Source organism: Cetorhinus maximus, chromosome 5 (genome assembly GCF_964194155.1).
Source record: "Cetorhinus maximus chromosome 5, sCetMax3.hap1.1, whole genome shotgun sequence".
Lineage (NCBI taxonomy): Eukaryota > Metazoa > Chordata > Chondrichthyes > Lamniformes > Cetorhinidae > Cetorhinus > Cetorhinus maximus.
Genome location: NC_135883.1, coordinates 67,689,930 through 68,266,645, shown reverse-complemented (window position 1 = coordinate 68,266,645; position 576,716 = coordinate 67,689,930). Strand labels below are relative to the sequence as shown.

The window sequence follows — 576,716 nt, the reverse complement described above, 5'->3', positions numbered from 1 at the left end:
GGGGGAGGAGGGAGGAGAGTCGGGGGGGAGGAGGGAGGAGAGTCGGGGGGGGGAGGAGGGAGGAGAGTCGGGGGGGAGGAGGGAGGAGAGTCGGGGGGGGAGGAGGGAGGAGAGTCGGGGGGGGAGGAGGGAGGAGAGTCGGGGGGGGGAGGAGGGAGGAGAGTCGGGGGGGAGGGAGGAGAGTCGGGTGGGGAGGGAGGAGAGTCGGGGGTGACAGAGGGGGGAGGAGAGTCGGGGGGGACAGAGGGGGGAGGAGAGTCGGGGGGGAGGGAGGAGAGTCGGGGGGGACAGAGGGGAGGAGAGTCGGCGGGGGGAGAGTCGGGGGGGGAGAGAGTCTTGGGGGGGAGAGAGTCGGGGGGGAGGGAGGAGAGTCGGGGGGTGGTGGGGAGAGGAGAGAGTCGAGTGGGGGAGGGAGGAAAGTTGGGGGGGAGAGGAGAGAGTCGGGGGGGGATGGGGGAGGAGAGTTGGGGGAGGAGAGGAGAGAGTCGAGGGGGGAGAGAGGGTGGAGAGAGTCGGGGGCGGGGGAGGAGAGAGTCGGTGGGGGGGAAGAGAGTCGGGGGGGGGTGAAGAGATTCGGGGTGGGGGAGGAGAGATTCGGGGGGGGGAAGAGATTCGGGGTGGGGGAGGAAAGATTCGGGGTGGGGGTGGGCGGATAGAGTCGGGGGGGAGGAGAGAGTCGGGGGTGGGGGAGAGGGAGGAGAGAGTCGGGGGTGGGGGAGAGGGAGGAGAGAGTCGGGGGGGGTAGAGAGGGAGGGGAGGAGAGGGAGAAGAGAGGGAAGAGTCGAGGAAGTGGGGAGAGTCGAGGGGAGAGGGAGGGGAGAGTCGGGGGGGGAGAGGGAGGAGAGAGAGGGGAGAGTTGGGGTGGGGAGAGGGAAGGAGGAGAGGGGTGGGGAGAGGGAGGAGAGAGTCGGGGAGAGGGAGGAGAGAGTCGGGTCGGGGGTGGAGAGGCAGGAGAGAGACGGGAGAGGTCTGGTGGAGAGAGAGAGGGGTGAGGTACGGGGGGGTGGGGGGTGTGGGAGGGAGGGAGGAATGAGTCCTGGGGGTGGGGGCGATAGGGAGAGGGGAGGAGCGAGTTCTTGGGTGGGCGGGGGTGGGGTGGTTGGGGGGAGGATTGAGGAGGGGTGCGGGGGTGAGGGGGTGGGGGGAGGGGGAGGGGTGGGTGCGTGGGGTGGGAGGGGAAAGGTGGGGGGTGCTGGAGGTGGAGGGGGGATGGGTGGGGGGAAGAGTTGGAGAGGGAGGAGCGAGTCCTGTATGGGGGAGAAGAGAGAGTCCTGTTGGGGAGAGGGGGTGGAGAGCGTCCTGTGGGTGTGGGGGTAGGGGTGGTGGTGGTGAGGTGGGGGGATGTTAGAAGAGTCCTGTTGGTGGTGGTGGAGAGAGTGTCCTATGAGTGGGGGGGTGGCGAGGGGAGAGAGAGAGCCCTGTGGAAGGCGGTGGTGGAGAGAAAGAGAGAGGCCTGTGGAAGTTGGGGGGCCGGTGTTGGAGGGGTGGGCAGAGAGGGAGAGAGAGTGTCCTGTGGAGGAGGGGCGGGGTGAGAGAGAGTGTCCTGGGGGTGGGAGGGGAAGGGAGAGAGAGTCCAATGGTGCGGGGGGGTGGGGGTGGAGAGACAGAGTCCTGTGGAATGGGGTGGAGTGGGGGGGCAGTGGAGAGAGAGAGAGAGAGAGCCCTGTGGAGGGTGGGGGGGTAGAGAGAGAGAGAGAGCCCTGTGGAAGGCAGGGGGCTGAGGGGGAGAGAGAGAGAGAGAAAGCCCTGTGGAAGGCGGTGGGGGAGAGAGAGAGAGAGCCCTGTGGAAGGCGGTGGGGGGGTGGTTGGGGAGTCCTGTGGAGGGGGTGGGCGGAAGAGAGTCCTGTGGAGGGGGTGGGGGGGTGGCGTTCTTTGGGGTGTCAAAGAATAAATACAGCAAATGCAGGTTACCTCAGGAAAGAGTACAATTTATTAAGCGCTGAACCGTACAATGGCCATTGGGAGCAGATCACAATGGATCTGCTCGAAGTTATAGTACAGAACAAGCAGTATTTATACAGTACAATTATGTGGCTCCAACATATTCACACAGTGATCCTATTAACTTGCCCTTTATTCTCTTATAATTAGGTTAGCTAATTGATTTTGTTTACCCATACAGTTTCTTGATTGTCCCTTATCTCTTCTAACAATGTACTATTCATTCCATGAGACAACATCTGATCCTTTTAAAAACAAAAAGCTAAAAGCTACTGCGGATGCTGGAAATCCAAAACAAAAACAGAATTACCTGGAAAAACTCAGCAGGTCTGGCAGCATTGGTGGAGAAGAAAAGAGCTGACGTTTCGAGTCCAACATGACCCTTCAACAGAACTAAAGTATAGTTAGGAGAGAGGTGAAATATAAGCTGGTTTAAGGTGGGGGGCGGGGGGAGAGAGAAGTTGAGGGTGGGGTGGTTGTGGGGACAAGCAAGCAGTGATAGGAGCAGATAATCAAAAGATGTCACAGACAAAAGGATCAAAGAGGTGTTGAAGGTGGTGATATTATCTAAGAAAAGTGCTAATTAAGAATGGATGGCAGGAAACTCAAGGTACAGCTCTAGTGGGGGTGGGGTGGAAAGACTAACAAGGTATTAGTTGTAGATTTAAAAATAATGGAAATAGGTGGGAAAAGAAGAATCTATATAAATTTTAAAAAAACGGGGAGGGGGAAGAAACGGGATGGGGATGGGGGGAGGGGGAGTTTAAGATCTAAAGTTCTCTCCCCTCCCCCCTTTTAAAAAAAATTTATATAGATTCTTCTTTTCCCATCTATTTCCATTATTTTAAAATCTACAACTAATACTCCATCCCCACCCCCTTTCCGTTTCTTCCCCCTCCCTTTTGTTTTTTCCAATAATTTATATAGAGTTTTCTTTTCCCACCTATTTCCATTATTTTTAAATCTATACCTTTTATGCCCTTTTAGTCTTATTTCACCCCACCCCCACTAGAGCTATCTGTACCTTGCCTGTCCTGCCATCCAATCTTAATTAGCACATTCGTTTAGATAATATCACCACCTTCAACACCTCTTTGTTCTTTTGTCTGTGACATCTTTTGATTATCTGCTCCTAAGATTGCTTGCTTGTCCCTACAACCACCAGCCCCCCCACCGCCCCCACTTATCTCCCCCACCCCCCCACCTTAAACCAGCTTATATTTCACCCCTCTCCTATTTTTACTTAGTTCTGTTGAAGGGTCATGAGGACTCGAAACGTCAACTTTGTTCTTCTCCGCCGATGCTGCCAGACCTGCTGAGTTTTTCCAGGTATTTCTGTTTTTATTAGGGTGTAAGGATTCGGCGTGTTAGGGTTCAGGGAGCGATTCAGCTATTAGGATTACGGGTTAGTGATTCGAGTTAGACCTTTGTTGATGTTGCCATTGTCACTACCTCATGCCCTTGCTTTCCGGGTCCATGAAGGGTTGCTCTGCACCTTCACCGTATCAGACGGCTTTAAGTCTGAGGTAAAGATTATATAACATTTATTGCTTACTGAAGTGACGTGGCTTCTAAGCTCTTCAAATATTTATTATTAATAGTTTTGCAGGTTTCTATGTGAGTTTTGGAGAAGGCTGAAGAGTTTTACGAAGATGTTGGGTTTGTGGTCAAAATTATTCTTAAATAAGAATGTAAGTATAACTAACAATGGCATGTCACGATCATGTAAAAGTCATTTCCTCAAAATGGTCTGTGAGCAAAGAATGTGTGTGTGTGTGTGTGTGTGTGTGTGTGTGTGTAGACCCCTTTTAATTTGAGTGGTCCAATTTGAAAATAACCCGGCAGACAAGCTTTAGCCTTAAACAAGCTAAAGGTTAGTTTATTACAAAAGTACTGCTGAAAGTTACTTAAGTAAAAGAGATAACGTTATTAACTAAAATGCAGATAAAGGAAAAAGAGATACTCAGATCAGTCTCTGTCAGATATCATTGCGGGCCTATCGCTTGAGTTCCCTTTTTCAGGTGGGGTCAGCAGGTTTTTTGGGAGAGAGAGAGAAGGTTTGCTATTCCTCACTAATTCTGTGTTTATGGCACTTGTGGCCCTTTGAAATCCCTTCCTGTCCCCTTAGAATAAAAGGGTTTTTCACACATTTTAGATTCAGTGGATGCCCCTGGAGGAGTCTTTGCATTTTTAATGAGTCTTCATAGCCAGCTCTAGAGGTATGAGTCTGACGAGGTTGAACAAACACAGAAAGATGCCATGTTGTCTGTCCATACATGCATTTTGAGAAAAGCTTTTAAACTCAAGTAAAGGTTTGAAAACAGAAATGTGCCTTTTAGACTGTTGTCCTTAAAATCTTAATATAATTACATGTTCCTGACAGACATTGTCAATACAGGTTTCTAACCTTAACCACTAACCCCTAACCCAAACAATCCAATGCTTAACCAACTCTAACATCATAATTGTTAACGATCTGCAGAATAGACCCGGAAGAGATGGTGGCCTGTCAGGAGGGAGTGATCATGGGAATCTTCAACATTGACTCCAGACCTAGTAAAGTCTCATGACATTAGGTTGAGCATGGGCAAGGAAGCTCCTGATGATTACTAACTACAGCCCTCCCACATCTGATGAATCAGTACTCCTCTTTTGAACACTATTTGTAAGAAACACAGGGTTGCTACAAGGGCACAGAATGTACTCTGGTTGGGTGGGGGGAGGCGGGGGGTGATAGGGTGCTCATGCCCCTCACCAGGAGTGACTCGGAAGCACTACTACTGGCTGTGCCATGAAGGATGTAGCTGCCAGACTTTGCTTGTGACAGGTAGTGAGAGAATTGACATGAGGGAAAAACCTTGTAACTTTGTCTCTCCAGTTTAACTGGTAGAAGTGAGCGTTACACAGTCCTTGTGAAGAATGGACCTTGTCTCCACTCTGAGGATGGCCTCCATTATGTTGTGTAGCACCATCACTGTGCTAAATGGAATAGATTAGGAACAAATGTAGCAGCTCAGAAGTTGGCATTCGAGAGGCGTATTTTGCTATAACTTCAATCCGACATATTCCTCACTCTACCATTATTATGAAGCCTGGTTCAATAAGGAGTGTAGAAGAGTGTGCCAGGAGCACAGACGTACTTGAAAGATGAGGTGCCAACTTGGTGAAGCTATAACACAGGACTGCATGCATACCTAAAACTTGAAGCAGCCTGTTACAAGTCAAGCTAATTGATTCCACAACCAAAGGATTAGTTTAAAGCTTTGCAGTCCTGCTAGATTAGTCATGAATGGTGGTAAACTATTAAACAGCCCTGCTAGGTTAGTCGTGAGTGGTGGTAAACTATTAAACAATTAACTTGAAGAAGAGGTGCCATGAGCATTCCCAGTCTCCATTATGGTGAAGCCCAGCACATCAGTGCAAAAGACGAGGCTGAAGTGCTTGCAACCCTTTTCAGCCAGAAGTGCTGAGTGGGTGATCCATCTTGGTCTACTCCTGAGGTCCCCAGTATCACAGATGCCAGTTTTCAGCCGATTTAGTTTACTCCATGTGATTGTTATGAAACGGCAGGTGGTGTTTGCCAGACTGACCCCAAGGAAAACTTGGCCGCGCTATCACAATGGTTTTGCAATTTTTTTTATTACGAGAAGGCTTATTATGCATTGATTCCAGAAGTGATGAGTCCACTAATGCCTTTAGAAATTTAAAAAATTAAATTAGGGCATTTATTAACAAAAGAAAACAATAAAACACATACACAAGATTACAATTACACAGTTACATTTTGCATATTAAATTCCTGCTTAACCAAACTCCCAACTACACTTCCCAAGGTCCTCGCCTCTCATCTAGAAGGATAAGGGCATAAGAATATTACATAAGGACAAAAGAAGGAGGGAGAGAAGAGTGGCTCCAAGACTAGTATTTTAAACTTTTAAATAAGGGTAATTATGTGGGAATAAAAGCAGAGATAGCTAAAGTGAACTGAGAAATGAGGTTTAAGGGATAGGTCAGTAGAGATGCAGTGGCAGAATTTAAAGGGATATTTCAGAGTATACAGAATAGATACATTCCAACAAGAGAGAAAAATTCCAAGGAAGCAATCACCATTAGTGGTTAACTTAAAAAAAATAAAGATAGCATCAAAACATAAAGCATATAATTACGTAAAGCCTGGTGGCAAGTCAGAAGATTGGACAGAATATAAAGAACAACAAGGAATGACAAGATTAATAAGGAGAGAAAAATTAGAGTACAATAGAAAGCTAGCTAGAAATATAAAGACGGATAGTAAGAGTTTCTATGGATATTTAAATAAGAAACGAGTTAACAGCGCTGGTCCTATAGAAAGTGAGTCTGGGAATTAATAATGGAAAATAAGAATATGGCAGATGAATTGAACAGGTATTTTACATCGGTCTTCACAACAGAGGATACAAGTAATGTTGCAGAAATAGCTGTAAATCAGGAACTGGAAGGGAGGGAGGAACTCCGGAAAATTATAATCACCAGGGCACTGCTATAAGCAAACTGTTGGAGTTGTGGTCTGACCAATACCCATGTCCTGATGGACTTCATCCTAGGGTCTTGAAAGAAGTGGCTAGTGAGATAGTTGATGTGTTCGTTTTAATTTTCCAAAAATTCCTGGATTTGGGGAAGGTGCCATTTAGTTTGGAAAATAGAAAATATAACACATTTATTCAAAAAGGGAGGGAGACAGAAAGCAGGATACTACACGCCAGTTAGCTTAACACCTGTCAGGGAAAATATTGGAAGCTATTATTAAAGATGTTATGGCAGGGCACTTAGATAAATTCAAGGCAATCAGACAGAGTCAACATGGTTTTGTGAAGGGGAAATCTTGTTTAACCAATTTATTGGAGTTCTTTGAAGGAATCACATGTGCTGTGGATTAAGGGGAACCAGTGGACATACCTTCTGGAAATCTAAGTACAGTATTTGAGGTGCCACATCAAAGTTTATTGCGGAAAATAAAAGCTCATGGTGTAGGGGGTAGCTTATTGGCATGGATAGAATATTGGCTAGCTAACAGGGTAGCCATAAATGGATCTTTTTCTGGTTGGCAGGATGTAACTAGTGTTGCCAAAGGGATCAGTGTTGGGCCCTGAACATTTTTACAATTTATTTAAATGACTTGGATGAAGGGATCGAAGGTATGGTTGCTAAATTTGCTGATGATACAAAGATAGGTAGGAAAGTAAGTTGTGAAGAGAGCATAAGGAGGCCACAAAGGGACATAGAAAGGTTAAGTGAGTGGGCAAAGATATGGCTATAATGTGGGCAAATGTGATATTTGACAGTAAGAATTTAAAAGAAGCATATTATCTAAATGGTGAGAAATTGTAGAGCTCTGAGATTCAGAGGGATCTAAAGTCCTAGTGCATGAATCACAAAAGATTAGTATGCAGGTACAGCAAGTAATTAGGAAAACTAATAGAACATTATCATTTATTGCAAGGGGAATTGAATACCAAAGTAGGGAGGTTATGCTTCAGTTGTACAGGACCCTGGTAAGACCACATCTGAAATGCTGTGTACAGTACTGGCTGCTTTATTTAAGGAAGGATCTAAATGCATTGGAAACAATTCAGAGAAGGTTTACTAAACTAATATCAGGAAAGGGCAAGTTATCTTATGAGGAAAGATTGGACAGGCTAGGCTTGTATCCGCTGGAGTTCAGAAGAGTAAGAGGTGACTTGATTGAAGCATATAAGATCCTGAGGGGTCTTGACAGGGTGGATGTGGAGAGGACGTGTCCTCTGGTGGGTTACTGTTTAAAAATAAGGGGTCGCCCATTTAAGACAGAGATGAAAAGTCATTTTTTCTCTAAGGGCATTGAGTCTTTGGAACTCCTTTCCTCAAAAGGCAGTGGAAGCAGAGTCTCTGAATGTTTTCAAGACAGAGGTAGATAGATTCTTGATAAACAAGAGGGTGAAGGGTTACTACGGGTAGGTGGGAGGTTACAGTCAGATCAGCAATGTTTTTACTGAATGGCGGAGCAGGCTCGAAGGCCGAGTGGCCTATTCCTGCTTCTAGTTTGTATGTCGTATGTATGTTCGTAAAGAAGTTGGAGTACAGTCCTTGAGCTTGCTTTGCCATTCAGCAAAATCTTGGATGATCTTTAACTGTAACTGCACTTCCCTGCCTGATTCATATTCCTTGATTCCCTTAAGAGTCTGAAACTCTATCAATCTCAGTCATAAAAATACTTCTACCTTCCATATTTTCTACACATCTGGACCGATTATCCTGAGATGATGCCCTCTAGTTCTAAATATCCAGCTAGGGAAACAACATCTCAGCATCTACCCCGTCAAGTCCTCTGTCTAACTTAAGTTTCAGTGAGATCACCTCTCATTTTTCTAAATTCCAGAGAGCATAGGCCCATTCTATTCAATTTCCCCTCATAGCACAACTCTCTCATCCTAGGAATCAATCTAGTGTGCTTTTTTTGCACCTCCATTAGATACGGAGACCAAAACTATGCAGTGTTTGAGGTGTAGTCTCAGCAAGACTTCCTTACTCCCATAGTCTAATCCCCTTGCAATAAAGACCAACGTACCAGTTGCTTTCCTAATTGCTTGCTGTATCTGCATGTTAACTTTCTGTGTTACGTGTAGAACATGCAAATGCCTCTGAACACCAACATTTCATAGTTTCTCACCATTTAAAAAATACTCTGCTTTTCTCTTCTTCCTGCCAAAGTGAATATCCTGAAATTTCCCATGTTGTACTCCATCTGTCACCTTGTCCAGTCATTTAGCCTGTCCATATCCCTTTGCAGAATCTTTGTGACCTCCTCACAGCTTACTTTCCCATCTAACTGCATATAGTATGCAAACTTGGATTGTGCTCTTAAGTCATTAATACTAATTGTATAAGCTGAAGCCCCAGCTATATTCCTTGAGGCATCTCACTAATAGCAGCCTGCCAATTTGAAAATGGCTCATTTATTCCTTCTCTTTGTTTTCTGGCCTTTAACCAATCCTGTATCCACGTTAATATATTGCTTCCAAATTCATGCACCCATGTCTTGTTTAACAGTCTTTTGAGTGGCAGTTTATCAAATGCCTTTTGAAAATCCAAATATACTTCATTCACTGGTTCCCCTTTAGCTACCTTGCTAGTTACATCCTCAAAAAATTAGAGTAGATTTGTCAAGTACATATTGATTCTGCCTAATTGGCTGTAACTTCTGAGCTCCCGAGCATTGGATAGTGGGGGGTACACCAAAGATGTGCTGGGGAATTCCTCTCAGAAATTCACAGTTATGTAAGGGTTTGCATGGAAATTGCCCAGAAGCGCAAACTTCCTCTGGGCAATTGACCTGCGCTGAGAACTATCCGAAAATGCGATTTAAATTGCAAACTTCATATGTTTCTGACAGGGTTACATTAGAAGTAGTTACTCAGAAAAACCTCCCAGACAACCTGCCTCTGATAACCTTTCCCCAGCTTAATTAAATCATTTACACACAGCTTTCTTCACAGAATAACACTATGTTCCCCGAAAATATTTTTAAAATAAATCCATTCTCACAGGAACGTATTCGAATAGCAGTGCCAGCCACAACCTAAATTTGCAGTTTAGCGCAGTTTGTAAGTTATGTCTATGAAGTGGAGGCACAGATCAGCCATGATCTAACTGAATGAAACAACAGCCTCAAGGGACTGAATGGACTGATTCTGTTATTATATATCTATGTTCCAATGTGTCTTGGTGAGATAATGATATATTCCAACTTGTCCTGGTGAGAGGTGACTCATCCCTTGCCTGTGCTGATGGGACAGAGAGTGATACCTAGTACCTGCTGATAGAATGGGAATGATTCTTGGACTCTCCTGGTGGGTTAGGATCATTTTGTTCCTTTCCCCCAGCTTGGACAGTTTGCTGGGCTCTCCCGTCAGTAACTCTAGCTGGAGCCAATCTTGCAACCTTCCTGGGTTCTGCCTGCTAACAGTTGGTAAAGGGACTTTGGATCCGGTAACGATCCCAGGCTCCGGGTCTGGTGCTCGCTCCTCACCTTCTCTGTTTGTGTTGCTGCCAACTAGTAGCATGTTTCCAGGGCTGAGGTAGAGGCCCAAGAACCAGTAAATTCTCTGCCATTTCCCACTGTCCATCACCGAGTGAACAGACAACAGATCCCTGTGTCTGGCAGGAGGAGCAGCTGGAGTCAGCTCACACTCTGAATCATCTCAAACCTGGAGTCTGTCAGTTCACAGCTTAATCTAAAAATTAGAGGCCAGTAATGCAACCCATCCTTATTACATGTTTTCTTATGGGAAAATTATTTTCCTTTGGCACGTTTTCATTTAGTACGCACCTCCTCTGTAAATTGCCTTAAAAGATATTGTTTATGCAAGTCAATATATAATGGATATTGTTGTTGAGGAGGAGCTGGACAATTCGCAGTGCAAAAGATTGTAGAGCAAAGAAAGTTATGGGGTCGTTTGATAGGAGTGTTCAAAATTGTTGAAGGGTTGTGATAAGGAAACACATTAAGCATGCTAAACGCCAGACAGCAGAATTTGTTTAACATCTCTGCTCTTTCCTTGGTCCCCATTATAATTTCTCCTGTGTCACCCTCTGAGGGACCCACATTTACATTCACTATTCTCTTCCTTTTTGCTTAACCGTAGAAGCTCTGTTTTCGTATTTTTTTTGCTAGATTACTCTCATTCTATTTTTTCTTTATCAAATTTTTAGCCATCCTTTGCTGGTTTCTAAAACTCTCCCTATCTTCAGACTTGCAACTCTTTTTGGCAATTACAGTCTTCTTTTCATCTAATACTATTCTTAACCTCTTTAGTTAGCCACATGATGGATTGCTTTTTTCATGGAGTTTTTAATTTCTGAATGTATATTCATTGAGAAGTATTCTTTAAATGCTTGTCATTGCTTATCTACCATCACGTTTTTCAATCTATAATTTCCCATAAATTTGACCTCCAAACTACTTTGTCCAGTTTGCATGAAGATTAAAGCACTGCGTGATTCTTGCATTACCTTTATTACAAACTCTTCTTATTCCTTAATTAATTCTCTGTCCGAAAGTGTAGCAACTATTAGGGGGTCTATGAGCAACTCCCATCAGTGTTTTCAGTTCCTTGTTAGCTTTCATCTTGCTGATACTGATTCTACTTCTTGATTTTCTGTGTCAGTATCCTTCCTCACTCCTGTCCTTATGTCATCCATTATTATCAGAGCTACTTCTCCCTCCCCCGCCCTCCTCCTGTAATCCCCAAATCTTTTTCCATTTTGTCTGTCTTTTTGAAATATCAAGTATCCTGGAATATTTAGTTCCCAACCTTGGTCACCCATGCAACTCTTTTCAGTATTGGTTATTACTTCAACCCAATTTATCTCTATTTGTGCCAAAAATTCATCTGTCATATTATGAATACTTTTTGCATTCAGATAAAGTGCTTTTAATTTTAAGTTTTTCCTTATTCACTGATGCACAATTATTGTTAAACTCTTTTTTTTGCCTTCTTCGCACTCTGTTTATCCTTACCCAAAGCACTACTCTGCTCTAGGGTCTTGACTTTTCTCTTTAAATTAATACATTTTCCCTCAATTGCACCCTTTCCCCTCCCCACTTTGAAGTTTAAAGCTCAACCTTCAGGTGCACGTGAACATCATCATCTCCAAGTCTCACACACACTGACCTGGGCATATATTACTGTTCCTTCATTGTCATTGGGTCAAAATTCTGTAACTCCTTACTGAACATCACTACGGAAGTCTCGTCATCACATGGACTTTAGTAGTTCAAAAATGTAGCTCACCACTGCTTTCTTAAGGGGATGGGTAATCACTGCTGGTCTTGCCAGTGATATCCACATCCTGTGACTGAATAAAAATGAAAATGAATAAATAACCTTAACATTCCTCTGCAACCCTAACACCTGCACCCTGACATCAACCGCAAATTTCTAATCTCTAACCTTGAACGCTAGACCAATCTTAACTGCCCTCCATAATATCTATCCCTAACTCAGCCCTGACCATAATACTGAACCCCAAATCCAGACCCTAAATTGCGTGTTGTCATCAGTGTGATTCAGGGACAACTGCATAGTCAATAGTTGCTCCACTTTTTCTTAATGTGACTTTTTGTCCTTTAAATCCCACTCCCAGCTTTATTTTTTAAGTCTGCGTACTGCAGAACATCTCAAGATTCTTATACAAATGTGATTATTACATATTACCTTTTCCTAACCATTCTCTTCATTATAATATTCTTAACATTTTCTTTCCAGCTCAGACCTTATCCAAAACCTTTCTGAGCTAATTTTTCACCAACAAATTTTCTAGAACTTTCTAACTTTTCTTAGTTTTTTTTTCAACACTTATCCACTGTTCAGCTTTTAATGCCTGCTTGTCATCCACAACCTTTCTTCCACTCTCCAGTGCCCAGCTATTTCACCTTCTTTCCTTCCTTAATATTTCACATCTACCATTTAAATGTTGCTTCACTACTGGAACCATCCTCGGTCCAACTTCACACAGGCATTAAAAACAACTAAAAGAGGGTGAATGAGGGAGTAGAGGATAGGGAGGAAATAATTGTTTGGTAGTACAGAACTTGAGTATTGCTGAAAAAAGAGGCATGTTGAAGCTTTTCGCCTTGCACTCATCAGGACACTTCGCAAGAATACCAAAATAAGGGGATAACAACAATTTATACTGTATGTGAAAAGAGTGCTGATTGGTTGGCAAGTGGACTCTGATTGGTGGAGGCATTGCCGTGGACAAAGCACCACTGATGGTGACTGACAGTTAACTGCCAAGCATCATTTGAAATTTAAACGAGGCAGCTTGAACCTGATTGGTGAGTACAAGACAACAAGATTCGACATGTCTCTTTCTTCAGTAATGGGGGGAAATGAAGGCGGGAGAATAGAAGAGTGGAAAGGAGATAGAATGCAAGAGAGAAAAAGATGGTAAGAAGGAGAGTGGGAGGGGAGAAAGGGGAAGAAAGGAGAGAGAAATGACGAGAATGTGTGAAGAAATGGGAGAGGAGAATGAAGAAGGGAGTGAGAGGTGGGGTAGAAAAGGGCAAGAGAGGTTCTAAAGGTGGTTTTCAATTTTTCTGCTATAATTTTATGTTATGTTTATGATGCCATCTAAAGTGCAATACCTTTTGGAATGTTGCCCCCAATCTAGATTTTTAAACATATCACAGATGCTACAAACAAATTGTATTCAATAGTTTTTAACATTATTATGGGAAAATATTCTTCATATTATCTGCATCACATTATTTTTGACATTATTTCTACACAATTTATAGATAGATGACAATGTCAGTGGCCCAGTTATTATTGATAAGTATGGACAAAGTGAACTTCATAAGGTAAGGTTTGCACTACCTTATTGTAGTTAAGCTGACTTGTTGATCTGACTTTAGTTTCTGCATGTTGTCAATAAATGGTCCCTATCTTAGGAATTTCAAATAGCAGGATAAGTATTTGCCATGTCTTTGGGATACCACTGTATTGTTTAAATTATAAATTTTGAGCACTTTTACAAACATAGAATCATGCTACATGAGCAGAAAGCACAGCAGGATATCTTATATATGGGTCTTTACGTTGCCTTGACATTTCTAGGGACACCCCCCAAAGAGACAGGCCTCTGCCTGTAAGTTCATGATTTAGGATGCAAGCGGCAGTGGAAATAATGTGAAAGTGGTTGTTCCTGTCATCTTACCTCCCTTTCCTCCATCTGTGATGGAAAGACACATTTTGAGATATCTGCAGAAGCTGACAGTAAGCTTTGTGAAAATGCCCCTCAGACTGTAGGTTCTGAGGGGCAAGGCTTCTAGATAAGGGAGTCCTGAGTAGGTGGGTGTGAAATTGGGCTCTGTAACACTGCTATGGCTGGCGTAAGGAATTCCTGAGGCAAGAAAATGGTGCCAGCTACACCTCTGGCCAGTTCTGCCATAGCCTCTACGGTGCCACATGATAGGGAGGGTACTGGCATGCTGCGTGTGCACTGGAAGTGAGAAGACCGGTGTAATCATAACGTCATGCAGCTTTTCTGACTGATTTGACATTCATTTCAAGAACTTTCTGTATGGTCCCAAACAACACCCATTTGATCATCCCCAATGGATCCAGCGTTTAACAGCAAGAGGATCTCCCCAACAGCAGTGTTTAAAGGACAGGTGGGGCATGTTTGACTTACATCTCCTTAGGCTAAGTTAATAGAATTACTGTGTTGTATTTTTGGACCTCTGTTGGAGAGTTGGCATTTAAAATCAGGGACAACACTGAATTTAATCACAATGTCTCTTGGTCTACAACATTACTATGAAATGGAAACAAGTGCAGAAAGAGAAAGCCCTGCAAAGAGGGAGGAGGGCTGTCCACAGACAATCCTACACACCAGTGTTTTTTTGGGACTCTTCCTAGCTCCACCTCATCCAGGAGCAGTTCTACATTTCACGAAGGAGGTGGTGATAGAGCTCTCTTGTAACTTGACCTGGAACTTCACACCAGTGCGAGGACAGGGCTGTAAGGTCACAGTGACATGGAACTTTTGTGTGTCTGGGCCCTTTCAGGCAGCAGTGGGAGACATCTCCAGCATATCCCGGTACACTTGCCATCGGAGCATCTGGCGGGTCACAGAGATCATGCACTCCAGAAGGGGAGAGTATATCGCCTTTTCCCTCAGATTTTTATTGAATTCAAATTTCATCACTCTTGCTCAACAACAGTATTTGAAATTGGGACCTCTCGCATGATCATTTAACCAAAATCTCGAAGTGAGAATCATGCCACTTGACCAATGAGCCTCATACAGGTGAGTCTTGTGGCCAGTAGGGGGATCTAACCCATGACCTTGGCGTTATTAGCACCACGTTGTAACCATCTGAGCTAACCGGTTGCATGAACAAGCAGGATGAGAGTGGCTTCAGCAAGATAGCAAGATTCCTGACTATGCAGGATATCATTGACTGCATGCATGCACGCTGCTTTGTGGGCCCTCCATGACAAGTGGGGAGAAGTACAGGAACTACAAGGCTACCATTGTATTAATGTGTGCTTGGTATGTGACCATACCAACAACATAATGCCAGTGAATGCCTATTTATCCTGACATGATACATTCAATCTGCAGTAGTCTGTCATACCCACTGTCTTTGTCTCTCCATGGAAGCCAAGACTACCCATTGTACATGTGACTGATGCCTTCTCCACCCCCACCTCCCCCTTTGACAGTGACAATAGGCTATCCGGCAGACTTGCCAATGCACTGCGCATCTCAGTGTGCATTAGTCAACAGTGTTCCCTCGTGTGCCACCCCGATGTCCTCATCTAAGTCCCATGCAGCAGAATTTGTCAGCAACCTCAATCTCATGGTAAGTGGCACATGATGTACCCTTTCACCCTGGCCTGGTGGCAGCTCACTCTTGCCCGGTGACTCAGCACATACAGATCCTGACTCTGTGATACCCTCTTAGTTATGTCAAGTGCCAGTATCAGAGCTGGTGACTGCGCACTTGAAATCAAATGACACTGCTTCCTCATCACTAGTGTAAGGTTGCATTTTCTCTTTATCCTGGGTGCACTGTGGCTGGCCAGGCAGTTCTTTGATATCTGTAAGCATTAGAACAAAAGGGAAAGGTAGGAGTGAGAAGAGAGGGTGTGGAGTATAAACAAGGTGTCCATGGTCACACCATCTGCAGCTTTCACTTCTTGCTAGATGTCAAGATGAGGGTGAGGAGGGAGTTGAGAAAGGGCATAAGGTAGTAACATATTGTCATCCTAGATGGTTTTGGTGGCACCGAATGCTACTTCTCTGTTGTCTCTGATTGCACTTAATGACTCTTCCCCACCCCACCCCCCCCATTCCCCACCGCACTGTTAGGGGTTGCACAAATTTTCAAGCATTAACATGGGGTCACAGTGGGAAGAAGTTTGGTAAGCACTATATTGGTTCTGCCTTTGAGTGAGTGATGGGGATGTGGTGCATTGAGCAGTGTGAAAGGCTGGTGGCTTGGTGAATATTTTAGCACCGATGGGGGAGGCATCTCGTGGCCTGCACACCCCTAGATCAATTGAAGCCTTTAAGTGGCCAATTGATAGCCATTTAAGGGCCTCCTCCCACTGCTGCTGGTATTTTGGGTTTGGTTTCTGGCTCTAGTTTCTCCTTTTTCCTTTCTTTTGGATGACAGCTATTCAGGATCCTGCCATTCATGCCCCCTTTAGACACATTGTTTATGTCTTTAAATGTCCCATTTGGCCTCGCTACAACATGAAACCTTTTGTCATGTATTCCCTCCTGCCCTCCACTCTCTCACAGACCTTTTTTGGTTATCTTCCCACTCTCTTCCCTTTCAAGTGGTCAAAACCTGTTACATTTCTAACTTTTCCCAGTTCTGATGAAAAGCTACAAACCTGCAACATTGGATAGAATTTTAGGGAGAGGCAGTGGACCCCACACCCACCCCCCCACCCTTCCCCCCCCTGCTCCCCCAGCTTAAAAGTTGGAGGCAAGCCCACACCTGTGTGGCTGGGAAGCCCCAAGCAAATTTAATGGCTACTGGTCCAGCAGCTATCTAGTCCCTGCAGTGCCACCAAGAGTGGCGAATGAGGATTGGGGAAGAGGTTGCCTTCTAAAACTGTTGAACTTAATGTTGAGTCCAGAAGTCTGTAAAGTACCCAATCGAAAGGTGAAGTGCTGTTCCTTGGGCTTGCATTGAGCTTCATTATAGCACGCTAAAGTTCAGAGTGGAAGCAAGATGCAGAATTAAAATAACCAGTGACTAGAAGCTCGGGGTCATGCTTGTCGATTGAATGGAGATGTACCTCAAAGTGGTGACAATAGTCTGCATTTGCTTCCCTAATTTGGAGACCACATTGTGAGCAGTGAATACATTATAAAAAATTAAAAGAAGTATAAGAAAATCACTATTTTGCCTGCAATGAATGTCTGGGGCCTTGCACAGTATATGGAGAGGAGGTAAAAGGGCAGGTGTTGCATTTCCTGTGCTTGCATGGAAAGATGCTGTAGGAAAGCAATTGGGAGTGGGTGTGACTGAGGAGTGGATCAGGATATTGCAGAGGAAATGATGAAAGGGGAGGGGAAGATATGTTTGGTGGTGGCATCATGCTGGAGGTGGTGGAAATGGGAGAGGATGATCCATTGAATATGGAAGCTAGTGAGGTAGAAAATGAGGATGAGGGGAGACCTATTGGTTTCTGGGAGAGTTGGAGAGATGAGAATGAGAACAGGAATGCGTGAAATAGAACAGACACAGTTAAGGGCCCTGTTAGCCATTTTGGGGAGGAAATTCTTGTTTGAGGAAAATGGAAGACATCAGAAGCACTATTGTGTAAGTTGCATCATCCAAATGGATGGGACAGAGACAACAAAACTGGGAACATGGAATGGAGTCCTTACAGGAAGCATAATCTGAGGAAGTGTAATCAAAGAACCTCACAGAACCATGATAGGGTCCCCTTTGTCCTCACCTTCCAGTTACTGCATTCAATGGATCATCCTCTGCAATTTCTGCTATTTCAGCAAAAACATCTTTCCCCCTCCTTTCAGCATTTCGATTGCTTCGTGGAACACATTCGTGTGGCCCCTAGCTTCTAGTCATCTGCCATTTTAATTCTCCACCTTGCTCCCATTCTGACCTTTCTGTCCTGGGCCTGTTGTAGTTCCAATGAAGCTCAACGCAAGTTTGAGGAACAGTGTCTCATCTTTCGATTGGACACTTTACAGACTTCTAGACTCAACATTGAGCTCAATGATCGTAGCCTTTGCAATTGGCACCACCCGCATCCCCTTTTGTTCTGTTTTTCTTTTGGTTTGCCTTTTTCGTCTAGTTTCTCTCATTTCCTTTGCTTTCAGATAGCAGCTTTTCAGGATCCTGCTATTCATATCTCCTGTAGACACATCTTTTCTTTGCTTGTCCTGTTACCATTCCCTGGCAGCATGAAAGCTTTTGTCATTTAATCTCTCCACTCTATAACAGACCCTCTCTTTTGTTCTTCCCACCCTCCCCTTTTCATTTGCTGAAGCCTTAACTTTTCCCAGTTCTATTGAAAGGTCACAGACCTGAACCATTAACTCTATTTCAGTCTCCACAGATACTGCCAGATCTGCTAAGTATTTCCAGTAATTTTTGTTTTTATAAGTTTTTTATAATATTGCTCACCTGGCAAGGGACTTTATCTGCCAAAACCCAAGTTGGAAATTGGCACAGAGATCACTGTTCTGCAAGATGTCATGCGGAATTTTGGATAGAATATCTTGTACGTCCTTGCTGGTTTTCCTATCTGAATTCCCAATATATGGCCATAGTGAGGAAAGCTCCATGCTGGGAGCACAAATTTGTTGGTGAATTATGAGTCTGACCAGAAAAATTGTCACAATCAAATAGCACCTGTACATGACTGGAATTGAATTATCTTGTAATATGTTCTCAGTAGTAACACCAATTAGATGCGACTATGTAAATTCAAAGAAAACAATACTTTGGAGAAGGCAACTATACATAGAAACATTTTTAGGTCTCATTATTATTCAGAATGGCATAAACAATGACAAAGAGCATTAGCAGTTCCCTAACAGTATTTCAACATTTATGCATAGTGCTCCAGAGAAGTTCATTTACATGCAGTATGTGTGCATCATTATAGAATACTGTATGCACGACAAAAGTTTAGAAGTATAGAATTTGGATCTGAGTATAATTTACTGATGTGAGAATTTTTTAATTAATTTTTTTCATGGGATGTTGGTGAGCATTTGTTGCCCATCCCAAATTGTCCTTGAACTGAGTGGCTTCTTAGGTCATTTCAGAGGGTAGTTAAGAGTCAACCACATTACTGTCGATCTGGAGTCACATGTAGGCTAGACCAGGCAAGGATGGTAGATTTCCTTCCCTCAAGGACATTAGTGAACCAGATGGGTTTTTACGATAATTGATGATAGTTTCATGGTCCACATTACTAGCTTCAATTCCAGATTTTATTAATTAAATTTAAATTCCACCAGCTGCCGTGGTGGAATTTGAACCCATGTCCCCAGAGCATTAACCTGGGTCTCTGGATTACTATAATAAAACATAAAATGCTGGAAAATCTCAGCAGGTCTGGCAGCATCTGTGGAGATACAAACAGAGTTAACATTTCGAGTCCTTATGACTCTTCTTCAGATCTTTTTAGCCCTGAAGAGTCATACGGACTTGAAACATTAACTCTGTTTCTCTCTTCACAGATGCTGCCAGGCCTGCTGAGTTTTTCCAGCATTTTATGTTTCTATTTCAGATTTCCAGCAACGGGTATTTTGCTTTCACCTCTGGATAATTAGTCCAGTGACATTATGACTATGCCACCATCTCCTCAGAATTAAGAATTCTGTGAGAATTAAGCAGAGTGAAATTGGTATAACAACAACAGTTTGTAAGGGATAAAAAAAAAGCTTTTTAAATGCAAAATTAACTTTAGTTTGATATGGTGTCATTGTATTTAAAAGTTCTTCAGTTAGACTTTGTTTTCAGGCTGCCTGGACAGGTACAAGTGAGTTGGCATCTTTGCTGGTCACACAGAGATTTGATATCAACCAGGGTGACTATCAAGGAAGGACTGCACTCCACATTGCAGCTGCTATGGATAATTTGGAGGGCGTTGAGTTGTTATTGAAGAAAAGAGGTAAACCAAAAGAAAAGTTAGCCGCCTTGGTGGTGTCATTCATGTTGCAAAAGGAAGGTTTTTTTCTTCTAGAACTTATAATTTTTGGTATGTTTTTGTGTTCAAAGCCGATGATGTGAATGCCATGGAAAGGAACATACTTTCTTTACTAGTACCCATTGTCAGCATCAGGCACTTCCAGGTACTGAATGGACCAGATGATGGTCTGTTTTAGTCCCAACATTTGTGCTTTTATCCCAGTTTCAGAAGAGCACCCCTTATTCATGGAATTTATCTGCACTAATCACCCTGCTTTCTCTCACCCCATGTTTTCACTCAGAGGCACACAGATCTTACTGTACTTTTATACTACTCAGTTTATACTTGGATAAAATAAAATGTTAATCCACCTGATTGAAAAGTGTAAGGAAACAATTAAGCATGTTCATGAAAAATGATCTACCAATTCACTTCAAGGGTGCGAATTTACAGCAACTACAACATGTAATCTTAGGAGCAGTTAGGTTATACACAGACAACTTTTAACAACATATTTGTATTACATGGTATAATTTTCCTGTTTCAGCATATTTTCCACTGATGGAAAATCTTGGAGCAGGTGAGTGCAGAAGACAAACTGAAGCATTTGCAACCAGTTTCCAGCCAAAAGTGCTGAGTGGGTGATCCATATCAGCCTCCTCCTGATGTCCCCACCATTACAGGAGCCTGTCTTCAGACAGTTCTATTCACTCCATGTGATATCAAGGAACAGCTGAGTGCACTGTTACAGCAAAGGCCATCAACCTCGACAACATCCTGGCTGTAATGATGAAAAGTCGTGCTCCAAAATTAGCCTTGCCTCTAGCCAAGCTGTTCCAGTACAGCTACAACACCAGCATCTACCCGGCAATGTGGAAAATTGCCCAGATGTGTTACCCTATACCCAAAAGCAGGACAAATCTAACCCAGCTGATTACTGCCCCATCAGTCTTCTCTCAATCGTCAGTAAAGTGATGGAAGGGATCGTCATCAGTGCAATCAAGTGGCATTTGCTTAGCAATAACATGCTCAGTTTAGGTTCTACCAGGGTCACTCAACTCCTGACTTCATTACAGCCTTGGTTCAAACATGGACGAATGAGTTGAACTCCAGAAGTGAGGTAAGAGTGACTGGCCTTGACATCAAGGTAGCATTAGACTGAGTGTGGCATCAAGGAGCCCTAGAAAAACTGGAGTCAATGGGAATTGGGGAGAAAACTCTCTGCTGGTTGAAGTTTTACCTATCACTAAGAAAGATGGTTGTGGATTTGGAGGTCAATCATCTCAGTTCCAGGAGATCAATGCAAGAGTTCCTTAGGGTAGTGTCCTAGGCCCAACCATCTTCCGCTGCTTCATCAATGACCTTCCTTCCATCATAAGGTCAGAAGTGGGGATGTTCGTTGATGATCACACAATGTTCAGCACCATTCATGACTCCTCAGATACTGAAGCAGTCCACGTTCAAATGCAGCAAGACCTGGACAATATCCAGGCTTGGACTGACAAGTGGCAAGTAAAATTCGCGCCACACAAGTGCCAGGCAATGACCATCTCCAATGAGAGTGAATCTAACCGTAGCCCCATGACATTCAATGGCATTACCATCGCTGAATCGTCCACTATCAACATCCTGGGGGGGGTTACTATTGAGTAGAAACTGAACTGGACTAACCACATAAATACTGTGGCTACAAGAGTAGGTCAGAGGCTAGGAATCCTGTGACGGGTAACTCACCTCCTGATTCCCCCGAGCCTGTTCACCATCTACAAGGCACAAGTCAGGAGCGTGATGGAATACTCTCCATTTGCCTGGATGAGTGCAGCTCCAACAATACTCGAGAAGCTTGACACCATTCAGGACAAAGCAGGCTGCTTGATTGGCACCCTATCCACAAACATTCACTCCCTCACTGACGCACAGTGTGTACCATCTACATGATGCAATGCAAGAAGTCACCAAGGCTCCTTAGAGAGTAGCTTCCAAACTCACGACCGTTACCATCTAGAAGGACAAGGGCAGCAGATACATGGGAACTCTACCACCTGGAAGTTCCACTCTAAGCCACACATCATCCTGATTTAGAAATATATTGCTGTTCCTTCACAGTTGCTATGTCAAAATCCTGGAACTCCATCCCTAACAGCACTGTGGATGTTTTTTTTTAATTCATTTACAGGCTAGGCCAGCATTTAATGCTCATTCCGAATTGCCCTTGAAAAGGCGGTGGTGAGATGCCTTCTTGAACTGTTGCAGTCCATGTGGTGTAGGTACATCCATCGCATGGACTGCAGCGGTTCAAGAAGGCAGCTCACCACCACCTTCTCAGGGGCAATTAGGGATGGGCAATAAATGCTGGCCTAGTCAATAACGCCCACATCCCATGAATGAATTTTAAAAAAACCTGCTCCTCTTGCTTCTTTCTGGTAAGGGAAAAGACAATGAAGCCCCTTCTCCTTCCAGTGCAGGGTGTTAGTGACCTCCCAGACGCAGTGATATATGGCAATCTGAGAAATGTTGACATTATCACTGTTCCACCTTGGAAATATTGCTCACGTAGAAATTAGACCCACAGTGAGGTTGACGGACACTGGCAGCACCATCCTTGTTTGCTCTGTATCTGTAGTCTGCAGACACTGCTTTGAACTGCAGGTAGAAGTGCTTTTTGAAGATCCTGGGTGGGTAAGGCCTCCTGCTGAGTAACATCCTCACCCCCCCTCTGGTAAAGTTTCACCTTTCTGCTGCCTGTGCTCCATCTCCATGTCATGCAGCAGCCCAAGAGGTACTGCAACCATAAGTGCCATGATTGGGAGCAAGCTTTCTGCTCAGAGGCTTTTCAAATCCACACCGCTCCCTTCTGACTGAACAAACTTGTCAATTCCTCCAGTAACACAACACATGGTAGTTCCACTAACCTAGTAGTAACAAAATAAAGTCAAAGGTATCTCATCTGAAAGTTGAATGGTGACCCCTTTAAATAACACAAGCTAGGGTGGAGGGGGGGGCGAGAGAGGTCCTTCAATGCATACAGCTGCACATGTTTAAGATTGGGCATGAACAGGGCCTACAAGGTCCAAAATGGCAAGCTGTGAGCTAAATCAGTGCTAGGCGCTGAGTGATCTGCGCATTCTGCATGTATGGGACATGTGCGCTAGCTCCCTTCAAAACATGGCATTCGGCATGTGCCACACTCGAAGTCATCAGGAGTGGACCCTCTGCAATCCTCCCAGCTCCTTTAGTGCCAAAACCCAGCAGTGGTATGGAACTGAATTTTGCAGCCATAGTTTATCTAAAAAAAATGACAGCCTCCAAGCAGAAATCAGAGATCAGTGGAGAGACAGCAGAAGCAAACTATAGGCAAAAAAACATCCTGATTTGGGAGATCCACACCACAAAAAGGATCAAAAGAAAAAATGCCAAAAGTGCCTGTGCAATTAAAAAAAAAGACAAATCAGGGAAGTGGAAAATACAGTTTCATAATTGTTGACAGAACAAAGGTAGGTGGTAGTACTCTTCTAACGTTACTCACAAAATGAACTGATGAAAATTGCAAATATTTAATATCTGATGGCATGTAACCCAGCCTTGATGACCTAATGTAACCTGTGTAGAGTATACTTTTTGATTCAAAGCACTAGCTTTTGTAAGTGCTTCCGGTATTGGAAATATTGGAAGCCAATATATGAAGCTGTTTCTCATTGGTCTTTATGGTATATTGCAGCTCAAAGCGATATAAAGACTTCAGGGGATCAGCAGACACCAATACATCATGCTGCAAAGCACAATGCAACTAAAACTCTGCTGTATCTGTGCCAACATGGTGCTGATATTCAATCTAGAGATCAAAGATTTAGGACACCACTTTTCCTAGCTGTTGAATATGGTAAGGTTTGACTATTTATTTGAATAACATAACTAGTTAACCCTAACTAATCTGCATCATTTATTTAGTGAATTTTTTCATGAAATTCAAAAGGATACAAGTGTTCGGTCATTTAATCAGATTTCAATGCTTTAAATGTGATGTTAAACCATAGCCAAGTTTGCTTGTTCCAGAAGTTCAGGTGGACATTATGTTAGGAAATAGAGAGAGTTTAAGTAAGTTATATTTGTATTTGTGTGTGTTAGGAATAAGGTATACCTTTATGTTTAAGTTCAATTTATATATTTTTTCTGTTTGTGGGTTAAAAGGTGAAACCTGGGATCTAGTTTCATTTTTGAGTGGAGGCGGGAGGTCTAAAGCTCAGTTTATATACCTGCATTTCTAATGAGATTTTTACGACCGTTGAAGGAGAGTAAAACAAACACGAGTAGAAAAAACTGTGCTATTGCCTTATAACAGGGGCCCAGAGTGGGAGATCCCAACCATAAACACAGACAGAAAAAACTAAAACTGAAAGCAGTTTGAGTTCAGTTGGAACCAGCTGCCAGAGAGACTGGACAGCAAAGGGACAGATAGCAAGTCCCAACTGAAGTGGAAGCCAGGATTCCAGAGAGGCTGGATACTGGGAGAGGGAACTGCAGAGAGAGTAGATTTCCAAAAGAACCGAAAGGTCCCAAGAAGGCCTTCTAGTCAAAGGAAGAGCAGGAGTCGAGAAAAGGTCCTTTTTTGTGGAAGTGATAGTACGGAGCAGAGAGGAAGGCTCCAAGCTTCAAATCTAAAGGGAGAAAGCTGCAGGAATCAGATTTAAGGCGATATAGGCGTGCGAGAAGCCAGAAGGTCCAAGGAGACAGCTCAAGGTCTGTAACCCTTTATTATGGGTGTGTGAAGCAGTGCTGTTGTATTGGCACAGCTGAGTCAGTGAGAGAGAGTGCATGGAAGAAAGCTTGAACGCATATAGTGATCCAGGGGAGAGGAACATCGGAAGAAGAGTTTGAAACCCTGGAGGTGGATACTTGTGGAAGGCAGCTGAGAGAAAGTGTTGGTTTGGGAGAAGATTCCAAAGCATGTTCTTGGAGAGTGGAGATTGGAAACCCTCATGTGAAAGATGGAATTCAGTGAAACCAATTAGCTCACAGTGTGACAAATGTCTGTGGGAGTTGAGGAGAGATCCATAGCATCTGTTTGGGGTAGCATCTGTCACTTGGCTTCAGAGTATGGCGTGTCTGTACACAGGTCATCTATCGGTTTACATGGACTGTGTACTTACTATGAACATTAGAGTATAAGATAACTTTTGTAACTTGTGTTATCCTTACAAACCTGTATATATCTATGAAGGTTGTGATTGAAGGAGTATTATAATATAGTTCACCTTATTTTGTTTAATAAATGTTTTATCCTTTTGTTATAAGTTTATCAGCTGACTCCTGTGACTGTGTTCAGTAGCCACTCTCCACATCTCTAAATAAAAAATAAAAGTTAGGATCTATGAAGTCAGGTTCCACCTTGGGATTTGGCTTGTCCAGTAGTACCATCAGCTGAGATCATTACAATTAAAAATTCCATAATACTATTTAAAGTGGGTTCTTGTGTGCAAAATAGTTGCCATGTTTGCCCATATAACAAGAGTTTCAACATAATTCATGATATGTGAAAAATTTTGAGGTTTCTGGGAAAATGGATAGTATTTTTATTTTGGGGAGAGAATAACGATGCTAAAATGTTTACTATAAAAACTGTTTTCTCCCCTTAAAATGTGCATTTTTATGCAACAGTTTCCTTGTTTAGTGGCACGTAACTTCCTTGAAAACCTCAGAAGAAAAATTAGTGTGGTCACTGGAGTTTCTGGATTCAGCCTAATTAAAACAATGATGATGAGTTACTCATTACGAGCTTATCATGTTGGGTACAAAAAGTTGCATGCTACTGAAGGAATTAAAGATATGTAGCAAGTTAAAACGGCAGCATATCGAAAACCTGGATTTGTTTACAGCATCTCTGAAAGCTTTCTGGAGAATATACCTGTTACATCTGCAGGAAACATGAGACGAACCAGAACAAAAGCCAAAGATTGTGGATTTTGACGATATGAAATAAAAACAGAAACAAAAATAAAAACAGTTTTTGTGCTCTTAATTCTATGTAATTCTAAGGGACTAGGGCCATTCCGAGGTGGTTTGTTTTGACAATCAGTTTGCATGTTTTGCCATGCTGATATCCATCTAGGAAGTCTGCTAGACTAGGGTTAAGGGTTTATATCTGATTATCAAGCAGCAGGGGGAAGCACTGTAGTTAGAAAGCAATGTACACAAGCTATATCCTCTATTTAACTACCAGTCCACTGTCTGAAAAGGTGGTGGGGCGGTGCGGGTTAAATCAGCATCAAGCATCCTGACCCAATTCCTGACCCTTTAAATTTCAACGTACAGAAGTCGAATCATTGATGAGGATCCTGCAAAAAGCAGGTGGGGATTAATTAACATTCCAAAGTCACAGCATAAATTGCTACCGTGAATTAAATTGAACTGGAAGTGAGGGGAGACCTGAACCCAATCTTAATAGTAGGTCCTCCATATCCCTGGCCTTGGAAGATTCTTCAGTGATTACTTGCTCCCTCACAATTTCTCTGGAGCCTTGTTTATACTGGGACCTATGAGTTTTGTTTAAAGCTATGATTACAATGAATGTGTGTAGACATTGATCCTTTCCAGGTTTAGAAGTAGCTTTGATGAGGTAGCATGACTAGAAATTGTGCGTTGATAGATGTGGCAGGTTGGTGATGGGAAAATCATTCACAGTTTTCATGCAGTGGCCATGTATGGTTGTGAAGAGAATGTCTTTAGTATCAGAATGGCACCAATGTATCTTGCAACTACATTCTCCTCAGGCTGCAGCTTCTACTCCTTGGCAAAAGAAGGTAGGAGTATCTCTGCCTGAATGCTTAGGACTTTGTGCCAGTGGGTAGGTTCCATGCAATTTCACTGCAGCCTCAAACTTCCTGACCTCCTCCTGTTCTTCTCTTCTTCCATGAAGCTGAAGTAGAGGCAAGCCCATTTTTCTTTTGGTTGGGTGGGGCGATGGGCACTGGAGGAAGCAAGTGACTTGGACACTATGGATAGCATTGAGCTTGAAGGAAGGAGTGACAGACTTTAGATAGTTGGACCTGCATGCTTTCATAATGGAGATATGGAGCAGAAAGGACAGTTCGGGATTAAGAACTAATGACCGACTAAGAATGTGGTATACAACTTTCAAAGGAATGTGGCTATGGAGGTAAGTGCCAATTTCTTGAATCCCAGGGGCTCCTTTGTAGGGCAGGATAAAGTTTAATGATTTCATCAAGGCAGCCAATGTACACTGGCTGCTCCTTGACCATTTCTTGTAGTCTCTTTATATAGGGAGCACTTCATTCATTACTTCAGCGATGCCAGTGTTGGAAGTGGGACCTGACAGTGAAGAGCAGAGGTCCTACAGAAATCATGTAGAAAGAGATTAAGATATCACCACTCCCTTAAGCATGCCTCTTTTAAGATATCACTGAGGGAGCCGAGCAATTTGTGGATTTCAGTGGGAGGATACCAACTAGTTAGTCATCCTTTCCTTTGGTGTAGCTTTATCCTGTGCACCTTGGACTTCTCTTTCTTCTGCCTCTGCTCTGCTCCTATTTCGCAGAATCCTATTAGACCCGTGAAGGCGGGTTTGGTGGCGGAACTGGGAAGGAAATAGGAAAGATCCACGCCAGATGGGTGGTCTGATGACATGCTCCTGCATTTGGGCGATCTTGCCAGAGGTGGGGTCATATTGACAAAGGCTACCCACCTGACAGCAGTGGGTAGTCAAAAATGAGCAATTAGGAGGCTCATTACTGCATGGGGTGAACTTGCTGGGATCTCACTGGCATTGGAGCGGCCTCCTGCTGAGCGTCAAGCCCAGCAGCTCACTGGAGGTCACCTCCATGTGGCAGGCCAGGTGGTCATTGGGGCCATTGCCTCCATGCCCCGAAGATGGGTCTGTGGGCAGAAACAGCCCACCTGTTTCACCCACAGCCCAGATTACTCCACTGGAGGGGTTTCCCCTCTGCTCTGAGGGGCCTACCAGCTTTGTCACAGAATCACACAGTGCAGAAGAGGCCCTTCGGCCCATCGAGTCTGCACCGACACGTGAAAAACACCTGACCTACCTACCCAATTCCATTTACCAGCACTTGGCCCATAGCCTTGAATGTTATGACATGCCAAGTGCTCATCCAGGTACTTTTTAAAGGATGTGAGGCAACCCGCCTCCACCACCCTCCCAGGCAGCGCATTCCAGACCATCACCACCCTTTGGGTAAAAAGGTTTTTCCTCATATCCCCCCTTAACCTCCTGCCCCTCACCTTGAGCTTGTGTTCCCTTGTGACTGACCCTTCAACTAAGGGGAACAGCTGCTCCCTATCCACCCTGTCCATGCCCCTCATAATCTTGTACACCTCGATCAGGTCGCCCCTCAGTCTTCTCTGCTCCAATGAAAACAACCCAAGTCTATCCAACCTCTCTTCATAACTTAAATGTTTCATCCCAGGCAACATCCTGGTGAATCTCCTCTGCAACCCCTCCAGTGCAATCACATCCATCCTATAATGTGGCGACCAGAACTGCACACAGTACTCCAGCTGTGGCCTCACCAAGGTTCTATACAACTTCAACATGAACTCCCTACTTTTGTAATCTATGCCTCGATTGATAAAGGCAAGTGTCCCATGTGCCTTTTTCACCACCCCACTAACATGCCCCTCCGCCTTCAGAGATCTATGGACACACACGCCAAGGTCTCTTTGTTCCTCAGAACTTCCTAGTGTCATGCCATTCATTGAATACTTCCTTGTCAGATTACTCCTTCATTGTCCCTCATTATTTTTAAATTTGATGCATTCTTCCGAGGATTCTTCCGTTTTTCTATTCTTTCATGGGATGTGAATATCGCTGGCAAGGCCCGCATTTAATCCTCATCCCTAATTGCCCTTGGCAAGGTGGTGGTGAACTGCTTTCTTGAACTACTGTAGTCTATCTGGTGTAGATACATCTACAGTGCTGTTGGGAAGGGAGTTCCTGGATTTTGACGCAGTTGCACTGAAGGGACAGTGATATATTTCGAAGTCAGGATGGTGTACGACTTGGAGGGAACTTGCAGGTGGTGGTGTTCCCATTTGTCTGCTGCCTTGTGCTTCTAGGTGGTAGAAGTCACGGGTTTGGAAGGTGCTGTGATGCATCTTGTAGATGGTACACATGCGTGATGGTGGAGGGAGTGAATATTTAAGTTGGTGGATGGGGTGCCAGTCAAGTGGCTGCTTTGTCCTGGATGCTTTTGAGCTTCTCGAGTTGGAGCTACACTCATCTGGGCAAGTGGGGAGTATTTCAGCATACTCCTGACTTGTACCTTGTGGACAGTCTTTGGGGAGTCAGGAGGTGAGTTCCTCACTGCAGAATTCTCAGTCTTTAACCTCTTGTAGCCATAATATGGCAGGTCCAGTTCAGTTATTGGTCAATAGTAACTGCCAGGATATTGATTGTGGGGGATTCAGCAATGTCATTAAATGTAAGGGGAGATGGTTAGATTTCTCTTTGTTGGAGATGGTCATTGTCTGGCACTTGTGTGGCCGGAATGTTACTTGCCATTTATCAGCACAAGCGTTAATGTTGTCCAGGTCTTGCTGGACATGGACATATAGTTCCTCAGGTTCCTCAGTATCTAAGAAGTCAGGAATGATATTGAATACTGTGCAATCATCAGCGAACAGCCCCACTTCTGATCTTATGATAGAAGGAAGATCATTGATGTAGCAGCTGAAGATGGTTGGGCCCAGGACACTACCTTGAGGAATTCCTGCAGTCATGTCCTTGGGCTGAGATGATTGGCTTCCAACAACCATAGCCATGTTCCTTTGTGGTAGGTATGACTCCAACCATTGGAGAGTTATCCCCCGATTCCCATTGACTCAAATTTTGCTTGGGCTCCTTGATGACACACTTGGTCAAACTCTGCCTTGATGGAAAGGGTACTTTCTCCTCACCTCCTGAGTTTCAGCTGTTTTGTCCATGTTTGGACCAAGGCTATAATGAGTGGAGCCGGAGCCGAGTGGTTGTGGCAGAACCCAAACTGTTCATCAGTGACCTCAGTTTATTGATGTGTAAATGCTGCTTAATAGCACAGCACCTTCTGTCACTTTGCTGATGATCTAGACTAGACTGATGGGGTGGTAATTGGCTGGATTGGATTTGTTCTACTCTTTGTGGACAGGACATAGCTGGGCAATTTTCCACATTGTCAGATAGATGCCAATGTTGTAGTGATACTGGAACAGTTTGACCAGGGGTGTGGCCACTTCCGGAACACAAGCTTTTGGTACTTTAGGCAGGATGCTGTCATTGCCCATAGCTTTTGCTGCATCCAGTGCCTTCAGCACTGCTGCTTCTTGATTTCACATGGAGTAAATCGAATTGACTGAAGACTGATGTCGGGGCCTCCAGAGAAGGCCAAGATGGATAATCCACTCAGCACTTTTGACAGAGGGTGGTTGCAAATGTTTCAGCCTTGTCTTTTGCTCTGTGCTGGGCTCATCCATCACTGAGGATGGGGTTGTTTGTGGAGCCGCCGCCTCCTCCCATTAGTTGCTTAATTGTCCTCCGCCATTCACGAGTGGATGTGACAGAACTGCAACTTTGATCTGATTCGTTGGTTGTGGAGTTGCTTAACTCTGTTTATTACATGCTGCTTCTGCTGCTAGGCATGCAAGTAGTCCTGTGTTGTATCTTCACCAGGTTGGCACCTCATTTTTAGGTTTGCCTGGTGATGCTCCTGGCATGCTCTCCTGTACTTTTCATTGAACAGAGTTGATCCCCTGGTTTGAGTGGAATGGTAGTGTGAGGGATGTGCTGGGCCATAAGGTTACAGATTGTGGTTGAAAACAATTCTGCTGCTGTTGATGGCCCACAAGCACCTCATGGATGCCCAGTTTTGAGCTGCTAGATCTGTTCAAAATCTATCATGTTTAGCAAGGTGGTAGTGCCACACTCCACACGATGGATGGTATCCTCAGTGTGAAGATGGGACTTCATTTCTACCAGGTCACTCCTGCCACTACTATTATGGACAGATAAATCTGCGACAAATAGATTGGTGAGGGTGACAAAAAGTTGGTTTATCCCTCTTATTGGCTCCCTCACCACCTGGCAAAGGCCCAGTCTGGGAACCATCTCCTTCAGGATTCAGTCAGCTTGGTCAGTAGTGGTGCTACTTGAGCCACTCCTGGCGATGGCCATTGAAGTCCCCAGGCAGAATACATTCTGTGCCCATGCCACCCTCAGTGCTTCTTCCTAGTGGTGTTCAAAATGGAGGGGTACTGATTCAGCTGAGAGAGGTGGGCTAGGTGACAATCAGCAAGAGGTTTCCTTGCCCAGGCTTAACCTGGTGCTGTGATACTTCATGGGGTTCGGAGTCAATGTTCAGGACTCCCAGGGCCACTTTCTCCCAATTACATACTACTGTGCTTTTGCCTCTCTGGGTTTGTCCTGTCGGTGAGGTGTTGGAGGTTTCTGGGACATTGGCTGTAAGGCATGCTTCGGTGAGTATAACTATGTCAGGCTGTTACTTGACTAGTCTGTGGGATAGCTCTCCGAGCTTTGGCAAAAGCCCCCAGATGTTAGTAACGAGGACTTTGCAGGGCAACTGGCACATTGTTGTTTCTGGTGCCTGGGTCGATAATGGGTAGTCTGTCGGGTTTTATTCCTTTAGCTGTCCCTGCTGCCTGAGCAGGAACCACTTCTCCCACTGGGGCTGCTGGCCTTCCAAAGCTGCAGGCCTCTGATTGGGCCTGGAGCCTCAGGACCCCCACCCATGCCATTTTAATTGGATGGGGTTCCCAAAGGTCAGGAAGATTGTGTAGACAGGTGGAACTCACAGACCACTTGGCTCGGTACCCACATGGTCCCTGATGGAAAAATATTTTCAAAGGCTGTAAGATTCTGCCCATTATATGCACATTCGTGCGAATGACCATATTGAAGCCCATGGGAAGGACTTTGTGACAAATGGATGAAAAGCAAAAGATTTCTCTCCTTGGTATTGCTGAAAAGCAGCTTGCAGAATCATTTTATTTTGTTACATATCTGAGAAAAGATTTCTCTGATTGTTGCAGTCAAAGCTGATGTATCAGGCTAAGTTTTGACATTGAGTTGACTTACTTAACCATTTCCTGGCTCGACAAGTCATAAAGGTAATATGCTCCTGTTTTTGAAGGATAAATGGTGTCATTTCTGGGTCAAAAGCTTTTGCTGTCATAGTCATGTTATTTACATGAAACACTTTTGGGGCAGGCATGTCTTCTGCCATCAGCTAATTCTATGTATTTTAGCAAGTATTTATTTGATTGTTTATGGGATGAGGGTGTTGCTGGCAAGACCAGCATTTATGGCCAATTCCTAATTCCCTTGAAATGGTGAACAGTCTTCTCGAGCACCCCCCCCCCCCCCCCCCCCCACCTCCAGTCTGTGTGGTGTAGGTATTCTGTGCTGGTAGATATGGAACAAGTGTGATTTTGGTGTATTTCGCTTACATCCCAAATTCTGATCTCCAAGTGAGATATATATCATTTTTGTACCAAGAAAAGTCTTGTGATTTTGGGCCCATTGTGTATATAACATAATTAAGTTAATTAAGATATTTGGGGAAAAGAATAAAAACATTATTTCCATCTTAAATAACTTGTGCAAAGTGATAAATAAGTTGTATTAAAAAATGTGAAATTAGTATTCATTATCTATAAGTTGTTTAATATTTTTACACTGTTAGTCATGTAATTTGTTGCTTTAGTAAATTTTCCATATTACAATGATGGGCAAGTTGCTGCAATGTTTAGGCTTCCATTGGACTTTGGTAAAGATTGATACCATTTTTTAACGTGTCAAACTACTCATAAGCAATGCTATGGTAGCTATATTATCAGTTAACTTAATTCCTCAATTTCTGCAGGGAAAGAAACTGATATTGTATAAAGAGGCAAGTTGGCCTTGTACTTGGTCTTCTATTTAATTTTGTATGTAGAATCTGGACTGGTAGGTATGGAGGGAAATGAAATACAAAAGTTCTGGGACTACTTTAAATTGGCTTATCAAACATTTTAAGATGGTAATCATTATTTCATGACTACAATTCCATTTTTATCAGGTCACAAGGAGGCAGCTAAAATACTTTTGGATTATGGTGCTGACATTAGATCATTGGACATTTCAGGTCAATCCATTCTTTCGCTCATGATGATCAACATGCCTACTCTGGTGAGTATGCAATGTACTACTGACTTTAACAACTTGTATTTATGTAGTGCTTTTCACAACTTTTGGACCTCAAAGTGTTTCACTGCCAATGGAGTATTTTTCAAGTGTAGTGACTGTTGAATGAACATAGGAACAGGAATAGGTTATTTACCCCCTTGAGTCTGTTTTGCTATTCAATGAGATCATGGCTGTTCTGCAGCCTATCTCTCTATACCCAATTTTGCCCAATATCCCTTAATATCTTTGGCTAACAATAACCTGTTGACCTCATTTTTAAAATTAACAATGGTCTAACATAATTATCATTTGCGGAAGCGGTTTTCAAACTTATACAATGCTTTGCAGCTGAGGTGTTTCCTAATTTCATTCTTGAAAGGTCTGGCTCTAATTTTTAAACCATGCCCCCGAGCCCTAGTCTTTCCAACTAGTGGAAATAGATTTTCACAACCTGCCCTATCTGTTCCCTTTAATTTATTTTTTACTTGTTCACAGGATGTGAATATCATTGGCAAGGCCAGCACTTGTTGCCAATTCCTAATTTCCCTTGGGAAGGTGAGGTTGAATCAACTTCTTGAACTGCTGCAGTCCATCTGATGTAGGTACACTCATGGTGTTGTTAGGGAGGAAGTTTCAGGATTTTGACCCAGTGACAGTGAAGGAATATATAGTGATATATTTCCAAGTCAGGATGACTTATGACTTGGAGGGGAATCTGCAGGCTGCGGTGTTGCAGTGCGCCTGCTGCCCTTATTCTTCTAAGTGGTAGAAGTTGTGAATTTGGAAGATGCTGTTGAAAGGGGCCTTCGTGAGTTGCTGCAGTGTATCCTGTATATGGTACACACTGCTGCTGGCACTCTGTGCCAGTGGTGGAAGGAATGAATGTTTAAGGCAGTGGTTAGGCTGTTCTTTCCAGAACGGTGTTGAGCTTCTTGAGTATTGCTGGAGCTGTACTCATCCAGGTTGACTTGGTCTTTGTAGATAGTGGACAGGTTTTGGGGATTCAGGAGGTGAGTTACTTGCCACAAAATTCCCAGCCACAGTAGTTATATGGCTGGTCCATTAAGTTTCTGGTCAATGATAACCCCCCAGGATGTTGTTTTGTAATTGTACACTTGCAATACCTGCTTACATTACCGCCTACCTTTCTGTCATCTTTGTGTAATGTAGGGAAATGTGGCAGCCAATTTGGCCATAGCAAGGTCCCACAAACAACAATGACATGAATGATCAAATTTTTTTCTTTGCATTGTTTGTTGGCACTTTTTCTGCTCTTCTTCAGGTAGGGTTGTGGGATGTCGACCTGACATCTGTCATACCCCGTCCTTTTCTGTTTCATCTTATTCTTTATCTCTTTTGTCATCCAGGGAGCTCTGGCTTTGGTTGACTTACCATTCCCACTTGTGGCAATGTACCTAAACAATTTCCTCTTAAAAGGCAGTCCGTTGTTCAATTACAGTTTTGCCTTCCAATCTTTGATTCCAGTTTACCCAGGTTCAGATCTGTTCTCAACCCCACTGAAACTGGTCCTCTTCCAGTTAAGTATTTTTACTCTAGATTGCTCCTTATCCTTTTCATAGCTAATTTAAACCTCATGATACTATGATCAATGCTCTCTAATTGTTCTCCTCCTGATAATTGATCCACTCAACCCACCTCATTCCTTGGAACCAAATCCAGCAATGCTTCTTTCTCGTTAGGCCGGAAACATACTGATCAAGGGAGTTTTCCTGAACATACTTCCAAAACTCTTCCTCCTCTCTGCTGTTTACATTATTATGATCCCAACATATATTAGGATAATTGAAGTCCTCCCATTATCGCTATAGTTCTTGCATCTCTATGCAATGTCCCTGCAAATTTGCCCGTCCATGTACATCCCATTAGTTGGTAGCCTGTAGAACGTAGCCAGTAGTGTAATTAAATAAATCTTTTTTAAAAATTGCATCAAAAACAGTGCCCATGAAACTACTGGATTATCATTAAAAAATCAATTAAGGATGGAAAACTGCTGTCCTTATCTACTGCGGTCCAATGTGACTCTAGACCACAGCACAGTTAACACTTAACTGTCCTCTGAAATAACCTAGCAAGCTCACCTATATCTCGAGAGCATTTAGGAATGTCAACGGCGCCCACATCCTGTGAATAAACAAAATAAAAGGTGCCTTATCACCTTGTTAGTTATGTAGTGTCCACTATCATATGTGACTGGAGGTGATAGGGCTACAGAACTTTGCTCTGATCCATTGATTTCCTGTATGAAATGGTAAAGGATAGCTGCCTTGGAAGGGATAAGAAGGCACATAATGCGGAATTTTCCGGCCCCTCCTGCTGGCGGGATTTTCTGATGCCACCGAAGTTAATGGACTTTTCAATGGCTTGCGACATTTTCCGGCCCCGCCCGTGCCGGGATGAGGCTGTAAAATTCCGTCCATAACCATACAAAATTTTCACCGTAAGGAACATAAAACTTGCCTTTTCAAAATATTTCTACAAACTCACATGGAATCAAATGTATGTTGTATCCTGTACATTTCACCACAGGCTGAGAAAGGCTTGGATCAACTTTACGTACACAAGCCTGACACCCGGCAATCACAGTATCACCTCAGATCCTTGGAGCCAATTTACAACAATAGTAAGTAGCAATTTGAGAAAGTTCATATCTGTGTTATTTTGCTGGCGAAGATGTGCAATGGTTAGAATGTATCTTGACAAGTAAAGTCAAAGAGGGATCTGGAATTTGAAAAATAATAATGTAGTTGTGTTTGGATCATGTAAGCCACTGCAGAAGCAGTTGCTCACATGAAATTCAGATTTTAGCCATGTTTTCCATAAACTAGATGCTTCAGCACAATGAAGGAGAGAAAATGAGGTGACCCATGTTAGCCTGCTCTCAAAAAAAACTTCATTGGACTGACTGATGTTGACTGGAACTTGTGAATGGTTCTGTTTCTCTTCATTAGGGCAAGCTGGATCTCATAGGGCAAAAAGATGAAACAAGTTGCACTGTTATGACCCACCTCCAGATGAGGTTCCCCAAAGTTGTTTATCCAGGCGAGACCCCTCAATTTGTCACCATCTGGCTGGGGCACCCCAAAATTGTTATGCCCCAGGTGCGGAGGGATGAACTGGCTCCTTGTCTTTATCGATCACCCCCCCCACCCCCATCCCCACTTTTGGGCGCAACAAGATTTAATCTATAAAAGGATCCCTTTCGCGGATACCTTTTTCCCAGACCCAATTGTTCTGGTTTTGAAGGAGCCAATTTGATCAGACTTTCTTAAGTTAAAGGTAAGAGTAAGTTTATTAACTACTAAAGGCAAGAAAGGATAAAACACATACATATATGTGGTAAAAGTAAGAATTTGGCTTGAAATATATTTATAATATATATATATATATGTAAATATATATATTTATATGTGTGTGTGTATATAAAGGTATATGGAGCAGTCCTTGACTTGTGGGGAGTGGGTGGTTGAGCGTTGTGGCCGTTGCGATTCGAGATTCCAGTAGAGTTGACTCCGGTAGACAATTAGTCAGTTTTGAGGTTCCAGTAGTGTTACCGGGCATTGTTAACAGGATTTCTTGATGAGATGATGCTCATCTCCCATTATGTCCCATTGTCTCTCCCGGAGGGAGCAATTAATTTCCGGATTTTTTTTGAAGTACCTTGTCTGACAACATGGTGGTGTTCCAATACCTCTTAGGGAGTCATCCTGCAGCATTCTGGCCAGTGTTTTGTATGCATTTTTTAAAAACTCAGGCCTTATTTTTAAAGCCCAGTATTTCCAGACGCAGTTAGGTGTTCTTTCTCCTTCATTATCATGACACTACTGTGGAACTAATTTTCTGAGTTCTCCTCACAGGTAAGGGAGCCTTACTTGCTGGCTGTGTTTATTGGGAAATCATGGTGAAAATTTTCAATCCACTAATTTTAATGAAAGGACAACTGTGGATATCGGCCACACAATCTTTTTGTTTGCGCAGCTGCTAGCTGAGGGTTGATAGTACAGGCTTGAAAAATCTCTAAAGCTCTTATTTGACTTTTGAAATTAAGTAATGTATTGGAGCAGATTGTGGGCTGTAAATGTGAGCAATTGAGGCATCATGGAGCAGAGATTTCGGTGGAGTTTAGTTAAGATGGATATCTACCCAAAATTCCCAATCTGCCTAAGACACGTCGCCAACAGTGAACATGATCAGATGCGGACTTCCTACCAGAAATTGGAAGGAACTTAACTTTAACATGGCAATGAAGTGAAACAACACTTCCCTCTAAGCTGTAAGGTTTCACAGAAATCTGAAAATTCCCACACAGGCTGCTCACAAGTTGGTCCCTTGAAGTTGTTGTAGCCACGCAAATGCATTTAAAGGGGCTGCAGCAGTGCAACTTGTAGACGGTACACATTGCTGCCACTGTTTGTCGGTGGTGGAGGGAGTGAATGTTTGTAGAAGGGGTGCCAATTAACGGGCTGCTTTGTCCTGGATGGTGTCAAGTTTCTTGAATGTTGTTGGAGCTGCACTCATCTAGGCAAGCGGAGAGTATTCCATCACACTCCTGACTTGTGTCTTGTACATGGTGGACAGGCTTTGGGGAGTCAGGAGGTAAGTTACTCACTGCAGGATTCCTAGCCTTTGATCTGCTCTTGTGGCTACGGTATTTATATGGCTAGTCCAGTTCAGTTTCTGGTCAGTGGTAACCCCAGGATGTTGATAGTGGGGGAATTCAGCAATGGAATGCCATTGAATGTCAAGGGGCGATGGTTAGATTCTCTCTCGTTGGAGATGGTCATTGCCTGACACTTGTGTGGCAGAATGTCACTTGCCACTTGTCAGCCCAAGCCTGGATATTGTCCAGGTCTTGCTTCATTTGGTCATGGACTGCTTCAGTATCTGAGGAGTTGCGAATGGTGCTGAAAATTGTGCAATCATCAGCGAACATTCCCACTCCTGACTTTATGATGGAAGGAAGGTGATTGATGAAGCAGCTGAAGATGGCTGGGCCCAAGACACTACAGGCTTGAAAAATCTCTAAAGCTCTTATTTGACTTTTGAAATTAAGTCTGAGGAACTCCTGCAGTGATGCCCTGGAACTGAGATGATTGACCTCCAACAACCACAATCATCTTCCTTTGTGCTAGGTATGACTCCAACCAGTGGAGAGTTTTCCCCCTGATTCCCATTGACTCCAGTTTTGCTAGGGCTCCTTGATGCCACACTCGGTCAAACACTGCCTTGACCTCAAGGGCAGTCTCTCTCACCTCGCCTCTGGAGTTCAGCTCTTTTGTCTATGTTTGGACAACCAGCACAGTCAAAGTCAGTTGACAGAATCAGGCGGCAACTAATTTCCAGTTGGATTTCCCAGCTGTTCTGGTTGCTCCCAGTGCATACTCATTCGAGGCTGATTTGATACAGTTGAAGTCTTCAATCAGTTTTTCCTTCTGGGCTCTCGTGTAAGCTCTTATTCAAGTTTCACACATGACATTTTGGTCTAGAAATTAGTTTGCACTAGCCTTAAGCCTCATAATTATCGAACTTACGAGCTGCAAACATCTCGTGAGCAGTCATACATGAAATTCGCATGACTGTGTTCAAAGCAAATTCGTCAAAGATGGTATATTAATTTTTTTCTCTTCTGAACAGCATTAAAAGCACATTACTCAAGGAGACCTGTAAGTAACATTCAACGACATAATACTGTGAATTATTTTTGTAATATTTTAACTGTCTATTACCCCAGTGCAAACAGATGCATTGCATCTATAAGTGTATTTAGCTGATCAATGAGACACTCATTTAACTCTGATGTGTATATCTTCAAAACCGTTTGGTCAGAAACATCAGATTTTGTATTATGTTTCTATTACAGAACAACTTCAAGTAATGTGCTGTAGTTTCTAATGGTATGGAAACTATTCATAGGGACATTGCAACAGGAGTAGGCCATTTAGCCCCTTAAGCCTGTTCCGCTGTTTAACAAATGATGGCTTATCTGCAACCTACCTTCATGTACCCACTTTTGTCCCACACCACTTAATACTGTTGGCTAACAATCTATCAATCTCAGTTTTAAAAGTAGCGATTGATTTAGCATCGGGGAAGAGAGTTTCAAACTACTACAGCCCTTTGTGTGTAGAAATGTTTTTAATTTCACTCCTGAAAGGTCTGGCACTAATTTATAGGCTACATTTGACCCAGCCCTAGATTCCTCAACTCTCTGAGATTTATATTGTGGGGTAGATTCCACAGCAGTAACCGCAACAAGCTACTGCATATATACACTTAGTTGGAATCGATAATCAATTATTTTATTTTCTGGTTCAATGATTGGGTAAAGTTTTTACAAGTGGAACAGACAGTTTCAAAACTACTGCTTTTTTTCATTTCACACCATCCTAGGAGTATTGCTTAGCTTGATATGTTCTGGGGAAAACATTACTCACTATTTTAAGAGCGGATTTATTGTTTTTAAATTAATAAACAGAAAACCATAGATGGTGCTTACCCAGATTCCCAGCCTCGCAATGGCTATGCTACAAAATGTACACAAGTGAATATTGAATATGAGCGGGCCAGAGATTTACTCCAGGAGCTGCTTTTTTCAAAAAAGGAAACTTATTTAAAAAAAATATTGAAACGTGACAGCTCTTGGACTCTAGCAATGAGCTACACTGTGTGAATTGAAAGCACCCCTTGTACTCTATACACCCAACTGTCTGTCCCTTTAGGCCATTGCAAAGGTATTTATGGGTATACTTTCCTTGGGTAAAGAAATAGTTATGCTGCATGGGTACAGTCCAGCTTAAGTACCTTTAAGTCCTGAGTGAGATAGAACTAGCTTACTGCAGGGATATAGCTCAGAAGTTAATAATGAAAGATAAATTGTGTGTTCTAAGCTGTACATACCTGGAGTTACAAAATGCAAAGGTAAATTCCAGTTTTGTAACAGCAGCTAGTATCAAGTTATTAAATTATAGAGGGAAGGTACCTTTCATCATGAATTCTCCTATTCAATATTTAGCCACTTTTTCTAATTTTGAAATAAATTTCTTTGTTTTTCACAGATGCAGTTCATTGTTTGTTGTAAACTGCATAACTTAACAATGCATCCTGTTATTCAAAAATTTGTGGATATCAAATGGAATTTTTATGGACAGTAGGTATTTGTTAGTTATTGTTTTGACAGTTTTTTTAATAGTGTTGGGGACTAATGCAATTTTTGCCTCTTGGTTTTAATGACATTTTTCTGTGTTCCTTTGTCAACATTATGCAAGTAGAAAATGTCGCATTTACTCATTATAGTATGCAGTTATAGCCTAGGATATAGAAAAAACGTTATGCCTTAATATCAATTCCACCCCTGGGCCCCACCACCATGACAACTAGTATGAAGGGGTCAGGCGCTTAAGCAGTTAAATATGAGGAACGCCTTCCCAGTGTGTTGTGCACTCACCTGCAGCCTTTTTATCACAGTGGATATCAAGGCATCTATGTGTCCCACCATGGAGAGTGGGACACTAAATTAACATCTTTAGATACAGCTTCCACAGGGGTTCGGATTTAAAATTGGCTGTTGCTGCTTGGATTTCCCAGGGCTTGGGAACAACATACCCACTATCTTTTTTTGTAGTGTGGGTGATTCGTTTAAGTGCAATGGCCCTTGAAATTTTTTGATGCACTTGAGCACACACAGTAACTTAAAGGGGCTAATTTGTGTGCAGCCTGCTCTCTTGCTGTCTCAGTCGTGGCCACTCTCTCTCTTCTAAACGCTGTCTTTCTTTCCCACTCCTCTCAATCACTGCTTCTCTTTCCCCTTTCCCCCCTCCCAGTTACTGCTTCTCTTTCCGCTCCCCCTTCTTGACTGCAGCTTCCCTTTCCACTCATCCCTGATTTTCTTTCCTCTCCACCTTGAACAGGCCTTCTCTTCCCCGATCACAGCCTGACCCCTCATTGATTGTGGCCTTTCCTTCACTTCCCCCTCCTTCAATGGCGGTCTCTCTCTCTACCCCCTCATGATCCAGCCTCACTTTCCCATCCTCCCTCCAGGTTGCTGCTGTTAATTGTATATTCATTCTGTTCAATTGTATGCAGGCGGTGGGCATTAACTAGGGATTCACTTGTGCCCCTCTAAATAATCACAGACAAAAGCTGTAATTTTGGGTTAGGAGGTCCATGCTTGTAATGTGTAACTTTGTAAATAAACGTTTATAAAATTGTGTAGAGATTGACTTCAGTCCTCTGCTTCATCAGCTGGCTTTCTGGAGTATAATGTGGTAGAAAATAATGTTTGCCTAAAGGTGAAGGTTGGAAATTAAGACACAAAGCTTTCAGACAGAAAATTAAAATCCTAGGGGCCATCGTGGAAAATGGCAGAAAGCAAGTGTAAATTGTTGGGATATGATTACTGCCTGTTGTTCTCAGAATCTGAATCATAGAACCAGTGGAGGAATGAGTCAGCGGGAGATCGAGAAAGCAAGCCTGAGGGAAAACAGTATAAAAGCGGTGGCGGGGAGTCAAGAAGAGTTAAGGAGAGCAATGCAAGAGCAAATAAACAATGAAAAATCATCAAGGCGTCACTTCACAGGATAGCAGGTAGGTGATTGGTTGCTTGGAGAACCCCAAGGGGAGCTGTAGCTGAAGGAGTTCGGGGACAGAGCAGCAGAGCGCAGTGAGTGTGAGCATAGGGAGCAAGATACAAAAAGAATTGTCAGCAGAGGAAGGTGCAGATTGGTGAGGTATTTTTGTACAATTTAGTTTATTTCTGTTATGTTTAGTTACACTGAGATTGAAAACAGCGCGAGTGAAGAGGCAGTTGGGAGTCTGCAAACAGCGCGAGAGGAGAGGCAGTCGGGAAATTGAAATCAGCGTGAGAGGAGAAGCATTCGGGAGATTGAAAACAGCGCATGAGGCGAGGCATTCGGGAGATTGAAAATGGTGTGAGTGGAGAGACTGTCGGGAGATTGAAAACAGCGCAAGTGGAGAAAACAAAATCTAAAAGTGACGTCACAGGAGTCTCATAAGTTGATTGGTAAGTATAGGCCTTTCTGGACTTGGCACAGAGGAGACAATTGGTGAGTGACAGGTGAGTTATTATACTATACCATACTGTAGTAAACACTTTATATAAAGTTTAAGGTATGTCAGTGCAGCTTGGCCATGTGGAACATGCATCCTGCGGGATGTGGGGAGTCGTACAGGCACAAAGTACCCTTGATGACAACATCTGCATGAAGTGTCACCAGCTGCAGAAACTTGAGCTCTGAGGTGCGGAACTTGAGCCGCAGCTGGAGTCACTGTGGTGCATCCACAAGGCTGAGGATTACGTGGATAACACGTTTGGAGAGGTGGTCACACGGCAGCTTAGAAATATACAGGCAGAGGGGGAATGGGTGACCACCAGAGTAAGAGAAACAGGTAGGTAGTGCAGGAATCCCCTGAGGCTATCTTGCTCTCTGACTCCTTTTCCATTTTGGATATTGCTGAACGAGAGAGTTCCTCAGAGGACTGTAGCAAGAGCCAAGTTTGTGGCACCATGGATGCACAGGAGGGGAGGAGGAAGAGTGGATGAGCTTTAGTATACGGGGGGCGCGGGGGGGTGGGGGATGCGGTTCCATAGTTAGGGGAGCAGACAAGCGCTTCTGTGGCTGTAGATGTGACTCCAGGATGGTATGTTGCCTCCCTGGTGCCAAGGTCAAGGATGCCACAGAGTGGCTGCAGGACATTCTTTTGCTGGAGGGTGAACTGCCAGAGGTCGTGGTCCACTTTGGGACCAATGACATAGGTAGAAAAAGGGATGAGGTCCTGAAAGCAGATTTTAGGAAGTTAGAAAGGGAAATGAAAAGCAGGACCTCAAGAGCGGTAATCTCAGGATTACTCCGAGTGCCACTTGCTAGTGATCATAAGAATAGGAAGATTGAGCAGTTCAACGCGTGGCTGGAGAAATGGAATAGGAGGGAGAGCTTTAGATTTCTGAGGCATTGGGACGGGTTCTGGGGCAGGTGGGACCTGGACAAGAAGGATGTGTTATACCTTTACAAGACTGGGACTAATGTCCTTACGGGTAGGTTTGCTAGTGCTGTTGGGGAGGGTTTAAACTAGATTGGAAGGGGGATGGGAGCCTGAAGGGAAATTCAGTTTGCATAGGATAAAAACTGGTAGTGAGAAGTAGAGAAATATTAACTGTTAAGGAGGATATATCAGAGAGTAATATCAAGGTAGATAGGATACTTGGAGAGTTTGATAGAATTAGAGTAGGCAATAGTAATTCATTAGATGGGTTAGAGAAAGGGGGAAATTAAAAAAGCCTAAATCAGGGTTAATAAGCATAAAAATGAATGGACAGTGTGTGGTTAATAAGTTTGGTGAACGACAGGCATGGGTTGACAAATGGAATTATGATATTATTGCTATAACAGGGACCCGGCTCAAAGAAGGGCAGGACTGGGCGCTAAATACTCCAGGGTGCAAAGTGTTTAGGAGAGACAGGAAAGGAAGAAAAGTTGGGGGTGGGGCAGTATTGATTAAAGATGGCATTACAGTACTGGACAGAGAGGATGTCCCAGAGAGATCAAGGACCGAATCTCTCTGGCTAGAGGTAAGTAGTGAAAAATGTGCAACAGCATTGATCAATGTAGTATATAGATTGCCAACCAGTGGAAGGGATGTAGAGAAAAATTTGCAAAGAAATTACAGACAGGTGCAAGAATTATAGAGCAATTATAATGGGGGACTTCAATTATCCAAATGTAGGCTGGGATAAGAATAATGCAAAGGGACAAGAGAGGCAAGAGTTCCTGGAATGCGTTCAGGATAATGTTCTGCAGCAATGTGTTTCAGGTCCAACGGGAGGCAGGCACTGTTGGACCTGATTCTGGGGAATGAGTTGGCCCAAATGGGTCACGTAACAGTGGGAGAGCATTTAGGGGACAGTGACCTTTGTATCATAAGGTTTAGGTTGGCCATGGAAAAGGATAAGGAACAATCCAGAGCAGGGATAATTAATTGGGGAAAGCCAACTTCATTGGGATGAGAATGCATCTGAGTCGAGTGAGTTGGAATCAAATGTTGGCAGAAAAGACAGTGTCTAAACAATGGCACCTTCAAAGAAACAGTATTGCAGGCAATGTCAAGGTATATTCCCTTGAAGGGGAAAGGTAGGACAAATAAATCCAGAGCACCCTGGATGACGAGATAGAGGTGAGAATGAAAAGGAAGAAGCGCATGTACGACAGATGTCATGTAGAAAATATAATGGAGAATCAGGCTGGATACAGAAGGTCTAGAAGGGAAGTGAAAAAAACTATTAAAGAAAGCAAGGACACAGCATGAAAAGAGACTAGCAGCTAACATAAAAGGGAATACAAGGTCTTCTATAAGCATATAAATAATAAAAAGGTTGTAAAGGAAAGAGTAGGACTGATTAGGGATAAAAAAAAAGAGGACTTGCATGTGGAGGCAGGAGAAATAGCAGAGTTATTAAACTAGTACTTTACAAAGGAAGAAGATGCTACCCAGATTGAGGTGAGGGAGAGGAGGTAACTGATACACTAGAAGAATTTACAATTGAGATGGAGGAGGTATTAGAAAGACTATCTTTACTTAAAATAGATAAGGTACCAGGACTGGATGAGATGCATCCAAGGATACTGAAGGGAGTGAGAATGGAAATTGCAGAGGCGCTAGTGATAATCTTCCGGTCTTCCCCAGACATGGGGTGGTGCCAAAGAACTGGAGAATTGTGAATGTTACACCCTTGTTCAAAAAGGGGTGCAAAGGTAAAGCTGGCAACCAGTCAGTTTAACTTCAGTGGTAGGGAAACTTCAGGGAACTATAGTTCGGGACAAAAATCAGTAGTCACTTAAACAAGTGCAGGATAATTAAGGAAAGCCACCATGGATTCATAAGGTAAAATCATGATTAGCTAACTTGCTGAAGTTTTTTGTGGAGGTAACAGAGAACATTGATAAGAGCAAAGCTGTTGATGTGGTTTATATGGATTTTCAAAATGTATTTGATATGGTGTCACACAACAGACTTGTGAGCAAAATTCTAGCTCATGTAGTAAAAGGGAAAGTAGGCAGTTGGATAAGAAATTGACAGGAAACAGAGAGTAGTGATAAATGGTTGTTTTTCAAATTGGAGGAAGGTTTGTATTGTAGTTCCCCAGGGGTCAGTGTTGGGGCCCTTGCACTTCCTGATATATATTAATGACCTAGATAGACTGTGGTGTTCAGGGCATGATTTCATTTCGGGGCAGATGATATGAAGATTGGAAACGCTGTCAACTGTGATGAGGATAGTTGTGAACTTCAGAAGGACATAGATATGTTGGTGGATTGGGAAAACAAGTGGCAGATGAAGTTCAGTGCAGAGAAGTGTGAGTTGATTCATTTTGGCAGGCAGAATATGGAGAGACAGTATAAAATAAAGGAAGAAACTCTAAAGGAGGTGCAGGCCTCTGTGTATACGTACCATAAGTCATTGAAGATGGCAGGGCATGTTGAGAGAGTAGTTAAAGCATATAGTATCTTAGACTTTATTAATAGGGGCATTGAGTACAAGAGTAAAGAGGTCATGTTGAATTTGTGTAAGACACTAGTTAGGCCTCACTTGGACTACTGCATCCAGTTATGGGCATCATTCTTGAGGAGGGATGTGAAGACATTGGAGAGAGTACAGAGGAGGTTCACAAGAATGATTCCAGGGGTGAAGAACTGTAGAAAAGAAGGCTGAGAGGAGACTTGATAGAGGGATTCAAGATTCTGAGGGGTATGAACAGGGTAAATAGTGAGAAACGGTTCCCAATAGAGGGCACAGATTCAAAATAATTGGCAAAAGGAGTAAAAGTGATCAGAGGAAAAAACTTTTCACCTAGAGGGTGATTGGAGCCTGGAACGAACTTCCTGAGAGGGTGGTGGAGGCAGTTTTGATTGAGGTATTCAAAAGAGAATTGGATTGCTATGTGAAAAGAAAGAATGTGCAGTGTTACAGGGATATGACAGGGGAGAGGACTAGGTAGAATGCTGTTTCAGAGAGCCAGTGTAGACTCAATGGGTCGAATGGTCTGCTTCTGCACTGTAAAGATTCTGTGATTAGTTAGTCTAATAAATAGCATAGCAGGGATCCTCAGTTCTTTGGGGTGCACTTCTTGTAAGTTCTGAGTACTGGTAAGAATGATGGTTCCTCTGACCGGTACATGCAGAGCCAAGTCTATAGCACCATGGCTGGCTCAAAGGGAGGCAGGAGTAAGATTGGGAAAGCAATAGTGATAGGAGATTTGATAGTTGGGACAGAGGTGTTTCTGCAGCTGCAGATTTGGATTGACAATGGTATATTTTCCTCTCAGTACCAGAGTTAAGGATGTTCCTTAGCAGCTACAGAGCATGCTGAGGGGTGAGTGTAAACAGCTAGTGATCCTGGTCCCACATCAGTATCAATGATAGAGATAGAAAGAGGGATCATGTCCTGCAGGCAGATTTTAGGGAGCTTGGAAAGAAACTAGCAAGCAAGATCTCAAAGGTGTAGTGATCTACAGATTATTCCTGGTGCTGTGTGCTAGCACATATGGAAATAAGAGAAAAGAGATGAATGCATGGCAGGAGAAATGGTGCAGGAGGGAGGGCTTTAGAATCTTGTGACATTGGGACTAGTCCTGGGAGAGATGGGATCTGCACAGACCAGAAGGGTTGCACCTGAAGAGAGCTGGGATCAATGCTCTCGCAGGGATAGTTTGATAATGCTATTAGAGAAGGTTTAAACTAATTTGGCATGGGAGGGATGGAAACCAGGAGATAACATTAGCAACAAAAAAACAAAGCGTACAAAGGATTGGGAGAGATAGCTAGCACTGAAGTAAGAAACGGTGAGGTATTGGTGGGGTCAGAGTAACAGGAAATGCAATAAAGAATAAATTGGGTTTACTATGCATGTTTGTGAATGAATGAAGTGTGGTAAACAAGATTGGTGAGCAGCAGGTGCTGCATGTGGCGGTCTGATGTTATGGTGGTAACGGAGACATGGCTTAAAAAAGGGCAAGACTGGGTACTACATATTCTTGAATGCATGGTGTTCAGGGAAGATAGGGAAGGAAAGAATGGAGGAGGGATGTCATTTTTGATTAAGGATCATGTTACTGTGCTGGAGAGAGAGGATGTCCTAGAGGGATCAAGGGCAGAATCTATTTGGTTAGAGCTGAGAAACAATAGAGGTAGTTTTACACTACTGGGCGTACTCCATAGGCTACCAATTAGTGAGAAAGATATAGAGGCACAGATTTATAATGTAATTACAGAGAGATCCAGAAACCATAGAGATAATAGTGTAAAGGGCAGAGAGGAAGAAGAGTTTTGAAAGTGTTTCTAAATAATTTTTTACATCAATATGTTGGCAGCCCAGCCAGGAAGGGTGCATTGCTGGATCCTGGGGAATGAGGTGAGTGAAGTGGATCAAGTGTCAGCAGGAGAACACTTAGGAGACAGTGATCATGGTATCATAAGGTTTAGATTAGCTATGGAAAAGAACAAGGAGAAATCCAGAGTAAAAGTAATTAATTGGGGAGGTCCAAATTCAGTGGGGGAGAGAATGGATCTGGCTCAAAGACTGGCAGGCAAAACTGTAACTCAAACAATGGGCTACCTTTAAAAAGGAGATAATTCGGGTATAGTTGAGGTTTCCCCATGTGGGGGAAAGTTAGGACAAACAAAGCCAGAGTTCTCTGAATGATAGAGAGTGAGATGAAGCAGAAAGAAGGTTGCGTGTGATAGACGTCAAGTTGATAATACAAGTGAGAACTGGACTGAATATAGATGGTTCAAAGGGGAAGTGACAAAAGAAATAAGACCAGCAAAGAGTATGAGAAGAGACTGGCAGCTAACACGAAAGAGAATCCAAAAGTCTTCTTTGGCACATTAACAGTAGAAGGGTGATGTAAGGAGGAGAGGGACTGATTAGGGACCTAAAAGGCGATTTATGCATGAAGACAGAGGGCATGGTTAGTTACTAATTGAGTATTTTGCAGTTGTGTTTACCAAGGATGATAGTGCTGCCCCAGCAATAGCGAAGAGGAGGTAGTTGTGACACTGGATGGGCCAAATAATGCCAAAGAAAAGGTTTTGGATAAGGCTGCTGTACTTAAATGTTGGTAAGTCACCAGAACTTGATGAGATGCATCCAAGGATACTGAGGGAAATAACGGTGGAAATTGCAGAGGCACTGGCCATAATTTTTTAATTCTCCTTAGATACATTGTAGTGCCAGAGGACTGGAGAGTTGCAAATGTTACATCTTTGTTCAGAAAAGGGTATAAGGATAAGCCCAGAATCAACAGGCTAGTCAGTTTAACCTCGGTGGTGGGGAATCTTTTAGGAAGCTTGGGATAAAATTAACAATCGATTGGACAATGCAGATTAATTATGGAAAGCCAGCATGGATTTGTTCAGGGCCAATGAAGTTTAAGTAACCTGTTTGTATTTTTTGATGAGGCGATAAAGAGGAGGAGGTCTTGGGCAATGTCCCTGCCTCTGAGCCAGAAGCTCTGGGTTTAAGTCACACTCCAGGACTTTATGGCCAAGCGTTCATAACATGGCCAAACAGGTATCAACTTATAAATCCTCCCAACATTCGCTAATGGCAGGTGGTAAGAGCAGGAGAAATTCCTTGTCAGTCATGTGATGGAAAGGAATTGGAGCATCTACCATCACTATCCATAGTCCCAGGCTTTAATATGCATGTAAAAAGTGTATGTTGCCGCAGTACTCAGATTGCTCGGGGGCACTGGTTGGCTCAGTTGGCTGGACAGCCAGTATGGATCAGATTGGTGCCAGTAGCATGGGGTTCGATCCCCGTTCCAGCTGGGGTGGATTTGGGATCTGCCTCCTTACCATAACCATGGTGGAGTCATGGCACTATGGGTGAGACCTGCCTTCGGGCAGAGAACTCAAGAAGAAGAATAGGGAGAGTTCATAAGGATAATGTGGTATACATGGACTTCCAAAAGGCATTTGATAAAGTGCCACCTAGCAAGCTTGTCAGCAAATTTAGAACTTATGGAATAAATGGGACAGTAACAGCACGGACACAAAGTTGTTTGAGTGATAGGAAACCGAGAGTAGTGAGGAACTATTGTTATTTTGGATTGGAGGAAGGTTATATAGTGGTGTTCCCAAGGGCTTGGTGTAAGGACCCTTGCTTTTCATGATGTATATGAATGACCTAGACTTGGATCTGCAGGGTGCAATTTCAAAATTTGCAGATGAGACAAAGCTTGCAAATATTGTGAACTGTGAGGAGGATAGCTTTAAACTTCAGAAGGACAAAGGCAGGCTGGTGGAATGGGTGGACAAGTGGCAGATGAAATTTAATGCAGAGAAGTGCAAAATGATTGATTTCGCTGCAGAAAATGAGGAGAGACAACATACAAGAAAGGGTACAATTCTAATGGTGGTGCAGGAGCAGAGGGATCTGGGGGTCATCGTCGCTTAGTTGCAGGCTCTGCCACGGGTTTCCATGTAACTGAATAGCCCGATTCTTGACTCTCAGATCTTTGGGCACATGGGGAAGGATGTCCCATGAGGTAGTGGGATCCGGTGCAGAGGGTTTGCTTCCTTTTCTGCCACCGCTCTGCCTTATCATTAAGGCATTTTGACTGAAAGCATGATGCAGCTTGAAGGATAACTTGTCACCATTTTGAATGATTGGTAGCAAGCTACCCCCAGTCATTAATGTCAACGCTGCTGCGCTTCGAGAGCTTCAGTGTGTCTTTATGGTGACTTCTTTGTCTTAGCCTGGAAGGATAGCCCTTTGAGAGTTGAGGAAACGGGACCTGGTGATGCTTTTTGGACATCCAAACAGTGTTCAGTCTATTGTAGTTGATTTAGCAGGAGTTTTGCCTGAACACTTGTGGAGCTGGCATCAAAAAGGACACTAGCGTTTGTTCGACAGTCTTCCCATTGAATCTAGAGGATGTGGGGGAGGCATTGCTGGTGGAATTTCTCTAGCACTCTTTTGTATCACTGATACACAGTTGAGGTCTCACTGCAGTGCAAGAATTTGGTGACGACAACTGTTGTATACACTAGAACTTTTGTTGACTTCAAGGATTTTGTTGTCAAACACTTGCTGCCATCATTTGTAGAAGGCTGAGTTGGTGAAGCTGATCCGGTGTTGGATCTCCTCATCAATGGTGGTCTTTTGAGAGAGATGGCTGCCAAGATATGGGAAGTGCTCAGAATATTCCAGAGTCTCTCCTTCAACATATATGGGAGGCGGAATATTTGGCTGACCAGGTCTGGGTTGATATGAGTTTTGTTTTGGCAATGTTCAGGAACAGGCCGAGTCTCTTGTATGAAGAATTGAAGAGATTGAGAATGGCTTGCAAATCTGATAGAGTGGGTAATGACACTGCAGTCATCCCAAACTGTAATCATGTACGTCTATGGTCAGTTTAGTTTTAGCATGGAGGCGACTGAGGTTAAAGAGTTTTCCATTCGAAGATATTTAAAACTGACACCAGAAGGCAGTTGATCTTTGATGAAGTGAATAGCCACTTTCAGGTAGACTGTAAATAGTAAAGGGGCTATTTCACATTCTCACATTGCTTGACCCTGGTCTAAATTTTGAAGGCGTCTGTTTCAGATCTCCCACTCAAGACAGTTGGGTTCATATCATCATGAAACAATTGCAGGATTGTGATGAAGTTTCTTAGATATCCAAATCTTTGGAGCACAATCCACAGAGCCTTGTGATTTATTGAGTCAAATGCTTTGGGCAGGCCGATGAATGCAATGAAGAGCTCCTGGTGGTGTTCTCGACATTTTTCTTGGATTTGTCTGGCAACAATGATCATGTCAGAGGTTCCTCTGGAAGGTCTAAAGCCACACTATGCCTCTGGGAGGATTTCCTCAGCCACAGGAGTTAGGCAATTTAAGAGAATGTGTGTCAGTATTTTCCCTGCTATGGAGAAGAGGGAAATACCTCGATGGCTTCCATATAATGATTTATCTCCCTTCTTGAAGATAGTTACAATTGTCACATTCCTGAAGTGGGAAGGAATCCTTATTCCTCCAAAATCATTAGGATGAGTTCATGGAGTCTTGATGCGAGTAAAAGCTCACCAGTTTTGAAGACCTCAGCTGGAATACCGAACACAGGCTTTGTTGTTTTTCATCTGTTTGATTGCTCGTTGCAGCTCTCCCATCGATAGCGGTTCACCTATGGATTCTACCACAGGGTACTGAGGGATAGCCTGCAGAGTATCCACTGTGGTTTCATGGTTGAGGAGTTGTTGGAAATGTTCTTTCCAGCATTGATGAATGACAGTGTCACCCTTAAGAAGAAAGACATCATCCTGTGAGCTAAGAGGATTTTGTCCATTTGACCTTGGTCCATGGATGGCCCCCTGGTGGCTTCAAAAAAGCCTTGCATGTCATGCCGTTCAGCATACTATTAGATCTCTTGGGATCTCTGTTCCCACCACTTGTTCTTTATCTTCCGGATTTGTCTTTGGGTATCAGCCTTGATCTGCTGGAATGCTGCCTTCTTGACTTGTGACCTTGGGTTGTTCTGCCAGTCAAATGAAGGCTGCTTGTTTTTGTTCCACACATTTCTGCATCGTTTTTGTCGAATCAGTCCTGGGGAAGACGATGCTTGAACCCAATGGTCTGGATACAGGAGCCTAGTACAAGCTGACTGGGTGTTTGAAGATTTTCCAGATTGATTTTTGAGTTGCACTTGGAATTCCTCTCTTTGGTCAGGCTATTTTATGGCTGAGACATTGAGCTTCTTCATCTTGGACTTTTGGTTCTTGCGAGATCTTGATGTTAGGTGGATGTTCATCACTGGTTGAATAAGTTAATGATCTGTCCACTAGGCATCAGTCCCCCATGGATTGAGTGATACAGACATTACTGTTGCCGGAGGTCACTGGTAACGGTTATTGGCTTAGTACAAAGAGGAGAAGAGTCAATTCTCTCTTAACTCTAAGTTCGCTTTATTCACGTTGTTAGATCATATACATATAGCTTATACGTCTGGTTAGGTATAGACATGCAGTTTGCACCAGGTTATACAGTCTTATACCCGAACTAGGATCTAAACGCACACCCACTAGGTTTCTCTGACACTCCCTGAGTGGTCACAGAATATAGAGCTAATACCTGAAAAGGAGAGCTGTCGCTGGCCAGGCATTCCGTTCTCTCTCTTTCGATGTCGTCTCTACGTTGCTGACGTAGGTTCTTCCGCTTCTGCGATGGTTGGTCTCTGGAGTTCTCTCTGGCTCCACGCCCGAAATTCTCCATTCTTATACTGAATCTTATCTCTTCAAGCTGTGCTGTCTCTCTCCCGTTGGTTTAGGCTTGCTTGCCTAGCCTGTGGTATCTTCTCATTGGCTCTGTCCCAAGGACTTAGGTAGCATTACCTCGTTACTCCTTTCCTAAATAAGGACTTGTGCCTTATCACATTCTCTTTGTTTTCCAAGAAACTCAGCTACTTCAAACCGGTTCCAGTCAGCTCAGGCCAGTGACTGGACTCAGGTTACTTCAGGTCTAAAGTTGCTTTTGCCTGTGTCAGCTGTTCGGCTGCAGCCCCTGGCCAACATCTCCCCCCTTTTGATCCAAAGATACTTATCTTAGGATCATTATTCTCCCTTTCTGTGTACCACTCCTGAGGTTGTCATTGTCCCCCAATGGGCATGTTACATCCGCGATATATGGTTATATAAACATATAAAAGAGAAGCGTATATAAAATATACTTCGCACAGTGTCCTTATACTGATAATCGTTTCTTCTGTTTCACTATAGCACTAACATTCAATCGGTGCAAAATTTCAATTTTCCACCTACCAAGCTGATATATGTTGAATATGACAAGTATTAATGCACATATGATTACAACTACGGCAGCATGTGATAAAATCCTGACCCATGGATGTATTTGAACATTAGATCCCCAATTCTAAAACTTATCCCAGAACCCGGGGTCCCGTAGCAGTTCCTCTGCTTTGTCAGCATGAGTTCTAATTATTTTAGTATGTTTAGTCCATTGATGAAATATCTCATTGGCTTCCTCCGCTATTTGCGTCCAATCTGCAGTCAGGTGCGGAATGGGTGGTAGTTCGGTAGGAACATATTTCCGCAGATCTTGGTCTATATCTGTATGTTGGACTGTGAGGTTTTCATTTATTACCATCCTCATTATTGGCTTAGGCAGAACTTGTCCATTGATAACCAGGTCTAAGGTCACATTGTTAATGGCCACATTGTGTCCTTCCAGAGGGCACTGTTTCCATCCTTTGTTAAGTTCATAGCCGCTGTGGCTATGTAATATGTTTGTCCCACAAGGGCGTATTGTAAAAAGGACTGGCTGTTAACAGGCAGAATGGACAGTGAACAATTTTCGTAAGTACTGAACCCACAATTAGTAAGTTTTTGTCTCATTATCTCTTCTGGACAGGCCCAGTGATTCCCTCCTTGGTGACACTTTGACAAATCTACACCTTTCAATATATCTCTGGTATGAGTCGCTACCCCAGTCAATATTCACATAGGTGTGGTCCCAATGGATCATAATTTTACCTTGACCGTCGCTCCCCGATGGTCGCTCAATAAATGGACCCACAAATTGACTAATAATTTTTCCCTCTGGGATTACCGACAATGTCACCTCTAGAACTTTGTTGCATGAAAACTGTACTCCTGCTCCCTCCTAGCCTGCTGTCAGCATTCTATCCATTCCTGAAATAAACATCCGATCACTACGGACTTCTGTACCTTTTTAAATTTCTTATCTGACATCTTTGTTTGCGCAATTCTCCAAAGGGCCTCCCCAGCGGGTTTTCCCTTTTCACCAATGTGACCTGCATACTGCGGCCACTTCCCTATTACGTATTTTAGGAGGAGTCCCTTCCGGTCAAAACAATCCAAGCCCCCAGGGCATGGAGATTCCCTTTGATTCGTCATCTTATGTTAGTAGCTATGAATTAACCCAAACTCCTGTTCTCTGTGTACTTTGCCAACTCGGTTCGGCTCGAGTCTTCCACTGACTCAATGGAGAGATTTATTCACGAGGCCCACCCAGGGACGCCAAATATGTTGCTGGAGGTCACCGGTAACGGTTATTGGCTTAGGACAAAGAGGAGAAGAGTCAATTCTCTCTTAACTCTAAATTCGCTTCATTCACGTTGCAGATCATATACATATAGCTTATACGTCTGGTTAGATATAGACATGCAGTTTGCACCAGGTTTTACATTCTTATACCCAAACTAGGATCTAAACGCACACCCACTAGGTTTCTCTGACACTCCCTGAGTGGTCACAGAATATAAAAGCTAATACCCGAAAAGGAGAGCTGACGCTGGCCAGGCATTCCATTCTCTCTCTTTCGATGTCGTCTCTATGTTGCTGACGTAGGTTCTTCCGTTTCTGCAATGGTTGGTCTACGGAGTTCTCGCTGGCTCCATGCCCGAAATTCTCCATTCTTATTCTGAATCTTATCTCTTCAAGCTGTGCTATTTCTCTCCTGTTGGTTTAGGCTTGCTTGCCTAGCCTGTGGCATCTTCTCACTGGCTCTGTCCCAAGGACTTAGGTAGCATTACCTCGTTACTCCTTTCCTAAATAAGGACTTGTGTCTTATCACATTCCCTTTGTTTTCCAAGAAACTCAGCTACTTCAAACCGGTTCCAGCCAGCTCAGGCCAGTGACTGGACTCAGGTTACTTCAGGTCAAAAGTTGCTTTTGCCTGTGTCAGCTGTTCGGCTGCAGCCCCTGGCCAACATTACTTAAACCTTTGACTCAAACAATGAAGTGATCCAGGAAGTGCCTGTGCTTTGATCTAGAATGCCTTCATGTGGTATTTGTCCTTCTGACAGAAGAGGGTGTTTGTTATAATGAGACTGTGCTGAGCACACTTTGCAAATGGTGGCTTCCTGCTAATTTTGGCTTTTCCCATCCCGTTTTTTCCATTGGCTCCCCTCCAGACATCAAAATCACAACCAATCCTGACAAAGTCCCCCAGAAGGATGTTCTTTTCTTCTTTTGGATGTCTATGAGGACTTCAAGGTCAGAGTAGAACTTTTCCTTAATATCTTCATCAGAGTCAGGGCCTAGGGCATATGTGTTGATGACGGTGGCATATTGATTATGGCTGAGTAGGTGGTGTCATGAGCCTTTCATTTATACAATTGGGGAGTTCTGACAGTGCATTCAAGATACTATCCGGGATTCCAAAACCAACTCTAAGGACACAAGGGTCACTGTCAGCCTTTCCTTTCCAGTAAAAGGTGTATCCCCCTATTTGTACCTTCAGCTGCCCCTCTCCAGGAAGGCAGTTCACACTGAGGGCAGCAATGTCGATTTGGAGTCTTGATTGTTCATGTGATATGATTGCAGCTCTTCTTTCTGGACGGTTACACTTGATATTACCCATGAGTGTTCTATGTTATGCTCCCCAGCTGAGCTTACCCTTGGACAAGCCTGATCCCGGAGTGGAACCCAGCTTGATAGATCCTAACTTTTAATTTATTTGTTTAGATACATGGAGAGCCGCTACTGAGCAGAGTCACAGGAGTCAGCTGATGAACTTTTAACAGAAGAATAAAACATTTATTAAACAAGATGTACTATATTATAATACTACTTCACCCACAAATATACCTTCACAGATATATACACATTCATAAGGATAACACAAGTTACAAAAGTTATTTTATACTTTAATGTTCACAGTGAGTGCACAGTCTATGTACGCACCACATTCTGAAACCAAGTGACAGATGGCACCTCAACCAGATGCTATGGATCTCTGCTCAACTCCCACCAGAGCTTGTCACACTGTGAGCCAACCGGTCTCACTGCATTCCGTCTTTCTCACGAGGGTTTCTGACCTCCATTGTCCAAGACCTCATCTTGGAATCTGCTCCCAAACCGGCACTTTCTCTCAGACACCTTCCACAAGGGTTCATCTATAGGGTTTTGAACTCTCCTTCTGATGTTCCTCTTCCCTGGGCCACCACATGCATTCAAGCTGTTTTCCACGCATTCTCTCTCACCAACTCAGCCGTTAACAGTACCACTGCTTCACATGCCCATAGCAAAGAGTTACAGACCTTCAGCCATCTCTTTGGACCTTCTGACCTCTGGCAAGCTGTTCTTGCTTTAAATCTGCTTTCTGCAGTTTTTGTCTCTTTAAATCTGAAGCTTGGAGCCTTCCTCTCTGCCCTTCACTCTTAACCTCATTAACAGGACCCTTTCCAGGTTCCTGTTCTTCCTTTGACTAGAAGGTCTGTTTGGGACTTTCCCCTGTTTCCACCTCACTCCTTTGGCCTTGGGACCTTTTGGCTCTTTTGGGAAATCTACAGTTCCTTCTCCCAATGTCCAGTCTCTCTGGGGTCTTGGCTTCAAACTGAACTTAAAACTGCTGTTTCTTTAGTTTTCCTGTGTGTGTCTGTGGGAGGGACATGCCCCTTTGGACCCCTGTTGCTAGGCAACATCCCAATTCTTCTATTCTTGTTTGTTTAACCTAGCTGCAACAATCGTTAAAAAAAAACCTCGTTAGAAATGCAGGCATCTTTTTAAAGTGAAACTAAAACTCTATTTGACTTTTGCATTTCTGTATCTGTGTTAAGAAATCAAATGTAAACTTTAAAGCTAAAAATCATCCCTAACACCTACAAATACACTATAACTTACTTAAACTATCTCTATTTCCTAACATCTAACATTCCAAGTTGCAAAATTCAAAGTTTTCTTTCTTTGACCATGAAGATGTTGATCCTGCAGCGTGTGGCTCCCCAGCCAGGAGAAAGTGGGACAGCTTATTTTTCGGGCAGCTTTTCTATTCTCTTTATTTGGGGTGATCAGAGGGAATCCTTAAGAGGATTACTTAGTTACAGATGCTGCTGCCTTTGTCCCAACACAGTTGTCCAGCGACCTTAATGCATTTGTCTTCTGTGTGTGATACTTGGCTAGGGACTTCCAGGTTCACAACCCCGTCCCCATCGTCACAGGACTTGGCAGATGGAACCTGGCAGAAGCCGGAACGTGACATTGTTAAACTTGGGGACCTTGGCATGCCATCATTATCCACACAATCTTGATGGTTGATGGTCAGATTTTGGAGACAAGTTGAACCACAATGGCTGGGACCATCTTGCTGCTGCCGCCGCCTTCTGCCTTCGCAGCTGGTGAGACACTCTTCTTTTGCCTGTTCTGACATTTTGTACTGCACTTTGGCTGGCATCTCCCCCTGACCTTGCTGCAATGAGTGGCCCTACCAGGAGTAAGGAGCTTCCAATGGCATCACTCAAGGGATTGTTGGAGCACACAAGCTTCCCACCACATCAAGGTGGTGATCCACGGAGGGACCTGGGGGAGTGGGTGTATATGTACACAAATCATTGAAGGTGGCAGGGCAGTTTTAGAAATGCAAGCATACAGGATTCTGGGTTTTATGAATAGGAATGTTGAGTATAAAAGTGAGGAAGTTTTAGTTCTGTGATGAATGTGTTAGTCATGGACTCCTTTTAACTGTTGTACTAGATCGTGCTTGCACTTCAACAGTGTGTGTGAACAGATTGTTTAAAATGTTATCTTGATTCACTAAGTAGTGAGGATCAACTCAAGGTTGAGGAATATAAAAGTACTACTTCCTTTTGGTTTGGCGATAGCAATATGTTATCGCTAAAAAGAGTAGCAATTCCATTTAAAACAGCTGGAGTAAACCATTTTGTAAGTACTGGTGTACTGTGGTCTCTCGTCATATATCTATGCTGTTGGATAAACCTACGAAAAGCCACACATGAAACTTAACATGGAGCATGACGACAATTATTTTAGGAAAGTCAGTGGATCTGCAGTTTACCTGTCAGGATGTTATTGTATCCCCTCAACAAAACCTGATGGGCCCTGATATTCCCGAAGAAGATCAAGTCCCACCACCAGGGCTGAAAGCGGGAACTGACCCCGCTCCAATGGATGGTGGGACCCTGGGGCGGCATTGTGCTGGTGGCAGTTAATTAGCAGTCCAATTGATGTATGCCTACCCTGGAGCTGACGGCCCAATCAGAGGGTCAGCAGCCTCGGCAGTATCACCACTAGTGGTTGCTACTGGTGAGCTATAACATTGAGAGGGTGCCTCACTGCCGAGCCACCTTTGAAGATGGATGAGTCTTTTTGAGGAAACCAGGGCCAGGCAGGCAGGCCCTGACGATTGAGGCGGGTGGGGGCAAGAGGATATTCCGGCAGTAACACTTTGGGCATAGGGACGGCCATTGTGACCATGAAGCCCCTCTGAGGGCCATGGAACGCCCACCTAGGTAGGTCCTCCCATCCCCACCCCCGCCTGTCCCCGGATGCCCACTGCAAATTTACCAGCGTTTATCTGGCGGTCTCTGCATTTGGTGGCAGTCCCTCCTGTTCTGTTAAAATGCCAGCGGGAGCAGGAGATAGCCTTAATTGGGCAATTTAATACCAGTTGTATGCCCAGCAGGCAGCTGTGCCTCTGATGTTTCTGCAGCTATCAATGTGCCATGGCAGTAGGAAGATGCAGGATTCTCTCCTGAAGCCTTTCCCATGCCATATTGCCAATCCTCCAGCCTCCCAGCCAGCCTCCAAAGAGCTGGGAAAATTCAGCCTATTGTTTCTCATCAGAGTATTAAAGCCAAGTACTATTGACATCAGGTGATAAGAATCAGAGGGAAAAAAGCAAATTGTCTTAAAGTTACATAGACAATTCTTTCACACTACTTGTAAATGGTTAAACATTCTGCTAAACCATGCAGGTGTAGCAGATGAAGTGTATACAAGACTAATAGAACAGATTAGTGAGTAGTGTGAAATCTGCAAAAAGTATCAGAGGGCATCTCCATGTCCTATTGTAAACCTTCTTTTGGCACTTGATTTAATAAGCAAGTTGCCATGTTTCCAAAGGTATGGAACAAGGACAGAAATAGTTTCATTCTACATTTTGTAGACCTAACACCTAAATTTAGCCTTTCTACAATAATTCTTAGCAAGGACAAAAGGGTTATATACAAAAAATCATGTGCTCTTATTTTACTTACCAAGCTCCTTTGTGGGACCTTATCAAAAGCCTGCTGAAAATCCAAATACACCACATCCACAGGTTCCCCCTTATTTATTCTGCTAGTTATGCCCTCCAAAAACTCTTAACCGGTTTGTCAAGTGTGACTTCCCATTCATTAATTCATCTGGACTCTGCCCAAGCCTGCCATTATTTTCTAACTGTCCAGTTATCACATCCTTTATGATGGATTCTATCATTTTCCCTACTACTGATGTCAGGCTAACAGTTCCTCATTTTCTCTCTCCCTCCTTTATTAAATAGTGGAGTTACATTTCCTACCTTCCAATATGCAGGAACCATTCCGGAATCTATAAAAGTCCCCCATGATTACTGTATTACCCTTGTTACATGCTCCTCTAATTTCCTGATTTATACTGTGCCCTACTCTCCAAAGTATTCAATATCTCTGCAGCCACCTCTTTCAACGCTCTAGGATGTAGATCATCAGATCCAGGGGATTTATCAACTTTCAGTCCCATTAATTTTCTCCACTAAAGTGCTACTTTTTTACTAATGCTAATTTCTTTCAGTTCCTCATTCTCACTAGGCCCTTTGTTCACCGGTATCCCTGGGAGGTTTTTTGTATCATCCTCTGTGAAGACAGACACAAAGTACTTGTTTAGTTTCTCTGCCATTTCCTTACTCCTTATTCTAAATTGTTCTGTCTCTGCCTGTAGTGGCCCACATTTATCTCTGATGATCTTTTCCTTTTTACATACTGATAAAAGCTTTTATAGTTTGTTTTAATGCTTCTCGATAGTTTATCTTCATATTTTATTTTCTCATTCTTCTCTTTCTTTATCAGTTTCTTGATCCTCCTTTGCTGAATTCTAAAATGCTCCCAATCCTCAGGCTTACTACTTGTTTGGCAACTTTATAGGCCTCTCCCTTTGATCTAATACAATCTTTAACTTTTATCTTTAAGGTGGGGCAGGGGGGGGAGGTGGGGGGAGAGAAGTTGGCCACCTTAAACCAGCTTATATTTCACCCCTCTCCTATTTTTACTTAGTTCTGTTGAAGGGTCATGAGGACTCGAAACGTCAACTCTTTTCTTCTCCGCCGATGCTGCCAGACCTGCTGAGTTTTTCCAGGTAATTCTGTTTTTGTTTTGGATTTCCAGCATCCGCAGTAGTTTTTTGTTTTTATTTCAGATTGAACGATATCACTTTCGAACTTAATGTAAAATTCTGCATATATGATCACTCTTCTCTAGAGACTCCTTTACAATGAGATTGTTAATTAGCCATTTCTCATTGCACAATACTAGATCTAAAATAGCCCCTTCTTTAGTTGGTTCCTCAAGATACTGTACTAGCAAACCATCTTGTATACATTTCGGAAATTTGTCCTCCACAGCATTAGTGTTAATTAGGTTACCTGGTCTATATGTAGATTGAAGTCCCCCATGGTTATTGTGTTACCCTTGTTACATGCACCTCTAATTTCCTGATTTATACTGTGCCCTACCTTACCATTATTGTTTGGCCTATAAACAACTCCGACCAATGTTTGCTGTCCCTTGCTGTTTCTTAGCTCCACCCAACTGATTCTACATCTTAATCTTCTGATCTAAGATCCTTTCTCACTAATGTGCTGATCTCATCCTTTGTTAACAGTAGTGCCCCACTTCCTTTTCCTTTTTGCCTATTCTTCCTAAATGTTGAATACCATTTATCTCTGATGATCTTTTCCTTTTTACATACCGATAGAAGCTTTTATAGTCTGTTTTAATGCTTCTCAATATTTTACCTTCATTATTTTATTTTGGGGAGGCAGTGGCATAGTGGTATTGTCACTAGACTAGCATTCCAGAGACACAAGGTAATGCTTTGGGGGACCTGGGTTCAAATCCCACCATGGCAGATGGTGAAATTTGAATTCAATAAAAACCTGGAATTAAATGTCTGATGATGATCACAAAACCATTGCTGATTGTCGTAAAAACCCATCTGGTTCACCAATGTCCTTTAGGGAAGGAAATCTGCCATCCTTATCTGGTCTGGCCTTCATGTGACCCACAGCAATGTGGTTGACTCTTAAATGCCCTCTGAACAAGGGCAATTAGGGATAGGCAATAAATGCTGGCCTAGCCAGCAACGCCCACACCACTTGAACGAATATAAAAAAAACCCATTGAGCATTCAGCATCCAGTCTTGGTCACCCTGCAGACATGTCTCCGTAATGGCAATTAAATCATACCTGTTTAATTCTATTTGTGCTGTCAATTCATCTACCTTTGTCTGAATGCACATAGCATTCACAACAAGTGCTTTTAATTCTGTCTCTTTATTATTTTTGCAACCCCTAACCTTATCTATTGCTGCACTCTTAAGTTTGTATGCTCTGTCCCTTCCTGCCACGTTCAGATTATTAATTCCCATCTGCTACCTTGCTCTCTTGCCTTGTCCTCTCTTTTTAATTTACGACATCTTCCTTTACACCCTCATCCCCACTATTTGTTTAAAGCCCTCTTAACTGTCCTAGTTATACAACTCGTCAGTCAGTGATCCCAGCACAATTCAAATGAAGGCCATCCCAACAATACAGCTCCCACTTTCCCGAGTACTGGTGCTAATGCCCATGAATTGAAACCCATTTCCCGCACACCAATCTTTGAACCACGTATTTAACTCCCTAGGCAAGACTTTACATCCCGTGGGCGGGAGCACGCCCGACCTGATAGGGTGTAAAATCACGCGCGATGACATTGGGCGAGTGTCCCAACATCATTGCGTGCACTCGTGATATTTTGGTCAGCGGGCATGGTGAGAGTCAGCAGCACACCTGCTGACAATTAAGAGGCCTATTAAGGCCCTTAATTAATTAATTAATTTCTATTTTTTGCTGCCCATTCAACCGTTCAGTTGGCAGGCAGGCGAACCTGCCAGGCAGCCTTTGCATTTTGCACTTAACCTCATTTTTAACATGTCCCTCCTCATGTGACTGAGTCATATGTGGGGGCATGTTTCTATCATTTCTGAAATCTTTATTTTGTATGTACAATTCTTCAGCTTCCTGAGGCAGCTCTGTGCCCTCAGGGAACTTTCAGCACGTGCTCCCCCACGCATGTGCAGACATCAGCGCTCGCCCTCCTCCTGCCCCCACTCTGGCAGCGCTGAGTTCGTCAGCCTGCTTCTCACGCTGGCTGGCCATTAATTGGACAGCTAGCATGAATTCACGGTTGGGGGCCAATCGCGGGCAGCGGACCGTTCTCCGGCCACTGCCGGGCCCACCCCCCAGACAAACAGAAAATCCTGCTCTCTAAACTTATTTACCCTAAGCCAATTTGCTCATGGCTCGGGTAACTACCCAGAGATTATTACCTTTAAGATTCTGGGCAGGATTTTCCCCCCGTCGAGGAGAGAAGTTGAAGTGCGGGCGCGCAAGAGGCGCGCCTCTGATCGGTGCCCCCGATTGGGGGCGCGCTGCCATTTTATGTGGGTGGGCCAATTAAGGCCCGTCCAGCATGACGTCCGCACGGAAGTGCTATGCGCTCCCTGTGCAGGCGGGGTGAGGGGGTGGATTCCCTAAACCCAAGAGTGCGCTCTTTCACGAAAGAGCGCACTCATCTCCCTGAGGCTAAGTGCTGCCTCAGGGAGATCGGCTCTACTGTCAAAAATATTAAAAATAAAAAAAAATCCCTGACATGTCCCCTCACGTGACACTGTCACATGAGTGGGGACATGTCCATAACTTTTTAAAAAGCATTAATTAAATTTTTAAAAACCTACATGAAACCTCATCCCGTCCGTGGATGAGGTTTCATGCTTTTTCTGAAGCCTGCCAGGGCTCCTGGCCTGCCCGCCAACCTTAAGGTTGGATGGGCAACTCCATTAATTACTTCAAAGACTCTTGTCAGTGGCCTCAAATGGCTATTGACAGTCGGCGGGTGCACAGCTGATTTTGCTGCGCCCCTGCCTACCTGAAAATTCAAATGGGGCATGGTGACGTCGGGAGTTCTGCCCAACATCACCGCGCGCCATTTTACGCATCGGCGAGCGGGCCCCGCACCCCGCTTGCTGACTGGAAAATCCTGCCCTCTGTTTTTAAAATTTAGTCCCTACCTGCTCATACTTCCTATGCACAACCTCTTTCTTATTCCTGTCTATGTTATTGGTAGCCACGTGGATCACGACAACTGGATCCTCCCCCTCCTACTGCAAATTCCTCTCCAGCCCAGAGAGATGACCCGAACCCTGGCACCAGGTAGGCAACACAGCCTTCTGGATTCACGCTCTCGGCTGCAGAAAACTATATCTATTCCCCGACTATGTTGTACCCTACTTCCACTATATTCCTATCTAGCTCCCTCCTTGCATGGCTTCATGTAAATAGGTGCCATGGTAATTTCATTCATCCCCCTTGCAGCCCCCGCTTTCATCCCTACAGGCTGCCAGAACCTTGAACCTGTTGGACAATTGCAAGGGCTGAGGCTCCTCCACTTCAACCTTCTCGATCCCAGTGCTTGCCTCATTCACAGTCACTCCCTCCTGCCCCTGACCATGGACCAAATTATATGACCCTATCCTAAGGGGCATGAACAAAGTGTCCAGGTAACTTTCCCCCTCTCTGATGTGTCAGTGTCTGCAGTGTGGCCTCTAACTCAATGATTCTGAGCTGAAGTTTTTCCAGCTACAGACACTTACCGCAGATGTGCTTGCCTTGGATCACACAGGTGCCCATGGGCTCCCACATTCTGCAGCCACCACACATCACCTGCCATGCCATTTTTATAGCATTTAATTATTTTACTAATTTTTCTCCAGTCCTGCCTGTGCTTTTTTCCTTTTTATTTCAATAAATGTTCTCCTTACCCTGATTGAAATTCCCTAGTTAAGATAAATAGGAAATACTCACCAGCCAATCTAATATTTACTACTATTATAAACCTTACGACTAATAAAAGCTTACAATTACTAAAATTACCTTAGTTTTAAAGGATAATTAAGAAAAATACTCACCAACCAGTCAACCACCTGTCTTTTTTTTTTGCAAAAATATACTTTATTCATGAAATATCTTCAACAACATTCCAAACCATTTCAAAATCACCATCACAAAAGTACAATCAGGTTCAACTTTTACAACGTGTATCACGAAATGCATCAATACAATAAATGAATATTACAATCATTTCCAGACATTCATTTTGAGCTGTACAGCCCGAGGGGTTTTAAACAGTTCCCAGTCCCTCGGTGCACTGTGGCAGAAAGGTCTTAGACAGCGACCTTTCCCCATTGTGCCTTTGCGGCGGCTGCCCCAAGCTTTAGTGCGTCCCTCAGCACGTAGTCCTGGACTTTGGATTGTGCCAGTCTGCAACACTCGGTCGGGGACAACTCTTTACACTGGAAGACCAACAAGTTTCAGGCAGACCAAAGAGCGTCTTTCACCGAGTTGATGATCCTCCAGCTGCAGCTGATGTTTGTCTCGGTGTGTGTCCCTGGGAACAGCCCGTAGAGCACAGAGTCCTGTGTCACAGAACTGCTCGGGATGAACCTCGACAGAAACCACTGCATCTCTCTCCAGACCTTCTTTGCAAAGGCACAATTTACAAAGAGGTGAACAATGGTCTCGTCCCCACCACAGCCACCTCAAGGGCAACGTGCCGATGGGGTGTAGGAAGGATCTGACGGGGAGGGCCTTTCTCACCACCAGCCAAGCTACGTCTTGGTGCTTGTTGGAAAGTTCTGGCGATGAGGCATTCTGCGAAATGACTTTGACAGTCTGCTCGGGGAACCATCCCACAGGATCCACCCTCTCCTTTTCCCGCAGGGCCTCTAAGACGTTACGTGCCGACCACTGCCTGATGGACTTGTGGTCAAAGGTGTTTCTCTGCATAAATTTTTCCACGAGGGACAGGTGGTACGGCACGGTCCAGCTACTTGGAGCGTTCCGCGGCAGCGTGGCCAGACCCATCCTTCGCAACACCGGGGACAGGTAGAACCTCAGCACGTAGTGACACTTGGTGTTTGTGTACTGAGGGTCTACGCACCGTCTGATGCAGCCACACACAAAGGTTGCCATCAGTATGAGGGCGATGTTGGGCACGTTTTTTCTCCCTTTATCTAGAGGCTTGTACATCGCGTCCCTGCGGACACGATCCATTTTTGACCTCCAGATAAAGCGGAAGATGGCTCGGGTGATCGCCACCATGCAGGAGTGTGAAATGGGCCAGACCTGCGCCACGTACAGCAACAGCGAGAGTGCCTCACACCTGATGACCAGGTTCTTACCCGCAATGGAGAGGGAGCGTCGCTCCCACATGCCTAGTTTCCTTTTCATCATAGACACTCGCTCCTTCCAGTTTCTAACGCGCGCCCTGGTCCCTCCGAAACATATCCCCAGCACCTTCAGGCCGTCAGCCCTGACAGTGAAGGGGACAAAGGATCGGTCACCCCAGTTCCCGAAGAACATGGCCTCGCTCTTCCCACGATTTACCTTGGCTCCCGAGGCCAGTTTGAACTGGTCGCAGATGTGGATCAGTCTGCGCACCGACAGCGGATCTGAGCAGAAGACGGCGACATCGTCCATGTAAAGGGAGGCTTTGATCTGAGTGCCTCCACTGCCTGGGATCGTCACTCCTTTTATGGCTGGATTCTTCCTGATGGACTCAGCAAAGGGTTCTATGCAACACACGAAAAGAACAGGGGAGAGAGGACAGCCATGCCTGACTCCAGATTTAATCGGAAAGCTATCTGACTCCCACCCATTGATTGAGACTACGCTATTGATGTTAGTGTAGAGCAGTTGGATCCAATTGCGAATTCCCTCCCCAAACCCCATTTTGGAGAGCACCTCCACCATGTAGGTGTGCGATATTCTGTCAAAGGCCTTCTCCTGATCCAGGCTGATGAGGCAGGTATCCACGCCCCTGTCCTGTACATAGGCAGTCGTATCCCTGAGCAGCGCGAGGCTGTCAGAGATCTTCCTGCCCGGCACAGTGATGGTCTGGTCGGGGTGGATCACCAATTCCAGAGCGGATTTGGCCCGATTGGCGATGACCTTGGACAGAATCTTACAGTCCACATTCAACAGTGAAATGGGTCGCCAATTTCTAATTTCCTCCCTTTCCCCCTTGTGCTTGTAGATGAGGGTGATAATGCCTTTCCTCATGGATTCTGACATACTGCCGGCCAGGAGCATACTCTCGTACACTTCTAGCAGGTCTGGGCCGATCCAGTTCCACAGAGCCGAATACAACTCCGCCGGCAAGCCGTTGCTTCCGGGAGTTTTACTCTTCTCGAAGGATTCAATGACCTTAGTCAGTTCGTCAGGAGTTAGCAATTTGTCCAAGCTCTCCCGTGTACTGTCGTCTAAGACCTCCGTGATAGAGGACTGGGAGGCCGTGCTGTCTGTGGGCTTCACGTCATACAATCCGGCATTAAAGGATTTGCTGATCCTCAAAATGTCGGACTGCGATGACTTTACTGAGCCATCTTCTTCCTTCAGGCTGCTGATCACAGAGCTCTCTGTGTGTACCTTTTGGAAGAAGAAACGTGAGCACGTCTCATCCTGCTCCACGGAGCGGACTCTGGAATGGAAGATGATCTTGGAGGCCTCTGAGGCAAACTTACCTGGCAGGGGAGAGACCATGATCATGGTTCTGCCAGGGCAAGGTCCTGAAGCAATGGCTATAACCAGTCGAACCCCATACCATGGGGTACCTAACACCGTCTTTTTTTTTGTAAAAATATACTTTATTCATAAAAAATCTTCAATCACATTCAAAACCATTTCAAAAACAACATTACAAGGGTACAATCCAGGTTAAACTTTTACAAAATGTATCACCAGGTGCATCAGTACAAACAATATTACAATCATTTACAGCCTTTCATTTTGATCTGTACAGCCCGAGGGGCTCTAAACAGTTCCCAGTCTCTCGGTGCGCTGTGGTAGAAAGGTCTTAGACAGCGACCCTTCCCCATTGCGCCTTTGCGGCAGCTGCCCCAAGCTTTAGTGCGTCCCTCAGCACGTAGTCCTGGACTTTGGATTGTGCCAGTCCGCAACAATCGGTCGGGGACAACTCTTTGTGCTGGAAGACCAACAAGTTTCGGGCAGACCAAAGCGCGTCTTTCACCGAGTTGATGATCCTCCAGCTGCAGTCGATGTTTGTCTCGGTGTGTGTCCCTGGGAACAGCCCGTAGAGCACAGAGTCCTGTGTCACAGAACTGCTCGGGATGAACCTCGACAGCAACCACTGCATCTCTCTCCAGACTTTCTTTGCAAAGGCACAATCCACAAGGAGGTGAACAACGGTCTCTTCCCCACCACAGCCACCTCGAGGGCAACGTGCAGAGGGGGTGAGACTCCTGGCGTGTAGGAAGGATCTGACGGGGAGGGCCTTTCTCACCACCAGCCAAGCTACGTCTTGGTGCTTGTTGGAAAGTTCTGGCGATGAGGCATTCTGCCAAATGACTTTGACAGTCTGCTCGGGGAACCATCCCACAGGGTCCACCCTCTCCTTTTCCCTCAGGGCCTCTAGGACGTTACGTGCTGACCACTGCCTGATGGACTTGTGGTCAAAGGTGTTTTTCTGCATAAATTTTTCCACCAGGGACAGGTGGTACGGCACGGTCCAACTACTTGGAGCGTTCCGCGGCAGCGTGGCCAGACCCATCCTTCGCAACACCGGGGACAGGTAGAACCTCAGCACGTAGTGACACTTGGTGTTTGCGTACTGAGGGTCTACGCACCGCTTGATGCAGCCACACACAAAGGTGGCCATCAGTATGAGGGCGATGTTGGGCACGTTTTTTCCCCCTTTATCTAGAGGCTTGTACATCGCGTCCCTGCAGACACGATCCATTTTCGACCTCCAGATAAAGCGGAAGATGGCTCGAGTGATCGCCATCGCGCAGGAGTGTGGAATGGGCCAGACCTGCGCCACGTACAGCAACAGCGAGAGTACCTCACACCTGATGACCAGGTTCTTACCCGCAATGGAGAGGGAGCGTCGCTCCCACATGCCCAGTTTCCTTTTCACCATAGCCACTCGCTCCTTCCAGTTTCTAACGCATGCCCCGGTCCCTCCGAACCATATCCCCAGCACCTTCAGGCCGTCAGCCCTGACAGTGAAGGGGACAAAGGATCGGTCAGCCCAGTTCCCAAAGAACATGGCCTCGCTCTTCCCACGATTTACCTTGGCTCCCGAGGCCAGTTCGAACTGGTCGCAGACGTGCATCAGTCTGCGCACCGACAGCGGATCCGAGCAGAAAACGGCGACGTCGTCCATGTACAGGGAGGCTTTTACCTGAGTGCCTCCACTGCCTGGGATCGTCACTCCTCTTATGCCCGGATCCTTCCTGATGGACTCGGCAAAGGGTTCTATGCAGCACACGAAAAGGACAGGCGAGAGAGGACAGCCCTGCCTGACTCCAGATTTGATCGGAAAGCTATCTGTTTCCCACCCATTGATTGAGACTGCGCTACTGATGTTAGTGTAGAGCAGTTGGATCCAATTTCGAATTCCCTCCCCAAAGCCCATTTTGGAGAGCACATCCCCCATGTAGGTGTGCGATATTCTGTCAAAGGCCTTCTCCTGATCCAAGCTGATGAGGCAGGTATCCACACCCCTGTCCTGTACATAGGCAATCGTATCCCTGAGCAGCGCCAGGCTGTCAGAGATCTTCCTGCCTGGCACAGAGCAGGTCTGGTCAGGGTGAATCACCAATTCCAGAGCGGATTTGACCCGGTTGGCGATGACCTTGGACAGAATCTTATAGTCCACATTCAACAGTGAAATGGGTCGCCAATTTCTAATTTCCTCCCTTTCCCCCTTGTGCTTGTAGATGAGGGTGATGATGCCTTTCCTCATGGATTCTGACATGCTGCCGGCCAGGAGCATACTCTCGTACACTTCTAGCAGGTCTGGGCCGATCAAGTCCCACAGAGCCGAATACAACTCCGCCGGCAGGCCGTCGCTTCCGGGGGTTTTACTCTTTTCGAAGGACTCGAGGGCCTTAGTCAGTTCGTCAGGGGTTAGCGGTTTGTCTAGGCTCTCCCGCGTACTGTGGTCTAAGACCTCCGTGATAGAGGACAGGAAGGACTGGGAGGCCGTGCTGTCCGTGGGCTTCACGTCATACAGTCCGGCATAAAAGGATTTGCTGATCCTCAGAATGTCGGACCGTGATGACTTTACTGAGCCGTCTTCTTCCTTCAGGCTGCTGATCACAGAGCGCTCTCTGTGTACCTTTTGGAAGAAGAAACGTGAGCACGTCTCATCCTGCTCCACGGAGCGGACTCTGGAACGGAAGATGATCTTGGAGGCCTCCGAGGCAAAGTGCGAGGCTTGCTGGCCCTTCACCTCTTGGAGCTCCTCCTTGACATCGACCCCCATCGACTGCAGCCGGAGCAGATTCTGCATCTTTTCCTGGAGTCGGGACATTTCCCTCTGTTCCTTTCTAGCTTTCTGGGTGCCTTTGCGGATGAAAAACCTCTTGATGCTTCCCTTGATCACTTCCCACCAGTGTGTCAGGGACTCAAAGAGGGGTTTCACGGTTCTCCAACCTTTGTAATCCCTCTTGAGCTCCTCAATGTTCTCTGGGGTCAGCAGTTGCACATTTAGCTTCCATGCCCCCCTGCCCACCCTCAGGTCTTCCTCCAAGTGGCAGTCCGCCAGTAGGAGGCAGTGGTCAGAGAAGAACACCGGCTTGACCTCGGTGGATCTGACTGTGAATGCACGGGACACAAACAGGAAGTCTATCCTGGAACGAATGGACCCGTCTGGCCACGACCAGGTGTATCTACGCTGCGCTCCGTCTGCAGGGTTGCTGAAGACGTCGTGCAGCTTGGCATCCTTAACTGTTTCCATCAGGGATCTGGACGTAGCGTCCAATCTGCTTCCGGCCCTGCCGGATCGTCCAGCCGCATCGATGATGCAGTTGAAGTCCCCGCCCAGAATGACCGGCCTGGAGGTCGCCAGCAGCAGTGGGAGCTGCTGAAAAACCTCCAGCCGCTCAGCCCCTTGTGCCGGGCCATACACGTTAATTAACCGGAGTGGAGCGTTCTTGTACATTACGTCTGCTACGAGGAGTCGCCCGCCCACCACCTCCTTGACCTCGGAGACGGTGAAGTTGCCTCCCCGCAGCAGAATACCCAGGCCGGAGGAACGAGAGTCGTTTCCGCCCGACCAGATCGATGGCCCGTGGGACCACCATCGTGACCATTGCCTGTAGGAGCTGAGGTGCGGTATCGCACACTCCTGCAGAAACAACAGGTCAGCTTTGACCTTGGCTAGGTAGTCCAAGGTCGCAACACATCGCGTAGTAGATTTAATGCTACGCACATTTATGGATACAATCTTTAAACCCATTTTAAAGCATTTATTCTCCTACCAAACCCACTGTCTCTGAGAGTCCCAGACCTTTAGTCTGCTCCTTCATACCCGTAGTGAGCTCAAATTCCTTCACTTTGGATGGGCTTAGGTAGATCTCCTTGGCCGTGTTCTGCTCCAGTGGCATCTGGAGGTTCACGTAGAGAGCGGGTTTTGAGATGACCTTTGCTGGAGAAGCTTCTCCAAAACTCACCCCCTCTGGGGTGTTGCTGTTCCCGGCTTCCTGGAGCTGGGGTGCGATGATTGCCTCACTGCTCCCAGATTCCAGGGGCTGTGGTGCACTGGCCTCCTCAGGTTGCAGGCAAAGTTGGGGTGCGCTGGTCTCCTTGTTGTCTCCAATTTTCTGGAGCTCGGGTGTCTCGTCCTCCAACGCCCTGGAGCTTTGCCGCCTCTTCTGTCGGTGCCGCTCTGGCACTTCATCATCCGAAGAGCTGCTGCCCTTGTCATCCGTGTCGGATGGGAGACGCCTCTTGCCGCTTCTCTGGGAAACGCCTTTGCTTCTTCTTCGCTCCCTCTTACTTTTCTTGTTCTTCACCGTCCGCCACTCCCCCTGCTGCTTTTCCACTGCTGCCTCCTCCTCCATTGATTCCTGAGGACTGGGAGGTTCAGGGGGTAGTGCTGTTGATTGGCTCTCTGTTGCCTCAATCTCTTTCTCCACCTTGTCTCTCTCTGTGTCCTCCTTTGTCCCGTTGAGCTCCCTGGGGGCCTTGGTGGTTGGAGTGACACGGAACCTTTCTTCTGCTTCCCCCTGGTCGGCTTTGGCTGCCTGTGCGTAAGTACGGCAGCGTTTGGGGCAGGTCCTGTAGAGGTGACTTGCCTCGCCACACAGGTTGCAGCACTTGGCCTGTTTGCAGTCTTTTGTCTGGTGCCCTTCCTGTTTGCAGATCTTGCAGAGGGAGGCGCTGCAGTTGGCCGCCACATGGCCAGCCTTGCCGCATGAGCGACAATGCTTGGGTTGCCCAGCGTAGACCAGGTAGCCACGGTTTCCCCCGATTGCGAAACTGGAAGGAGGGTGGAAAATGGCTCCCTTACCATCGGTCTTTAGCGTGACCTTAAACAGGCGTTTGCCTGTCCAGATCCCCAAGTCGTCTCGAATCTCGGTGCCGCTCCCCACCTTATCCCTGGTGAGGAAGGTGACCACGTCGGCGACAGGGACGAAGGGGTTGTACACATGCACCATCACCTCACGTTCCCGTTGCAACGGCAGAGAAAAGTGCGGCTCCGCCGTCAGGATCTTCATCTCCGGCAGGTCTCTCTTCTCCTCGAACACCCTCAGGAGCCGGACGCAGTCTGCCACCCGCTTGAACGTGATGTCAAAATAACCGCCTTTGCGGGAGTCGTGCAGGGTGAAGATCTCCGTAGCTTGGAAGCCGCACGCCTTCAACAGGATCCTCCTGGTGAAGAAGCCCCGATCCATAGGTGATCCTCCTTCGCTGTGGTTCACCGTGACTCGGACGGTGATAGGTAATCCACGGTATGGATTTGGATTGCGATTGGTTATCGCCCTTCCATCCCGACCTTGCCTTGGCAGGACCATGGTGTCGCCCCTGCAACACTACACTTGATCTTAGCCAAAAGGCCGAGAAGTGAAGGGGTACCTAACACCGTCTTCCTGTGATTCCATGCTTTGCTTTTTCTCAGAATGCGGTTGGTCTGCCTCTGGAATCACGGATTGGACTGGACTGGGTAGCTCTTTTAGGTGCTGCTGTCTGTCTGCGGGTTCTGCTCTCCCCCTCTTTTCATATTGGTTAAATGTTCAGGATGGTGGCCAAGAAGCGAGGTCCTTGGACTGGCAGAATGAGGTGAAAGAGTAAAAAGTCCCACTTGTGTTCAGTGCTATTACAAGTACTGATAGTGAGTCAGCAGAAAATATTTGCATACTGATCGTAGGACCTCTAATACTGCAAGAGGGCTATCTCACAGTGGAAGTCCCAATGGACATAAAAGTGCACATAGAGCCATAGCTTAACTAAATTAAGAATTAAATAAAGACCACGGACTCAGAACGGAGCTAGCAGCAGAAGTCCTTATGGCCATGAAGTCTTGGTGGCTGCCAATAAGCTTGAGGATTAACTATAAGAGAGAGAAAACAAAGGGAAATAGATAGTTGGAGAGAGTTTGGAGTTTATTCTGAGGTAATGAAGGATGTAAATACGTTGGAAGCAGTTCAGAGAAGGTTTACTAAACTAATACCTGGATTGGGTAGGCTGTCTTATGAAGAAAGGTTGAACTGGCTAGGCTTGTATCCGGTGGAGTTTAGAAAAGTAAAAGGTGACTTGATTGAAACTTATAAGATCCTGAGGGGTCTTGACAGAGTTGATGTGGAGGGAATGTTTCCTCTTGTTGGAGAATCTAGTACTAGGGGCCACTATTTAAAAATAAGGGGTCACCCATTTAGGGCAGAGGTGAGGAGAAATTTTTTCTGAGGGTTGTGAGTCTTTGAAACTCTCTTCCTCAAAAGGCGGTGGAAGCAGAGTCTTTGAATATTTTTAAGGCAGAGGTAGGTAGATTCTTGATAAGAAAGGGGGTGAAAGGTTATCGGAGTAGGCGGGAATGTGGAGTTGAGGTTACAGATCAGTCATGATCTCATTGAATGGTGGAGCAGGCTTGAAGGGCTAAGTGGCCTACTTCTGCTCCTAATTTGTATGTTCATATGTACCAGATTAGGGTTAACCAGCTTTGTGACTGTACTGGAAAAGTCCTTGCAAATGGGACTTATAAGGCTAAAGCAAGGGAAGTTGCTAGGGCTTTGAAGAATGACTGGGTGTTACAAATATACATTATACAAATAGTGTGAGTGAAAGGAGGCTATGGATTGACCTTGCTGGCTTGAAATAAATGCTGGAGAGAAAAGAATTCTCGAAAATTAAATGAGTGAATGCAAGTCATCAACTGTCTGATTTTTCTTTCACAAAAGCAAGTGCATGTGCAAGAAAATTGTTAGGGGTCCTAGAGGAGAGACATCTTGCAAGGTAATGCTTTGCACAGGATATGGAGATTTTTGATTTAATTTGCTTTGCAATTTTGGTTGTACATATAAACTCTAGTTTTTATTTAAGAGACAGAACAGAATCTGTTAATTGCATATTAACTGTATGCAGGTGATGGGAATTAATTGGGTATTCACTTGTGCAATTTAAGTAGATCGAGGGTAAAATTTTTAGCTTGGCGGGCAGGTGTAAAATGACGTGCGATGACATTGGGTGAGTGTCTCGATGTTATTGCGCACTCGTGCGATATTTCGGTTGGTGGGCGCGCGCCGGAGTCGGTAGCGTGCCCATCGACAATTAAAAGGCCTATTAAGGCCATTAAAAAGTTAATTATAAGAAATTTTTCGCTGCACATCCAACCTTACGGTTGGCGGGCAGGCAAAAAGGCCAAGCAGCCTTTACACATTTTTGGAAACCCCATCCATGGGCGGGATGAGGCTTCCAAAAGCAAATAAAAATAAAATAAAATAAAAACTTTAATTTTTCATTAATTACATGTCCCTGCTAATGTGACAGAGTCACATGAGGGGACATGTTTCTTTACATTTTAAAAAAATTATTCTTTTTCATATCTCTTCATCTCCCTGGGGCAGCTCTGTGCCTCAGGGAGATTATGAAGCGTGCACTCACGCGCATGTGTGAAGGTCGCGCTCGCCCTCCTCCCCCCACCCACGCAGGCAGCGCTAAGCGCTGCCGCTCGCATTTCACGCTGGGCGGGCCTTAATTGGCCCGCCAGCATGAAATTGCCTTCCGGCCCCGACCGCGGGTAGTGGTTGGCTTCCCCCCCACCCGACTTGGGTGAAATTCTGCCCACACTGTGAAACTGGTTGTGGAGTGAGGAGGTACATGCTTGTATTGTGTAGCTATGTAAATAAACGCTGCTAAAAGTGTGTAAAGATTGGCTTCAGTTCTATCCTTCTCTAGCTGCCTTTCTGGAGGCCAACAGCAGCCTCCCTTATCCCTCTACCCCCTCAATCACAGCCACTTTTTCCCCTGCCCCTCAATAGTGCCATTGTTCTCTCACACCCCCCACCACCTTGCCCCCACCCTACCAATTGTAAGCCTCCACAACTGAATCATTATAGATTGTTGGGAATTTGATGCCACACAGTGTTGTCATGAAGCACTAATATATTGAATGTAATTTTCTCAAGGGAGAAGCTGTTTTGTTTATGACTGTATTCTGAGCAGAATGACAGACTTGCTCAACTTCATTTTACTCAAAGTTTTGTGTGAAATTCAGGCACAATAGTTTAGTTGTGTAAATTTCTGTTCTACTTTGAAGGAAATGGTATCTTGTTGATTTTTAAATGCTCATTGAGCAGTACATCTACGGTGGTGGAGGTTGTGTATGGCTCGTGCTGATGCTTTCTCAAGAGTGCCACTCATCCTTTAAAGCCTGTGCTGCCTCCACATGCTGCTACTGCTATGCCTCTGACTTGGCCACTGGGGGAGAGATAAGACCTCAGTTAATGAAGCAGCTAGGCAATAGTGGTTTCCACCCTCACATGTTGGGTTTGCAATGTATGCTAATGGATACAACTGCACAATTGGAGAAACTTGTCCGATCCAATTGCATGATTAATACCTAGTGCTTTCACCCTCTCTCTACTGCACACCCATGTCTCTTTCTGCGATAGCCTGGCCCCCTGCCATTTTGTCAATCAGCAGGGCTTCCTCCTGCATTTGGCATCGGAATTGCCAGTATTGGGACTCCACCCCTGATTCCATGCCTCGTCTGGGAGATACGTGCTGTCTTTTGCAATGAAAACAAGAAGAGTGTTAGAAATATGAGGAATGAAGTGCGCGGATCATAAGGTGGTGTGATCTTTTATGGACTTAACACAGTTATCACTTCAGGGCTGAGTGGGAGTGCTATCTGCCTATATGATAAGTGACAAAGGGACCTTGTGTGACAGTCCTTTGTAAGAGTGTGAGAGTCCCTTGCGGAGTCTCACTTGGGTTTGGAGCCATACTTTGGATGAACAGGAATGAGTGACTCAATACCAAGCAATTTGTGAAAACAACAAACTTTATTAGACAACTAGTAAACAATTATTAATAATTAAAAGAAAAGGAAAGACATATAATTTTATTAAAAGGAAAAGAAGAGAAAAACACTTTCTTCCTTTATATATAAATATATGCATACAAACAACTTTACACACTTACTACGCATACAAATACATACGAGTACATACTGTATTACAAATGGTAAAATTGGTCTGTTCATGACAGCTCCCCAAAATGGTAAAATTCCCCTTGGTTCATTCATCACCAAGACTCTGAATAACCTTGCACGGGGGTGGATGCTCTGGTCAGTCACTCCACTGGCGATCCTCTACCTCCTGTAGTCTTGAGTGGTTGACTAATCCACTCTGGCTGTAGTCCCGAATGTTGGATGTTGTGCCCCTTTAAGGCCAATTTATGGCTCCATTCCAGCCTTTCCAGGCTTTTTCAAAACAAAAGTCTGGTAAATATGAATCCTTTTCAAATTCTCCTCACAGACACTGTAAGGTTTGCAGACTTCGCAATATTCCAGTTGTTTATGCATCTTTCAGTGGTGTTTCCCATCTGTCATCTATCAGGTTATATATATTGTCCATCAGTCAAACTCCATCTGATTCCACACCATAGTTGACCACCCTAAGTGCAAAGTTATCCATTGTCTTGGCTTGTAGTTCAAGGGTCATCGCATGCAGTAAGACACTGCTTCCAGCATGTTACACAATAACAACTTTTATCTTAGTAAGCCTAACCGGAAAAGGAAATCAATGCTTAAAGATGAAATACCAGTTGTGAGCATGGCCAACATGAAAAACAAAGTTGGGGAAAACAAATGCACAGTTAATAATATCACTACTGATTAATAATTTGACTTAAAACGTAATCACGTTTAGTTTTAAATCATGGTCTACAAAATAACTTTCAATACAGGTTCTTCTAAAATCAAGGGCAAAGCAGAGATATAATGCAAGAAATATAAAATTGCAAAAATTAGTGGCTGCCAGTCTCAGGCCTTTGTGTTGCTGCAAATAGTGCACCTTACAATTTTTCCGTGTGGAGGACTGCTAAGGAGATGAAAGAATCATGGTTGCCAGATAAATGTTACAGGACACACCTTGTCAGCCTTCAAGATGTCATTGAAGTGCTCCTTTCACTGTATTCAGCTCCTATTCATCACATCGTGGCTGCTGATTCCCTCAGCTACCTCCAGCCATGCTTGCTGGGTCATGCTGGGTGGCCTCCTCCTTCCACCCTCTGAAAACAGCATCCTCCTTGCCCTCAGCACCTCTAACATGACACTCAAGGAGATGTCGGTAAAACATGGTGCAGGCCTTCCTCGTCTCAGTTCTATGTACTGTGAAAGTTCAATCCAACTCAACAGTAATCTCACTGCAGCCACAGTGAAGGCTGCCAGCTGCCTTGCAAATTTTGCATGCTCATTCGCACTCCTCATCATCCCGCCCGCCATCCCTAATTTGGACAGGGAACTCAGAAACGGGATTCTATTTAGTGCCTTCCAGAAGATTAAACTGTGTCTGGATTTCCAATCCAGAAATGGCGGAAAGATTCTGCCCAATGTTGTTGTGCCTTTGTTATTGAAAGTAACTTCATGAATTTTATTTTTTAAAGAAAGAAGCAAGCATTTTCCAGTGTTGAAAATTTTCACTCCATACCAAACTAGCAAGGTGTATGGATATAAGAACAGGTAGAGTCAGAATTGTTAGTTTTTGTATCTTAACATTGTTTATTTGTATTTTTCAGTATGGAAGCGTTGACTCTTCTTATGGCAAATACTATATTCCTCGTATCCTGGACCTTTTTTTTATGCCTTTTATCCAGTGACAGAAACCAAAACAGCAATCTCAGTATGGCAAGTAGCACTAACAATTAGTATGATTACATTTTTCTTCTTTTTCTTGAGTTCTCTGTGCGAAGGAGGATCCAACCCACAGAGCCACGACCTCCACCACAGGTAGGGCAAGGAGGCAGGTCATGAGACTACCCCAGCCAGAACAGGGATCGAACCCTGTGCTGTTGGCACCAATCTGGCCCACACCAGCCATCCAACCAATTGAGCCATCCGGCCCTCCGAAGGATTCCGAGTTGCTGTGGCAATATGCACATGCCTGTTTTAGTCTGGGGTAATGAATAGTGATGGTAGAGGCTCCAATTTTCTTTCCATCACATAGCTAACCAGGAATCTCTTCTGCTCTTACCGCCTGCCATTGGTGTATGTTGGAAGGATTTACAGGTTGATATTCAATCTGTTTGGCCATGTTATGAAAGTGCCTTCCTTGGCCATTACATTTTTAGCATTTATAAAAAATTAAAAGCATTTTAACCAGTGCACAATACAACCCTGCATACAGGTTAGTACATTCACAATTAGATCACAAATGCAAGTCACAATTTTTTAAAAATCTATTTGGTTATTGGTAACACTTCCAGCAGCTCCATCAAGAGAGTATGGAAAAATATGGAAACGGGAAATTGCCAGTTAGCCTATTTTTCCCATGGTCAATGTACAATTCATTGCATCATCGTCTCCAACTGGCCCATACTAGGATAAAACTGGGAGCATTGGAAAAGGGATATGCCATTCAGTCCCTCAATCTTGTTCCACCATTCTATTAGATCATGGTTGATCTGTACATAACTCCATTTACCTGCCTTTACTCCATAAAATTCAGTTGACTCAGCATCCCCTTCCACCTCGGATGAAGAAATCCCAAATTTTCAACACCCCTTATATGAAAAAGTGCTTCGCAATTCACTCCTAAATGCTCGAGCTCTAATTTTAAGATTCTGTCCTCTTGTCCTGGATTCCCTGTCAGAGGAAATAGTTTTCCTATATTTCCCGTATGAAGTACATTTAACACTTTAAACATTTCTACTGAACTACTGTTGAAAAATCTGAACCATAGGGAATACAAAACAAGTTTATGCAACTTCCCTTGATAACTTAACCTGTTCAGCCTGACATTCCAGTGAATCTGCACTACAACCTGTCCAAGCCCAAAATATCCTTCCCGTGGTTTGCATAATTGCATGCACTAATCCAGATGGAGTCTGACCAAGGCTCTGTATAATTTCCTCACTTTTGCTTTCCAGCCTTCCGAGATAAAGACCCAACATTCCATTAGCCTTTTTGATTACATTTAGTGAATTGTGTGAATGAACACCTAAATCTGCGTGCTCTTCCATAGCTCCTAGTCTGTCACTGTTAACAAGATAGTCTGATTTATCTTTTTCAGATTCAAATTACATTTCCTGCCATTATACTCAATCGTTCACAGTTCTTCCAATTCATTTGATTTGTCTATATCCTTTTGTAATATCACTACTATCTACACAACCTGGATATACAATTCCGTTACTCCTTTATCTAAGATGGTCATTAATAAATATACAGAAAAGCTGAGGTACGGCACACATTACTGGGAAACACTGTTTAACCATATCCTGTTACATTGGAAATAATTTCCTCTATCCCTACTTTCTGTATTCTTTCCCAATGAATCACTAATCCAATTCTACCTTGTTACATTTTGCTAATAAGGTTTTTGATAAATTTTATCAAGTGATTCTGGAAGTCCATATAGGCAACGTCCATTGATAGGCCTCATCCACCATGCTGATGAAAAGTTTTAAGTGGATCAGTTAGACATTATCTACCCACCACAAATCCATGCTGATCAAATCTGAAATAAAAACAGAAAATGCTGGAAATGCTCAGCAGGTTGTGGCAGCATCTGTAATGAGAAAGTTAGTTAATGGGTCGAATTTTTGCTCCCATGTTCAGGAGAGCAGTCGGGAAAATTCCTGACTTCGTAAACCCTACTTGGGAGAAAGTGCCCCGGATATTCTGATTTTTCACTTTGAGGAGTGGGTGCTATCGGGTGTTGGGCCTGCCGCCCCCGCACGTAGTGTAGAGGTGGAGGCAGCCCCAGCATGGGTTGGGCACTCGTTGGGTTTAAAAGGCAGGTCGCTAAGGAGTTCAGCTGTGTGGCAGGAAGTGGATGGAGGTGGTGTTTTTGTTTGGAGAAGACGTCATTGAACAGTCAGGTAAGTGAAAATCGTACTTGTCCAGATGGTTGTTGACACTGGAACAGATGGCCTATCATGGGCTTTCTACGGGAAAACATAGTCATTGTTGCTGCTTATTTGATAATGAAGGAGGTCACTCAACTAATTTAAGGCTGGTTTTCTTAGATCAGTTCATATTTGTCCAAGTGCCCAGTCACTCGGGGTGGAATTTAATGCCCTCCCCCGGTGAGTTTGGGTGGTGGGGGACATTTAATTGGTGGGAGGATGGCAGGAGGGGACCCTGTCGCCTTCTCACTGCTGCCCCGCTTAAGTCCATGGTTGGAAGGCTCGTGAATGGCCTTCCTACCCCACTGTCAATAGAGGTCTTTAAGTGGGCAAGAAATGCCCATGTTAGGTCCTCATCCAGCTGCTAGTGGTATTCACCCAGTGGCGGGCGAGGGACTCGTCATGCTGGAAGCCGAGCAGCAAATCCTATGGCGTTGCCTGCAAACTTCCAGGGGGGGTCCCTCATTCAAAGGCACTCAGTGTCTGATCAAGAGACCTGGCAATAGGGGAGGGGGCAGTCCTTGTTGTCAACTTCCCCCCCCCCCTCCCTTGTGAACCCCAGCTGCAATCCCCCTCCCACAATCAGTCACCTGTGGCCTGGGTCCTTTTGTGTAATTCTGGGGTATCAAATCAAATTTCTTTCTATTTTAAAAGTTACTGTAGGGTATTTTCATCAAAAGGGAAGGAACACCGGGGGAGTAATTTTTGTTCAAAGTGTTCCCCCATTTTACAAAGGCAAATAACAACCTCAGGAGAATTCTGATTAACATCTTGGATCAATTTTCTTTTCCGCATGGAGTCCCTCGAGTTGGGTCTGCCTGCCTGTTAAGCCTCTCTTGTGTTGTTGTAGACAGGGTATGTCTTGTGGGAGAGGGATACACTAAACCATTGGAAATCATGGGCTTAAATTATACGAGGTTCTGGATTCCTTGTGCCACCTGGTTAAAATGTCGGTGGGGAAGCCCGCTGAGAGGAACACCGACTGCCCTGCAGCCATTTAGTGGCCAAGTGGACAGTGATATGCTGGAGACGGGATTTCTACCCATCAAGAATAGGAAGCCCGGCTTTTGAGAGCTGCTGTCCAATTGGAGGCCAGCAACTCTCCAGTACTTCAAGACAGAGGTATGCAGCTTGGATCAGGATTCAATGGATAAGTGTTTGCGATCTTGCAGGGTGCCAAACTGGCAGGCCTGGGTGAGGGGGTGGTGGGGCGCTGGGATTTAAGAGGGCAACCTGTGGGTGGGGGAATAAAACCTTGGGGCTCAGGGGACCCGTTAAGAAGGAACCACCCACCCCCTCCAAGGGAAACCTGCCGAATTGGCTGCTTGATGTGGGTCTCTCCTGTGCCGTTTATATCCTGCCGGTAATGGGATAAGGCCCTTAAGTGGGAACAATTGCCCAACAATTTAAGAGACTCAATTAGTTCACTGGAGATCAAACTGCCCAATGCCACCCCCACTGCTGGTATAATTGCGTTGGTGGCAGGGGCAGGCAGTCTCCCCACTGGATTCATCAAGTTCTTTGAATAAAAATTTCCCCTGTACTTCCTGTCACCTTTGAATTTGAGTTAAGAGATTGTAATTTTAATAAGTTTTGCAACACACCAATTATGTGAAGTTGAATTCTGATCAAACAGAAGTTACTTTTTTTCAACAGCTTTAAATGGTTTGAAGATTTTGCAATTAAAATCTTCAGAGTATTCAACCTGATGCAATATTCTTTTCTTTACACAGGAAATTTGGCCATTTTTATTTGGATTTTTCTGCATTTCTGAACTAATATATTTGATCGGCCTTGAGATTTATGAATATTTTGAGGTGAGGACCATTTCTCGACTGTGGCAACAGCAGCAGCAGGCATCTCTGCAAAATGACTTACAGTACTGCAGTCCAGTTTGGCCACAGGTACAGAGCCGCCTTCTTATACCACTTTAAGGCACTGCGCTCATTGTTTCTCATTTCTTCAGTCTCCAAATGGAAATTGCCCATATCCGACCGGGAAAAATCATCTTCATTTCTTAAAGGAACAGAAACCTCCTCTTATGGAGGCTAGACAATCCACATTATTATTTATGCTCCACCATCCCCACTCCCCAACCCAACTCCCCCACTGAGTAAATAGAATCTCACTCATCGCCTTAGGTTCTTCTTCAGCCATTTGCAAAATTTCCATCCCCACCTCATAGTTTTAGCCATTGTTAGTTGTTGTCCAATTATTCAGCATCCTTTGTTTTGTATTTTACAGAATTTTAAATGCTTAAATCTCAAGTTGCTTTTTCTTTCTTTTCTATTTTGCCCAAATTTTCCTGGGGTGAGGCAGTGGCATAGTGGTATTGTCGCTGGCCTTGTATTCCTTGACCCAGGGTAATGCTCTGAGGACCCGGGTTCAAATCCCACCACAGCAGATAGTGGAATTTGAATTCACTAAAAATCTGGAATTAAAAGTCTAATGACCATGAATGCCATTGCCAATTGTCATAAAAACCCATGTTGTTCACTAATGTCCTTTAGGGAAGGAAATCTGCAGTCCTTATGTGACTCCAGACCCACAGCAATGTGGCTGACTCTTAAAATGCCCTCTGAATAAAAAATGGCCTAGTTTGCAATAAATGCTGGCCTATTCTGTGATGCCCACATCCTATGAATGAAATAAAAAAAAATCTGTGTTGTGTAGCTGGTAGGGACTTTTAAAATTAATGACTTTTCTCCGTCAAAGATTTCCTTTTAAATTTTTAGGTTTTGTTTAGTTCTGTTGTTCAAAGGGTCCAACTGAGACCTACATCCTGTTTACTGAATTTCACTAAAAACAACAGAATCAAAGACACAAACTAGATTGTCTGTGACTACCGTGGTTTAATTGCCTTTCTTCATCCTCCTCAAACTCTCTACAGCCTTCAACATAATTGATCACACTGTTCTCTTCCAGTGCCTCTCCTCCACTGTCCAACTTCCTGGGAATGCCCTTATATGGTTTCACTCTAGTTTGTTTAATCACTCTTTGTAATTTAACCCTTGAAGTCCAGATATCATTCTGGTTATTTTACGTTGCGTTCCTTCCAAGGGCCAGTATATCCTTCTATAGGTATGGCGCTCAGAATTGCTCACAGTACTCTATATGTGGTCTAATCATGGATTAAATTAGCTGTATCATAACTTCTACCCCTTGTATTTCAGTCCTCTAGATATAAAGGCTAGCATTTTTTGATTATTTTGATTTATTTGATTATTTTCTGTACCTGTCCATGACATTTTAATGACCTATGTACATGGATTCTGAAGGTTCTTTGGACCTCCACTCTTTTTAGTTTTTCACTATTTAGAAAGCACTGTGATCTATCTTTGTGTCATAGTCAAATTTGGATATATGACTTACTGTCTCATCACTTAAGTTATTAATAAATATGGTGAATAGTTAAGATCCCAAAACAGATTTTTGGGGGTACCACTAGTTATTATATGCTGCCCATTAGAGTACCTGTTTAATATTCCTACTGTCCACCTCCTGCAACTCAGCCAATTTTCAAGTCAATAATTTGCCATCAATTCCATGAGCTTCAACTTTAGTTAACAGTGTCTCATGCAGGATTTCATCAAGTGCAATATGAAAGTACATATAAGAACACTGTAGATGTTTCTCTGTCCACTACATTTTTCACCCTTTCAAAAAATTCAGGTTCATCAGAAGTGACTGACACTTTTAATCCATAATAAATACAGGGTACTGGAAATGCTCATCACCTCTGAGAGAGAAACAGAGTTACCGTTTCAGGTTGTTGATGACCTTTCATCAGAATACCTCCCACTGATCTTCTGTCTTTTAACTCATTAACAGATTTGTCCAGTTTGCTCTGGACAGGCCCTCATGGCATTGACGTCAGCCTTACCTAAATCTAGAATCTTAGGCTAGAATTTTCTGGCCCCTCCTGTCGGCGGGATCTTACGGTCCTGCTGAAATCATCAGACATTTGAATGGCTCGCCGCAATCGCCACGGGGAACCCCAGGAAATCCCAGCCTTAGTATTTGTTTTGTGTTTCTCCCTCTCAAACGCTACATTGAGCTTAATCATATTATATTTGCAATTAGATAAATGTTCATTCACTAGTGACTAAATCTGGCTCATTCCTAAATCTATTATGTCCTGTTATTATGTTCTTCCATCTTGTTGATCCTAGGACAGTGTTGCAGAAAATGATCCTGACATTTGCAAACAATTACCAAAAAACATTCCTTGGAAATTGCTGGCTGATGAGCTGAAAGAACCTGTCAATTATTTGTGCATGATTTTGGTTGATTATGCTCCTATGAAGCACCTTGGAACATTTTGCCGTGTTAAAGGTGTAATATAAATGGAAGTTGTTTTGTAGTAGAGAAGCTCCCAATGAACATATCCATGATTCTGGGCATATTATCTAAAGTTGGAGCAATGCGCTGGCATATCATTCCTAATCTCATTTAAGGGAGCTGTCAATATAGTCATAACATATTAAAGTAAGTTGTTTGAGAAGTTTGAATTGGAATGTTGTGAATCCTATGCTCCATGGACAGATAGATATTTTCACCAGAATGTTTTTAACACTTGTGAATCCGCCAAGTATTCACTAGCATTAAAGCATAAAGAGCTGCATATACACTTACAAAATCCTGAAATTGTCTTTTATTCAGGTTTTCTAGAAAATGTGACAACAACAACTTATATATCACCTTTAATAAAACTTCCCAAGATTCTTCACAGGAAGATTGTAAAGCAAAATATAACACTGAGCTGTACAAGGAGATATTGCATCATATGACGCAAAGCTTGAAAGAGTGCCTTAAAGGAGGGTCTTTTTCAGGTTGGCAAGCTGTAACCGGTGGAGTGTCACAGGGATCAGTGCTGGGACCTCAACTGTTTACAATCTACATCAATGATTTGGATGAAGGGATCAAATGTATGGTAGCTAAATTTGTTGATGACACCAAGATAGGTAAGAAAGTAAGTTGTCAAAGGAAGCTAGATGTTGCATCTTGAGGGGTCTAGATGGCGGATGATTACTTTTGGATTTGCCTGTTACCCTAAGAACACTACTATTGACTGTTATTTGTAAAAAAAAATTCTTCTCTATTTGCAGATCCATATACATCTCAGTGCTCCGCACAAGGTTGTACCTCTGCTTCCCACCAGATCTGTCTCTTAGCCAAATGACATTGCATCATAGTTACATCAGTAGTTACAGCAGTATCAGGGACTCCTGATAACTCTACATCTCCCTCCAACTCTTTATCCCAACTATGTACATACTCCTACAGTAGAGGGTCTGCAAAATGATATAGACAGGTTAAATGAGTGGGCAAAGTTTTGGCAGATGGAGTATAATGTGGGAAAATGTGAACTTGTCCATTTTGGCAGGAAGAATAGAAAAGCAGTACATTATTTAAATTGAGAGAGATTGCAGAACTTGGTAGTACAGAGAGATCTGGGTGTCCTGGTACATGAATCACAAAAAGTTAGTATGCAAGTGATTAGGAAAGCAAATGTAAGGTTGGTATTTAGTTGCAAGGAAAATCGAACATAATAGTGGTGAGTGGATTCGTATAATAGTTGGGCGGTTTTGCTGCAGATTTATAGGGCATTCATTGGTGAGACCACATCTGGAATACTATGTACAGCTTTGGTCTCCTTATTTAAAGAAAAGTAGAATTTTGTTAGAAGCAGTTCAGAGAAGGTTCACTCGACTCATTCCTGGAATGATGGGCTAACCTTATGAAGAAAGGTTGAAAAGGCTGGGCCTATGCCCATTGGAGTTTAGAAGAATCAGATGCTGGCAGTTCTTGCCTTCATCAGTGCCACTGAGGAGACCATGGCTGCTGCCAGCAGGGCACCCCCTGAAGTCCCATGATCGTGGTGCACCCAAGCTACAGGTAAATAACATGAGGGAGAGGAATTTTAGTTGGGTGGGGCACAGGGGGGTCACGGGGAGAGTGGGCAGGGGTGTCAGAAGCAAGGGCAGGGGATGGCTCTCAGCAGTTCCACCCCCCCCCCCCCCCCCCCCCCCCCGGTCACCTTTCCTGATGCCCAGTCTCTTGATCTGGCACTGATTGCCTTTGATTGAGAGACCCCCACGAGGTGACAAGCAGCCTGCTCAGATTCACCAGTCATGCACACTGCATGTCAACAGGCTTGCTTGCAGCTCGGTTAATCCCAGTGGTGGCAGGATGAGGCCCTTTGGTAGTCATTAATTGGCCACTACACTGCCTAAGTAAATGCCCTTACCCTCACCAAGCTTGTCACCAGTGAGAGCAGAAGATTCTGCCCAAGTTTTTAGCAGTAGATAAAACAAGGTTAAGTCAGGTGATATTACCATGGTAGAAATAGGCAGTCTTAGTGATGATGTGGATAAGAGGTTGGAAACTCATCTTGGGGTCAAATGTGACATCAAGGTTGTGAACAGACTCACTTAAACCTCAGACTATTGCCAGGGAGTCTAACCCATCCTTCTTTTCTTTTCTCCCTCATGTACTTAACCTGGTTTGTATCTAAATGCATTGATGCTATTCTCTTCAGTAGCAAATTTAGTAGCAAATTCCACATTCTAAACAATCTCTGATCTTGAGAAGATTACAAAAGATAACAACAATAAATCTACACAGATTTGAAAACTAACGATTTCCAGTTTATGGTTCAGAATAACTGCACATGTTTTGCTTCCTGTAAACCACCTAATGAGTTTGTGAGTGATTCTCCATTTTATACAACAACTAACACAATTTTCGAGATGGGAGATTCACTTAGTTTAGAAACTTGCAACCCATAAATAATTAGAGTACATCATTTGGAAACAAATGAACCCAATTGTCACAGCTGTCTGCTCCATAACACAGTCTAGATCCAAAAGGAAGTACAAGGAGACACAATATAAACAAAATGGTACAATTTTAAAGGGGGTGCAGGAACAGAGAGATCTGGGACTGTCATACACTAGTCTTTGAAGATGGCATGGCAAGTTGAGAAAGCTGTTCAAAAGACATATGAGGTCCTTGGTTTTACGAATAGGGGCATTGACTACTAAAGCAAGGAAGTTATTCTAAACCTTTATAGAAGACTGGAACATTGTGTCTAATTCTGGTCACCACAGTTTAGGAAACATTTCAAAGCATTATAGTGGGTGCAGAGGAACTTTACTAGAATTATTCAAGGAGTGGAGAGGCTGGAGAAGCTAGGGGTGGAATTTTCCGTGCCTGCTGACAATGGGCACGTTTGGCGGCATGAATGAACAATATGACATGAAGGCCAAAAATCGCAGTTTGCAATTGTTCGCTCTGCCTGGCAGTGGCATGCTGCGTTTCCCACCGTTGGACATTGGGAACTTCATTGTAATACATCTTCATATCATTGCCGGAATCATCCCCCTACGCTGGATCACCTTAGCACGTTGGCCGGCACATATAAGGTGTGCAACTGGCAAGGTGCACTTCGAGGGGAACTCTGAGGTGAGTGCACAGTAACGTTGTGCAGCACTCATGAGGGTTGCCTGTTGGATCTCAAGGTTGAGGCGTCATGCATTCAGACGAGGGCACAGGCAGTTTGCGTTTTCCCACTGGCTGACAGTGCAGTGCCGGGGCAAGGGCTGCCCTGCAGTTGAGTCGAGTTGGTGCGAGGGGGGTTGTGGGCAAGGGCAGCACTGCAGCTGAGGCGAGTTGGTGGGGGGACAAGGGCAGTACTGTGACTGAGGCAAGTTGGTGGGGGCGAGGGCTGCACTGCGGTTGATGGTAGTGCACAAGCTTGTGCGAGGGGGGTGGAGGAAGGCAGCTACGCATTAGGGAAACTTTGTATAAAGTGACTATTCCTCTGCACCTGAGACAGTTCAGGTGCAGCCACGTTGACATGCTTGGAGTCAGGCCTCTAGCTTATCTGCCTGCTCAAGCAGCACAGAGGCACAAAAATGCCACCAAACGCTCTGGAATTTTTCACCCCTCGGGCACAGACTGCAAACTAATGAGCGTTTTAGTGGACTGCAAAACAGTTGGACACCTGCGCACATTGTACAATCTCCTTGTGAAAGCTGGCCATGGAGCAGTCACTGGTGGAGGCACTCAAAGCCCTTTGCAATGTCACCATTCAGGTTTGGACCAGTCTCCCCCTTGGTTCAAGCTAACAGTGCAGCCTTGCAGTGTGGGTGAGGAGAATGCCTGAGCTGAGAGCACAGCATGCAGTCCAGTGGGCAAAGCTGTCGCCAATCGGTCAGGTGGAGTGGGGCAGAGTTGAGTGGGGTCTCAGGCAGCCATGCATTAAACTCTGGCCATCCAAGTGGTGGCTAGCACTCTCTGGGATGTATTAAGGGGCCTTCAGACTTATCCAGGAGAGGTTCTTAGAACATCCATGCTAACCCCCGGGTCTCTCTCTTACATCCTGCAGGAAGAGTGCATCAGGCGCATGGAGCCTGGTGACCTAGCTGTATGCCTCACGACTTACAGAGAACGGAGATGGAGGAGAAGAGAGTGATGGATGTGCTTGGCTGGGCAGAGGGAGGAGCAGCCCCCTCAGGAAAAAGGGGTGGCTGGGGCTCCCACACATTTCGTTGAAGAGCCACAGTGACCTAGGATCTGTAGATGCAGCCTTTCATTTCTGCAGACGACCGAGAACCAGTGTCGCCGAAGACTGCGTATGTCCAGGGAACTGATCGGTCACATCTGCCACCTGCTGCAGGATTTGGCTGCGCAAGGACTCAGAGGACATCCACTGCCAGTGGCTGTGAAAGTGACCGCGGTGCTCAATATTTACGCCATATTGGCTCCTTTCAGGGTTCCACAGGTGACCTCTGTGGGATATCACAAGCCTCCACCCACAAATGCATCCATGAGGTCACAGACGCCATCTTCACAAAGGCATACAACTTTGTACATTTCACCTGTGATCAGGAATGCCAGGATGGATATAAGGGCGCTGGATTTTCCCAGAACTCAGGTTTTCCACAGGTGCAGGGTGAGATTGACTGCACTCATGTGGCACTCAGATCCCCGCGGCAACAAGTGGTCAACCACATCAACCGCAGTGGTTTCCACTTGCTGAATGTTCAGCTGTTGTGCGACCACTACAAATACATCCTGCAGATCTGCTCATGGTTCCCAGGGAGTGTCCACAACTCCTGCATTCTCAGTTGGTCTCAGATCCCTGAAGTTTTCGAGGGTCCACAGAGGCTGCAGGGATGGCTCCTTGGGGACAAGGGCTATCCGCAGAAGACGTGGCTGATGACACCCGTGCGGCGGCCTCAGACTGCAGCAGAGTGAAGGCATAACGAGGCTCATGCAATTCACAGCTTGGTGGAGCAAGCCATCGGGATGCTGAAAATGAGGTTCCGGTGCCTGGACCAGTCTGGTGGAGCCCTGCAATATAGTCCACAGAAGGTGTCATGCATTGCCATCACCTGCTGCAGCCTTTACAATCTGGCGGTACAACGGGGCAAGAAATTGGCTGAGGAAGGGATGGAGGAGCTGGACATCTCCTCTGATGAGGAGGACATCGATGGGGATGAGGCTGAGGTGGTCTTCAAAGGTGGGGGTGACAGTGAAGAGGCCATTGCATTGACCCCTCGAGGCAGACATTCTCAGGAGGCCTTCATAGCTGCTAGATTCGTGGAGGATGATGACTATATGCAGTGAAGTGACACCATAGATCCTCACATTGCATCTGTGAATGTTTGACTCCAGCCTGGCTGATAGCAGCATACACCCTTTGTGATAAGGCTCCTTTCATAGAAATGCATCGGAGGCCTTAATAGTCACTCAATTCCAGGAGGATAGTGACGACATGTAGTGAGGACACTCCATAGATCTTCACACAGCCTCTGTGAATGTCTGAATCCTATCTGGCTGAGGGCAGCTTGCTTGCTGTCTGTGATCAGGGTCATATCATGAAGATGCAGCTGTAAAACTTTAAATGCACCTGATCCTTTGTCCGCCTTCAGCACCTGACCCCTTCAGGAGCACATTGTCACTGGTCATAGATGCTGAAGAGATGGGGGCCAGCCCCACCTTAAATGTGCTAAGAGCACACAGAAAGAAACAATGCCCTCGTGCACCCATAGGGAGGAGGATCAGCAGTTGCACACTCTGGGGTTATCCACCAAGGTGACGCCAGGAGTGTCCAGCCCATCCGAATCCCCTCTTCCTGTGACCCCAGAGCTCCAGTAATGTGTCTAGTGAACATGAAACCGGACCATCACTTTGGTCTGAAGGCGGCACAAAGCACAGGGAAGAGGCCCTGGACTGAGACACCTGTCTCTATCTTGTGTAGGAACCAAGGTTTCTCATCTGAGTGACATGAACACTGCTCATCAGAACAAGGATCCATAGACAAGGAGACATTCTTGGGAGTTTAATTACAGTAGTGAACATTATGTACAAGTGATTAACACCTATGCCCAGGCTGTGCAACTACATCTGAACCTTTTTTGTTGACCCCTTTAATCACATCTTGGTTTGATGTTTGTAAGGTTCCTTTAAAGTTTTTTCCTTGATTTTACAGCTGACCTGACTTAGGGGCTGTGCTTTTTCTCCCTTGTTATTGTTAATTTAGTTAATTGTTTTGACTCGAAAAGAGTTACATCTTCTTAGCGAGATGTCAGCTGTGGCTCAGTTCATAGCACCCTCGCCTTTGAATCAGAGGGTTGTGGGTTCATGTCCCACTCCTGGAAACCAAGAACTGTGAATGTACTCAAAAGAGTTACATCTGAACCTTGAGGTGTCAGCTGTGGCTCAGTTCATAGCACCCTCGCCTTTGAATCAGAAGGTTGTGGGTTCATGTCCCACTCCCGGAAACCAAGAACTGTGAATGTACTCAAAAGAGTTACATGCGATCTGTTGATAACTCGAAAGAGTTACATCTGAACCTTTTGTTAATTTAGTTAATTGTTTTAACTTGAAAAGAGTTACATCTGAACCTTCCTAATGCTGCCGCTACATCTTGGTGCTACCGCGACATCCACAGTGGAGGCAGAGGCAGCTTGCTGACTGTTACCCCCTGTCCATGATGACCTTGACGGGTGTCCTCTGGAAGGCCTCAGCTTGCTTTTGGGGTCCTGCTGTGTGGCAGTGGCTCCCTCCTGAGCCTGCAGAGCTGGAGCTCTAGGGTCACAGGAAGAGGGGATTCGGATGGACCTGACACTCCTGGAGTCACCTTGGTGGATAACCCCAGGGTGTGCAACTGCTGATCCTCCTCCCTATGGGTGCATGAGGACCCCTGGCTGACTCCTTGAGGAGAAGGGGAAGTTGGAGTGAGATTGAGCTGCCCTGCACCCCTCTCACATTGACACTGATGGAGGCCAACTATGGCATCAGTGATGGAGTTCAACCCACGCAGCAGTGCAGGACGATGTCCTGGATCAAGGCTTCCATGGTGGCTGCCATCCTATCAATGTTGACCTTGCTGCATTGGCATGCTAGCGCAATCATCTCAGACTGAAGGCAGATGGACTCCTCCATTCTGTAGCAGACATCCCTTCCTGATGTTCCCGAGCTTGCCTTTGCAGCTTTAGTAACTGAGGTATGACCGAGTCCAGAGGATTCTCATCTGACTCGGACACAGCAGATGTCTGGCCTCCAGCAATACTCCGAGTGCCAGAAATCTAGGAAGTGCGTGCCTCTGCTTGCTGTGGATCAGACAGTGCAATGTGTTCACCAGATTATGACCCTAAGGCTACCACAGAACATGGTCCCACCAAGGTGTGTCTCTCTGCGCTGGTGGAGGGTGTGGGTGAGTGCTATGACAGGTCTTCAATGAGGGTGCTTTCAGATTCTTCTTCTGAGATGTCTTCAGGGCTTGTTTGGAGGCATTTGGGTTATGGACTCACTCAGTTGTCTCCCAGATATGCCTGCGAAAGCAAGGTGGATAATTAGTGCATGTCAGTGGCCTGTGAAACAGGACACATCACTCACAGTATGTTTGTCTGATGGATATTGCATTGCTGGATCCTCACTTGCTGGAGTACTGCCAACCTGATGGTGATCAGCACAGGAGCAGTCCAGGTCATCGCCAGCCAGCTGTATGACTTATTTTCATGAGGATCTTGATATCAGGCATTCCTCCATCAGTCTGCGACCTCTCCCTTTTGTTGTGCACTAGCTTTTCCTATATGAATACAGATGGAGAGAGTGTAGGCGGGACGCTTGCCAGGCCAGATGATAAGCATGCCTGGCATGTGTGGGTGGTGAGTGGTCCCATGGATGGGATGAGGACAATGAAGATGTGTATGAAGGGGTGGATGGTGATGTCCCTTGAACTGGCAGTGAGTGAGATCCCTGTGGATGTGTGATGGGCTCGTGAGTGTGAGATTTGAGAGTGATGAGAAGAGTGACTTAGCTTGGCGGAACGGAGGAGATCATTCATTCTCTTGCGGCACTGGGTGGCTGTCCTCTTTTGCAGGGCATTGGCACTGACCACCGCTACCGCCGCTTCCCAAGCTGGATTGCTAATGTTGCTGCCCCTCCTGCGGCCAGAGCGGGGGTAGAGGACATCACGCCATGGCTCCATAGCATCCAAAAGGCATTCGAGGGATGTGACACTAAACCGGCGGGGGGGATCTGCATTTTTCTTGCCTTTCAGGGCCATGTCTTTTGTGTAATAGACCTGGGTTGGAAACACTGAGGGATGTGTGCACGGCTGCACTTTAAATATGGCACCCGGCATGAGGAAGCAGTGAGATGATGGTGTGGCAGGCGAATGAGAGCCCGCTCGCCATCGAAACAGCCTGTTTCCCAGGAGTACATGATTAATGAGGCTGGATTAGGACCCTGTCCAGGCCTCAGGTGAGAAGTGGCGGGTGCTCCCTTCAACATCCTCCTTTCACATCAGGCACCTCTTCTCCACCCCTCCCCCCCACCCCTCCAACAAGGCCTTCCACATTGTGGCTGCTCCCTCCCTCGATCTCTCCTTCAAGACCCCCAACTCCAATTCCCACACCTCTCTGGTCTCCCCTCCCCTCCCCGCATTGACCACCTACACCTACCTGGTCCTGGGACTTAGGCTCTAGGGATTGCTTGTACTCCCAGTCCTGGCCTCTGCGCTACTAGCACTGCAGGAACTACTGAGCTGCCAGCCAGCCAGCTTTTCCACCATCTGTCTGAGGTGTGACTTCCTCCTGAGTGAGGGGTGGATATCCCGTCTCCATAGATTTTTTATGTAGTGATCCATATTGTAACATGTAAAAGGGTGAAGCAGAAAAGAAAAAAAAAAGACTTACATTTATATAGCACCTTTCACAACTATTGGACATCCCAAAGTGTTTTACAGCCAATGAGGTACAGTCACTGTAGTAATGTAGAAAATGTGTCAGCCAATTTGCACAGAGCAAGCTCCCACAAACAACAATATAATAATGACCAGATAATCTCTTTTTGTGACACTGTTTGATGGATAAATATTAGCCAGAACACAAGGCAGAACTGCCTTATTGGTCTTCAAAATAGTGCTATGGGATTTCTTTATGTTTACCTGGGAGGGTAGATGGGGTCTCAGTTTAATGACTGTCAAAAGACAAAAGACAGCACCTACAACAGTACTCCCTCACTACTATACTGGAGTGTCAGCTTTTGGACTTTACATTGAAGCTATGGAATGGGAATTGAACCTACAATCTTCTGACTCAGGTATGTGAGCCGTGACTGACACACGAAGTTCAATAGTAAGTTTCAGAAGAGAACTGGTTAAGTACTTCAAGGGGAACATTTGCAGAGCAATTGGGAAAGAGTAGCAAGTAGGATTAATTGCATAGCTCCTTCAAAGAGCTGGCAAAGGCATGATGAGTCAAATAGCTTCCTTCTGTGCCATTTCATTTTATGATTCTAAGCCAAAGTAAGGCATCTCTGAAAATAAAAGTGTCAAATTACACACCGCACATGTGGGTGCACTTCATGTACACGTATTGAGTTCATTGTGAGGATCTATTCTGTGACATTAATTGGCTCCACAATATTTAAAAGCCACTTATTTTAAGGCCCCTGGCTACTTAGATTCAGGAGAGCTAGGAGGAGGAAATCATCTTAAAGGATCTAAAGATAGCAAATTCATTCAGTGTTGATTTAATATGTTATATTGTAGATTCGAGTTTACAAGCAGGAACCATATAATCTGAGGGAGCAGTTGTGCAACTACCAGTCTTTGTCTTGGTGTTACATGACGTTCATATTTGATAGCTCCAGTTCAGTCCCCAGCTGATGGCAGTATTATCAGATAATTATATAGTAACATTTCTGCTCTCTGTTGCTGTGCTTAGGGGGCTGTTACAAGATGTCTTCTCTGCCTGCTCATGATGTGGTCCTCTCCACATTGCGGAAAGCAAACACAGACTGGGTAAACCCTTTGTGGAACACCTCTGTTCAGTGCGCAAGCATGACCTTGACCTTCCTGTCCTTGGCCTGCCACAGTGTTTCAATGAAGCTCATTGCAGGAACAGCACCTTATCATTCACATCGGCACTTTACAACCTTCTGGATTCAACATTGAGTTCACCGATTTTAGATTGTAATCTCTGCTCGTTTTATTTCATTTTTTTTTGTTGGTCTTTTTTCTTTCTAAATCCCTTTACTTTGCATTCAGAATGTTGCTATCCTGCCATTCACACCTCATCTACACACAGCTTTTTGTTTGTTTACTTGTCTCATTTTGTATCATGAAACTTTTTGTCATTCAATCTGCCCTGCCTTTCACCTTATCACAGGCCTTCACTTTTGCTTTTCTTCCCCTGCTCCCCCCTTTAACTTGTTCAAAACTTATTACATTTCTAACTTTACTCAGTCCTGATGAAAGGTTACAGACCTGAGATGTGAACTCTGCTTTTCTCTCCATGATGCTGCCTGAGTATTTGCAGCATTTCTTTTTATTTCAGATTTCCAGCAGCCACAGTATTTTTCTTCTATATTGGCCTGAAGTTTGCTGTTAGCAGTGAAGCAAGGGTGCTCACTGCTGACCTTGACATCTTGCTGAGAAATCTAGCAATCTCTCTGGTGAGAATTTTGCCTCTATAGCTCTGCAGTCATACAGAAACTGATTGAAGTGTTATATACTGGGATTTCCAGTGTGGAGTTGCTGTGATGTCATAAAGCTCTCCAAGTGGCCAGTCACATTAGAGGAATTTAACAGACAGAGAAACAGGAAAAAAAAAAGCAGTAAAATAAAATTGCAACAGAAAATTTTCACATTCTGCGAATTAATGATTGGGACATGCACATGGGTTGAAGGTAGAGGCAAAATATTCTGAAAAGCCTTAATTTTTAAAAAATTGTTGTTTAAAAAATCTACTAATTAACCATTTAACAAAGCCCCATGAATATAAAATTAATTTTTCAGTGACAATTGTTGTTCAACAAATTTGATTATCTATATTGCTGTTAAAAATCCAGTTTCACCTCGCTGAACGAGGTAGAACTTTTTATGGGGTTTCTAACAGTGACTTGAAGCAAGAGAATTGACATTCTCACTGATTTTAATCATTGTCGGCTCTGGGGTGGGGTCCACAGCTAAGCCTGTGCTGGAGCCCTGAGTGAAACCCTAACTTCAAGATTTCGCTGCTAATCTGCGGTTGCCTGACATCCTGAAGTTATGGCCAGTTTCAGAGGAGTAATGGCAGTGAACGTTGACAATTCACCACCAACACCCCACCCCACCACCTCCCCCCCGAACCCTATCCGTACCCGCAACAAAATCAGGCTTATTACTGGATTCCTTGATACCCAGAGCATCTTTACCTAGACCCTCAAGTCTATTGAAGCACCTGCAGTGCATGCAGCAGGTAATTGATTAAAGCCCTATTAATGGAGGCCAACTGATATTTTCCAGTCAGCTTTCAGGTCCCTGGAGTCGGTGGCAGCCAGTTTAGCTGACTGGAGGCAGCCTCCTGGTGGCAGATCAGGTCGGGTCAGCACTGCAAACAGGCCTAGAGGCCCTCCCTGCTTGCCTGAACACTGCAGGAGCCATTGGATGCCCAGTGTATTCCAACACCACCTCCCCCGCCACCATTGTGCCTAGCTGCAAAAAGCATTTTATTTTAAATTCCCTGTGTATATATGCTCAATTTAATGATCCTGCCATTTTTCCTCTTCACATCTATTATCATAATCCCCTATTCCCTTCTTCCTCATATGATTATCTAGTTTACCTTCAAATACATCCATACTATTCACTTCAAACACCCCTTGTGGTAACGAGTTCACATTCTCACCACTCTTTGGGTAAAAATGTTTCTTTTGAATTCTCTATTCAAGTTCTTGGTGACTATCCTATTTTGATAGCCTCTAGCTATGGTCTTTCCAACAAGAGGAAACATTCTTTCTGTATCTACTCTATCAAAACCTTTCATAATTTTAAAGACCTCTATTAGGTCACCCACCAGTCTTTTTCCAACAGAACAGGGATCTAGCCTGTCAAACCTTTCCTGATATATATACCCACCCATTTCTATTATCCTCCTTGTAAATCTTTTCTGCAGCTGCTTTAGTACCTTTATACCCTTTTTACAATATGGTGACCAAAGCTGCACACAGTATTCTGGTCTGACCAAGGTTTGATATAAGTTCAACATAGCTTCTCCACTTTTCAATTCTGTCCCTCCAGAAATAAAGCCTAGGGCTTGGTTTGCTTTTTTATGGTCTTGGTAACCTGTGGCATAATTAAGTGATTGGTGTATTTTTCTTCCCTTTGTTTTTCTACTCCACCGAGACCTGCACCTGCCAAGTGTTTTGACCCTCCCTACTCCCTTTTGTAGGAGCTCCATTCCATTATCCTCTTATTTACTGCTTCAGTCCAATTAATATCTGGATAGCTGAAATCCCCCATGATTATTATTTAAGATGATTATTATTGAGTCATAGAGGTCTACAGCACAGAAAAAGGCCCTTCGGCCCATTGAGTCTGCGCCAGCCAAACAAGTACCTAACTATTCTAATAAAAACAAAAAGCTAAAAGCTACTGCGGATGCTGGAAATCCAAAACAAAAACAGAATTACCTGGAAAAACTCAGCAGGTCTGGCAGCATCGGTGGAGAAGAAATCAGTTGACGTTTCGAGTCCTCATGACCCTTCGGCAGAACTGAGTATAGTTAGGAGAAAGGTGAAATATAAGCTGGTCTAAGCTGGTGGGGGGGGCGGGGGGAGAGAGAACTTGAGGGTGGGGTGATTGTGGGGATAAGCAAGCAGTGATAGGAGCAGATAATCAAAAGATGTCACAGACAAAAGGATCAAAGAGGTGTTGAAGGTGGTGATATTATCTAAGAAAAGTGCTAATTAAGAATGGAAAGCAGGATACTCAAGGTACAGCTCTAGTGGGGGTGGGGTGGAAAGACTAACAAAGTTTTAGTTTTAGATTTAAAAATAATGGAAATAGGTGGGAAAAGAAGAATCTATATAAATTATTGAAAAAAAAAGAGGGAGAAACGGGGTGGGGATGGGGAGTTTAAGATCTAAAGTTGTTGAATTCAATATTCAGCCCGGAAGGCTGTAAAGTGCCTAGTCGGAAGATGAGGTGCTGTTCCTCCAGTTTGCGTTGGGCTTCACTGGAACAATGCAGCAAGCCAAGGACAGACATGTGGGCAAGAGAACAGGGTGGAGTGTTAAAGGAAAGCGACAGGGAGGTTTGGGTCTTTCTTGCGGACAGACCGCAGGTGTTCTGCAAAGCGGTCGCCCAGTTTGTGTTTGGTCTCTCCAATGTAGAGGAGACCGCATTGGGAGCAACGAATGCAGTAGACTAAGTTAGGGGAAATGCAAGTGAAATGCTGCTTCACTTGAAAGGAGTGTTTGGGCCCTTGGACGGTGAGGAGAGAGGAAGTGAAGGGGCAGGTGTTGCATCTTCTGCGTGGGCATGGGGAGGTGCCATAGGTGGGGGTTGAGGAGTAGGGGGTGATGGAGGAGTGGACCAGGTTGTCCCGGAGGGAACAATCCCTACGGAATGCCGCCAGGGGGGGTGAAGGGAAGATGTGTTTGGTGGTGGCATCATGCTGGAGTTGGCGGAAATGGCGGAGGATGATCCTTTGAATGCGGAGGCTGGTGGGGTGATAAGTGAGGACAAGGGGGACCCTATCATGTTTCTGGGAAGGAGGAGAAGGCGTGAGGGCGGATGCCCGGGATATGGGCCGGACACGGTTGAGGGCCCTGTCAACGACCGTGGGTGGAAAACCTCGGTTAAGGAAGAAGGAGGACATGTCAGAGGAGCTGTTTTTGAAGGTAGCGTCATCAGAACAGTTGCGATGGAGGCAAAGGAACTGAGAGAATGGGATGGAGTCCTTACAGGAAGCGGGGTGTGAGGAGCTGTAGTCGAGGTAGCTGTGGGAGTCGGTAGGCTTGTAATGGATATTGGTGGACAGTCTATCATCAGAAATTGAGACAGAGAGGTCAAGGAAGGGAAGAGAAGTGTCAGAGATGGACCATGTGAAAATGATGGAGGGGTGGAGATTGGAAGCAAAATTAATAAATTTTTCCAGGTCCCGACGAGAGCATGAAGCAGCACCGAAGTAATCATCGATGTACCGGAGAAATAGTTGTGGGAGGGGGCCGGAGTAGGACTGGAACAAGGAACGTTCCACATACCCCATAAAGAGACAGGCATAGCTGGGGCCCATGCGGGTACCCATAGCCACACCTTTTATTTGGAGGAAGTGAGAGGAGTTAAAGGAGAAATTGTCCAGTGTGAGAACAAGTTCAGCCAGACGGAGGAGAGTAGTGGTGGATGGGGATTGTTGGGGCCTCTGTTCAAGGAAGAAGCTAAGGGCCCTCAGACCATCCTGGTGGGGGATGGAGGTGTAGAGGGATTGGACATCCATGGTGAAGAGGAAGCGGTTGGGGCCAGGGAACTGGAAATTGTTGATGTGACGTAAGGTGTCAGAGGAATCACGGATGTAGGTGGGAAGGGACTGGACAAGGGGAGAGAGAAGGGAGTCAAGATAACGAGAAATGAGTTCCGTGGGGCAGGAACAGGCTGACACGATCGGTCTGCCAGGACAGTTCTGTTTGTGGATTTTGGGTAGGAGGTAGAAGCGGGCCGTCCGAGGTTGGGCGACTATCAAGTTGGAAGCTGTGGGAGGAAGATCTCCAGAGGAGATGAGGTCAGTGACAGTCCTGGAAACAATGGCTTGATGTTCTGTGGTGGGGTCATGGTCCAGGGAGAGGTAGGAGGAAGTGTCTGCGAGTTGACGCTCAGTCTCCGCGAGGTAGAGGTCAGTGCGCCAGACAACAACAGTACCTAACTATTCTAATCCCATTTTCCAGCACTAGGTCCATAGCCTTGTCTGCCATGGCATTGCAAGTGCACATCCAAATATTTCTTAAATGTTATGAGGGTTTCTGCCTCTACCACCTTTTCAGGCAGTGAGTTCCAGATTCCCACCACCCTCTGGGTGAAAAAATTCTTCCTCACATCCCCTCTAAACCTCCTGCCCCTTACCTTAAATCTATGCCCCCTGGTTATTGATCCCTCCACCAAGGGGAAAGGTTCCTTCCTGTCTACCCTATCTATGCCCCTCAATTTTATACACCTCAATCATGATCCCCCTCAATCTCCTCTGCTCTAGGGAAAATAACCCCAGTCTATCCAATCTCTCCTCCTAACTAAAACTCTCCAACCCAGGCAATATCCTAGTAAATCTCCTCTGCACTCTCTCTAGTGCAATCACACCCTTCCTATGATGCGGATTCCAGAACTGCACGCAATACTCTAGCTGTGGCCTAATCAGCGTTTTATACCATTCCAGCATAACCTCCCTGCTCTTATATTCTATGCCTTGGCTAATAAAGGCAAGTATCCCATATGCCTTCTTAACCACCTTATCTACCTGTCCCGCTACCTTAAGGGACCGGCGGACATGCGCACCAAGGTCCCTCTGATCCTCGATACTTCCCAGGGTTCTACCATTCATTCTATATTCCTGTGCCTTGTTTGTCCTGCCCAAGTGCATCATCTCACACTTATCCGGATTAAATTCTATTTGCCACTGCTCAGCGGCTGACCAGCCCGCCTATATATTGCTGCAATCTAAGGCTATCCTCCTCACTATTTACCACCCCACCAATTTTCGTGTCATTCGCGAACTTACTGATCAACCCTCCTACATTCAAGTCTAAATCGTTTATATATACCACCAACAGCAAGGGAGCCAACACCGATCCCTGTAGAACCCCACTGGACACAGGCATCCAGTCATAAAAACACCCCTCGACCATCATCCTCTGCTCCCTGCCACTCAGCAAATTGCCTTGGATCTCATGGGCTCTTACCTTCGTTATCAGTCTCCCAATCAAAAGCCTTATCAAAAGCCTTGTTGAAGTCCAAGTAGACTACGTCAAATGCATTGCCCTCATCTACACACCTGGTCACCTCTTCGAAAAATGTAATCAAATTGGTCAGACATGACCTCCCCTTAACAAAACCATGCTGACTGTCCTTGATTAACCTCTGCCTCTCCAAGTGTAGATTAATTCTGTCCCTCAGAATTGCTTCCAGTAGTTTCCCCACCACTGAGGTTAGACTGACTGGCCTGTAATTCCCTGGTTTATCCCTTCCTCCCTTCTTGAATAATGGTACCACATTGGCTGTCCTCCAGTCCTCTGGCATCTCTGCTGTGGCCAGAGAGGTATTGAAAATTATTGCCAGCGCCCCTGCTGTCTCCTCCCTTGCCTCACTCAACAGCCTGGGATACATTTCATTCTGGGCCTGGAGATTTATCTACATTTCATTCTGGGCCTGGAGATTTATCTACTTTTAAGCCTGCTAGATCACTTAGAACCTCCTCCCTTTCTATGCTAATTTCTTTAATTATATCACAGTCTTTCTGCCTGATTTCCACATCATCCCTCTCACTTGTGAACACCGACACAAAGTATTCATTTAGAACCCTACCTACATCTTCCAGCTTCAAATACAAATTACCACTACGGTCCTTAATGGGCCCTACTCTTTCCCTAGTTATCCTCTTACTCTTAATGTATTTGTAAAATAACTTTGGATTTTCCTTTATTTTACCTGCCAATATTTTTTCATGCCCCCTTTTTGCTCTCCTAATTTCCTTTTTAAGTTCCCCCCTGCACGTTCTATACTCCGCTAGGGCTTCCACTGTTTTGAGCCCTCGGTATCTGACATAAGCCTCACTTTTTCTCTTTATCCAATCCTGTATATCCCTCAACATCCAGGGTTCCCTGGATTTGTTGGTCCCGCCCTTTGTCTTTACTGGAATATGTTGGCCCTGTATTCTCCCTATTTCCTTCTTGAATGAGTCCCACTGCTTTGATGCAGATTTACCTAAAAGTGTCTGCTCCCAGTCCACTCTGGCCAAATCATATCTGATCTTGTTAAAATTGGCCTTCCCCCAATATAGAACTCTGCTTTCTGGCCCATCCTTGTCTTATTCCATAACAACCATGAATCTAATGGAGTTATGATCACTATCTGCAAAATGCTACCCCACTGATACCTCTACCACTTGCCCGGCTTCATTCCCTAAAATTAAGTCCAGGACCACCCCCTCTCTTGTAGGACCTTCTATGTACTGACTTAAAAAGCTCTCCTAGATGCATATTAAGAATTCCACTCCCTCTAAACCTATCACACTATGACTAACCCAGTTAATGTTGGGGAAGCTGAAATCCCCCACTAGTGCTACCCTATTATTTTTACACTTCTCTAAAAGTTGCCTACATATCTGCTCTTCTATTTCTCTCTGACTGTTTGGGGCCTATAGTACACTCCCAGCAATGTGATTGCTCCTTTTTTGTTTTTCAGTTCTACCCATATGTCTTCATTTGAGGAGCCTTCTAAGATGTCATCCCTCCTTACTGCTGTAATTGATTCCTTGATCAATATTGCGATACCCCCTTCCCTGTCTTGCCTGAAGACTCTATATTCTGGAATATTGAGCTTCCAATCCTGCCCCTCTCTCAACCATGTCTCTGTGACAGCAATGACATCATACTTTCATGTGTTAATTTGTGCCCTCAACTCATCTGCCTTATTCATCAGACCCCTTGCATTAAAATAAATACAATCCAACCTTGCCAAACTCCCTTGTGCCTTAACTGGCCGATAATTTCTATGCCTTCCAGACTCATTTGTTGTCTCTTCTAATTTTGGCTGTGCATCTCCCCTTGCTGAACCTCCTTTCAGGATCCCATCCCCCTGCCAAGTTAGTTTAAACCCTCCCCAACATCACTAGCAAATGTCCCCCCAAGGATGTTGGTCCCATTCTGATTCAGGTGCAACCCTTCCGCCTTGTACAGGTCCCACTGCCCTCAGAAACGGTCCCAGTGTCCCAGAAATCTAAAGCCCTCCCTCCTGCACCATCTCTCCTGCCACACATTCATCTGGACTACCCTCCTATTTCTATACTCACTAGCGCTTGGCACCGGAAGTAATCCAGAGATTACTACCTTTGAAGTCCTGTTTTTTAACCTGTTTCCTAGCTCCCGAAATTCATCCCTCTTTCTACCTATGTCATTGGTATCAATATGTACCACGATCTCTGTCTGTTTGCCCTCCCTCTTTAGAATGCCCTGCAGCCGTTCAGTGACATCCTTGACCCTGGCACCAGGGAGGCAACATACCATCCTGGAGTCATGTCTATGGCCACAGAAATGCCTGTCTGTTCCCCTTACTATTGTTCTTCCCCTCTTGTTCCTCCCACTCCCCTGTGCAGCTGAGCCACTCACAGTGCCATGAGCATGGCTGCACTCCCTAGAGGAACCATCACTCTCACCGTTTTCCAACACAGAAAAACGGTTCTCAAGCGAGATGCACCCTGGGGATTTCCTGCCTACCACCTTTCTTCTGACTGATGGTCACCCATTCCCTCTCTGTCTGCACTTCCTTAAGCTGTGGGGTGACCACGCCTAAAAACGTGCTATCCACGAAACTCTCAGCCTCACGGATGCACCTCAGTGCCTCCAGCTGCCGCTTAAGCTCCGAAACTTGGAGCTCAAGTAGCTGCAGCTGGTGGCCCTTCTTGCACACGTGGTTGGTCAGAGCGCAAGGAGCATCTAGAACTTCCCACATGTTACAGACGGTACATAACACGGGACTGAGCTCCCCTGCCATGCCTCTAGTTGAAAAAAAAACCCTTACTTTAAGTTAAATACAGTAAAAAATGTTAAATTATTTAAATTTACTTTAAATAAAAACTAGAACCCTTACCTTTCCTTAGCTTAATCTATTTTAAACTGGAGTAACAGGAAAGGCAACAAATATCTCATCAAGCTGTTCACCACAGTGCCTGTGAGCTGCAGCACTGAAACCTTTGGAGCTTTTAGCAGTTCATCAGAAAAGGTGATTATTGTAACTGTCTGACAGTCTTGGATTGTAATAATGAGCTGATAAGCCTGTCAGTGAACAATATCACACAGATGGTAGCCAACATGTTTGGCCATTGTTCTAGCCAGCAGAACATCTCCTATCCTCGTCACATTTGTTAACGTTCCGCATCTGGTGCCATCCTCCAATCTAGCAGTGGCCTTAGTGTTCCTACATAGTTCTCACACCAGACCTATTTGTATGTTTCAAACTCAGCTGCAACTCCTCTGTGCTGCGATTCAGTATCAAGCAGAATCATTCCGTGCAGAGAGGTTAACGTGGCTGGTTAGTAAAACAAATAGACTACTGAATAACAGTGGGAATAATATATCCACTGCCTCTGCCAATCAGGGCTTAGTTATAATCTCATGTAGCCCGTAAATAGCAGCCAGTGATACATTGTTTGAATACTTGTTCCCACTGATGGGGCAGGTTTTTCTCTCAAGTGAGTATTTTATAGTACTCACAGCGCAGTCTGTGTCCTCAGCCATTGCTTTCCACACATCCCTGATGAACTCCCATCTCTGATGAATTCTCAAGGGATGGGGTACGTGAGGAAATGAGTCACAACTGCTGCAGAGCTGTCTGAGCTCAAAATTGTGATCCTTTGTAGACCTTGATGCTTCACCTGCTTGTAAGTAATTGACTTCAATTGAAACCACAGCACGTCAATTATCTCTGACACCTGATCCTGAATTTCTCCTTGTCTCTTGAAGATGATTTCTATGAGCAGAGAGGCTGCATAGGAACAGCTGATGTGTTGGTTGGACAAATTTTTGAAGACTCTGAGGAGCAGGTTGCACAGTTGATTGTGGGTCAGGCACTTGGAAATTACCTCTATGGTCTGATGGCATTTTGAAAGAGTACTGGAATGTCAGTGTTCACTAGCTGTTCTTGAAGTGTTTCCAAAACCTCTGCTCATGTTGCTGATCCAAATTGATACCTTCATATGATAATTGAATGGACAGACCATCTGTTGCTCAGGAAGCGAATAGTCTGCACAGCGGGGCATCAGTCATCCAATCAGAGACCCTACAATATTTCCAGATACTCCGTTGCTGACTTTGAGCTTCATCAATTAATCTTTCAGCAGCTCTAAGATTTTGTGCATAGCTCCCTGTCGCTAATGGTTTTCACTTGATGTGATCTCTTCTATTTGACAGATGGTTTTTGATAGTTTCTGCTGAGACTTTTTCTCAGTCTCAGCAATTGCCTTCTCCAGAGCAGTGGAAAATAAATTCACAGTGGAGTCCTTTTATTAGTCTTTCTACTTGAATTTTGAGCATAGGTCTCCTTCACCACGCTATTCTTAATTTTACTATATATTTCTAATATTCTAAAGTAATCTTTTCACTGAATAAATCCCGTCAATAATGATGTCTCTCTCAATTCTTTTTCTGGGACAGTGATCTTTGAAGATACTTATGGATTTGATTAGCACACTTGGCTTTACTTCTCTTGCTGTTCTGTCATGCGCAAGTGCTCAAGTTGCAACACTCTGCTGCGTTTTATCCAGCCCTGCAGCTTGTGTTGTCATGGTTCTCATTGTGAGAGCAGGTTACATGACCCACGGCCACATTGCAACTGAAGGATTATGTGCCCATATGAGGTGTGTCAGCTGTTTGTGGCCATTTAAGGTGCGTGGTGAGGTTAAGGCCTAGCCCTGAAATACAGACCATAGGGAGAAGGCAACATTTGCAATCCTTGGTAGTCATTTTGGGCTGAGCAGCTGTTTATTCCTAATAAAGCATCCACCACACCACAGTCACTCAAAGTACTTATGACAAAAGATGGTGAAATGGGACTGTGGGACAACCATTTTTAACAGGAATGCCTGTAAGTTATGATATTTGAGTGTCAGATCGTGGCAAAATCTAGAATCTATTATTAGGGATGTGGTCTTATTAGAGGTTGAAGATGGAGGCACAGTCAATTGTGTAGGATTTCACTATTTGGGGAAATCCTGAACAAGCTGGTGTGATATGTATCTAAGTAAGTCCAGAAATCTTAATCAAGGAGCAGGGCTTGTCAGATCCAATGAGTGGGAAGATCAATTGCAGTGTTAAACTACAAGATTGGGCAATCTCACTGTTACCACCAGTTTGGACTGGATCTGTACTGGAAGAAAGAAATAAATCCCCCAATCCTGCACTTCCTCAATTTCTCCAACATTTTCCAGTGCTCTGAAACACTGGAACTGGGTAACAGGAGAGGTATTACAACAAATACCTCACCAATCTATTCACGACAATATCTGTGAGCTGCAGCACTGAAACCAATGGAATTTTTAGCAGTTCACCAAAAAAGGTGATCATAGTTACTGCCTGACGGTCTTGGGCCATACAATCTGATAAGCCAGTTAGTGAACAATATCACTGACAAAGCCAGCATGTTCTGCCATTCTGCTGGCCAGCAGAATCAACTCCTTGTCAGTTGCCCTCACCATCTGGTGCTATCCATCATTTCTCACCATCTCTTTCATGATGTCTGTCTTGGCCGACCGAGCAGTGCTTTAGTGTTCTTACACCGTTCTGACGAAGAGACCTATTTGTATATATTTCAAACTCAGCTGCAAATCTTCTCTGCTGCAATTCAGTATCAGAGGCAGAATCATTCAGCAGAAAGAGCTTAATACAGCTGTTTCATGAAGCAAGTGGGCTATTGAATATCAGTGGGAATAATGTATTTACTGCCTCTGCCAACCTGGGCTTAGTGATGAACTCACCTAGCCTACAGATGACAGCCAGGGATTCTTAGAAAACTTGTTCCCATTGACAGGGCAGGTTTTTCTCCCAACTGAGTACACCAGCTGTTTTATAGTACAACACAGTCTGTGTCCTTGGCCACTTCTCTCAACACATCCCTGATGAACCTGTGCCAAGGGATGGGGTATGTGAGGAGAGGGGACACAACTTCTGAGCTGTGAGAGTGCAAAATTGTATCCTTTTTAGACCCTGACATTTCACCTGCTGGTAAGGAAGTGACTCCAGTTGAACCCTCAACATGCTAATTATCTCTCAGATCTGGTATGAAAGTTCTCTGCCTCATCTTTTGAAAATGATTTCTATGAGCAGAGCAGCTGCATTGGAAGAGCTGGTGTACTGGCCGGACAGATTTTTCAAGATCTTGAGGAGGATATTTTGCAGCTGATTGTGGGGTTAGCGCTTGGAAATTATCTCAGCAGTTAGATAGCATCTTTGAAAGAATACTGAAACAAAACATCAGGGTGTCACTAGCTGTTCTCAGAGTGTTTTCAGAACCTCTAACTGCTAGCGTTGCAGATCCAGCATGATGCTTTCAAATGAAAATTGAACAGACAGGATGGTGTACATAGTGTCCAGGGCCATGTGTCACACAGGAAGTGTATAGTCTGCACAGAGCAGCATCACTTGTCCTAGAGGAGTCCCCAGAATATTTCCAGGCATTCTCTTGCTGACATTGAGCTTGATCAAGTAAAATTTCAGAAGCTCTAAGGTCATTTGCATACCTTTCTGTCACTCATGGTCTTCACTTGAAATGATCCCCTCTTCTATTTGACAGATAGTTTTTGATAGTTTCTGTTGAGTCTTTTCCTCAGTCTCAGCAACTACCTTCCCCAAGGCAATGGAAAATAAATTCGTAGTGGGGTCCATTGTATCCGTTTTTCCACTTCAAGTTCTAGCATATGTCTCCTCCACCAAACTATCCTTAATTTTACTACATATTTCCAATACTCTAAAGAAATCTTTTCACAAGATTATTCCTACAAATAATAATGTTTGTGTGATTTCCTTCTCTGGAATAGTGGTCTTTGAAGATTTACTTTTATTCATTCAAGGGACGTGGGCTTCGCTGGCAAGGCCAGCATTTATTGCCCATCCCTAATTGCCCTTGAGAAGGTGGTGGTGAGCTGCCTCCTTGAACCGCTGCAGTACATGTGGCATAGGTAAACCCACAGTGCTGTTAGGGAGGGGGTTCCAGGATTTTGATCCAGCAACAGTGAAGGAATGGCGATATATTTCCAAGTTAGGATGGTGAGTGGCTTGGAAGGGAACTTCCAGGTGGTGGTGTTTCCATGTATCTGCTGCCCTTGTCTTTCTAGATGGTAGTGGTAATGGATTTGGAAGGTGCTGACTAGGGAGCCTTGATGAGTTTCTGCAGAGGCCAAAATTGTGATCCCTTGTAGAACCTGATATTTCACCACTTGCTGATAAGGAATTGAACCCTCAATGTCAATTACCTCTGAGACCTGATCCCGAAGTTCTCCTCCTTGACTTTTGAAGATGATCTCTACGAGCAGAGTGGCTACATAGGGACAGCTGGTGTGTTGGACAGACAGGTTTTGGAAGACCACGAGGAGCAGGTTGTATAGCTGTTCATGAGGTGTGTTGTATTATGGGTTTGTTTGATGCCTCAGTGATGAGATCTTGAGATTTGTATGTTTAAACATGAACCATTTTTTGTTAATCTCTAACTATGTGCAGATCCCAGTTAATGATATGCATGGTGCTGCTACCAGCTGTCACCAACTGCTTCTATAATGTTCTATCTGAGTCTAATACCATGTGACTCTATACATCATGCAGTGGGAGATGCTATTCTCCAGTCACGTGTTAACCCTTGCTCTCCCGAGCACCTTTACATCATACAGGTACATACAACATCACACCATAGGGTGAGCACTTGGAAATTCCCTCAGCAATCTGATGGCACCTTTGAAAGAGGACTGAAACATAGAGGTTCCCTAGCTGTTCTTGGAGTGTTTTCAGAACCTCTGATACTGTTGCTGATTCAAATTGATGCCATTCATATGATAATTGAATGGAGCGTACGGCGTGCACAGTGTCCAGGGCCATCTGTCACACAGGAAATGAATAGTCTGCACAATGTGATATCAGTCATACCAGCAGAGACCTCACAATATTTGCAGATACTCCCTTGCTGAGCTTGAGCTTCATCAAGTAAACTTCCAGAAGCTCTAAGGTTGTGTGCATAGCTCTCTGTCACTCGTGGTCTTCACTTGAAGTGATGCCCTCTTCTATTTGACAGATGGCTTTTGATAGTTTCTGCTGAGACTTTTCCTCAGTCTCAGCAATTGCCTTCTCCAGAGCAGCGGAAAATAAATTCATGTATTAGTCTTTCTACTTGAAGTTCAAGCATATGGCTCCTCCACCACACTATCCTTAATTTTACTATATATTTCTAATACTCTAAAGAAATGTTTTCACGAATTAATTCCTGTCGATAATCATGTTCCTCTGATTTCTTTTTTTGGAACAGTGGTCTTTGAAAATTTTGATGGGTTTGATCAACGCTTTACTTCTCTCATTGTTCTCTCATGCACAAGTGCACAGATGGTACCATTTAGGCAATCAAGTATACAAGGATAGCAGCACAAACTCATTGAGCCTTTAGCAGTTCACCAAAAAAGGTGATCATGGTAACTGTCTGACAGTCTTTGGCCGTAATGATCTGATAAGCCAGTTAGTGAACAATATAATGCAGATAGTAGCCAGCATGTTCTGCTATTGTCCTGCCCAGCAGAACCACCCCCTTGTCAAATTTGACAGACCTCACCATCTCGTGCCACACTTCATTTTGCACCATCTCTTTCATGATGTCTTTATACCCTGGCTGATCTAGCAGTGGCTTTAGTATCCTCATACAGTTCTCACACAGAACTACTTGGATGTTTCAAACTCAGCTGTGAATCCTCTCTGCTGTGGTTCACTATCAGAAGCTGGACCATTCAGAGAGATTAACATAGCTGGTTAGTGAAACAAGTACACCACTGAATATCAGTGGGAATAATATATTCACCGACTCTGCCAATCTGGGTTTAGTCAAGGATATATCAGTTGAATACTTGTTCCCACTTATGGGGCAGGTTTTTCTCCCAAGTGAGTGCACCAGCTATTTTATAGTACTCACAGCGCAGTCTGTGTCTTTAGCCACTGCTTTCTAAACATCTCTGATGAACCTGTCCAATGGGATGGGGTATGTGAATAGATGGGACACAACTGCTGAGCTATGTGAGGCCAAAATTGTGATATCCTGTAGGATCCGACGATTCATCTCTGGGTAAGAAATTGACTCCAGTTGAACCCTCAATTATCTCTGTGGCCTGGTTCTGAAATTCCCTGCCTCCTCTTTTAAAGATGATTTCTACGAGTAGAGCGGCTTCATAGGTAGATCTGGGGTGTTAGGTGGGCTGGATTTTGAAGGCCATGAGCAAGCAAGACGCACAGTTGGTCATGGAGCAAGCTCTTGGAAATTACTTCAGCAACCTGATGAAAATTTGGAAGTAGGACTGAAACTTCTAAAAGCTGTTTTCAGTGTTTTCCTCACTTCTAACTGCTCCTGTTAATGTTGCAGATTGGCGCTTTCATGTGATAATTGAATGGACAGGATGGTGTACACAGTGTCCAGGGCCATCTGTCACACAGGAAGCCAATAGTCTGCATGGTCCAGCATCAGTTGTCCCAACAGATTCCCCAATACATTTCCTGATGCTCCCTTACTGACATTATGCTTTGCCAAGTAAACTTTCAAATGCTCTAAGGTCATGTGCTTAGCTCTCGTTGTTCATGGTCTTCCCTTGAAGTGATCTACTCTTGTATATGATGGAGGTTTTTTGATGGTTTCTGTTGAGACTTTTCCTCAGTCTCAGTATTACCTTCTCCAGAGCAGTGGAAAATAAATTCACAGTGGGGTCCATTGTATTTGTCTTTCTACTTGAAGTTCGAGATTATGTTTCCTCTACATTATCCTTAAATTTACAATTATGATCTAATACCCTAAATACATTCTTTCACTTAATTTTTTTTATCAGTAATTATGTCTGTGTGATTTCTTTTTATGGAACAGTGATCTTTGAAAATTTTGATGGATTTGATCAACACATTTGGCTTTACTTCTCTCGTTGCTCTCTCATGCACAAGGGCACAGATTGCACCACTTAGCTGTGTTTTATCCAGCCGGACTGTTTCTGAGTTGTCAGGTTCTTGTTTTGAGGGCAGGTTACACAACTGCTTAGTTTTGATGTGGCCCTGGATTATACATCTATATAAGACCTGCCAGCTGTTTGTTGCCATTTAAGTTGGGTGGTGGTGGTGTTAAGGCCCTTAACTGAGATACAGAACATAGGGACAAGGCAATATTCACAAACCTTGTTAGTCATATTTGAGCTGAGCAGCTGTTTATTCCTAATAATGCACCCACCGCAACACACTCAAAGTACTTATGTCAAAAGATGTCATAATTGGAGTATGGGACTGACATTTCTAGCAGAAATGCCCCAAAATTAGGATGTTTAAGTGTCAGATCGTGCACCAATGCTAGAATGTATTTTTAGAGATGTGGTAATTCCTACAGGAATTAAAGAATCATAATATGGATTTTGTCAGTATTTCCGTAATCCTGCCAGTTTTGACTTCCCCACAGCCATTTAACATTCGGTGGGGTGTTAATTGGCTAAAGGGCAAGACTTCCACCCTCCGACCAATCGGATGGCTGGCAGCTCTTTAGTCACAGCATCAGCAGGATCAAGCGGTGGCCACTTCTGGGACTACAGTGAGACCATAGAATTCCACCCAGGATTAAACAGAGTCCACATGGATTCACGAAAGGGAAATGTTTGGCCAATCTTTTGAGGTTGTACTAACAGCAGTATATTTAAGGGGAAACAGCTGGATGTGGTGCTTTTGGATTTTCAAAAATCATTCGTAAAGGTGCCACAGAAGAGGTTATTACTGTTACGATTCCCATGGAGACTAATAACTTTTTAGGAAATGGGTTCCTCAAATGACCCCAAAGGAAAGAATCGATGCACAAGATTTCACTTTTTAAAGCTTTTACTGTAACAATCAAACCAAAAGCAACATAATTCAGCATGAACTAACAGTCAAATAATACTTCAATGAAAATGATAAATTTCACTTTAAACCAATACCACTAACTCTCCTGGCATATTAGTAACAGGCCCCAGTTTGGAAACTCAAAGAGAAATTGGAGCGATTAGGGGTTTAATAGCAAAAAGACCTCTGGTTCTAGTAAGGAAGGGGGCCAGGGTAAAAAGACCAGCACTCCTAAGGTTAGTATAGAGGAGGTCCAGAGCATAAGTTTGATTCTAGGGGACTGACATGTCATAAAAAAGGACATGTAAATGTTGAAAGTGGAAAACATGGCTGTAGCATTAGTACAGTTACACAGTGTCCTTCCAGAGAAATACTACCCTAGCAGGTAGAGCTTATGACAAATTGCTGGTTCTCTTGTTTTTACTAATGGAGTAAATGAAAGTACAGGCAATTATAGAAGTTTTCTGTTTAAGGGTGAAGTCCAGTGAGGCAGTCAAGTCAACTGTCGTCCTTAGAGATATAGGAGCAGCACAGTCGTGGATGACAGCAGGTGACATGAAGCTTTCTCCAAAGGGTTGCTGAATGAAGAAGTATTGGTATGAAGTATTGATGGACATTGTTTACCTTTTCCTTTGTATAATAAGGAAAATCAAAATAGTTCAAACATTAACAGGCAAATAATACTTCAATTAAAACAATAAATTCAGTTTAAACCGATGCCAGGAACATGTGTGGCATCAAGTTCCTCCAAGCTTTCTAACAGAGTTCTACCACTCCTCACCATGCTGGATTGAATCATCCAAGAGCCTTTGCCAACTGCTCCACTCTCTCTGAGGTTTCTGGTTACAATTATCACCAGCAAGGCACACTTTGACAAACCCTCTCTCCCTCCAGTCACCTCAGTCCTGACAGCACTGATTCCCAGAGACTCTTTTACCTGTATCCCTTTAAACAGTCTAGTCGGCTCTGGTAAAACTGCCTTCTCCACAGAGAGATTTGCTTCTTCTCCCTGTCCTCTTCTACTGAACAGAAAATGCTTTTTCCTGGGAAAGTTTCACTTCTGCTACCAAGAATTTCTGTGAGAAAGTTTTCTGCCCACAAGCAAGCTGTAAACCAACTGCCATTTACTCGTCTATATTCTCTTTCCCTTCTCACTCTCATGAGCACTTCTCAGAAGTCTAATGCCAACATTGTTAGGAATCACTTTTTAACTTCTCCCAGAAGCCAACTTAATCTCTGCATTTGGATTTAAAAGGACATTTCAAAACATAAGCCTCTTGCAAAGTTCAGCATTCATGACTTTACACAAAATTAGGGTTTATGGGATTGAGGGCAAAATAATAGCACGGATTGAGGACTAGTTAATGGAGAAGAGAATAGGAATAAACAGGTTATTTTTGGGTTGGTGTGCTGTAACTGGCAGGGTACTGAAAGAATCAGTGCTTGAGCCTCAGCTGTTTGAATCTGCTTCCACCATCCTTCCAAGTAGTACATTCCCGATCATAACAACTTGCTGTATAAAACAAAAAACCTCACTTTTTGATTATCTTAAATTTGTGTCCTCTGGTTAATGAACCTCCTGCCAATGGAAACAACTTCTCCCCATCTACTCTAACAGAGCGCTCATAATGTTAAATTAGGGGAGTAGGACAGTCATTTGATCAAAAGACCTGTGAAGCAATGGTTAAAATGGTTTTAATTTACAACAGATCCACAATCCAAATTCCAGTGAAATTATGTCATTTATAGAGAGAAGAGCTCAGTTCAAGCAGAATTCTGTGACTTTAGGATTGATCTTAAGCACCTGAGCTGAAGCAGCCTGCATTATGTTAAAGTAACTTCACTCTTTTTCAACATCCATTGTTACTCTGACAAGAGGGTTTTTGCCTCAAAAGGCATATTTACAAAATTCATGCACTGTGGAAAGTAGTCCTGTGGAAAGAGTTTGCAAAGTTATAAGGTAAAAGTTGGTGTGTGAGACTAAAAAGGGCAGTTCTCTTACAGAGCCAGCACAGGCACTATGGGTCAAATGGCCTACTGTGTAGTAAGATTCTATGATTCTGCAAACTCCAAATTGATAGCAGCATGTCTAGGAATGAGTATAGCGCTCTTCACACTGGTTTATTCAGTTATACCATGAGTAATGATTTGGCATTAAAATATAATCTGTTTTTGGCATTCAACAGATTCAAAACAGGGATGATTTATATATGCTCATTAATTGCAATCAGCAGTTTGAACTTCTTTTATTTGAACTTATTTGAGTTCACCTTTTGTAAGATGTTTCAAATACCATCAGGAACCACAAAGAAGAAGATAGACTTTCTGTTTTAAAGAACCTAGATCACATACAGGCATCATTTTATATGATTAGGTTATATCTATAACAAACACACACACACGCAGACACTGAAAAATTAAGCACTGTCGAACTCAATGAGAAGAAATGGCAATGACAATTCCAATTTTTTGACTTCTTTTCTAAAAATTGTCCTTTTTTGGACTTATGCTAGTTGTGTTGCAGAAGGAAGAGATTCCAATTTGCTGGCACACTGCAACATCAGTCGACATGAAAGTGATGAGATTTGGCACTTTGCAAGTACTGGTGTTTAAAGAGGAGCTGTTTAAATGTCAAATGATCACATTCTTCAACAACAATCAACCAATTGTAGTCGTGAAGAAGTGAATTGCTTTGATTATTTTTAATTTTTCACAGTTAAAACAGGTTCCACATTAGAAACTGCTGTTCCTTGAAGAGAAAATATATTTTTCTTTATTTGACTACCACCCTCACTCTTTTGTCTTAATGATCAAGTAGCTCCACTTGCTGAAGTACAAAATAAAGTAACACAATAGACGCTGTAGTCACTGCAGCATCCAACTAATGCTAAACTTACTGAACACCAAATAATTCAGCTGAAGGAGTGTTAAAGTTGTGTGTGATTTTAAAAAGTTCATTTTGGGTAACACATTTTCTAAATTTACTGTTCGTACATTACAAAGGCCTCTATACAATTCCTCCTGAGCAATATCCCATGTAACGCAGTGGCTGAGAAGCCTCGTAAAACATATACTTACCTCAGCAGATTGGCTATTGGGCGCCTACTGCTGCACTCCCCCTGGTTTTGCTCTTAATCTATTTATAGCTTATTATTTCCAATTTTCATTTTGCGACTGTCCAATTCCTCATCCATTACTTTGGGATTTCTTGATGGAAAAAGTCCCGACTTCTTCATTGGCAGAAGCTCCCTGTCAGACAAGATGTTTGATAATCTTTAAATGCATCTGCATTTCCTGCTCCATCATACAGATGAGGAGCTTCATCTTATTTTCTTGTCTCAAAATGCTTTCAATGCTGACTTACAGGTTCTGTATTTTGAAGTGAGTAGCTTGTGGAATGTAGGAGAAAGCACTGCTTAGTGACTTATTGACAAGGCACCAAAATAACAGTGAGGACTTTATAGCAGAAGTCCATTTACCAATGTATGTGGATCTGCAGTACTCCAGGTCAAAATATGGCATTCAGATCTTTGTCACTTATTTTCACTAATCCTCTAATTTCCTTCCTGTTTTCTGCTGAAGTTCCGCAGGCACATAATCCCTTTGCACCACCCCTAAATTACCAATCTTCACATGCTATTTTACCTTGAGAGCTAACAGGCTGTTTGACCATGGGGGGCATGGACCACAGCCGAACCAGATCCAGTCTTCACCAGATTTCCATATCCAAACGCTTTTTAGCTGGGCTCAGTCAGGATCGGGAGGGAAACCTGACTGATTTTACCTCCCTCCCTCCATCTTACTCCAGAAGCCCAGGATCACCTATGATCACTTCATCTGGGACCTTCCTGAATGGCACACCTGGCAATGCTTATAACCATAGACTGATATACCACAGAAAGAGGCCATTGGGTCCATCATGCCTACAACAGTTCTTTGAAAGAGCTATCCAACTATTCCCCCTCCCCTGCTCATTCCCCACAGCCCTGCAGATGTTTCCCCTTTATCGATTTCATTTTTTGAAAGTTATCATTGAATCTCCTTCCACCTCTCTTTCAGGCAATGAATCCCAGAATATAACAATTCACTGCATAAAAAAATAAATCTTCTGGTTCTTTTGGGAGGAATCTATGTCCTCTGGTTACCGACCCATCAGCCACTGGAAACAGTTTCTGTTTAATTACTCCCAAAATCCTTCACAATTTTGAACACCTCTATTAAATCTTCACTTCATTTTCTCTGTTTTAGAGAGGACAATCCCAACTTTTCTGGTCTCCCCAGGTAATGAAGTCCCACATCCCTGGTTCCATAAATTTCTGCAAATTGTTGGAAAGCTGATTCACTTCACAGAAAGAATACAGCAGTGAAACGAAAATGGAGTCTGACTCCCCAAAGTCTGTCCATCATCCACAAGGTACAAGTCAGGAGTGTGATGGAATACTCTTCACTTGCCTGGATGAGTGCAGTTCCAATACCACTGAAGAAGCTCCTCACCATCCAAGACAAATCAGCCCATTTGGTCGGTATCCCCTCCACCACCTTAAACATTCTCTTCTTCCACCACCAGCACACAGTGGCAGCAGTGCGTACATACAAGATGTATTGCAGCAACTCTCTATGCCTCCTTTGACAGCATCTTCCAAATCTGGGATCCCCTCCACCTAGAAGGACAAGGGCAGCAGGCACATTGCACATCACCACCTGCAAGATTCCCCCTCCCCCCACTATTACACACCATTCTGACTTGGAACTATATCACCGTTTCTTCATTAATGTTAGGTCAAAATCCTGAAGCTTCCTTCCTAACAACACTGAGGGTGTACCTACACGACAAGGGCTGCAGCAGTTCAAGAAGTTCAAGTGCTCATCAGCACCTTCTCAAGGTCAGTAAGGGATGGGTAATAAAAGCTGGTGTAGCCAGTTATGCCCACATCCTGTGAATGAACAAATTTTCAAAAGTGTGACTTCACATGGCATTTTTGGCCCGCCTCAGTTCTCCAGCACAGTACCCAAGCTCTCAACAGTGTTAAAAGGCCTCCTAAACCCCATCCCACCACCCGCCTGCCATGCCACCCATGACCCCTCAGATTGCCCATGGCACTCCATACCACCTCTTTGCCCCCATATGCCTTCCTTGCTCCCTCAGATCACCCATGCTCCCTCTATGCCCCCATGTGAACTCCATACCCCCTCAGATCACCCATGCCACGCCTATGCCCCCCCCTCCATGTACCCTCCATAGCCACTCACCCAGTATGCACTATGTACAGTCCTCAGATTCCATGTTATATAAATGGAAAATATTTTACATTCCTTATAATGAAGCTCTCACCATGTAGTAAAAGCCTTCATATAATTGATCCTGAGAGAAAAAAATTGCATTCTGGCATTTGAAAAAGAAACTTTCTAATACTTGTAATCCTATTAGCTTATGTCAATAAACCAAAAACTATGTCAAGGCAGAATCTGTTATTACAACTTTTTGAAACTGTCATTCATTCTCAGATGAATGGAACACCTAGTGTGTTGGAACCCTTTAGCATTTGTAATTAAGTGAAGCATTGATAATGGCCACAGATGTTCAACAATCTGATCAGCCAGCAGCTCTCTAAGGTGGGACTTCCTCCCTAGATGAGGGCCGAACTCTCACCCTGACCCAATTAACGACCTACTGAGTATAAAATGGCTGCAGGGTAGCTGGTTTTCTCATGGGTGGGCTCCGGACCGACATTTTAGTCAGACAGCAGTGGGAAGCACAGTGCCCCACAAAATACAGCCCCAGGTGTGCATTTCGCACACTAGGCATCCCCAATCTGCAAAAGGGCCAGAGGAAAATGGTGGAGGGTCAGAAATGTGGAGGAAAATATGATTTCATCCAAAAAAAACTGTGTAACCATTCATGCACTAAAATGCACCTCTGAACCTTGATAAAGAGGGCCTGATACTCTGTAGGTAAGATAACTTTGACAGTACTGATAAATAGGAACCTAAGCAAAAAACTGAACGATGAACAGTAATGGTCATTTCATATTTAGTAAGAATTGCCATGATCGCATTAACATTAATTTTTATGGCAAAATGAAAATTAGAGGGTATGCTACCTGTCCTGTAGTAAATATTGCCTGACCATGTCGCACTATAAGACACTATTATTTCCTTCTTTTACCTTAACAGTTTTACAGTTGAAGCCATTTGTTACCTGAAGTTTCTCCAACAGCGCGATGTTCTGTCTCTTGAGCTGACAGTTTGCTTTCGCCAGTTTCCCCAGCTGGTCCCCATCATCACAGGGCAATGAACCCTCCACCACCTCATCTTACAACCTCATAGGCATGGAGCAGTTTGAAAAGTCCATCTCAAATACCTACAATATGCCCAGAAAACAGCAATTTGGAGAAGCTAGTTCTGTCACACGGTTTTAAATCCAAAATTATATTGTAGCCTTGTGGTTGTCATAAAATTATTTCTATACACTGATCAAAAATTTAAAATTAATCTTGTATACTGAAAACAATGAAATAATATAGGCCAGAAATTTCTGGAAAATTAATGGCAAGTTCATGATGTCCTATCATAATTAGTGTGGAAAAACCCCAGCAATTTGTGACAGGGACAAGATACAGCATGAGTCACAAATCACAAGTTGGTGAAGGATTTGTGGCGCTCTGCTGTTAGCCTCATGAAAACGTCAGCTCATCATCAGCCTCCCTGTGAGTTTCAATAAATTGATGGATTTGCATCATAAATATGGATCTCAATGATGACATTTAGGGCTGGTATTTCATGTCATATGTTAATATTGTAATTTATGTCCTGACATGAAAAACTCAACTTTGGAGGCTGGGAAAGGGAACAATTGAAACTGTGGAAACTCACTCCCTCAGATAGTATATTTTTCTTGGATGCTTTTGAAATTTGAAATTTTCCAATCTTACTTTCCTTTCTGTAATTTTCTCTCTCTTCTTCCAATCTTATTTCTCTTTCTGTATCTAATTTGTCTCTAATTTACCCCCATTCTCTAGAGAGTGACAGTGGGGAGTTAATAATAGATAATAAGGAAATGGCAGATGAAATGAACAAATATTTTGCTTCTGTCTTCACTGTAGAGGATACAAAAAACATTCAGTAATAGCTGTGTGGTGCTCTGCTGTTAGACGGAGCTGCAGGCTGACAAGTCTCCGGGCCCTGATGGACTTCATTCTAGGGTCTTAAAAAAGGTGGCTAATGAGGTAGTAGATGCGTTGGTGTTAATTTTCCAAAACTCACTAGATCCTGGAAAGGTTCCATCACACTGGAAAGTAGTAAATAAACCCCCTATTCAAGAAGGGAGGGAGGCAGAAAACAGGAAGCTATAGGCCAGTTAGCTTGACATCTGTTGTGCGGAGGATGTTAGAATCAATCATTAAGGAGGTTATAGCTGGGCACTTAGAGAAACTGAAGGTAATCGGGACGAGTCAGCATGGTTTTGTGAAAGGGAAATCATGTTTAACCAATTCATTGGAGATCTTTGAAGGAGTAACATGCTCTGTGGATAAAAGAGAGCCTATAGACGTGGTGTACTTGGATTTCCAGAAGGCATTTGATAAGGTGCCACATAAAAGGTTATTGCAGAAAATAAAAGCTCACGGTGTAGGGGGTAACATATTAGCATGGATAGAAGATTGGCTGGTTGGCAGAAAACAGAGAGTATGCATAAATGGGTCTTTTTCTGATTGGCAGGATGTGATGAGTAGAGTCTCGCTGTTTAATATCTGGTTTAACTCAGTGATTAACAGCGTAACTCAACCCAACACTCCCCACACATATCCCCCCCACATTCCACAACCTCCCCCGACCAGACCCAGCTACCTACCTCCGCGCTCCCCAATCCGACTACCAACCACCCCCGACCCAACTGCCCACCCTGATCCCTGAACCAACTACCCACCCATCTGACTACACCCCCCACACACTCACTCACCCACTCACACTCACTCATTTGCCCACCCACCCGCTCACCCAATCATTCACCCGCTCACCCAATCATTCATTCACTCACCCGCTCACTCTCTCATTCACTCATTCATTCAACTGAAAATCTTATAGACCTTTAAATGCTTAACTGAATAAGGTAGCTGATGACGTTAAAATAGGGCATGTCACCTGCGCTGATCCTTTTTACCAAATCACTCCATGGATGGCTGTGCTGAAGCATCACTGTTCCAGCCAGGACAGGAAGTCTCGACTGGAAAGACCCAAAAAGGTTGGGTCGCGGTGATCTTCCCAGTAAGTGGTGATTGTCCTAGTATTACCGCTGACCAGAAGTTCTGGGCCAATGACTCAATAGAATTTGAACAGTGTCTTCATGTGGCCTTAATGCTCACAGTGTGTATGATCACTTTAATTCCTTTCTGAGCTACTGGCATTAAAATATAGTCATTTTCTTGAATATTTACATAAAAAGAATTGCATTTATATAGATACTTTCCCAACCTTGGGACATCCCAATGAGCATTGCATTCAATTAAGTACTTTTTGAAATGTAGTCACTTTGTAATGTAGGAAATGATTATTAATAAGGCATACAGATAGATATTTAAAATGCCCCTATGCTGAATTATTGAAATATATTCTATTTGGAGTTTTAACTGAGAGACTCCAAAGATCTGGCACAGGCACAAAGAGCCAAATGGCCTCCTCCTCTTCTGTATCATTCAATGATTGAGGTGACCAAATGGAAGTATCTCAGTCCATGCTGCTGAATAACTACTGTAAATGAAAAATCAACAAATAATTCCGACTCTCACTTCATCATATTGAAAACCAATAAATAAGTTAATGTCATTTGGAATGAATGTTTCTCATTGAAAAGATTATTGAACAGAATAATAGAAATATAACAGGCTAGGGAATGGAGTTTGGAGAAAGCCCCGAAAACAATGGCTTCAGTCTTCCCAATATTTGGGAGGAAATTTCTGCTCATCAAGTACTGGATGTCGGATTCAAAACCAAAATACCGCAGATGCTGGAAATCTGAAATAAAAACTGAAAATGCTGGAAACACTCAGAAGGTCAGGTAGCATCTGTGGAAAGAAAAGCAGAGATAATGTTTCAGGTCACAGATATTAACTCTGTTATTCTCACCATAGATACTGCTTGACGTGCTGGATGTTGGATAGTTTGGTGGTGGTGAGGTAGTGCTGGGTGTTGTCAGCATACGTGTGAAAACTAATGTGCTTTCCGATGATGTCACCAAGGGACGACGTGTATATGAGGGGGCCAGGGATAGATCCTGGGGGACATGAGGTAACGGCATGGAAGCAGGCAGAGAAGCCACTGAAAGTGACTCTCTGCTGTGATTAGATAAGAATGGAACCATGTGAGAGCAGTCCCACCCAGCTGGACGACAGTGGAGAGGTGTTGGAGGTGGATGGTGTCGGCAACCTTGTCAAAGGCTGCAGAAGGTTGAGAAGGCCGAGGAGGGAAAGTTTACTTTTGTCACAGTCACATAGGATGTCATTTATGACTTTGACAATAGCTGTTTCGGTGTTGTGGCAGGGGCACAGTAGAAAACATGTTAGACCTGTACAAGTATATAATACACAAGATAAGATCACATGGAGTTAGGGGTAATATATTAGCTTGGATAGAGGATTGGCTAACCAACAGAAAGCAGAGAGTCGGGATAAATGGGTCTTTTTCTGGATGGCAAGCTGTAACTAGTGGGGTGCCACAGGGTTCGGTCCTTGGGCCCCAACTATTTACAATCTATATCAATGACTTGGATTCAGGGATAGAAGGTACTATAGCTAAATTTGCAGATGACACCAAAATAGGTGGGAAAGTAAGTTGCAATGAAGAAATAAGAAATTTACAAATGGATATGGACAGGTTAGGTGAATGGGTCAAAATTTGGCAGATGGAGTTTTACATGGATAAGTGTGAGGTTATCCATTTTGGTCGTAAGAATAAAAAGGCCACATTATTTCAATGGGTGAAACTTCAGAATGCTTCAGTGCAGAGGGATCTGGGTGCCCTCGTGCATGAATTGTTGAAAGCTAGTATGCAGGTACAGCAGTAAATAAGGAAGGCAAATGGAATTTTGGTATTTATTGCTAAGGGAATAGTGTATAAAAATAGGGAAGTGTTACTGCAACTGTACAAGGCATTGGTGAGACCGCACCTGGAGTACTGTGTGCATTTTTGATCCCCTTACTTGAGGAAGGATATAGTTGCATTGGAGGTGGTTCAGAGGAGGTTCACTAGATTGATTCCAGAGATGCGGGGCTTGTCTTATGAGGAGAGATTGAGGAGTTTAGGCCTATACTCACTAGAGTTTAGAAGGATGAGAGGAGAACTAATTGAGGTATATAAGATGCTAATGGGGATAGACAAAGTAGACATGGAGAGGATGTTTCCCCTTGTGGGGCATTCTAGAACGAGAGGCCATAGTTTTAGGCTAAGGGGTGGCAGATTTAAATCAGAGATGAGGAGGAATTACTTTTCTCAAAGGGTCGTGAATCTGTGGAATTCACTACCTCAGAGTGCAGTGGATGCCAGGACGCTGAATAAATTTAAGGAGGAGATAGACAGATTTTTAATTAGCAACGGGTTGAAAGGTTATGGGGAGAGGGTGGGAAATTGGAGTTGAGGCCGAAACGAGATCAGCCATGATTGTATTGAATGGCGGGGCAGGCTCGAGGGGCTGAATTGCCTACTCCTGCTCCTAGTATTTATGTAAGTAGGAAATTTGGACTGTTTGCCTCTAACAATGCATGTTGTAGTAATTTCTTTCGGGCAATTGTTTTCTATAGCTAGTCAGATGATCCGAGGGTGATTTCCCCCTTACACATCCCCAATTGTAGTCATTTTCTTAGCTTTAAATGGCTAAATCTAAAGGCTTGTCAAAAGATTTAACATGCCCTATTGAAGTTCAAAGAAGTTGGTTAACTAGTTCTAATGTTGCATATTGTTCTAATTTTTTTACTTAGGAGAAAGCTTTTCTGAAGAACAAACTGAAAGGACTGAATAAAATGAAGTCTATTTATCGGATAACTTACTGGTGAGTTCTCACACCTGTGGGATTTAATAGCCAATTCATTATGAATGCTGTAAATCAGATTGAATTCAGATGGGGTAATTTGGTGTTGTGACATGTTTGGGGCAATTTTTGAAGATGCACCCTCAGCACAGTGAGATCTTTCTCAGTTGAGTTGTCAGACATCGCTACAGCAGAAGGGTGGCATTCTTCACAAAGGAGATAGCTCTTGCACAGCTCTACTCAATTGTTTAGAAGGGTATTTGCCAGAAGCATGGTATTTGCCCATCATCTTGATTTTAGAATAGCCAGGACTTCGAGGGAAAGTAAAAAGATTAGCCATAAAAAAGCAGTTATTTTGCTCTGTAATGGAAAGTTCACAGAGGCTGGTGTTCTATGAAGATATCAAGAATTCTTTTTTATAATTTTCAGCAGCTTTATAGTATGTTTGCTGCATGTTACTGTGACATTATTTGATAAACTTTTGAATAAAATGTGACTAAAAGCATGGAGTCTACTTTCACATGACACTGATGACAAGCAGCTGTACCTCTGCCTTCTCCATTGGCCACAGGACTTTTGCTGCTCCCCGCTATCCACCTGATATAACCCCTTCAATGCCTGTTTTATCAAGCTGCTTGCTGATATCTATTCCTCAATAAACAACAATTTCCCCCAAATAAACATTAGGAAGACTGAAGCCATTGTCTGTAGTCCTCCATCCTCCTTCCTGTTCACTGTATGAAGCTGAACCAGACTATTTGCTTGGTGACCTTTTTGACCAGAAGCTGAGGTTTTGACCCCATATCTTCTCCCTCACTAAGACCACATCCTATGATATAACCTATTGCACCCATGGCTCAGCTCATCTACTGCTGAAACTCTAGACTCAACTAATCCAGTGCTCTTCTGGCTGGTCTTCCATCCTCCACCCTTGGTAAATTTCAGCTTATCCAAACCTCTGCTACCTGTACCCTATCCCACACCAAGCCCCTTTACCCTTGTGATCCTTGATCTATGTTGGTTCCCAGTTTAACACCTCAAATTTAAAATGCTCATCTTTCAGTTCAAATCGCTCTATGGTCTGGTCCCTCCTTATCTCTGCAATCTTCTTCAACTCTACAGCTCTCATTGAACTCTGCAATCATCCAACTCTGACTTTTGATACATGAATCTCTTTCTTCTGAGCGCCGTTGGAGACCATGACTTCAGCTGCCTGGTCCTGTGCTCAGAGTTTCCTCCTTAAACCTGTTCACCTCTATCTCCTCTTTTAAGATCTTCCTTAAAATCTAATTTTTTGATAAAGCTTTTAGTTGCCCTCATAATATCTCCACCATTGGCTCGGTGTCAATGTTTGTCTAATTATGTCTCAGAAGTGTCTTGATGTTAAAAGTGCTTATTGTTTTTAGTTGTAGTTTTTCTTCAAGGCACCAGATGGCACCAGTGTAACAGTGTGATGCTCTGAAAGAGATGGATAAATTTTACAAAGCTAGAATCTCAACGCAGAGCTGCGGCCATTGTGGAATGTTGTGCCCAATGAGCATGCTTCCGATTTTCCAGTCATATTTTAGTGACTGAGAAATGGCAATCATGTGAATCAGGCACACTGGCCTCCTGGCCCAGTTCTCCCGTTCACACTCAAAAGCAAGTAAAACTCTGCACCAGGAGCCTTGCTTCACAATATTTGTCCCTTGTAGCCTACAAATGAATGCTGGTAACTTTTGTGGATGAACACAATGTATTCATATGACATTTCTTTGATTGCTATTTCAGGGAGCCATTATGCACTTAAATGGCTGAACAAATGTGTTAAAATGGTATACAGAAAGTTAACTGTTCATACCCTAATATAAAATAGAAACAGAAAATGCTGGAAAAACTCAGCAGGTCTGGCAGCATCTGTACAGAGAAACAGAGGGCAAATTTTTAGCTCGATCGGGCGTGTGCCCGACCTGCTCGAATGTAAAATGCGTCATGAAATGCGTCCCGACGTCAACACGCAGTCGCGCAATATTTCGGTCGGCAGGCCAGAGTTGGCAGCGTTCCCGCCAACAATTAAAAGGCCTTTATTTAACAATTAAGGTCATTAACAACGTATTTAAAAGAAATTTTTTGATGCCTGTCCAACCTGATGGGTGGCGGGCAGGCGAAAAGGCCAAGCGGCCTTTGCACTTCTTAGGAAATCTCATCCATGGGTGGGATGAGGTTTCCTAAAGCAAATTAAAATAAAATTAAATTAAATTAAAATGTTAAAATTTAATTGATAACATGTCCCTGCTCATGTGACGGAGTCACATGAGGGGACATGTTTTATAACATTTTTAATTTCTTTATTATTTTGTTTTAAAACTCTTAATCTCCCTGAGGCAGCTTTGTCGCACTCGCCCTGCTCGACTTCCTCCCACCATTCCCCCCGCACAGGCAGCGCTGAGCACTGCCACTCACCCGCCAGCCAGCTTGAAATTGGCCTGCCAGCGTGAAATTGCCTTCCGGCCTCGATCGGGCTGGCAGTCAGCTTCCCGCCCACCCCCGCCGAGCCCACCCAACAAGGGCAAGGTTCTGCCCAGAGTTAATGTTTTGAGTCCTTATGACTCTACTTCAGCGTTAACTCTATTTCTTTCTCCACAGATGCTGCCAAGACTTGTTGAGTTTTTCCAGCATTTTCTGTTTTATTTCATCTTCTTGCTTTTATCTTATATTCATACACTAATATTGGCAACATTAATTTCTAGGTTCATATTCGTGATTACTTGTACATTGCATTTTTTCTTATTTATGCCTTGCTTTGAAATATTGTCAATTATGTTCTCCTTTTATGTGTGTATTCAGGAGATTGTACAACTGGATAACGTATGCTCTCCTGCTGGTTGTTATATGCATCCTAGCTATTGAAATCATGTCGAGGACGAAGAGCTTTAGACGCCACATCAAACGATTTATTGCAATTATCCTCATTCCCATTTGGCTACGTAACTTGAAGTACCTCCAAGCATTTGGGTATTTGTTTATAAATGTGCCTGGAATTTCTGCGGGAGCTATTTAGGGGAAGATTGGCAGAGCCCCTGGAGAAACAGTTAAAAAATGGCCATTTATGTTCTTTGCCCACGGGTTCCCACAAAAGGTATCATAGAATGCCTGGAGACTGGAAGAATCCTGTGGATATTCAGGGTCATTATCTTTTTTCTTTAAATCAATGGTTTCCCCACGACTCAATAACTTAAGAAGGTGAGGGAGAGTAAAAGAAGCTCTGTTAAGTATTTTTAGGAACATCATAAATATTGGACAGGTGGCAGAGGGTTGGACTACAAACAGTATTGTTTTGCTCTTTGAGAAAAGAACAAGATACAAATCTGGAGATTATGCCTAATATCCCAAGTGATAAAAATGTATGAGAGAATAGAGGCAATAAGAAATAGTCATTATGGATTTAGGAACAATGGGGCAGATTCACTTATCCTGGACTTTGAGGGGAGTCAGGTTGTGGGAAGTGTGGGTTGGAGAATTAATGATGCAATTTTGGAGTCCTATCTCTAATACAAGCTATCCTTGAATGTGGCTTCTTGAAAGGAAAGTAAAACTAGCATTTATATAGCACTATTCACAACCTCAGGACTTTCCAAATGGCTTTACAGCCAACTAAGCACATTTAAAGGGCAGCCATTTTGGTGAAGGGACAGAATGTATTGTAGTTAAATTTCCAGATGATACAAAGCTAGGTAGGAAAGCAATTTGTGGGGAGGACCAGATTTTCATCTTGGAAGCAGGAATCAGGAGTTGGGCCATTTCCAAATGTCACGATCCCACCTCCTTCCCATCTGTATGCTATCTTCATGGTGGGGTGGCAGGAGCATGCAGGAATCAAGGTCGGAGCCTCCAGAAGCATGGCCAAGGAGAAAATGGAGGTGGGTGAATGCTGAGCTGGGCAGGTTAAAAGGCCTGTCCTCATTCAAGGGGACATTGGCCTAGACTGGTAGATGAATGTGCAGCCTCCTAACCTTCATCCCCCTACCCCCTTCACTGCCCACCTCCTCCTTGGACCCTCACCCCCATCCCCTCACCCCTCCATATCCACTCACCCAGTATCCACTATGTACAGAACTGACAAGCCCCATAATAACATTGGAAAGTCTTTGAGATGTTCATAAAACTGTCAAAATAAACAAACAGTATTTCAAAAGGTAATTGAAAAATTCCTATTAGAACCTCACAAAACCGTGAAGATAAATAGTCATTCGAAAAACAAATTTTAAAAATTATCCTATCAAGAGGTTGTAAAGCTGTCAAAATAACCAAGCTCACAGTCCCCTTGACAACTATATCAACAACATCTGCTGAGCTGAGTCTGTTGGTGGGTTTGGAGCTCAGAAAAACTTTCATAATTAGATTCCATGGCACAAATGTGTCAACAAAACTTCCAGAGCTGAATATATTAATATCCAAAGGGCTCAGCCATCTGTTCAAACTTTGAAGCAGTGAAGCTGATGGCTGAGCTGAAATTAATGAAAATATTAAAGGCACCTGCTTGTCCTCAGGCTGGCATTGACAAGATGGGCCGAATGGCCTCCTTCTGTAACTTTTCTATGGTTCTATGGACATGGGACAATTGACGCAGTCAAATCTGAATTTCCATATTGTTCTGCCATTCAGTAGGATCAATGCTGATCTAATTGTGGCAGCAACTTGACTTTGCTGTCTTCCCATAACCCTTGACTCCCTTGTCAATCAAAAACCTAACTCAACCTTGAATATATTCAATGACCCAACCTCCACAGCTCTCTGGAGAAGAGAATTCCATAGACTCATGATCCACTGAGGGAAAATAATTCTGCTCATTTGAATCTTAAATGGGAGACCCCTAATTTTTAAACTATGGGTGGAATTTTCCATTCTGTGCGTAGGTCCCGTGGCGGGGTTGGGAGCTGGGAATGTTTCCCACCGTGGAGGCTGATGGTAATTTGCGCTGAATTGTACACTGCTGCCCTAATTAGTTATGCAGTTGGGGGATTCCCAACGTATTGCGCAGAGGGGGCAGGCTGGATGGCGCACACCCCACTGTCATATCCGGGCACTATATTTAAAAGGCATCTGGACATCAGCTTCTTTGTTGCGTAGCCACCATTGAGGGAGGAGATGGCCCGCTGATCCCAGGGAGCTCCAGCCCCCAAATTCAGTGATGCTTCCCTTGAAGTGCTGCTCAATGCAGTGGAGGCCAGGAAGGGCGTCCTCTATCCCAAGAATGGAAGGAGGAGGCCGAGCTGTCTGACCAACCCTGCATGGATGTTCAGTGCTCAGGGCTTCCACCAGAGGATTGCCCTGCAATGCTGGAAATGGATGAATGACCTCATCTGCGCCACCAGGGTAAGTAAACCCTGAAAGCTCACACTCACCTCACTGAATGGTAGAGGGAACATGAGCCTCAGTGGGAAGGGCACCATCTGTGCAGTCCATGCATAAAAGAGCTTCTCAACATGATAAAGTGATGCCTCATAGCCCCACTGCAGTCCATCTAGTCTGAAGGTGGAGGGGCCATTGTGGGTCCCTGACCCATCCACACAGAGAGCTAAGATGCTATTTGGGAGGTAGGGGGGAAGGGGTTTGGCATTGAGGGCACCAGCAAACACCGTTAATGACATGCCTCTGTGAGCCTTATCCTTCTATCTGCATGGGCTCACTGCTCTGAAGGGTGCTGCCCCAGAACCCTTGTGGACAACCTGCAGTGCATCAATCACATGGCACACAATCCATTGGGTAATTTGTAAGACTGGAAGCATGAGAAAGATACATGAAACCCAATTGCTCTCAACCCCATCTCCTATCTTTGCGCAGGAAAAGTTGAGGCACAACAGGAGAGAGAGAGAGAAGATGGGAGGGGGCCGGCCTGACCTTGAGAATCTCAATGAGCATGAAGAGCAGGCAGCCCAGCTGGCAGGGGAGGAACCGGGCCAAGCTTGTGCAGATGGCGAGGTCAGCGGCTGGCCTCCATCCAGTAAGGATCCATGCATAATGTAGTCACATTGAAACCTAAGGATCATGCGTTTCTCTATGTTGGAGGCAGCTCATGCTGCCACTTGCCCTCTCATCTCTCACTTACAGGTGCCAGCAGGGGAAGGGAAGAGGAAACCCTGTCCAGCAGTTCCTCCAGCCCACAGAGGACTGAGGACACTGGGGAGGAAGAAGAAAGTGCACCTGTAGAGGCGTCACAGCGGTCACCTGTACTTTCCACCAGCGCAGAGACACAAACCTCGGTGGGTACTAGATGTAGCTCAGGCGGGGTCTCACATTCTGGTGGTCACCGCACGGACACGTGGCCGAAGCAGGAGGAGGCAGGGTCAGCCAAACTCACAGGTGCTTGGAGGACTGCTGGGGAAGAGGCATCTGTGATGTCTAACTTGGATGAAAAGTCTGGGATTGGCCATGCACCGCATGCAGGGGATACTGCGAGAGGTGGGGGAACATCAGGCAGAGGTGCAGCTCTCAATAGAGTGGCGCATGAAGTGGAGGAGTCTGTCTGCCTGCTCCCGATGAGGTGGTGTTGACATTTGTGTGCATCAAGGTCTCCATGGGGAGGGTAGCAGACGTCATGGAGAACTTGGTCCAGCAGAATGCCCAGTTTCTGCCAGAGATTTGTGCAGACCTGCATTCCATCACTGTAGGCATGGGTGAGCTTTTGCAGTGGCTACAGAAGAGGGCGATGGGACACCTCAACCCCCCTCCAGGTGACCCTTCTCTTCAAGGAGTCAGGCAGGGGCCTCGAACGCCCAAAGGGAGGAGGAGCAGCTGTTGGACACCCATGGACCTCTACTCAGGACTCTGTGAGGGTGTCCAGCCCTTCGGACATCCCTTGCCTTTGACCCCTTCAGCTTCATCCTCCGTGACCGCAGAGGGAGTAATTGCCCCACAGTAGGACAGCCAAAGGAAGCCAGACCCCTCCAGGCCTCGGGTTTCCAGGGGACGGCTGCCAAGGTCATCCAAGACAACAAGGCAAACTGGTCAACAGCCCTGCTGCGGATGTCAGAGGAACACCTAGAATAAGTGGTAGGGAACGCAAGATTAAAAAAGTTTTGATTTCACATGTGGTTGCACCGGTGAACTATGATTATTAATGTTATGACACTTTTGTAAATAGAGTTCACTTGTAGTTTAATGAGGTCTGATGTGGTTTATTTGTAATTTGTAATCCTTAAGCCACTGCGTACTACCCCTTCCCCCGCCATCCCAGGCCGGGTTTATGTCCCCTGGAATCATGCATGTGCAGGGAGGCAAAGGTATTTCCCAGGGCCCTTGTGAGCCATGTGCAAGTAGTCTCCCACGTATGCTGAGCCTTTGCATTTCACATGCTCATCTGTTCCGACGGCTTACCATTGTAAGCACTACATGCTGCGGTTCCCCTTCAGTTGTCCAGTTGAAATGTCCTGTATCTCCGCCCAGTCCTGATTACCCAACTTCCATGCAGCCTCACGAGATCTGCACCACAAGGCTCTGGATAGCTACGAGCAGCCATGGTTCGTGTCACATTCGATGTGCAGCCCAATAGCTTTACCCCTCCCCCTGTGACCCACTCTCCTCCCCATAACCATTGACCCTCCACATGTAACATTTGACCTTCCCACAGTTACCCTTCAACCTGCCCACATCACCTTCCATTTGTGCAGGTAAATGTCCATGTCCCCTACCTTCCCTAGGAGCCCACCCCCGTTGCAATAGACATGCCTCCCTCCTCTTGCCTACCCCCAGAATCCACTCCAACAACTCTCAGTGCCCTTCATCGGTCATCGCTGAACCCTCACTCTCCCACCCTAACAGCTCCCACCACCCCCTTTAACCTTCACCATCCCTTCCTATCAATGCCCTCAGTATGCCCCCAAGGGCTCATCAGTTGATACCATGGGCCTCTCCCTCTGAACATCTTTCCCCTCTTCCCTGCCATGCCGGTTCACACCTGCATGCCCCTGTCCGCACTCCGCCAGGGCCCTTCTCACTCTCCTGTTCCATACTAGCTCACCCATTCCATGACCCCTGCAGCATCTCTTTTTTCCCTACTACCCCCAACTCCCTCCCCCACCCCCATCTAGGCCTCTACACCCACCCCACCTCTTTATTCCTCTCCTCCCCATCTAATCCACCCACAGCTCAGACCATTGCCGCCCAACAGTATCTCATGCAGCCATCCATGTGCAGCGAGAAGATCCACCTCCTGGAAGCTCCTGCAGCTAGAAGATTCACCTCCTGGAAGCTCCTGTGGTGAGAGGACCCATGTGGTTGATTCTCCACCCACTCACTGCTGTACATGGTGTTCCAGGGTCCACGGTCGTTGGAGGCCTCCATCTTCCAATCACCGCAAGCTGCCCCTGGCCTTCTTCCAGGTGAGTACCGACATGTCCACGCCACATTGATCTGGATGTGTTCTGAACCAGCATGATATCCCGCTGGTGGTACAGATAAATGAATGGAGCGGACAAATCCAATCAGACCTTCATCTGCAACCATTAATGGGGGGAATGGTGACCTGCCATGACGAGTTGGAGGGCATGTTCCCGCTTCATTTCACGCCAGCAGAAAATCAATTTTTCAGCTCCTGTTGCTTTGTCCTTTCCCCCACCCACCATTAAATCTGCTGTTTTTGGGACTGGAAAATTCCACCCATAGTCCCCTAGATCTAGACTGCCCCACAATAGAAAACATCCTCTCAGCATCCACCCTGTCAAGTCCCTCGGGATCTTATATGTCTCAATAAAATCACCTCTTATTCTTCTAAACCCAAATGCGTATAGGCCCAACCTGCTCAACCTTTCCTCATAAGCAGGAATCAGTTGAATGAACCTTCTCTGATTTGCTTCTAATGAAATAATATATTTTCTTAAGTAAGGAGACCAGAACTGTACAGAGTACTCCAAATGCAGTTTCACTAAGGCCCTGTATAGCTGTAGCAAACTTCCCTACTTTTATACTCAAATTCACCTTGCAATAAAAACCAACATTCTATTTGCCTTCCTAATCACCTGCATTTTAACTTTTTGTGATCCATGTACCAGGGCACCCAGATCCCTCTGTACTGTAGATTTCTTAAGTCTCCCTCCATTTAAATGATATACTGTTTTTCTATTCTTCCTGCCAAAGTGAACAAGATCACACCTTCCCACATTATGCTCAATCTACCAATGTTTTTGTCCACTCACTTAACCTATCCAAATCCCTTTGTAGACTCTTTACCTCCTCTTGACAACCTACTTTCCTTCCTGTCTTGGTACCATCTGTGTATTTAGCTGCCATACATTCCGTCCCTTCATCCAAATCATTGATATAGATTGTAAACAGTTGAGGCCCCAACACTGATCCCTTTGGTATTCCACTGGTTACTACAGCTTGCCAACCTGAAAATGACCCATTTATCCCTACTCTCTGCCTCTTGTTAGCTAACCAATGCTCTATGATAATTGGTTCCCCCTATACCTTGAGCTATTAATTTGTGAAGTAACCTTTGATGTGGCACCTTATCGAATGCCTTTTGGAAATCAAAGTACACCACATCTACAAGGTCCCCTTTATCCACAATGCTTGTTACTTCCTCAAAAAGCTTCAATAAATTAGTCAAGCACAATTTCCCTTGAACAGAACCATGTTGCTTCTGCCTGAGTATATATTGATTTTCCAAATGTCTTGCTATTACCTCCTTAATAATGGATTCTAGTATTTTCCCTATGACAGATAATAGGGAATAGGGCCTATAGTTTCCTACTTTCTGTCCCCACCCTTTCTTGAATAGAATTGTCACATTTGCAATTTTCCAATGCACTGACACCGTTCCAGGATCTAGGGAATTTTGGAAGATAACAACCAATGCATCTATTATCTCTGCATCCACTTGTTTTAAGACCCTAAGATGAATGCCATCAGGTCCAGGGGACTTGTCAGCCTTTAGTTCTAATAGTTTTCCCAGTACTTTTTAACCGAGAGATTGTGATTGTTTTAAGTTCCTCCCTCCCTTTTACCTGTGATTTTCAATTATTCTTGGGATTTTTTTTTGTAGAGTCTCTTTTTCTATAGTGAAGACAGACACAAAATATCTGTTCAACACTTCCTCTGTCTCCTTGTTTCCCATTATTAATTCCCCTGTCTCACCCTCTAAGGGCTCACTTTAGTTACTATTTGCCTTTCTAAATACTTGTAGAAACTCGCACTATCTGTTTTGTATTTCTAGCTAGCTTTCTCTCATACTCTAAAGTTCTCCCTCATTTTATTTTAGTCATTCTTTGCTGATTTCTAAAATCTGGCCAACCTTCCAACCTACTACTAATCTAAACAATATTGTATATTTTTTCTTTCAATTTAATATTATCCTTAACTTCCTTAGTTAGCGCCGTGGATGGTGCTTCCTTCTCATAGCATCTTTCTTTTTCTCTCTGGAATGTATCTTCGTCGAGAGTTATGAAATATCTCCTTAGATGTCAGCCTCTGTCCTACCTTTTGTCCTGTTTTCACAGTTCACTTTAGCCAACCCTTTCTTCATGCCCTTGTAATTATTCCATCATCTTTTCCTGGCTTCCTGTCCTTCCAAAATGTCAAATACCCTTGAATATTTAAATACCTTTGAAGTTACCTTTCAAAAGGTTCTGAACTCCAGAACAGGGATCCCTCATGACATCTCTGAGCTGGCGTGAAGGCTGGCTGGACTCCATAAAAATTGCGGGGGCTTGAAATGCCCACTTTCACAATGGAGCCAGCAACATTGGGACAGCTACGTGCTGGCTTGTGACCCGCAGACCTTCAAGATTGCTGGCGAGGAAAATAGGGATGGGAATCCTGGAATTGGGTCCCATCTGCCATTTTAAAAATCTGCCCGAAGCGGGTTGGTCCCATGTTGGGATGGGAAAATCCAGCCTAAATAGTCTGTAAAGGGATATAGTAGGGTTAAGTGAGCGGGCAGAAATTTGGCAGATGGAGTACAATGTGGGAAAATGGGAGGATTCCCCCATTGGTAGGAAGAATAGAATAACAGCATATTATTTAAGTGGAGAGAGATTACAGAATGCTGTGGTGCAGGGGGATCTGCATCACAAAAAGTTAACATGCAGGTACAGCAAATAATTAAGAAGGTAAATGGAATGTTGGTCTGTATTACAAGGGGGATGGTACAACTGTACAGTGTGTATGAAATCACATCTAGAGTACTGCATACTGTTCTGATCGCTTTATTTGAGCAGAGATATACTTGCATTGGAGACAGTTCAGAGAAGGTTCACTAAGTTGATTCCTGGGATGAAGGGGTGAGTTATGAGGTAGAGTATGTTGGGTCCATACTCATTGGAGTTTAGAAGAATGAGAGGTGATCTTATTGAAAAATATAACATTCTGAGGGGACTTGACAGAGTAGATGCTGAGAGGATGCTTCCCCTTGCGGGAAAATTTAGAACTGGAGGCACAGTTTCAGCATAAGAGATCTACCATTTAAAATGGAAATTATGAGAAATTTCCTGTCTCAGCAGGTTGTTAATCTTTGGAATTCTCTACCCCAGAGAACATTGAAGGCTGGGTCATTGAATATATTCAAGGCTGAATTAGACAAATTTTTGATCTACAAGGGAGTTAAGGGTTATGGGGAGCAGGCAGGAAAGTAGAGTTGAGGCCACAAGCAGATCAGCCATGATCTTATTGAATGGCAGAACGAGCTCATGGGGCCAAATGGCCTACTCCTGCTCCTATTTCTTATGTTCATATATCAAGCCTTGAGTAAATGTCAAGTTCAGAATAAACACGTTTTGCAACGTGGTAACGTGAGAAGCACACTTTCAGAGAAGTCAACTCCGACCAAGTATTGAGTATCCCTGAATAACCAATCCTAGGACACATATGCCTCCTGTAGTGAGGAAGGCAATGATCAAAGGTGTTTGGTAAGGAACCACATAATTGATTTTGTCTTTGCTGACGAGTTTATGAAAAATCCAGGCGCATTTCAGCACTCAGTTCCTGACTCTAAACTGGAGTCATCAAAAAGGATTTCTGATGGGGCAGAATTTTATGCTCCCCGCCAATGGGTTTGTAGGTAGGGGTGAGCGTAAAATTCCTCGGATGGGCTTCTGCTGGCTTTCTGCCCGCCTCTACCTCTCTGCAAATTTATGCTGCAGCGAATGAGGCCTCGGCTGGCTGGCCGGCCAGCCCTTACCTCAATTGAGGCCCTTAAGTGGCCAATTATTGACCACTTAAGGGCTGCTTCCTGTCCAGCTAGATTTTCTGGCTGGCAGGAGGAGTTCCGGGGTATAGGAGAAGTTGGAAAATAAATCGGGTTCAGGCTTCGGGCAGGAAGTGTGTGGGTTGGGGGGAGGCTCCATCAGCAGCCCCCTTTTAACATCGGGCTGCTGCCCCCTTTAGATCTGGTAACCATAGGATCACCCACCCTTAGCCTCTCTGCCGACACTCCAATCCTCCTTTGTCCACCACTGCCCCCACCCCCAGGCCTCCCCTACCTCCCCGCCCTGAGACCCCCAAAACTTACCTGTTTCTGGAATCCCGGGACTTGGGTTCTGAGGACTAATTGCAGTCCCAGCCCTGTCCACTGCAGCTTCTGGAATTGCATGGGCTAGAAAGATGCTGGCCAATCAGATTGATCAGCAGCTCTCTAAGGCGTGACTTCCTCCTGAGCGAGGGTTGGAAGTCCCGCCTCCTGCAAATTAATGCGGGAATCCCCGCAGTCTTAAAAATCCTGGTCATGGAGTTAGTTACTAAGTAAATTTCCTATGCTATAAAGACAGAAAATGCTGGATACTCAGCAGAGGGAGAAACAGAATTAATGTTTCAAGTCGATGATCTTTCATTCGAATTCTGATAAATGGTGATAGACCTGAAATGGTAATTCTTGTTCCTCTCACCACAGTGCTGCCAGACCTACTGAGTATCTCCAGCATTTTATGTTTTTATTTCAAATTTCCAGCATCTAAAGCCTTGTATTAGATTTACTATGGAGTTAGTTATGGGGCATAATAAAGTAGAGTGGAAGCAGTGAAATTAAAAATCTCAGTGTTCTGCTTGCTATGATGTGATTTGATGATAATTTAGATTTACAGATGTAAAATCTGTTTTTCTTGTTACAGTTTTATCGGACCGTTTATTCTCATGCTTCACAAAATTGCCATCCTCGTATTGAACTACTTGTTTATATTTAGTGAAATGGTTATTGCGTTTACATTTGCTTTCTGGATTATTTTCATGGGTAAGTAGTTAAAGTAAATCACAGAATCACAAAATCATTACAGCACAGAAGGAGGCCATTTGACCTGTTGTGTCTGCACTGGCTTTCCGAATGAGCAGTGCACCTAGTGCCATTCCCCCACCTTCTCCCTGTAACCCTGCACATTCTTCCTTCTCAGATAATAATCCAACTCCCCCTTCAATGCCTTGATTGAACCTGCCTCTACCGCACTCTCAGGCAGTGCATTTCAGATCTCAACTACTCACTGCATGATAAAGTTTCTCCTCATGTCTCCATTGTTTCTTTTGCCAATTATCTTAAATCTGTGCCCTCTCATTCTCAATCCCTCCACCTGTGGGAACAGCTTTTCCCTGTCTACTCTGCCCAGGACTCCTCATGACTTTGAATACTCTATCAAATTTCTTCTCACCCTCTGTCCTCCAAAGAAAACAGTCCCAACTTCTCCTATCTATCTGGCTCCATGCAGATGGTACATAACTGACCAGATATAGGGTATCCCTGACACAGTCCTGTCCCAAAACAAACGGTCCATTAACCTTAATCAGACACAGCCAAGGTAGTATGCAGAAGTCATATCTCTGAACAACAAAATGCAACCCAAACCCATATGCCTGCAAAGTCCTGAATAAGTCTAAATAACACTGTCTCCTGATCCAGGGAAATGAGGGCACCTGACTGACCAATCCTCTGGTAAGGTGCAGACCATAAGAATATAAGAAATAGGAGCAGGAGTAGGCCATTCGGCCCCTCAAGCCTGCCCCACCATTCAATAAGATCATGGCTGATCTGCCCCAGGCCCCAACTCATCTTTCGTGCCAGCTCCTCATAACCCTCAACTCCAGGTAGATAACAGCCATGTAGATAACAGCCAGCCCGCCTCGGAGTTACAACAGCTCCAGGATTAGAGGTAACTCAGCAGCACATGACCACTCCATTGTCTGCCTTTCCCCAGGTGCCCTAAGTGTGCCTCACCATATATGTGTTGACACACCCACACGCACGCGGCAAATAAGCATGTGCAGGACTCTTCACCTGGGGGTGTTGCAAAAAGCTGAAGTATCCGTCAGGCCCCGGGATGCCAATGTCTCCCCAGTTGGCCTGTCACCCAGGACACGCATGTACCCTCTCCAGCATTGGTGTCTCAACCTTTGTTGAAGAGTTTCATGTTGTTTTAAAGTCTTTAAAAGGAGAGTTTTATCCCGCAGACACCAAGTCACCAAATTTATTATGAGCCAGTTCAAAACCACAAAGCAGAATGATCATGCAGATTGAGTTAAAGGCTAGATCCTAAAATGCTATTATCAAGTGAATCGGATTGTGGTGACCCTATCATTGTTTTCGTGTTAGCATTATTGTCAACATTAGCACTGATTTACATCACTATGGCTATCTCATAACGAAGTTGTATTTTATCAATTAGTATCAATAACAATTATCTATACTATGTGTTAATAATAGTTCTTTGGTAGTTTAACGTTTTCTCTAATTACCTTCTTATTTCACTGGCCAGAACTTTTACCTTGTTGGTTGGGCGCGTGCCCGACCCGAACGAGCGTAAAATGACGCACGATGACGTCGGGCGGGCATCCCGATGTCATCGCACACTTGCGTGCAGGAGTTGGCAATGCGCGCGCCGACAATTAACAGGCCTATTAAGGCCATTAAGGACAATTAAATGTAATTTTTCGCTGCCCATCCAACCTTACAGTTCATGGGCAGACGATAAGGCCAAGCGGCCCCTGCACTTTTTAGGAAACCTGATCCATGGGCGGGATGAGGTTTCCAACAGCAATTAAAAATAAAATAAAAATTTTAACTTTTCATTAAACTCTGTCACATGAGCAGGGGCATTTTAAAAATCTTTATTTTTGCCTTTTTATATCTTCAGCTCGCTGAGGCAGCTCTGTGCCTCAGGGAGCTTTTCCTGCGTGCACTCGCATGCATGCGCGAAATTCCCCGATCGCCCTCCTACGCCCTCCACCACGGGCAGAGCTGAGCGCTGAAGCACGCGTTTCACGCTGGGCGGGCCTTAAATGGTCCGCCAGCGTGAAATTGCAGTCGTGGCCCAATTGCGCTCACCCCCGCCGAGCCTACCCGACGAGGTAAAAATTCTGGCCACTGTTTTTTAAATTTAAAAACAGAAGTTTGTATGGGAATTAATCATACACTACCATCTGGCGGAAAGATCTTTTTGTGTGTTTATGTTTAACAAAATTAAAAGGTAACTTTACTGTTTTGTTCACATAGGCAATCTTCTCCCCAACAAATTAAACTTAATTCCGATGAGAATAATGTATTCCAGCAGGAGTATAAATTTCACATTTTTTTATCCTTTAATGGGATATGGGCATCACTGTCAAGGCCAGCATTTGTTGCCCATCCCTAACTGCCTTTGAGAGGGTCATGGTGAGCTGCCTCTTGAACCGCTGCAGTCCATCTGGTGTAGGTACACCCACAGTGCTGTTATGGAGGGAGTTCCAGGATTTTGATCCATTGACAGTGAAGGAATGGTGATATAGTTCCAAGTCAGGATGGGGTGTGGCTTGGGGGGGGAACTTGCAGGTGATGGTGGTCCCAAGCATCTGCTGCCTTTGTCCTTCTAGGTGGTAGAGGTCGTGGGTTTAGAAGGCACTGTCAAAGGAGCCTTGGTGAGTTCCTGCAGTGCATCTTGTATACGGTACACACTGCTGCCACTGTGCTGTCGGTGGTGGAGGGAGTGCATTTTGAAGGTGGTGGATGAGTGCCAATCAAGCAGACTGCCTTGTCTTGGAGCTGCACTCATCCAGGCGTGGAGGGTATTCCATGGGTCATGGGCTTTTGAACCCAATATGCTTAATTGTGTAATTAGGACAATTTTAATGCAGAATCTGTTTTAGCTTGTTTCCTTGTCTTATAACATATAGAATGGTGAAAATTAAGGCCATAAACAGCGTAGGCATTTGAATTGACTCAGTGACATGTTTTGCAGGGTCTCACCATTTTTCAGTATGTTTATCTCCACAAGAATTTCTGTTATATAGGGCCTAGTACCAAATTCAATGTTCCTTTGAGGTTGTTGCAGCATCCAAGTTGAAATTGGCATCAACAAAGTTCCAGAATGGCTGCAAAATGTCAAAGGGATAGATGCTTTGTGGTTTATGAAGCATGCACATGGAGCACTGAGATAATTGAAGGAAAGACTTTATTGCACAATGTGCATAGGCTGGCTTGTAGTCCACAGGGAAGGAGAGACTAGAAACAATGGGAGAAGTGAAAGAAGTACATACTTGCTTGATCCATATGAGAAAGTTTGTGGGTGTTTGCTTTTTATTTTGTCCTTGGGATAAGAGGGTCACTGGTGAGGCCACCATTTGTTGCCTAACCCTAATTGCCCTTGAGAAGGTGGTGGTGAGCTGCCCTTTCGAACTGCCGCAATTCATGTCTTGTAAGTTACACCCACAGTGCTGTTAGGGAGGGAGTTCCAGGATTTTGACCATGTGACAGTGAAGGAACAGTAATATAATTCCAAGTATGGATGGTACACGACTTAAAGGGAAACTTGCAGGTGGTGGGGTTCTCATACGTCTGCTGCCCTTGTCCTTCCCGCTGGTAGAAGTCATGGGATTGTAAGGTAATGTCAAAGGAGCCTTGGTGAGTTGCTGCAGGTCATCTTATGGATGGTGCACACTGCTGCCACTGTGCGCTGGTGCTGCAGGGAATGAATATGTAAGAAAGTACAGTTAGTCAAGTGGAGACATTTAGCAGTGAAATATTTTGGGAACAATGCACAGGGATTGTAAGTTCCAAGTGAATGAATCGAAACCTCAGGGATGTTAAATTACAATAGTAACTTTCTTAAGGATTTAAAATATCAGCAATAAAAACAGAAAGTGCTAGAAAAACTCAGCAGGTCTGACAGCATCTGTGGAGGGGGAAACAGAGTTAACATTTTGAGTTCAATATGACTCTTCATCAGAACTGAAGAGAGGTAGAAATGTGATGGGTTTTATGCTGCTGAAAAAGTGGGGAGGGTCCGGTAGAACAAAAAGGAAGGTCAGGGATAGGCCAATGGGCAGGAAAGATTAAATGACAAAGATGTCATGGAACAAAAGGCAAAGGGAGTGCTAATGGTTATAGTAAAGAAACAAAACCTTCACCCAGAGTAAATGTTAATGGCAGAATAAAGGACAACTATGTGTGAAAGCAAAAACATGAAAACAAGATACAGCCTGGTGCTTGGCAAAAGAAAGACGGTCTGAAGTTGTTGAACTCAATGTTGAGTCCAGAAGGTTGTAAAGTGCCTAATTGGAAGATGAAGTGCAGTTACGCTGGGGTTAGGCTTTACTGGAACGTTGTAGCAGGCCGAGAACAGAAATGTGAGCATGAAAGCAAGGAGGTGAATTAAAATGGCAAGCAACCAGAAGGTTGGGGTCATGTTTGCAGACTGAGTGGAGGTGTTCTGCAAAGCAGTCACCCAGTCTCTGTTTGGTCTTCCCAGCGTAGAGGAGACTGCATTGTGAGCAGTGAATAAGGTATACTAAGTTTAAAGAAGTACAAGTAAATTGCCGCTTCACCTGGAAGGAGTGTTTGGGGCTTTGGGTGATGAGGAGAGAGGAGGTAAAAGGGCAGGTGTTACAGCTAATGTGATTACATGGGAGGGTGCCATGGGAAGGGCTGAGGTGTTGGGTGATAGAGAAGTAGACCAGGGTGTTGGGGAGGGGATGGTCCCTTCTGAATGCTGACAGGGGAGGGCAGGGGAAGATGAACACTGTCCTCCATTTTGATTTTTCTTCTGCCAAGTGCCAGGCTGTATCTTGTTTTCATGTTTTTGCTTTCACACATAGCTGTCTTTTATTCTGCCATTGACATTTACTCTGGGTGAAGGCTTTGTTTCTTTACTACAACCATTACCACTGCCTTTGCCTTTTGTTCCATGACATCTTTGACATTTAACCTCTCTTGCCCTTTGACCTATCCCTGACCTTCCTTTTTGTTCTACTTGACCCTCCCCACTTTTTCAGCAGCATAAACCCCATCATATTTCTACCTCTCTTCAATTCTGACGAAGAGTCGTATTGAACTCAAAATGTTAACTGTTTCCCTCTCCACAGATGCTGCCGGACCTGCTGAGTTTTTCTGGCACTTTCTGTTTTTATTGCTGATATTTTGAATCCTTAATAAAGTTACTATTCTGCTGGAGATGGCGGAAATGGCAGAGGATGATCCTTTGAATATGGAGACTGGTGGGGTGGCAAGTGAGGACAAGGTGAATCCTACTGTGGTTCTGGGAGGTAGGGAAATGGGTGAGGGCAGAAATTCAGGAAATGGGTCGAACGTGGTTGAGGACCCTGTCAGCCACAGTGGGGGGAATTCTCTTTTTTATTTCAGATTTCCAGCATCCACAGTATTTTGCTTTTATTTTAAAATATTGGTACTTCTTTTGCAGGAAAGTCACAACATACGAAGACCTTTGAGTCACTAATTTTCACCATTTTTCAAGTTACTATTATTCATCAATATGGATATCAAGTCTTGCATGGCATAGATCCCATTATGACTTATGTCCTGGTTTGCCTGTTGATATTTGGAAGTATTCTCTGTAACAACCTACTTATTGCTATGCTGACCAAAACCTTTATTAGGTAGGAGTGTCAAAAATCTAAAATAAATATGGATGCATAAGTTCATTTTCAAATGAAGAGTGATACAGTTCATATCCTGAAAGTGTTATTTTTAGTAGAATATGAAATTATTACTTTATTCTGAATAGGTTTTTTAACCAAATACATGGGATTTCTCAAAAAGTAGAGAACATGAAAATGATTAAAGGACCTAACAGACCATTGATAAAAACTAAAGACAGAGTGCTGAACTGAGGATGCAATTGTTAACTGAGCTATCTAGTTGAAGGCACCTATTTTGCTTATTATATATTGTATATTAAGTTCCTTTTTCAGCCTAGGTTGTAGTCAGGATAATACAACTAACTTCAATGTCCAAGCTGGTGACAGAAAAATGAGTCAGAAATGTCCAAACCAATGCAGGCTGAATTTGGACACGACAAGAAAATGGGTGGAAATTCCACCGAAGTCGTTCCACATTAAATTTAGACTTCAGTCTGTCCAGTTAGTAGATCTGATGCTCAGTTTAGTACTTAATCAGTGACTTCTTTAGATGTGATCTTCTAAAACCATGGTTCAACTCTAACCAATGCCAACGTAGCCACTGGTGAAGCTGGTTTCTTGTTTTAAAATTTGCGATGAGTCTCCCAGATCCCTGTGAAATCCGTCAATGCTGTTTTCTGGCATGGTGAAAAGTATAAGAAACTGCACAACAGACTCACCATGAAGCATGGTCTTATAAGCATTCTCAGGTCAGACAGCTTGGAATGGAATGCTCACTTCAAGACTCATGGGTTAACTAATCCCAAGTTTATAAAGCTAGAAAGAAGGGGTTTGGAGTTTTCAGGGATCAAACTGCCTCCTAAGGCACCAGTCACAAATTTTCTGCACCAGGAGGGTGAGACACCAGCCCAGTGCTGAGACATTTTACTGGCCCATGAAGTGACAATTCGGAGAGGGGTGGCCGTAAAATTGGAGGATACCGCATTTGGCTGAAAGTCCGATGTCATTACTTCGCTTCCGGATTTTACCAGTGGCGGGAATCATGGAGGGTGGACTTCTGACATTGAAATGGCACGACACCAATTGAGGTGTTTAAGAGGCTAATTAACTGAGATTTTATGGGTGATTTGAATTTTATCAGTGGCGCATTGGGTCCATGGGGCTTTGGAACACTGCCTGGGGTGGCAGTGAGGATGGGGGTGGCAAAGAAGTGAGATAAGTGCTGGCTCTGTAACGAAGCCAAAGAGAGAGCCAGCATGCAGTGATGGGAAGGGTGATGTGCAAACAGCACTGGCAAATGTTGGCCAAAGTGGGGAAGAAAGTACCAGGAGTGTGGGGACCTATAGCCATTTTCACATGGGGCTGTGGTGCTTGCCCCAAGGACAGGACTCAGGGCATGTTTGGGGTGGATGAGGGGGCCACCTTGTTTGTAAGCCTGGGATTCAGTGCGGGACAAACTGTAATTAGTCAAATTCACCCAGGGCTCGAGAGGGAGGTTGATTCAGAGGGAGGCAGGTCTAGGTACCAATGTGGCCACGTTGCCAAACTCAAAACCAAGAAGAAAGACAGGCTCAAGTTAGGCATGGTACAGATGGGCCTGCCATAGCCATGTGTGCACAGTAAAGCCTACCCCAGGTGTAAGTGTACTGCCCGAGGCTGAATTTTCGATAAATGTCGAGCCGCAGTGCCAGCAAGAACTGAGGCTGTTCAGGAAGGCGTCACTGCTCTCTGCACCAAGCTGCAAACTGAGTTTTTTTATTCATTCGGGGGATGTGGGCTTTGCTGGCTGTGCCAGCATTTATTGTCCATCCCTAGTTGCCCTTGAGAAGGTGGCGGTGAGCTGCCTTCTTGAACCGCTGCAGTCCATGTGGTGTGGGTACACCCACAGTGCTGTTAGGAAGGGAGTTCCAGGATTTTGACCCAGTGACAATGAAGTAACGGTGATATATTTCCAAGTCAAGATGGTGAGTGACTTGGAGGGTAACTTCTAGTTGGTGGTGTTCCCATCCACCTGCTGCCCTTGTCCTTCTAGATGGTAGTGGTTGTGGGTTTGGAAGGTGCTGTCGAAGGAGCCTTGGTGAATACCTGCAGTGCATCTTGTAGATGGTACACACTGCTACCAGTGTGCGTTGGTGGTGGAGGGAGTGAATGTTTGTGGATATGGTGCCAATCAAGTGGGCTGCTTTGTCCTGGATGGTGTCAAGCTTCTTGAGTGTAGTGGGAGCTGCACTCATCCAGGCAAGTGGGGAGTATTCCATCACACTCCTGACTTGTGCCTTGTAGATGGTAGACAGGGTTTGGGGAGTCAGGAGGTGGGTTACTCGTTGCATTATTCCTAGCCTCTAACCTGCTCTTGTAGCCACAATATTTATATGGCTAGTCCAGTTCAGTTTCTGGTCAGTGGTAACCCCCAGCATGTTGATCGTGGGATTCAGTGATGATAATGCCATTGAGCATCAAGGGGCAATGCTTGGATTCTCTCTTGTTAGTGTTGGTCATTGCCTGACACTTGTGTGGTGTGAATGTTACTTGCCACTTGTCAGCCCAAGCCTGGATATTGTCCAGGTCTTGCTGCATTTGGATATAGACTGCTCCAGTATCTGAGAAGTTGCGAATGGTGCTGAACATTGTGCAATCATCAGCGCACATCCCCATTTCATACCTTATGTTGAAAGAAAGGTCATTGATGAAGCAGCTGAAGATGGCTGGGCCTAGGACACTCCCTTGAGGAACCTTTGCAGTGATGACCTGGAGTTGAGATGACTGACATCCAGCAACCACAACCATCTTCCTTTGTGCTAGGTATGACTCCAACCAGCGGAGGGATTTCTCCCTGATTCCCATTGACTCCAGTTTTGCTAGGGCTCCTTGATGCCACACTCTGTCAAATGCTGCCTTGATGTCAAGGCCAGTCACTCTCACCTCATCTCTGGAGTTCAGCTCTTTTGTCCATGTTTGAACCAAGGCTGTATATGAGGTCAGGAGATGAGTGATCCTGACAGAACCCAAACTCAGTGTCAGTGAGCAGGTTATTGCTAAGCAAGTGCCACTTGACAGCACTGTTGATGACCCCTTCCATCACTTTACTGATGATGGAGAGTAGACCTATGGGGCAGTAATTGGCTGGGTTGGATTTGTCCTGCTTTTTGTATACAGGATATACCTGGGCAATTTTCCATAGTGCTGGGTAGATGCCAGTGTTGTAGCTGTATTGGAACAGCTTGGCTAGGAGCGCAGCAAGTTCTGGAGCACAAGTCTTCAGTAGTATTGCTGGAGTAGTGTCAGGGCACATAGCCTTAGCAGTATCCAGTGCCTTCAGCCATTTCTTGATATCACATGGAGTGAATCAAATTGGCTGAAGTCTGGCATCTGTGATGCTGGGGACTTCTGGAGGAGGCCGAGATGGATCATCCACTTGCCATTTCTGGCTGAAGATTGTAGCAAATGTTTCAGCCTTATCTTTTGCACTGATGTGCTGGGTCCCCCCCATCATTGAGGTTAAGGATATTTGTGGAGCCTCCTCTTCCAATGTGTTGTTTGGTTGTCCACCACCATTCACGGCTGGATGTGACAGGACTGCAGAGCTTAGATCTGATCCGTTGGTTGTGGAGTCGTTTAGTTCTGTCTATCACTTGCTGTTTATGCTGTTTGGCACGCAAGTAATCCTGTGTTGTAGGTTCACCAGCTTGACACCTCATTCTTAGGTTCGCCTGGTGTTGCTCCTGGCATGCATTCCTGTATTCTTCATTGAATCATGGTTGATCCTCTGGTTTGGTGGTAATGGCAGAGTGGGGGATATGCCAGGCCATGAGGTTACAGATTATGTTTGAGTACAATTCTGCAGCTGCTGATGGTCCACAACGCCTCATGGTTGCTCAATCCTGACCTGCTAGATCTGTTCAAAATCTACCCCATTTAGCACGGTGATAGTGCCACACAACATGATGGAGGGTATTCCCAATGTGAAGACGCGATTTCGTCTCCACAAGGTGATCGCTCCTGCCGATATTGTCGTGGTCAGATGCATCTGCAGCAAATAGGTTGGTGAGGATGAGGTCAAGTATGTTTTTCCCTCTTGGTTCCTTCAGCACCTGCCGCAGACCCAGTCTAGCAGCTATGTCCTTTAGCACTTGACCAGCTCGGTCAGTAGTGGTGCTACCGAGCCACTCTTGGTGATGGACATTAAACCCCACCTCAGGGTACATTCTGCACCCTTGCCTCCCTCAGGGTACATTCTGCACCCTTGCCCCCCTCAGTGCTGCCTCCAGGTGGTGTTCAACATGGAGGAGTACTCATTCGTCAGCTGTGTGGGGGTGGTATGTGGTGATCAGCAGGAAGTTTCCTTGTCTATGTTAGACCTGATGCCATGAGATTTCATGGGGTTCAGAGACAATGTTGAGGACTCCTAGGCAACTCCCAACCGAATGTATACCACTGTGCCGCCACCTCTGCTGGTATGTCCTGTCCCACCGGCCGGGATGGTGACGATGGTGTCTTGGACATTGGAATATATGATTCCATGAGTATGACTATGTCAGTCTGTTGCTTGACTAGCCTGTGAGACAGCTGTCCCAATTTTGGCACAGGCTCCCAGCTGTTAGTAAGGAGGACTTTGCAGGGTCGACAGGGCTGATTTTGCCGTTGTCATTTCCAGTGCCTAGGTCGATGCTGGCTGGTCTGTTCTGTTTCATTCCTTTGAGATTTTTTAGTGGTTTGATGCAACTGAGTGGCTTGCTAGGCCATTTTAGATGATGTTTTAAGAATCAACCACATTGCTGTGGATCTGTAGTCACACGTAGGCCTGACCAGGTGAGGACAGCAGATTTCCTTCCCTAAAGAACATTAGTGAACCAGATGGGTTTTTACAGCAGTCAACAATGGTTTCATTCTTATCATTAGACTTTTAATTCCAGATTTTTATTGAATTCAAATTTCACCACCTGATGTGGGATTCAAACCCGGGACCCCAGAGCATTACCGTGGGACTCCGGATTACTAGTCCAGGGGCAATACCACTACGCCATACTTTGGGCTGGATTTTACAGCCACAAATTGGATGGGCTGCACCCCCCTGTGTACATAAAATATGACGTCATGACATCTGATTGGCAATACAACATCTTCAGGCCAGTCTCAGATATTATGGAAGGTGAGCAAGCGGGGAAATTGGGAGCCCATGCACCATTTTCAAGTAACCAATTAACAAGCTATTGAGCTTGTTAAAGAGCCACTTGTATGCAATTTCGCACTGTCCGCTGGATTTTTCAGGTGTCAGATGGAAAAAAGTTTAGGAGTGATTTATGACGAGGCGCCACAAAGGTAGAAGAAAAGGCCTGCTAATGGGACCGTGGCTGCATGTAGCAGCAGAATTTGCTGGTGACAAAGGCAGGGTTTGAATGTTAGTCACTGATTTGAGCCTGACATAAGTAAGGAGAGGCAGAGAGGGCAGGGAGCCCTTAAATTTATAGCATGATCGACTTCCTGTTCACAGCATCAACCTTCTGCCACATGACGACCTGGGCTAGACTCCTGGTTGGGCTTGGAGGTCCTTATGCACTGCTAATTGGCCACCTTCCTGCTAGGTGGCCACTAATTGGCTATGTGACATGTGATTCGCCATGCTGACATGGCGGGGGTGGGGTGGGGGGGGTCAGTGGATCACTCACTTTCCATTCTGCCCCACCTCACCCCATTGAAAACCGTAAAATCCAGCCTTTTGATTTTAGTGAATGCACCAAATTAAATGAAGCCTCTGACTGAACAGATTGAGAAACATGTGCCTAATTGGTTCAGATTCAGTTGGCTTCTGCTAAAATTCCTTATTTCCAAGAACAAGATGTGGCCTTAGACAAAAGTTGAGAAAAGTTATGCTGCTGAAGCCATCAGCCATTGATATCTTGGACACTGAATCTAGGACAGCCACCCAAGGTTTTGTCCTGTTGCTTTGTGGAACTGAAATTTCAGATTTTTCATCAGACTTGTAAAAATTCTTCCTGAAACTGCTCAGTCATCTAAAACCTCATTTAACAACCAGGTGCAATCCACCTGGAAATGTGTTTCTGAAAAAGCATCAACAAGCTCAGTTTTGATTCTCCCCAAGCAATAGTCTTGCTTTCATACCAAGGGTGGGCTCACCATTCACCCCAGAGTGTCTCTTCCAGGAAGGTCAGCAAGGACAATGTAACTTTGAGCATTATATTAACTATTCTGCCAGAACAGAGGACCTGGCTCCAAATGCCCATCACTGGCCATTTAATCTCCTATAGGCTGATGGCCTCATTGCCTCCTTTTTGGAGGTTGAATTTCTTTCAAAAAATGAACTAAACCACACTATACTGAGAAGTAATTTAACATTCTAAAACATCACTTTACTTCCACAGCTACTTTCTTTTGCAGATATTAATCCTTCTAAGCTTGCCTTTATTTTTCTTCAGGGCCCAGGATAAGTTGTCAGCCAAAATGGTTATGGAACGATTGACTATTCTGGTGCAGAGAGATAAGAGTTGGTTCTTCTACTTTGACCGGCGTGAGTCGCACTATTATATCTGTAAACTATGTGTGCCTCTGACCATCTATGACAACGATGGTACTACTGCTTCATTTCTTAAATGTTCCTTCATGATAATCACGGTAAGTGTTTAGGGGAAATAACTATAACAAAGTTTTGTTTATTCACTCAAGGTTGAAGCTGCCACTGATTTTTGAGGTTGTTGGCCTCATCCTAAAACCTGAGACACAACAGAGATGCCTACCACAAGTGCCCAGTAAGGAACTAAAGCAGGTCAGATGGGGTGGCAAGCCACGTGTTCTTAGCAGATCAAAGACGAGATTAGAAGGCTTGATATGAGCTCAAGCCTGTTCTCAGCTGGGCCTATGTTTCACTTTGGATTTGAGGTCTGGATGGGGTTTCTTTAGGGTTTGCCCGTTAGCCTAAGAATGCTACTGTAGACTGTTAACCATAAAAACCATTCTTGTTTATTTACAGATCCATATATATCTCAGTACTCTACATGAGGTTGTACTTCTGCTTCCCACCAGATCTCACTCTCTTATTCATGTGTCATTGCATCATAGTTACATCAACATCAGGTGCTCCTGATGTTAACTCTTTACTTTACATCTCCCTCCAAGTCTTTATCGCAACTGCATACATCCTCCTACATCACCACACAAAGTCTTAGATTTCACAGGGTTAGTCTCTGTGGTGCCATGACCAATCTGCCTGATCTAGTCCTGATTTCATTTTGAGGTTGAGGACGAACGAACTGTACTGCCATCTTTCAATAGCAGTGTCTTCCACCTAGGTGGGCTGTAGAGTTTCTACTTGTTTCTGATTCCTTGTCTCCATCCAGATCTAAATAGTATGTCCAAGGTTCCATAGGTTTCCTTCCCAACGATATCAAGGCTCCTCAGTTCCTTCTAATATCTCCCTGGTCCATCTCAATTCTATAAGATCTCGGATGCAGAGCTCTTTCTATTACAATGCTCTCTTTCTAATGATCTCAGATCCATACTCTGTAGCACTTTCAAGTCTCGTGCTCTGTGTCTGAAGTTGAAATTATGAGCTTGACATTCTCTTTGTTACTCCTCACACTTCCAACTGACTCATGATCATCTGAGGTAATATTGGGTTGTAGTATTTGTTGTAGAGCTGGAAGTTGTGTTTGCAGCCATCTTCCTATCAACAGTTTTGATAGCAAGAGTCCATTTTTTAGCAGTGAGGTCCTGTAGTTAAGAAGGGCTAAGTTAATATCTTCACGCATTTTCATCAATTCCTTGATTGTTCAAACTCCTCTTTCTACTTCTGTGTTCGATTGAGGATTTCTAGGCAAACTAGTCACATTTATGAAACTATATTCCTCTGCAAACTTGCAAAACAGCTCGTCAGCAAACTAAGGTCTGTTGTCTGACACCACAGCCTCCAGGATGTCATGCGTCATGAAGATTCTTCTTAGTGATGTAGTGACTGTCTCTGGCGTGGTACTATGCAGTCTACTCACTTCAAACCATCTGGAGCAGTAATCAATGACGATGATGAAAACTTTGCCTTTAAACTCAAATAAATCCATTCCCAGGCGCTGCCATAACCTCGAAGGAAAAGTGGATGGTGCCAGTAGTTTGCTCTGCTGTTGGCTATTCGCTGCACACATAAGGCAATTCATGATTAACTCTTCAATGGAGTCACTGATGCCTGGCCACCAGACTAACTGCTGGGCTTTTGCTTGGCATTTTGCTATTTCCAAGTGACCTTGGTGGATTTTCTGGAGAATGTCGAGTTGAAGTGTTTTAGGGATGACTAATCTGTTGTTAAAAACTAAGGAATCATTGATGATTGTGAGATGTTTTCTCTGCTTGAATTATTGGCAAACTACTGGGTTGTTAGGAGTATACTCCGGCCCTCCGTTCTGGCAATACTCTTTTACTTTGATGCACTTGTCATCTTGCTTAATTTCTTGTAATCTCTTCGCAGTGGCTGGTAAGTGTTTGATAGGGAGCAAAATATATACTTCCACTTCCTCAATAAAATTTAAATCTTCCAGCTGACCATACTGGTATGCTTGATAATGCATTCACTGTCATCTGGCACTTTCCTTGGACATATTCAGTAACTGAATCATATCTTGTGAGTCTCAGTCCAAAACGTTGAATTCTAGGTGACATTTTTGCAAATTCCTTCAGGTTGAGAAGAGTAACCAAAGGTTTATGATCAATTTCAATTTTAAACCTTAATCCCATGACATAATCAGAGAACTTCTTGCAGGCCCATGTGGCTGCTAATGCTTCTTTCTCAATTGTTGCATACCTTTTCTCTGTCTCCATTTGAGGTCTTGAAGCATAATAAATTGATCTTCTTTGTCCATTGTTTTGAACTTGAAACAGCATTGCACCCAAGCCTATAGATGATGTGTCCATTGCTACAATTGTTGGCAACTCTGGATCAGAGTGTGCTAGAATTTCAGGTGAAATTAGGATATCTTTGATCTTGTCAAAAGCATTTTGCTGGTCCATGTTCCAGCACAACTGTGACCTTGTCTCAACAGTTGTCACAATGGCTCATTGATTTCCACCAAGTTTGGTAGGAATTTGCCTACTTGATTGTCCATCCCAAGGAATCTTTGTAATTCTATGATGTTTTTAGGCTGTGGGAACTCTCTACTGATCTTAGTTTTTTGCAGGTCAATCTTAATTTCTGAAGCTTGCACAATGTGGCCTAATAATTTTATCACCAGCTTTACAAATTCATATTTGTCATTTAATATCAAACCTGCTTCTTGTAGGGCTTTGAGGATTGCTCTCACTCGACGGTCATGTTCCTCCCTTGGTGAACCATGTACGTGAATGTTGTCCATATGACATATTACTCCTCCATGCCCCCCCGGGGTCTGAGACATCATTCTTTGGAATATCTCAGGTGCAGAAGCAATTCTGAATGTTCATTATTGTTTTAACAGGTTACCAAATGGGTGATAAAATTAGTTAGCAATCTGGATTCTTTGTTCAGAGGCAACTGCCGAAAGCCTCTGTTAGCATCCAATTTTGTGAAGAAGGTACCTTTTGCTAATTTGGCAAGACTTTCATCCACTAATGCTATCAGTTAGATCTTGCGTTGTACTGATTTGTTTAATTGAGTCATATCCATGCAGATTCTAATTGAACCATTCGGCTTTGGTACTGTGACCATTCCAGGACACCACTTTGTCAGTATGGTTGCTAGAGAGATAACTACTTGTTGTAACATATGTTTGATTTCGCTCTTGACTTTGTCAGGGTGAGGGACCTTCCTCGCTGTGAAAAGACATATCAGCTTAGTATCTGTCTTTAGGGTAATGTGATATACTGTTTTCAGATTTCCTAAATCTGAAAATAGGGATAGAAATTAATTTCTGAAGACATTATTGCACTGCTCATCAGCAATTTCATCAACCTTATAAATTAGCCTCAACTGCAATATGTTTTTCTGCTGAATAATGATGACTCCTGGTTCTTTATCACATACAGGCGTTCCACAATTTCTTTATCCTTATGTCGTAATCTTGCCAAGTGTTGGCCTATTACTTATAGTGTAGTCCCTCCTGGACCTTCCAACTGGATGGAGGATGGCTGTAATGTGATATCTTTCTTCCTATAAGCAATCTGCAAGCTATCTTAAAATGTCCTAACTTTCCACAGTTGTGGCACTCAGCCTCCACTGCTGGGCATTCTCCCTGCTTGCGTAGGGTTTTCCCGCCACAGTGAGAGCATCTCAAGATGGCAATTGGCATGCTTTTTCCCAATTTTGTGGGATACTGCTTCCCTGTGATTCCTCCTTTTTGTCTGACATATTGAATGGCTTCACTCAATTTTTCCAAGGCACATTTTCCCCACAAAAAACTGCACTGTTTTGCTTCCTTCCTGTTGTGCTATCTGCACTGCCTTTATGAGTGTTAAACCTTCCTTTGTTTGCAAAATATCTGATAGGGTTTCATCTAAGACCCCAACTACTGTCCAATTGCGTATTGATTCAAGCCTGAGGATCTCATAGTCGCAATTCTCCATGGCCAGAATTTTTCCCTTGTCGTGCGGGCTCGGCGGGGGCGGGCTGGAATGGTCGGGAAGCCGACTGCTGCCTGTGATCGGGGCCGGACTGCGATTTCACGCTGGCGGACCAATTAAGGCCCACCCAGTGTGAAACTTGTATGGCTGCGCTCAGCACTGCCTGTGTGGGGAGGTGGGGGGAGGAAGGCGAGCGTGCAACTTCGCACATGCACAGAGCTGCCTCAGGGAGATGAAGATTTTGAGAAATAAAAATAAAGGATTTTAAATTGTTAAAAAATGTCCCCTCATGTGACTCTGTCTTAATGAAATGTTTACATTTTTATTTGCTGTTGGAAACCTAATGTCACCTGTGGATGAGGTTTCCTAAAAAATGCAAAGGCCACTTGGCCTTTTCGCCTGCCCAACTGTAAGGTTGGATGGGCAGCGAGAAATTTATTTCAATTATAACCTTAATGGCCTCAATAGGCCTTTTAATTGTCGGCAGGTGCGCTGCCGACGCTTGTGCATGACCGCCGACCGAAATATCGCATGAGTGCGTGATGACATTGGGACACCCGCCCAACGTCATCGTGCGTCATTTTACGCTCAGTCAGATCGTGTGCGCGCCCACCCAACTAGCATTATATTCTGGTCCATGAGTCTGTACAAGTCATTTATAAATAAATCCATGGACTAACCCGGTTTCTGCCTCCTCTTATTAAATTTCGCTCATAAAAGATATAAAGCCATTTAAAATAGAAAAGGGTGAGATAATTGTTAACTAATCAAACTTAGAGAAGATAAAATCTCTAGTCTGCATGGATTGCATCTGTGCATTTTGGAAGAAGCTAGGGAAGAGATAGAAACTTACTGGATAAAGGAATAGTGCCAGAGGTCCTCAGACAGCTAATGTGATTCCTATATTTAAAAGGGTGCAGTCCCAGCTATGGTACTAAAGAGTTGTGCTACAGAACCAACTTCGGCCCTACCTAAGCTGCTGCAATACAGCTACAACACTGACAGCTTTCTGGCAATGTGGAAAATTGCCCAGTTATACCCTGTCATAAAAAGCAATACAAATTCAATCTAGCCAATTACCATCCCATAAATAAATAAAAAATATGTTGTAGCCTGTGAAAAAATTCAAGAAGCTGCAAATCTTAATTGAACACAAAAATACTGGAAATATATCAGTGATAACTTTGAGTAGAGACCCTTTGTCAGAATTATTTTTTATGTTCTTAGTAGACCGGCTGTCCATTTCCATTTCTCAAGATTTGCCCACCTTCACTCATGTTATTGATTTGATGTTTAATAGAAGAACCTTCATGCAATTGAAGTATTCTTGAAGACAAGAATGATAGATTTTAAAGGGATCGGTGGTATTCGGAAAAGGTGAGGCAGATGAACAGTTAGTACCTTTTAACTGCTGAATTTCTTCGAGTTTGGCATATGCATTGAGTTTCTGATGGCACTATTGAGAATGGCTATAGATATATGACAAGTAGAAAAGTGAGCAAGGCCGCTCCCAATTGATTTTCATTTCAAAGGGAGCAAAATAAAATGCAATTACAGATGTCCCTGATAAAAATGCCTAAAATTAACTTGGTATTAAATATACAACTTACATTCATATAGTCAAAAATAGAGTTTCCATAGATCCACATCACCAGCTACTGTTTTGTGGAAAAAGTTTGGCATATGCATACTGCACTTTCTTAAGCCTTTCTTATATGGCATGTTCATTTTGCAAATCTCCTGACATACCCAGGAGGTTTCTGAATCCTTGATATATCGAGGAGGTTTATGGATTACCTGTGTCAGGTCTTAGACAAGCCTTGTGACATCAATACCGCCTTTCTCCATCTGGCACAGTTCATAGGTTTGGCTGCAGCATTGAATCAATGCAAGTGATCCAGGAAACTCTACATAGTGTACATGAACATAATATAACCATTTTTTAGGATTTTTTTTTGGTAATCTACTGATCCATAAAATCTTAAATCATCCACCAAAACATTGTTGACTTTGTAGTAAATACATGCTTGTAATTTTAGTTCTCAACTGTGTCACTACATTTTCTTCCTTTAGTTAAACTGCATGTTCCTACATAACCATATCAGAGGCATTTAACGATCAACCATTCATTTTTTGTCCTGAAAAGTATATTTTATTCATAAAAACATTTATAAATGGTCATCATGAAAAGTGCAATCATATTCAACTTTTACACATGGATCACGAGGTGCTTCAATACAATCAATGAATACTACAGTCATTTCAAAATGGTCATTACAGACAGTCAGATAGTGCAATGAGATTGGAGTTAATGACCTATATCATGTTGCACTCTGAGGTGCTTCAATACAATTATGATACATTTAGTGTTCACTACATACATTCATTGCGAGTCGTACAGCCTGAGGGGTCTATACAATTCCCAGCCCCTCGGTACACTATGGTAGAAAGGTCTTAGACAGCAACCTTTCCCCATTGTGCCTTTGCGGCGGCTGCCCCAAACTTTACTGCGTCCCTCAGCATGTAGTCCTGGACTTGAAATGTGCCAGCCTGCAACACTCGGCTGGGGACAACTCTTTGCCCTGGAAGACCAACATGTTTCGGGCAGACCAAAGAGCATCTTTCACCGAGTTGATGATCCTCCAGCTGCAGTTGATGTTTGTCTTGGTATGTGTCCCTGGGAACAGCCCGTAGAGCACAGAGTCCTGTGTCACAGCACTGCTCGGGATGAACCTCGACAAAAACCACTGCATCTCTCTCCACATCTTCTTTGCAAAGGCACATTCCACAAGGAGGAGAACAACGGTCTCTTCCCCACCATAGCCACCTTGAGGGCAATGTGCAGAGGGGGTGAGACTCCTGGCGTGTAGGGAGGATCTGACGGGGGGGGCCTTTTTCACCACCAGCCAAGATACATCTTGGTGCTTGTTGGAAAGATCTGGCAATGAGGCACTCTGCCAAATGACTTTGACAGTCTGCTCGAGGAACTATCTGACAGGATCCACCATCTCCTTTTCGCCTCAGGGCCTCTAGGACGTTATGTGCCGACCACTGCCTGGTGGACTTGTGGTTAAAGGTGTTTCTCTGCATAAATTTTTCCACGAGGGACACGGCACGGTCCAACTACTTGGAGCGTTCCGCAGCAGTGTGGCCAGAGCCATCCTTCGCAATACTGGGGACAGATAGAACCTCAGCACGTAGTGACACTTGATGTTAGCTTGCAGAGGGTCTACGCACAGCTTGATGCAGCCGCACACAAAGGTGGCCATCAGGACGAGGGCGATGTTGGGCACATTTTTTCCCCGTTTATCTAGAGACTTGTACATCGCGTCCCTGTGAACATGATCCATTTTCGACCTCCAGATAAAGTGAAAGATTGTTCGGGTGATTGCCATCGCGCAGGAGTGAGGAATGGGCCAGACCTGCAATAGCAGGTGTGCCTCACAACTGATGACCAGGTTCTTACCCGCAATGGAGAGGGAACGTCGCTCCCACATGCCTAGTTTCCTTTCCATCACAGCCACTCACTCCTTCCAGTTTCTAACGCAAGCCCCGGTCCCTCCGAACCATATCACCAGCACCCTCAGGCTGTCCGCCCTGACGGTGAAGGGGGCAAAGGATCGGTCAGCCCAGTTCCCAAAGAACATGGCCTCACTCTTGCCACGATTTACCTTGGCTCCTGAGGCCAGTTCGAACTGGTCACAGATGCTGATCAGTCTGTGTACCGACAGCGGATCCAAGCAGAAGACGGCGACATCGTCCATGTACAGGGAGGCTTTGACCTGTGTGCCTCCACTGCCTTGGATCATCACTCCTCTTATGCCTGGATCCTTCCTGATGGATTCAGCAAAGGGTTCTATGCAACACACAAACAGAACAGGGGAGAGAGGGCAGCCCTGCCTGACTCCAGATTTAATTGGGAAGCTTTCTGATTCCCACCCATTGATTGAAACTGTGCTACTTATGTTAGTGTAGAACACTTGGATCCAGTTGCAGATTTTTTTTTTTTATTGTAAAAATATACTTTATTCATAAAAAATCTTCAATCACATTCAAAACCATTTCAAAAACAGCATTACAAGGGTACAATCCAGGTTAAACTTTTACAAAATGTATCACCAGGTGCATCAGTACAAACAATATTACAATCATTTACAGCCTTTCATTTTGATCTGTACAGCCCGAGGGGCTCTAAACAGTTCCCAGTCTCTCGGTGCGCTGTGGTAGAAAGGTCTTAGACAGCGACCCTTCCCCATTGCGCCTTTGCGGCAGCTGCCCCAAGCTTTAGTGCGTCCCTCAGCACGTAGTCCTGGACTTTGGATTGTGCCAGTCCGCAACAATCGGTCGGGGACAACTCTTTGTGCTGGAAGACCAACAAGTTTCGGGCAGACCAAAGCGCGTCTTTCACCGAGTTGATGATCCTCCAGCTGCAGTCGATGTTTGTCTCGGTGTGTGTCCCTGGGAACAGCCCGTAGAGCACAGAGTCCTGTGTCACAGAACTGCTGAATTGCAGATTCCCTCCCCAAATTATATTTTGGAGAGCACATCTACCATGTAGGTGTGCGATATTCTGTCCAAGGTTAATTATATAGAATCACATTAGAGTACAAGTGAATAAGGTCAATTGGTGCACTTATCTGCACCAACTCTTTGAAAGAGCAACCCAGTTAGTTCCACACCCTAGTTTTGCCCCCTCCCTGCAACTATTTTCCCCTCCAAGTATTTATCTAATTCCCTTGGAAAGCCACTACTGAATATGTATTCACCACCCTATCAGGCAGTGCATTCCAAGTCCTAACCACTTGTTGGTTTAAAAAAAAGTTTTTCCTCTTGTCTCTCCTGGTTCTTCTGCAAATCACCATAAATTTGTGCTTTCTCTTTAGCAATCCTTCAGCCACTGGAAACAGTTTTTCTTTATTTACTCTATCTAAACCCTTCATGATTTTAACCACCACTAACAAATCTCCTCTTAACCTTCCCTGCTCTAAGGAGAGAATCCCCAACTTTGCCAATTTATCCATGTAGCTGTAATCCCTCATCCTTGAACCCATTCTAGTAAATCTCCAAAACCTCACATTGTTCCTAAAGTGTGGTGCCGAGAATTAGACAGTGTTCCAGCTAGGGCCAAACTAATGTCTCTTATAGCTTTAGCATAACTTGGCGCCTTTTGTACTCTATGCCTCTATCTATAAAGCCCAGGATCTCATATGCATTATTAACCTGTCCTTACATCTTCAAAGTTTTGTGCAAAACATCCCCAGGTCACTCTGTTCTTGTACCCACTTTAAAATTATAACATTTGGCTTGTATTGTCTCTCCTCATTCTTCCTACCAAAATGTATTCCCTGTCTTCTGTGTTGAATTTCACCTGCCATGTGTCCTTCCATTCCACCAGCCTAAATGTCCTCTTGAGGTCTACTTCTACAATCCTCACTGTTTCTGTAAAGTGGGATGGGTTTTGCTAATTTCTTAATTGCACTGCTGTAAATTTTACTATGTGGCAACTAGCAAATTCCAAATTAGTAATGCATGCAATTTAATGCCAGTTCATGGAATCCTCAATCAGAGGGTCTTGAAGTTTTAAAACTTTGTTCTTGGGTTATGGATAGGGCTGTTAGGTCAAATGTTCTAGGATTTTTACCCAGTGACAATGAAGGAACGATGATATATTTCCATTTCAGGGGCCATGTAACTTGAGGGGGTGGTGTTCTTACATGTCTGCTTTTTTTTCTTTCATTGAATGTGAGTTTCATTGGCCAGGTCAGCATTTGTTGCCCATCCCCAATGGCCCTTGAGAAGGTGGTGGTGAGCCCCTTTCTTGAACTGTTGCAGCCCTGGTGGTGTTGGTGCACCCACATTGCTGTTAGGAAAGGAGTTCCAGGTGTTGCTTCATGTTGCAACCAGCAGCTCACCACCACCAGATATTCCACTCCCACCTAATGACCAGCTGCTCCTTCTGGCGGGCAACAGACCAACGGCCTGCCAAAGAGGTCCTGCAATTAAAATTTTCTGGATCTTACCATGCTGAGGTCAGGGAGATTTGGTGTTCGCCTGCTCTGGGTTAAAATCAAGCACAAGGTGATGCCAATTGCTAACTTAGTCGATCACTGCATGCAAAAATACTGGAAATATATCAATGCAAATAATGCATGACCCGCTCATACGTTAATGCCTTTAGATCCAAACGCCAAACTCTGTGTTGTCAGCATCTTTCCATCTGTGTAAGATGATGGACATGCAGCAAATCAAATCCACTGAGGATGGTCTAACCTGTAAGGATACCCACAACAATGTGCCAAGACCAAAATGCGCACAAAAGAATTGTAAAAGGTTTTAAAGGAGCAACTGGGTTAATATACCAGGATTTAAAGTGCTGTGATAGCTTATCACTTGTTTACTGTGGTTCCAAGTTATCCAGTAAAATATTGGGAGACATTTTGAGAATCTGTATATAAAATTCTAACACTTAGTTTTATTTTAGGAAGCAGGAAGAGCAATATTTGACTATAATCGAACATAAAGTGAATATTCTACAGAAGAAGTTGATTAGGATAGCTCTATTAAGAGAAAAGAAAAACAAGCTTCTCTTCCTTCAACTGGAAATTATATTCTGTTTATTGGAAAGAATGAAAGCTAGCACCTAATAAAAGCAAGAAGATAATATCATGGATTAATTCAGTGATGTACAGTACAGTAATAGTCTTTCTCAGGAACATGTTGGGAACTAAACTCCTACACAAACATATACATATCCTCAGTGTATTTTTAGTATTCTTGATGGGTTGACCTGTGTAACCATTTAGTGTTTCAAAAATCTTAAGTGTCTCTAATCAGCTAGAAAGGCACATTAAACTCACTTACTATGGTAACACCTCACCCTAAGCAGTTTTCACAGCTTCTGACTGTCTTCTGCACAAAACCTACAGAAAAAAATAGACTACACAATATGTGTTCAAGCTACTTTGCAACCTTGTGAACAGGGCTCTTTAAATAACCAAATAAAATTGTATTTATTTTCTATGAGTGAGAAGACTAGTCACATAACAAAGAATGGGAAAGTATTTAACGAAAAGCAGCACTACTGTAGTACAAGATGATCTCTGCAATTTAACTAACCTGTGAACATAACATGGCTCATTTTAAAACAAATGCAATCTCATTTTCACCAAAGCTTATTCATTGATCTTCAATTTCTGGTGACATTGTGCTCCTGTGGCATTTCCAATCTAAAAGTGCAGTACTTGAGGAGAATGAAATGTAGAATACAAATCAAAATGAATAGGAAGCAAAAATAATTTATTGTAGTCATTCTCAACCTTTCAATGAAGCCCAACCTATACCAATATTTCCATCGTTACATCTTCATGTGATTTAAGATGACTTCTATGTTACTAGTTTTGTGTATACACTTTCAAAATCTGTTTAAGTTAAGATAAAATCTAACACAATGGCCTGGATTTTCTGCTTCACTGTTATACGGGCAAGATTTAACATTATTTTGAAGAACAGCAGGGGAGTTATCATCATCACAGAAATAGATTATCTGATCAATATCACATTGCTATTTGTGAGCTTACTGTATGCAAGTTGGCTGCCATACTGCCTACATTAAACAGTGACAACATCGCAAAACGTACTTAATTGGCTTAAAGCATTTTGGGATGTCTGGTGGTCCTGAAAGGCACTAGATAAATGCAAGTCTTTTTTTTGAAACTTCTGAAAGAGTTCCTTCTGTCAGGGTCAAGAAAAACAGGTTTCAAAGGCCCTGCATTCACCACACACCACAGGAGCTGAACCTAGCTCGATTGATTCTGGCATAACAATAACCTAAAACATAATACTACATGCAATGTTTGCATGGAAAGGATTCATGTTCAGTGAAACCTATATGAGTGGACACATTGAAGATCGTGAATAACTTGCAGGGTAATGTATACAGAGGAGAGAATATATACAAATGGAGAGATCCAACAATATGCTGACGAGCATGACATGCAAAGCTTTTTTGAAGCTACTAAGGTCATCTATAGATCAAGGTCAAATGGACAAAAATCACCTTTTTTTCATTTTTCATGGGATGCGGGTGTCGCTAACAAGGCCAATTTTGTTGCCCATGCCTAATTGCCTTTAAGCTGAGTGGCTTGCTAGGCTCTTCAGAGGTTTAGAGTCAACCACGTGGCTGTGGGTCTGGAGTCACATGTAGGCCAGACCAAGTAAGGATGGCAGATTTCCTTCCCTAAAGGGCATTAGCGAACCCAATGGGTTTTTACAACAATTGTTGATAGTTTCATGGTAACCATTACTGAGCTTAGTGTTATATTCCAGATTTTATAAATTGAATTGTAATGTGGGGCACAGTGTAAATCAGGAAATTAGAGTTGCATGTAATAAGGGTAATACAGTAATCTTGGGGGACTTCAATCTACACATAGACTGGTAAACCTAATTAGCACTAATACTGAGGAGGACGAATTCCTGGAATGTATATGCAATGGTTTCCTAGAACAGTATTTTGGGGAACCAACTAGAGAATGGGCTATTTTAGATCTAGTATTTTGCAATGAGAAAGGGATAATTAATAATCTTGTGGTAAAGGAGCTTTTAAAGAATGACCACAATATGATAGAATTTTATGTGAATTTTGAAAGTGATGTAGTTCAATCCAAAACTTGGGTCGTTAATCTAAACAAAGGAATCTATGAAGGTATGAGGGGCATGTTGGCAGAGGCAGTTTGGGAAACTATATTAAAGGTATGAAGATAGACAGGCAGTGATTAGCATTTAAAGAATTAATACATGGTTTGCAACAAATTTACACTCCTTTAATTCACAAAAAGCCAGTCGGAAAAGTGACCCAACCATGGTTAACAAGAGAAGTTAAGGATTCTATTAAATCAAAGGAAGAGGCATATAAAGTTGCCAAAAAAGTAGTAAGCCTGAGGATTGGGAGCATTTTAAAATTCTGCAAAGGAGAACCAAGAAATTGATAAAGAAAGAAATTAGAATATGAAAGCAAACTAGCAAGGTATATAAAAATGGACTGTAAAAGCTTACATAGGTATGTAAAAAGGGAAAGGTTAGTAAAGACAAGTGTGGGCCCATAATAGGCAGAGAAAGGAGAATTTATAATGGGTAATGAGGAAGTGGCAGAGAAACCAAACAAATATTTTGGCTGGAATTTTCCCATCCCACCTACGGTGGGTTTTGTGGTGGGTGAGAGCGGAGAATCCAGTGGCAGGCAAAAAGTCGTAAATCCGCTGTAGTAAAAACAAGTCGCAATTCTCCTGATGGTGTGTTCATGGCAGGTCAGTTATCCTGCCGACTACCGGCACAAACTCCATTTGCATTCATTAGCATGTCATGAATGCTCATTAAAACAGCTTCTCACTGGAATCTTGCCACGCCTTCCAATCTTTCGTCACGCCAGCTGGAAATTACATCAGCTTCAAATCCGTTTGAAAAAGGGTGACGTGCACAAGTCAGACCTCAGTTCGCTGGTAACTTGGAGGTGAGTGGAACATACCTGCCGTAGCTCTGCGCTGGTCTTGTTGTGATTCTGTTGGGGCTGTAGGGTTGGACTCCTCCTTCTCTTTGCTTTCATTGTCCCGAGGAAACCACTGTGCTGTGGTACTCATGCAGGCCTCCACTTTCAGAGACTAAGCACTTCAACCGGGGAGTGGGTTGTGAGGAGAGGGTCGGATTTATGAACACGATGGGGGCAACGGGGAGGGAAGGCAGTGGAATGGCAGTGAGAGGGAAGGGCGAACATGATGGGGGGCCTTTCTGGGGTCGCCCTCTAACGTCTTGTTGCCACAGGAGTGAGCAAGAGTCTGCTTAGAAAGAAAAGAGGAATACCTCCTTGCGTCGAAAGTCATTAAATGGCTTCATTAGCATTGTTAGAGGGCTACTCAGAACTCAGTAGCTACACATTAGTCGCTGCATCTCAAAAGTAACACATAGAAATGTAGAATTTAGGAATGAAGGCCAATAGTGAAGGAGGCACAGCAGTATCATATATGGCATTCCATCAATGAAGGCCTGTCATGTGTTCACCAGATGTGACACTCCTATTGGGCCAAAGGGCATTCACTCATTGATCACGAGCAACTGATTGGTCATTAAAATGCCACATCAGAGGTTGGAGCATAAAGCTAGGTTAAGTTCATCTCACTTAAACTTTAGCATCCTATGCGGGGCTCAAGATGTTACATCTGCGATGCTATCTTGGTCACCTGGATGTGTGTGCTAGTGCCTCAGGGACAAGGTGGCATCAGCCAGCATGCAAGTAGGGCAGGAAGAACTATGGACCCTTACAGTCTCCAAACGTGTCAACTTCTGAGCTTTGGTTTCTTGCCCCTTGAATCATTAATGTCTTCAATGTTTCCTTTCAGAGAGAAGACAAAAGCAAACATGGATCCAGGGCTCAATGTTACCTTTGTAAGGGTCCAAATGTAATGGAGACAACGAAAGAAGGAGAGGTGACTCCGCGCACAGCTCCAGCAGGACGGACATGGTCAAGCAGAGCCACAGCATGAACAGGAGGGTCAGGAGAAGAAACCCAGACAATGGGGTCGACTCACCAGACCTGGGCTTTATTGCCCAAGAGTCTCCTAATTATAAATGAGAGAGAGGCAATGCCGTGCGTGTCTGCACTTGTCCTGAGATCTGGTACACCACATATGCCACATTCTTCGTGAAGACCTGATGCCATGTGGAGGTGGAGGGTATCCCCTGCCAGTTGCTTTGAAGGTGACCACTGTACTCAATTTCTTGGCCTCTGGTTCTTTCCAGGGATCAAGAGGTGACCTGTGTGGCATCTCTCAGTCCTTAACGCATTGATGCATAAAGGAGGTCACAGATGCCCTTTAAAGGAAGGCCCATTATTATGTCAGGTTTGCTCTGGATGAACACAGCCAAGCTGCAAGATTCACCAGCTTCGCTACCGTCTCAGGCTTCCCAAGAGTGCAGAGTGCAATAGACTGCACCCATGTGGCTATATGGGCTCCATGGTAGCAGGCCCTAATTTTTATAAACCGCAAGGGCTATTATGTACTGGTGTGAGATCACCGGAAGCACACATTGCATGTTTGTGCACGGTACCGTGGAAGTTGCCATGACTCCTACATCCTTCATCACTCCCAGGTGCCTGAGATTTTCGAGGGGCCTTACATCTGCAGGGATGGCTGCTTAGGATAAGGGGTACCCACTGAAACATTGGCTGGTGACACCAGTCCGTTGCCCTCAGAGTCGTACCGAGGAGAGTTACAATGCTGCTCACAGCTCCACACGCTCCCTTATAAAGCAGACCACAGGGCTTCTGAAGATGCTTTTCAAATGCTTCGACCGCCCAGGTGGCTCACTCCAATACACTCCCGACAGGGTTTCCCACGTCACCCTCCTCAATCTTGCTATGCAAAGAGGTGACCTCCTGTCAGAGGATGACCTGGAGGAGGATGAGAGATCATAAGAGGATGAAGATCTGGAGGCCCAAGAACCTCAGAAGGCTGCTGAGGGTCAGTATGAGCGTGATCATGGAGGAAGGAAGATGTGGGAGACATGCCTTTGATACGTTAATCACTGACAGGTTCCAGGAAGAATAAGGTCAAGTGAGGGAATATGGCCACATCTCTCCTAGCCCTCAATGACATTTTTCAACTCAGGGGATGTCCACCCACTTGCAGCGAAAACAAGTCCCGCATTCACACTTGCCTTATGAATTGCCAGGCCATGGCCTTTGCTTTGGCCCGTGGGGCCCTGAGAGTGAGCTCACTCTGGGATCTGAGAGCCCACTTAGGAACTCGAGCAATGCGAGAGAAGACTTGAAGCCTTCGCCGCCATCTAATGATGCAAACGTTGCTGCGATTGAGATGTGGACATGCCTAGGGATTTCCTCCTCCCGTGCATATCTTTTCTTCTGTCTCTACCACTGAGGAGACACAAATGCTGCTAGGTTATCAATGTTGATGACCTGCCCTCGCTCAATGGTGTTCTTTGAGGAAGAAAGGTTAGAAACGCTTACATCACACACTTCCAATAAAGATTTAAACACATCTCCCTGATATCACACATGAGGTGCGGATACTAGTTCAACTGAGGTTGACATCACAGGAATGTGAATCTCAGTGGGACACCATCGCTGATTGGGAGGAAGGTTAAACCTCAAAATAAGAGGATTCAAAAGTACAAAATCACAATGCCTTCAGTTAACAGGAACGTTCACATAACCACCAAATAAATTAACAAAAGTGCAATTTATTTACATGTCTAGCACACCCGTGATCCAAAAGTGACATCAATTTTTCTTAACTTTCCTAATTCTAGCGCTACCCCTGGGTGCAGCCCCAACATACACATCAGAGGTGGAGACAGCCTGCTGACTGCTATGTCCTGATGTCTGTGATGATCTTAGTGGATGTCCTCTTGTGGTCCCTGGCCTGGAGAGCCCCGACCTGATAAGGGTCACCTGCACAGGGGCAGAAACACCCTCGGTGGCTTGAGAAGCTGGAGTGGATGAGGTCACAGGCAGAGGGGGCTGTGACCAGTTGCACACCCTTGGAGTGTCCTGAGAGGAGGCCTCCATATGTCCAGCTGACGCTCATCTTCCCTGTGGGTGCCTGAGGGCCCCACCCTGGCTCCTGCAGGAGATGGTGCACCTGGAGGGGGTCAAGGTGCCTTGTCCCTAGGTCACCTACAACCTGATGGTGCCTACCAGGGTGAGTGGCCATGGAGTGCAGGGCCGAGTGCAAGTCCAGCAAGACCTGCTGGACCAAGGTCTCTATGATGGTTGCCAGCCTTCCGATGATGACCTTGAGACGTTCACATGTCGGGATCACAACATCAGACAGAACGCAGAAGGACTTCTCCATCATTTGCTGTACTCTGCTGATTGACTGCTGAATCTCTGCCTGATGTTCCCTTGCCTGTTGTTGCATCTCCAGCATAGATTAGGCAGCCGCTTCCAAAGGCTCATCATCTGACTTGAACTGAGCGGGTGGCTAGTCTCCAGCAGCCTCCGAGTGCTGGAGATCTGGCTGTCCCTGCCTCTGACTGCTGTGTGGATGTGTCAGTGAAGTGTTTCCCGGAAAGTGAACCTGAGCCTAATCTATATCTGTGCACCACTGTGTTCTGTGCCTCTGAGCTGGTGGAGGATGTGTCTGAGCGCTGTGACAGTTTTTCCAGGGTTTCCTCCTCGGATGAAGTCTGGGGGCTTGCACTGGTGGTGCTGGACTGACTGGGGGCCTCAATCTGCTGGTGTCTAAAAAATAGAAAATTGGGTTTTAGCTAATGAGCATGAGCTAGATAAGACTGCACGTGACTCACCGTGAATGTCAGGATTTTATGAAGTGATGGAGCTATGATCTGTACTGGGTTGGTGGGAGAGGCCAATCTCCCTTTCTCCACAGGAAAAATCCCTGTCCTCCCCAGCCATCTCGGCTGCAGTCTCCTCAAATTCAGTGAGGGCAATGTTGTCGGCCATCCCTCCCCCCCGTCTGCACTCTTGCGCGCCTGTTGTGCGCCAGCTTGGCCTGTATGAAGAAAAAAAGCATGTGATGCGAATGCATGGAGCAGAGGTTGGGTGAGATGCATGTTCCCTGTGGGAAGAATTTTCCCCCCGTCGGGGGGGAAGTGCAGGAGCGGGCGCGTGCAGGCGTGCCTCCGATCGGTGCTCCCGATTGGGAGCGCGCCGCCATTTTAATGGGCGGGTCAATTAAAGCGTAACGTCGGCCAGGAAGCGCTATGTGCTCCCTGTGTGGACGGGGGGGGATTCCCTCAGCCAAGAGGCTAAGTGCTGCCTCAGGGAGATCGGCGCCAAATTTAAAAATGATCAATGTACAAAAATAAAATTTCCCTGACATGTCCCCTCTTGTGACACTGTCACATGAGTTGGGACATGTCCATCACTTTTAATCAAACTTTTATTAAATTTTTAAAAACCCTCATGAAACCTCATCCTGCCCGTGGAAGAGGTTTCATGCTTTTTCTGAAGCCCACCAGGGCTCCTGGCCTGCCCGCCACCCTTAAGGTTGGACAGGCAGATCCATTAATTACTTGAATTAGTTTTCAAATGGCCTCAATAGGCTGTTGACGGGTCGGCGGGCACACAGCTGATTCGACTGTGCCCCCGACAACCTGAAAATTGAAATGACGCAGGGTGACGTCGGGAGTTCCGCCCGACGTCATCCCACGTCATTTTATGCGTCGGTGAGCGGGCCCCACCCCCCGCCCCCCGCTCACTGACCTCAATATCCTGGCCTGTGTGTGGTGAGCCCTCTCCAGAAGGGCCAGAGGATGGAGTGTGAACAACATGACAAATGGGATTGTGGTGATGTGAAAGTCTCGGTGAGAGAATGAGTGTTGATATATGTCCCCTGCTAATGGTTGTGTGAGACCCGTGAAGAGAGTAGCCATTTGAGTGCATGATGAGAGTTTGATATTGGAGGAAGGTGAAGGATGATTTACCCTGGTGGAGTGGATGAGATCATTCATCCTCTTCCTGCACAAGGTACCAATTCAAGCACAGGTGCCAGTCGCACTTACCAGCTCTGCTCCCAGTCTGGAGAGGTGAGGCTGCTGTGCTTCCTGCAGCCATCTCTGAGATAGAGCACTTGCCTGTGCGCCTGCACTCCTCTGATCAAGGCCTGGGGAGCCTGGTGCGTGAAGCAGGGTGCTGCCTTCCTGTTCAGGCTCTTGGCCTTCCTCATCTGGCTGCCAGACGTCTCTGGTGGGCTGGAGAAAGTGAGATATTGTGTGTTGGACAGGCGGTTAAATATGGCACCTGGACCAGCTGATGGCAGGCGGACGAATCAGATCCCGACCTGCCTGTCGACACACGCCTCTGCATAATTAATGAGGCCTCAAGTACAGAACCGGGCGCAAATTGCCGCCATTACGGGCAGCCGGCTGGGTGCTGCTGAAACCGCCTGCCACCACACTTAGTTTCATTATGGGAAAATGTCTGTCTTCATTGGTGGAAGATACAAAAAACCTCCCTGAAATACTGGGGAGCCAAGGGACTAGTGAGATTGAGGACCTGAAAGAAATTAATATTAGTAAAATATTAGTGCTGGAGAAATTAATGGGTCTGAAAGTTGATAAATCCCCTTAACCTGATGATCTGCATCCCAGAGTGTTGAAAGAGTTGGCTGTAGAGATAGTTGATGCATTGATGATCATCTTTCAAAATTCTACTGATTCTGGAATGATGCCTGCAGATTGGAATGTAACCCCACTATTTAAGAAAGGAGGGAGAGAGAAAACAGGGAACTACAGACTTTTTAAAAAAAAAATTTAATTCATGGGATGCAGGCATCACTGGTTAGGCTAGCATTTATTGCCCTTGCTTAGGGGGCATTTAAGAACCAACCACATTGCTGTAGGCTAGCCAGACCAGGTAAGGACAGCAGATTTCCTACCATAAAGGACATTAGTGAACCAGATAGGTTTTTACAACAATTGTTTCATGGTCATCATTAGACTTTTTAAATTCCAGCTTTATTTTAATTGAATTCAAATACCACCATCTGCCTTGGCAGGATTTGAACCCTAGTCCCCAGAGAATTACCCTAGGCTGTTGGATTACTAATCCAGTGACAATACCACTATGCTGTTGCCTCCCCTAAACCTGTTAGCCTATCATCAGTAGTAGGGAAAATGCTAGAATCCATTCTAAAGGATGTGATAACTGAGCGCTTAGAGAATAATGGTGAGATTGGGCAGAGTCAACATGTATTTATGAAAGGGAAACATGTTTAACAAATCTGTTGGAGTTTTCTGAGGATGTTACTAGCAGGATAGATAAGAGAGCACCAGTGAATGTGGTGTATTTGGATTTTCAGAAGGCTTTTGATAAAGTGCCACACAGAAGGTTAGGAAGCAAAATTATAGCTCATGGGATTAGGCATAATATACTGGCATGGATTAAGATTTGGTTAAGAGACAGAAAACAGGGTAGGGATAAACGGATCATTATCAGGTTGGTAGGCTAGTGGGGTACTGCAAGAATCAATGCTTGGGCCCCAGCTATTCACAATCTATATCAGTGATTTGGATATGGGGACCAAATGTAATGTTCCCAAATTTGCTGATGACACAAAACTTGGTGGGAATGTGAATTGTGAGGAGGATGCAAAGAGGCTTCTAGGAGATTTAGACAAACAAAGTAAGTGGGCAAGAACATGGCAAATGGAATATAATGTGGAAAATATGAAGTTATACAAAGAAATAAGGAGTATTTCTTAAATGGGGAGAGATTGGTAAGTGTTGATGTCTAAAGGGACCTAGTAAAGAAGTCTTGTTGCAGTCGTACAGAGCCTTGTTGAGACCACATCTGGAGTATTGTGTGCAGTTTTGGTCTTACCTAGGAAGGATATACTGGCCATAGAGGGAGTGCAATGAAGGTTCACCAGATTAATCCCTGGGATAGCGGGATTATCCTGAGTAAGAATTGAGGAACTGGGCCTGTATTCTCTAGAGTTTAGAAGAATGAGTGGTGATCTCATTGAAGTGCACAAAATTCTTACAAGGCTCAACAGGGTGGATGCAGAAAGTATGTTTCCCCTGATTGACGGGTGTCTAGAACCAGGGAGGACAGTCTTGGAATAAGAGATAGGTCATTTAGGACGGAGATGAGGAGGAATTTCTTCAGTCAAAGAGTGGTCAATCTTCTGAATTCTCTACCCCAGAGGGCTGTTGAAACTCAGTCATTTAATATGTTCAAAGCAGAGGTCGATAGATTTCTAAATACCAATGACATCAAGTGATACAGGGATTATGCAGGAAGTTGGCGTTAAGGTCAAAGATCAGCCATGATCTAGTTAAATGGCAGAGCAGGCTCAAGGGGCTGAATGGCCCACTCCTGCTGCTATGTTCCTATGAATTCACATTACACCAGCTGCCATGGTGGGCAGCTTCGCTCATAGGATGGCGTTTCTCTTCTCAAGGATGACAATTGTCACTCTATGCCCCTTTGTTTTTGAAAATATGATTTTTAAACTTTCAACTGACTGAAAACCCTGCAATTTGAACTGAGACAGAGTAAACTGCTTAAAAATGCAAGGCTACATTCCAAGGTGAAGGTGATAAACAAACAAATCAGCCTCAGGAGAGTGTGAAGAGAGAGACATTTCCTATGATCCAGACATTCATTAAAATGCATAACTGTCTCAGGAACAGACATTAAAAATGTCAAGTATTGGATATTGAAACAATGGCTGCCACAGACAGACGCACCCAAAACCTCTTGGAAAAACACAATGGGTGAAGTATTTCAAGGCAAGGTTGCCCAGCCACTAGAGAGAGATTGCAAGTGACATAGATGGGGTCAAGAAAGTCTTCACCAGAGGAAACAGGCTGGAAACTGCGGTCTCTCCCTCTCTCTGTTTTGGAATAAGAGTTTGAAAAGCCAACTCTGCCAGAAACCTACCAATGAACCAAGATCTCGTACTAATTGCAACATCGTCTACATCTGACTGCACCCAAGGAATCAGCTAACCCAAGTTGGCTGCAGCGTTTAAACCCTACTCCTCAAGAACAATCAAAGGACATCTAACCGTATATTCTTTTGCCTTTTTTATTGGACTCTAACTCCCCTTATTTCTGGTGTATGTGGTGTGAGTGTGTGTGTCCCCGAATGACTGCATGAGGGCCGAATGCTTGACGTCATATTTTTTATTATTTTTCTTGGGTTTAGTGGTTAATAAATTTGCTCTTTCAATGTCTCATGAAAATCTTGTTTGACTGGCTCCTTATTTCTCACAGCTTAAATACATTCAGATTTAGAAAAGGCATATTCTCATGAAAAAGAAACTTAAACCATTGTTGTGACCAACCGAGGATGTTGAATAGAGGGGAGCCAGTTCACCCCTTCTCACCTGTTTGTAACAAAATTGGGTCTTGTGTCTGGAATTGTTCCCACAGACTGACAAAAGAATTGGAATGGGGAAAGTAAATTGTTCCTTCAAAAGCAATTTTAAAACTGAAAAAGGTTTTCTCGGGTCTGTAACACTAAAGTGCTAAAATGTCCACATTCGATGTCAGTGCTTTCATAGAACAGGATGAGATAACTGGCGAGAAGTTAAAGGCACTGTCCTTGGAAGAATTGAAAGGTGTAGCTAGGCACTTAGAGGTGGAGTTCTGCCCGAAGGCCAGAAAAACTGAAATTTTAAAATGGTTGGAGAAACATCTAAAGGTGGAAATTGAGGACACAGATAAATTAGCAGCAGTGAAATTAAGATTGGAGCAGCAGAAATTGGAACTGGAATTTGAGGAAAGGGAAAAAGAGAGAAAGACAAGAACAGGAAAAAGAGAGACAGGAGGAGGTAGAATTCCAGGAAAGAGAAAATGAAACAACTCGAGCTGAGAAAGAAGGATCTCACTGTACCCATTGAAGACACCCCTGGTAAGGGGTGGTTCCCTAGTGAGGGAACCATCCCTAGCTCTGATTTAGGGGCTGAGGTATTCAAATTTGCCCATTTAATTCCTAAATTTGATGAAGAAGAGGTGGATGCCTTATTAATTCTTTTGAAAGGTTAGCACAGCAGTTAAAGTGGCTAAACCAACACTGGTCCCTGCTGTTGCAGAGTAAGCTGACAGGAATATCTCATGACGTGTACTCCCTCTTGCCTGAAGAAAGTGCAACAAGCTATAAGGCAATAGCAAAATGGGCTATTTAAAGTGTGTACCAGTTAGTGCCAGAGGCGTACTACAAGAAATTCCACACCCTAGGGAAATGGTCTGACCAGACATACCTGGAATTTGAACGGCTTAAGCAGCTCACTTTTGACTGGAGGCACATGCTTAAAATTGAGGCCACCAACAAAAACCTTCATGAAATAATTCTTGAGGATTTCAAAAACTTCAAACTTTTCCTGTTAAGAACTCACATAGAGGAACAGAGAATAATGGGGGCCAGGCAGGCAGCAACCCTGGCTGATGATCATGAGCTTGTCCATAAACTCTCATTCCAAAGGAAACCCTTTCTTAGTCATCTCCAACCAACTGAGAAGGATAGAAGACGGGAGGTTGATAGGAAGTTGAGGAGTCATGGGAGAAAAGTGACAGCTGGAAACACAGGGGACCCTCCTCAAGCCAGAAAGGTTGGTGCTGAGAAGAGGACTGAGGCCAAGAAGCCTACCACAAGGCAGGACACCTCCATGCTGATTGCTGTCAAGGTACTGTGAGGAAATATTAAGGCTAGCACACAAAGTCCAGATGGCTTGGCATTTGGTGTTCAAAAACCCAAGCCTGCATCAGCCAGCATTTTTACTGGCCACATCTCCACAGGGAAGTAGTAAGGTTTTGCAGAACCTGCCACATCTGCCAGGTTGTGGGAAAACACCAGCCTGCACCTTTGATGCCTGTGCTGGCTTTTGGGGAACCATTCAGCAAGATGCTGATGGACTGCGTGGGGCCCCTGCCAAAACAAAAGGGGGCTGCCAGTATATCTTTACCATTATGGATGGAGCTACCTGCTTCCCAGAGGCTGTTCCCCTGAGAACCATATCTGCCAAAATAGTGGTGGTGGAATTAACGTAATTCTTTACCGGTATGGACTGCCTACCAAAATCCAGTTGGATCAGGGCTTAAATTTCATGATCTGAGTATTCCAGGAAGTCATGGGTAACCTAGACATGACATGACTGAAGTCCTTAGCCTATCACCCACAGTCATAGAGGGCTCTAGAATGGTACTGCCAGACTCTAAAACAATGATCAGGGCATACTGCCACAAGTACACCCATGAAGGACTAAGGTTTCTTCTGTTCTCTACCACAGATTCACCCAATGAGTCCACCGGTTTTACTCCATTTGAATTGGTTTACGGATACCAAGTGAGAGGTTCTCTGAAACTAACCAAGGAGAAATTTTTAGCAGAGAAGGAGGAAGTCTCCATGTTAGACTACGTAACCATGTTCCATGAGTGACTCACAAGAGTCTGTGATGTGGCTTGAGAAGAGATGAAAATCTCCCAAACAGCTATGAAAAAGTAGGCAGACAAACATGCAGGGCCCGAACCTTTCAACCAGGAGATTACATGTTAGTGCTCCTACTAATACCAACACAATGAAAAATGCAGGAGGGCATGCCAGGAACAGCCCTAGGCATACCTAAAAATTAGGTATCAACCTGGCGAAGCCGCAACACAGAACTCCTTGCCAAACAGCATAAGCAGCAAGTGATAGACAGAGCTAAGCAATCCCACAATCAACGAATCAAATCTAAGCTCTGCAGTCATGCCACATCCAGTCATGAATGGTGGTGGACAATTAAACAACTCACTGGAGGAGGAGGCTCCACAAATATCCCCATCCTCAATAATGGAAGAGCTCAGCATATCGGTGCAAAACATAAAGCTGAAGCATTCGCAACAACCTTCAGCTAGAAGAGCCGAGTGGAGGTCCCCACCTTCACAAATGCCAGTCTTCAGCTAATTTGATTCACTCCACGTGATATCAAGAAATGGCTGAAGGCACTGGATACTGCAAAGGCTATGGGCCCTGAAAATATTGCTGCAATAGTGCTGAAGATTTCAGCAGGTCCGGCAGCATCGGCGGAGAAGAAAAGAGTTGACATTTTGAGTCCTCATGACCCTTCAACAGAACTGAGTAATATTAGGAGAGGGGTGAAATATAAGCTGGTTTAAGGTGGGGAGGTGGGGAAGAGAAATTGGAGGGGGGGGGGTGGTTGTAGGGACAAGCAAGCAGTGATAGGAGCAGATAATCAAAAGATGTCACATCTTGCTTGCTTGCTTGTCCCTACAACCCCCCCCCCACCCAACCAAACTTCTCTCCCCCCACCTTAAACCAGCTTATATTTCACCCCTCTCCTAATATTACTCAGTTCTGTTGAAGGGTCATGGGGACTCGAAACGTCAACTCTTCTCCGCCGATGCTGCCGGACCTGCTAAGTTTTTCCAGGTAATTCTGTTTTTGCTTTGGATTTCCAGCATCCGCAGTTTTTTGTTTTTATATTAGTGCCAAAGATTTGTGCTCTAGACCTGGCTGTGTCCCTAGCCAAGCTGTTCCAGTACAGCTACAACACTGGCATCTATCTGGCAATGTGGGCAATTGCCCAGGTATGTCCTGTATACAAAAAGCAGGACAAATCCAACCCAGACAATTACCATCCCACAAGTCTACTCTCCATCACCAGTAAAGTGATGGAGGGGGTCATCAACAGTGCTATCAAGCTTAACTTGCTTAGCAGTAATCTGCTCACTGACGCTCAGTTTGGGTTCTGCCAGGGCCACTCAGCTTCTGACCTCATTGCAGCCTTGGGTCAAACATGGACAAAAGAGCTGAACACAAGAGGTGAGTTAAGAGTGACTGCCCTTGATATCAAGGCAGCATTTGACTGAGTGTGGCATCAAGGACCCCTAGCAAAACTGGAGTCAAAGGGAATCGGGGGGGAAACTGCTGGTTGGAGTCATACCTAGCACAAAGGAAGATTGTTGTGGTTGTTGGAGGTCAATCATCTCAGTTCCAGGATTTCGCTGCAGGAGTTCCTCAGGATAATGTCCTTGGCACGATCATCTTCCGCTGCTTCATCAATGACTTTCCTTTCATTATAGGGTCAGAAGTGGGAATGTTTGCTGATGATTAGACAATGCTCAGCAGCATTCGTGACTTCTCAGGTACCGAAGCAGTCCATGACCAAATGCAGCAAGACCTGGACAATATCCAGGCTTGGGCTGACAAGTGGCAAGTAACATTCATGCTGCACAAGTGCCAGGAATGACCATCTCCAACAAGAGAGATTCTAACCATCGCCGCTTGACATTCAATGGCAATATCATCGCTAAAACCCCCGATATAAAGATCATGGGGGTTACCATTGACCAGAAACTGAACTGGACTAGCCATATAAATACTGTGGCTAAAAGAGTAGATCAGAGACTAGGAATCCTGCGGCGAGTAACTCACCACCTGACTCCTCAAAGCCTGTCCATCATCTACAAGACACGGGTTAAAAGTGTGATGGAATATTCTCCACTTGGCTGGATGAGTGTAGCTTCAACAACACTCAAGAAGCTTGACACCGTCCAGGACAAAGCAGCCCGTTTTATTGGCACCCCATGCATAAACATTCACTTCCTCCACCACCGACACGAGGTAGCAGCAGTGTGTACCCTCTACAAAATACACTGCGGGAACTCACCAATGCTCCTTAGACATCACCTTCCAAGCCCACGACCACTGCCATCTAGAAGGGCAAGGGCAGAAGATAGATGGGAACACCACCACCTGGGGAAGTTCCCCTTCAAGCCACTCACCACCCTGACTTGGAAATATATTGCCATTCCTTGAACTCCCTCCCTAACAGCACTGCAGATGTACCTACACCACAGGGACTGTGGCAGTTCAAGGAGACAGCTCACCATCACCTTCTCAAGGGCAATTAGGGATGGGCAATAAATGCTGGTCTAGCCAGCAACGTTCACATCTCATGAATGAATAAAAAAAAAGACAATGCAATCTGTCAATGCCAGAAAGAAGATTTTCGACAACTCCTCAACTGTGAATCCATAGTGGCAGCTGATACTCTCCAGACTGTCTCCCAGCACCCTCTGGTAAAATCCATGGATGAACCACAATTGAGGGGAGAGCTGTAATAAGTAATCAAACAGATCAAAAACAACAGAGTTTGCAGCCCCAATAATATACCAGCTGAAGTTTTCAAAGCTGCCGGACTTTTGCTCAAGACTCAAGACTGCGTGTACGCATCCTACGGAGCTGGGAGGAAAATGAATTCTCCCTCCAGCACTCCAACTTCAGGAATGTGACAATTGCAACTATCTCCAAGAAGGGAGATGAAACATCCTGTGGAAACTATCGAGATATTTCCCTCTTGTCCATAACAGGGAAAACCCTGACACACATTCTCCTGAATCACCTACTTCCTGTGTTGTGGCTGAGGAAATACTCCCAGGGACAGAGTGTGACTTTAGATCTTCCACAGGCATTCAAAGATCTCGACACAGAAGTACACATTAAGTCCAGTACAGAAGACCACCTCTTCAATCTGCAAAGGCTTGCACAAAGATCACAGAACAGCTACTATGTGAACTCTTGTTTGCCCATGACTGTGTTCTTGTAGCACACACTCTGGAAGACATTCAGCTATTTGCTGACTGCTTTGCCCAAGCCTCAGAACACTCCTGCCTTATAATAAGTCTGAAAAAGACACAGATTTTGTACCAATCGTTTTTTAAAATTCATCCACAGGATGTGGGCTTCGCTGGTTGGGCCAGCATTTATTGCCCATCCCTAGTTGCCCTTGAGAAGGAGGTTGTGAATTGCCTTCTTGAACCGCTGCGGCCCATGTGATATAGGTACACCCACAGTGCTGTTAGGAAGGGAGTTCCAGGATTTTGACCCAGCTACGATGAATGAACGATGATATATTTCCAAGTCAGGATGGTGAGTGACTTGAAGGAGAACTTCCAGGTGGTGATGTTCCCATGTATTTGCTGCCCTTGTCCTTCTAGATGATAGTAGTTGTGGGTTTGGAAGATGCTGTCGAAGGAGCCTTGGTGAATTCCTACAGTGCATCTTGTAGATGGTACACACTGCTGCTACTGTGTGTCAGTGGTGGAGGGAGTGAATGTTTGTGGATGGGGTGCCAATCAAGTGGGCTGCTTTGTCCTGGATGGTGTCAAGCTTCTTGAATGTTGTGGGAGCTGCACTCATCCAGGCAAGTGGGGAATATTCCATCACATTCCTGACTTGTGCCTTGTAGATGGTAGACAGGCTTTGGGGAGTCAGGAGGTGAGTTAATCGTTGCATGATTCCTAGTCTCTGACCTGCTCTTGTAGCCACAGAATTTATCTGGCTAGACCAGTTCAATTTCTGGTAAATGGTAAACCCCAGGATGTTGATAGTGGGGGATTCAGTGATGGTAATGCCATTGAACATCAAAGGGCAATGGTTGGATTCTCTCTTATTGGAGATGGTCATTGCCTGACACTTGTTTGGCGTGAATGTTACTTGCCACTTGTCAGCCCGAGCCTGGATATTGTCCAGGTCTTGCTGCATTTGGACATGGACTGCTTCAGATCTGAGGAGTTGCGAATGATGCTGGACATTGTGCAATCATCAGCAAGCATCCCCACTTCTCACCTTATGATGGAAGGAAGGTCATTGATGAAACAGCAGAAGATGATTGGGCTGAGGATACTACCCTGAGGAACTCCTGCAGTGATCTCCTGGAGCTGAGATGACTGACCACAACCATTTTCCTTTGTGATAGGTATGACTCCAGCCAGCGGAGAGTTTTCCCCCTGATTCCCATTGACTCCAGTTTTGTTAGGGTTCCTTGATGCTACACTCAGTCAAATGTGGCCCTGATGTCAAGGGCAGTTACTCTCACCTCACCTCGCGAGTTCAGCTCTTTTGTCCATGTTTGACCCAAGGCTGTAATGAGATCAGGAGCTGAGTGGCCCTGGCGGAACCCAAACTGGGCATCAGTGAGCAGGTCATTGCTAAGCAAGTGCCGCTTGATAGCACTGTTGATGACCCCTTCCATTACTGATGATCGAGAGTAGACAGATAGGGTGGTAACTGGCCAGGTTGGTTTTGTCCTGCTTTTAGTGTACAGGACATACCTGCGCAATTTTCCATATAGCTGGGTAGATGCAAATGTTGTAACTGTACTGGAACAACTTGGCTAGGGGTACGGCAAGTTCTGGAGCACAAGTCTTCAGGACTATTGCTGGAATATTGTCAGGCCCCATAGCCTTTGCACTATCTAGTGCCTTCAGGCGTTTCTTGATATCATGTGGAGTGAATTGAATTGGCTGAAGACTGGCACCTTTGATGCTGGGGACCTCCGGAGGAGGCCAAGTTGGATTATCCGCTCAGCACTTCTGGCTGAAGATTGTAGCAAATGCTTCAGCCTTATATTTTGCATTGATGTGCTGGGCTCCCCTATCATTGAGGATGGGGATAGTTGTGGAGCCTCCTCCTCCAGTGAGTTGTTTAATTGTCCACCACTATTCACGACTGTATATGGCAGGACTACAGAGTTTAGATCTGAACCGTTAGTTGTGGGATTGATTAGCTCTGTCTATCACTTGCTGCTTTTGCTGTTTGGCACGCAAGTGGTCCTGTGTTATAGCTTCACCAGGTTGACACCTCATTTGTGGGTATGCCTCGTGCTGCCCCTGACATGTCCTCCTGCAGTTTGCATTGAACCGGCTTTGATCCCCTGGCTTGATGATAATGGTAGAGTGGGAGATATGCCAGGCCATGAGGTTACAGATTGTGTTCAAGTACATTTCTGCTGCTGCTGATGGCTCACAGCACCTCATGGATGCCCAGTCTTTAGTTGCTAGATCTGTTTGAAATCTATCCCATTTAGCACAGTGGTAGTGCCACACAACATGATGGAGGGTATCCTCAATGTGAAGGTGGGACTTTATCTCCATAACAACTGTGCAGTGGTCACTCCTGCCAATACTGTCACGGACAGATGAATTTGTGGCAGGCAGGTTGGTGAGGTTGAGGTCAAGCACGTTTTTCCCTCATCACCTACCAGAGACCCAGTCTAGCAGCTGTGTCCTTTAGGACTCAGTCAGCAGTGGTGCTACCGAGCCACCCTTGGTGATGGACATTGAAGTCCCCTATCCAGAGTACATTCTGCACCCTTGCCACGTTCAGTGCTTCCTCCAAGTGGTGTTCAACATGGAGGAGCACTGATTCTTCAGCTGAGGGCGGTATGCAGTAATCAGCAGGAGGTTTCCTTGCCCATGTTTGACCTGATGCCATGAGACTTCATGGGGTCCAGGGTTGATGTTGAGTACTTCCAGGACAGCTCCCTCCTGACTGTACCATCACCTCTGCTGGGCCTGTCCTGCCAGTGGAACAGGGCATACCCAGGGATGGTGATGGTGGAGCCTGGGACATTATCTGTAAGGTATGATTCTGTGAGGATGACTCTGTCAGGCTGTTGCTTGACTAGTCTGTGAGACAGGTCTCCCAATTTTGGCACTAGCCCCCGAATGTTAGTAAGGAGGACTTTGCAGGGCTGACAGGGCAGAGATTGCCATTGTTTTTTCTGGTGCCTTGGTCTGTCCGGTTTCATTCTTTTTTGAGGCCAGTTTCATTCCTTACTTGATACAACTGAGTGACTTGCTAGGCCACTTCAGAGGGCATTTAAGAGTCAACCACATTGCCACAGGTCTGCAGTCACATGTTGGCCAGACCAGGTAGGTAGGGACAGCAGATTTCTTTCCATAAGGGCAATTGTGAACCAGATGGGTTTTTATGACAATCAACAATCAACAATGGGCAATGGTTTCATGGTCATCATTAAATTTCTAATTCTAATTCGCCATTTGCTATGGTGGGATTTGAACCCCAGTCCCTAGAGCATTACTCTAGGTCTCTGGATTACTAGCTCAGCAACAATACCACTATGCCATCACCTCCCCACCATCCACCATCACTCTATTCACAGGACATGCCTTTTATCAGCTATCTGAGCACAAATATTGATCCATTTAAAAATACAACTTGGAGTGACCTGAGCTTTACATCACCCTTTTTTATCAGAGACAATGCTTGGTGGACTTACTCATCCCATCCTTTGTACAGCTCAGGGAGTGACCTATGTTTGTTTTGTCCTCTTTACAGATTAGGTCTTCAACACTCAATTTTATTTTAAAGCTTTTCCACTGTCAAAAAATAGTTAAATGGCACAAGTTCATTTATATACGGAACACCATACATTTATACAGTGTTTTTAACATAGTAAAATTACCCAAGGTGCTTCAGAAGTATTACCAAAATTTACTCCAAGCCAAAGAAGGAGATAGAAGGACTGATGATCAAAAACTTGGTCAAAGAGGTAGGTTTAATGGATATCTTAAAGGAAATCTAGAGAGCAGGCAAAAGCTTACATTTCCTTTTATTCTTTCCTTGCCATTGACTGTGAAGTCTAACAAAATTATAGGAGTTTTATTCAGGATATGCAAGCTTTGGCCACTGAGCATCATGAAACATGCACATTATAGTTTGAGTATTCAGTAGAAGAATTAATGTGAGTAGGTGCTGCTACACTTGATACCCTGAACTGGGTGTTTAAAGTAACACTGCAGAATTGTTTCCTTACTGCCAGGTGAGGTACTTGTGCTATTAACTTTCAGAACAAGGTTTCCATTTCATGCTTATACCTTTTGTTTGGTTTTACATTTTATCCACAACTTAAAATTAAACCCAGACAATCCTCTTCTAGCAATGTTAAGTATCATCTGGAACTTGAATCCTTTAATCTATTCAGTCACCAGCACGCACATGAAAACTCACATTTGCTGATTATTTCCTGGCAATTATTTTGCTTGCCTCTCCGCCATATACCATTTCCAACCACCTTCTCCCTTAATTTTGGCACTCCTATAGTTTAATTTTATTACACCATTTTTGAAAGCTGCTTTCAAGTTCTTGTCATGTTAAATGCAGGAAGTTACTCCAAGAGCAATATTAAGCCTGCTTACACATACAATTCACCTGGAAGAAGAAAAATGTCTCATTCTGAAGAAAAACTGTTATTGTTGAAAGTTATTGACATGGTTTTACAGTACTGTTTATACCAAAGTGTAAAAGTGTCATTTTCACTGCCTTGCCTCTGATCACTAACAGGAATGAAGCCATACTCCTTCACGCTCCTTGACTGTGACAGAATGTTGACTGACAGAGCTGCCAATGCACCAAGCACCTTGTAGACTGCCCATTCAAAGTCTTCATTTGAGTCCTTTGCAGCAGTACTTATCTGCTACGTTGCCCTCCAGGGAACTGGCACACAAACTGTTCTTTTCCGTTGGCCTGGCTGCAGCCCTTTCATGTCAGGTGACTTATCACATGCAATTTCTGACTCCATACTAGCCTCTAACATTTTGCGCCATGCCAGTATTTGAGCTGGTAGCAATGAGTGCAAGATCAACTGATGGTGCTTCTTCGTCAGTGCTATGGTATGGAAAAACTTCCATGCAGTGAGTGGTTAAGGTCTGGAATCCACTGCCTAAGTGTGTGGTGGAAGCAAGTTCAATCAAGGCATTCAAAAGGGAATTCAGCTACTGTCTGAAAGGGAAAATGCAGGGTTACAGGGAGAAGGCGGGGAATGGAACTGGCAGAATTGCTCATTTGGAGAGCCAATGCAGACACGATGGGCCAAATAGCCTCCTTCTGTGCTGTAACGATTCTGTGAGCTGTCCAAACTTAATCAATCCTTAAAGTGATGATAATCCTTCCTGGAACCCTGAATACACCGTTTAGTACAGGAAAAAGGTCCATCACTTGCACTCTGCTGACCTCAAATAGGCTTCGGGGAATCCCACGGGGAGCATCAGCTGCCCCCTAACTGGGACTAATGTCTCTGGTTTGATTGTGTAGTTGAATTCAGTAACAATTGTAAGTTTGCATGGACATCCTCCAAATGTGCCTGTGCATGAGTTTTATTTATATTCATTGTGGAAAAATAGCTGCCGCGCATGGAAGATAATTAAAGCAAGGGAAGAAATTAGAGAAGCAAAACTATAGGGGAAAAAGCAACCTACAAGGTTGCAAAATTCTGAAAACGTTTGGCGGTGAATCAGCTTTTGTGCAGCACATATGAAGAGGACGGTTGACTAGAAATTAACAATATGTTAACTGCAGTGATCTTGCAGGGGAAAGGCCGAAGTCTTTGATACAGAGAAGTAAAATTATATTAATTATACCTCGTTTTTTTGCTGCGCATTTTCCTTTCAGATATCCCATTGGAGTATGTTTCCAGTGTTAGACAAGTGTAGAACATACGAGGCTTCAATGATACCTGCTCATTCTTGTGAAACATTAGGCTCTACGTTCCAATATGAAGAGAATATTTGACGAGGCTGTGATGCAAACTTGGTCAAACAACACTTACAACTGATCGAATGTGATCTTTCTGCTTCACAATGCTAGCTATTTCTGTGTATTAGAAACTGGCCTTTAATATTTTCATATAAAACAGAAATACAACAGTAGCTGGAAAAGCATTTGAAAGAGATAAATATTTCTCTTGCTTAACACACAGACCGGTCAGCATTTTTTAAAGAGACGGGAGCCAAGTTTTGGGAAAGTGTTTCTATACCCCTAACTTTTAAACATTTTTAAATTCTGACTTTATTTCGGAAATCACAGCTGCAGTTTTAGTATGGTCAGAAAATTGATGAAAAATGTAGCACTAATCTCGAGAAGTAGAAATGGATGATTGGAAATCGAGTGTCGACTTGCACCAAATGAGTTGAGTGAAAATCTGTGAACGTTGAAATTCAATGTTTGCCCTTATCCTCCTTTCACCCAGGAAGAATCTGTTCCTTTTACAATCGCCCTTTGATGAGATTTTAAAAAAAGTTTCTGTAATTTATTGATTTACTATGAGACCCAATATACAGAGGTAATCAGTACAGCAGAAGCCATGAGTCTAGAAGCAAATTTGCAATCCAGTCCATCTGTACTCAATTTCTTGCAAACACTTGGTCCATTTCTCTAGTCTTCCCCCCCAATTTTGAGGGGTGATCTTACCAATAGGAGACACGTTCCATGTGAGCCCAGCCTGCATCGCAACATAACTCCAGACTGCAACACAGAATGCTAATCCTCCCACAAGGATAGCATTTCCATACTTGTCATGAAAGTCAGGACCAGTTTTGTGGTGAGCTTAAAACAAAAACAGAATTACCTGGAAAAACTCAGCAGGTCTGGCGGCATCGGTGGAGAAGAAAAGAGTCGACGTTTCGAGTCCACATGACCCTTCAACAGAGAGCTTGCCTTGTTACAATTTGACAAATGCTCTGACTGGACACGGAAAACAGACTCTTGGTCAAAGGCATAATCTCCACCGTGTGCCTTCCTGTACCACGGTGAAGAGTAGGCAATCACATTGAACCAACAGATGGCAATGTGACTAACAAGCTAAACCAGGGTGGGGCAGTCACACCCACAATTTCCCACACAGCAAAACCCTGGTCTCAGCTGCGCCTTGGGATGTGTAATGAAGGAAGCAGTGGCCTCTTGTCTGCAGTACCTAGTAAACAGTTTAAAAGGGAATATTGCATAGCTTTGAATAACTTAAAATGGACAAAGGGGACACCAGCCCTAGCCCAATCTTTTTACACCAATCACTGAAAGCAAGCATGCAGGTGCAGCAAGCAGTTAAGAAGGCAAATGGTATGTTGGCCTTCATTGCGAGAGGACTTGAGTACAGGAGCAAAGATGTCTTACTACAGCTGTACACTGACTGGGCCAGTATTTTTTTCCCATCCCTAGTTGCCCTTGAGAAGGTGATGGTGTGCTGCCTTCTTGAACTGCTGCAGTTCATGTGGTGTAGGTACACCCACAGTGCTGTTAGGAAGGGAGTTCCAGGATTTTGACCCAGCGATAGTGAAGGAACGATGATATATTTTCAAGTCAGGATGGTGAGTGACTTGGAGGAAAACTTCCAGGTGGTGTTCCCATCTATCTGCAGCCCTTGTCCTTTTAGATGGTAGCAGTCGTGGGTTTGAAAGGTGCTGTTTAAGGAGCCTTTGTGCTAAGGAACCATTCAGCTTCTTAAGCCTGGTTCAATTGCAATGCATCTTGTAGATAGTACACACTGCTGCTACTGTGGATTGGTGGTGGAGGGAATGAATGTTTGTAGATGGGGTGCCAATCAAGCGGACTACTTTGTCCTGGATGGTGTCGAGCTTTTTGAGTGTTGTGGGAGTTGCAGTCATCCAGGCAAGTGGGGAGTATTCCATCACACTCCTGACTTATGCCTTGTAGATGGTGGAAAGGCTTTGAGGAGTCAGAAGGTGAGTTACTTGCCGTAGGATTCCTAGCCTACAACCTGCTTTTGTAGCCACAGTGTTTATAAGGCTAGTCCAGTTCAGTTTCTGGTCAATGATGTTGATAGTGGGGAATTCAGTGATGCTAATGCCATTGAATGTCAAGGGGCAATGGTTGGATTCTCTCTTGTTGGAGATGATCATTGCCTGACACTTGTATGGTGTGAATGTTAATTGCCATTTGTCAGCCCAAGCCTGGATATTGTCAAGGTCTTGCTGCATTTGAACACGGACTGCTTCAGTATCTGAGGAGTTGCAAATGGTGCTGAACATTGTGCAATCATCAGTGAACATCCCCACTTCTGACCTTATGATGGAAGGAAGGTCATTGATGAAGCAGCTGAAGATGTGTGTAAAGACAAGCAGAGTGGGACAGGAAGGGACAGAGGGTTTAACAAAAAATGTACATCAGCGAATAAGGCAATTGCATGGAATAGAAGTAAAAAGATGAAATTAAAGAATCTTTATCTGAAGCATCTGCAATAAGTAGATGAATTAGTGACATAAATAGAGGTAAGTGATTTAGAAACATAGAAAATAGAAGCAGGAGGTGGTCATTTAGCCCTTCGAGCCTGCTCCGCCATTCAATATGATCAAGGTTGATCCTCTATCTCAAGGGCGTACTCCTGCGCTCTCCCCATATCCTTTGATGCCTTTAGAGTCTAGAAATTATTTCCTTCTTAAATATATTCAGTGACTTGGCCTCCACAGCCTTCTGTGGTAGAGAATTCCTTAGGTTCACCATCCCCTGAGTGAAGAAGTTTCTCCTCATCTTAGTCCTAAATAGTCTACTCCGTATCCTGAGATTGTGACCCCTTGTTCTAGACCTCCCAGCCAGAGGAAACATCATCCCTGCATCCAGTCTGTCCAGCCCTGTTAGAATTGTATACGTTTCAATGAGATCTCCTTTCATTCTTCTAAACTGCAGTGAATACAGGCCTAGTTGGCCCAAGCTTTCCTCATATGACAATCCTGCATCCCAGGAATCAGTCTGGTGAACTTTCGCTGCACTCCCTCTATGGCAAGCATATTCTTTCTTAAGTAAGGAGACCAAAACTGCACACAATACTCCAGGTGTGGTCTCAGGTGTGGCCTGTACAGCTGCAGTAAGACATCTTTGCTCCTGTACTCAAGTCCTCTCGCAATGAAGGCCAACATACCATTTCCCTTCTTAACTGCTTGCTGCACCTGCTTGGTGTAAAAAGATGCCCAGGTCCCTTTATACATCGTTTCTCAATCTATCACCATTTGAATAATACTCTGCCATTCTGTTTTTCATACCAAAGTGGATAACTTCACACTTAACCTACATTATACTGCATTGGGCGTGTATTTGTCCACTCACTCAACCTGCCTAAATCGCCTTGCAGCCTCTTAACACCCTCCTCATTGTTCGCATTCCCACCGAGTTTCATGTCGTCAGCAAATTTGGAAATAATACATTTGGTTCCCTCATCCAAATCATTGGTATATCTTATGAATAGCTGGGGCCTGAGCACTGATCCCTGCGGTACCCCACTAGTCATCGCCTGCCACTCTGAAAAAAACCCATTTATTCCTACTTTCTGTTTCCTGCCTGCTAACCAATTCTCAATCCATGCCAATGTATTACCCCCAGTATCATGTGCTTTAATTTTGCACACCAACCTCTTATGTGGGACTTTGTCAAAAGCTTTCTGAAAATTCAAATACTCCACATCCACTGGTTCTCCCTTATCTATTCTGCTACTTACGTCCTCAAAGAACTCCAGTAGGTTTGTCAAACATGATTTCCCTTCTATAAATCCATGCTGACTTTGTCTAATCCTGTTGATATTTTCTAAGTGTCCTGTTATCACATCCTTTATAATAGACCCTAGCATTTTCCCTACTACTGAGGTTAGGCTAATAGGTCTGTAATTCACAGTTTTCTCCCTCCCTCCATTTTTAAATAGTGGGGTTACATTTGCCACCCTCCAATTTTCCGGAACTGTTCCAGAATCTATAGAATTTTGAAAGATGACAACCAACGCATCCAGTATTTCCATGACCACCTCCTTTAATACCCTAGGATGTAGATTGAGCCCTGGGGATTTATCGGCTTTCAGATCCATTAATTTCTGCAGCACCATTGTTTTACTAATTTCCTTCAATTCCTCCTTCTCACCAGGCCCTTGGTTCCCTCATGTTTCTGGGAAGTTATTTGTGTCTTCCTCCATGAAGGTAGAACTAAAGTAGTTGTTTAATTGTTCTGCCACTTCCTTGTTTTCTATTATAAATTCTCCCCTTTCAGACTGTATGGGACCTACATTTGTCTTCACTAATCTTTTTCTTTTTACATATTTGTAGAAGCTTTTACAGTCTACTTTTATGTTCCTTGCAGTTTACTCTCATACTCTATTTTTCCCCTCTTAACCAATCGATTGGTCCTCCTTTGTTGAATTCTAAACTGCTCCCAATCTTCAGGCTTGCTACTTTTTCTAGCAACATTATATGATTCCTCTTTGGATCTAATACTATCCTTAATTTCTTTTGTTAGCCATGGTGGGGCTGCTTTTCCTGTTGTGTTTTTGCGCCAGAAAGGAATGTATAGCTGTTGCAATGTATACATTCGTTCCTTAAATATTAGCAATTTGATCCACCATCATGCCTGAAATTCCCCAATCTATCTTAGCCAATTCACACCTCACACCTTCATAGTTTCCTATGTTAAGATTTAGGACCGTAGTTTCAGATCAGACTACTTCACTTTCCATCCTAATGAAGAATTCTATCATGTTATGGTCATTGTTCCCTAAAGGAACCTGCACAACAAGATTATTAATTAAACCATTCTCATTGCACAATGCCAAATCTAGGAAAGCCTTTTCCCTAGTCGGTGCCTCGACATACTGGTTTAAAAAACCATCTCGTACATATTATAGGAATTCATTCACCACAGTATTATTGCTAATTTTGTTTGCCCAATCTATATGTAGATTAATGCTAATTTGCTTTGCCCAGCCTATAGATTTAGATCTAATCGCCATTACAGAAACAGGGTTACAAGGTGATCAAGGTTGGGAAATAAATATTCCAAGGTACACAATAATTCGGAAAGACAGACAGCATGGCAAAGGAGGTAGGGTAGCCCTGATAGTAAAAGATGACATAAGAACGTTAGTGAGGAAGGATCTGGTGTCAGAAGATCATGAAGTAGAATCAGAATGGGTGGAAATTAGGAATAGCAAGAGTCAAAAAACCACTGTTGGGAATAGTTCATAGGTCCCCTAACAGTAGTTATACTGTTGAGCAGAGCATTAAACAAGAAATTATTGGAAAAACAGAATTAACTTGAAAAACTCAGCAGGTCTGGCAGCATTGGCGGAGAATCTGCTGCCAGACCTGCTGAGTTTTTCCAGGTAATTCTGTTTTTGTTTTGGATTTCCAGCATCTGCAGTAGTTTTTTGTTTTTAAGAAATTATTGGAGCCTGTAACAAAGGAAATGTAATAGTTGTGGGAGACTTTAATCTTTATATAGACTGGGACAATCAAATTGGCGAGAATGGTCCAGAAGATGAGTTTGTAAATATTTTTGTGACAGTGTCTTGAAGCAGTACATATTGGAACTGACTAGGGATAAAGCTATCTTAGATCTAGTACTGTGTAATGAAGCAGGGTCAATTAGTAATGTTATTGTGAAAGGTCCACTGGGAAATAGTGATCAGAATACCATTCAATTCCATGTTAAATTTGAAAGTGATTTATTCCAATTGCAAACAAAAATCTTAAACTTTTAAACAAAGCCAGCTACATAGGTATGAAGGGGGAACTAGCTAAGGTTAATTGGGTAAACAAACTAAAAGGTAAATGAACAGTGGGAAAATCCAAAATATTCAACAAAAATACATTCAATTGAAGAACAAAAGCTCAGCAAGATGGACCCATCAGTGGCTCACTCAAGAAGTTAAGGATAGTATTAAATTAAAAGAAAAGGCTTACAATGTTGCAAAAAACAGCAGCAAATCTGAGGATTGGGAGTGTTTTGGAAACCAGCAAAGGGCCAACAAAAAGTTGATAAAAAGTGAAAAAAGTATATGAGAATAAACCAGCCAGAAATGTAAAAACAAATTGTAAGAGCTTTTATAAGTATATAAAAAGGAAGAGAGTAGCTAAAGTAAATGTTGGTCCCTTAGAAGCAGAGACAGAGAAATTATCATAGGGAATGAGGAAATGGTGGAGACATTGAGCAAATATTTTGTGTCTCTCTTCACAGTAGAAGACACAAGTTCCATACCAGAAATAGGTGATAACCTAGGGGCTAAAAAATTAGGAAATTAGGGAAATTAATATCAGCAGAGATAAAGTATTAGAGAAACTTAAGGTACTAAAATCTGACAAATCCCAGGGACCTGATGGCCTACAGCCTAGTGTTCTAAAAGGGATAGCTGCAGATATAGTGGATGTGCTAGCTATGATTTTTCAAAATTCCTTAGATTTGGGAATAGTCCCACTAGATTGGAAGTTGGCAAACGTTACATCACTTTTCAAGAAAGGAGGTAGAGAGAAAACAGTAAACTACAGGCCAGTTAGCCAAACACCAGTTGTTGGGAAAATGCTGGAATCTATTATTAAGGAAGTCTTAACAATGCACCTAGAAAACCATGGTATGCCTTGAGCAAGTCAAAATGGCTTTACTAAAGGGAAATCCTGTTTGACAAATTTATTAGGGTTTTTGAGGATATAAGTAGTTGGGTAGATGAAGGGGAACTAGTAGATGTAGTATACCTGGATTTTCAAAAGTCATTCAATAAGGTGCAGCACAAAAGGCTAATAGGCAAGATAAAGACTCATGGAGTTGGGGATAATATATTAGCATGGATAGAGGACTGGTTAACAGATAGAAAACAGAGTGGTTATAAATGGAGCTTTTTCAAGTTGGCAGACAGTGAATAGTGGCATGCTGCAAGGATCAATGCTGGGGCCTCAGCTATTTACAATCTATATTAATGACTTAGATGAAGAGACAGAAAGTAATGTATCTAAGTTTGCTGATGATAGGTGGAAAAATAAGCTGTGGGGAGGACACAGAGAGGCTGCAAAGAGATATAGACAGGTTAGGTGAGTGGACAAGATGGCAGATAAAGTATAATATAGCAAAGTGTGAGGTTATTCACTTTGGTTGTAGGAATAAAAAAATCAGGATTTTTTTAAACGGTGATAAACTTGTAAGTGTTGATGTTCAAAGAGACTTCGGTGTGCTTGTACAAGGAACACAAAGTTAGCATACAGGTGCAGCAAGCAATTATGAAGGCAAATGGCATGTTGGCCTTTATTGCAAGAGGATTGGAGTACAAGAATATAGAAGTCTTTCTACAGTTGTACAGGGTTTTGGTGAGACCACATCTGGAGTAGTGTGTGTAGTTCTGGTCTCTGCATTTAAATTATACTTGCATTGGAGGTGGTTCACTAAACTGGTCCTTGGGATGAAGGGGTTGTCCTATGATGGGAGGCTTGAGAAAATTGGATTTATATTCTCCTGAGTTTGGAAGAATGAAAGGAGACCTCATTGAAACCTACAAAATTCTGAAGGGACTTGATAGGGTGGGAGATTGTTTCCTCTGGCCAGGCAATCTAAAACATCGAGGCACAGATCAGGAAAAGGGGCTGATCATTTAGGACTGAGATGAGGAGAAATCACTTAATTCAAAGGGTCCTGAATCTTGGTATTCTTTATCCCAAAGGGTTGTAGATGCTTTGTCACTGAATACATTTAAGACTGGGATAGACAGATTTTTGGTGTGGAGGAGGGAAGGAAAGCCTTTACTAGAAACCCTCAGGCTGTGATTGGATGGGTCAGAGTGCAACCAAGCAAGGGCAATCCTGCTGAACTGGACAGTTATGGAAAGACATTGAATGAGGATAAGGGAATTGTGGGGAACATGGGCAAGAATTCCAGAGGCAACAATATGCTGAAGGATTTTGGAGGGGAAAGGGAGGTTGGAGATTGGGTGGTAGGTTGCAGAGACATTATGCTTAGTGGTAGGTTTTTTGCAAAGTTGAGTGATAATGATGATATTGAAAGGGAGGGATCAGTATGTAAAAGAGATTTGGAGACAGGGAAGGGGAAATTGAGTGGTCATCAATTCACTGGGAATAATGTCATGGGGGCATGATGTGGATTGGAGTTGGGTGGCTATTTATTCGTTTTTGTACTAGACAGTTGGGATTTCAGTGCATCTGGCCCATTTCAAGTCCTCTTTCAATCAGTCACATTTGACTCGCGTTATCCTGAATAGTACCCATATCACACCCCATTCCACATGTCACTGATCCATGCCTCAACATCAAACCATCTGCATAAAAACAATGCTCAAAAACCTCTAGAAGTACTTCAAGATCAATAATTTGAAATGTAAAAGTCATAATGTAATCAGAATTGGTCCCAGCAATGAGATGTTCTGTTCATTATACTTGTGATCTGTCCTTTAATGAAACAGCTCTGAATGTGGTCAGGAGTTTAGAGAGCAGAGGCTGAAACTCTGGGAAAGTGCTCAGTCGATTGCATGGCAAGTCACTCACTAAAGCAGTGAGGAAAGGCTCCAGCGGAGAGGCCAGGAACAGGCAGCAGTGAGAGGGTGGGGGAGTGGGTCCGTAAGGGAAGAGAATCTGCCTAAGGAGGGTGCTCCGTCTGTAGTGGGCAATGCTTTTGGCAAAGGCCAATGAGAAGCTGAGGCTGGTATTACTGCAGTAGGTCCCCATATAATTTACTTGCCAGTTTCCCTCACTTACTGAACATTACAATACATACAATCTAGTGAACGTATTTAACGTATGTATATTTCTGAAACCTTGTGTTCTTGGTGTTTCAGCAAATTGCAAATCCTAATGTTGTGTAATGCAGCCTGAGTGGAACTATTAACAGCTATTCTGTCTGGTAAAACTGTTTGTCCTTTCTTTGTTTCAAATAGATTAAGTTAAGGAAAGATAAGGGTTCTAGTTTTTATTTAAAGTACATAAATAATTTAACTTTTATTTTACTGTATTTAACCTAAAGGGTTTTTTTTCAACTAGAGGCATGGAAGGGCAGCTCAGTCCCGTGTTATGTACCGCCTGCAACATGTGGGAATTCCTAGATGCTCCTTGAGCTCTGACCAACCATGTGTGCAGGAAATGCCACCAGCTGCAGTTACTTGAGCCCCGAGTTTTGGAGCTTGAATGGCAGCTGGAGGCACTGAGGTGCATCCGCGAGGCTGAGAGTTTTGTGGACAGCACGTTTTTAGGCGTGGTCACTCCACAGCTTACAGAAGTGCAGACAGAGAGGGAATGGGTGACCATCAGTCAGAAGAAAGGTGTCAGGCAGATAGTCAGGAAATCCCCAGGGTGCATCTTGCTCGAGAACCGTTTTTCTGTTAGAAAACGGTGAGAGTGATGGTTCCTCTAGGGAGTGCAGCCACGCTCATGCACTGAGTGGCTCAGCTGCACAGGCGGGAGGAGGAAAAGGAGGGTAAGAGCAATAGTGGTAGGAGACTCGATAGTAAGGGGAACAGACAGGTGTTTCTGCGGCTGTAGACATGACTTCAGGATGGTATGTTGCTTCCCTGGTGCCAGGGTCAAGGATGTCACTGAACAGCTGCAGGGCATTCTAAAGGGGGAGGGCAAACAGACAGAGATCGTGGTATATATTGGTCCCAATGACATAGGTTGAAAGAGGGATGAGGTCCTGCAAGCAGAATTTAGGGAGCTAGGAAACAGATTGAAAAACAGGACCTCAAAGGTAGTAATCTCTGGATTACTTCCGGTGCCACGTGTGGCTGGAGAGATGGTGCAGGAGGGAGGGCTTTGGATTCCTGGGACATTGGGGCCATTTCTGGGGGCGGTGGGACCTGTACAAGGCGGACAGGCTGCACCTGAACTGGAATGGGACCAACATCCTTGTGGGGAGGTTTGCCAGTGCAGTTGGGGAGGGTTTAAACTAACTTGGCAGGGGGGATGGGATCCTGAGTTGGGAGATGCATATATCAAAATGAGAAGAGAGAACAAGTGAGTCTGGAAGGCTTAGAAAGTATAGGCCAGTTAAGGCACAAGGGAGTTTGGCAAGGTTGGATGGTATTTATTTTATTGCAAGGAATCTGACGAAGAAGGCAGATGAGTTGAGGGCACAAATTAACACATGAAAGTATGATGTCATTGCTGTCACAGAGACATGGTTGAGAGAGGGGCAGGATTGGAAGCTCAATATTCCAGGATATAGGGTCTTCAGCTGAGACAGGAAGAGGTAAGAGGGGGTATCGCAATATTGATCAAGAAACCAATTACAGCAGAGAGGAGGGATGACATCTTAGAAGGCACCTCAAATGAAGCCATATGGGTAGAACTGAAAAATAAAACAGGAACAATCCCATTGCTGGGAGTGTACTATAGGCCCCCAAACAGTCAGAGAGAAATAGAAGAGCAGATATGTAGGCAAATTTCAGAGAAGTGTAAAAATAATAGGGTAATAATAGTGGGGGATTTCAACTTCCCCAACATTAACTGGGTTAGTCATAGTGTGATAGGTTTAGTGGGAGTGGAATTCTTAAAATGCATTGACAGCTTTTTAAGCCAGTACGTAGAAGGTCCTACAAGAGAGGGGACGGTCCTGGACTTAATGTTAGGGAATGAAGCTGGACAAATGGTAGAGGTGTCAGTGGGGGAGCATTTTGCACATAGTGATCATAACTCCGTTAGATTCAGGGTTGTTATGGAAAAGGACAAGGATGGGCCAGGAATCAGAGTTCTAAAGTGGGGGAAGGCCGATTTTAATAAGATATGATTTGGCCAGAATGGACTGGGAGCAGTTACTTTTAGGTAAATCTGCGTCAGAGCAGTGGGACTCATTCAAGAAGGAAATAGGGAGAGAGTACAGAGCCAACATATTCCAGTAAAGACAAAGGGTGGGACCAGCAAATCCAGGAAACCCTGGATGTCGAGGAATATAGAGGATTGAATAAAGAGAAAAAGGGAGGCTTATGTCAGATACCGAGGCTCAAAATAGTGGAAGCCCTGGAGGAGTATAGAATGTGTAGGGGAGAACTGAAAAAGGAAATTAGGAGAGCAAAAAGGGGGCATGAAAAAACATTAGCAGGTAAAATAAAGGAAAATCCAAAGTTATTTTACAAGTACATTAATAGTAAGAGGATAACTAGGGAAAGAGTAGGGCCCATTAAGGACCATAGTGGTAATTTGTGTGGGGAGCCGGAAGACGTAGGTATGGTTCTAAATGAATACTTTGTGTCGGTGTTCACAAGTGAGAGGGACAACGTGGGTATGGAAATCAGGCAGAAGGACTGTGATATAATCGAAGAAATTAGCATAGAAAGGGAAGAGATTCTAAGTGGTCTGGCAGGCTAAAAAGTAGATAAATCTCCAGGCCTGAATGAAATATATCCCAGGCTGTTGAGTGAGGCAAGGGAGGAGATAGCAGGGGCACTGGCAATAATTTTCAATACCTCTCTGGCCACAGGAGAGGTGCCAGAGGACTGAAGGACAGCCAATGTGGAACCATTATTCAAGAAGGGAGGAAGGGATAAACCAGGCAACTACAGGCCAGTCTAACCTCAGTGATGGGGAAACTATTGGAAGCAATTCTGAGGGACAGAATTAATCTACACTTGGAAAGGCAGGGATTAATCAAGGGCAGTTAGCATGGTTTTGTTAAGGGGAGATCATGTCTGACCAATTTGATTAAATTTTTTGAAGAGGTGACCAAGTGTGTAGGTGAGGGCAATGCTTTTGACGTAGTCTACTTGGACTTCAGCAAGGCTTTTGATAAGGTAACGCATGGGAGACTAATAACGAAGTTAAGAGCTCATGGGATCCAAAGCAATTTGGCAAATTGGATCCAGAATTGGCTGAGTGGCAGGAAGCAGAGGGTGGTGGCCGAGGGGTGTTTTTGTGACTGGATGCCTGTGTCCAGTGGGGTTCCACAGGGATCGGTGTTGGGTCCCTTGTTGTTTGTGGTATATATAAACGATTTAGACTTGCATGTAGGAAGGTTGATCACTAAGTTCACGTATGACACGAAAATTGGTGGGGTGGTAAAGATTGAGGAGGATAGCCTTAGATTACAGGAGGATAGCCTTAGACTACAGGAGGATATAGACAGGCTGGTCAGATGGGCTGATCAGTGGCAAATGGAATTTAATCCGAATAAGTGTGAGGTGATGCACTTGGGCAGGATAAACAAGGCACAGGAATACACAATGAATGGTAGAACCTTGGGAAATACCGAGGATCAGAGGGACCTTGGTGTGCATGCCGACCGGTCCCTTAAGGTAGTGGGACAGGTAGAAAAGGTGGTTAAGGCGGCATATGGGATACTTGCCTTTATTGGTCAAGGCATAGAATGAAAGAGCAGGGAGGTTATGCTGGAACTGTATAAAACACTGGTTAGGCCACAGCTAGAGTATTGCCTGCAGTTCTGGAATCTGCATTATAGGAAGGATGTGATTGCACTAGAAAGTGCACGGAGGAGATTTACCAGGATGTTGCCTGGGCTGGAGAGTTTTAGTTAGGAGGAGAGATTGGATCGACTGGGGTTATTTTTCCTGGAGCAGAGGAGATTGAGGGGGGATATGATTGAGGTGTATAAAATTATGAGGGGCATAGATAGGGTAGACAGGAAGGAACTTTTCCCCTTGGCGGAGGGATCAATAACCAGGGGGCATAGATTTAGGTAAGTGGCAGGAGGTTTAGAGGGGCTGTGAAGAAGAACTTTTTCACCCAGAGGGTGTTGGGAATCTGGAACTCACTGCCTGAAAGGGTGGTAGAGGCAGAAACCGTCATAACATTTTAGTAGTATTTGGATGTGCACTTGTGATGGCATGGCATACAAGGCTATAGGCCTAGTGCTGGAAAATGGGATTAAGATAGTTGGGTACTTGTTTGACCGGTGCACACTCGATGGGCCGAAGGGCCTTTTTCTGTGCTGTAGACCTCGATGACTCTATGGTGTCTCAGCAAATTAAGTGATATGAGGAGCGGGTGGGAAAACAGAGTTGAAGCCCAATGAATGGAGGGGCAGGCTCAATGGGCTGTGCGATCTACTCCTATTTGTGTTTGTGTTTAATAAAGGTAAAAATTAAAATATCAAACAAACTTTTAAAAAAATTTTACATTGTGGGATTTCTTAACATAATGGTAACATCTGACAGTCACTAAATATAAAATTACTCATTCAGGCCAGTGAGGATGTGTGGCAGTAATTATGAACTTAGTATGCATTAAAAATCCAGCTTCATCTCATTCAACAAGGTGTAAATTTTTTCCAAGGGCTTTTACATCACGACTAACAGTGTAAGAATAGAAGTCTCTTCAAGCCTGTATGTCAACTTCTGAATATGTATGAATGCATTTGGCATAAATCAACTGAAACAGTTTTTTATTCATTCATGGGATATGGGCTTCACTGACTGGGCCAGCATTTATTTCCCATCCCTAATTGCCCTCAAGAAGGTGGTAGTGAGCTTGTAATTACTTTGGAATATAAATGCAGTGGTTTCTTTAACTGATTTTTAATGCATTGATCTGAAGTGTCAACCTAGCGTGTACAAAAATTAAAATGCAACTAAAAAAACATAAATGATTGCAATCACACAATATGAAAGGAAATCATGATTTTATTATTTTATTAAAAATCTACTGGTCTCAAAAAAGTCTAATTTGCAATTACTACATTTCAACATCTATACAATCACAGTTAAAGTGCTAAAACTGAAAAAAGACTGAATGAAACTAAACATCTGAACACAATTCTAATGTAAACAAAAAGGCTCTTTATGGGGCGAGTGCAAGTTACAAGGTTTTCTCCTTTGCCTTTTTAGTGTTGGACACAGCCTGACTGAAGTCCCCTTTCTTCCACAGGGTTGCTTCTGATGGTAAAGGCAATGGTGCTCAACAGCCCAACAATCTTGCTGTCAGGAGGAGCAACAAACTCCTGGAACATAACTTGCAGTTGCTGCCTCCAACAAGGAAGGTGCAGGTGGCAGCTACTGATCTGATTGTGGTTGGGCTATCAGGCCAGCAGTGTAGTTTCAGCACAGCTACCCTGTCACACATCTGTTCCTAACATGACAGAAGGCTTGTGGCCAGATGTGCTAACTGCACAAAGTGGGAGATTGAGCCTGAGCAGTAATGGTATCAGGTTTGTGAATTCCGATATAAAATTGAACAGTTCCTCACTGCTACTGAATCAGCCGCAGGGCAGGTGCAGTACACTCAGTGGCTTCCAATTGGAGCTGTTGAATAACAAAGGGGTAGAAATCGGCAGAGTTAGTTAATATCAGCCACTACTTTCACCCCAAATCAACAACTAATCAGTGTTAACAAAGCCAGCACCAGGTGACATTGCGAATAATGCAACCATCTGTTTCAGTGCTTCACATAAATCAATTCAAGTGCAGCCATTACAATTGGCCCAGAATAATTTAAAATTACAAAATTACAACAAAAAACCTTAAAATTTCTCAATCTTCATTGGCTCTTTTTGACAATTCAGATTCTTTACAAAGTCCCAACATTGAAATTTTATTCAGTCCCCTATAGTACCTTTCTGTTTACACATCTTCTAACGTGCCTTCACCATTCGGATTCAGGTTAAGTGTTGCTTTTGAGGGGTAGGGGAGGCGTGAAATGGAAGGAATCAGTTATTTCCTCTTCCATTGAGGTTGTTCTATGCCACATACCATCCACAACAGAGAAGGCTTTATTTTTAATTAAAAAAAATTAACCAAGATCGCCATAAAGGTTGAAAGAGAAGACTACTATCTAATAGGGGACAGTGAAAATTGGACAAAACTAAGCTTGGGTTTGGAAAGTCTAAAGATTGACAGAGGAAACCCTGGAGATTTAAGAAGTTCCTGAGTCAAGGTACTAGAAAATAGAGCAGAAGACTGCAATGAACTTGATTTCAAAATATTGACATAGTAGGAAATCACAAGAGTACATAGGATAGCATTTGTTGAACTTTGCAGGAATAATGGAAAAGTGCGGAGAAATATAAAGCATAGTCATGTCAATAAAACAGAAAGGCTGCAATAAAGAAATGTTGGAATAATCAAGGTGAGTGAAGGATTGCTTTATTTATCTATGCTGTTTTATCTTGTACTCTGCCCAGGAGATCAGACAAGCCCTATAGATATGTTAAAATGTTAGGGCAGCTTTAGCAAGTTAAACCTTTGGTCATGAACAAAGAACACATCACCTCTGGAGGCCACTGAAGATTTTGAGGACAATAATGTTGATAAATGAGGAGCTAAATATTAATCCGGTAGATGTAGTAAATTTAGTCTGTACTAAATGTCATGGAAGAAATAAAGATATTGATGCTTAGCAATTGCACCACAAGAGAAATCAGGTGCGTGACCTGAAGGAAGTCAATGAATGTAGAGAAGACTTCAACGAATAGTTGGACCATGCATGAAGGAAGTTAGTGATCTGCGACAAGGAGACTGATTTGTTTGGACTTACTTAAACTCATTCTCTGGATTATTAGTTTAAAATAATTAAATCCAGATAAAGCTAGACTTTTCAAAACACAGACAGCCATTCAGATTTCAGTTAGGCTGTGAAAACAGTTCGTTTTGCTAGAGGGCCTTTTCTGAATGAAGGTTAGGAATCCCAGGTAACAGTTAGGAGATCTTGTTTAAATAAAAGTGTTCCTTATTTTGGATCATTACGTGAAGATTTAAGTTGCGCTAATTAAATCAATTAGAACTGTCATTCTCTCCATTCAACTTACTGTGAAATGAACCTTGCCTTACCCAAGCCTTCTCAGGGAGACTGACGGCAGTGGGATGGGAGCTCTCGGACGCTTCATGTGTCACAGACAGTCACATGTACAGGGAGTACTGTCAGTTGGAGGAGCTTGAGCTCCAAATTTCGGTGCTTTAGCAGCAGCTGGCATCATGCAGTGCATCTGCGAACGTGAGAGTTTGTGGATATCATGTTTCTGGTCATCGTCACCCCAGCTTAAGGGTTACAGACATATGGGATATGTGAGACCATCAGGCAGTCCAGGGGGACCAGGCAGGTAGTGCAGGAGTTCCCTGAGCACATCTCACTCTGAATATGTCACTGAGTGGCTACAAAGGACTCCAAGGGGGGAGGGTGAACAGCCAGCTGTCATGGTGCATATCAGTACCAACGACGGAGGTAGAAAGAGGGATGAGGAGTAAGATGTTGCGGCGATAATAGAGAACTGGCTGAAAAAAGAGCAGGACTGGGTGTTAAATATTCTTGAACACAGTATAAAAATTAGGGTAGGTAAGAAAGGCAGTATAAAGCTAAGAAACAACAAAAATACCGTTACACTACTGGGTGTATTCTATAGGCCACCAACTAGTGGAAAAGATATAGAAGAGCGAAATGGCAACGAAATTACAGAGAAGTAAGTGCAAAAATTATAGAATAGTTATAATGGGAACTTCAAACATTCTAATATAGGATGGGGTAGTACTAGTGTTAAGGGCAGAGATGTGGAAGAGTTTCTAAATGTGTTCAGAAGAATTTTCTACATCAGTATGTTTCCAGTTCACTGAGAAAGGAAGCATTGCTGGGTCTGGCTCTGGACCAAATGGATCAAGTGTTGGTAAGGGAATATATAGGGAACAGTAATCATACTAGTTTAGGGTTTAAGTTAGCAATGGTAAAGGGCAAGGAGGAATCCTAGAGTAGAAGTAATTTGTTGGGTGAGAGCGAATCTCAATGGGGTGAGAATGGGTCTGGCCCAGGTAAATTGGAATCAAAGATTGCCAGATAAAACTATAATTCAACAATGGACTGCCTTGAAAGAGGAGATTTTTAAAATTCATTCATGGGGTGTGGGCTTCGCTGGCTGGGCCAGCATTTATTGCCCATCCCTAGCTGCCCTTGAGAAGGTGGTGGTGAGCTGCCTTCTTGAACTGCTACAGTCCATGTGGTGCAGGTACATCCACAGTGCTGTAGGTACATCCACAGTGCTGTTAGGAAAGGAGTTCCAAGATTTTGACCCAGCAACAGTGAAGGAACAGTGATATATTTTCAAGTCAGGATGGTGAGTGGCTTGAGAGGGGAGCTTGTAGGTGCTGGTGTTCCCATTTATCTGCTGCCCTTGTCCTTCTAGATGGTAGTGGTCGTAGGTTTGGAAGGTGCTATCTAAGGAGCCTTGGTGAATTCCTGCAGTGCATCTTGTAGATGATACACACTGCTGCTACTACTGTGTGTCGGTGGTGGAAGGAGTATGTGGAAAGGGTGCCAATCAAGCGGGCTGCTTTGTCCTGGACGGTGCCAAGCTTTTTGTGTCGTGGGAGCTGCACTCATCCAGGCAAATGGAGAGTATTCTATCACACTCCTGACTTGTGCGTTGTAGATGGACAGGCTTTGGCAAGTTACACATTGCAGGATTTCTACTGACCTGCTCTTGTAGCCACCGTATTTATATGGCTAGTTCAGTTCAGTTTCTGGTCAATGGTAACCCCCAGGTTGTTGACAGTGGGGAATTCTGTGATGGTAATGCCATTGAATGTCAAAGGGCAATGGTTAGATTCTCTGTTGTTGGGGATGGTCATTGCCTGGCACTTGTGTGGCACGAATGTTACTTGCCACTTGTCAGCCCAAGCCTGGATATTGTCCAGGTCTTGCTGCATTTGGGCATGGACTGCTTCAGTATCTAAGGAGTTGCGAATGGTGCTGAACATTGTGCAATCATCAGCGGACATCCCCACTTCTGATCTTATGATGGAAGGAAGGTAATTGATGAAGCAGCTGAAGATGGTTGGGCCGAGGAGAAGTACAGTCGAAGTACATGCCCATGAAGGGGAAAGGTAGGGCAAACAAAGCCAGCAGACCCTGGGTGGCAAGAGAGAGTAAGATGAAGCAGAAAAGGGGGTAAGTTTGGGAGGAGAGGGGACACATATGCCAGATGTCAATTTGATAATACAAGTGAGAAGTAGGCTGTATATAGAAAGTTCAGACAGGAAGAGAAATAAGAAAAAAGCACAGAGCCTGTATGGGATGAGGCAGACAACCAACATAAAAGGAAATCCAAAAGTCTTTTGGCATTAATAGTAAAAAGGTTGCAAAAAAAAAAGGGACAACTGATTAGGGACCAAAAACGGAATTTACACATGGAGGTTGAGGAAATAAATGACTTTTCAATTATCTTTGCCAAGGAAGATGCTGTAAAAGTCAGTGAACAGGGAGGTAGTTGAGACACTGGATGGGCTATAAATTGATGAAGAGGTGATATTAGAAAGGCTGGCTGTATCTGAAGTTAATAATTCACCAGGACTGGATCAGATGTATCCAAGAATGCGGAGGGAAGGAAGACTGGAAATTGCAGAAATGGTGGCCATAATCTTCCAATATTCCTTGGATACAGGTGTGGTGGCGCAGAGCACTGGAGAATTGAAAATGTCACACCCCTGTTCAATAAAGGATGAAAGGATAAATCCAGCAATTATGGACCAGCCAGTTTAACCTTGGTTGTGTGAAAGCTTTAGTAATGATAATCTGAGGCAAAAATGAACAGTCACTTGGACAAATAAAAGCAAAATACTGCAGATGCTGGAAACCTAAACTAAAAACTGGAAGTGCTGGATAAAACTCAGCAGGTTTGGCAGCAGCTGTGGTGAAAGAATCAGAGTTAATAGCCAGAATTGAGAGTCCAGCAGGCGGCGCGGTTAGCGCCGAGGGGGGAAAACAGCCCGCTGCCCGCGATCAGCTCCCCAACTGCGATTTCATGCCGGTGGGCCAATTAAGGCCTGCTGAGCATGAACCATGGCTCCCCCAATGTTTGGGAACGGGCGGGCAGAGGTGGGGACCTGTCGGCTGCCGGGTCCAATGGCGACCCAGCGGCTGGTTAAAACCGGCAGAGTCGAGCCCTGAAAGGCTGCTGGCGACAAAGACATCTTTAGTGTCGTCAGTAGGAGGGTAAAAATTATGGATACAAATGTCAAGCAGGAGAGCAGGTCGGGTGGGCACTCGGCCCCCTAGTTTACTGATGAATGTCTCGCAGTCCTCCTGAAGGAGGTGGCTGCCAGGAGGAATAACCTTATCCCCAGGGATGGAAGGAGGCGGCCACCGCACCTTACAAAAACTGCCTAGGAGGAGATGACGGTGCTGGTTAGCAGCCATGATGTGGTGCGGTGCACCTGGGTCCAGTGCCACAAGAGGAGGTTTAACGATCTGCTGAGAGCGGGAAGGGTGGGGACCGTGTTGGCATGGATCAGTGTGTTGAAGTGTTAAGGGCTGGCCAATCCCCGTGGAGCCCAGGGGGTCTGAGTGCCAACTGTTAATGACGCTGGAGCTAGCCAAGGGGGTGAGCCCTGGCTGCTTGGAATGAATGCCTTGTGGCTCGAGGGCCACGACTCAGATGTGCCCTGTGAGGTTCTCCTCAGGTGGCCAGGCTGCAAATGGGGCTGCAGATAGAGAGTGGACTAATCAATGCTCCTCTCTCCTTTCAGGAGAAGATGGCCCATAATAACATAGAAAGGTCGTGGACTGACGGAAGCCCCGCTAACCACCTAATCCTAATCAGATGTGAGCAGGACGCCTTGGAGCTGGAGAGGCGCCACGCACCTCGGTCAACCAGCTGTGGAGAGGCTGGGGCGTCAGACGAAGGTAAAAGTGCAGTGCACAGAGGTGAGAGTTTTGGATGGTGCAAACATCCTTGTGTAGTCTCATCATTGATGGGAACCTCAAAACTGGATTCCCCATTGATCATTGAAAGACGATGGCACCATGATTCTGATCTCCATGGTCTCACCAGGTGGCTTAGCATGCACACTGACACTGTGATGACTTAAACTAATGACACGTTGTTATTCTACCTTAGGTTTGCCAACATGCACCCAATCGCAGGACTCCAAAGACCCACCCCTGTCACCAGAGGATCACCAGGCTCCAGGTGCACCTATGTCACACCCGCTCTCTGAGGCAGGCACCAGCGCAGATACCAGCACCTCAGTAGGCATTAGATCTTCGATTAGAATTTCGGTGAGGGCACTTCACACTTGCCTGAGGTGCAGGTGGAGGCAGAGTGTGCCCAGGGTGCTGGCAGTTGGGAGGACTGCTGGAGACCAGGACGATGCTCAGTTGAAAGCAAATGAGGAGCCTCTAGAGTTGTCCATTAGGCAGCAGATGCTGGATGTCCAACAAAATGTGTGGGAGGATCTGGCGGAGATCCATGAGGGTTTGAGTGCCATGGTCTCTGTTATGGAGGCATCCATGTGGAGCATCAGCACTGCGTTGACCCTCATGGCCAAGCGCAATGCCTCCTCCATTGGGAGTGTGGAGAGGCAGCTCCAGAAACAGAATCAGGGTTCCCTGGGGTTGCACTCGGATCTGCAAGCCCTCACACAGGGACTGACTTCAGGTGGTCAGAGTCCACTCAGGCACTGACCTCAGGTGGTCAGTGTCCGGTTGGGAGATGGATGAGGTGCCCAGTATCCCAGCTAGGTGCCTGTCCATCAATGGTGAGCAGGGAGGTCCAGAATGAACTCCAATTGGCGCATGAGTTGCCTGTCATCTCTGAGGGCTCCTCTCAGGGATCTCTGGATGACGGCAGCAGCTCCTCTGTCCCTCTGCCAGTGACTGTGGCATCTGATGAGGCTGCAGCGAGTGGGGAGATGCCAGCCATGGAACTGGCTATTCCCTCCCAGGTGGGGCCAGCACAGGCTCCACTGGCCAGAGGGTGACTGCCAAGGTCATTAAGGCCAACAGAGTCAGCAGGTTGTCTCCAATGCCAATGCCAGTACATGGGGAACACCAAGATGTAGCACTCGCAAACGTAAGTTTGAGGCACCATGAGCACAAGAGGGACTGGTCATGGGTGATCTTCTGTTGTGCACTGTTTTGTTTATTTTAACTGGTCTGGGATTGAAGACCAGAGAAGGTTTTGTTACTTTGTTTTGACTGTCAACATGAGATAAATTTTCTTTTCTTGTAATGGCCCGAGTATACTTTACCTTTTTTATTTAATGTGGTGCAGGGTACGCCAGTATGTAATGCTGGACTTGGGGGGCTTGAAACTTTCTTGCACAGGCACTGAGTGGACTTGAGTCGAAGGAATGGGCCATTTCAGACATCCGGGATGGAGGCAGGAGCCCTGCTGTCATGAAGATATTAATGTATATAATGTTATTGGAAATTATTTTATATTGAGCTTGTAGTGGGGTCTGTGTCTGTGGGTGTGAGTGTGAGTTTCTTAATTGGACTAAAACCAGCTAGTCTGGATGCTTTGATGTATAGTAATTTTGAGATGTTAAACCGTAAGGTAAAGAGTTCATTTGCATTTTGTTGAATAAACCATTCAAAGACTAGGGGTGAATTCTTGCACCTAGCTAGAAGACACCAAGCAATATGTTTATATTACTAATAAAATTGGTACTATGAAAGGGGTTTTATTGTTAGAAGAGGTGGAGTTCAAACAGTTCAAAGTTCAATGAGAGTTTGCATTCAAAGGGAAGGCTAGATATATACAGAAGAGTTGTGTGTGTGGAAGTCAGAGGCATGTAAGATCTAAGCCTGTGTCTGCGAAGGAACAAAAAGAAAGGAACCTCATTTTGAATTTGTAAAATAAAATGTGCTTTGCCTGGTGTCTGTCTAAGTCTATGGGTTATTGTTGCCTTGGGGAAGATTATCTGAGTCATTAATTTGGGGATTTGTTTAAAAGTTATTATGGTAGTAATTTGTAGACGTGTATGTATTTAATTCCTTGAAAATTAATAAATTTAATTTATATAAAAGGCTTGGTGGGTTTCATTTCTGAATTCAGAGCTGCATCTCAAACATACCAATTGAAAATATGACAGTTGTTTAAAGTTTCTCTCTGGGATTTAAAATAACTCAGCCTTTACCAACTGCTGTGTCATAACAATGGCATGAGGTGGTAGCGCTTATTTGGCAGCCTAGCTGAAGGAGCATTGGACTAAGGCGTCCCTGCCTTCCTGGAGGTTACAGAGGTCTGGCTCCACGTCCTCAGCGTTCTCCTCACTGTGCTTCTCTTCTGACTCACTACTGGGTTCATCCTCTGTGGCCTGTGCAGCTGCATCAAGTTCCTCTTCCTCCAGTGGGTCCCTCCTTAACAGTGCCAGATAGCGGTCGCATGCTGCACTCTCCACAATCAGTGACACCCACTCTGGGGAGTATTGTAGTGCTTCCCCTGAATGGTCCAGGCATCGGAAGTGAGTCTTTAGAAGACATACGTCCTCTCTATTACCACCCTTGTGGAGGCATGGCTCCTGTTATATTGCTGCTCTGCCTCTGTTCTTGGGTGGCAGAGAGGCGTCATAAGCCACCTTTTCAACGGATAGTCCTAGTCACCCAGCAGCCATCCATCCAGTCGGGCTGGAGCACTGAAGAGCCTCAGCACCTGGGAGTGTCTCAGGATGTATGCGTTATGGGAGCTGCCAGGGTACCTTGCACAGACTCTCAGAATCTGCATCACTATCTGAACATTCATGGAGCGGGAGCCCTTCCTGTTAACGAAGGCACCCGGCTGACCCGCTGGCGCCTTGATGACCACATGTAGAGTTGATTGCACCCTGGATGCGGGGGAACCCAGCAATCGCTGTGCTTGCACCTCTCTTCCCACAGGTCACTCCCCTGAAAGCTGCATTAGGGCACCTGGCCTCCTCTCCCTTCTGTCCCTCCCTTTCTCCTCAGAGGAGGTGCCTCCAGCAGAGAGCACAATCTCCATTACCAGGGTTACAGAAGGCTGTCTGATGCCTGGAAGGGTCCACATGGTCTGAATCCTCCGGGGTCCTTGGAGTCACCAAGAAAACCTGAAGTGCAGCCTGAAAATGCGAAGAATGAAGACCCGAACAGAGTTGAAGCTGCCAAGTACCAATAAGTCACCAGCAGCAAACTATCTACCAAACTCCTTACTACTCACAGGCAACGCTGCTGACCTTTTTTATCCTGCCCGTAGATGAGGTTTTGCAAATTGTCAGTTGGCTGTCTGCCTGTTTAGCCCATGCAAAGAGTGCGAAATCGCACAGGCAACGAAAAATCGGCGTCAATTGGCTTTTTAATGTTCTTAACTGGCCTCTTAATTAATGGCAGGTGCGGCTCCAGCACCTGCTGGGTGAAATATCACGCAAGTGCGCGATGACGTTGGGACACTCACCTGATGTCATTGTGCACTATTTTATGCTTGACTATGTCGGGTGTGCGCCTGCACGCCAAGCAAAAAATTCTGCCCAATGTTTTGAATTGAATATGACTCTTCTTCAGAATTAGTCCAAGTGATTTATCCAAGACACTTTGGACAAATACAGATTAATTAAGAAAAGCCAGCAAATATTTGCTGAGGGCAACTCATGTTTAACTAATTTGATTGACTTTTTCGATGAAGTGCAGGAAGGATTGATGAGGGTAGTGTGGTATACATCAGTTTCCAAAAGGCATTTGATAAAGTGCCAAATAACAGGCTTGTCAGCAAAGTTGAAGCCCATGAAAGGGACAATGAGAGCATGGAAAAGAAGTTGGTCGAATGACAGGAAACAGACATTAGTAGTGCATGTCTATTTTTCAGACTGGAGGAAGCTATACTGTGGGGTTCCTCAGGGGCCAGTAATAGGACCACAGCTTTTCTTCATCTATGTTAATGACTGAGATTTGGGTATACAGGGCACACTTTCAACGTGTGCAGATGGCAAATTTTGGAAGTATTGTGAACTGTGAGGAAGATAGTGATAGACCACAGATAGGCAGACTGATGAATAGGCAGACAGAAGGCAGATGAAATTTAATGCAGAGAAGTATGAAATGATGTATTTTGACAGGAAAAATGAGGAAAAGCAATATAAATTATAGGGTACAATTCTAAAGGGGTTCAGGAGCAGGAGAACCTGGGGTGTATGTGCACAAATCATTGAACGTGGCAGGGCAAATTAAGAAAGCAGTTAACAAAGCACATGGGATCCTGGGCTTTATAACTATGGGCAGTGTGTACAAAAGCAAGGAAGTTATGGTGAACCTTTACAAAACACAGGTTTGGCCTTAATTGGCATACTGTGTCCAATTCTGGGTACTGCACTTTAAGGAGGATATGAAAGCACTGGAGAGAAAAGATCTATGAGAATGGTTCTGGGAATGAGAGACTTCAGTTATGTGATTAGGCTGACAAAGCTGGGGCTGTTCTCCTCGAGAGGAGAAGGTTGTAAGGAGATTAGCTGGATGTGTTCAAAATCATGAGGGATCCGCACAGAATGAATAGTTAGAAACTGTCCCCATTCGCGGAAGGGTTGAAAACCAGAAGACAGATTTAAAGTAACTGGCAAAAGAGCCAGAGGCGACATGAGGAGAAACCGTTTAATGCAGTGAGCGGTAAGGATCTGGAATGCATTCCTGACAGTGTGGTGGATGCAGATTCAATCATGGCTTTCAAAAGGGAGTTGGACAATTACCTGAAGAGAAAAAATTTATGTCTACAGCGAAAAAGCCAGGGAGCGGGACTAGCAAAGGGCTCTTACAAAGAGCCAGTATTGATATGATGGGCCAAATGGCCTCCTTCTTTGTTGTAACCAATCTATGATTCTATAATAAATACACGTGTGAGAGACACCACTATCCAGCCTAGGTCACAAAGGGATAATATTATTACACCCCTGGGTTATCATGGAGGTACTGTAGTTACAAGGCAGCAGGTGTCACTTCCATTAAGATAATCAGGCTGTTTAGAAAGAATGAGCAAACTTGCATTGATGTAATACCTTTTACAACCTTAGGATGTCCCAAAACAATTCACAGCCAATTAAGTACTCGAGTGTAATCACTGTTGTAAAGTAGAAAATGCAGCAGCCAATTTGCACATGCAAGATCTCACAAATATCAACGTGATAGATAATGAACAGAAACATTAGTGATGTTGGTTGTGGAGAAAATATTGGAATAGTGCTGTGGAATTTTTTTCCTGTCCATCTGAGAGGGAACATAGTTTAATATCTCATCTGAAAAATGGCACTTCTGACAGTGCAGCACCCTCTCAGTACTGACATAGTAGTGTCTGCCAAGATCCTGTCTTTAAGGCTCTGAGTTAGAAGGTAATGGGTTCAAGCCCCATTCCAGAGGCACCACTGAGTTATGAATGGCGCTAATGATCGAAATGTAGTGTCTCAGAGCCTTCATTGCCTTTTGTAATCAGTGGAATACTAGGCGAATATTTTTGGTATAGAATTAACGTGGTATTTAATTACACAGCTAACACCTTTGCGAAAATACTGATGAGTGTTTGAAAGTACCTATTTGGACTGAGGTTCAGTTAACCGGTCGGCAGAATAGATAATTGCAAGGCGGTTCCACTTATTAAAATCCTGTTTCAGTTCATTTCAGGCAAACTGCAATTGAAAATTTATTGGATAGATATAAACAAAATATCATCAAAAGGATATTTTTTGGTTGCAAAAGCAACAAATGAGCAAATAGTGTTTCTAGTGGAGTTTCCAGCAACAGTAGAATTTGTCCAAATTACAATTTTTTTTGAGGTGAATGGCAGAGTGTGCTGGGGTGGGAGGCAGGGGCAATACCACTTCAGATCTATTAAGCTCCTCCAGTACCTGGTATAACGTATCATTGAGCTGAGTGCAATCTGCACTTCAACGTACTGACATGCTACAGATCAAGCTCCTAACTCAGCACCATTCTCCCTATCTTTTTTTTGTTCTTTCATGAGACATGAGCATTACTGGCAAGGCAAGCATTTGTTGCTCATCCTTAAATTCACACTTCAGGCCACAACTGCCTCCCAACACCCGCCCCTCTTCAGCAATGCACTATTCAACCAAAACAGAAATGCACCGGTGATAGGCTAATCAGCCTATATTGCTGCCTCATCTGTTGTGTGGACAAATCTTAGAAGGGCCACCATGAGGTGGTGTCGCAATATCCTGACATGAATAACAAAAACTTTGCATCAGCCCCTTTACAAAATCTACCTCATTTCAAGTTAATGCAACATATTTCTACACTTTATCACATCATTTGATCATTGCTTTCATACTATGGATCCTGTTTCTAATAACAGGATTTAATCTCTTAGAGATGGGAGTTCTGGAAACCAACAGGCTTGCTATTAATGTCATCAACTCTGCCATAAACTTAGTAAAAAATAGTTCCAAACAATGATCCCTTTGACCAACATATGGGTATGGTGTCTTCATAGAGTCAAATTCTGCACAGGAAATGTATATGTTCATTTAAAGATGTCACAGCAATGCTATAAAAAAAGGTTTTTAACGTTAAGGATCATTATCAGCCTTGAAGAGGAATCCAAATTTCCTTACTCCATCAGTTTTATAGAGAAGCCAGAGCCAACAGCAGTGTGTTAGGAATGAGAAGCCAAAGTCAGCTTTGAGCTTCCTCCTCTTTTGCCTTTTCATCGGTGGCAACAGTTGTAAAGAGTCTAAACTTGTGTTGTTCCAAAGACGATTTCAAGCCACATTTGCGTCAGCAACTATTTTAACCTCCTTGGCAGCACCAGTGGCATTGGATGAGATTGCAATTAACACAATCTATTATTTATTTCTCTATTGCCGACCTATCATAGTATGTCAGAAAATGAGCTCCCTCTTGCAAATGCTGTGGATTTACCTGTCTTCTGTTAAACTGTGTGCCCCCTTCACTTTGCCTTGGATAAGAGGCTTTGTTTAGGCACTTGTGCAATCTTCCTCGATGACTCGATTCATGCTGGTACCATGAGTGATGTGGGTTGCTGGATTAGTCAGGTCCCTGATACTGCTTTGCCGGGACTGGTCATTCAGACGGTGTAGGCTGCCTTGCTGGGACTGGTCGTTGAGCCTTGGCAGACTGCCATGCACCAACCGCTCATCCAGACCTCTGAAGCTGCATGGTGTATATCTGATAAAAGAACAATGGTAACATTTCCATTAACCATCACTTGGCAGTAGGTTTGTATGTGTGTTTATAAAACATCATGGGCTGGAGGTGGTTCAGATCAGCATAGCCGATTGAGTTCCGAAAGCACTACAAACCAAGGTGTTCCTGTGCTGGTCTCCTGTTTGAACACTGATGGAGGAGACTCAGAAATCCACATGGGTTTTTGGACCCACCGACTGCTACTGTAAAGTGGACCCCCCAACCTGAACTAACACTCTCCCTGCACATCAAAAATGCTGCACCACCCCCATTCTTCTCTGTTGCCGTTTACAGATGTTTGCACCTAAATGTCATGTTAATTACAACCCTCCAAATTAATTCTGCACTCTCTCACACCCGTCCTGTGTTGGCAGAGTCCAGAGTCCTAGACTGCTTCTGGAATATGTTTTATTAAAAGAGGGCGTTCTGATATTGCGGTATAAACAGAATTTCAAAAACTAAACTACTGTAGTCTTATAATCTTTCTCTAATGGCCTCCTCTCCCATTTCTGCTGTTGGCCATCCATCATTCATAAACTTCGATGCGAATGCTGCAGGCTATTCCACCACACTGGGCTTCATGAACCAGTATGGCTTTGCCCTCTGCAATGTCCATAAGCGCACCCTTCTAGCAGGGACTGTGGACAATTACAGCGCCCCCAGCATGGTCCAACTGACATCAGGGAAGGACTTTCCCGTTCTAGAACACAAGAGATTGAAGCTGAAGTAGGTCATATAGCCCTTTGAACCTGCTCTGTTATTCAATAAGATCATGGCTGACCTTCTATCCAACTCCACCTTCCTGTACTATATCCATATTCCTTAATGCCCTAAGTACCAAAATAATCTATCAATCTCAGCCATTGAATATATTCAAGACAGAGTATTGTAGAGAATTCCAAAGATTCACACTCCTTTAAGTGAAGAAATTTCTCCTCATTTCGGTCCTAAATATCTGATCCTTATTCTAATATTGTGACCCCGTGTTGTAGATTCTCCAGTCAGGGAAACATTTTCTCGGTATCTACCCTGTGAAGCCCCCATTTTCTTTGTTTCATTTAAATCACCACTCATTCTTCTCAACCCATGGAATATAGGCCTCGTCTACTCAATTTCACCTCATAGGACAATCTGTTGCACTTCTCCAGGGCAAGTATGTTCTTCTTTACTTAAGGAGACCAAAACTTCATACAGTACTCCAGGTGTGGCCTCACAAATGCCCTGTATAACTGTAGTATGACTTCTTTATTCTTACATTCTAATCCCTTTGTACCAGTGACCTTCCTAATTGCTTGCTGCCCTTGCATGTTCACTTTCTATAATTCATGTACAAGGTCATCCAGGTGCCTCAACGTAAATATTTCCCAGTCTCTCACCATGCAAAAAAATTCTGTTTTTTCTATTTTTCCTCCCAAAATGGATAACTTAAGCACTTGGTATTCTATCTGCTATGTCCTTACCCATTCGCCCAACCTATCTAACATCCCCCTAGCCTCCTTCACAGCTTTCTTTTTCATGTAATTTTATATCATCAGCAAACTTTGATAAGTTACACTCCTCTCATCTAAGTCACTAATATAGATTGTAAATTGCTGAAGCCCATGAACTGATCCTTGTGGTTCCCCGTTAATTACAGCTTACCAGCCTGAAAATGTCCTGTTTACTCCTATTCTGTTTTCTGTCCATTAACTTTATCCCATTGTGTGCAAAAATCCATGAGAATGCTTTTTGAAAATCCAAATATACATCATCCACCAATTCCTCCTTATCCATCTTACTAGTTACCTCCTTGAACCACTAACAGATTTGTCAAACATGATATTCCTTTCATAAATTTGAGACTCTGAGTAACTCATTATGATTTTCGAAGTTCTGTTACCACATCCCTAGTAATAGATTCTAGTAGTTTGCCTACTACTGATGTAGCTCCTCATTTTCTCTATTCTTCCTTTCATAAATAGCGGGGCTATATTTGCTACCTTCTATTCCCTGGGAACTGTTCCAGAATCTAAGGAATCCTGGAAAATCAAAACCAACGCATCCACTATCTCAATAATATAAAAGCAAAATACTGCACGTGCTGGAAATCTGAAATAAAACAGAGAATGCTGGAAAAATTCAGCAGGTCTGGCAGCATCTGTGGAGAAAGAAACGTTTCAAGTCTGTATGTCTCTTCTTCACTATCTCTGCAGCTATTTTAAAATCCGAGGATGTAGGTCAAATCCATTGGGATTGGTTTCCAAAAAGTCCCCTTAAACCTTTACTTATACAGATTTCTTTAAGATCCTCATTCTTGCTAGGCCACCGGTTCTCGATCACTTTTGGAATGTTTTCATGTGAAGACAGATACAAATGCTATTTGTTTAATGTCTCTGCCATTTCCTTATTCCCCATTATAATTTCACCTGTCTCTGCCTCTAATGAGCCCGTGTTTACTTTCACTAATCTTTTATTTATATACCTACAGAAACATTTACAATCTGTTTTTATGTTCCTTGCTAGTCTACTCTCATATTCCCTTTGCTCTTTCTTTGTCGATTTCTTGGTGGTCCTCTGGTGAATTCGGAAATCTTCCCAATCCTCAGGCTTACCACTCTTTTTGGCAATAAGCTCTTCCTTTGATCTTTTAACACCGTGTTAGCTGTGACTGGACCACTCAGAATTTGTGTGTCTTAAAGAAATGTGTATTTGTTGCAAATTATGTATTAATTCTTTAAATGCTAGCCATTGCTTGTCCACCATCATGTCTTTTAATGTAGTTTCCAATCTACCTTACCCAACTCCCCCCTCATGCCTACCTAGTTTACTTTGTTTAGATTTAAGTCCTAATTTGAGACTTAACTAAATTGCTTTCAAACTCAATATAAAATCCTATCATATTATGGTCACTCTTCCTTAAAAGCCCCTTTACTGCAAGATCAATTAACCCTTTCTCATCACATAATAATCCAAAATAGCCTGTTCCTTGACATACTGATCGAGAAAATTATCTTTTATACATTCCATGAACAACTCCTCCACACTATTACTGCAAATTTGGTTTGCCCAGTCCATATGAAGATTAAAGTTCCTCATGATTACTGTATTAACTTTATTAGATGAACATTTCATTTCCCAATTTATATTCTGTCTACACCAACTACTTCTAGGGGGCCTATAAACAAATCTCTCAAATTTTTTCTACCCCTTGCTTGCTTTCTGCCCTTCTACCCAAACTAATTCTACTTACTTCTGATCAACTGTTCATTGAACAAAATGGCTGAGCAACCGGTCCTGGCTCCTAGCTCTGGTCTCACTCACAAGTGTCTATGTGTCTATCATATCAAACCCTTTCATAATCTTAAAGGACTCCAGAAGGCCATCCCTCAATCTTCTCTTCTCCACGGAAAAGAGCCCCAGCCTGCTCAGATCTTTCCAGATGAGTATAACTTCTTGGTTCTGGTATTTTTCAATTTACACCAGAGTAAGCGGCACATTGTCAGTGACTCTGCATCTTTTCTACTCCCACACCCCCATATAGCTGTGGTCCTTTCTCCCTGTGAAAGGATGCTGACAAGCATTCATAGACCATTCTTAAGTTGAAATTCACATCTCTGCAGTTGAGATGCCTCCTACACCAGTAAAAAAGAGCTGTGGCACATCAACTCACCCACAACACAGCCCACTGTCACCTGATCCCTCCTTCTTAACCTTTATACCTGAATATCAAAAATCAAACAATGCTACTGGTTTAACCAATGTGAAATCCAACATTAGTTTTTTAATACGATAATCCTGACTGAACAGTGCAGTTGCATATCTGATACTTAATTTTTAAAAAGCCTCTGTCACACGTGATTTGCTGTGGTGTTGCTGCAGTAGTTCAGCTCACCTGCCATCCCGTGACCTGTGCAAGCTTCCATGGTAACTGCTGAGTTTACTGTGTACACTGCCGGCCTTGCTCCTCTGGTCATCCATAATGGCGAGTTGCTGCGAGGAGGCGTGAGTGGACGTTCCTTGCGTAGAGGTGCCTCTGGATTTGCGGATGATTGGGGTGTTGGGGTCTCTCAGCAGCGACTGTGCAAATTCGGGTTCCTGCAGTACTTGGCGGCTCTCATTTACAGAGCTGAAAGGAGAAACGAGAAGTCAATTGTAGAATTGTAAAGGGAAGATAATTCTCAGGGCAAGTAATAGGTTTCAGTTATCGCCAATTCCCCAAAATAACTTCTACTGGTTTCTGACTGCCAGCTGTGTTGACAGATTTAATATATATTTTTATATATTTATATTTATTTTGTATATTATGTAGTACATACACCTACAGGTTTTGGCCTTGGAAGAGATAGAGTGCAGGTTCTCCAAAACAAGAAGCCTCATCTTAAAATTAAAGTCAGGTTATTCAGAAATGAAATCAGGAAACACTTATTTTTTCCTCACACATAGGGTAGTGGAAATCTGGAATTCTTTCCCACAATAAGCTGTGGATACAGGGCATCAATTGAAATGCTCAAGACTAACAGTCTTTTGGGATCAAAGGATATGCAAGTCTGTATAAATGTTCAGATACTGATCAATCATGATCTGATTGAATGACAAAACATGCTCAAGGGGTGGTTCTTATTTTGAAGAGCACAACCGCCCAACCACCGTGTCTCAGTGCAGGATAGGAAGTGCAAACAATTAAGTTCATTGAGTGTAAAAAAGTCCATCCATCTCAGGTAAACATCTACTCACCTTCTCATTATGTCCCCCAATCACTGCCCATTAATTGTGAACCCCTGGGAACATTGGCTTATTGGGTTCACTTAATGATCTTGCATGAAATGTGTTGAAAGTTGCAAAAATTTTCCTGTGCATGCTAATTCGTCAATACAGGTAACACCACAAATGTTGTTCATCGGACACAAGTACAGAAAATGCTGGAGGTTTTGAGGCAGGCCTAATCCAAACCACTAGCTTGCCTTTTTTTCCAGGTTGTTGAAGTTGCTTGCTATGCATTTCTAGTGTCAGCTGTGGCTCGGTAGGCAACTCACTCACTTCAGTTAGAAGGCCTTGGGCTCAAGTCCCAATTGTCACAAATAACTGGTTAATAAGATTGTTATGTTCTGGGGCTGTCTCTTTTAACTTTAAGTTAAATGGGGGAACTGAAGGTTAAATGTTAAGGTGGGGAGAGAGATTGCTTTACTGGGGAGAAGGTGCAAGATGTTCACACCTCTAGACAATGGCAAGTGCATCTGTGATGACTGGAGGTGAACAGTTAGTCTCGAAGTCTCATTGGGAGGCATTAGGAATGTCAGGGTTTTATAAGCGGATGTACTTGAAACTATCTATTCAATTCCAAGAAAGAATGGAGATTGGGGGTCCAGAGGGTAGCTAATGAACATTTCTACCTGGATACAAGGCCCATGTGATTCACGTTGCCTTGAGTATGGGCTTTAAGAAGGAAATGTCAATAGGAAGCCAATGTGATATCAGGTTGCTTAAGCTCTGAACCTCCCAGACTGACGTCTGCAAGAATCTGAAAGCATGAAAGAGAGCACACGCAGAGGGGGCAAGGGGGAGGCGGCAGGCAGGGAGGGGGAGGTGGCAGGTAGGAAGGGGAAGACAATAGGTGTCACTGGCTAGGTCATTGTTTATTGCCCATCCCTAATTTCCCTTGGGAAGGTGGTGGTGAGCTGCCTTCTTGAACCCGCTGCAGTCCTTGTGGGGTAGGTACACCCACAATGCAGTTAGGGAGGGAGATCCAGGATTTTGACCCAGCAACAGTGAAGGAACAGTGATATATTTCTAAGTCAGGATGGTGAGTGGCTTGGAGGGGAACTTCCAGGTGGTCGTGTTCCCATGTATTTGCTGTCCTTGTCCTTCTAGATGGTAGCGGTCATGAGTTTGGAAGGTGCTGCCTAAGGAGCCTTGGTGAGTTTCTGCAGTGCATCTTGTAGATGGTACACACTGCTACCGCTATGCGTTGGTGGAAGGAATGAACCTTTGTGGAAGGGGTGCCAATCAAGCGGGCTGCTTTGTCCTGGCCTATTCATGCTCCCATTTCCTACGTTCCCATGAAGCAGAGAAGCAGTAAGGATAGCCCTCATCAAGAAAGCCGGTTCGAGGGTTAGAAGTTACCAGGCCGGGAAAGGAAAATGGTAGCAGGCCATCAGGAGTGGATAATAATTTTCGACTGGTTCCAGGAGAATACTGTCAATTTAAGGGACAGAGTAAAGTATAACCATGGCAGTGTATTTTCAGGTGTGTTAAAAGTCACATGGGGGATCTTTTCTGTACTTTAAAGTATAAGTTCCACACTAAAAAGTGGTTAGTCAATGTTGCTTTTTTGTTTATTTGTTACAGTAAAAGTCTTAAAACTTGAAATCTTGAAGTGTGATCCTTCCAGTCAGCCATTCAAATATCTTTTTCAAAGTTCTTGGTCTCTACATAGATTGTAACACAGCTACTTCAACTGTAATCAAGACTACATTTCTGGTGGCTGCAGTCCTGAGTGAGTGCCGCTGGAGGTAGTGATTTTGGTTTGAGATGTTAAACTGAGGCCTGTTGCCCCCTGGCTGGACCTAATAGATCCCATGGCACCAGTGGAAAAAGAGCAAGGGAGTTCCCGTGAATCAACCCCAGTACTTGAGGCACAAATTCATTAAACCACACTGTCCTCACACCATGAATAGGTTTTAATGAAGAGTGATATGTGATTTATGATATCAGAAATGTTTACATACTTTTTAACCATTCACATTCAAAGGCTTTGACCATTTACATCTTATGAAATGATTCTGGAACAATTCCTTTCAACTTTCATCCTCTTCTCCAGAACATTGCAACCAGAAGGGACTAAAGAGCAGATATAAATCTCACCAGCAAGACAATAATTTGGGACAAGTCAGGTGGAGTTGAGTTTCTCAGCTGTGCTGCTGGTGAACAGAGCTCCCTGTCAAATGGGCTGATTGAATAATTACATTTACCATCCTTCACTTCCAAGCCTCGTTCCATTTCCACCCCCAAAGACAAACTCTCTGGTGTTTATTGGCCAAGGTTAAGCTCCTCTAACTTTCAATAGAATTTAGCTGTGAAAAGTAGTACAGCATACCACATGTCCTCAGTCTTCAGCGAGGCATTGTTTACATGCACATATTCATCATTCACAATTCCTGTGCACTTGGGTCAGTCCTGATCAGAAATGTCAGACACTAATTAAAATGCGGTTTTACTTGAAACCCACAGGAACTAATGCAATGAGTGAATTACAACAGGGGTGACCTGTACTGAAATTGGAGTCACAAATGATCACTAGAGTTACTATTGCTTTAAAAGGAGCTGTGTTAGATGCACAGCACTTGTTCACTGCTTACTTGCACACTCTCAGCGCTCGCACATATCCCAGTGGGCTGCTGCAGCAGGTCTCAAACATACCTAGGTGTGAGTGGGATCTGGTCTCTGCTATAGGAATAAGGCAGCAAGACACAACAAAAAAAGGGGACAAAACACCAACTTACCCAACTTTTTCAGTTGACCCACCTGCTTCCCACATACCTCCCAGCACACAAGATGTAAATTCATTTTTGGCTGTCTGTGTTCCCTTCTACTCACTTACTAATGCGGTGTTTCACAGTACCCGAAAGAATTTATGAAAAATTGGCTATAATGAGGTGTAAACGCATGGCAGGTAGTGGGGGCAGGGCAAGCGGTGGGGAAAGAGGACAACATGAAGAGTGCAAGGGTACGCAGCACAAGAAGCAGACTTACTCTTTTTTCTTGCGACCATGGAAGAAACTGGCCCATTCAAAGCAGGTCTTCTTACTGCCAACCCAGAATACTGAAGGAATTCCAACAACCAGAGCCATTAGGTACTTCATGAGAAAGAGAATAAGATCGGGGCGGCTCACCTGGGTGACCTAATGAGAGACAAAGATAATTTAACAACACATGGAACAGCAAAAATACAAAAAATAGCCATGTTGGTATATTGTGGAATTTCACAACCAACCTCAGCGGAGAAAAATAATTTTATTCTAATTAAGGCTCACATCTCAATCATTAGCTTGGTTTTTCTCTTTATGGATGCTGATTGTCTACACATCCCATCCCACAACACTCTTACCACTCCACATCCTACTAGACAGTGCCACATCCCAGCCTCTGAACAGTGCTGCATTCTGCCACCCTACCTCTCTCTACATTGCATTTCCCAGTGGGCCTTTAAGGGAGCATAGGTACAATATCCTCTATTCACTAATTTCAGCAAAATTGCACAAGTAAAAGGTGTTTTTTTAAACTCTGTTTTCATTAAAATTAGTGAAAAGGAAAGTACAGTCCTTAATAGCTAAATTAACTTTGGTTTTTATTTGTTACATTTAATAATTTACCAAATTCACATGACATGGGAGATGGGAAAAATGGATAACGTTTCTAAAGCCCTCAGCAGTAACTCAGGGCTTTGTGTATAAAATAAATGCAAAGTCATTTGCCTCTAAAAACCTCAGGGGACAAGTCTCAGGCTTCTCCTCTTCTATCCGTCAATGGAGTAGCTGCTTTGACCATGCAATTACTGAAACACAGCTCTATAATCAGTTATTGGATGGCAATGTTTCAAAGTGGATCTAACTTCCAATCGTTCTGTTCATTCTGTAGCTATTCAGAATTCATTGAGAACTTCACTGGAGCCTTCTGTCCAAAATGACTCAGGTAGACCATTCCCCTGTAACTATGCTATTTACTATAACTGTATAATGGGGTGCTGAAAAGAGGGCAAACTGGCTACTGCCTCAGGAAATGCAAGGAAGTCCAGCAGTGAGGGAGGGTAAAATAATTATGGAGGAACATGGTAACAGGCCCCACATCAAAAGCAAACTCCATTCACATTACCCCCAGCCGTTTGGCTTCCTCTACCATATAGCACATATCAAAACACTCAAATGATAGTTTCTGTTAGATTCTGATAGATTCTGTTGAAGGGTCGTGTGGACCCGAAACGTCGACTCTTTTCTTCTCCACCGATGCTGCCAGACCTGCTGAGTTTTTCCAGGTAATTCTGTTTTTGTTTTGGATTTCCAGCATCCGCAGTAGTTTTTTGTTTTTAACTCAAATGATAGCACTGGGTACACTTGTGCCCAGAACCAGGAAGTTGTATCTAATATTTTTATCCAGAGCACCTTACCAGACTGTACCTAATATTTCAGGAGTTTAGATGCAAATGCAGGACTTTTAACCACTGTAAAACAAACTGTATGCACCTTTAATTTGATTTGTGCTTCTAACTGCAGCAATCTGGAGACTGTAGATTAAAGAAATCTTGCTATTTCCGAGGATCTGTATAAAATACATGCTCATTTCAGAAGGTGTGGAACTCCATTTATTTAAACAATAATCTAACTGAGTGAGGAAACTAGATAAGTAGCGAATTACCAAATTGGAAAGAGAAACAAGATTGAAACTAGATGGACCATCTGGCATTGACCTAATCAACAAATTCAGACACGACAAACGTGCACTCTGTCCTCCTCACTAATATCTGGGGGCTTGTGCCAAAATTAGGATAGGGTGTAGGACAATTTAAGCAACAGCCAGATATACTCACCAATTTGTGCCTTAAAACCAATGTCCCAAGCTCCTCTATTGCTATTCCTGGGTATGTCATGTCCCACCAGGATAGACCCACCAGAGATGTACTGAATGTAGCAAGGGCCAGAATATACTCTGGGTGCGGTATTTCAATGTCCATCACCAAGAGCAGCCCGACAGCACCACTACTGATCGAGCTGGTCGAGTTCTGTAGGACATAACTGCCAAACTGAGCTTGAGGCGTTGCAAGAGCCAACATGAGGGAAAAACCTACTTGACTACTGATCTGCCTGTTGCAGATGCATCTGTCCAGGACAATATTGGCAGAAGTGACCAGAACATAGTTCGTGGGAGGACAAGAATAGTAGGTATATTGGAGGCCGGTTAGCTCAGTTGTGTAGACAGCTAGCGTGTGGTTCAGAATAATACCAACAGTGTAGGGTTTGTCCCCATTCTGGCTGAGCTAGAATTGGGGCCTGCCCTTCACCCTGCCCAGTAGTAAAATCATGGCATAAGCCGTGGTTTGGTGGCCATCGAATAATTGAGTATGCTACCTGGAGAAGAAGATGTATTGGAACACCATCACTTCTAGGTTTCCCTCCAAGTCACACACCATTTTGGCTTGAAAATATATCACTATTATTTCATCGTTGCTGGAACGAAATCCTGGAATTCCCTAACTCCCACAACCAATGGATCAGATCAAAGATCTACAGTCCTGCCACATCTGGTCGTGAATGATGGTGGACAATTGCCTTGCTGGAGGAGGCAACTCTAAAAACATCCCTAGCCTCAATGAGGGGGGAAAGCCCAGCATATCAGTGCAAGAAGGAAGGCTGAAACGTTTGCAATAATCATCAGCCAGAAGTGCCGAACAGACTATCTATCTTGACCACCACCTGAGGTCCCTGACAACATCTCAGCCGTAGGACGAAAGACCTGTGCCCCAGAACTAGCCATACCCTTAGCTAAGCTGCTTCAGTGCAGCTACAACACTAGTTCTAACTAGCTATGTCCTGTCCACAGAAAGCAGGGCAAATCCTACCCAGCCAATTACCATTCCGTCAGTCTACTATCGAATATCAGCAAAGTGATGGATGGTGCTATTGACAGTGTTATTAAGCAGCACTTACTCAACAATAACCTGCTCATTGATGCAGTTTGAGTTCCACCAGGGCCACTCAGCTCCTGACCTCATTATAGCCTCGATCCAAACATGGACAAAAGGGCTGAACTCCAGACGTGAGGTGAGAATGACTGACCTTGACATCAAAGCAGCATTTGAGTGAGTATGGCATCAAGAAGCCCACGCAAAACTGAAGTCAATGGGAATCGGGGAAAACTCTCCAATGGTCAGAGTCATACCTAGCACAAAGGAAGATGGTTATAATTGCTGGAGGACAGTCATCTCTGTCCTGGGAATCATTGCAGGAGCTCCTCAGAGCAGTGTCCTAGGCCCAACCATCTTCAGTTTCTTCATCAATAACCATCTTTCCATAATAAGATCAGAAGTGGGGATGTTCACTGATGATTGCATAATGTTCAGCACCATTCGCAACTCCTCAGATACTGAAGTAGTCCATGTCCATATGCAACAAGGCCTGGACAATATTCAGGTTTGGGCTGATAAGTGGCAATTAACATTTGCACAACACAAGTCCCAGGCAATGATCATCTCCAATAAAAGAGAATCTAACCCTCTGACATTTGATGGCATTGCCATCGCTGAATCCCCCACTATCAACATCCTGGGGTTTACCATTGACCAGAAACTGAACTGGACTAGCCATATAAATACTGTGGTTACAAGAGCAGATCAGAGGCTAGGAACCATGTACTGAATAACTCACCTCCTGACTCCCCAAAGCCTGTCTACCATCTACAAAGCACAGGTCAGGAGAGTGATGGAATACTCCCCACTTGTCTGGATGAGTGCAGCTCCAACAACACTCAAGAACACATGATAACATTCAAGACAAAGCAGCCCACTTGATTGGCACCCCATCCGGCATCACTCCCTCCACCACCAATGCACAGTAGTAGCAGTATGTACCATATACAAAATGCACTGCAGCAACTCAGCAAGGCTCCTTCGTCAGCACCTTCCAAACCCACGACCTCTACTACCTAGAAGGACAAGGGCAGCAGATGCATGGGAACACCACCACCTGCAAGTTCCCCTCCAAGTCACACACCATCCTGACTTGGAAATATATCGCTGTTCCGTCATCATTGCTGAGTCAAAATCTTGGAACTCCCTCTGTGGAAGCACCTTCACCACATGGATTGCAGCAGCTCATCACAACCTTCTCTAGGACAACTTGAGATGGCCAATAAAGTGCCAGCAAAGCCCATATCTTAAGAATGAAATTATAGATACAAAAGGCAGCATAAGTGGAGAAAGGAAAAATAAATTAAACAAAGAAGCATGATGACAACATGACCTTCATAAGAATACCTCCATGTTCAAGTCTTGATGTATAATGAATTCTATTCAAAGGCTTACAGGGAAGATGAACAAAGGTGAGGTATTCCCAATGTGTGTCTAGTTTAAAAGCTGTTTTCAAATGTAGCGAGAGCCAATGTAATTCAAATGTGTCAAATAATCTGCCCTGAAATACCCAGCAGTGACAGGCCATGGACATTAACTGTCATTCATTATAACAGCTGCCCAACCCACTCAGCACAAGACTACAACCATCACTTCACATTGGTCCACCTCAGCTTCTCAGAAGCTCCCAGAGCTCAAATTAGCAGGCATATTAAGCATGTTCAAGACAGAAATCAATAGATTTCTGGATACTAGTGACATCAAGACATATGGGGATAGCATAGGAAAGTGGCAGTGAGGTCAATGATCAACCATGATCTAACTGAACGGTGGAACAGCCTCAATGGGCTATATGGCCTATTCCTGCTCCTGTGTCCCTATGTGTACATTTAAAATACATACAGCAAAGCAAAAAACAAACTCTCTGCCAGTAAAACTGTGTTTTTAGTCTGATTGGGAATACAAAGATTACTTTAAGATCATTCATTATTTGGGGATAACATCCACACGCCGTTGGGAGTAAGCGAACATTGAAACATGTTCACTCGGATCAAATCATGTAACAATAGATGCTGCAGCTGTAATCTTCCAAAGTTCTCATGATTCAGGAACTCTATTTTATTGAAAAATTACATCTGTCATTCTGCTAGTTAAGAAAGATGAGAGAGAGAGATCAGTAACTTACAGACCAGTTAGTCTTAACACCTGTTGTCAGGAAATTACTAGTGCCAATAATTAAAGACAGAGTGACTCAACTCTTTGTAAATTTTGAACTGATCAGAGACAGCCAGCATAGGTATGTAAAGGGTAGGTCATGCCTGACAAACATGATTTAATTCTTTGAAGCTGAGAATTCAATGGATGTTACTTATATGGACTTCCAGAAGGCATTTGATTAAATTCCTCACATATTGATTACACGGTGTTGTTGCTTCCCTCGTGCTGTTTTTACTGTGGCCCCTCAATGCCCCCGGCACTGCTTTTACCCAACCCCTCAACCACCCCCCCACGGCTTTTACCCTTCAATCCCTCTGCCTTTACTTCCCTCAACTCCTTCACGCAACCTTTATTCCTCCCCCCCACCCTACCCCACCCCTTTACCTCTTCCCCCTGCTTTATTTCTATACTTGAGCAGAAAGAAAGAAACTGATTATTATTTGGTATTGCTGAAAAAAGAGACATGTCTAAGCTACTCGCTTTGTGTAATTCTTAGCACATTGAGGATTATTCAGCAAATGTTGTCCAATCGTGGATTTACATCTAATGTTGGACACTGTGTTTTGAGTTTTGCAAGCATGGGCTGGTTGAGTACTGTCTGTACCCTGCCCATTGCGAACAGCGGCTGGGACATGCTGTTTGATACGACCTGCCAGTCTTTGTAACGTATGGCCCACATTGGCACTGAAATTCATATACCACATTTCTCGTTTGTGTGATAGAATGTATTTTTTGCTTGACGGCAGCAACCTGTTGGTGCTGAATACTGCATAGTAACAGTGAGAAACAGCTAGCTTCACCCGTCGCTCAAATGTTTGAGATACCTTGCCCTTCCAGGGTAATCAGAGGTAGACTGGACACTTTTCAGGGCCAAAAGTGACAAGCCTTAGGCCCGTTCATAAGCTTGCGTGATAGAGAGCGTAAAATGATCTGATCAGGGTAGCCATTATCCTGCAGGATGCCTTTGTGCTAAGAATTACGCTGACAACCAATTTAAGATTGTCAGTCAGGCTCACAGTGTGGTGCATTTGCATGTACTGGAAGCTACTTATATTAATACACAGGGCCCTGTTCTTTGCAGACAGAAAGAACATGTACATACATTGCTCCCGTTTCAGCTAAACAAAATAAGTGAGCCATTCGCTGACTCATTTCGCAGGGCAATGCCTTGACCAATCAGGGTCAAGCAGCTTGGTTTAAATTTCAAACAATGCTTGGCAGTTAACTGTCAGTCACCACTGGTGCATTCTCCATGGCAATGCCACTTGTCAACCAATCATCACTCTCTTCTCATACAGTATAAATTGTTGTTTTCCCCTTATATTGGTATTCTTGCGAGTGTCCGGATGAGTGCAAGACGAAAAGCTTAGAGATGTTCCTTTTTTCAACAATACTCAAGTTCTATACTATCAAACGACTATTATTTAGTACTGCGAATGGGTCGATTGTTTTCCAATATCAAATTACCTGGTCGCAGACTTCCACTCATGGTATTATCCTACTGAGCTATTTAAGGATACACTGTAGGGTGCACCTGTGCTGAGAATTTCATCCTACAGTTCAGGCACCAATGAGTGTATGGTGTGGCATTGCAGAAGAGGATGTGTTCTGTCCTGTTTATTAACATACCGAACCATTCGTGCACATGCCTTTCCCAGGAGATCATAAGTTGGGGGTAAAGAAAGCGGAGTTTGGAAGTAAATGTTTATGATTATGCTTGGCCATCATGGTGCGGGGTAGATTTGATGAACCAGCTGGTCTTGAAACTTGACTGCCTTTCCCCTCAGGTTCTTATAATCATAAGGGAGTTAAATATACTGTGTACAATTCAAGGTTTTTGACGTAGCAGACAATATAATTCTGTGCCAATTTCTCCCAAAGGTAGGTTCCATAACAAGTGAGACAGGGAGTAGAGCTTTCACAAGCCCCTCCATATCCCAGCACATTTCATTCCCTACCACCTCAAATTTGCAGCAAGGACCTGGCCTATATCCTGAATTGGTATGAACAAATTCATGGTATTGGTTGAGTCAGTCTGTGATTTCAGGTACCTACGGCCAGCAGTAAGCATTCCCATAGCACTGGTTGGAGACAAAGTAAATCTCCCTCTGCTCAACAAGATGCTTTACTCCAAACTGCGTCATATGACAATTTACGATCCACATAATCGATATCCTCTCCTAGCCTCTCAGTGGGGCCACCTGCAACAGAAGCTGTGGTTTCAGATTTGACTTTGATGACTTTTGGCAGATTGACTGCAGATTAGTAATAAAAATTCCGTTAAAAACGTGACAGCCTCAGAAACAATAAATCATGTATGGATTAATTTTTGATAGCTTCAATTTTTTAGACAAAAACATTCAATGATCAGCCTCTGTTAAGTGGACCTTGCATTGCCATTCAATGATATTTTCAAATCTTTATTAAACACAGCTCTAATCTGTAGGGAATTGAAATAGGCTAACAAGCTACAGCAAGCATCAACAGGACTTGGGAATCAAGACTGACAAAAAGCAGCTCCCATGTTGCTCTTCTTTTAATGATTATCTTTCACGCTTCACAAATCTGCAATGTGGTCTTGAATTTGATGCATAACATGACAGAAGCCTGAGGAATAATAAGGTGTTGGACAGTCCGACAGACGTGTTGGAGAGAATGACCCAAGATGTTAGTAAAACTTAGCAGCAATTTTGAACAAATTATTTAAACTTCTCACACATCACATGTCTAGGCATATTTAGCCCATCTTGATTTTCAGCCTTTACTCCTGAGAATGACTCCTGCTGGGGTACAGTTCCACCGGGCTTGATGGTCATTTAGCATTTAATCCAAGTATTTTGCCTACTGAAGAATATTTGATGTTTGTGGGCTCTTCAATCAGCAGGTGGAGCAAATCCAGTTCTTATTCTCTATCAGGATCAATATCAGTTGCACTACATCTAGCCACGATCTTCTTCAAATCCTCAAGATGTCTCAGAGGAAGGCAGTTATAGCAAATACTCATGCTCATGTCGTTTCTTTTAGGGCACCCATCGCAAAGAGAAGGGTGGGCTGGGAGCATTAATTACATATGCTTTCTCTAGCTATCTTAACCTCCCAATCCTTGTCTTCAAGGAAAATTTATATTTGGCTTTTCACTGTATTTAGAATTCCCTAGTGATAAGTAGTCTAAGTGGCACTCAATAATGCCCAGGGCTAGGGAAATCTTGAGGCTGGTGTTCTGGAGGGATTAAAATCTGTGTCTTTAGTTTATAGTATCCTTGGGCGCAAGGAGAGACACCTCAGTAATTGTTGCAGTCACTGTGATCCCCTTTATTTTTGCACAAGATGACTAGATTTGCATCACGCATGTCTTGAGGCACAAATCTTTCCTTCCAGCAGAGGCACAAAAGTTCATGGAGATGTTGCAGCAGTGTGGTTTTCCCACTTTTGATTAATTCAGGTGGAATGCCATAGTTTCCTGGGGCTTTACCACTGGCAAGGCAGTCAATGGCCTCATTGAGCTATGCTGTGGTGGGCTCACTGTTCAGCTCCTTCATGACAGGAAAGTCTGGACTGGTGCTGAGAGCTTCTTCAATGACAACATTCTCCATTGTGTAGAATTTGAGGTAGTACTCCATCCACCTTTCATCTGCTTGCTAGGTTCAGTGATGATCATCACTGTCTTTGACTTCAAGGGGGCTGATTTGGTTGCTGCTGGGCCTGTTGCTTTCTTGATTCCTTCATACATCCCTCTAGCACCCCCAGATTCAACACACTGATGCTGCTGAAGAGTTTCAGCCAGTATGATTGGTGCAGTGCCGAGCAATCTGCTTGGACTTGATGCTCTGAAAGCATCTAGATCTTTTGTTTGTGGGCACTTGCTCTAGTTCATGGGGGCTCTCCTTTTGGTTGCAGTAACTGACTCCATTTCAGTCCAATAAGCCTCAAACCAGTCAGCATTCCTCTGATCTCCTTCCCTGTATATAGTGAGTGCAGAGTTAATGATGCTGTGTGCAGATGATCCCACTTTGATACCACACTCTGGCGTTGTTGCCCGAAAGGGCCTGATCAAGGATGATGAGGAACTCCTGGGTCCTTTCTAGGTCAGTGGTATGGCAAGTGTTGATCTGAGGATGATTTGCAACAATTACTGAGGCATCTCCTTGTTAAATATTGTGGGGAAGGTCTTTGCTCACATTGCTCTGACCAGATTACAGACCCTAGCATCACACAACTACCCAGAGTTTCAGTGAGGCTTCAGAGCTGGCAGGTCGACAGCTGACATGATTTTCTCACTTTGGTAGTCATAGAAGTACCACGAACAGTGAAGATCACTCTACATTGCCTTCATAAACCTCAACAAAGCCTTCGGCCTTGTCAGCAGAGACGGACTCTTTAAACTGCTATGAGAAATAGGCTGCTGCCTGGACTCCTGAGCGTTATTTCTTCTTTCCATGAGAACATTCATAAGTTACAATGGAGCATCATTGGAGGCTTTCAAGGTCAGCAGCAGGGTAAAGCAGGGTTGCATCCTGGCACCAATGCTCTTTGGCATATTCTCTATGCTGCTATTGTACGCTTTCAGCGATTCAAATGAGGATGTCTATCTGCTTGCCAGAGCTAATAGCAAGCTGTTCAACTTAGCAAGACTGCTCACCAAGACCAAACTGTGTAATGTTCGAGTTCGTAAGTGCTGTTTGCTGCTGACGCTGCACTGGCATCCCATTGTGAAATTCACTTGCAACAGCTTGTCGATCGGTTCCCCATGGCCTACAAGGAGTTTGGACTGACACCCAGCATTAGGAAGACCAAAGTTAAGTACAGACTCCATCTTCTAGCAACATTGACAACCTCACTCTGGAGGTCATTGTCAGCCTCACATGCTTTGGATCAACAATTACCAGCAAAGTTGAGAAGTCAAGTGTGGACCAACAGCATACGAACTGAAAATACAAAGCTCCATATATACAAGGCTTGTGTTCTCAGCACCCTTCCTTTACATATTGTAGAGGGGTGTGGACAACTTTTACAAAACAAGAAAAACAACTAAAAAGCTTCCACCTCTGCTGCTTCAGACAAATATTGGGCACCTCCTAGCAAGGCAGAGTGCTGGATATGAAAGTTCACTAGCGTGCAGGGATCCCCAGCATGTTTGCCCTCTAGAGTCAGCTGCGACTCCGTTGGCTGGGTCATGTGAGCTGCATCCCCAAAGGCATGCTTTATGGCAAGCTTGCTATCAGCACAAGACCAACAGATCAGCCACATCTGTGATACAAGGGTGTCTGCAAGCGAGGATTCAAGTTGACCGAGATCGGAGTCAATGCATAATAAGTCCCCACTGTTGACTAGAGTGCCTGGAGAAAAGCAGTCAAGTAGGGTGTGGAAAAAGCAGAGGACAAAAGAAATGACCAGATGGCAGAAGAGAGAGCTCAATGGAAGGAAAATAAAACATCAGTTGACCTCTGGCCAACGTTATTCATTTGTGCCAGCTGCAGAAGGGACTGCCACTCACAAATCAGCCCCTACAGCCACAGAATGTTCAATACAGAAGTGGCATATATCCTGGGTGCAGTCCTCCATCTCCTGAGACAAACGGATGCCAAAGTCAAATTGGGCCCAATGGGTTATGGCACCATTGCTACTACAGCTTAGCAACATCCATTTGGTAGAGGCTGGATACATTAAATGACCAATTCCTGCCTCTGGGGTATGACCGACCTGCTTCTATTTATTCCCCAATTACTCTGCTTTGAAAAAGTGATGACGTGGTTTAGCAGTCGTTCCTACAAACACACAATGAGAGGCTGTCACAAGGCAGTGGTGTCATGTTTTAGCAATAAGCATTTTAAACATTGCTTGAGCTCCACATCAATGGTCTTTTATTTTTCACAATATTTAAAGTCTTTAGCAAAAGCTCGTCACTTGCATCATCTTTGGTTAGGAAAGAGGCACTGTGTGTTGGATGTTAATTCAAATTCTGCATCATTTGGTTTGCTCACTTTTATGTCTCTCTCTCACAAAGCACGAGATCAGTCAATGGCATTATCATTTAACCCACAAGGAGCACTGGTTACAGTTGAGGATATAAACAGAGCAACATTGAGCAAATTTATTTTTCTCTTTTATATAAATGTGTTTCCATATAAGGGCAGCAGCATCAGTTGATATTGTTCAATGAATTAAACCACACCCTAAGTCTAGGGAAGAAAATAATAATGACATGGACTGGCCTGTTTAGAAACGGGATATGTCTGCAAATTGAAAACTCATATCTGATACAGCCTACACATGCAGATTTCACAGGACCAGAAGTAAACTATTCAGTCCCTCAAGCCTGCTCTGCTATTCAAGCAGATGATCTGTGTACAAATTTCATTTTCCTTCTATACCCTTACATAGTCAAAATCTATCAATTTCAGCCCTGAAAGCTCCAACTGTCCAACTCATCTTGAGAAAGTGATAGTGCAGATAGTGATGTTTTAGAGAACATTTAAATTGGCATGATACCACTCGATGAACGCCATAACATGTTTTAAAAACACAATTTCCAGGGCCAAATAATCTAGGCTCAACTCCAATGATATGGGAAGAAAGCTTAATGCCACTACAAAAAGTCTTCTTCGACAATCCCTCAAGATTGAGGATGACTTGCTTCCACTCTGGTTTGATGGGTTCTGAGATGGCTGATCAGTCTAATGAGCGATCTGCAGACTTTGCCACATGCGGGGCAGGTGCTGCTTGAAGGGTCGAGCAGACGAGGTGTTTGGAGGTTTGTGCGCTCTCTCTAATGCCTCAAATTCGCTTCTGTGGGGTCTGGCTGGCAAAATGGTTAATAACACTGGTCTTTCAGCATATACTAGTAAGATGAAAATCTATATTGGCTTCTTAATAGCTTAGGCAAAATGAACTTAAGCAGTCAATCCAATTTGTGGTGGGAATGGGACTTGAGTAGAAAACTCCCAATTAATTCCACAGAAATTAGGGATTCCTTGAAAGGCCACAGGATGGATGGTGTAGAAAGCTCTAGTAATGCTTGTGTATTATAATATGTGTGGTATTGTGGAGAAGGTACTCAGTTTAAAATTCAAAAGTGAAAGAAAGACTTGTAGTTATATAGCATCTTTCTGAACCTCAGGGCATCCCAAAGTGCTTTACAGTCAATGAAGCATTTCTGAAATGTAATCACTGTTGTAAAATAGGAGACTGACCTAGCCAGTGAAGCCCACATTCCTTGAACAAATTAAAAAAAAATTTTGAATACAAGTTCCCACAAACAGCAATGTGATAATGGCCAGATGACTTTTTTTGAGAGATGTTGGTTAAGGGATTTTGATGCTGATTATGGCGCATTTTCTTGGAGAGAATAGAGGGACTTTCATCTTTAATCAAACTTGACACATACCCAATTTGGAATGCTAGGAACATAGGCAGAGTAGGCAATTTAACCTTTTGAGCCTGTTCCAGCATTCCATGAGATCATGCCGGATCTGCAACTAAACTCCATTTACCCATGTTTTTCTCTCAGATTCCTTACCATCTTTGGTTAGCAAAAAATCTCAGATGTAAAATTAGCCATTGATCTAGCATCAATTGTCCTTTGTGGAAGAGAGTTCCAAACTTCTACCATCCCTTGTACGTAGAGCTGTTTCCTTTCACCTCTGAAAAGTCTGACTCTAATCTTTAGACAATTCCCCCCAGTCCTAGATTTCACAACTAGAACAAATAGTTTCTCTATTTCTATTCATTCCCCTTTATATTTTGAAAATTTTGATCAATCACACCATTGCCATCTAAATTCAAGAGAATACAATCCTAGTTTGAGTAATCTCACCTTTCAGCTTAACCCTTGGAGTCCAGGTATTACTTCAGAAGATCTAAACTGCACTCCCTCCAAGGCCAATATTTCCTTTCTAAGGTGTGGTGTGCAGAACTGCTCACTGTACTTCAGGTGTGGTCTACTCAGGACTTTGTATAACCGAATTATTACTTCTACCCCATTGTATTTTACCTTTCTCAATATAAAGGTCAGCATTCCATTTTTGATTATTTTATGTACTTGTTCATGACATTTTAATTATCTGTGAACATGGACCCCCAAGTCTCTTTGGACTTCAAGCTTTTCACTATTAAGTACCCTGTTTTATCTGTAGGTACAAAATGATGCATCCATTTGCTACTGTTTTCCCCGTTTACTTAATCTATCAATACCTCTTTGTAATTTTATGCTGCCATCTACACTGCTTACAATGAGAGATCAGCAAATTTGGCTATGTGGCTTTCTATCCCATCTTCTAAGCTGTAATGAATAGCGAATAGGTGAGGCTCCAAAACAGATCCTTGCAGGATATCACTCATCATATTCTGCCACTTGAGCACCTGCATATCCCTACTTTCTGTCCCCTTCCACTCAGCCAATTTCCTAACTAGGTGGATAATTTACCTTCAAATCCATGAGCTTCAACTTTAGTTGTTTATTATGAGGGACTTTATCAAATACCTTGTGGGAATCCATATAAATAATATCCATAGATAGTCCTCTGTTCATTACTTTAGCCATCTCTTCAAAAAATTCACTCAGGTTCATTAGGCATGACCAAAACATTTACAAATCTGTGCTGCGTCTTTGATCAGTTGAAAATTTTCAAGTTGTTCAGTCACCCTATCCTTAATCAAAGGCTCTAGTAATTTCCTCAACAGACGTTAGGCTAACTGGTCTGTAATCCCCTGGTTTCCCTCTGCCACCTTTCTTAAAACGCAGTGTTTGCTCAATCATTTTGTTTCCGTTAATTCTGGCGAGTTCTGTCCCTGATTCAATATTAGTTTCCTTGGGATTTCTGGGATGCTGACCTTTTTTGCCACTATAAATGCTGATGCAAAGTAATTACTCGGCATGACTACCATTTCCTTAAAATGCTGACATGGTGATTAATGAAGGTGGATAAAACTAATCAGTGCTGGCACTTGAACACAAGAAATAAAAAGATGCGCTTATGCAAATGACTTGCTGGTTGATTATTCAGTTTTCAGGAGTGTTAAAGCAGGGAGTTTCTCCTATCTATTTGTGGGTGGCAATTTAGAAACAGAGCCCACTGTGTCTATAGAGCCTGGGTCCCTGTTCTAACCATAAAATTGAGGGAGGAACAGATGCTATCTCAAGGGTAGCCTTTTGTGTAACATTACGGAAACAGTAACATTGTGGTAAAGTTATTGGATCAGCAATCCAGCGACATGAGCTCCAATCCCACCATGGCAACTGGTAGAATTTAAATTTAATTAATAAATAAAATCTGGAATAAAATGCTAATTCCACAGTGATGACCATGAAATTACCAGATTGCCATAAAAATCCACCTGGTTCACTAATGTCCTCTAGGGAAGGAAATCCATGGTGCTTACTTGGTCTGGCCTACATGTGACTTCAGACCCACAGCAATGACTTTTAACTGCCCTCCGAAATGGCCCAGGGAATCAGTTATATCAAAGCCACTACAGAAAAGTCAAATAAGCATAAAACTACAGATCACCTAGCAACGACGTAAGCACCGGAAATGACAAAGCACACCCTGCCCTCCCGACCCTGGAAGTCCTCCTCACTAACATTTGGGGTATGTGTTCCCCTCCAAGTATCACACCATCCTGACTTAGAACTATATTGCTGTTCCTTACTGTTGCTGGGCCAAATTCCTGAAACTCCCTCTCTAACAGCATCATGGCCATCAACGCCACAGATTGTAGCAGTTCAAGAATGCGGCTCACCAGCATCTTCGCAAGGGCAATTAGAGATGAGCAACAAATACTGGCCTTGCCAGCGATGGTCATATCCCATGAATGAATACAAAATAAACTCATTACAAACGCTTTCCACATAGCTTTAGAGAGGCTGTGGTGTTAGTGGGAACAAATAAGGAGAGATGAAAGAATCATAATGTGTAAGATGGCTCTCTGCTGTAGTCCGTCCTTAGCTACAGTTCCCATAAGACCCGAGCTGCAACATTCCCTCCTCCTTCATACTGAATGGAAGTAATGAAGAGCATCTTACTGCATTCTCCAAACCAAAACAATCTCCCTTTTCCTTGTGCTATAAAAGATTGTCTCAAATCAAATCACTCAACTGTTTTATTGGAATATTAGTAGCCACAGAATCCTAGAATGGTTACAGCAGAAAAGGAGGTCATTCAGCCAATCATGTCTGTGCTGATTCACCAAAGGAGCAATTCACCTAGTCAATAAATAAATCGCTGCAGTTGAACTTTATGTTCAGCATTTGTTGCTCTTCTCAAGTAACTGGTTTCTGCAGTTGAGTTCAATCTGCACGCTGTCACTTGCCCCCAACTCCAGTATAACGAGACTATCCCATGGTCTCATTTTATTTTCCTTTGCACATCAAGCCGACACACATTCCAGCTCAATATCTAATTAAGCTTAATAGCATGCATCAGTCTGCTCACTCACTGAAACGTACGGCATTGGGAATTGAGATGTGTATATGATAAATGGGGAGCAGACATCGCAGTACACTCAATTTAATTTCTCTGCAAAAATCACAGCAATAAATCAACATATACCTGTCTCAGGAATGCCATGAAGTTTCAATACAGCCATTGGCAGCCTGTTTTTATCCTAACACCAGCTATCAGTACACATGCTAATACTAATAAAGTCAGCCAAAATTTATAGCATATGTTAGAAACAATTAGCCCATACCATGGCTTCATTTCAAAACAATAATTGCACTCCGGAGTTCATATCATTTAAATAATTTGTAATTAATGGAAGTCGGGTTACGTAGGAAGACTTCTGAGCCACATTTCATCACATAATAAACAGTAAAAAAAAGTCTATTTCTTCCTACATTGTGGTCATTAGTACTCGGAATTATACTTTCTTACTCTTCTTATGCTTCAAATATGCACATCCTAAATATCCTTCTTATCCCTTCCAACTTCACTGTGTAGAAATAAGGATCATCACACCTATTGCTACTCATTCTTTCCCAGAAGTTCAAAGTTGAGGCAAGTCCTATTTATCCTTGGTCTTCCCTCCTGCTTCAAATTGTAGCTTTAAAAATCAAAACTTAATGTCATTAAATTGCTGATCAACCTACTACTTTTACTCTTTTCATCCCTGGTGTCTTGGTCACTCAGCACAACAAAATTGTAGATTCCCACCACTTCTTCCCTCCCACTCACCCCACCAACAATGGAACGGATTAGACAATTCTGAACATTATAAATTACAAGTCACATCAGAAAAACTGATCGCAAATTATTAATAACAGAAAGCAATTGCAAGCGATGCAACTTGGTGGAGGTGATGGCATAGTGGTATTGTCACTGGACTGGTAATCCAGAGACCCAGGGTAATGCTCTGGGGACCTGGGTTCAAATTCCACTATGGCAAATAGTGGAATTTGAATTCAATAAATATCTGGAATGAAAAGCCCAATGATGACCACAAAACCATTGTCGATTGTTGTAAAAACCCATCTGGTTCACTAATGTCCTTTAGGGAAGAAAATCCGCTGTCTTCAACTGGTCTGGCCTACATGTGACTCCAGACCCGCAACAATGTGATTGACTCTTAAAAATGCCCTCTGAAAAAGAGCAATTAGGAATCAGCAATAAGTGCTGGCCTAGCCAGCGACGCCCACATCCCACGAATGAATAAAAAAAAAAGCCCTGTCGACCCTGCAAAGTCCTCCTCCCTAACATCAGGGGCTAGTGCCAAAATTGGGAGAGCTGTCTCAAAGACTAGTCAAGCAACAGCCTGACAGTCATCCTCACTGAATCGTACCTTACAGATAATGTCCCAGATTCTACCATCACCTGTCCTGTCCCATCAGCAGGACAGACCCAGCAAAGGTGGTGGCACAGTGGTATACAGTGGGGAGGGAGTTGCCCAGGGAATCCTCAACATCGACTCCGGACCCCATGAAGTCTCATGGCATCAGGTCAAACGTGGGCAAGGAAACCTCCTGCTGATTACCAGGTACCACCCTCCCTCAGCTGATAAGTCAGTGCTCCTCCATGTTGAACATCGCTTGGAGGAAGCACCAAGGGTGGCAAGGGCACAGAATGTCCTCCTCTGGGTGGGGGACTTCAATGTCCATCACCAAGAGTGGCTCGGTAGCACTACTACTGACCAAGCTGGCTGAGTCCTAAAGGACTGGGTCTGCAGCAGGTGGTGACGAAACCAACGAGAGAGAAAACATAATTGACCTCATCCTCACCAACCTGCCTGCCACAGATGCATCTGTCCATGACAGTATCGGTAGGAGTGACCACCGCACAATCATTGTGGAGACGAAGTCCCGCCTTCACATTGAGGATACCCTCCATGGTGTTTGTGGCACTACGATTGTGCTAAATGGGAAAGATTTTGAACAGATCCAGCAACTCAAGGCTGGGCATCCATGAGGCGTTGTGGGCCATCAGCAGCAGCAGAATTGTACTCGAACACAATCTGTAGCCTCATAGCCCGGCATATCCCCCATTCTAGCATTACCATCAAGCCAGGGGAGCAATCCTGGTTCAATGAAGAGTGCGGGAAGGCATGCCAGGAGCAGCATCAGGCATACCTACAAATGAGGTGCCAACCTGGTGAAGCTATAACACAGCACTACTTGCATGCCAAACAGCATATGCAGCAAGTGATAGACAGAGCTAAGCGATCCCACAACCAACGGATCAGATCTAAGCTCTGCAGTCCTGCCACGTCCAGTCGTGAATGGTGGTGGACAATTAAACAACTCACTGGAGGAGGAGAAGGCTCCACAAATATCCCCATCCTTAAATGATGGAAGAGCCCAGCACAGCACTACAAAAGATAAGGCTGAAGCATTTACAACAATCTTCAGCCAGGAGTGCCGAGTGGATGATCCATCTCGGCCTCCTCAGGAGGTCTCCAGCATCACAGATACTAGTCTTCAGCCAATTCAAGTCACTCCATGTGATATCAAGAAGTGGCTGAAGGCACTGGATGGTGCAAAGGCTATGGGCCCTGACAATATTCCAGCAATAGTACTGAAGACTTGTGCTCCAGAACTTGCCGCGTCCCTAGCTAAGCTGTTCCAGTACAGCTACAACATTGGCATCTACCCGGCTATGTGGAAAACTACGCCGGTATGTGTGTGCACAAAAAGCAGGATAAATCCATCCCGGTCAATTACCGCCCCATCAGTCTACTCTCGATCATCAGTAAAGTAATGTAAGGGGGTCATCAACATTGCTATCATGCAGCACTTGCTTAGCAATAATCTGCTTACTGATGCCCAGTTTGGGTTCCACCAGGGCCACTCAGCTCCTAATCTCATTACAGCCTTGGTTCAAACATGGACAAAAGAGCTGAACTCCCGAGGTGAGGTGAGGTGAGAGTGACTGCCCTTGACATCAAGGCCGCATTTGAAGTGTGGCATCAATGAGTCCTAGCAAAACTGGAGTCAATGGGAATCAAGGGGAAAACTCTCTGCTGGTTGGAGTCATACCTAGCACAAAGGAAGATGGTTGTGGTTGTTGGAGGTCAGTCATCTCAGCTCCAGGAGACCAGTGCAGGAGCTCCTCAGGGTAGTGACCTAGGCCCAAGCATCTTCAGCTGCTTCATCAATAACCTTCCTTCCACCATAAGGTCGGGAGTGGGGATGTTTGTTGATGATTGCACAATGTTCAGCACCATTTGCGACTCCTCAGATACTGAAGCAGTCCATGCCCAAATGCAGCAAGGCCTGGACAATATCCAGGCTTGGGCAAGAACATTCGCGCCACACAAGTGTCAGGCAATGACCATCTCCAACAAGAGAGAATCCAACCATTGCCCCTTGATGTTCAATGGCATTACCATCACTGAATCCCCTACCATCAACATCATGGGGATTACCATTGACCAGAAATTGAATTGGACTAGCCATATAAATACTGTGGTTACAAGAGCAGGTCAGAGGCTAGGAATTATGTGTCGAGTAACTCACCTCCTGACTCCCCAAAGCCTGTCCACCGTCTACATGGCACAAGTCAGGAGTGTGATGGATTACTCCCCACTTGCCTGGATGAGTGCAGTTCCTACAACACTGAAGAAGCTGGACACTGTCCAGGACAAAGCAGCCCACTTGATTGGCACCACATCCACAAACATTCACACTCTCCACCACCGACGTACAGTAGCAGCAGTGCGTACCATCTACAAGATGTACTGCACGAATTCACCAAGGTTCTTTAGACAGCACCTTCCAAACCCACAACCACTACCATCTAGCAGGATAAGGGCAGCAGATAGATGGGAGCACTACCACCTGGAGGTTCCCCTCCAAGTAACCCACGACCCTGACTCGGAAATATATCGCCGTTCCTTCACTGTTGCTGGGTCAAAATCTTGGAACTCCTTTCCTAACAGCACTGTGTGCGTACCTACACCACATGGACTGCAGCAGTTCAAGAAGGCAGCTCACCACCACCTTCTCAAGGGCAAGTAGGGATGGGCAATAAATGCTGGCCCAGCCAGCGAAGCCCACATCTCGTGAATGAATTTTAAAAAACTTGGTTTAAAAGGGTCCCATTTGTCATTGTTTGCTAATAATTGTCAATGTTTTGACATCACTATGAAAGGGGAGATAAAAGTATTAGATATGGAGGAAAATGGCACTCTCTCTAAGTTACAATCAAGCGAGGAAATCACACAATAGCAAAACCCCCAACAGCAAAGTTGGAGTAGTGATTACTGTTTATCCCCAAACAGACATTTAAGACATGGCTCAATGGTAGCACAAGATTGTGGGTTCATGCCCCATTCCAGAGTCTTGAGTACATGATCTAGGCTGGAAATAAACTTGTATACTCTTGAATTATGGAAGCTGAAAGGATGTTCTAACTGAGGAGCTTAAGATGATCAGATTTGATAGAGTAGACATGTAGGGGGTGGGGAGAGAGAGAGAGAGAGATTGAAGGGGGGGTGTTGGAGAGATAAACTATTTCCTCTAGTGAGCTCCAGAACAAGGTGCCATAACCTTAAAATTAGAGCTTGGCTATTCAAGGGTCACTTATCAGGGAGCACTTCTTCACAGAAAGGGTAGTGAAAATCTGGAAAACTCTCATCAAAAAATGCTGGTAAGGCTGGGGTGGAGGGTCAATGGAATGTTTCAAAACTGAGATCAATAACTTTTGTTAGGCAAGGGTGTTAAGAGATTGTTAACAAATGCGGGTAAATGGAGTTAAGATGCAAGTTAAACGGAGATCAGCTATGATCTAATGGCAAACAGGTTTGGAAGACTTCCCCCCCTGTTCACACATTCCTATAGCATTGAGTGCACTACTGGGGCGGGGGGAGCTTGCTGCATAGTTGGAGGTGCAGTCGCTTAGAGAAGTCTTAAAACTAAGTCTGCTCTTTTAAGTGGATGTAAAAGATCTCATGACATGATTTAAGGAGCGGAGTTCTCCTTGTGTCCTGGACAACATTGATCCCTCAACCAACCAACACCTAAAACAGATAAGGTCATTTATTTCATTGCTGTTTGTGTGAGTTTGCTGAACACACAAGCTGATTGCGACATTTTCTACATTGCAACAGTGTGCACACTTCATTGAGTGAAACATTTTGGGAATTCTGGAGGTTAGGAAAGATGCTATGTAAATTCAAGGTTTTTTTTATTGTCTTGCATTCACTAATTATTAGATACTATTTCTAGTATGCAGATGACATTTTCTATGTATGTTATATACACTCACATACATATACAAATATATATATATATATATATATATATATATGAATATACACACTTGCTGAAGTCTGTATGCGTTTTTTCAATTATTATAGAGTAATATAGGGCATCAGTGAATACAGTTTGAAGCTGCAAGGCCAGCACTATTAACAAGTTATTAGTTACAGATTACAGAAAAGTTCATCACCTCCTATACTAGTAGTCAACTGTGATTTTTACTTTCCCTACTGATTACTTTCTAACCTAAATAGTGAAGCATGACGTACCTGGTAAGGACAGGGAATGTGGTATTCACGACAACGTTCCTGAATCCATGTCGTCTCCCATACAGTACGGAATGCTTGCTCATAAAAGTAACATCCAATTACGACAAGGAGTGGTACGAGGTAGAGAACGCTGAACACACCAATGCGGATCATGAACTTCACCAACTTGTCCTGATTCTCTTTTTCCAGTGGGATTTCAATCCGTACACGGTTCAGGGATATTATACCTGCTAGTAGCAAAGAAACCCCTACCACCACATAGAGACATAGAGGAGCCAAAACAAAATATCGCAGCGCATCAACATCATATAGTCCGACAAAGCAAACACCACTGATGTTGTCCCCTTCAATTTTGTTCATGGCGAGGAGAATGATAGTGAGGGTTCCTGGGATCCCCCAGGCGCTTGCATGGAACAGTAGTGCTTTCTTCTCTATTGCCTCACTGCCCCATTTGGGAACGGCAGCCAAAAACCACGTGATGGTAAGGATGACCCACCAGACACTGCCTGCCATTGTGAAGAAGTAAAGTACCATAAACAACATGGTACATGCCTTATTGTGGGAACCTTGTGTCACCGTAGATGCTTTGTAAACTGAAGGATCATTTCTGTTGCAGGCAACCGTGTCTTCTAGAAGAAACCCAATAAAGAACACCAAGGAAACCATCATGTAACAGACTGCATAAAATATGATTGGCCGCTCTGGATAGCGGAATCGTTTCACATCAATGAGGAATGTGAGAAAGGTGAAGAGTGTAGCAGACAGGCAGACGATAGATATCACGCCAATGAAGTACCTGGCAAAAGAAAGCTCTTCACGTCTGAAATACATGTTAGGACAAGGTGGTGAACAGTCTGTGACCCCCAGGAAGGAATAGCCAAGCTCAGGATCGATTTTTAATTCCCGTGGGCACCAAAAGCCATAGTCCCTCTGTACAGCCATTGGAGCCTCCTCTGTGGGATCACCACCCGAAACAGAGTCAGTGTGGCGTGGGTAGGCTTCATCACAGTCTGGAAATCTGTTGGACAGAAAAAGTGAATCAGAAAATTAATTGATTATTACTGAGTTTGCACTTATTGCACTGAGCCCCACAAAGATTGTTTGGGAGAATTATGGTTAAAATTAACAAAAAATGTTTATGCTTGAGTGTTGCTGGCAACACCAGAAATAATTGGTCTGGAGAACTTGAAGTTAACAAGAAGTCTGAAGACCATAATACTGAGGATCTTATATGATCACTATCTATATGGCTGTTAGCCAAAGTCTTTCACACCAAAAGGGAGAGGAAATCACCAGGTATGCCTCTCTGAAACAACTGCAGTCAATGCCAGCTTTCTCTAAGAGTACAATTTTAACATCAGAAATTGCCGATAGTTATGGTCCAATAGCTTACAATCAGATATGGTAAGTGCAAAATGTTTGAGAGTCCACTGTCTACAAGACACAAGTCAGGAGTGTGATAGAATATGCTCCACTTGTCTGGATGGGCGCCATCCAAAAACACTCAAAAAGCTGGACACCATCCAGGACAAAGCATTTGATTGGCACCCATCTATCACTTTAAACATTTACTCCCTCCACTAGTGCACAGTTGCTGCCAAGTGTGCCATTTACAAGATTCACTGTAGCAACTCACCTAGGCTCCTTCGATGGCACCTTGTGCCTTCAAAGCATGCAACATCTACCACCTAGAAGAACAAGGCCTGCAGTTGCCTAGAAACACCACTACTTGCAAGTTGCACAAATCTCATCATCCTGACTTGGACTATAGTGGAACTCCCTCACTAACAGCACTCTGGGTGTACCTACACTAGATGGAATACAGCGGTTCAAGGCGGCGGCGGCTCACCACCACCTTCTCAAGGGTAATTAGTGCCTGGCAATAAATGCAGACCTTGCCAGCAACGCTCACAACCCAGAAACAAAATTTTCTAAAAAGGTGTCTCTGAACAAAGCTTTCCACCACTGGCGCTTTCCTGGCTTCATGTCTGGGCCTGTTGCAGACTCATTGATAGAGATCGATTATGATGATTAGTCAACAACTTTATTACCGTTGCCTCATGTTACCAGGATGGTAGCAGGCGAACTAGATGAACTGTGATCTGGAAAGGACCATTGCTTTTCTTAATATATTAATGTCTCAAACTTGGGTGTACAGGACACAATTTCAAAATCCACTTTCCCACTCACTCCCCATACCCCTGGATTCCCTGCGAGACCAAAATCTATCTCAGCCTTAATTATATTTAACGGCAGTGCATCCACAGCCCTCTGGGGTAGAGAATTCCAAAGATTCACAACCAGAGTGAAAACATTTCTCATCTCAGTCCTAAATGATTTGCCCCTTATCCTGAAACTATGCTCCCTTGTTCTAGATTCCCCAGCCAGAAGAAACAATGTCTCTGTGTCTATCCTGTCAAGCCCTTTCATAATCTTGAATGTTTCAATGAGATCACCTCTCATTCTTCTAAACTCCAGAGAATATAGACCCAATTTACTCAGCCTCTCATCACAGGACAACTCTCTCATCCAGGGACCAATCTAGGGAACCTTTGCTGTACTGCAGTTAATGCAACTATATCCTCCTTAAATATGGAGGCCAAAATTGCAGTGTTCCAGGTATGGCATCACCAAAGCCCTGCACAATTGCAGCAAGACTTCTTTATTCTTGTACTCCAATCCTCTTGTAGTAAAGGTCAACATGCCAATTGCTTTCCTAATTGCTTGCTGTACCTGCATGCTAATTTTATGCATTCCAACTCTCGCTGAACATCAACATTTATAAGTTTCACGCCTTTTAAAAAATATTCTGCTTTTCTATTCTTACGACCAAAGCGAATAACCTTACACTTCTCCATGTTATACTCATCAGCCACCTTTTTTGTCCACTCACTTAACCCATCGATATCTCTTTGTGGCTCCTTTGTGTCAGCAAGCCTAGATACATTACTCTGTTTCTTTGTCCAAGTCATTCATATAGATTGTCGTCGGCGGTCCCTCAGAATCGAGGATGACATCCATCAGGCTTGGTGAGACTTCAGATGATGCAGGAGCCCAATTCTAGATCCACATGTTCTTCTGCAGTGAGGACATGATGTTGTGCAGGGGAGTGGAAATCACAGGCCCGAGTTAGCTTCCCTCTCCTTCCTCTGCCATCGCCATTCTGCCTCGCTGTCGAGTCAGTCTTGAAGTGGCATGCACCTTGATGGACCAGGTGGTGCCAGGCCGCACACTCAGCAGCATTCTCCTCCCAGTCAGTGGTGTTAATGCCTTTGTGCTTTAGGGCGACCGAGTGTATCCTTATACCTTTCCCTTTGGCCACCTTTTGAGCGCTGGCCAGCGGAGAGCTGAGAGAAGAGAACCTGCTAAGAGAGACGGTTTACAGGCATCCAGGTGCAATGGACCGTCCATCGGAGTTGATTCCACAGGAGCTGGGCTTCAATGCTGGTAGACGCAGCTTCATGGAGGATGCTCGTGTTAGTCCAGTGGTCCTCCCATTTGATCCCCAGGATTCGACGCAAGAACTGCTGATGGAAGATTGCAAGGATCTTAATGTGGTGTCGGTGGACGGTCCATGTTTCACTGCAGTAGAAGGGGGTGGTCAACACAACAGCCTTATGAACCAGAACCTTTGTTGACTTCCAAAAGGTCCCTGTTATCAAAGGCACGTTGGAGCAGCTTGAAGAAGCAGCACTGGCAGTTGACTCAGTGTTGGACTTCCTCATCAATGGTAGCCCCTTGGGAGAGGTGGCTGCCGAGATAAGGGAAGTGCTACACATACTCCAGGGCCACCCCATCTACGTGGATGGTGCAAGGGAGGTTCAACTGGCCCAGGGAAGGCTGGTGAAGGACTTTCACCTTGGCGATGTTTAAGGACAGGCCAAGCCTCTTATACAAGGTGTTGAAGAGGTCAAGTGTACTTTGTATGTCCTGTACAGAGTGAACCATCACGCAGCAGTCATCTGCAAACTGAAGGTCGTGGATGTCCATGGTGATAAGTTTTGTTTTTGCCCGGAAGTGACTAAAGTTGAAGAGCTTCTCGTCCAGACAATACTGAATGCTGACACTAAGTGGTGGGTCATCTCAGATGAGGTGGACAATGACGGTCAGGTAAATGGTAAACAAAACGGGGGCGATCACACAACCTTGTTTGACCCCGGTCCGGATGTGAAAGGTGTTGGTTTCAGATCCTCCACTCAGGACAGTGGCGGTCATGTTGTCATACAGGAGTCTCAGGATGATGACAAACTTCAATGGGCAACCAAAGCAATGGAGGACGATCCAGGAGCTTCACGACTTAAAGAATCAAAAGCCTTGGTCAGGTTGAAGGAGGAGAGGAACAATTCTTGATTTTGCTTCCGACATTTTTCCTGGATCTGTCTAGCCACAAAGACCATGTCCGCAGTACCCCAGGATGGTCAGAAGCCACGCTGGGTTTCCGGGAGGATCTCCTCAGCGATTGGACGAAGGCGATTCAGGAGGATGCAGGCCAGGATCTTACCAGCGATGGACAGGAGTGAAATTCCCCTGCAGTTTTCACAATCAAATTTGTCCCCCTTCTTGTGGATAGTAATAATAGTAACGTTCTTGAGGTCCCAGGGGATGTCCTCTTTGTCCCAGGATGAACTGGTGGAGTCGTGACATGAGCTGATAGCTGCCAGCATGGTAGACCTCTGCGGGTATACCATCTGGCTGACTAGCTTTGTTGGTTTTCATCTGTTGGATGGTCCGCTTAAGCTCATCGATGGTTGGTGGATCACCGAGGGAATCCTCCACAAGGTGTTGTGGAACAGCTTGGAGGGTCTCCTCCAATACAGTGGAGTCCTGATTGAGGAGCAGTTCGAAACGCTCCTTCCAATGCTGACGGATGGCGTCGCCATCCTTGAGGAGCCAGGAGCCATCCTGTGATCTAAGAGAGTTTTATCCGGAAGAGCGGAATCCATAGATCATTTCGGTAGCCTGGAAGAAGTTGCGCATGTTGTGCTGGTCGGCGAAGACCTGAATCTCGTGCACCTTCTCCACCCATCAGTTGTTCTTAATGTCACAAATGTGTCTCTGGACCTCAGCTTTCAGTTGGTGGTACACTGCCATCATTCGCCAGTTACGTGGGTGGCTTTGCCAGGTGACGAAGGCTGCTTGCTTCTGCTTGAGATCGTCGCAGATTGCGGTGTCATCGGTGTCAAACCAGTCCTGGCTCCATCGTGATGCAAGCCCAATAGTCTGTACGCAGGTGTTGAAGATGGCAGACTTGAGTTGCTCCCAGTATGCCTGGATGGAAATGGCATCAGTGGTGGGCACTTGCTCCAGTACACTGTACAACTGAGCTTGGAACGCTTCCTGCAGTCCCAGGTCCTTCAATGCTGCAACGTTCAACTTTCTCTGGGCGGTTTTTTGGGTCTTCTGGTGTCTTGGTGCCAGACAGGTGTTCGTCACTGAGCGCTGGATGCAGTGATGGTCCATCCAGCAATGTTCAGAACCCTTCATGGCCCTCACGACAAGCACATCCCCCCTCAGGTCTCTGCCTCAGACAACGATGCAGTCCGGGAGGTGCCAATGCCCTGACTTCGGGTGCCTCCACGTGGTCTTGAGTCGTTCTTCTGGCAGAAGGCCATGTTCGTCACGATCAGACCGTAATGGGCACACTTGGTCAAGAGTAGGATGCCACTGGTATTGGCCTTCCCCACACCATTCTTGCCGATAGTTCCACTCCAGATTTTGTGGTCATGTCCAATTGGGCATTAAAGTCACCTAGGAAGATGACCTGTCACCCTGGGGATAGAAGCAAGGGCGCCAAAGAATTGGAGTAGAACGTCTCCTTGACCTCACAGCTGGAATCTAAAGTCAAGGCATATGTGCTGATGACAGGGGTTACAGCTGAGATGAGGGCGTAGGGCCGTCAGCCTCTCATTAGCCCCCAAGGGGAGTTCGGAGAGCGTGGCAGCTATCCTGTTCCTCATGGCGAAACCGACTCCGTGGATGCAGGGGTCACGGTCTGACTTCCCTTTCCAAAAGATGGCATACCCTCTGCTGGCCTCCCTCAGTTGTCCCTTTCCAGTGAGCTGGGTTTTCACTGAGAGCAGCAATGTCGATGTTGTGCCTCGCTAGCTCCTGGGCCATGATGGCAGTTTGTCTTTCCGGGCAATCACCCCCAACTGTATGACCCCTTATCTTGCATAACCATTCTGTGATTCTGTTTTTTTTTTTGGGACACCTTATCAAATGCCTTTTGGAAATCAAGGTATACTACATCTGCTGGTTCCCCTCTATCTACCCTCCTAGTTACATCTTCAAAAAGTATAATACATTTGTCAAATAGGATTACCTTTTCATAAAATCATGTTGACTAGCTCTGATCATACTACACTTTCCTAAGTGTATTGTTAAGACTTCCTTGGATTCCAGCACTTGCCCGATGACTAATGTAGGCTAACCAGCTTATAGCTCCTTATTTTCTCTCCCTCCTTTCTTGAATTGTGGCATTATATTTGCTAACTTCCAAATCTGCTGGACCATGCCAAAATCTAGGGAGCAAAATCTAGCCAGCACATCCACTATCTTTACAGCCATCTTTTAGAACCCTAGGATGTAGCCCATCAGGTCCTGAGGATATATCAGATTTCAGACTCCTGGGTTTCTCCAGTACTTTTTCTTTCCTGATATTAATTACCTTAAATTTCTCACTGTTATTTGCCTTTAGGTTATCCTCTATTTCTGGTATGTAACTTGTCTTTTCTACTGTGAATACAAGTTCAATGTCGCTGCCATTTCCTCATTCCCTATAATACCTTCTCCTGTCTTTCTCTAAGGGGCCAAAGTTTATTTTAGCTACTCTCTTCCTTTGAATAAACTTGTAAAAGCTCTTACAATCTGTTTTTATATTCCTGGCTAGTTTACTTTCATGTTCTATTTTTTCTCTTTTTAATTAACGTTTTGGTGGCCCTTTGGTTCTCCAAACTATTACTGATCCTCAGACTTACTACTATTCTTTGCAACATTATAGGCAACTCTACCCTCACACCTACATAACTGGCTTTTTTGTTTGTGATTGGAGTTGTTTTCAAATTTAATGTGGAATTCAATTCTATTATGAATACTATTTTCCAGTGGATCTTTTACTATGATATTAGTAATTAACTCTGTCTCATTGCACAAAACTAGATCTAAATAGCATTATCCCTAGTTGATTCCACAATATAATGGTCCATGAAACTGGCAAAGACATTCCACAAATTCATCTTCCAGACCACCTTTGCCATTTTGATTGGTCCAATCTATATCAAGATTAAATCCCCCCACAGCTATTACATTGCTTTTAATACAAGTTCCAATAATTTCTTATTTAATGCCCTATCCAGCAGTAGCACTACTGTTATGGGAACTACAAACTACTTCTACCAGCATTTTCTGACCCTTGCTATTCGTAATCTCTACCCATACTAATTCTACTTCCTGATTTTCTAAGCCAAGATCCTTTCTCACTAACATCCTTTATTATTAAGCTTACCTTTCGTCCTTTTCTTTTCGAAATGTTGTTAGCCTGGAATATTTATTTCCCAAACCTGTAATCATGTCCCTGTTATGACAATTAGATCTAAACCATTTATCTCTATATGTGCCACTAGTTCATCTATCTTATTGCAGATTCTCCATACATTCAGAGAAAGTAACTTTGATTTTTTTCCTACTACTCCCTGCATGGACCATACTCTCTGATGCACTATTACCACTAAACTCTCTGGCCCACCTGTCTTTATCCACACTTATGTGCTTACCCATTGCCTCAATTTTTATTTTTTGGATTTCTAAATCTTCCTTCACCCAAACCCCACTCCTTCTCCCCCTCTGTTAGCTAAAGCCATTTTTTCCTACTCTGACCATATTTGCTGGTACGCTCATGTTTGCACGCTCTGTCCCTTCCTGTCATACTCTGGTTACCTTTACCCACGTCACTATCATGCACTAACTTTCTTTAACTTTCCAAATCTCCCCTCATGTGAACCTTCCTCCACAACTATTTAGTTTAAAGCACTCTCCACAGCCCTAATTACATGACTTCTCAGGGCACTGGTCTCAAAATGGTTCAAGTAAAGACCTTCTCAACAGTACAGTTCCCTCTTTCCCCAGTGCTGGTGTCAGTGCCCCATGAATTGAAACCCATTTCTCCCACACTAATCTTTGAGTCACGTATCCAACTCTGATACTTACCCTATGCCAATTTGCTCGTGGCTCAGGTAGTAATCCAAAGATTGTGGTTCTCCTTTTTAATTTCGCTCCTAACTGCTCATACTCTCTCAGCAGAACCTCTTTTTTTTTCTCTATGTCATTGGCAACGAGTTGTACCACGAAAACTAGATCTTTCCCCTCCCACTCCAAGTTCCTCGCTAGTTCAGAAGAGATATCCTTAATCCTGGCACTGGGCAGGCAACAGTCTTCGGGGCACTCACTCTCGACTGCAGAGAACTCTATCCATCTCCCTAACTATATTGTCCCTCAACTAATGCAATTGAAAACAGATTAACTGTTCAATTATCACATTTGCTGTCGCTGGGGCCTTGGTGTGCATAAATTGGTTGTTGCATTTCATTTTCTTGTACAGTAAGTCACTAAACTTCTGTGAAGTACTTTGGGATGTACTGAGGGCATGAAAGACACTACTTAAATGCAAGTGCTTTCTTCTTTCAAACTCAAGCTGTTTTTGTTCCATACATTATATAGTTAGATTTTAAATTTCCATTGCATTCTAGTCAAGTTACCTGGAAGAGGAAAAGGGGGCAGCAAAACAATCCTAGGACAGGTAGGACCCTTTGCCAAATAGTGGGAGTGTCTCTTCTGATGGATCAGCCAGAAAATGACACAACAGCAATATTTGCAGGTTACTGAAGGTGGTCAAGTAGACATTGGCATTGGAATGGGAGCATACATGTAGAAAGGAAAAACCAAGTGCTTGATAGAAAACAGACAGCAGTTGTAATTTTAAAAATAACAAATGCCGGAAATTCACATTGAACTCCCAGGTGGAAGGGTAGGATATACTGCCACTTCACCAAAGGAACTTGCTGGGTTCTTTGTCAGAACTTGTGACAGTAACTTTAACGAATCAAGAGCATCACAAGTAAATGGCAAGGTACAGAGATAGTTTTCTTAAATCTTTTATTGAAGCACCAGTAGAGTAAAAAGTTAAAACACTACTCATTTGCCCATGGAACCTGTGTTTGAAACTCTCTCAGACCGGAGAGATAGATGTATTCTCTCTCTATGGTTGCAAGTGCCCTAAATAAAATAAGCTCATGCAGTTTCAAACTGGTTAACGTTGGATGCAGTTGTGAGCCATTACAACGGTATCTGCAGAAACTGACAGTCAGATAGCTGGGAGAAATTCTAGTGTCCTAAGTGGGACACTGCTCTAGGTAAAGATTAAAATAAAGAAAAAGCTTGCACTTGTATAGCACCTTTCACAGCCTGTGAGCTTCCCAAAGCATTTTACAAACAACGATTAAAGGAGAGTGTGCCTAAATTGCTGTAAAATTCTAAATGTCATCAGAAATTTCATGCAGGCAGCTCTTAATCTTTATACTTTATTACTGCAGGTTAGCAACAATGTATGCACGCTTTCACCATCAGTGCAGCAGATTCTTCACTCCAATGATGGCAACAACTCAGGTGCTTGACTCAGACTTCCTCCCCACTCATTAGTGAGCACAAACACTATTCCACTCAAAATAAAAGGTCTCAACAGGTCTCACAATATACCTGCTTCCGGGCTGGCTACAGTCAGCAGTTGCAAGTATGAAACAGCAGCATTGGACAGACATTACAATGTGTACACATCTTAAATGTTATATAGTCAGATTATAAGTGACAATTCAGATAAATAAACTTAATTTAATGGACATCATAGAGAAGGGTGTATGTTTTTGTACATTAAGTAGGATAACCAGGATCTCATGACAGAGCTGAAGAATGTTGTAAACCTGAAATAAACAGAAAATACTTTGAATGCCCACAGGTCAGTCAACACTTGGAAAAGAAAGGAAGGTGAATGTTTTTGGTTGAGATTCTTTATTCAGTTATGATAACTTAACCTATTTTTCTCTCTTAGGTGACTGATCTGCTGGGTATCTAAAGCATTTTCTGAGATTTTTTCTCACCACCATGCTGGTTCAGAAGGGTTAGCTTGCTTTCTTACTTCATGCACTCCATCTCCTCTGGCCACATGACTCCAAACATCTCCATCAGCTTATGACACTCCACATACGCTCGCTGACAGAGCTTACGACATGGCAGGGTAATACGCCCATACTCCGTGCAAATTGGGGCATACATCGCACACAGGAATGGCTGTAGGTCCTGGGAACATTCCAAGTTTACAAGAGGATGGAATGGCTGAAAGAAAAAAATAAACACAAATGTAAGATTACAGAGCTCAATTTACAAAACCTGACAGTCAAATTCAATTAGAAAAGCCTGACATAGTCGAATTCAATTACAAAGATCAGTCACGATCAAAAGAAAATTGAAATTAAATCCCTATCTCATTCACTGCAACATGGTCTATCCAGAAGATCAACAATTCAACATCTTTGACTGGACACGTATTTTGCTCCAAGCTCATTTAAAGTCAATCCTCCCCATTCCTCAAAACTTTCAACAAATCAGTAATAGTTATATTAAACAAGCATAGCCACTGAGTGGAAAACAATTATTTTCCAGCAGGCTAAATAGGGTTGGTTAGCTCTGATAACTCCAGCATATCAGCTTCCAGGCCAAGTGTAGCTCAGCAATTACCATTGCTTCCATGACAAGCATTTCTATTCTGTTTATGTTTACAAACTTTGCGAAAGTTTTATTTTCCTCCAACACTGTTCAAAGAAAGAAGTTTCATTTCTAGAAAAATATCTGGAATTGCATTGTAGAGCAGAGGGCAGGGAAGAAAGAGAGAAACCAAAAAGGGACATAAATTAGATGACACATTCCAACATTGATAGACCTGTCCTGTACCAGTTACCCAATCATGTCATCCTGCAGGAGAGGGTGAATTTTGCATATGGATCACCAAAGCTGGGATTATGCACGCTGATGAGATGTTAATGCCAGTGCACAGGGACACCCAGACCACAAGAGAATTGCTTATGGACAAAAGGTCCTCTCCAAGGACTGAAGCAAAGATTTAGGTTGCCACTCCAGTGCTTTACTGAAAGAACAAACAGCAATGAAATAAAGGGCTCAATAATCTGTTTTAGTAATGTTGGTTAAACAATAAACACTAACCTAGACACTGAGGAGAGCTTCCTGACTGTTCTCTGAAGTAATGGCATTGAATCTGCTATGCACAATGTACAAATACAGAGTATTTTACTTTGTTTTGGAACGGGGAATGTACCACACTGCATTATATAGGATACTTTGTGAAGAATTGTTTGAACTCACTTGCAGTAACATGGAAAGCCAAACACTTGCCCGAGTAAAAGGCGAGGATTGCACATCATCAGGAATGTCAGCTGCTTATCAAAAAGAGAAACCACTGCAGATGAATCTATCCTGCTGTAGCCAGAGCTAAGAATGGAACCAGGCGAGTGCTGTTCCACAGATGAGAGTCCACTGGAGGAGGACAGCGTGATCAGCCATTATCAATGGCTGCCAACAGGTCAAGACAAACAAGGAGGGTTAGTTTATCTTTGTCAGAGTAACACTGAATGTCACTTATAACTTTGAAATATTTCAGTTCTGCAGCAGGGGCAGAAACCTAATAAGAGGGAATCAAACATGCAGTTCTGAGAAAGACAAGCATGGATTTCACAGAATCTTTACAGTGCAGGAAGCAACCATTCAGCCCATTGAGCCTGCACTGGCTCTCTGAAAGAACATTCTACCTAGTTCCATTCCCCGTTCCTTATCCCTGTAACCCTGTACATGCTAAGATGGGAATTGAATTCCCTTTTGAATATCTCTATCGAGCCTGCCTCCAACACCCTCTCAGGGAGTTTGTTACAGACTCCAACCACCCTCTGGGTGAAAAAAAATTCCTCACATCACTTTTACTCCTTTTGCCAATTATTTTGAATCTGTGCCCTCTGGTGCTTGATGCTCACGAGTTGGGACAGTTTCTCACTATTTCCCGTGTCCATACACTTCATGGTCTTGAATACTTCTATCAAGTCTCCTCTCAGTCTTCTTTTCTCCAAGGAAAACAGTTGCAACCTCTCCAATCCATCCTCACAGCTGCAGTTCTTTATCCCTGGAATCACTCCTGTGAACATCCTCCGTACTCTCTCCAATGCCTTCACATCCTTCAAGTATGGCACCCAGAACAGGAGGTGGTACTCCAGATGAGGCCTAACTAGTACCTTATACAAGTTCAACATGACTTCCTAAGATACTATATGCTTTATTAACTGCTCTCAACATCCCTGCCATCTTCAATGACTTATGTACATACACACCAAGGTCCCTCTGTTCCTGCACCTCCTTTAGAGTCTCCCTTTATTTTATACTGTCTCTCCATATTCTTCCTGCCAAAATGAATCACCTCACACTTCTCTGCATTGAACTTCATCTGCCACTTGTCTGCCCAATCCACCAACATGCCTATGTCCTTTTGAAGTTCAAGACTATCCTCACCACAGTTGACAACGTTTCCAATCTTTGTATCGTCTGCAAGTTTTGAAATCATGCCCTGAACACCACAGTCTATGTCATTAATATACACCAGGAAAAGCAAGGGTCCCAACACTGACCCCATGGAATCTCCACTACAGGCCTTCCTCCAATCTGAAAAACACACCTTTATCACTACTCTGTTTCAAATAGTTGTTCAGTGGTACAGAGCCTGAGTATTGCTGAAAAAAAAAGACACATTGAAGCCTTTCACCTTGCACTCACTTCACCAGAATACCAATATAAGGGGAAAACAACAATTTATACTGTATGTAAAGAGTGTGCTGATTGGTTGGCAAGTGGATTCTGACTGGCAGAGGCGTTGCCATGGAGTGCACCATGCACCAGTGATGGTGACTGACAGTTAACTGCCAAGCATTATTTGAAATTTAAACCAGGCAGCTTGACCCTGAACAAAAACAAAAATACCTGGAAAAACTCAGGTCTGACAGCATCTGCGGAGAGAGATACAGTTAACGTTTCGAGTCCGAATGACTCTTCATCAGAACTAAGGAAAAATAGAAAAGAGGTGAAATATAAGCTGGTTTAAGGTGGGGGGGGGGTGGGACAGGTAGAGCTGGATAGAGGGCCAGTGATAGGTGGAGATTGCCAAAAGATGTCATAGACAAAAGGAAAAACAGGTGTTGACGGTGGTGGTATTAGCTAAGAAATGTGCTAATGGGGACATTAAGGGTGGAAAGCAGGACGAGCAAGGCACAGATAGCCCGAGTGGGGTTGGGATGGGGGGAAATCGAAATAGGCTAAAAGGTAGAGATAAAACAATGGATGGAAATACGTTTAAAAATAATGGAAATAGGTGGGAAAAGAAAAATATATATAAATTATTGGAAAAAGGGGGATCGGAAAGGGGGTGGGGAAGGAGGAGAGAGTTCATGATCTAAAGTTGTTGAACTTAATATTCAGTCCGGAAGGCTGTAAAGTGCCTAGTCGGAAGATGAGGTGCTGTTCCTCCTGTTTGCGTTGAGCTTCACTGGAACATTGCAGCAGGCCAAGGACGGACATGTGGGCATTAGAGCAGGGTGGTGTGTTGAAATGGCAAGTGAAAGGGAGGTTTGGGTCATGCTTGCGGACAGACCAAAGCGGTCACCCTGTCTGCGTTTGGTCTCTCCAATGTAGAGAAAACCGCAATGGGAGCAGCGAATGCAGTAGACTAAATTGAGGGAAGTGCAAGTGAAATGCTGCTTCACTTGAAAGGAGTGTTTGGGCCCTTGGACGGTGAGGAGAGAGGAAGTGAAGGGGCAGGTGTTGCATCTTCTGCGTGGGCATGGGGAGGTGCCATAGGTGGGGGTTGAGGAGTAGGGGGTGATGGAGGAGTGGACCAGGGTGTCCCAGAGGGAACGATCCCTGCAAAATGCCACCGGGGTGGTGAAGGGAAGATGTGTTTGGTGGTGGCATCATGCTGAAGTTAGCGGAAATGGCGTAGGATGATCCTTTGAATGCGGAGGCTGGTGGGGTGATAAGTGAGGACAAGGGGGACCCTATCATGGTTCTGGGAGGGAGAGGAAGGTGTGAGGGCGGAAGCGCGGGAGATGGGCCAGACACGGTTGAGGGCCCTGTCAACCACCGTGGGTGGAAAACCTCGGTTAAGGAAGAAGGAAGACATGTCAGAGGAACTGTTTTTGAAAGTGGCATCATTAGAACAGATGTGACTGAGGCGAAGGAACTGAGAGAATGGGATGGAGTCCTTACAGGAAGCGGGGTGTGAGGAGCTGTAGTCAAGGTAGCTGTGGGAGTCGGTAGGCTTGTAATGAATATTGGTGGACAGTCTATCGTCAGAAATTGAGACAGAGAGGTCAAGGAAGGGAAGGGAAGTGTCAGTATGGACCACGTGCCATGTGAAAATGATGGAGGGGTGAAAATTGGAAGCAAAATTAATACATTTTTCCAGATCCAGACAAGAGCATGAAGCGGCACCGAAGCAGTCATCAATGTACCGGAGAAAGAGTTGTGGGAGGGAGTCTGAGTAGGACTGGAACAAGGAACGTTCCACATACCCCATAAAGAGACAGGCATAACTGGGGCCCTTGCAGGCACCCATAGCCACACCTTTTATTTGGAGGAAGTGAGATGAGTTTAAGGAGAAATTGTTCAGTGAGAGAACAAGTTCAGCCAGACGGAGGAGAGTAGTGACCCTGGTTGGTCAAGGCATTGCCCTGAGGAATGAGTCAACAAATGGCTGTCATTTTGTTTAGCTGGAACAGGCACAATGTGTGCACATGATCTTTCTGTCTGCAAATAAGGCCATGTATTAATATATGTAGCTTTCAGTGCATGCAAATGCACCCCACTGCGAACCCGACTGACAATCTTAAATTTGTTGCCAGCATAATTGCTAGCACACTTAGGATTATTTAGCAAGTGTCGTCCAATCGCAGATTCACATTTAATGTTGGACACTGTGTTTTGAGTTTTGCAAGCATGGGCTGGTTGGGTATGGTCTGTTCAGGTTTTTTCACTTTCCCCCTTACTCTGACCCTATCTAATGACTTACTATTGCCTTCTCTAATTCTATCAAACTTTCCAAGTTTTCTATTAACCTTGATACTACGTAGATATATCCTTCTCAGCAGTTAATACTTCTCTACTTCCCACTGCCAGTTCCTCTCCTCTCCATTCTGAATTTCCCCTCACGTTCCCATCCCTCTTCCAATCTAATTTAAACCAACCCCAACAGCACCAGCAAACCTCCCTGTGAGGAGGTTAGACCCAGTCTTATTAAGGTGTAACCCATCCTCTTGTACAGGTCCCACCTGTCCCAATGCCTCAGAAATCTAAAACTCTCCCTCCTACTCCATTTCTCCATCCAAGTATCAAACTGCTCAATCTTCCTATTCTTATGTTCACTCGCACGTGGCACTTGGAGTAATCCTGAGGTTACTGCTTTTGAGGTCCTGCTTTTTAAATTCCCTTCCTAACTTCCTAAAATATGCTTTCAGGGCCTCATCCCTTTTCCTATGTCATTGGTCCCGATGTGGACCACGACCTCTGGCTGCTCACCCTCCTCCAAAAGAATGTCCAGCAGCTGCTATGTGACATCCTTGACCAGGGAGGCAACATAGCATTCTGGAGTCATGTCTATGGCCACAAAAATGCCCGTCTGCTCCTCTAACTATGGAATCCCCTACCACTATAGCACTTCCACTCTTCCTCCTTCATTCTTGTGCAGCTGGGCCACCTGTAGTACCATGAACGTGGTTCCTCAGAGAGCTGTAGCAAGAGCCATCTCACTCACCAGTATCCAAAGTGGAAAAACCGTTAAAGAGCGAGATAGCTTAATGGACTTCCTGCACTACCTGCCTGTTTCTCTTAGATACTCTGGCAATCACCTAGTCCCTCTCTGCCTGTGTATTTCTTAGTGTGACCACCTCTCAGTGTGCTATCTACGTAATCCTCAGCATTAAGAATGCACCAGTGACTCCAGCTGCCACTCGAGTTTCGCAATCCGGAGCTCAAGTTTCTGCAGCTGCTGACACTTCCTGTAGATGTAATCATCAAGGGCACTTTGTGCCTGTATGACTTCCCACATCCCACAGGATGCACACTCCACATGGCCCAGCTGTGCTGACATACTTTAAACTATAGAAAGCTTTTACTACAGAATGGTATAGTAACAACTCAGCTGTCACTCGCCAATCATCTCCTCTGTGCCAAGTTTATATTTACCAACCAGTCAGTGTGATGTCACTTTTAGATTTAATCTGTAAACTCCTGGCTCTCTCTCTCTCTTTCCTCTGCTTTAGGGCTTTCTCTCTCCGAACCCTGCTGCTTTATGGGCTTCCCCTGTAGCAAAGTAACAGTCAGCTACTGGAGGCCGAGGAAAGGTAGAAAGTGAAAGGATCATCATCTTCCCTCTTCATGAATTCCCTCACTCAAACTCCAATTTAAGCACTCTAATACAAACAAAGCAGCACTCAGGTTTGGGAGACGATGGAATATTTAAAGAGTTCGGAGAGGAAAGAGAGGGGTTTGAGATAGGGCTGTAGGTTTTGGTCATCTCATGTCGCTTGATCTCAAGTTTTGTTTGATAACGCTCCTGTGAAGTGCCATGGGATGTTTTACTATGTTAAAGACTCTTTATAAATAAAAATTGTCTTTACTGTAGCTGTGGTTCTCTAAATCTTAAGATGTCATATGATTTAAAAACTTAGTCCCACTTTCAATAAAAGTTGCAGCTAAAATATGCCATTACTTAAAAAATCTGAAGGAAAGACATCCGTTGGCCTCTTAAACGTTTAATTAAATACTTGATTCACTGGCTTAGGACACCATGAGCTTAAACTTTATTTCTAAAGTGCTGAGCTTAAGGCATCACAAAGGTGGCAGCTTTGTGCTCAATCTGCATTTTAAATATAATAGAAGTATCTTTATTCATTTGAGAGGTTGTGATGCAGGTATGAGTACAACTGAAAGAAATATAGCTAATATTTATGAAGTGTGGAGGATATAAATGAAAGTGAAGATGTCTACAGTATTGCATATTGGAACAATGTACCAAGGTGCTACACAAAAATGATCGTCCCTACTTTTTGAAAGAATTTCAACTTCCCTGAACAATATTACTTTGCTGACACTTAACAAGTGGAAATAACAAAGGCATTGCTACCACTGAATTCCAAAGCAATGAGGGGAGGGATAGGGTGCCTGGAGATTGGCAAATGTATAAGGTGGCCAAGGATTGGCAGCACCAATAGAGCCGATGGCGACAGTCTAACAGCAAAGCACGAGTCAGTCAGCAGAGAATCCGCCCTGACCTAACTCAAGATACCTGACTACCACCTCTTTTTCCAAGCTACTTTCAGTGCTAATATGCCTTTTAAAAGTAACTGCATTTGTTAACTATGATCATGAATCCAGTCAACACATGCACAAGACAAGTCTTTTGGTTTTCCATGCCAGTTATGTTTAATTTTTCCTAAGATATAGCTGAAGAGGTTAATAAAATTATAAAAATTACTTTTCAAAGGGTATTTGATTGGTTTACTAATAGTTCTAATTTTCCTTTTCAGATAATCAAATGTCAATAAAATCTGCATACCAGCCATTCAAATGGAAGCAGTTCAAATCGAGGATCATCATATAGGTAATACGTATAGTGAATCTCTCGTAGAACTGACATAGCAAGTCAGAGGATGTGCTGATTTACAAGGATGGGAATATTAAACCATCTAAAAATACAAAGCATTATTCAGCCGCTGAAGTACTGGGGGTAAATTTCCTCATGCAAATCTCAGCTGCTGGTGTAACTTCAGCAGAAACCCTTCTTACACTTCAAACAAGCCAAGTTACAGTAGAAGAGGAGTCATCCTAAGGAAATGCCTTGAATAGGTAGTCTAATCGGTAATAAGTAAAATAAGGAGTCATTTACAGGTTGACTGCTATTCAGACTAGAGAACTCTTTGCCTGGTTTCTTTGGAGGCCTATTTAAGGCCTAGCTGTGAAAATTGGAGTTCCAGCACTGTATGGCCCTGGAGCGTTTTTCTGCGTATTGCAACTGACTGCATGCTTCCTTAAAGTTTGCGTTAGTCAGCGTGGATCATCCGACATGCAAGGTACAAGCACGACAGGCCAAATGGCCTCCTGTGCTGTATCATATTAAGAAATTTCAGTATAAGTAGCCTATGCCAACTCTGATGACGAGGTGCGACAGACAGATGAGTTGATAGATGGAGGCATTTGCTGACCTAAACATTTTGTGTAAATTGATGTGATCACTGAGGTTCTCCTTCACTTTATTTAAAAATACCAATTGTGCTACCTTTTTCATTGTGGAAACCATTTTGAAGCCACTGATATTAAGACTGTGGAGCAGTTACCTTTCACCAATAAGCCACAGCTGTCTACCAGAACAAGGATATTTTTTCCCTCACTAGGGTACCCACTCCAAAGTGACCTCTGCTGCCAAGCCATAGTATAGGAATCAGCTGTCATGTTCCTCATTGTCAATGTCCTGGCAGTGTTCACTGACTGGGCTCATAGGGAACAGCATCTGGATCAGGTGAAAGCTGCTGGCATCTGTGGAAACTTACATTCTAAGGGAAAAAGGTTGAATGTCATTGTTTCCCAAATCCCGCATTCGAAGGGAAACCGTTGTATATATGCTTTAAACTCAATACAACGCCTTTTTTGCCTGGAGTCAAGAACAACATTTCAAAGAACCATTATCTAGGATCCCTGTAATGATTTTAAATGATCAAATGTTACTGATGACATAAGACAGTTTCATGATTATAGAAATTTAAATGCCTTTATATTTGATTACATGTCTATGAAGTGCCTTGGGATGTTTTCTATATTAAAGGTGCTGTGTAAATGTAAGCTGTGTTGACACTTATGTAGTTTGAGTGACAGGACATCCAAGTTTTAGGCTTCCCATGAAAATCAAGGTCTTCAATTCTGCCTCGAGATCAACAAGCTGCCTTTGGCAATGTAAACATCGTGAGTCTGGCACATAGGTGTCAGGCTCCTTTGTGAATGATGGCAGCACTATTGGAAGATTGTTTTTAATTTGTCCTGTGGGTGAAATTCCAGCTAAGGCTGAGGCAGCCCCAGGTTAAAACGCACATTGCCTATGTTAGTTCATTTCTCAGAAGCAGACTCTTAGAACCCCTCCAACTCTATTCCTTAAATGTCATCAGTAGCAACTGCACAAGTAAAACAGAGATGGACAGAAAGAGACAGCCCCAAAGGATGCTACACTTAATGATAGTCAAGTGTTCTCAGTGTTGAAAACATGATTAAGAATTTCACAGGAGAAAAGGCATTAGATAATTATGGGACTTTTTGCCAAATTTCAACAGTACACTTCCTATATAGAGGAAATTCTTTGCATTAATTTGATTTCTAAAAGAGGTCCTGATCAAGACTGTATCCTCAAGACACTCCAGTAATCAAATCTTCATTACCAAAATGATTGTCAGCAAGGATCTACAAGATATGCTTATCTGCAGGAAATTCTTTGAGGAATTATGCAAAATATTAATCATTTTTGACAACTGCAATGTACTGCATACCCTGAACAAAGGATACAATTACCATTAGCTTAATATCAATTATGTTAACCACGACATTCTTCAACCCCATGATGTTAAATAAGCTGCAAACCAGAGGTGAGTCTACTGGTCTCTCTGCAGCTGTAGTACAGACAAACAAATATGCAAATCCCAGCCCTGTGGAATGGTTTCAAGTGCTGAAACCCTCCTGACCCAACCCCTCCCCAGTCAGGCTCCCTTCCTCCACTCAGGAATGCCATCCTTTGTACAGTGCCTTGCCTACTGTGGGCCTTGTCTCTCCTCCTTTGCAGAAATTAATGCCATGCGGGTGGCCCCCACTCATTTAATTAAAACACAAAGCAGCACAATAGAGGTCAGGGCAGTCACTACTGCTGTGGAGAGGAAGGGGGGAGGGAGAGAGGGGAATCAATGTCCTCATACAAGTCATTTGAATTTCAAAAGGCTCTCCAGCTCTTACAGAATTGTACGCTTTTTGTCCCCAAATGAAATAGGAGGAAAACAGAACTTCCTTGCACATTCATCAAGCTACACCATCTAATCTGTTAATAATCAGAGAAAAAAAGTTACTTGTGATTTATTCCTTCCTTCACACAGCAAACATTTAGACATATGGAAACAGATCTTGGAATTCTCTACTCCACAGGGTTGCAAATGCTCCATCATTGGAGTAGATTCAAGCTGAGATAGATAGATTTTTGGTTTCAAGAAATCCAAGGATATGACGTGGGGGGGAGGTATACAGCCATGATCGTATTGAATGGCAGGGTGGGCTTGAAGGGCAGTATGGTCTACTCAAGCTCCTTTTCCTTATGTCTGTATGTTAAAATTTATACGTAACAATAGGAACTAGGAGGAGGAGAAATGAGAACAAAAGAGAACTAGTTTAAAATGATCCTACTGCGGCATCCAAACGTTCCACTCTTAACTCCACAGATGTAATGAGCACATTCTATTCCTCATCCTACAGCTGTTTGATCCTTATAAATACATTTGTTATAATTACAGTAGACTTAGTCAGCAGTGCACAATGGGGTGTAACATATACTTGAGAAACAGAATGGTATCAGACTGGTAACTGGATGAAAAACATTCTACAGTGAAGCAGTGTCACAGATGACAGGTGAGCAGTACATGCTCCTGCCGATGATGGTAACGAGGATGAGATGGAATTGGACATTTTTTGTAGGTCAAGAGCTGTAGCAGCACTTAAATTTAAACCCTTGGAGGCAGATTCCATTTTAGGCCTTGAACTGCCAGGATTAGGAATGGCAGCAGCAACTAGAGGAAACATGAACCATTAGTCACAAGTTTCCATTTGAGTTTGAGTGCTGTTCCCTGGATTCCCCTGATCTTTCCTCCTCATTCCATTGCGTATTTCACCTTATTTATCTTTAGGGCTACTTGTAGTAATGGAACATGTCATTTTCCATTTTTACGACCTAGGATTCCAAGATGTTTACCACTAATCTACACTTAACAATTCCATCCGTCTAAAATTAAGCCCACTGCTTTACTGTGACTAACATTTCAATTTATTACATGTATTATAGGATTTTCTGGGATTTGGGAAATCCATTTGAATTCCATAATTCTGTGCATTTTCTGAGGAAAACAAAAAATTGATGGGTGAAGGCAGAAATAAAAGCAAAATGCTGTGGATGCTGGAAAGCTGAAGTAAAAACAGAAAGTGCTAGAAAAAGTCAACAGGTCTGGCAACATCTCTGGAGATAGAAACAGAGTTAACATTTCAAGTCGAATACTCCGTCTAACCGAAGAAGAGTCAAAGTCCAAGACGGGCAAGGCTGAGATTTGGGCGGATTTATGCATTATGTGATTATCATATTGGGATGTAGTGAGATGACTAATACCATCTATAACTGATGTTGCTGTATTGAGAGCTTTGATCACTCAAGGTACACATGGTACTGCTGCTTCATAGAGACTCATGACTTCTGTCAGTACACTGACAGATGCTCAAGAGGCACATGAATCCACTTTCCATATTTAAGCTTGTATTTATGTGCTTTGTAAACTCATTTAACATATTTGCTTCCCTAGTAATTATTTACTTCCATTAGTTTAAAATATTTAGAGAAAAAATGATTTTGCTTTTTAAAAAAATTGCACATAGATCACTTATCTCCCCATCACACACATTCATCACACCATGCTAATCCCAGGGTGGTTCTTTACATTCTCTTGTGAATTAGAAATTAAATGAAGATCAGGTAACAAATGTTGGACAATCCAGAAAAGCAGTTATGAAAGGAGTTTCACACCAATTGATATGTAATGTACATACTAGGCTCAAGTGTTTTGGTAGTGAAGTACTGGAAAATCAATTAGTTTTTCTGTCCACCTTGGTGAATCAGTCATTACATGAAATAGAACGAAAGTAACACATGTGGAGCCCTTTGTCAGAGCTCATGGGTTATGATGAATGAATGCAGCAGATATATCAATTTATCTTTCTGAGCAATGAGAGCACGTGTGCATGTAACACAACCAAACTCTCACTATAACTATGAAATAAACAAAAACCAAATAAAATAACAGTAAAATACACAAAATCTAGGAGCATAGAAAAGTATGGGAATGAAAAACACTCTGCAGTCTAGGTGACTGATTCCAGAATTTAAGCTTTCTCAATCAACCAGTTCCTCAAAAACCTATCCAGCTCTTCCTCAAATATTTGCACATCATCTACCTCTCCAACCACGTTCACCATCTTCCAAATGGCTAAATTTAAACATCCCGCTTGCCTTCCCTCTAAACTAGAACCAGCTACATAATCTCCCAGCTATAGAGTTGATGGCAATTTCTAACAAATTTTCAGGGTTCAATTATTTCAATTATCCCTTAAGAGAGATTGAAGAGCAGGGATTGATTACTCTAGAGGACAGAGCTTGAGGATGAGATTGTTGAAAATTCTCAAGTATAAATTTAACTAGTTCCTTTTTTGTGCTGCTGCCTGGTAGATGGAAAGATAGAAGACTGAGCAAGACAGTATAACTGGTTCTCCCAGCTAGAGGTTCATGTCACATGACTCTCATCTCTCCACACCACCTTTGGCCAGGATGCCAACCCAGCCAATTACTGGGATTACTACACAATTACTTGTGTGCTTCAAGGAGAAAGCAGGTTTCAACAGTCCAGTCCATCTCTTGTGTCAAACAATATAGATCAGGTTGTCTGATAGCTGCTGCTACTCTCGGTCATCAGCAATGTGGGGGAAGGTGTCATCAACAGTGTTATCAAGTGGCACTTGCTTAGCAATAACCTACTTACTGATGCTCAGTTTGGGTTCCGCTAGGGTCACTCAGCTCCTGACCTCAATACAGCCTTGGTTCAAATAGGAACAAAAGAGCTGAACTGCAGTGGTGAGGCAACAGTGATAGCACATTTGACGGTGCGGCATCAAGGAGCCTTACCAAAACTGGGGTCAATAGGGATCGGGGAAAACTCTCCACGGGTTGGACTCATACCTAGCACAAAGGAAGGTGGTTGTGGGAGGTCAACTATCTCAATTCCAGGACATCACTGCAGGAGTTCCTCAGGGTAGCGTCCTAGCCCCAATCATCTTCAGCTGCTTCATCAATGACCTTCCTTCCATCATAAGGTCAGAAGTGGGAATGATCGTTGATGAATGCACAATGCTCACCAGCATTCGCAGACTGCTTCAGTATCTGAGGAGCCATGTCCAAATGCAGCAAGACCTAGACAATATCCAGGCTTGGGCTGACATTCAATGGCATTACCAGTATCAACATCCTGGGGGTTACCATTGACCGGAAACTGATCTGGACTAGCCATATAAATACTGTGGCTACAAGAGCACATCAGAGGCTAGGAATCCTGCGGCGAGTAACCCCCCCCCTCATTTTTGACTCCCCAAAGCCTGTCCACCATCTACAAGGCACAAGTCAGGAGTGTGATGGAATACTCCCCATTTTCCTGGATGAGTGCAGCTCCAACAACACTCCAGAAGCTTGACACCATCCACGGCAAAGCAGCCCACTTGATTGACACCCCTTCCACAAACATTCACTCCCTCCATCACCGATGCACAATGGCAACAGTGTGTACCATTTAAAAGATGCACTGCAGAAACTCACCAAGGCTCCTTAGGCAGCACCTTACAAACCCTCGACCTCTGCTATCTAGAAGGACAAGGGCAGCAGATAGATGGGAACACCACCATCTGGAAGTACCCCTCCAAGTCACTCACCATCATGACTTGGAAATATATCACCGTTCCTTCACTGTCGATGGGTCAAAATCCTGGAACTCCCTCCCTAACAGCACTGTGGGTGTACCTATACCAGAGGGACTGCGGCAGTTCACCACCACCTCCTCAAGAGCAATTAGGGATGGGTAAAAAATGCTGGTCTAGCCAGCAAAGCCCACACCCCATAAGTGAATAAAAAAAACCGTGGTCTATGGGGGACAATGTGACCAGTGGGAGGAATGATTAGCCAGTTTTATTTGAGAGAGGGAGGTTGAAGCAGGGGGGCAACAGCAGGATCAGTATTGTCAGCAGCTTTTTTAATTCAGTTCAGGGGCCTACTTAGGCCATTAATTGCTGCTTAATCAGAATATCCCAACATCAACATGTTCAGGTCACAGGCTCCAGGACTTGGCACTGGTCCTCTTGTCTCTGATCTGCTCAGTGATTTGCCTTTGTTGCTGTGGCTCAACATGCTTTAAAAGTGGTTTTACTATGACCCATACTGGTAATGGCAAAATGTTTCTGGAAGCATAAATAATAACAGTGACAAGGCAAATGACAGCAAATGGAATCAAAATCTGACACCACTGAGGCAGGCCATTCGGTTCATTATTTAAGCAAATTTCCATTATAAATATGCAAAAGAAAAATCTGGACTGAATACATATCTGTAAATGACGACTTGATTACATCTGCATACTTGGTCCAATTTTCCCCTGCCCAATAACCTTATTTCACTTGAAAGTTATTCTGGGACTTGACATCTTGTGTGCAATGTAATGTATGATCAACCAGTCTATAAAGGAGAATGCCCAGAACCAATAATGATCAAACAACTTCCTTCAGTGCGAGAGGTATGCATGACTGACTAAGAGAATTGAAACTCTGGAATCTGTATTCATTCACAGCATACATAGCCACTACAAATTTTAAATCAGGAAGAATCCACTTTAAAAAACATATTAAACACAATGAACAGCAAGTACCCAGATAATAAGTTACCAAAGACATTCACCAAGGTGGGCCCTTAATGTTCACGTCCATCATTTGGACCTGCAATTAAAGTCATACCTTGCTACTCAGTCCCAATCAACCACTATTCCAGGTCTCATTTTTTTCAAACTTCTTGTGACTGTCAAATATTTTGAGGGGAAGATATATTTTTAAGGGAGGCAAAGGGTTAATACCTCAGCTAAAAGAGCAGAGGGGAATGCCAAATAAATGCAAGTCTGCAATTTATTCTCCAAGCAAATAAGCTTGGGAAAATGTGATTGTACGAGTACACAAATCCTTTTTGTGTGCTTCAAGGAGAAAGCAGGTTTCAACAGTCCAGTCCATCACTTGTGTCAAACAATATAGATCAGGTTGTCTGACAGCTGCTGCTCGGCTGTGTGAAAACTGGCATATTTCTGATGAGTGTTTGGATGATCTTCATTCAAAGCTGTAACTAGCTTACTGTGACCTGATTTCACCCACTGGGCCTGACGCCCCGCCACTGGGCCAAAGTATAATATAATCTGCAATAATGCTTATGAAGCATAAACCACCCCATACATGGAAAAATAGATGCAGACCAGAAGAAAGGATGAGATATGGCTGGGGAGTGAAAGTGCACCAGGCAGGAAGATTGCAGGGGTTAGTTCATATTCCTACCCAGAAAAGACTTGACAGAAACAGCTGATGCCTTAAGAAAAGCTATGCAAACAGATTACAAAAAAATAGTTTACAAAAGCTCTGCTGGAGCTGTCAGGGTATCCATACGTTCCACATAATAGAAATGCAACATGACTCGCTCTTTACAAGAACACAAACCCCTTTTATGTTCCCTAAAGTCCAGGTCATAGATTAGTGACCCAAGGGCAATATTCTCTTGCACAGAGTGCAGCCAGTCTCCTTAATATCTATATTAAATCCCAGAAATAGGCATAGCTGTCTGGACAGGGGTAGAGGTTTTCAGGGGCTCCTTTTTCATTCTCACTAGCTCTCTTATGTGAAGCAGTCACGTCGCAACATTACCTTCTGTATTTCTGTTGTTTTTTAGGGTTTCCTAATAAGATTTTTAAAATTAATTTATAAATAAATCTCACATACTCCATTTCCTAAAATGAAAATTCTAACTATTTCCACAATGTACGTATTAGAAATGAGTTTCACAATGTCCAGCCAGCCCCTGGATGATGGGAAGGGAGGAGATGAAAGTGCAGGTGTTGCATCTCCTGTGCTTGCATGGGAAGGTGCCTAGTGAAGTTTCAACATTCTATTTTTCCCAAAAATAAACATATTGTAGAAAGGATCTGACTCAACGGTGTTCATGCATGACTGATTTTCACTGTCTATAAGTCTGTAGGTAAGTTAAGTTTATGTTGTTGCCAACTGCCTGCATTCCTTCCTTCTTTGGAAAGCAGTTTTGAAAGTGTAGCATTTGACAGTGTTTATAGCAAATCCCCTGATAGTTATTTTAGCCCACCATAAAATAAAGACACTTTCTAATATTCTGTGTCAGATGAAATCTTGCCAGGATAAAAATGGGATCTGCTGCAATCATCAAAGTAGATTGAACACAATCCTCTTTGTTGAAATTAAGTTAACTAGACGCTTGTGATTCTTGGTTTCATGTTTTACTCATTTTATTGGAAACTGATCATTTCATAAAGCACTTATGTATTTGGTAACTAGGCTCAGACTGTTTATTGGATTGGATGGGTGAGCAGGAAAAAACTCTCACGATTCTGATTTTCGCTGTTTGTGGAGTTCCATTCGAAACTCATTGACAACCTCACCATACCAGCAGAGATCAGCTCAGACCACAGGTTCTATATGTTGTCTGTGAGCTTTTACTAACGAATAACAGTAGTTCAGAATGTAAACCTGGAAGAATGTATCTCACTTACTAATTGCATATGCCAAATTATAAATTGAGTTCACAATACCTGGTTGATCAAATTCCTGCCCCCTGAAATAAAAAATATTTTAAAAATGAGGCTTTCTTGGCAGAATGGGGAGAGTTCTGCTCTTCTATGAAGGTTGGCTCACTCCTTACAAGGCTCAGGCTTATATGAAATCCTCTAGTTTTTTTTGTAAAACAGATACATCCCTTCTGTCCCAGAAGAGACAGCAGTTTCTGCCAATTCTGGGTCACTCTACAAGCAAATCAGAGCGCTCAGCTTCTTCAAAGCTGGCGTTCATCCGAGTGGTCTACTCACCCAATGCCAACTTTTCGATCTGGGGGATTTTCGGTTTCTTCCACTTCTCCTTGGCGTCAGCAACACCTCGAGACACCTAGTGTCTTAATATCCCCACCACACCCCCGCAAACCCTCCTCACAGCCTCTTGGTCCCAGAGTTCCTTCACACATCACTGATCCAGGCAGCAAGTCATCAAGCTTCCTTCCTCAAAATCTGTGGCAATTAATGGCAGAAGGGGTGCAAATAGCAAAGTGAGCAAAAATACTGGAAAGGGTGAATGGGCATATGCGGAGGTTTGAATTCTTTGATAATAGCCAGCTCAGTTCACATTATCCTTTTGAATCCATTCACTTCTAAGGCTGTTAGCTCTTTGTTACAATGAAAAGGCTATTTGTTATGGATTGGTGACAAGGTCAGTGAAATTACCTATGAACATTTTACTGTATTACTTAAAAGGATGCAATTTTCCTTTGACACAGTGCTTTGATTTTGTTCCACAATATATTGTACTTGATTGCACATTCATCGAAAACCCCAAGTCACTAGGAGAAAGTGGCCAGCTACAAAGCACTGGCCTACCCACCCTTAATTTCTCTATGATATCCAAGCCTAACAGCAAAAGCCACTTATCTTCCTTCAAAATGGCCTCCTCTCTAAGTGATCGGTGATGGCGGCTCCAGGACCTGTCATAATAACTGCTCCAGTTGCAGTTTCCCTCCCTCCTGCTCTCGCTGCTCCTCCAGAGACAGAATCTATGATTAGAGGAGCAGCCACCTTGGGAGAGACAGAGTCCGTGACTGGAGGAGCAGCTCTTTACAGGTTCTGTCTCTCCCAAGTATGGGGGCAATTTTCCTCTCATTGCTCATCCCACATGATTGAATTTTTGAGGGCTTTTGATGGCAAATTTGCCCACTGGCCCCCTCTATTTTGAACAAGCATCTGGGGCTCTTTGGCACTTGATGTCCCTCATAAGAGACTGGAATTGAAGGCAAATTATTCACCTGGCCAGGAAACTGGTTGAGTGGCAGGAGACAGAAAATAGGGAAAATTGGCAGGATTTGACTAGTGGTGTGCTGCAAACGTGTTGCAGTCTCAACTATTCACTGCATTATTAATAACTTTAGACAATGGGATAGAAGGTCATATATTCCAAGTTTGCCAAGACACATAGTTCCCACTGAAGTTTAGAAGGGTCAGGCGTGACTTGATTGAAGTATAAGATTCCGAATGGTATTGACAGGATGGATCTGGAAAGGATATTTCCTCTTGTGGGTGAGCCCAAAACTAGGGGACACTATTTTAAAATTAGGGGCTGCCCTTTTAGGACAGAGATGAGGAGAAACTTTTTCTCAGAGGGTTGTGCGACTATGGAACTCTGCCTCAGAAGGTGGTGGAAGTGGGGTCATTGAATATTTTTAAGGCTGCGGTAGACAGATTCTTGTTAGGCAAGGGAATCAAAGGTTATCAGGGGTAGATGGGAATATGGAATTTGAAACAAACAGATCAGCCGTGATTTTATCGAATGGCAGAGTAGGCTCGAGGGTCCAAATGGCCTGCTTCTGCTCCTATTTCCTATGTTCATGTAACAAAGATAGGCAGCATTGAAAGCAATGTGGATGGAAGGATAGAATTACTAAGAGATACTAAAGATTAAGTGAATGTGCAAAATGGTGGAAAACGCAAGACAGAGTACTTTCTAAATGGTTAAAAAGTAGAAACAATGAAGGTCCAAAGAGATTTGGGTGGGGTGGGGAGGGCTTTAAGGTGCATGGGCCATTAAAATGTCATCGACAAGTACAGAAAATAAAAAAGCTAAAGGAATGCTGGTCTTTATGTCTAGAGGAATAGAATACAAGGGGATAGGGGTCACGTTTCAGCTATACAAAGCAGGGGACCTCCCGCCAAGGGCTCCTAGGGAGGCTTTCTCTAGGACTCCTTTTTGATTTTTGGGGCTACATTTTCACTTTCAGGGCCTCTATTTCATTCTCACTAACTCCTTTATGAGGTGATGCAGCCATGTAGTGACATTACCTTCTGTACTTGTGTTGATTTATTTTAGGGTTTTCTTCTTTAGATAGATAAGCTAGCATGAATACCAAAGATAGTCATTTGGAGGTACAGAACTTCAGTATTGCTGAAAAAGAGAGATTGAAGATTTTCATCTTACACTCATCAAGACACTTCACAATAATACCAATATAAGGGGAAAACAACAATTTACACTGTTATGAGAAGAGACTGCTGATTGGTTGGCAAGTGGACTCCGATTGGTCAAGCCATTGCCATGGAGAATGCACCAAAATAGGTGGCAACTGACAGTCAAGTGAGGTCCACTGCATTGTTTGAAATTTAAACCAGGCAACTTGACCCTGATTGGTCAAGGCATTGCCCTGAGGAATGAGTCAGCGAATGGCTGTCACTTATTTTGTTTAGCTGAAACAGGCACAATGTGTGTACATGTTCTTTCTGTCTGCAAAGAACAGGGCCCTCTGTATTAATATGTGTAGCTTCTAGTACAGGCAAATGCGCCACACTGCGAGCCCGGCTCAAAATCTTAAATTGGTAGTCAGCATAATTCTTAGCACAGAGGATTATTCAGCAAATGTTGTCCAATTGCGGAACAACATGTCAAGGAACTATCGTATTTTTCCTAATATTTTTGAGGGATATTTTAAAGCAAGCTTGTGTGATTATATTAGTCTGTAAGGTTTAAATTATCAAAGAAGTGAGGTGTAAAACAGGTGTTTGAAATGGGGATGAGTAAAACTAGGGGGAGGTCATCAGATATGGTGTGAATGATATTTGCATTTTTAGGTAAGTGGGAAAGATGTTTGATTTTCAAAGGAACTTGATAAGATTTTTACAACTGGCAAGGTAAATAAGGCAAGGTTATTCTGCTGATTTTTCCCAAAATTGCTGGCCATAATGAGAACATGAATGATTTTTATATTCTGGAAAAGGTAACTTCTTAAGACAAGTGAAAACAATGGGATTTACAAATCAAAAGGGATAAAATATATTTAAAGGATGGAAAGAAGGCTGAGAGAGGTGTGGCCGTGTGAGATCTTGAAAGGTGACTGTGTGAAACAGACTTGAGAAAAAACCTCCAGCCATCCTGCAGAGGTTTGCTGTTTCAGTAACCAAAGTTGTGTTAAAAGTCCATTGTCCAGTGGATGTCGGTGGTAAAATTGCTGGATATCTTTATAAACTTAGAATCTATTTGGGCTGCTGCCTTAAAAGGGGGTGTGTAGTTGGGAGTCTGGTTAAGTAGAAATTTTGGGAACTGTTATAACTGTGTAACTGTGATCTTATGTGTATGTTTTTTCTTTTGTTAATAAACGTTTTAATTTAATCCTCAAAATCTCTAAAGATGGTAATGGACTCATTACCTCTTGTAATAAATACAAATTGCAAAATCATTGTGATAGCATGGTCAAGTTTCCCTTGTGGATTTGGTTAGTCTGGTAAATACTACCTGCCGCATCATGACACATCTAATGTTGGACACTGCATTTTGAGTTTTGCAAGTACAAGCTGGTTGGGGACAGTCTGTACTTTGCCCGTTGTGAACAGTGGCTGGGACGTGCTGTTTGATACAATCCACCAGTCTTTGGGACATACGGCCCATATACGTAGCATTACACTGGCACTAAAATCCATATATCACATTTCGGAGATAAGTAGAACATCATTTTGGCTTGATGGCAGCATCCTGCTAATGGCGAATACCACTCGTGTTACTACTGCATAGTAGCAGCATGAAACAGCTAGCTTCACCTGTTGCTCAAATTTTTGAGACACATTGCCCTTCCAGGATAATCTGAGGTAGACTGTTCACTTTTCAGGGCCGAAAGTGACAGCCTCAGACCCATTCATGAGTTTGTGCGATGTGAAGCGCGAAATGATCTGACCAGGGTAGCCATTATCCTGCAGCAGAAAAGCTAGCTGTTTCACAGTGCAACTATGCAGTAGCAACATGAGTGGTATTCACCACTCTCAGACTCAGATGGTGGTGAATCTTTGGAACACTCTTCATCAAAAGGTGGTGGAAGCAGATTCTTTGAATACTTTTAAGGCAAAGATAGATAGATCCCTGATTAACAAGGGGGTGAAAGGTTATTGGGGTAGGCAGGAATGTGGGATTGAGGTTACAATCAGATCAGCCATGATTTTATTGAATTGCGGAATGGGCCAAGTGGCCTACTCCTGCTCCTAATTCATATGTTCGTACAGGATGCTGCCATCAAGCCAAAAAGACATTCTGCCTATCACACACGAGCAATGTGGTATATGCATTTCAGTGCCAGTGAGATGCTAGGTATGTATGCCGTACATCCCAAAGACTAGCAGGTCATATCAAACAGCATGTCCCAGTCACTGTTCGCAACGGGCAAGATATAGACCGTACCCAACCAGCCTGTGCTTGCAAAGCTCAAAATACAGTGTCCAACATTGGATGTGATTCCATGATTGGTTATTTGCTAAATAATCAAGGCCAAGCTGCCTGGTTTAAATTTCAAACAATGCTTGTTAGTTTACTGTCAGTCACCATCACAGTTGTACTCTCCATGGCAATGCCTCTACTAATTAGAGTCCACTTGTCAACCAATCAGCAGTCTCTTCTCAGTGCAAATTGTTGCTTTCCCCTTATATTGGTATTCTTGTGAAGTGTCCTGATGAGTGCAAGGTTAAAAGCTTTGACATATCTCTTTCTTCAGCAATACCCAAATACCAAAAACTGTATACATGCATACATATTATTAAATCTTTTAACTTGGAATCTATAAATAAGATGTTTTTGTTAATTTATTATAAATAAATCTCCCATACTTGGTTTCCAAAATGGATTCATGGAAAAACCCGACTGACACGGGTGGCATTGAATGATTCAAATTTAGTAGATGAAGTAGGACAGGGAGTTTACAATTGAAAATCTGACAACTAAAAACGAATTGAGTGAATTCCAAGCGTTTTCTCAGGTAAAATATCAAATAAAGATTATTCGTTCAGCTTCATACAGCCCCACACACATGGTAATCAGCCCCTCTTCTCACCACCATACACACACAAGCACCTCTTCCCAATCACCCAGCAGCCTGGGATCCACTGTCACTACCCACCTCTGTCCTTTTGTAGTTCTAGAATAATCTATAATATTGGACTCTACCACACATTTATTCTCTTAATAAAAAGCTCTGCATAATCATTTGTCGATCTCTACAAGGTATTCCAGAATATGTAGACATCTTCATTTATATCCACTTTATTTTTGCTTCCAAATTGCTCCTCTCCTTCTACCCCAGTAGCATGAAGTCACCCCCACCAACTACCCCACCCTGCCTTGGCACCGCCACCCCGAGACTCAGGCCCAGCCCACCACCAACAACCGTCCCCCCCAACCCCCAACCACCAAACCTCCCCTTCAGCCGCTGGTTGAGACTCAGGCCCAGCAGCACTAACCCCCTGGCCCCGATGCTCAACAACCCCACAAAAGGCTGACACTCCCTCCTCCTCTTTAATTTTCCAATTCTTCCCCTCAGCCTCCTGGAAGATGCTGAGAAGCGACTGGTGACAGCACAGCAGAAACTCTCCCACATGAAGGCAGCGTAGCTAGTCAGAACAATTGTTTCCGTGTCTCCAATCACAGGTCCCCTCTCTCCCACCTCTGCTGCTCCTCCAATCATAGGTTCTGTCTCTTGAGGACCAGCAAGAGCAGGAGGGAGCAAGCCTATGATTGGAGGAGCTGGAATAGCCAGCATATGAGAGACAGAATCTGAGATTGGAGGAGCAGCTCTTCAACAGATTTTGTCTCTTCCACATATGACAGCGACCTTCCTCTTAGCAGTGCCCCCGTGATTGAATTTTTGCTGGCTTTTTGGGGGCTTTTGAGGGTGAATTCACTGGCTGCCCCCCATGTATTTTCAACACTGATTCAAAGCCCTGGTTAGATGACATCTGGAGTACTATGACCAGCTCTGGGAACCACGCCTTAGAAAGGGTATACTGGCATCGAGGAGTGCAGTGTAAATTTAACAGAATGATACCTGAACCCCAGGGGTTAAATTACAAGGAAAGATTACACAAACCTGGAACTGAGAAGATTAAGGGTTGATTTGAATAACGTTTTCAAAATATTAAGGGGAACATATATGGTAAATAGTCAGAAACTGTTTCCACTGGTTGGGGAGTTTAGGACTAGAAAGCACAGTCTAAGAATCAGAGACAGACCTTTCAAGAATGAAATTAGGAAACATGCAAACAAGACTGGTAGAAGTTTGGAACTCTTCTCCACAAATGGAAGCTGATGCTAGATCAATTGTAAATTTTAAATCTGAGCGATAAATCTCTGTTAACAAATGGTATTAAGGGATTATGGAGAAAAGGGATTAGAGAGGCAAGATAGGTATGTGGAGTTAGGTTGCAGATCAACCACAATCTCATTGAATGGTGGAACAGGTTTGAGCGGTTAAATGACCTACTTATGTTCCTATGTGGCAGCATGTATCCACAAAAAGCCTGCACTATAATATCCAGGTATTCATTCCATAGCCAGGTCATTTGGGTTTTGAATTCATCCTTCCGCTTATCCCAAGACTGCTTGATTCACCTTTACCAACATACGAATTTGGAGGAATAGGCCACTCAGCCATTCAATAAGATCATGGCTGAATGTAACCTCAACCCCACATTCCTGCCTACTCCCGATAACCTTTCACCTCCTTGTTAATCAAGAATCTATCTAGCTCCGCCTTAAAAATATTCAAAGACTCTGCTTCTACCGCCTTTTGAGGAAGAGTTCCAAAGACACTCAACCTTCAGAAAAAATTTCTCCTCATCTCCGTCTTAAATGAGCGACCCCTTATTTTTAAGCAGTGAACCCTATTTCTAGATTCTCCTACGAGGAAACATCCTCTCCACATCCATCCTGTCAAGACTCTTCAGAATCTTAAAAGGTTTCAATCAAGTCGCTTTTTACTCTTCTAAATTCCAGTGGATACAAGCCTAACCTGTCCAGCCTTTCCTCATAAGACAACTCACCCATTCTTGGTATTAATCTAGTAAACCTTCTCAGAACTGCTTCTAATGCATTTACATCTTTCCTTAAATAAGGAGACCAGTACTGTACACAATACTCCAGATGTGGTCTCACCAATGCCCTGTACAACCGAAGCATAACCTCCCTGCTTTTGTAATCAATTCCCTCACAATAAATGATAACATTCCATTAGCTTTCATAATTACCTGCTGTAGTTGCATACTAACCTTTTGTGATTATGCACTAGGACACCTGGATCCCTCAGAATTTCAGAGCTCTGCAATCTCTCACCATTTAGATTAGAGCTTCTTTTTTATTTTTCCTGCCAAATTGAACAATTTCACATTTGCCCACATTATACTCCATTTGCCAGATCTTTGCCCACTCACTTAACCTATCTACGTCACTTTATAGCCTCCTTACATCCTTTTCACAACTTACTTTCCTACCTATCTTTGTGTCGTCACCAAATTTAGCAACCATTCGTTCAGCACCTTCATCCAAGTAATTTATATAAATTGTAAAAAGTTGAGACCCCAGCACCAATTCCTGTGGCACACCACTCATCACATCCTACCAACCAGAAAGACCCATTTATGCCAACTCTGTTTCCCATTAGTAAGCCAATATGTTACCCCCGACACCACGAGCTTTTATTTTCTGCAATCTTTGATGTGGCACTTGTCAAAAGCCTTCTGGAAATCTAAGTACAGTATATCCACTGCCTCCCCTTTATCCACAGCACGTGACTCCTTCAAAGAACTCCAATAAGTTGGTTAAACACGATTTCCCTTTTACAAAATCATGTTGGCTCTGCCTGATTACCTTGAATTTTTCTAAGTGCCCTGCTTGAACATCTTTAATAATAGCTTCTAACATTTTCCGGATGACAGATGTTAGGCTAACTGGCCTGTAGTTTCCTGCTTTCTGTCTCCCTCCGCTTTTGAATGAAGGAGTTATATTTGCTATTTTCCAATCTAATGGAACCTTCTCCAAATCTAGGGAATTTTGGAAAATTAAAACCAATGCATCAACTATCTCATGAGCCACTTCTTTCAAATCCTTAGGGTGAAGTCCATCCGGATTTGGAGGTTTGTCAGCCCGCAGCCCCAACAATTTGATCAATACTGCTTCCCTGGTGATTGCAATTTTCCCCAAGTTCCTCCCTTCCATTTCCTGATTTACAGCTATTTCCGTGATGTTACTTGTGTCTTCTATAGTAAAGACTGAAGCAAAATACCTGTTTAATTCATCTGCCATCTCCCTACTTTCCATTTTCTATTCCCCAGACGCACTCTCTACAGGGCCAATGCTCACTTTGTTAACTCTTTCTGTATTCAAATATCTATAGAAACTCTTACTATCCATCTTTATATTGCTAGCTAGCTTTCTCGCAAACTCTAATTTTTCCCTCCTTATTAATTCTTTAGTCATTCTTTGCTGTTCTTTATATTCTTTCCAATCTTCTGACCTGCCAGCCGTCTTTGTGTAATTATATGCTTTTTCTTTAAAGTTTGATACTGTCTTCAACTTTTTAGTTAACCACAGATGGTGGGCCCTCCCCTTGAAGATTTTTCTTTCTTATTAGAATGTATATATTGTGTATTCTGAAATATCTGAATATAAGCAAGTTAAACCAGGTATGAATGGGCCGAGTCAATTTTTTTTTGTTCTTTCACAGGATGTGGACATCGTTGGTTGGGCCATCATTTATTGCCCATCCCTAATTGCCCTCAAGGCAGCAGTAGTGACAGACCCAGGTGATGAATTCACATGGCTCAAATACCTCCTGTGGCAATCCACTTGCTAATCTGTTTATGGTTTGTAAATATTGTGAAACTTTTCAGCCAACTTTCAAAGCCACTAAATGTTTTCAAAAGAGATTATGATTAAAAAACCCCATTTAGTTTCATGAATTAGCAGTTCAGTTTATCAGTACAGTAATGCATGCAGATAAACTAAACATTTCATTTCTATAAAACGTAGGAACATACAACAGTTACAGCACAAAAGGAGGTCATTTGACCTGTCTCATGTGTTTCGGTTCTCTGCAAGAGCAACTCAGCTAGTCTCACTTCCCGGCCCATTCCCTGAAGCCCTTCAATTTTTTTCCCTTCAGGTGCCTGTTTCCTTTTGGATGCCACGATTGAATCTGCCTCCACTACACTCTCAGGTAGTACATTCAAGATCCTAACCACTTGCTGAATAAAAGAAGGTTTTCCTCATGTCATCTTTGGTTCTTTTGCCAATCATTTTAAATCTGAGTCCTTTGGTTCTCGACCCTGCTGTCAATGGGAAGTTTCTTTCTATCTACTCTGTCTCAACCCATGATTTTGAGCACTTCTATCAAATCTCCTCTTAAATCTTACTTTTTGAAGCAGAACAAATGTCAGCTTCCCCAGTCTATCCACATAACTGAAGTCCCTCAATCCTGGAACCATTCTTGTAAATCTTTTCTGCACCAATTCTAAAGCCTAAAGGATGAAACACAGAATTATACACAATACTCCAGTCGAGGCCAAACCAGTATTTTATAAAGGTTCACCATTACCTCCTTGTTTTCAAAAGGGACGGGAGATGCACATTGGCAAGAGCTAGAGAGATGGAGTGTTCAATGAGCTGGGGGGGACATCTTAGGCCTGGAGGTTGGGGTGAAGTCATCGAAGGATTTAAGCATAAAGAAAAGAATGATCAACATTTAGGTATTGGGGGAATAAGGAACCAATGAACATCAGTGAGGACAGAGTGGAGGGTGAACGAGAACTTGGTATGCATCAAGATTCAAGTAGCAGAGTTCTGGATTAGCTGAAGTTAGAGTGTGGAGAATGGAAGGCTGGCCAAAAGATCATTGGAGTAAAATACAGTCTAAGGACTGACAAAGACATGTATGAGGAACTCAGCAATAAATGAGCTTAGCTGGGCGCAGAGACAGGTGACATTCACCACCCAAAAAAACAAAAACACAGAAGTAAAATTGCTGTTTCAATCAATTAAAAATTCATTAAAATTAATTCATTCATTTTTCTGGAACGAATTATAGAAAATCATCACATTGCACAACCTGGAAACTGAGCAATTTCCAAGTGAAATTTCACTAACAGGAAGAACAGGTGTGAAGTGTCTACTATTTGAGACTTGATGTGTGCAGTTCACCTTAGACAGGCAAGTAAAGCACCAAGTGAGTGGCTCAGCATAGGCCAGGAATCAAACCTGGAAGGTTCATGGCTTCAACGGCTCAGTTACACACCAGACACTGAATTTATGTGCTGAGCTATAATCATTCTTAACTACCTTTTTTCACTACCTTCTCCTGTTGTCCTAGCTTCACTTGTGGCAGTCTTAAGTTCCGACTTCCAAATTACAAGATCAAGGTTTTTACACAGAACTTCTAACAGGTTCTTGATCTCCAACCACTTGTGGGAAGCTCATTGACACATGAAAGGAAGGAGAATTCCTCCAATACCGCTTGATCACAGTAGTGCAAGCTACAAATCTGCAAGGTCAGGGATCTCAGAGCAACGTCTAGGTGCTCCTATTGGGATTATGGTATAGACATAGATGCATTTTTACAGAAGTAAAATATAAAATCATGATGCTGCATGACTCTGTACACAAGGATGTGGCATAGTGGAGCACAGGATCAGGTTTTAATATAAATTATCAGTCTTAAGGTCAGAACGGCAGGGGTGCCTAGCCTAGACCAAGAATGTCCCTGTTGGGGGGAAAAAAGTTATTGCTAAATTACTGTAGCAGAGACCTGGGAATGCCGTTGTCCCACCCCCACTCCTCTTTCAACTAGGGGGCAATGAATGGTATGGAGAATTTCACCCCTCTCTGCTAAATTACCACTATCTTGACTCTGTCCTTGGTGGCTGAGGGTCAGATAGGGGTTTTCACCAATGTTATCCTTTAATTGGCCAACTGGAAGTGGTCATAACCAGAATGAAACATGGGCCATCAAATTCTTCACGCGAAATAGTTCATGTACTGAACAGAAAATTTTCTACATAAAGTGGAATCCTGTCCTACCACTCAACAGCCCTTAAATTTGGACCAAAAAAAATCTCAAAGTAAACCAAACACTTTCAGAACTAATACATTCTATGGACTTACAGGAAACCTCAGATCTATCTAAAAGCAAGCTACATTGAGAACAGCAAGGGTCAGGTTTCAGTGCTACTGCAATGCTTCAAAATGCTTTGGCAACCAGGGACAAAACAATTCCCACTGTTAGCAGTTGTTTCTGTCTGAAACATAATATTCTTCATTGTGATATATACAGGTTACATTTCACCCTCATCCAAGTGTGGAGTCACGGAATGGGAGTGGCCCATGCCATCAAGATTACAAGCTAGTTGTGGCTTTTTGCTACCTCAAATGCTTCTCCATTGAAAGAGCCCTTGTGAAATCTGCTCAAAATATTGAGAGAAAGCTGGTGCAGTATTATATGATTTCACAAAAGGAAGCTGCTTTGTTAAGGATTTTTTTAAAAATGAGATTAGTTTAACAAAAGCAATGTAACCTATACAGGTAGTTTTATACATTTAACTGATAGTCTAATGGAATAATAAACAGGAAATACTATGTTAGACAGGTTTAATTTTTTTCCTGAATTAACAGCATAAAAGCAGATTAAGAAAATTTAACAGACTGAGGAAAACAAGACAGAAAACTTGATATGGCACCGGGCTTATAGAAAATGATTCAATTGAGTCTGATGATATCAGAGGAAGGATGCAGGGTAGGAAGAAAGGAAAGGAAAGAGGGACGGAGGATGGAAGTGATAAATGCAAGTGAGTTAAAAGGTACTCTAGAGGGTGTTTGTCCAATCGTAAAAAAGGTTTGCCAGCAATTGACAATCAAGAGAAATAGGAAAAAGTTAATAAAAAGAGCAAAGTCAGAATGCATTATAAATGTACCATTGCCAACATTGACAAGATTAACAGTTTAATGATTTTGTACTATTTGATGTGCATGGTTCATGAGGCTAGAAATGAGTTTGATTTATTTCCTTTCAAATCATGTTAAAGTAACTACACAAATTGATAAATTCTAAGCAAAATTGTGTATGTTGATGTTGTAATTGAGAAAGACCTTAAGTACTTTAAGTAATACAAATGCAAAACATTTCAGGTGCTGGAAATGTAAAATAAAAGCAGAAAATTCTGGAAATACTCGGTAGGAGAGAAAAACAGAGTTAGCGTTTCAGGTCACAAACCACAGATGCTGCCTGACCCGCTGAGTATTTCCAGCATTTTCTGTTTTTATTTTTTCTTAAGTAATAATGACCTAGTTTTGAATAATTTATTTCAATATGTTTAAACTATCAGTGATATAGCTCGGTGTCAAATTTTGTTTTATAATGCTCCGGTGAAGGATATTTTATAACATTAATGGTGCCATATAAATACAAGTTTACATTATGATAGATGTACCAATAAAAATTTTATTGGAGAACTTGGCTCATCATTCTAAAAATCTTCTTTCACCTCTGGGCAGTAGTTTCAAATCTTGTTTACATGATGGGAAAGTTTGTTTTCAATGCAAGCAAGTTCTAAGGTGTCTTGCATCCATTATACAGAAGTCGGTTAAAGCTCACCAAACTGGCAGTCTCACTCAAAAGACACAAGGGTGGTCTGTCCAAAAATCCACAACCTTTGTGTCATTTGTTACCCTGGTGAAGTGATAGGTGCTCTTGACATTGAGCAAAAGAGGAGAGAAATTCATTTGACATCAACTTTGCTCTAACTAGTAGACTAAGTAGAATGTTGAACAACACCACCAGGTGTAAAATTTGGAACAGTTTCGTATCTCAATCCTCTTTCAATCACCTTGAGGGCCATAAAACTCAAAGAAAACACATGCAGATACACATGATTTACAAATTAAATTAAATTTAAACCTTTACAAGCAGAGTTGAAAGGGACCATCTTCAATCTTAAATCCTTTGAATTAAAAGATAATTATTTACCAGGTGTAAGATTAAAAGGATCTCAAGTGGACTGATCCTGCAAATTGGTTGGCCCAAATGTTTGCTTTCTGTGTATAGTGTTAAACCTAGGGAGGCTGGATTAAAAGTTAAATCTTTTGTTTTGGAAATTGTCAGGAAGATAGAATTATTTTCATAACGTTATTGGAATTTATTGTAGAGCGAGTGAGTGAGAGTGTTAATTGAATTAAAGGCAGCTGGTCTAAAGGCTTTCATGTATCAGAAGATAAGCTAGGTTTGAAATGTTAAGTAGGTAAACATAGTTGTAAAGGGGACATTTGCATTTTTAAATGAACCAGACTAGCTTGAATTCAAGAGCGGGGTGGGGGTGGGGGAGGGGGAGGACTGAAATGTTTCACCTAGCCAGGAAAAGTTAAGAAAGTGTTCATTTTTCCTCAAAGGTTACTAGTAAAATTAGTACTATGATAGATTTTTATTAGGGAGGTAAAGTCCAAAGACATAGTGAAACAATGGGAATTTGCATTCAAAGGGGAAAGTATGTATAAAGGAGAGAAGGCTGTGTGTAAGGGCAGGCATTCTAAGATCTAACACAAGTGTGAAAAGCCACCATCATCTATGCCTCAGCAAGGAACTGAAGCTGCGAAAAGCTTACTTTGAATTCAACTGGTCAGGGTACTGTGTCACTTTGCCTGGCTCTTTTAAATTCTGTGTGTTTTGCTGTTGACTTAACGAAAGTGTAACTGAGATTGAGATTAACTAGGGGATTTAGAAGTTATAATAGTAATTTGTAGATCTACGTATGTACTTAAAATCATTTCTTCCAATAGTAAAGATTTAATTTAGTTTTTTAAGAAACCTATAAGACTCGGTCGTCTTATTACTACTGAATTCAAGGCACGCATCTCGAAATACATACAAATTGCAAAACAGTTGTGGCAGCTGTTTCAAGTTTCCCTTTGGGATTTGAGCAGCTCAGCATTTACCATCGGCTGTGCCACAACAAAATCCTGTCAGAAAGAAGAGCAGAACTTGTTTGAAGTGGGCATTGTTGGAAGAGACATGGGTGTGAATTTTGAAGAAGAACTTTATGCAGAGAGTGATAATGACCTGAACTCTCTGCCCATGAGGGTGTGTAAGCAGAGATTTTCATTCAATAATTTCATAAGTACATTGGTTGGGCAATTAAAGGAAATAAACATGTACATACATGTGAGTACAGCAGGAGGATGGGCCTGACTGGATTACTGTACCGAGTGTCTGCAGAGACTTGATGGGCCAAGTGGCCTCCTCCTGTACAGTAAATGCCTCTATGACTCTTATTTTGTGGTGATCTACTTTTGATCTTAAGTAGCTTGCAGATAGTTGATAGACTATACAAAAAGAGAATAAAACCACTGGTCCAGATGGATTGCATCTATGAAAAGAAGCAAAGGCACTACGTATTTTCTAAAATAATTCAATAGAAAAGTGAATAGTGCCTGAGAATTGGAAGACCGTAATGTTATTTCTATATTTAAAAAGGGAGACAGCACAAATCCAGCAAACTGCAAGCCAGTTAATTTAATGTCAGAAAAAAGAGCAGAGGTAGCTACTCAGGCTGGAAAAAGGCAGAAAGTGGTATTCCAAGGGATCAGTGCAGGGACCAACATTGTTCACCATTTACATAATGAATTTGAACTTGGGAGTACAATTTTAAAATTTGTGGATGACAGCAAACTGGTGGGTATAGTTCACACTGAAAACTGTGACAAAATAATGTTAAACTTGCAAAATAGTGTGCAAATAGAAATTAATTTCAATGTTGATAAATGCACAATGGTGCATTTCAATAGGAGAAATGGGGAGGTCACATACTTGTTGGAAAATAAGAATCTTAATTGGGTAGAGGAGCCCTGGGATCTAGGGGTACACATTCATAAATTATTAATCTGCACAGATTAACTGTCATGAAAATGAAAACGAAACACAAGTTGATTACTAGAGGAAAAGAATTCAAAAGCAGAGAAGGTACACTAAATTTGAACAAAACCTTAGACCACATTTGGAGTACTATCGATAGTTCTGTTCTCCAGATAGAGATAGTTGCAAAAAAAATTACAATGGTGACACCAGAAGAGGGTATAACTATCAGGAAAGCAAGAACAAGCTGGGGCTTTTTCTCTAGATATGAGAATGCAAGAGTTGACTTGATAGAGGTTTATGAGGGGGTTTAATAGGGTGGATGTACAGAACATATTTCCACTTGTTGGAGAGTCCAAAACTAGGGGCCATAAACACAAGGTAGTCACCCAATAAGCAATTTGAGATGAATTTCTTTACTAGGAATGGCAAGAATCTCGATGGTGCCACTACATGCAGTGGTGAGGCTAATAACTAAGGTGCAATTAAGGGAAAGCTAGAAAAGTACATGAGTGAGGTAAAGGAAGGGGGGAGGCAACACATGTGGTGCACAAACATTGGCATCACCCCCCTTAAACCAGCTTATATTTCATCACTTCTATTTTTACTTCGTTCTGTTGAAGAGTCATATGGACTCGAAACGTTAACTGTGTTCCTCTCCGCAGATGCTGCCAGACCTGCTGAGTTTTTCCAGGTATTTTTATTTTTGTATTGGCATAGACCTATTGGGTTAAATGACTTCTTTGTGCTGTGAATTCTATGTAAATCTGTGATGGATAGTGTGAAACTAATCCATTAAGTTCTGAAGGCTTTCCGCCACGTTGTTGATTGAAATTTATTAGTTTTTTATTTATTTACAAATCCCATGTGGAGATAATCATACCAAGCAAAAGGCTGTACTGTTTTATAAGGACATAAGCATACCATGTAATGTGTCAGTATCATTGTGCAGCTATGTATAACATAACCTCTTCCTTTAAGACCACAAGATCTAATTGCAAATTCTCAAGGTCAAGCCAAGCCAAGCCAAGGTCGAACAGATATAAAGAACAGGAATAATTGTAATGCAGTTGTAGCAAAGTGTAACATGTAATGTGTGACTAATAGAAAGTTTTAATAGATTCAAATTAGTTGTTAAACTCAAGTTTTTTTTAAGATAAGTTACTTTAATATTGCAAATACTATTTAAAAGGTAAAAAAATAAAGCAACTTTATTTCTCCTTTGATTATGCAAAACCTCAAAGGCTAAGGACACTGCACCCTTCAGATACACAATTAATCATACCGAGGAAGCACAAAATGTAGTTGACACTGAACAAGAATGTTTTGTATGATTTTCTATACATTTGCTTAATGACTTCAACCAACAAAATTAAAATCCTAAATTTTTATCCACAAACACTTGGTACATCAATTTCTGATAACTATTTACTTGTTAGGCAGATGCCATTTGGCATGCATTACAGATCCCATTTTGCCTTATTGCTCAAATTCCAGTCAATTGTCAGATGACTTGTTGCATCAACAAATTACATCAAATTAACAGGAAACTATAAAACAAATTTGTAATTTTCCATTAAGATTACAATTAAGGGCATAAGTACATTGAAAATTGCTTCAAACTTTGAATTAACTCTTCAGAAAAAAGGCCAAGAATTTTGTGAATAACAACTCAACTAGAAGCAACTAGACCTTGTTGAGCCAAAGGTGCCAAAAAAAGACAACTTCCATCAGTTTTGTGAAGCCTGTTAAATAGAATTTTGATAAATGGAACACCCAACTTTACCACCAAACCTTGTTCAGCTCTGCCTCTGTCACTCTAGTCTCTCCGTTCTTTCATATGTTCATTGTGGAAACCATAGAGATGTACCTTTTAGACACACAAGTACAGCAAGCAAATCAGGCTCCACATCAGAGTGGAGTGCTGGTCGCAAGGCAGACAGCAGCTTCTGGGAAGTGAGACACCAACTTGTGTTGCAAAAATAGGTCAGTTTCTATAGTGACTAGGCAATTAAGAAAATGGAGTTTTGCACAAACAACAAAATCTTTATTAAAGATAAATGCGTCAAAATTAAGATGCTCATATGGATGGGACTGGCTCACAAAATTTGTTTAAACAAAAGTAAATGACCAACAAACTAACTACTCAATGTTGTAATTCATCATATCCTGCAACAAAGAATCTCTTCCTCCTATCAAGTTTACACAAAGCAAAATCTCAAGCACATTCTAGAATTAATTTACTGTGAATAGAATGAAATAGTAGCTTAACATGCTGGCAATTGGCTTGGGCAGTGTCTCAAGACTATCCAATATACAGCACTTTCTCAATCTCAGTCATGCTACCAAATAATGAGGACTGAGGCTCAAGTTCCCCACAGTCAGGGCAAGGGATTTAAAACAAAAGTATTTTACACACCTACAGTGATTGGCTCAGGACAGGTTTATGCAGAGATTGAGATGCACAGAAGATGACATATTATGCTGCCTCTAAATAATTGCCAAAGTTGATCATGAACTCCACTCAAAGAGAAAGAGAAACGTTAATTAAATTGCACTTTTTAAGGCCTGTTCTGTGAATGCAGAGCTGCAAACGTGACTCTTGCTTTTACCCCTGCTGCAATCCCATTTCCAAGGAGCATGGTGTACAGGGGCAGTCAAGGAACCATATGGCTAACTATACGGAAAGGGAGATATGACAGCTTGAGGAACCATTCTTAATTTTCAACCAAAATCCATTTGCAGACCTCAAAGAGATTTTCTTTAAAATTCAAAATAAGGCCAATAACCAAGGAGTGGGCAAGTCAGATATTATAAATTCAATGATTCCAGATTCCATCTCCAAGCTTTACAAATGGGCTCAGGGTCTCTGGACTCTCAGGATTCTGGCTCACAATCAATATTTAATGAGTCTGGAATGTCCATTTGTGCGTGTGGACATCAGATGAGTATAGGATTGAGCTTGTTTACAATACCTTCCACAGTTGAATACCCTATTGGCACTTACTGTTTGGATACACATGAAGAATGGGGACTTGGATGAGGTATAAGAGCTGCCAGCATACATTAAAAACAGTAAGATAAAAGCAAAAAACTGCGGATGCTGGAAATCCAAAACAAAAGTAAAAATACCTGGAAAAACTCAGCAGGTGTGGCAGCATCTGCAGAGAGGAACACAGTTAATGTTTCGAGTCCGTATGACTCTTCAACAGAACTAAGTAAAAATAGAAGAGGTGAAAGATAAGCTGGCATGAGTGATAATTATTTGAAGCTGAAACTGGATTTATTCACAGGAAAATACACATCAAAATTGGTCCTATTTTAAATCAGAATAAGTGCCCGTCACACCCAATGAGACACACTCAGGATACTGGGGGCTTGGAACAGTGAGAGGACAACAGATTTTGAACCTTCAACAAAGAATGCAAGGGCTTTTGCAATGAGTGGCTATTTGATTCCAACAAACAATCCATCACAATTTCACACATGCAAGTTTCCAATTGTAAAACCCCTTTTCCACAAGGGACGACATATAAGCTCCACTCTCAAACTATTCCCAAGTTGAAAAGAATCACTGATGACAGTTTGGAGTTCTGGCCACCTGCACCTCCTCCCATCAAGAAAGTGTGTATAGAACAGGGTAACTCTCAACAGAGTAGTGAAAAATAAAATAAATCAAGGCTGGCTGCTCGCACTGGCTCTGCAGAAATTTAAAATAGATGTCTCATTAGGGTATTACATTCTCAAGCAGAAAATCCAATTCAAAGCTCCATGCTTTGTGCAGCAACTGCACTGAGTTCCCCTAGGGGAGGGAGCTAACATCACTTTCAGGAAAAGGAAAACTTAATTGTCTCTCTACATATCTTAAGCTCACCATTTGCTGTGTCAAATGAGGACTGACATTGACAGGGATAGCCAGGATTTTCCGTGAAGGATGTAGGCAATTGTTCCAAAAAGACACATCCTAAACAGGTCGAGATTAATAACCTTTCTGGAATCTCAAAATGGACCATTTGGAGGGAGGAAACGTTAAAAGGAGGGCTCCAAGACACACCAGTACGAGTACTGTGCACCCAGGTTAATAATATTAAGCACTGACTGCAGGGAAAGATCAAACTCTTACATGACTTTTAAGCAAATTGATTCACCTGGAGTGTAATAAATAATATCCAAGTGAATTCCAGTTATTAAGATCAGCACGTGATCTCAGAACAAGCATGACCTCCACATTATTCAAATTCAGAAGCCTTCACTTACAGTAACTGACTACCAATAGATTCTGGTAAGTGAACCATTTCCAGTTATTCAGAAATCCATAGTCTATAGGAAAATTTTCCCAAATCACTACATAAAAATGCATATTGTACATCTTATGTCTATAACCCAACAGTAGTATGCAGAGTAGCTGTACAAGAGTAACTCACCAAGGCTCCTTAGACGGCACCTTCCAAACCCACGACTGCTACCATCTAGAAGGCCAGGGGCAACAGACATATGGGAATACCGCCAACTGTAAGATCCCCTCCAAGCCACTCATCATCCCGACTTGGAAATATAATCGCCATTCCTTCACCGTCGCTGGGTCAAAATCCTGGAACTCCCTCCCTAAAGGCCTACACCACATGGACTGTAGCGGTTCAAGAAAGTAGCTCATCACCACCTTCTCACGGGTAATTAAGGATGGGCAACAAATGCCGGTCTAGCCAGTGACACCCATAACCCATGAATGAAAAAATAACTATCCACATTTTATTTACTCTTATACAAAGAAGCTGTTCTATAGAAACTTTGACATCCAGTTTGAGATTAACTGATTAAAAATCTGTCTATTTCAGCCTTGAATATACTTAACAACCCAGCCTCCACAGCCCTCTATGGTAAAGAATTCCATAGATTAACTACCCTCAGAAGAAATTCCTCCTCAACTCTGTCTTAAATGGGTGACCCCTTACTCGGAGATTATGTCCTCTGGTCCTAGTCTCTCCCACAAGGGGAAACAACCTCTCAGCATCTACCCTGTCAAGCCTCCTAAGAATATTATGTTTCAATAAGGTCGCCTCTCATTCTTCTAAACTCCAATGAGTACAGGCCCAACCTACTCAGCCTCTCCTCATAAGAAAATCCCTCCACACCCAGGATCAATCCAGTGAAACTCCTCTGGACTGCCTCCAATGCCAGTACATCTTTCCTTAGATAAGGGGGCCAAAACGGTTCACAATATTCTGGGTGTGGTCTAACTCGTGCCTTGTATAGTTTCAGCAAGATTTCCCTATTTTAACACTCCATTCCCTTTGGAATAAAGCCCAACATTCCATTTGCCTTTCCTATTACTTGCTGAACTTATATGTTAGCTTTTTAAGATTTATGCACGAGGACCCCCAAATCCTTCTGTGCTGCAGCTTTCTTCAGTCTTTCTCCATTTAAGTAATATTCAGCTCCTCTATTCTTCCTGCCAAAGTGCATAACCTCACATTTTCCCACATCACATTCCATCTGCCAAGTTTTTGCCCACCCACTTAAGCTGTCCTTCTGTAGACTGTCATCCTCACCACTTGCCTTCCCACATATTTTTGTATCATCCGCAAACTTGGCGATATCACATCCATTTCCCTCATCCAAATCATTAATATACATATTGTAAATAGTTGTGGCCCCAGCACTAATCCCCGTGTGCACTCCACTAGTTACAGGTTGCCATCCTGAAAATGCTCCCCCATATCACAACTCTTTTTCTATTAGTTAGCCAATCCTCTATCCATGCTAATATACTACCCCAACACTATGCGCTCTTATCTTATTAAGTAGCCTTATGTGTGGTGCCTTATTGAACGACTTTTGGAAATCAAAATATATTACATCTACTGGTTCCCTTTATCCTGCTTGTTACGTCCTCAAAGAATTCTAATAAATTTGTCAGGCATGATTTCCCCTTCATGAAGCAAGGTGTCAGAGGAATCATGGATGTAGGTGGGAAGGGACTGGACAAGGGGAGAGAGAAGGGAGTCAAGATAGCGAGAAATGAGTTCTGTGGGGCAGGAACAGGCTGACACGATCGGTCTGCCGGGACAGTCCTGTTTGTGGATTTTGGGTAGGAGGTAGAAGCGGGCCGTCCGAGGTTGGGCGACAATCAGGTTGGAAGCTGTGGAAGGAAGATCTCCAGAGGAGATGAGGTCAGTGACAGTCCTGGAAACAACGGCTTGATGTTCAGAGGTGGGGTCATGGTCCAGGGAGAGGTAGGAGGAAGTGTCTGCGAGTTGACGCTCAGCCTCCGCGAGGTAGAGGTCAGTGCTTTCAAGTGAAGCAGCTTTTCACTTGCACTTCCCTCAACTTAGTCTGCTGCATTCATTGCTCCCAATGCGGTTTCCTCTACATTGGAGAGACCAAACGCAGACTGGGTGACCGCTTTGCAGAACACCTTCGGTCTGTCCGCAAGCATGACCCAGACCTCCCTGTCGCTTGCCATTTCAACACTCCACCCTGCTCTCTTGCCCACATGTCTGTCCTTGGCTTGCCGAATTGTTCCAGTGAAGCTCAACGCAAACTGGAGGAACAGCATCTCATCTTCCGACTAGGCACTTTACAGCCTTCCGGACTGAATATTGAGTTCAACAATTTTAGATCTTGAACTCTCTCCTCCATCCCCCCCCCTCCTGGTTCTTCCCCCTCCTTTTTGTTTTTTAAATGTATTTCCACGCATTGTTTATTTCTACCTTTTAGTATTCCCCCACCCCCACTACAGCGATCTGTATCTTATCTGTCCTGTCTTCTACTCTTAATTAGCACATTACTTTAGATAATATCACCACCTTCAACACCTCTTTGTTCTTTTGTCTGTGGCAGCTTTTGGTTATCTCCACCTATACTGGCTGCTTGTCCCAACAACCCCACCCCCCCTTCCAAAAAACCAGCTTATATTTCACCCCTTTCCTATTTTTACTTAGTTCTGTTGAAGGGTCATGAGGACTCGAAACGTCAACTGTGCTCCCCTCCACCGATGCTGCTAGACCTGCTGAGTTTTTCCAAGTATTTCTGTTTCTGTTTTGCACTCAAAATAGCCTTTTTCACCATATCATAATTCACCAATACTTCTTCAGACAGCGACCCATTTACCTCATGCGCCCTACCCAACAACTTAGACTGTAAGAACATGTCTAGTACTCCTGTGGCTATTTCATCTGTTTAGATAGCTTCACAAATGAAATAAAGAACGCTTCAGCATCTTTTTCCTCAAACTTTGGAAGAGCTGGTACAAATTTAAACATCTCCCCACTGGGTTTTAGATTGAAGGTTTTTTCATCATCAGATCTCATTTTTTAAACTTCCAGCCTTTTAAGCAGGTATTCTCTTTCTTTCTCTCTTTCCCTTGCCTCTCTTTCTTTATCCTTCTCTCTGGCCAGAAATTCCAGTTCCAGCTTCCTTTCTTTCTCCTTGCTCCCTTTTAAATGCCATTTCCCTGTCCTTTGCTTCTAAGTTTTTTCAGTTCCTTTGCTCATTCAAGTTCAGGCGTTTTTATTTGTAACTGAAGTCTCACTACCTCCAGCTGTGACTCTAGTGTCAGATATCACTTCCAACTGTAGATGCTGGTCTATACCTTTAATTATATCTGCGTTCATAGCCCCTGCAGGTAACCCTAATTTTAATTTATCTGCCAACTCTGTTAACTTATGCTTTGTTATTTTTTTCAACCCAATCAGAGTTATATTTTCTCCTCCCAGACAAGTCTTAGCAATTGCCAAAGCTGACTTGAAGTCTCACTACTTATTAACAAAAACCTCACTGGCTCGTGAACTCACTGCTTCTCGTACTCATAACCTTCAGATTCAATAATTCCAAACTATTCATGGAATTACAAATATCATCCCACTAAGAGTCCCCAATTGTTATGACACAGCAGTTGGTAAAGCCAGAGTTGTTTAAATCCCAGAGGGAAACTTGAACAACTGTCATAGCCTATATTTTCAATTCTTATGTTCGAGATGCAGCTCTGAATTCAGAAATGAAATCACCAAGCCTCAAGAGGTTTTTTAAATAAATTAATAAATGTTTAATTTAGTTTAACAAGAAATTAAACACATACACATGTCTACAAATTACTGCCATAATAACTTATAAACAAATCCCCAAATTAATCACTCCCAGGTAAATCTTCACCAAAGTAACAATAATCCATAGACTTTAAGCAAACACCAGGCAAAGCATAGTTGACCGTACAAATTCAAAATGAGGTCCCCTGTGATTTGGTTCCATTGCAGACAGTTGTAAGCTTACAGGCTGGTTAGATGTTAAATGCCTCTGACCTGCACATACAAAACTTCTTTCTGTTTAAACCTAGCCTTCTCACACACACACACACACACACACACACACACACACACACACACACACACACACACACACACAGACACACACAGACACACACAGACACACACAGACACACACAGACACACACAGACACACACAGACACACACAGACACACACAGACACACACACACACACACAGCTTACAACAAGCCTAATTTAAAATAAATTTCCAATAAAATCATACACATTAATACCTCATGACATGCTGCCATAACCTTTTGCTTTGGAGCCTACGTATCCCCTCTCCAGAACCCTCTTTTCTCCACCCCCACCCCCTATTTAGTTTAAAGCACTCTCTCCAGCTCTAGTTATTCGTTTCACCAGGGCACAGCATGGTTCAACTGAGGCCTGTCCTGCCGGACAGCTCCTTTCTACCCCAATACTGGCACCAGTGCCCCACGAACGTTAGGGGAGGCGATGGCATAGTGGTATTGCCGCTGAACTAGTAATCAAGATACCCAGGGTAATGCTCTGGGGACCCATGTTTGAATCCCGCCAGGACAGATGGTGGAATTTGAATTCATTAAAAATCTGGAATTAGATGCACTTAGCTCACAGCCTTGAATGTTATGATGTGCCAAGTGCTCAGGCAGGTACTCTTTAAAGGATGTGAGGCAACACGCCTCCACCACCCTCCCAGGCAGTGCATTCCAGACCGTCACCATCCTCTGGGTAAAAAGGTTTTTCCTCACATCCCCCCTAAACCTCCTGCCCCTTACCTTGAACTTATGTCCCCTCATGATTGACCCTTCAACTAAGGGGAACAGCACTCCCTATCCACCCTGTCCATGCCCCTCAATCTTGTACACCTCGATCAGGTCGCCCTTCAGTCTCCTCTGCTCCAACGAAAACAACCCAAGTCTATCCAACCTCTCTTCATAACTTAAATGTTTAATTCCAGGCAACATCCTGATGAATCTCCTCTGCACCCCCTCCAGTGCAATCACAACCTTCCCATAATGTGGCGACCAGAACTGCACACAGTACTCCAGCTGTGGCCTCACCAAGGTTCTATACAACTCCAACATGACCTCCCTACTTTTGTAATTTATGCCTCGATTGATAAAGGCAAGTGTCCCATACGTCTTTTTCACCACCCAACTAACATGCCCCTCCGCCTTCAGAGATCTATGGACACACACGCCAAGGTCCCTTTGTTCCTCAGAACTTCCTAGTGTCATGCCTTTCATTGAATACTTCCTTGTCAAATTACTCCTTCCAAGTGTATCACCTCTCACTTTTCAGGGTTAAATTCCATCTGCCACTTATCTGCCCATTTGACCATCCCGTCTTTATCTTCCTGTAGCCCAAGACACTCAACCTCACTATTAACCACCCGGCCAATCTTTGTGTCATCCGCAAACTTACTAATCCTACCCCCCACATAGTCATCTATGTCGTTTATATAAATGACAAATAATAGGGGACCCAGCACAGATCCCTGTGGTACGCCACTGGACACTGGCTTCCAGTCACGAAAGCATCCTTCTGTCATCACCCTCTGCCTCCTACAACTAAGCCAATTTTGAATCCACCTTATCAAATTACCCTGTATCCCATGTGCATTTGACTTCTTGATAAGTCTCCCATGTGGGACCTTGTAGTTTATATGGATTTCAGCAAAGCCTTTGACATCAACTGCACTGTCTCATCTACACACCTGGTCACCTCCTCAAAAAATTCAATCAAATTTGTTAGGCATGACCTCCCTCTGACGAAGCCATGCTGACTATCCCTGATGAAACCTTGCCTCTCCAAGCGGAGATAGATTCTCTCCTTCAGAATTTTCTCCAAGTTTCCCCACTACTGATGTGAGACTCACCGGCCTGTAGTTCCCTGGCTTATCTCTACAACCTTTCTTAAATAGTGGAACCACATTAGCTGTTCTCCAGTCCTCTGGCACCTCTCCCGTGGCCAGAGAGAAATTAACAGTGCTATCAAGCAGCACTTGCTTTGCAATAACCTGCTCACTGACGCTCAGTTTGAGTTTTGCCAGGGACAAATCAGCTCCTGACCTCATTACAGCCTTGGTTCAAACATGGACAAAAGAGCTGAACTCTCAATATGAGGTGAGAGTGACTGCTCTTGACATCAACGCCACATTTAACAGAGTGTGGCATCAAGGAGCATTAGCAAAACTGGAATCAATGGGAATCAGGGGAAAAACTCTCCACTGGTTGGAGTCATACCTAGCACAAACAAAGATGGTTGTGGTTGTTGGAGGTCCGTCATCTCAGCTCCAGGGCATCACCGTAGGAGTTCCTCAGGGGTGTTCTCAGCCCAGCCATCTTCAGCTACTTCATGAATGACCTTCCTTCCATCACAAGGTCAGAAGTGGGGATGATCATTGATGATTGCACGATGTTCAGCACCATTCGTGACTCCTCAGATACAGAAGCAATCCATGTCCAAATGCAGCAAGGCCTGGACAATATCCAGACTTGGGCTGACAAGTGGCAAGTAACATTCGCACCACACAAGTGTCAGGCAAAGATCATCTCCAACAAGAGAGAATTCAACCATCACCCTTTGATGTTCAATGGCATTACTATCACTGAATCCCCCACTATCAACATCCTGACCACTGACCAGAAACTGAACTGGACAAGCCATATACATACTGTGACTACAAGAGCAGTTCAGAGGATAAGAATCCTGCGACAAGTAACCCATCTCCTGACTCCCCAAAATCTGTCCACCATCTAGAACAAGTCAGGAGTGTGATGGAATACTCCCCACTTGCCTGGATGAGTGCAGTTCCCACAACTCAGGATGCTTGACACCATCCAGGACAGAGCAGCCCGCTTGATTGGTGCCACACTCACAAATATTCACTCCCTCCACCACCGATGCACAGTAGCAGCGGTGTGTACCATCTACAAGATGCACTGCAGGAATTCTCCAAGGCTCCTTAGACAGCACCTTCCAAACCCACGACCACTACCATGTGGATGGACAAGGGCAGCAGATAGATGGGAACACGACCACCTGGAAGTTCCCCTCCATGTCACTCACCACCCTGTCTTGGAGATATATCACTGTTCCTTCACTGTCGCTGGGTCAAAATCTTGAAACTTCTTACCTAACAGCACTGTGGGTAAAGCTACACCACATGGACTGCAGCAGTTCAAGGCCGCAGCTCACCACCTTCTTAAGGGCAACTAGGGATGGGCATTAAATGCTGGCCCAGCCAGCGAAGCCCACATCCCATAAATGAATAATAAAAAAAGTTCCTCTCCAGCCTTGAGGAGATGTCCTTAACCCTGGCATCGGGTAGGCAACACAGCCTTCGGGACTCACGCTAATAGCTGCAGAGAACAGTATCCACCCCACCTAATTATACAATCCCCTACCACTACTACATTCCTATTTCCTCCCCCAACTTGAATAGCTTCCTGTACCACAATGCCGTGGCCAGTTTGTTCATCCTCCCTGCAGTGCCTACGCTCGTCCACACAGCTTTCAAGAACCTCGTAACTGTTGAACAATTGCAGGGTCTGAGTCTCCTCGAATGCTACCCCCTGGGTCCTCATACCTGCCTCGCCTGCAGTCACAAGCTCCTGCCCCTGATCACAGACCAAATTTGAATTACCTAATCTGTGGGATGCGACCACCTACTGGAGCAAAGTGTCCAGGTAACTTTCCCATCCATGATGTGGTGCAATATCTGCAGCTCGGACTCAGCTCCTTAACTCGGATCTGAAGTTCCTCGAGCTGCAAACACTTACTACAGATATTTTCGTTCTGGATCACCTTGGTGTCCAGCAGCTCCCACATGCTGCAGCAACACATTGCCTGTCCTGCAATCACTATCATATTTTATTTTATTAATTAATTAATTACTCCAGTATCCCTGCTCTTTACACTTTACTGTAATTAATTTTTTTTCCACCAGTATCAATCTTATACTTAACATGCTATTTTTAAGAGAAACTAAGGACTTGAGGCCTAAACACAAACTATGGACCTTCATTTTACTTTAAAGACTAGAAATACTCACCAATCCAAGTCCCAATCAACTGCTCTTCCCACTCTTTTTAAACAAAGTCTCCCCAATCTTTGTTTAAATGAAACTCCCCCTGCTGTTTGTTTAAATGAAGACTGCACCCTCCTGGTATGTACCTTATCAAATCCAAACAGGATCTATGTTTCAATAAGATCACCTCATTTCCAACTGGATGCAGTGCTTTCAGTTTGGGCAAATGAGGAAGAGTATAAAAAGAATAAGGGAGAGAAAATTAAAAATTCAGAAAGTGTTTTACCTAATGAATTATGCTCTGTATGGAATTTATGTATTACCTAATGAATTATGCTAGTATGGAATTTATGTAGGTGTTTATATAATTTTCACCCAAATTGCTTACATGACCTGGCTTAAGGGTTACACAGCATGAGAGGACACTTGCAGACTGGGAATAAAAAGAAATGCCCTATGACAAGGCTCCCTTTTCAGAATGCAAATTCATAATAGAGCTTTACAATTCAGGTTATTAGCACCAATTGTCTTAAATGTGACATTTTTTAAAATGTCAGGTTCATTAAAGCCCTTCAAGGTTCGTTGAGTAGTGACATTTTACATACAATTTCAAACACATTGGTATATTTTTACCACTTAAGTTGAATTATGGCAACTCAAAGCTTTTGGCATTAGATGAGTGAGACTAACTTTCAACATTAGCATCCATTCCCAATGATCAAAGGTTATGTAAAAATCAGATCAAAAAAACAATTATCTCCCAATACACTCGCTATTTAACAAGTGACTGAGCTTCTGAAGCATTTTGAAACATGCTCAAGATATGATAAGGCATTACACAAATACAATTTACTTCTTACTTATTAAATATCAATAAAGCCTTTTTTCATAATAATGTCAAGATGGAAACTTTCTGAAAAAATATGACCACCCATCTTTATTTTCTCTTTTTGAAGGTATGGTGACCTTTCTGTACCACTTAAGACCTGGGCATCATTCATACTGCAGTAATGTCTACTGGACTGTTATAACTGGCTCTCTGATTTTCCTTTGGGTCTTTTATTCCATGTATGCCTCTAACAGCAAGCGCATCATCAAAGACAACACTAACATAAAGCAAGCATGTAACATTTGGAAACATCATAGGAACTTAAGAAATAGGAGTAGGCCATTCGGCCCCTCTAGCCTGCTCCACCATTCAAACAGATCATGGCTGATCTGCTCCAGGCCTCAGCTCCTCTGTCATGCCAGCTCCTCACAGCTCTCAACTCCCCGATATTTCAAAAATCTATCTACCTCATCTTCAAATACTTTGTGATCTAGCCTCCACAACTCTGAGGTAGAGATTTCCAGACATTCACTCCCCTCTGAGGGAAGAAATTCCTTTGCATCTCAGTGTCCCCTTATTCTGTAACTATGTCCCCTCTTTCGAGATTCCCCCACTGGTGGAAACATCTTCTCAACATCTACCCTGTCAAGCCTCCTCAGAATCTTGTACGTTTCAATAAGATCACCCCTCATTCTCCTAAACTTGAGTGAATAAAGGCCTAACCTGTTTAGCTGTTCTTGATAAGTCAACCCCTTCATCCCAGGAATCAGCCTAGTGAATCTCTTTTGAACTGCCTCCAATGCCAGTATGTCCTTTTTTAAATACGGGGGCCAAATCTGAACACAGTACTCCACGTATGGCCTCACCAACACCCTGTACAGTTGTAACAAGACTTCGTAATTTTTAAACTCCAACCCTCTAACAATACAGACAAAAATTCCATTTGCCTTCTTAATTACTTGCTGCACCTTCTTGCACAAGAACACCCAGATCTCTCAGTGCTGCACTTTTTTGGAGTCTCTTCCATTTAAATAATAGTCTTCCTTTTGGTTTTTCCTACCAAAGTGTATGGCCTCACACATTCTTACATTAAACTCCATCTGCCAAGTTTTTGCCCACTCACTCAACCTATCTATATCCCCTTGCAGATTCCCTATGTCCTCAACACAACATTCCCTCCCCATCTATTTTTGTATCATCAGCAAATTTGGATACATTACACTCTGCTTCCTCCTCCAAGTCATTAATATAGGTAGTAAATAATTGAGGCTCTAGAACTGATCCTTGTGGCACTCCACTAGTTACGTCTTTCCAACCTGAAAAAGACCCTAATTCCGACTGTCTTCTGCGTGTTAACCAATCCTCAATCCATGCTAATACATTATCCCCAAAACTGTGAGCTCCTATCTTGTGCAATAACCTTTTATGTGGCACCTTATCGAATGCTTTCTGGAAATCCAAATACATTACATCTACCGGTTCCCCTTTATCAACTCTGCTTGTTATATCCTCAAAGAACTCTAGCACAATTGTCAAACATGATTTCCCTTTCACGAAACCATGTTGACTCTGTTTGATTGCGTTAAGCTTTTCTAAGTGTCCTATTTCTTCCTTAATAATTTTCCCAACGACAGATGCTAGGCTAATTGGCCTATAGTTTCCTGCTTTTTTTATCTCCCTCCCTCCCTCCAACAGGGGCGTCACATTAGTGGGTTTCCAATCTGCTGGGATCCTCCCAGAATCCAGTGAGTTCTGGAATATTTCGACCAATGCCTCCACTAGATCTGCAGCCACTTCCTTTAAAACCCTTGGAATCAGGCCATCAGGTCCTGGTGACTTGTCTGCCTTTAGTCCCATTAGTTTGTCAAATACTTTGTCCCTCATGATACAGACTGTCATAAGATCTTTCCTCCCATTAGCTCCTTGCTTATCGGATATCTTTGGAATGTTTATAATGTCCTCAGTGAAGACCAACACAAAATATTGGTTTAAATTATCTGCCATTTCCCTTTTCCCCTGTTATCAATTCTCCAGTCGCATCCTTCAAGGGTCCCATGCTCACTTTAGCTACTCTCTTTTTATATACCTGTGCTCTTGCTGTTTGCTTTTATATTTCTTGCCAATTTAGTTCCATAAATCAATTTTCTCCCTAGCCAGCAATGTGCCCAACCTAGTAATGCTGATTTGAAAAGGCCCTTCCTCTAATATTGGGCATGGCCAGATTGTCATTCACAAACATATTCTGCACACACTCAAAAATTCACTGTAGATCTTTTCTGCCAGTCATGTTCATAAGTTCTGTCTTGCACGATAAATAGGACAAATTCATTAAATAAGGAATCAACTCAATAATAAGAGCAACAACTCACTCTCTTCCCTAAGGAAAGTTCCTTGTCTTCTCTTGATACTTCCCTAAATGGACGTTTTGAAGTCAGAAACTGATGAGCGGCAGGTATTTGCACCCTCCTGCCCTGTGATGCAACTGAGTTCTAAGTATGTTGCATATGGTTAGTGGAGTTACCATGTTGCATATTTTCATATCATGTAGACTTAAAATAAAGGTATATGCAAATACATACATGCACAGTGAGAGGCTATAAAAGTAACATCTCAGAATCTATCGAACCGGAGTGGAATTATGTCATCCTCAATCCTGTGGAACTGCCCAAAGAGGAGGAAGTTAAACATTTGAATTTAAAAGAAAAAATACATGGTCAATTACGTAATATAAAGTAGACAGGTTTTCAGTGAAAAAAAGATACTGAAGATTAATTGCTTATGTACCTTAAGAAGTCTTACTGGCCTGAACTAGTCTGACTAATCTATTGCCCATAAAATGTGGTTTCAAGAATCTTGGATGGGTTTGCTATTAAACGCAGATTGTTGAAACAGCGCCAATTTGTACTGAGAGCATTATCAATGTAAATTACAATGTGCACAAAGAATCATCTCATTACATAATTAACTGGCTGCCTATTGAATGATAGCGCTTTATCAGGTTAGGGTGGTGTGTCGCCTCTCATGACCATGTGTATGGCTCATTAGTCTTGAGACACGAGAGGTAGATGATTTCAAAGCATGTTTTTGGAGAGAGTTAGCCCATCTCTTTTCCTGCTCTACAGCTTCAAAATGCTGCCCCTCAAAGTGGAATTCAGCTTGGCCAATGTCATTTTGCCACTTGTCTGTGGCAAGTTACTGTTAGGATTCCATGTGGGTAAACAGAATTATGAAACAACTTCGTTCAACTGGACTAGAATTAAAACTTAGGAAACTGACCATCAGATATCTTCAACTTTGTCAGTTGATAGCACTCTGGTCTCCAAGTTTTCGAGAAGAAGGTTTTGAGTTCAAGCTCTATTGCAGGACCAGAGCACTTAATGTGGGCTGATCTTTCAAAGCAGTACTGAGGGCCGGGGCACACTTGAAGCACAGGAAGCTCTCCTAAGGTGATAGTCAAACACCACCAAAAGCAGACTGTTTAGTCATTTATTGCGTTTGTCTAATAACAGCGGACTTGCGAGGAACCAGCCTGGAACAGGAGGATATAAATCAGGACTGAGGTTCGAGGCCTACACCTAACAGAGCCAGAGGGGCAGACCAGTCAGCTGCTGGGAACCGGCCCATGCCGAGTTTGAAAGAAGAGTGAAAAAGACAATGACATCACAGCAAAGAAGCAATCTGACTGATTGGTGAGTATCTGCTTTAAGGGTGTGTGTGCAAATAGCTAGATTAATTTACTACTTTTAGAAGAGGTGTGTAAATAGCTCGATTATTGAAAAATGCAAAAGTTTTGCATAACCCTTAAGCAACTAATTTATAGACACAAGAGGAGCTGATTGATGAGTACGTCAACTTTACTTTCCAGTCTCTAGTTTATATTAAATAGTTCAAAAGTAAAGTTTATGGTATGGCAGGAAAGCTCAGATACACAGAATGCCCTTCTTGTGGCATTTGGGGAATTGTGGGCACTTCACGTGGCCTAGACAAGCATATGTGCAGGAAGTGTCACCAGCTGCAGAAACTTGAGCTCTGGGTTTCAGAACTTGAGTGGCGGCTGGAGTCAATTGTGGCACATCTGCAATCCTGAGGTCAACGTGGATAGCACGTTTAGGGAAGTGGTCACACCACAGATTAGGAGCGTGCAGGCAGAGAGGGAATGGGTGACCACCAGAAAGTCTCGGAGGACCAAGCAGCTAGTGCAGGAGTCCTGTCTCACTCAATCAAGAACCGGTTTTCCATTTTGGATGCCAGTGAGGGCAATGGTTTCTCAGAGGAGTGCTGCAAGCGCCAAGTTTGTGGCACCACGGGTGGCTCAGTAGCACAGACGGGAAGAAACAAGAGTGGAGGAGGAGTCAATAGTTAGGGGAACAGGCAGGCGTTTCTGTAGCTGAAGACATGACTCCATGATGGTATGTTGCCTCCCTGGTGCCAGGCTCAAGGATATCACAGAGCAGTTGCAGGATATTAAGGGGGAGGGTGAACAGCCAGAGGTCATGGTTCACATTGGTACCAACGACATAGGTAGAAAGGGGGATGAGGTCTTTTGAAAGCATATTTTAGGGAGCTAGGTAAGACATTCAAAAGCAGGCCCTCAAAAGGTAGTAATCTCCAGATTACAACCAGTGCCATGTGCTAGTGAGCATAGAAATAGGAGGTTAGACCGATGAATGTGTGGTGAGAGAGATGGTGTAGGGGGGAGGGAATTCAGATTCCAGGGGCATTGGGGCCGGTTCTGGTGGATGTGGGACCTGTAAAAGCCAAACTGTTTGCACCTCAATGGGGCTGGGACCAATACCCTTGCCAGGAGGTTTGCTAGTACTGTTGGGGAGGGTTTAAAAACCTGAGGGTAGACTCAGATGGGGCAAAATCAGAAATGGTAATGGAAAGCAGAAAATCAATGAGCAAGTCTGGAAGGCAGAGGAAACAAAAGATAGAAGAGAGTTTGGCAGTGCTCAAGGGTATATATGCTTCAATGCAAGGAGTATAGCAAATGTGAGCTGAGGGCACAGGAAGAACATGGAAGTATGATATCATAACTTTACAGAAACAGGGCTTAAAAAGGGACGAATGGCAGCTCAACATTCCTGGTTACAGGGTTTTCAGATGAGATAAGAAAGGGGGATAAAAAGGGAGGGGGTGGCAATTTTGGTTAGGAAAGCAATTACAGCTGTGAGGAGGGATGATAGGTTAGAAGGATCATCAACTGAGACCATATGGATTGAGCTAAGGAACAAAAAAAATAGTAAATATGTTCCCACAAAGAAAAAGGGTGGGACAGCCAAATCTAGAGCCCACTGGATGTCAAGGAGCCTTCAGGATAAGAAAAGACAGGAAAAAAGCTTATATCAGAGACCAAGAACTCAAGAGGAGCATAGAAAACAGAAGGGTCAAATCAAAAAGGAAATTAAGAAAAAAAAAGGTCATGAAAAAATATTGGCATTAAAATCAAGGAGAACCCAAAGATGTTTTATCCTCTTGCTCTTAATGTATTGATAACTAAACAAAATGTAGGGCCCATAAAAGACCAAAAAAGGAGCCTGTGTGGAGGCGGAAGATGGGGATATGAATTTTAATGAATACTTTACATCTGGCTTCACAAGAGAGGGACAATGCAGATGTTGTAGTTAAGGAGGAATGTGAAGTATTGGATGTGATAAGCATTGGGAGAGAGGAAGTATTAAGGGGAATAGCATCCTTGAAAGTGGATAAATCACAGGGGCCGGATGAAATGTACCCTAGGTTGTTAAAAGAAGCCAAGGAAGAAATACCAGAGAGAATTTTCCAATCCTCACTGGATACAGGTGTGGTACCAGAGGATTGGAGGTCTGCTAACATCGTAACCTTGTTTAAAAAGGGAGCAAGGGAGTAAACTGAATAATTACAGGCCAGTCAGTCTGACTTCAGTGACGGGCAAATTATTGGAATCAATTCTGAGGAATAGGATAAACTGTCACTTAGAACTGCACAGATTAATCAAGGACAGACAGCATGGATTTGTTAAGGGAAGGTCATGTTTAACTGAATTGATTGAATCTTTTGAGGAAGTAACAAGGAGGATCGATGAGGGTAGTGTAGTTAATGTGGTCCACATGGTGTTTAGCAAGGCTTTTGATGGCAGACTGGTTAAAAAAAAGGCCCATGGGATCCAGGGGAATACAGCAAGCTGGATATAAAATTAGCTCAGTGGCAGGAAACAAAGGGTAATTGTTGGTTGATGTTTTCACGACTGGAAGGACGTTTCCAGTAGGGTTCCGCAAGGCTCAGTAGTAGGTCTCCTGCTTTTTGTGGTATATACGAATGACTTGGACGCAAATGTAGGGGGAATATTCAAAAAGTTTGCAGATGACACAAAAATTGGCTGCGTGGTTGACAGCGAGGATAGCTGTAGACTGTAGGATGATAACAATGGACTGGTCAAGTGGGCAGTAAAGTGGCAAATGGGATTCAACCCAGAGAAGTGTGAGGTGATGCATTTGGGGATGTTAAACAAAACAAAGGAATGCACAATAAATGGGAGGATACTTCTTCTTATCGTGTCCACGGACAGTCTATACATGGCCCAGCCAGAACTGGACACATTTTTGTACCTTGTTGTTGAGTTCTGCAAGTTCTGCAACAGTGCAGGGTTCCTCTAGCGATAGGCATTGCAGGAGATGTTGCATAGTCTGTGGCTCAGTTCCACATTCACAAGTTGTCGTGCTGGTTGTATATCCCCATTTACTTAGTGACACCTTTGAACGACCTAAACCAGTCCTAAGTCTGTTAAGGCACTTCCAGGTTGCCCAGTTGCAATTAGCTCCTGGGGGAAGGCTTTCATCCGATAGACAGAGATGTAGAGGAAGCAAGGGGCCTTGGACTGAATGTCCACAGATCCCTGAAGATAGCAGGACAGATCGATAAGGTGGTTAAAGTGGCATATGGAATCCTTTCATTTTTTAACTGAGGTACAAAACATAAGTGCAGGGAGGTTATGCTGATACCATATACCTTGAGTGCTGTCTCTCTGTAATGATGTGACTAGAACTGCACAATGTCATTGCACTAGAGAGGGTACAGAGGAGATTTAGGAGGATGCTGCCAGACTGGAAAATTGCAGCTATGAGGAAAGATTGGACAGGCTGGGGTTGTTCTCCTTGGAACAGAGGAGGCTGAGGGGAGATTTGATTGAGATGTACAAAATTGAGAGTGGCCTGGAGAGAGTGGATGGGAAGGACCCATTTACTTTGGCAGAGAGGCCAGTGGCTAGGGGGCATATTATATTTAAAGTGATTGGCAGAAAGATTAGAGTGGAGGTGAGGAAAACTTTTTTTCACCTAGAGGGTTGCAGGGGTCTGGAACTCATTGCCTGAAAAAGGGTAGTAGAGGCAGAAACCCTGAACTCATTTAAAAGGTGTCTGGATATACACATCAAGTGCTGCAACCTGCAAAGCTATGGACCAAATGCTGGGAAGTGGGATTAGGTTGGGTGCCTCGTTTCTCAGCTGGTGCAGACACGATGGGCCAAGTAGCCTCTTTCTGCAGCGTAAACTTTCTATGTTTCTATGATTCTATAATAAATATATTTCAAAAGTAATTTATTCTATTAAAGCACTTTGGGAAACTTTGAGAACTTGAAAGATGTTTTATAAATACAAGTACTTTCTCTCTGAATTGGCTCAATATCAATGAAATTGGTAACTCCTTTAAACTCTTCTGGGAATAAAATAACTACTTGAGGTCTACACTATTGTCTCTCATTATCTATTGCACCTCAGTAAAAGCAGCTCAGAATTCTTTAATATTTGTAACATGCAAAGGAATGCCAATAATTTGTCAAAGTTTTCATTCAAGATTTTACTTTGAGGTGTTAGCCTGTCTCAAAAGCCTAGACTTCTGAGAATGAAATAACTACTTGAAGAGTTTAAAGGAGTTACCAATTTCATCTGTGGGTTCTGAGCATGTGCAGTTTGCAGAACTTCCCAGCTTGTCTTGGGTTTTACATAAAAAGGTGACTGCCCATGTCCTATAAGGATTTGAGAGTTTCTTTGCTCCTTCTGCAAATTTTTCAGGCAAGTTCTATTTTACCACCTGATAATGGGGTGGTGACAGATTCAACTGTGGCTCTGGTTCTCAACCCTTACGTCAATAGGAACAGTTTCTCTTTATTTGTTCTGCCCAAGCCCCTCATGATTTTGAAAACCTTAACCCTCTATCTATCCCCTAAAATAACCAAGATACCCCTTTTCAATTATGAAATACTTCAGTCAGATGGACAACTGGTATTAGCAACACTCATGTTTTTTCTTACTGACATTTACAAAGCTCCCATAAACTTGGTTATTTTACTGGATAGATTGGCAAAGCTGAGGGTTGTTCTCCTTAGAGAAAGAAAGGTCGAGAGATTTGGTAAAGGTGTTCAAAATCGTGAGGGGCTTGGGCAGAGCAGATCAAGAGAAACTGTTGCTATTGACGAAAGGATTGAGAACCAGAGGGCACAGATTTAATACGATTAGCAAATGAACCACAGGTGACATAAGGAAAACCTCTTTTTAGAGTGAATAGGTAAGGACTGGAATGCACTGTCTGAGAATGTGCTGATGAGAGATTCAATTGTGGCTTTCAAAAAAGAATTGGGATAATTATCTGAAGAGAACATATTTGCAGGGCTACAGGGAAAAGGAAGGGGAAATGGGACTAGTTGAGATGTTCTTGTACATTGCCAGCACAGACACAAGGTGGCAGATGGTCTCCTTCTGTGTTGTAACCATTCTGTGATTTTGTGAGCTTGAGCCACTCACAGCTGGTGGTCTGATGAGTCTTCAAGATTAACTCTGAAAACCCAAGTAGTATTGTGGCTTCGAGTTGGCCAAGAAAACCAGCTACTCTCACCCAAACCCACTTAACAGACAAGCCAAAACTCCATCATGTTGAATGCCAATTGAAGAAAATTCTGAGGCAAATAACAGAACAATGTATTCTGAATGGTGGGCTTCAATATGTACCACTAAGGATGGTTCGGTAACACCACTATTGTTTGAGCTGTCTGAAACCTAGAGATTTGAGGTGCCAACCTGGGCCTGCAACAGATGTCGAAAGAATCAACACAGGAAAATAACTGATTTGAACTTATCCTCAAAAACCTTGTATTTCTACAGTGGCGTTGGTAAGAGTGACTGTTTTCCCAAGGACTGTGCAGCAACCACTTTTCCATGGTGAGTACCTTCTGTAGTGTAAGGACTGCTGTGTTATGTGAACGAAACGAAGGATGGATCTAGCAACTTAAACCTATATATTCACAAGGTGCTCTGGGCCATTAGCAACAGTGGAATTATACAACACGACAATCTAACCCCATGGCCAGATAGATTCTTCACCATAAAGTAGCGGGTCTACTCCTAGTTCAATAGGGTATGTAGACAACAAGCTGCAAAGCCCAGTGCCCCACATCCAATGGATCAGAGTGGAACTGCATAGTTGAGCACTGAAGACTACAAAAGCACAGTACTTTCCTCATCTTGAGGCATTGTTCTCAGCTTTCAGCCTTTCATGCACCCATTCATGATCCTCTGTGGTTCACTTGAGAATCTTTCTGTATTCTTGCATCCAAAAGGCTTGTAACCTTTTTGTATCATGCTTCTTGCTAATTTAGTTCTTATTTCTACTCAACATCTGAGATGTGCTGTGATCCAGAATGCAAAGAGCAGAATTAGCCCACTTATCTAATCCTCTCTTTCACTTGCATGTTCACTCCTGTTGATCCCTTTTCAATATACCATTAATTCTGTTTTCTGAGTCCATTTGACATTCATGGCTACTGTGTTGCAGAAGAAAGAATTTTTTTTGTGTTACATTTCATGCTTCATTTTAGTTAGATGAAATTACAAAAATTGCAATTGCAAGCTGTTGTAAAGAACCTATTTTTATTTTTCTTGGACTGTGGCTTTAAAAATTGAGCTGTGGCTTTAAATACTACCATGGCTGCAGTTGAAAGACATGTTTGCTGGAGCAGGATGAGGAATATCTACAACGTTGCTATCCTGGAACAGAGGGTGCCATAAAAGAATGGTGCCGGAAAGGAGTTTTGGGCTAAGGGATCTGCCTGACGACAGCATTTTAATTGACTCCTGACCAGGTGTCCAGGGTTTGGGTGGCAACAGTGCAGGCAGAATAGCTCCTAGCCTGCAAAGAGGGAAGACCTAAAACCCCTCCCTCCTGTGCTTGTAAGATTCCAGTAATTCTGCCATAGTAGCTAGCTGGCTATTCCTCACATCTCTAACCTGCTTTCGCTGAAAACCCCTGTCAAGAGGAAAAAGGGGAAAAAATCACCAGTAGAGACATTGAAAAGCAAGTTTTTCAACCAGTGAACCACAGTGCTGGGAGACCACCTTGTGTCAACAACAACAAACTGCAAAGAATTTGGAAGACACCAATCAAAATCAACCCATCTGATCCTGTACTCCAGATTGGTGCTATTGAACTGCTTTATCTCATACTTAAAGTCGCGTGTGTGGGTGTCGGTGTTTTTTGTGTATAGGTGTTTAACTTAAACTCTACCCCTTCTTATAGAGTTAGAAATTAGCAGTTCATATTTCTCTTTTGCCGCTGGTTAAATTTTGTTTAATAAACAGTTATTTACTTAAACCTGGTGCTCATATTCTGTTACCCTAAATTAAATAGTTAGGTAGAATTGGGGCAATCTGGTGGTTTGGTCAAACTTTTCACATTTGTCACGGCTCAGGGAACAGTGGGTCTTGATAATTACAGCGCACTATCCCCAGTGAGTCATGACGCTGTCCTTTAGAATTTGAGAGAAAAATGTCTGTTCTGGGACCAACACACACAACTTGTTGCTTTTATCAACTTATATCCAATGTTAATATCTATCCCAAATTTATTTTTGTTGCTTTAATGTCTGACTCGCTGCTCAAAATTCTCCCCATAGAATCCTCCTCAAACTAACTTTCCAAATTAATTTTGATAATAGCAGTTCCGACTGACTTCAGCTATTTAAACTAAGTTAGCTGAAAATATGTGAACACTACTGGTGAGTGAAGATCCCCATCTAGACCATTAATTAGCAATTAACATAGAGACGCCTAATTTAGGCTTAATCATCTTTATGGCTCAAACAGGTGAATATAAAAAAACGCTTGGGAGGCCACAAAATTTAAATCACTATTGCCAGTGATCCGCATCAATCAAGCGGTTGATAATAACAGAGCTAGGTGTTCTGATCTAAAAATAATGCAACAGTGAGGTAGCATGCCAGGAACAGTCTTATTCAATCCACCAGGCTTAGAAAATTCAAACATAACCAGAGAATAAAAAGAGGATCGAGATCATTCGGCTGGACTGCCAAGGTTCAGGGGCCATATGTAGACAATAGTCCACAGTTTGGGCATGCTTGGTTAACGGTGGTATTATTCTGCTTAAACCCTGCTAATTAAAAAAGAAAACAATGAAGAGAGATTGCTCCTACATCAAAAGAATCGTGTGTGTCAACATCAAGCCACATAATAGTGTTTCAGTTTTCTATTCATCGCGCCTCCATATTGGGATGGGAGGAAAAGTGGTAAGATGCAGATTCATAAGAATCTTGCAAAGGTAAGACACCAAGGATTGTTTTTAAAGAGTTGTTGCATGTTTAGAATAAAGGTCAGTTTTATATGTACTGGAAGTTTGATTATTGTACAGAATCTTATATATTTCTGTTTCTGTAGTTTATCTATAATATAATCTGGACAATAGTTTTAGCTGAGGCTAATGGGATAATATTTTTCAGCTTCTGAGTGGACAGAAAAGCACAATGCATGTTCTATATATTTTTCAGTGAACAATTTACTGAAATTAAGGCTTCGTTGTTAAATATTTGAGCTACACTAACCCAAACACTGAATAAATTTCGATTCAGCAAAGACTTGGCTTGCTCACGTGAGAGTTTTGTTCAACTGGCAGTACTGTGACCTATGGCTCAAAGGATCAAGGGATGCAGCCACTCCAGGATTTGAGCACATGGTGCAGGCCACGCTTCAGTAGAGAGCTGAGGGAGTGCTACGCTGTGCGCATCAAATGAGATGTAACAAGGCCATACCTACTCGTTCAAGTGGAGTGGCCAATACCCCTTCCCCAGTCAATACCACCAAGAACAGATTCACTGGTCCTTCAACCAATTGCTGCTTGGGTCTTGCTGTGCATGCAAATTAGTTGCAACATTTTCCTATGAAAATTTGCTTTACTATCTTCTTCAAGAACTGTGATAAATGTTTGCATTTATGTGAAGCATTATTTATTAAACAGAAAAAGAAGAGAGGGCTGATCAATTCACTTTGAACAGAAGATGGGGACTATTACAAAGGTTATGGGGATAGATGTAATGTGGAGTTGAGGCCACCATCAGACCAGCCATGATCTTATTTAAAGGCAGAACAGGCTAGAGGGGCCAAATGGTCCTGCTTCTGCTCCTAATTCAAATGTTCAAATGTTCCCCACCAATTCTTACAGTTCTCTCTTAGTCATCGTCAATCCTCAGGTTCTTAGCAGCATTATATGGAACCCAATGAAAAACCTTTGCACTAAACTAATTCTACAGGTGCAAGTGTAAGAGCTATGGCAAGTCCTGACAGTGTTGGATGCATGCGTGTGTTCTTGCACAATCTTTGCAATAGTAAATAACTGGGCCTGATGCACTGAAATCTGAACTGGGTTTCATAAAATCTCTCACATTTGCAATACACAATTAAAGTAAAAAAACCTATCTTCTAAACAAAAGTCTCACGAGTAAAGATCCTTTATGGTATCTGCTCTTAAATATAGGCATTACCAGGAGTCAGTTGCACATCAATAGGTCTGCTGAAATATGCAAGGGCTAATAACATTTCATTGAACAAGACCACAAAAGAGGGGAAAAAATTCATGTAAAGGTCAAGCAATTCAGAACAGTTTAGATACTCTTGGCTCTCTGACATGAACCAGTATATAAAACAAACATTTTAAGCTATTTAATACGTTTTGATCTTTGCCAAGTTGGCTCATGAGATAAAAGTTTTTGAAGATATTTCACAAGAGCCCCAAGTAAATACTTTTGCTTATCTAAAATGGCAAATAAACACAAATATTGATTTTTTTGAATAACAATTTGGGTTTGACAATTAATGTTTTATTTCTTAGAAAGATAGGAGAGTAAGTTATTCAGCTCCTTAAGCCTCTTCGGTCATTCAAATAGATACCTCAACTTTATTTACCAGCCTTTGATGCCTTTACTTAACAAAAACCCTATCAATCTCAGTTCTGAAAATTTCAATTAACCTTGAGCATCCACAGCCTTTCGAAAGTCAGAATTCCAGATTTCTTTCCACTACCCTTTGTGAGAAGTGCTTTCTGATTTCACTCCTAAATGGCCTAGTTCTAATTTTATGATAATACCCTCCTTTTCTGGATTCCCTGTATCCACTCTATCACATATTTTTAATATTTTAAACACCTTGATTAGATCACCCCATAATCCTCCAAACTCAAGGAAATAAAATCTGAACTTATGCAACCATTCCCAAAACATAATCTTTTAAGTCCTGGTATAATTCTGGTGCATCTGCAATGCATCCCTTCCAAGGGCAATGTATCCTTCCTATGGTCTGGTGCACAGAACTGAATCCATTACTCTAGATGGGGCTTGTACAATGAAGCATCACTTCCTTCCCTTTGTATTCCAACCCCTTGAGATCAAGGCTGATGTTTCATTAGTCCTTTTGATACCTATGCCATGAAGAAACAAAAGAAATTGGCCCATGCTTCTCAGCTCAAACTGATGCCTATTTTCAAGAACAATAATGCGCTGGGCCTCAGGGTTCTAAGCATGCAACATCTTGATTCAGTGAGCAGTTTTAAATTAAAGCAGAGACAAGGATTGACTGGAATGGAACTGATGTGCTACATACATAAGCATATGGGAGCAGCTGTTTAATTTCAAACCAGTTTTATTTAAATGGCCTCTTTCACCTCCCATGGGGTACACTCATGACGAGTAAATATCGTCATTCTCCTTCTCCCCCAATTCAACACCAGAGATCCTTCATGGGCTTAGCTGCTTGTAGTTCAAACACTATAGAATCCATGAGTGAAAATCATAAAAATACTCTGCTTCAAATCAAATGCTATTTCCCCTAGATCGGGAAGTGCTCAATTATGACGCTGTTCCATTCCTTTAACACCTTTTCTTAAAACAACTTGCATTTATAAAATTCCTTCAATGTCTCACGGCATTTCACAGGAGCATCACCAGAATTTGAAACTAAGCCACATAAGGAGATATGAGAACAGAAAGGGAGAGCCAGTGGCACAGTGGTAATGTTGCCAGTGGCACAGTGGTAATGTTGCCAGTGGCACAGTGGTAATGTTGCCAGTGGCACAGTGGTAATGTTGCCAGTGGCACAGTGGTAATGTTGCCAGTGGCACAGTGGTAATGTTGCCAGTGGCACAGTGGTAATGTTGCCAGTGGCACAGTGGTAATGTTGCCAGTGGCACAGTGGTAATGTTGCCAGTGGCACAGTGGTAATGTTGCCAGTGGCACAGTGGTAATGTTGCCAGTGGCACAGTGGTAATGTTGCCAGTGGCACAGTGGTAATGTTGCCAGTGGCACAGTGGTAATGTTGCCAGTGGCACAGTGGTAATGTTGCCAGTGGCACAGTGGTAATGTTGCCAGTGGCACAGTGGTAATGTTGCCAGTGGCACAGTGGTAATGTTGCCAGTGGCACAGTGGTAATGTTGCCAGTGGCACAGTGGTAATGTTGCCAGTGGCACAGTGGTAATGTTGCCAGTGGCACAGTGGTAATGTTGCCAGTGGCACAGTGGTAATGTTGCCAGTGGCACAGTGGTAATGTTGCCAGTGGCACAGTGGTAATGTTGCCAGTGGCACAGTGGTAATGTTGCCAGTGGCACAGTGGTAATGTTGCCAGTGGCACAGTGGTAATGTTGCCAGTGGCACAGTGGTAATGTTGCCAGTGGCACAGTGGTAATGTTGCCAGTGGCACAGTGGTAATGTTGCCAGTGGCACAGTGGTAATGTTGCCAGTGCCCCAGGCTAATGCTCTGGGGACCAGGGTTCAAATAATGTTAAATTCAGTTAATAAATCTGGGAATTAAAAAGCTAGTCTCTGTAATAGTGACTATGAAACCATTGTCAATTCTTCTAAAAACCCATCTAATTCACTAATGTCCTTTAAGGAAGGAAATCTGCCATTCTTACCTGGTCTGGCCTACACGTGACTCCAGACCCACATTAATACAGTTGACTCTTAAATGGCCTCTGAAAAGACCTAGCTAGCTACTCAGTCACAAAGTCTACCGCTACAAAGCCTACAAAAACAAATGAAACCGGACGGCATCGACCTAGGCACTGGAAGCGACAACGACAAGCCCGACCCTGCAAAGTGCTCCTTACTAACATCTGGAGAGCTGTCCCACAGACTAGTCAAGCAACAGCCTGAAATAGTCATACTCACAGACTCATACCTTACAGACAGTGTCCCAGACACCATCATAAAGACCACTGGCAGGACAGACCCAGCAAAGGTGGCAGCACAGTGGTATTCAGTCAGAAGGGAGTTTCCCTGGGAGTCCTCAACATCACTCATGGCATCAGGTCAAACATGGGCAAGGAAACCTCCTAATTATCACCTACTGCCCCCCACCCCAACCCCCTCAGCTGACGAATCAGTACTCCTCCATGTTGAACACCACTTGGAGGAAGCATTGAAGGCGGCAAGGGCATAGAATGTACTCTGGGTGGGGAACTTCAATGTCCATCACCAAGAGTGGCTCAGTAGCATTACTACTGATCGAACTGGTCAAGTCCTAAAGGACATTGCTGCTAGACTGGGTCTGTGGCAGGTGGTGAGGAAACCACAAAGAGGGGTAAACTTACTTGACCTCACCCTCACCAATCTACCTGTCGCAGATGAATCTGTCCATGACAGTATTGGTAGGAGTGACTAATGCACAGTTCTTGTGGAGACAAAGGGCCGTCTTCATATGGATGATACCCTCGATCAAGTTGTGTGGCACTACCAGCTGCGCTAAATGGGATAGATTTCAAACAGATCTAGCAACTCAAGGCTGGGCATCCATGAGGCACTGTGGGCCATCAGCAGAACTGTGCACAACCACAATCTGCAACCTCATGGCCCAGCATATCCCTCACTCTACCATTACCATCAAGCTGTGGACCAACCCTGGTTCAATGAAGAGTGCAGGAGGGCATGCTAGAAGAAAGCAGCAGGCAGACCTAAAAATGAGGTGTCAACCTCTTGAACTTGCAACACATGATTACTTGCATGTCAAACAGTGAAAGCAGCATGCGATAGATAGAGCTATGCGATTCCACAACCAACGGATCAGATCTAAGATCCACAGTCCTGCCATACCCAGTCGTGAATGGTGGAGGACAATTAAGCAACTAACAGGAGGAGGTGGTTCCACGAATATCCCCATCCTCAACGATGGGGAAGCCCAGCACATCAGTGCAAAAGTTAAAGCTGAGCATTTGTAACAATCTTCAGCCAGAAGTGCCGAGTGGATGATCCATCTTGGCCTCCGACAGAGAACACCAGCATCACAGGTCTGCCAACTCGATTCACTCCACATGATATCAAGAAATGCCTAAAGGCACTGGATACTGCAAAGGCCATGGGCTCTGACAACATTCCGGCAATAGTACTGAAGACTTATGCTCCAGAACTAGCTGCGTCCTTAGCCAAGCTGTTCCAATACCGCTACAACACTGACATCCATCCTGCAATGTTGAAAACTGCCCAGGTATTTCCTATCCACAAAAAGCAGGACAAATTCAACCTGGCCAATTACCACCCCATCAGTCTGCTCTCCATCAGCAGCAAAGTGATGGAAGAGGTCATCAATAGTGCTATCAAGCAGCACTTACTCAGCAATAACCTGCTCACTGACACTGAGTTTGGGTTCTGCCGGGGCCACTCAGTTCCTGATCTCATTACAGCCTTGGTTCAAACATGGATAAAAGAACTGAACTCCAGAGGTGAGGTGAGTGACTGCCCTTGACATCAAGGCAGCATTTGACCGAGCGTGGCATCAAGGAGCCCTTGCAAAACTCGAGTCAATGGGAGTCAGCGGGAAAACTCTCCACTAGTTGGAGTCATACCTAGCACAAAGGAAAATGGTTGTGGTTGTTGGAGGTCAATCATCTCAGCTCCAAGACATCACTGTAAGAGTTCCTCAGGGTAGTGTCCTAGGCCCAACCATCTTCAGCTGCTTCAGCAATGGCCTTCCCTCCATCATAAGGTGGGGATGTTTGTTGATGATTGCACAACATTCAGCACCATTCGCAATTCCTCAGATACTGAAGCAGCACATGTCCAAATGCAGCAAGACCTGGGCAAAAATCAGGCCTGGGCTAATAAGTGGCAAGTAACATTCATGCCACACAAGTGAGAGGCAATGACCAATAAGAGAGTCCGACCATCCTGCCTTGACATTCAATAACATTTACATTGCTACATTCCCCACTATCAACATCTTGGGGATTACCATTGACCAGAAACTGAACTGGACTAGCCATATAAATACTGTGGCTACAAGAACAGGTCAGAGGCTAGGAATCCTGTGGCGGGTAACTCGCGTCCTGACTCCCCAGAGCCGTCTACAAGGCACATGTCAAGAATCTGATGGAATACTCTCCACTTGCCTCGATGAGTGCAGCTCCAACAATACGTTAAAAGCTCGACACCATCCAAAACAAAGCAGCCTGCTTGATTGGCATCCATCCACCACCTTCAACAGCCACTCCGTCCACCACCAATGCAGTGGCATCAATGTGCACCGTATAAAAAGATGCACTGTAGGAACGCACCAAGGCTCCTTCGACAGCACCTTCCAAACCTGCAACCTCTACCACCTTGAAGAACAAGGGCAGCAGGTGCATGGGAACACCATCGCCTGCAAGTTCCCCTCCAAGACACACACCATTCTGACTTGGAATTACATTGTGGTTCCATCATTGTTGCTGGGTCAAAATCCTGGAACTCCCTCTCACAGCACTGTCAGCGTACGTACACCACATAGACGGCAACGGTTCAAGAAGGCAGCTCACCACCACCTTCTCAAGGGCAAGTAGGGATGGGCAATAAACGCTGGCCCAGCCAGCAATGCACACAACCCATGAAAGAATTTTTAAAAATGACCTAAAGCTTCAAAAAGAGGTGGATTTTAAGGAGTGTCTTAAAGGAGGAAAGAGAGAGAGAAAGGAGGGGTTCAGGAAGGATATTCCAGAGTTTAGGGCCTAGGCAGCTGAAGGCATGGCTGCTAATGGTGGGGCAATTAAAACCGGGGATGCTCAAGAGACCAGAACTGGAGGAGCACAGATAACTCAGGGGATTGTGGGGCTGAAGGGAATTAGAGAGGTAGGGAGGGGCAAGATCACGGAGGAATTTGAAAACAAAGATAAGCGTTTTAAAATCAAGGCATTTCTCAGTCAGGGCTAATGTAGGCCACCAAGGTTTCATACAGGCAAGGCAGGTTGAGCTGCATAAAAATTCAGAAAATAAAAAGAAAATGCTAGCGTAGTTGTGCTTGATATCTCGGCGTCAAAAAAACAGCTCTTCTCTGTTTCCTTCCCTCCCTAAATTTGCAAATACTACCTGTTAAAAAGGGATTTGCTTCTATATGATTAATATGAGGCTAGTTGGACTCTCCAGTCATATTAATTTAATGCTATAACAATATAACCAGGTTTGGATGCCATTCCATACACTCCCCATATTGAATAGTTTTCCCACTCACTATGCTGATTCATATATGAGCAATGGCCACTTGAGCGAGGCCATCAAGGACACAGTGGTACATATAGAATAATACCTCAGTTCAAATCAATGCTTTGGAGAAGGGAGGAATAAATTCCTACAAACTTGGAACATGAGTTAAGGACACAAAAATGCAGTTACTAAAGTACGTACTTATATACACACACTTAAATGTACTCAACTTGTTTTAGTTGTGTTGCGTATTTCACCCCTTGTACTGTACTCAGTAATAAATTTACTTTGCCACTTGTCCAATGCAGACAATACTCTCCTATCTTTTAACTAACTCTGTACCCAGTGTAGAATAAAAACCAATTCAGATTGGTTTAGCTAAATAGTGTCCCCACATTGTAATTTCTTTGGAATTTATGTAATATTCTCCCTAAAATTCCATCGCTGTCAGTTTAATTAGACATCTTTGATACAGTGTCTGAATGAAAGTCTTCTGAAAGACCATTCACCTAGATTGTAGGAAATTACATCACCTCGTGTAACTTCAAAGTTTTTAAGTCATGATGATCTTCTTCTAAAACCTGGTTGGTCATGTGTTACTGGGCTGTATAATAAAGTATTCTTTTTGCCCACTATTGCTTTTATCTGGTTCAAAACTTACGTGTTTGGATTGGATTCTTCATCCTTCTCAAATATAAAGCTATTATATTAGCCTGCTTCTAAAGTTTTTATACATTCATAAATTGACTTTCATGATAACCAATGCTCCACTAGTTTTCATAATCACTCCTTGAGCTCAGTCACTCCTGCAAGTGGGTCACATATACTCCATCATCAGAAATACACTTTTATTGTCCAATATGTGGTTAAACAATACTATGACCATGGTAGCCAGTACATGCACAAAGATACGTATTGCTATGTGCAGACGCCTATCATAGGAAAGAGATTGAAAAGTACTCTACTGAGACAAGGCTCTATCATAAATCATGCATGAACAGAATAATTTACCACAACATTCATGGTTGTTGTACTGTTATTTTAGGGTACATAGGGTTTTTTAAATTGGGAGGACAATGTAATTATGTTTACTCCCAGAGGGTATTAACTTTCACCTCTACTCCACTCTTGATATAACAGTGGAATTTTTATATCTGCTTCCATATTTTATTCCATTTTCTCTTGGCTACCCAATCTCTTTTTCGACCTGCTCCTCTATAATTTTGTATTCAACCAAATAGTCAACATCTCTCTACAGGATGTGTAATTATTTTTTAGTACATCACTTGATCATTTCTCCACTGATCCACTTCAGAGTATTTCTGTTTCCAAACCCCAGCTGCACTTGGCCAATTTAGTGCTTCTGAAGTATTCCATCTGTCAACAGAACATATTTATTCTCTACTAGTCACATTCCTTGTACAAGCATTACGTTGGCACATTTGATCCCCATTAAATCAGAGACTTCTATTCCCTGCTGAGCTCCTAACCTCAGTAAACTCGACAAAAATCAGGCAAGCTGTTAATGAGCAGTGTATAAAGTGCCTAAAGATATCCACGCTATGAACAGAGGGATTTGCACAGTAACAGCACATTTATATCACATATAGGCAACAAACTTCACACCTAAACTGCTAACTCCCAGTTATTACACATCCACTTCTGTGACAAAAATACTTGTTTGTATTTTGCCTAATGAATTAACTCCAAGTCTTCTGGAGATACCCAACAGGCAGTGCCCCAGTGCATGTTGAGCCATGTCAATTAGCCTCCCTACTGAATTCCCTGGTCTCTCAGTAAGCAATAACCAAGGCTGGCCAACATTCACATGTACCTCCTAATGGCCAACTACAGGCTTGGAATGAGGCTGCCTACTTAGGTTGTGAAAAGTTGTGTTCAGGGAAAGAGGCAAGTACCAAAAAAAACATGTATGGTTATCGCTGCTGAAAATTTTCTATCACCAAAACAGCGACTGGAGAACTGGTAGTGCAATATACTGACTGACCAATGCACTATCCTATAGGAAGGCAGGATTCATGCTTCTATCTAAGATTAGCCAATCAATGTAGTTGAAATTCGGTGAGTGTAACAGCTCATTGGTCAATCTGGGCCTTGTGGTATATTACGCGGTGGCATTGGCAGAATCCTTATGTGCCTTAAGAAGTTAGACACATTTCCATTCTCAACTGGGAAACAGTACGCAATATGGGCAGTTGGGGGAATAAAAAGGGTTATTTTGAAATTAAAGTTCCCTAGAACTAAATATAAATGTTTATGTTCAAAAGCACTATTCAGTATATTCATCCCTTGACCCCTCCAGTCTGCTGTATACACAATGAATTACTTTACGAGCGCTTACACTTCTGGCTTTCAACCAATCCCCTGATGCTTCACTGCACAGAATTTACACACTCCTCCCATTTTCTTTTGGAATAATTACATTTAATGATGCCAGGGAGTAAGAGAGCATCTGTCATAGTTTAGCTATCAGCATTGCTTATTAATTACTAGAAATTAATGGTCTCCTAGGTAACACCAATCTCAGTGGGTAAGAGGATACTACTGCAGACTAGGTTTAAATACATCCCTAACCAAAGGCTACTACGGTTTACCAAAAGCTCCGATGACAGTCAACATTTCCAACTTCGACAGATTAAAAGGGCACTGCCATCTGGTAAAATGACTAATGTAAACGTCACTAGGTTTGTAAACTGACAGATAAAGGCCTCATGAGCCGACTGTCCTTATTCCGTGCTGTATAACTCTGAGCTACGTGGAACATTGGCCATATCAGTTCTGATGAAGAAAATTAGGAAGTTAAATAAATAAACAGGCAAAAGTAGAAACAGAAGCAGCATTTATATAGTGCCTTTCATATCCTCAGGGTAACCTAAAATACTTAACAGTCAACAACTTGCTTTTGAGGTGAAGTCATTCTTATGGTGTGAGGCGCAGAACTTCAGCAGCTAATGTGGAGCTTCCTTAGAAACTGCTGGTCCTTCTGCAACTCAAGCAGAGTCAGCAGTGAACTCTGGCAATATTATCAAATGTTCATAACCTCCTCACCTCCTCCCCACACCCCCAATAACATCTTCCAACAGCTCTTATCCCAAGTGCCATCCATTTCATTGTCAGTATAGTAGAAGATAGCTTGCTGTGTGTCACAGACTTCAATGTTCAGTCAATCCTTAGTTACAGGATTTGTTAGAGACATTCCTACCATGCTGATTCTTTCCAGGCAGCTGAGCAACGGTTCCCCGTTGTCAGGGTCCTCCCTCCCTACAAGTTTTTCCTTTTTGCCACCAAGCCACTACACAGCTTGGTTTCAAATCTTGCACATGGGCCAAAGGTGCTCCGAGCCATGACAACATATGACATATCCTTAACTCACGCTGTGATTTAGCTGTCACTTACAACAAGAAACTGGATTTGAACCCAGGGCACAGTGTTCCAACTAACTGCAACGCTCGGCCACAGCTTGCCACAGAACAATAGCATACTTTCAAAAGGGAAAGTTTCATTCAGCATAGCAGAATAAATAAATCCGGAATGAAGAATACGATGGATTAAGTATTAATTGACTGCATTAAAATGTAAAAATATCAAACCAGATCAAAGCTGGCAGCACAATGAGCTACAGTTCCGATCCACTGCAGCCCAAGGTTCACACCTGCAATTCCTTGCATGTCAATTAATTGATTCCTGTCTCAGGAAGCAACAAAGTAGAGGCCAGGTACCTCACTGGAGAGAAGTAAATTAGAGGATAGAATAAAATGGTCTGCTCTCACGAACCAGCTGTAGAGCAACAAGGTCAAGGGACAATTGGTCTGACCCACGGGTTGGAGAAGGGTCATTCACAGGTATTGTGACAAGCTTAAAAAAAGAATAAAAATCTTAAAGTCAGGTTTAATAGAGGGTACACAGGACATTGAAGCAGAAAAACTAAATGCGGAATTAGTGATATTCCCATTCACCAGTTCAATGAGCGCAACACAAGTTTTTTTTTCAGCAGACTATACTTTCCTTAAGATGCAGAAATATGAACACAATCCACAAAGGGATACGCTTAGAGGAAAATACCAGCTTCAATCTGCCTTCAAATGTGCAAAGATGTCTTTAGAAATGCTGCAGGGCTCAGAATGGACCTAATCAGCCGTGGTAAATTGAAACGACAACTGCACAGGTGCAAAAAAAAGTTGATGAACTTGTCTCACGGGAGACAGAAGTGGAAGAGAAAAAAAATCTAGCAACAGAAGACAGCCAAAGGCTAATTAGCCTTTCACAGTCTAACTTACAATCATACAGAGGATTCACACCATTAGGAGGCAACAGAATAGCAAATGCCACAACAAAACATAGTTTTTAAATTAAATTTGACAGATACCATCAAGAGAGACAAATTTTGTTCTCGAAACCAAAAATGCTGGAAATAGATACTCTTTCAGCTGCTCACTGATGTAAGGGGGCCAAGGTAGAAGCGTTCATGTCGCGGCCCTGTTTCAACCAATTCTACCACCACCACGCACAGCAAGTAGTGTATACAACATTTTCGTACCGCTGATTTCATCAAGTACCAACATCATGCCTGAAGACGGAAGTCGTCGATGTCAGAAACATGGGTCTTTTTCAAGGCCAGCATTGACTACTATATCTGCTAACGTTGAAGGGTTCTCTGTAGCTAAACAAAACATCCTCGCTACATTATGCAATGAGTTGCAGTGTGATGTCCTCTGCCTGCAGGAGACACATAGAGGAAGTGACAACAACCACCCAAAAATACCAGGAATGTTCCTGGTTATTGAAAGACCTCATCGACAATATGGCAGTGCTATATTTGTTAGAGATGGATCAGTTGTAGAAGCCACTTCTAAAACAGAGGAGGACATCATCGAAATTCTAACTGTAGAGCTGAGCAAAGTAGTAGTGACCTCAGTGTACAAGCCACCTGGCACAGATTTCAGCTTCTCTAACCCTTTACCCAACCTGCACAGTAAACCACAGATCATCATTGGAGGCTTTAATAGCCACAGTACCCAATGGGGGTACAAGGAGTCTAACAATGATGGAGAAGCAGTCGAAAAATGGATGGACGTTAACCAGTTTAGTCTCGTCCACGAACCTAAAGTGCCAGCCTCCTTCCACAGTGCCTGCTGGAAGCGTAGTTATAACCCAGATCTTGCCATTGTCAGCAACGACATCGCTGGCCTCTGCAAGAAGCTTGTCACAGACCCAATACCACAGACACAACACCGTCCTATTGGTATCCAGGTAAATGCAGCAGTGTTACCAACCGTCGTACCATTCAAAAGGCACTTCAACTTCAAGAAGGCCGAATGGAACGGGTTCATACGAGCACTTGACCGTAAGGTTAAACGTATTAAACCATTACCTGAGCACTACAACCTGTTTGCAAAAGCTGTCCAGAAAACAGCCAGAAGGAAGATCCCCCAAGGTTGTAGAGCACACTACATCTCTGGTCTCCCCAAGGAGAATGCTGAACTCTACTGGGAGTATGTCTCAATGTTTGAATCTGACCCTTTCTCAGAGGAAACAACATCTACCGGTGGGAGGGTGATGTTAAGTATCTCTCAAGAGCGTCAAAACACCTGGGACACCTTGATAGAGACAACAGATCTTACAAAAAACAGCAAGAAGGCATGGTCTCTCATACGCAAACTTGGAGGCGATCCCAAGAAAGCTGCCCAACATCCAAATGTGTCTGCAAACTAAGTTGCACACCAGTTGCTCCTAAATGGAAAAATCAACAAAAAACAACCAAGAGCACAACTAGATAGGAAGAAGTACAGCGATGACCCATGGTGAATGGTTCAGTGAAGCCAGGAAGAGCTGGAAACTGGTGTATCTAGTCTAAAACACGGGAAAGCAATTGGTCTTGACAACATAGCAACGGAGCAGATAAAGCATTTTGGACAAGCAAAAAAATGGCTCCTACAATTGTTCAACCACTGCCTGGCAACAACAAGCTATGTAATATTTGGCAGAAGGCACATGTAATAGCACTATTAAAGCCCAGAAAAGATCCCTCAGATCCTAAGAGTTTTCGCCCAATTTCACTGCTTTGCCACACCAATAAGCTGTTTGAACGCCTGATACTCAATAGGATAGCACCAACTGTAGATGAGAAGATCATTCCAGAGCAAGCAGGTTTCCACCCCAGCAAATCAACAGCAAGCCAACTGCTCAACCTCACACAACATATTGAAGATGGTTTTGAGCAAGTGATGGTAACAGGTGCTGTTTTTGTAGACCTGTCAGCAGAATACGATACAGTGAACCATAGACGTCTCCTCTGCAAGATCCTAGAGGTGACAAAAGATATTCACTTAACAGAGCTGTTAGAAAGCATGCTTCAGAATCGCCGGTTCTATGTTGAACTAGGTGGGAAGCGCAGCAGGTGGCATATTCAGAAGAATGGTCTTCCTCAGGGAAGTGTGCTTGCACCGCTGCTATACAACATCTACATGAATGACCAACTTATAGGTGGTGTCACACACCATTTTATATATGCTGATGACTTATGTGTCACTGCCCAAAGCACTGATTTTAACACTGTGGAGAAACCGCTTTCTGAGGTCTTGGAGGGACTAACATCCTACTATGAAGGAAACCACCTTCGCGCAAACCCATCAAAGATGTAAGTTTGCGCATTCCACCTCAGAAACCGTGAAGCCAAATGCCAGCTTAAAGTAACCTGGTGTGGAGCAACACTGATGCATTGCAAGCACCCTATTTACTTAGGAGTCACCCTTGACAGATGCCTCACCTTCAAGAACCACATCGAAAAGACAAAGGCAAAAGTGAGCGCACGAAACAACATCCTGAATAAGCTCACTAACACAAAATGGGGAGCAAGCTCAAAAACATTGCAAACCAGTGCACTTGCGCTTTGCTATTCCACTGCCGAATACGCCTGCCCTGCATGGGGAAGATCTACTCATGCTAAGAAGATGGATGCCATTCTGAATGCAAGCTGCTGACTTATCACAGGTTGTTTAAAACCAACAAACACCAACAGCCTATATATCCTGGTGGGTATCGCTCCCCCGATATAAGAAGAACGTTAGCCAGCAAGAAAGAGCGACTCAATCAAACATCAGATGAGAGGCACCCTCTACATGGTCATACACCTACACCCAGCCGCCTAAAGTCAAGGAAGAGCTTCATGAACAATGTTGTTCCATTACAATCAACCCCATCTGAAGCCCGCATCGCCTTGTGGCAAGACCAGCTCGCCAGTCTCGAAAAACTCCCAGCGATGGAAATTCTACCAGATGAAAACCTTCCCCCAGGAGCTAATTGCAACTGGGCAACCTGGAAATGCCTTAACAGACTTAGGACTGGTGTAGGTCGTTCAAAGGTGTCACTAAGCAAATAGGGATATACAACCAGCCCGACAGCTTGTGAATGTGGAACTGAACCACAGACTATGTAACATCTCCTGCAATGCCTATCGCTAGAGGAACCCTGCACTGTTGCAGATCTTGCCGAATTCAACAACATGGCGCAAAAACGTGTCCAGTTCCGGCTGGGTCATGTATAGACTGTCCCTGGACACGATAAGACGACGACTGATGTAAGAGAGAAATGTCTTTAGGTTGGACCTCTCATCAAATGATGGGATCAAAAGTGCCAACAGGGAACATTAACATTTGGCTCTTTTTCAAATATTGATTGATGATCTGTGTATTTCTGGCATTTTCTGTTTTTGACTTACATTTCCACCATTTGCAATTCTTGTTGTTCAACTTTGCCTTAAAATTTACTTTGAATTCTCATCATGAAAATTCTTTGTTTCTGTTCTGTTCTAGAATTGAGCCAGATCTTCACCAATGCAAGTGTACTACCGTCAACTTCAAAGCACAGAAAATATAATAGTTCACTTCATCTGCACTTTTGGTTTTCCCTCATTTTACTTCAACATTTCTTTCAGAAGACTTGGCTGAGATAGGGAACTCCCTCCAGGATAAATTGCAGAGTGACCCAATGAACTCTACACCATATACAAATGCATTGTGCCACTGCACAGGAAATCTCAGTAGCTGATTTTAGTTCAAAGAAAACGAATGGTAATAAAGGAATATTTTCAGAACTTCATACAAGTTTTACAGTTCCACAGTTGCAGAAATATGTTAGCAGTAAATACTACTGCTTTACTTCACTAACTTAGCTATCAACCCATGCCACAAACTCTGTACCCTTGTCAATAATTTCAGCCCATGCCACTGTCCCAAGCTGTTGAAACCTCTACTCAATATTTGACCCCAAGCTTAGCTTCTGACCCCATATCCTCTTCACCTTAAACACCAACTATTTACAGCACCATTCAATCAACCACCTCCATCCCTGCCTCAATTCATCTGCTGCTGAAACCACTTATGCAAGCCTTTATCACCTCCAGCCTTCTCCTGGCTGATCTCCAATTTTGCACCCTCCCTAAACTTAAGCTCATCAAAAACTTAGCTGCTTGTAACCTATCCTGCTCACTCATCACTGATGTCCTCCTGACGTAAAGATTGGATCCCAGACCCCAAAACTTCAAATTCTAATTTCTCCTGATCTCCATCTTCGTAAATTCAGCTGTTTATACTGTTTTTCCAGGATTTCTGGAGTGTTAGCAGGATATTGGAAGGGGCCTATAGAAATTCTACTCTCAACAGTAAGATTATAAGGTGCCAATAAGACAACTTTTACCTTGAGGATAGCATACATTTACAATTTTTTTTTTTACTTTGCAATACAGAAACATATCATTGCAGGAACTTAACACAAAAACATTGTGCTTAAAATTCTGTGATAAATTTCAACAATCACGTCGGCAGCAGGTAATGAACAGCTAACATCTATTGACAGGGAAGAAGCACAGAGGGGGAAAAATGTCCACGGCTTATCTAAGCGACTCATGACCTCATATCCAGAGTGCCAAAGTTAGGACAATCTGGTCTCAGCTAGGTTATAAAATTAAGAGGAGAGAAGGGTTTTTTTTTAAAAATACATAGCTCGTAATGCTGCAACAGCAAAGATAGAAAGTCAGCTTACCTCCATAGCCAGGGCTGCAGTCTGCTGGTCGTAGTGATTCAGAAGATTTGGCATAAATGTCATATTGTAAGGCAGATCATGGCACATTCTCAAGGAAATTGGTTCACAGGCAAACATACTGTGGCCACTAACGTGTCCCAGAAATGCAGACAATGCATAAAATGTCCATAACATCTCCCTGACAGTCACAGCCATAACTGCAGCGTTCAACACTAAAAACTCCTTTTCTTGCTAAATGAAGGAAGAAAAACAGGTTCACTAATTGAATGTTTGCTTTTTTAATCTTCTTTGTTTGCTTGCTCAAACCACCATTCACGAACACAAACTTGTTCAGGCCTCTCTTTCAGTCATGGGTATCTGGAACTCATCAGTGCAGTACTCATCATTTTTCTCTTTTACATAAAATAATTTTGTTTCCTTAACAGGCCATTAAAATTAGGTTCTGGCAGTCAACTGCTTTCTTTTGTTGTCTGGTGAATTTCCATGTGACTCTGTTACTTAGCCACATTCCCAAGCAATGGTTCCCATTCTAGTCCAGAAGGTTCTCTCCCCAAATCAAGGGTATTCTTGTGACCTATAAACAACCATACAAACAGAAGTTACTAGAGGTGTTTCATGCCCTGCTTATAATCAACATCTGCCCCTTTCTGTTGTTATGGTTCTACATGTGTTAGTCACCCTCTGGTACCCAACACAAGCGACCAGTCTTCTTGTGCAAGCATCTTTGGTGACTGCTGACAGGTTATTTGAAATGGGGAAGGACAATATGAAAGAGTCAAATCCTGTCTGCACCCAACATACCCAAACGCACACCTTAAGCAGGAGTTTCTGAATGACAATTGCAAACAGAAACCCGTGCTGATAAAGCCAACCATAAGGACCCTGCTGTCATACTAGGATCGGCCAGCCATAGGGATCATGCTGTCATACTAGGATCAGCAAAGGCCAATGATCGAATTAACTGGTTCAGATAAACAGAGCCAAATATGTTTTTATACATTTTTGTGCTATGAACATCCCATTGTACAGGCATGAGCAAACAGTAAAATCAAGTTCCTGTCCAGACCTTGAAAAGTCAGGATTTTTTAAAAAATCAACCTTTGATACACATCTTTCTACACTTTCTCTTTACTTGATACAGAGTCCAACAATGAAAGGACACACTCTTTTGTAGTGGTGACAATGAAATGACATACATATGTATGTAAAAAATGCATTAAACCTTTGAGGAACACATTTATAACTGGTACCATGACCCCATTACAAAACCACTGCACATCATGTACTCTGTAAGACTCTTTGCAGAAGCCCATTAAAATATTTACGCTTTTACATTGTCTATTTTCACTGCTCTTCAGAGAAGACACTCACTTTCATTTTTATAGCCAGATGTAGGATTTGCTGAGCTCCACTGTGAAGAGACTCAATTGATGCATTGTTAAAACACAGGGGACGGGTTTTCTTCGTTTGCTACCTTAATGTCGATTCCCTTAATATGCAGGCACAATCGACTGAATTTTTTGTGATGGTTTAAAAGCTATTAGCTCTCTGTACATTTCTACTATGAACCGCAGCCAAACATGGGGAATCCATACGTCTATTATATTAGAGGAGTGCAGTTGATAAAGTGGCTTTTAACTGTATCTCTGCCATGCCTACTCTGACAGATCCCAAATGCCCTAAGACACCAATGAAGCATTCGCACATTGGTCAGTTGTCTCAAAGCTATGATCACTAACTCTATGAAGGGTCCTATTTCAGACAGTACAGAGCAACATGGTAAAGGCCCCGTCAGTAATCCAGACTACTTTGCACTGTAGCTAAGCTGTTATGAAACAGAGTCAGACAATGCAGGCATATTAACGAGCTTTCTGGAGATGCGAGGGCAGCAGCGGGCATACCTGCAGCATGATGTATATGAAGTCTTCCTGAAGCAACTGCAAAGGCAAAATGCAGACTGTTTTATACTGTGTACCAATAGTCACTTCTTAATAATACAGGTTCCCAGTAACCTTGTACAAAAGCAAAATACTGTGGATGATGGAAATCTGAAACAAAAACAGAAAATGCTTAGCAGGTCTGGCAGACATCTGTGGAGATAGAAATGGGGCTAATGTTTCAGGTTAGATTTATTTCTAAGATTAGGTATTAAGAGAGGTAACTCACAAACAGCCGACCTGCACATCAGGATTGACTGCAACTAATAAGACCATGCCTGTGCTCATTTTCACATCTCGTGGTGCTTGAATAAATATATCAATTTGACACTGAAGCACTGGATGTGAATTAAATGTCAGCCATGGTTCAGTTGCTACCACCCTTGCCTCTGAACCGAAAGACTGAGTTCAATTCCCAATCCAGAGACTTGAGCACAAAGATCTGCTCCAGTGCAGAAGTAAGGGAATGCTGCACTGTCAGAGGTGCCATCTTTTAGATGAGATGTTAAACAGAGGCCCTGTCTGCTCTGTCTCAGTTCAACCTAAAAGATCCCACGGCATTATCTTTCTCAAATAGGAGCTGGGAATTCCCCACCCCAAAGCCCTTGCAAATATTTATTCCTCAATAAAAATCATTTAAAAAAAGAGATTATCTGGTCATTATCACATTACTGTTTTTGGAAGCTTGCCATGCACAAATTGGCTATGGGTTACCTACATAACAACAATTACTACACTTCAAAAGTAATTCATTAGCTGTAAAGTGCTCTGGAACATACTGAAGTTGTGAATGATGCTATATATAAATAAAATTTTTGTTTCCTTTTTTCACATAACTAGCATAACCCAAAATAAACTTTTAACTCATACAGTATACAGTGTTATCAGTGTTGGGTACAGCAAGTGATTAGGAATGCAAATGGAATGTTGTCATTCATTTCAAAGGGAATGGAATATAAAAGTAGGAATATGTTGCTACAGTTGTCCACGGTATTGGTGAAACCATATCAAGAGTACTGTGTACAGTTTTGGTCTCCTTATTTAAGGATGGATATAAATGCGTTAGGAGCAGTTCAGAGAAGATTCACTCGACTGATACCTGGGATTTGGGGGGGTCATCTTAACAGTAAAGGTTGGACAGGCTGGGCCTGTATCCATTGGAGTTTAGAAGATTGAGAGGTGATTTTATTGACAGGATGGATGCTGAAAGGATGTTTCCCCTTGTGGGCGAGACTAGAACTAGGGGACAGTTTAAAAATAATGAGTCTCCCATTTAATACCGAGATTAGAAGAATTTTTTTCTCAGAGGGTTATGAATCTTTGGAACACTCTTCCCCAGACAGTGGTGAAAGCAGGGTCAATGAATATTTTTAAGGCAGAGGTAAATAGATTCTTGACTAGCAAAAGTTATCAGAGGTAGGCGGAATGTGAAATTGAGGCCACAATTAGATCAGCTGTGATCTTACTGAATGGCGGAGAAGGCTCGAGGCGCTAAATGGCCTACTCCTGCTCCTAATTCATATGGACACATTTTCCCTACGCAGCATGGCAGCTTTTAAAAACTGAGAACAAAAAACTGATAACAGAATATGTAGTTGGACTTAAAAATTAAAACAATAATTTTGGGAGAGAGCAAACTCTACTTTCCAACCAAAGAACTAGTGCATTTTGGATTACAACTCAAAAAAGAATTTGACAGCTTTCTCTTCAGCATATAAATGAACCTGCTTCGCAATCTTGGTTATGATTACACAGTTATCAAGTTACAGTATGCAGGCGTTTGTCTAGATCTTTCACTCTCCACTCACAATTCAATGTGCCTTCCCATCAGCCGTTTTTTAAAGGTCTCTCTGTAACATGCATGCTCCACTTTGAGTGGCAGGAATCTCATTACCTGGCCATTTGAAAGTCATTCCCTGGCAGTCGGGTGATTGCTATTTAAAAATAACTTCAATAACTTAACAAAGAGTGCAAAGAAAATATTCAAGTGCAATCTAATTTAAAAACTGAACTGCAGTAAAATGGCAGGCACACCCTTCTCCCTCCCCAATCTGCAACAGACCAGGACCCATTTAGCAAGGTTTATAAGTTTCTACTTCTGGCAATTAATTAATAAATTCTCATTTCAAACAGAATATACTATGGGAAGAAATATACCTGGGTAGAGGGATTTAGGATGGGAATTCCAGAGTGCGGAGGAACAACTGTTGAAATTCCTGTTATTGACAACAGTCAAGGCTCAGAAGGGAGACAGTACGAGATGGAGAACAGGACACATGGAGGTGCTAAAAGTGGCATGGAGCCAAAGATCCTAAAATCAATACACTGGAGTACAAGCAACTAGCAGAGCCTGGTGAAGCTGGGCTGATACATGAATTAGGTTTACATGGGGTAGAATTCAAATGGGAAGTTCTGCATAAGTTGGGAGTTTGTCTAGAGTAGAAATGGGAAAATCTTGGACAACTTCAGTGCCAAGGTGACAAAAGTACAAGCAAAGATTTCATCAGTGAGGGACCGGAGTACAGGCAGCATGGAAAATCCCTCAGCAGTGGTATTGGACAGTCTCAGTAATAAGCTTGATATGGCTAGTTAAGAGTCATAACAAAGAGTTGCACACACCCATGGATGAGGTGCAGCATGCGATTGTTCGCCAGGAGAGGAGTTATCCTTGGTGCCCTGGTCAATATTTATCCTTCAATTCTCACAAAAACATATCATCTGATCATTATCACGTTACTGCTCGAGGGAGTTGAATGTATGCAAATAGATTGCCACGTTTCCGACATTACAGTGATTACATTTCAAAAATACACAATTAGCTGAAAAGCACTTTGAGGCATCTAAGGCAATGAAAGGCGCTGTAAAAAAAAAGATTTTCTTTTTTTCCTATCTGCCAATCAATACAATGGCAAGGAGCAACAATTCTATTGCTCCAACTATAATACAGCAGCTAAATAGCACACAATTAGCTCTGAGTCATATGACTCGAAATGTTAACTCTGTTTCTCTCTCCACTGATGCTGCCAGACCTGCTGAGTTTTTCCAGCATTTTCTGTTTTTATTTTAGAAAACAATTAACATTGGATGGGAATTAATGCTCACAACTCTGAGGTACCAAAAATCCCATACCTTCTAAATTCTACTCTTAATTAAACATTGATTAATTTACAAATTAAATAATCCAATTTTTAATCATTCCCATTTTATGCTCCTTTATTCAATTCTGAATTAACAGCTACAGACTGTGTTTGCAAACACCATGTATGTGAATGAGTAGAACAGATCCTTCCTAAACCTCTTTGCCACGATAAATGGGATATCTTCAAAACTAATCATGTTATATTATCAGCCACAGCTTTATCCGCAAGGAATATCAGTAATACAGCACTGCATTACAAATTGGCTTTAAAAACGGTTCCAGAATAAGTTAAACTATAGTAAACCCATTTTTGTGAATTTCCTCCATCTCAGGTCTTCTCTGCATCCTCTGTGCCATGCTGCTCACCATTCTCATGAGGGCACCATGGAATCATTTGTTAATGAAAATTAAAATTTAAGTCAATCACAAGAGATAGTTCATAAATGGAGATTGCTGAGAATTTGAGTAATAATAACAGCAGGGTTTAATTCCAGACCAGGTTGAGCTGGTGGAGTTCTTACAGTTGAAGTTTATATGGGGTGGAGCTTGGTTGATGGGCAATTGGATCAACTTATAGGTAACAAAAGCATGAATAAAATTTTCAATGGTCGTGTGGATAGATAGGGTCAGAGTAGAAACAGATACTGTAATATTTGGGGACGGAAGCACATGGTCCTTGTGATGGAATTGATTGGGTTCGAAGCTTAGTAGGACACCAAGAATAAACATTGTTGAGTTCAGCCTGAGCAATTTTAGAAGTTGCAAATTTTGTGATGGCAGCCAAACATAATGGCATCATTTTGATGACTATTAATCTGTAAAAAGTTCTTCTTTATTCAAGACTTGATGCCCAACAGTTAGAGAAAGCAGTAGAATAAAAAGCAGTAACTGAATTAGAAAGTAGGTTAACTTGAGCAGTATTTTATTCTTTGGTTGTGGTGACACTGGCAAAGCAGCATTTATTGCTTATCACAAGTTGCACTGTGGAGTCAACCTTGTGAGAATGGAGTCACATACAGACCAGATTGTGTAGGAGTGGCAACTTGCACAGTCACTTTTGCTGGTCATAGCCCACATTTTTATTGAATTCAGTTTCACAAATTGCTATGGAGAGATTCTGGCTCATGATCTCTAAATTGCTAGAACCATACCCAGTGGGCTACCATACCCACAGACATGTGAAGGCTGAACCCAAGCTTAGGGATATTGTTGGCAAAGGACATCACACAGACGAGGAACAAGAATACAGTCTATTATCTTTATTAGTGGCACGCTGAACTTGCAATTCTAGAACTCAAACCTGCTGAGAGGAAAGTCTAGGGACTTAAAATGTTGCATATACACAAGTAGCGCTTAACCCTAGACGATTGCGCTAATGGAACTCAGGGCAAAATTGCCTACAATTCAGCACTGATTGGCAAACTCACTCAGATTCCATAATAATTACTGATTTAGTAAACATTTAGTAACAATTACTGAATTAATTAACCACAAAAACACTGGTGCCATTCAGGTCGATCTTCACTTTGGGAATGAAGGCACAATTGAACTGTAGAGTGGCAAGTCCTACTGTGCCTTGTTGTGGTTTGAGCCTGACTTGGGAACATTCAATAGGAACCTAAAGCAGAAATCACAAAGTTGTTTTGGTTAACCTAAATATTGAGAGGTAACCAAGAATCTCCAGAAGCATTGTAAGGGTTCTTAGCTACTACATTTTATTCTGTAAATTGGCAAGCTGGCTATATTCTCTTTGTTCTTCCCACTCAGCACTGCCACAGATATGGAAACTTCAAAGAAAGGGGATTAGGATCCAACATCCACAAATGTAAGTATCCTTTCATGGATTTCTTATTAGCACACAAAGCCCAATGGATTTGACAACAATGGCGAAGACAAGAGGAGGATTTCAAGTTAGAAAACACATATAGGCAAAGGGCAGAAGACGTTTCAAACTCTTCTGCAAACAGCAGTTGATGCTAGGTCAACTGTTAATTTTAAATCTGGGGTGAAAGATTTTTGTTACCCAAAGATATTAAGCGATTGTGAGGAGTTCTGTCACAGACCAGTTGGGATCTCACTGAGTGGCAGAACAGGCTCAAGGGGCTAAGCGGCCTATTCCTACGAGGAAAGCATTAGAAACCCATGTATATTTATAGACCGTAACCAGGAATCATTTAAAAAAGGTAAATACCTTGAAGTGGACCTGGGTGTACTCTTGATGGACCAGTTTAAATTGGCTTAACAGTCTCTCTGGACTGTCACTATCTTGCATGAAGCAAAGTTAAAAGTTGAAAAAAACATTCCCCATTGAAGCTCAGGTTTCTAATATACAAGGTTAGTGAAAAAAATAAAGGGCTATTGAGCCCATTAAAGAACATCTCCCACCTCAATAACCTTACTCTCCCAATATGACATCCAACTACTTTTTAAATGTCCCGAATATTTTTACTTCTGCTCTCACCCAGTTCATTTCAGAGCTTTTTGTCTACTGAGCAAAGCTCTCCATAAAGTTTTGTTTACAATTTTAACCAAATCTGGCCCAGATCTACATAACTCTGTCATTACACTATTTCACTGTATTATGAATAGTCCAAATTCATTTGCTTCCATTTACAAAATATAACAAAAATCTTTCAAAGAAGTTTTTGCTGACATTCAAGGTATTTCTTATTGGTTTTCATTTACGTTGGTTAATCTTATATTTGCAGCATTTTTAAAAATGTATTGGTTTTTATTCATTCATGGGATGTGGGCATCGCTGGCTTGGCCAGAATTTATTGCCCATCCCTAACTGCCCTTGTTTAGAGGGCATTTAAGAGTCAACCATATTATTGAGGATCTGGAGTCACATGTTGGCCAGACCAGGTAAGGACAGCAGATTTCCTTCCCTAAAGGACATTAGTGAACCAGATGGGTTTTTTATGACAATCGACAATGTTTTCATGATCATCATTAGGCTTTTAATTCCAGATTTTTATTGAAGTAAAATTCCACCATTTGCCATGGGCAGGATTCGAACCTTCTCAGAATCTTTCACAGGAAGTGGGCGTTGCTGACTAGACCAGCATTCAGTGTCCACCCCTAATTGCCCTTCAGAAGGTCATGGTGAGCTGCCTTCTTGAACTGCTGCAGTCCATGTGGTACAGGAACACCCACAATGCTGTTGTGATTTTGACCCAACATTAGTGAAGGAACGGCGATATAGTTCCAAGTCAGGATGGTGAGAGGCTTGGAGGGGGACTTGCAGGTGGTGGAGCTCCCATGCATCTGCTGCCCTTGATCTTCTAAGTGGCAGAGGTCACAGGTTTGGAAGATACTGTCAAAGGAGCCTTTGCAAATTGCTGCAGGGCATCTTGCAGATGGTACACATTGCTGCCACTGTGCATTAGTGTTGTAGGGAGTGAATGTTTAAGGCGGTGGTGCCAACCAAGCAGACTTATTTGTCCTGGATGGTGTCAAGCTTCTCAGGTGTTGTTGGAGCTGCAATCATCAAGGCAAGGGGAGAGTATTGCATCACATTTCTCACTTGTGCCTTGTAGCTGGTGGTCAGGCTTTGGGGAGTCAGGTGGTGAGTTACTTGCCACAGAATTTCCAGCCTCTGACCTGCTCTTATAGCCACAGTATTTATATGGCTGGTCCAGTTCAGTTTTTGGTCAATGGTAACCCCCAGGATGTTGATAGTGGGCGATTCAGTGATGGTAATGCTATTGACTATCAAGAGGAAATGATTAGATTCTCTCTTGTTGGAGGTGGTCATTGCCTGGCACTTGTGTGATACGAATGTGACTTGCCACTTATCAGCCCAAGCCTGAATGTTGTCCAGGTCTTGCTGTATGTGGACACAGACTGCTTTAGCATCTGAAGAGTTGCGAATGGTGCTGAACATTAAACATTCCCGTTTTTGACCTTATGATGGAGAGAAGGTCCTTGATGAAGCAGCTGAGAACGGTTGGATCTAGGACACTACCCTGAGGAACACCTGCAGCGATGTTCTGGGACCGAGACGACTGAACTCTACCAACTACAACTATCCCTTTGTGCTAGATATGACTCCAAACGGTGTAGTCTCCACCCCGCCCCCCCCCCACCCCCAACGCCCCCCCCGCCCCCCCCCCCACCCCCCCAAAACCACCCCCCCCCCAACCCAAGCTTCCATTGATTCCACATTTGCTAGGGCTCTCCGATGCCACACTTGGTCAAATGTTTTCTTGATGTCAAGGACAGTTACTCTCACCTCATCTAGGTTAAGGTTATCAATAAAAATTATTGTATGTATTCAAAGTTCCCACTGAAGATCCTCCCTTCTAAATTATAAATGGGAAGGTTCACTAATATTTCCTTGCAGATGGGGCTACTGCTTTATAGCGATTGAATAATTAAACTTCCTTTCATCATTACACAGGATATTGAGTTTTGAATATTTTGGGGATCCTAATGTGAAATATCACTCATTTCTTTGTGAAAAACCACAAGTCAGTGGAATTGATCATATCTGATCCCTCTTACACTTGGGATGAGTCTTGTTTCTCTCTTTGCCAACCTTATAAACCTTGGCCAGGCTTTTTCGGCTCTGCCGCAGCGTGTCTCTCCTCCCCCCCCCCCCCCCCCAGCATTTAAATCACCATCCAGTTTGACAGGACTGTAATATCCCGCGGAGCGGGAGGGGCCGTGAAATCCAGGCTGAGCCTTTTTTGACACGGTGATCAAAAATAATTTTTTATTAAGGACCTGACCAGTTTTAGCATAACCTATGTATTTTTATGTACCACTATTCCAGCCATTTAGCCAAACATTGCAATAATCGTTATTTTTATTGCTTTATCTTATTTCAAAGTTTGAAAACGAGATCAGCTGCCATTACTCAGATACTGTCCGTATCTCCTGGTGCTGATTCAATGCCATTCATTCTGTTTACTTACCTCCCATTTCTTTACCCCATTGGCCTCTGCCCAATCAAATAATCTTCATGTAAACAATTTTTTTAATGTAAAAAAAGATTGATAGAACAGATATATTACCTTGACATATACTCAGCTACAGGTATGGCTACATCGCTGTCACATCTCCAGTATTGTTACTTAATTTTTAAAATAAAGTGAAAAAGCAAATGTACGGACATTTTGGAATGAAAGAGAAAAAAACAGTAGGATAATCTTGCAAAATAAGAAAAAATGTAGGTAACATATAGCTTGGGTATACGCACAACGAACGAAACCCAGACTGCGCTTTGTATTAAAACGAAGCAGATCGAAGTGTCGTCCACTGCAAACTCAGCACATAAATTAACTGAGGGATTAAAAGGCAACACCAGCCATTCTCGGCTCAAAACACACGCACAGTGAGCGTGTTGGGCGAGGGAGGCGAGGAGGAGGCCGCCAAGAACCGGGAGACAGTAACAGAACCGGTGTTAGAGCCGCAGCATCGCGGCGGCGCTACCCAACCGTTAACCGCTACGGCTATACCTGAGAATCTGTTGCTCCGGAAAAAAAATGTTACAACAACTGCGTAACTTTCCTTTTCCCCACCCCCATCACGGTCGCTGCTACAGCCGCAACCGTAACCGCCACCATTTCGCCTCTCACCATTCACAAATCGCCGATCTTCATCCCGACTACTCGCTCGCACCACCGTCAAAACCACCACCAGCACCACGGCTCCGACACGAGGCCTGATTGGTTTAAAGGATGCGGCGAATGGGGAGCGGCGATGCTGGTTACCTGGGAAACGCGTTCCTCCGCCTCTTCTCCCATGACCTTAGGATACAGATTCTATTGGTCAGCCGACCAGCCCGCGGGGGGGGGGGGGGAGGCTGTTACCTTAGAAACCGAGAGAGGCCAAACCGGAGGCAAAGATGTCGCCTGTTGCTGTTTGACTGACGGCAGGTGAGAAAACGACAGGCAAATCATGGCGTGAAGTAAGCTGCGGCTCAACATGGCGGTAACCAAGTGATGGAATAGGTACCATCATTCGTGCCGAGATCCCTAAATGTAGGCCTAGCCCTGCGGCTCCGTGGATGGGAAGGGATGGGAGAGACTTGTTCCCTATATACCTGACTGAAGCTCCTCTTCCTTCATTGTAGCGATGGGTCTCCGCACCCAGCCGGCCATGGATACTCTAGCGGTTCAATGGCTGCAGTCCCTGTCTCCCTGGTGACCGTTTCACGGTAAATCGTCCTGGCTCTTGGGTAGGATTGAGGGCAGTCATCACCAGCTGTCCTGTAAACAGCCTCTTAGTAACTCCTCTGTGTAAGGTGGTTCAACAGATGTTAACTGGTCGGCTGGGTATTTCCAGGATTTTCTGCTTTTATTCCAGATTTGTGGCATCTGTGCTTTTGTTATCTCTGTCAGTTCCCTGTAGTTTGCAGATGACATGAAACTGGAAGTGTAGTAAATGATGAGGAAGATAAACTTCAAGAGGACATAAAAATAAAAATGCCTGGAAAAACTCAGCAGGTCTGGCAGCATCTGCGGAGAGGAACACAGTTAACATTTTGAGTCCGTATGACTCTTCAACAGAACTAAGTAAAAATAGAAGAGAGGTGAAATATAAACTGGTTTGGGTGGGAGGGTGGGGTGGGACAAGTAGAGCTGGATAGAGGGCCAGTGATAGGTGGAGATTGCCAAAAGATGTCATAGATAAAAGGGACAAAGAGGCGTTGAAGGTGGTGATGTTATCTAAGGAATGTGCTAATTAAGGGTAGAAAGCAGGACAAGCAAGGTACAGATAGCCCTAGTGGGGGTGGGGTGAAGGAATCAAAATAGGCTAAAAGGTAGAGATAAAACAATGGATGGAAATACATTTATAAATAATGGAAATAGGTGGGAAAAGAAAAATCTATATAAATTATTGGAAAAAAGGGGGGGGGGATCGGAAAGGGGGTGGGGATGGAGGAGAGAGATCATGATCTAAAATTGTTGAACTGAGTATTCAGTCCGGAAGGCTGTAAAGTGCCTAGTCGGAAGATGAGGTGCTGTTCCTCCAGTTTGCGTTGAGCTTCACTGGAGCAATGCAGCAGGCCAAGGACAGACATGTGGGTATGAGAGCAGGGTTTCCTCTACATTGGAGAGACCAAACACAGACTGGGTGACCGCTTTGCAGAACACCTTCGGTCTGTCCGCAAGCATGACCCAGACCTCCCTGTCGCTTGCCATTTCAACACTCCACCCTGCTCTCATGCCCACATGTTTGTCCTTGGCCTGCCGCATTGCTCCAGTGAAGCTCAACACAAACTGGAGGAACAGCACCTCATCTTCCGACTAGGCACTTTACAGCCTTCCGGACTGAATACTCAGTTCAACAATTTTAGATCATGATCTCTCTCCTCCATCCCCACCCCCTTTCCGATCCCCCCCCCCTTTTTTCCAATAATTTATATAGATTTTTCTATATAAGCCTATTTTGATTCCTTCACCCCACCCCCATTGGGCTATCTGTACCTTGCTCGTCCTGCTTTCTACCCTTAATTAGCACATTCCTTAGATAACATCACCACCTTCAACGCCTCTTTGTCCCTTTTGTCTATGACATCTTTTGGCAATCTCCACCTATCACTGGCCCTCTATCCAGCTCTACTTGTCCCCCCCCCCACCCCCCCCATACCAGCTTATATTTCACCTCTCTTCTATTTTTACTTAGTTCTGTTGAAGAGTCATACGGACTCAAAATGTTAACTGTGTTCCTCTCCGCAGATGTTGCCAGACCTGCTGAGTTTTTCCAGGTATTTTTATTTTTATTTTTGTTTTGGATTTCCAGCATCTGCAGTTTTTTGCTTTTATTCCAGAGGACATAGACAGGCTGACAGCAAAGTGTGAGGAGACACATTTTAATAGGTGAATGAGAAGAGACAATACAGGCTAAATAATACAATTTTAAAGGGTGTGCAAGAAGAGAATGACCTGGGGATGCTTGTGCACAAAACTTTGAAGGTGGCAGGACAGGTTAACAAAGGTCATGGATCACACTTGAGATTTCAGCTCATAAACTTGGCTGGCAATTTAGTGCAGTATTGAGGGAGTGCTACACTTTCGGGATTGTTCTCTTTCAAACTTGTTAAACCAAGGCCTCATCTACAATCTACCTCTTGCTCCTTCCAGAGCTCCAGCTCTCTAAGAACAGAAACAGCCAACCTACCTCCGTGATGGAGTGTTTGAACTGAGAGTCGATAATAGGAGGTGATGAATGGAAGAAATTGAAACAATACTAAATTGCAAACATTACCTGGAAAATTGACAAATAAAATCCACATGCCAAATGAAATCCAATCAAAGCAAATCAAAAAGCCAACATAAATCTCAACACATTGTAATCCTAAACCAGCTAAACACAACTTTACAAAATTAACTGCCAGTGACCAGGAAGTGAGTTTATGACAGGCCTTCAGCACTGGCATTGGTTGTTTGGAGCAGTGGATGGAAAATGCAGGTTGGAGAAATGCTAACTTAATTAACATCATCTCACGCTCTTAATGGAGCCATTGTGTACCTATTGACAATCCAGCCATGAAAAAGCAGATGATGCTTAGGCTGAGAAGTGGCAAGTGCCAGGTAATAACCATCTCCAAAAAGAGAGAGTCTAACCATCTTCCCTTGACATTCAATGGCATTACCAACACTGAATCCCCAACTATCAACATCCTGGGGGTTACGATTGACCAGAAACTGAATTGGCCAGCCAAAAAATACTGTGGCTACAAGAGCTGGTCAGAGACTGGGAATTCTGCAGTGAGAAACTCACCTCCTGACACCCCCAAAACCTATCCACCATTTACAAGGCACAAGTCAGGAGTGTGATAAAATACTCTCCACTTGCCTGGATGAGTGCAGCTCCAACAACACTCAAGAAGCTTAACACCGTCCAGAACAAAGCAGCCTACTTGATTGGCACACCATCCAGCTCCCATTCACTCCCTCCACCACTGATGCACAGTGGCAACAGTGTGTACCATCTACAAGATGCACTGCAGCAACTCACCAAGGTTCCTTCGACAGCACCTTCTAAAGCCACGGCCTCGACCACCTAGAAGGACAAGGACGGCAAATGCATGGAAGTGCCACCACCTGCACGTTCCTCTCCAAACCACACACCATCTTGACTTGGAACTATATTGCTGTTCCTTCACTGTCAACATCCTGGAACTCCCTTCCTAACAGCATTGTGGGTGTACCCAATGCACATGGACTGCATTGGTTCAAGAAGGCAGCACACCACCACCTCCTCAAGGGCAATTCGGGATGGGCAATAAATGCTGGCCTAGCCAGTAATACCTACATCCAGTGAAAGAATAAATTTAAAAAGTGCATTCCCAGCACACACTTCTCTGTATTTCACGAACCCATGTAAAGAGTGCAGATTTGCCAATGGCCCAGAGCAGCGGACAATGTACTCTAGTTCATACAGAGTTACATACTGAACCCTGGAGCACCATTGATTTCATCTTTAATAAGAGCTTTTGACATAGGACCTTGTCAAAGGCCTTATGAAAATCTAATCCACTGTCTACAATATCTGAAGTGTCATAAATTATAGGGTAGGTTTTCATTCTAGTGCACCTGGCACATGCTAAAGGACATATTTGATTGAAAATAGCGGTGTAGCAATGGAACTTCCTGGTGTACACCAAGAGTGCCAATGAGATTTTTCAGGCATGACACGAAGTATGATTTTTCCTTCTAAACCCTATATCCTTCAATCTGGTATAGAAATTAGGCTGATAGACACGCATTTGTCTGAGTCAGATTCATTGGCATTGATGGTTAGATGACGCCATGGTTTCCTCATTGTTGTTCTGCCTTTTAAATTCCAGTTGAATGGAGTGATTTCATACAGGAAGAACAACTACCGACTGTTTATTTCAAAATGGCGTTTGCGCCATCCAAGAGCATGAATGGATCTAAAATGCAGACTAAGATGAGCACATGGACACCCCTGAATCACCAGCCCACCAATGACAAGGCAAGGAAATGTGACTTTAAATTATCAAGCAGAAATGTTTTTTTAATAATCACGTTAAATAGGCTGTATGCTAGATAAATTCCTTTTTTTAATGTGTGTGCTATATATAGGTGGATTATCACGACCAGCAGTGACAAGTGGTAGATATGAGGTGATCAGGCAAATCATTCTGCCTCGTTCCTACGTAAAATATAGGCAGGAGGAGCCAGGACTGGTGTCAGGAGTCAGAGGGGAGACCATGATAGTTGATAACATTTAAATGTCACAGTTCTGGTGAAGGGGAGTGGAACTGCAAAGATCTAGTTGATAGGAATGCACTGCTATGGGAGAACTCTGGTTTTACATTATAGCCATTCTAACTATCTCGCTAAACATTATCCAAACATTTAATCTAAAAATGGTTCTTTTTTTTGGGCCTTTTCAATGTGAATTCCCTTCTAAGCATAACCGATGATTTGAGTTGTATTTGAGAAACAACAACTTTCTTGCATTTTACCAACTACCTCATTGCCATTTGCAGTTTTATATAAAGTTAAAACAAGCTGAGGTTGTTTTCCTTGGAGTAGCGAAGGTTGAGAGGGGACCTGATAGAGGTGTATAAGATTATGAGGGGCATCGATAGGATGGATGGGAAGGCACTTTTTCCATTAGTAGAGGGGTCAATAACCAGAGGGCATAGATTTAAGGTAAGAAGTAGAAGGCTAAGGGGGGAGTTCAGGGGAAATTTTTTCACTAGAGAGTGGTTGGAGTCTGGAACTCACTGCCTAAAAGGATGGTTGAGTCAGAAACTCTCGGAACGTTTAAGAAGTATTTATTTATATTCACTTGCGTTGCCATAGTCTCCAGGGCTATGGGCCAAGCGCTGGAAAATGGGATTAGTGGAGTCAGCTCTTTGTTGACTGACACAGACACGATGGGACAAATGGCCTCTTTCTGTGCTGTAAACATCTATGAATCTATGAGTGTAAAAGGTCTCTAGGGATTTCTTGCTATTGGAAACATACCCTTGACAATCTAGGTTGTATGTCCCAATGATTGGCTGATTGAATCAAACAGCATGTTCCTTCAGCTGTTCGTAATAGGCAGAGTACTCACTGAATTTCACCAGTCCACGCTTGTAGAACCCAAACCAAAACGTCTAATGTTAGATGTGATTCCATGATTAAGCAGCGTTTTCCTGAGTGTGCTATCAGCTACACTAACAACCAACTCAAGATAATCAGTCAGACTCATAACATAGCTGATTTACACTTGCTAGAAGTGACATACTTTCATATGTAGGGACCCATTCTTGCAAACAAAAGGAACATGTTCAAGTCTTGCACCTCTTTGTATTACCCAGGAGCCTATAGTTCCGCATTGCATTCTCCATGGCAATGCTTCAGCCAATCAGAGTTGACTTGCCAACCAATCAGCACCTTGTTTCTTCTGTAGTATAAATTGTCATGATCATTTAAAATTTGGCATTCTTGCATTTGTCCTGACGAGTGCAAGGTGAAAATCTTCAGTAAAATGTCTCTCTTTTCAGCAATATTTTTACTGCAGTTGCCTGTCCTGTTGCTCAGTTTACAAAGCACCTTCCCTAAATACACTCATTCTATGTCTAAGCTGATTGAGGACAAACTGCTTGCAACTTTAATTCCTTCTAGTGGCAGTGATCACCAGTATTGATTTTGCTGATGGGGCTGTCTCAGTTGGTTCTCCAGCAGTTCTTGATGCTCAGTGCTCACATGGCTATTGATGATGGCTTCCTTTTTCCTTTTTCCTAAGGAAGATGGCTGCTTTATGGTCTGGCATATAAAATGTATTAATTCCATGCTAGAAAGAAGCTTGGAGACTTTGTTCTGCCTTAGATATTTCCACAAGAAACAGAGATTGTCTTTAAATTCTAATGTGCCGTTTTCTCCTTCCATCAGATCTTTGAAGAAAGAGGGGAATTACTTGGGAAATGGGTAAGATGATCATTAATTGGTTTGCAGATAAAAAGTTTTAACTTTAATTAAACGCAAAGTAATAGGTCCCTTGGCAGTTCAGAAAATCTATCCATTGAATAAATGAACAATATAGATCGGGAAGCCCCAAAGCTGAATCCCCATGTTGTGCTGGGTTAGCTGATCACTGGCAGGGAGGGGGGCAGGAGTGCCAGCAAGAACATGTGTTTATATGGCACCTTTAAAATAATAAAACCTCCCAAGGAGTTTCACAGCGACATTACTATTACACTGAGTCATATAAGGAGATAATAGGGCAAATGACCAAAAGCTTGGCCAAAGAGGTAGCTTTAAGGAGTGTTTAAAAGGAGGAAAAGAGATGGAGACGTTTATGGGAGGGAATTCTGGAGCTTAGGGCCTAGGCAGCTGATGACGTGATGGAGCAATTAAAATCTGGGACGTTCAAGAAGCTGGAATTAGAGGATTACAGATATCTTGGAGAGCTGTAGGGTTAGAGGAAAACACAAAGATAGGGAGAGGCCAGACCATGATGGATTTGAAATGAAGGATGAGAATCAAGGTGTTGTTTAACCGTTTGGAGGCAGTGTAGATCAGCGAGCACAGAGGTGATGGGTGAGTGGGATTCAGTGTGAGTTAGGACACAGACAGCAGAGCTATGGATGACCTCAAGTTTGTGGAGGATAGAATGTGGGAGTCTGGTCAGTAGTGTATTAGAGTAATCAAGTCTGGACATAAGAAAGACTTGCAGCAGCGTTAAAGCTGAGGCAGGGCACAGTGAAGCAACGTTACGGAGCCAGAACAGGTGATCTTGGTGACAGTGCGGTAATGTGGTTGAAAACTCATCTCAGAGTCATATATGATCCTGAGATTGCAAACAGCCTGGTTCAGCCTCAGATAGCTGCCAGGGAAAGGGACGGAGTCAGTGACGAGGGTGCAGAGGGATCTGGGTGTCTTAGTGCACGAATCACAAAAGGCTAGTATGCAAGTACAGCAAGTAATTAGGAAAGCTAATAGAGTGTTATAATTTATTGATAATCATTATCACTTATTGTTATCATTTATTATTTGGACCTTGGTGTGCATGTCCACCGGTCCCTTAAGGTAGCGGGGCAGGTAGAAAAGGTGGTTAAGAAGGCATATGGGATACTTGCCTTTATTAGCCGAGGCATAGAATATAAGAGCAGGGCGGTTATGCTGGAACTGTATAAAATGCTGGTTAGGCCACAGCTAGTGTATTGTGTGCAGTTCTGGAATCCGCATTATAGGAAGGATATGATTGCACTAGCAAGAGTGCAGAGGAGATTTACCAGGATGTTGCCTGGGTTGGAGCGTTTTAGTTATGAGGAGAGATGGGATAGACTGGGGTTATTTTCCCTGGAGTAGAGGAGATTGAGGGGGAACATGATTGAGGTGTATAAAATTATGAGGGGCATAGATAGGGTAGACAGGAAGGGACTTTTCCCCTTGGTGGAGGGATCAATAACCAAGGGGCATAGATTTAAGGTAAGGGGCAGGAGGTTTAGAGGGGATGTGAGGAAGAATTTTTTCACCCAGATGTGGGAATCTGGAACTCACTGCCTGAAAGGGTGGTAGAGGCAGAAACCCTCATAACATTTAAGAAATATTTGGATGTGCACTTGCGATGTCATGGCAGACAAGGCTATGGACCTAGTGCTGGAAAATGGGACTAAAATACTTAGGTACTTGTTTGAGCGGCGCAGACTTGATGGGCCCAAGGGCCTTTTTCTGTGCTGTAGACCTCTGTGACTCTATGACTATGACAGGGGAATTGAATACAAAAGTAGGAAGGTTATGCTTCAGTTGTGCAGGGCATTGGTGAGACCACATTTGGAGCACCGTGTACAGTATTGGTCACCTTATTTAAGGAAGGATGTAAATGCTTTGGAAGCAGTTCAGAGCAGGTTTACCAGACTAATACATGGAATGGGTGGGTTGTGTTATGAGGAACGGTTGGACAGACTAGACTTGTATCCGCTGGAGTTTAAAAGAATAAGAAGTGACTTGATTGAAGCATATAAGATCCTGAGGGGTCTTGACAGGGTGGATATGGAGTGGATGTTTCCTCTTATGGGAGAATCTAGAACTAGGGGTCACTGTTTAAAAATAAAGGGTCACCCATTTGAAACAGAGACGAGGAGAAACATTTTCACTCAGAGGGCCGTGAGTCTGTGGAACTCTCTCCCTGAAAAGGTGGTGGAAGCAGAGTCTTTGAATATTTTTAAGACAGAGGTGGATAGATTCTTGGTAAGCAATGAGGTGAAAGGTTATCGGCGGTAAGTGGGATGCAGATTTCAAGTTACTATCAGATTAGCCATGATCTTATTGAATGGTGGAGCCGGCTTGGGGGGCTGAATGGCCTACTCCTGCTTCTTGTTCATATATTCATATGAGGGAGCAGAGTTTGTGGTGGGGGCCGAAGACAATGGCTTCAGTCTTCCCAGTATTTAATTGGGTGAAATTCCTGCTCATCCAGTACTAAATGTCAGACAAGCAGTCTAATAATTTGGAGACAGCGGAAGGGCTGGGAGAGGTGGTGGTGAGGTAAAACTGGGGGTCATCAGCATAAATGTGGATACTGATGTTGTGTTTTCACATGATGTTGCCGAGGGGCAGCATGTGGATGAGCAATAGAGGGGCCAAGGATAGGTTCTTTGGGGACACCAAAAGTAACAGTGCAGGAGCAGAAAGAGAACCCATTGATGGTAATTCTGTGGCTACGATTAGATAAATAAGAATCAAACCAGGAAACTGCAGTCCCACCTAGCTGGATGATGGTGGAGAGCCATTGGAAGATGATGGTGCAATTAACTGTGCTAAAAGCTGCAGACAGTCGAGAAAGACAAGGGAGGATAGCTTTCCTTTGGCACAGTGATGTAGAATGTCATTTGTGACTTTGATAAGAAGTCTTTTGGTACTGTGGCAGAGGTGGAATCCTGATTGGAGGGATTCAAACATGGAGTTCCAAGAAAGATAGCATGAATTTGGGAGGTGACGACATATTCAAGGACTTTGGAGAGGAAAGGAGGTTGGCTATCAGAGCCTTGGTTTCAGAAGTAGTGAATCAGCCAGGGCTTGTGGTTCTGAACAGTATTCAGCCACTCTTACTATAAGTATGCACGTGTGGTTCTCGAGTCATGAATTTAACTTGGTTCATTGTTAGGTCATAGAATAGAATCATAGAAAATTTATGGCACAGAAAGAGGCCACTTGGCCCACTATGTCTGCGCTAGCCGAAAAACGAGCTCCCCAGCCTAATTCCACTTTCCCCAGCATTTGGTCCATAGTCCTGCGGGTTGCAGCACTTGAAGTGCATATCCAGACACCTTTTAAATGTGTTGAGGGTTTCTGCCTCTACTACTGTTTCATGCAATGAGTTTCAGATCCCTACAGCCCTCTGGGTGAAAAAACTTTTCCTCATCTCCTCTCTAATCTTTCTACCAATCACTTTAAATCTATGCCCCCTAGTCACTGACCTCTCTGCTAAAGTAAATAGGCCCTTCCCATCTACTCTAACCAGGCCCCCCACAATTTTGTACATCTCAATTAAATCTCCCGTCAGCCTTCTCTGTTCCAAGGAGAACAACCCCAGCCTATCCAATCTTTCCAGTCCTGGCAACATCCTCCTAAATCTTCTCTGTGCCCTCTCTAGTGCAATGACATTTTTTCTGTAATGACGTGACCAGAACTGCACACAGTACTCAACTTGTGGCCTAACTAATATTTTATATAGTCTCAGCATAACCTCCCTGCTCTTGTATTGTATGTCTCGGCTAAAAAATGAAAGCATTCCATATGCCTCCTTAACCATTTGCCTACTTAACCTGCTAACGCTCATGCTGCAGGCCCGAGAAGAACAGTCATTTGGATGATGTGTCATAGGGTGTCAGTGAAAATCAAAATAGGTGTAAAATAGGTTGCTGCCTCACTATCATCCATTTTACAGAAAGTCAAGATCTATCCTTGAGAGTGATACAGCAACTTGAAGACAGCAAGGAACGCGCAGTCTCTGGCTAACTGTGTGCAATACCATGTGAGATTGACTAGCGATGTTATGAAAGTGGTACTTCTGTGTGTTGTCACACTTTAGGTACCACACACATTATGTTTCAGCAGGACACTTGACCAAAGATAACGATATGTTAATTTTTTTATTCTAAATATCTTCAGTTGCATGATAGGAAAATTTATTGTAGCTAAATGGAAATTACCTCTAGCTGATTAATATGTACTGTAAATTTGCCAATTCTGATTTATGAATTGTGTTTCAATCATATACTATTTTCTTAGGAAGTCATGCTTACCTAACAAATTATCTCCTGTTTGCTTGAATAGTTCCTCTCAGTTTTTACATGAATGACTTCATCTTTCTCAAACTCTTGGCTTGAAGTTGATATTTTAATTTAGAGCTGGCATGCTGTTAGCTTCAGGGAGATGAGCATATGCTGATTTTACGAAGGTGAGTCAGAAGCTAACTTTTCTTCTCTTCTTAGACAGTCCCTCAGGATTGAGGATGATTTGCTTCCACTCCGGTTTGATTGGTCTTGAGATGACTGATAAATTTGCAGACTCTGCTACATGCAGGGGAGGTGGTGCTTGAAGAGTTGGGTTGTTGGGTTGTTTGAAGGTTTTGTGTTCTGTCTGACACCTCGACTTCACCTCCGTGCATTCCCAACGAAGCCTCTCAATGTATTCGGTGCCTTCCTGAATGAACCTTCTCCATTTTGGTCGGTCACAACCAGGGGCTCCCATGAGTTGGCAGGGATGTTTGACCTCTTCAGGGATGCTTTAAGGATTTCCTTGAAGCGTTTCCTCTGTCGTCCTGAGAGTTTCCTGCCACGACTGAGTTCTGAGTAGAGCAGTTGCTTTGGGAGTCTGATATCAGACATATGAGCAATGTGTCCTGCCCAGTGGAGCTTGTTTTGAGTGGTTAGACCATGCATGTTGGCTTGGGTGGGAACATTGCTTTGGACTATCTTTCTCACCATTGGATTTTGAGGCATTTCTGATGGTACTTCTCTAGTGATTTGAGGTGCCTGCTGTAGATTGTCCCAGTCTCCGAAGCATGTAGGAGCATGGGGATCACTGCTGCCCGGTAAATATAAGATTTAGGAGCAGGAGTAAGTCCTTTGGCCCTTCGAGCCTACTCCACCGCTCAACAAGACAATAGCTGATCTGGTTGTGGTCTCAGCTCCACTTTCCAGTTTTCCCCCCACTTTCTTTGACTCCCTTATCTATCAAAAATCTATCGAACTCAGCCTTGAATAAATTTAAAGACCCAGCCTTCACTACTTTCTGAGGAAGAGAATTCCACAGACTAAGAACCCTCCGAGAGAAAAAAAATTCTCCCCATCTCTGTATTAAGAGAGAGACCTCTTATTTTTTATGTCCCTAGTTTTAGTCTCCCCCAAAAGACGAAACATCCTCCGGGTATGCATCCTATCAAATCCCCTCAAGGGGGATCGATAAGATCACCTCTCATTCTTCTAAACTCCGATGGGTATAGGCCCAACCTGTTCAACCATTCTTCATAAGATAATTCCTTCATCCCAGGAATGAATCGAGTGAACCTTCTCTGAACTGCTCTGAAGTAGTTATATCTTTTTCAAATAAGGAAACCAAAACTGTACAGTAACCCAGATGTGGTCTCACCAAGGCCCAGTACAGCTGCAGTAAAACTTCCCTACTTTTATATCCCATTCCCTTTGCAATAAATGCCAACATTCCATTCGCCTTCCTAATCATTTGCTTTACCTGCATACTAACTTTATGTGATTCACATACCAGGACATCCAGATCCTTCTGTACCCCTGACTTCTGCAATCTTTCTCCATTTAAATAGTGTACTACTTTCCTATTTTTCCTGCCAAAGTGGAGAAGTTCACATTTATTCACATGATTCTCCATCCGCCAATTTTTTGCCCACTCACTTAACCTGCCTATATCCCTTTGCAGACTCTCTATCTCCTCTTGACAACTTATATTCCTACCTATCTTGGTGTCAAATTTAGCTACCATACATTCAGTCCCTTCATCCAAGTCATTGATATAGATTGTAAAAGATTGAGGACCCAGCACTGATCCATAAGACCATGAGACATAGGAGCAGAAGTAGGCCATTCGGCCCATCGAGCCTGCTCCATCATTCAACGAGATCATGGCTGATCTGATAATCCTCAACTCCGCTTTCCTGCCTCTTCCTCATAATTCTTGATTCCCTTGCTGATTAAAAATCTGTCTATCTCAGCCTTAAATATACTTAACGACCCAGCCTCTACAGCCCTTTGCGGTAAAGAATTCCACAGATTCACAACCTCCTGAGAGAAGAAATTCCTCCTCATTTCTGTCTTAAATAGGTGACCTGTTACTCTGAGGTTATGCCCTCTGGTTCTAGACTCTCCCACAAGGGGAAACAACCTCTCAGAATCTACTCTGTCAAGTCTCCTAAGAATCTTATATGTTTCAATAAGGTCGCCTCTCATTCTTCTAAACTCCAATAAGTATAGGCCCAACCTACTCAACCGCTCCTCATAAGAAAATCCCTCCATTCCCAGGATCAACTTAGTGAACCTTCTCTGGACTGCCTCCAATATCTTTCCTTGGGTAAAGGGACCAAAACTGTTCACAGTATTCTAGGTGTGGGCTAACTGGTGCCTTGTATAGTTTTAGCAAAACTTCCTTATTTTTATACTCCATTCCCTTTGAAATAAAGGCCAACATTCCATTTGCTTTCCCTATTACCTGCTGAACTTGTATGCTAGCTTTTTGTGATTCATACACGAGAACCCCCAAATCCCTCTGTGCTGCAGCGTTCTGCAGTCTTTCTTTATTTAAGTAATATTCAGCTCCTCTATTCTTCCTGTCAAAGTGCATAACCTCATATTTTCCCACATTATATTCCATCTGCCAAGTTTTACCCACTCACTTAACCTGTCTATATCCCTATGTAGACTCTTTGTGTCAACTTCACCGCTTGCCCTCCCACCTATTTTTGTGTCATCCAGAAACTTGGTGATAGTACATTCACTTCCTTCATCCAAGTCATTAATATATACTGTAAATAATTGTGGCCCCAGCATTGATCCCTGTGGCACTCCACTAGTTACAGGTTGCCATCCTAAAAATGCCCCCCTTATCTCCACTCTCTGTCTTCTATTAGTTAGCCAACCTTCTATCCATGCTAATATACTACTCCCAACACCATGGGCTCTTATCTTATTAAGTAGCCTTATGTGTGGAACCTTATCAAACGCCTTTTGGAAATCACATATATTACATCTACTGGTTCCCCTTTATCTACCCTGCTTGTTACCTCATCAAAGAATTCTAATAAATTTGTCAGGCATGATTTCCCCTTCATGAAGCCATGCTGACTCTGCTTGATTATATTATGCATTTCTAAATGCTCTGCTATTATATCCTTTCTCATAGATTCTAACATTTTCCCAATGACGGATGTTAAGCTAATTGGCCTATAGTTACCTGTTTTTTTGTCTCTCTCCCATCCCTTGCTGAATAGGGGTGTTACATTAGCAGTTTTCCAATCCTCTGAGACTTTGCCAGAATCTAAGGATTCTTGGGAGATTACTACTGGTGCATCCACTATCTCTGAAGCTACTTCCTTTAATATCCTAGGGTGCAACCCATCAGGTCCAGGAACTTATCAGCCTTTAGCCCCATTAGTTTCACTAGTACTTTTTCTCTAGAGATAGTTATTGTATTTATTTCCTCCCCACCCCCACTTTTGCCCCTTGTTTATTTATTATTTTTGGAATGCTATTCTACCGTGAAGAGTGATGCAGAGTATTTATTCAACTGCTCTGCCATTTCCTGGTTCCCCACTATTATTTCGTCAGCCTCATTCTCTAAGGGGCCTATGTTCACTTTGGCCTGTCTTCCTTTTTATATATTTATAGAAGCTCTTACTGTCCGTTTTTTTATATTACTTGCTAGTTTACCCTCAAAGTTTATTTTCTCCTTCTTTATTACTTTTTTGGTCTTCTTTTGTTGGTTTTTAAAACTTTCCCAATCCTCTGGTTTACCACTAATCTTTGCCACATTGTATGGTTTTTTCTTTCAATTTGATGTTATCCTTAACTTCCTTGGTTAACCATGATTGGTTTATCCCCTTCCTTGAATCCTTCTTCCTCACTGGGATATATCTTTGCTGTGAGTCATGAACTATTTTCTTAAATGTCTGACATTGTTCATCAACCATCTTTTCTGCTAAACTGCTTTCTCAGTCCATTCCAGCCAACTCTGCCCTCATTCCTTTGTAATTACCCTTATTTAAGTTTAGCACAGTTCTTTCTGACCCAAGTTTCTCATTCTCAAAATGAATATAAATTCTACCATGTTATAGTCACTGTTTCCTAGGGGATCTTTTACTCTGAGATCATTTATTAAACCTGCCTCATTACACATTACCAAAATAGTCTGATCTGTAGTTGAATCCACAACATATTGTTCTAGGAAACTGTCCCGAATACATTATGAATTCTTGCTCATGGCTACCTCTGCCAATTTGATTTTCCTAATCTACATGAAGATTGAAGTCACCCATGATTAATGTGCTGGCCTTTTTACATGCCCTCTCATTATCTCCTGATTTATTCGCTGCCCTACAGTATAGCTACTGTTAGGGGGCCTATAGACTACTCCCACCAGTATCTTCTTCCCCTTGTTATTTCTTACCTCCACCCATATGGACTCTACATCTTCCAATCCAAGGTTATTTCTTGCTATCGTACTTATTCCATCTTGTACTAACAAAGCTACTCCACCACCCTTTCCTTCCTGCCTGTCCTTTCAAAAAGTCACATACCCCTGAATATTTAGTTCCCAGCTGGGCAAGGAGGGTGGGTGCGGGTGCGGGCGGGCGGGCACGCAGCTATTTCACGTGGGTGGGCCAATTAAGGCTCGCCCAGTGTGACAAGCATCCAGAAGCGCTGGCGGGGGGAGGAGGGAGAGTCGGGGCCTTCGCTATTTTGCACATCGAAAGAGCGCAGAAATCTACCTGAGGCACGGAGCTGCCTCAGGGAGATTTATTTCATTGTGAAAACCTGAAAAATAGATTTGAAAAAATTAATTGGACATGTCCCCTCATGTGACAGTGTCACATGAGCTGGGATATGTCTATGAATTTTATTAAAAATTTTTATTAAAGTTATAAAACCTTCATGAAACCTCACCCTGCCCGTGGATGAAGTTCCGTGAAAATTGCGAAGGCTGCCTGGGCTCTTCGCTTGTCCGCCAACCTTAATGTTGGACGGGCAGCCCTGGGAAGCGATTTAATTAGTTAATTAATGGCCTTAATAGGCCTTTTACAGTTCGGTGGGCGCGCAGCCGACTCTGCTGTGCGCCCGCCGAACTGAGGATCGGAATGACGAGCGGTGACATCGGGACGCACACCTGACGTCACGGCGCGTCATTTTACGCGTCGGCAAGTAGGGCCCGCCCCCACATGCCGACCAGAAGATTCAGACCCATGTCTCTGTAATGGCTATAAGATCACACCCATTAACCTCTATTTGTGTCGTTGTTCACTTATTTTATTCTGAATACTACGTGCATTTAAGTAAAGAGCCATTAATTTTGCCTTTTTACCATTTTCTCCCTCTTTGACCCTATTTGCTGCTTTTTTTATGTTCGTATGCTGTGTCCCTTCGTGTCATACTCTGAATATCATTACCTAAACAGCTGCCCTGCAATGTTGCCATATCCTTTTGCATCGTAAGCCTATGTATCCTCTCTCCAGAACCCTCCCCCCCACCTCTATTCAGTTTAATGCCCTCCCTACAGCCCTAGTTATTCAGTTCACCAGGTAACTGGTCCCAGCATGGTTCAAGTGAAGCCTATCACACCAGAACAGCTCCCTTCTACCCTAGTACTGGTGCCAGTGCCTGATGAACTGAAACCCATTCCTCCCACACCAATCTTTGAGCCACGCATTTAACTCCTTGACTTTAATTACCCTATGCCAGTTTGCCCATGGCTCAGGTAGCAATCCCAAGATTATTACCTTGGAGGTTCTGCTTTTTATTTTAGCTCCAAACTGTTCAAATTTTTTTAGCAGAATCTCCTTTCTAGTCCTATCATTGTCGTTGGTACCAACATGGAGGACGACAACTGGATCCCTCCCCTCCCACTCCAAGTTCCTCTCCAGCCCTGAGGAGATATCCTTAACCCTGGCACCAGGCAGGCAACATAGCTTTTGGGACTCACACTCACGGCTGCAGAGAACAGTATCTATCCCCCTAATTATACTGTCGCCTACCACTATTACGTTCCTATTTCCTCCCCCCACTTGAATGGTTCCCTGTACCACAGTGCCTTGGTCAGTTCATTCATCCTCCCTGCACTCCCCGCTCTCGTTCACACAGCTTGCAAGAACCTCATAACTGTTGGACAATTGCAGGGGTGGAGACTCCTTCAATGCTACCCCCTGGGTTCCCATACCTGCCTCACCTGCAGTCATACCCTCCTGTCCCTGATCACAGGTCAAATTTGAATTAATCTGAAGGTTGTGACCGCCTCCTGGAGCAAAGTGTCCAGGTAACTTTCCCCCTTCCTTGATGTGGCACAATGTCTGCAGCTCGGACTCCAGCTCCTCAACTCGATCCGAAATTTCTCGAGCTGCAAACACTTACTACAGATATGTTCACTCTGGATCACCTTGGTGTCCAGCATGTCCCACATGCTGCAACAGCAACACATCACATGGCCTGCCGTCACTATCCTCTCTTTTTTAATTAATTGCTCTAGTATCCCTGCTCTTTACACTTGAAGAATCCATTGCTCTTTACACTTTATTGTAATTAATTTTTTTACACCAGTATTGATCTTATACTTAACAAGCTATTTTTAAGAAAAAGAATGAAAAAAAAGACTAAGACCGAAACACAATCTAAAGACCTTACTTTTTCTTTAAAGACTAGAAATACTCACCAATCCTACTCACCAATCAGCTGCTTTCCCTGCACTCGCTTCATGTTGTGATTCATGACATCACTCTCCCCACTCTCTTTTAAATGAAGCTTCCCACAGATCCCTGTGGCAGTCCACTAGTTATAGCTTGCCAATCCGAAAAAGACCTATTTTCCCTACTCTTTGCTTCTTGTTACTAACCAATCCTTTATCCATATGTTACCCTCAGCACCATGTAGTAACCTTTGATGTGGCACCTTATCAAATGCCTTCTGGAAATCCAAGTACACCATATCCACTGGTTCCCCTTTATCCACCTTGAATGCTACTTCATCAAAAAACTGTAATGGGTTAGTTAAATGACTTCCCTTTCATAAAGCCATGTTGGCTTTGCCTGATCAAATTGTGATTTTCTAACTTCCTTAATCATGGATTCTAGCACTTACCCTGTGACAGATGTTAGGCTAACTGGCCTAACTGCTTTCTGCCTCCCTCCTTTCTTGAATAAAGTGTTATATTATCTATTTTCCAATCTGGACCATTCCAGAATCTAAGGAATTTTGGAAGATTATAACCAATGCATCTAATATCTGTGCCACAGTTTCTTTTAAGACCTTAGGATGCAGGCCTCGAGACTTGACAGTCTTTAGAGCTGAATGCTTTTCTAGTACTTCGTCCCTGGTGATCGTGATTGTTTAAAATTCATCCCTCCTTATCACCTCTTGATTTTTAAGTATTTTTGGGAAGTTTACTAAGTCTTCTACATTGAAGCCAGACACAAAATACTTGTTCAGCGTCTTTGCCATTTCCTTATTTTCCATTATCGATTCCCCAGACTCAGTTTCTAGGGGACCGACACAAGTTTTAGTTACTCTTCTCCTATTCAAATATTTGTAGAAATTCTTACTATCTGTTTTTACATTACTAACTAGCTTTGCCTCATACTCTTCTTTATGCCCCTTTATTGGTCCGTAACTTCTGCGCTCCCAACGTCGGATTTGGGGGGATACAATAATTACCTAGATAAAGTTAGAAGAATTAAAACCTCTTCTAACTTCTGAGTAACTATTGTAAAGACCCAGACTGACCCCACAGGTCTCCCCAACACCCCCGACTGCCCCCTCCATGGGACTCCCCTGACCCTTTCCAACCCCCCTCCCCCGAGTTGCGACACTTCCCACCACCCCCCTCCCAAATTCTGATACCCCCGGACCTCCAACTCCCACACACCCCCCCTCCGACCTCGGATCCCCCCCATGACTGCCCCAGATCCCCAACCAATCTCCGCCCATAACATCGGACCCTGCCCCCAACCTCAGAACCCCCCGCACCCCTCGGACCGCCCCCACCCCACTCGACCTCCAGCACCCCCCCACCCCGCCCCGCCCAACTTCTGATACCCCCCCACACCCTCCAACCTCCGATACCCCTGCAACTCGCCTCCCAACCACCTTCCCCAGACCTCCCCCCATGAACCCCCTGAACCTCAGACCACCCCACCACAATCCCCCCGGACCTCGAACTGACCTCTACCGTCGATCTCGGACTGCCCCCCCCAACCTCGGACCCCCCCCTGACCTCGGACGCCCCCACCCCCCAACCTCAGACTGCACCCCCCCCCCTCAACATGTTCCCCTCGGACCATCCCCAGACCCTCCAACCCTTCGATCTCCAACCCCCCCACCCCCCCGGACCTGCGAGGAATCTTTCGATGCAGGCCCCAAGCAGCTCCAGTGAACGGAAGTGGCAATGTAATTTTCAAGACCAGGCAAGTAGGTATTTATTTCTTCTAATTTCTGCGGGTCAGCACTTTCCGATGTTAGTTGGAAGTTGCAACCCTATATCTTTTTAGTCATTCTTTGCTGGTTCTTAAAATCTGTCCAATCCTCTGACCTACCACTAGTCTTTGCAAATTTGTAAAGTGTTTCTTTCAATTTAATACTATCCTTAATTTCCTTATTTAGTCACTGGTGATGCATCTTTCTCAAAGAGCACTGGAATTATTTTTTGCTGAGAGTTATTAAATTTCTCCTTACCACTGTAACTCTACTGTCCTACCTGTTAACCTAGTTCCCCAGTTCACCTTAGCCAGCTCTGCCTTCATACCCTCAGAGTCACCTTTATTTAGGTTTAAAACACTTCTCCCTTTCAGACTGAACATGGAGTTCTATCATGTTGTGATCACTATCACCTGGAGGCTTCTTTACCATAAAGTTATTGATTAATCCTGACTCATTGCATGTTACCAGGCCTAACCTACTCCCTGGTTGGCTGCAGAATGTACTGCTCTAAGAAATTGTCCTGAAAACACTCTGAACTCATTTTCCAGGCTGCCTTTGCCAATTTGATTTGCCCAATCTACACATAGATTAAAATGACCCATGATCATTTCTGTATCTTTCTTACAAATCCCATTTATTTCCTCCTGTATGCTCTGTCCTATATTGTAACTACTATTAGGGGGCCTATAAACTACTCCCAGAAGTGACCTCTTCCCTCTACTATTTCTTATCTCTGACCAAACTGACTCTACATCTTGATTTTTCCAATTAAGGTCATCTCTCAGCACTGAACTAATGCTATCTGTAATTAACAGAGCTACCCTACTTTTCCTAGCTTCCTGTTATTCTGATATGTCAAATACCCTTCAATATTCAGGTTCCAGCCTTGGTCACCTTTCAACCATCACTCTGTAATGCCTAGGAGATCATAAACATTTATCTCTATCTGTGCTAGCAATTCATCCCATTTGTTACAAGTGCTGCGTGTATTCAGATGCAGGGCCTTGAATTCGTTTTTTTTACCATTTTTGCAATCTCCGGCCTTATCTGCTGATGCAATCTTACGATTGTATGTATTTGTGATTGTAAATGTAATTGTGCGTAAACCAGTTTGAAACCCTGGTCCTCAAATACTCTTTTCCTCAGTCGATTTAAGGCTGAGCTAGATCATTGGAGGTGATGATGAATTTCATCTTCTATGTCTGCCTTTGTCGAGAGGAGGCTGCCAGGATATGGAAAATGGTCCACATTTTCCAGGATCTCATTATTGATCTTAATTAATGGGGAGTCGGTGTGGGAAAGTGTTGTGTTGTGGGAGCTGCATGGAGGAGAACCTTATCTTTCCGGGTGTTTAGTGAAAGGCCATTTTGTCATATGCTTTGGAGGAGTCGACAATGACCTGGAGTTCAGTTTCTGAGTGAGCGCAAACATAAGCATCATCTGCACGCTGGAGCTAATTGACGAAGTTGGGGTGATTTTGGTTTTGTATTGAAGATGGCATAGGTTGAACAATTTTGCATCTGCTCTGTAAATTACCTCCATGCCTGTGGATAGTTTGCTGGAGGTGAGGTGCAGTATTGCAGCGAAGAAGATGGAGAAGAGAGTTAATGTGATGACACAATGTTGTTTGACCCCAGTCTTCACTAAGATAGGGAATCATCAGCTGAAATAGCTAACTTGTGTATATATTTCTCTATCCCATGAAAGAACAAAAAATCATGCAAAGGAACACAAGAGTTTCTTTCTGAGTATAAACTTAATTGAAAAAAGCTGCAGAACTACATTTTCAAGTAAGATTTTGGATGATCAATTGTTTCATTTTTGACTTAAAGAGACAGGTTAAGTCAGAGATAGTTGCCCAACCAGCCAGAAATAGAAAGGGATGGACAAACATGCAAATGTTTTTACTCAAGCTACTTTGAATTCCTTTTTTCCATTTTCCTAATGAATTGAATTTTGAAGTATTCTCAGGTGAACACAAAGGCACTGATTATCATTATCCATAACCTGTTAAAAGTGAAAAAATATAATTTTTCTAGTAACCACAACTGTTCCACCTGCTTTAAATTCCATCCACCTTGTTTCTCCCAGTACCTAAATAAGCTTTCCAATGATCTCTATCTGTGCTTATTTGAGTGTACCTGAAGGCCATTTTCACAAGAGATGGTTGATTCCATACTTGGACCAAGAACCACTTGGTACTGAGATAACCCTTATCTCATGATAGCTCAACCCTCGGAAAACCTGCAGTGGGCTGCATCTCTCATGTGGTTGCCTGGACTGGCTAGCCCTACCTTCAATGTATTCTTTGAGTAGGCCCTTGAGGGGCTAATATAGAAGCCTGGCATATGCTGAATATTCTAGGCCCAGGTTCAAAGTGGCCACAGATCAGCAGGGTGGAAAATCCTAAGGACAGAGTTCTGGGGTCTTTAGAGCCTTCCTGTTGGACTTCCAGGGCTGCAGTCCTGCTCCTGAGGAGCAGGCACCAACTTATCCTAAATTACTTGGGCAGTCGCAGACAGCAGTGAAGCTGCCATTTACTTCATCGGCGTCTGCAGCAAGTTCTTCTTCCTTAGCATTACGGTATATGACAGCAGTGAAGTCCACCACGATCTCTGCCATCTGCCGCACCTCCTTCAGGTCTTCCTGAAAATAACACTGTCCTTTCTGAATCCCTTCTTAGAGAAGTTCAAAGAAGTTAGGTGCAGGCGGCAGCACATGTCACTGCAGTGGCCAGGCTAATTCCCATACAGGCCCAAGGAAATTTGGGTGAAATTGACCCAAGCTAATTGTGCTGATTGTGATATAGACACTCATTATAACTGTGCCTGATTTCCTTTTTCATTACTTCAAGCTCAGTATAAATTCGCTATCAGCAGAAATCACTTTCACCCCTCTGTCTCTGTATCTGATGTTCCTTTCTATCTTTTGCCACATCTTTGTCTCTTCCATTCTTTCTGAGCCTTGTGTGTTAATAGTCACAACAGGAATAAGTTCAGGCAGGTTGCATCTGTAGCTGAAAAATACCCACAGGAATTAACATGTAATTGGCATTCTCCAAACGAGAAACCACAAAGACAGATGTTATAGAACTGAAAATGTTACATGGAACAATAGGTTGTTCTTTGCTAAGGTTGAGGATACAGTACCTAGTATTAGCAACACAGAAGGAAGCTATATCTGACCTGTGTCATGCTACACCTAGGAATGTACTGGTTAACAAAAACAAACAATGATGCCTTAATCAGTGCATCTGGATAAATAAATAAGTAAATATACCAGCACTGAATTGAGCTAATAAATTGGTTTAGTTAATCATACTAGTTCAGTTATTTTTTCTGCCAAGTATAGACCTCCCATAGGCTTTGAAAAAATCATTATCTTCTTCTGAAGGATTACAGACTATCATTCCAAGTCTTAACTCATGCCCTATTTCTTTCACAATTGCATAAATAATTTCCTCTTTGAAGCTATTCGATTCAAAAATAACTTGCACTTACCCTCAATGAAGCCAAACATCCTTTGACATTTCACAGCTGGGGCAAAGCGAGTGACTGAGCCGGAACTGAGAGAGTTAGAGAAGATGATTAAAGGTGTGGAGGAGTGGAATGACACTACACAGGGGCTGGAGAAGACTTAGAGGTGACTATAGATGTGGAGGAGTGAGACTGAGACTGAACAGAAACCAGGGGAATCATAAAATGATACAGTATAAAAGGAAGATATTCAGCCTATTTTGCCTGTGCCAGCTCTTTGAAAGATATAGCCAATTAGTCCAATTAATTAGCAATACAAAAAGAAAGACATCCTTCATGACCTAAAGATGTCCCAAAGATTAGGGGTGGTGACTGAGGAAATTGGGGGATGGACAAGACTGAGACTGAGCAGCTGCAAGAAGAACTAGAGTAGCTGACGAAGGCTTGGGAAGGCGACAGAAAATGTAGAGAGTAAGTAGGTGCATTGGAACAGGTGCTATAGGCAGTGGAGCCATATGATGGACCACAGAATAGAGGAAAGAGATTGATCCAGCGATTCAAAGACCAGGGAGAGGATAAGGAAGGAACAGTGCACCATGTGAATAGTCGTTTAGGATATCATGGATTTTGACCAGGGCAATCTTTTTTGCAATGAGCATTGCAAAAGTAGAAAAAATACTTGAATGGGGAATGGTGGAGAGAGGTGGATGTGGCAATAATGTTTGATGACTTTAGAAAGGAAAGAACTTTAGAGTTGGGATGGTAGTTAGAGAAGATGGAAGGATAGAGGGTGGGCTTTTTAGGGAGAAGGTGGATTTTAGGGAGATGGTTGATGATAGTGGCAGTTATGAAAGGATTTAAAGAATAGTTTAAAGAAAGGAAGGGTTTGACAATGTCAAAACAATGACTCAAGGAAATATAGGTGAATGGTCAAGAGCTGGGCCAGGAAGAAGTTGAGGTTGCAAGTGGTGGGTCTTTTGGAAGAGTTCAATCTAGTAAGGGCTTTCCTGGAGATAAATTACACTTGGGTACTTTTCAATGATTGAAAATGGCACTCAGCCAAACGGCAATCATGTGCGAGCCTGAGTATTGACTCTTGGTGTACCATTCAGCCAGGGGGAGGGGTCTCACAGTGAAGAACAATTGCCACACCCAGACAATTGGTCATTATATTTAGCACTTTAGCACCCATTTCTTTTGGTGCTACATGTGCCTTTTTGGCTTCAAAATGTAGTCAGTGATATGCTGCATCTGTCAAAAATGATCAGACTAGGCTGATTGTGATCTCAACCAGAGTATAACACTGATTAGACACTAGTGCTGCCATTCTGGAGTTCAACTCTTTTGAGTTATCAACAGTCACAGATTGCAACTCTTTCGAGTACAATCACAGTTCTTGGTTTCCGGGAGTGGGACATGAACCCACAACCCTCTGATTCAAAGGCGAGGGTGCTATGAACTGAGCCACAGCTGACACCTCCTACATTCTGGAGTTCAATATGCTCCAGCTAACCTTGTTTCTTAAACATGCACAGCTAAACATGAATTCAATATCAGAAAGGTACCCAATCCCCTTCAAAAGTGCTATTTAAAGGGATTATCAATTACTTTCAAGTTAGTTGCTGCTACCCTTTACTGCAAATGCAGATGTGTCCGGTGGTTTCTGGGCTTCTTTAAAGTTGCTAAAGTCTACAGAAAATGTTGTGGCACATGCTGAAGGACTTTGTCCTGACTTCAAGAATCCTGCACAAACCACTTGCTCCTAGACGCGATAATATGTATCCCCCTTGGACTACAGCATGATAGGGAAAATGAATAGAGGTAACACAAAGCAGGATAAGCTGCTGGAAGGGCGAGAAGGACTCTCAGCATGAGGCCATTCCCACCCAGGGTGATCAAGGAAAAATTCTCCTACCTGAACCTCAGCAAGGAACTGTGATTCAGGTGTCACCTCCTCACTGAGGTCATGCTTACTAAAATCTTCCACCAGCTGTCACCTCAGAGCAGGACAAGGATAGTATTGTCTGTGGCTATGAAGGTGACCTTGGCCATGAACTTTAATGCATTGGGTTTCTTCCAAGCTGGACCAGGTGATATTTGCAACATCTCCCACTTTGTCATCGATTGTTCCATAAGAGAGGTTACTGAGGCTCTGAATTCCAAGGCAGTAAAATGCATTCCATTCTCTCTCACCAGAGAGAAGCAAGTGGAGCAAACATATGGTTTTTCAAAGCCTTCCCAGTAGCAGGGTATCATTGACTTGTACATTGCTTTGGGGTACAACATATGAACTTTGAGATGGTATGTGGCTGTAATGCAGCGTATCATGCAAGCCAATTACTGGTATCCTGGCAGAGGCCATGATGTCTTTATCTGCGGCAGTCGGCTCTGGTATCTGCAACTGAGCCACCACAACAAACTAGAGGGTGACTACTGGTTGACAAGGGCTATTGCTTGATGACATGGCCCATGAATCTGTTGTACAACCCATGCATATGTGGGCAGCATGCTGCCACACAAACTTTGATAGAGCGGACTATAGGCATGCTGAATTGACAGTTCTGCTGCCTGGAACTCTCTGCAGGAGCCCTCCAGCACTCAGTAGAGCAGATGTCATGATTCGCAATAGTCTTTTGCATGCTTCACAGCCTCATCATCACAAGGGCACAGACCTTTTCACCAGCTTTATGCCGATTAGCTGAGCAGCAGGAGGAGAAAAATACATAGGAGGCAACCAGCATAGCCCTTTCTGACTGAGTTGTCTGTGATCTACTCATCTAACTGCGACACCAATTCCACATTCACCAACAGCCCTTACCTTCCTTCTGTCACTAACCATCACAGCGTCCACTTGGCCACACAATGCAAAATAAAAGAAACTACAAAATAAACATTTCAAAGCAAATTTAGAAATCAAATCATGTCATATTGCATAGAAATGGCAACTAATCACCCTTGTGCTTTCTGTTAGTGCCTGCTTTGCATGTACCTTTGTCTGCTTTGTGCTGCTATGCAATGCTACCCCAGTGGCTGTAGTCGCAGCAAGCATGGCAGTAAACTGAGCTTGCATGAGAGCAGTCTGAGCTTCCATGGGAGCAAACTGACCTTGCATAACTTCAGTCTGAGCTTCCACAGCAGCAGCCAGACATTGGGTGGTTTCTGCTTGTGCAGTAATTGAAGCTGACGCATCAGCCATTGGATGCTGGTTCATGGTTGGGTGTTAATGAAGTTGGCCACCACTTCCAGGTTGAAAAGGATGGGCTCCAATTTCTGTGCAACGTCCTGTGCCAAGTTAGTGCTGGACTCCTCCATACCTTTTGACATTGCACGCAGGCTTTCTGGCAAACCTGCCAACACATCTAGCATTTAATTGTGCACACCCATCAGCTTTCCGTAGCCAGCTCCATCAAAGTGTTCATCTGAGTCCTCTGTAGCAGAACTTGTGTGCAACCTTCCTCATCCGTGAGGAAGACACGAGTAACATCCCCAAAATTCAAGAGAGTCGGGGGGCAGAGGTGAGTATGGTGGCCATTACCAAGGAGAAGGTGCTAGGAAAACTGAAAGGTCTGAAAGTGGATAAATCACCTTGGCCAGATGGATTACACCCTAGAGTTCTGAAGGAGATAGCTGAAGAGATAGTGGAGGCATTAGTGGTGATCTTTCAGGAATCACTGGAGTCAGGGAGGGTCCCAGAGGACTGGAAAATTGCCAATGTAACCCCCCTGTTTAAGAAGGGAGTGAGGCAAAAGACGGGAAATTACAGGCCGATTAGCCTGACGTCGGTCGTTGGTAAGATTTTAGAGTCCATTATTAAGGATGAGATTTCAGAATACTTGGAAGTGCATGGTAAAATCGGGCAAAGTCAGCATGGTTTCATCAAGGGGAGATCATGCCTGACAAATCTGTTAGAATTCTTTGAGGAGGTAACGAGCAGGTTAGACAAAGGAGAACCAATGGATGTTATCTACTTGGACTTCCAGAAAGCCTTTGACAAGGTGCCGCACAGGAGGCTGCTCAGTAAGATAAGAGCCCATGGTGTTAGAGGCAAGGTACTAGCATGGATAGAAGATTGGCTGTCTGGCAGGAGGCAGAGAGTGGGGACAAGGGGGTCCTTCTCAGGATGGCAAGGGTCAGTGTTGGGACCACAGCTTTTCACTTTATACATTAATGATCTAGATGAAGGAACTGAGGGCATTCTGGCTAGGTTTGCAGATAGGTGGAGGGACAGGTAGTATTGAGGAGGCGGGGAGGCTGCAGAAGGATTTAGACAGGTTAGGAGAATGGGCAAAGAAGTGGCAGATGGAATACAATGTGGGGAAGTGTGAGGTCATGCACTTTGGTAGGAAGAATAGAGGCATAGACTGTTTTCTAAATGGGGAGAGAATTCAGAAATCTGGAGTGCAAAGGGACTTGAGAGTCCTAGTCCAGGATTCTATTAAGGTTAACTTGCAGGTTGAGTCAGTAGTTAGGAAGGCAAATGCAACGTTGGCATTTATTTCGAGAGGACTGGAATATAAAAGCAGGGATGTGCTGATGAGGCTTTATAAGGCTCTGGTCAGACCACATTTAGAATATTGTGAGCAATTTTGGGCCCTGTATCTCAGGAAGGATGTGCTGGCCCTGGAGAGGGCCCAGAGGAGGTTCACAAGAACGATCCCAGGAATGAAAGGCTTAACATATGAGGAACGTTTGAGGACTCTGGGTCTATACTCGATGGAGTTTAGAAGGATGAGGGGGGATCTGATTGAAACTTACAGAATACTGAAAGGCCTGGATAGAGTGGACGTGGGGAAGATGTTTCCATTAGTAGGAGAGACTAGGACCCGAGGGCACGGCCTCAGAGTAAAGGGAAGACCTTTTAGAACAGAGATGAGGAGACAGTGACACTGGAACAGTGAAGCCCAACGCAAACTGGAGGAACAGTACCTCATCTTCCGACTAGGCACTTTACAGCCTTCTGGGCTGAATATTGAATTCAACAACTTTAGATCTTAAACTCCCCCTCCCCCCACCCCCACCCCATTTCTTCCCCCTCCCTTTTGTTTTTTTCAATAATTTATATAGATTTTTCTTTTCCCACCTATTTCCATTATTTTTAAATCTACAACTAATACCTTGTCAGTCTTTCCACCCTACCCCCACTAGAGCTGTACCTTGAGTGTCCTGCCATCCATTCTTAATTAGCACATTTTCTTAGATAATATCACCACCTTCAACACCTCTTTGATCCTTTTGTCTGTGACATCTTTTGATTATCTGCTCCTATCACTGCTTGCTTCTCCCTACAACCACCCCACCCTCAACTTCTCACCCCCCCCCACCCCCGACCTGAAACCAGCTTATATTTCACCCCTCTCCTAACTATACTCAGTTCTGTTGAAGGGTCATGAGGACTCGAAACGTCGACTCTTTCCTTCTCCGCCGATGCTGCCAGACCTGCTGAGTTTTTCCAGGTAATTCTGTTTTTGTTTTGGATTTCCAGCATCCGCAGTAGTTTTTTGTTTTTATCTTTGGTAAGAAGAGAGTTGCTAACCAGAAAGCTGAATGAACAACTCAAGAAGCGACTTGTAAAGACTTGATTTTGAGTGTTATTTTGTATGGACTTGAGACCTGGACCTTATGGAAAATGGAGACCAAGTTGCTAAATAGCTTTGAAATGTGTAATTGGAGGAGAATGGAAAAGATCTGCTGGACAGTAAAGGTAGCAAATGATGAAGTGCTGTGGAGAGTGTACGATCAAGGAACTTTGCTGAACATAATTAGGAACAGAAAATTTGAGAGGGCACATCTCAAGAGGAAACAGACTTGTAAGAGATGTTATGGAGGGAAGATTTCAAGGAAAAAGAGGAAGAGTAAAGAGAATACCAATGCTGGGTGGCTTGAAATTTGAAGTAAATTAGTGGCAAATGAAAAGATTGGCACAGGATAGAAAGACATGCAAGGACTACTGTGAGCCAAGAACCTGCCTTTGGGCAGCGCACATATGATGATGATGATGATGATGATGCAAGGTGTTTAGAATGTGTGGCTATCATGGTTGAACAGCTGGCAGTGTGCTTAAGCTGTGAGATATGGGTATGAGATTTGTAAGAAAGATGAAGCTATAAATATGAAGTATGAGTTGTGATTGATGTACTGTTAGTTGGTGAGCAATGGGGACTACCTACTTCCACTGCCTTTGTAAAATTTGTCCAGAGAGCCTCCTGGCCCACTGTAGACCAGTCACCGCTCTCCTCTGCCCCACGTACTCCAACAAGGCATCCAAGTTTTTTTTATTCATTCATGGGATGTGGGTATTGCTGGCTGGAACAGCATTTATTGCCCATCCCTAATTGCCATTGAGAAGGCGGTGGTGAACTGCTTTTGTGAACCGCTGCAGTCCCTGTGGTGTAGGTACACCCACAGTGCTGTTAGGGAAGGAGTTCCAGGATTTTGACCCAACAACAGTGAAGGAATGGTGATGTATTTCCAAGTCAGGATGGTGAGTGACTTGAAGGGGAACTTCCTGAAGGTGGTGTTCCCATTGTCTGCTGCCCTTGTCCTTCTAGATGGTGGCAATCGTGGGTTTGTAAGGTGCTGTCTTAGGAGCCTTGGTGAGTTCCGGCAGTACATCTTGTAGATGTTACTCACTGCTGCCACTGTGCGTCGGTGGTGGAGGGAGTGAATGTTTGTGGATGGGGTGCCAATCAAACAGGCTGCTTTGTCCTGAATTGTGTCAAGTTTCTTGAGTGTTGTTGGAGCTGCACTCATCCAGGAAAGGGGAGTGCATTCCAACACACTGCTAACTTGTGTCTTGTAGATGGTGGACAGGCTTTGTGGAGTCAGGAGGTGAGTTACTCACTGCAGGATTCCTAGCCTCTGACTTGTTGTTGTCGCCACAGTATTTATATGGCTAGCCTAGTTCAGTTTCTGTCAGTGGTAACCCCTAGGATGTTGATAGTGGGGGATTCAGTGATGGTAATGCCATTGACTGTCAGGGGCCGATGGTTAGATTCTCTCTTGTTGGAGATGGCCATTGCCTGACACTTGGGTGACGTACCTGCCACTTGTCAGCCCAAGTCTGGATATTTTCCAGGTCTTGCTGCATTTGGACATGGACTGCTTCAGTATCTGAGGAGTCACGAATGGTGCTGAACACTGTGCAATCATCAGCGAACATCCCTACTTCTGACCTTATGATGGAAGGAAGATCATTGATGAAGCAGCTGAAGACAGTTGGGCCTAGGACTCTACCCTGAGGAGCTCCTGCAGTGATGTCCTGGAGCTTTTTCATATGTTGCCCCATAATTCACTCCTCTTTCTGCTCAGACACCCTTCCACAAACAACTCTAGTACCTGCACCAGCGAGATTGTACCTCTCTTTAAAAGGTACAGGCTGGCTTTAAGTAGTGTTGGCTAGCTTTAAGTGGTACTAACCTCGCATAAACTTGGATCCTCTGCTGATACGTGCTGCACTCAACAATACATTTAGTGCTAACTGCATGCAGGAAGCATGCAAATTAGAAGGCAGCATAAAGTTCATGTGCTGCCTCCACTAGAAACAATGAGTGTAGGTTAATCATGCACCAAGGTCCAGGCCCCCCAACTTATCAGGGGCTTTAAATTTAGCTCTGACTCATTTTCTTTCCAGGATTAGTGGGTTGATTTTTATTCCCACTGCTATCTTTGGACACCAATGCCATTTGTAGCATGCCTGTCATGTCCTGGCTGAGATTGTTTCACTCAACAAAATGAATGTGGGGCTTAGCTGTGGTTTTGATTTACTTAGTATTGACTGGATGTGGATTGGATCCTGACACATATGCAAGGCTTTTCCCCAGGTGATATTACAAGTCTGAACGAGTCCGTCATATCAAATTGTACAAGCTAGGTGGCAGATTCTAATACCTGTTTTCCTAGTATGTGGTTCAGCAATAGAAAGCTTTTCAAATGGGTTGAGACTGAAACCCTTGCTGACAAGTTCACTACTTTATACTCAGCCATTGTAAAATACACTTTTGGCTTTTGTGAGATACATTTCTGATTATTGAAGACTTAGCAATGTTGTCTCTTCAGAATGTCTTATTTCTTTATACCATAATATGTCTTGCCTTACGATGTGAAGCTGTAGTTCACCTTTACCTCCTCCTATCCTGCAGGCATTGACTCAAGCTCAAAAATCGACACATGCCTCTCCCAAGTGGTTGTGTGTCCTTGGATAGTAAGTGTTGGAGGCCTGTTCGACAATGAGATTCACTCAATACCCACGTACATACATTTCAGGCTGTTAGCAACTGGCACAAATAAACCTAGTCATTCTTTCTCCACTTCCTCACTTGGGACGCTAATACCGAGCCTACCAGCAGAATTCGGCTAACTTGGTTTAGCTCAGGGATCAAATTTGAGACTAACCATGGTTCAGTAATACATTACAGTGTATTTCCCTGCCAAGTGAGCCTTCAGGTTTGTTGGGCTTTGTCCTTATTGTTGTTGATTCCCAGTTAAGTGAGGTACGCCACATGAATGTATTTATCACTCCACATACCTCTAAGTGGCCTCTGTAATGCCAACCCATCTTCTCAGCTGCAGGTTTCATGACATGGAAAAAAACAGGAAGAGGAAGGGATAAGGTTTATCCACAAAATAGAAAGAATAAAATAAAAGAAACTATTAACAGAAATAAAAACAAAAAACTACTGCAGATGCTGGAAATCCAAAACAAAAACAGAATTACCTGGAAAAACTCAGCAGGTCTGGCAGCATCGGTGGAGAAGAAAAGAGTCGACGTTTCGAGTCCACATGACCCTTCAACAGAACTGAGTATAGTTAGGAGAGGGGTGAAATATAAGCTGGTTTAAGGTGGGGGGGCGGGGGGAGAGAAGTTGAGGGTGGGGTGGTTGTAGGGACAAGCAAGCAGTGATAGGAGCAGATAATCAAAAGGTGTCACAGACAAAAGGATCAAAGAGGTGTTGAAGGTGGTGATATTATCTAAGAAAAGTGCTAATTAAGAATGGATGGCAGGACACTCAAGGTACAGCTCTAGTGGGGGTAGGGTGGAAAGACTGACAATGTATTAGTTGTAGATTTAAAAATAATAGAAATAGGTGGGAAAAGAAAAATCTATGTAAATTATTGAAAAAAACAAAAGGGAGGAGGAAGAAATGGGGTGGGGATCTGGGGAAGGAGTTTAAGATCTAAAGTTGTTGAATTCAATATTCAGCCCGGAAGGCTGTAAAGTGCCTAGTCGGAAGATGAACGATCCCTACGGAATACTGCCAGGGGGGGTGAAGGGAAGATGTGTTTGGTGGTGGCATCATCCGCCCTCACGCCCTCTCCTCCCTCGCAGAAACATGATAGGGTCCCCCTTGTCCTCACTTATTACCCCACCAGCCTCCGCGTTCAAAGGATCATCCTCTGCCATTTCCGCCAACTCCAGCATGATGCCACCACCAAACACATCTTCCCTTCACCCCGCCTTGCGGCATTCCGTAGGGATCGTTCCCTCCGGGTCCACTCCTCCATCACCCCCTACTCCTCAACCCCCACCTATGGCACCTCCCCATGCCCACGCAGAAGATGCAACACGTACTCCTTCAATTCCTCTCTCCTCACCGTCCAAGGGCCCAAACACTCCTTTCAAGTGAAGCAGCATTTCACTTGCATTTCCCCTAACTTAGTCTACTGCACTCGTTGCTCCCAATGCGGTCTCTACATTGGAGATACCAAACGCAAACTGGGCGACCGCTTTGCAGAACACCTGCGGTCTGTCCGCAAGAAAGACCCAAACCTCCCTGTCGCTTGCCATTTTAACACTCCACCCTGCTCTCTTGCCCACATGTGTGTCCTTGGCTTGCTGCATTGTTCCAGTGAAGCCCAACGCAAACTGGAGGAACAGCACCTCATCTTCCGACTAGGCACTTTACAGCCTTCCGGGCTGAATATTGAATTCAATAACTTAAGATCTTAAACTCCCTCCCCCCATCCCCACCCTGTTTCTTCCCCCTCCCTTTTGTTTTTTTCAATAATTTATATAGATTTTTCTTTTCCCACCTATTTCTATTATTTTTAAATCTACAACTAATACATTGTCAGTCTTTCCACCCTACCCCCACTAGAGCTGTACCTTGAGTGTCCTGCCATCCATTCTTAATTAGCACTTTTCTTAGATAATATCACCACCTTCAACACCTCTTTGATCCTTTTGTCTGTGACACCTTTTGATTATCTGCTCCTATCACTGCTTGCTTGTCCCTACAACCACCCCACCCTCAACTTCTCTCCCCCCACCCCCCCACCTTAAACCAGCTTATATTTCACCCCTCTCCTAACTATACTCAGTTCTGTTGAAGGGTCATGTGGACTCGAAACGTCGACTCTTTTCTTCTCCACCGATGCTGCCAGACCTGCTGAGTTTTTCCAGGTAATTCTGTTTTTGTATTAACAGAAATATTCCTTTCTAGAGCAAGTCTAGATGTTGATATCAAATTGTGGTTATATTTATAATTTTTTTCCAATTATTTTATCTTTGATAAGTTATTGGTTGATTTCCTGTGACTTTGCATACAAAAGTAGCAGACAGGTAAAAGGAAAGGGCAGAGGAGTGGAGAGTGAAGGAGAGAAGAGGAGGGAGAGGGAATAGGAAAGGAGAAATGAGTAGATAGGGTGAGAATGGGGAGGAGACTAGGGACAGGAAAGGAGGGGTCAAGGAGAAGAGTTGGCGGGGAAATGAAGAAAGAGGAGAGGAGGCGGTAGGGAGGCAGAGGAAAAGTATTGGAGGGGAGGGTGAGGAGGGAGAGATGCAGTGGCTTTGTAGGAAGGTGAAGGAAAATTGGCTAGAGGGAGGAGTGGGGAGAAGGGAGAGGAGGACAAGGATGCATTACGAAGGAAATGGAGGAGAATGGAAGGGGAGTGGTGTGAATAAGAGGATTGGAGAGGAGAGGAAGGAAAGGGTGAAAGACCATATGGGTAGAGAGGAAAAAAGGTGAGAATAGAAGAGGAGGGGAAAGGAAACAATGGGTAGTGATGGCTCATTATTTTAATATATAATGGATATCTTGGCTATAGCAATGTGGATGGCATCATTCGCGGTACTGATGTCACCTTGTTGGTGAGACTGACTTTTTACTTTCCCTCATTCTCTCATTTAGTTTGACAAGTGGACTGGTTCACAGCGTCGCAAGATTCTTCTCAACCTGTTTGAAAGGTGTTCTGCCTCTCAGTTGAAATTCTGTGACCAACATTTGCGTAGCAAAGTTCCTGCGGAAGCTCTGGATTTCACTTGTTTCCTTCCCAGAGTGCTGGCTTTGTACATCTTCTCCTTCTTGGATCCAAGGAGCCTTTGCCGCTGTGCACAGGTAACATTAATCAGAGGTTTAATGTGGTGTTTTCACAAATAGAAAGATAAACTGCCTTTGGTTCCTTATAACAGTAACACTAATTAAACAAACTAATAGTTTCTGGATGAAAGCAAAATACTGCAGATGCTGGAAATCTGAAATAAAAACAGAAAATGCTGGAAAAACTCAACAGGTCTGGCAGCATCTGTTTTTATTTATAATAGTTTGTGGAGTAGGCGCTTGTGCAGGATGGAAGAATTTAATCACCCTTACTGTGCTGTCTGTGTAGTTTGCTGTAATTGAAGAGAACTTGATTACATATTGTTCTGGACAGGAGTTGGGGGTGGGGGGAGGTGTTACTTTCAAACAGCCCTGATTTCTCCTCTCACCACCCGTCCGTAAACAGAAATGTGTTTTTGATTTTTGATTTCCCCCTTTATAAGTGGTCATGTATTTTCCCCAACCTCTCAGTTTTGGAGTGATCCAATCCTCTATTAATAACCCCACAGCAAACTTGAGATACAGTAAGATCAGAGGGTTAGTTTATTTCGCACACAGTCAAAAAGCGGGCACGTAACCTCAGTACATTCACATAATAAAAGAGGGAAAAAGGAAAGAAAAAGGTATAGTGCAAAGACCACAGACAAAATAGAAATTATTGATTCACGTGAATCCAGATTCCAGAATCAAATGTCCACTGGTGCATTCCTTCAGAGGTTAGCAGGCTGAAGCTGATGCTGTCCAATCCATTTTTCCAATAGTGATGATTTCCACAATGGGAGAGGCACAATTTAAACCTGGACAGAGCTCAGTTTCTGATGCTGTTCTGTTAATGGAAGATGGCAGACTGTCTCTTTTAGCTTCACAAGGTGATATTACAGTTCTAGCAGCTTCGTTGGGGTGGGGCGGGGGGTGGGGGGAGGGGTGGGGGGGTAGTGGTGGTTGTCATGCTACATAACTCCCACTTCTTCCCTTTGGTTTGGACAAAGGATGTATATGATGTATATTCCTGGTCTGGATTCTTGAGATTGTTAATGTTTCATCCATTAATAAGTTTAATAGGTTTCAGGGTCCCTTTGTCCTCGCAGACATATCATCTCCGTTGGCCAGAGCTCTGCCTTAGAAATGTAAAGGGCCTTTATGCATTTCCTTGGAATTTGATTTCCGCAGTCACGAGAGCATTAACGCCTCTTTAGAGACAATGAGGTCCCTGCTATTTTCTGAAGACTAGAAATTCCTTTTGTGTGAGTCAGTCTTCAGTCAGTGTAAAGCCTTTGTCCATTTTTAAAAAAATAATAATTTTATGAAGTAGTCAGGATGATATAGACATATATATTTTCCTTCATGTCTTCTGGGCATGACAATATTATCACACAAACTCCAAGTGTAGGCATTCCTGTAATACAGAGCTGCTCCTCTGCTATGGAGCAGCAGCAGTTTGAAGAAGCCATCCTCAATGCTTGCATGACTAGGATTATGTCCAAAATTTAATGAAAATGTGGGTATATTTTGACTATTCCTAAAGTCAGAACAATATTCTGGACTTTGTGTGCTAAATCTGGACTTGTACAGCCCACTTCTACCTATTTAAGAAAGAAAGAACTGGCTGGCTATTTCAAAGAGTAGACACGATAGCCTCCTTCCATGCTGTATGATTCTAGAAATATAACGGTGAATACCTGGCAGACAGAAGCTGTAAATTCAGAACTCTCAGACAACTTGTTCTTTTGTTGTGGCTGACACCGGTAAGGCCCGCATTCTTCGCAACTTTACATAGCACTCTAACCACCTCAGGACGCCTCAAAGTGTTTCACACCCAATTAAATACTTATGAAATGTAGTCACTATTGTAATGTAACAAAATATGGCAGCCAATTTGTACATAGCAAGGTCCCACAAACAGCAATGAGATAATCTGTTTTGTTGTTGTTGAGGGGTAAGTATTGGTCAGGACACTGGACATTGCTTTTCTTTGAACTGTGTGTCAGAAAGAGCAGACAGGGGCTTGCTTTAACTTCTTATCTGAAAAATAAAACCTCCAACAGTGCAGCTCTCCCTCAGTACTGCACTGGGAGTGTCAACCCAAGTTTCTGGAATGGGACTTGAACCACGAACTTCTTACACAGACGTGAGGGTACAAGAAACTGATCTAAAGATGATGCCTGTTCTGTTACAGTGACATTCCTTGAGTATAATGTTAGTGCAGGCAGAGTCGCCCCAGATGCACTGAGACTCGAGCACTGTCTTGTGGAACTGTTTTATGGCATGGCAGCTTTTCACTGCTTTCACACAATGAGACTGATGAACACACAGACTTAGATGTGTATGTTGCTGGCATTGTTGCTCCTCAGAGCTCACTAAAAATGAGCTGTGTCCTTTCTGCTATTTCCTAGGTGAGCTGGCATTGGAAGGATTTGGCTGAATTGGACCAACTTTGGATGCCAAAATGTCTGAGACTGGGCTGGTATATCAGCTTCTCACCAACTCTCTATGAGCAAAGAATCTGGAAGAGGCACTATATTGAGATGGTGAAGGAACTGAATGTCACCAAACCAATGGTTAGTAACATATCCCTATGTACACAGAGTTTATTGCATTCATTAATTTGATAGCTGTAATTATGCTTACATTTCCAGTATTAGGACAGATAACAGACCCTGTAATTGAAAACCTATGAAAAGTTGTAGAGATGTTTCTAAGGAAAGACCAACTGTCGTATTACTGTGTATAGTACTGTTACAGGTCTCAAAGCTATTAAAGGAATGTAAAAATAAATGCACTTTAAAATATGCCTATTGTATATTATAAAATGTACATGTAAGAATTAATGCATTGTTCATTATTTTGTAGAACAATAAATTTTCATTTTTAAATTGAAGTGTTTGACGCTATGACAGATCCCAAGACCAGTCAGTCTTTGTTTTTGCTGAATTTGTAACTTGGCCTGGAATGTTTAAAATGGAAAATGTCTGAAAGTTGCTGTCACTGTTGTTCCTTTGTCTTAACTTGAGAGCCAGCTGGCAAATGCACCCCAGGAGTATTGTATATTAATTTCAATTTTAAATTAGTCCAATTAACTGCATTGTTAAAAAGATATGCTTAAATTCTCAGTCATTAGGGGCACACACGTAAATAAATTGTGCAGGACATGATTCTATGTAACTTGTCTGATGAGGCTCAGTGCTGAGTTAGGTTGTTTGCACCTGTGAATTCCTTATGGGGGAGAAATTAGTTCACATAGTGCCTCTTCTGGTGGTACTGCTTTGGGGGTTGGTTAACTCAGTTGGCTAGATGTCTAGAGTTCGATGCAAAATGACGCCAACAGTGTGGGTTCAATCCCGGTATCTGCTGTGGTAGTTCATGGAGGCCTGTCCCATGCTTGTAGAGTGATGCCCCTCAAGCTATAACTAACCAATTAACTAACCTCTCTTCTTACAAATGCTGTCAGCATTCAGATAAAGAGCCTTTAATTTTATCTTTTTACCGTTTTTGCCTTTCTGACCTTATTTGCTGGTACACTCATGTTTGTACGCTCTGTTCCTTCCATTAACCATATCATTACCCTAAACTATTGCCTTGTCCTTTCTCTTTAACTTTCCAAATCTCCCTCATGTGAACTCTGTCACCCTCTATTTAGTTTAGATCATAAAGAATGATCCTTTGCAGGTTCTGTCAGTCCTTAATTAGTATAGTACAGTGAAATAGGAAACTGAAGAACATGGAGAATCAGTCTCTGAACTTACCTCCAAACAAGCAAAACAAAGGTAATAATGCCATTTTATCCTAATTAATCAACGATAAACCTCATTTACGTAGCTCCTTGAAAGTAGTAAAACATCCCAAGGAGCTAAACCAAAACTGACCAGCTTTGAATGACAGCTTGCAGTGGTAGAGCAGAGACATGGATATGGCGCCACTACCAGGGCTGTTACGCAGACTCAGGTTGATTTGTCGAGGGCAGGCAACACCAACGGCTGCGGCCTACATGGTGTTCTTCATTGATATCATTGAAGAAACCTGAGTCGGCTGGTTAGGTGTCTGCCCACGACTCTGCCTGCTCCCGGTGAATTGATGAAGTCTGTATAAAAGGCAGTGCTACCAGCAATGGCATGCCAATGCACCCAGGTCAACGCTGGTAGGATGGCAACCACCATGGAGACCTTGGTCCAGGACATTGGTCCTGCACTGCTGCGCAGGCTGAACTCTATCACTGACGCCATAGTTGGCTTCCAACAGTGTCAACATGAGAGGGGTGCGGGGAGGCTCGATCTCAATCCAGCTTTCCCTTCTCCTCAAGCAGTCAGCCAGGGACCCTGGGCCACTCATAGGGAGGAGGATCAGCAGATGCACACTCCAGGGCCATCCATCCAGGTGACCCCAGGAGTGTCCGACCCATCCAAATCCTCTGTTCCTGTGACCCCAGCAAATCCAGCTCCAAAGGCTGAGGAGGATGCCACTGCCACGCAGCAGGACCCCAAAAGCAGGTCAGGGCCCTCCAGGTCCTGGCCCTCCAGAGGTCGCCCGTCAAGGTTATCACAGACAGGGCTTAGCAGTCAGCAGGCTGCCTGTGCACAGGTGTTACTCACTTGTACATGATGTTCACTTTGTTAATAAACTCCCAAAAATCTCTCCTTGCCTATGGCACCTTGTTCTGATGAGCAATGTTTGTGTCACTCAGATGTGAAACCTTGGTCCCTGCACAAGATAAAAGCAGGTGTCTCAGTCCAGGGCCTCTTTCCTGTGCTTTGTGCAACCTTCCCAGCACACTGATAGTGTGTCTTCACTGTCACTGGTCACATCAGTCATGCCTGCACCTCGATGGGGCTTGTCATTGCTGCTAGAATGTCCTGGGCCAGCGGCACAGAGTTCTGTCACTCTTTCTGTGTGCTTCCAGCATCCTTGAGGTGCGGCTGTCCACCCCCGCGCCCTCCCCCATCTCATCAGCATATTTGTCCAGTGACAGCATGGTCCTGAAAAATTCAGCTCACAAAGAATACCATAGGATCAGAAGAAGTTGAAGTTTCCCCACTGCATCTCCATGATATGCCCCTGTTCACAGAGCGCAAGCCATTAGCCAGACAGGAGTCAGGTATTCACATAAGCTATGAGAGGATCTATGGACTGTCCCCACTGCATGTCATCGTCATCCTCCTGGAACGGGTCAATGAACATCTGCTGCATTTCCATAACATGAGCCTTATCACAGAGGGTATATGCGCTGCCATACAGGAGTCTTATGTTCACAGATGCAATGTGAGGATCTATGGTGTCTCCTCACTGCATGTCATCATCATCCTCCATGAATCTGGCAGTCATGACAGCCTCCCGAGCGCTCCTGGCTCATCTGGCCAGTGCGATGGCCTCATCTCCATCTTCCTTGCCTTTGAGGACCTCCTCACCATCATCACTGTCGGCGTCTTCCTCATCGGAGGAGACGTGCAGCTCCTCCATCTCCTCCTCAGCCAGCTCCTGTCCCTGTTGCAGCACCAGGTTGTGAAGGGCGCAGCAAGCGACGACGATGCATGACACCCTCTGTGGACTGTATTGCAGGGCTCCACCAGACCGGTCCAGCCACTGGAACCTCATTTTCAACATTGCAATGGTTTGCTCCACCAAGCTGCGAGATGCAGCATGAGCCTTGTTGTACCTTCTCCCTGCTGCACCCTGAGGCAGCCCCACGGGTGTCATCAGACATGTCCTCCGGGGCAGCCCTTGTCCCCGAGGAGCCAACCCTGCAGCCTCTGTAGATCCTGGAAGACATCAGGGATCTGAGACCTACTGAGAATGTAGGAGTCGTGGACACTCCCTGGGAACCATGCGCAGACCTGCAGCATGTATTTGCAGTGGTCACACAGCAGCTGAACATTCAGTGAGTGGAAGCCCTTGCAGCTGACGCAGTTGACCACTTATTGCCACGGAGATCTGAGCGCCATGTGAGTGCAGTCGAAGGGACCTGTAGGAAACTTGAGATCTGGACAAATTCCAGTGCTCTTGCTTCTTGATTTTCCTGATCATGGGCGAAATGCACAGTTGTGTGCCTTCGCGAAGATGGTGACTGTGACCCCATGTTGCATTTGTGCGTGGAGGCTTGCAATATCCCACAGAGGCCTCCTGTGGAGCCTGAAAGGAGCCACTGGCATAAAAATTGAGCACCGTGGTCACTTTCACGGCCACTGGCTATGGATGCCCTCCATGTCCCCGTGGCGCCAAAACCTGCAGCAGGTGACAGATGTGACCAACCAGTTGCCTGAACATGTGCAGTCTTTGGCAATACTGGTTCTCGGTCATCTGCAGAAATGACAAATGCCGTCTATAGACCCTGGCTGTCACTAGGCACCAACCCGTGACAGCTCGCTGTGGTTCTTCAGCGGCATGTGTGGGAGCCCCAGCCGCCCCTTCTTCTAGAGGGTGCTGCTGCCCCCCTCTGCCCAGCCAGGCGCCTCTGTCACTCTCTTCTCCTTCATCTCCGCTCTCTGTAAGCCATGAGGCATACAGCTAGATCACCAGGCTCCATGCTCCTTATGTACCCCTCCTGTAGGATGAAAAAGAGAGACGTGTGGGTTAGCTTGGGTGTACTAAGAACCTCTCTTGCTTAAGTCTAAAGGCCCCTTAATGCATCCCAGAGAGAGCTGGCCACCACTTGGATGGCCAGAGTTTAGTGCGCTGCATGGCTGCCCGAAACCCCACCCACCTCTGCCCCACTCCATCTGACCAATTGGTAGTAGCTTTGCCCACTGGACTGCATGTTGTGCTCTCAGCTCAGGTGCAGGCATTCTCCTAACCCACACTGCAAGGCTCTACTATTAGCTTGAACCATGGGGGACACTGGTCCAAACCTTACTGATGACATTGCAAGGGGCTGTGAGCGCCTCCAGCCGTGACTGCTCTTTGGCCAGCTTTCACAAGGAGATTGTACAATGTGCCCAGCTGTCCAACTGTTCTGCAGTCCACTAAAACGCTCATTAGTTTGCCGTCTGTGCTCGAGGGATGAAAAGCTCTGGAGCTTTTGGTGGCACTTTCATACCTTTGCATTGCTTGAGTGGGCAGATAAGCTAGAGGCCCGACTGTGGCTGTGCCTGAACTGTCTCAGCTGCGGAGGAATGGTCACTTTATACAAGGTTTCCCTAATGTGTGGCTCCCCACCCCCCTGCACTTGTTTGTACACTACCATCAACCACAGTGCAGCCCTTGCCCCCTCCACCAACTCGCCTCAACTGCAGTGCAGTCCTTGGTCCCTGGAAAATGTGACTAGCCTGTGCCATCGCCTGAATGCATAGTGCCTCAACCTCGAGGTCCAACAGGCGACCCTCATGAGCGCTGCGCAACATTACTGTGTACTCACTTCCGAGTTCCCCTCGAAGTGCAGCTCGCCAGGTGCGTGCCTTATAAATGCTGTTGTGAAATACGTCGGCATGCAATCACACCATGTGCCCGGATGATCTAGCATGGGGGGATGATTCCAGTGAGGAAGGTTTATAATGACATGCAGATGTATTAAAATGAAGTTCCCGACGTGCGGTGGCAGGAAATGTGGTCCGCCATTGAAGGGCAACGAAGCCCGCCATTGATAGGTGGAGTGGATGATTGCAAACTGGTTTCACAATGTTGTGAAACCAATTTTTGGCCTCACAGAATCACAGAACTACACCATGCAGAAGAGGCCTTTCGGCCCATCGAGTCTGCACCGACATGTGAGAAACACCTGACCTACCTACCTAATCCCATTTACCAGCACTTGGCCCATAGCCTTAAATGTTATGAAGTGCAAAGTGCTCATCCAGGTACTTTTTAAAGGATGTGAGGCAACCCGCCTCCACCACCCTCCCAGGCAGCGCATTCCAGACGGTCACCACCCTCTGGATAAAAAGTTTTTTCTCACATCCCCCCTAAACCTCCTGCCCATCACCTTGAACTTATGTCCCCTCGTGGCTGACCCTTCAACTAAGGGGAACAGCTGCTCCCTATCCACCCTGTCCATGCCCCTCATAATCTTGTACACCTCAATCAGGTCGCCCCTCAGTCTTCTCTGCTCCAAGGAAAACAACCCAAGTCTATCCAACCTCGCTTCATAACTTAAATGTTTCATCCCAGGCAACATCCTGGTGAATCTCCTCTGCACCCCCTCCAGTGCAATCACATCCTTCCTATAATGTGGCGACCAGAACTGCACACAGTACTCCAGCTGTGGCCTCCCCACCATATTGTCTGCTCATGCCCGGCATGATGCCTGATGCCAACGGGCACAGAAAATTCTGCCCACAGACTCTTCCAATTCCCCCCAACACTCAGTGTGAATACCTTTCTATACTCTTGTAATGAAGCCCTAATACTTCCCTAATTAGGGACAGCAACTCTTGATTACCAACATAAAGCTTGTACTCTATTGCAGCACAATTCCAATATTAACACATAGAATGTATTTGGAACTGTTTCTTAGAACAACACTTTCTGGAAACTACCAGGAAACAGACTATTTTGGACGAGGTAATGTATGATGAGACAGAATTAATTAAATGCCTCATAGTAAAGGATCCTCTCGGCGAGAGTGATCATAGAATTTCACATTCAGTTTGAGAGTGAGTAATGTGGGTTCATAACTTCTGTGTTAAATAAAGGCAATCACAAGGGTGTGAAGACAGTGCTGGCTAAAGTAGACTGGGTAAATAGGTGTAAAGGTAAGGCGGGAAAATGACAGACATTAAGGAGATATTCATAACTATCAACAAAGATGTATTCCACTGAGGAAGAAAGACTACCCGAAGGATTCACCATCCATAGCTAAGGAAGTTAAGGGTGGTCTGAAATTGAAAGAAAAGGCATACAATGCTGCGAAGAATAGTGGCAGGCCAGAAGATTGGTAAAGTTTTAAAAATCAGCAAAGGATGACCAAAAAAGTACATTAAAGAGGGAGAAATTGGAGCATGAGAGAAAACCAGCAAGAAATTTAAAAACAGACAGTAAAAGCTTCTACAAGTATATAAAAAGGAAAATAGTAGCTAATGGGAACGTTCGTACCTTAGAGTGTGAAACTAGGGAATTAATAATGGGAAACAAGGAAATGGCAGAGGCTTTGAACAAGTATTTTGTATGTTTTCACAGTAGAAGACACAACAAACATCCCAAAAATAGTAGAAAATCAAGAGGCAAGAGGGAGGGAAGAACTTAAGACAATCACTATCACTAGAGAAAAAGTAATGGGAAAACTAATGGAACTTAAGGCTGACAAATCCCCTGGACCTGATAGTCTGCATCCTACTGTCTTAAAAGAAGATGCCGCAGAGACGGTGGATGCATTGGTTGTAATCTTCAAAAAATCACTAGATCCTGGAAAGGTCCCAGTGCATTGGAAAACTGCAAATGTAACACCTCTGTTCAAGAAAGGAGGGAGACAGAAAGCAGGAAACTATAGTCTGCTTACCCTAATATCTGTCATTGGTAAAATGCTAGAATCCATTATTAAAGAGGTAGCAGGAGGACATTTAGAAAATCATAATGCAATCAGACAAAGCAAACATGGTTTTATGAAAGGTAAATCAGGTTTGATGGACTTACTAGAGTTCTTTGAGGATGTAACAAGCGCCCAGTAGATGTAGTGTATTTGGATTTCCAAAAGACATTTGATAAGGTGCCACATGAAAGGTTACTATACAAGATAAGAGCTTATGGTGTTGGGGTTGATATATTAGCATGGGTAAACTGTATTAGCATGACTAACTAACAGGAAACAGACAGTCTAGATGTGTGGGTCATTTTCAGGATGGCAAACTTTAATTAGTGGAGTGCCACAGGGATCAGTGCTGGGGCCTCAACTATTTACAATCTATTTTAATGACTTGTGATGATGAAGGGATCGAGCGCATTGTAGCCAAATTTGCTGATGATATAAAGATAAGTAGGAGAGCAAGATGTGAGGAGGATACAAAGAGTCTGCAAAGGATATAGATTGGTTAAGTGAGTAGGCAGAATTTTGCAGATTGAGTATTACATGGGAAAATGTGAGGTTGTCCACTTTGGCAGGAAGAATAGTAAAGCACTGTATTACTTAAATGGAGAGAGAGACTACAGAATGTTGCAGTACAGAGGGATCTGGGTGTCCTTATATATGAATCACAAAAAGTCAGCATATATGTACAGCAAGTAATTAGGAAGGCAAGCGGAATAAAGTTGACCTTTATTGCAAGAGGGATAGAGTATAAAAATAGGGAAGTCTTGCTACAACTGTACAGTGCATTGATGAGACCACACCTAAAGTACTGTGTGCAGTTTTGCTCACCTTATTTACATGCTGGCACTGGAAGCAGGTTCACTAGGCTGAATCCTGGGATGAGGAGTTTGCCGAGGTTAAGCAGGTTGGGCCTATACTTATTGGCATTTAGAAGAATGAGAGGTGATCTTATTGAAGCATAAGATTCTGAGGACGCTTGACAGGCGGGATGCTGAGAGGATGTTTCCTGTTGTGAGGGAATCTAGAACTAGGGCCACAGTTTAAAAATAAGGGATCTCTCATTTAAGATGGAGATGAGGAGGAATTTCTTCTCTCAAAGGCCCGTTAGTGTTTGGAATTCTCTTCCCAGCAAGCAATGGAGGCTGGGTCATTGAATGTATTCAAGGCTGAGTTAGACAGAGTTTTGATTGACAAGGGGGAGGTGACAAGGGTTATGGGAGTAGTGGAGTTCAGGCCCACAATCAGATCAGCCAAAATCTTATTGAATGGCAGATGAGGCTCGAGGGGCTGAATGGCTCCTATTTCTTATGGCCTTATGTTCAGTTAAAGATTTCGATCACAACTCATAGGGCAGAATTTTACCATCCCAGACAGGTTTGCAGGCAGGGGGCAAGCTGAAAATGCATGGGCGCCTTTCCCGATGTCTACCCACCCACTTCTGTCCCCGCCATGATTTTACGAAGAGTGGGTGAGGCCATTTAAGAACCACTTCCCATTTCCGCTACTATTTCATGCTTGGTGGTCTGAGGCCAGTGGCAGATTGGAAACCCAGCAGGGAGCACTGCTCCACCCTTGGGCCTCCTTTACGGGCCCCCTGTTTCGATAGGACGCTCACTGCAAAATGTAACCCTACCCCCCACCGTTTTTCCCTCCTACCCTGCTCTGTTTAACTCAGCCCCAGATACCCTTCATCCCTGCCTTGCCGAGGTCTGACAGCCTGGCACCAGAGAAAACCCCCTCCCCCCGCCCCTCAACTTACCTTGCATCCGGCTCCGGTGACAAATGTTGCTGGGGACTGAATGCAGTCCCAGCTGGCTCCCCATGGTGCTGCAGGGACCTAAAGCAAAGTCTCAGTGGAAAGTAATTAATATCCCATTGGACATGAAATCACTTCGGGGCCATGGGACTGGGCAAGAGCGGACATTATGCCCACTTCCACATCCAGCCACGGGATCCAGATGTTGGATGTAAAATCCACTTTGTGATAAAATTACTAAAGAAAACTGCAAAACTTCAGAACCTATTTGGAATTGCTGGGATAAAGTACCTTTTTTCACATTTATCTTCTGATTCATGCTTGTTACTGTATAATATCTATCATACAATAAGTTTGATTAGTAATTTTAGTCTAGGCTATGTGATCTGTCACCTATTTCCTCACAGTCATCCGTTGGAGAATAGTATAAAGTAGCTGATTAACATTATGGCAGGATAACCATGTGACAATTTTCACAGCAGCTAATAGAGGAGTTCTGATCTATATGGCTTCCAGGGCCCACATGGTGACGGGACTGGGGTCACCCACACTCACTGGACTCAAGTATCCCATTGGACATCAACCCGGAATTCAGAGCTGGAGCTCTAGTCCCCACTCACCAGGACTGTCGGGAGTGGGGTTTGAACCCTATACCTTCTGACCCAGAGGTGGGAATGCAACCACTGAGCTGAAAGCTCACTCCTAGCATGGCAGCTTCCGCTGATTTGGAGAAATCTGGAGGACACCGTGTATAGGCCATACTCTTTAAAATGCATAACCCGAAGGGTAGAATGTTTCAATGTTTCCTATGTGGCACATAATCTTGTATGTTTCAAGCATAAGGCCAGGTTAGGAACAGCATAACTTCAACCCCCTTGTATCCTATTCCTCTAGGAATAAAGGCCAGCATTCCATTAACTTTCTGATCGTTTTCTGTACCTGTTCATGACATTTTAATAATCTAACTACCTGGGATTCCCAAGGCTCTTTGGACTTATACTGTTTCTAGTTTCTTACCATTTAGGAAACATCCTGTTCCATCCTATTTTAGTCCATAGCAGATGACCTCACATTTGTCTGCATTGTCCATTTGCCACATTTTTGCCCATTCACTCAATCTATCAATATCTAATATGGAATATCCCCTTACTAGTTTTAGTTCATATCGCTGCTGTAAACTAACCCACCCAAATAATTCACTACCTTTCAGACACATGCTCGTCTGCTTCTCCCAATCTGTATGAAAGTTAAAATTCTCCATTAAGAGCACTTTGCCTATGCCACATGTTTATTTAATCACTGCATTTATACAATCTACGACCTCACAGCTGCCCCAAAGGGTCTTATACACAATTCCCACTTCAATCTTAATCCTATATTCAATTTTTAAATCCTCTTCAATTTCTTAATTCTACCCATAAAATCTCCACCTCCTGCTTACCTCTCATTATATCCTCTCTTATCTTTGAAGTAATTTCACCCTTCATCACCATGCCTATACCTCCCTCTCTACCATTTTCCCCACCATTCCCGTAGAACTTATAACCTGGTATATTTCTTCTCAGTGCTGACTATCTTACAGCCATATCTCAATAATGGCTACCATGTCATACCCTCCAAGTTGAATTTGTGCCTGCAGTTTATTCATTTGATTCTTATGCTCTGTGCATTTGTATAAAGAATGCTTATTTGAGCCACACATCCTAACTTGTCATTCTATTCTGTTGTTGTACTCAACACGTTTCTTATTTCTCTCTCCTGGTTAAATTACTTTACATCTTATAGTTTCCCCTTTACTGGAATTCCCAAAATCACAATTTCAGACTGTTACTCTACGCTCTCCCCTTTCATGTTTTCAAGCTATTATTCAGACCACATTTTCTTTATAAGCACCCCTGTCCCCACTCCATTTACTAATTTAAAGCCCTTATGACCGCCATATTCATAAGAACATAAGAATCAGGAGCTGGAATAAACCATTTGGCTCTTCGAGCCTGTTCTGCTGTTCAGCAAGATCAAGGCTGACCACCTATTTCAACTCCACCTTCCTTCATTATCCCATATGCCTTAATTCCCTTACTACACAAAAATCTATCAACCTCAATCTTGAATATGCTCAATGCCTGAGTACCTAGATAGTTCTTTGGGGTAGCAAACCTAAAGATTCACAATCCTTTGAGTGAAGAAATTTCTTCTCATCTTAGTCCTAAATGGCTGTCCCCTTATTCTGGGATTAATTAAGAGGACCAAAACTGCACAGAGTACTCCAGGTGTGGCCTCACCAATGCCCTGTACAACTGTTGTAAGAGTCCTTTAATCTTATATTCTGGTGCCTTTGTAGCTCAGGTGGCTGGATGGCTAGCGTGTGGTTCAGATTAACGCCTACAACGTGGGGTTTGATACCCGTTACAGCTGAGGTAGACTTGGGAGCCTAACACCCCGCCCTGCCCATAGTAAATATCACGGCTTAATCAATGATTCGGCAACCTTCAAATAATTGAGGATGGTACCTGGAGAAGAAGAAGAACCAATCCTTCATCCATCTTAATATGTTACCCTCAAACCTTTTTGTGTAACAAAATCTTGTGTGGCAGCTTGTCAATTGCTTTTTGAAAATCCAAATATACTGTATCCACTGGTTCCCCTTAACCATCTTACCAGTTATATCCTCAAAAATCTCTAACAGATTTGTCAAACGTGATTTCCCTTTCATAAATCTTAGTTAACTCTGCTCAATCATATTATGGGGCAGAATATTGAGCTTGGCGGGCCCACCCCCGACTTGGCCGACCATAAAATGACACTTGATGACATCGGGCATGCGTCCTGACGTCATCGCGTAGTTCCGCGATATTTCATTCAGCGGGCGTGCACCGGAGCCCGCCGACAATTAAACGGCCTATTAAGGCCATTAAAAAGTAATTAAATTTAAATTGACGCTGCCTGTCCAACCTTATGGTTGGCGGGCAGGTGAAAACACCAAGCAGCCTTTGCACTTTTTAGGAAACCTCATCCACGGGCGGGATGAGGTTTCCTAAAGCAAATAAAAATAAAATAAAAACTTTACACTTGAATTAAAAACATGTCTGTGCTCATGTGACAGAGTCACATGAGGGGACATGTTTTATCACATCTTTATTTTCTTCATTAGTTTTTTTAAACAGTGCTTCATACCCCTGAGGCAGCTCTGTGCCCACTCGCCCTCCTCACTCCACCCGCACAGGCAGCGCTCAGCGTTGCCGCTCGCATTCCGTGCTTGGCAGGCCTTAATTGGCCCACTAGGGTGAAATCGCAGTGTGGTGAGGATCGCAGGCGGTGGTTGGCTTCCCAAGCCAAGGGCAAAATTCTGCCCATGATATTTTTAATGTTCGCTGTTACCATGTCCCTAATAATAGATTCGATCATTTTGCCTACTACCAATGTTAGGCTAACTGACCTATAGTTTCCTGTTTTCTTTCTTCCTCTTTTCTTAAATAATAGGGTATTGTTTGCTGCCATCTAACCTTTTGGAACTGTTCTAGAACCTAAAGAACCCTGACAGATCAAAAGCAACACATTCACTATCTCTGCAGCCACCTCTTAAAATCTTAGGATGCAAGTTGTCAGATCAAGGGGATTTGTTGCCCCTTAGCCTCATTAATTTCTCTAGTACTATTTCTTTATTTGTACTGATTTCTTTAAGTTCCTCAATTTGACTAGACGCTTGGTTCCTCATTATTTCCAGAATGTTTTTTGTATCTTCTTCATGAAGACAAATGCAAATGCTCTCACCTGTCACTGCCTCTAATGAGCCCATGTTTACTTCCTATTTACATACCTATAGAAACACTTATAACCTGTTTTTATATCTCTTACTAATCAGCCCTCATATTCTCTTTTCTTTTCAATTTTTGGCCCTCCTCTGCTGAATTCTAAAATCCTCCAATCTTCAGGTTTACTTTTCTTTTTAGCAACATTATGGGCAGGATTTTACATCCCACGGGCAGATGCACGCCCGACCCAATTGGGCTTAGAATAGTGCACAATGTCATCACGCACTCGGGCATATTTCGGTCAGCAGGCACACGCGAGAGTTGGCAGCGTGCCCACCTACAATTAAGAGGCCTATTAAGGCCATTAATCAATTAATTTAAACCTATTTTTCGCTGCGCTTCCAACATTACGGTTGGCGGGCAGGCGAATCGGCCAGGCAGCCTTTGGATTTTTCAGGAAACCTCATCAACGGGCGGGATGAGATTTCCAACATTAATTTAAAAAAACTTTTTTGACTTAATTTTTATAACGTTTATGTTGATGTCAGTGAGTCCTATGTTGGGACATGTTTTGCACATTTTCAAAATCTTTATTTTTGATTTTAATATTGTTCAGCTCCCTGAGGCAGCTGTCAGCCTTCAGGGAGCTTTCATTGCGTGCTCCCCCTTGCATGCGCAGACTTTTGTGCTCGCACTCCTCTTGCCCGCACCCTGGCAGCGCTGAGCTTCTCAGCTCGTCTTTCACGCTGGCTGGTTGTTAATTGGCCAGCCAATGTGAAATCGTGGTCCGGGGCCAATCGCAGGCCGTGGACCATTTTCCAGCTGCTCCCGGGCCCGCCTGCCCAACAACCCAAAAGTCCTGCCCTTTAAGTTTGCTCCACCTGCCCTATCCCCTCTTGACCAGCATAAAATCCATCACATTTCTATTTCTCTTTTGCTCTGAAGAAGAGTCATATGGACTCAAAATGTTAACTAAGTTTCTCACTCCACAGATGCTGTCAGAACTGTTGAATTTTCCAGCATTTTCTATATTCACTTCAGATTTCCAGCACCGGAGTATTTTGCTTTTATTCTAAGCTTCTTTCTTTGATCTAATACTATCTTTAATTCCTTTTGTTAGCCACAGTTAGACCAAATTTTCTGAGGGTCTTGTGCCTTAAAGGAATGTGTTTTTGTTGCAAATAATGTTTTAGTTCTTTAAATACTAGCCATTGCTTATCTACCGTCATATCCTTTATTGTAGTTTCTCAATCTACCTGAGCCAACCCGCCCCTCATATCTATGTAATTTGTTTTGTTTAGATTTAAGACTCTAGTTTCAGACTGAACTAAGTACTTTCAAACTTTATATAAATTTCCAGCATATTATAATCACTTATTGCTACAGACCCCTTAACCAGAAGGTCATTAATTAAGATAAAAGCAAAATACTGCGGATGTTGGAAATCTGAAACAAAAACAAAAATAGCCGGAAAAACTCAGCAGGTCTGGCAGCATCCGCGGAGAGGAATACAGTTAATGTTTTGAGTCCATATGACTCTTCATCAGAACTGTTCTGATGAAGAGTCATATGGACTTGAAACGTTAACCGTATTCCTCTCCGCAGATGCTGGGAGACCTGCTGAGTTTTTCCAGCTATTTTTGTTTTTGTTTCAGGTTATTAATGAACTCTTCCTCATTGCATAATACTAGATTCAAAATAGCCTGATGCCTTGACATACTGATCTAGGAAACGATCTTATACCCATTCCCTGAACTCACCCACTGCAGGATTACTGCAAATTTAGTTTGCCCAATCTGTATGAAGCTTAAAGTTCCCATGATTACCGATTTACTCTTGTTACATGCGCCTCTAATTTCCTGATTTATACTCTGCCCTACTCTAGAGCCACTGCAAACAGCTCCCACTAATGTTATTTGCTCTTTGCTGTTTCTTGGTTCTACCCAAACTGATCCTATTTCTCAATTTCTGAACTAAGATCCCTTTTCTCTACTATCTTTATTCCACCCTTTATTATCAGGACTACCCCTCCTCCTTTTCCTTTTTATCTATCTCTTCTAAAAGTTAAGTATCCTGGAATATTTAGTTCCCAACCTTCATCACTTTGCAACCTTATCTCTGTAATGGCTATTAGATTAAACCTATTAATTTCTAGCTGTGCTATTAATCCACCTAATTTGTTATAAATGCTTCATACATTCAGACATGGTGCCTTTAGCTTTGACATTTTTCTAATTTTCCTTGACGTCATCTTAGTTACGAATGCCCTATAACCTTTGTTACTCTCATTGTCCCTTCCTGACCCACTCTGCTTATTTTTATGCAAAACGCTACTTTGCTCCTAGAGCTTTGGCATTTCTGTTGCTGCTTTTACCCTTTCCTGAATCCTCCTGTCACCCCAACTCCCCCACAAATCCCCAACCACTTTAATAGTTTAAAGCCCTGTCCACTGCCTCATTATTCAGTTCGCCAGAATACTGGTCCCAGTCTAGTTTAAGCCAAGCACCTCCCAATGGAACATCTCTCTTTCCCAAGTACTGGTGCCAGTGCCCCATGAAGTGAAACCCCTGTCTCAGACACCACCCCATAAGCCATGCATTTAACCTTCTAATGCAAAAACAAAATACTGTGGATGCTGGAAGTCTGAAGTAAAAAGAGCATTGCAGCATTTTCTGATTTTAATTTTCTAATCTATTTTATCCTATGCCAATTGGTGCATGGCTTAGTTAACAATCCAGATATTATTACTTTGGAGGTTCTGCTTTTTAGTTGGATCCTAATTCCTAAAACTCTCTCAGCAGAACATCATTCCTAATTCCACCTATGTCATTGGTTCCTATGTGGATCATGAGATCCCTCTCCCCATCCAAGTTTTTCTACAGCCATGTGGAGATATCTTTAACCCTGGCACAGAGCAGTCAGCAAAATCGCAACTGCAGAGAACAGTATCTATTCCCCTGACTATACTATCCCCTATCAGTACTGTTACAACTAGTCCCCAAGCGAGGTCCCCCAATTTGTTAACTTCCCGAATAGGACCCCAATTTTGTTATGCTCCCAGGTGAGGAGGGGTTGCTAAAAGGTTAATTTAAAAGGAATCTCCCCCCCCCCACCCCCCCGGATATCTTTTCCCAGTCCAAATGTATTTATTTTTAGAAGAAGCCAATTTAACCAGGCTTTCTTGAGTCAAAGAAAGAGTGATAACATTCAAGGCTATGGGCCAAGTGCTGGTAAATGGGGTTAGGTAGGTAGATCAGGTGTTTCTCACGTGTCGGTGCAGACTCGATGGGCCGAAGGGCCTCTTCTACACTGTGATATTCTGTGATTCTGTGATTAGTTACTAAAACCCAGGAAAAAATAATAAGAACACAACACACACACACAGATCAGAAATGAGAAGTTAGGAGTCCAAATAAAAGTTTTAAAAATATACAAATCAGTCTTTGGCTTGTCCATGTGGCATAGATGGTGGTACATTATGGCTGTTAAGTTGGGTGATTCCGGTAGAGCTGTCTTTGGCAGTTTCGCAGTCAGTTTGGAGACACTTGGTTCTGCAGGGTAGCTGAAAAGGCTGTTCTATTTCCTTTTTGATTGCGGCTTCTGCTGAGCTTTGCCTCCAGCAATGGGGAGAGAGAGAGAGACTTCACCTGCAGCTGCAGGGATGACTAGTTGGTCTTCTTTTGCTGTCACTCTCCCAGCACACCAGCATACACTACACTGCTTTGCAGCTAGCTTTTTAACCCATTTTTCCCCCATGTATTCCAGGAGAGGAAATAGTCGTATTGCATTCATATCAGAATTATTTACACATTCTGAGATATAAATCAACAGGAGATGGATTTTTGGATGACTGCTGAGACGTGCAAATCAGTCTTTTGTCTCTGCAACCACAGGAGATTAAAGTTCAGTCTTTTGCATCTTTCCTATCTCCCTTTCAAGTGTCTCTGCTTGAAGAAGGCCATGACACCTTTTGAGGTGCGACATTCCATGTTCTCTCAGGATAGGTCTGTGAGTATAATCCACATAGGAATTTTCCAGAAAGTGTCACTTTGTATTATCAGCCATCTTTTGTTCAGTGCCCTTGTTTGTATTTCTTTAAAAACGCACAAGTCTTCCTTAAAAAGTTCAATATGCCCGTAAGTAATTTGTGGCTGTAATCGGCTTTTCCTGACAGTACCACATTTCTTTTCCCTACCCCCACTTGAATGGCTCACCCTACCATGCTGTGGTCAGTTTGCCTATTCATCCTGCAGTCCATGTTCTCATCCACATAGGTAGAAAGTACCTCATACCTGTTGCTCAAAGTCAAGAGTTGAGGCTCCTCCATCACTACATTCTAGATCCCTTACCTGTCTGACTCATAGTACACCCTAAGCATTGACCAAATCTAAAGCTCTACTTAACCTAATGGGTGTGTCTGCCCCCAAAGTGTCCAGGTAATTCTCCTCCTTCTTGATATTCTGCAATACCTGTAGCTCGGACTCAAGCTCAACACCTCTGCCCAAAGTTCCTCAAGCTGAAGACACTTACCACAGATAAGTTGTCAGGTGTTGCAATGCTCTTTTCATACACCCATATGCTGCAGTTAACAGCACATGCCGCCTTGTCTATAAACCATATTTATTTATTCTTTGATTAGTTAGTTACTAATTTAGTAAAATAAACTAATAGCAAGTTACAGTTTCCTAGCTTAGGAACATAAGAGAAACCCTCACCAGATATTGGAGGTAAAAAAAATAGCAGCTCCTTCTCCTCCTCTGCACCCGCTCTCCTCATGGCTTGAATTGGTCCCAAACTAATCCCACTGCCCAGTTATATTTCCAAAGTCATGTCTGATTCCAAAACTATTCTCATTGTTCCATTCTCTCCATTACTTTGTGTCAATCCCAAATTAATCTCGCTGTCGCGCTCTCTCCCCATTGTCCTACATCAATCCCAACCTATTTCCACTGCCCCACGCCTCCCTCATAGCCTGTATAAATCCAAAACTATTCCTACTGCCCTGTTCTTTCAGTACAGCTTTGTATCATTCCCAAACTAATCCCACTGCCCCTTGCTCTAATCATTACCTTGTGCCAATCCCAAATTAATACCACTTCCTCACTCTCCCTGCATTGCCTTTTGTGAAGCCCAAACAGGGCAAGAGTTGTTCCAGACTGCTCCCACCGTTCTCCCAGCAGCTATTAGTAAAGTAGCCTCGGTGGGACAGAACAACAGGTCCACAGTCTACTCAAATCTGGGATTGGGGGAGGTGGTTGAAAGTAAAGAAGTGGAGATATTTAGAAAAACATTCCATTCCTTCAACTTGTTAATGATTTGAAGTTAATTAACCAATGTACTTTATTTTTGTGGTGCACCAATAAAGAACTTTGTAAATTACCTTAATCTCCAAATTGTTAAGATTCCAAACAATGCATCAGTACTAGAATGCAGTTTTCACTATCAATATGTACACAGACACAACCCTGACTTGCAAGAGCCAGTGTCATCTATTCAATTGCCATGAGCAATGAGCTTACATATTTTATAACGACTAACCAGTTGTCATTTGAACATAAGGTGGCCTGGAATGCAGAATAGCGGGAAGTTATGCTAAATCTTTATAAGTCATTAGCTAGGCCTGAGCTGGAGTAATGTATGCAATTCTCGGCACCACACTTCAGGAAGAATGCCAAGGCCTTGCAGAGGATATCGAGGAGATGTACCAGAATGGTTCCAGGGATTTGGAGAGACTGGAGAAGCTGTTTTCCATAGAGCAGATAAGGTTAAGGGGCGATTTAATAAAGGTGTTCTAAATTATGAGTTGATAGAACAAATAAGAAGAAATTGTTTCCAGTGGCAGAATATGATCAGTAATCAGAGGACATAGATTTAAGGTAATTGGAAAAAGAACCTGAGGGAAGATGAGAATTGTTTCTATGCAACGAGTTGTTATGATCTGGAATGCAATGCCTGAAAGGGCGATGGAACCAGATTAAAACTAACTTTCATAAGGGAATTGGAATAATATTTGAAAAGGAGAAATTTACGGGGTTATGGGGAGAGAGCAGGAGATTTTGGGATAGCTCCTTCTCTGAGCCGATGCAGGTACATTGGGCTGAATAGCCTCCTTCTGTGTTGTATCACTCTGACTCCATATTTTTAAACCACAGTTGGAATGCAGCTTTGCCTGATTCCATGGTCTTGAGAAGGTCGTGGAGGAGTTTTTACTTGACTGCCTTTTCTTTCCAACATCAAACTTAACAATAAGATAAAAGCAAAATAAGTGGATGCTGGAAATCTGAAATAAAAACAGAAAATGCTGGAAAAATTCAGCAGGTCTGGCAGCACCTGTGGAGAGAGAAACAGAGTTAACGTTTCGAGTCCGTATGACTCTTCTTCAGGTGTTCTGAAGAAGAGCACCTGAAGAAGAGTCAAACCTGCTGAGTTGTTCCAGCATTTTCTGTTTTTACTTCAAACTTAACGACACATGGGACTGATTCTACAAGCATGTCTTTATTCAGCATTTCTCCTGTTTCCAGATTCCGCCCAGAGAGGAGTTTATTGTGGTGGATGTCCATCCGTTACCAAAGGATCCTGCGGACCAGAAGCAGCTCAGAACAGCAGCAACTCGATTCCTGCCTGCGAAATTGCGGCTTGAGCTCCCTCCCTGGCGTGGCTCAGACCGACATCCAACGGACACCGTACGCTTCAACTACCTGGACAACTGTGACCCCATTGGGGAAGCGTAAGGAAACCTGCTATAGGAGGTTTCGGGCCACCAACGGGGAAGGGAGCACCTATTACTTGAGAGGGACCTTTTGCTGTTCCAGCTCACCAATGCTTTCTGGCTGTTGCTCCAATGCCTCATCTTGCTCTCCAGGGAGCCTGGGGAAGTTATTTGCTTCCCAGATTGAAAGTGGTCACTGAGTCTCCACCCCCTTTACCTTGGCCTGGGATGTCTGCAGCATTCTCTGGGGGTGGAAGGCAAAGGGCCAGACACATAAATGGGACATTCCCAGCCCTGTCGCATGTGCTTCTGAAGGTTCACCTGAAGGATATGTAGAAGAATGGGGTTTGAAGGTGAAGCTGCAACAGCCTCCTACTCCTACTCTCCTTCACATTGGGTCTGAAGAAGTTGTCACAGGCTTCGCCTCCTGGTCCCTTCCCATGGGGCCATGGGGGAGGTGTGAGGGATGTGCTGTGAGGGTCAGGTAACAAGCCAACAAAGGAAAATGTGTTTTTCTTTTCCCATCAGGTTTGTGGGGTTGATGGTCTTCTGACTGCCATCCCACAGCCAGTATCCATTGCGACCTCTGCTTTTCTGCCACTGAATCAAGGCATAGGCCTGTGCTAGGAGGAGGGAGGACCACATTGTGATCCATAAAAATCCTGAACCTGCAAATGCTGGGAGGCATTCAGTTCAGTTGAGGTACAGTACTAAGAGAAGCAAGGAAGAGGAATGCTGGACCCAGTCTGTCTGAGTATGATTCTAACTTGGGCCTTGGAAAGTTTTTAAGGAGAGTGTAGAAAAGATTTAAATAAAAGCAAAATTAATTCACTCATTTCTATCAAAGCTATAAATAGCTTTATTTTGGGTCAAATTGTACAGAGGACCCCAATTTAAAAGACTGACAAAATTAAAAATTTTATGCATAAAATTATCTTTTATTACATTCTTTTGTATAACTTATGTTCTATATAGTTATATTGATTGACCTGACTGTCAAAAATATGAATGGATTTTAATCAGACAGAGGTAGGCTATACCGTTTTTCTATTCGGTGTGTGGTTTGATGTTTAGCATATGATAGAGGGGATTGATATTCATTGTAATTTGTCACAGAGCGATATATATCCTCCATGTAACTTCCCACGCACCTAACTACAGGTAATGGGTTGGACCTGCACCTCTTTCATCTGTTAGACCATAAGACATAGGAGCAGAAATTAGGCCATTCGGCCCATCGAGTCTGCTCCGCCAATCAATCATGGCTGATAAGTTTCTCAACCCCATTCTCCCGCCTTCTCCCCGTAACCTTTGATCCCGTTACCAATCAAGAACCTATCTATCTCGGTCTTAAATACACTCAATGGCCTGGCCTCCACAGCCTTCTGTGGCAATGAATTCCATAGATTCACTACTCTCTGGCTAAAGAAGTTTCTCCTCATCTCTGTTCTAAGAGGTCTTCCCTTTACTCTGAGGCCGTGCCCTCGGGTCCTAGTCTCTCCTACTAATGGAAACATCTTCCCCACGTCCACTCTATCCAGGCCTTTCAGTATTCTGTAAGTTTCAATCAGATCCCCCCTCATCCTTCTAAACTCCATCGAGTATAGACCCAGAGTCCTCAAACGTTTCTCATATGTTAATCCTTTCATTCCTGGGATCATTCTCGTGAACCTCCTCTGGACCCTCTCCAGGGCCAGCACATCCTTCCTGAGATACGGGGCCCAAAATTGCTCACAATATTCTAAATGTGGTCTGACCAGAGCCTTATAAAGCCTCAGCAGCACATCCCTGCTTTTATATTCTAGTCCTCTCGAAATAAATGCCAACATTGCATTTGCCTTCCTAACTACTGACTCAACCTGCAAGTTAACCTTAATAGAATCCTGGACTAGGACTCCCAAGGCCCTTTGCATTCCAGATTTCTGAATTCTCTCCCCATTTAGAAAATAGTCCATGCCTCTATTCTTCCTACCAAAGTGCATGACTTCACACTTCCCCAAGTTGTATTCCATCTGCCACTTCTTTGCCCATTCTCCTAACCTGTCCAAATCCTTCTGCAGCCTCCCCGCCTCCTCAATACTACCTGTCCCTCCACCTATCTTTGTATCATCTGCAAACTTAGCCAGGATGCCCTCAGTTCCTTCATCTAAATCATTAATGTATAAAGTGAAAAGTTGTGGTCCCAACACAGACCCCTGCGGAACTCCACTAGTCACCGGCCGCCATCCTGAGAAGGACCCCCTTATCCCCACACTCTGCCTCCTGCCAGACAGCCAATCTTCTATCCATGCTAGTACCTTGCCTCGAACACCATGGGCTCTTATCTTACTGAGCAGCCTCCTGTGCGGCTTTTCAAAGGCCTTCTGGAAGTCCAAGTAGATAACATCCATTGGCTCTCCTTTGTCTAACCTACTCGTTACCTCCTCAAAGAATTCTAACAGATTTGTCAGGCATGACCTCCCTTGATGAAACCATGCTGACTTTGCCCTATTTTACCATGCACTTTCAAGTATTCCGAAATCTCATCCTTAATAATGGACTCTAAAATCTTACCAACGACCGACATCAGGCTAAACAGCCTGTAATTTCCCGTCTTTTGCCTCACTCACTTCTTAAACAGGGGGGTTACATTAGCGATTTTCCAGTCCTCTGGGACCCTCCCTGACTCCAGTGATTCCTGAAAAATCACCACTAACGCCTCCACTATCTCTTCAGCTATCTCCTTCAGAACTCTAGGGTGTAATCCATCTGGTCCAGGTGATTTATCCACCTTCAGACCTTTCAGTTTTCCTAGCACCTTCTCCTTGGTAATGGCCACCATACTCACCTCTGTCCCTCGACTCTCTTGAACTTTGGGGATGTCACTCGTGTCTTCCACTGTGAAGACTGACGCAAAGTACCTATTCAGTTCCTCCACCATTTCTTTGTTCCCCACTACTACTCCTCCAGCGTCATTTTCCAGCGGCCCAATGTCCACTTTTGCCTCTCTCTTACCCTTTGTATATCTAAAAAAACTCTTGCAATCTTCTTTTATATTACTGGCTAATTTATCCTCATATTTAATCTTCTCCCTCCTTATTTCTTTTTTAGTTGTCCTCTGTTGGTCTTTGTAGGCTTCCCAATCCCCTGGTTTCCCACTGCTTTTCGCCGCATTGTATGCTTTCTCTTTAGCTTTTATGCTGCCCCTGACTTCCCTCGTCAGCCATGGTTGCCTCGTCCTCCCTTTAGTATGCTGCTTCTTCATAGGGATGAATTTTTGCTGTGTCTCCCAAATTACTCCCAGAAACTCCTGCCATTGCTGTTCCACTGTCTTTCCTGCTAGGCTCATCTCTCAGTCAATTCTGGCCAGCTCCTCCCTCATGCCTCTGTAGTTGCCTTTATTCAACTGTAATACCGTTACATCTGATTCCAGCTTTTTCCTCTCAAATTGCAGGGTAAATTCTATCATATTATGGTCACTTCCTCCTAAGGGTTCCTTCGCCTTAAGCTCCCTTATCAAATCTGCCTCATTACACGTCACTAAATCTAGAATTGCCTGTTCCCTAGTGGGCTCCACCACAAGCTGCTCCAAAAAGCCATCTCGTAGACATTCCACAAATTCCTTTTCTTGGGATCCACTACCAACCTGATTTTTCCAGTCTACCTGCATATTGAAATCCCCCATGATCATTATAACCTTGCCTTTCTTACATGCCTTTTCTATCTCCTGGTGTATCTTTTGCCCTACATCCTGACTACTGTTCGGAGGCCTGTACATAACTCCCATTATAGTTTTTTTACCTTTGCAGTTCCTCAACTCTACCCACACAGATTCTACATCATCTGACCCTACATCATTTCTTGCTATCGATTTAATTTCATTTGTTACTAACAAAGCAACCCCACCCACTCTGCCAACCTGCCTATCTTTTCGAAAGGATGTCTATCCTTGGATATTTAGCTCCCAGTCCTGATCCCCTTGCAGCCATTTCTCCGTGATGCCACCACATCATACCTGCCAATTTCAATCTGTGCCACAAGCTCATTTACCTTATTTCGTATACTGCGTGCATTCAGATACAACACCTTCAGTCCTGTATTTCCCGTCCCCTTTCTCATTGTCGTCCCTTTATCTGATGTGCTTGAAGTTAGATTCCTAGTCCTTTCCAAACACTCTGTCCTATTTTGTGTTCTGGGGACTTTAATAGCTTCGCCTGGGCTCTCCTTTCTTTTCAGTTTTTTCATAATTTTCCATGAAGTTGAATCCACCACCCCCCCCACACGCTAACCTGCTGCTTTGTTTCCCATTAGTCATACTTGTTGGAGGTTACCCTTCCCTCCCCCCCCCACTTTCTAGTTTAAAATTTTCCTACATTACTCTCTCTTCATTCTATGTATTGTTCCTTGAACTAATATTATCCTTATTTTTGAATGAGGGCTGCTGTATTTTTCCAGGAGAAAGAAGGGAGGTGGAGCCACCTCTGCTCGAGAAAGAAAGAACCATCCATCACCAAACTACAAAATGAGGAAAGCAAAATCACTGGTAGGCTCACTAGTACTTCCTTCCTCAGCGTTTTTTAAGAAGGGTAAAATTGGTCTTTAGAGAAAGAGCAAAGTAGCCCATGGTGAAGTAGCAGCCCAGTTTATTCTGCACCCATTGACTTCAGTGGAAAAGGAAATTAAGCGCAGGGTAATACAAGCTGTCAGTTCTGGCTTTTTTCTATTTTTGGCAGAGGCCAGTTTTACTCTCTCAGTTTCCCACCTAATGATATTTATTTCACAGTCACTTTTGCTAAATTCGCAAGCAGGATCAGAGTTAACTATTTGCATGTTATTGGTGTTTTATTGATGAGATTCGTGTATTTAAATTTTCATTGCCAAGTTGATTAAGGCAGACTTTGTGTAGTTTGCAGTGGGACACAATTTTCAGAGCTGCACTGATTGCCCTGAGTCCTTCCTCAACTAACATATGCATTGTCTACCAAACACCTTGCAATTCCAAATGTTGCCTGCTCAAAACTGAGTAAAGGGCCTTCATAGTTTATTAGGAGGCAGCCCTTCAGGCAAGAATAACTTCCCTGTGTCATGACCCAAAGAGATCTCAGGCGCTAGTTCCCCAGAGGTAATCTCCAAGGTGAGGAAAGAATATTGAAGTTATGACCAAAATGAAACCACCAGTTCCCCTTTTAACTGTGGTTTGTTGAGTCTCAGGGCTTTACAAGTTCCACTGGTGCTGTCAGAGCAAAGAAAGGAAATAAAGATTACCAGTACAGTACAGGTGAGAGTGACCATTCAGTCCATTGAATTCCTCCTTCCATATAGACCTACAATTCTACCATTACATCATCCAGCTGCTTCTTGATTGATTCTAGTGTTTGTACCCATGACTGTAGCTGGAAAACCATCCCAGTTAGTGCCCTTTACTTGTGTTCCTGTCCTGTAGTCACAGTTTAATTTGATCCATCTTTTCTAGTCTACTCAGTATCTTATGTGCCTGTACCAGCCTCCCTCATTCTTTTTTTTTAATATTCGCTCTCGGGATGTGAGCATTGCCTGCAAGGCCAACATTTGTTGCCTATCCCTAATTGTCTTTGAGAAGGTGGTGGTGAGCTGCCTTCTTGAATTGTTGTAGTTCATGTGGTGTAGGTGAATTATAGTACCTTTATCTGCAGCAGTTTGATACAACTGAGTGCCCTTTGAAATGGCCGAGCAAGCCAGTTAAGAGTCAACCACCCTTGCTCTGGATCCGGAGTCATGTGTAGGTCAGACCAGGTAAGGTTAGCAGATTTCCTTCCCTGGAGAACATTAGTGAACCAGATGGGTTTTTAAAATGAGAATCCAGTAGTTTCATGATCATTATTAATGAGACTATCATTTTTATTCCAGTTTTATTAGTTAATTGAATTTAAATTTCCCCAGCTGCCATGGTAGGATTTGAACTCACATCTCCAGAGTATTAGTCCAGGCCTCTGAGTTACAAGTCCGGTAACAGTATCACTATGTTACCATCCCGCTGCTTTCAAGCAGAAGCTGTCCGAGTCCCTTTATCCTTTCCTCATCATTCTGGCAGCAGGAATCAGCCTAGGAATCTTCTCTGCAAGGGTTCCAGTGTCCATCATTTTCCCCACCATTTCGGTAACAAGAGCTGGTCAAACTGCAGCACGAAAGCACCATATAGTTTCTGTATGTCAGCCTCGGATTTGTACTCTGCTCTGACAATATCGCGGACCAATCTGTTTCCTTTGTTGATTGTTGTTGCTCCACAACAATCAGATGTGGTAAGAGTTAATTCTGCTGTTACTCCCATATTTCTTGCAGTTCTCCCTCAGCTAATAAACACTTCTCATTAAGTAAAGATTTCCACATTATTGTTTTTCTGTCTTATTTTTAATTTGGATAACTTAAACTTCATCCAATGGAGAGTGGTGAATCTATGGAATTCATTGCCATAGAAGGCTGTGGAGGCCAGGTCATTGAGTGTATTTAAGACCGAGATAGATAGGTTCTTGATTGGTAAGAGGATCAAAGGTTACGGAGAGAAGGCGGGAGGATGGGGTTGAGAAACTTATCAGCCATGATTGAATGGCAGAGCAGACTCGATGGGCCGAATGGCCTAATTTCTGCTCCTATGTCTTATGGACAATTTCAAAGTACAACTTACTGTAATTTTTAACCAAATACCGGGGCGTGTGGTAGTGGGGAGCATGATTTTGATGTGGGTGAAAGGAGGGCAGAGTGGTCAACCCCAATACCATATTCTCAAGGAGCTGTCCCAGATTCTAATTAGAGGAAATGGGAAATTTGGTGGTTCCTCAGAGGAGCCAAGCCAGTGGATTGGAGGTTCAGGTATCAGAGGGTTGATATGTTGCAATAATGCTCCCATCTGCGCCATTTTGGTGTGGGCACTAGTAGTTCCGCCCACTGGGACTTGAAAACTGCACCCGATTCCCTTTGTAGAGTGTAACTCTTGTCTGTTTCTGATGAGAGTTTTGGCTGCCTGTCCAAAGGCCTCAATCAAAATTGCAGTGGGCAGAAGCAGAGTAGGAGTGGGCTTGGGGCAATAATGCTTCCTAGTGTTGCAGTTTGCACAAGTGCAGGGAATAGTCATCATAGAAGCAAAAGTAGGTCATTCAACCTCTTGATGATGATTTCCCATTCAATTTGATCATGACTGATCTCTACCTCAAGTCCATTTATCCAATTTTGCTCCTTACCCCTTGATACCTTAGTTCAACAAAAATTTATTAATCGCAGTCTTGAAAATGATGGCCAGCATCCACAGCCTTTTGGGGAAGACAGTTTCAGATTTCCATTATCTTTGTTCAGTAGAAGTGCTTCCTGATTTCCAAATGCCTAGCTCTAAGTTTACGATTGTGCCTCCTTGTTCTGGATTCCTCTATCAGAGGAAATAGTTTCTCTCTATCCACGCTATAAATCCATTTATCATTTTAAACACTTCAACCAGATCAACCTACAATCATCTAAATCAAGTGAATACAACCTAAGCTCATGCAATCAGTCCTCAAAATGTAACTCTTCTGGCCCTGGTATCATTCAGCTAAATCTGTGCAGCACCCCTCCAAGGCTGTTATACTCATCCTGAGGTACAGTGCCCAGAACTGAACACAGTGCTCCAGATGAGCGCTCTGTACAACTAAAAGACCATAAGACATAGGAGCAGAAGTGGGCCATTCGGCCCATCGAGTCTGCTCCGTGATTCAGTGAGATCATGGCTGATCTGACAATCCTCAACTCCACTTTTCCCCATAACCCTTGATTCCCTTACTGATTAAAAATCTGTCTATCTCACCCTTGAATATACTTAACAACCCAGCCTCTACAGCCCTTTGCGGTAAAGAATTCCACAGATTGCCTACCCTCTGAGAGAAGAAATTCCTCCTCATCTCTGTTTTAAATGGGCAGCCCCTTACTCTGAGATTATGCCCTCTGGTCCTAGTCTCTCCCACAAGGGGAAACAACCTCTCAGCATCTACCCTGTCAAGCCCCCTAAGAATCTTATATGTTTCAATAAGGTCGCCTCTCATTCTTCTAAATTCCAGTGAGTACAGGCCCAACCTACTCAACCTCTCCTCATAAGAAAATTCCTTCATCCCCAGGATAAACCTAGGGGAGAATTTTCTCCCTGTCAGGGGGGGGTGTTAGGCGGGAGCAGGCCGATCGCCACCATTTTATGTGGGTGGGCCAATCAAGGCCCACCCAGTGTGACACGCACCCAGAAGCATGCGCGCGAATGAGCGCAGAAATCTCCCTGAGGCACAAAGCTGCCTCAGGGAGATTAGTTTAAGTTCAAAAAAATTTAATAAAGGGAAAAAAAATTTTAAGCCATGTCCCCTCATGTGAAACTGTCACATGAGCTGCGACATGTCTATTAATTTAATTTAAAAATTTTACAAGACTTTAAAAACCTTCGTGAAACCTCATCCCGCCCGTGGATGAGGTTTCATGATAAACGCAAGGGTCGCCTGGGCTCTTCACCTGCCCGCCAACCTTAAGGTTGGACGGGCAGCTCAGTTAATTGTTTCAATTGATAGTTAACTGGCCTTAATAGACCTTTGCCAGTTAGCGGGCGCACAGCCAACTCAGGTGTGCGCCCGCCGAACTGAAAATCTGAATGATGTGTGGTGACATCGGGACGCACGCCTGACATCACCGCATGTCATTTTACACCTTGGCGGGCGGGCCCCGCCCCACTCACCGAGCCGAAGATTCTGCCCCTAGTGAACCTTCTCTGGACTGCCTCCAATGCCAGTACATCTTTCTTTAGATAAGGGGACCAAAACTGTTCACAGTTTTCTTGGTGTGGTCTAACTAGTGGCTTGTATAGCTCTAGCAAGATTTCCCTATTTTTGTACTCCAATCCATTTGAAATAAAGGCCAACATTCCATTTGCCTTCCCTGTTACCTGTTGAACTTGTATGTTAGCTTTCTGAGATTCATGCATAAGAACTCCCAAATCTCTCTGTGCCACAGCCTTTTGTAGTCTTTCTCCATTTAAATAATATTCAGCTCCTCTATTCTTCCTGCCAAAGTGCATAACCTCACATTTTCCCACATTATATTCTATCTTCCAAGTTTTTGCTCACTGACTTAACCTATTTATATCCCTCTGTAGACTCCTTGTGTCATCCTCACCACTTGCCTTACCACCTATTTTTGTGTCATCCGCAAACTTGGTGATAGTACATTCACTTCCCTCATCTAAGTCAATAATATATTTTGTAAATAATTGAGGCCTCAGCACTGATCCCACTGGCACTCCACTAGTTACAGGTTGCCATCCCGAAAATGCCCCCCTTATTCCAACTCTCTGTCTTCTATTAGTTAGCCAATTCTCTATCCATGCTAATATACTACCCCCAACACCATGGGCTCTTATCTTATTAAGTAGCCTTATGTGTGGTACCTTATTGAACGCCTTTTGGAAATCAAAATATATTATGTCTACTGGTTCCCCTTTATCTATCCTGCTTGTTACCTCCTCAAAGAGTTCTAATAAATTTGTCAGGCATGATTTCCTCTTCATGAAGCCATGCTGACTCTGCTTGATTATATTATGCATTTCTAAATGCTCTGCTATTACACCCTTTCTAATAAACTCCAATATTTTCCCAGTGATAGGTGTTAAGCTAACTGGCCTATAGTTACCTGTTTTTTGTCTCCCTCCCTTTTTGAATAAGGGTGTTACATTGGCCGTTCTCCAATCCTCTGGGACTTTTCCAGAATCTAAGGATTCTTGCATCCACTATCTCTGTAGCTACTTCCTTTAATTATCCTAGGATGCAACCCATCAGGTCCAGAGGACCTATCGGCCTTTAGCCCTATTAGTTTCCTTAGTACCTTTTCTCTAGTGATAGTTATTGTATTTATTTCCCCCCTTCTTTTGCCCTTTGATTATTTAGTATTTTTGGAATGTTATTTGTGTCTTCTACCGTAAAGACTGATGCAAAGTATTTATTCAACTCCTCTGCCACTTTCTGGTTCCCCATTATTATTTCCCCAGCTTCATACTCTAAGGGGCCTATGTTCACTTTGGCCTCTCTCTTCCTTTTTATGTATTTAAAGAAGCTCTTACTGTCCGTTTTTATATTACGTGCTAGTTTACCCTCAAAGTTTATTTTCTCCCTCTTTATTATTTTTTTGGTCATCGATTGTTGGTTTTTAAGGACTGAATTCTCCGGTCGGCGAGTGGGGGTGGGGGCTGCTCACCGACACGTAAAATGATGCACGGTGATGTCGGGCGGGTGTCCTGACGTCACCGCGCGTCATTTAGATCTTCAGGTTGTTGACTCAGCTGCACGCCCACCAAACTGTCAAAGGCCTATTAAGGCCTGTTAAAAACTAATTTAAACTATTAAATGAGCTGCCCATCCAACCTTAAGGTTGGCGGGCAGGCGAAGAGCCCAGGTGACCTTCGTATTTTTCATGGAATCTCATCCGGAGGTGGGATGAGGTTTCATGAAGTGTTTAAAATTTCAATAAAAATGTTTTTTTTAATATCATTGATATGTTCCAGCTCATGTGACACTGTCACATGAGGGGACATGTTTTAAAAGTTTTCAAATACTTTATTTAGAAATTTTAAACTTAAACAAATATCCCTGTGGCACCTCTGTCCCTCAAGGAGATTTCTGCGCTCTTTCGCGCGCATGCTCACACTCCCAACTCAGGGAACCCTGCTCCCTTCTACCCCAGTACTGGTGCCAGTGCCCCATGAACTGAAACCCATTCCTCCCACACCAACCTTTGAGCTACGCATTTAACTCCTTGACTTTATTTCCCCTGTGCTAGTTTGCCCATGGCTCAGGTAGAAATCCCGAGACTATTACCTTGGATGTTCTGTTTTTTAATTTAGCTCCCAACTGTTCAAATTCTTTCAGCAGAAACCCCTTTCTAATCCTATCAATGTCGTTTGTACCAACATGGAGGACAACAACTGGATCCCTTCCCTCCCACTCCAAGCTCCTCTCTAGCTCTGATGAGATATCCTTAACCCTGGCAACGGGCAGGCAACACAGCTTTTGGAACTCATGCTAACGGCTGCAGAGAACAGTGTCTATCCCCCTAATTATACTGTCCCCTACCACTATTACATTCCCATTTCCTTCCCCCATTTGAATGGCTCGCTGTACCACGGTGTCGTGGTCAGTTTACTCATCCTCCCTGCTCCCCCCACTCTCATCCACTCAGCTTGCAAGAATCTTGTAACTGCTGGACGGTTGCAGGGGCCGAGACACCCCGAATGCTACCCCCAGGGTCCCCAAACCTGATTCACCTGCAGTCACACCCTCCTGTCCCTGATCACAGACCAAATTTGAATTACCTAATCTGAGGGGAGTGACCGCCTCCTGGAGCAAAGTGTCCAGGTAACTTTCCCCCTCCCTGATGTGGTGCAATGTCTGCAGCTCGGACTCCAGCTCCTCAACTCGGATCCGAAGTTCCTCGAGCCGCAAACACTCGGTACAGATGTGTTTGCTCTGGGTCACCTTGGTGTCCAGCATTTCCCACATGCTGCAGCAGCAACACAGCACCCGTCCTGCCATCGCTATCATATTTTATTCAATTTATTAATTAATTACTCTAGTATCCCCACTCTTTAGGCTTTATTATAATTATTTTTTATACACACAGGTATCAATCTTATATTTAACAAGCTATCTTTAAGAAAAAAGACAAAAAACACTAGAGATCTAAACACAAACTAAAGACCTTATTTTACTTTAAAGACTAGAAATACTCACTAATCCTGCTCACCAATCAGCTGCTCTCTGCACTCTTTTCCCTCGCGTTCTTTAATGGTCTCACACTCTCTCATTGTTAAAGGCTCTGCTCCTCTCACACTCTCTCGCTGTAAATGACCACACTGTTTCTCTCACACTCTCTCGCTATAAATGATCATGCCGTTTCTCTCACACTCTCTAGCTGTAAATGACCCCACTGTTTCTCTCACACTCTCACCCTGTAAATGGCCCCACTGTTTCTCTCACACTCTCTTGCTGTAAATGGCCCCGCTGTTTCTATCACACTCCCACTCTGTAAATGGCCCTGTTGTTTCTATCACACTCCCACCCTGTAAATGGCCCTGTTGTTTCTCTCGCACTCGCTCCCTCTAAATGACCAAGCTGTTTCTCTCATACTCTCTCACTGTAAATGGCCCCGCTTCTCTCACACTCTCTCGCTGTAAATGACCATGCTGTTTCTTTCACACTCTCACCCTATAAATGGCCCTGCTGTTTCTCTCACACTCTCTCGCTGTAAATGACCATGCTGTTTCTTTCACACTCTCACCCTATAAATGACCACGCTGTTTCTCTCACACTCTCTCGCTGTAAATGACCATGCTGTTTCTCTCACACTCTCTCGCTGTAAATGGCCCTGCTGTTTCTTTCACACTCTCACCCTATAAATGCCCCCGCTGTTTCTCTCACACTCTCTTGCTGTAAATGGCCCCACTGTTTCTATCACACTGTCATCCTGTAAATGACCCTGCTGTTTCTCTTGCACTCGCTCACTTTAAATGACCATGCTGTTCCTCTCACACTCTCACCCTATAAATGGCCCTGCTGTTTCTCTCACACTCTCTCGCTGTAAATGACCACGCTGTTTCTCTCACACTCTCTTGTTGTAAATGGCCCGAGCATTTCCTCTACTTTGTATTCTAGTCCCTTTGAGAAAAAGGCCAGCATTCCATTGGTTATCAAAGAAGCAAATTCCTAGAAGACAGTTTCTAAAGCAGTGATTTGAAAGCATTTTTCTTGGTCATGCAAAATTTTGCAGCACACATGGGAATGTTGGTACCAGAGGGACAATCCTCTGCCACTAATACTGTCATCTCTATGCATTGCATTGTTTAGCAACACCAGCAGGCAGTGTCTGTTCACCTACTCATTACAAGTTGTTGTTTGGTAGTACAGAACTTGAGTGTTGCTGAAAATAGAGACATTTTTTGTCGAAGCTTTTCATCTTGCACTCATCGGGACAATTCGCAAGAAAATACCAGTGTCGGGGAATAACCCCCTGACATTGGTAATTTCTTGCAAATTGTCCTGCTGAATGCAAGACGAAAAGCTTTGACAAAAAATGTCTCTTTTTTTCAGCAATACCCATTACCCGTCCTTAAAAATGAGTGAAGCTCACTGGAAGACATCCCAGACTCTGGAGCGAGCATATATTCACAAGGATCAAGAAAGAGGACATAGCAGGGAACAGCCCTGAAACCTGATTTGTGCTACTCCCAATGTGAACACAGTGCCAGATCCAACAGGCCGGGTCTAGATGGGCGGTGTGAAAGTATTCTGCCTACTCCTGTAAGCCAATTCCCATGCTAGGATGTTGTGGAGATGCTTAATACTCGTGAAGATTAACACCATTTGCTCTGTCAGCTCTTAAGCTTGCCAGAATTGGAGCTTCTAAGCCACCTAGTGTCAGTTCCCCTTTATTACACCCCTGTAATAGTAAGGATAACAGTTTGATTTTATTTTGTTAAAGACAAGTAGTTCACTACAGTGAAGGGCTGAAATACAAGGATGCACAAGTTAAAATTAAAATAGATTACATAAGAAGGTAATGAAGCTGAGCAGAACATTTTTTGACAAAGATAATAGATCTGGAGAAGAAATTGCCAGAAAAACCAGTACTCTGTTGTTTTTTCATATCCTATAAGCCTTTCATCTTTTACAAAAGGCTTTAGTGGAACAGATGATTTCAAGTAGCAATTACATAAAATTACATAGGATATATGGCACAGAAACAGGCCATTCGGGACAACCAGTCCTTGCTGGTGTTTATTCTCCACTTGAGCCTCCTCCCATCTTTACTCATCTAAATCTACCATTGTAACCATCTTCTTCTCTTCCCTTCTCCCTCATAAGCTTGTCTAGTTTTCTTTTAAATACACCTGTCATTTGGTAGTACAGAACTTGAGTCTTGCTAAAAAAAAGAAGCATGTTGAAGTTTTTTGTCTTGCACTCATCAGACACTTCACAAGAATACCAATATAAGGGAAAAACAATAATTTATATTGTATGAGAAGAGATTGCTGATTGGTAGAGGCGTTGCCATGTGGAATACACCAGTGATGATGACTGACGGTTAACTACCAAGTGTTTGAAATTTAAACCAGGCAGCTTGACCCTGATTGGTCAAAGCATTGCCCTGAGGAATGAATCAACGAATGGCTGTCACTTATTTTGTTTAGCTGAAACATGCGCAATGTGTATACATGTTCTTCCTGTCTGCAAAGAACAAGGCCCTGTGTATTAACATATGTAGCTTCCAGTACATGCAAATGCGCAACACTGCGAGTCCAACTGACAATCTTAAATTGGTTCTCAGCGTAAGTATTAGCACACTGAGCACATTGGACACTGTTTTAAGTTTTGCAAGCACGGGCTGGTTGGGTACGGTCTGTACTTTGCCTGTTGTGAACTCCCCTTCCTTGATATACTAGTTGAGAAATCTGCCAGGGGGTTCACTACCATATGCTGTAGATTAGTCTTATCACCAACCTTGTAAATAGGGCCTGAACCATTTGCTCACCATGCAAGCTTGATGCTGAATTAGGGTGCACCAAAGGCATCCTGCGGGATGATCAGATCATTTTGCACTGTATATCGTGCAAACTCATGAACGGGCCTAAGGCCGTCACTTTCGTCCTTGAAAAGTGCCCAGCCTATCTCAGATTACCCTGGAAGGGCAAGGTGTCTCAAAATTTTGAGCAACAGGTGAAACTAGCTGTTTCATACTGCTACTATGCAGTAGCAACACGAGTGGTATACGCCAATAACAGGATGCTGCCATCAAGCCAAAGAGGCATTCTGTCTATCACACAAATGAGTAATGTATATGCATTTCAGTGCCAGTGTGATGCTAGGTATGTAGGCCATACATCCCAAAGAGTGGCAGATCGTATCAAACAGCACATCCCTCACGGGCAAGGTACAGACTGTACCCAACCAGCCCATGCTTGCAAAACTCAAAACACAGTTTCCAACATTAGATGTGATTCTGCGATTGGACAACATTTGCTAATTAATCCTCAGTGTGCTAAGCATTATGCTGACAATCAATTTAAGATTGTCCAGTCAGGGTCAAGCTGCCTGGTTTAAATTTCAAACACTTGGTAGTTAACTGTCAGTCACCATCAGTGGTGCATTCTCCTTGGCAACGCCTCTACCAATCAGTTTCCACTTGACAACAAATCATCACTCTCTTTTCATACAGTATATTTCTCTTTATATTGGTGTTCTTGCAAAGTGACCTGATGAGTGCAAGTCAAAAAGTTTTGACATGTCTCTTTTTTCAGCAATACATCTATACTATTTGCTTCAACTACTCCCTGTGTTCTTGAGTTCCACATTTTTACCACTCTTTGGGTGAAGAAGTTTCTTTTGAATTCCCTATAGGATTTCTTGGTGACTATGTCATACTGCTGGCTTCTAGTTACACTCTTCCCCACAAGAGGAAACATTCTCATTGTATCCCCTCTATCAAAATCTTTCATAATTTTAAAGGCCTCTATTAGGTCACATCTCAGCCTTCTTTTTTAAAAGAGAGAAGGGCCTGTCAATCCTTTCCTGATATGTATAACCACACATTTCTGATATCATCCTTGCAAATCTTGTCTGCTCCCTCCCTAGTGACTCAATAGCCTTATAACAAGGGCATTGACAATATGACAACCAGAACTGTGTCCAGTACGCCAAGTGTGATCTAACCAAGGTTTGATACAGGTTTAGCATAACTTCCCTATTTTTCAATTTTGTCCCCCTGGAAATAAAACCTTGTGCTTGGTTTGCTTTTTTTTATGGCCTTGCTAACTTGTGGTGCTACTTTTAGTGATTGATGTATTTGTGCTCTGGGATCCTTTGTTCCTTTCCTCCAGACTTGCACCTTCCAAGCAATGAGTCGTCTCCCTATTCTTCCTACCTCACATTTATCTGTGTTGAACTTCATTTGTCCATTCTGCAAGTTTATTAATGTCCTCCTGTAATTTACTGCCGTCCTCATCAGTATTGACTTTGCCCCCAATTTGGTGTCATCCGTGAATTAAAAAATTGTGTTTTTGATTCCAAAGTCCTAATCGTTAATGTAAATTCTGAACAGCAGTGATCCCAGCACTGACCCTTGTGGAACTCCATTTCCCACCTTCTGTTTCTCTGAATAACTCCCACTCTTTGCTTTCTGCTTTGAAGCCAACTGGCAATCCATTCTGCCACTTGTCCCCTATTCATTAGTCTATAATGGGGCACCTTATCTAAAGCCTTTTCAAAATCCAGATAAATTACATCTACCGCAATGCCATTGTCTACTCACTTTTTTACGTCCTCAAAAACTTCAGTAATTTTGGTGAAGCGAGATTTACCCTTTTGAAATCCATGCTTACTATTCACTATGTTATGATCTCAGCTGATCTTACTACTGGACAAATCAGATCCCTGGGTGGAACCTGGCTTGATAGACCCTAACTTTTATTTTTTGTTTAGAATCATGAAGGGCGGCTACTGAAGAGAGTCCAGAGTCTGCTGATGTACTTCTAACAAAACAATAAAACATTTATTAAACAAGAAAAAGATGAACTATATTACAGTACTCCTTCACCCACAACCATACCTTTAAAGATATATACAGATTCATAAAGATAACACAAGTTACAAAATCTATCTTATACTCTAACGTTCACAGTAAGTATACAGCCTATGTAAACCAATAGGCGACCTGTGGTCGGACACACCACACTCCAAGATCAAGTGACAGATGCCACCCAAAGCAGATGCTATGGATTTCTCATCAGCTACCCAGATGCTTGTCACGCCATGAGCCAACCAGCTTCACGGAACTCCTTCTTCCTCCCGAGGGTTTCCAATCTCAACGCTTGAAGAACTCGCTTTGGAATCTTCTTCCAAACAAAGTTTTCACTTGGTCATCTTCCACAAGGATCCACCTCCAGGTTTCAACCTCTCCTCCTGATGTTCCTTTCCCCAGGATAACCATGTGCTTTCAAGCTTCACCTTCCACACACTCTCTCTCATATACTCAGCCGTGCCAACAGGACACCACTGCTTCACAGGCTTGTATTAAGGGGTCACCAACCTTTGGCTGCTGTCCCCTCGAATCTTCTGGCTTCTCACACGCCCACTTTGCCTTGAGTCTGCTTCCTGCAGCTTTCTCTCTTTAATTCAGAGCCTTTCCCTCTGCTCATTACTTTCACTTCCACTGAACAGGACCTGTTCCCTATTCCTGTTATTATTCCTTGACTTAACTGTCTTCCTGGGACTATCTTTTGTCCCCATTCCCTGATTTCTGGGACTTCTGTTCTTTTGGGATATCCGTTCTCTGTAGTTCTTTTGGGATATACGTTCTCTGTAGTTCCCTCTCCTGTCCAGTTTCCTCACCCTTTGGTATACACAGACCAACTTAACTCAAACTCCTTTGCTGTTTCTCTGTAGGTCTGCTGTTGCTATGCAACAGCCCAGTTTTTCCTACTTGTTTTAGCTTCCCTAAACCACTACCTCCCCTTGATAACACAGCTTTCCACTTCAAGGGTCAAAAGACCTCATTAAAAATGCAGGTACGCAAGCAGAGCTTAGACTTGCTGACTCCACGCTAAAATGAAACCAAAAATCCAGGCTTCACCTTTCTAACACACAAATTTTAAAAATATATTAAACTTAAACCTAAAGTTAAACTTAAACTTAAAGCTATAGCTTATTCTTAACACCCACCAAAACAAATATAACTTGCTTAAAGGTAACTCTGATTCCTAGCAATTATTATATTGCTCGTTTCTAGATATTCCTCTTTGCTTTAGTAAGAATTCCATTATTTTTCATACCACTGATGTTAAGCTGATTGGTTTATAATTCCTGGACATGTTCTGTCCCCCTTTTTACATATAGTAATTAACTATCTGCCAACCCTCTGGCACTGTATCTATTTTTCTAACAAATTATTAAATATGAATAGTAATGCCTCTGCTATCTCTTTCCTAGATTATTTTAAAATATGTGGATTCAATTCATCCAGACCAGGGTTTTTACCCTCTTTAAGTTTGTTTTGTTTATTCAATACATCCCCATTTTAATTTTAAATGCACTTATCTCATTACTCATCTCATCATGTTTACCTATTCTATCTCCCTGGTAAATACTGAAGCTAAATAATTATTTAATATTCTTGCCATCACCCTATCGTTACCTGTGCTATTATCCTGTCTATGTCTTAATGATCCTATTCCTATCACAGCCTTCCTTTTTTTATTGATATGCCTGGGAAATATTCTACTCTTTTGTTTTATGTTCCTTGATCATTTAATTTCATTGTTCCTCTTTGCCTTCCAAATTGTTTTTTGACTTCTCTTCTAATCTCTTTGTATTCTCTCTTATTCTGTGCTCTCTGCTATCTGTGTACTTAATGTATCCCTGTTTCCTAACCCTCAGTTGTTCCCTGATGTCCTTATTCATCCATGGAGTTCCAATAGTGTTTAGTTTGTTCTTTCCTCTTGGCATATATATTTTCCTGCAGTCTGTTGAACACAGTTTTAAATTTTTCCCATTGTTGTTCTACATCATTGTTTGCCAATATATTTGCCCGTTTTACTTTCTCAGGTTCTAATCTCAGCCCCTCAAAATCAGTTTTTCTTCAATCTATTAACTTGGTTCTCATCATACTTATGTCCTTCTCTGTAATCGTCTTAAAGCACATTATATAATGGCCACTACTGCCTCGATGCCTGAGTTAGATCCATTTCTAGGGAGAAAAATAATTTAAAGGTGAGAAGGTGGGTGAGTGATATGGTGAGAGTGTGTGAGACAGAACCCCCAATTGTATAGCGCCTTTCATGACTTCAGGGCATCCCAAAGCACTTTACAGCTGATGCAGTACTTATGAAGTATAAGAATGAAGAGTATTGCAATGCAGGGAAACACAGCAGCCGATATGCACACAGCAAGGTCCACAAACACCCATGAGATAATGACCAGATTCTCTGTTTTAGTGATGTTGTTTGAGGGTTAATTATTGGCCAGGACACTGAGGAGAACCTCCTGCCCTTCTTGAAAAATGTTGTGGAATCTTTTATATCTAACTTAGGGGCAAATGTTTTCTGCCAATCCTAACCCAGGGGTGCAATGCTCACACTGGTGCCTCAGATCAGATCAATTTGGCATTTTATCTCCTTTCTATCAACCATATCAAGAGCTGAAGATGCATTATGTCTATGCAGCCTGCCTTTTTTGAGTTTTGTTTGTTGTAACCATCCTCTGTATCTATTTTCAAACACTTCTGATTGTTTCTTGGCTTTGATTTGTGCTCAGATGTGCATGTCTCTTGACTTCAACCTAAGTCAGAAACACCAAGTCCGCTCAGTCTGGGCATATCAAGGTCCAGTGGGCAATTTTGTTTCCAAGGAGGAAGCCAAGGCACTAACTCGGAGTTCTGACTGGAATGCTGGAATTCGCCCAGCGCCGGTTCGACCTGCCATACCAGCAGTGAATGAGAGAGGGCAGAAAGCCTCCCTGCGGACCCAGAGGAGCACTCCTTGTAAGTAACAGTGCTACTCATCTGCATTACCTTTTCAGTTTTGCATCAGCATCACTGATTATGCAAGCCATAACTAGTTTAGTGGCAGCAGAAATAGAAACAAAAGAAAGCTTGTGCATATATATGGCACCTTCCACATCCTCATAATATCCCATAGTGCTTCACATCCAATGAAGTACTTTCAAAGTCACAGTTATTACCATAGAAAATGCAGCAGCCAAATTGTGCACAGTAAGATCCCACAAACAACAATGAGAAAAATGGCCAGATAATCTGTTTTTAAAAATGTTTGTTGAGGGATAACTATTGGCCAGGACTCCAGGAAGTACACCCTTGCTCTTCTTCAGTTAATGAGGTGTCAAAGGACAGCACCCCCAGCAGTACAGAACCCCCTCAGTACTGCACAGGGAGTGTCGGCCTAAATTTTGTGCTCAAGTCTCTCAAGTGGGGCTTGAACTAATAACCTTCTCACTTTTCAGATGTTTCCTCTTTCTTTGCAGAGAAGCACATTCCATCTACTGTGTGTTCTTACGGCAAAAAAACTAGCTGGTTTTATAGTGAAAGGATTTGCTATCCTATATCCGTCAGTGCACTGTATGTGGAGGCTTAGTATAGTATCAGGTTGTTATATGGTAGTTGACAGTGTGCAAATTGCTGAAATAATAGTTTGTGGTTGTTTTTAAAGCATTTATAATCAGCAGAATCTGTTGAAATGGATGTTGCAGAGAGGATTAGATTATGAATAGTGTGGCATGGGCATGCACAGGTTTAATGCAAACCATGAACAGAAACAAAAATACCTGGCAAAACTCAGCAAGTCTGGCAGCATCTGCAGAGAGGAGCACAGTTACCGTTTCAAGTCTGAATGACCCTTCAACAGAACTAAGTAAAAATAGAAGAGAGGTGAAATATAAGCTGGTTTAAGGGGGGGTGGGACAAGTAGAGCTGGATAAAGGGCCAGTGATAGGTGGAGATAACCAAAAGATGTCACAGACAAAAGGACAAAGAGGTGTTGAAGGTGGTGATATTATCTAAGGAATGTGCTAATTAAGGGTAGAAAGCAGGACAAGCAAGGTACAGATGGCCCTAGTGGGGGTGGGGTGGGGTGAAGGAATCAAAAAAGGCTAAAAGTTAGAGATAAAAAATGGATGGAAATACATTTAAAAATAAAGGAAGTAGGTGGGAAAACATGGTTTAGATAAGGCACAAGAGGCAGAGAGTATTTATACAAATGTGTGTATCATGCATTGCCTTGGGGCTAAATGGAAGTGCTGAACTGATTCATAATCTACTGCAATTGAGCCCTCAATCGCTGCATGTGTTCACTATAAAACTGTGTAGGTACATGTAAGCCATTTGCATTTAAGTTCTGCCTGAGTTCGAGGCCATGAAGCAAGAGGGATAACTTTAGTGGGAAAATGTGCCTCCACTGCTGAGGAGATCAGTGCTTGTCAGACAGTAATGTTACTCTCTCCGGAGAGTGATGGGTTCCGCAATTGCTCACTTTATGGGTAGAAAAGGAGGAGAATAATGCACCCTGCAAAAAAAATAATAACTTGTTGTGTTCTCTGCTCCCGCCTCCCCTCCAGCATGCCCGCTCTTTGAGAGTCAACCATGGCAAGTTCCCATATCGGAGAGAGGGTCTGATGAAGAATGAGAGGGCAAAGCTATCTGGAGCAGAGACAGTAAACCCACCAACGGGCTGAGCCAGTTAGTGCAGAACAGCAAGGAGTGGCTGAACTGGAGTGGGACTACACTGAAGGAACGGCTGGATTGATGTGTAAACACCACCTTTAATCATAAAATGAAGTGTGACACTTTGAGTGATTGGGTGAAATAAATATAGTTCCTTTTGGTTTCATTTTGGTGAAAGTAAGAAACAAAAATGTGTCTCAAATCGCTAAAAACATATTAACATCGCTGCTAAAAGCCCAAAACATTGAATAAAATATTGTTTGTTTCTCTTGCCCCATCCAAAATTGAGCTTTGCACCTCATCTGAGGACAGAGTACAAAGAAAAAGAGAAGCTCCCACCCCCCCTACCCCACCACCACCCCCTCCCCTCGCCCAGATAGGGATGGAAATCGGAAACTGAATGCAACTGCTAGTAGTGGCTTCTGTGCAGAGTAAGCTAAAGTCTGGAATCCCTTATCTTAGGTTCACAATTACATCCTCCCAGCCACAGAGATCTTGCATTTGCACAACATCCAAAAGGAATAAGTTGTACTGGATTAAAAAAAAACTGTGTTAGCTCCATCTTCTGATTTGCAGTGTGGTAACATTATGATTAACAGACTAGAGTGGAGTATGATTGCTGTAAAGTTAGTTGACCAGACTTCCTAATGTACGATCACAAATAAATAGTTTAAGTCATGATTGTTGAATGATTCATTGATTAGAACAATAAATAGTAAACCTCTTGTCCCTTGGAAGAACTAGAAAAGTAGGGAAGTTTTGGTTCAATCTCTCGTCAGTTCTAAGCAGGCTGGTCTTACCCTAGCGCTACAATTGGACTCAATAATCTCTGAATTGGGAGTGGAAGTGTTCAACGAGGGTTTTCAATTCTGATCATTTTCATAAATCACCACCTCCCCACCCATCCCCCTCCCACTGCCCAACTGGAAAATGAGGGCACATGGCTAATGAATTGGCCCCAGTAATAATGCCCTATATGGTCGCATAGCTTGTTGCTGCTGCTCACTCAGGCACTAGAGGGGAGCTGGTGCCCATGAAATCATATCCAGCATGAAATAGTTCCTTGTGGGATGGAGAAAAAATTGTGGTGAAACCCCCCACCCCAAACCCCACTTTTCCCACCTCCAGCCCCAGCAAAATCACTTTTTAAAAATTCATTCTTAGGATATGAGCTGTTATGACATGGTAGGTAATTTGTGCCACGAGGGAAACTTGGCCACGCTATCACAACAGTTTTGCAATTTGTGTTTATTACGAGAAGATGTGTGCATTGAATTCAGAAGTAATAAGTCCATTAAGACCTTCAGAAATTAAAAAAATTAAAGTAAAATATGTATTAACAAAAGAAAAGATTTTAAGCACATACATAAGATTATAGTTACTTAATAGTATAAAAAATCCAAAAATTCTTAATTAACCTAACTCCCAACCACACACACCCTTTAAGGCAACAGTCCAAAATAGAGTTTAGATTTTTTTTTTAAAAGCCAGCAAGTTATCACAGCACCCACCCGACAGTGAAATTCCAAAAGCTTTTCTCCAACTTTAGTTACTGGACACAGCAGACTAATTCAAAAATGGCTGGAGGCTTCTTGAAAGCTGTTTCACACACTCTTGTTAGATCTTACATGGCCCCCCAACATGATCTTTCATTCCCCTTTATATATGTTTCTCTCTCTTTAATCTGTAAATTCCATTGTTCCATATGTCTTTGCAAATTTACTTTTCCCATAATATAAAAATCTTCCATGTTGCCAATATGACCTCTTTCCTTTTGGGAAAAACAAACACACTGCTTGGCCTTGTTTATCTTACCAGTTGTAAACATCCTACCATCCCTTTGAAATCCAAAAACCTCCTTCACTTTTCTAAAAATGCAAATTTCCTTCACACCTTACATTCTAAGACCTCATCCATGTTTACTCATTAGCATTTCAAGTACCCTTCTACGCCTAACTCCTTTTGACAATTTCAAGCCTGCAGTCTAGCTGACTCCAACTCAATTAAATCACATGGACAGAATAATCTATACTCACCCCTATAAACCTACTTTACAATAACCCACATTAATACGAAAATTCTTATAGTTTTGTAACAAGCATCACTGGCAAGGCTGGCATTTATTGCCCATCTCTAGTTATCACAACTGAGGTCTTTGTTAGGCCAGTAGGCAATTAAGAGCCAACCATGTCATTGTGGGAATGGGGTCACAAAAAGACCAGATCTGATAAGGATGGCTGCCAGATTTCCTTCCCTAAAGGACATGAGTGAACCAGTTGGCAATTTGACAGCCTCATGATCACTTTTTATTTTTTTAAATTGAATTCAAATGCATACAAACCCCTGATTGGATTTTAATTCAAAATCTTAAGATTATTATTCCAGTTTGTTATATTCCAACTCTAACCATAGTTTGTTGAGATTTGTTCTATATTTAGCTGCATCCCAGGCTGCCATCCAGAGAAGCATACGCTGTTGGCAATGTTATTCTCCAGTCAATCGCTTGGAGAATACTGACTGATCATTGCCATACCTGAAATCTTTAGCTACAGACAGTTTGGATGCAGTTCCAGCATTTTGAATTGCTGAGCAAAGTTCTTCCGTTAAGAGCCACTGGCCACTGAAAGATTAAATTATGAGCTGTGAGATTTTGCATGATTATAAAATAAAAGGAAAAAGGGAGAGCCTTTGCTCCAATTGTACCCCACCATAAAAGAAACAGGAATTTGCACTATGCATGAAGGTTGAGCAAATGAGGAAAGCACAGGTGGGCAGTCATTGCTTACAGGGAATCTAGATGAAACCTTTCACTAAACAGCAAGTCCCAAATAAATAATATTAAAAAGCAGGAGCGGTTCACCCAGTGCCAGATTATGCTGAAACAATAACGATCTCAGAATTGTTTCTGGTTCATGTGCAATGACTGGGAAAGAAAGAATTTATAAAACACCTTGCACAACCACAGACTGTCCAAAAGCACTTTCTTCTTCATTCTCTTGCATCTAGAGACTGTAAGGAACATATCTTTTTATTTCTGTTGGCCGATTGTAAAGAACATATCTTTTTATTTTCTGTTGGATTGTGGATTGAAATTACAATGGCTGCAGTTTGAGGGACATGTCCACTGGAACAGGATGAGAGATATACACGATGCCGCATGGAACAGAGTGTGCCATGAAAGACAAGATGATGCTAGAAAGGAGTCCTGGACCAAGGGATCTGCCTGGCAACGGCGTTTTAATTGGCTCCTGACCAGGTGACCAGGTTTTTGTGTGAGGGCAGTGCAGCTGAATAGCTCCTAGCCTGAAAGGAACAAGACCTAAAACCTTTTTCTCCTGTGTGTGGACGATTCCATTAGTTCCACAATAATAGCTGGCTGGCTTCTCTCCTCATATCTCTATAACCTTCTCTCTGAAAACCCTGTCAAGAGGCAAAGAGGAAATTCACTGTTAGAGACAATGAAAGGCAAGTGCTGAACCAGTGAACTAAGTACTGAAAGTGCTGGAAGACCACCTTGTGTCATCAACAAGAACTGAAAGGAATTTGGAAGACATTGATCAAAATCAACCCATCGAATCTTGTACTCCGGATTTGTGCTATTGAACTGTTTTATACCAGCCTTAAAATCCATGTTTATGTGTCGTGTGTGTGTGTGTGTGTAGGGATTTAAGAAGGGGGTAGAGTTTAAGTTATAATGTTAGTAGTTAGCAGTTCATATTTCTTTCTTTTGCCACTAGTAAGACAATTTGTTCAATAAACAGTTATTTACTTATTAAGTTTACAAACCTGGTGCTTGTATTCTATTAACCTAAATTAAACAGTTAGGGAGAATTCGGGCAATCTGGTGGTTTGGTCAAATTTTTCACATTTGTCGCAGATCGGGGGAACGGGGGCTTGATGTTACAGCGCACTATCCCCAGAGGTTCATGACAAGATGCATAAAGCAGATCAAGCATATGCTTATGTCTGTTTCTGTAGCTAGTTTTTCCTGAAATAGGTTGCTAGCATGTCACCAGAGGCTATAGCTTCAGAGGTGCCACTCTATAACAAGCATGGCTGACCAGGAGACCCTCCTGCTCTTACTGCCTGCCGTAGGCATTTTGGAAGGATTTACAGGTTGATTATCAAACTGTTTGACCATGTTATAAATGCACCTTCTGTGGTCATCAAGCCCTGGAGTGGGGCTCAAACCTGGAACTTCTAGCTCAGATGCAGGGCCATTACCCACTGTGCCACAGGACCTCCCCCACAAGACACTTTACAGCCAGTGAAATGTTATAATGTGGACGATGCATCAGCCAGTTTGTGTACAGCAAGGTCCCACAAACAGCAATGTGATAATTACCTTTTTTTAAAAAGTGATGATGTTTGTGGAATAAATGTTCACCAGGGATAAATTCCCCTGCTCTTCAAATAATGTCATGTGATCTTTTTACATCCACCTAAGAAGGAAGGCTGGGCCTTGGTTTAAAGTCTCATATAGGAGGCAGAACCTCTGACATTGCGACATTCCCTCAGTGTTGGCCGAGATTTTGTTTGCAAGTCTCTGGAGTGGGGCTTGAACCCACAACCTTCCAATTCAGAGATGAGAATGTTACCATTGAACTAAGGCTGATATTTTTATGAGTGGCACTACAAGAGCTTAGCAAGACCTGAACTTCATGCGTAAAGGTGACTATTATCTTTATCAGCAGTCAAGATTGTACATTTTTCACTAACAATAGAAACACTTGATAAATCTTAAGAAACTAAGAACGTTCCAAACCATGGGCTTCCATTGTCCAATGTGTCACTTTGTATTGTACCCTGTATTGTTAAAGATTTTGGCAGGTACAGGTTGAGGAATACATGTGTCTTGTGCAATGGAAAGGCATTTGTTTTGAATAACATAATGAACGCAGCAAGTTACAGTTCTGGAATGAACTGCCTGAAAGGGTGGTAGAAGCAGATTCAATATTAACTTTCAAAAGAGAATTGGGTAAGTACTTGAAGGGAAGTAAATTATAGGGCAAAGGGGAAACAATGGGTGGAGTGGGACTAATTGGATCGCTCTACCTGTGAACTGGCACAGGCTCAATAGGCCAAATGGCCTCCTTCTGTCCTTTGGTCCTCTGAAATGTGAAACAATTTGAACTAGGCTAATATTTCTAATATCTTTGTACCCTGTATTCATGATTTTTAAATGTTGAACAACCTTCATTTTTGTCAAAACTTTTGAAACTTATTTTATGATAAAACCTGTTGATATAATTTTCAGAAGCAAAAGTTGTACATTTTAGTTTAATGTAAATGTTTTGTCATGAAAGATCACAGTGGTTTAATTTGTATCATTTAATTTGGTGTACATCACCATTTCATTTTGTTTGGTTCTGTAGGCACTTGAGTACATACATTGAAAAAATAATCAAAGAAGAAAATGTGTAATTATGCAGGAGTGCATCTACATTATATTTAAAAGAAAAACACTCAAAAATGCTTTTCCCATTAATATCCTGACTTCTTTTAAGGCCTTCCAGATTTGTTAGCCCTTTAAGTGGTGGGATGTGTGTATGTCTAAAGATTTCAATTCAAACCCCAATGACCCTAATTAGAACTGTATAAATACTAAAATATTGGGAATGTCCATTACTGCAAATACCAAGATATTAGGAGTATTTTTAATACTCTGAATACTAAAATATTAGTGAGTTACTGTAAATACTAAGATCATGAGTATCTGTAAAACACAGAGATATTGAGAGGATCTTTACAGTAAATGCTAAGATATTGCGAGTATTTAAACAGTAAATACTAAGATATCAGGTGTATCTTTATTACCTAAGACTAAGATAGTGGGGAGGCCTCAGGTTTGTTTTTGGATGAAATACTATCCCAAAATTCTCCTGACCGGCCTCACATCTTCCACAAACTTTAACTCATTCAAACCTGTGCTGTCCATATCCTAACTCACAACAAGTCTAATTCACCCATCACCCCTAGGCTCGCTAACCTACCTTGGCTCCATCAATACTTTGATTCAATAATTCTCATCCTCCTGTTCAAATTTCTCCATGGTCTTACCCTTCCCTATCTCTGCAATTTTAATTAGCCCTACAACTCCCTGAGAAATTAGTCCCTCCAATTCTGCCCTCATGTGCATTCCCCATTCCCTTTACTCCATCATTGGTGGCCATGCCTTTAGCCATCTAGGCCCTAAGCTGTAGAATTCTAAATCTTTCTGCCTCTCTCCTCCTTTGAGACCCTCCTTAAAACTTACCCACTTAACCAAGTTTTTAGTTATTGCTCCTATTCCTTGGTGTCAGTTTGTGTCTAATTATGCTCTTGTGAAGTGCCTTATCTTAATTGTACAATAAATTACTTTGGTACATTTGCTGTTGAAAACCACCAGTGAGATGAGCATTTTTCCATGGGAGGTCCATGAGGCAGTTTGATATTTTTGCTGAAAGACTGATAGGGAGACAGGGAGAGACAGACTTGCAAGAGCAAGGGGTTCTGACAGAGAGAGGATGTCTGAAACATGCTTCTTTCCGAATTAACACTGGCCAACAAGGCTGAATGTACAGAAACAATGAATGGACAGGAGCAAATCTAGATAAACCATTATCTGCCTACAACAGTGAGACTAAATAAATAATAAACTAATTTATTCATAGTTTCCTATGTACAGTTTATAATGCTCCAAATTGTGGTCAAATGTACAAACAACGTTACAAACATTTTGCTGTTGTGACAATGAAACCAGGTTCTCTTTATTGGTCATGCTCAGTGCTACGGAACTGCAGGCAAGCAAGCTTGCTGAACCAAGAACCAGTCTATTTTAATCAAATTCAAAAATACAGGCTACTGTGGCTGTTAAGCTGTAAACAAAAAACAGTTTCAGAAATGATATCACTGGTTACAGTGCATGCAAAAGCTAAACTAAACATGAGTAATATCTATTGAAAGGGAAGTCAGCCTTAACTATTGAGGATCACACACATTACAATGTAATGTGCCTATTCATGGGGGCTAACCCAATATATTTCAAGAGCAAGAAAATGAACTACTTTTGTTTAGGTACATTTAACAAGGCAGTGAATTTAATGACATTAAAATGCAGAAAGTAGTGGTTTTACCAGAGTTACTGCAGGTTTCAAGTGAGAGGGTAGATGACTCAAATTTAGAATACTAAACACGTAGAAGCAATTACAGAGCTGTAAGCTAAACAAAGAGGTTCAAGTCATCTCCTACATGTTTGTAACCATCATCTGATCTTCTCAATCTTTTCTAGGGTCAGATTGTTGCCACTGTTATCTCTGTTCCAACAGAGGGATCACCTGTGGGATATAACTAATTAGCTGCTAGGCTGAGTTAATGTTCTGGAGTACTGTTTGATTACCATTGTGAATTGGGAAGAAATGTGTCAGGTCGTTCAGTAGGTTTGTTTTAAGAAAACTGTGCCTCTGTGCAGCTCTTTGGGACATTTTTCTTTCACTGCTGTTGTTGTTGAGTACAACATATGACATGGAGAATTATATTTGGCCTGTTGAAGGAATGGGCTTTACTTTTTCCATATTTCTTTATGTTCTTATGATCCCAGTGACTCATTTACCGCTGTAAAGGGGGCAGAGTGCAGCCAGTAATGTAAAACACCAATGCTATTTCTCTTAAGTTTCTTCGAAGGTTAACTAAGGAAAGGGAGGAGCAGTGGGACATTCCAAAATAGTGAGATCCAGAAAATGGAACCGACAAACCCGCTGGGTGCATGCGTTTCTCAACATAATGAATTCACTAGTATTGCAACATATTTGTTTGGTAAAATAACCACAAAAATACCTTTTTACAGGCAAAGAACAGTTAGTTCCGAAGACTGTCATTCTCGTGAATTTGAGGTAGGTAATGGGTCATAATCACTCCTGCCATTCTTGCAATTGTATGGTTAACCCCCAAAGAACTGGAGCTCTTAATTGACTGAGAGGAAAAACAGCAAAGAGCAATAGGTAAATAGTCTCTTTTATGATAAAATGTTTTCTGGTGTTGTTGTATTGGGCGTGCAGGGAAGCAAGGGTTCACTCGATATGCTGCTGTAACTTCAGGGCAGCTGATGAAATGGTATAAATGGCCATTAACATAATCATAATTCAGAACATTTTTTGAGGTTTTAAGCTCATTTTGATCACCAGAGGTATGGTGGAAAGTCAGGAGGACAGAGGAGAAATTCCACTCCTATGTGGACACATATACTCACAGAGCAGGTAAACCAGGCCATATGGTAATTTGGGGCTCTAGGTAGTATTGACATTTCTGTCACTAATGTTCATGACCAAGGAGTGTTGTGTGAGTGTTGAATGACTGTTTTAGAGTTTAGTAGTAGTGGTGTTATTCTTTTAAAAATCTCCTGATCCAAGCTCACAGCAACTGGGAATGAAAAGTAGAATTGCTTGAAAGCTTGAGTAGACACTGCAGGGTCAAAAGGTCTTGCACAGTTTTGCTCAGTTTGGTTACACCTACAATATATTGCTGTCATTCTTGTACTCTGGTGCTCAACAGGGAAGGCCAAAGCGTGAATGAGGGTATCTTACCACTGCACATTGTGAGAACTTCAGCAATATCTCACTGGCCTAATATTTAGCTAAACCAATTTTTTTCAAATCTCTCCATGGTCTTGCCTCTCCCTACCTCTGTAATCTTAATTATACAAGAGGTAGGTGCTGAGTAATGAATCACAGTCAGTGTTGACTCCTACTAGTTTCAATCCCCTAGAGGGATCAGAGAGGAATTTTCCAGATTTTTTTCCCCCATTGTGTTTATTTGGTCTTTCCCTCTTCCAGGAAATTAGATGGCCTCTAGGGGTTAGGGAATGTTTTACTGATGACACATAAGGCATCACAACTATATGAGATAGGCTGGATGGACCTGTTGGTCTTTTCCTGTTTGATATTTTGGTATGTTCCTATGACTGGGATTTTAAAGAATTACTTTAGGTAAAAATTCAGAGTAGATATGAGGAGAATTTATTTTACACAGCAAATCATTATGATCTAGAATGCACTGCCTGAAAAGGTGGTGGAAACAGATCCAGTAATAACTTTCAAAAGGGAATTGGATAAATAATTGAAGGGGAAAAATTTAGAGTGCTGTGGAGAACTGGCAGGGGTGAATTGGATAGCTTCTTCAAAGAGCAGACACAGGTATGATGGGTTGCCTAGCCTCCTTCTAGCCATAGAATCTATGATTCCTTCTATCCATAGAATCTATGATTCTATCAAACTCCACTGAGCATCTGTCCAATTGAACACCAGATATGTTTTCGGAGCAGCAAATTTGAATGTCCAACAGGTCAATGTTTCGTGGTGCAATCTTTCTAGGTTAGAAGGATGCAATAAGTGGTGAGTTAACATCCTCGTGTCTGCTATTACCCCACTTTGTGCACCCCTGTCCGCCTACCTAGTCGAATATCACACTTTTTGCTTTTCAGAGATGACGAAGCTTCTTTAAAAATGACCGTGGAACTGTGCAAAAATCAAACCATTACTTTTTTCTTTGAAGTAAGTGGTCATCAGAGAGTGTTGTGTATAGCCTTCGTGATTGTACATTTATCCATGAGTTATGTGTTTCAATATCACAGAACAATAATGGCATGAACAATGTTAAGGCTGACTCCCCTTTAAACTAGACTAGGTGTTAGCAATACCCAGTCTCACAATCCCAAATTTACACAGCCAAGTTGTCTGGTAAACTGTCATACTCAGTAGAACGTGCTGTCAACCCAAGGTACTGCCTCAGAAATTTGCTATATCTTTTCTGATTGGTCTGTCTGCTCAAATTGCTCCAGTTCCTGACTGATTTTCTGACTCCCATGAAGCCTCCATATCTCTTCTGGAAACTTCTGTTGCCCTCTACAACTTCTTTGAAATTGTGTTTCTTCTCCATAACCCCTCCATATCTGTTGGAAGCTAGTGGCTCTGCTTGGAAGCCATAGGAGCTGTGGTCTGATGGCATCTCTGTACCTTGCTGACTGTTGTCCACCTCAAATGTGGCTTTGGCTCCGTCATTATAAATGCCTTCTGTGCTGCCATTGGGCAACATGATCTTCGTGGTTTGGAGAAAGCCATGAGTGTTTCCCGAGTTGACTCCCCCATTGCTTCCAGCACTGCCAAAAGACAGGCTTCTGGTTTGGGATGTGCTCACACCAAGAGGTAACACTGATGATGCAGAGGCAATTTTTCTGCAATCTTCCCAAATGACAGGGGAGGATATAACTTGCCCTTCGCACTGTAGAATGCAGACCTAAAACAACAGGACAGGTTATTCAGTGATGGAATGTACTCCTGATACTTCCTTTTTATTAAATCATTTGTTTAATAAATCTACAAGTGCCTGCATTCTTACATAGAAATAGGAGGAGGCCATTCAGCCCCTTTAGCCTATTACACTATTCATTTAGGTCCTGACCGATCTGTACTTTAGTCCTAATTACCCGCCTTTGTTATTTATTCTTTTATACCCTTACCCAACAAAACTCGATCAATCTCAGTCTTTACTATTGTAAATACACCAAGATATTGAGATCATCTTTATTATTGTGAATAATAAGATATCAACAGTGTGTGCTTATTATTGTAAATACCAATATAAGGAAGATCATTAATGTAAAAACTAAATTATTGGGAGTGAATCATTTTATCTACTAGGATGATGGAAGTATCTTTATCACCGCAAAAATTAAAATATCATTGGAACAGGAGCAGTCCATTAAACCCCTAACACTGTTCCATCTTTCAGTTAGATCATGGCTGATCTGCACCTCAAACCCTTTTTAACTGCCTTTGGTCTCTATCTCTTTATCTCCTTACCCAACAATAATCTAGCAATCTCAGTCTTGAAAGCTCAAATTGATCCCTAGCACCTAGAGCCTTTTGGGGAAGAGAGTTCCGGCTTTCCACCGCCCATTGTATGAAGAAGTACTTCTTGTTTTCACTCCTGAATGGCCTCGCTCTGATTTTAAGATTGAGGAATCCAGAACAGGGAAGCACAATCAGAGGAAACAGTTTCTCTATATCTACCTTACTGAATCATTTTAAACACCACAATCAGATCACCCCTCAACCATCAAAACTCAAGGGAATACAAATCAAGTTTTTGTAAACTGTCCTCATAATTTAACCCTCTAAGCCGCAATATAATTCTGGTGAATCTAAAACCTTCTCCAAAGACAATAATACAGCCCCCCTGGTGTAGTGCTCACAACTGAACAGTTGCCCCAGACGGGGACTATCAAAGCTTTATACAGATCACACATAGTTCTAGTATATTTTGTGACAGCATAGCTCATTATTGATGACTATCCGTGAACAATTCCAGATCCGACTATGATGTAACTGATCAACTCCCTCCAATCAATGTGATGAGTTGTGTGATAAAGCAGAGTGCCACATTCTTCATTCTGAACCTGAAATCCCACTGTCAGTCCTGCACTCCCAGCTTCCTGCCAGTGGTTGGTGCTAGTGTACTTTGTACAGTCCATTCCTGTTAACACACTTTCTGAAAGTAAATATTTTCTTTGCAGCAGCTCTGTGCACTGCCTGTCTTTGAACTTTCTTCCTCGAGCCCCTCAGCAGGCAACTAGTAACCTGTAACCTATGTGGTGCAGTCGGTGCTGACTGTCTGCAGGTCTTCGAGACGGAGTTGGTCTAGTTCCTGACTCAGGCAGAGATCACACCATATAGAAGGTTTTACAGAAAACACTTACACTGTGTGATCTCCTGGACTGGTTTTAATCACCAGAGAAGGTCAGAGAGGAATTTCCAAAGCCTGATTTCCCTTATTGGTCCTGGAGGTTTCCTCTGTCCTTTTGCTTCTTCCAAGAGATTACTTAGTAATGGGGAGGGGTAGGGAGGGGTAGGGAGGGGGAGTTTAGTCCTGATGCTCTGACTATCCTAAGTATGAAGCTGGTGTGATGGTTCAGCTGGTGTTTTTCTGCCGGTCACCTTCATAAAACCAGAAACGGGCCGTTTGAGTGCCTCCTCAGGAGGTTGAGGGGGTCTCCAACAGCTCTGCGAATATATCCACTGAATACTAAGGTCCCCAGTGTGAACACTGATCCACGTTAAGTTGTCTGACCTCTTCCTGAGCAATGGTAGGGGAGAATGTGCTGGGGTTCCCGCTCCTGATCATCACTCAGCGAGCCCTGGCGGAAGCACAATCGAATGGAGCTCGGCTGCAATGCCTTCTATTGATGAATAGCCTACTGGCATCCACTGTCATGAATGATGGCCAGCTGCCTGAGATACCACACACCCACCACACCACAGCAAGGAATTGGTACATGCAGGAGAGGGAAGGGAAAACTATCAAAGGAATTAAAAGTGTGAAAACAATAAGATCTTAATTTCAGTTGTTGCGTTGGTCCTGGTCCAGCTGCCCCTGTTGTACTGTTTTATATTTGAGATAAGGGGCAACATTAGCCCATGAATCCACCCTTATGCAGGTGAAGATTGGTCTACAGTTGAAAAGGTGGTGGGTTGGGACATATTCTGAGTGGGTTCCAGAAACCTGAGCACAAATCCAAGCTGACACTCCCAGTGCAATACTGAGGGAACACTGCACTCTCTTTTTGATGAAATATTAAACTGAGGCTCTGACTGCCCTCTTAGATGAACATGAAAGATCCCATGACACTATTAGAAGACCAAAGAAGTTCTGGTGTCCTGGGTCAATCTTCCAATCAAAACAGACTGATTCTTCCAATCAAAACAGACTGATTATTTATCCTTGCTATTTATGGGAACTTGTTGTGTGCAATTTGACTGCCACCTTTCCCCTTCTATTCAGTTCTGGACAACATTCACATTGTGCTTCCTTCATGCGTCCATCAAGCCTCTCCTTAACTGAATAAAACACTCTGCTTCAGCCACTACACATGACAGTGAGTTCCACATTCTTACCGATCTCTGTCTAAAGAATTGCCTCCTAAATTCTTTATTAGATCTGTTAGTGACTATCTTATATTTATAACCCCTTGTTTGGACTCAACCACAAAGGGAAACAACTTCTCCACACCCATCCTCACCAATCTTGCAGTTCCTTACACAATGGATACCAGATGAGATAATACTATCAGAGAAAACAGTGACAAAGCCCAGTGAGCCCCCTTATGAAAACTGGCATGTAAGACAGTAAGATGAAGACACAGTTTCTGAGACTAACCAGTATGTTGAAGTGTTGATGCTGATAGAAGAGTTTGTTACAGGTGAGGCACTCAGCCACACAGTCTCCTTGGCAACAAGGAACCAGATAGAGGATCAGTATGAGGGACCGGAGAGAGGTCTTCATATTGATTCAATTAGGATAGGCTGCAAAAGAAATAGGCACATTAAACATTCGGCTTAAACATCAGCTTAATTTAGCTGGTCTTCAAACTTATTATCAGCACTTTCAACTCCTACTAACTTAACCACAGACATAGAACAAATAAAATACAACTTTCAGTGACTGACAGAGAACAAATAAAACACTGCACCCTCTACAACTGGCAGATATAGAACAAATAAAACACTGAAATTTTTGTAACTGACAGATATGGAACAAATAACTACATAGGTTTACATAGGGTATGCAGTACAGATTCAGGCCATTCAGCCCAACCAGTGCATACTGGTGTTATGCTCACTTGAGCTTTCTACCATTTTTATCTGACCTAAATCTATCATCATAACCCTCTATTCACTTCTCTCTCAAAAGCTTGCCTATTTTCCCCATAAATGCACCTATACTATTTGCTTCAACCACTCTCTGTGGCAGCGAGTTCCACATTCTCACGACTTTTTAGGTGAAGAAGTTTCTTCTGAATTCTCTATGTCCTGGTGACTATCTTATATTAATATCCTCTAGTTGCACTCTAGCCCACAAAAGGAAACATTCTCTCTCTATCCAAACCTTTCATAATTTTAAAATCTGTCAGGTCACCCCTCAGACTTCTCTTTTCAAGAGAGAAGGGATCCAGACTGACAATCCTTTCCTGGTATGTATATCGGTGCATTTCCGGTATCATCCTTGTAAATCTTCTCTGTACCCTCTCCAGTGCCTCTATATCTTTTTTATAATATGGTGACCAGACTGCAAGCAGTATGCTAAGTGTGGTGTAACCAAGTTTCGATATAGGTTAAGCATAACTTTCCTACTTTTCCATTCTATGCCTCTAGAAATTAAGCCTATTGCTTGCTTTGTATTTTTTATGGCCTTGCTAACTTGTGGCACAACTTTTAATGATTGATGTATTTGTACTCTGAGATCTCTTTGTTCCTCTACCCCACTAAGCTTACACCTTCCAAGTAATAAGTGACCCCTATTCTTCCTGCTAAAATATACTACTTCACATTTACCTGTGTTGAACTTAATTTGCCAATTATTTGCCTATTCTAAAAGTTTATTAATGTTCTCCTGTAATTTGCTGCAATGCTCTGCAGTATTGAGTAATAACACAATGAGCTTTCTGTAACTGACAGATATAGAACAAATTAAGCTCTAAGTTTTCTAAAACTGACAGATGCAGAACAAATACAAACTGAGCTTTCAAGAGTTGACAGAGAACAAATAACACACTTGGTGCTCCATAACTGAAACACCCATTCATAGCTCACAAATCACTGAGCTTTCTGTAACTGAAACACTGATCTAGAACAAATTAAACACTGTGCTTTGCATAACTTTATTTCTATATAGTCAAGATAACCAGGTTAGGGATGTGAACAAGTGGCTAAAGGAGCTGTTTGGGAAAGAAGGGATCTATTTCATGGGACTCTGGGTCAAGAAGGAATTGTCCCCTCAGAATGGTCTCCACCTGAACCGGACTGGGACCAGGATCCTAATGGAAAGGATAAATAGGATGATCACAAGGACTTTTAAATAGTGAATATCTGGAGGAATCACGTGGAAAAGGTAACATAAACTCAGAAACAAACGAAAGGAAGAAAGAGTAACAGTCAGAAATTGTACTTTAGGCACTACAGTTAAAGGGAAAACTAAAAGATGTAACGTAATCAAACCAGTAGAAAGAAATAAGGAATGTGTGAATAAAACTTTTTTTTTTGGAAAAGCGACCCTTCCCCATTGCGCCTTTGCGGTGGCTGCCCCAAGCTTTAGTCCGTCCCTCAGCACGTAGTCCTGGACTTTGGAATGTGCCAGTCTGCAACACTCGGTCGGGGACAACTCTTTGCGCTGGAAGACCAACAAGTTTCGGGCAGACCAAAGCGCGTCTTTCACCGAGTTGATGATCCTCCAGCTGCAGTGTGTTTGTCTCGGTGTGTGTCCCTGGGAACAGCCCGTAGAGCACAGAGTCCTGTGTCACAGAACTGCTCGGGATAAACCTCGACAGAAACCACTGCATCTCTCTCCAGACCTTCTTTGCAAAGGCACAATCCACAAGGGGGTGAACAACAGTCTCGTCCCCACCCCAGCCACCTCGAGTACAATCACAGTTCTTGGTTTCCGGGAGTGGGACATGAACCCACAACCCTCTGATTCAAAGGCGAGGGTGCTATGAACTGAGCCACAGCTGACACGAGGGCAATAAGAGCAGAAGGACCAGTTAGGATGTGTGAATGAACTACAGATGCAAACTTATCTTGGAGCACATAACATGTAGCCCATGTCTCAGTAATGGTTACCAAGATGGTCAGGATTGGAACTAAATATTCCAGGTTATAACATATACAGGAAAATTAGAGAACATGGCAGATAGGGAGGTGTAGCCTTAGTGATGAAGAATGAAATTTCAATGATAAGAATATATAACAAGAGGTAAGAGGAGATTTTATGCATATAATTAAGAAATAGAACTGGATTTAAGATGGTAGTAGGAGTTGTGTATAAGTCCTTCCAGTAGCAGCGGTGAAGTGGTAGATTCTATAAAAGCTGGGGTTAGACGAACATGTAGCTAATACAGAGTGATGTTAATAGGGGATTTTAAGATTGGGAGAAGCAAATTAACAAATGTCAGAAAGGTAGTGAATTGCTTGAGTGTTTCCAGGATCGTTTTCTGCAATAGTATGACCTAGAACAAATAACGGGGGAGGTGACGTTAGATTTAGTAGTGTCTAATGATCCAGATTTAGTAAACAGCCTAACAATGTGTGAATATTTATTGAATAGTGATCATAATATGACCAAATTCAATGTAGTGTTTGAAAGGGAGAAATGGGAGACAGTTACTAAGGCTCTATATTTATGTAAGGCTGACTTCAGTGCAATGAGAGAGAGACTGTCCAAAGTAACCTGGGCAAATTGGTTAATGGGTAAAACAATAGAAGATCAGTGAGCAGTGTTCAAAGGAGAACTTAATGTAATACAGAACCAGTTCAAAAACTGGAGGGGCCAGAGCTCCTAACAAAATAGGTATGGACAACTAAAGAGGTAAGAAACAATATAAAACTAAAAGAAATGCATATAAAAATTCAAAAAGTAACAAAGCTCCTGGCAAATGTTAGATACAAAGAATAGCAAAGGGTGACAAACATTAAGAGCTAAAAATAAAAGGAAGTAAAAAGAAAGGACTGAAAGAAACTGCCTTTATATAGAACTTGCATAACCTCAGGGCATCCCAAAATGCTTTGCAGCCAATTATTTTGTAAATCACTGTTGTCATGTAAGGAAATGCAGCATCAACTTTGTGCTCAGAATGGCCCCACAAACAGCAGTGAGATCAAGGACCAGATAATCAGCTTTTAATTATGTTGGCTGAGAGACAAATGCTGGCCAGAAAAACGTCCCTGCCCTTCTTCAAATTGTACCCTGGGATCTTTTACATCTAGCTGGACAGACAGATGGGCCCTTGGTTTAATGTCTCATCTGAAGGACAGCACCTCTAACAGTTCAGCTCTCCCTCAGTACAATACTGGAAGTGTTAGCTTCTATTATTTGCTCACATCCTGGAGTGGATTTGAACCCATGGCCATAAGCCATTGGAATCCTACACGGTAGCCATTATTGTGCTCCATTGCTGTTTGGAATATGTAAAGTAAACAAGTGTTGAAATTAACCCAGTAGATATTGAGCTGTAATAAAACCTTTTGTGGTTCAGTTAATAAATCCCCAGATTTGGACCCAGTTCTCATCATGGGGGAACTCTGTCTCACAGGGGTATATGGTGCGAGGACGTGGACAGGTATTTTGCAAACTTAATGACTTCTGAGCTTATCTTAATACATTTTCTTTCCCTAAGAGCCTTGTTATTTTATTCAGCTTGCAAACTACTTCATGTTTTGGAGATCATGTTAGGGGTGATGCCAAATTTCCTGCTTTGTTGTAAATATGACAATGGAAGAGAATCTGCATGAAGGTCAGTGCCCCCTGCACTGCCAGCATTACGTTTTGAGAGGTTATCACTATGAAATGCCTTCCATACATTAATGATAAAGGTAACAGTTTCAGCCTTTGCATAAAACAAGAGGACTACCAGTCCTGAAGGGCACTTCCAATAAGGCTGTTGGTGGAAAGCCAATTCAATGGTGGAGGAGCCCATTTTCAGCAATCTACAATCTTTTAAAATGTTAATCGTTGACAAGTGGATGTTTGCTCAAATGGTCATTGCAGTGGAATTCATAATCTTGTCCTGCATGCACAGTTACCATCTGTTTACACATGGTACTGGATTCACTTGTGCAAACATATGTGGTTAGGGCTTCCACTGCACCGACCGCTAATCAATCGCACATGTCTAACTCAATAGACAGAATAATTAAACACAGGAACAGGAGGAGCTCAAGATTTTCATTACCTTTTGTGTGAAAAAATGCTTCCTGATTTCACTGCAGAATGGCCTAAATTTTAAGATTGTGCCTCTTTTTTCTGGATTCCCCAACCTGAGGAAATAATTTCTCTATTTCTACATTATCAATTCCGTTTATCATTTAAACTAACTGATTAGATTTCCCCCATCCATCCTTCTAAACTCAAGGGAATGCAAGCCAAGGAATACAACCTATCCTCAAAATGTATGCCCTTATCATCAATAATACCAACAGACTCATTCGATTGTTAACTGTGACTCTGTCTAAACAAAATATCTAATAACTCAACAACATGGAAACTAGTATAGTGCTGTAAAAAACTTTAATTGTTATTTCAACTGAAAGGCACATTTTAATAGTGAGGGTCACAAAAGGAAAAAATATTTCTAAATGTGAGACTCATGGTTATGTAGTGTGTCTGGGGAGGTGGTGGTGTAGTGGTATTGTCACTGGACTTGTACTCCAGATCCCCAAGGTAATGCTCTGGGGACTGGGGTTTAAATCCCACCACAACACAGTGAAACTTGAATGCAATAAAAAATATGAAATTAAACCAAGACCATGAAACCATTGCTGTAAAAACCCATCTAATGCTCTTTAGGGAAGGAAATCTGCCTACATGTGATTCCTGACCCACAGCAATATGGTTGACTCTAAAATGGCCCAGCAAGCTACTTACTTCTCAAGGGCAATTAGAGATGGGCAACGAATATCCCATGAGTAAATTTAAAAAATCTCTGGTTCACTGTCTTTCTCCTTTACATCCACATCTTGCATTTAGATAGTTGTTTTAAATAGAAAAACATGCCAGGGAGAGCTGACCAATATGTAACTGCAAAAAAAGCATGATATCAATTTGTGAAAAAAGGCAAACAGTTCTTTAGATGAGCTCTCCACCAACACCTGCCCCTTTTTATTCTTAGTATCTCATCTCTTTATCCACTTTCGATTCTTTAGGCTTCATTGTGGTTGTCTATTTTACACAGCTGCTTTCTCTTTTTCTGTCTGTCTCTCTGCCCGCCACCGTTATCCATATTCCCACATCCACTTGGAGTGACTGTCTGCGGGCACTGATGCTAATGTACTGCGGTGGTTACAAACAGGAGCATGGACGGAGTTGTCCGGTCCACGGGGAGCACTGCAGCGGAGCTGGACTCCGGCCCACGCTGTCCATACAACCAGATACACACAAGCGGACAGACAGATATACACACATGTAGGCACACACACACACACAAATACATCAGCCCCAGGGAGGTCACCGGGGAAGCAGCCCTGGACAACGTGTGCACTCCCCTCCTTAGCACACACATCTGAACTTCTACCCTCGGCACAGAGAAGTGATCAAATCCTGCTGCTACTGGACTCAGTACCATTCTGCCCAACCATTTACCCACTGAACCACGACCCCTCTCCTTCACGTCCCTTAACCTTCTGTCCTTTCAATTCGGTTAGGAGATAAGTCGCTCCCCTAGTTCCACTGCCTCATTCCCCACCCATTAACCCTGGCAGCTCCCCTGCCCTCATTTTGCGAAGGACCCTCCCGCCACCGCATCGCCCCAATCGCAAGAAAGTGAAGAGAAGGCGGAGGGGAAAGTGACGGGAAAATTGCAGGTCCTTCGCCTGGCGGGAAGCGGCTCCGACTCGGGTCAAACACTCAAGGAGGTGGAGTTCCTTTCGGTCACTCAAGGTCTGAGGGACACATGGAAAGTTGAGCGGCGCGGGGCTAGGGACCTGGAAAAGATGGAGATGAAGGGAGAGAAAATGCTTTCCATTAAATGAAAAGTACTGGTGAAGTTAAAGGTTGTTGGGGAGGATGAGAAATTAAACGGAACAAAGGAAAAGAGAATAGAGAGAGTCCCAAATAATCTAGATAAGAAGCCTGGTGAGTTAAGTGCACCAAGTGAAGGGGGAAAAGTTTAAGTAGATAAAGAAGGGGACAAATCAGTAAAAGGAAACTAGGGACGGTTCCAGGGCAGGATGCAGGGAGAGTGGGATCAGCGATCAATGGGAGGATAAATAGCAAAGAACTGACAGATTGCAGCGAGTAGGGAGCTCAGAGCATACACACACTTAAAGACACACACTCCTACCCACTCACCACACACACAGGAATGAAGTTTAAAGCAAGCACCTGGTGTTTAATAGGTAACTGGACGGATTCCCGGAGTGAGATGGAAAATTGAGAAAATCTCCTACCTGTGAATGTCCCGGCTGTGGCTGAGTAGCTGTTGCGAGTTCTGCTCCTCACACACACACACGGCAAGTTTTTTTTCGTCCCCTCAATCCTGAAGCAGATTGTGTGGTTTAACACTGCCTGTGTGTTTCACTCCCCCCTTCTGATATACCCTGACTTGACAGACAAACCAGACAGTCAGCAGGCATAGAGCACACGCCTTCCAGGAATAGATGCATTACTATAAGCAGCTTCCTGGCACCCCTCACATTCAGTCAGTGACTGACACATCCTCACTCAGTCACTAGCCCCTGAGTCATAGTCATTGAACCCTGAGAGTCACACAGCCACTGACCCCAAGAGTCATGCAGTCACTGTCCCCCAATAGTTATCAGTCACTGACACTGACTGTCACTCAGTTAATAACTCTCAACAGTCACAACACATCACCTGGTCACTCAGTCGCTGACTGCCGACAGTCACTGACCCTGACAGTCACTTAGTCACCACCCTCCAAAAGTCATGCAGCTAATAAACTCCAGCAATCACTCAGTCACTAACACTCAACAGTCACTCAGTTAATAACTCCCAACACTCAATCACAAACACATCAGCTAGTCACTCAGTCACTGACCCTCAACAGTCACCCGGTCACTAGCATGTCACCCAGTCATTAACATGTCACCCAGTCACTAACTCTCAACAGTCACTCAGTCGCTAACGTGTCAGTCAGTCACTAGGAATATAGGATAAGTAGATCATTTCACCCTTAAGGCTGTTTTGGCAGTGAATGAGATCATGGCTGATCTGTGACCTATACCCCTATACCTGCTTTTGCCCCATACCCCTTTCTATTCTTGCCTAGCAAAAATCTATGAATCTCAGATTTAAAATTTACAATGAATCTAGCATCAATTACCATTTGTGGTCGTGAGTTACAAGCTTCCACAACTCTTTGTCTGTTTGGAAGTCTCCTTGGTTTGTGTTGCACTAGGTGCAGATAATGCAGGAACCAAGTCTCTCTCTGGTCTGAGTTTGCACCAGGTGCAGTATACCTCAGGAAACAGACCCCAATCTCTCTCTCTGGTCTGAGTTTACACCAGGTGCAGTATACCTCAGGAAACAGACCCCAATCTCTCTCTCCGGTCTGAGTTTACACCAGGTGCAGTATACCTCAGGAAACAGACCCCAATCTCTCTCTCCGGTCTGAGTTTACACCAGGTGTAGTACAACCCATGGATCGAGTTCCAATCTCAATCTGTTCTGATTGGGATTCAGTAATGTCCAGGTGTTTTCATATAGCTCCTCATTTCTTTTAAACTTCCACGTGGAATTTTTGAAATTTTATGGAATGCTGAAAGTTGCAGCCACATTTTTTCAACATTAAAAATTAGCTGCTTGAGAACTTGGTGCCAGTGTCCACTTGCCTGGTTGGAGCTCCTTTGTAGCCGGTCTGAGCATGATTAAGTGAGTGGACAAAAATGTGGCAAATGGATTTCAATATGGATAAGTGTGAGATCATCCACTTTGGATTTGAGAAAGACAAATTAGAATATTTTCTTGATAGTGAGAGACGAGGAACCATGGAGGAGCAAAGAGATCTAGGTGCTCAGGTGCAGAAATCACTAAACGCAAGTGCACAGGTACAAAAAATGATTGGGAAGGATAATCAAATGTTGGACTTGTCTCAAGGGCATCAGAATACAAAGTAGGGGAAATTTTCCTTCAGTTCTATAAAGCTTTGGTCAGACCCCATGTGGACTGCATTCAGTTTTGGGCATCCAATCGCAGGAAGAATATATTGACCTTGGAAGGGGTGCAATGCAGATTTACCAGAATCGTAACAGAACTTAATGGGTTAAATTTTGAAGACAACTTGCATAAACTTAGGCTATATTCCCTTGAGTTTAGTAGGTTGAGGAGTGAATCGAGGTACATCATTTGTGGCAACAAGAACAGATTAGAGGCTGGGAATTCTGCAGCGAATGACTAATCTCTTGACTCCTCACCATCTACAAGGCACAGGTCAAGAGTGTGTTGGAATACGCTCCACTTGCCTGGATGAACACAGCTCCAATGACACTCAAAAAGCTCGACACAACCCAGGACAAAGCAGCCTGCTTGATCGGTACCCCATCCACCTCCTTAAGCATTCACTTACTCCACCACCAGCACACAATGGCAGCAGTGTGTACCATATACAAGATGCACTGCAGCAACTCACCAAGGCTCCTTCAACAGCCTTCCAAACCCACAACCTCTGCCAAAAAGGACAAGGGCAGCAGATGCATAGGAACACCACCAGCTGCAAGTTCTCCTCTAAGTCACAGACTTGCCATTTGGTCACTGTCGCTGGGTCAAAATCCTTGAACTCCCTCCCTAACATCTCAGCGGTTCAAGAAAGCAACTCACCACCACCTTCTCAAGGGCAACTAGGGATGGGCAATAAATGCTGGCCTAGCCAGTGACACTCACATTCCAAGATACAAATTTTTTAAATGCCCAAGTTTACATTGGCCAAAATCATGAACCATTTCCCATTTGTGTTATAGTCCATTACAATGAGTTAAATGCTGTGTGTGTTTTGAGTAGGCACAAATGTTTATTCAGTAGCTGAGTGCTTCCATAAACAAGCTTCACAAAGAACTGCTACAAATTGCTGATGTGTTGACTGGGATTAATTAATAATGATATTTTTCAATGAATTTATCCAGGTTTTACTTAAGAATATTCATATTCAGTCTCTTTCCTCTCAGATCTCCTTCCATTCTCCTGGCTCTGAATCCCCATCATTGGTTCAATTACCCCTACCCACACAGGCCAGCTCTGCCTTCCTTCCCTATAAGAATGCTCATCTCTCCCACATGCTCACTCCTAGCTCAATTCCACCTCTGTCGTCCAGTGCTGGTGTTTCTCTCGATGCTGGATATCAGTTGGCAGACACTATAAGGTTGTTGATTGACCTGTGTGGGGCTCCCTTAGCACAGCCTGGGTGTATGAACCTCAGAGGAAACACTGGGAGATCTGAACTCCACAATGCTCACACCCTGGATGCAGGCATCAATTGCTACCTGATACAATGGACAAATCACATCAGTATCAATGTGCCTGCTATAACCAGTGGTGTAATGTGTTTAAAACGATAAAAGGATCCAATAGGATTGATATAAAGAAACTATTTCCTCTGGTGGAGGAATCCAGAACAAGGGGATAGAACGTTAAAAATTAGAGACAGGCCATTCAGGAGTGAACTCAGGAAACACTTCTTTGCATGAAGGGTGCATAAATCTGGAACTCCCTGCCCCAAAACACTGTTGATGCTGGCAGTTAATTGGAACTTTCAATACTGAAATGGATATATTTTTGTTAGATGTGTGCATTCAGGGAGACGGAGCAAAAGTAAGTAGATTTCATCACCTTTTGTTTTCTATTGCAAGGCCTGGTCAGATAGCATCTTCAACAATGTGAGCTCTACATGGGCTGTAGGAAAGCTTACACACAGGAGCTGGGTGGTCTTGTGCTGTGTTCATTTCTATTCTTACAGCCCAACTCCAAGCAATACTAAGATACAGCAGAGTGTCATTGAAATGTGTGCCGTTAAACAAACATTCTCCAGCAAGCATTTGTGTGAGCAGCCAGTCTCGTCTCATAGGATTGGTTGATGAAGGGATTCAACCTATTAATGTGGATGAATATCTTGGTAACTGCAAGTGAAAGGGCTAATATTTAGCCAAAACCAATCTCTCATCATCCATTTAAACAGGAAATAGGTAGGTGAATGGTTTAATCAATTCCTTTCACAATAGGCTATCTGTTAGTAATAGGAGAAAAGGGTGATTGAAAGGTTTCTCCCCTCCTGCCAGACCCAGGTTGTATTAAGATGGATGTAATTTCTGTCTGATTGTAACAGCATGAAGCAGCCATAAGAACCATTTTCTGAATTTAAAAATGTGACAGGTTGGGTCAACCAGTCAAATCTAAAATTCCTTCAATCATTCTCATGGGCTATACACCTACCTAATATTAGTTAGAATGCAAAGACTTAAGCCATTGTCTTCAGCTCCTGTCATAAACTCTGTGTCATTGCCACTGTTTCCATTTCCTGGCCACTCAGACTGTCTCAGTCTGAATCAGTCCTATTTGTTTCTGAGCTCAGTTTCCGACACATTGCCTGTCTATTACCAAGGCAGCCTACATCCACCACCGCAACATGCCCTGTTTCTGTCCCTGCCTCAGCCCAACTGCTGCTGAAACTCTCATCCATGTTTTTGTTACCTCTAGACTTGACTACTTCAATGCTCTCCTGGCCAGCCTGCCACCTTCCACCATCCATAAACTTGAGCTCATCCTAAAATAGCTGCCTGCATCCTGATATGCACCAAGTGTCAGCTGTGGCTCAGTTGAAAGCACTCTCACCTCTGAGTTCCATTGCAGGACTTGAGCACAAAAATCTAGGCTGATGTCCGAGTGCAGCACTGAGGGAGTTCTGCACCTGTCAGAGCTACCATTCTTTGGATGAGATGTTAAGCTGAGGCCACAGCAGCCCTTTCGAGTGGATGTAAAAAGATCTGATGTCATTTTTTTCAAAGAAGAGCAAGGGAATTATCCCCAGTGTCCTGGCTAATATTTATCCCTCAATCATCACGAAAAACAGATTATCTGATCATTACCACATTGCTGTTTGTGGGAACTTGCTATGTGCAAATTGGTTACCACGTTATCTACATTACAGCAGTGACTAGGCTTCAGTAAAGTACTTCATTGGCTGTAAAGCACTTTGGAACATCCTACAGTTGTGAAAGGCGCTATTTGGATAAAAGTCTTTCTTTTTGTTTTCTTTCAAGTTTCATTCATCCTTCACTCCTGTGATTGCTGCCCTACATTGACTCCTGGCTAAGCAATGTTTCAAATATAGAATCTCTTACTCATGGCTTTGTCTCTCTCTATTTCTGTAACCTCCTCCAGCCCTACAAACCCCTCAAGCTCTCCGTTCCTCTGGCTCTGGCCTCTTGTGCGTTGTTCCCTCTCTTTGTCCCATCACTGATGGCCGTGCTTTCATCTGGCTAGCCCCTGCACTTTGGAATTCCCTCTATAAGCATCTCTACTTCTCTAACTACCCCTTCTCTTTAATACCTCCCTTAAAACCTACCTCTTTGAACAGTGTTTGCTCATCTCTCTTATTAACCCCTTCATTGGCTCAGCAATCTGTGTGAAGTATCTTGGGCTATTTTCCAATGCTGAAGTCACTATATGATTGCAAGTTACTATTGTTTTGGTGGTGTTTAATCTTCAGTATTTATTAAATGCTGTTAGACTGGAATGGATTACTGAGCACTAGAAATCAAGAGCAGCGATAATTCTTACAGAACTTCAAAAATCTATCTGCTGGGATGCATTACCACATTTGTAGTTATTATTCCACGCCATTGAGTCTGACCATTTCATTGACTATTTTGATAAATTCTGCTGGAAAAAAAGGTTGAAAGAAAACATCAGCAGGTTGTAGATTATTTTTTGTGTCTTTGAAATGTTAGTAAAATTGTCAGAATCCTGGGTCATTTGTCATAAAAGTAGACCATAAAGTAAGATATTGGATCATATGAACAGTGAGTGAAATCAAAAGACCACATAAATTTCTCCCATCAATTTCCAGAAACATAAACAGCGCAGGATAATGTGGTGAATATCTGCCAAACAGAAACCATAAGTTTAAAACTTTCAGATAGTTATTCTCAGGATATGACTAATGCTGGCAAAACAGGCAGCCATTGCACTTTTATACAGTGCTCTTACCATCTCAGCATGTCCCAAAGTGCTGTACAGCCAATGGAATGGAACCACTTATGGAATGGAATGTAATAACTGGTGCGTGACTGGGAACGAGACAGCCCAGTCTACAACTGACTCCAGTGTTGAGCCAAATCCAATAAGCAGCTTTGACGTAGATTGTCAGCATAGTTACCTGGCGCTACAGGTGTTCCCATCAGATCTGAACATACAATGTTCCTTGAGGATGTAATTCTCAAAGAGGGTCATGGGTCTTTGGAGTAATGTGCTTTCAAGACCTCGCACATAGACCTCGTACATAACGTACGGCAATGTTAGTTTTCAGGATCATTGGCTACTTTCAAGGTCACTTTTGGGCCATGGCAGATTTCACACAGGCATTTCAACCACTTATACATCAATGGGAGTTGAAAAATAGCCCGATACGTGAATGTGGAGATGCTTCAAAGTATCTGAGTATATATAGCATGTCTGTATGAGTCTGAGAGTTTGTGTCCAGAAAGGCCACTTTTGTGTCAAGGTGTGAAAATTGGCACTCTCTTTTCTATAGGTCTCAGCCTGGGCCTCTTTCTCCATGACAACCAAATCACATGGGGTTGTCTCCGGGCAGAGTTCATCATCCCCCATTCCAGGACATTCTGTTTTACGTTAAATTAAAGAAGACAGTTTAAACATAACTGTCTTATAAAGTCCCACATTTGTAACACCTCCCCATTAAAAATTAGAAAAAGCATCACCCCATGGTAATAATAATAATGTTTTTCTAAAATACTATCAAAATACAACATTGTAAATGTTCTAATAACTAAGCTACTATATACAGTAACTTTTTGTCACATTTCACCGTTAAACATTTTGTCTTGGCAACATTATAAACCTTAACCCACAACAGCCACCTGAATGCGACAACTAACTTGCGTGAGTTCTTAGAGTCTAATTCTCTTGTAAATGAGAGTTTCTTTCACTACTGGTCATTTCACTTTCAATCTGGTTTTGCATCCTTCATGTTAGTTTTTAACATCCATATTAGATTGTACATATGGGGACATGGTGGAATGATAATGTCACTGGGTTAGTAATCCAGCTCTGAAGAAGAGTCATGTTGCACTCGAAACATTAACTCTGTTCCTCTCTCCACAGTTGCTGCCAGACCTGCTGATTTTTCCTGCACATTTTTGTGTTTATTAGTAATCCAGAAGCACAGGCTAATGTACTGGGGATATGGGTTCAAATCCCACCATGGCAGCTGGTGGAATTTAAATTCAATTAAAACTAATCTCAGTCATGACCATGAAATTATCATCAATTGTTGTTAAAACCCATCTGCTTCACTTTGCCATTCTCACCTGGTCTGGCCTATGTCTGAATCCACACCCACAGCGATGTGGTTGACTTTTAACTGCCCTCTGAAATGGCCTAGGAAGCCATTCAATTCAAGGGCAATTAGGGATGGGCTAACAAATGCTGGCCTTGTCACTTCCTGGACCTGAGGTAGTATTTGCAATGGGCTGAAAGGTTTCACAATTTGTTTGGTGTCAAGAACTACAGTGATAGAATAGGGGATTTCTCCTTGGATTCCAATTCACAGATGCCAGCATCCAGAAAGCATGTGGGTTGCCGGCAAAGCACTTCTTACCCTCTGGATTCAGCAATTTCCATTGTTCTTCTTTAACGCCAGACACCAAATCGTCACCACGATTTTTGCTTTTTAAGACAGACTCTGCACCACGCTGTTCAAGTTTTAATTCCTGATTTCTATCTTCTTCCATGTCTGCATGTTTTTTAATGTCCAAGTCTATGAAGAAAGTCTCAACCAGCCAAACATCTGAATTGTCCTGCATAACATTTGAGTTCACTTCACCCTGTCATTACAAATATGAGATTTATAAGATTGTTATGTTTTGGGACTGTGTCTTTAATTTATGATAACATTAAGTGGGTCATGCAGCCTGTTTTGAAATCTGCCTAACAACAGCCTGGATGATATGGCTATTAAAGATTAAAAGGAGACCCAGGTTGTTTTGTTCACACTTGGAGCTAATGGCAGCAGCATTTGTGTTTGCAGTGGTTAGACTGTTATAGTTTCCAAAGTCCAGTGAAGGCATTGAGAATGTCATGAAGAACGTGGTTATACTTTAAGTGGTCCATTTACCACCAAGGTAAAATACAGTTGGGGTCTAAAGAATAGCTAATAAGAATTCCTACCTGGATACAAGGTTCATGTGATTCATGTTGCCATGGAGATGGGCTTTGAGAGGAAAAGGATCCTTCAGAAAATATTTGTAGGTTACAGACTTTCCTAAAATATCACTGAATCTCACAGACAAGTTAGTCTGCCAGGATCTGGGAGAAAGTGAGAGCAGCTAGAAGCCACAAGTCTCTATGGTTCACCACGCAGGAATGTAGGTGGGAGCTCATATTCAGGTTGAAAAGACAAAATTTGTGAGGCTTTGAAATGAAGTTGGAAGATTCACTTAACTTGCGCTAGAGGGAGAGTCTCCAGGAAAAACCCTCACCATGAAAGACACTTCTGGGTTTAAGAGTTACCAGGCTGGGAAAAGAAATGATTAGAGGTAAACCTTTGGGGGCTAAGAATCACTGGTTCCAGGAGAATTGAATGTCTATCAAATGTACAGTGGAAAGTATAATCATGGAATGGGATTTTCAGTCGTGTTAAAAATAAATGGGAAAGTTCTGTTTGGTGGTTTAAAATGTAAGTTGCCTAGACATTAGTGTTTAGTCAATGTTGTTCTTTATTCAGTAAAAGCCTTAAAACATGAAATCTTGTCATGTCATCCTTTCAGCTATTAGCTGAAGGTTCAAATTTCCTTTTTAAAGGTTATCAGTCTTTAAGGAGATTGAACAAATTTGAGGGTTCTTGCGGGATTTTGAATCCACAAGCTGAGACGTGCACCTTTGTTTGACCAGAGTTTAAACGAACAACACTTCACAGTGACATTTATTTATTGAAACATTGAAATTGTTACTTCTATGCTGAAGCATTCGTCAAAAGAGATGACTTGTCTTTGAGTGGCTTACAACAGTTAACAAAGGCTAATTTCAAAGTGATGGCCGTAAAGTTGGAAATAGATTTAAAACTAGGCGCTAAGAAGTCAGGAATAAATGAAGTATTTTGGTTCAACATCTGAATCTTGAGGAAGAAAAGACTAATCCTGATGAAACATAGGTTGAATTAGTTAGTTGGTTGCAAATGAGTCAGTTGCAAATGAAATAACTTTAGCTGGAAAGAGATAGGGAAAAGCAAACATTTGAATTCAAGAAAGAAAGAGAAAGGAAAAGACTTGAATTCAAAAGAGAGGAAAAAGGAAAAGAGAAAGAAAGGGAATTGCAAAACCTTGAATTAGAATTTCAAAGAGAAAGGAGAACCAGAAAATTTGAACTGGACAGAGAAAGGCATTGATTATGTGAACATGGAGGGTGAGGCAGATTTGACCATGGGTCAGATTTAACACCTGGTTTTGATTTGGCAAGAACTATTCTCCTAGTGCCTAAATTTAGTGAGGAAGGAGTTGAAATGTATTTTATCTCATTTGAGAAAATTGCTGCAAAGTTACAATGGCCCAGAGAAATTTGGACTATTTTATTACAAGCTGTTTTGGTAGGGAAAGGATTGGAGGTTTATTCAACCCTTTCGGTGAACAGTCTGCAGATTATAATAGTTAAAACTGCCGTGCTTAATGTGTATGAGTTAGTCCCAGAGGCTTATAGGCAAAAATTTAGAAATCTAAGAAAAACAGAATCAGACTTTTGTGGAATTTGCTAGAGAAAAATAAATGGTGCTTCATCAATGATATAGGGCTATGAAGCTGGAGCAAGATTTTGAAAACCTTAAAGGGGTACTGTTAATGAAACAATTTGAAAACAGTATTCCTTTAGGAATCAGGCCCCACCTAGAAGACTGTAAAGTTTCTAAAATAAGGAAGGTGGCTGTTATGGCTGATGGTTACAAACTACCCCACGAACACATAGGTGGCAGCAAACCTTTGCAATCCAACAGAGAAGCTGCAGAGATAAAATAAATGATAATGAACAGAGCATTAATTACAATGATGGGCATAGCAGAAATGAAAAGATGGATGCTTTTCAGAATTTTCTGGAGGGAAAGCCCCATCATCTGCTAACACCAGTGACTGGGCTGATCCGGTATCTCTAAGAATGACAATTTTCTCCCCTGTTTTACCACACAATAATGACTACACTTCACCTTTAAACAGAAAACTTTCATAATTTCCTACACCCTGTACCACTTGAATAATGAATACAGGATGACCTACAGGTTTGTCATCAGCTTTACCCACTGGGACAGTAATTTCTAAAGGAACACTGTGCAATCTTTAACTTTCAGCATTCTGCCTTTATAAGTCCTTTTTCTATGATAAAGAGAACATGGCAGTATCCTTGAATCAAATTTAACCTCCAGACTGCCTCTCTTACTATTCTGAGGAGAATCTGCTTCTCCCTCCATGCCATTTTCCTGACTTTGATCTCTTATCTTTCTAGTTTCTGTGTGAGTTCACAAACAATAGCCTGATGCTAAACATGCTTGTGAGACAACTTGGAACCGTCTAACATTACCCTCTTATCTTAGAAATGTTACAATCTTCTAGGTGGGACCTTATTCCCAAAGGGACACTATTTTAAATGTTTCCATTAGCATCACCTCTCTAAGGCTGTCAAAGTCTTGTTCAATCTACAAAGACCCAAACCACTTGTCAAATATCATTTCCTTTTCTCTAACAAATTCCACAATAGACTGACTCTGTTCCTTCTTTAAATTTCTAAATTTCTGTTTGTAAGCCTCCAGCACCAACTTGTAGGCACTGAGTACGGTAATTTTCACTATATCATAGTCAGCAGACTGCACATCCGAGAGAAATGCGTATATCTCTGAAGCCATGCCTGTGAACACACTCTGCAATAACTTTCTTCTGGCTATTGCAGTTTCGTAGCAATTTTCTCAAACAAGACAAAATAAATTTCAATTCTTTCCTGAATTTAGGCACTAAGTGAATATTTCCCCACAGCATCCACAACCTTTTTGGGGAGCGAGTTCCATTTTTCATGACAAACACCTGCAAAATGAATTAAAAACATTAACAGATTAAATTAAACTCAAGTCATAAGGGCAAGTACAGGAACAAGCTGAGAAATAACATGGAATTACTTTGGAAGATTATAGAGGGAGGAATGGCAGGATTCCAGCACATCATTGAAGCACACTGAATGTTGAATAAGATAGCTGCAGGATGTGAGAAAGTACTTTCTACAGATTTGATCTCTGATTGTTGCAGTAGTCAGATCAGAAAGATCATTCAGTTTATAATTGTGTGTGCTGCACGAAAGACCATTTGGTATTGATCTACCAGATGGGGAGTACAAAAGGAAAGCAACCATCTGCTTTTCAAAGTGAAGAGCAGAGAGCATGATCCAGACTGCCCGCAGTTTCTCTGAACTTTGAAAAGTGTCACGGACAGAATGTAGTTGCTCTCTTACTGTTCATAATCAGTATGTTTTCTGTGGAAAGCGGTATGTCCTTTCTTACCCTTGGAGTGTGCATGCCAATTAAATAATTCAGCAAGTTTGTGTGAGTTTAAAATAAAGAAGGTTATTTATTCTCACACGTTTACCCTAAATTAATTCAACTTCACACATTTGGCCTTATGCATGCACACACACAGACAAAGATTGGATACAGATAAAGACAATGCATTTTTACAGATTATAGTTAATTCAGTCTCTGATTTATGTTTACTGGTCTCCCACATGGCAGGCCTGCAGTTTCTTGAATGGATTCCATGGTTTAAAGTTGAAGTGAAGGTCTTGTAAAGCAAAGGGTTCACTTCAGGCTGTGAGGTTTCTTGTAGTCAAATATCTAGGAGGTTGGTTCTCAGCTGAAATTTGAAACTGGAACAGGTTAAGTACTTTGGCTGCTTGATGATTTGCAGCTAGCTCAGGAGTCTGGTGCTCATACTGGCTGACAACTGATGGTTCTTATGGACCTGCTGGGTCCTGGGGTAATAAGGGTACAGTCCCTGAAACCAGTTTTGATCACATGACCAGTGGGTTAACACTTCTGAGGCCCAGCCAGGCTAGTTTGGATGGGGGAGGCAATCGTGATATAATGGGAAGTTGATAGTGCCCATTGAGTTTCAATCTTCCCTTTTGTCCAGTATGAAACATGGGGACAGGCACTCTGGAAAATCCATAGTCTATAGGTGTGGCCCAACCTTAAACAATTAGATGTGTGAATTCCACAGATGGCTGTGAGGGGCCCTCACCTATATCCATTTTTAAATAGGTATTCATCAGGGATTTGGTACTGTCTGTAATCCAAATGCCACATGATTGGCAGCAGCTATCTTAACAGCTTGTTTGTGACCAATTTTTAAAAGTATTGACTGAAAGTTCATAATATGACATGCCTGTACTGGCCATGACAAAAGGTTTGCTGAAGGAAGAGACCATCAGGTAGTAAAAATGTGCAGGTGTTCCAGGGCACTCCTGGGAAGGTGGGCTGTCCATCAAGGGGAAAGAAATCAAATGATCATTGCACTGGTCATTGACTGAAATGCCATTGTCAGTTTGCTATCATTGGGCTGTTGCTGATAGATGATTGCAATAGAATATGGGAAGTTATTGCACTGTAGAACAAGTCAATGGGTGCAGTACAGGTTGTTATATGACAATGATGTACTGATAGGCAAGCACAATGTTTTTGGTTTTGACCTTGCTCAGCACAATGGCATTGTCAATGATAGAGCCAGCTAGGCTTAAAGTGCACCAATGGTTGACCAGTCAGCTTGTCTTATTAATGGGACCTGGAAGGGTACCCTGTCACCTCATAGAATTTACAGCACAGAAGGAGGCCATTCAGTCCATCACACCTTTGCCAACTCTTTGAAAGAGCTATCCAATTAGTCCCACACTTCCTGAACTTTCTACATTGCCCTGAAATGTTTTCCTTTTCAATTCCCTTCTGGAAATTTACTATTTAATCTGCTTCCACCACCCTATCAAGCAGTGAAATCCAGAGCATAACAACTTGCTATGTAAATAAGAAACCGCCCATCTCCCCACTGTGTCCTCTGGTTACCAACCTTATAACTGGATGCTTTTTTTTCCTTGGAAAAACATTCCACATTCACTTCCTAACAAGTGCTGCACATTATTCATTTGGGTAACACATACTTTAAACAACCTCTAAACCAAGCTACACAGCTCGTGATATCCCTAAGGGGAAATCCCATCCCATCTGGGCAAACAGTGGGGGAGTGCACAAGCTCTTTATGCTGGTTTTGGCTGGCTATGCCTCACCACTACCCCTATGCCCACTGTGAATCTTGTTGGGTGTCGCTATCCTCTGCCTGACATCTGGATGCTCAATATGCCCTTAGAGAAAGATAATATCCATTTAATATTGGACCAACAGGATGTCTAATCAATTAACATCTCAATGGTTTGGCTTGGTTTAGAGATTCTTAAGCAGAGTGATAGCATATCAGACCCCTGAATACCCAAATTAACCACAAATAATGAGCAGCACTGGTTCAGTATTAAGTGTAGAATGTTTTTTCAAACGTCTACTGAAGATCTATGGGAGGATTGCTTCTCAGATTGTCACAAGGGCAACGTTCAATATTCCCTCCCTCTCTTTGGCCATGACCATGACACAGCCTCAGTTCTACCCTTGTGGCCAAGTGGAAATCACAAACTTGATGGATGGTGAATCATGGATGCAAACCGTGTCTTACTATTCCATTAGCACCTCATTGTACCAGCTCTCTGCACTGGTTCAATGGGTCACTCCCCTGTCACTGGACTCATATCTACTTCTTCCATCATTGGTATACCGTAGCTGCAGTGTCTGCCATCTACAACAATGGTCCTCAAACTTTTTTGGTTGATAGACCCCGTTTTAAATAGATTATTTACCACCGACTCACAATCTAAATTCTAACTTATATATATGATAGTGCTGCATGTAAAGATGCATTTAATAATGTTTTTAAGAAAATTGGTAATTACTTAGAGTAACAATTTGAGGATTATTTCACTGATGTACGTAATGATGAGACAGACCAGGCCAACCTGAGAGAAAAGATAAGTGTAACTGTACTAACATTCTAGTGCATGCCTACTGAACTACTTTTAATGTGATTAAAGATTGCCTGTTAATAGCATACATAGTCAATCAGTTCACAGACCACATCCAATGCGAATGACTATTGGCCAAATCAGTCTTCACTGCCGTCTTACCATTGTTAGATGTTTTAACAGATTCAAAGCAGATTACTATTTTGATTTAAATAAACTTCCCCATGAGCACAGGAGTTTCCTTGCCTCCAATTCTATTGCAGAATGGGACATTCTCAGGAATATTTTACAGACCTGTGCAAACTCAGTTCAGCTATTCAATGTTACTTAATCATGGATGGGGATGGTCAATGGCAGATGCTAGACCTTGGTCTGTGTTGGTGGAGAGATGTACAGCCCATGTTTTTAATGTGAGGTCCACACTGACAGCATGTGGCTGGGGGTGCCTCTCTACTAATTGGCACCACATGTGTCACACGATCAAAAATAAGGAATGACGTGGCTATGAGCACAGGACCTAATTTACATATGTTATATTTCACTCCAAAAGTTACTGCTAAGTGGTTTTCCTTTCCCAATATGGCTGGTGCCACATTCTGGCCATTTTGCACCTGAATATTGAGTGCAGCACAGCTGACTTTTATGGATCTAAGTGTCTGAATCTCAGATTGCATATGGTTAATGTCTGACCCTCAGATTCTGTATTGTCAGACATTATCTCATCCTCATGTTGCGTGCTACCAGACAATGTCTGAATCCTGCCATTTGTTTTGGGAACTCACTGTGTCCTGTTTCTGGTGGATGGAGTTCAAGGGTTTTAGGGATTGCTGTGGTGTCTGCACACCCAGGAGATCTGGAACTCTGAATCATTACCTTGCTGAGTTCAGTTAACTGCCTTCTCTCAGAGAGGATAAGTCCCCACTTAGATCTTGTGTATTGTTGCCTGGTGGGGTCTGTGGCCTCTGTCCATGTGCAGTGTCAGAGGTTGCAGCTCCTATGCAGTTCTCTAAAGGGACTGCTCCTCAACGTCTTCTTACTCTTCAGTCCCATTTCACTGATTGGAGCAGGGTGGTTAAGTCTCAGCATCTTTTCGTGCTCCTAGGCTCAGCTAAAACAGCAATTAGTAAGTCCAAGGCAGGCAGACATGGCTAGTGAGAGGCACTCTTGCTTCTTGTCTCTCTTCCGCCATCTTGTCTGTGCCCATGTGTCCCTGGAGTGTAAGCACAGTTCCCACTAGTACACTTGATGTCTTCTGTGACTGCAGGCTATGGTGGATGTTAGTAAGAACACTGATTTAGTTGGGAAGGTATCCTTTTGTTTTGGTGGCAATTTGATGATCATTTTGGCATATTTTTAGTTTAACTGGTCCTCTCATATTAGTAGTGCCCTCAAAGGGCATTTGTGATGATCCTTGGTTAGTGACCTTGTGACAGTCTAATGTCATCCCCATTGGTCCATCCAAAAGGCTGTCAATTATTTACTCCAATGATACACCTGGGTTTACCCTATAAAGTTCTGGCTCTCTGTTTGGTGGTAAATAATGTTTGGAATTGTTTCCCAAGTAGCCAGGAGTGAGGTTGTATTATTAGAAAAGGTCTGAACGCCAGGAAAAGGCGATGAGAGTCAGGTGGAGCCCTTTTAAAATTAGGGAAGGGTTCACAGAAATGCATGTTGCAATCGAGACAGAAAGGATCAGGTACCTGAAAAGGGGAAACGAAAAGATAGCTTTAAAAGTTTAGGATAGTTTTAAATGTACAAATAAATGCGGTGTATTGAATGCAACTGATGTTCAGTGTTATTAGATGGCTTCTCATCAGAAGTCTTAACTATAGCTGTTCTGGAAGGAGGGAATTCTCTGCAGACACGGGGTGGTTGTGAGCTTTAACATTGACCCCTGTGTTTCCATGATAAACTTTTGGCTACCGGCAAAACTTCAGAAGCAAAACTGTTGGGTTTTCAGGAGATCCTAGTGACCTGAGCGGGAGCCCTTCCTCCAGCCCAGGGCAGTCTCGGTGGAGCTCCGGGCTGGGATGGAGAAAGCGCCCAGGTACCAGCTCCTCCGGGAGGCAGTTACGGGAGCGTCTACGAGGCGAGACTCCGCAAGACTGGAGTGAGGGGTCGCCGTGAAGAAAGTGTTGTGCGACTCTCCTGAAACCTCGGAACTGGCTGTGCAGGAGTTTTGGAGGAAGAGGCACCCGAATGTGATCTGGCTGGGCGAGAGCATCCTCCAGAGGATCAGCAAAGAGCCTCCGGAATCAGAGAGCCACTTGCTCCTGATCGAGACTTGCCTGAAAGGGAAGTGTTGTTTCGATCCTGGGTCTTCGCCCTTCCTGTGGTTTGTGATGGAGGGGATCTCAATGACTACTCTGAGCAGAGGCCCAGACTGTAGCCTAAACAGGAGCTTCATGCAGCAGCTGAGCGCTGCTGTGCTGTTCCTGCACCTGAATCAGATCATCCATCGAGATCTCAAACCAGACCATGTCCTCATCGCCAACGCCCCAAAGGGACCCGTTTTAAAGCTGAGAGTTGAGTTTGTTTCCATTCCCTGCAGGGGGTTAAAAGAACGTGCATTTAAATCTGCGCCTTTCACGACCTTAGGACGACATAAAGTATTGCTTGGCCAATGAAAGTGTAGCCACTGTTGTCAAATTTACGTACAACAAGCTCCTAAATCAGCAATGTGATAACGTCCAAATAATTTGGGTTTTTGATGTTAAACGATAAATATTGGCCAGGACATAAGGAAGAACTCCTCCCCCTTCCTCTTCCAATAATGCGGTGGGATCTCTTACGTCCACCCAAAGGGCCAGAAGTCAGCTGTTCCGATTAGTGTGGTGCTTCACTAGCTCTCTAATAGTGCAGAGCCCCCCCTCTCACTCGATGGGGCTGCTCGCCAGGGATTTGTGCTTTACTCTCTAGTGTGGGCTTTGAACCCACAACCTTATGAACCATTTACAAACAAAGAGCCACCCACCTTCCTGTGGGATTCACCCTAGCCTTTGAGAACTCTGCTGTACCTGGGTTTTGTGGAGTTGGGCAAGGTGTACAAGGTAAACTGGAAGAGTAATGATAGTTGATTCTACAGTTAGGGGAACTGAAGTGTTTTTGCAGGTGTGATTCCAAGATGGTATGTTTCCTGCCTGGTGGCAATGCAGTCCTGCGGTCAGAATTTGGGAAGCTAGGTAAGCAGGACCTCAAATGTAGTAACCTTTGGATTACTCCCAGTACAACATGCAAAATAGAAGGATAAAGCCGATGAATGCATGGCTGGAATGATGGTGCAGGAAGGAGGACTTCAGATTTTTGGGACCAGTTCTGGGGGTGATGGGACCTGTAGAGGCTTGATGCGTTACACCTAAATAGAGCTGGGACTGAGATCCTTGCAGGGTGATTTGCTAGTGCTATTGGGGATGCTTTAAACTAGACAGGAGTGTGGAAACCAGGAGATAATAACAGGAATACCAAGGTCCACAGGATACTGGGAAAGACATAACTTAATATTCCTTATTCTAGTGCTAATTTGTGGGGTAGGAGAAAGTAAGTCTACGTCAGGGTCACTATGCTTATATGTGAATGTGGCAAATAAGATTAGTGAGTTACAGATGCAGATTGTCATGTTACCACATGTGATGTGGCTATGGCAGAGACCTGGCTCAAAAAGGGCAGGACTGGGTATTAAATATTTCTGGATATAAGGTGTTTAAGAAAGATGGGAATGGAAGAAAAGGGGAGGGGTGGCGGTATTGATTAAGGAGAACGTTGCAGTGCTGGAGGAAGAGGATGTCCCACAGGGGTCAAGGACAGAATCTATTTGGGTAGAGTTACGGAACAAAAATGGTGCATTGCATTGCTTGGTGTGGTCTATAGACCACTAACTAGTGGGAAGGATGTAGAGGAACAAGTTTGCAAGGAAATTATATGGTGCAAAACCTTTAGTCATAATGGGAGATCCAAATATGGACTGGGATAGTATTGTGAGGGACAAGAGTTCCTAGTGTGTTCAGGATAACTTTTTACGGTATGTTTCCAATCCAACAAGAAAGCAGACACTGCTAGACCAGGTTCTTGGGAATGAGGTGGGCCAAGTGGATTGTGTCAGTAGGAGAACGAGAGGACAGTGATCCTTGTATCATAAGGTTTAGGCTGACTATGGAAAAGGGCAAAGAACAATCAAGTAAGAATAATTAAATAGGGAAAACCAACTTCAATGGGGTGAGAACAGATCTGGGTTGAATAAATTTGAAGGAAATGGTAGCTGGACAATGGGCTACCTTCAAAAAAGGAGTTTGGGTGCAGTCAAGCTATGTTCTTTGGAAAAGTAGGGCAAATAAATTCCAAGCTTCCTGGATGACGAGGGAGAAATTCAGATTCTCTTCTCAAGGTATATAAATAGTAAAAGGAAGAGTAAGACCAAAGAGGCGATTTCTGCATAGAGGAAGGGGGCATGGCTGAGGTATTAAATGAATACTTCCATCTGTCTTTACCAAAGAAGATGATGCTGCCCAGGCCATGGTGAAGGAGGAGGTAATTCAGACACTTGAAGGGTTTAAAATTAGTGTGGAGGAGGAGGTATTGGGAAAGGCTAGGCTATGATAAGGCACCAGGACCAGATGGGATGCATCCAAGGATACGGAGGGAAGTGAGACTGGAAATCATGGAGGCACTGGCCATAGTTTTGCAGTCTTCCTCAGACTTGGGTGGTCCCAGAGGACTGGAGAATTGCAAACTTTAAACACTTTTTCAAAAAAGGGTGAAAAAGATAAACCCAGTTTTAAGATAAAAGATAAACAAGCCAGTCAGTTTAACTTCAATGGTGGGGTGACTTCTTAAAATAATCTGGGACAAGATTAATAGTCACATGGACAAACATGGGTTAATTAAAGAAAGCCAGCATAGTTAAACACAATTTCCCATTAAGAATCTAACTTGCTTTTTGTTTTTTTTTGAAGAGATAAGAGGGTTGATAAGGGTATTGCTGTTGATGTGGTGTACCTGGACTTCCAAAAGGCATTTCATATTATGCCATGCAACAGACTTGAATGAAGCTTTATAACTTGTGGAATAAAAGAGACAGTAGCAACATGGATATGAAATTGGCTGTGACAGAAAACAGTAGTGGTTAATGTTTTTTGGATCTGAGGAACGTTTGTAGTGGAGTTCCACAGGGGTCAGTGTTGGGACCCTTTCTCTTGTGTGGAGAAGTGTAAAGTGATTAGAACATGGAGAGACAGTATAAAATAAAGGGTATAATTCTGAAGGGAGCAGAGACCTGGGTGTATATGTGCATAAATCATTGAAGGTGGCAGGGCAGGTGAGTGATTTTAAAAAAAAAAATCATACAGCTTTATTAATAGCGACATAGCCTCCTTGTTCTTGTACTCAAGTCGAACTTGAGGAATGATGAACTTGTTGATTCATACCTAGCACAAAGGAAGATGGTTGTGGTTGTTAGAGGTCAGTCATCTCAGTACCAGAACATCGCTGCAGGAGATCCTCAGGGTAGTGTCCCAACCATCTTCAGTTGCTTCATCAACGACCTTCCTTCCATAAGGTCAGAAGTGGGATGTTAGATGTTCACCATTTGTGACCCCTCAGATATTGAAGCAGTCCATGTCCAAAAGCAGCAAGACCTGGACAATATCAAGGTTTGGGCTGACAATTGGCAATAACATTCGTGCCACACAAGTGCCAGGTAATGACCATCTCCAACAAGGGAGAATCTAATCATCACCCCATGACACTCAATGGCATTACCATTGCTGAATCCCCCCACGATCAACATCCTAGGGGGTACCATTGTACAGAAACTGAACTGGACTAGCCATATAAATACTGTGGCTACAAGAGCAGGTCAGAGGCTACAAATCCTGCGGTGAATAACTCACCACCTGACTCCCCAAAGCCTGTCCACCATCTACAAGGTACAAGTCAGGAGTGTGATGAAATACTCTGCACTTGCCTGGATGAGTGCAGCTCCCACAACACTTGAAGCTTGACAATATCCAAGACAAAGCAGTCTGCTTGATTGGCACCCCATCCACAAACACCACTCCCTCCACCACCAACACACCGTGGCAGCAGTGTATCATCTGCAAGATGCGATACATGAACTCACTCAGCCTCCTTAGACAGCACCTTCCAAACCCATGACTGCTGCCATCTAGAAAGACAAGGGCAGCAGACACATGGGAACACCACCACCTGGAAGTTCCCTGCCAAGCCACTCGCCATTCTGACTTGGAAACATATTGCCAGTCTTTCACTGTTGCTGGGTCAAAATCCTGGCACTCCCTCCTGAACAGCACTGAGTATACCTACACCACATGGACTGCAGCAGTTCAAGAAGGCTGCTCACCACCTCGAGGGCAGTTAGGGATGGGCAATAAATGCTGGCCTAGCCAGCAATGCCCACATCCAATGAATGAATTTTTAAAAAAAACTTAGAAAAGACACTAAGATAAAAGCAAAATACTGCAGATGCTGAAAATCTGAAATAAAAACAAAATACTGGAAACACTGAGCAGGTCTGACAACTCTGTTTCTCTGTACAGATGCTAACGTTTTGAGTCCATATGACTCTCTTCAGAGCCTGCTGAGTTTTTCTCAGCTGAGCTTCAGAACCTGAGTTTTTCCAGCAATTTTTGTTTTTATGACTCTTCAGAGCACTGGTTCAGTGTCAATTGTCTAGGTCTTGAATGCTGGACTTTAAAAAGGATGTGAAGGCATTGATGAGAGTGCATAAAAGATTCAGAGGCATTTAAGAGGGCATTGTTTCTATTTAAATAATCATCCAATGTGCAGGGTTACAGGGAAAAGGCAAGAGATTGGCACTAAGTTAAAATGTTCAGCTGGTGCTGACACGATGGGCTGAATAGCCATCTGCACCATAATTCTGATCGAATGGTCCCAGGGGTGAGGAAGTTACGTAGATAAATTGGGGAGATGGTGGTGTTGTGGTAATGTTACTAGGCTTGTAATCCAGAGACCCAGTCTAATGCTCTGGGGATATGAGTTCAAACCCCACCATGTCAGCTAATGGAATTTGAATTCAATTAATAAATCTGGAATCTAAAGCTAGTCTCAGTTTCATGGTCACCATTACTATCATTGATTGTCATAAAAACCCATCTGGTTTACTAATGTCCTTTAGGGATCAAAATCTGGTGTCCTTGTCTGGCTTACATGTGACTCCAGACCCACAGCAAGGTGGTTGACTCTTAACGGCCCTCTGAAATAGCCTAGCAAGGTCAGTTCAAGGGCAATTAGGGATGGGCAACAAATGCTGGGCTTGCCAGTGACACCCACATCCCATGAAAGTATGAAGAAAAAGGATTGGTGAAGTTAGGACTCTTCCCTTGAAGAAAAGATGGCTGAGAGGAGATTTGATTGAGGTATTCAAAATCATGAGGTCTCTGGACAGAGTAGATAGGGAGAAATCATTCCTACTTAAAGCGGTCAGAACAATTTTAAAGTAATTGGTAAGATAAAAAAAACTTTCACGCTGAGTGGTTATGGTCTGGAATGCACTACCTGAATGTGGTGGAGGCAAGTTCAATCAAAGCATTCAAAAGGAATTGAACTATTATCTGTAAAGGAAGAATGGACAGGGTTATGGGGAGAAGGTGGAAGAATGGCACTAGGGAAGTTGTTCATTTGGGTAACTAGTGCAGACATGATGGGTCGAATGGCCTCTTCTGTTTTAACAATTCTGTGAACTGTCACATGACCTACTGAACTGTCACATGACCTACTGACCCCATCACTATTATCCAGTCAAGTCTGTGTTACTGATTATCTTTCCCATTAGGGCTGAGGCCTCTGATTCCTGTACTTGGAATATTATAAAAACATCTTGCTGTTCACCCTATATAAAATACCTTGACCCCATGAAATTAAATCTGTTAAAATTGCCCCCATCACCATCTGAAGTACTGAGTTATGCTGATAGACATGTCCCCCACCGCCCCCCCCACCCAGCACTCAAATTCTTCTCAATACTAGCTACAGACCTAACACATTCTTTTGGTGCTTCTCCTTTCTTTAACATGGGCATTAACATGAAGTATTAGAAAATAACTGATTCCCACATCACTAATTGTTCAGTCAGATCTTACTTATTTACATAGACTGGATTTTACTGTCATTCCAAATTGCAAACCTTTATAAATTATTGATTTGCACAATATAAATATTGCCACGAATTAAAAAGGTTATTTGGAAACATTGAGCTGATTTTGCAGAATAGGGCTTGTTGAAAAGTCAGATTATAATTTAATGGCTACATTATAATAACTTGGAAATAAATCTTTGTCTGATAACTGATCAGCTGACACCAAATCTTGACTTTTAGTATTACCTGTGATAGCTCCTTGAAGTTATTACTCTGCAGTATATGTAACTGGTCATCTAATCATTCAAATACTTTCAGTGAAAAGATGACAATTATCAGTTTATAGGCTAAGTAAATAGCTGAATCCCAGATCCTGCTCCAGGTTGTGGATCCCACTGGGGTGAACTTGCATCCAAACTCCAGGAAGCAGAGTGGGTGTAGGGGGCATGATTTGTGGTTCATGGACAGTTGCTGGGTGGAAGACTTTCGATTCCAAGAGGACAAAATTCCAACGTTGAGGTGCTAAGTGATGGAAATGATGGGCTTGAGAAAGGAGATTAAAATGCAAGAAAGGATGAACTAAACAAGGAGTTCCATAAATGGAAGGGTCTGGGACACACTCACTAAAACCTGGAGGGGAAAAGGGGAGAGTGTAAAATGCAGTACAGGATATTGAGACAAGATCATAAGGGGGAATGTGAGGGTTTCTGTAGTTTAAAAAAAATACCTGAGGCTGTTGCTGCATTTAGGAGGGTGGGGTTGGCCCTTGCAGGAGGGGGGTGGGTGGTGAAGTGGTTGAGATCTCTGGGAAGGGTCCTGTGGATGCTTCAGGTTGCTCTGATGCTGTTTAACAGTGATTTTGTTTCTCTTGATAATCTTGGAGTAGTTAATAAAGCATATAGGATCATGGACATTATAAATAGAGGAGACGGAGTACAAAAGCCAGGAGGTTGTGTTAACCTGTACGAAACAATGGCTTAGCCTCAACTGGAGTACTGTCCAGTTCTGGGCGCCACACTTTAGGAAGGACATGAAGACACCAGAGAGGATGCAGTAAAGATTTGAGAATGGATTTAGGGATGACGAACTTCAGTTACATTGGAAGATTGGAGGAGGGAGGGAAGATCTGATAGACACATACAAAATCAGTGTGGGGTCTGGACAGAAGATGGGGAGAAACTGTTCCTATTGGTGGACTGATCAAGAACCAGAGTGCACCAATTTTGAAATGATTGGTGACCTGAAGAAAAGCTTTTTCACATAACGAGTGGTTAGAATCTCGAATGCACTGCCTGTGGTGGAGGCAGATTCAATTGTGGCTTTCGAGGGAGAATTGGATAATTGTCTGAAGACACACAAAAATTGCAGGGCCTGGAGAAAAAGGCAGGGCAGTGGCACTCAATGAGTTGCTCTTGCAGAGAGCTGGTACAGACACAATGGGTTGAATGGCCTCCTGTACTGCAACCATTCTGATTAGCTTTTCTTTTCCCTTGAACCTCGTGTACCAGTTGTTCTTCCGTTTCCATTGTTTAGAAATGGATGTTAACAAACTTTAGCTGTTTTGTTTCTGTGTGCACCCACTGTTGAATGGTATTCCCCTTCATGATTGATATCTTTATCAGAGAATAAGGAACTGAAGAATTGAAAATATTCCTCCTTTATAAAATGCTGATTTTTTTTTCTGGCATTTTCCATTTTCTTGCTGATTTCAGCATCTGCAGTGTTTTGCTTTTGTTTAACTAGAAGAACTGGAGCTATTTTCATTAGACCAGAGGAGGTTAAGTGTTGATATTTGAACTTCCCAAGGGATGGGGCAGGACAGACTGTCTTCTAGATTGTCAACCACTGAAAAGAGAAGATTTGGGACATAGAGCTGGAGAAACTTAAAAATGACAATTGTGCAGCTGTGAAGTGCACTAGTGGAGTTGATTGAAGCAGGGACCATGTCACAAGGGAGAAGGAAACTGAACAACCATGTGGATTAGCATTGCGGCCATAGAAGATAAACACCAACATGGGACTTTTAAGCTAAATAGCTGGCTTCTGTTATAGTTGCTAGTCCTAGTCCAACTTGCTTGCTTCATGTGTCCATTAAACCACAACTCCACTATTCAATTTTTTAATAGAGTATTTAACTACAAACAAATATCCAAGAGGAATGAATCTTTTTTAAAATTAAATGTTCAAACACTAGAGGCTCTCACAGATGTGTCTCAGACCTCTATTTCCAACTCTTGCTATCTGGTCAGTAGTTTACTCTTGTATGAATTCAATAAATGCTCAATGTGGAAAGATTTGTTTTTAAGCAGGAGCAGCACTGCAGATTACCAGAAGATGGAGTCTGACCTCTGTTCACCTCTTGTATTCCAGGTGGCTGATTTTAGTTTGAGTAAGATGTGCCAGAGCAAAGGCAGTGTGAATCGACAGCAGATGTCAACAGCTTGTGGCTCTGACTTCTACATGGCACCAGAGCTCTGGGAGGGGCAGTACTCGGCCAAAGTTGACATTTTTGCCCTTGGCATCATGTTCTGGGCCATAATCGAGCGAGTCACCTTTAGAGATGCTGAAGTCAAGAAAGAGCTTTTAGGTGAGCGTATCCCTTTTTTTTTGGTGGGGAGGGAGAGGAGTGGTAGTTGTTGGCAAACAAATGCCAAATTTCCTCAACCAGGCCTCCAAGGTGTCACCTTGCTTGGAATAACAGTCCTCCCATCTTTGCAAGTTGGCTTTTAATTTAAGTGAAAGTGATGGATGGAAGTAATTTTCTACAATTCCTTCCTACTCAGTCCCAACAATAGACCTCAATATGAGCACCAACTAGAACAACTTGTATTGATTTAGTGTCATTGGCATAATAAAATGTCCCAAGGCACTTCAGCACTTCCAAAAAAAATGGATGCTGAGCCACATAGACATAGGGGTAGATGGGTTTTAAGGAGTATCTTGAAGGAGGATAGAAAGATGGGTGGAAAGGTTTAGGGAGGGAATTCTAACTCGAGGGGGTCTTGGTAGCTGAAGGCATGGCTACCACTGTGGAGTGATTTTAAAATCACGGATGTACGATAAAATCAAGGATGCTTAGAGACTGGAACTGGGAGCAGGGCAGATTTCATGGAGGGTTGTAGGATTAGAGGAGGTTAGAGATGGGGAGAGTCTGGACCATAGATGAATTTTAAAGACCAGGATGCTTAGCTGGAAGCCAAGGTAAGTTAGTGAGCTTTGGGATGATGGGTGAATGGGACTTGGTACAAGTTAGGTCATGGGTATCAGAGTTTTGGATAACCTTTAGTTTAGAGGATAGAATGTAGGTGGCTGGCCAGTAGTATGCTAGCACAGTCAAATCTAGAGGTAAGACAAGGATTGGATGAGGGGGTGTAATGTTAGAAGTTGAAATAGGTGGTCTTGGAGATTGAGCAGATAGCTAGTCAGAAGCTCATCTTGAGATCAAATACAACACCAAGGTTGCAAACATTCTGTTTCAGCCCCCCATCCTTGGGGAAAGAGATGGAGTTGGTGGGCTAGGGAACAATGAGGAAAATGGTTTTGGTCGTCTTGGTTTAATTGGGGGAAATTTCTGCTTATCCAGTGCTTGATGTTGGGCAAGCAATCTGACAATTTAGAGAAAGCAGAGGGGTTGAAGGAAGTACTGGTGGTGAAGTAGAATTGGGTGTCATCAACTTGTATAATGAAACCTGATGCTGTGTTTTCACTACAACAAGTGGACCTTTCCATTCTGTATGTTATCGCTGAGAGAGGTATTTGTGGTTTTGGGGTACTTTTTTTGAACAGCAACCCACACATCAACTGAGACCAGCCAACTCCTTATGTAGAGCCCTTACATCCATCAAATGGACCAACCTCCCAGCCTGTGTAATGGGGTTGAATCGATGGCCAGGAAATGAGGCAACCATAGAATCTTGAAGCACAGAAGCAGCATGTTCTGGCTCATTGGTGTTATTCAATTAGTTCTGCTCTTTCCCCATAGCCCTGTGAATTTTCTTCCCCTCGCCTCCCCCCACTCCCGTCTATCGCTGATGCGTGTTACACTGTGTGGGGGGGATGTTATCTCAGATAGAAATTCATGAGATCGCTCATCAGCTGAACTAAAGGGACTACTAACAATTCCTTTAAATTCAAAAATCCCATAATACTTAACGGAATCGGTATGTGGGGAAGTTAATGAATGATTTTTGACTTGTTTCAGCAGTTGGGGAACAATGAGTTGCAAAAGTTGCCTCTTTTTCCCAAAGTTTGTCTTTTTAAATGGATCTATATTTGTCTCTCTCATACACTATGATCTCTTCTACAATGGATGTTCTTTAGGATTCTTCTGAGTACAGACATTGCCCAAGTTAACTATTTGTTTCTGCAGCCAATCTGACTCTAGTCTCTCGCACTGACCTGCATTGTTTACAGGTCTCTGCAATAATGGAGGCATTAAATTAAAATGCCCTGTCAGACATGCCATTGCCTCACAGGCAGGCGATGAGTTTTGCTAAAAACAAAAAGCTAAAAGCTACTGCGGATGCTGGAAATCCAAAACAAAAACAGAATTACCTGGAAAAACTCAGCAGGTCTGGCAGCATCGGTGGAGAAGAAATCAGTTAACGTTTCGGGTCTTCATGACCCTTCGGCAGAACTGAGTATAGTTAGGAGAAAAGTGAAATATAAGCTGGTCTAAGGTGGGGGGGCGGGGGGAGAGAGAAGTTGAGGGTGTGGTGATTGTGGAGATAAGCAAGCAGTGATAGGAGCAGATAATCAAAAGATGTCACAGACAAAAGGATCAAAGAGGTGTTGAAGGTGGTGATATTGTCTGAGAAAAGTGCTAATTAAGAATGGAAGACAGGATACTCAAGGTACAGCTATAGTGGGGGTGGGGTGGAAAGACTAAAAAAGTTTTAGTTTTAGATTTAAAAATAATGGAAATAGGTGGGAAAAGAAGAATCTATATAAATTATTGAAAAAAAAAAGGGAGGGGGGAGAAACGGGGTGGGGATGGGGGGAGGGGGAGTTTAAGATCTAAAGTTGTTGAATTCAATATTCAGCCCGGAAGGCTGTAAAGTGCCTAGTCGGAAGATGAGGTGCTGTTCCTCCAGTTTGCGTTGGGCTTCACTGGAACAATGCAGCAAGCCAAGGACAGACATGTGGGCAAGAGAACAGGGTGGAGTGTTAAAATGGCAAGCGACGGGGAGGTTTGGGTCTTTCTTGCGGACAGACCGCTGGCTACTGACTTGTGACTGAGGTATTCGAAGGAAGGTGAGCAGTACATTCCCCAAAGGACTTCAGAAGCATTTGTTCCTGAACATCCTCTCCCAAAGTCATGCTGATTTTTTTTTGATTGCCTGCTCCTGGTTTCTGGTGTCTCCCTAATCAATGGGAGAGATGTAAATGAGATACCTCAGCCTATCAATGTTGCTTTCCCCCCCTCCTGCTTTACCTTAAGAGGGTGATGAGAATCTCAAACTTCACCCTGAAGGGCACTACATGCACAATTATTCTTGATATGAAACCATTTTATAGAGGGGAGAAAATTAAAATAAAGACTTTAATCTCTGCAAAACAAGTGGACCACTTTGTCCCAAGTTCAGTTCAAAATCACTTGCTGACTCTCCAAAATAGAGCCTACAACTAGATGCTGAGTTTTTCTGCATCTTCAAATCTTGTTTTTAACTAAACCTTTTTGACATATTACTTTTTAAAATATTTTTGTCATCCTCTTTTGGGTTAGATAGATTTTTGAACTTGCCATTGGGGTGTAAAATCAGTGTCAATTGACCACAACCTGCCTAATTCAATTCCAGTGAAAAGGAAATAACAGACAGTTTCTATAACGACCCATCCCTTGATGACAAATGTGCACCCAGGCAGCAAGTTCAAAACCTGCCCCTTGAGTATTTTCAAATTGATAATTGGGTTCAGTGCATTGTTGCTCCAATTAATATCAAATCTTAACTTCATGAATTAAGAAACGAGAATAATGTCAAAACAATATTTGATTTCACTGCAGTTACCTTCCCTCTGGTTGCAGCAAAATGTGAACATACGAACACCACTCAGCCCCACGAGCCTCCTCTGCTATTCAATAAGATCATGGCTGATCTGAATGTAACCACAACCCCACATTCCTGTCTACCCCTGATAACCTTTCACCCCCTTGTTAATCAAGAATGTATCTAGCTTTGCCTTTAAAAAATATTCAGACTCTGCTTCTGCCGTCTTTTAAGGAAGACCTCAACCCTCAAAGAGAAAAAATTCTCAAGCAACCCCTTATTTTTAAACAGTGACCCCTAGTTCTAGATTCTCCAAGAGGAAACATCCTCTCCACATCCACCCTGTCAAGACTCTCAGGATCTTGAAGGTTTCAGTTAAGTCTCCTCTTACTCTTCTAGATTCCAGTGGATACAAGCCTAACCTGACCAGCCTTTCTTCATAAGACAACCCACCCATTCCTGGTGTTAGTCTACTAAACCATCTCTGAACTGCTTCTAATGCATTTACATCTTTCTTTAAATAAGACTAGTACTGTACACAGTACTCCTGATATGGTCTCACCAATACCCAATACAACTGAAGCATAACCTCCCTACTTTTGTAATCCATTCCCCCTCACAATAAATGAAAAGATTCTATTAGTTTTCCTAATTACTTGCATTCTAATCTTTTTTGTGATTCATGCACTAGGACACCTCTGAATCTGAGATCTGCAATGTCTCACCATTTAGATAATTTTTTATTCTTCCTGCCAAAATGAATGATCTCACATTTGCCCACATTATACTCCATTTGCCAGGTCTTTGCCCACTCACTTAATCTATCTGTCACTTTGTAGCCTCCATTCATCCTCTTCACAATTTACTTTCCTACCTATCTTTGTGTCACCATCAAATTTAACTACCATTCCATCGGTCCCTTCAAGCAAGTCATTTATATAAAATTGTAAAATGTTGAGGTCGCAGCACTGAACCCTGTGGCACACCACTCATCACATCACATCCTGTCAACCAGAAAAAGACCCATTTATGCCAACTCCCTGCTTCCTGTTAGCCAGCCAATCTTCTATCCATGCCAATATGTTACCCCCTACACCGAGCTTCTATTTTCTGCAATAATCTTGATGTGGCACTTTATCAAATGCCTTCTGGAAATCTAAGTACAGTACATCCACTGGTTCCCCTTTATCCACAGCACATGTGACTCCTTCAAAGAAGTCTAATAAATTAGTTAAACATGATTTCCCTTTACAAAACCATGTTGACTCTGTCTAACTACCTTGAATTTTTCCAAGTGCCCTGCTATAACATCTTTAATAATAGCTTCTAACATTTTCCCTATGACAGATGTTAGGCTAACTGGCCTGTAGTTGCCTGCTTTCCCAAATCTAGGGAATTTGGGGAAAATTAAAACCAGTGCATCAACTATCTCACTAGCCACTTCTTTCAAGGCCTTGGGGTGAAGTCCATCCAGACTTGGGATTTGTCAGCCCACAGCCCCAACAGTTTGTTCAACACCATTTCCCTTGTGGTTGTAATTTTCCCGAGTTCCTCCTCCTCTTCCATTTCCTGATTAACATCCCAGGAATAATTGTGACTTGTGTCCTCTATAGCGAAGACCAAAGCAAAATACCCATTTAATTAATCTGCCGTCTCCTTACTTTCCATTTATCTATTCCCCAGATGCACTTTCTATCGGACCAATGCTCATTTTGTTGACTTTTCTTATTTAAATATCAATAGAAACTCTTACCATTTGTCTTTACATTACTAGCTAGCTTTCTTTCGTACTCATTTTTTTCCTCTTTAGTCTTTTTGTCATTCTTTGCTGTTCTCTCTCTATATTCTTTACAATCTTCTGACCTGCCACCTGTCTTTGCATAATTATATGCTTTTTCTTTAAGTTTGATACTGTCTGAACATTTCTAGTTAACCACGGATGGTGGGCCCTCCCCTTGGGATTCTTTTTTCTCATTGGAATGTGTATATTCTGTATTTTCTGAAATATCCCTTTAAATGTCTGCCACTGAACTTCTATTGACATATTCCTCAACCTCATTTGCCAGTTCACTTTAACTAGCTCTGCTTTCCTGCCCTCATAATTGCCCTATTTAAATTTAAAATACGAGTCTTGGACACATTCATTTTGAGGGAGAAACAAGTAAAATTCAATCATTATGATCACTACTACCTAGGGGTGCCTTCACTAGGTTATCAGTTAACCCTATCTTGTTGCTGAATACCAGGTCTAGTATTGCCTGCTCTCTGGTTGGCACCAGAATGTGCTGTTCTAAGAAACTATATTGAAAGCATTCTGAAATCCTCATGTATGCTACCTTTGCCCATCTGATTTTTCCAGTCAATATGTAGATTAAAATCCCTCATGATTATTGCTGTACCTTTCTGGCAAGCCTCCATTATCTCTTTTTTCATAATCTGTCCTACCGTGTGGTTGGTGGTGCACCACTCCCATGTGACTTTCTGCCTTTTATCGTTCCTCATGATCCAAACTGCCTCTACATCCTGGTTTCCTGATCTTGGGTCATCCCTCTCATGTGCTAATACCATCATTAATTAACCGAGCCAGCCCTCCATCTTTTCCTAACTTCCTGTTCTTCTGAAATGTCATGTACCCTTCAACATTCGGGTCCCGGTCTGTGTCATCCTGTAGTCATGTCTCAGTAATGGCTATCGATCGTACTTAATTATTTCTATTTACACTATCAGTTCATCAATCCTAACTTCACGAAGAAAGGAAGGAGATCCATCTATCCATAATTAGCTGTAGTCAACAAGGGGCTGTCGGCATCTCTTTGTACACCTCTGCATGTTGTTGTCATTCCTCCCTCCATCTCAGTTTGATGTCCACTTAGTCTGTTCTTTCCTGATGTTTCTATTGTTGCCAACACCGGACTCTCACCCTGTCTTGTCCAGGGTCATAATTCCTCAATTTCCAGTAATTGAAATATTGCTGATTGAAGGGATGTTGAATAGTATAATTCTAATCTGGGATGTTTGGGGTTGCTTTTGCAGGTATATATTTTTCTCTGGGATGTGAGTTAGTCCCTATGGGCAAGGCATTGGTGGAGAATCCCAGCCTGGTGCTTCCAATTCCTATGAATAGTAAAGGGGTTATGAGCAAAGGTATCCAGAAACTTCTAAGAGACATGTTGGCCTTTAAGTCCCAAGAACGGCCAGATGCCTTTAGCCTACAGGTGCAAATTGATCAAGTCGTGTTCTCAGGGGCAAGGTGGTGACCACAAGCTTTCTCCTTGGTGTTCTACTGGAAGATTGCAGATGAAGACAAGCCTGTCCACAGGCACTTGGTGATTACACTGGCCATGCTTTTGGATGACGCAGTCCTTGGGCCTTGTCCTTGTGGTCCATCTTGATCTGGTATGTTTGGAATTGAGGAACACATGTTCAGTACAGATAATTTGTGACTCAAATTTGAGAAATAAAGGACTTAACTCATTCTACCCCATTGTTAAATTGTTACTTGGAACAATGGTTTTTTTTTTGTGTAGTGGGTATGGCTCTTTGGCTTCTTCTGAATGACAGTTGGATTTTTGCACATGTTCTCCAATAACTCTACTTAGTTGGTGGCAGGCAGATAGAGATGTATTTTCTTTCTCCTTGTAGTGGCCTGTTTATTATTATACACCAAGATGGCACAGTATTAAACCCTTACCTAGGTAGGTAAGCTCATCTGCTCTGCTGGATCATCCCCATTTGACAGCTGCCTAGATCAGGACATCTCTGCTGACTCCCTTGTGCTGTGCAATCCATCCACTGTTTAGGTTTCCTGGGACTGCCCTCGCCCCAGTTACCAGATAGAGAACTGGTTGACATCTTTGGATCTTTGTGGTGGGTGTACCTCCTGACCTGTTTAATGCTGATTTCTAGTTGATTCTGCCTTGTATTCCTGGAGTAACTGGCACACCAGGAATGTAAGAAATGCACAGAAGGTCTGCCAATACTCCCAAGAAAAGGTGAGTTGATGTTTGGGGACACAAGTTGACACGAGCTTCTGAGGATCTTTGGGCTCTGTCCTTTCTGTTTTTAGACTCATTTGCAACATCAATTTTTCTAGCAAATCTGATTTTTTTTCCTGAGAATCTTGTCTGCCCTGGGGGAGGTGGTGGTGTAGCAGTATTGTCATTGGACTAGTAATCCAGAGACACTGGATAATGCTCTGGGGATCTGGGTTTGAATCCTGCCACAGCAGATGGTGGAATTCAATAAAAATCTGGAATTATAAGTCTAATGATGACTGAAACCATTGTTGATTGTTGTAAAAATCCATCTGCTTCACTGGTTCACTAATGTCCTTTAGGGAAGGAAATCTGGTGTGGTCTATGTGACTCCAGACACACAGCAATGTGGTTGACTCTTAAATGTTCTCTGAAATGGCATAGCAAGCCACTCAGTTGTATCAAAAGTCTGAAAGGAATGAAACAGGACAGACCACCTGGCATCAACCTAGGCAATGGCAAACTCAGCCCCGCTGACCCTGCAAAGTCGTCCTTAAGTCGTCCTTACTAACATCTGGGGGCTAGTGCCAAAATTGGGAGAGACAAGTCGAGCAACAGCCTGACATAGTCACATCATAACTTAGATACTGTCCCAGACACCGCCATTGCAATCTGTTGGTATGTCCTGTCCCACTGGCAGGACAGGCCCAGCAGAGGTGGTGGCACAGTGGTATGCAGGCATGAAGTCTCATGGCATCATGTCAAAACATGGGCAAGGAAACCACCTGATTACCATGTACTACCCTCTCTCAGTGATGAGTAACCCACCTTCTGACTCCCCAAAGCCTGTCCACCATCTACAAGGCACAAGTCAGGAGTATGATGGAATACTCCCACTTGCCTGGATGAGTGCAGCTCCCACAACACTCCAGAAGCTTGACACCATCCAGGACAAAGCAGCCCACTTGATTGGTACCACATCCAAACATTCACTCCCTCCACAACCAACGCACGGTAGTAGCAGTGTGTACTAGCTACAAAAAGCACTGCAGGAATTCACCAAGGCTCCTTTGACAGCACCTTCCAACCCCCTGTCTGCTACCAGTGAGAAGGACAAGGGCAGCAGCGAGATGGGAACATCACCACCTAGAAGATCCCCTCCAAGTCACTCACCATCCTGACTTGGAAATATATCGCTGTTCCTTCACTGTCACTGGGTCAAAATCCTGGAACTCCCTCTCTAACAGCATTGTGGGTGTACCCACACCACATGGCTGCAGTGGTTCAAGAAGGCGGCTCATCACCTTCTCAAGGGCAACTGGAGATGGGCAATAAATGCTGGAGGAAGCATTGAGGGTGGCAGGGGCACAATGTACTCTGAGTGGGGGACTTCAATGTCCATCAAGGGTGGCTCGGTAGCTGGTCCAATCCTAAAGGCAATAGCTGCTAGACTTGGTCTGCAGCAGGTGGTGAGGGAACCAACAAGAGGGAAAAACATGCTTGATCTCATCCTCACCAACCTGCCTGCTGCAGAGATCTATCTGTCCATGATAGTATTGGTAGGAGTGACCATTGCACAGTCCTTGTGGAGACGAAGTCCCACCTTCACATCGTGTTCACACCTACGACCGTGCTAAATGGGATAGATTTCAAACAGATCTAGCAACTTAAGACTGGGCATCCATGGGGTTCCAGGCATCAGCAGCAGAAGAATTGTACTTGAACACAATCTGTAACCTCAAGGCCTGCCGTATCCCCCACTCTACCGTCAAGCCAGGGGATCAACCCTGGTTCAATGAAGAGTGCAGGAGGGCATGCCAGGAGCAGCGCCAGGCATACCTAAAAATGAGGTGTCAACCTGGTGAAGCTATAACACAGGACTACTTGCGTGCCAAACAGCATAAGCAGCAAGCGATAGACAGAGCTAAGTGATTCCACAACCAATGGACCTGATCTAAGCTCTGCAGCCCTGCCACATCCCATTGTGAATGGTGGTGTAGTCACTGGAGGAGGAGGCTCCACAAATATCCCCATCATCAATGATGGAGACTAGCACATCAGTGCAAAAGATAAGGCTGACATATTTGCTACAATCTTCAACCAGAAGGGCTAAGTGGATAGAACCATAGAAAAGTTACAGCACAGAAGGAGGTCATTTGGCCCACCTTGTCCATGCCAGCCCGAGGACACCCAGGTGCCCTTTCTAATCCCACCTTCCTGCACCCGGCCCATAGCCCTGCAGCTTACAGCACTTAAGGTGCAGATCCAGGTACCTTTTAAAAGAATTGAGTTTCTGCCTACACTGCCAACTTGGGCAGCGAATTCCAGACACCCACTACCCTCTGCGTAAAAAAAGCTCTTCCTCGTGTCCCCCTACACCTTCTGCCACTTATCTTGAATCTATGTCCCCTGGTTCTAGTATTCTCCACCAAAGGAAACAATTTTATCCTGTCCACTCTATCTATTCCCCTCATAATTTTGTACACCTCAATCAAGTCACCTCTCAGCCGCCTTTGTTCTAAGGAAAATAACCCCAACCTATCCAATCTCTCCTCATAGCTACACTTTTCTAACCCTGGCAACATTCTTGTAAACCTCCTCTGCACTCTCTCCAGAGCTATTATGTCCTTCCTGTAATGTGGTGACCAGAACTGCACACAATACTCCAGTTTTGGCCTCACCAGTGTTTTATACAATTCCAACATTATATCCTTACTTTTATATTCTATACCTCTGCCAATGAAGGAGAGCATTCCATATGCCTTCTTTACAAACTTGTCTACTTGAACTGCTGCCTTCAGGGACCTGTGTACTTGTATGCAAAAATCTCTCACTTAGTGATCACTAAGTGGAGTGAATCGAATTGGCTGAAGACTGGCATCTGTGATGCTGGGGACCTCTGGAGGAGGCAGAGATGGATCATTTACAAAGGAAAGGGAGGATGTAGATATAGTAGTCCAGGAGGAACACTGCAAGATATTGGACAGGATAGTCATAAAGAGAGAGGAAGTACTCGAAGGATTGAAATCCTTGAAAGTTGATAAGTCACCAGGGCCAGATGGACTACCCCTCTTAGTACATTCCCATTTATTGTGTAATCCCTGTAACTGTTTGACCTCCCTAAATGTATGACCTCACACTTCTCTGTTAAAATCCATCTGCCACTTTACCGCCCGCTGCGCCAACTCATCTATATCGTTTTGGACATTATGGCTATCCTCTACACTATCCATTACTCAGCCAATCTTTGTGTCATCTGCAAATTTCCCAATCGTGCCCCCCACGTTCACGTCCAAATTGTTAATATATAACACAAACAACAAGGGTCCCAACACCGAGCCCTGTGGAACACCACTTGAGACAACTTTCCATTTGCAAGGGCATCCATCGACCATTACCCTTTGTTTCCTGTTACAAAGCCAACCTTTTATCCAGTTTGCCATATTACCCTGAATCCCATGGGCTTTTACTTTCCTGACCAATCTGCCATGTGGGACCTTGTCAAATGCCTTGCTAAAATCCATGTACACAACATCCACTGCACTACCTTCATCAACCCTTCTTGTCACTTCCTCAAAGAATTCAATCAAATTTGTGAGGCAAGACCTTCCTTTAACAAATCCATGCTGATCATCCCTGACTGGTCCATGCCTTTCCACATGACAGTTAATCCTATCTCTCAGGATTGATTCTACTAATTTGCTCACCACTGATGTAAGACTAACTGGCCTATAATTGTTGGCATTTCCTTTGATCCCTTTTTAAACAATGGAACTACGTTTACATTTCTGCAGTCCTCCGGTACCTCCCCTGTATCTAGTGAAGATTGGAAAATCATCCTCAGAGCATTTGCTACCTCCTCCCTGACTTCCTTCAGCAGCCTCAGAAACAATCCATCTGGCCCTGGTGATTTATCAACTTTCAAGGATTTCAATCCTTCGAGTACTTCCTCTCTCTTTATGACTATCCTGTCCAATATCTCGCAAGGTTCCTCCTGGACTACTATATCTACACCCTCCCTTTCCTTTGTAAATGATCCATCTCTGCCTCCTCCAGAGGTCCCCAGCATCACAGATGCCAGTCTTCAGCCAATTTGATTCACTCCACGTGATATCAAGAAACAGCTGAAGGCACTGGATAGTGCAAAGGCTATGGGCCCTGACAATATTCCGGCAACAGTACTGAAAATGTGCTCCTGAACTTGCTGTGCCCCTAGCCAAGCTGTTCCAGTACAGCTGCAACACTGGCATCTACCCAGTCATGTGGATAATTGACCAGGTATGTCCTGTACAGAAAAAGCAGGACAAATCCAACCTGGCCAATTAATGTCCCATCAATCTACTCTCATCAGTAAAGTAATGGAAAGGGTCATCAACAGTGCTATTGAGTGCTCTTGCTTAGCAATAACCTGTTCACTGATGCCCAGTTTAGGGTCCCCTAGGGCCACTCAGCTAGCTGAACTCCTGAGGTGAGGTGGCAGTGACTGCCCTATGACATTTGACATAGTGTAGCATCAAGGAACCCTAGCAAAACTGGAGTCAATGGGAATTGGGGGGGAAAACTCTCCTGGTTGGAGTTGTACCTAGCACAAAAGAAAATGGTTGTGGCTGTTGGAGGTCAGTCATCTCAGCTCCAGGACATCACCGCAGGAGTTCCTCGGTAGTGTCCTATGTCCAACCATCTTTAGCTGCTTCATCAACGACCTTGCTTCATAAGGTCAGAAGTGGGGATGTTCACTGATGATGCTGAACGTTGCACAATTTGTGACTTCTCAGATACTAAAGCAGTCCATGTCCAAATGCAGCAAGACCTGGACAATATCCAGGCTTGGGCTGACAAGTGGCAAGTAACATTCACGCCACACAAGTGCCCGGCAATGACCATCTCCAACAAGAGAATCTAACCATCGCCCCTTGACTTGATGGCATAACTATCACTGAATCCCCCACTATCAACATCCTGGGGGTTACCATTGACCAGAAAGTGAACTGGACTAACCATATAAATGCTGTGGCTACAGGAGCAGGTCAGAGACTAGAAATCCTGCAGTGAGTAACTCACCTCCTGACTCCCCAAAGCCTGTCCACTATCTACAAGGCACAAGTCAGAAGTGTGATGGAATACTCCACACCTGCCTAAATGAGTGCAGCTCCCACAACACTGAAGAAGCTTGACATCGTCCAGGACAAAGCAGCCTGCTTGATTGGCACCACATCCACAAACATTCACTCCTTCCATCACTGACGCACAGTAGCAGCAGTGTGTACCATCTACAAGATGCACTGCACGAATTCACCAAGGCTCCTTCAACAGCACTTTCTAAGGACGATTACTGCCATCTAGAAGTACAAGGGCAGCAGATAGATGGGAACACCACCTAGAGGTTCCCCTCCAAGCCACTCACCATCCTGACTTGGAAATATATCACCGTTCCTTCACTATCTCCCTTTCCCACAGCACCTATGGGTGTACTTACACCACATGGAGTGCAGCAGTTGAAGAAGGCAGCTCACCCCAACCTTCCTAAGGGCAACTAGGGATGGACAATAAATGCTGGCCCAGCTAGTGAAGCATACATCCCGTCAATAAATAAAATTTAAAAATTCACTAGGCCTGTACTGTTCATCTTTGCTACTTAGTCATGTCCAGCTTGGCCTGGGGGATAATCTTTCTATGCTGAGTGCAGGCCTTTGAGACCCTCACGCAGTCCCTGTTCAGAGTCCCACTGAAACCAGCTTGCATTCTGATGTTTCAAGGGTCATAAGTGGTAGTTGTTTGGGGACATTATCAAGCCGATTATGTACAAGAGGGTTCTCCTGAAGTCTGATGGAAATTGTTAACATGTCCTATTGGGTTTCTGTCTGCTGCTGGCTGTTCTACACCTGATTTTGGAAGTGTTTAAATGTTGATTGTTTACCTTAAACTGAAGTCTTGAAACCTCACAGCACAATGCTGCCCTGTCAGACAAATAAAATTGTACTCCAGTCTGCCATTGAGCAGTTTAAGTTATTGAACAAAACCACCAAGCCCCACTGAGAATGCAGTGTTAAAACACGAAACAGTAACTTCCTGAACTGCAGAGGCAGGTGACTTCACCTTTATGCGGGGCAAGGATGCAGAAAGGGTCCAAATATTGACATTTTATTCTCATGGAAGTATTCTCAGAAGGGATAGGGATTAATTTCTTACATGCATAATAGATGTCTGGGCTCTCAGCCAAGAATGCATAATGAGGCTGAGAGCCCAGACATCCATTACTCTGAAACAGCCGTGCCCAGGGAAAACATTACTTGACAGCTCTTGTTCTGTGATCTATTCTATCAATTACATCATGCTTATTTACAAGATTCTGCTACCTCTACCCACCCATGGCCCTTTATACCCTCTATGCCAAGCTATGGTACTTCCAATCATATTCACCCACTATACGCTCCATACAGAATCAATGAACCCTATAATAATAGGATGGGAGAAAAAAAGTCATACATAAAGTTTTAAAAATCTTTCATTACAGCCCTATGAGAGTGTCAATCGTGCAGACCCTTTAAAGTTTGCAGACTGATATTGATAAGTTGAGTGTGTGGGCAAAAATCTGGCAGATGGAGTAAATGCGGGAGAATGTGAAGTTCTTCACTTTGGCAGGGAGAATAAAAAAGCGTGTTCTCGTGCATGAGTCACAAAAAGTTAGTATGCAAATACAGCACGTAATTAAGAAGGCTAATGGAATGCTATCCTTATTACAAGAGGATTTGAACATAAAAGTAAGGATACAAGCAAAATACTGAGTGCTGGAAATCTGCAATAAAAATGGAAAATGCTGGAAAAACTCAAGTCGGACATTATCTGTGGAGAGAGAAACAGTTAACGTTTCGAGTCGATGTGACCCTCTTTCAGAGCTAAAGAGAAGTAGAAATGTGATGAAATTTATACTGTTTAAGGGGGGTGGAGCAGGTGAAGCTGGATAGATGGTCAGCCATAGGTGAGGGGCTAAGGAGAGATTGACAAAGGTGCCATGGACACAAGACAAAGGGAGTGTTAATAACATAATGGAGAAGGGCAGCAGATGCATGGGAAACCCCACCTGTATGTTCCCCTCCAAGCCACACACCATCCTGACTTGGAACTATATCACTGTTCCTTCACTGTCGCTGGGTCAAAATCCCTTCCTAACAGCACTGTGGGTATACCTACACCATATGAATTGCAGCAGTTCAAGAAGGCAACTCCACCATCTCTAGGCAATTAGGGATGGCAACAAATGCTGGCCTAGCCTGTGACACCCACAACCTGTGAAAGAAACTTTAAAAATAACTGTTTCTAAGAAGTACCACACAAAAGTGCTTTTTAAACTGAGTGCTGTAACTAATGCTTGAATATGTATGAGATGGTTTATTACTGTCACCAACAACTTGGCCAAACAAATGAAGTGCCTTAGTATTTGATATAAATTCAGTTTGGCCTACGTTTTATAAATTAAACAGTTTTCAGTAATTTAATCATAGTCTAGAGTGAAATAGATTATTTGGCCCAGCAAATCCACTCCATTGAGAGACATGCATGATTTTAACATTATTCCTGGCAACCCCATCACCAACTGATGGTATCCACTTTAAGGAATACAAAGGTCAATTTGCCAGTGAAGGACTAGAGTTTTCCCTGCTCTGTATAGCTGTATTTTCCCCACATCCCTGCCCCAACTACTTGCTGTCTATATTTGCTGTCAAATCTGTCATTTATACACCTGGATCTATTTTAGCTGTCAGTTTTGTAACCTGCACATCAGGATCTTCAGATGTCAGGTAATTCTGTGCTGTTATTTTAAGCACTGTTTAACAATTTGGGGACTGCTGCTCCTTGAACAAAGTTCTGTGCTAGGATAAGTAAAGAACGGACACAGAAGTTTGAACCCACGATAATCAGCACATTTCTTGGGATCAATTTGTGGATTAGGGAAAGGGAGCAGGGAGTGCAAGAAAGGGGAAGGTGAAATACTGCAGAAAAGTACTATTTTTAATCCCTATTGATTTATGTTGTACACTGGATTACACTGCAGAATTTTATCTGCTTTTGATTCCCTCGTACTGAAGGTTAAAGCTTTCACTGATTGGCAAAAAAAAAATCTCTTCAATGACTGTGAAACCAATTAAGCACTTGTCCATTGAAGATACTAGCAAACCAATCTGGGTGTCCCTTCACACAATGCGAGCCATTCTTGATGGCCCAGTAAATCGGATGGTGATTCACTCTTCTCTACATTCAAACCAAACAATGGAAGTGGAAATTGCTGAAACTTTCTGGAAGGAACTGCATGAAGTGCTTGCTACTCCTCACCCAGAATATCCACACCATTCACCTCCCACCAAGTGTATAATTTGTTCTTACAAGCCCTGGTTTGTAGTTTATGTCAGATTATTGTATGCTGTGTCTCTGTTCTTCTAGAAAGGATTCATTTTCTACACCAACTGATGCATTTTCCATACAGAAATGACAGCACTGTCAGAGGAACATAGCTATGAAATGAAATATTCTTCTTGTGAGCCTGAAAGGATTTCTGCAGCCATCAGAGCCAGTGTACTAAGTGGCCAATTGACTCATGGTATTGTAACCCAGCAGTGTGTTGGTGAACAGTAGGAACAACTGAGGGAATGGAAGAATTGAGATCTCCAGGATCTGACCGGATATGGCGCAGTGTGTTAATTTCCTCAATTTTTCCCATTTCATTTCCATAACTGGCTGAGATGTTTGGATGCAATGAGGAAATGCACACTCACAAGGTCTGTAGCTGTCCCTTTGGGCAGATTTGAGTCTATTCCAGGAGAAGACAGTCCATTGGCACCTTCTCAAGGGTGTCCCTTCACACAATGCGATCCATTCTTGATGGCCCAGTAAATCGGATGGTGATTCACTCTTCTCTACATTCAAACCAAACAATGGAAGTGGAAATTTCTGGAAGGAACTGCATGAAGTGCTTGCTACTCCTCACCCAGAATATCCACACAATTCACCTCCCACCAAGTGTATAATTTGCTCTTACAAGCCCTGGTTTGTAAGGTTGCCAACTTTTTTGTCATTCATGAGATGTGGGTGTCACTATATTTATTGCCAATCTCTATTTGTCCTGGAGAAAGTGGTGGAGCTGTGCTCTTGAACTGCTACAGTCTGTATGGTGTAGGTGCATCCATGTTGCTTTTAGGGAGAATTCCATGATTTTGACCTAGCAACAATGAAAGAACAGTGATATGGTTCTAAGTTAGGATAGCTTGTGACTTGGAGGAGAACTTGCAGGTGGTGGTGTACCCTTGCATCTGCTGCCCTTGTTCTTCTAGGTGGTACAGGTCACAGGTTTGGAAGTGCTGTCGAAGAAGCCTTGGTGGGTTGCTGCAGGGCATCTTGTAGCGGGCACACTGCTGTTACTGTGTGCAGATATGGAGGGAATGAATGTTTAAGGTGGTGGATACAGTGCTGATAAAGCATGCTCCTTTGTCCTGGATGACACTGAGCTTCTTTAGTGTTACTGGAGCTGCACTCATCCAGGCAAGTGGAGAGTATTCCATCAGACTTGTGACTTTTCCCTTGTAAATGGTCAGAAGTTTTTTGGGAACTCAACCATGGTTGGACATATTCTTGAAGGGGCCATTACATGACCTCATATCTCCAATTGCCCTGCCCATACACTCCCACCATTGATAATGTTTATCCTCTTAGTGCCCCACCAATGCTTCATTTCCCACCATTCACTTGGCATAGCTAGTCTCATGATGCCCTGAACCCAGACTCATGTCATTGGTTACCTGACATTTCTATCCTGACTATGCCCTGTCTTCACAGCCAGTCAGAAAGTGAGCAGATTCTCCATTACAAAATTGGATGATAGTCCAATGCATTGTTTGACTGACAGTCTAATATTTTTATAGCCAATAAACAAAATTTCAAATGAAATTTTAAATTGTGTGTGCTCCAGTCCTGGGTCTTTACTAAACATGACACCGTCATCCACTTCTAGAAGTGAATGAGGAGCTCAGCCAGTTGTCTTCAAGTGGCTTTCTGATTAGGAAAAGTAAACCTTAAACAAGCTGCTTTGTTGGACTGTACTTTACACTAATAGCATCGCTTTAATGTTTGTTTCACAGAATAGCCAAATGCCATTTAGTGCAGCCACAACACCTGCACTCAGGATTCTCAAAGAAACAAATCCTTCAAAAAAACCCTGAAGTCAGTTCACCTTTTGTAGGTGAAAAGGTCAACGTTAAAGCACAACAGAAGATGATGCAAACTCAGTTAGGGAAGGTTCCGTTCTCATTTTGGTAAGGGGAGATGGCTCCAAATGACATAGAAGGGCAGAGAACTGAGGAGGCTTCCAATGTTAGCCTGCACCCTGTCCCTTAGATACCTCCTTCGCTATTCTGTCCTCTGCTGCCAATTTGGCAGTTCATTCCCTCACCGCCTGCTTGTTATTTTGTTTTCCAGTGAGTGAATTTATTCTGTGATGAATGGGTTTCCCATTGATGCAATTGTACTGTAATAAAACAGTCCTGAGTGCAAAGTTTTGGAAAAATAATCTTGCTCATAGCAAATGTGCATTGTGTTATCTAATAAAATGAGATGTATTTGACAACCAAGTGCTCAGGCAAACTCTCATTGGTCATCAGGGGCAGGTTTAGTGGAACATAATTTGACAATTGGGCAGATCATCACTGAAATCTAATAAACAAGCAACAAGCTTAAGGGAAATGGCCAAATAGAAAAAATAGCGATTGAAGCAGTTAAAAGCAGAAAGCGAATAAGTCTTAAAGGAGCAGCACTTAATTTGTGCAATGTTCGTGGTGGGATATTTAACCAACTGGCCCTGGCACAGACACTGGTGAGTATATGGTGTTCCTTACTGTGTTAGGGGTCACTAGGATCAGACCAATCACTGCATGTCGAGGCCAAGTAAAAAGGGAGCTGGTTAGAGGACTGAACTCTTATTTCAAATCAAAATTACCATTTACTTTCGGCAAAACTCTAAGTTGTATTGGAAAGTAAGGAAATTTAAAAGTTCCCACTTCATTTAATCCAATTTGCAAACTCAACAAAAAAATTTTCAGTTTTTAAAAAAAATGTTATGCAGCAAAATCTTTCGTCATTTAACCACACAGTGCGAGTTTTCAGTGCAAGATTTTTTTTCATTCACGGGATGTCAGTGAAAATTCAGGGAGGGGGGTGGGGCTCTGTCAGTGAAAATTCAGGGCAGGTGGTGGGGCTCTGTCAATGATAATTCAGGGTGGGGGTGGAGCTCTGTCAGTGATAATTCAGGGTGGGGCTCTGTCAGTGATAATTCAGGGCAGGGGTGGGGCTCTGTCAGTGATAATTCAGGGCAGGGGTGGGGCTCTGTCAGTGATAATTCAGGGTGGGGGTGGGGCTCTGTCAGTGATAATTCAGGGCAGGGGTGGGGCTCTGTCAGTGATAATTCAGGGTGGGGGTGGAGCTCTGTCAGTGATAATTCAGGGCGGGGGAGGGGCTCCGTCAGTGAAAATTCAGAGTGGGGGGGGCGGTAGTGTTCCTGTGGGTAGTGCAGTCCTGTCAAAGGCGGAGGGGTGTTTCTGTTGGCGATGGGAAGGGTGTCATGCTGTTCCCTTTTGTGTACCCCATAACTTTACCCCAACAGCTTTCATACTACAGAGTTGAAGGGCTCCTGCAAATACTGCAACTCTTAACCCTTTGTAATAAAAGTTCTTTGCCCCAACGCAATGTTATCTTGAACTCATAACAAAAATAACTCTTTTTTTTGTTCACAAGCAAAATACAGGTTTAATTTCCCAAAAATGAATGTTTAAAATATTAAATACATCCCTTCAACTTTAATAGTTTTTTTTTTTGCAGCATCTCCTGTTCTCAATTGATCATTCCGCTGATAACAGACTATTTAACCCATTAAAGTTTTGAACTGAATTTTCCGTAACCACCTCCTGCTGTTGGGCTACTTGGAACTAGTAACCGGAACTAGTGCTGACTTCCGACAATCCAACCTGACACATCCCATGGCTGTAGGGTGGGGCGAGGGCTTTTCAACCAGGAAAGATCTTGCTGAGGGACAGAAGAGAGTTTGCTGTATGGGAAGGGAAGGCCATAAAATTACGTCAAATAAATTGAGAGTTGGGAAAAGGGACACAGCTTGAAAGCAGTAAAAGATAATGGCAGGAGTTCTTCGTTATTAAAGACATGATCCATCTGTGAGATGGGCTCCTGGTGTAGGCAAAACCTGGGAATTATTTAATAACTGGGTGCTACAATGGAGGGGGGATGAAATAAGATGGGCCAAACGGCCTTCTCTATCCATCATTGTCTTGTATAACAATATAAATTCCTCCTTTTGCTGGATGCACACTTTTAAGATGAGGACAGCCCACTGTTGTAATAGGGATGATGCCTGCTCATACCCTGCGTGATTGAGAGATCATGTTGGGCCTACTAATAGTCAATTAACAGTTTCAGTTCCCATTTGCAATCCAGTCTAGCCACACGGTTTGTCAAAAGCCAGTACAGGAATCTGTGGTTTTGCAGACAAGGACTGATGGGGTCACTCAACTGGGCACGCAAATCCTTTAAGGTGCAATATAGCAAAGTCAATGTTTATTAAGCACAGCCTGCGATGGTCAGGATTTTCAAACAGCATCCTGCTTGACAATGAAGGAGCTCAGTCCAGACGTTTGACCATGTAGGGGCCTTCCAATTCATAGCCAATCTTCCTATAGTAGTTCCTTGTACCAACACCTGGAACAGAAAGAAAATCACAACAATATAAATTTAGGAAGAAACCACAAGTCTCTCATCACCTGCTGGTACACTGGCTGAGTGCCAGTACACTGGCTCAAACCCCACTAGCCACTTGTCGGTAACACTTGCTCACATCTCACTTGCTGATTGGAAAGTTTACAGCAAATAATTATTTTCTCCAGATCGAACACACAGGTTCAATTTGAAGAGTGTCAGTTTTCCACATCACTACATCAATGACCAGGACAAAGCAGCCTGCTTGATTGGCACTCCATCCACAAACATTCACTCCCTCCATCACTGACAAACAGTGGCAGCAGTGTGTAACATCTACAAGATGCACTGCAGGAACTCACCAAGGCTCCTTAGGCAGCACGACCCAAACCCACGACTACTACCATCTAGAAGGACAAGGGCAGCAAATGGATGGGAACACCGCCACCTGGAAGTTCTCTTCCAAGCCATTCACCATCCTGACTTGGAGATATATTGCTGTTTCTTTGCTGGGTCAAAATCCTGGAACTCCTTCCCTAACAGCACTGTGGGTGTACCTACACCACATGGACTGCAGCGGTTCAAGAAGACAGCTCACCATCATCTTCTCAAGGGTAATTAGGGAATGGGCAATAAATGGTGGCCTAGTCAGTCACGCCCACATCCCATGAATAAATAAAATAAATTTCTTGCTGCTGCAATCCCATTGTATATGTAGTGACCACTTTACTGGACATACGGATCCAAGTACTGAACCCAGCAGGCTCCGTGTAACACAGGATGTGATATGAGGCACTGTCAAAAAATATACGTATTGCCCCCACGAGTACCCATACACGTACCTATTCATGTGCTTCCTGCAAGCCCTACAGATACTGGATATATAATCCATACACACATTATTTTTCCATGGTGAGAGACCAGGTGATGTTGAGGAATAACTTAAAGCAATTTTGGTACAAAAGCAAAATACTGCAGATGCTGAAAACCTGAGAAAGAAAACAAAAAATGCAGGAAATACTCAGCAGGTCAGGCAGCATCTGTGGAGAGAAACAGAGTTAACGTTTCAGCTTGATGGCCTTCCATCAGAACTGAAGAACGATAGAAATATAAGAGCTTTTAAGTCAGTTATAGGGGGGAAGGGGGCAGGAAGATCTGTGATAGGGTAGAGGACAGGAGAGATTAACTAACAAAAGATTTCATGATGCAAAAGCTAAGGAGAGTGGTAATGGGTTAAGAAAGAAAGGTTGTGTCCAGATGAAGTGTGAATGGCTATACAGCAGTTATCTGAATGCAACATGAAGGGATAAAGAAAGAAACAAGCCAGCCAAAAAAAAAAACATGCGGAACAAGATGGATACAGAAGTTACGACCTAAAGTTGTTAAACTCAGCACTGAGTCCAGAACATTGTAGAATGCCGAGACAAAAAATGAGGAGCTGCTCCTCGAGCTTGCGTTGAGCTTCACTGGAACTCTGTAGCAGGCCATGGACAGAAAGATCAGAATGGAAACAAAGTGGAGAATGAAAATAACAAGTGACAGGAAGCTCGGGGTTGTGCTTGCACACTGCATGGAGGTGTTCCGCAACCGGTCACTCAGTCTGCGTTTTGTCTCTCCATTGTAGAGGAGACCACATTGTGAGCAGTGAACACAGTTCACTGTGAAAGTAGTACAAGTAAATTGCTGTTTCGCTTGCAAGGAATGTTTGGGGCCTTGGACAGTGAAAAGGGAAGAAATGAAGGAGGTATTGCATCTCCTGCGCTTGCAAGGAAATGCAGGGAAAGGAGGGGGCATTAGGGGTGACTGAGGAGTGGACCAGTATGTCACAGAGCGAACGGTCCCTTCGGAATGCTGGAAGCAGAGGGCAGGGGAATCCAGAACAAGGAGCATAACCTTAAAATTAGGGCCAAGAGGAGCATAACCTTAAAAATAGAGCCAGGAGGGAAACCAGAAAGCATTTCTTCATACAGACGGTGATGGAAGTCTGGAACACACGCCAAAGCTGTGGATAATTGCAGCTTTCAAGTCAGAGATTTATAGATTATTAAACATATCAAGGGATTTGGAGCAAAGGCAGAAAAACAGAGTTGAGATACAGATCTGCTATGATCTAAATGATTGGCGCGGATCAGGCTTGGGAGACTGAATGGTCCCATCCTGTTCTTCTGTTCTTACAAAGAGGCAGCTTCCTGCCCCTACAATCAGACACACCTCCCCCATCACCTCACAGTAGTCTCTCAGTGACTGGCAGCAACCACATGACTTGGGCAGGTTCAATCCTTGGCTATCAGGTAAGTGGTGTCCATCCCAGTGATAGCTACCTCAGTGTATGGAGAAGAACCTGAAGGTCAGCAGTGCCTGCAGAAACTCTGCACAATGAGTTACTGCTGTCAGGAAAGGCGGGCGTGTGGAACAATCAGAAGGATCATTAGAGGAGGGAAATAAAAGATCGATATTATTAGCAGACATCTGTGTTTCACAATAAACTATAAAAACCCAGCAGAGGCAGCAGTTAATCTTCCCAAGTAGAGGATATTAACATTTACCGGAATTCTACTGACGCAAGCACCTCACAAGTCAGTGAACACAGGAAATTCAGAGTCTGACAGAGGCAGTATTTTAACCCTATAAGTACTGAGGCGTCTTTCAGCTTTCAAAATGCATTTTGAACATATATTTCTATCCAGTAACAAACAAATAATATATATATATATAGATATATTACACACACACACACACACACACACACACGTACGTTGGTTTAAAATGTGTGCAGCACTTTTTGCTAAACTGCCTTTCACCTCTGGGTTGGATTCGAGCTAAATGTTTCTCTCTCACTGTTGGCTGTAAGGATCCTTTTCTAAATGAGCTTGGGCAGTCTCAGCTCAGTTCTATATGGTTATTGTTTCAGTGAGGGTATGAACAAACTCTTGTTCCCAAAAGCTGTGGATGTGGGGATCAATTAAAACTTGAGACTGAGAAAAATAGATTTTTGTTGGACAAGAGTATTAAGGGATATGGAACAAGACAGGTAAGTAGAGTTGAGGTACATATCAACTGTGGTCCAACTGGATGGTCGAATAGGCTCAAGGAACTGAACGTAATGTTTTGAGGAATAAAACTCAAATAACTCATTGTATAAAATGTTGTTAGAAAAATTAAAGCCCATGGGACTAAAGGAACAGTGGCAGCAAGAATACAAAATTGGCCACAGGACAGAAAGAGGAAAATGGTGAAGAACAGTTTTTTTCCTGATTGGAGGAAAGTATACTCTGGTGTTGTCGGTATTAGGATCATTGCTCTTTCTGATGTATATTAGTAAGCCGGACTTGTTTATACAGCACATAATTTCAAAGTTTGCAGATGATAAGAAACTTGGAAATATAGTAAATGTTGAGGGAAATAGTAACATACTTCAGCAGGATATAGGCAGACTGGTGAAATGGGCAGCCACAAGGTAGATGAAATTCAAGGCAGAGAATTATGAAGTGATACATTTTGGTAGGAAGTCTGAGGGGAGCCAATATAAACTAAATAGCGCAATCTTAAAGGGGAGGCAGGAACAGAGACCTGAGGAGTTTGTTCACAAATATGCGAAGGCGGCAGGACAAGCTGAGTAGGCTGTTAAAAAACATGGGATCCTTGGCTTTATTCATAGAGGAATAGAGTAAAAAAACCAAGAAAGTTACAATAAACCATCAAAAAAAAACCTGGTTAGGCCGCAGCTGGTGCAATATTCAATTTCGAGCACCACACTTTAGGAAAGATATCCGAGGGCGAGGGTGTAGAAGGCGTTTACTAAAATGGTACCGGGGATGAGGAACTTCAGTTATGTGGAAACGCTGGAGAAGCTGGGGTAGTTTTCCTTAGAGTAGAGAAGATTAAAAAGAATGACGACTGGTTTTGGTAAAACAAACAGGAAAAACTGTTTTGAGTGGCAGAAGGATCAAACCGGAGGACACAGAGAATTAAAGTGATTGACAAAAGAACCAGCAGCGAGATGAGGAGAATTCTTTTTATGCAGTGAGTTGAAGCAGATTGAATTGCAACATTCAAAAGAGAATTGGATAAATTTGCAGAGCTATGGGGAGAAAACAGAGAAGCGGTATTAGTTGATTGCTCTTCCAAAGAGCTGGCACAGGCACAATAGGCCAAATGGCTTTGTTGTGCTGTATCATTCTCTAATAAAAACTATTAGAAAATAATGAGCTTTTAGTGTGTGAAATGCTAAACAAATTCATCAGTTTACATGGTGGGATGTAATGCTGGTTCAGTCACTGCTCAAAAGTGTTGTGAATTCTAACATTATTTGGAGTTACTGAGCTTTCTGCAGGGCAAAACTTCAGCAGAGGTGACAGGATGGAGATTCAACCAGGGAATCCATATCACAGGATCATTAATCATTGCAATTCTAACATCTGTCAACTCTTATCATGTAATTACATGAGGCGTTGAGTCACAAGGACCCCTTGAACCCAAGTCTAATGGAGAGTATCGTCATATACTGCGTCATTATGTAAATTTGCTCCCATTAGGTGGGGGGGGGGAGAGAGAGAGAGAGAGTTATGGAGGAAGGGAGCCAGCTACTGTCCATCCTACTAACTGTAGCTCTACGCTCCCAAACCATGTGTATGTCTATAGGTCCAGTAACTATACCTCACTGTCACCTGAGTGCAATTTTTTTTTGAAGTGTAGCTTCAGGAAATTATCTGATGCAAAACTGCCTATCCTTTTCACAGCTCAAACATCACAGTTTCAATTCAGTTTCACACCTTGACTCAGTTTAACTTCAATCAATGAAACAAGCCCAAGATTCTGGCACACTTCAGCAGCTTTAGATGAGAAACTTCATAACTGGATTGTTGCAGCACCTTATCCAAAAACTCCTGACAGAATTCTCTAGATTCACTACTTTATTTCACATTTATATACGTACACACGTGCGTCTATTTAATTGTTTTAATCTTGGGGACGGGGCAGTGGGATCTGAAGGCAAAAGTGCTTTAGGACATTTTACTCTATTAAAGACATTCATTATATAAATGCAAGCTACTGTTGAAAAGCTTGAAAGTGTTCATCTTTTAAAATGACTGTTTTGGCTACTCTGATGGCTTAGCAAGTTAGTGAGGTGTTAAATTACATGGATTGGGATTGTTGTTAAAAAAAAAGTCAACTGGCTCCCTAAAGTCCTTTGGGCAAAAGGAATCTGTCACCCATACACGTGGCTGTCCTACATGTGACAGCAGTCTCATACCATGCGGTTGACTCAATGCCGTCTAAAATGGACTAGTAAGTCACCCAGTTATAAGCAATCGCTACAAAGGTCAGTATGGACAACAAAATTGCATAAACCCATTAGTAAAGACCCAATAAATGGGCCGTTGTCATCACTGTCCAGAACAACCAATAATAAAAAGGCAAGATTGGGCCTTTGTGAGTAGGTTAGCTCCCAGCTAACGTGCACATGAGTGATGTGGAACTGGGCAGTATAATAACTAGATGGACCATTGGGTGAATGATTTTCTTTCCCTGGAAGTCTAGATATACCCACCATCCACCTGGGTTGCTTTCCTCAAAGAAGTCAAGGAGGTTGGTGACTGGAATCTTTTCTCTCTGAATCCATGCCAACTGCTGTTAATTCAGTTACTATTGTACAGATAGTCTCTCAGGTTTACTTCTGATAATCTACGCCATTGTTTTATATGGAATTGAAGTAAGGCTAATAGATCTGTGGTTGCCGGTGTCTAATTTATCACCCTTTTTAAATGTGGACACTGCATTAATCTGTTTCTAATCTATTGGCACCTCCCCAGCACCCAGACTCTCTCATAATGACCTTCAATGTCTCACAAATCTCTCCCCAAGTCTTCCTCAGCACTTTGGGATAAATATCCCCTTCCTTACTAAACCTTTATAAAGCAATGGTTAGGCTACAGCTAAGTATTGTGGCCGATTCTGGGCATCACATTATGGGAAGGATGCCAAAGACTTAAAAAGGAAGCAGAGGAGATTTACTAGTATGGTACCAGTTACCGGGGAGATGAGATATAAACCATCTTCAGTCACTGTACAGTCACGTTCCTCATTATTAACTATAGATACACCATTAACAATGCAAATAACTTGAAAGTCTAGGCACAAGTTCCCAAAGGTCTCTGGCAAAGAAAGGATGTAATTCAGGTAATATGAGGTGGGAGGCTTGTTTAAAATCAATTTATTAATATCTTCAGTATTTTGGTGCATTGGCTGGAATCATAAAAATCTTAACAGCACAGGAGGAGGCCATTTGGTATATTTTACATGTGCAAGGTCTTTGAAAGAGCTGTCCAATTTAGTCCCACACCCCAGCTTTTTCTCATAACCCTGAAAATTAGTCTCCAAGTACATGCCCAATTGCCTTCAGGTAGTGTGTGCAGATCTTAGTAACCCTGTGTGAAAAAAATATCCTTATTTCTCCTCTAACTCTTTTACCAATTATTTTCAATTAATGACCTCTTGGTTAGTGATTCACTTGCTAGAGGAAATAGTTTCTTCCTATCTACCCCATCAAAATCCCTCATAACTTTGAATACATCTATTAGGTCTGCCTTATCCTTCTCTGTTCTAAGGAGAACAATCCCTGCTTCTCCAGTCTCTCCACATAACTGCAGTGCCTCATCCATGGCATCATCCTGGTAAACCACTTGACACCCTTCCTAAAGTGTGGTGCCCAGAATTGTACATAATGTTCCATCTGAGGCCTAACCAGTGATTTGTAAGGGTTTGGCATGAGTTCTTTGTACTCAGTGTTCCTACTTAGTATCCCATATGCTTTCTTAACCACCTCATCAACTTGCTCTAAAACCAGGGTGACCAACTCTCGGGGAATAAATTAAGGGACACTTTGGCATCCAAGGTAAGATGTGGGGCGGGGTGGGGGGGGGTGTTGTGCTGGTGAGTCTGTGGTAGCACGGGTGCGAAATACCAGGAGGAGAGCAAGAGAGAGCACTGCGTATGTGCAGGTGATTGAGAATATGGGACAAACAGCATCCCGGACGCAGACAACCCAGGAAACGGGACGGGATGGTCCCGGGAAATCCGGGACAGTTAGTCACCCTGACTACAACCTTCAAAGATTTCTGAACATATACCCACAGGTCTCTCTCCTCTTACACCCTAGTCAAAATAGTACCATTTAGATTATACTGCCTCTCCATGTCATGCGTGACTGTCTCTTAGGTAGAATCTACGAATATAGCTTCAAAATAAAGCATTTGATAAACTAATCAATCATTCACCTCCCAACGTGCGTTTAAGCTTTTTGAAGAGCTGAAGGCACTTTGTGTAGGAGCTTGTGCACCAATTCAGCATTGCTGCTTTAGTATAAGAGATTGAAACATCTGCTCCCAATGGATAAACAGGCCGTGAAATTAAAGCTTAACTCAATCATTCGGACTCATAGGAACATAGGACTTAGGAGCAGGAATAGACCATGCAACCCTTCGAACCTGCCCTGCCATTCAAATAAGATCATGGCTAATTTGGTTGCGTTCTCAGCTCCACTTTCTTGTCAACCGCCCCCCCCCGCCCCACCTATAACCCTCAACTCCTTTGTCAATCCAAATCTGTCCAACTCTACCTTGAATATATCCAAAGACCCAGCCTCCACTGCTTTCTGGGGAAAAGAATTCCACAGATTAACGACCCTTTGAGAAAAAAAATTCTCCTCAACTCCTCTTAAACGGTAGACTTCTTATTCTTAAACTGTGTCCCCTGGTTCGAGTCTCCCCCACAGGTGGAAACATCCTCCCGGTATCTACCCTATCAACTCCCCTCAGGATCTTATAAATTTCAATAAGCTCACCTCTCTTTCTTTCAAACTCCATTGGGTATAGGCCCAACCTGTTCAACCTTTCTTCATAGGCCCCTCATCCCAGGAATGAGTTGAGTGCTCCTTCTCTAAACTGCTTTTAACGCAGTTATATCTTTTTTCAAATAATGAGACCAAAACTGTATACAGTATTCCAGATGTGGTCTCACCAAGGCCCTGTACAGCTGTAGTAAAATGTTCCTACTTTTATATTCTATTCCTCTTACAATAAATGCCAATATTCCATTCGCCTTCCTAATCACTTGCTGTGGTATATAAAGGAAGAAGGAGCCCTGTGGTTATTTGAGCTGGAAGTCACAATCATTTCTGCTATTCTTCAAATCATCAAAGTTCATTTCAGGAGTGTCTCACTGAAAGCTTTCTTAAAATGAGAACAGTGCTATGTTATACCTTGGACTCCCAATAGGAAAATTACTGATTGCTACTGTGCTTTTGGAGAAAAGCCTAAGGTAGTTTATATCACTGTCAAGAAGATATAATAATGTCCATAATGTAATTGGAAATTATTTTAAAATAGAGTTCTAGCAGTGTCTGTGTTTATGTGTGTGTGTCTTAATATATTAAAGCCTGCTGTTCTAGAGACTTTGATGTATAGAAGAGAAGTAGACTTGAAATGTTAATTAGGTAAACATAGGGAAGTTAGAAGGTGAAGTGTAAAGGGGGAAATTTGCAATTTTAAATTAAACCATTCAAAAGAATTGGTGAAATATTACACCTAGCCAGAAGAAGCCAAACAATGTGTTTATTTTTTCCCCAAAGCTTACTAATAAAATTGGTGCAATGAAAGGGTTTTATTGTTAGAAGAGGTAAAGTTAAAAAAACCTAGTGATACAATGAGAATTTGCGTTCAGAGGAAAATACGTATAAACAAAGAGAAGGCTGTTGATAAAAAGGAGGGGGGTTCTAAGATCTAAATCTTCCAGCCTGTAAGCCTCAAGCCCGTCTGCAAGGACCAAGAGCTGAAAGAAACTCATTTTGAATGCGACTGTCCAGATTGTGCTTTGCCGGGGTCTGTTTAAATCTATGTGTTTTACTGCTGCCTTAATGGAGGTGTAACTGGGAGTCAGATTAATTAGGGGATTTTTAGAAGTTTATTATAGTAGTAATTTGTAGACATATGTATGTGCTTACAACCTTCTAATTAATAAATGTTTAATTTAGTCTTATAAAAACCTCTTGAGACTTGGTGGTCTTATTATAACTGAATTCAAAGTCTGCATCTCGAAACATACAAATTGGAAAAATTGGTTATGACAGTTGTTTCAACTTTCCCTCTGAGATTTGAACAACTCAGCATTCCCATCAGCGGTGTCATAATAATCACCACAAAAGAAATAAAGGAAAACCAAGATATTAAGGTGTGCAGGGGGTGCGGGGAAGAGGGGTGAGTTGGCGAGGTCAAGGTGTTGAGTCACTCAAAAAAATGGTGTCCTGGAGTTTACAGAGAAAAGAAAAGGTAACCGAGAACGGGGCTTGGATGAGTGAAATAAATAAGGATGGAAGCTAAAATCTGAGAGAAATCTCTTCAGAAACTGCAGCCAGACTTTCATTGCGGCTTCACAGGTTTATGTAATAACAGGGTTCACCTCCGAAGTGATACCCACACTTATCACCTAGGCTCAAACGTGAAGAATGATAACTCAAGGGGCATACCACAGGGGGTTGTTATTACTACAAGGCTACTTTAGTTTACTGACAGGAGAATTAAAGAACATAGAAACGATAAATAGTAAGGTTCAACAAGACTGTAGAAAAATATTTGCAATTTACTTTAAAAAGCCACGAGATTTAAGGATAAGGATGCCCAGGACTCGAAGCAAAAGCTGAAATAGATCTGAGTGGATGTTGCACATGTAAATATTCTCAAGGACCATAGGAGTAAGCAGCTGGCACGGTTCCATTCACTGCTCTTGTAATGAGAAAGAAGCATTTCATTAAGGCCCAGCAGCTGTAAATTACAGCCTGAGGCAAATGCTGGGATTATAAGCTACCCTGGTGGCAGCTGATAATGGGACATCTCATTAACCTTCAGATACGGTATGGGTGTGTTAGCCAGCACCACGGCAATCAATAAGGGTAAAAAAACGGGTTTCTGCTGTGAATAGCGCATGAACGAGGTGCCTGCGCTTTATCCGTGTGGAATCGATATCAAGAGATTTTGGAAGCGCAATTTTTGTTTTTTGAAGCTGCTGGTGATCGTTTGCCTTGGAACTCTGAAAAAATATAAGAGTCAATAAATACACAACACAGCCCCTGCACATATCACTGGAATTCCAATACTGCAGAATTAAGAAAGTCAGTAGGACCCGAGCTCAAAAAGTGAACTGAAAATTGCTTTCAGTGTAGACCAATTGCCTAAAACTTCACATGTGGGACAGTGATTGCTATTGAGCTGCTCAACCATCGAAGCCATCACATTCAAAGTTTAACCATTCCAGAATTAAACTCGTCCACAGACAACTTTGCAAGTGTCAGGATCAGTGCAGGAAAATTAGTTCGGTTCTTAGATTCAGCTAGAAATTGACGCTTGCTGTATGATCAGAACAGGTCACTCAATATCCTGAAATGTTTGAACTGACTGGGAATATATTACATGGAATTACATAGTATTTACAGCAATGAAACACCCAGCTGGTCTGTGTGGGTGATTCTGCACACAAGTCTCCTTTCACACCTCTTCATCTCATCCTATCAGCATATCCTTCTATTCCTTTTTCCCTCAAGTACAGTTCTTATCTAGCTTCCTCTTCAATGCATTATTGCTACTGACCTCAACTGCTCCTTGTGATAACAAGCTCCACATTCTCACCACATTCTGGGTTTCTCCTGAAGTTCCTGCTGGATTTACTGGTAACTATCTTATAATTATGACCCCTATTTCAGACTCCCCACATACGGAAACATCTTCTCGACATCCAACCTATTAAACCCTCTCTTAATTTTAATGACCTCAATCAGGTCACCCCTAACCTCTTTTCTAGAGCAAAGGGTCTCAGCCCATTAAAGCTTTCATGATAGTTATAATCTCAGAGATTTGGTATCGGACTTGTAAATGTTTTTGCACTTCCTCCAGACTCCAGTGCTTGTGGATCATCTTGTCTTTGCAATATGGAGACCAGAGCACATGCACATGCGGTCTAACTGAGGTTCTATATATGCTTAACAAAACTTCCCTGCATTTCAATTCAGTCACTCTAGGCACAAGTCAGGAGTGTGATGGAATACTCCCCACTTGCCTAGATGAGTGCAGCTCCCACAACACTCAAGAAGCTTGACACCATCCAGGACAAAGCAGCCCACTTGATTGGCACCACATCCACAAATATTCACTCCACCACTGATGCACGTAGCAGTGTGTACCTACAAGATGCACTGCAGGAATTCACCAAGGTTCCTTAGACAGCACCTTCCAAACCCACGACCACTACTATCTAGAAGACAAGGTCAGCAGATAGATGGGAACACCATCACCTGGAAGTTCCCCTCCAAGTCACTCATTATCCTGACTTGGAAATATATCACCATTCTTTCACTGTCGCTAGGTCAAAATCCTGGAGCTCCCTTCCTAACAGCACTGTGGGTGTACCTACACCACATGGATTGTAGCAGTTCAAGAAGGCAGCTCATCACCACCTTTTCAAGGGCAACTAGGGATGAGCAATAAATGCTGGCCCAGCCAATGAAGCCCACATCCCGTGAATGAATTTTTAAAAATGAGCCCCAGTTCATTGTTTACATTTTTATGGCCCTGCTAACCTGCGTTGCTACTCTTAATGAGTTCTGCATCTGTATCCCTAAATCCCATTAGTTCTCTACTCCATTTAGGCTATTGTCCAAGCAGAATGCGACCTCTATTCTTCCAAACAAAAGGCACCACCTCACCCTTATCTATATCAAAACTTATTTGCAATTTTATTAATGTCTTCTTGCATTTTGTTGCTATCTTCTTCAATATCAATTATAACCCTGAATTAGTGTCATCTGCAAATTCTGAAACTGTACTTCTGATTCCCAAGTGTAAATCAGTTAGGTAAATTATGAGCAATTGTCTCAACATTAGGTATAAAAAATAATTTAAAATGCCAATAGAATGTTGTCCTTTATCTCAACGGAGCTGGAATACAAAAGGGTGGAAGTTATGCTACAGTTGTATAAAGATCTGGTCAGATCTCATCTGGAGTACTGCTTTCAGTTGTGGCACTGCATCTCAGGAAGCCTTGGAGGGGGGAGCATATGAACATACGAATTAGGAGCAGGAGTAGGCCACTTGGCCCCTCAGGCCTGCTCTGCCACTCAATAAGATTACAGCTGATCTGAATGTAATCTCAACTCCACACTCCTGCCTACCCAGATAACCTTTCACCTCTTTGTTAAACAAGAATCTATCAAGCTCTGCCTTAAAAATATTCAGACTTTGCTTCTACTGCCTTTTGAGGAAGAGTGTTCCAAAGGCTCAAATCCTCAGAGAAAAAATTTCTCATCTCTGTCTTAAATGAGCAACCCCTTATTTTTAAACATTGTCCCCTACTTCTAGATTCTCCCACAAGAGTAAACATCCTCTCCACATCCATCCTGTCAAGACCCCTCAGAATCTTAAAGGTTTCAATTAAGTCGCCCCTTACTCTTCTAAATTCCAGTGGATACAAGCCTAGCCTGTGCAGCCTTTCCTCATAAGACAACCCACCCATTCCTGGTATTAGTCTAGTAAACCTTCTCTGAACTGCTTCTAACGCATTTACATCTTTCTTTAAAATACTCCAGATGTGGTCTCACCAATGTCCTGTACAACTGAAGTATAGCCTCCCTACTTTTGTAATCAATTCCCCTCATGATAAATGATAACATTCTATTAGCTTTCCTAATTACTTGCTGTGCCTGCATACTAACCTTTTGTGATTCATGCACTAGGACACCCAGATCCCTCTGAATCTCGGAGCTCTGCGATCTCTCACCATTTATATAACCAGCTTTTTTATTCTTCCTGCCAAAATAAACAATTTCACATTTTCCCGCATTATACTCCATTTGCCAGATCTTTGCCCACTCACTTAATCTATGTCACTTTGTAGCCTCCTTACGTTCTCTTCACAATTTACTTTCCTACCTTTGTGTCATCAGCAAATTTAACAGCCATTTCTTCAGTCCCTTCATCCAAGTCATTTATATAAATTGTAAAAAGTTGAGACCCCAGCACTGATCCCTGTGGCATACCACTCGTCACATCCTGCCAACCAGAAAAAGACCCATTTATGCCAACTCTCTGCTTCCTGTTAGCTAGCCAATCTTCTATCCATGCCAATATGTTACCTCCTACACCACGAGCTTTTATTTTTTGCATAACCTTGGATGTGGCACTTTATCAAATGCCTTCTGGAAATCTAAGTACAGAACATCCACCGGTTCCCCTTTATCCACAGCTTATGTGATTCCTTCAAAAAACTGCAGTAAATTGGTTAAACATGACTTCCCTTTTAGGAAATCATATTGACTCTGCCTGGTTGCCTTGAATTTTTCTAAGTGCCCTGCTATAACATCTTTAATAATAGTTTCTAACATTTTCCCAATGACAGATATTAGGCTAACTGGCCTGTAGTTTCCTGCTTTCTGTCTCCTTCCCTTTTTGAATAAAGGAGTTACATTAGCTATTTTCCAATCTAATGGAACCTTCCCCGAATCTAGGGAATTTTGGAAAATTAAAACCAATGCAACTATCTCATTAGCCAGTTCTTTCAAGATCTTAGGGTGAAGTCCATCCGGACCTGGGATTTGTCAGCCCGGAGCAGGCAGATTCACCAGAACAACATTGGGTTAATTTATAAAGACAGTTTGCATACAAGGCTTGTATTCTTTTGAGTATAAAACATTAGGGGATGATCTAATTGAAGTATTTAAGATGATTAAAGGATGTGATAGGATAGGTAGAAATTATTTCCTCTGGTAGGATTGTCCAGAATAAGACACTATAACCTTAAAATTACAACTAGGCTGTTCAGGACTAATTAATGGGGCACTTTTTCACACGGAGGGTAGTGGAAATCTGGAACTCTCTACCCCAAAAAACACTGAGGCTTGGGATCAAATGAAAATGTCAAAATTGAAATTGATTATGTTTCTTAGGCAAGATTATTAATGGATATGGAATCACTCAGGTAGATAGAATCATATACAGATTAGCCATGATCTAATTGGACGGCTGCGTAGGCTCAAGGGGCTGAATGGCTGCCTCCTGTCCCTATGTTCTAGCACCAAAACCTGTGGAATAGCACTTCCCACCTTCCACCAATTTGAGTAGCTACCACTAACCCCTACTCTCAGTTTTCTGTCTGTAACTAACTTGTTGTCTATTCTGCTACTTGTTCCTTGACTCCACATGCTCTGGCTTTAGTCATGAGTCCACCATTCAGTGTCTTATCAAAGGCCTTTTGTAAATCCAAGTATGTTAAAAAGACTGGCATTTATATAGCACCCTTCACGTCTCAGGGCGTCCTAAAGGGCTTTACAGCCAATTAAGTACTTTTGAAGTAGCCACTGGCATAATACAAGAAACATTATGGACAATTTATGCACATCTAGCTCCCACAAACAGCAATGTGATAGCAACCAGATAATGTGTATCTTTTAGTGATGTTGTTTGAGGGATAAATGTTGCCCAGGTCATTGGGAATAACTTCAAAGCAAAATGCTGAGGATGCTGGAAATCGGAAATAAAAACAGAAAATGCTTGAAATACTCAGCAGGTCAGCCAGCAATGTGGAGTGAGGAAGTTAATTTGGGTCAGATCGGTGACCATTTATCAGAATTGGGAAAAAAAAACAATGGGTTTGATCTTCCCAATGTCTAATTGGAGGAAAGTTTGGTTGTATGTTGGATCAGCAATCTGACAACACAGAGACAGTGGAGATATCGAGAGACAGTATGTAGATCAGAAATAGGAGGGGGCTGAAGATAAACCCTTGGGGGATTCCAGGCGTAAGAGAGTATGGGAGGATTGCAGAATATTCTCTGGCCACTCCTGATTGAGAAAGAGAAGAATTAGATGAGGACAGTCCCACTCAACTTGACAACGCAAAGAGGTGTTGGAGTAGAATGGGCTTGGTCCTTCCGTGTGGACATACAAGGCCCATGTTTCCCCTACGAGATATGGTAGAGATCAAGAACTCAGGAACTAACCTCTCCATTTTTCTCCTCTTAAAACACTTCTTAAAACCAGTCTCGATTATCAGTGACTCAGTGTCAAATTTTGTTTGATAATGTTCCTATGAAGTACCTTGGAACATTTTACTACATTAAAGGCACTATATGAATGAAAGTTGTTGTTAATAAGTAGGAAATATAATTATTTTAAATTTAGGTGACTTACCTATTCAGGGCTTTCTCACTTCTCTACAAGGTACAGTACAAACTAGTTTTGTGTGTGACAGTGGATTTCACTTCCCTGTTGGTTAACAGTTACCTAATCTTCTGAACTCAACATTGAGTTTAATAACCCACTGCTTCTATTTTTTCAGACAGCTGTTGGTACTGGCTCTATTGTTGCCATGTACAGCTCCTCTAGACTAATTTTTCTTTACTTGTCCCATTGCCACCCCACCCCTCCCCCTTTGCCTTGCTCCATTATCCTTTTTGTCATTTAATCTCTCCTACCTGCCATCCTATTGCAGATCTTCCTTTCTGTTTTTTCCTCCTGTCCCCTACACTTTGCCTGAAAACTATTAAATCTTCTTACAGGTCATCAACCTGAAACCTTAACTCTTGCTTCTTTCAACAGAAGCTGCCTTATCTGCCGAGTCTGTCCAGCAAGGTCTATTCTTGCTTCTCTCTCAACCTCTCCTGTTACGCTTCTGATAACTCGATAAGGAAGAATCTTTCTTCCTACTTCTGAACTTTTGTGGAGTGATGGGGGCTGTATTGGAACCATTGTTTATTTAGTGCTGTAACACTCTATCCAAATTTGTCCTCTTTCCTTCTTGATCCTTTATGTTAGGGTCCTGTTGATAGGTTAAAATATAAAATATATCACCCAAGTCGATACGTTTCACATGTGAGCATAGGCAGTGAATGTTGGCAGGCTAATCCATCTTTGGTGTAAACTGAATTTCATGCAGGAAGTGATTGTTGTATGGCACATATAAATCAGCCAGGATCCAATTGAATGGTGAAACGGACCTTGAGGGACCGAATGGCCACCTCCTGTCTCTGTGTAACAGGCTCAAGGGGCAGGATGACAGTGACATTCTGATTAGGCTACAACCTGGGACATCAGGGTTTTTAGTTTGAGGACAGTTATTTTTAAAATCTAATGTCTATGGCTCTGTATCCTTTTCAAAATCTACTTGAAATAGCTATAACATTACTGCATTTCAAAAAGTGTTCATTATACAAAAGCTGAGAGATATCTGGAAATCAAGAAATACTTATTTTACACAAGTAGTGGAAATCTGGAACTTTTTCTTTGAAGGGCTAACAGCAACACAAACATCATTTACCCTGACTCCTATATTTGATTACACTGTATGCAATTTTAAAAGATTCTATTCTTGTTATGTGATGCAGTTAAGGATCTTTACCCTTAATGCCATTATACCACCTTACACTCTGCGAAGTATTAAAAACAAACCTACCTAACAGCTTCAAGAGTTTGTCAGGTTCTCTGTGTCTTTACTTCATTGCCTGAATCTCTCATTGGAATTAGTGGCCTGCAGTTCACTCTCTGATATCTACTGCATTGTTGGCTTTCTGCCTCCTATCAACCTGTTACAAACTGGTGCCCTGTACCCATGTATGTCTGTCTTCAGGAAAGGTATTAAAGAGAAACTGAAATGAAAAGTAGTAATTAGAAACAAATTGAAAAGCAGAATTTCATCTGGACTGAAAGGTACTTGATTTTAACCTACAAGTATCAACAACTTTTAAATGACGGGCAATGCTACTAGATAGAGCAATGTAGCTCCATGTAATTCTCCATAACTTAGTTTAGGCTCTAACCTTATATTCATAGATTAGAAACACAACTGAGAATTCTAACACCTCCATACTACAGATGCCATGAACATTGAACTAGTGCTATAGGCAATTTAACAAAATGCTGAAACAACAGTGAGCCAGCTCATTATTAACTCAGGAGCCAGAAGTACATCACTGGGTTTTAACTGTGGGCAACACTTGCTGTTCAGTGTGATAGGGATGCACATCAAAATCACAGTCCATGAACTCTAGTAATAGACTAACGCCTCCAAGTAATCACTTTGTGCAATCTAGACCCATACACTGATTTATGAGAGGCTGTGAAGGGATTAACTAGAGGGGTCAGGTACAATTCATCAGGCCCAATGACTGCTGATTCAACGATTGAAGTTAGTGTGGTCTAGTACACTGGAAATCTTCCACTTAACCATTTAAACATCTCGCTGCAACTGCTAAAATTCAAATTAGCAGGTGAGCATAGGGAGCTTGTTTTGTGGCTGCTCCAGCAATTCAGTTATGTTATCTGTTCAGTGATTGTTACCACCGCAAAGCAATAACACAAACACTATCAGCCCTATAATTCTCTCCAAAGGACTATAGAGCCTACACTCAGATTATGCATCTGTTATCCAAGTCATTGGGCACCATTCCTCTTCTCCCCCAGGATCGTACTCACTTCGCTGCAGATCTTTTCCCACTCAGACTGGTCAACATTCACATTTTGGGGTACAAGAGTAAATGTTTCCCTTCGCTTCAGGGAGTTAGATCTGAATCCAGTCCAGGCTGGGGCAATAAAACAACATTTACAGGCAGCAGGAAAAGAATACAAGGTTTTTTCGTCAGATTCAAATCAAGGTGCAGTTAATGGCGCTTCACAGGACAAAACTATACATAATAAAGATCAAAGATAAATGGCATGGGATTGGAAAACACTGCACTGGAACAATGTGAAAAGTTCTTTACAATATGTGCAGGCAGAGTAGAGGCTTTATCTACATCAAAACCACTCTAAAATTTATGGCGAGAACCTATGCTAAAATAGGGACAAGTAATGCAAAAATATTCAAATTTTTACTTTATTTGCCAAATCACTTCAAAAATGTTGACTTAATGTCTAGCTTTCGGTCCTTTTTGAAAAAAAATTGTTGGAATTATTTTAAAAAGTCAAAAGGTTAGGAACTTTTTGATTTCATGCTGTAGTGGCAATGACCATGAAGCAAAAGGGAGACTGAGGTGAGGTACAGAGTCTAGCTGTGTTCACCAGGCAGGATAAACATTAGGGTGCAATTAATGACAGCTTAGCAGGGATAGATGTTCGCCTCATCAGACCTGGTGGAGGACAGAAAGATGGAGAATTTGCATAGCTTTACAAAGTGTTTAAGAACAGGAACAGGCTAGTCCATGCCAGTGGTTATGCTCCATATAAGACTCCGCCCATGCTAGAGCAAGAATATAAAAGGGAGGAGGTTTTACTATATCTATACAAAACCCTGGATAGACCACATCTAGGGTACTGCATATAGTTCTGGGCACTGTACTTTAGAGGATATATTGGCCTTGAAGAGAGCAGTGTAGATTCACCAGAATGGTACCATGGCTTCCAGTCATAGATTATAGAGAGAGTTTTTAAAAATTCGTTCATGGGATGTGGGCATCGCTGGCTAGGCCGGCATTTATTGCCCATCCCTAACTGCCCTTGTTCAGAGGGCATTTAAGAGTCAATCAGATTGCTGTGGGTCTGGAGTCACATGTACGCCAGACCAGGTGAGGACAGCAGATTTCCTTTCCTAAAGGACATTAGTGAACCAGATGGATTTATTAACGACAATCGGCAATGGTTTCGTAGTTATCATTAGGCTTTTAATTCCAGATTTTTCAGAAAAATTTCACAAATTCCATGGTGGGATTTGAACCCAGGTCCCCAGAGCATTACCCTGGGTCACTGGAATACTAGCCCAGCGACAATACCACTATGCCACCACCTCCCCCTTACATAGATTATATAAACTAAGCTTTTTTTCCCCTAGAAGTTAATGGGTGATTTAACTGAGGTTTTTAGGATTTTGAAGGGAATTGATAGGATAGATGGAGAGAAGCTTTTTCCACTGCTAGGGGAGTTTAGGACAGTCACAAGCTTAAAATCAGAGCCAGGCCTTTCAGGAGATAAGTTAATAAACACAAAGAATTACAGAAATGTGTAACTTTCCTCCACAAAAGGTAGTAGATGCTAGCAGAATTAATAATTTTAAATCCATGATTGATAGATTTTTACTAGTCAAAAATATTGAGGGATATGGAGTCAAAGCAGATGGATGGAGTTAGGATACAGATTGCCATGATCTAAGTGAATGGTGAAACATGCTCAAGGGGCTAAAGAGCCTACTCCTGTTACTGTGTATTGTTATGGAACCTGAACAAAGGTTGCAGAAATGTTGATTTTGCTTCATAGAAGTGTTAATTGTATCTCCAACTAAATCAAAACACCCAACATAAATGCATTCAAGAGAAATCAAGGAACAGAGGGTTCTGCTGATAGGGTTATACAAAGAAAGGTGGAAGGAGGTTTAGGTGGAGCATGTACAACAGTATGTGCCATTTCTGCTGAATGGCCTGCTTTGGTGCTGCAAAATTCTATGTAATCTATATTTATAGCTTTTAGTTTTGGTTTTTCCCAGTGGAAACATTTTCTCTATGCTTGCCGTTCAGAACTTTATCATAATTTTCAAGACCTCTACTGGGTCACCCCTCAGCCTTCTATTCTCCAGGGAAAAGAGTCCCAGCCTGTCCAGCCTACTCTGATAGTTATAACTTCATAATTTTGGTATCAGTCAATCTATACAAGGATAAGTGTCGCATTGTTAGCAACTCTGGTTCAACAAGTGATGATTAGAGGGAATACTGCTGATGTTACTGAGACCAAACAAGAAATTAAATTAACAGAACAGTATCCCATTAAGAGTCTTTTAGACCAGTTTGACATCACTCCCTCATTCCAGCAAGACTATACTACCTCATACAGCCCTGTACCTGCCTGGACCTGCTTTTCCCAGACACTGTGTATTTCCATCTGCCTGAGGACAGCAGATTTCCTTTCCTAAAGGACATTAGTGAACCAGATGGGTTTAGTAACGACAATCGGCAATGGTTTCGTAGTTATCATTAGGCTTTTAATTCCAGATTTTTCAGAAAAATTTAAATTTAATTTAATTTAATTTCTTGTTTGGTCTCAGTAACATCAGCAGTATTCCCTCTAATCATCACTGTTCTAGGCTGCATGTTGAGTAAGTTTGGGACAAAGGGGTTATTTTTGAGAGTTTGGATATGTTGTTTGAAATCTGCACTGAGTATTGGGAGGCTGTCACCATTATTGGTGGCCTCATGTATCCCATCCCCCTTCATACCCTACTAATGACAGTGCCTTTAGTCGCCTAGATTCCAAGCTCTGATATTCCCTCCCTAAACATCTCTGTCCCCTTCCTTAAAATCCACCTCTTTGACCAAACTTCTGGTCACTGCTTCTATATCCCCTACATTGGCCCACCATTGAGTTTTTTGATTGCAGTAGCTCTCTACGGAATGCCTCGGAACCTTTTCTCCACTAAAGGCACCACATTAATGCAAGTTGCTGTTTCAACCAATCACAATTTTGAGGTGAGTTTTTAAATTGTTTTTGTTAAAGAGGCCCAGGGTAGATCCAATAATCTGTTGCACTTGGGTCAACAAGAAAACTGAAGATATACAAGTATTCTCATCATCCTAGATCAAGGACCAGTCCTCGCATAATGAGGATGAAAAAAAAATCTCCCCTTGACAGGCAGAATCCATGACCTGATAGGCTGGTTGCAATCACTGCTCTCTTCATATTCAAAGCAGCTCTGCCATCTGGAATGCTCAGTTAACATGCTTCTAAAACCAAACACCTGGGAGGAACTCAAAGGAAGAAAAATTTGCTTTTAAAGTGTTTTTCATGACCACTGGACAACTCAAAGCCCTTTACGGCCAATGAAGTGCTTTTGAAGTGTAGTCATTGTTGTAGAGTAGGGAACATGGCAGCCAATTAGCACACAGCAAGCTCCCACAAACAACAATGTGATAATGACCAGATAATCTGATTTTTGTGATGTTTATTAAGAGCTAAACATTGGTCAGAATACAGTGGATAACTCCCCAGTTCCCCTTCGAAATAGTGCCATGGGATATTTTACATCCGCCTGAGGGCAGACTTGGTTTAACACTTCATCCAAAAGAAGATACCTCTGACAGTGCAGCATTCCCTCAGTACTTTACCAGAGTGTCAGCCTTGATTTCTGTGCTCAAGTCCTGGAGTAGGGCTTGAACACGGAAGTTTGTGACTCAGAGGAGAGTACAACCAACGGAGACACGGCTGACAGAGGAACTTAGGAGTACACTGTACTACTGAGTGACTTGTCACACTGAACATTCAGCTCCACAGTGACCATCCAAACGCGATATCGAGCAAACGTGGAAGTGTACCTTCAGAATCTCTCCAAGCACAGGTGCAACGAGTGAGAAAGGTGGCCAGCAAACTGCCCAAATACATTTATTCATCTTTAAAAGTTTTAAAATTCTGGTGGAAGCTAATTAGGTCTGTAAGTGCAGCACACAGGTGGCTCTTTGATATCTGCACCAGGCAGCAAAAGTTCTCCACAACTTCAGAATCTCCTTTCCTGGAGTTTAAACTTCACATTTTGACCCACTCCAGACCTGTGCCGGGGCTTTAACTCCACAGGTACTGACATGAGGATGACATCTCCCCGTCCAATTAAGCAGAAATACTGACAGGTGTCCTGGCCAAGATCCACTCTGAAGAAGTGTCATATGGACTCGAAATGTTAACTCTGTTTCTCTCTCCATAGATGCTGCCAGACCTGCTGAGTTTTTCCAGCATTTTCTGCTTTTATTTCAGATTTCCAGCATCTGCAGTATTTTGCTTTTTTCAACTTCCTCAGGAACTGAACCTGAGATATTCTGAAGTATAATGCTCAGCGCACAACAGACAAACCTTTACCCACTGGGCCATGGGTGGGAGCCCACAGAATTGCAATGAAGACATCAGCTCCTCCTGAGGAAAATACATGAACAGGAAGCATCTGAATTATGATAATTTAATTTGGACTTCACACTCACTTTTCAATGCATTAGCGCTTTGTCAGTGACACATTGGCAGTTCACACAAAAGGTGTAAAAACCAATGAAACTCAAAGCTCTCTAATAGATTAGTGATTCTTTTCACAACATAATCGCTTCTCAAATTCAATCTATATCCAACCAGGCAGTTTGTAAGTGTCCTTTCAATATCTGGCTCATTCTGAAGCCTGTGATGAATGGCAGCTAGAGCTGACTATGTTTGGTACGAAGATCTATTGTCCAGCCCTCGGTGAGCTATCTAACTTCATAGAGGAACACTTATACTTCTCATCAGCAGCAACACTGTATTGCACACAGGCACACTCCAGCTTTGGTTCCTCTTTCTCTAGTTTATTGCTCTCTCAGGTTTCTGATAATGACCAAAATTAAGCAACCTTCTGATAAATATTAAATCTTTTTGCAGGAAGGTAATTTATACACTCAGAACCGTGCTGGTAACTGGGCAATCCCTTTACATAATGTACAAGCAATGGTGAACAGGAAAAGACCTTCTTGGTCCATTCAGCCTGTCCCACACAATTGTGATATATTGTACATCACAATACGTATACCCTCTACCCCATCCTATAACCATGTGATTTCTAGGGACAGGCAAAAAACCCAGGCTAATTTGGAGGAAAAAATCTGGGAAATTGCTCTCCAAGCCACCTCCCATCTCTAATGATTAAAACTAGTCCAGGAGACTATGCCCACCATAGCTTCCAACGAATTTAATCTCCCAATTAAAAACTACACAAACATCTGAAACCTTGATAATACCCCAACTAGCCAGATGCAATGGAGAGGCAACAATGCGGGCCAGTGCCATCACAAGTAGCGAAGCAACTAGTGCCATCATAAGTAGCCATGCAAATAATGCCATTACAGGCAATACAGCAGGCCAGTGCCATCAGCATTACTCACCAGTGCAGTAAGAAATGTATTTACCTCACCAGGACAACTAAGGTAAGGCATATCACATATCTCTTATGCTACAAACAGGCCTGCATCACCCTACTATAGCCCCAGCAATGGTACTCTTTCCCTCTTCCATTTCCCATGCCTCTCCTCAAATCATAATGGGACATTTTGTTTCAACTCCTTCAGTTCCCATTCAACACACCTGCTACTGCCCTCACAACTACTTCCCCGCTTGACCACAAGTGTTGCATCTTTCTCTCAGCAGATACACTATGCTAGGCTGCCTCACATATCTCCAAAATGTTTCAGTAGGGCACACAATAATCAACTGCCATTCTTCCTGCAGCAGAAGCTGACACACAACAGAAGAACAAACAGAGGAAGGTTCTGCTAAACTGCAAACTCTGACACCAATGCAGAAGGCAGGCACTGACATCATGAACAGAGAGAAGATTGTAGAATTGAGATGACCAGGTACAGTGTGGTATTTGTGCATCTTCCCTCATTTAGGTGACAACCATGGCTTCAGTGGTAGCACTCTTGCCTCTGAGTCAGAACATCGTGGGTTCAAGCTCCGTTCCAGAGACTCTAACGCAAGATCCAGGTTGATACTCTAGTGATTGTTCAGTATATATTAAAGGATGAAAGAGCACTGAAGGAGAGAGAAGCATGTATTTGTGTGATATGCACAAGAATAGGCACTGAACAGAGAAATGCATTAGACGGGAACATCGAGTTTTTAAAAGCCTTGAATGTAGCACACCAGGATTGCACTCTCGACAAATGGCACTGTGGGAGAATCAGCACGTAATATTTGAGTAACGCTTTAAAGCTTGATTTGAGATTATATTCAACAGCGTCTGAGATCAGAACTGTGTCAGAAGGAATTCCAAAAGAAATTTCACCATCATCAGCTCCATTAAAAGTTAAAAAGTTTACAAACTATCAGATCTCCTCTGGTGTTGTTCATGGGACAAAAATGAAAATAAAACATGTCTCATTTCCTAGATTACATACTGAAAACACTTCAAAAGTACTTCATTGGCTGTAAAGTGCTTTGAGACATCCGGTGGTTGTGAAAAGCAGTATAGAAATGCAAGTCTTTCTTTTTTTACTCTGTTCCCCTGACTGCTGCATTCTTGTCTCATATAAACTCTTGTGATCTGCCTCTTCCTCCCCTAACTCTCTCTTCTCACTTCATGTACTGGTAAATAATATCCTTAGACACTAATACAAAAGCAAAATGCTAAGGATGTTGGAAATCTGAAATAAAAACAAAAAAATGCTGGAAATCCTCAGAACAGGTTCTGATGAAAGGTTATTAACCTGAAATGTTAACTCTGTTTCTCTCCACAGATGCTGCCTGACCTGCTGAGGATTTCCAGCGCTTTTTATTTTTAATCCGTAGACATGCCTTTATCTATCAAGTTAATTAACTCCTCAAAAAATAAAACCAGGTTCATTAGACATAACTCACCCTTTACTAATTTCCATGCTGGCTGTACCTGATCAGTTCGTGTTTATCCAAATGCTTACTCATGCTGTCCTTACATTCTAATAACTTTCTCACAACTGACATTAATCTAAGAGGCCTATAATTTCTAAGTTTATCTTTCCTACTTTTCTTAAATGATGGAGTGACATTGGCAATTTTCCAATTCAAGAGGACAATTCCTGAATCAAAAGTGCTTTGGAAGATGATGACTAAAGCATTTATAATCTCCTTACCTACTGCTTACAATACTCTGGTTGAAAACTATCAGATGCAGTATTTTCTCTATTACTTTTAAAAAAAAACTTGTATTAAACCCTTAAGTAGTTACCCTTGATTTATTTTTAGATTTTCCTGTATGTCTGGTAATTGATCCTCTCCTCTACTGTACTGTGGAGAATATTACAAAAAAAAAATTTAGTAAGGCGGTCATTTCTTGATTTTCAATTACTATATTGCCTGAATCTGTTTTTAAGGGGCCTACATTACTCTTAGACACCTTCTTTCAGTTAATATACTCGTGTTGTCCTTGATGTCCCTCACAAGGTTTTTCTGGTATTCCGTTTCTGCTGCTTCTATTGATTTCTTTGTAATCCTTTGCTGTTTCCTTATATCTCTCCCAGTCTTTGGGATCTTGCATTTTTATCAGCCCTTTTAGTTTCCTACCATCTCTTGTTGACCAAGGTTGTTTAATTATAAAAGAAGATATCTTGTCAAGGTTGTTTAATTACACAAGTAGATCTCTTGGGCACATTGTATCCTACCAGATAGTCCACTTAGTACCTCCCTCTGCTCATCTGAAATTTCATCCATTCATTGTTCTGCCCATTGTCTCAGCCTTACTTAAATTTAAAACCTTAGTTCATGACTCACTCTTCTCCATCTCAAACCTAATGTCGAATTCATTAATTCATGATCACTCTTAGCTAGGTGTTCTCTTACTGTTAGACTAATTTAGGCTTAATACTCATTGCTACATTTATAATGGTCAATTTTTTATTGGTTCAAGAACATATTGTTCCAAGAACTGTCACAATTCCCCTCCCATTCCCTGCAATCTGATTATTTCCCCTCCCATTCATTGTCAATGCCTTGCTTTGCTTCCCATCTAGAGTCAGTATATGGGCAGCTTTCCCAGTACATAGCAGCAATTTGCTCTTTTGAAGCCTGTAATCAAAATTTTGTGCCTGCAATCAAAATTCTGTGCCTGTGAGCACAGGTTGCAGAGGGAATGGGAGAACAAGACTGAATTTGACAAACAGTCTTCACTTGAAACAGAAGTCATTCTAAATTTGCTTCCGTGGTGTGCCACAGCCCCCAATACAAGCGGGTTCTTCCCCCGCACTGGTCCGTTTGGTGAGTTGATTACTTGGATTACTTGGCTGCCCTAGCCATGTTCGAATAGCTGGTGCTGTCAAAGTGAGTGTTTAATCTGTCAAGAGAGCAGACACACCATGTTCTGAGGCAATTTTGCACTGCCTATCTGGTGCTGGTGTTCGGGTTGGGCTGCATGGTAGTAAAATGGAAAGGTGCAAAAGAGGCTGGAAAGAGAACTTTTACCCTCTAACAAATATCTTCTGCCTGAAAATTCACTCTGTCTTCCTCCATTGGGAGCAGTAAACATTCAGTTTTACATCTCAAATATAGAATTGGGTTAGATTTTTGATGCCATGCATGATTGGTAAATATAGTTGCCACACAATCATTCAAGTCATTATCAACATCTCACATAAGAGAACCTACCCTCAGTCCAGCAGGAATCATTCACTTTTCCAAGTTGCAAAAATTAAGGTTCTGTTCACAAAGACACACACAGTCCAAATCACAATAAAAGGTGCTCTGCAGCACTGAACTCTGATGTGAACTTTACTGCACACATCAGATAGCGAGCAGCAAGGCAGATAGTTGGTGGGTAGGGAATTGGGGTGGTGGAGGTAGGGAAGAGGTAGACAGCACGGCGGGAGGGGAGTGGCTAAGTAAATAGTGGTGATGGGGAGAGGCACATGTTGGTGGTGGGGAGAGAGGTCAACAGCAAACCCACTTGCATTAAATTGGTAAATCCACTCAGATTATAGGCAATTGGTACATAAAGTGGATGCTTATGATAGGTATTTCTTTCTCTGAGACTGGGATTAAAATACTTAAATGGTAGCAGTGTAGGGAATGATTGACTCCATGCAGTGTCTCTGACCCCCATACTAGGAATGTGTGCTCCTAATGCGGGGAAAGTCTTACTCAAACTTTAATAAGAGCATGATTGGATTTGTGGGACCCACAACACAGGAAGGATACTGACCCAGAGAGAGGGTACAAACGTAGATTCACTGGGATGCTGCCTGATGAGGGAATACAAGTACAAGGAAAGATATGAAAATTTAGGACAGAGAAGATTTCAGGGTGATTTGATGGAGAAGTTTAAAGTTATAAAGAGAGGACACGTTGATAGAAAATTTCCAGTGGAGTCTCGAATAAGGAGACCTAGATATAAGATTATATGCAAGAGATTTAGAACAGAGAGTCAAAGAAATTTTTATCACACAGAGGGTTGTGTGCAATGTTCCCTCTAATTTTTCTTTATACTGGGTGGCCTACAAACTCTTCTGAGCACCCTACTTTCTTGTCTTTGGACAATTTATATTTTAAAAGTCACTGAACTTTCACAAAGTTGCAAGTGGCCTGTTTATTTCAATATGGTACATTCCAGATTGCTAGGAGCTGCAGATAAATGTGAGGAAACCTTGGTTGTGAAACTGCATAACGCACTCACTGGAGTTAATGATTGAAGCAGAGACCAGGTCAACATTGAGAAAAAATCTAAACATTTTCCCTCAACTCTCCTTTTTCTTCCAGACAATTGCATCCAATTCTGGGCAACATACTTTAGGAAGGATGTCAAGGCCTTGGAGAGGATGCAGGAGAGATTTACTTGAATGGTACCAGGGATGAGGAAATTCAGTTATGTGGAAACATTGGAGAAGCTTGCGTTGCTCTCCATAGAGCATTAAAGGCTAAGAGAAGATTTGAGGTGTTCTTAGGAAATAGAGACAGTTTAAGTAAGTTATATTTGCATTTGTGGGGGATAAGGAATGAGTTTTAGTTTTAATGTTTAAGTTTGATTTGTGTTTCTGTATTTGTGTGCTAAGAATACATGAGTTGAGTTTTAGTTTCACTTTAAAAGATGCCTGTAGTTTAACGAAGATTTTATGACTCTTGAAGGGGAGTTAAAAACAAAGGTTAGAAAAAAACTGTGCTGTTGCCTAGCAACAGGAGGCCCCACAGAGATAGAGAAAACTAGAAAAGTAGCAGAGCAGGGACAGATAGCAAGTCCCAAACCGAAGTTCAGTTGAAGCCAGGATTCCAGATATGTTGTCCCAAACTAAAGTTGAAGCCAGCCAGCTGCCAGAGAGGCTGGACACAGGAGAAACACCTGTAGAAGCAGGTTCTAGAAACTAAAGAGGAAAGTCCCCAAATACAGGGGAGTGGAACAGGAAAGGTCCAAAGAGCACAGAATAATCAATGGATAAGGACAGGAATCTGGAAAAGGTCCTGTTCTGTGGAAGTGAAAGTAAAGAGGAAGGCTCCAAGCTTAAAGAAAGGAAAGCTGCAGGATGCAGATTTAAAGCAACAATGGCTTTGGAGAAGCCGGAAGTTCCAAGGAGACAGCTGAAGGTCTGTAACTCTTTACTATGGGCATGTGAAGCAGTGGTGTTCTGTTGGCATGGCTGAGCATTTGAGAGAGAGAGTGCATGGAAGGAAGTTTGAATGTACGTGGCGATCCAGGGGAGAGGAACACTGGAAGGAGAGTTCAAACCTTGGAGGTGGACCCTTGCGAAAGGCATCTGGGAGAAAGCATTGGTCTGGGAGAAGATTCCAAAGTAAATTCTTGGAGAGTGGAGCTTGGAAACCCTTGTGTGAAAGATGGAGTTCAGTGAGGCTGGTTGGCTCACGGTGTGACAAGCATCTGGGGGGAGCTGAGAAGAGATCCATAGCATCTGTCACTTGGTTTCAGAGTGTAGTGCATCTGACCACAGGTCATCTATTGGTTTACATGGACTGCATACTTACTGTGAACATTAGAGTATAAGATAGCTTTTGTAACTTGTGTTATCCTTACAAATCTGTACATATCTGTAAAGATATAGTTGTGGGTGAAGGAGTATTATAATATAGTTCATCTTTTCTTGTTTAATAAATGTTTTATTCTTTTGTTAAAAGTTCATCAGCTGACTTCTGTGACTCTGTTCAGTAGCTACTTTCCACATATCGAAACAAAAGTTAGGATCTATCAAGCTGGGTTCCACCCTGAGATCTGGCTTGCCCAGTAATAACATCAGCTGGGATCTTAACAGTGTAGAAAATTAAGAGTTTTGACAGGGATAAATTATTTTAACTGGCAGCAGCGTCTTTAACCAGAGGGCACGTATTTAAAATATATGGAAAAAAAGCCAGGAGGGAGATGAGGACAATTTTTTATGCAGTGAGTTGTTGTGATTTGGAATGCACTGCCTGAAAGGCAATAGTAACTTTCAAAAGGGGATAAAATACTTGAAGGGGAAATATTTGCTGGACTATTGGGAAAAAGCAGGGAAGTGGAACTAATTGTGTAGCTGTTCCATAGAGCCAGCATAGGCATGATGGGCTGAATGGCTTACTGCTGCACTGCAAGATTCTCTGATAGTACAAATAAACAATAGAGACAATTCATACATATATATCTTGGCAAGAGAAAACTGCCTTTCTCCACAATTACTTTCTTCATTGGGATGATGGCACACAAGCCTTTACTAAAACTGTGAGATAGTTAGTCAAATGCAAATAGTGGTGGGCTATAATCAGTAACAGAAACCCACAAATTAATCTGATCTGCTTTCCATCTCTCCAGTTAGAGCTATAATATCCTCTACACTGCTAATAATGAGAGTACAATGAGATTGCCATCATCTTTCAATGTTCAGTGTGCTCACTACCGGTCCCCTTGGCCATTTATAATTTAGGGAGCAGCCGGTTCCTCAGTGATGATATCAGCTTTCAGAATGTAATGACAGTACAAAAACAAATTCGCAACCAGGCTAATGAACCAGCACAACAGATGTGATTGCTGGATGTTAGAAGCAGTGTTCCCAAACACTTTCAGACTAACTGCTTTCACATGATCATGATGTTGAACAGCCCAGCAGGGCCACTCATTCTAATCTGAAACACATTCAGGGCACTCATCCACATATAGCATTAAGTTTAATTGTCTTGTGCTGTACTGCAGATAAAAACATATGACTAATTGGTGTTGGAACTCAGTAAAGCTGCTGGAATGTTGTAAAAACCGAACTGATTGTCTAATCACCCCCACCTAGTTTGCTCTAAGCAACTCCAGTCCTACCCTGTGTGGTTGACTCCAAATGTATTCAGAACCACCAAGGATAGATGGTAAGTGCTATATCATCAGTGTCGCTCACTGCCAAGGTCAAATGAAAAACAGTGCATGAGAAACGGTGTAAACAGGTTGTGAAAAGACATAGAAGGCGCATTGTAACAGGAAAACAAAGTGAATAATGAATTATTATACAGGCGTGTTAGAATCTAATAGAGAGCGTTTTGAGGTATAGACAGTCCCGTTATAATCCAGCAGAAATATCTTTGTCAGAATCAGCTTCTTTGTACAAGGGGTAGTGGAAATATGGAATACTCTCCTCGAAAACCCTGTGGATGTTGGGGGTCAATTGGAGTTTTCAAACTGAGATTGATAGATTTTTGCTGGGCAAGTGTATTTAGAGTTACGGAACCAAGGTGGGCAAATGGAGTTGCTATATAGATCAGTCATGACCTAATTGAACGGTGGAACAGGCTTGAGGACCTGAGGGCCTCCTATTCCTATGTTCCTAAACTATGAAGGAGTACTCTTATTTACCACTCACTTCCCATGCCCCAACTCCCAAAAGTACATTACCAAAAAAGATTTAAATTATTTATACATACGCAGTTGATAAAGTAAAGTATACGTAATAATAAAGTAACAATAAGTTCTGTTTTGAAGTGTGTTACACGTTGTGTTTAAGTCATCATCAAAATTCTTTATACCTTTTTAAAAACTTTCTACTGATGCTCAGATCTGTGCTCCTTCAAGAAGAAATATTCCAGATCAAGAGAATTAGTAAAACTCACTATGATTAAAGTGTGTGCTGAAACATGAGAGAGGAAGCTTTACACTGTTTTGAAATGTTTCTTATTATCAAAACTGTTAGTTATATCAAACATACCAGCATTTCATTCTATGAACTTAATGTGAACATTACCTGAAATAACGGCAATTTTGGAGGATCCGTGCTCTTCCCGAGCAATCCGTTCTGCCTCTTCCATTAATAGCATTCCAAAACCCTGGAGAACATGGAAAATCAATTAAACTGAGGAACAAAAGTGGCAACCCCAGATAAGAAAGAACTGCACTAAGAGAGGTTAGGATCATAGAATTTACAGCACGGGAGGAGGCTATTGAGCACATCATGTCTGTGCCAACTCTATTAAGGAAAGATCCATTTAATTCTAAAATAAAAGCAAAATACTGCGGATGCTGGAAATCTGGAACAAAAACAAAAATACCCGGAAAAACTCAGCTGGTCTGACAGCATCTGCGGAGAGGGATACTCCGTCAACTTGTCAAATGTATCCCTCTCCGCAGATGCTGTCAGACCTGCTGAGTTTTTTCAGGTATTTTTGTTTTTGTTCCACTTAGTTCTAGTTCTTCATTACTTTCCCAATACCCTTTAACATTTTGTTTTTCAAATATGTATCATTTTAATCTGAATTCTGCTTCCCCCACAGTTTTTGGCCAGACATTCCATGTTTTAACATAGTGGATCTCTCATGGCATTTGTTAGTGCTAAATCAGGAGATTCCTCATTTAGAACAATGGGAAAGTTTGTTTTAAATGCAAAGTTAATTTTAGTTAGGATAAAAGACTTTTCACAACGAACACCCAACACCATTGCCATTTTCAACCTACATCAGGATTCCGATTTTCCACTCACTAGCCCTTTCGTTACAAATGCAATTTATTGATTATACGGTGTTGTTAATGTAAATAAGCATCCAAAGGTACTTCTCAAGTGGGAACAGGCAGACAAATAGATGCAATGGAGTACTTTTAAAGGGCAGTTAATGATGTAATGTGGGGAATGTGACAGTCTGCACACATATTGTCTGTCATGTTTCCCTCATCACAACAGACACGGCCCTTCAAAAGCATTCATTGGCATTTGTGAAGTCCATCGGGTTGTTTATTTACATTAACAACACTATAAAAACGCAAGTTAACATAACAACATAAGAAATAGGAGCAGGAGTAGGCCATTTCTGTCTAACACAGCCTTGAATATACTCAATGACCCAGCCTCCACTGCTCACTGAGGAAGAGAATTCCAAAGATTAATGACCCTCTGAGAGAAGAAATGCCTCTGCATCTCCGTCTTAAATGGGATTGCTGAAGCTATTGATTAAAATGAAAAGGTTGGCAAGTGGAGAAACTGGCTGAGTTGTGCTGTGGGATAAAAATGGCAATGATTCGGTGTCAGGTGTTGTATTTGTGAAGAGCCCTTTATCTTAACCAAAAGAAACCCTGCATTTCAATTGTACTTAATTTACCGTAAAAAGCTTTGGGATATTGGAAAGTTGTGATGGTTTCTATGTAAATGCAAGATCTTTATTCGTTTCTTTTTTCAAAGAACGCAAGAGGGAGTGAGGTTCACAAGATACCGAATGGGATATGGAAGGTAGAACCACAATACTTTAACAAGGCAGCAGGGTAAGGTGAAAAATCAGATGTAGAATCCATGCCAGGGAGTATTCCTCTATTTAGAGAGTTATCAACAGCTGGTATTGGTTGGCTGGAAAGGAGGTTGAGGTTAGGACACTAGACTCATTAATAAAACAATCAGATGATGTAATGGGAGTCAGAGGCATGAGGTCAAATGAACTGATCTTCTGATTGTGTGTGCACCTCTGACCCTAGTGGGGAAGACAGAACAATGAAACACAAGAACAGAAGTAGAACAGTCAGGAAATGTGTCAAAGTCTTTGGTGGAACAGGACAATCTATTGGAGACTCTTCCCCATCTATTAACCATTGGAAGCCTAATTCCAAACCAAGGAAATTCACATTATCAGTTCCGATGTACTTGAACGCAACACATTTAGAACATACCACGTCACATAGCTTAACCTGACACAAGGGTTAAGAGTAATAGTTCTATTTTATTATTTCATTCATATCTTTACAAAAGTTAACAAAGAGAAAGGTTAATTTTAACTAAAAATTGTTGATATAAACCAATTACAGTTGATTGCAAGTATTTTCCTTTATACACACAGGCAAGATCTTCTCACAAGTTGGCACTCGTCACTAGCATTAATCAAAGGCTCATTTACTTTTTGCTAAATTTCTCAACAGCTGTAAGCAGACCCAATGCAGTCAACCCATGAGTGAAATGGAAAAGATTCACACTTGTATATTCTGGCTGGACTTGTTAAGTCCCACCTACATCTGTCTTGCATTAACTGGCTAGTTTTTAATACTCAGTAACAGACTGAGGGAGAAAGTTTCCCAAAGAAACAAGCATACTTTAACTACGGGCAGGTGTTAGGTTTAAATTTTCAGGAATCAGTCAGCAATGCAATGGAGTTGACCTGATATGCCCTGTCTTCCTCACCAACTAGCAATTCCTCACCAGGCTGAGAAATGTAATGATAAAGATCTTGAGACGTTTTGCAAACTCTGTGAAGTCCAATAAGGGGTTTATTGGATTTTCTGAATGATATAGATTAAAACATGCTACCTTTCTGAATCTGAATGAATGCAGTGTGATGGGTCCACTTTGTAATGTCTGCCCATTGGTTTACTTGAAATATCAATGCTAGTGACTGGCCTCAGCAACTGAGGGTGGGGTGGAGAGTGGTTACTGATAGTTGCTGTACTTTAACCTTGTGTGAAAAAAAACAGCTTGTAGCTCTGGGGCCCTTGAAATATGTCACCAGGACTCCAAAGGCAGGTGGTTAAATTTGTGAGACACATCACAACTAGGCATCATTACAATAAGATAGTCACTAATAATTCCAATAGGGAATTTAGGAGAAATTTCCTTACCCAGAGAGTGGTGAGAATGAGGAATTTACAACCACAAGGAGTAGTTGAGGTAAATAGAATAGATGCATTAAAGCGGAAGTTAGATAAGCACAAGGGTGAGAGAAATAGGTTATGTTGATGGGGCGAGATGAAATAGTATGGGAGAAGGCTCGGGAGTTACATAAACACAGTCATAGGCCATAGGCTGAATGGTCTGTTTTTGAGCTGTAAGCAATGTCAGGATGATGACATTTTTACAAGTGTATTGTGGAAAGGGCGTTTCAGCACCTCTGCAGTATGGTAAATGGTGCCCTCCATTGACCTGCGATTGATCGTCAGGTGGGATAGTTGGTTGACCATTTCACAATCACGGTAAAACTCCCAGCATTCAGATGAAGGTCAACAAATGGAGATTAAAATTAATTGTCACTTTTTGAAACTGGAATCTTTATGAAAAGATACCTGTGTCAGGACTCATCTGCGGAATTAAAACGTACAAATGTTTCAACCTTACCTGATGCTGGAACTTGGATGGATCCCGTGCACTAACAGGCACTACACTGCCATATACATGGAGCTCTCGCACAATAGAAACTCCTCCCTTCAGCTCTGTTCTGAAGGTTTCCTCGGAGCACTTTCGCAGGCGGAGTAATCCAATTAGAATGTCCTGCTCAGGATCCTCATAGGATAAGAATGTTTCCCAACTGCCACTCGCAACATAATCTCTTCTCACCAGTTCTACCTGAAAGAAATTAACCACACAAGGGGCAGGTTATTCAATTAACCACACACTCAGGTCCTCCCATTGCAGAGGGCAGGCTACTAAATTTACCACACACTCAGGCTATCTCATTACAGGGACAAAATGTGTTGGGGAGAATTCTGTATCTAATATAGCATGCAAAGAGAATGTATAACTTACAGCAAAGAAACAGGCGACCTGGCTTAACCAATTCGTGTTGGTGTTTATCTTCTTTGGCAGCAGCAGTCCTAATCCTATGTGCCTACTGTGTTCCATGTCCCTTTATTCTCCGTTCCATCCACCACCTATCTAACCTATTCTTAAATGCTGACATGGTCTCTGCTTCAACCACTAACTACAGAAGTGTATTCCACAGCCTCACAACTCTCGGTGTAAGAAAAAAATTCTCCTGCTCTCTGCCCTAAATCTTTTCCAATTAATCTTTTCTCTCTGTTCTCTCAACCTTGACCTTCAACCAAGAGAAACAATATGTTCCACCCTCTCCTAATTTTAAACACCACTACTAAATCATCCCTTACCTCCCTCTTCTAACAAAAATAACCTGAATTTTTCAAGTTCTTTTTTATTCTGTCATACTAGGCAGCAAGTTAGTGAATCCAAGATGTGCCTTCTTTGCATCTAAATATTGTGCCAAAACTGCACCCTGAACTCCAACTATGGCCTTACTAAGGTTTGACATGACCTTTCACCATCATCAGGACCAGGCGTTATCAGGCGAGATATAATACAGGGGTCAGAGGCACAGTGCGGAATCAATGGCCTTCTATATTGCAATCATTTAAGTACTTAAGCCCAGTCTCAGATGAAGAAATCCCCACAGTAGCAGAATCTCCACTTTATACACAAGTTGCCTATAACCTGAATGGGATTATCAATGTAATACTAGTGGGATTGAATTGGAGAGAATTTAGTTAAATACAGATTTCAACCCCTAGTTCAGTGTAAATTGCTAATTACATTCAAATTGATCAGGATGGCTAGTGCAGTAGCTCTTGTAAGGTGAGGAGTGAAGATACATTTGGTCAGAGGTGACCATGCAATAAAGTGAAAAAAAAAACAGAATTACCTGGAAAAACTCAGCAAGTCTGGCAGCATCGGCGGAGAAGAAATCAGTTAACGTTTCGAGCCTTCATGGCCCTTCGGCAATAAAGTGAACAAGACTCCAATCACTCTGTGCCAGTGCAGTCAGGTTTATATAGAAACAGGAGGAGGCCATTCAGCCTCTTGAACCTATTCCCCATTCAATTAGAGCATAGCTGACCTGTACCTCAACCCTATTTATCAGCCTCTGTTCCACATCCCTCGATACCCTTGCCCAATATCAGTCTTTCTATTGTTCCAGGATCCACAGCCTATTGAGGGAGAGTGTTGTAGATTTCCCTTTCTGTGAAAAAATGCTTCTCACATCTTTCCTGAGCAACTCGCTCTAACTTTAAGATTGTGTCCCTTTGTTCTGGACTCCTCCGCCAGAGGAAACAGTTTCTCTTTATCTACCCTATTAAATCCTTTGTCATTTTACACACCCAAATTAGATCACCCTTCGACCCTTTAGCCTCCACCAAACTTAAGGGAATAGAACCCAAGTTTATGCAACCAGTTTGAAAATGGGTGGAGGAGGTGTTGGAAAAGAACAAAAAGGATGTGGGTTTGCCAATAAACTGCTAACCTATCAATTGTCTAAGGTGGTGGTTGAGGCTGAAACGCTCAACTCATTTAAAAGGTACCTGGATCTGCATAACCTGTAAGACTACAGACCAGGTGCTGGAAAGTGGAAATAAAATGAGGTTTCTTTTTTTCTCTTTTTGGCCAGCACAGAAATTGATGGGCTGAATAGCTTCTTTCTGCACTGTAGCTTTTCTATGGTTCTAAACAGGACTCAAATGGTTGTGAAAAGCTGAATTGGTTAAATGACCAATTATTTACTCTGGCAGTTTACAGTGCAAACGTCTGCTTATCTAAACTATTCAAGTTCACGGGTGATCTGGATGGGATCAGGCCAATTTGTGGTAACAATATCTGCTATCAGGAGCACAGGTACATTTTCAGATGCTGAAGGATCAGTGACTGTGACCTCTTGCGTATTATCAACACTCATTCCTGTTAAGAGACAATTTTCTTTTATTTTGTCTTCACACCTTATCTCTGAGCTGCAGCCCAACATACTTTACCCTCCAGAGAGCTGATAATCAGAAGTTAGTAAGGAAATGAATGATGTGGAACAGAATCTCAGCCAGCCCCTGAAGCACTTCAGTAAGATTTCAATGCTCCTTTATCATCCAAATTACTTTCTGCCACTCAGGAAGCACAAAGATTATAATCTGATAACCCGAGAGTAATGAAGGTGATAAAAATGTAAATATGTGAGGGGATACATGGAGGGAGGGAGGTGTCCAACAGTTCTTCCTATCCTCTGTGAGCTGCTGCAAATAGGCAAAGGTGAAGCTTCCTACAACTTAAGAACTACTTCCACTTTACAGAGTGCAGTTTATTCACCCACCATTTTAGGAACTATGAGCTAATAGCAGTTGGCACAGACTTGCATCGAAGGGAATCAAACACCGTAGTTCAGCCTGTGGGTCTACCTGTTGACAGGACCAGTGAGAAATGCACACCCCAAGACATCAATATGGAAGGCCCTGCATGTTGCAATGTGTTGTGCTGCAAGGGGACCACATCTGGGCCCCTAATCCTCTACATCGACTGCCCATTTAAACAGAGACCCAGTGATTCTGCACAGACAAGGCAAACAAAATCAGAGAGCCATTCACCTCCGGCCTCTTCTGTAGACCTGTGGTGAAGATGTGAAACATGCTGTCACATGGAGTGATTAAAGCGTATAATACTGATGCATAGATCTGAGAGAGAAGGGAATAGAAGACTATGGTAGCAAGGTGGGAACAGGTAATTATGATGGAAGTTCCTGTGGAGTATAAACATCAGTATAAACCAGGTCGGTCAAATGGACTTGTTTCTGTGCTGTAAATTCAATGTAAAGTTCAGGATTGATGTCAAGAACCATCTTCACACATACACAGTGATTAATCTTTGAAATGGATTTATAAAAGATAATAAGACCATAAGACATAAGACATAGGAGCAGAAATTAGGCCATTCGGCCCATCGAGTCTGCTCCGCCATTCAATCATGGCTGATTAGTTTCTCAACCCCATTCTCCCGCCTTCTCCCCGTAACCTTTGATCCCCTTACTAATTAAGAACCTATCTATCTCGGTCTTAAATACACTCAATGACCTGGCCTCCACAGCCTTCTGTGGCAATGAATTCCATAGATTCACCACTCTCTGGCTAAAGAAGTTTCTCCTCATCTCTGTTCTAAAAGGTCTTCCCTTTACTCTGAGGCTGTGCCCTCGGGTCCTAGTCTCTCCTACTAATGGAAACATCTTCCCCACGTCCACTCTATCCAGGCCTTTCAGTATTCTGTAAGTTTCAATCAGATCCCCCCATATCCTTCTAAACTCCATCGAGTATAGACCCAGAGTCCTCAAACATTCCTCATATGTTAAGCCTTTCATTCCTGGGATCATTCTTGTGAACCTCCTCTGGACCCTCTCCAGGGCCTGCACATCCTTCCTGAGATACGGGGCCCAAAATTGCTCACAATATTCTAAATGTGGTCTGACCAGAGCCTTATAAAGCCTCAGCAGCACATCCCTGCTTTTATATTCTAGTCCTCTCGAAATAAATGCCAACATTACATTTGCTTTCCTAACTACCGCGGCAACCTGCAAATTAACCTTAAGAGAATCCTGGACTAGCACTCCCAAGTCCCTTTGCACTCCAGATTTCTGAATTCTCTCCCCATTTAGAAAATAGTCTATGCCTCTATTCTTCCTACCAAAGTGCATGACCTCACACTTCCCCACATTGTATTCCATCTGCCACTTCTTTGCCCATTCTCCTAACCTGTCCAAATCCTTCCGCAGCCTCCCCGCCTCCTCAATACTACCTGTCCCTCCATCTATCTTTCTATCATCTGCAAACTTAGCCAGGATGCCCTCAGTTCCTTCATCTAGATCATTAATGTATGAAGTGAAAAGTTGTGGTCCCAACACTGACCCCTGCAGAACTCCACTAGTCACCGGCCGCCATCCTGAGAAGGATCCCCTTATCCCCATTCTCTGCCTCCTGCCAGACAGCCAATTTTCTATCCATGCTAGTACCTTGCCTCTAACACCATGGGCTCTTATCTTACTGAGCAGCCTCCTGTGCGGCACCTTGTCAAAGGCCTTCTGGAAGTCCAAGTAGATAACATCCATTGGCTCTCCTTTGTCTAACCTACTCGTTACCTCCTCAAAGAATTCTAACAGATTTGTCAGGCATGACCTCCCCTTGATGAAACCATGCTGACTTTGCCCGATTTTACCATGCACTTCCAAGTATTCTGAAATCTCATCCTTAATAATGGACTCTAAAATCTTACCAACGACCGACGTCAGGCTAATCGGCCTGTAATTTCCCGTCTTTTGCCTCACTCCCTTCTTAAACAGGGGGGTTACAATAGCGATTTTCCAGTCCTCTGGTACCCTCCCTGACTCCAGTGATTCCTGAAAGATCACCACTAACGCCTCCACTATCTTTTCAGCTATCTCCTTCAGAACTCTGGGGTGTAATCCATCTGGTCCAGGTGATTTATCCACCTTCAGACCTTTCAGTTTTCCTAGCACCTTCTCCTTGGTAATGGCCACCATACTCACCTCTGTCCCCCGACTCTCTTGAACTTTGGGGATGTCACTCGTGTCTTCCACTGTGAAGACTGACGCAAAGTACCTATTCAGTTCCTCCACCATTTCTTTGTTCCCCACTACTACTTCTCCAGCATCATTTTCCAGTGGCCAATGTCCACTTTTGCCTCTCTCTTACCCTTTATATATCTAAAAAAACTCTTGCAATCTTCTTTTATGTTACTGGCTAGTTTACTCTCATATTTAATCTTCTCCCTCCTTATTTCTTTTTTAGTTGTCCTCTGTTGGTCTTTGTAGGCTTCCCAATCCCCTGGTTTCCCACTGCTCTTTGCCGCATTGTATGCTTTCCCTTTAGCTTTTATGCTGTCCCTGACTTCCCTTGTCAGCCATGGTTGCTTTGTCCTCCCTTTAGTATGCTTCTTCTTCCTAGGGATGAATTTTTGCTGTGTCTCCCAAATTACTCCCAGAAACTCCTGCCATTGCTGTTCCACTGTCTTTCTTGCTAGGCTCATCTCCCAGTCAATTCTGGCCAGCTCTTCCCTCATGCCTCTGTAGTTGCCTTTATTCAACTGTAATACCGTTACATCTGATTCCAGCTTTTTCCTCTCAAATTTCAGGGTAAATTCTATCATATTATGGTCACTTCCTCCTAAGGGTTCCTTCACCTTATGCTCCCTTATCAAATCTGCCTCATTACACATCACTAAATCTAAAATTGCCTGATTAAAGCATAGAATACTGATGCATAGATCTGAGAGAGAAGGGAATAGAAGACTATGGTAGCAAGGTGGGAACAGGTAATTATGATGGAAGTTCCCGTGGAGTATAAACATCAGTATAATGGGGGCAAAAACAGTAGAATCATTCGAGTTAATTACATGGAAGAAGAGACTGTAGGTTTCTATGGAAGGATGAACTAGATGGGTTTAATGGCCTCTCTCATCCTCACTTGCCTTTTAAAATATTTCACATTAGAAAAAAAAAACATAGGTTTCAGAAATGAAAGGTTCATTTTCAAAGTCTAGAACATGTGAGGTTTGAAAATCAGAAGCGCACCAGTCTGATTGTCACCCTCTGTCCCTATAAAAGATGGAAAGTACCCATTCATTCTGCCCATAGCAAAGACTGCACATACCTGATAGGGTCGCACTTTGTGATGAATTTCCTGGATCCCAACCTCCCTTGTTCGGACATCGCGACACTGAAAATAATACAGGACCAAAGGTCAAACTCCAAGGCTCATACCATGGGAATATTTGAAGAATCGCCTCATTGTTAAGTGTTTCTCACAAAGTCTGCAGAAATACTCATACAAACACATAGCAATACTGACCGCATACGACACAGCATCATGTAACTGTTTAGACTGAGGCAGCACAAACTGAATTGCAAAGTGTTAAGATTATTAAGGACTCAATCTTACTGGATATCTGTCACAGATTAAAACATTTAACTGCTTAGTGGTGATACTTTATTGACTCAATTAATTACATCACATACATTTTAATTCATTGTAACAAATTCCATCGGACAGGGTGAAATGACTTTTAAAAAAGTGCATATTTCCTTTTGACCCTTTACCTCAGTTCCCCAATCTTTCATCCTGGCCAAGGCTAGTTCTCGTAGGTTTCCATGCTCCACTCCAGAGCTGACCAGCGGCATTGGGATATCTCTACAAAAAAAAAAGAAGAGTTAAAATACTGATCAGATCTCATGAAGCCACAGGAACAGATACATTCATCAGACTAACTATTGTCCTAAACTATTTTGTTAAGGTCCCTTGCAGCCTACATTTGTTTGGCACATAGCTGACTTATGCATCCAAGTGGGGGAAACAGGTTGAAAATAGGTCAATACATTATCCAGGGTGGGGGACTAATAACCAGGGAGGAGGGTGAAGCCTAAGACAATAATGAGAATAATAGCAAAAGAAAGCTACAGTGGCTGTACAAGGAGGTTAAAAATAGCCTAAAAAGTAGGGAAGAGCTCAGAAATACAAGAAAACAGAACGTATTGGGAACATGGGACCCAAGCTAAAATCAGATCAGGATAAGAAAACGGCATCATGAAAGTTATATAGTTGATAAGGGATCAGAACACAATTAAAATTGTATTTACAGTGTGCAGACTGTTGAAGCTAAGAGGTACTGTGGGACTAGGAGGAGGGGATGTAGATCAAGAAATGACAATTGTGTTAAACGAAAATTGACCAAAATTAAAAAGTTACCAAACTGGACTAGCATTCATAACACAAGAAGACAGTCAGACACACACTATGAAGAAATTCAAAGCCCTGCATGTTTACACAGCACCAAGGTCAGATGGGATACAGTTGACAATTAAGTAGCCCAGTCTCTTAATACATCGAGAAGTTTCAAGTATGGCTGTGCTAGAGGGCTGGTTCACGTGATCAAAATAAGGGAAAAATTTGAGGGGGAGATGGGGTTGGGGGGAAGGGAGAGAGAGAGAGAGAGAGGGGGAATCAGAATAATAAACAGATTTGTCCTCAGAGCCTGACAGACAGTTTGTCATTACAGCAATAGCAGATAGGTTATACAGAATCTTCAACATGATTTCATGAGTTTATATTAGTTTACTTCGTAAATACTGGAATTCTTTTAGGCAGTGACCAGATGGAGGATTATACCTCATTTTTCATCAGGCAGCTGATGGGATTCTACAACTGATTGAAGAGGCAGTTTCCAGGAAGGCAATAAACCAACAGGGTCAACCTGCACTGTTGGAGGTTTTGACTTTCCACTGAATCATGAAACCACTGCTCCGCCTGCCTTCTCGCGAACATGTGGAAAATCAAACCGTACAATTTTGAACGGCAACATGGGACTTCTTCCTGGATTCCTAGCAAATATTCATCCCTCAACCAACATCACTAACACAGATTATCAGGTCTTTAGCAATGTGAAACAGTAATGCGATAAGTGTGGGATCTTACTGTGCACAAATTGGCAGTGTTTTCCTGTATTACAACAGTGCCTACACTTCAAAAATCTTTCATTGGCTGTAGTATAGGATGTACTGAGGTTGTGAAAGATGCTACATAAAAGTAAGTCTCGCTTATATCATGGATGGCAATGGTGCGGGGAACAGGTACGCAGTTCACCCTGAGAATTAGAAACCTGAGTTAACAGCAAGGGATGCAGATAGTTTTTGTCCTTTTCAAACTTGAAAAGAGGCATCTGAGAGGTGATCTTGCACAGATGTATAAAGACAGGCTAAGTGCAGAAAAGGCAACTCCAAAAGAATATAAAGTGTGAGAGTAAGGCAAGCGGTCACAGGTTTCTAATTGGTAAAATGTGGGACTGATTTTCAAAAGCCTTTCTTCACAGAGAATGATAAAGACATGGAGAGACCTCCTGGACACAGTGCAAAAACCCTGGAATCACTTAGGAAACAACTGGATGATGTAATGGGGCTAAAGGAAGGGTTGGGACTATCTGGAAGGATAAACTACAATGGACCAAATGTCCTCTCCTCTCTGGAATATCTCGAGATAGACAGAGTTGTCCAGGGATTGATAATGGAGGCCGTGACTGAACCCTCCCCCTCATGTCTCCCCAACCCACAATCCAGACCATTAAACCAGAGCAAAGGCCCAGAATGGCAACTCTCCCTGGGAGAGAATATCAACCAGGGTTTCAGTAGTATATATAGGCAAGGGAGTTCTTCTAATACTTCATGAGGGAGGAGGAGGATGATGTGGTATTTTTCCTCTCCTTTTTTCTTTTTAACTTACTGCCCAGAGTACAAAACTGCCCAGCTCCTTGGTTTTATGCTCCCTCTTTCATCACAACATCTGGGCACCTAGGCCAAGACTCATTCGAATTTCATGGCAGTTCATCATGTTGAACTATTTGTTCCACTTTGTCCACCCAATTTAAAATTCTCTGAGCTGCAGGACTGAAATAATGGCCCTCCATAAAGCAGCTATTCTATCACACACATACCCGTGGAAATAAAAGATACCTGGTGACCCCATGTGCCAGTTAAGAGTCAGTCAAAAGGCACTGATTACAGCGGACAAATTACTATCTCACACAGACATCAGAGAGAAAGGATATAATTCATAAGCCTGTCAATAATTTGACAGTTCTTCTGGCTTAAGTGACATGGGTATATCATTCTTTGCTCTGTCCATTTTAGTGCACCAATGTGGATTCCAAATGCTATTTATTTTTCAAAGGGCCAATATTCAATAAGGTTTAAAGGATTTTCAAGCATGCTGCACTGTATAGAGCACAATGGTCATTCTTCAATAGATTGCTTTATGGGCAGAAAACACATTCATTGATCCCCAATGAACAAAATACCAAGCTAGTCTCACAACTCCAGTGGCAACACTTTTCAGTATGAAGTATGATGGCAAGTATGCTCCTACTTCATTGTGTCGTGTGGAAATTGGATTTTTACTCTTAGATGCATTACAGTACCGATGATATTAAAACCCAAGTTATGAAGGTGGCAGCAGCAAGTTACAAAAGGACATAGACAGATTAAGTGAGCAAATAAAACTATGACAAATGGGGTAGAACGTTGGGAGTGTGCGGTGATTCACTTTGTCCCAAGAAAGGCAAACTGCAACATTTTCTTAATGGTGAGAACGTAGGAACTGTGGAGGAGCAAAGGGAATTGTGTATCCATTTACACAAATAATTAAAGTTTGGTAAACAGGTACAAGAATGGCTAATGGAATGTTGGGTTTTATCTCAGAGCTCAGAATAAAAAGAGGAGGAAGTTTTACAGAGTCTTGGTCAGGCCAGTCAGTCTTGGGCACCGAAAATCAGGAAGGATCTACTGTCTTGGAGGGGAAACAATGCAGATTCATCAGAATGATACCAGTAATAAAGGGTTAAAATATGACACCAGGTTGCATGAACTGGGCTTTTAAACTCAAGGGAATGAGGGGTGATAGAATCATGATTGTTAAAATAATAAATGCATTTGATAGAGTCAATATGTAGCAGCTATTTCCTCTGGTGAGAAATCCAGAACAGGAAGGAATATTCTTAATATTAGAGCCAGGCCATTTAGGAGTGAATTCAGGAATATCTTTCCACATGAAGGGCAGTGGAAATCTAGATCGCCCATCCCTAAAGGCCGTGAATGCTGGGAGTTAATTGAAATTTTCACGACTGAGATTGATGAGTTTTGCTTGTTGAGGGGATCGAGGGTTAGTGAGCAATGGGGTTGAGGTACAGATCAGCCGTGATCTAAGAGAATGATGGAACAGATGCATGGGGCTGAATGGCCTCCTCCTACATATGAACAAATGAAATTGATGGGCAGGAAACAACCAGCTGGTCCATTAAGCCTGCCCGTCCTCCTGTTCCTACGCACAACAGGTCAGCAAACATTCCCTGACCACCTGAAGTATTTAAAACTGCTTGTCTTTTTCAGGTGCTGACTGGCCTGTTGTGTACTTCCACCAACTTCTACTTTATTTCAGCTTTCTGGGCATTTGTGATTTTTCTTAGCCCTTTGAGCATTACCCTTTGCTTCTTGCTAATGAGCTAATTTTGGATCCAAATTACCACTTTCCCCAGAATCCCATGGGTTTTTACTTTTCTGACCAGTCTGTTATGTAGGACCTTGTCAAAAGCTTTGCTGAAATCCAAACTACATCAAACGCACTACCCTCATCAACCCTACTATGCCAGCACAAGATTCTGCACTGGGAGTGCTCCAAGTTCAAGCAAATAGCCTTGGTTGGGAAAAGTGCAGCCACCCCTTGGGGGCACATGCGTATGAAGAAAACTTAATCTCTTGTAACAGGCCACATGCAGCTGTGAGTCAAGACTGAGGTAAGAGTGGACACATTTTGTATTGTACAACATAACTGGATGATTTCTACTTACAATATTTGCAGCATGATTTTTACTGCGGTGTATTCTATCACAAGGAAACAAGTTGGGCTACACCCAGGAGAATATGAGTATTCTTAAGAAGCTGGTGGAAGATGCTGCTTTGAAGTACCTCTGAACACGATACACCCGGGTCCACGGTGGGACGAGTGCAAGGATTCGAGCCACCAAATCCACCAGTGTGCTGGGTGAGTAACTCTTGTATCTGCCAGTTTTCCAGAGCTCATAAAGTCCAGTGCCACGGATCACCAGTGTGGGGTATAGCTTCATGCCATCAGGGCGAAACGCTGGGTTCTCAAAGAACTCCTGCAACACAACAAATAGTGTAATTCACTGGAAGAGGAACCATCATGAAACTATTATGGATAGTTTATTGGCTGCTTAATATAAATGGCCCAGACTCTAAGCAGAACAATACCAAGGTTGAGATAGGAAAGAAGATGTGATAAATCAGGAAGACCATAAGATGACACCAAACTTGTGGTTTTAACCCTATCCAGCCCCCCTCTCCCACAATCCCAAAATCCATTCCTCTGACCTCAAGAAACTCTCCCTATGGTCAGACCATTGGTGGCCGTGCCTTCCCTCCCTAAACCATTCCACCTCTCTCTCCTCCTTAAAATCCACCTCCTCATCTAAAGTTTTGGTCAGCCTGCATAGAATTTCCTTCTTTAACTTGGTGAAGCTCCTTGGGACTTTTTCATAAATTAATGAAGTTGCTGTTATTTCAAATGGTAGTGAGTGTAGGTTAGGGAGAACAACATAGGACAGAATTTTGACCTCAACGGGTGGACTTGGCGGGGGTGGGCGGTCAGGGAGCTACCCGCCACCCGCAATTGATGCCAGAAGGCAATTTCACACTGGCGGCCCAATTAAGGCCGCCTAGTGTGAAAGCCGGCTGGAGGACCCCCGAGAAGGGGCAGGTGGGGGTGGGGGCTTGTTGCCAGCTGGGTCCGATGGCGACCGATTCAAAAGCGGCTCAGGTAGCCCCAGGGATATTTCCCTGCGTCGGAGTTGCAACAGCGACATGGCTGCAACCCAGGAAGGAGAACCCATGCAGAAGGTGAGGTCAGCAGGGCAATCGGCCCCGCATTTTTCCAACGAGTGCCTGGCTGCCCTCCTGGAGGAGATGGCTGCCAGAAGGGACACCCTTGTCCCCAGAGACAGGAGGAGGAGGCCACTGCACCTCACCAAGAGAGCATAGGAGGAGGTAGCAGCCCAGATGAGCAGACACGGCGTGGTGCGGTGCACTTGGATGCAGTGCTGGAAGCGCTTCAATGACCTGCTGCACTCAGGAAGGGTGAGTACTGTGTTGGCATGGGTCAGTATGGAGAAGTGGCCATCCACTCGTGGAGCTCAGGGGTGCTAGAGTCTGAGTGCGACTTGTCAATGACGCCAGAGTTGGCCAAGGGGGTGAGGTCTGGCTGCTTGGACTGAGTGCCTTGCAGCTCGAGGGCCACGACTTGGATGTGCCTTGCGAGGTGCTCCTCTGCAGGGGTTGGTCAGGGTGCGATGGCGCTGCAGGTAGAGTGTGGACTAATCAATGCTCCTCTATCCTTTCAGAAGACATTCCATAACAGTATTGAGAGGTTGCGGACTAGTGGGGTACCCTGACACCTCCTCATCTGCTATGAGCAAGAGACCTTGGAGCTTGAGAGGCGCCACGCACCACGGTCAACTGGCCGCAGTGAAGTCGGAGTGTCAGACGAAGGTAAGAGTGCAGTGCACTGAGGTGAGAATTTTGGCTTGGGCAACCATTCTAGTATACTCTCTTCGGTGATAAGAGCCTCGAACCAGGAGTCCCTATTGATAATCGAAAGACGAGGGCACCATGATGCAAATCTCCGCTGTCTCACCAGGGTGCCTGGCATGCACAGTGACAGTGTGATGACTTTAACTAATGGCATGTCCTTCTTCTCCCTTTTAGGTTCACCAGCAGGCGTTCACACTCAGGACCCTGAAGGCCCACCCCTGACCCCGGAGGACCTTCATGCTCGCCACGCACCTGCGTCACACCCGCTTTCTCAAGCAGGCACCAGAGCAGAAACCAGCACCTCAGTGGGCATAAGATCGCTGTCTAGTATCTTGGTGCACATTGGTGAGGGCGCTTCACAGTTGCTTGAGGCGCAAGCAAAGGCAGAGAGTGCCTAGGGCGCTGGCAGTTGGAGGACTGTTGATGTCCAGGAGGTTTCTCAGTTGAAGGCTGATGGGCTTCTGGTGTCGTTCATTAGGCAGCAGATGCTGGACGTCCAGCGGGGTGTGCGGGAGGATCTAGCAAAGATCCATGAGGGTATGCATGCCTTTATCTCCGTTTTGGAGGAGTCCCTGTGGAGCATGACCACTGCGTTGACCCTCATAGCCGAGCGCAATGCCTCCTCCATGGAAGAGTGGCGACTCACATGGAGAGGCTGCTCCAGGCACAAAATCAGGGATGCTCCTGGACCTGCAAGCCCACACACAGGCAATGATCTCAGCTGGTCAGTGTCCGTGTGAGATGGATAGGGCACCCAATGTCCCAGCTAGGCACCTGTCCATCAATGGTGAGCAGGGAGGTCCAGAGCAACCTCATGTTGGCGCAAGAGCTTCCTGTCGTCTCTGCAGGCTTCTCTCAGGGTGCTCTGGATGACAGCAGCAGCTCCTCCGCCCCTCTGCCAGTGACCGTGGCATCTGATGAGGCTGCGTCGGCTGAGGAGATGCCAGTCATGGCTGCTCCCTCCCAGGCGGGGCCAGCACAGGCTCCACTGGCCAGAGGACCACCGCCAAGGTCATCAAGGCCAATAATACAGCAGAGTCAGCAGACTGTCTCCAATGTTGGTGCCAATGAGGGGGGAAGCACCTAGACGCAGCACCCGTAAATGTAAGTTTAAAGCACCTTAAGCACAAGAGGGTCTGGTCACGGGTGATCTTTTGTTCCCCCATTTTGCTTTTCATTTTTTAATGGTGTGACTACCAGCACCGGTTAATGTTCAGTTCATGAATCTGAGAGTTCCAACATTAAATGACATTTGATTTTGTGTTATTGGCCTGAGTATGCTTCATTTGTTCTGTAGGTGCAGGGTAGGTCAGTATTTAATGCTGGATATGGGTCTCTTGAAACTTTATTGCACAGGCACTGAGTGTATCTTGTTGGCCAAGAAAATGCTCATTTCTGGGATCTCAGATAGAGGCAGCAGCTCTGGCAAGAGGTGGTAGTTCTTGTTTGGTAGCCCAGCTGAAGGAGCATTGGATCAATGTGTCCTTGGTGTCAATGCCTCCCTGGAGGTTAAGCAGGTCTGCCTCCACGCCCTCAGCGTTCTCTTCACCATGCTCATCCTTGGGCTCATCGTCTGTTGCCTGTACAGCTGCATCAACATCCTCTTCCTCCACTGGGCTCCCCCCTTGCCAGTGTCAGATTGTGGAGTGCGCAGCATGCAACCACAATCGATGACACCCGCTCTGGGGGGTATTACAGTGCGTCCCCTGAACGGTCCAGGCATCTGAAGCACATCTTGAAAAGACCAATGGTCCTCTCTACCGCCACCCTTGTGTATGCGTGGCTCCTGTTGTACTGCTGCTCCGCCTTTGTTCTTGGGCGGCGGAGAGGCGTCATGAGCCACCTTTTCAAGGGATAGCCCTGGTCACCCAGCAGCCATCCATCCAGTCAGACTGGAGCACTGAAGAGACTCAGCACCTGGGAGTGTCTCAGGATGTAAGCATCATGGGAGCTGTCAGGGTACCTTGCACAGACTTGCTGAATCTACACCTTGTGAATCACACACTATCTGTACATTCACAGAGCGGAATCCCTTCCTGTTGACGAAGGCATCCGGCTCACCCACTGGCGCCTTGATGGCCATATGTGTGTAGTCAATGGCACCCTAGACGCGGGGGAACCCAGCAATTGCTGCAAAGCCTCTGGCTCGCTCAGCCTGGCTGGCCTCGTCCGTGCGGAAATGAATGAAAGTCAATGCCCACCTGAACAGAGCTTCTATCACCAGTTTGACGCAACTGTGGACAGCTGATTGGGAGACTTCTCACAGATCCCCCACTTAGCCCTGGAAAGAGCCGAGGCATAGAAGTTGAGGGCTGCTGTGACCTTCAGAGCCGCTGGCATGGGGTATCCACCCACACAGTCGGAGCAGATCTCAGGCCCGAACATCTGACAAACGGAGTTAACGGTCTCCCTGGTGAGGCGCAGCCTCCTTCAGCATTGCACCTCAGACTTATTGAGGTAGCTGCATCGCCTCCAATAAGCCCCAGCAGCAGGATAGTGCCGTCATCTGCGTCTCCGTCCGCCTTGGACTTCCTGCTGGCCCTGCCCACCTTGTGCCTGCGCCTCTCTTCCCACAGGTTCCTCCCCTGGAAGCTGCATTGGGACACCTGGCCTCTTCTCCGTTCTGCCCCTCTGTGCCTCCTCAGAGGAGGTGCCTCCAGCAGAGACCACAATCCCCATTAGCAAGGTAATGGAAGGGTGTCTGATAACTGGAAGGGCCCACACGGTATGAATCCTCCAAGGGCCTGGAAGACACCAATGAGTCCTGAAATGGCCTAGAAATGCTCAGAATGAAGCTCTGAACCGAGATGAAGCTGTCCAGTTCAAATAAGCAACCAGCAGCACACGATCTCCAAAACTCCTCATTGCTCACATTGACAATGCTGCTGACCCTTCTTATCCCACCCATAGTTGAGCTTTTGCAAATTGTAGCTTGTCCATATGTCCGTTTTGCCTGTGGTGACGGCCGAGAAATTGCATGGGCAACATTAAATCGCTGACAATTGGGGTGTCAAGGGTCTTAACTGGCCTCTTAATTAATGGCAGGCATGGCTCCGTCTCCCATGCTTGCCCACTAACCAAAAGATCGCGCGAATGCGCGTTGACTTCAGGACGCTCGCCTGACATCAATGCACGTCATTTCACGCTCGAGCGGGTCGGGTGCACGCCTGCCCAAAATATTTCAATACTCAATTAGCAGCAGTCTAAGATAGAACCCTGTCATTGGATTGTAATATTTCCTTTATATATACCCAATACTTAATCTTCTGGGCTGAATACAGAGATATTGCGCGACTATTACTGTTTTAATGTTCACTAAAATCCTTTGGTGGAATAGTTGCCTCTGTGAGGGTGTCTATGCAGCAAATAAGATTATGATCACTGAGTGCCAGTTAGAGTGGAGCTTTCATTACCCTTTAGAAAACCATAGCACCAGAACTGCAAATTGCAGTAAAAGTGCAACTGTAAAAATTTTGGGGCATTTTTTTGCATGATATTTTGTCGTGACTATTCACTTAACCTTATTACAGTTCAGGCAGACTGACCTGTCAATTATAATCCATGAAATGCATGCGTTTTACAGGGATTACTTTGATAAGCTTTGAATTACCTGCCATTGTAATGGAGCAGGTTTGTGTTGAAAGAATACGCATGACACAGCTTCTCATGCATGACACAGCTCCTTGCGCATGGTGTCTGTGCCAAGTTGATGTATGTGTTTTGGTCTGTCATCCCTTTTTAATAGTCAAACAATCTAGAGCATGTCCAGTGGAAATTGTTGCGTTTATCAGTGCTCAATGAGATGTCTCAGGTGTCAGATTTATTGAATATTACATTCACTAACAGAAGTCAGCAGTTGATTTAATCTCTGTATTACAATAATCTCAATAACTACTGATTTATAGCCTTATTGGCCCATTAAAATTGAACTAATCAAACGATGGCATGCTAACTTGCAGGCTGGTTGGTTTACAGAGGCACAAAGGGATGCATTTCAGCTTATTGAGCCCATGTCAGCGCCAGTTGTTCTACTGAATCTGTCTTCTCTTCCATTTCCTTGCCCTCGCCCTGTAAAATCAATCCTGAGAGTTCTGTATCATATGCAGTAACATTACAAAATTGGCACGAAATTCAAATCACTGCCTGTTGATCAAGTCTAACTCAGCTCCAGAAATGCTGTAGCAGCCTTAGTGCTATCCTAGTACCTGTGCATGAACCCCACCTAAAATTGAAGCCATCAGGATCATGCTGCAGGGAAGAACAAGGTGAATGCATTATCACACCCAGCAACAAAAGACAAAACACATGTCCACTGTCACACACTAACAGTGAACAATAAAACACACTGCCCACTATCACATCCCAACATCGAATGATAAAACACACTGCCCACTATCACACCCCAACATCAAACGATAAAACACACTCCCCACTATAACACCCCAACATTGAACAATAATACACCCACCCACTATGACAGCCCAAAATCAAACAACAAAGCATATTCCCACAATTACACTCCAACATCAAATGATAAAATTCAGGCCATATATCACACCCAACATTGAATATTAAAACAAACTCCCACTATCAACACATCTTGAGTGTGGGTATTCTCTGAGTGTGAGTACAAATGTCAATTTTATCTCTCACCAAGTACCATAGGACCTGAACATTTGCGAGATATTGACTGGAAAAATGGAGGAGCAGGAACAAGGAAAAAAAGAGTAAAATAAGTCAATGTTACTGGATATTCCTAGTTAAGGTCCACTGGGCCATGCATCTGATGGTAAATGGCTTCAGTTTCTCAGAAAGGAAATTGAGCTGTCAGCATAGGAAAGCACTCTAAATTTATTTCTGTCCTTTCAGTCTCAGAAATCCTACTAATTGATGCCATATACATGGCAAATGTGAATCATATAAAATAATAAAAGGTACATAAACATATGAAAATGACAGACAGGAAAAGACCAACTGCTCCATCGAGCTTGGCCCATTCATCCACATTGCAATTAGGCATTATGGTTGTTAATGGTCCCTCCCAGCAGCAGCCATTTTATGTCCTGGGAGAAGCAAATAAAAATCTATGGCTTCCTGCCCTGTGCAGTGTTACAAAACTCATTTAGCAGGGGCTCAAACATTAACATCTAACAGTGATGAACACTGCTACTCTTTCATGCCATACATGTTATCAGCTCTTTATCTTGCACTGACAGCTAAATTAAGTCTCCTACAAACTAAGACCTGTGTATTTTTAATTAGATTTGAGTGCTTGGTTTTAACCACTAACCCCTAGCTGTGGTCTAACGTTTATTGCCAGTACTGGGGAAGCGTCTTATGTCTCCGTGCCTCTCTTGGAAGGCAGAAAATCACACTCCAGAACAACGTATTCAGGCTAAAACTGTAAGATTTATTTGCAGGCTAAACAACTTGTATTTATATAGCACCTTTAATATAATAAAATGTCCCAAGGTGCTTTACAGGTGTGTAGTCACACAAAAGTTCACACTGAACCACATAAGGAGATAGCAGGACTGGTAACCAAAAGCTTGGTTAAAGATGTAGGCTTTAAGGAGCTACCTAAAAGGGGAGAGGGAGGTAGATGAAAGCATACCGCCAATGGTGTAGCTATTAAAATTGGGCATGCAAAAAAGGCCAGAATTGGAATATACAGAAGCCAAATGATGCAGCAGGATGCTCAATTGATACAATGCTTAAATATAATGACAACAGGATCAGTCCACAGCCAGTATATATACCCACTTTTCAGAAAGTATTTATTGGAGTTTGGTGAGCAACAGGATTTGGATGAGAGTCAAGTTTGTCAGCGATGGTTTGTTCAGATATATATGCGCATGGCCAAAGCAAGGCACAGCTAATCCATCAGAATTCGGATTTCCTGCTGAATTTAAGAAAATGGGAGAATTTCTCAGTCGAGCCCAGGGACCTCTGAAGTCAGAACTGTCAACTGTCCATAATTCAAAGCACAACTATGGATAGAATACTCAACAGATGTCATCTGGGTTCCAGAAATAAAGCCCATGGACCCCAACTAATTTCTAGATCAATCAACTTGGCCTGGTTCTTGCCCAGCTCAGCCACGTTCATTTGTGTTAAACTTGAACAAGACTGCTGGCAAAATCAAACTCTTTAGCATTCCTTGTGTGGCTTACAGCTGCTTCCAAACTGGGTTATTAACCATCACCTATGTAGGAAAGATTTTCAATTAAATTTTGGGATGTAAAGTTTTTGGTCCATCAGAAATCCTGTACTTTGATGAAATACATACAACCCATTAAATTCCACAGAACCCTCAGTCAATTATATTCGAGCAAAACATCCACATACAGCAGTCATTGGTCTTACAGAATGGGACCCTGCCACAATCCTGCTTTCAATAGAAATGTCTTTCATTATTTTTTCCTCTTTCTCTGTTACTCTCTCTTGGGAATTCACTATGTTTCTCCAGCTTGTCTGGGCCTCCTTCTTTCTGTGTTTGTGTTACTCTTCCCTTTCTCAGGTCTTTTTCTGACATTCTTTCCTCCTGTCTCCAATTCTGTCACTGCCTCAGTTACTCAAGCAATTCCTTTGACTGCCATTCTCTTTTACACACAGGGATGAATCACAAAATATTGGCATGCAGGCACGGCACATAATTAGGGAGGCAAATGGAGGGTTGGCTGTCATGAAGAGGTTAATGTCTATAATGTTATTGGAAATTATTTTTTTAAAATAGAGTTTAATAGTGTCTATGTGTGTGTCTTAATTGGATTAAAGCCAGCTGGTCTAGAGGCTTTGATGCATAGAAAGTAGTGGTTTGAAATGGTAATTAGATAAACATGGGGAAGTTTTTGGAAACAAAGGTGTCAAGGGGACAATTTGCATTTTTAAATAAACCATTCAAAAGAATGGGTGAAATCCTGCACCTAGCTATAAGATGCCAAGCAATGTGTTTATTTTTCAGCTTACTAATAAAATTGGTGGAATGATAGGATATTATTCTTAGAAGATGTAACATTTAAAACCTAGTGATACAATGGAAAATTTACATTCAAAGGAAAAGCTAGGTATAAACAGAAAGGAATTTGTGTGTGTAAGGCAGAGGCACTTAAGAACTAACCAGCCTGTACGCCTCCAACTGTATCTGCAAGGAACCAACTTGCAAGGGACCTTATTTTGAATTTGTAGGGTCAAATGTGCTTTGCCTGGGGTCTTTTTAAATCTCTAAGTTTTACTGTTGTCTTAACGGGGGTGTAACAGAGTCAGATTAATTAGGGAATTTTTGTAGTTATTATAGTAGTAATTGTGTAGACATATATATGTGCTTACAATTTTTCTTGTATTAATAAATTGTTGTTTAATTTAGTTTTATAAAAAACCTCTTGAGACTCGGTGGTCTTATTACTACTGAATTCAAATGCTGCATCTCAAAGCATACAAATTGCAAAAATGGGTTATGACAGTTGTTTCAAGTTTCCCTCTGGGATTTGAGTAACTCAGCCTTTACCATTGGCCGTGTCATAATATGGCCTTTATTGCAAGGGGGATGTAGTATAAAAGTAGCAAAGACTTGCTACAACTGTACAGGGTGTTTTTAAGTACTGCATTCTGTTTCAGTTTCTTTATTCAAGGAGGGATATACTTGCGTTGGAGACAATTCAACAAAGGTCCACTAGGTTGACTCCTGGAATGAGGGTCTTGTCTTTTGAGAAACGATTGAGACTATTGGGTCTATACTCATTGGCGTTTAGAAGAATGAAAAGTGATCTTACTAGATTCAAGATTCTGAGGGGGCTTGACAGGGTAGATGCTGAAAGGATGTTTACCCTCGTGGGGAAATCCAGAACTAGGGGGCACAGTTTCAGAATAAGGGGTCTCCCATTTAAAACAGAGATGAGGAGGAATTTCTTCTCTCAGAGGGTTATTAATCTTTGGAATTCTCTAGCCCAGAGAGCAATGGAGGCTGGGTCATTGAATATATTTCCAGTTGAGTTACTTTTTGATCTACAAAAGTTCAATTGAACCTGCCTCCACCACCCTCTCAGGCAGAGCATTCCATACCCTAACCACTCACTATGTGAAATGGTTTTTCCTCATGTCACTATTGCTTCTTTTGCTAAATCCTTAAAACTGTGCCCTCTCGTTCTCAATCCCTTCACAAGTGGGAACAGTTTCTCCCTATCTACTCTATCCAGACCCCTCGATTTTGGACACCTATCAAGTGTCTCAGGAAAACAGTCCTAACTTCTCCAATCTAGATAACTGAAGTTCCTCATGCCAGGGACCATTCTCCTGAATCTTTCCTGTGCTTTCTCCAAGGCCTTCACGTCCTTCCTAAAGTGCGGCATCCAGAACTGGACACAATACACCAGCTGAAGTTGAACTAGTGACTTATACAAGTTCAAAATAACCTCCTTGCTCTTGTACTATATGCCCCTATTAATAAAGCCTAGGATACTGCATGCTTTATTAAAAGCTCTCCCAACCTGTCCTGCCACCTTCAATGAACATATGCACACATACACCCAGGTCCCTCTGCTCCTGCACCCTACTTTAGAGTTGTACCCCCTATTTTATACTGTCTCTCCATGCTCTTTCTACCAAAATGAATCACTTCACATTTCTCTTCTTTGAACTTCATCTGCCACCTATACACCCATACCACCAACTTTTTTATGTCCTTTCGAAATTTTACACTAGCCTCAAGTTCACAATACTTCCGACTTTTGTATCATCCGCAAACTTTGAAATTGTGCCCTGTACACCAAGGTCTAGGTTATTCATACGTAATCAAGAAAAGCAAGGGTCCCAACACTGATCCATGTGAACTCCACTACAAACCTTCTTCCAGCCCAAAAAACATTCATTAGCCACTACTCTGTTTCCTGCCATTCAGCCAATTCCATATCCAAATTGCTACTGTCCCTTTTATTCCATGAGTTATAACTCTGTTCACAAGCCTGTAATGCAGAACTGTATCAAATATCTTTTGGAAGTCATGTACATCACATCAACAGCATTGCCCTCATCAACCCACAGTGTCACCTCTTCAAAAAACTCCAGCAAGTTAGTTAAACATGATTTTCCCTTAAGAAATCCATGCTGGCTTTTGACTATTAACTTTGTTCCGAATTATTGTTTCTCGAAGTTATCCTTACACCATTTTTTTAACAAGGGTGTGACGTTTACAACTTTCCAATCCTCTGGCACCACCCCTGAGTCTCAGGAAGACTAAAAAATTATGGCCAGTGCCTCCACAATTTCCATTTTCACCTCTTGCAGTATCCTTGGGTGCATCTCATCTGCTCTAAAGTACAGATAACCTATTTAATACCTCCTCCTTTCCAATTTTAAACCCTTAGTTTCTTTTGCCTCCTCTTTTACCACGGCTAGGGTAGCATCTTATTCTTTGTTAAAAATAGATGCAAAATATTCATATAATATCTATGCCCTCTACCTCCATGTGCAAATTCCCTTTTTGGTCCCTCATTGTCCCTACTGCACCTTTTACCACCCTTTTTCTATTTATATGCCTATATTTGAGATTCCCTTTTATGTTAGCTGCCAAAAGGCAATCCTTTATTACAGAAGGATTAATTATACAGGGCCTTGGAGAGGCCATATCTGGGAGTATGGTATACAGTTTGATTCTCCTTACCCAAGGAAGGATATAATTACCTTAGCAGGAACAGGACAGAGGTTCATTAGATTAATTCCTGGGTTGAGGGGATTATCCTATGAAGAGATGTGTTTATGAGAATGAGATGTGATCTCATTGAAACATACAAAATTCTTAAGAAGCTTCATGGAACAGATGTTGAGAGGTTTTCTCCTGGCTGGGCTTGAACTAAGATTCACAGATTCAGAATAAGTGGTTGAACATGTAGGACTTAAATTAGGAGAAATCTCCACTCGAGGGTTGTGAACCTTTGAAATTCTATACCTCAGAAAGTGGTGGATGCTTAGTTGTTGAGTATATTTAAGACAGAAATTCATAGACTGTTGGACACTGAAGAGAATCAAGGAATATGGGGATAGTGGGAAAAGGTGGAGTTGAGGTAAAAGATCAGCGATGACTTAATTGAATGGCTGAGCAATCTTTAAGGGCTGAATGGGCTACTCCTGTTCCTATTTCTTATGTTCTTATGTTTTCTTCTTATGGTCAATGAGCTGAAGTAACTACTTCTTGGAAATCGATGGAGACAAGTTCAATTCACTTACAACATTTACAGCTGTCAAAATGGTCTCCAAGTCCATTGGTGCAATTAACTCAAACCCAGCTACAAAGACACTACAGTGATCCTCCTTATCTACCAGACCTGACAGGTCTTTCTCACTTGGAGCAAGACTCACTCATTTGGTTTTAAAATATAGCGTTTGGCACCTCTCATTCCACAATACAAAGACAGCCCCACATATTTTAAGCAGGTCTCACTCCACTTGAGTGCACAGTTCTAACATTTCCTCAGTGCAGATGGCACTGCTTACGTCCATTTTGTCATCAGAACCTGGACAAGTCATTCATGCTAGAGCTCCAGCATCTGTGCAAAACAGCTTCACTTCAAAACAACGCTGCAGTTAAAATGTCAGTACGATCTGAACCTGGAGTCAGAGCTTGGCTTGAGACAAGGATAAACTTCCGGAGAGATCAACCTCATCTCATTTGCCTGTTAGATCCATCCTTGACATCTCATTTACATTCCACAGATTTACCACTGATGTGAAGCCAAAACAATTTTTGCACAGGCATTAAACATGTGATGTGAATGCGCTGTCAAAGAACATGGATTTAGAAAAAGTAATCTTCCCATTATAAAATCAATAAAAACAAGCTTACAAGAATTATCTGAGAGGGTGAGGTATTTACTGAAGATTCTAAATTATTGCACGAAAGTTGTGAAAATGCTGAGTCACTCAGCTTGCAAAACATATTCAATTAAACCTAACAAAATGGTCAAATATTCCTCAGGGGATAAATCTTTTATGATTTCTGATGCTGCACTTTTGAAGAGACTGTCTAACTTCTAACTACATAACATACTAGCACCATGAATGCATGTGTGTTATCATGGCAAAAGCTGGTATCAGTAACAGTGATAATGAAGCTGTCAGATTGTCATAAAAGATGTGAGCTTTATCTAGAGCCAAGATTGGGACCAAATAGCGAGCACCAGGCTAGAAGACAGGCAATCAGATATGTTTCAAGTGAAAAGACGAGTATGGCAAGGCTGTGTACTGTCACCGAAATTATTCAATCTGTACACAGAACAAACATTGAGAGAATTAGATGTAATTCCAGGGGTAAAAATTGGAGGCAAGAACATAAACTTGCTGACAACACAGCACTACTTTCAGAATCAGAAGAGGTGCTACAAAATATCATAGATTGAGCAAAATCTAGAATTTTAGAATATGGATTGAGTATGAACAACAAAAAGACAAAAACAACAGTAGTTAGAAGGAATGCATTAGAAGAAACTAGAGTGAAGATTGCAGTTTTTTTAAATTCATTCATGGGATGTGGGCTTCACTGGCTGGGCCAGCATTTATTACCCATCCCTAATTGCCCTTGAGAAGGTGGTGGTGAGCTGCCTTCTTGACTGCTGCAGTCCATGTGGTGTAGGTGCACCCACAGTGCTGTTAGGGAGTTCCAGGATTTTCACCCAATGACAGTGAAGGAATGGTGATATATTTCCAAGTCAGAATGGCAGGTGGCTTGGAGGGGAACTTCCAGGTGGCGGTGTTCCCATGTGTGTGCTACCTTTGTCCTTCTAGATGGTAGCTGTCATGGGTTTGAAAGATGCTGTCTAAGGAGCCGTGGCGAGTTCCTGCGGTGCATCTTATAGATGGTACATACTGCTGTCACTGTGCGTCGGTGGTGTAGAAAATGCCAATCAAGCGGGCTGCTTTGTCCTGGATGGTGTGAAGCTTCTGGAGTGTTGTTGGTGCTGCACTCAACCAGGCAACTAGAGAGTTTTCCATCACACTCCTAACTTGTGCCTTGTAGATGGTGGACAGGCTTTGGGGAATCAGGAGGCAAGTTACTTGCCGCAGGATTCGTAGCCTCTGACCTGCTCTGTAGCCACAGTATTTATATGGCTAGTCCAGTTCAGTTTCTGGTCAATGGTAACTCCCAGGGTGTTGGTAGTGGGGGATTCAGTGATGGTAATGCCATTTAATGTCAAGGGACAATAGATAGATTCTCTCTTGTTGGAGATGGTCATTGCCTGATACTTGTTTCTCAGAATGTTTCTTGCCACTCATCAGCCCAAGCCTGGATATTGTCCAGGTTTTGCTGCACTTGGACATGGACTACTTCAATATCTGAAGAGTCCTGAATGGTGCTGAACATTGTGTAATCATCAGCAAACATCCCCACTTCTGACTTTATGATAGAAGGGAGGTCATTGATGAAGCAGGTTAAGATGGTTAGGCCTAGGACACTACCCTGAGGAAGTCCTGCAGTGATGTCCTGGAGCTGAAATGATTGGCCTCCAACAGCTGCAGCCATCTTCCTTTGTGCTAGGTATGACTCCAATCAGTGGAGAGTTTTCCCCGATTTGCAGTGACTCCAGTTTTGCTACGGCAAATGGATGGTGTCACGCTGGAACAAGTAGATAAGATTGTCTATTTGGGACAAATGATAACAGAAGATGGTAGTTGCGATGCTGAAATCCGAAGAAGGACAGTGATTATCAGAAGTAATTTCATGAAGATGAAGGATGCATTAATGACAAGAAAACTCAAGTTCGTAACAAGGAAAAAAGCTCATAAAATGCTACAGTCTATCTGCATTCCTATATACCTCAGAAACCTTGGCAATAAGTAAAGAGCTATGGAAGAAAATAGATGTCTTTGAAATGTGGATGCTAAGATGTATGCTTAAAATTTCATACACAAATCATAATACAAATGAAGAGGTGCTTGAAATTGCAAGCAAGAACTCTGAAAAGTGACATCCAGAAAAGAAAATGTCAATTTTTTGGCAATTTGATCAGAAAAGCTACAGAGATCTCTTCTCGAGAGCAAAGTGGAGTGGAGCAGAAAGAAGATCAACCTCGGCATAGTTGGGTGACTGATATCCCAAAGCGGCTGCAGACGAGCTACAGTGGATGGATGAGGATGGCACAGGACAGACGAGTATGACATAACATGACACCAGATTTCCTGGTAGAAGTAGCTACAAGAAGATTTATTATTGCTCTTTAGGGAAAGAAACTTGCCGTCCTTACTCAGCCTAGGCCCATATGTGACTCCAGACCTACAGCATAGTGGTTGACTCTTAACTTCACTCTGAAATGGCCCAGCAAGTCCGTCAAATGTATCAAACTGCTACAAGTAACTCACGAGGAAATCCCACCACCACTTTCTCAGCACAATGAGGGTTGGGCGATAAATAAAAGCAAAATACTGCGGATGCTGGAAATCTGAAATAAAAACAGAAAATGCTAGAAAAACTAAGTAGGTCTGACAGCATCTGTGGAGAGAGAAACAGAGTTAACATTTCGAGTCTGTATGAGCCTTCTTCAGAGCTAGAGAGAAGTAGAAATGTGATGAAATTTATACTGTTTAAGGGGGGTGGAGCAGGTGAAGCTGGATTGAAGGCCAGCGATAGGTGGGGACTAAGGAGAGATTGACAAAGATGTCATGGACACAAGACAAAGGGATTGTTAATAGTAGTGGTAAGGGCTAAAGAAGGTGGCATAAAGTTAAGAAAATGGAATGTGTGAATAGCAGAACAAGAGACAGTACTGTGTGAAAGAACAACATGGAACAAGTTACAGGTGGCCCTTTAGGGGGTGGGGTGCAAAGTTCCAGTGAAGCCCAACACAAATAGGAGGAACAGCACCTCATCTTCTGTTAGGCACTTTACAGCCTTCTGGACTTGACAATGAGTCCACCAACTTCAGACCATGAGCTCTCTCCTCTATCTTCACCTCTTTTTAAATCCCTTTTTCTAAATTTATTTGTATTTTTTATTTCCCCATTTTTTATTAACTTTTTTTATTTAATTATTTTTATTCACTTTATTCATTGTTTAATCCCCCTTTTTTATCCCCTTATCCCTTTTTCTATCCTTTTTCCCAACCACCGCCCCTCCCCCCATCCCATCCCCTAAAGGGCCATCTATTTCTTGTTCCATGTTGTTCTTTCACACAATGCTCACACTTGTTCTGCTATTCACACATTCTGCTTTCTTACCTCTATGCCACTATCAGCACCTTCTTTAGCCCTTACCACTACCATCAACACTCCCTTTGTCTTGTGTCCATGACATCTTTGTCAATCTCTCCTTAGCCCTCACCTATCGCTGACCTTCCATCCAGCTTCACCTGCTCCACCCCCCCCTTAAACAGTATAAATTTCATCACATTTCTACTTCTCTTTAGCTCTGTAGAAGGGTCATACAGACTCGAAACATTAACTCTGTTTCTCTCTCCACAGATGCTGTCAGACCTGTTGAGTTTTTCCAGCATTTTCTGTTTTTATTATGGGCAATAAGTGTTGGCCTTGCCAGTGAAGCGCACACCCAGAAAATGAAGTGGTAGTTCAAGGAACATACGAGTTACACAAGCATTTTCATTTTATGTTGAAGCTTCTTTTGTCCCAGTTTGTACTGATCTGGAATACACTGCTTGAAACAGTGGTGGAATCATATTCAATCGTAACTTTCAAAAGGAATTTGGATTTATACTTGGAAAAAATTAACAAGCTATGAGGAAGGAGCAGGCCAATTAGGTTGCTCTTTCAAAGGACCGGCAAAGGCACGATTGTCTTCTCCAGTGCTGCTGGAGTGCTGCCAAGTGCAGGTCAATGACACAGGCTCATGTATGCTGTTGTGTTGAACTGGCCATTGTGCTTCTTTTCTCGTTTAGAATGAAGACACTGTTGGATGGTGAAAATTACTGCTTACTTGGACAAAGGAAGACCCAGCTGATGAACACTTACAATGAACTGTTCGATGTCTCTCTCCAAGCCAACATTAGGAAGGTCCGGCATCATGTGTGCCACAACTTTAAAGCCAGCATCCTTTGCCAACTGGAATGACTCACACACGGCCCTGACAGTGTGACCCCTGAGGAAAGAGGAGAAGCAAAGGGTTAGCCAGGCGAGTCATGAGCTCTATCAGCAAGACACAGTCAAACACCCATCTCCATTTTCTCCTTCCCTATATTTTCTGAACACTTTATATCCTTGAATATTAAGCAACTAGGTGCTGGATCTGACAATGAGGTGGACTAAGTGTCTGTGGTGGACACTTTGGGTAAGAGTGATAATCGTATTACAAGGTTTAGATCATTTCCATTATTGCCACTACATCATATTCCCACATGGCTATTTGTGCTTGTAACCCACCAACCTTATTCACCACATTTTATGCATTCACATGCATTGTAAAGCTGTTGTGCATTCCTTGTAGCACTTTTTAGTCTGATCCTTTTGACTGCGGTGTTGTTCCCTTCTCTAGTATTGTCCAACACTCTCACTTCATGCACCTTATTCCTCTTTTCTACTTATATATGTTGGCACCCACCTCCGCTGCCAATTTAGTTTAAACCCTTCCAAATCACACTAGTGAACCTCCCCGTCAGGACACTGGTCCCAGTCCTGTTGAAGTGTATCCCTTTTTAATAGGTACCTCCTGCTTCAGAACTGGTCCCAATTCTTTAAGAATCTGAAGCCCTCCCTCCTGCACTATGCCTTCAGCCAAGCATTAATCCTCCCTATCTTCCTACACCAATCCAGATGTCAATAATGGAGAGGTTCAGCCAAGTGTGGGACAAGAGGAGGAATATAGTTGTGGGGAGTCTGTTATGGGACAAGGAAGGACATAGCGAGCATGCATCTGTTACAGAATGAGGACAGATGTAATCAGCGTAAATCTATCACAGGACAAGCAGGGATGTAGTGAATTAGAGTCTGTTAGGGGTCAGTAGGTTAGATATAGTGATGGCCAGTATGTTTTGGGATAAATGAAAGGACACTATCGGGGGTATAAGTAACATCTTGTATAAATATTCCATGATCGCTTTCTTTAGCATTTGCCAGAATTCTTTATTCTAGTGACAAATATTGAATCTTATTTAGAGCCTGCACATCAGAAGTGGCCATGTGACCCATGGCAATGTAATTAATTAATAAATAACACTTTGCTCAATTTCCTCCTTACGACCAAACAGGTCCTTCAGAATCCTAATAGTGAAGGAATACTAGGAAAGCATGTTACACGAAAGTCATGAAGAAGGATTTTTTCAGATTGGAATTCTGCACAAGTGACTCTGTTATTTAAGAAAGGTGACAGAGGTAAAGCTGGTAAATATAAACTGGTCAGCCGAACATCCATTCTCAGAGGCAATTATTAGTCAACTAAAGGATGAGGTGACTGAACACCTTGAAAAGTTTTCATGCCTACAGACACGACTGAATTTTTTGAAAATGTGACTAAAGTTGTGGACACGGGAATGTCTATGCATATTATTTATATGGACTTCCAGAAAGCATTTGATAAAGTCCCTCATAAGATGATTGTTAGCTAAAGTTTAAGCTCATGGAATTAAAGACAAATGATTGACTTGGTTAGGAAATTGGCTGAGCAGAAAGAGACAGAGTAGGGATAACAGGCAGGTACTTTAATTAAACAGGTGTCCCACAAGGTTTTGTAATGGGGCCTAAACTGTTCACTGCATTCACTAGTGGCTTAAATGATGAGATAGAAAGCCACACGTCCAAGTTGCCAATGATACAAAGTTAGATGGGCATTGTAAGCAGTTTAGATGGAAGCATGAAGTTATAAAGAGACAATAATAGATTAAGTGAATGAGCAAAACTGTGGTAAATGGATTTCATAGGCAAATGTAAGGTCATCCACTTTGGAACTAAAAGGGATATATCAAAGTAATTTCTAAATGGTGAACAGCTAGAAGCAGTGGAGGTCCAAAGAGATTCAGGGATCAATGTACATAGATCATTAAAATGACATGAACAGGTACAAAAAATATCAAAAGGCTAATGAAATACTGGCCTTTATGTCTAGTGGACTAGAATACAAGGGGTTAGAAGTCATGCTTCAGCTGTACAGAGTCCTGGTTAGACCATATCTGGAGAACTATGATCAGTTCTGGGCACCACATCTTAGGAAGGATATACTGGCCTTGCAGGGAATGCACTGTAAATTTATTAGAATGATATCTGGACTCCAAGGATTAAATTATGAGGAAAGATTACGCAAACTTAGGTTATATTTTGGAATTTAGAAGATCAAGAGATAATGTGGTTGAAGTTATCAAGATATTAAGGGGAACTGATTGAGAGAAACTATATATACATAGCCTAAAATTTAGAACCAAGCCTTCCAGAAGTAAAATTAGAAAACATTTCTCTACACAAAGAATGGTAAAAGTTTAGAACTCTCTTCCACAAGCAAGTGTTGATGCTAGATCAAGGTAGATGCAGGGAGGGTGTTTCCCCTGGCTGGGGAGTCTAGAACGAGGAGTCATAGTATCAAAAAAAGGGGGCCTGCCATTTAGGACTGAGGTCAAGAGAAATTTCTTCAGTCAAAGGGCTGTGAATCTTTGGAATTCTCTACCTCAAAGGATTGTGGATGCTCAGTCACTGAATATATTCAAGTCAGAGGTCAATAGATTCTTGTGTACTAAAGGAATGAAGGGATATGGAAATAGTACAGGAAGGTGGAGTTGGGATAGAAGATCAGCTATGATCTTACTGAATAGCGGAGAAGGCTTGAATAGCTGAATGGGCCTCTTCTTCTCCTAATTCTCACTCACTCACTGTTCCAGAATCACTTCATCCAATTCAGGGTCGCAGGGAGTCGGAGCCTATTTCGACAGGAAATGGGCACTAGGCGGGGTACATCTAAGACAGGACATCAGTCCATCACAGGCCACACACACTCACACACACAGGCAGACACAGGGATCAGCTTAACGTAGCCAATCTACCTAACCAGCACATCTTTGGGCAGTGGGAGGAAACTGCAGCACCCGGAGGAAACCCACACAGACACGGGGAGAACATGGAAACTCCACACAGACAGACACCCGAGGTCAGGATGGAACCTGGAGCTGTGAGGCCACCATGCCGCCCCAAATCCTAATTCTTATGCTCTTAATTGTTCATTTTAAATCTGAGATTGATAGTTTTTTTTAAACAAAAAATATTAAGGACTATGGAGCAAAGGTAGATATATGGAGAGAGGCCACTGATTAGCATGATCTTACTGAATGGCAGAACAGGCTCAAGAAGCGAAATGGCCTACTCCTGTTACTATGTTCTAAGTGGCAATTTTAACAGTGCCCAAGTCAAATGCCCCACCTGTTGGTGTCCCTGGCCACATCCTCGTAGACACTCTGCACCCCAATCTCCAGCCGTGTGCACCCATATTGCAGCATGTCGCTGAGATGGCGCTTCAGGCAGTAGTCTGGTCTGGTCTCGATGGTGATCCCAACACACTTGGTATTGCTGCGCTCAGAGTACCTGAAATCAATTTAAATCCATTGATCCAAAGGTTATCTGAAGAGTGGTAATGGCAAAACAATGATCAGCTCTCACACAATGCTAGGTCACTGGTACTTCTAGGCTACATCCACCACATACAGTCAGTTTCAAGCACTGTACATCATGGTGGCAGTCCCACCATGGTCGGCATCCATGAGAAGCACTTAGTAAAAAAAAATCAAATATTGCTCAGGAAGATTATGGGGGAAAACATTCTACTGTTACCAATCTTCCCACTGTGAGACACGCTTCACCCACACAAACAGCTTTTAATTTATCTGTTGGGAGGGGTAGAAGAACAGCTTGAGGCCACTCTGCCAATCCTCTGTGTAAAGTGGCTCAATCTCATGGCATCACCTAACTCAACACTGGCCACTCCCAATCAATGACAGCAACACCTTGCAGCTATATAGCACCTTTCATACGACATAGTAAAATGTCCTGAGGTGCCTCACAAGAGGGGAGTCAGAAAAAAATTAACACCCAGCCAAAATATTAAGAAAAATGCTAAGAGCATTCAAAAAGCTTGGACAAAGAGGTGGATATTAAAATCTTGAAGGTGGAGAGGTGGAAAGGAGGAAAGGTTTAGGAAGGGAATTCCAGAGGCTGAAGGCATGGCCTTCAATGGCAGAAGGGTTAAAATTAGGGATGCACACGAGGCCAGAATTAGAGATTTTCAGGGAATAGGAATATTGTATGCCAGCGAGCACAGGGAGGGTGATGGCTGCGCGGAACTGGATTCGAGCAACAGTTTTGCATTAGTTTATGTTCACGGAGCACTTACTACTGGTTACTAAATGGCCCAAGATTATTTGTAACTCACAGGAGTGTAATTCAGCCGTCAGTGCTCCCTCATTTTGGTGCAACACACTGGATGTGCCACAGGCAGGGATCTGTCCAGGGGCAGTCAACACCACTGGTGAATATCGCTTAGGTTTCGAAGTCTCAGAATGAACACTAGCACTGGAACATGACATGCGATAGACAATAGTCAGCACAAGCTCATCTCCCATCGCTCTGCAGCTAACTTTTCACATTCACCACACACGAGGATTGCTGGCTGCTTGAAACTGCTGGCCTGTTGGAATGACTGATCAGCTCTCGCCTCTCTATCCAGCCTAACACTCTCTTGGCTGATTCACCCACAATAGTCTCACACATGGTTTCAGATTGATGCTTCATTAAAAAGCCATCATTTAGAGGGTAAACACAAGAAACTTTAAATATCTCATTGAACACAAAATCATAAAAATATCTGTTTTAATAAATGGCATTCTTTACCAATCAATATTCAATCACCAGATGCTTATTTGAGCAGGTGCTGGAATAAGAGCTTGTTAAAATCCCACTGCAGAAAAATTACCTTTTCAATGAAAATGATGATGAACACCACACTCTGAATGTTGTATCAATAACTGTCTCAGTCACTTGGTTGCAGGATCATGGCAGTGTGCCTCCTTCCATTCAATGTTTCTGGACTGTTCCATGGGTATTGGAATCTGCAATGGTGCGATCCCATCTCACATTTTGCCACTTTTTCTTTGTTGCCTTGCAACTGATCTGCCCTCTTTGCAATGTCCTTCCTGGTCAGGGACACAGACTTGCCAATCTACAGCCAGTCTCTCACATGGACAATCTGTCAGGGAGCATCATCCAGGGGTCAATGTCCTGGACTGGACTGCTCTCTGGACACCCTTCCTGTCCAGGGGTTAATTTCTAGACTGCTCCCTGGTCAGTCTTGGCCTCTAGGGGTCTACATTTAAACTGCTGCCTGGACTGTCTCAGCCTCCAGGGGAACTCTGGCTGGGCTGATCTCTGGCATCCTTCCTTCCAAGGTTCAGTGTATTTGCTGTTTTCTGGATACCTCCCTCCAGTGGTCTGTTTCTAGGACCACTCTCTGGACAAGATACCTGTCCAGGGCTCTGTGTCTGGACTGCCCTTTGAACTGTCTCACTCTTGTTTCCAATATTCCATGTCTAAGTTTGAAATCTACAACAATCCTAAGGATCTTCTGTGAATAGCAGCTAACAGAATTCAAATGTAGGGAATCAGTGTGGGATTCACATTCTGGCGTTGTTCATTATTTAACCTGACCCCTGTGCCCCCCCTTCCCCCAACACTCTATTGCTTTTTTCAGGAAATTCCTACCATTCTAATCCAACAAGCAGAATCTAAACCAGTGATCTTCACTACTTTTCAAGCAAGGGCCACTATAGCAAAAAACCTGCAGTGTGAGAGCCACATCAACTACTTTACTAAATTATCATTGCTTACTACCTTCATGATGTAATGTTACAGAGCAACATACCTAAAACAAAATCCCATATTATATTTAAAAATAAATACACATGTACAATTAAAAAAAATCAGCATTTATAAAACAATAACCAGGTAAATATAAGGAATTAAAAATACACCTATGCAAATAAACTTTTTAAAAGCTGAATAATGCAAAACTTACTTTAAAAACTTGGAAGAGCTAAATTCCTACAATGGTTATTGAAATAATTTTTATATTTTTAGACTTATTCTGTTTTAAAAGAAAAATGTAACTTTCTACTTGTAGTACCTCCTGCCTGCCACCAATCCTGCTTCCTGTACCTCCTGCTCCCTGGTCACTGCAGGTCCTCCTCCTCCTCAACCCTCAGCATTGTGGTCTCTCCCCCTCCCCGACCTTCAAGTTGGGGCCTCTTCCCCCTCTCTGACCCACCCTCTCGCAGAACCTCCCTCTTTCTGGCTCACCCTCTCGCTACTTTCCTCTCCTGGACTTGCGTTCCCATTCAAGATCCAGATCCAATCCAAAGCTCCAATGTTGTGGAAATGCGAGTGCTGATGGTGCAGAAGTATCCAGCTGGGGCTGCTACAATCCATGTTTTTTTTTAAGTGCTCCCACTTGCTGCTTCCCTCTCCTGAAGCTTCGTGAGATTAATTTCAACATCATTTCCTGTGTGGCTGGCGCCACTTTAAGAACAAAGAGCAAAGAAAAGTACAGCACAGGAACAGGCCCTTCAGCCCTCCAAGCCTGCGCCGATCATATTGCCCATCAACTAAAACATTTTGCACTTCCGGGGTCCATATCCCTCTATTCCCATCCTATTCATGTATTTGTCAAGCTGCCTCTTAAACACCACTATCGTACCTGCTTCCACCACCTCCTCTGGCAGCGAATTCCAGACACTCACTACCCTCTGCGTAAAAAACTTGCCCCGCACATCTCCTCTATAGTTTTCTCCTCTCACCTTAAATCTATGTCCCCTAGTAATTGACTCTTCCACCCTGGGAAAAAGCTTCTGACTATCTACTCTGTCCATACCACTCATAATTTTGTAAACTTCTATCAAGTCGCCCCTCAATCTCCGTCGCTCTAGTGAGAACAATCGAGTTTCTCCAACCTCTCCTCATAGCTAATAACCTCCAGACCAGGCAGCATCCTGGTAAACCTCCTCTGCACCCTCTCTAACGCCTCCATATCCTTCTGATAATGTGGCGACCAGAATTGCACGCAATATTCCAAGTGTGGCCTAACCAAGGTTCTATACAGCTGCAGCATGACTTCCCAGCTTTTATACTCAATACCCCTGCCGATGAAGGCAAGCATGCCATATGCCTTCCTGACTACCTTATCCACCTGCGTTGCCACTTTGTGACCTGTGGACCTGTACACCCAGATCCCTCTGCCCGTCAATGCACTTAAGGGTTCTGCCATTTACTGTATAATTCCTGCCTGTATTAGACCTTCTAAAATGCATTACCTTACATTTGTCCGGATTAAACTCCATCTGCCATTTCTCTGCCCAAGTCTCCAACCGATCTATATCCCGTTGTATCCTTTGACAATCCTCTTCACTATCTGCAACTCCTTCAACCTTAGTGTCGTCTGCAAATTTACTAATTAGCCCAGTTACATTTTCCTCTAAATCATTTATGTATACCACAAACAGCAAAGGTCCCAGCACTGATCCCTGCGGAACTCCACTAGTCACAGCTCTCCATTCAGAAAAGCACCCTTCCACTGCTACCCTCTGTCTTCTATGACCAAGCCAATTCTGTATCCATCTTGCCAGCTCACCTCTGATCCCGTGCGACTTTACCTTCTGTACCAGTCTGCCATGAGGGACCTTGTCAAAGGCCTTACTGAAATCCATGTATATAACATCCACTGCCCTTCCATCTTTGTCACTTCCTCAAAAAACTCAATCAAGTTAGTGAGACACGACCTCCCCTTCACAAAACCATGCTGCCTCTCACTAATACGCCCATTTGCTTCCAAATGGTAGTAAATCCTGTCACGAAGAATCTTCTCCAATAATTTCCTTACCACTGACGTAAGGCTCACTGGCCTGTAATTTCCTGGATTATCCCTGCTACCCTTCTTAAACAATGGAACAACATTGGCCATTCTCCAGTCCTCTGGGACCTCACCTGTAGCCAGTGAGGATATAAAGATTTCTGTCAAGGCCCCAGCAATCTCCTCCCTTGCCTCCCTCAGTACTCAGGGGTAGATCCCATCTGGCCCTGGGGACTTATCCACCTTAATATTCTTCAAGACGCCTAACACCTCTTTTTTGATCTCAACATGATCCAGGCTATCTACACACTCTTCCCTAGACAAATCGACCGCTAAGTCCTTCTCTTTGGTGAATACTGATGAGAAGTATTCATTTAGTATCTCTCCCATTTCTTCTGGCTCCACACACAGATTCCCACCTCTGTCCCTGAGTGGGCCTACCCTTTCCCTGGCTACTCTCTTACTTTTTACATATGTATAAAAGGCCTTGGGATTTTCCTTAATCCTGGTTGCCAGTGACTTTTCATGACCCCTTTTAGCCCTCCTGACTCCTTGCTTAAGTTTCTTCCTACTTTCTTTGTATTCTCCACGGGCTTCATCTGTTCCCAGCCTTCCAGCCCTTATGAATGCTTCCCTTTTCTTTTTGACTAATCTCACAATATCCTTCAGAGCAGCCTCTCGCTGCTCCCCGACCTCAGAGTTGTGGCCTCTCCTGGCTTTTCAATTTTAAATTATTAATTTAATTTAAATTCCACCTGCTGCTGAACCCACATCCATAGGTCAGTAACTGGGCCTCTGGATTACTATCCAATGACGTCACCACTACGCCACCATCTCATCCATACTGTACTGTTCTTTAACATGTGGGCAGTGCTATTTAAATACAAGTGCCCATTGTGCCATCTCCAGTGTCACAAAGGTACCTTTGCTTCTGATTAACTTCCAACATCCTGTCTGAAGTTAGGACAAGGAGGCGCAATTGGGGTCAGTGTCAACTTGCAGAAGAGTAGATTCCTGTAATAGTACAGCTCTGAATCGGAGTGAAGTTCCTGTGTCGCTTGCAGCAAGTCTGAACCCTGACCTCAGGAAAGTGCTCCTGATCAGACCAGTTCCACTCCAACCACCCCACTCAGTAAACATTTAGAGGAGCTTTCTTCCATGTGAACTCATATCATAACTCATAGGTTAGTCCAGAGCCATCTCACTTTAAACCATCACTGCTGGAAAGAGGGTAACTTGCATCCCCATCAGTTAGGATATGATCCTAACATATGTCCCAGCAGCAGAGGGACAATCCTTTTACTCACATTCGCAGAGGTGGGGAAAGGGGCAAGGGAGCAGGGAAAAAAAGCTTCTATTGCTGAAGGAAAGGGTAACTTTGCCCCTTTGGACATTGTAAGTTGAAACTGCAAATGTGCAGAAACTTCAAGAAGCTTCAGGCTGGCCTGTGGTTCTCAAATCAATTTGGAAAAAGAGTGTTGGAACAGCTTGAAATCCTGGACAAAGACAACTACAAGTTTAGGCCCTGGTCTCACCCAAACATTTGCTTGTTTCAAACAGTTTTGGGTGGCCCAGCCAACCGTTCATCATTAAGACAACACTGAGGGAGTGACCAAAATAGGACTTCTCCTAATTTTAACTCAACGCTTGAACTGACAAAAATGGCATAAAAATGGGACACTGCGGCAGACTCTTTAGTGCAGTCAGAGGAGCCTCAAGCAGATTTGCATAGAGGAAGGACCTCCAGCAAGAAGAAACTTTAAGAGCTATGAGAGAATAGATCACTATTCTGCCTTGATGCTGTGATCCTTGGTTTAAAGTTTGAGCACTGAGTGATTTGCTTGATGCTTATGTGAATAATTTAAATCGTTAAACAGCCACCAACTGATCAACAAATGTACCCTGTACATATGTCCTTCGTTGGCTGATGACTGTCCAATTTCACGAGTCACTGGAACATTTGTATAACTAGTCACCCAGCTGAGTCACGAGGCCAAGTAGGCAAGCAGCAAAGTTTTGGACAGCTCAGACAAGCCTACTTCACTTCCCTTCTGTTATTGGACTGAAATGAACTATCAGATATCAGAGGAGAAAGCACCACTAAGTTTATCCATGCAAACCCCGTGTGGGTGGGGAGCAGGGAAAGCAGGCAGCAGATCCATTGCGGATTGCAGGAGACAAGTGAACATGGAGCCGGGAGGTGGGGGGGGTGGATGCGTGCGCAAGTTGTGGCAAGCATGGTGACGACTAGGCATGATCACCAGCTCTCTCAAAGCGTTTTATGAAATACTTTCAAAGTGTAGTCACTGCTGTATTGTCGGAAACGTTGCAGCCAATGCGTGCACAGCAGCTCCCAAAAGGAGCAATGTAATAATGAACAATTAATCAGTTTTTGTGATGTTGATTGAGGGATAAATATTGGCCAGGACACCAGGAATAACTCCCCTGCGCTTCTCTGAATAGTGCTTTGGGATCTTTTTTGTCCAATTTAGAGGCTAAATGGGGCCTCAGTTTAACATCTCATCCAAAAGACATCTGACAGTGCAGCATTCCCTCAGTGCAGCATTCCCTCAAGTCCTGAAGCGGAACTTGAATGCACAACCTCTGACAGCGGCAAGAGTGCTACCAACTGAGCGACGACTGACACCTATGATGGAGCAGGCGGCTGACAAGGGACAAAGCAGCAGAACAGGGAGAGTAGGGCAAACAGAAATAGAAAGTGACAAAAATAGGGTTAGAGAAAAGAGAGATGCAGAGAAAGAAAAAGGGACAGAAAGAGAGAGAAGATAAGAAAAAGGAGCAATGAAGGAGTGAGATGGCTATAATGCAAGCCTTGCAGATCCCACTCTCACAGAATTACAGCAGCGAGGGTGCACTGCTAGTCGGATGCCAGTAGCTGCAAGGATCTGCAGCTAGTCGATGTGAGTAGCTGTGAGGCTCTGTAGCTAGCTGAGTGCCAGTAGCTGCGAGGGATCACAGCTAGTTGGATGCGAGCAGCTGCAAGAAAAAGTTGGCAAACAGTTGAGAGGATCTGCAAAACATCCACACACCTGAGGATGGGTTTCCCTCTGCTGGAAATAAGTGGTCACTGCAGGAAAACTGATCTCCCTCACTGACTTCTACATGGATGAAGCTTTACCCGAAAGAACAGATCTGGGAAAGGCTCTGTTAATGCTACACCCAACAGATTCTGTTAACCTAACAGGGGAACTGGCCCTAGCGACACAGAGTCATCACAGCCTCAGTCAAGTGAGAGGTTTTCTATTCTATCATCTCACTGAAACTCTTCAAACCAGTTACTTACTTGACAGCCTCTGCCACGTTGTTGGAGGTGTGCCCAGAGAGGGCATCATGCAGGTTACGGATGAAGTAATCCCTGTATTCTTCTGGCAGTGCCATAAATGTCCCACCCATCACAATGAATTCAACCTTGTCCACACTGTGTCCCAGTTGTTTCAGCTAAATGAGATAAAGATGGAGGAAAAGAGGACAGGGGAAATGTCACATTGAAAAGGCTCATTGTAAAGACCTGTGTAAATTACAGTGTAACCACAATACTGAAAGTCTTCCGTATGCTCACACTCCCTGTAAATATCACTTACATCCTGTAACACTGTCCCATTTCATCACAGTTCCTCGTCAAACCTGTACAGACATGCAAAATCTATATTACATACTTGCAGCTGAAAGACCTTGACAGGGTAGTTGTTGTGAGGGTGTTTCCCCTGACTGGAGAGTCTAGAACTAAGGGGCAAAGTCTCTAGCTAAGAGGTCAGCCATTTAGAACTGGGATGAGGAGAAATTTCTTCATTCAGAGGTTTGAGATTCTTTGGTCGTCTTTACAGCAGAAGGTTGTGGATACTCACTCGTTCAGTATATACAAGGCTGAAATCGATATATTTTCGACTCTTTATGGAATCAAGGTATATGAAATCAGGCAGGAAGTTGAGGTCAAAGATCAGCATGATCTTAATAAATGGCAGAGCAGGTTCAAGAGGCTGTGCAGCCTACTCTTGCTCCTATTTCTTATGTTCTTTTCACAGAGTCCTCACAGTTCCTCATCTCAAACTAGGTGGCGCGGTGGGTCACCAGCCACAATCTCTCCACTTCCCCCATAAACTTCACACACTTTTTATATATTGATCACCTTTTTTGTCTTCCCTGTTGAAAGCAGCTGAGACCACTAGACAGCCCCCCCTCAGAGAGATCTATTATAGGAAGAAAACACCGGGGCAGATGCGAAAGCAGGGGTTTGGGGGGGCGGGGAAGGCTTCTCCGCTTCACCTTGATGTCAAATACAATTATGCATCCAAGTACCTCGCAACAATGATAGCAGTTCCCCTTTTGATGACTTTTTTTTCAAATTACCTTTATAGAGGAAAGTGCAGAATTAAGGCAATTACTAAAAACACTACAATGCATAGCTCTACAAAATAACATCTCTCGTGTATGGAAGCGTGACATCAAATGCAGGCTGATGGGACCATAATCTCAGATACTCGTCTTTCACCTGCCCTATGACTCACTTCACTAAAATTCCTTTAATAAATTATCTCACTATTTGGGGCTGGACTAGGAAACAATAGCAGTTGAGGAGAGTTTGATCACTGCTGACAGGGGTAACAGACAGACCCCTCGCTGCACGTACCTGCTCCACACGGTGTCTTGTCTGTAAGTAGGGGTCATATCTTGCACGTATGGCTCTCATAGAGGTTGGCTGTTTAAAGGAAATAAAGGTAAATGTCTAATGAAGCCAATTCACCAAGTTCCTAAAAAAAAGTCCTCAGAGAACAATGTTTTTTTTGGGGACAATTCATCACCTGTTAGTAACTTTTGTCCCTCTATTCCTCAATTACATTTTCCATGCACTAGAAAACAAAAAAAAGTGTATATCTCCAGCCAAGAACCTGAGAAGTGCGTTAATGAAAGGACAACATTTCCTGATCAGCAATTACAAATAATTGGGTTCATTAAGCAAACTCAGCATGGGAACAGAGTATCAGCACCACAGTGTCACATCCTTGTCTGTGAACCACACTCCCAAGCACCAAGGCACCATGCCGTGAGTAATAACCTGAAAACACTTTGGGTCTGGAACTTTTATTTTAATACCAAAATTATTTAATGATTTCATTCAGAATGGTCACACTTTATATGCCAGTCTGTTCATGCTCCCAAATCATTTTGCAGCTTTCTGGGTTATCAGCCCCGTGGGACTATTTTGTGTGGGAACGTGACTGAAGCTGGAGGGGGGAGATCAGGGGCCGAGAGGGGCAGTGGGGGAGGGGCCCGAGAGGGAAAGATGGGGAATAAAGAGAAACAGGGGAAGACAGAATGAGAGACAAACAGAAAGAACAGAGTTAGCCAGAGTACAAAGAGTCCATGTAAGTGAGCATTCCTATAGCTGTGAAAATTGAGGACAGTGCTTGTCAGTCACTGATGCACGACGACACATGTCACTGAAGGATTAACAAGAGAGTTGTTACTGTAAATTTACACAGAAATTCAAGGGCAGACCCAGCAATCCCTTGCTCACAGCATGGTCCCTTTTACTTGGGAGTGCGGCTCACAGACAAGGACGTAACACTGTGGTGCTGATATTCTGATCCGTGCTGAGATTGCTTAATAAGCCCAATTATTTGTGACTGCTGATCAGGAAATGCTATACTTTCATTAACACACTTCTCGGGTTCTTGGCTGGAGATGTACACTTTTTGTTTTGTTTTCCAGTGCATGGAAAATGTAATTGAGGGACAGGAGGACAAAAGTTACTGACACCAAGCAGTACATAAGATGATTGATGAGTGTTGGCAAAATGCCTGCAGTTACTGGTAACACAAGAGCTTCCTTACCTCGTATCCAGTGTAAGACTGGGTTGAATATTCAAAGTCCGAATCTGGGCCCCCTGGGCAGTATCTAGAATTCACAAAATGAGTTTTAGACCGAATCATTTTTCGCTAAGTGGAGAGACTGTTTTCCCTGAAGAGTTAAGAACTAGGCTAAGAGGTCAGTCATTTACAGGTGAGATGAGAAGGGTTGTGAACCTTTGGAATTCTCTATCCCAGCAAGCTGTGGAATCCAGTCATTAAGGATATTCAGGGTGAGATTGATAGTTTTTTAGACTCAAGGGGAATCAAGGGATATGGGGATCGGGCAGGAAAGTGAGTCAGGTTGAGGATCAGCCATGATCTAATTGAATGGTAGAGCAGGCTCAAGAACCTGCCATGTGTTTGGACATTCCACCCACCTGTCAACATCTTTTTGAAGTCTATTACTAATTTCCTCACTGTTTAGAAGTTTTGTGTCATCTATAAATTTTGAAATTGTGGCCTGTACCCCTAAGTCCAAGTCATTAATGTATTTCAAAAGCACCAGTGGTCCTGGTACCCTGGGAGGCTCCAATGTATACCTCCCTATAATCTGGGAAACAGCCATTCATAGCTTATTTTTCTATCACTTAGCCAATTTTACATCCATGTTGCTCCTGCCCATTTTCTTGCACGGGCTTCAGTTTTGCTAACAAACAAACACTTTTTCAACAAAAACATACACAACATCAACAGCATTGGCCTCATCCATCCTTTCTGTTATCTCATCAAATACTCAATCAAGTTAGTCAAATGTAATTTGCTCTTAACAAATCCATGTTGGCTCTCCTTTATCAGTCCATTATTTTCAAAGTAGCTGTTACTTTATTTCCAGACTTTTTTTATTGAAAGCTTCCCCACCATTGATATTACACTGACAGGTCTGCAAATGCCAGCTTTATCCTTTTCCCTTCCTTTGAACAAGGGCAACATTTGTAATCTTCCAATACCCTCCGGCACCACCCGTTATCCAAAGAGGATTGGAAGATGCATCTTAGAATCAACCTTGGACAAACATCTTCTACAACAAGATTGACACTTCCAGTTCGCATGCTAACCACCCTTGTGACCTGTCTGAGATTGCCAATTAAATGCCAATGCATTTTGGACGGCTGGACCAGGTGGCAATCCAAGGGCTGCCTTGTGTAGGTCCTCCTATCACAGTGAAGATAGACCACCACGATATAGTTAATGAGCAAACCTTGCTGATTAGGAGTGAAAGGGGTCGGGAATTCCTGCAGGTTGGGTCCAAGGATATGCGCCCAAGGATCAGAGCCCCATCACTGGGTGATCAGCCGCTGGGTAGGATAAACACTTTGAGGGGGTAGGATAAGGGTCTCATCGAAATGATGAGCTTGGGGAAGTAGTTGAGACAGAAAGTGTTAGAGGGACAGGAGCTTGTGGACAGATGGGTATGTTAGCAGTAAGGAAGGTGGCAGTGCAGCGGGCTACATGGGTGGTCCAGGTTTGACTGACAAAGAAATCCAAAAGCTTTTTGTATTTGTGTTGAACATGAGCAGTTGGGAGTTGGGAAGGTGAAGAGACAGTTCCCTGTGAAAAGATAATGCCTGGAGCATGAAGTGAAAGCTTGTGAACTCGCTTATTGCAACATTTCAGCAACAAATAGCAGCATGCAACCTTTCCACAATTCCTGTGGACATTTGCATTCCACATATTCTTTTTTTGGCCTCTTTTCTAATCTCTGTGGGCCAACAAGTTCCTGAAACTAAAGGACAGACATTACAGTGTGGGTCCGCAACACCACTCAAACCCACATCTTCAATAGGGCTGGTCTTGCTAGTTTCCAATTGATAAAGCTCTCCACTTGCCACAGGAGAGTAAAAGAAAATAAACGAGACCCGTCCAGCCCCAGCAGGAGCCTTTACCAAGCAGGACCCTCGCCCCAGCTGGTTGATGTAGATCAGCACCAACGATATACTTTTGCTTCCTGGACTGGTGGGATTGGTATGGTTACCATCATTGTTAACTTAATGATAATAAGGTTACAGTTCCTTTGTGTAAAACTAGAGAGCGCCCAGGGAACATCTGTTTCTATTATCCACTGATAGGAATCTCGGTGCAATGAACAATGTGCTCTGGACATAGAGAAGTATAGGAATATTTAGTATCCAAAATTCCCCCATTCAAGCACTTGAGCATGAGTGTTAGCTCAGCTGGCAAACTATCTTGTTTCCAGTATCATGGACAAAGGGACCACCAGCAAATAAGTTAAAATCACTTAAAAGAACGGAGGCAGATGTGAGGGAGCTTTACTTTCAGAGGACAGAACTTACACGCAAATGTTTCCTGTGAAGGTAATGTGAGGACATCGATGAGGCTTACACATCACTGCGACCACAGCAATCTATGGACAGAGGAGAGAGATTCTGTGAGAGACAAATAGTAGCAGCAAGTTGGATATAACCAGAGTGGCTCGGAGATCAAGATGGAACTAAGTAACCCAGCGCATGATGCCCAAAGTGTGCTGTGCCCACCAGTTCCCACGTCCCACCCTGCTGGGGTCACTCTCATCTCTGGATAAAAGAACTAGGCTCTTCATAATCACTGAAGAAATCGAAAGGCTAAAGCAAAAGCAAAATAATGTTGATGATGGAAGTCTGAAATAAAAACAGAAAATGCTGAAAACACTCAGCAGATCAGGCAGCTGTGGAGGGAGAAACAGAGTTATCGTCAGAATTGAAAGATTGTTTTATTTGCCAAGCATTCCATTTAGCAGTAAGCATTCAGCCAACATCTGTCCCTAATAGTCAGTCAATGCCAGATTACAGTTTCCTCCTCGGCAGGGCCCTTGTCAGACAGATACACTTGGTGACACCAGGCATGGGATTGACATTCTGCAATTGGCACCCAGCTCCCATGAGTCTCAATGTGGATACAGGAACAGTGAGTAGGGCAGGTGGCTTGGAGTTGAAGGGGAGACAGATGGATCTGATTAATGGGTTCAGCTGATAAATGTTGAGGTAATAGGGAACTAGAGGGGTTTGCAGGCTGTAATGTAATGGAGAGGGGCAATCAGGGAGACAAACCCAGACATGATTTAGTTCCACGTCAAAAAAATAAAAACCTTAAAGTGAGATCACTCAACAGTTGAAGAGTGAACTCAGACAACAGGATTCTTTCTCTTTGCCAAGTGTGCCTGACTGTGTGCATATTTCTGCATGTGTATCCGCATTTGTCAGTACATGCACCATGATTTTATTTTAGTCCAGTATGTAGTACTTCACTTCTTACCCCGCTGGCTGTCCGAATGGGTTTTGCTTTCAGTTTTGGTACCAACACCTTTCTGTACTGAGGGGGCACAGCCGCAATGATGTCCACAAGGCGAGGTTGTGAGGTCAGTCCGTACTTTGACGAGGTCTTTGTTTTCATTCTTTAAAAAAAAAGTGAAGGTAAAAGCATTAATAGACTGATATCACAAAAACATTAGATAAGAAACTGGAATCAGCAGCACCCAATTCCACTAGGACCAGTAAACTCGGTAGCTAGAGTTAGGCATTCATAAACAGTCACTTACTGCAGGACACCAGCCTGCAGTCCAACATCACCACAAAGCAATTCATCAACCATGGCTGCGAGAGAAAGCCTGGGATCCAACTGCCTACTGTTCAATAACCTCTTCATCAGCAATGTTTTTTTCCTGCTCCAAATGCTGTCAGTGTCAAGAATCCTGGTTCTGAAATTTCTGCCCTCCTCTAATTCTGGCTCTTGAGTATCCCTGATTTTAACCATAACTGGCAGTCGTGCCTTTAGTTGCCTAGGCCTTAAGGTCTTGCATTCCCTCCCACACTTCCTCTGCCTCACTCTCCTCCTTTAATATTCTCCTTAAAGCCTATCTCTCTGAGCAAGCTTTTGGTCAACTCTCTCAATATCTCCTTCTGTGGCTCGGTGTCTATTTTTGACTGATACTGATTCTGGTTCCTGTGGATGTTTTACTACGTCAAAGGCACTATTTAAATGCAAGTTGTTGTTAGACAATTAGTAGCAATTAGTGATTTTACTGTACATTCATGATTAATTTGATTTAATTTGATCAAACATACATTTGATTAATTGAATAACTAAACCATAAAACACATTGTAGATTTAATATTTTACAGTCCCCAACATTTCAGTGATTCTGTGTTTGGAGCCTCTGGAGCTTCTCAAACACTGACACGGGATGAGGTGAGGGGGTCGGGAGTAAATTTGGCACCAGACCATTCTTGGAATTAGTGATCTGACTCAAATTACGAAAATAAATCAAAAATGCAGCAGCAGCGATCAGGACTGCACAAGAATACCTCAGATTATCCTGCTGGCTCCAGAGTTCAGAGCACCAACTTTTTTGGGTGAGGCTCATTGTTGGCTGAAAATCTACATTTTGACATGGGCACTTTAGGAACTTTTGCATTTACAACCAAAACATTGCACGGTTGAAATCCAGCCTCAGTTTATCCAGCAATAAGCATTTACAAAGATCCTTTAACATGGAGAAACAGCCCAAGAAATCTAATCAGACAAAAACAGCAACATTTAAAGTGTCTATATAAGGGAGGGACCAGGCAAGGAATAGAATTAGTGCAAGGTAAGAACATGAGCAGCCTGCTACTCTGACCTCCTGGCATCAAATCACATTGTAGTTCTTTTCTTGTTTCCATGGTGATATTGATGGTCCCGACAGTATCCATGGCACAGTCTACACCTGATAATTCAGAGTTATTTCATTTTGCATTAAAAGATTTGAATTATCTAATCGTTCCAATTAAGCACTATAAATAACGACACAAAAGAAGCATAATGCTAAACAAATTGAATTGCTGGATAATTTGAATTATGATTTTGAACTAAAATGATAAAGGGATTGGCTATGGTGGATGCGGTAAACTCTTTCCTCTGGTGGGGTGAATCCAGAACAAGGGGGCATAAGCTTAAAATTAGAACTAGGCTATTTAGGAGTGAAATCAAGGAGAACTTCTTCACACAAAGTATGGCAGAAATCTGGAACTCTCTCCCCCAAAAAGATTTTAAGGCTAGGAGTCAATTAAAAATTTCAGAGTATTAAGGGTTACAGAACCAAGGTGGGTAAATGAAGTTAAGGTACAGATCAGCCAGGATCTAATTAAACTATGGAACAGGCTCGAAGGGCTGAATGGTCACCTACCGTTCCTATGACGCTGTACTGAATTCTGCACTGTATTGATGCTACTGCTAGAGGCTCCAAGCGAGCTGTGTACAAGCTAATCTTGGCAGAACCAAAGTTTCACAACAGCACCATTTAGTGTCAGTTCAACCCAGTGACGGGGGAGAGACACTGACTGAATTGGGCAGGAGACTACTGGGGTGATACCTGGGCCTTTCCTCACTCTCCTACAGATTGGCTATACAAACTGGTCAGATCCATTTTATTGCAGAGCTCTGCTTGGTAACCTCTGTCATACTGCTCAAGCAGTTTAGCGCAGCTACTTACTTATTAAGGTTGACATCCTTCCCTTGCTCATGTGCTTCAATCAGCTGCTTGAGGACGTCAGCAATCGTCATCATCATCCGCTCAGCATGGCTGAACTCCACTGTAAGAGAGATCAGAAGCTAACCACTTGCTTTTATAAAACCACTTTAACGTGGATGAACATCCCAAGGCACTTCACACAGCTGTAATCAGACCACAAGCTAAACATGATTACTAGGACAGGTGACGAAAATCCAGTTAAAAAAGAGTCTTCAGGAGGAGATAGAGGTGGAGAGGTGGAAAGCTTTAGGGAAGGAATTCCAGAGCTTAGGGCTGAGACAGCTGAAGACACAGTTTCCAACGGAGAGGTGAAGGGAATTGGCAAGGGATGGCATAAGGGACTAAATCAGAGAGAGAGATAAAAGCAAAGAACTGCGGATGCTGGAAATCCAAAACAAAAATAAAACAGAAATACCTGAAAAAACTCAGTAGGTCTGGCAGCATCGGTGGAGAAGAGCACAGTTGACGTTTCGAGTCCTCATGTGCTCTTCTCCACCGATGCTGCCAGACCTGCTGAGTTTTTCCAGGTATTTCTGGGTTTTTTTGTGTCCTGTTGAAGGGTCATGAGGACTCGAAACGTCAGCTGTGCTCTTCTCCACCGATGCTGCCAGACCTGCTGAGTTTTTCCAGGTATTTCTGTTTTGTTTTTGTTTTGGAGAGAGAGAGAGTTTGGAGAGATTTTAGGAGTGAAGAAGGTTACAGAAATAGGGAGGAGCAAGGCATGATTTGAATTTGAGGTTGAGAATTTTAAACTGGAGAGGTTGGTGGGCCAGGAGCCAAGGTCAGCAATCATAAGGGTGATTCATGAGCAGGACATTGATGCATGATAGGATATGGAACAGGATAACTGAAGTTTACGCAAGGTTGAAGATGGGGGGCTGGTCAGAAGAACACTGGAATAGTCAAAGATAGAGGTAATAAAGGCATGGATGAGAGTTGCAGCAGCAGAGCCAGGGTCAGAGTTGGGTGATTAGAGAAATCTGGGAGCTTTAGGTCAGTTAACTTGACATCAGTCGGAGGAAAAATGCTGGAATTTATTATTAAGGACATACTTACGCAACACTTGGAAAATCACAATATAATTGAGCAAAGTATTTTATGAAAGGGAAATCGTGTTTAACAAATCTATTAGAGTTCTTCTGAAGGTGTAACTAATATAGTATACAAGGGAAACCAGTGAATGTAGTATCTTTGGGTTTTCAGAAGGCATTTGATAAGGTGCCACACAAGAGTAAGGCTCATGGTACTGGGGTAATATTAGCATGAGTTGAGGGTCGACAGAAAAGAGAGTACATGAATACACAGGTCACTTTCATGATGGCAGGGAGTGACTTATGGAATGCTGATTGTGGATCAGTGCTTAGGACTCAGCTATTTACAATCTATATCAATGACTAAAATGAGAGGGCCGAAGCTAATATTTCGAAGTTAGTTGACGAAAAAAAGTTAGGTGGGAAAGTAAGCTATGAGGATGACAGAGAGGCTGTGGATATATAGACCAATTAAGTGATTGGACAAGAAGGTGGCATATGGAGCACAATGTGGGAAGGTCTGAAATTATCCACTTTGGTTGGAAGAATGGAAAAACAGAATTTTTTGATAAGAAACTAGTAAATGTTGGCAGAGGAATTTGGGGGCTTCTGTGTACGAATCACAAATTTAACATGCAGGTACAGCAACACTCAGGAAAGCAATTAGCATGTTAGCCTTTATTGCGGGGGGTGGTGTCAGAGTACAAGAGTTAGAAAGGCCGAGATTTTCCAGCCCCGTTGGGGCGGGACCTGCCACGGGAGATTTGGATTTAACTTTCGGCAGGACCGGATGATCCTGGCAGTGGGCGGGGCCAGAAAATCCTGTCCATAGTCTTGCTGCAATTATATAGGGCTTTGGCAAGACTGTACCTGGAGTGCTGATTTTAAGGAAATACATATTTGCCTTTAGGGGTGCAACAAAGGCTCACAAGGTTTATTCCTGGGATAGGAAAGATTATCCTATGAGGAGGTTTGAGTAAAATGTTATCTGGAGTTTCCAAGAATGAGAGATGATCTCATTGAAAAATATAAAACTCTTAAAACGTTTTACAGGGTGGATGCAGAGATGCTGTTTCCACTGGTTGAAGAGTCTAGAACTTGGAATCACAGTCTCAGGATAAAGGGTTGGCCATTTACGACTGAGGTTAGGAGAAATTTCTTCACTCAGAGGGCTGTGAATCTTTGAAATTCTCTGCCCAAGAGGGCTTCTGTGGATGCTCAGTCGATGATTACATTCAAGGCTAAGATTGATAGATTTTTGGGGCATGACTGGAATCAAGGAGTATGGGGATAAAGCAGCAATGTAGAATTTATGCAGAAGTTCAGCCTTGATCATATTGAGTGGTGGAGCAGGACTGAGGGGATATATGGCCTGCTCCTCTTCCTAGTTATGTTCCTTAAAAAACCCTAAGCATCTCAAACACTCACCATCCTCCTCTCTTCCATCCTTTAGAACCACTCGTTAATCCACAACTGTGGACTAACCCTCTCCTGCACATATTGCCACATGCAATGGGATAAGATACAGAACTGGTTATATTACTGAAATAGTAATCTGGAGGTTTGGATGAATGATCAGGAGAATGAGTTCAAATCCCACCACGCCAATTTGAGGAACTTGAATTAATTTCTAGATTTGTTCTAAATTGAAGAGAGTAAAAATAATTGTGAAGCTGCCAGATATTCATAAAACCTCAATAGTTCAACTAAAGTCCTTAGGGAAAGAAACCATCCATCCTTAACTGGTCTGGAACTATATGTGACACCGGCATAGTTGACTCTTAACTCCCTCTGTGGTGGTCAAGCAAGTTTCTCAGTTGCATCAAAACAGTTATACGGTGATTCAAGGTGGTCCATCACCACCTTCACATGGGAACCAGGTGCAGGGAGAAAAAATGCCAACTTGCCAGTGCACACCCACAAACTGAGAGTGAATGTTAAACAAGTCACCCACTGCTTCATCCTTCCCAACCTCAATAGGCAATCACAATCGATTGGATATCAGGCCCTTGGCCTCATTTTAAATTCCTCAATGATATGAAATTAACAGCAATCTAAAAGATTTCCGTGGGCTACAGAACACCAGTCGCATTCGACGAGCGCAATCTCCTGTGGCATTGCCTGCAGACAAAATCTAACTTTTATAAGTCTTCCAGATTCCGCTAAGCTTTTGCACTATATATTCCATACTTGTAAAGCTGTCAAAATGCACGTCACACTGCAATGACACTCTCAATCAGGGGAGGTGTTACAGCAGTATCAATACTCACAACAACAGTGTTTTATAGTGTCACAAGCTTATAAGCAGTTCCATTGTAAATCGTGCCATATAATTTCATAGTGCAAACATGTAAAAATCAGGACAGAATGCAAGGCTTGAAAATAAGGCAAGCTCACATCTGCACTCCATGACTCAAAAGGATACATAGTAACTGTGGGTAAATGGAGGTAAGATACAGGACAGCTGTGATCTAATTCAATGGTGGGACAAGCTGAAAGTGCTGAATGGCCTCTTCCCCTTCCTAATTATCCCCATTATCTGACCTCATTTCACCCAGAAACCACATTTGCACTTGATTCCTGTATGACATAGCATTTCAGCAAGAAATTGCACCACTTGGCCCATCTGGTCCATACAAGTTTAGGCTCCACATGAACTCACTTCCACCCCAAATCACCTAACCCTATCAACATATAATTCTATTTCTTTCTCCTTCATGTTTTGTCAAACGTTTCCTTAAATGTTACATTTATGTTCAAAAAAAGGTGTAAGGATAAGCGTAGCAACTATCGCCAGTCAGTTTAACCTCAGTGATGGGGAAGTTTTTGGAAACAATTCAGTACAAAATTAACAGAAACTTGGGAAAATGTCAATTAATTAAGGAAAGCCAATAGGGACTTGTTAAGGGCAAATCATATTTAACTAATGTACTTGAACTTTTGATGAGGTAACAGAGACAGAGTTGATGAGGGTAATGCTGTTGATGTGGTGTACACGGACTTCCAAAAGGCATTTGATAAAGTACCACACAACAGACTTGTGAGCAAAATTAAAGTTCCTGGAATAAAAGGGTCAAAGCAACACGGATACGAAATTGGCTGAGTAACAGGAAACAGAAAGTATTGGCAAACAGTTGTTTTTTGGACTGGAATAAAATTTGTAGTGAGACCCTTTTACATCTTTTTTAATATAAAATGGAGACCAGAAATGTTGACAGTGCAAAGTTCTGTAATTCGACTACTACCTCCAATTGAATGAAGGACAGTTGGGAATTTGCATCTGGCAAGTTTAAGTTGCTTTGAACATCTTTGTTAGTTATGATTGTTGGAGATTTTGGGGCTCCGTGACCGGGTGAGACGGGAGATCTCGTATAACCTTCAGGAATAGTCAAAGCCGAGTTAGCAAGCTGGAAAACAGAGACATTTCAAAGTAAACTAACAGACATGGCTGACGCCAGACGCAGCTGCTGGGCCTTTCACATCTCATCACTGGGTCCCACGCACGTTACAGCACTCCCCCCATCCCCCATCCTCCCCCCATAAGCCGGACATAAGCCTCGGCCGCACCGACCTTTCCTGCGTGGTTTTCCCATCCCGGCTTCAAGAATTGGGCACCGTCGTCAACCGAGAGCTCACTACACGGCACTGACGCGAAATCTAAAAAGAAATGCCGCAAAACACCGCGGGGGTCGGAGACTCGCCACGGATATGTCACGTGCTCTGCTTGCAGAGCTGGGCTTTGACCAGGGACAGGGACAACCAAGGGGCGGAGTTTGACCTCAGTGGGTGTGGTTTGATCTCAGAGTGTGGTGTTTGATCTCAGGGACAGGGGTTTGACCTCAAGGGGTGGGGTTTGATCTTGGGGGCGGGCTTTGACCTTAGGGGATGTGGTTTGATTTCAGCAGATGGGGTTTGATCTCTGGTGGGGTTTGATCTTGGGGTGGGGTTTGATCTTGGGGTGGGGTTTGACCTCAGGGGTGTGGTTTTACCTCAGTGGATGGGGTTTGTCCTCAGGGGGTGTTGTTTCATTTCAGCAGGTGAGGTAGGAAAGTGAGTTGTGAAGAAGACATAAGGAAACCACAAAAGGATTTAGATATGTTAGGTGAATTGGCAAAGATCTGGCAAATGGAGTATAATGTAGGAAAATGTGAAGTCCATTTTGGCAGGACAAATATAAAAGAGGCATATTATCTAAACAGCGAGTGATTACAGAGGGATCCGGGTGTCTTAGTGGATGAATCACAAAAGGCTAGCATGCAGGTACAGCAAGTAATTAGGAAAGCTAACAGAGTGTTGTCATTTATTGCAAGGGGAATTGAATACAAAAGTAGGGAGGCTCTGTTTCAGTTATACAGGGCATTGGTGAGACCACATCTGGAGTACTGAGTACAGTACGGGTCTCCTATATTTAAGGAAAGATGTAAATATGTTAGAAACAGTTCTGAACAGGCTTTGTAGATTAATACCTGGAATGGGTGGGTGTAGAAACATGCTCTGGGAGGCTTCTTAGTCAAACAAAACAAACTTTATTTACATGAGAGCTTCCATGGCTGCTTGTATCCAGCCAGCCTGTCATACAGCCATCTTTTCTCTAGGAAACCCCTCCCTAGACTTCATTCTCCCCCGCCCCCGCGCTAGCCACACATTGGTTGAACAAATCACGTGACCCCTACTCAGTCAAACTGATCTTAAAGTGGCAGTCATCACATCCCTGCCCACTTAACGCCTCTGTACATCATTTCAGTTAACAATTGTTTTAGACAATTGAACCAAGAATCTTCTGAATTCTAGAAATAATTACATGTGTCGTTAGCCTGGATTTCAGTTACACAATACATACAATAGACCCCATAGTTATAAAATAAGTCTTTGGATGATTTTTGAATTTGCGTCGATTGGCATAGTTCGACAGGTTGTGAGGCTTCTACTGGATCAACATTTTCCGGAATTGTACTAACGGATACCTCCTGGAGGACCACCAGCTCCTGCTCAGTCCTGGTATTTTTGAGTGGGCCTGCGGGCTCTGCTCTGCCCTGCTCGGAGCTCCTCCTTTTGCAGGCACATGAACAGGTCGCTTCCTGCTCCCTGGCAGTATTCCGCTCCAACCACCCTGGGCTCGCAGCCACATTTGGTATAGACAATTCATTATCATTAACTTCCACAGGGATGTCCTTGACGTTTATTACAGGTCGAACAGAGTCTTCGGTGTACACAGGTTCACCAACACTCAGTGGTAACACTGACTGCGTGAGTGCCTTGCTACCCCTCAAATGGTCAACATGCTTCTGAATGATCCGTCCCTCTATCCTTACTTGATACGAAAGAGGTCCGGTCTCAGAGACTACCCTTCCGGAAATCCATCTAGGACAGCTACCAAAGTTTCTCACATACACATTTTCATTAGTCGAGAACTTCCTAGCTCTACTGTGAGAATCATGACTTGTCTTCTGGTTGCACTGACTTGGCTCTACCCTCCCCTGCAAATTTGGAAAGACATGACTTAACCTCGTCCTGAGATGACATTTCATTAACAGTTCAGCAGGAGGAACATCTGTAGTTGCGTGTGAGGTGGTAAGGTAACTCAGCAAAAAAGTGAGATTCTTGTTGCTAAAGATCCACCTGATAGCTTTTTCATGCCAGATTTAAAAGTTTGGATGGCTCTCTTGGCTAAGCCATTCGATGCTGGGTGGTAGGGCGCTGTCTTTATGTATTTTATACCATTGAGAGTGGCGAAGTTTTGAAACTCCACACTCAGGAACACTGCCCCATTATTGGACATGATTACTTCAGGCGAACGATGATTTGCAAAACAGTGCTGCAGCTTTTCGTTGCTTGCCATCGATGTCAGTGTTTTCACCTCAAAAATTTCTATACACTTTTAGAGTGAGCATCAATTACGAGGAGTACCCATAAATGGTCCTATGTAATCAACATGGATGCGGACCCAGGGCTGCCCAGGCCATTCCCAAGGGTGTAGTGGAGCTGAGGCTGGCAGGTTTTGCTGCAACTGGCACTGTTGGCTATGCCTTACCATGTTTCAATATCAGTGTCGATTCCAGGCCACCATACATAACTCCTGGCTAACATTTTCATTTTCGAGATACCAGGGTGGCCACTGTGTCGTTCCATCAGGAGTAGCTTTCGGCCTGGCACAGGACTGGCCACCCGCGCTCCCCATAGCAAAATACCATCTTGACAACTAAGTTCATGTTTTTGGATGGAGTAGGGTTTCAAGCCCTCTGAAACTGCCTCCTTTCCTCATTTTGTAAGGATTTTATCTCGTACTCTGGATAACAGTGGATCCCAACTGCTCCAGGTTTTGATTTGTTCCGCACAGACTGGTAGCGTATCCAAAAGGTTTAAGGCCAAGACAATTTCTTGAGGAATAGGAGTACATGTAATACTTTCTCTCAAGGCCAGGTGACTCCAGACGTCTGCATTCACAATACGTATCCCTGGTCGGTGTTTGAAGATGTATTCATATGCGGCCAGGATCAAGACCTACCCCTGAATCCTCACAGAGGCTATTGGTGGAATAGTCTTGTCCTCCTTAAAAAGGCCCAACAGCAGCTTGTGGTCTGAAACAATGGTGAAATGTCTCCCATGTAGATATTGATGGAACTTTTTGACTCCAAAAACTATTGATAGGCCCTCTTTTTTGACTTGTGAATAGCCTCTTTCAGCTACTGACAGTGTTCTTGACATATTTCCTATCAGCCTTTCCGAGCAATTTCATGGAACAGTACTGCCCCAACGCCATGTGGAGAGGCGTCACAGGTCAGTATTAGTTCCTTCGAATGGTCAAAGTGTACAAGAAGGCTTGAAGACTGCAGCAATTGCTTCACCTTGTTGAAAACTGTTTCCTGAGGAATTCCCCAAGACCAGCAGTGGTGCTTCTTTAGTAGGGTGTGTAAGGGGGCCATCACAGTCGATAGATTTGGCAAAAACCACCGATAATAATAAAACTATTCTTAGAAATGATTTAAGTTCAGACACGTTCGTGGGGGAAGGCGCTTCTTTTATGGCCCTCACTTTCTCCTCGACAGGGTGTAGCCCTTGAGCATTGATCCTGTGTCCCAGTAAGTCACCTCCCTGGCTTGAAAAGTGCACTTTTCTTCCTTGAGGTGAACCCAAGCATCCTGAAATCTTTTTCTAAATTTGCCAGATGTTCGGCCCCCCTAGCCCCCGTGATGAGTATCTCATTGAGGTATACCATAGCTTACAGGTACACTGGTGGTACCCCTGATCTTTACTTCTTCTCCAGTGTATGTTTTCAGTTTGGCTGAAGTGCTGTCTAAATTCAAAGGCTGGGCACCCCCTCTCAAATACTGGAATGTGTGCTTGCCCATCATAGTGACTGATGCACCCATATCTAGTTCCATATTTAGAGGCTTTCCATTTACACAGAGTGTTACAATGATTGGATCTGGCTTAACATCCTTGATGTTGGAAAGAGTGTAAATACCAGACTTACTGGTACCAGCGTCTTTCACACTGTGTACTTGTAACATCTTGTTGGATTGGCTTTTCGACTGCCTGGACCTAGCCCTGCATTGCTCTTTAAGGTATCCTTTATTTCCACAATAATGGCACTCAGCCTCCTTAAATTGACATGATTCAGGAGTGCGGTTACTACCTCATGGATAAGATTGGACCTTAGGAATCACTGCCTGACTGCCTCCGCTGTATCTTTTAGTTCTATAGCTTACTGGAACTGCTTCCCTTTTTCCCGTGGCCTCGCCTGATTTGGCGACATGGCTGGCACCACCACCCTAACTGATGCAGGGCACCACTTTGCGCGCCCTGCAGTTCCAATGCATTTGCCTCAGCACTTTGCATAGTGAGCGCAATCTCCATCGCGCGTTTGAAATTGATATCAACTTCCACTAACAACCGACATTGTATGGCATTGTTACACACACCACAGACGAATCAATCCCGTAGCATATCATTTAGGGCCATGCCAAAATTGCAATGCTCTGATAATTGTTTGAGTTCCACAATGTGCGTTGTGATCGACTTCCCCAGGGCTCTCACCCGTGAATTAAACTTAAAACGTTGCACTGTGACTTACGGTTTCAGTTGGAAATTATCCCATTTCTCTGCAGAGGAGCCAAATTGATCTATCCGGCCAAAAGGCGGCATCTCGGTGACTAGTATAATTTTCTATTCACAGTCGTCGATTAAACACGATATTCACAGATGCAGGCAAGAGGCAGTGTCAGGGTAGTTCTTTCCTCATCACCAAATATAGAAACACGCTCTGGGAGGCTTCTTAGTCAATCAAAATGAACTTTATTTACACGAGAGCTTCCGTGGCTGCTTGTATCCAGCCAGCCTGTCATACAGCCATCTTCTTTTCCCTAGGAAACCCCTCCTGAGAATTCATTCCCCCCGCGCTAGCCACACATTGGTTGAACAAATCACGTGACCCCTACTCTGTTGAACTGATCTGAAAGTGACAGTCATCACAGCGGGTTTTCTTATGAGGAAAGGCTGGACAGGTTAGGCTTGTATCCACTGGAGTTTAGAAGAGTAAGAGGCGACTTGATTGAGACATATAAGATCCTGAGGGGACTTGACAGGGTGAATGTGGAAAGGATATTTCCTCTTGTGGGAGAATCTAGAACTCGAGATCACTGTTTCAAAATAAGGGGTCACCCATTTAGGACAGAGGTGAGGAAAAAATTTTTCTCTCAAAGAGCTGTGAGACTTTGGAATTCTCTCCCTCAAAAGGTGGTTGAGGCAGTGTCCTTGAATATCTTTAAGGCAGAGATAGATAGATACTTGATGAGAAAGTGGTTGAAAGGTTATCAGGGATAGGCAGGAATATGAGGTTAAAATCAGATCAGCCATGATCTTACTGAACGGCGGAGCAGGCTTGAGGGGCTGAGTGGTCTACTCCTGTTCATAATTCGTATAGTCGTATGTATTCCTTGGGGGGGATGCTTGATCTCAGAGGCTGGGGTTTGATTCAGGGGGTGGGGTTTGATTCAGGGGGCGGGGTTTGATTCAGTGGTGAGTGTTTTCCAGGGAGGGTGGGATGGGGTTTGATCTCGGGGTTGGCGGGGGGGCTGCTGTTGGGATGGGGTTTGATCTCAGCGGTAGGGATTGATCTCAGGGGTGAGCATTTTCCAGGAAGCAGGTGGGTGGGATGGGGTTTGATCTCAGGGGTTGGTGTCTCAGGGGTGAGTGTTTTCTGGGGAGGGTGGGGGTTTGATCTCAGGGGCCGCCGTTTGAAATCAGGGGTTGGTGTTTGATTCAGGGATGACTGTTTTCCTGGGATGTGTGGTGGGGATGGGATTGGATCTCAGGGGGTGGTGTTCGATTCAGGGTTGAGTGTTCCTCAGGGAGGTGGGACTTGACCGCAGGGGGAGTTCTCTTTAGGCGCTGCCAATCATTATTCCTCAACCAGGATCATGCAGTAAAACCCAGAGCATCTCATTTATCGCATTGCTATTTGCAGAACCTTGCTGTGTTCAAATTAGCTACTACATTTTCTATATTGCAACAGTAACTACACTGCAAACATACTTCATTGGCTGTAAAGCTCTTTGGGACATCAAAGCTGTGAAAGAAGCTGTAGGAATACGAACTCTTCTCATTTCAAGATTTTGGTGAAATTTGGCTGTCCACCAAAGCTCCTCAGTCTCATCCACTCCTTCCACAATAACAGCACTGTGGGTGTACCTACACCACATGGACTGCAGCGGTTCAAGAAAGCAGCTCACCACCACCTTCTTAAGGGCAATTAGGGATGGGCAATAAATGCTGGCGATGCCCACCTCCCATGAATGAATTAGAAAAAAATGCACTGCACTCTAAAGTTTGATGGCTCCACTTCTGACAGTTTTTGAACGAGAAACATGGCTATGTCCTAGCTCCCAAACTGTTTGGCACATTCCTCTCCATGCTCCTGACCTTTGCTTTCCCTGCAGATATGATAGGAATCAACTTGCATACTAGGTCAGATGACAAGTTCAACAACCTAATAAGACTGAGGGCAGGATTTTCCGCACCCGCCCACCGCCGGGATCTTCTGGTCCCACCTCAAGTCAATGAACTTCTGGCTGAGGCGCCGCCTCGCCCGCGGGGGATCCCGCCCACGACGGGGCCGGAAAATCCCGGCCTGAGGGTGAAGACAAAAGCACATCACATCCAGTTCAGAGAGCTGCTCCACGCTGATGATGCTGTGCTAGTCGCCTACATGGAACTCTGCTACAAAAACTCATAGACTATCTCTCCGTGCCTGTAACAAGTTCTCCTTGACTATAAGAGTCAAGAAAACCGTGGTCAAGGGACAAGATGTTGCCCTGATCGCACTAAATATAAGAACCCGCTGGAAGTGGTTAGCAAATTATGTTACCTTGGGTCCACGGTGACAAACAATCTATTCCTTGATGCAAAGCTCGGTACTCAATTAGGGCAAGCAGCTACCAACTTTGGCTACCTCACAAAATGGACATGGAATAACATCAAGCTGACCCTTAGGACCAAGCTGATGGGTAACAGGGCCCACGTTCTCAGCACATTGTTGTATGGCTGTGAATCATGGGCGACTTACAGCTATCAAGAAAAGAAGCTCATGATGATTTCATAGTGAAGGTGCCCCATAATTTGATTGAGCTTCATATTAAGTTTGAGGGACAGAGGAGTGGATCTAAGATTAGTGTTTTTAACTTAATAAGGGCAATTATGAGGGCATGAAGACAGGGCTGGCGAAAATGAACTGGGCAATTAGGTTAAGGGATAGGTCAGTAGAGATGCAGTGGTGGACATTTAAGGAGCTATTTCAGAATACTCAGAAAAGACACATTCCAGTGAGAAAGAGACACTCTATGGGAAGGACGAGCCATCTGTGGCTAACTAAGGAAGTTAAAGATAGTATCGAATTAAAAGAAATAGCATATAATTCCGCAAAGATGAGTGGCAAGTCAGAAGATTGGACAGAATATTAAGAACAGCAAAAACTACTAAAAGATTTATAAGGAAGGAGAAATTAGAATGCAAGAGAAAAGTATCTGGAAATATAAAAACAGAATGTAAGAGTTTCTACAGGTATTTGAAAAGGAAAAGAGTAAGTAACATGATCACTGGTCCTCTAGAGAGAGAGTCTGGGGGATTAGTAATTGAAAATAAGGAAATGGCGGATGAACTGAATGGATATTTTGCACCTGTCTTCACTGCAGAGGATACAAATAACATCCCAAAAATAATTGTGAATCAGGAGGTGAGAAGAGGGAGGAAGTTAAAACAATTACAATCACCAGGGAAAGGGTACTAAGAAAATTATTAGAATTAAAAGCTGACAAGTCCTCTGGTCCGGAGGACTTCATCCTAGATTCTTAAAAGAAATGGCTGCTATGGTAGTAGGTGCATTGGTTTTAACTTTCCAAAATTCCCTAGATTCTGGAAAAGTCCCATAAGATTGGAAAATAGTGAATGTGACTCCTCTATTCAAGAAAGGGGGAGACAGAAAGCAGGAAACTACAGGTTAGTTAGCTTAACATCTGTTGTAGGGAAATTGCTGGAACCTATTATTAAGGAGGTTATAGCTCAATGCACTCAGACAGAGTCAATATGGTTTTGTGAAAGCGAAATCATGTTTGACTAATTTATTAGAGATCTTTGAGGACGTAACAAGCAACCGGGTTAAAGGGGAATCTGTGGATGTGCTGTACTTTGATTTCCAGAGGCATTTGACAAGGTGTCACGTCAAAGGTTACTACGCAAAATAAGAGCTCGTGGTGTAGGGGATGACACATTAGCATGGATAGAGGATTAGTTAGCTAACAGGAAACAGAGAATAGGCATAAATGGGTCATTTTCAGGTTGGCAAGATGTGGTGAGTGGAGTGCCACAGGAGTCAGTGCTGGAGCCTCAACTATTTACAATTTATACCAATGACTTGGATGAAAGGACCTAATGTATGGCTGCTCAATTTGCTGATGACACAAAGATAAGTAGGAAAGTAAGTTGTGAAGAGGACATAAGGAGTCTTCAAAGGGACATAGAACTAAGTGAGTGGTAAAAATTAGGCAGATGGAGTATAATGTGGGGAAATGTGAACTTGTCCACTTTAGCAGGAAGAATTGAAAAGCAGCATATTATTGAAATTGAGAGAGGTTGCAAAACTTTGAGGTAGAGAGGGATCCAGGAATCCTGGTACTTGGATCACAAAAAGTTAGTATGCAGGTGCAGCAGGGGATTAGGAAGGCAAATGGAATGTTGTCATTTGTTGCAAGAGGCATGGAATATAAAAATATGGAAGTTTTGCTACTGTTGAACAGGGCTTTGCTGAGAGCACACCTGGAGTACTCTACAGTTTTGGTCCTTATTTAAGAAAGGATATAAATGCATTTGGTCTCCTTATTTAAGAAAGGATATAAATGCATTAGAGGCAGTTCAGAGAAGGTTCACTCGATTGATACCTGGACTGGACAGATTGATCCTGTATCCATTGGAGTTTAGAAGATCAAGAGGTGATCTTAATGAAACGTTTAAGATCCTAAGGGCACTTGACAGGGTGGATGCTGAGAGGATGTTTCCCCTTGTAGGAGAGACTGGAACTGAGGGACCCAGTTTAAAAATAAGGAATCCACCATTTAAGATGGAGATGTGAAGAAATCTTTTCACTCAGAGGGTCGTGAACCTTTGGAACTCTTTTCCCCAGAGAGTGATGTAGATGGAGGGCGGAATCATCCCAGATTTTCCCTAAATGCGGTAGCGGGCAGGTAAAATAACATTGCCAACTCACCCAATATTCATCATGGGCAGACCTCAGGAACCAAGCTGGGGTGAAGTAAAATAAAGTTCTAAATATCTATAATAAAAACAAAAAGCTAAAAGCTACTGCGGATGCTGGAAATCCAACACAAAATAAAAACAGAATTACCTGGAAAAACTCAGCAAGTCTGGCAGCATCGGTGGAGAAGAAATCAGTCAACGTTTCGAGCCCTCATGGCCCTTCAGCAGAACTGAAGCATAGTTTCAACAAGGGAGAAATATAAATTGGTTTAAGGTGGGTGGGGGGGGAAGAGACACATTGAGGGTGTGGTGTGAGCAGATAATCAAAAGATGTCAGAGACAAAAGGGTCAAAGAGGTGTTGAAGGTGGTGGTCTTTGTCTGAGAAAAGTGCTAATTAAGAATGCAAGACAGGATATTCAAAGTACAGCTCTAGTGGGGGTGGGGTGGAAAGACTAAAGGTTTTAGTTTTAGATTTAAAAATAATGGAAATAGGTGGGGAAAGAAGAATCTATATAAATTATTGAAAAAAAAGGCGGGTGGGGGGGGGAAAAGAAACGGGGTGGGGATGGGGGGAGGGGGAGTTTAAGATCTAAAGTTGTTGAATTCAATATTCAGCCCAGAAGGCTGTAAAGTGCCTAGTCGGAAGATGAGGTGCTGTTCCTCCAGTTTGCGTTGGGCTTCACTGGAACAATGCAGCAAGCCAAGGACAGACATGTGGGCAAGAGAACAGGGTGGAGTGTTAAAATGGCAAGCGACAGGGAGGTTTGGGTCTTTCTTGCGGACAGACCGCAGGTGTTCCGCAAAACGGTCGCCCAGTTTGCGTTTGGTCTCTCCAATGTAGAGGAGACCGCATTGGGAGCAACGAATGCAGTAGACTAAGTTAGGGGAAATGCAAGTGAAATGCTGCTTCACTTGAAAGGAGTGTTTGGGCCCTTGGACGGTGAGGAGAGAGGAAGTGAAGGGGCAGGTGTTGCACCTTCTGCGTGGGCATGGGGAGGTGCCATAAGTGGGGGTTGAGGAGTAGGGGGTGATGGAGGAGTGGACCAGGGTGTCCCGGAGGGAACGATCCCTACGGAATGCCGTCAAGGGGGGTGAAGGGAAGATGTGTTTGGTGGTGGCATCATGCTGGAGTTGGCGGAAATGGCGGAGGATGATCCTTTGAATGCGGAGGCTGGTGGGGTGATAAGTGAGGACAAGGGGGACCCTATCATGTTTCTGGGAAGGAGGAGAAGGCGTGAGGGAGGATGCGCGGGATATGGGCCGGACACGGTTGAGGGCCCTGTCAACGACCGTGGATGGAAAACCTCGGTTAAGGAAGAAGGAGGACATGTCAGAGGAGCTGTTTTTGAAGGTAGCGTCATCAGAACAGATGCGACGGAGGCGAAGGAACTGAGAGAATGGGATGGAGTCTTTACAGGAAGCGGGGTGTGAGGAGCTGTAGTCGAGGTAGCTGTGGGAGTCGGTAGGCTTGTAATGGATATTGGTGGACAGTCTATCATCAGAAATTGAGACAGAGAGGTCAAGGAAGGGAAGAGAAGTGTCAGAGATGGACCATGTGAAGATGATGGAGGGGTGGAGATTGGAAGCAAAATTAATAAATTTTTCCAGGTCCCGACGAGAGCATGAAGCAGCACCGAAGTAATCATCGATGTACCGGAGAAAGAGTTGTGGGAGGGGGCCGGAGTAGGACTGGAACAAGGAATGTTCCACATACCCCATAAAGAGACAGGCATAGCTGGGGCCCATGCGGGTACCCATAGCCACACCTTTTATTTGGAGGAAGTGAGAGGAGTTAAAGGAGAAATTGTTCAGTGTGAGAACAAGTTCAGCCAGACGGAGGAGAGTAGTGGTGGATGGGGATTGTTGGGGCCTCTGTTCAAGGAAGAAGCTAAGGGCCCTCAGACCATCCTGGTGGGGGATGGAGGTGTTTCAAAGCTGCGCGTGCCCCCAGTTTCATTTTATTCTTCGCCTCATCCGTCGCCTCAACAAGAAACTTTTTCTCTTTCTCTCAAGTGCTAAGGAACGCAAGCTCCAACAACTCATCGACTCCAACACCCATCGGGGACCCTCCACCCCTGCTTGTCCCTCCGTCCTCACCCCATCTTCCAATCCCAGCCCCAGCCGCGTATTCACTATGCCCCCCTGACCTTCCCCTCTCCGATGCTGAACGTTCAGTGCTCAGCAAAGGACTTAGTTTCATACCCTTACGCCCTCATCTCAATGAATTTCGGGCTCGGCATGATGCTGAACTCTTCTTCCGCCGTCTTCGTCTCCGTGCTCACTTCTTTGGGCAGGAGTCCTCTTCCCGTTCAACGGATCCTTTTACCCACCTCCAATATTCTCCCTCCACTTGGACCCCTCCCTCTGGATTCTTACCTTCTCTTGATCTTTTCATTGAGAACTGTCGGCGTGACATTAGCCGTCTCAATTTCTCTGCTCCTCTCACCCATTCTAATCTCTGAACTCACTGCACTCCGTTCTCTCAGGTCCAACCCCAACATTGTCATCAAACCCGCTGACAAGGGTGGTACTGTTGTTGTCTGGCGCATTGACCTCTACCTCGTGGAGGCTGAGCGTCAACTCGCAGACGTTTCCTCCTACCTCTCCCTGGACCATGACCCCACCACAGAACATCAAGCCATTGTTTCCAGGACTGTCACTGACCTCATCTCCTCTGGAGATCTTCCTCCCACAGCTTCCAACTTGATAGTCGCCCAACCTCGGACGGCCCGCTTCTACCTCCTACCCAAAATCCACAAACAGAACTGTCCTGGCAGACCGATCGTGTCAGCCTGTTCCTGCCCCACGGAACTCATTTCTCGTTATCTTGACTCCCTTCTCTCTCCCCTTGTCCAGTCCCTTCCCACCTACATCCGTGATTCCTCTGACACCTTACGTCACATCAACAATTTCCAGTTCCCTGGCCCCAACCGCTTCCTCTTCACCATGGATGTCCAATCCCTCTACACCTCCATCCCCCACCAGGATGGTCTGAGGGCCCTTAGCTTCTTCCTTGAACAGAGGCCCCAACAATCCCCATCCACCACTACTCTCCTCCGTCTGGCTGAACTTGTTCTCACACTGAACAATTTCTCCTTTAACTCCTCTCACTTCCTCCAAATAAAAGGTGTGGCTATGGGTACCCGCATGGGCCCCAGCTATGCCTGTCTCTTTATGGGGTATGTGGAACATTCCTTGTTCCAGTCCTACTCCGGCCCCCTCCCACAACTCTTTCTCCGGTACATCGATGATTACTTCGGTGCTGCTTCATGCTCTCGTCGGGACCTGGAAAAATTTATTAATTTTGCTTCCAATCTCCACCCCTCCATCATCTTCACATGGTCCATCTCTGACACTTCTCTTCCCTTCCTTGACCTCTCTGTCTCAATTTCTGATGATAGACTGTCCACCAATATCCATTACAAGCCTACCGACTCCCACAGCTACCTCGACTACAGCTCCTCACACCCCGCTTCCTGTAAAGACTCCATCCCATTCTCTCAGTTCCTTCGCCTCCGTCGCATCTGTTCTGATGACGCTACCTTCAAAAACAGCTCCTCTGACATGTCCTCCTTCTTCCTTAACCGAGGTTTTCCATCCACGGTCGTTGACAGGGCCCTCAACCGTGTCCGGCCCATATCCCGCGCATCCTCCCTCACGCCTTCTCCTCCTTCCCAGAAACATGATAGGGTCCCCCTTGTCCTCACTTATCACCCCACCAGCCTCCGCATTCAAAGGATCATCCTCCGCCATTTCCGCCAACTCCAGCATGATGCCACCACCAAACACATCTTCCCTTCACCCCCCTTGACGGCATTCCGTAGGGATCGTTCCCTCCGGGACACCCTGGTCCACTCCTCCATCACCCCCTACTCCTCAACCCCCACTTATGGCACCTCCCCATGCCCACGCAGAAGGTGCAACACCTGCCCCTTCACTTCCTCTCTCCTCACCGTCCAAGGGCCCAAACACTCCTTTCAAGTGAAGCAGCATTTCACTTGCATTTCCCCTAACTTAGTCTACTGCATTCGTTGCTCCCAATGCGGTCTCCTCTACATTGGAGAGACCAAACGCAAACTGGGCGACCGTTTTGCGGAACACCTGCGGTCTGTCCGCAAGAAAGACCCAAACCTCCCTGTCGCTTGCCATTTTAACACTCCACCCTGTTCTCTTGCCCACATGTCTGTCCTTGGCTTGCTGCATTGTTCCAGTGAAGCCCAACGCAAACTGGAGGAACAGCACCTCATCTTCCGACTAGGCACTTTACAGCCTTCTGGGCTGAATATTGAATTCAACAACTTTAGATCTTAAACTCCCCCTCCCCCCATCCCCACCCCGTTTCTTTTCCCCCCCCCACCCGCCTTTTTTTTCAATAATTTATATAGATTCTTCTTTCCCCACCTATTTCCATTATTTTTAAATCTAAAACTAAAACCTTTAGTCTTTCCACCCCACCCCCACTAGAGCTGTACTTTGAATATCCTGTCTTGCATTCTTAATTAGCACTTTTCTCAGACAAAGACCACCACCTTCAACACCTCTTTGACCCTTTTGTCTCTGACATCTTTTGATTATCTGCTCACACCACACCCTCAATGTGTCTCTTCCCCCCCCACCCACCTTAAACCAATTTATATTTCTCCCTTGTTGAAACTATGCTTCAGTTCTGCTGAAGGGCCATGAGGGCTCGAAACGTTGACTGATTTCTTCTCCACCGATGCTGCCAGACTTGCTGAGTTTTTCCAGGTAATTCTGTTTTTATTTTGTGTTCTAAATATCTATTGCAGGCTTGGATATATATATAATCTCTCATTCACAAAAGCCAATTCAATACATTTAAATCGCTTCAAGTACTTAATCCCTTATAAAAACAAATATTTGTATGTGTAGCCCCACATCAAAGGCAACTAATCCTTTAATAACCTCTATGAATTGTCAATCAAACTGTGATCTTACAGATTCCCCATGTGATTATGATAAGTTGAGGAAAGCAGTCAAGCATTAATAATGCTTTAATAATACACTTAAGATTATGTCAACAAATAGCAATTGAAATTGCAAGGACAATGTTTTTCAACCTTCACAGGCACAGGCAGGGAGTTATTTCTTCAATTTTTAAGGAGCTGGAACTTAATGAACTTGACAGGTGCCAGTTCCACAGATGTTATCCACCCTTCAGGGCTTTTACAACTTCTCTAAAAGATTCTTAGCTCCCACAGCACTGAATTCAAATGGCCCTGCTGTGTTTGGGTATGCCACATGTGGGAGTCTTGTCCTGCCCTCATTTCCCTCTGCTGACATATTTCTGTCAGATATGGGGCGGGACTTCCAGATCTTGGGTCCATCCGCCATTTTGGATACGCAACAGAATCTCCACAAAAATGCAGGACCCAGTCTTCCAAAGTTTGAGGTCCATTAAAGGCATGAGTTAGAGTAAGAGGAGGGTCAACAGAGCCTAAACAAATATTTTGTGTCTGTCTTCACAGTAGAGTACACGAAGAGCAGACCAATTCAAATTGTAAATTATTAAATTTCCACCAATTACATCTTTCCTGTCCTGAGTTTACCAAGCAACATTAACTCCTTCAGGGTGATTATTGCCATACTCTTGCCCCATATAGGCCTATACAACATAGTCACAACTCCTCACAGACCAATCAGAAGATGGGTAGGGAATTTTAAAGCTACTTCTGCATCTTATTTTCATGTTATTTTCCCCACCCCCTCCAAATTATTTAGGTGGAGATGGAGTCTTTATCCCTGCTTTTAACCCAGCCCTCTCATGGCAGAAATGTGGGCAAATCAGGTTAAAATCAAATATGGGATGATCTGATCCAGGAAGCCATTTGGTGAGGATGTAACTGGAGTTAATATTTACGCTTATGTATATTTATTTACAGAGTTACACAGCATGACAATACACCTCCTAACCCCACAACCACTATTTTAGATTATCTCTAGCTAGGGCTCGAGAGAACCCCCCAATTAATGCCTTCTACCTGCATACAATTAAATACAATTTATAAACAACTAACATGTTCCCTACTCTCTTTAAATAGAAATTAGAATAAATATGCACAATCGAAATTTCAAAACAAATTGCAACAAAAATGCCCATATCCTTTACAAAGCCATTATGAGACACACCTCTTCTAGGATTCCTAACAATTTCTTCGTCCATGCATTTCTTTTATAAAACAATCAGGCAGCTGTTGACTTGAATCTACCCACTTAATTTTAGAGATTTCCTTTCTCCCAGCATTTGTTTCAAGCCAGCAAGATCAATCTGTAACCTTTCCTTACTGACACTATGTATACTGAGTGTACATTCCATAATGAAGGATTATCTACATAACACCAATGGGTATACAATCTTCGGTATGCCCAATGTGTGTAATCCAACTTAAAATATTTAACAAGTAGAATCCCATATTTATTGCTTCCACAACAGCCAGTGTTTCAGCAGCTGAAGCACTGTTAACAAACCTTTTTATTTTCTTGGCTTCCCCAGTTAAAGGACAACATTTATCATTTTAGCCCATCAAAAATGTTATAAAACCAGCTGCACTAGAATACCTCTTAGGAAGATTAGCATTGCTAAAGATGACTAGTTTCATGTGCTTTAGATCACCTAAGGGTGAGAACCTAAGTACACATTTCTCAATTTTTTTTGTTTTATTAGACCTTAGAACATTCTCTAATTTTAGAACGTTTCATTGTAGCGCTACACTCCAATACATCAAAACTAGCATCTCATCTAGCTGAATGCCCAAAGAATTCAACTGACTAATCAAGCTTCACAATTGCTCTGTCTCTTTATTTAAAACATTATCTTTTTGTGATGATCAAGTATGATTAATCAGGATAGGAGTAGCACTTTCTAAATAGGATTGTTGATTTAAAGTTATTCCAGGCCTATTTTGCTTATCTAAACCACACAAAACCGCACAATCTTGACTCCCAATTTTAAATTCTATTCCAACCCTATTTATCACACATTTCTCAAATTCTCTAGTACACCCCATAAGAAATCATCAACATGCATCATGAAAATGCCTGAAAGTTTTCCTTCGTGATACCAGTAAAACATTGCAGGATCTGCTTTTATTTGAGCACAACCTCACCAAAAAAGTCACACTCTTCAAGCATCATTCAGACCATAGATGCATTTGTTTAATTTCCATAGGCCAGGATTTTTCAGTTGGCAGGCGGGCTCGGCGGGAGCAGATGGGGGCGGTCGCAGAGCCGATTGCCACCCGTGATTGGCTCCACGTGGCCATTTTATGCGGGCGGGCCAATTAAGCACTCAGCACTACCTGTGCGGGCAGGGGAGGAGAAAGAGTCGGGGCCAGTGCTCTTTTGCGCGCTGCCTCAGGGAGATTAAATTGCTATTGTAATTAATGAATAAATGGATTAAAAAAATTTTTAAACATGTTCCCTCATGTGTCACATGAGATGGAACATGCTTTTATATTTAGGAAACATTTTTTATTTAATTAATGAAAGCTTTAGGAAACCTCATCCCCCTCTTGGATGAGGTTTCCTAAAAAACGTGAAGGCTGCTTGGCCTTTTCGCTTACCCGCCAACCTTAAGGTTGGATGGGCAGTGTTAACAATTTCATTAATTACTTCTTTAATGGCGTTTATAGGCCGTTTAAATATCGACGGGTGCGCAGCCCACTCTGGTGCGCGCCTACTGAACAAAACATCGCGTTGACATCGGGATGCATGCCTGACGTCATTGCACGTCATTCTACGCCCCCACACGTCGACTGAAAATTCCTGCCCATAGCTTTCCTCCTGCACCTGCTGCCTCTTTGGACAGTTTCAGAAATGCTTCTCTGTGAAAAATATTGCCCTGCAGAAACAGCTTTTATGTCAATTTATCTATGCTGCAAAGAATCTATGCTCGAAAAGAGCTAAAAAGATTTTCAAGATTACCTTTACAGCTGTGGGAGAGCCCACTCTAATATCTGTATCACCCAGTCGCTCCTCAAAACTCCTAGCAACTAGCCTCACTTTAGCCTTATAAGTCCCATCTGAAAACAGCTTTTCAGTATAAATCCACCTATGCGACAACAGGGGTTGTCCCTTATCTGGTACCTCAGAATAAACTCCAAACACTTTGTTTTGTCTTTCTTATTAGTTTATCCTGAAGTTTATTGGCAATGATCAAAACTTCACAAACATGAGGACTTATGCTTTTAGCTCTGTTCTAAGACTGTTCATGGACTTCATTTCATTGTCTAATCTATTCAAGTTATGGCTTCTATTTGCACTTCTTTGTCTGTTGAGACTTCTACTGTGAGTTCTCCTTCTTGCAATATTGGAGGATCTTTCTCTGGTACACATCTCCTGATGCAAGACTCACTTCTGGACCTACTATCAGCTTTCTTACTCTTCACTATTTCACCCTATTCTACCAGTCCATGGACCTTGTTTTTTGGCCATCACTCTGAACATTTAACCAATATTTCAACATGGGAGTAGCTTTTCCAGCACGTCCCACATTTGTTGCATCCATCCATTCACTCGACCCTTCCAGAATATATGTCACCCAAGTACCCACTCTGGGCAATTACCCTGTGGATGAGATAGTTCTGTCCTATGTATGATGATCACTCACATCACCACCATCCAGCCCTTGAGAAGCGGTTTCTGTTGCTCAGAGTCTTCATCACAAAACACATGAATGTTTGAGGTACAAGCTGCCTTGTTTACATCTATCACCTACCCAGAATCTGAGACCTTAGAATAAATTCCGATTAATTAATCATGTGGAATGAATGAACCTAACAGTTTGATTGTCATGTTTGATAAGTATTGCTTTACCATCATGACCTATTAGCTTGCCACATGTTATAATCCTGGACCAGACCCACCCAAGTTTTGGTATGATCAGGTTAGGGACCAATAGCTTTTTGTTTAAAGTAGGCAAAATTTGAGATTCAAGATACTTGTTACGAGAATAAAGTCACAAAATTCCATGGTTTTTGAACAAACAAAATAAACTTCACAATACAAGGTCAGAAAGATAAAACAATTTACAATGGACGGAATTGCCTCAGGTTTGCACTAAGTGCGGTAGCAGGTGGGTAAAATGACACTTTACCCAGTGGCCTCAATGGCGGCTACCCACGCTGTATTGTCCCAAACCTGCTGCATTAATTATGCACTCCTGGGAAACACACCATTTCCATGGCGGGCGGGCTGTCATTCTCCTGGCATGCCATCACTTTACTGCTTCATCATGCTGGGTGCCATATTTAAAGTGCAGCCACATGCACACCCCTCATTGCTTCCAGTCCAGACTGCTGCATGGAGGACAATACCCCGAAAGGCAAGAAGACTTCAGCCCCCGGTTGAATGACGTGTCCCTCAAGTGTCTTTTGGATGCAGTGGAGGCATGCTGTGATGTCCTCTACTCCTGCTCTGGCCACAGGATTGACAGTAACATCACCAGCCCGGCTTAGGAGACAGTGGCAGCAGTGGTCAATGTCAATGCCCTGCAAAAGAGGACAGCCACCCAGAGGATGAATGATCTCCTCCGTTCTACCAGGGTAAGTCACTCTTCTCATCACTCTCAACTCACACACTCACAAACCCATCAAACATCCACAAGGCCCTCACTCACTGCCAGTTAAAGGGACATCACCATTCACCCTCTCACACACACCTTCATTGTCCTCGTCCTGTCCATGGAACCACTCACCACTCACACATGCCAGACATGCTTATCATCCTGGCCTGGCAGGCATCCTACTTACACTCTCTCCATCTCTATTCATGCAGGGCAAGCGGGCAGACAACAAGGTGGAGAGGTCATAGACTGCTGGAGGAATGCCTGAAATCAAGGTCCTCACGGACTTTGAAAACAGAGCCATCCAGCTGGCCAGCGATGATCTGGACTGGTCCTGTGCTGATGGTAAGGTCGGTGGTGCTGTACCAAGTAAGGATCCAGCAGTGCAACATCCTTCAGACAACCATGCTGTGGGTGACATGTCCTGTTTCACAGGTCACTGCCATGCACTAAAAAGCTCTCCTTGCTTTTGCAGGGGCACATCTGTCAAACAGCCAAGAGAGTCCATGACCCAGGGCCTCCAATCAAGCCCCGAGGGAAGCTCAGAAGTGGAATCCGCTGAAACCCTCCCTGAAGTCCCATCACAGCGCTTACCCACACCCTCCACCAGCGCAGAGACGCACACCTCGGTGGGACCTAGCTTTAGAGTAGCCTCGGGATCACAATCTGGTGAGCACATTGCAATTTCTGATCCACAGTAGGTGACAGCAAGGACTCCCCAGGTGTCCGGCACTTGGAGGACTGTTGGAGGCCAGAACATTGCTGAGTCCAAGTCAGATGATGAGCCTCTGGACTTGGTCATGTCACAGTTTCTGGAGCTGCAAAGGAAAGCTCGGGAACATCAGGAAATGATGTCTGCTGCACTCTTCAGATTGCAAGGCACGATGGGGAGGTCTGCCTGCCTTCTAGCTGAGGTGATAGCGCCGGCATGTCAACGCACTGAGGTCAACACTGGTAGGACGGCGGCTGCCATGGAAGCCTTGGTTCAGTATGTCACTCCTGCACTGCAGCACGGGCTGAACTCCATCGCCAACGCCACAGTTGACCTCCAACAGTGTGTATGTGAGAAGGGTGTGGGGCAGCCCAATCTCACTCCAGCTACCCATTCTCCTCAAGGAATTAGCCAGGGGCCCTCAGGCTCCCATAGGGAGGAGGATCAGCAGGTGTACATCCCGGGGCCATCCACCCAGGTGACACGGGGAGTACCTGACCCACCTGAATCCCCTCTTCCTGTGACCTCAGTAGCTCCAGCTCCACAGGCCGAGGAGGATGCCACTGCCACACAGCAGGACCCTGAAAGCAGGCTGGGGCCTTCCAGGTATCAGACCTCCAGAGGACACCCGTCAAAGTCATCACAGACAGGGCATGGCAGTCAGCAGGCTGCCTCCACCTCCGCTGTGGATGTTCAGGGAATACCAAGATGCAGCGGCAGGGTTAGGAAAGTTAAGATGTATTTGCACAGCCTGGGCACGGGTGTTAATCACTTGTACATAGTGTTTGTGTCACTCAGATGTGAAACATTTCTGCACAAGTTAAAGGCATGTGTCTCAGTCCAGGCCTCTTTTCCCTATGCTTTGTGCAGTCTTCAGACCAAAGTAATGGTCCGGCCTCACACTCCCTGGACATATTAGTGATGCCTGCAGCTCGATGGTGCTTGTCATTGCTGCCAGAATGTCATAGGCAGGTGTCACAGAAATCCGTCATTCTTTCTGTGCGCTCTCAGCACCTTTAAGGTGGGGCTGGCCACCATCTCTTCAGCTTCTGAGACCAGTGACCATGTGCTCCTGAAGGGTTCAGATGCTGAAGGCGGACAAAGGATCAGATGTATTTAAAGTTTCAAGGCTGCGTCTATAATATAAGATCGTAACCATAAGAAGTAGGAGTAGAAGTAGGCCATTTGGCCCATCGAGTCTGCTCCGCCATTCAATGAGATCATGACTGATCTGACAATCCTCAACTCCACTTTCCTGCCTTTTCCCCATATCCCTTGATTCCCTTACTGATTAAAAATCTGTCTATCTCAGCCTTGAATATACTTAACGACCCAGCCTCTACAGCCCTTTGCAGTAAAGAATTACACTGATTGACTACTCTCTGAGAGAGGAAATTCCTCCTCATCTCTGTCTTAAATGGGTGACCCCTTACTCTGAGATTATGCTCTCTGGTCCTAGACTCTCCCACAAGGGGAAACAACCTCTCAACATCTACCCTGTCAAGCCCCCGAAGAATCTTATATGTTTCAATAAGGTCACCTCTCAT

The 576,716-nt window shown here is 43.2% G+C and overlaps 4 protein-coding genes, 1 non-coding gene and 1 pseudogene across 12 annotated transcripts; 3 read left to right on the top strand and 3 right to left on the bottom strand.

The window, feature by feature from the left end:
• Positions 1 to 193,280: 193,280 nt before the first annotated feature.
• LOC144680695 (frizzled-3) lies at positions 193,281 to 329,007 on the bottom strand. 6 transcript variants are annotated; one of them, XM_078541945.1, is made up of 9 exons: positions 328,921 to 329,007; positions 320,164 to 320,310; positions 318,263 to 318,836; positions 245,488 to 245,684; positions 235,302 to 236,319; positions 214,262 to 214,410; positions 210,405 to 210,638; positions 206,249 to 206,515; positions 193,281 to 193,914 (listed from the first exon to the last, which is right to left on the bottom strand). In XM_078541945.1, the coding sequence occupies exons 3-8, from the start codon at positions 318,455 to 318,457 to the stop codon at positions 206,305 to 206,307; spliced, it is 2,004 nt and encodes a 667-aa protein (XP_078398071.1). In that variant the 5' UTR covers positions 318,458 to 318,836; positions 320,164 to 320,310; positions 328,921 to 329,007; the 3' UTR covers positions 193,281 to 193,914; positions 206,249 to 206,304. The 6 variants fall into 6 exon arrangements, with proteins under 6 accessions (XP_078398071.1, XP_078398070.1, XP_078398069.1 ...); XM_078541944.1 differs by lacking the exon at positions 320,164 to 320,310 and having other exon boundaries at positions 328,921 to 328,985; XM_078541943.1 differs by lacking the exon at positions 320,164 to 320,310 and having other exon boundaries at positions 328,801 to 328,943.
• Positions 329,008 to 329,130: 123 nt separating this feature from the next.
• fbxo16 (F-box protein 16) lies at positions 329,131 to 406,331 on the top strand. 2 transcript variants are annotated; one of them, XM_078541953.1, is made up of 9 exons: positions 329,131 to 329,220; positions 333,141 to 333,289; positions 335,206 to 335,241; positions 362,569 to 362,775; positions 365,151 to 365,315; positions 384,232 to 384,437; positions 388,854 to 388,941; positions 403,730 to 403,955; positions 405,545 to 406,331. In XM_078541953.1, exons 2-9 carry the CDS (start codon positions 333,194 to 333,196, stop codon positions 405,610 to 405,612), a joined length of 1,092 nt encoding a protein of 363 aa, XP_078398079.1. In that variant the 5' UTR covers positions 329,131 to 329,220; positions 333,141 to 333,193; the 3' UTR covers positions 405,613 to 406,331. The 2 variants fall into 2 exon arrangements, with proteins under 2 accessions (XP_078398079.1, XP_078398078.1); XM_078541952.1 differs by having other exon boundaries at positions 329,185 to 329,325.
• An 8,796-nt stretch (positions 406,332 to 415,127) lies between these two features.
• Positions 415,128 to 418,981, bottom strand: pnocb (prepronociceptin b). The gene is made up of 2 exons (XM_078541954.1): positions 418,839 to 418,981; positions 415,128 to 415,919 (listed from the first exon to the last, which is right to left on the bottom strand). The coding sequence occupies exons 1-2, from the start codon at positions 418,962 to 418,964 to the stop codon at positions 415,344 to 415,346; spliced, it is 702 nt and encodes a 233-aa protein (XP_078398080.1). The 5' UTR covers positions 418,965 to 418,981; the 3' UTR covers positions 415,128 to 415,343.
• Positions 418,982 to 439,060: 20,079 nt separating this feature from the next.
• LOC144681109 (serine/threonine-protein kinase PDIK1L-like) lies at positions 439,061 to 456,850 on the top strand (annotated as a pseudogene).
• A 12,478-nt stretch (positions 456,851 to 469,328) lies between these two features.
• On the bottom strand, positions 469,329 to 555,841 carry elp3 (elongator acetyltransferase complex subunit 3). 2 transcript variants are annotated; one of them, XM_078541949.1, is made up of 15 exons: positions 555,701 to 555,840; positions 551,060 to 551,159; positions 548,845 to 548,983; positions 547,887 to 547,957; positions 545,578 to 545,641; positions 544,374 to 544,442; positions 543,030 to 543,184; positions 535,255 to 535,416; positions 531,871 to 531,997; positions 515,281 to 515,474; positions 510,871 to 510,961; positions 510,425 to 510,490; positions 504,339 to 504,566; positions 501,003 to 501,084; positions 469,329 to 470,320 (listed from the first exon to the last, which is right to left on the bottom strand). In XM_078541949.1, exons 1-15 carry the CDS (start codon positions 555,720 to 555,722, stop codon positions 470,244 to 470,246), a joined length of 1,647 nt encoding a protein of 548 aa, XP_078398075.1. In that variant the 5' UTR covers positions 555,723 to 555,840; the 3' UTR covers positions 469,329 to 470,243. The 2 variants fall into 2 exon arrangements, with proteins under 2 accessions (XP_078398075.1, XP_078398076.1); XM_078541950.1 differs by lacking the exon at positions 535,255 to 535,416 and having other exon boundaries at positions 555,701 to 555,841.
• Positions 480,269 to 480,403, top strand: LOC144681187 (U11 spliceosomal RNA). Its single transcript, XR_013576718.1, has one exon. It is a non-coding gene; the product is annotated as a U11 spliceosomal RNA (small nuclear RNA).
• Positions 555,842 to 576,716: the final 20,875 nt, after the last annotated feature.

Coding starts and splice junctions, on each gene's coding strand:
- LOC144680695 (XM_078541945.1), bottom strand. CDS start 318,457: ATGGCTGTGACTGTCAGGGAGATGTTATGGACATTTTATGCATTGTCT. Junction 236,320..245,487: donor GAGGAGATGGAGTGCATGAA/GTAAGAAAGCAA, acceptor TCTGTCCAACAG/ATTTCCAGACTGTGATGAAG. Junction 210,639..214,261: donor CATGGTCGCAAGAAAAAAGA/GTAAGTCTGCTT, acceptor TTCTCCTTTCAG/CTCTGTAAATGAGAGCCGCC.
- fbxo16 (XM_078541953.1), top strand. CDS start 333,194: ATGGCGTTTGCGCCATCCAAGAGCATGAATGGATCTAAAATGCAGACT. Junction 335,242..362,568: donor GGGAATTACTTGGGAAATGG/GTAAGATGATCA, acceptor TCTCTCATTTAG/TTTGACAAGTGGACTGGTTC. Junction 362,776..365,150: donor GCCTTTGCCGCTGTGCACAG/GTAACATTAATC, acceptor GCTATTTCCTAG/GTGAGCTGGCATTGGAAGGA.
- elp3 (XM_078541949.1), bottom strand. CDS start 555,722: ATGGGAAAACCACGCAGGAAAG. Junction 551,160..555,700: donor GGGAAAACCACGCAGGAAAG/GTCGGTGCGGCC, acceptor TCTCTCTTACAG/TGGAGTTCAGCCATGCTGAG. Junction 515,475..531,870: donor GAGACATCGAACAGTTCATT/GTAAGTGTTCAT, acceptor GTTGTGTTGCAG/GAGTTCTTTGAGAACCCAGC.
- pnocb (XM_078541954.1), bottom strand. CDS start 418,964: ATGAAGACCTCTCTCCGGTCCCTCATACTGATCCTCTATCTGGTTCCT. Junction 415,920..418,838: donor ATCAACACTTCAACATACTG/GTTAGTCTCAGA, acceptor CTGTTGTTTTAG/GTCTGCATTCTACAGTGCGA.